Source organism: Pinus tabuliformis, chromosome 7 (assembly GCF_031772625.1).
Source record: "Pinus tabuliformis cultivar Carrire ecotype Pingquan chromosome 7, CPIR1, whole genome shotgun sequence".
Taxonomy (NCBI): Eukaryota; Viridiplantae; Streptophyta; class Pinopsida; order Pinales; family Pinaceae; genus Pinus; species Pinus tabuliformis.
In genome coordinates, this window is record NC_142293.1 from 1,248,480,374 (window position 1) to 1,249,057,089 (window position 576,716).

The window sequence follows — 576,716 nt, forward strand, 5'->3', positions numbered from 1 at the left end:
AATAATTAACACTAGATTACTCTTTGTAATTAATTTACGGAGAAAGTAGAAACATTTTTGGGAAAGTGCGACAAAAAGGGTGATTAGAGAAATTGAGTGCGGGGGAGTTTGTTAATTAGCAAAGACTATATCAAATCATGTTTTCTTCGTTCGCAGTGCGCATAAAACTAGGCTAATTTTGTGAATAGATATTTCGTTACTGATTACTCTGACACTATTATGACTGACATTGTTGTTGATCCCTGAGAAGCTCTCATTTTAAAAATTTGATCACGATGTTGTGCAATATGTTAAATAAAAATCTTTTTAATGCATCGAATCAATTGCTAAAGATCAATAAAGCATGAAGGATAAGATATTAAAGACTAAAAATGAATTCAAGCACACAAAGACAAAAGATCATCTCATCGAATTTTAAATAAAGTGCAAATAAGATGGAAAAGGAAAAGCTCGAACAATCGACAATGTTGGAAGCGTTTATAAATTAAACTAAGTACCAGTTTATGCCAAAAAAAAATAAGGATTACAATATGGATAACAACTTCACAAAAAGTTGATTCACTACCAAAAAAGAAAAATAAAAATAGATTTAGAAAATTTTCAAGACCATTACATATCCAAAAGCTACTAACTATGAGGGATAGTTAAGGAACATGATTCTATGTTGGTGAGATTGTTGATGGCAGATGTTGAAACTCATAGTGTACATGTCTCTTCACATGAGCCAATCTGCCTTCGAAGTGATTTGGTTTTTCCTGTAAATGCTCCTGACACCTGTGCAAATTTGCTAATTTGTCCTACATCAGCCACTGGTTGTGTTGAAGATTATTCATGAATGAGATAACAACATTGTGGTCATCATGTTTGTTTCTTAGGAGTCATTCCACAACCATTTTGAGATATGCAAGCTCATTACCAATGTTACGTTGATCAAATGCATAATCATTAAAATCAGATCTCTTGACATGGATACGATCTATAGCCTCCCCTTGACTAATGCTTTTGAGGTTACATCGACTTGACTCTACTCATTCACCAATTCCACACCTCACTCTGCTTCATTCACGTGGCATCTTGTTTTTTACCAGAAAATAGAAAATACTTGAATACAATAATGCTATGAACACTGTAAACTAGCGAAAGTTTTTACATTAAACAAAATAACATGTCAACTAATAAGAACGACAACCCACTTAGACTTGCATTGTAATGAACCAAGACCTAGTCACAAATGAAATTGTTTAAATGAATAGTAACAGACTTCAAAATAAAAGTTACAGAATAACAACTAAGAATAAGAAAAAAATACTAAAATTAGAGCATAGAAACATTTCAACTTAGTTCCTAATCGAATTCGAAAATAACATAATTAATTTCCATGCATGACATTTATCTATATCTCTCTATTTAATTCGTATGTTATACCCTATGTTAATGTAAATCACCATTGGTTTAGCCGTTGCTTTGCTTTCAATGTAAAATCTTATTTTTCCAATCTTTTCGCAAACCAAAAAATATTTTCTTAATTTCAAAATATTTTCATAACTTAATTTACAGTCTTGTTTATTTCCCTTTTCGGTTAATGTAAACGTTTATTCGTTAAATTGACATTGTATAACAGAGAAAATTTTAAGAACCACCCTAAATTTATATGTATAATAAATGGGTGGATACCCATGATACATAGGAAAAATGGGAGGCAATTTTATCACTAATATATATATATATATATATATATATATAGATATATTTTGGCGAATCTCTCACCAGATTATATTATCTTGTAAAGTCATGGCGAATCTTTCACTGAATTATAAAATCTTGTAAGATCTTGGAAAATATTTCAGTGAATAATAAAACATTGTGAAGTCTTGGCGAATGTTTTATTAAAGTATGAAACCATATATGATAATAATAAGGCATATTCATTAAACTTTAATATACTAACATACATGTTTGGAAAAAGGAAACATAATTTTCACTACCTACAAACAATGTTGCAAGTTTTAGTGGCCATGTTTGTCATGGTACGAGAGATTAATGCTTTCTCTACCACTTTTGTCAAGCTACCACTTTTGCCAAGCTATCAAATTTCTTTCTTATTCCATAGACTCCAGTTGCGAGATTAAAAAAAAAACAAAAACAAAAACACATCAAGTTTGTTTACCCCAACATGCCAACAAGTAGCAAGCCCCAACTATATAAGACAATGAAGTAATAGGTATCCCAAAGGCCTGAAGGGGATCTAATGGAAAGAAGTGACCATTGTCAGAAGCCTTCCAATCAATACATAAATATATAAATGTAGATTTATTATTATTTAAATTGGAAATATTCAATTAAATAATAAATTTAATTACGTCTCTCCCAATCTAAATTTCTTATTAGCATAATTCACTACCTTCATACCATTTTTAACAGCGTTGTAGCATGTGGATTAATTTCCTTTTTGGTGCACAATCTCCGCCGTTTAGGAAAATATGGTGCAGTGATCCAACCCCTACAGATCATTACGACAACTAAGAATAGCAGAGAAGATGAAAGGTTGTACAAACTAGCATATTTTTCAAACAACTAATCCAAGATCAGTACCTTAACTTTTTCATGAAGATATCATATTGAGAATGTTTGAAAAATGGTGGGAAATCTAGGCAACGAGGGTGATGCGGAAAGAGTTGAGATTTCATTGTTTTGAAGTTTTTTTGTTAAATTAGAAAAACCAATATTAATGAAGATATCGGTATTTTTTACTAAATTTTGTGAAGTGACTAAATGTAGCTTTAACCATTCACCTTAAGAATTTTTTTTACAATATAATTTCCTAAGTCTATTTAATATCTTCATTATTATAAAAACCAACCTATATCCATCTTAACTCCACATCTACTACTCTTAGAGGGATGAAATCTATTTATCTCTCCCAGCACTTGGTAGACCCAGAATTAAGATGGATCTAAGGTGATAGAATTTCCCCTTTACTACTATTAGTAATTTATAAAAATTAATAAAATTAATAATTGATTTTTATTGATTTTTTTATTTTAACCAAGTTAAAATGTTTAAGTGACATTAAATTACAAGATCCATTTTTACTCTTGATCTACCAAGCCCAGAGAGGGATCAAATATTTTTTCACTCTATGTTAGTTTGCATATGACGATATTTGATCCAGAGTAAAGATTGATCTATGCTAGTTTAATTCCCCCCTTTAAATAGGTTGCATTCCATGTGAATACCATGGATCAATACCATGTGCCATCTTTATTTTCATTAATACTAATATTAGGGTTAATAATGCTTTTTTGCATGGTATTTGGCCCATAGGCTTCCCCTAAATATAACACATTTTTGAGTGTCCTAAGGTGTCTTATGGAGTAAATATAAAAAATGTTTTATTTATTTACCATACCTTTCGTTTATTTATATTTTTATTAATTTACCATACCTTTTTTATAAATATGGTATTTGGCCCATAGGATTCAATTAAATAAAACCTCTTTTTTGAGCCTTCTTAAATAGAAAGAGGGTTATGGACTAAATATAGAAAGAGGTTTTATTTATTTACCATACCTCCACTTTATTTATATGTTTATTTATTTACACACTTGAGTGTTCATAAATATAAGGTGACATATGGAGTAAATATAAAAAAAAATGTTTTATTTATTTACCATACCTCTCGTTTATTTATATTTTTATTAATTTACCACACCTCTTTTATAAATATGGTATTTGGCCCATAGGATTCACTAAAATGAAACCTCGTTTTTGAGCCTTTTTACATAGAAAGAGGATTAGGTTTTATTTATTTACCAACCTCTAGTTTATTTGTATTTTTATTTATTTACCATACCTTTGGAGTAGGTATAAAAAGAGCTTTTATTTATTTACCATACCTCCACTGTATTTATATTTTTATTTATAACTATCATAAATACATTTTCTTGAAAATGAGGGCGAATGGAAGATTGTCAAGGGCTAAATTTAACTTTTTTACCCTCTCCCTTAAAATAAGGTGGGCTAACCTCCATACCTAATTTTAATATAAAATAAATTGAGGCAATTTGTAACAATGTACTATGATACAAAATATTCGCCCAATAAAAATATAAAACCCCTTAATTTAGCCCAAGAGCAAAAATTTGCCCCTAAAATTTTCGATGTTGTATAATGATTATTGTTTTTTAACAAATCGATCAATATTATAAAATAGTATTTTCAACGTTTATTTAGAAAATGTGTGCTTAAACATTGCTCCACAACTAGTTTCCATTCTAGCAGAGTAGAGGGATGCACATAAAGCAATATGCGTGGTAAAATCCGTGTTCATTCTTTTTTACACTTTTGTATACATTACCCTTCACATACCAACTTTGTGGAGCGTAGATTACTGAATATTAAAAAGTTAATTAAGGATAATAATGAAATTATTATGCCTCACATTAAAGCTTTGTACAATTCACGTTCTATTGTTAATAACAAAATTAGTAAACGATAACTAGAATACATGCAATAAGAACAAAGTCCATAATTCATGCAATTTGGACAAATAACAGTAGATGCTTTATTATATTCAATGTGATTTTGTCTAGGCATGGTTACATTGTTTAGATATGTGATTTTGACTGGAGGTATCTATTACTATTTCTCCTTACTCTAGGCTTTAATTCGCATAAGCTCTAAATATATAATGATTTTACCATTACTCTGCTACAAATGCTTATGATCTTAATAGTACCTACCATTAATATCTGAAAGTATATATGTTAATCATAGAATTAAATCTTAATTAGGTTTTTACAATGTCTTGATTATATATCGATTCACCAAATAAATGACAAAAATACTATTTTATGATATCTAATTACGTGTCGATTCACCAAATAAATGACGAAAAGATTATTTTATAATATCGATAAATACATTTTTCTTGATATGTTTACGACCAATAATCATTATACATGTGCAGACTGCGAAGATGTGGAGTAAGCTTTCATTGTGCAAAATAAATATGCAAATAGAAATGTACGAAGGAGATCCACACATCATTTCAATTTTCTATGAGGCATACTAGCTGTGGAAACCTGTGCATATACTTGAATTCACTGAATAAATGCCGAAAATATTATTTTATAATATCGATAGATACAATTTTATTGATATGTTTGCAGCCAACAATCATTACATAATGCATCAGAGTAAATGTTATTAAGAATTTGAGCGATAACGTGATTGTGTATCGATTTGTTGAATAGATATTAATAGCACTGCTAAGCATTAATTAATACTTGATACTAAGTGTGAATTCGTCTGCAGCGTAATCAGTATCTGTCACTCAAAGTTTCTGTATTTTTGCAAACCTTTCTGTCTCGAAACAATTTTTGCATATATGGTTGCGCTACACACTTGTCCTTTCTCATATGCTCTAGTACTATATGATTTTAACAATTTGTATGTTACTTGTTAACATTATTGAAAAATGCAACAAGAAATTATCAATTTGATTTTGCCTTGATTAAATTGAGAAAATTTGAATTTCCACATCAACAAACAACTTGGATGTAGTTAACTTATGTGACATGGCTTATGTCACTCAGTTTACTCAATAAATTTGAGTTGGAGGAGTTAGAGTTCAATTAGGCATGTGTGATTGCTAATTTGTAGTAATCAAGGTCAGTTATCCCAAGTTGTTTTCATTTAAACTAGTGGAAGTTCAATTGTGCAGTGAGACTTCAGTCAAACTTAGTGATCATCCAGTTAACTGATCAATCAGTACAAAATAGCTAGTGCATGCAGAGAATTCGAGTTCCCCAACTGTGGTGGAGATTTCAAGGCAGTGTAACATCAATTGTAGACTAGTCTTGAGTGTACAAGTGTTGAATGTAGTCAGATGATCAAACTTGGGAATTGCGCAATCCATTTTGGAGAAATTCCTAAATAATAGGGGCCTAATTTCTCAAGGAATTGCGCAAGGAAATATGAGCTCAAGTAGAGGCATAAATTGACTAACTCTGGGTCAGAGCTTCTCAGTGAGCAGAGAGATAGGTTATTCACTTGCAGGTTGTGCTCAATTGAGCAAAGCAATTGTAATACATCTCTATGCATCGTATTAATGCAAGCAGGCATTGGGGTTTGTAGTAGATTACTTTCCCCAGGAAAAATAATGTGTGCATGTGTGTCATTTCTTATTGTATGTTTGATATTTTTGTTCTAAATTGTGAGTTAACTTCCGCAGAGCAGTCGAGTAGGTTTGTGTTTTGTGATTTTAATTAAAACTTCATGAGCAGTTGCAAATCTATACCATAATTTCTACAATTATTAGAATGATTACGTAATATAATATGTTATAAACGCTAATGTTTACTGGTAATCTTTGCTTCCACACTAATTCTTTGATTAATAAATAGACATAGCCTTAATAACGCACTATATTTAGTGCATTTGATAATGTTAAAAACCTTATAATCATTTAAAAACAAGTATGGAAGGTGTGTGGGAAAACTATGTAGAGGGAGAATGCATGCAAAAGTACGGAACATTACGATAGAACAATTCAGAATACGAAGATACGTGTTATTTAGTATTAAGATATTAACAATATTATATAATAATAATGATGCAGGGAAACTATGCGGATAGATAATCACGTAGAAGTGGGAACATTGTCATACACTTGTATTTGTTATTAAAAAATTTCATCTAATATTGGACAATTCATTGTGCACAAAGTTTTGTGTAGACAAATTTCATTGTGTGGGGTTTTCGCTGCACTATGCACAACCTTTAATCAATTAATTAGCAGTAATTATTTAGTATTAAAATACTACTAATAATTTATATAATAATGATGTGGAAAAACTATGCAAAGAGAGAATGCATCCGGAAGTGCAGAAATTCACGACACACTCGTATTTGTTATTAACAAATGCTTGCGCGTAGAGCTTGCTTTGATGACTGAATTGTTAAATGTTTTTTATGTGTTTATAACATGCCTTGGCCGCTTTGATGTGGAGTTTGTACATGCGGAAGTACAAAATATTGCAACATAAAAATTTAGAATACGAAGATACAAATTATTGAGTACTAAAAGATTACCAATATTATATAATAATAATGATCTGAGAGAACTATGGGAACATAGAATGCATGCGGAAAATTGTTGCACACTTGCATTTTTTATTAACAAATTTCTACTAATGTTGGACAATTCATTATGCAAAGAGTTTTGTGCGGAGAGTTTTCATTATGCAGAGAGCTTTCACTGTGCGAAGAAGATTGTGCGGAGTTTTCTCCGCACTCCACACAACCTTTAATCAATTAATTAGTAGTGTCCAGAATACAAAGATATGGATGATTTAGCATTAAAATATTACCAATAATAATGATGGAGAAGATTTGTGCCAAGATAAATGCATGCAGAAGTGCAAAACATCACAACACACTTGTATTTGTTATTAACAAATTTCATCTTAATGTTGGAAAATTCATTATGTGGAGAGTTTTGTATGGAGAGCTTTCATTGTTCAGAGTTTTCTCCGCACTCAACAAAACCTTTAATCAATTAATTAGCAGTATTCATAATACAAAGATATGGATTATTTAGTATTAAAATATTTCTACTAATATATAATAAGATTGATGCGAAAGAACTGTGTAGAGAGAGAATGCATGCGAAAGTGCAGAAAATATCACTACTTGTATTTGTTATTAACAAATGCTTGTGTGAAGAACTTTCATTATGTAAAGAGCTTTCACTGTGGCTTGACCACTTTGATGACTGATTTGTTAAATGTTTTTTGCGTGTTTATAATAAGCTTTGGCCACTTTGATGCGAAGTTTGTACATGCGGAAGTACGAAATATTGAGGCAAAATAATTCAGAATACGAAGATACAGATTATCTAGTATTAAAATATCACCAATATCATAATAATAATGATGTAAGAAAATTGTGAGGACGGAGAATGCATACTAAACTCGCCGCACACTTATATTTGTTATTAACAAATTTCATTTAATGTTGGACAATTTATTGTGCAAAGAGTTTTTTCTGAAATGAAATGATATTTTAAGGTCTAAGAGACTAAAAATAGTCTATGAGGCCATTAGTTCCCTATTTTTCACTTTTTGCAATTCAATCCTTTTTCTATTCAAATTGATGATGAGCGGGCCCAACCTTCCAATAATCCCCTCGCTAAAAAGACAATGCCAAGAAACTGATTCTAACATGTTCTCATAACTTTCTTTGATGTTTTTGAATGCATCACATTCCAAAATGGAATTCTTTTCCGATTCCACAGCCCCAGGCGTGAAAAATGTACACACACGTTCTTCCCAAGCTTCTTTAGGCCTTTTCCACCGTCCTGTTTCACACCGAAGTTGATGTGAATTGGTGCTTAATTGAGCAATAAGAACCTTTTCCCTCCATGAAATGTTAGCTCCAATGAACTCTTTTTGTTGTAGATCACACGTAGGGTTGAATTCCTCAATGTAATATTCCTTCTTTCTACCCAACTCTTTTCCCCATACCTTTTTACGAAACTTCTCCATAACAAAATCCTTTAGCTCCTTGCTATTTGTGGAACGGGCATTAAGGTAGATATTCCATTTTTGCATCCATGTGTAGTTTTGTTTCATCCATGTTTTCTTCCTTTCACTCATGCCTTCATTGAAGATAACATTAGGCCATCTACCTACTCTCATTTGCTCAAATTTTTTTAGATATCTTAGGAGTCACACCATAACAATTGCTTGAATGGGAGTTGCTTCTGTTTCACTCAACATTATCTCATAAGCTACTGAACTTTTTATTTTGAACGTGCTCATGATCAAACGCTTTTGGATTTTCTAGAATTGTTTCCATTTTGAGACGAGAGTGCTACTAGCCCAAAAATCAGACCCATATAGCATCATTGGACAAACTAAGAGTCCAAAAAACACTTTAATCATTTTCCAATCCCATAACTTTGCCTCTCTACATATGTTTTGAAGAGCATATAATGCTTTCAACCCTCCTAAAATGCTCTTCTTTCTGCAATCCTCCCAATTGACTTTGTTGTTGAAATCAATCCCAAGGTACTTGTACTCATTTACTTCTTCAAGAATGTTATCTTCAAAGAAGAACGTATGTTGGCTCTGCTTCCTTTTATTAGAAAAATTCATTATTTTGGTCTTGCTAGTATTTACTTGCATCCCCACTGCTCTACAAAAGTTCTCAAGGGCATATAAGTGAATTTTAAATCTATGGGCCAATTTAGAAATTGATACAATATCATCAGCATATAAAAGAAGCTTGATCACAAATTCCCCCAACCGAACACCATCTCCACCTTGCAGATTTAGCCACTCTTCCAATTTATCAATATATAGACCAAAAAGAGTAGGGGATAAAGGGCAACCTTGCTTGACTCCAATGTCACTTCTAAAGCTTTCTGAAATACCTGTTGAGGTTCTAATTTTGACTTTCACTTCTTCATAAAGTCCATGGACAACAACTCTATAATGCACAACAATTTCAAGTTCTTCCATTCTACACCACAACTTGTCCCTAGGGACTGTGTCAAATGCTTTTTTGAAGTCAACAAAGCAGCAAAATACTTCTTCTTTGTCCTCCCAAACTTTTTCAACAATGTGTCTCAACGTGATGCCATGGTCCATTGTAGAATGTTTCAGCCTAAAACTCGCTTGTCCTCTTGCCCTCTTTTATTTTACTTCTGCCCACTTACTAATTCTATCTTCTACCATGTTGCCGAAAGGCTTTGCAAACAAAGGATTGATCATAATTGTTCTATAGTTGGATGGATTATTAACGTTTCCACTTTTAAAAAGGGGTATTGTTAGGCTAGTTGTCTAGTCTCTTGAGAATCCTTGCTAAATGATGTTGTTGAATATTTCCATGATGTGTGGTGCAAGAGCTTTCATTCCCCATTTTAGATACTCTGCTTGATGTTCAACCAAGTCATTTTCCTTTCCTATTTTCAGCTTCTTAATTCCCTTCTCCACCTCCTGTAATGTGAAGAGCTTTGAATTTGTGTTCATCCTAGGGGGGGACTTCACCTCAGATTCTTTTTCATAGAGTTGTCTTGCATATTCAAACCATTGATTGGATGTAATATTATTTTCAATTTGTTTCTTCCTTGGTTGCAGTTCCTGCCAGAAAAGCTTTGGATTATTCTTGCTTAAATATATTAACTCTTCTCTCCTCGTTTGCATGAAGTCATCTTTTTTCCTTTTTAGTATCTGCTTATATAACTTTACATTCATCTTCTCCTTTCCTGCCTTTTTCAAGGTTCTCCTTGCCATTTTTCATTCCTCATCAAACCAAGCATTTACATGAAAACAATTTGATTCTGATTTCATTTTTTTTTCCCTTTTGCACTTCTCAAGTGCACTTTGAATTATATTTGTTAACTCATGATTGTTGAAGTTTTTGAAACCAGTTTTCTCCCAAATTAATCTCTTTAACATTGCCTTGAAGATAGTACAATTTTCTTGTGTTAGAAGAATTTTGCCCCTTGATAGTGATTGTAGAGAGCATTGGGTATTCCTCCTATGTTGCCTTTCTTCTAACCATGATAACCTTATATAAATTGGGTTATGGTATGATTTTAAGTCCCAAATATGCTCTCCAATATTAACTTCATCTATCTTTTCTATTAAGCTTTGTGAAAACATCACATAGTCAACGACACTTGCCCCACTGTATGTGTTGCAAGTAAAGTTCCCAAACCTTTTCCATCTATCTAGACCATTGCAAATAATTAAGTTGAAATCCCCACACAGTGTAAGCAATTGCTCTCCAAAATGATTGCTAACTTTGTCATCTTCTAAACATGTCACTCATTGGGGATTCTCCTCTTCAGTGAGACAAACAGGATTGTTATCCTCTTTGCAACAAAGAATGCTAGCTTGATTATTTGTTGTTCTAGCATTGAAATCTCCCACTAAAAGAACTTTTCCCTGTTGAGGGTACACGACAATATCTTGTTTTAAAGCTGCATATAGATCCTTGCCGTCAAGCCCCTTATTTTTGTAAGTTCTTGAGACTTGAGGGGCAAAATAGCATGCTACAATTCTTATGTGATTCTCATTCTCTAATATTTTCAACCATAAATATTGTTTATTTGCATCTTCTTTAATTAATTGAATGTGACAACCTTCTTTTTCTTTCACTAAAACTAGTATCCCCCATACCCTTTGCCATTTTTTGCTACCTTGTTCCAAACTGCCAACTTCAAATAACCGTCAAACAAAGGAGTTTTGCAACCATCATGCTCATGGGTTTCCGTGGGAAAAATTATGTCTCTACCTTTCGCAATAGGCCCTAACCCAGGTCCCCTCCTCCAAGGGTAACCTCTACAATTCCAACAAACTAATCTTAGGTAGACCTGGGTAGGATTTGACTGCTATGCAGTTTGGCACATAAGACTCAAATTTGAGTCTTCATCCCTTTTCGTCCATGCTGCCCTTGTTGTTTTTGTCTCTATTATTGAATTCTCTGTTTTTTTTTACTACCAACTTGCTACCCTGATTTGCCTGGAGGCCCAAACGCTGCAATAACGACTTTCCCATTGTACAACCATGCCCTTTCCCCTTCATTTCTTGCTGTTATAATTTTCTCCACTTCATCTCTTCTCTCCTCTAGTTGTTTTTTGGTTAAATCTTCATCGAGGAAGAAGTGTGAGCCTTTCAAGAGTTTCTTTTTGCCCAAAAGCTGTCGTTTGTCTTGTACGCTTGCCATGGTGACTTTTATGGGTCGAGGCCTCTCTTCACATATCCTCCCAACCCTTCTTGCTTGGAAAATTTGCCCTTTCCAATGTAGTTTCTCTTTCAAAAAGTCTCTTGTCAAATTGAGAGTACTTTCATTCTTCCCATAATCTCTTATTCCCCTGATAATAAAGTTTGTTTTCCTATCCTGTCTTTCTTTGTGTTCTATTTCCTGTGCTCTACGAGCACTTGCATCTTCTTTTTCCTTTGTCTTTATGTAACCATTGGCATCTTCAACTCTAACTTTGATTTCTTTTGGACTATCTTTCCCACTGTTCATTTTTGCCTTCTCTTTTGAAATGTCTATTTGCTGAAATACCTGTGTATCTACCTGAGTTTGGTTAGAAATTATCACATCCCTGTTTGTTGTTATTAATCTTTTCATGCTTTACTACGTTATCTTCATGCTTTTCCATTCTTGTTTTCCTGTCTCTAGAGCCTCTTGTAACATTGTTACTTGTTCTTTTAAAATTCCATTACCTTCCATTAGACATCGGTTTGCAACTGTGATCTTTGAAATTTTGCGGTCCCTTTCCTGTTCTCTAGCTTCCAAAATCTCCAACCTTGTCCTCGCCTTCATCAGTTCTTAGACATATAGATCTGATGACCAAGTAAGAGGTGTAGATGTGGGACTGTAAATGATTGATTCTTCTTTATTTTCTTTCTCTTGATCGATTTTCTTCTCATTTGTCCCCATTTAAGGCGAGCAAGCCTACACCTTAAAATGCCCTCATATTGCTTTGCGTTTACGCAAATCCACTTTCCTGTTTTGTTTGTTGAAGCAATTTTGACTTGACCCAAATGATTTGTTTCCACAAAATCTGAAATTTCCTTGCTCTTTACGCCTTGGCTCTTCTGAGCATTTTCCATGTTCCAAGTGTTTACCTTGCACCGATTGATTCCAAATTGTTTAGAGTGCTGCTAGCATGTCATGAGGAGTTCTACTCTGTGCAAGTTTGAATAGCTGCCCCTCCAATCAGTCTGTCCTATCTGTCTGTCGCAGTGACAAACAAGTGGTTCTATCGCTTTCCTCGACCACCATATTGCTTTCTTCGACCACGAATGCTCTGATAAACCCACAAACATGCCGCAAATGTGTTTCTGTCCAGAAAGAAGCCTCGCCCAGTTCGACAGGAACACCGATACAAAGCAGTGTCAACTCTACCTTATGGATTTCTTATCATTATATTTATGGTCAAACTTCATTTCCTTAACACACGTTCACTTAATTTCAAGAATTTTTATTATGCAAAGAATTTTGTGAGATTTCATTGTATAGTGTTTTCTCTTAATCAATTAAGATATAAGTTGTTTAATATTAAAATATTACTAATAATATACGGGGTCAAACTTCATTTCCTTAACCCACCTTCACTTAATTTCAAGAATTTTTATTATGCAAAGAATTTTGTGAGATTTCATTGTGTAGTTCTTAATCAATTAAGATATAAATTATTTAATATTAAAATATTATTAATAATATATAATAATAATACCGAAAAACTGTGCTAAAAGATAATGTGTGCTGAAAGATAATGTACGCGAAAGGCGGAAAATCACCACACACTTGTATTTATTATGAACAAATATTTATACAGAGAATTTTCATTATGCAAAATATTTTGGTTAAAAAACTTAATTAATTAATTAATTAATGGTATACCCGGCAAAATATTTTGGTTAAAAAACATAATTAATTAATTAATAGTATATACCCGGCAAAATATTTTGGTTAAAAAACATAATTATTTTTTAATTATTTGATTAATTAATAGTATACCCCGGCAGTATGCTGCATTGCATATATTTCCATTAATTTTTAAATGCAACTTACACGGCAAAACAACTATTAATTCAATTTTTAGAACATCAAAGTAATTTAATTTTACATTTAATTTATTTATTTTATATAAAATTCTCATATAAAATGACTGTTCCATGCTGCCTTTGCACCCGGCCTGGGCTGCATAGCGAAGCCTTTGCCGTCATATAAGCCATTGTGTGTGCATCTTCAGCACCTCGACGCCGGCATAACACACCGTCACATATGGAGTCCTGGGTGGGTTAGGTGACACTGAGCACGTGACACTATGCAAGGTGTGAGCTCAATGGTAATGGAATCCTGGCTTGATAGGGACCGGGTAATATTTATGACACGACACCATGCAAGACTTGAGTGGAATGGCTCCCAAGATTTACAAAATGTGCGGGGGTACCTTGGCGAGCGATGCCGGTGCGATGGACTGTCACATAGGGAGAGTCCTGGCCTGATTGGTAACATTTAACATATGACGCCATGCAAGACGTAAGCCGGAAGTTCCCAACATTATAAAATGTGCAGGGAAAGGCTTGGCGAGCTACTGGATGGAAATTTGCTTGTTGATTCAGTGAGAAAGAAAGATGGGTTGGACATCAGGCTTCCTGGGTTTCGAACACGGTATCGTGCAAGCACCATTGGGGCCAGATATCTCTGGACCTGAACTTGTCGCTGCAGTCGCCAATGCCGGCGCAATCGGCCTTCTTCGAGCCCCAGATTGGGTACGTTTAATCCTTTTTCACATATTTCTAATTCAATTATAGCTTGTTTTACTGACAAGGCAAGTAACTGCAAGTACGGTTTTCCAGTCACACTGATGGATTAAGCTCAATTCCTCTACTGTCGAATCCATAAATTTGGGTTCTTGTAACTACAATACTTGAACTTCAAAGCAATTCTAGGAAGTTTCGAGTCAAAATAAATTTGAACTGAATTTGTATTTCCAAGCTCAAAGTAGCTTATCATCAGCTTCAACCATAATCTTGAAATCCACAAAATCTACATCGACAAAATTATCGCGTTGTATTTCCTGATATGAACTGCCATTGTTACAATGTAGATCTTTATATTGACTTAATATAAAACTATCGTGCTTTTCCTTCTGGAAAAAAAAAACGTTCTGGCCTAGAAGATAATGGAAATTTCGCCACGATTCTGATAAAATCCCAGAGAAATTTCGCCATGATTCTGATAAAATGCAAGAATTTTTTTGGAAATCCACGTTACCGCTGTGAATGTTGAAAATTTTGGGTGCCAAGAGTGTTTGATATTGGTAAATCTATTTTCACCCTTAAAAAAAATGATTTAAACACTTCCTAATCAATTAAGAAAAAAGAAAAACAAAATTCCAATCATAATGGGCCTGTCCAGCGAAATTGTTGCCTTTGTAGACCAGCCCAAAATATTATTAATTCAATTTCACTTAGACTATCTTTCCAGTGTAAATTGGCCCTAAGTTGAGGAAAATATTGGCTAATTTCTCTCCTGCTCTGCGTTCTCTTAATAAATCTTGTTAGAGTGTGGACTGCTTAGCTCTGCCTCAGAAAAGTAGAGTGGATCTGATTAACTAATCTCTGCCAGATTGAATTGAAGTTGTGATCGAAACCTTCTTTAAAATTAGTTGGCGCTTGCTTTAGGAAAACCTTTAGATCAACCCAATTCATTTTGATTTTATGGATTGACCCTGAACAAAGTTCGTTAACAGATCACAGTGCCACGGATGTAAAGAGTGTTTTGTTCCAAAACTTGGAATCCGGTAATCTCTTCGTGTTTTTTTTGGTTTAAATAAAAATCTGGAAATTGAAAGTGCTAACAGCAGCAGCAACAGGACAGCAATAATGATTGTATCGGCAACACTAGATTCAGTGATAAGAGAAGACAATTCCGGCAATTTACCAACAGTAAATCTGATACCAGATTTTAACAGCACTAACAGTAGGAGAAAGCAACAGTAACGACAAATAGCAACATTGGGTTCGTATGGAACCGGTCGAACCGACTAGATTGGGCAAGTGCTGATCTGGACCGACTTTCATTTGGCTGGTTACCAGTTTTTCAGCCTGGTCTTCGGTTCGGTCTCGGTCTGACCCTCGACCGGTTCCAGTTTCGCGAACATCGAGATTCTCAATCGTATGCATCTTTTTGGAAGCATTGCAATTGTGTCCCTTGGGCCAAGTCTTTTGCAAATGTAGCAGAGCCCCTTTGAATGTGGATCATAAAAAACATAAGGGTCTAAAACTTTGGCTTTTGATTGGCTAATATTCAACTGGAGCGGAGTTGGTTTTCTCATAAACTTTAGAGTCGAATGCTGCAGCTAAACTAGTTTTAAATTGTTTCTGAATAGGCCTTTGCCTGTTGAATAGTCCCGTTCAAGGTACTATGCTTCAAAGCCTTAGCATACCCCTTGATGTACCCTTTCAATCCATCGATATCCATAGCAATCACATGCCTATGAGAAATATTTCCACCAACCGGTTGCCTTGGAAAATTTCCTATAGCTAATATGCCACTATGCCTTGTTGTTTCATGTTCTTGGGGTCTAAGAAGTAGTTTCCTTGGGTATAAGCCTCAATATACTAATAGATTGTTGTTACAAAGTGGTTCTAGGCTAAGTCACCGGATTCGTCCTAAACCCCCTACGAATCCCGAATCCAGCGAATCCGACACGATTCGGTCTGGATTCGTGTCCAAATCATATGACACGTCGTGTCTGTTTCCGACACGTCGTGTCCGAGGTCGTGTCACGATTTTCAAAAGCGTGTCGCGATTTTGGGACACGTGTCCTGTTTCCAGGACTCGCTAAGCTCAGTGCGGGAAAGAAAAGGGCATGTTTGCTCATTAATATTTTCATTTGGCAACTGATTTGTGTTGTTGCAGCAAGGAGTAGAGCATTTTGGCAGCTTCATGATCAAGTCTAGGCCCTAGTATTGATATGCTATTCATGGTAATGTTAAATTCTTAAAGTAAAAGTGACATTCTCCTTAATCTTCATTTTCATCCTTTTACTTAAATTTTTAACATTACCATGAAATGACTCAGGATGTTTGAGAGTGGTTCCGGCCTCATTGGATTTCATATGGAGAAAGTAGAATTTTAGATTTCATTCAAAATCCAGCAGACTTATCAGTTTTTCAAGATTTTAGCATTGGGGGATTGCAGTGTTTCCATTGAATTTTGTCATGTATTAGGGTATGGAACTCGTATTTAATCAAGAGCACAAAACCAAGAGCTTCTGAATATGTCGCTCCCGCTCCCGTTTTCGCTCCCACTCCCCGCTTTCACTCCCGCTCCCAAGTAACACTGTTCCTAATGATATGGGTCTGGACACCACTGTTGAGTTGGCATTGGCCAACATGGATCTCAATGATCTAGTGCTAGAGCCTGTTAGATTTGATGACTTAGAGGGGTCAACCTCCATACCAGCAGATGCAGAGGCGACTATGGATACAGGGGAGGAGGAGGATGCAGAGGAGAGCAATGGGGACCATGATGATGGGGATAGTGATGCTGATTCTGATGCTGATTGATGCCTTGAGGCTTGTATACCTGTAGTTGTTTTATATTTTCTATTTCTATTTGCCATTGGCATTGCACCAACACTACCTATGTAACACATTTTGATTTGATGACTTAATGAGAAAACTACAATTGTCAGTGTGTTTATCTTACTATCTTGTAGTTGTAAGTTGTCTTTCAGTTATGAATTATGAATCATGATTTAAATTTTTAATAGATTTATCATTTATGTGACCAGTACCACTGACATTTATTTGAATTTTGTATGTACTATGCATGCTAATAGCTATAGATGAAGATCTATGTTTGAAATCAATAAATTTGTATCATTAATTAAAATTTGTGTAAGAAATATGATAATATCTAATTTTTAATATATATATATATTTTTAATAAAATAATATATAACGTGTCCTAACGTGTCCTGTTCCGGGGGGTTAGCGTGTCTGAATCCGACACCACGAATCTCGAATCCTACGTGTCCCGAATCCCCGTGTCAGGTGACTTAGGTTCCAGGTGGTTGTCCCATGTTGGTAGCTCGAGTGGTTGGGAGCACGGTATGTTTTCCCATTCACTTCGGTTCAATTTCAAGGGACATGTTTGGTCAGTGGTGACAAGGCTCAAAGAGTAGGTGCCGCCATTTACATGATGTTTGGACCTTTGCTAAGTCATAAGTTATTGGTATATCCAGCTTGTGGGCTTGTTGGATATACTCTTGGTGTTATAGTGGCAGTGGGAAGATTTGATGCCGGGCCTTGCCCAGATTACTCCAATGTATTACTTCACCATGGTTAAAAAAGAAAAGAAAAAAAGGAAAGTGGTCCTAGGTGGTTATTTCTGGTGCATCATCCCCTTGTAGCCCTCCTCCTATTGTTTTTCCAACATTTTCCACCAATCAAATGCTAAGCCTTTAAGGTGTAAAGTGGCAAAGTGAACGTTTGGTGATCCCTTGTAGCGTTTAATTGAAAGAGCACTCCCTCTAACTCCTCACTGTTGAGGAGAAATGATTTTTTGAATATTCATTATACATTCTTCCAATTGCACAAGTCAACTTGACCAGTGGACAAGTTGTTCCAACCATGGAAAAATCGGCCCAATCTAGACCCCAAATGCACTATAAATAGGCATGAAAAGGAGAATTTGTAGCCACTCGCTCAAGTGCAACTTTGATTTTGTTCTAGGGTGGGGAAGGAGCAGTTCTAAGGTTCATACCTTATGAACCAAGTGAAGTGAAGCCGAGTTGGAAGTCTAGTTGAGCTAAAGGAATATGTGTGATATATTTGTTGTACGTGGGCTATAAAAGGGTTTTTCACATAATTCTTTGGGGAAGGTTTTCGATTTTTTTGAGGTCACATGTAGCCCTTGTTGAAGACCGAATTCAGGAGGCCGAGTAGGTCGAGTTTCAGGGTTGGTTAAAGGGTTGAATTTTGGCGTGGAATGCTGAGTTTCAGGTCTGTCTTGAGGGTTGATGTTGATTTGGGGTAGCACCGGATGTGCTCCAGCCACGAAATTTGGTGGAGAGATTGGGGCACATGAGATCTCTAATACCCAGAAAGGGTTTGGGTAGATTCTAAACAGATTAGGAGATATTAAAATAATTAATATTTTTAATGGAGTCCCTAAGTCTAAACTTAGGGAAAATAAAATATTAATGTGTATTAATATGAATCTGTGTTAGAATGGTCCAAAAGACATGGATCAAGCCAGATCTAATCTTAGCCATTGCTTAGGGACTTAATCTCGACCTTTGAGATGTCAACAGAAGAAGTACAAGAGGAGGCTTGAGGGGCACTAGGAGAACACACTGAGGGAGACCAGTCAGTTCAATTTTTGGAGCGGGGTTTGCTGAGAAATTGAACCAGTGGTCTGAAGAGCAGTTAGGAGGCAGCAAGTATGGAACAGAGAGACGGGAGATCAACGCAAAAGAGGCAAACGCAGAACTAGAGGAATCCACGCAGAGGCAGCAGAGACTGCGCAAAGCCAGAAGGGCCTGCGTCATCCACGCAGAGGCTGCAGGAGTGATGCAGAAGCCCAGAGAGGCTGCACAAAGCCTTAGTAGGCTAACGCAGAGGGTTTCAGGCTGACGTAGAGGGTTTCAGGTTGTAGCAGAGGTCAGTAGGGCCTACGCTGGGTTTAGGAAAGTGCTAGAAGTTTGTCTATCTGTGGGTAAGCCAGTTTGGCACCCTGTTGTACAAGAAAATTGCTAAATAATAAAATCCTCCCTTGCTGCACCGATTTTCCCACATTGGGTTTTTCCGGGGACATTAGTCCAAAATAACTTTGTCAATGTGTGCATATTGTGTTACGATGTGATATCTGCAACAATATTTATTTTAATGTTTGTTGAAGTAATTTCGTGAATAACCTATGATGAAATAAGTAGGAAAAGTAAATCAATTGCTGCAGTGATAAAATTTTCACATGGTATCAGAGGAAGTAATCAGAGACAGAAAGGGAAAATTAGTTATGGGTCGAGACCATGATGCAGAGGCATCCACCTCAGGGGACTCATGCAGATTTTCAGAAGATTGCACAAGAGAGAGAGATTTCGATTTCTCTATGTTGGCTTCCAGGTTGGAAGAAGAAGTGGCGTGCATGACTAGTGCTACATCATCAGAAGTATGGTATATAGACAGTGGAGCCTCGTGGCATATGACGGGAATCAAGGAGTGTTTCTCAGAATATCGAGAAGAGAAGATGAACTTTTAGATCACCATGGGGAACAAGGCAAAGTGTACTCCAGTAGGAAAGGGTACCATAGTTTTTTAGACAGAATCGGGAGAGCGGTTCCGTGCCACAAATGTGCTGCATGTGCCAGGATTGGGGATGAACTTACTTTCCGTGTCACAACTACAAGGCAAGGGCTATGACGTCTACTTCATCAAGGAAAAGGTATACGTCAAACACCCGAGCTGGAAAAAGAAAGTGCAGATCGGGATCAAAAGTAATCGGTTGTACAGATTACAACTAGAATCTCCAATGGCACTAATAGGTAGTCATGGGGACAAAGACTTGAACGAACTATGGCACAGAAGGATGGGTCACTTGCACCATGGAGCTCTGAGAATTCTCAGGAGCACTGTAACAAGAGTTTCGGATCTAAGTACGGAACTAGATGATGTATGCAGGGGATGCGCTCTAGGAAAGTATGCCAAGGCGGCATTTCCTAGAAGCAACCATAGGGCCAAGGCCAAGAGTGTACTAGGATTGATACACTTAGATATCTGCGGACCTATGTCCATCAAAGCTCTTAGCGGTGCCGAGTATTTCCTTACCTTCATTGATGACCACTCGAGGAAAACTTGGATCTATTTTTTGAAAACCAAGGATGAGGTTTTCTGTCGATTCAAGGAGTTCAAGGCTCTAGTGGTGACAAGTAAGAAAATCAAATTCTTGCGCTCAGATAATGGTGGAGAATATGTCGATAAGGACTTCACTAATTATTGCGCTAAGGAGGGCATCAGAAGAGAGTGGACAGCTCCCTATAATCCGGAGCAGAATGGGGTGGCAGAAAGGAAAAATAGGACTATTGTAGAAGCAACTAGGGCCATGCTGTATGATCAGGATATGCCAAAATTCCTGTGGGCAAAAGCATGCAACACAACTGTCTACGTTCAGAACAAGACTCCTCATCGGGCATTGGGCAAGATTACTCCAGAGAAAGTCTTCACTGGGAAGACACCTGAAGTCAGTGATTTCAGGATATTTGGGAGTTTGGCATATTGTCGCATACCTGAAGAAAAGAGGAAGAAGCTGGATCAAACTGCAGAAAAGGGGTATCTGGCAGGATATAGCGAGAATGCTAAGGAATACAGGATCTATCTTCCAGGGAGTTGGAAGGTAGTAGTATGACAAGATGTAAAGTTCATGGAGGACAGAGCTTTCAAAAGATCTCGCGAAATGCCTTCCAAGGAGCAGTCGAAAGAGGATTTGTTGGTCATGCCTCCTCAACCAATGGAAGTGAATAATCCTTCCTCAGATCGGGAAGATTCTCAGGATGAGGAAGAGGAGCAAACAAAAGCACCTGTTGGCATAGGAAGAACTAGCAGGGAACTTCGTTAGATTCTGCGTGATGCAGAGAACTTCATCGGAGAGCCAAGGAATAGTAAAAGGGAGCGAAAATAGCCAGACAGGTATCGGGCGTTAGTAGCTCAGGATGGAGAGCCTGCCAGCTTCAAAGAGGCAGCTTAGCATTAGGTTTGGCTAGATGCGATGGTGGAGGAGTATAACTCCATTATGGTAAACGATGTCTGGGAGGTGGTGTCAAGGCCTCAAGACAGATCTGTGGTAGGTTCAAGATGGATCTACAAGATCAAATATGTTGCGGATGACAGTATTGAAAAATACAAGGCCAGGTTTGTGGCTAAGGGGTATGCTCAAAAGGAAGGGATTGACTATGAGGAAACCTTCGCCTCGGTAGCTAGGTATACATCTATTAGGACCGTGATATCTCTTGCAGCCCAGATGGGATGGGAGATCCATCAGATGGATGTCAAGACGACATTTCTGAACGGGGTAATAGAAGAAGAAGTATACATTGAACAACCAGAGGGCTTTGAAACTCATGAGAAGAAGTCTCATGTATGCAGACTGAAGAAAGCCTTGTATGGGCTGAAGCAGGCACCAAGAGCGTGGTATGGTCGAATAGATGGCTATTGGAAAAAGATGGGGTTTGTCAAGAGTGACGTAGATCTGAATCTCTACTATCTGGTCGTAGAGAGCGAGCCACTTATCTTAGTATTATATGTGGATGATCTATTCTTGACAGGATCATCTAGACTCATTGAAGACTGCAAGAAGAATTTAGCCACAGAGTTCGATATGAAGGATCTGGGACGAATGCACTATTTTCTAGGGTTGGAAGTTTGGCAGCAGGAAGGAGAAATCTTCCTTGGGCAAGGAAGATATGCTACAAAATTTTTGAAAAGGTTTGGGATGGGAGACTGTAGACCTATGGCTATGCTAATGATCACCAACTGGAAGAAGATTGATGCATCAGAAGACAAGGATGTCGATCCCACCCTATACCGATAGCTCATAGGGTCCCTGATGTATCTAGTCAATATCAGGCCAGATATTTGCTACACTGTCAACACCCTCAGTCAGTTCATGGTGGAACCAAAGAGGGCTCACTGGGCAGCAGCCAAGCATGTTCTCAGGTATTTACAGGGAACAGTGGATTATGGGCTCTTGTACAACAAAGGGAAGGATATCAGGTTGAGTGGATTTACTGATGCAGATTGGGCAGGAAGTTCAATGAATTGGAAAAGTACCTCTGGGTACTGTTTCAACATTGGATCAGGAATAACCACCTGGTGCAGCAGGAAACAAAAGTCTGTGGCTTTGAGCTCGTCTGAGGCTGAATATGTGGCAGCAAGCACAGCTTCGTGTGAGGCCATATGGATTAGAAAACTGTTGGTAAACCTATTTAGAAGAAATGTGGAGGCGACCAGGATCATGTGTGATAATCAGAGTTGCATCAAACTCTCTGAGAATCCAGTATTTCATGACAGGTCAAAGCATATTGATATCTAGTGTCACTTTGTCAGATATTGTGTCCAACGTGGAGTTGTACAGTTGAGCTACACTCCTACAAGGGAACAAGTGGCAGATATCCTCACCAAGGCCCTTGGAAAGTCAAAATTTGACTACTTCAGGGGAAAGATGGGGATGGTAAAGAACCCCTTTCAGAAGTAGTGTGTTAGCAACACGAATGAAGAGGGAGTTGTAGTGCAGATGCAGTGTTGGGAGAAAGGACCAACAACAATACAGATGCAAAAGAAGGTGCAATGCGGATGCAGTGCTGGGAGAAAGGACCAGTAGCAGCACGGATGCAGAGGGAGCTGTTGTACAGATGTAGCAGTGGCAGTGGCAGCACCATGGGCAGCAGTACAGGATGCAGCAGTGCAGAGGATGTTGGGCAAGAAGGCCTAGCATCAACACAAGTACCGATGCCGGATGATCAAAGTAATACTTAGTGAGGAGTATTGCTAGAGCATAGTCCTCGCTAAGAGGGAGTGTTGATTTAGGGTAGCATCGGATGTGCTCCAGCCACGAAATTTGGTGGAGAGGTTGGGGCACATGAAATCTCCAATACCCAGAAAGGGTTTGGGCAGATTCTAAACAGATCAGGAGATATTAAAATAATTAATATTTTTAATGGAGCCCCTAAGTCTAAACTTAGGGAAAATAAAATATTAATGTGTATTAATATGAATCTGTGTTAGAATGGTCCAAAAGACATGGATCAAGCCAGATCTAATCTTAGCTGTTGATTAGGGACTTAATCTTGGCTGTTGAAATGTCGACAGAAAAAGTATAAGAGGAGGCTTGAGGGGCACTTGGAGAACACACTGAGGGAGACCACCCAGTTCAATTTCTGGAGTGGGGTTTGTTCAGAAATTGAACCAGTGGTCTGGAGAGCAGTCGGGAGGCAGCAAGTACGGAACTGAGAGACAGGAGATCAACGCAGAAGAGGCAAACGCAGAACCAGAGGAAGCCATGCAGAGGCAGTAAAGACTACGTAGAGCTAGAAGGGCCTGCGTCATCCATGCAGAGGCTGTAGGAGTGACGCAGAAGCCCAGAGAGGCTGCGTAGAGCCTCAGTAGGCTGACGCAGAGAGGCTGCGCAGAGCCTCAGTAGGCTGACACAGAGGGTTTCAGGCTGACGCAGAGGGTTTCAGGCTGTAGCAGAGGTCAGTAGGGCCTACGCTGGGTTTAGGAAAGTGCTGGAAGTTTGTCTATTTGTGGGTAAGCCAGTTTGGCACACTATTGTACAAGAAAATTGCTGAATAATAAAATCCTCCCTTGCTGCACGAATTTTCCCACATTGGGTTTTTCTAGGGACATTAGTCCAAAATAACTGTGTCAATGTGTGCATATTTTTGTTTCTGTATTACGATGTGATATCTGCAACAGTGTTTATTTTAATGTTTGTTGAAGTAATTTCATGAATAACTTATGATGAAATAAGTAGGAAAAGTAAATCAGTTTTTGTAGTGATAGAATTTTCACAGTTGAGTCCTGGTGTTTTTGTGATCGAGTTTAAGCCTATCTTGGAGGATGAGTTATGGTGCATTGAAGGTCAAATTCAAGTCTAGTTTGAGGCCAAAGTTGTAGTCCTATTATAGACCAAGTTCTGGTCTGATTTTTAAGGTGGCCGAGCTTTGTTGAGAACTGTTGCAAGGATCTTTTGAGCTCTAGTCTATTGTTGCCTCTCTGTGAGAACAAGATGAGTTAAGAGTTGTTGAGCAAATATTTAAAGTATACTTTTTTACTTGAGAAAAGAAACCTGTACTTCCATTCATATTGAAAAAAAAATACATTTTGTATATGCACTCATGATGAGTATATTCATCAAGAATTTGCCCAGATCTTTGTGTGGCAAAAATTCAACAAAAAAGATATTGTTAGATCTAAGAATTTTGTGATCCATAATGTTGATATTAGTCTTTCGGATTAATCACATCGTTAGGATTAGGTCGATGTTTCGAACCAACTAATGTGGTTCATCCTTGGGACAAGGTGAGAAATCAATAGATCTGAGGGAATAAATAGCAAGGATGCATCACTGCCCATAGTTAGCCATTAGGTACTTTGTTAAATTGTTTAATAATTTAGTTAGAAATTAGCTGTTATGTAATAAATAAATATTTCATTTCGATATTATAAATTGCTAATATTAAATTTGGTTAGAAACTAGTTGTTATGTAATAAATGAATATTTCATTTCGATATTATAAATTGATAATTATATTAAATTTTATAATGATATTATCTAGAAAATATTATAATATTATCTAGAAATAATTAATTTTATAATATAGTTTGTTAGGGTTTGACTCATTAAATTGTTTAACATTAGAAACTAGCTGTTATGAAGTAATTAAATATTTAAATGAATTATTTAAATAAGTCAGACCCTAACAAATTATATTATTTATAGATAATATTGCTATTTAACATTTTAAATAGCAATATTATCTATAAATAATATAATTTGTTAGGGTCTGACTTATTTAAATAATTCATTTAAATATTTAATTACTTCATAACAGCTAGTTTCTAATGTTAAACAATTTAATGAGTCAAACCCTAACAAACTATATTATAAAAATTAATTATTTCTGGATAATATTATTAGAAAATTTAATATTAATTATTAGTTTATAATATCGAAGTGAAATATTTATTTATTACATAACAACTAGTTTCTAACCAAATTTAATATTATCAATTTATAATATCAAAACAAAATATTTATTTATTACATAACAACTAATTTCTAACTAAATTATTAAACAATTTAACAAATTACCTAACGACTAATTTTCAACGGCTAACTCTGGGCAATGATGCATCCTTGCTATTTATTCCCTCAGATCTATTGATTTCTCACCTTGTCCTGAGGATGAACCACATTAGTTGGTTCGAAACGTCAACCTAATCCTAATGATGTGATTAATCCGAAAGACTGATCTCAAAAAAAGATACTTTTACATGTATGCTTACATTCTACAAACAAAAAACAAATAAGAGAAATAAAAGATATAATATACAATGCGAAAAGATAAAGTGATGTAGACATCACTAGGCTTCCCCTTCTTTTTTTGGATCTGCTGTCATTCCCTAGGATTGGGATCCACAGGTACATGGCCAAAGCACCCATCATTGACTTTGGGGGGCTTTCTTTGTAGAAATTCCACGAAATACTGCAATTGCTAATATGAACAATCTGAAAACAATTTTCTTTTCTTATAGACACAAAATTTCTCTACTAGATGCATCAGAATAGGAATAGAAATAAAAGCACAATTCACACAATAGAAGAACACAAATTTTCTAGGGAACCCAATTGGCAAAACCCTCGCTTGGTTGAGAATATTATTAAAGAAGAATAAACTACAAATCTCTTACAAATAGCCCTACTTCAATAGAGAATACAAACTGATCTCTCAACCTTGAACTAGGCTTGAAACAACCCTGCAAGAATGCTGATATGCTTCCCTCAACCAACCCACACTAAGACCGAAATCCTTTCGCATTCCTTAGCAAATAGTTCCCTATTTCCTAGCACATTCGAGGCCCTAAAATGTAGGAATTTCTTCCTATTTTCGTGCGCACTTCCAAGGGAAAAACTCCTCCAATAAATTGCATAAGAAAAACCTTCTTGGCTCATTCCCCTCACAAGCTCACAAACTCGTGCTCAAGAATGATTACAAGGTGTGCCTTCGATCTCCTTATAAGCACTTCAAATAGGCTATTGTTAGTAAGTTCTATGTTTGGAAAGTCGAACTAGTGGTTTTCTAGTTAACAATAGTTAACACAACTTGTTAACTAGTTCCTCCTAAAATTTAGGAGGCTAACTCCACAAATTCTTCCAGTTTCCAAACCAACTTGCACTAGAAGACAATTAACTCGGTCTTCTACAAACTTGCACTAGTCAAACTGCTTCTTGAACTCGTCCACATCACTGGAACTCGTACATGACTAAGGAGAACAAAAATTCGATTCCTTGAATTAAGGCACAAATCAAGGAATCCATTCCTTCGCTACTTTTCAACACTCCCTCTTAGCGAGGAAGGGATTCTGTACAACTCCCAACTTATCTCTGTGATGAACAAAATTGCTTCTTGCCAATGCCTTGGTCAAGATGTCTGTTGTCTGCTCCCCTGTTGGAATGTACAATAGCTTCACTATCCCCTTCTGCACGCAATTTCTAAGATGGTGATACTGGATCTTGATATGCTTTGAGTGATCATGAAACACTAGGTTCTCAAAGAGCTTAATGCAACTCTGATTATCACAATGTATCATGGTAGGCTCCATCCTCTGTCTGAAAAGTCCCACAAGTAACTTCCTCATCCAAATAGCCTCGCAAGCTACCTGACTAGCAGCCATGTACTCAGTGTTTGCTGAACTCAGTGCAACTGATCTTTGTTTCCTACTGTACCAAGAAATAACTATTGACCCAATGCTAAAGATTCCACATGAAGTACTCTTCTTGTCTGTGGAGCTCCTTGCCCAATTTGCATCTGTGAAGCCTGTTACCGCTCAAACTAGCAGGGAACCTAAAGGGGATCCCTAAAGGGAAAATGCTAGACCAAGGACAACAAATGGAGACTTAGCCCACTGTCACCTCAGCTAAGGCTCCCTACTATTTACGGACTTTCACCGATGGGAAGAGACTCGGTATATTATGGAGTCACCAATGAAGGATAAATCAATGAGTGGATGTGGAGTGACCCAAATGATCCCTTTCCAGAAGAGGTTGAAGGATAGAGCTTGCTTGCTTTCTAAGTAAGGTACAATGTCTTCTAGGAGAAGGATGGGAGGATTTGAGGGTTAGGTTTAGGGGATATGACTAGTGAAAGAGCTTACCAATCCCTAAAATCCTTATTGAAATTGGCATCCCGGATGGTTTTTGAAGAATTGTCTTTTCAAAGGAACGGGACCACATGGGACCAGGTGGACCCAGCCTAGGTTAGGAGGTAAGAGTTTAGCAACCAACGATGTTCTTAACCTAGAAAAGGAGGGGGAAAGGATCAAAGAAAGAATTTTCATTTAAAGGTGTTGAATTGATCCTATGAAGCACTAGCCTTGGAGATACTAGGGCAAAGTTTGATCTCGGAGCTAGGGCTTGGCTTTTCTCACAACTCCACCGCTGGAATGACTTCAAAATTGAAGGAGGCCTTGAGGAGACACCAGCGCAGGAGAGGCTAGGAGATCAAACTTTTTGGAGGTCTATTTTGTTGGGAAAGTGATGCCCTAGGTGACCCAACTTGGCTAGACCTAGGAAAAAAGTGAAAGAGATTTAATTTTAGGTGACCACCTCTTGGTAGATCAGTGCCTTAGTCTTGGGATAATGGATTCTATGATAAATATGAATGAGGACCTTTGATTCTTAGTCAAGGAGGCCTCAAGACTACTTCGCTAGCCTTCTAGGTCAAAGAGAAGCAATCTTGCAGCTTTTATACTTCGATGTGCAAAAGGTGATGGCTTATCAAGATGAATTCGTTGATAGAATTACCCCTAGGAGATTTCATTCAAATTACATGGCCCATACATTGAGAGATGCTATATAGAGACAAAATTCCACAATTTAAGCAGTAAATGCATGCAACAATTAGCCCTAAAAATAGCGAAAATCCCAGTCCAATGTATATGACAAAGTAAAACAAGAATAGCATTAAAAGCATGTACTTACATGTAATAGAATATATCCAACCATCCACAATTTGACAATAGAGAAGCTCCAAGACAAGATAAACCAAATCCACACATCAAAATTCATCCATAAAGCTCCAATTCATCCTCCAAGAAAAAGTGCGAAACCCTAAAGCTCCAATTCATCCTCCAAGAAAAAGTGTGAAATTCTCAAGAGAGAGAAGAGATCCAATCCAAAGTGATGATGAGAAAATGAACTCATCTCACTTGTATTTATACACTAATGAGGAGTTCGAATTAGTCTCCTTGGCCTACATAAGCCCCAAAAATAAAATAATGTGCTAATAATCTAACTTTTGGTGACAAGCCCACCAAACTAGCTCACAAATGAAAGAATAAGCCTCTCAATAGGTCAGATGATGAATAATACATGTCGTAGGGCCCTCCAAGAGGCCTGATGAGGTCCATGGGTGCCATAATGAAGAGTAGGACCCTCAAAAGTGATGGACAAGGGGTTGGCCCCTTGTTCTCCAAACAATAAACCTGTGGTGCTCCCAATGGGTGTGGGGGCACAATAATAACCTCATGGGTCTCCAAATGAGTCGAAGATGCCTGCAGACCAAACCGTATAGGGAGACCAAACCCAAGATGGAGACCATCTGCAATCCTGCATAAGATCCAATGCGTCCCCTAGCCTTCCAGTACAACAAGTCATTAGAGAAATTAAGTAAATGAGCTTTCCCAACCATGGACCACAAGTGGGACTCCATAATGGCTTGCCCTTCCATAATGGGCTTCGGGATGTGCCAACGTCTCCTAACTCGAAACAGAGTTAACCAAGTATCCTATTAGGTAGTTTCTACTTCTAAAGGGGATAATATGTTCAAGGTACATCCTTCAAAAGGTGGTGGCATGTGACAGATAGGTGAATGAAGTAGGGGATGAGAAGGGGGAGCCCTGGGCCACATGCTGGGGTACAAGGGTAGCTAATAAAAGGCAAGCCCACACTTGGGTTTATAATGTGTGGGAGGGAGCAATCGTGGTACATGAGGTGCCCTGACCTTGATTTTTCCACCCTTCTTTATATGCCTTTTTTCTTTTTATGATTTTTTTTGGTTAACTGCTCGTGGCTCAAGGGGTAAGAGCATGATGCATAAGATATAGCAGTGGATACCCCCTTTAATGGTAGGACGGTTCATGCCCACTAGGTTTTGGGATAATCATGGGTTCCTATATGATGAGGGAGGTTCATAGAACCTATAGGAACTAGGGTGATGGCCATGATGATGGGGTAGAGCTCATGTATTGGCTTTTGCCCACGTGCGAAATGTGTTTGTCTCGACCACATTTTGCATTTTGTGGTACATTTCCCTGTTGAATGTGGCCAAATATGCTTTTATTCTTCGTTTTAGCTGCATCAACCTCTGGGGCATCATTCCAGGCCTGACCCAAGGTGGGGACAAGGGGAAGGGGTGAGCTAACCCTATCTGGACCCAGTGCAGGAATGTGGACCCAGGTGGGAGAAATGATGAATGGGGTAATAATGAGTGGAAATGGGGGTAATATAAGCAGATAAGGGATCCGTAACATGCAACCAAAATCGGGGTTTCCCATGAAATACCATCCCTAAAGCCAAATGGTCAGTAAAAGAGATCCCACGGGACTAGAATTCAAGGTTAATATTCAAAAGGGGTCTAGGGGGAAGGGGCACAGACCCAGCCCATTCTTTCCGCCAAATCCCCCCATTAATCCATGCTGAGAAGTGTTCATGATAGGGAAACTACAATACTCAATTACCAAATGATAAGGCGTACCTTTAGGTTCGGGAGGCCCACCTTCAAACATACGATCATGGCAGATAGGTGAGGGACCACATGGCTGGCTCAGGTGGCGGAGAAATGGCACAATGAGCTATTTGGTGGCTGCAAGGGGCTGCTGGCTACTAGCTGAGGACCATCTTGGAGAAATTTTTTCTCCTAGGGATATCACCCACAGAATGGTGGGTAACATCTAGCTCCAACTGGGACGTGATCTCTCGAAGAAGTGAGCGAAGCTACTCGAACGGGAGGCCATGATAACTCCAACAATCTCTTGGTTACAATAGACCTGTCACCTGCACATATGAAAAAAACACGAGGCAACATGCTTTCGCGGTGCCTCATGATCGCACATGCTATATGTTAGGCCATAAAATCAATAGAAAATAAAATATGAAAATATGCATCTATCTATCATGAGGAATATTATATGACGTTAATTCTAATGCAAAAATCATCATGCGATGCATCCTATCCTAACATGCATGTAGTAAGGCTAATACTAAGTGTAATCATAAAGCCAGTGCAACCAACATATCATCGAGTCAATATAAATACTCTTGCCTATATGATTACTTATGCAGCAAATCCCAAAGCGAATGTAAACCTAAACACATGGAGGATGTTATGGGCGAGAGGTGGGAAAATATGATGCCCACACATGGATGATTATGTGAGAAGAGGTAAGAAAAGGATGTAATCTAGTCCATGAGATCTTCTCTTGCAACCAAAATATAGAGATGTCAACAACCAAGCTCATAAACTTTTGATGGATGGCAACCTTTGGCATATCACTTCCACCATTGTCCTTATTATTTACGTCATGGCTTATGGCCTTCATTGGGTTATGATTAGTAGGAAAGGGAGGCCGACAAGATGGAGAAACACAAGTAGGTTTCACATGATGATTACACTGGAGAGGGGAGACTATGGAGTGATCAAAACCCTAAGGGTGTGTCCAAGGAGGAAAAGTATAATCAATGAAGGGCTTCTCCTTGACACTATACTCGGGAGGGGGGAAGGGCTCACAATTACTTGAGATCATATGACCAGGGGTGAGGGAATCACTTGATGAAGACTCAAGATGATGACCAATAGGAAAAAGGGAGAAAGAAATATTGTATTCAATGGGTTGTGCTTTCCCAAAATCATAATCTAAAGGCTCAAGTGATTTGGACATAGAATCATACTTAGGAGATGTGGGAGCCTTATCAATTTCCTTAGTGTCAAAGATAGGGTCTCTCTTAAAAGGAAAATTGATCACTTCCAACTGCCCCTCTTTATGCAAAGGAAAATGAAGATTCTCCTTCCCAAGGGTATCAATGGGTATGTCATCATAAATAGTGCCTGAGGGGAAGGGAAGACCAATCTCATCCTCATCCTCCTTGTCGGTGTCGTAAATGGGAGCACAATCAAATTGAGGACCAACAATTTCCCATTTCTCCTTTTCAATGTGGAAATAATCTTCATTGTCATCTTTCAAGGGGCCAATGGGATCATCTCTCTCAAGGTTTTCAAAAGAGGATTCATCGGGAGTAATATCCTTGAGAAAGGTAAGGTTGGTCTCAATTTCACTTTCCATAAATTCATCCTTCCCAGCACATGTGTCCTCAAAATCATCATTTTCATCATGTGGATCCAAGTAGGACTCGTCTTCTTGCTTATTACCTAGATTCTTAATGTCTTGATGATGCTCGATGAAGGCTTCCTCTCGGATGCTTAATATCAGGTGTACTTGAAAATGTCTAAGAAAGCTATCAACGAACTCTTCAATAGATGAGATGCTCCTAGGTTCATGATCGTGCAGCCATGAGTTATGACCACCGAGAGATCCCATGAACAATAACATAAGGACATCTTGGTGGACAACTTTCTCTCTTGAAGCATGTGCATTAAATCTTTCTACGTGGTCAATTGCGGAGAGTGGATTAGCATCAAACATGGGCACCCCACGTACCATCCTTCCTGTGACATGATTAGGATGCCCAAGGATGCTAGTGATCCAGATTTAAACAGGAACGCAACAAATTACAGAGATAACCATAAACACAGAGATGCAGCGGAAATAATACTTCATTTCATTAATGTAAAATACTAAAATATGCTTACAAACAGAAATGGAAATAAACCAGCTAAGGCGATGGTAGCTTATCTTTGAGAAGAGATGTGGCGACTACATGCCTCTGAACTACCTTACAATGAGGCTCAAGGGCCTTTTTATTATTGAACAATAAGAGCAAACCCTAAACAACCAAAACCCTAACCCGAGGAGATGTAACACCAAGAGTTTATGGGCCTTGTTGGGGTCAGTTGGATAGCCAACTTCCTGGGGTCGCGACTTGGTCATATTATCTCCGTTTGACGCGCATGATAACCTGTTGGAAAGATCTCTCGAGGACTACGACGGAAAAGACAATTTTAGTCAAAAAATCGTTGGCAGTAGATTTAAAAAAAACTTCGTTTAGGGCCTCAAAACGGCTCCGGAAGTTTAGGACCTGAAAAACTGCTAAAAATAGTAAACTGTGCTACAATTAAGGAAACTGAAAAACTGAAAGAAGCAATGGTGGGGGTCCAAGTGGAATTGGCAGGTGGCCACCAATATCCACTTGGATCATTCCTCCCCCCTTAGGAAGCAATGGTCCCCATTGCATTGAGTTCCTCCATGAGATGAGGAAACTTCTGCTGAACTTGGTCCCTTGTGAGCCACTTGCCCTGGTGAAGGAGTTGGCCTGCTTTGACAACTCGATACAGTTGGATATTCTGCTGGCGAGTGTGCTTGATCTGTGTGTTCATGATTCGATTAGTTGCTGCTTGTTCCATGCAATCTGGATTTAACTCTGTGGGTGTGAGCTGTTCTGCAATGTTGGATGTGTCTAGTAATGGTGGAAAGTATGGCCGAAGGCGGTCCACATTGAACTTTGGGTGTAGGCCAAGGAATGGGGGAATGCTGAGCTTAAATGCATTGTCTCCCACAACCTTGGTAATGGTGTAAGGACCATATCACAGTGGTCTGAGTTTCCGATAGGCTGCGGTAAGGCGTTCCTTTTGCAAATGCAACCAGACTTTGTCACCCACCTGAAACTTGTGTGGCACCCGATGTTGATCATGTCACTGTTTGTACTTGGCATTTGATTTCTCCAGAATGTCATGGACCTGTTGGCGAATATGTTGGATGTGCTCAATGAAGTTGTTTGCCTTATCTGTTTCAGACTGGAAATGAGCCGAATCTGCGTGAGTAGCTGCAAATGGCATGGCCACATCAATGGGACATAGTGGTTGGAATCCCAAGCCCACCTGAAAAGGGCTGTGGCCAGTCGAGCTGTGGGGAGCCCGGTTGTAGCTGTGCTGAACATAGGGGAGACTCTCGTCCCATGTGCATGGATGCTTTGAGTTGTACATGCGCAGAATGTGTACGATCATCCTGTTGACAACCTCTGTCTAGCCATTAGTTTGAGGATGGAAGGCTGTGGACTTAGTGAGTTTGGTGTCTAGCATCGACCAAAGACTGGACCAAAATGTACTAAGGAACCTGCTGCCCCGATTTGAGATGATAGACTGTGGGATCCCAAAGGGTACCCACACTCGCTCAAAGAAGAGTTTAGCAGTGGCTTTTGCTATGATAATCTTCTTGCAGGCCGCCATAATGGCCATCTTCGAGAACCTGTAGACGACCACAAAAACACTGTCGTTTCCATGCTTAGTGGAACGAATGCCTGACATGTAATCCATGGAGATGGATTCCCAGGGTCGACTAGGGGTAGGCAGCGGGGTATAGAGGCCTTGCTTCTTGATGGTCAGTTTGGCAATGGCGTAGGCAGTGCATGATCTGATGTACTTCCCGACATCCTGTCGAAGATTCGACCAATAGAAATACTTCTGTAGCACTGCCACCATTTTCTCGACCCCGAAATACCCCTCAGCCCGACTGTAGTGTGCTTCCCAAATCATCTTGGCACGCTCGCTTGAAGGAACACAAAGGTGACCCAGGTGGCATAACAGGGCATCCTGGAGGTGAAAATATGGAACATGTTGACCCTCCAAGAGTGTCTGGTACGTATGGCCGAATTCTGGGTCGCTTTTGTAGAGAAGTGGCCAATCAAAAGTCTCGTGCCCACAAGAGTTGAGCATGGTGGTTAACGCCATGATCGGTGGTCGACTGAGGCAATCTGCAACATTATTGGTGCTACCCTTCTTATACTTGATATTGAAATGGAATTGTTGCAAGTATGTGGACCACTTCTGATGGCGATCATTCTGCAATTTCCCTTGGGTCTGTATGAACTGCAGGGGTCAGTGGTCTGTGTGGATGACCGTTTCCTTCCCCAAAATGTAATGCTTCCATTGTCGGCAGGCTTGCATAATGGAATACATCTCTTTTTCATAAGTGGGATACTTCTAGACTATGTCTGAAAGTGTCTCACTGTGATATGCCACTGGATGCCCGTGTTGAGTAAGGACTGCCCCAATAGCATAGTGAGAGGCATCTGTCTCGACCTCAAATGGTTGTTGCAAGTCTGGCAATGCGAGCACTGGTGCCGAGCAGAGGCGATCTTTCAACTCTTTGAATGCCTTCTGTTGAGATTCAGACCAAAAGAATTTTGCTTTCGCTCCTCCCTTGGTGACTTGACTGAAGGGCCAAGTGATATGAGAAAATCCCAACACGAACCTGCGGTAGAAGTTGGCAAGACCTGGAAAGCTGCGAAGCTCTGTCAGAGTGGTTGGAGATGGCCAATCCCAAGTGACTTGGATCTTGGCTGGATCCACATGCACCTCCTGTTCATCAATAATGTATCCCAGATACTGAACCTGGGTCATGCCAAAAGTGCATTTCTCCAAGTTGGCACATAACTTGTGTTGTCGCAGTGTTTGGAGAACCTGTCGGATGTGGTGGAAGTGCTCTTCCCAACTCTGGCTGAAGATTAGGATGTCATCCAAGTATACCACTACAAATGAGTTGGTGAATGGCTGCAAGATGTCATCCATTAGCCTCATGAAGGTTGCAGGAGCATTCATCAATCCGAAAGGCATAACCAACCATTCAAAAAGGCCCTCCTTGGCTTTGAAGGCAATCTTCCACACATAGGAGGGTTCGATTGGTATCCTGACTTCAAATCGATCTTGCTGAAATATTTTGCCCCTTCTGTTGGTCTAGGAGGTCATTAATCCGTGGGATTGGGTACCTATTACGGACAGTGATCTTGTTCAGCGCCCGATAGTCAATACAGAGTCTCCACGTCCCATCCTTCTTCTGTACCAACACGATCGGGCTCCCACAGGGCAATGAACTCGGATGGATGTGACCTTTTTGTAGTAGCTCCTGAATCTGCCTCTTGATTTCATTGTTCTCCAGAACGGAGCACCGATAGATTGGTCCATTGGGCAGCAGTGCACTTGGGGTCAGATCGATGGAGTGCTTGACCTGACAGTGCAGAGGAACCCCTGCGGGGGAGGTGAAGATGTCCTCGTACTCCTCCATGACCTTGTCCATCTGTAGTTGTCATGCAGAGGGGTCCTGTGTGGAGGTCGTGGCCACTGTCTTCCTTTTTCCTTGAGGGCATATCATTAGGAAAACAAATTTTCTTGTTTTGGAAATGAGCTTACTGCATTGTTTTGCAGTAACCAAAGAGATGGCGGTAGGTGGTGCTACCTCCGGTATCCTGTACAACTTATTTCCCAAAGTAACAATAACAGCACGGGGCCTTGATTCATACACAACATGTCGCTTCCACAAGTATGGTTGTCCTAATAATACATCACAAACTTCAAGGGGAGCAATGTCACACAATACCTCATCCGTGAAGGGCTTGATGTTGTATGGAAGGCGACACTGTTGGCTCACGCGAAGATCCCGTCCTTGGTGAAGCCACCTGATGGTGTACGGTTGTGGATGTGCTGTGGTCGGTAAGCCCAGCCGCTTCACGACCTCTGCCGAAATGAGGTTCTTTTGGCTCCCGCTGTCGACAATGAACTGTAGCGGGGATCCCTTTACCCACATATGGGAGTGGAAGAGACGCTCCTCCTCCTCTGGATCTTCGGGTTCCTCCTTCTGGATCTTCGTGGTGGCAACGGTGGCGTTGGGCTCTGCATCGATTTCCCTTTGTCATTCACCTTGTCGGGTTCTGACTCAGAGTCGGAACATGCATCTAATTTTGAAACCTTTAGCTCGGCCACCAGTGACTGCTTGGCCTGACACTCACTTGTGTTGTGAGTGGAGCTCTTATGGAACTCACACCACTTTCCCGTGTCCTTTTTCGGCTTCGCGGCGCTGTTCTTTGCTTGCAGCTTTGGCGGGTTGTCTTGGGCCGCCCCGCCTTGGCTTTGTCCTTTGTTCTACGGTTTGGGGGCACCTTTCCCTTGCTTTAGATTCGCAGATCCAAAGTCTCGCTTCTTTTGTTTAAACTTTTGCTCGACCTTGACGACATATTGGTATGCCGTGCCAAGCGAGGAGATGTTCATGAATTCTATTTCTTCTTAGATGTACTTGTGCAGGCAGCCGCGGTATTTGAGTACCAAATGATGTTCCGAATCCTTGATACCCAACTTTGTGCGAAGGGTATGGAAAATATTGGTAAACTCCAGCACTTCTTGGTCCATTCCCTGCCGTAGCGTGGTCCACTTTATGTATTGATCCTCATAGCTTCCGACAGGGTAGTATTGCTCCTTGATGGCATCCCGGAATGAATTCCAAGTGGGTGCGGCTGAAAATAGTGAGCCTGTACTTTCATCCTTCTGCTCGCAGTAGGTTTCCCATCAGTCCTTGACGTGGGGGGCTGCTTTGAGAAGAGCGAAAATAATCTTTTCCCGACTGGAAAAATCATGAACAGAAAAATAACCCTCTAGCAGATTTAACCATTTATCGACGACATTTGCGTCTATTTGACCCTCGAATATGGGGATTTCAAAATTAACTTGTACCTTAAACGGTGTGGCGTTTCCAGAGTCGCTGTTGGAAGCCAATGCGTCGCCCTTGGGTAGCCGCTGAAGGATCTGGGCAAAGTTGTCCATCATCGCGTTTCTTTGTCACTCAAGCGCTTTTTCGAGCAAGATTTTGATAGGATCTCCTGCCCCCTCGTCTTTCTTTTCATTCGCCATGGGAGGTCGTCGGGATTTGCGAGGCTGGTCTTGCAAAGGTTCGACCAGTTCAAGCCCTAACTCCTTATATCCCGACCTCGTTGGGGACATGCAAAGAAGAACAGAGAAGAAAAGCAGACCCCTCTGATACCACTGATCCGGATTTAAACAGGAACACAACAAATTACAGAGATAACCATAAACACAGAGATGTAGTGGAAATAATATTTCATTTCATTAATGTAAAATACTAAAATATGCTTACAAACAGAAATGGAAATAAACCAACTAGGGCGATGGTAGCTTATCTCTGAGAAGAGATGTGGCGGCTACATGTCTCTGAACTGCCTTACAATGAGGCTCAAGGGCCTTTTTATTATTGAACAATAAGAGCAAACCCTAAACAACCAAAACCCTAACCCGAGGAGATGTAACACCAAGAGTTTATTGGCCCTGTTTGGGTCAGTTGGATAGCCAACTTCCGGGGTCCCGACTTGGTCATATTATCTCCATTTGACGCGCATGATAACCCATTGGAAAGATCTCTCCGAGGACTATGACGGAAAAGATGATTTTAGAAAAAAAATTGCTGGCGGTAGATTTCCAAAAAAACGTTGTTTAGGGCCTCAAAACGGCTCCGGAAGTTTAGGACCTGAAAAACTGCTAAAAATAGTAATCTATGCTACAATTAAGGAAATTTAAAAACTGAAAGAAGCAATGGTGGGGGTCCAAGTGGAACTGGCGGGTGGCCACCAATATTCACCTGGATTAGCTAGCAATGTCCAAAGCGGGAAATTTGTCAGATAAAGACAACCTATTTGAGATATACATGAAAGATATGTAGGAGTCGCCAAGGTGATTTTAAAGATGCCTAGAAAAATGTTTGCTTCACCCTACAATTATCGACCTTAAAGTTCAATGAAGAACTAGGGCTTTGTTCTGTTGAAGAATCTAGGGCAATTAGGTGTAGTGTGATTCTTCGGGACTAGATAACTATTTGTGAAGGCTTTTTACAATTTGTCTTTGTTAGCTTGTTATGCAACCAACTCACAAAATAGAAGAAAAGATAGAGCAATGACTTCAAAATCAGCCTCCTCGAGGGGGCAACCTCCTTTACATTACAAAAATGAACAATTCTTGGATGATACAAATGACAAAACCTCCTTTCTATATATAGGAGTCTAAGGGTTCACAATATAATTAAAGCCGACATAACAATAATAATATAAAGGCACAACAATAACAATAGTGGGCTTCTATGGGGCACAATAATAACAATATGGGGACAATAGGGGCGCAACAATAACAATAAGGGCTATAATGACAATAGTAATGGGGGAATCACTAGTATTATAGGGACCTAACATGCCCCTCTCCTTCAAAAAAGTGTTGTTCTCAACGCTTGAGTAGTTCTGGATGTTTATGTATAAAATTCTCATCCTCCCATGTGGAATCTTCAGTGGGTAAGTTCTTGCACTTGATGAGATACTTTGAAATTGATCGATTTCGTAACTGTCGAGTTCTTGTTTTTGTGACTACTTCAGGTTCCAATATAATTTTTCCTTCCTCGTCAAGTTCTGGCAATATTGTTTGAACTGGGAGCTTGTCACCTATAACCTTCTTTAAACATGAAACATGGAAAACTGGGTGCACTCGGGAAGCTGTAGGAAGCTCCAATTTGTATGCCATAGTACCAATCTTTTGCAACACCTTGTATGGACCATAATACTTTGGTGATAATTTATTATCCTTCTTAGCTTGCTTGAGGGACCTTGTTGATATGCCTGTTGTTTCATTCTATTCTGTGCCAAAGTGAGGTTATCCTTTAAGAGTTGGAGAACTTGTTGTTGATGCTTGATGTGATCTTCCACTGCTTGAACCTTAGAATTTTCTCTTAAATATGATGTGATGGATGGTGGATGATATCCATAAAGTGCCACAAATGGGGTCATTTTTGTTGCAGTATGGAAGGAAGTGTTATACCACCATTCAGCTAGAGGCAACCGTTTGACCCATTGTGTTTGTTTATCAGATACAAAAAAAAAGATATCCTTCCAAACATTTGTTTACTATCTCAGTTTGTTCATCAGATTGAGGATGATAAGATGAACTATGTGCTAATTGAGTACCAAGGCAAGAAAATAATTCTGTCCAAAAATTTCCAGTGAAAATGGGATCTCTGTCGCTTACAATAATCTTTGGGTTTCCATGTAGCTTTTGAATTGTTTCCATAAATGCAGTGGAAACTGTATTGGTTTTAAATGGATGAGATAATGCACAAAAGTGTGCATACTTGGTAAGTTTGTCAACTACCACCATGATGACTCTCTTTCCTTCGGACTTGGGTAAACCTGTGATAAAATCCATTGAAACCTCCTCCCAACGTTGGCTTGGAATGGATAAAGGTTGTAATAGACCCGGGGTCTTAATTGTTTCAACTTTATTTTGTTGGAAAACCAAACATTCTGCCACAAACTTTTGAATATCCGATTTAAGACCATCCCAAAAAAATTCCTTCTTAACCCTGTGGTAAGTTTTTAAAAATCCTGAGTGTCCTCCTAAGGGAGAGGTGTGCAATTCCATAAGAATCTTTTGTTTGAGTTGGGAATTCTTGCATAGGTATAAGCGATCTTTGTACCATAACGAATCATTTTTCCAGCTAAATGTATTAGATGTACTGGGATCTTGTTGTAGCTTTTGAATGAGTGCCCACACTTCTTCGTCATTCTTCCATTCATCCCTTGCTTCATTTATCCAATCTGGTTGGATAATAGAAATGGCGCAAAACAATGCTTCCACATCCTCATTTTTTCTTGAGAGTGCATCTGCCACAACATTTTGCTTCCCTTTTTTGTAGATGATTTCAAAGTCATAACCCAACATCTTTGTGACCCATTTTTGTTGCTCTTCTGAAGATAATCTTTGTTCTAAAATGTATTTAAGACTATCATGATCCGTTTTTACCTTGAAGTGTCTTCCCATTAAGTAGGGTCGCCATTTCTTAAGTGCATGTAGTATTACCAACATTTCCTTCTCATAAATAGCTTTGTGTAAATACTTTCTTTTGATTGGACGACTTTCGAAAGCAATGGGTCTTTCTTCTTGCATTAAAACAACACCAATTCCATTTCCTGAGGCATCACATTGCACAATAAAGGTTTTTGTGAAGTCCGGTGTAGCTAAGATCGGTGCTTGGCACATTGCCTCTTTAAGATGTTTAAAGGCCTTTGTTGCTTCTAGAGTCCATGAAAATGCATCTTTCTTCAATAATGTTGTTAGAGGTGTTGCTATTCTCCCATAATTGTTAACAAATTTGCGATAATACCCTATCAACCCGAGAAATCTTCGCAAATGCTTTATGGATGTGGGGATTTTCCATTCCTGAATGGATTTAATTTTGCTAGGGTCTACCTTAACACCTTCATTAGATACAAAATGACCCAGATATTCCACTTCTTGTACTCCATAGAAACATTTGGAGCTTTTTGCATATTATTGTTTCCCTCCAATAGTTTGAGCACCCTGTCAACATGTTGAACATGATCCTTCCAAGACTTGCTGTAGATTAGTATATCATCAAAAAATACTAACACAATTTTTTAAGAAAGGGTTTGAAAATGGAATTCATCAAACCTTGAAATGTAGAAGGTGCATTGGTAAGGCCAAAAGGCATGACCAAAAATTCATAATGACCCTCATGAATTCTAAAAGCTATTTTCGGAATGTCTTCGGTCTTCATTCTCATTTGATGATATCCTGAACCAAGATCCAACTTGGTGAAGTAAATTGATCCATGCAATTCTTTCAATAATCAATGAAAAGAATGGGAAATTTAGCTTTAATAGTGAGCTTGTTGAGCTCCCTATAATCCGGACACATGCGCCATGATCCATCCTTCTTGTGCACCAATACTATTGGAGCAGAGAAAGATCTTTGACTAGGTTTGAATTATACCAGCCTCTAGCATTTCTGCAACCATACATTCAATTTCACTCTTTTAGGCATAGGGATATCTGTAAGGCCTGATGTTTGGAGGAACACTTACTGGAATCAAATGAATGGCATGATCATGATCACGAATAGGTGGGAGGCCTTTGGTAGTCTCAAATACCTTGGAATGATTGTCCAAGACTTTTTGGAGATCTGGAGAAATAGATGATTTCGACGTGGGAACCTCTAGCGAACATAATTGTGCAATTACGCCTCATTGTTCTTTCTTTAAAATCTTTGTCATTCCGTTAGAGCTGATTATCTTTCCCGGTTTCCCTGCAATACCCCTTAATTCAACTTCATTTCCTTCCGAAACAAATTTCATGAAAAGTTCTTGAAAATTAAAAGCTATTGTACCCAAGGATTGTAGTCATTGGACTCCAAGTACAACATCAACACCACCCATTGGAATGGAAAGCATTGGGATATCTAGTACATATTCTCCCATGGATAGCTTGATATTATGGCACTTTCCAGAGCAATTTATGGTTCCTCCACTTGCAACCATCACTTGACACTCTGGTGCTGGATATAGGAAGAAATTCAATTCCTTGACTATCTTACAATGAATAAAATCAATACCATTACCTTTTTCTTCTTGATACTACCCGAATCAATCAATACTATTACCTTTTTCTTCTTGATATGTCCTTCTATTTTGATAGTTTGAGGAGTGGTAATTCCGGCCAATGCATTACAAGATATGGTCAGATTCATTTCTTCTTTTTCTAGGGTTTGTTTCTGGTGTATATCCTCTTCTTTTGACGTTTCTTGTTCCTTTTCTTCCTCCTCTTCACAATCTATCTAAAATAATTTCTTTTCAGCACACTTATGACCTTTAGTGTATTTGCTATCACAATTGTAACAAAGCCCTTTTGCTCTTTTTTCTTCCAATTGTTGTGGTATCAACCTTGTATGTTGTGAAGGCTAGGGGCAACAACATTTCCATCTTTATAGTTGTGAGTGGTAGGCTTCCTTGTTTTCATAATTTTGCTTTTCATTTTTCTTGTCAACCTGAATGCCTTCTCTAATGAATCAGGTTCCCAAAGGCGAACCTCATGTTGGATATTATCCTTTAAAGTCCTTATGAACAAATCAATTCTATGCTCCTATGGAATATCTTTTACCCTTATATTCAATTTTTGGAAGTCTTCAATGTGCTCCATCATTGAGCCCTTTTGTTTGAGATTTATCAATTGGCTAAAAAAGGTGTTGCTTTTTGTATCCTCATAATGTGCTATCATTTCTTCCGTAAAAATTGCCCAAGTGACAATTTGTTTATGAGAGCAAAGCCATCGATACCATACAAACTGATTTGGTTCCAAATATAAAGTTTCAATGCGTACTTTTTGTGTGTTTTGCACATTATGGAGATCGAAATATTGCTCCATCTGTAGTATCCATGTTACGGGATCCTTGCCATCAAACTTCCTCATATCGATCTTTGGAACATGGTGGGTCTTCAATCCAACGTTAGAGTCTATGAAATCATGATTAACATTTCTTTTGTTTTCATCATGAGTTTCATTTACTACCCTTTCGTCATTAGTAAGCATTTCTTGTAGCAACTTTGTCAAATCTGTCTTCAAATCTTCCATGTTTCCTTTAAGTTTTTCTTCTATACCATCCATCTTAGCTTCCATGTCATTCATCTTAGCTTCTACACCTTTCTTTAAACCATCCATCTTAGCTTCCACGCCTTTCTTTAAACCATCCATCTTAGCTTCTGTTACTTTTTGTGAGAGTGAATTTTGTTGCACTTGGTCTCGTAATTTTGATATATCATGTTGCATTTCTTCCTCTTCTTCATAAGTCATGCTAGAGATTTCAGGTTGCTTACTAGGTGTTTCCATTTTCTTTATTTGGGGCATCAATTAATGATAATAATGCTTCACTATGCCCTTTGAATTTCTTCAAACTAATTTTTCAACCAAACTTATGCAAAATTAAAAAAAAAAAAAAAAAAACTACACAGTTTTTTTCACTTTGTAGGAGCTCGATATTTAATCTGTTGTATCTCTGTAACTGCGGATCTCCAAGGTCTGAAATTGCGTCTTGTGGTAGCTCTCTGAGTCCTGTTTCCAACCCCGCAAGTTTGATCAAGATTGGATTCTCCAAGGAAGAGTTATGCCAAATCTCCCACGATGGCTTGATTATAGACTGGTTCAGTAGAGCGAATTTGTATGAAGTGCCGCGTGTCATTGTTTCGACCTTAGGACCTGAAACTGATACACAGAAAACTACAGGTCGTCCTCTTTCTGTAACATTTTACAAAAGTTCAATCTGATGCTCAGAGAGAAAGTTATGGCGATTTTCCCTAGGTCACCTGTTTGAGATATAATTCGGGAGCCTGCAAAAACCCTAACTTCCTTCGATCCTATCTCTGAAAATATAGCAAGAAAAAATCTGAAATTCGGACCTGAGGTTCATTGAGCTTTCAGCTCAAATGGTTTTTAATTTTAGCTTCTGAAACATCATAGAAAAAAAAGTTTTAGTGAAAATGCCATGATGACCTATTTGGAGCAGCGAAACCCTAGAATCCAAAGCTCTGATACTAATTGTTATGCAATCAGCTCAGAAAGTAGAAGAAAATATAGAGAAACAACTTCAAAATCAGCCTTTTCGAGGGGGCAACCTCCTTTACATTACAGAAATGAACAATTTTTGGATGATACAAATGACAAAACCTCCTTTCTATATATACGAGTCTAAGGGGTCACAATATAATCAAAGTCAACATAACAATAATAATATAAGGGCACAAAAATAACAATAGTGGGCTTCTATGGGGAACAATAATAACAATATGGGGACAATAGGGGCACAACAATAACAATAAGGGCTATAATGACAATAGTAATGGGAGAATCACTAGTATTATAGGGACCTAACATAGCTTAATCTTCTTCTTCCCTTATTAATGCATGTGTGTGTGTTTCATCCAACTGCTATCAAAACATAAAACAAGAACACAAGATGTTGGCTCTCTGCCAGGGCCAAAACCTCTCTTCTTTTGAGAGGAAAACCCTTCGGTAAGTTTTCTCTTATTGAAGCTTCTTTCTTGATCAATGCCAAACCCTAGACCCTTGACTAGAATATCCTCCAAGCAACAGTCAAGTCCTTTCTCCTTTCTGCACTTTGTTTCCCGGCACTTTGTCTTCCTTCTTTTGGCACTTCGTTCCCTGGCACTTTGTCCTCTTCTTCTTTCGACAACTGGTGATGGACCTTGTTTATGTGAGCTCTAGAAGAGACTTCAATCTTTGGTCCTAGGTGAGATTCTTCACCAATGAGGATACCTTCCTTCCCTTGATTCAAATTAGCTTCTTCTTGAGGTGTAGTTGCAGACTTGATAGGGCTGCACTGCAACCCTAATTTCTCGCACGTGTGGGAGGTTTCCCCTATACTTTGGTTCCTCTCTTCTTCGCTTGAGTAGGAGGCCTTATAGGCCTAGGTTGGTAGCCCAAACAATGAGATATATGGGACTGTTATCTTGCTGCTGTAGTGACCGCAACCTGTCCTCTATTTCTCTCACGTGTGACTGTTTTTCACCCTAAAACAGTCCCTTTAACTTCGGTTTAGGTCTCTCCTTCTTTGCTGCACTAGAGGCTCCTTCTTCTTTGACTTTTCTTCTCCTTTTTTAGTCTTCCTTGCTTGCTGATTTCAGAGGTCATTTTTTGACGTTGTAATGGAGTGGACAACCTCTATATATAGAGCACTGTCCCTCTGTTTAGGCCGACTTGAATTTATTCCATTGTTTTGCTTCATTTGGAGGACATCGCTGCATGGAGAGGACTTGGACTTTGCTTGGAGGTATTCCTTTGACCTTTATACTATTTTATACATAGTGTAACATGCCCTCTACGGGTATTACATAAATACTTTGACTTTTGACTTCCTAGAAGCACCTAAACATGTGCTTGACCTAATTTAATGAGCAAGAGACTCATTGACATATATTATAAAAATAATATTCATTTTCTTGAATAAATACAAATATCAAAAGTATATTTATGAAGACCGAACCTAGTTACACTTTCTTCAAAACTCCCTCTTAACTAGGGAGGTATTCATACAACATTACAAGGTGTTTGGCTATTATCAATCATGAGGAATTCACATAAGAGAAACAGGACTTGCAATCCATCTATTATAGCATCATATCCATCAACATTGTCGCAGTGTAAGGCCTTAACTAATAGCTCCATCTCTTCATGAGATCATGAGCTACAATGCTGACGAGACCAATGATTTATAGACACCTTCATCATTGTCTCTCAAGGTACATACCCACCCGGGTGTTCTTTGAGTATGACCTTTTAGGACTATTCTTATCTTGGGTTCCCAACCCTCAAAGAATATCGGTCCTCTTGCCTACTCTTGTCTTGGATGCCCTACACATCCTCAAAGAGTATCGGATGCCAGATGATTACCCAATCCTCCCATTCTTTCTTCCCAATTGAAGACAAGAATGTTGTGTCTATCTTGTGTTTATATTTCCATTCATGGTCTTCATCTAGACTTACGACTGTTAGTCCTGGTCTAGTGCATGACCCATGAGATGGAAAAACACAAATGTCACTCCTTTGTAATCAGGGTTGATCCAAAGCTCCATCTTGATTAGGGACTTGTCAGAGCTTCCTCTTAACTAGGCACTCTTTCATTCATCAACAACTTCTTCATGGGTCCTTCAACTGCTTGATCTCCTTTCTTGCTTGATGTCATGAAGTCTTTGTTCGAACTTCTTCTAGGTAGGTCACCATCCATTGATCACTTTTCTTCCTGGTTTGTCATATCATTGCTTCCTTCGTGGAAAGTGTTTTTCTTTCCATACATCAAGTTTTCTTGTCATCTGGCTACTCTTTTGTCATCTGTCCATGCTTCAGAATACTCTTCTCATGGATGCTTTGTTGTACTTGCTTGTTTACATGCTTCGACCTAGTAGCCCATCATGACTTCATCCTGATATTGCTTCAACATTGCTTTTTCTTTCTTTTGCTGGATGGCTTCTTCATCACGACATCTTCGTAGAGTAGAATCAATTATCTGCATCTTTTATATCTCCAAGGCCTTCATAGGTGTCAAGGGTCCGTCCTTTGTCAAAGTGGTCCTGCCTTCTTTTGGGAGATATCTTCAATAGTTCTTTGTCAGATAGTGATTCTTTGTGATCATGGTGTTCTTCACATGCTTGATCTCTTTCTTCATTTTCTTCTTCTTGGATAGATTGGTCAACCACCTTATGCTCCTTGTGAGAGCACTTCTTCATTGCTTGCTTCCTAGACTAGTCAACATTTCTTCTTGCTTCTTAGTCAACAATCTTATACTCCTTATGTGAGCATATCCTTTTGTTGACCTTCATTGCATTGTAGTACATGCCTTCGAGCATGTCCTTGGTGAAAGAGATTCTTTCATACTTGATCATGTTATAGAACTATTCCCATGACTCAATAATATACAAATGATAACATGACTAAACTTTGATGCATACATACCTCATCTTGATTCTCCTTTGATCATATTAGCTTCATTTGGTTGTCCTTGGTGTGGCCCTTCTTGCTTCATCTTAGCTTGCCTGCATATCATCCTTTTCTTCAATCCCATCAATGAGATTCCTCATGAGACATCTACTTTGGTTTATGAACCTTCTTTTGAAGATTCTATCATAGGATCTTAAAGATCCTTGCCTTGCAAATGTTTCTTTTCTTTTGATGATGTAGGTCTTCTAAGATTCTTTTTCATGATCAATTTTTCTTTCATAGTGGATGAGGTCCTATTCTAGGTATGCTCCTTCTTCATGAATATCTTGAGTTATGTTCATCATGCTCCTATATTCTAGAAGATATTTCTAACCACGCATTTTTGTTCTCATTTATAAATTCTCTTTCTACATGAGTATCTAGAACTCTATGTACTTCATGTTTCTAGATTCTAGAAGATGTTTCTAGCTATGCAATTTTATTTTATTTCTGCATGCTCCTATCCTACTCAAAACATTGACAGATGACTTGAAGTAAAGAGTTTGACCTAGTCATAGTAGAGATCCGAAGGATCTTCCTTCTTTTGCTTGTTTTCTTCTTCTTTCATCTCTTGAGTCATGTGAGCTTCTTCCCTCTTTCTTTTGTTGTTGTTGTCCTTCTTAAGCTTAGGACAATTCCTTTTGTAGTGTCCATATTCTTGGCATCCATAGCATTGGATTTTGGACATATCTTTGTTGTTTGTTCTTCGTGGAACAAATTTGCCAAATTTTCCCTTTCTCTTAGCCATGGTAGCGAATGCTTGCTCCTTTGATCCCACATCTTCCTTGGCTTTGAGTCTGGTTTCCTCTGTTTTGCATAGAGACCACATTTCACTTAGTGTGGTAGCTTCCTTCTTGGCATATATGCTAGATGTGAAGTTGCCCCAATCCTAAGGTAGAGCATTGAGTACTACAGTGGTTATTTCTTTGTCGGACATGACTTCCCCTAACTCTTGAAGTTGATCTCTCATCTCAGAGATCTTCGTGAAGTAGGGAGCTATTCCTTCCTTTGATGTCTTCATCTTGTACAATTCATTTCTTAAAGATATCACTTCTCCGGCTGTGGTTATCGAGAATAGCTCTACTAGTTTATCATAGATTTCTTTTGATGTTTCAAATTTGGAGACATAAGGAATGAGAGAGTCTTTGATTGATTCTATTAGAATCCTTTGTGCTCTTGTCTCATCCTTATTGTACTTAGCTAAGGCTTGAGTTTGTTCCTTAGCAGGGATAGTGATATTCCCTTTGATATGTTCTAGAAGTTCATTCTCCTTGAGAAGTAGATCAGTCCTCTTCTTCCATGCAAGAAAGTTATTGGTACCTACCAATTTGTTGCTTTCCTTGGAAAAATACATTGATGTATATTCAGAAGGGGACATGTACTTACTTGATAGATTTTTGAGATGTAATGGATTTCCTTCCTCCTTGAAGACTTGATGGCTTGGCTTGTGGTGTAGGTCCCTTCTTGATCTGCTCTTCTTTGTAGGTGCCTTTGTACAAAAGGTTTCTCCTTTTGCTTTGTAGTCTTTCTTGATGAAAGATAGATGGTAGGCCTTCTTTTCCTTGAAGTGATTGGGACTTCCTGGCTTGATGCTTCAACTCTGTAGATGACTTTCCTTGATGAGTGTTCTTGAGTTGCCCTTTCCTTGATGTGTCACCTTAGCTTTGAAACCATGTTGAAGAATCTAGGGCAATTAGGTGTAGTGTGATTCTTCGAGACTAGATAACAATTTGTGAAGGCTTTTTACAATTTGCCTTTGTTAGCTTAATCTTCTTCTTCCCTTATTAAGGCATGTGTGTGTGCTTCATCAAACTGCTATCAAAACATAAACCAAGAACACAAGATGTTGGCTCTCTGCTTGGGCCAAAACCTCTTTCCTCTTGAGAGGAAAACCTTTCGCTAAGTTTTCTCTTATTGAAGCTTCTTTCTTAATCAATGCCAAACCCTAGACCCTTGACTAGAATATCCTCCAATCAACAGTCGAGTCCTTTCTCCTTTCTGCACTTTGTTTCTCGACACTTCGTCTTCCTTCTTTTGGCACTTCGTTCCCCAGCACTTCGTTCCCCAACACTTCGTCCTCTTCTTCTTTCGGCAACTGGTGATGGACCTTGTTTATGTGAGCTCTAGAAGAGACTTCAATCTTTGGTCCTAGGTGAGATTCTTCACCAATGAGGATACCTTCCTTCCCTTGATTCAAATTAGCTTCTTCTTGAGGTGTAGTTGCAGACTTGATAGGGTTGCACTGCAACCCTAATTTCTCGCACGTGTGGGAGGTTTCCCCTATACTTTGGTTCCTCTCTTCTTCGCTTGAGAGACTCTCTTCTTCGCTTGAGTAGGAGGCCTTATAGGCCTAGGTTGGTAGCCCAAACAATGAGATATATAGGACTGTTATCTTGCTGTTGTAGTGACCGCAGACTGTCCTCTATTTCTCGCACGTGTGACTATTTTTCACCCTAAAAACAGTCCCTTCAACTTCGGTTTAGGTCTCTCCTTCTTCACTGCACTAGAGGCTCCTTCTTCTTCGACTTTTCTTCTCCTTTTTCAGTCTTCCTTGCTCACTGATTTCAGAGGTCATTTTTTGATGTTGTAATGGAGTGGACAACCTCTATATATAGAGGACTGTCCCTCATTTTAGGCCGACTTGAATTTATTCCATTGTTTTGCTTCATTTGGAGGACGTTGCTGCATGGAGAGGACTTGGACTTTGCTTGGAGGTATTCCTTTGACCTTTATACTATTTTATACATAGTGTAACATGCCCTCTAAGGGTCTTACATAAATACTTTGACTTTTGACTTCCTAGAAGCACTTAAACATGTGCTTGACCTAATTCAATGAGCAAGAAACTCATTGACATATATTATAAAAATAATATTCCTTTTCTTGAATAAATACAAATATCAAAAGTACATTTATGAAGACCGAATCTAATTACACTTTCTTCAACATGTTCTTCCATTGGAGTTGCCAATAATGTTATGTCAATATGCCATATGGGGAACAAAACACACGTTTCATGTCCCCGATAGCGACGGCAAAATGTTACTGCTCAAACTAGTAGGGGATCCCTAAAAGGCAAATGCTAAATCAAGGGTAACAAATGGAGACTTAGCCCACTGTCACCTCAGCTAAGGCTCCCTACTATTACGGACTTTCACCGATGGGAAGAGACCTGGTTTATTATGGAGTCACCAATGAAGGATAAATCAATGAGTGGATGTGGAGTGACCCAAATGATCCCTTTCCATAAGAGGTTCAAGGATAGAGCTTGCTTGCTTTTTAAGCAAGGTACAATGTCTTCTAGCAGAAGGATGGGAGGATTTGAGGGTTAGGTTTAGGGGATATGACTTGTGAAATAGCTTCCCAATCCCTAAAATCCTTATTGAAATTGGTATTCCGGATGGTTCTTGAAGAATTGTCTTTTCAAAAGAACGAGACCACATGGGACCAGGTGGGCCCAACCTAGATTAGGAAGTAAGAGTTTAGCAACCAATGATGCTCTTAACCTAGACAAGGAGGGGAAAAGGATCAAAGAAATAATTTTCACTTAAAGGTGTTGAATTGATCCTTTGAGGCACCGGCCTTGGGGATACTAGGGTAAAGTTTGATGTCAGAGCTAGAGCTTGGCTTTTCTCACAACACCGTCAGAATGGCTTCAAAATTGGAGGCCTTGAGGAGACACTAGCGCAGGAGAGGTTAGGAGATTGAACTTTTTGGAGGGCTATTTTGTCGGGAAAGTGATGCCCTAGGTGACCCAACTTGGCTAGACCTAAGAAAAGTTGAAAGAGATTTAATTTTAGGTGACCGCCTCTTGGTAGATCAGTGCCTTAGTCTTGAGAGAATGAAGTCTATGATAAATATGAATGAGGACCTTTGTTTCTTAGTCTAGGAAGCCTCAAGAATACTTCGCTAGCCTTCTAGGTCAAAGAGAAGCAATCCTGCAGCTTTTATACTTCAATGTGCAAAAGGTGATGGCTTATCAAGATGAATTCGTTGATAGAATTACCCATAGGAGATTTCATTCAAATTACATGGCCCATACATTGAGAGATGCTATATAGAGACAAAATTCCACAATTTTAGCAGTTAATGCATGCAACAATTAGCCCTAAAAATAGCGAAAATTCCAGTCCAATGTTTATGACAAAGTAAAACAAGAATAGCATTAAAAGCATGTACGTACATGTAATAGAATATATCTAGCCATCCACAATTTGACAATAGAGAAACTCCAAGATAAGATAAACCAAATCCACACATCAAAATTCATTCATAAAGATCCAATTCATCCTCCAAGAAAAAGTGTGAAATTCTCAAGATAGAGGAAATCCAATCCAAAGTGATGATGAGAAAATGAACTCATCTCACTTGTATTACTATTTATACACTAATGAGGAGTTCGAATTAGTCTTCTTGGTCTACATAAGCCCCAAAAATAAAATAATGTGTTAATAATCTAATTTTTGGTGACAAGCCCACCACACTAGCTCACAAATGAAAGAATAAGCCTCTCAAAAGGTCAGATGATGAGTAATACATGTCGTAGGGCCCTCCAAGAGCCCTAATGAGGTCCATGGGTGCCATAATAAAGAGTAGGATCCTCAAAAGTGATGGACAAGGGATTGGCACCTTGTTCTCCAAACAATAAACCTGTGGTGCTCTCAATGGCTGTGGGGGCACAATAATAACCTCATGGGTCTCCAAATGAGTCGAAGATGCTTGAAGATCGTCTACAAAGGCTCTGATGATGGTGTAGGGGATGCCACATCATCCTACAAGTCTTGGGTCAGCTGCCAAGTGCATGTTACATCTGTGGGGCCGACTGGGCAAAGGTGAACCAAGTGCATCTTCCTCGTCCAATAAGAGTATCTTGAGCATCTCTAACCATCCCCGGGGATCCATGGAATGTTGTCTACTATTGTGGAGGCCCATGGCTCTCGACACACACCCTACATATGCAAATATAGCCCTCTGGAGGATTAGGATCTTGTATAGGGAGACCAAACCCAAGATGGGGACCATCTGCAACCCCGCATAAGATCCAATGCGTCCCCTAGCCTTCCAGTACAACAAGTCATTAGAGAAATCGAGTAAATGAGCTTACCAACCATGGACCACAGGTGGGACTTCATAATGGCCTTTCGTTCCATAATGGGCTTTGGGATGTGCCAACGTCTCCTAACTCCAAACGAGGTTAACCAAGTATCCTATTAAGTGGTTTCTACTTCTAAGGGGGATAATATGTTCAAGGTACATCCTTCAAAAGGTTGTGGCATGTGACAGATAGGTGAATGAATTAGGGGATGAGAGGGGGGAGCCTTGGGCCACACGCTGGGTTACAAGGGTAGCTAATAGAAGGGAAGCCCACACTTGGGTTTATAGTGTGTAGAAGGGAGAAATCGTGGTACATGAAGTGCCTCGTCCTTGATTTTTCCACCCTTCTTTATATGCCTTCTGCCTTTTTATGATTTTCTTTGGTTAACTGCTCGGGACTCAAGGGGTAAGAGCATGATGCATAAGATATAGCAGTGAATACCCCCTTTAATGGTAGGGTTGTTCATTGCCCACCAGGGGTTGGGATAATCATGGGTTCCTATATGATGAGGGAGGTTGATAGAACATGTAGGAACCAGGGTGATGGCCATGATGATGGGGTAGAGCTCATGTATTGTTTTTTGCCCATGTACTAAATGTGTTTTTCCCGACCATCTTTTTTATTTTGTGGTACATTTTCCTGTTGAATGTGGCCAAATATGCTTTTATCCTTCTTTTTAGCTGCATCAACCTCCGAGGCATCATTCCATGCCAGACCCAAGGTGGGGGCAAGGGGAAGGGGTGAGCTAACCCTATGTGGACCCAATGGAGGAATGTGGACCTAGGTGGGAGAAATGATGAATGGGTTAATAATGAGTGGAAATGGGTGTAATATAAGCAGATAAGGGAGCGGTACCACGTGACCAAAATCGAGGTTTCCCATGAAATACCATCCCTAAAGCCAAATGGTTAGTAAAAGAGATCCCACGGGACTAGAATCCAAGGTTAATATCCAAAAAGGATCTAGGGGACAGGGGCACAGACCTAGCCCATTCTTTCCGCCGAATTTCCCCATTAATCCATGCCTAGAAGTGTTCATGATAAGCAAACTACAATACTCAATTACCAAATGACAAGGCATACCTTTAGGTTCGGGAGACCGACTTTAAAACATATGATCATGGCACAAGGGATCACATGGCTGGCTTAGGTGGCAGAGAAATGGCACAATGAGCTAACTGGTAGCTGCAAGGGGCTGGCGGCTGAGAACCATCTTGGAGAAAAAAATTCTCCTAGGGATATCACCTAAGTTGTAGGAAACGTTGGAGAAGGGTCCGTTTCCAGCCGGAAACGAAACGAAAACGAGGAAACTCGTACCATACGGCCTGGAAACTCGTTTCTGGCCGTACTGGCCTGTTTCTCGAGGAGGAAACGTGGCTAGTATGGTCGGAAACAAGTTTCCAGGCCGTACGATGGAGTTTCCTCTTCTAACTTGACTTTTTCTTGTATTTTTTTTAATTTTTTCGCTTCTAATTTTTTATTGGGCGACTAAAATATCTTATGGATGCTTCTAGATGCCTCTCAAGTTATAAAAAAGAGGATTTTTTTGAGTGGGGCAGCCTAATGTTCAAGCCTATGGCCCTAGTGTTGATATGCAGTAAAAGTGTCATTCTCCTTTATTTTTCATTTTCATCGTTTTACTTAAATTTTTGACATTACCATTAAATGATTCAGGATGTTTGAGAGTGGTTTCGCCCTCATTGGATTTTGTATGGAGAAAGTAGAATTTTAGATCAAAATCCAGCAGACTTATCTGTTTTTCAGGATTTCAGGATTGGGGGGATTGCAATGTTTCCATTGGATTTTGTCATGTACTAGGGTATGGAACTTGTATTTAATCAAGAGAACCAACCCCTCTATGTAGGGGAGACTCCAAATAATCAAGGGCACGTAGGGTACTAGGGTATGGAACTTGTATTTAATCAAGAGCACTAAGGTCGTTCGACTATGTAGGAGGAGACTCCCAATCAAGCACGAGACAAGAAAATAGAAATTTTTCATGGCTGATTTTGGTTATTGCTATTTTCATTATGTGATCATTCAGAGTAAATGTGATGTAAATTTAAGGACTTATAGTTTATGCATTGACAATTGACAATTTAATCATAATATAATAAATTAGAATGTATCATATATGCTTTATGATTGCACATTATTTCTTAAATGTCCTACTATATATATATATATTGCGTTTCCCCGTTTCCAAATTTTTTTTTGGGGGGGGGTCACGTTTCGTACCCGTGCCTGTTTCGGAAACTCGTATCCGTTTCCCCGTTTTGTGCAACTTAGGATATCGCCCACAAAATGGTGGGTAGCAAAGCTCTCAAGCCTCACTCCATCAACTTGTCTGTACCACAATCCATAGTCCGTTGTGCCTCTGAGATATCTCAACACATGCTTTGTAGCAACCCAATTCACTCTGGTTGGTTCAACCATGAACTGACTCAGTTGGTTGACTACAAAACAAATATCAAGTCATGTGTTAACCAAGTACCTCAGCGACCCAATGAGCTGCTTATATACTGTAGGATCCACTCTATCTCCTTTACTAGCATCCACCTTCCTCCAGTTTGTGACTAGAGGCGTGGCCATGGGCTTGCAATCTTGCATATGAAATCTCTGGAGAAATTATGCAGTGTACTTTCCCTGTCCCACGAAGATCTCACCACCACCCTTCCAAACCTCCAAGCTAAGGAAATAGTGCATAAGCCCCATATCCTTGATTCAAACTCCCTTGCAAGGTCCTCCTTGCAATCCTAGATCAAGTTCTCATCTCCAACCAGTATAAGGTCATCGACATAGAGAACTATAATGAGCTGAAGCCCTCTAGCCATGATGTAGTATAGGTTGGCATTCGCCTCACTCTCAGTGAAGCCCAATCCTCGAAGGTAGCTATCAATCCGAGTGTACCATGCTCTCGGAGTCTACTTGAGCCGATAAAGAGCTCTCTTTAGCCTACACACTTGTGTCTCTGCTGCACTGCTCAAACCCCTCTGTCTGCTCCATATGGATCTCCTCTTCAACAACTCCATTGAGGAAGGTTGTCTTCACGCCCATCTGGTGGATCTTCCACTCCATCTGCGCTGCAAGTGCCACAATAGTCCTGATGGATGAATATCGTGCTTCTGGGGAAAAAGTCTCCTCATAGTCTATGCCCTTAATCTGTGAGAAGCCTTTAGCCACAAACCTGGCCTTGAACTTCTCCACACTCCCATTTGCTCCATGCTTCAACTTGTACTCCCATCTAGATCCGACCACTGATTTCCCCTCAGGTCGTGAAACAATCTCCCAGACATCATTCTTCATGATAGAGGAATATTCCTCTACCACGGCATCTTGCCAAACTTGCTGAGAAGCTGCCTCCTCATAAGAAGAAGGCTTAGTGTCCAACTTTGTCATCAATGCCATATAACCTGTGTACCTTTGTGGTTGTTTACTCTGCCTAAACATGGTGCTAGGAGTCTCGACTTGCTCCTAAGCCTCCTGAATCAACCTCTCGGCCCACTTGGCCTTCTTCCTCACTATGGTGGGTGGCTCTCGCTGATATGTCTACTCTTGGCCTAGTTTCTCCTCATCCTGTTGCAAATCCTGTTGCGCTACCCTCTTGGCACTATACTGTGGTTGTGGCTGTGCCTGACTCTGAGGTGCTGGCTGTGACTCATGTTTGGGAGTGAGTAGCTCCTCCATAGGTACTGCAATCTGCTCACGCTCTAAGGAAACTCTCAGAGCTTGGTCCTCCTAGATTCTCACATCTCGCCTAAGAACTGTCTTCCTGACTCCTAGAAGATACATCCTGTGGGATCCAACTTCTTCCTGCTATCCTTGGACACATGATGTTATATCTTTGTGCCAAAGATCCAGATTTGTGAAACATCTAGCTTCTTGCCTGTGAAAGCTTCCTCTGGTGTGACTCGTCCAAGCAACCTGTGTGGATTCCTATTCTGCAAAAATACTGCAGTCTTTCATGTTTCTGCCGACAAGAACCTAGGCATATCCTAATCATGCAACATAGCCCTAGCTGCTCCAACAATACTCATGTTTTTCTTCTTAGCTACCCCATTCTTTTGAGGTTTATGAGGTGCTATCAACTCTCTCCTAATACCTTCCTTTGCATAAAACTCCTTGAAGGCATTGGAGATATATTCTCCACCATTGTCACTTCTCACGGCCTTGATTTTATTCCTGGCTTGCTTCTCTACCAAGGCCTTAAACTCCATGAACTTGTCTAAGACCTCATCTTTCTCTTTCATAAAATAAATCCAAGTTTTCTGTGAAAAATCATCAATGAAAGTAACATAATACTTGTGCTTCATTAGTGATGTAGAAGAAAAAGGGCCCGCACACATCTGAATTCACCAACTCCAAAATCCCTTTGGCTCTGCTATCTTGACCATGGAAAGAAGACTTGGCATACTTGCCAAGCATGCACCCTCTGCACACTCCACTCTTGTCAAGGCCACCTGGTGGTAATCTTGTGGCAATATGCCGAAGAATCTTCAGCGCCCCATGATGTAAGTGTCCCATGCGCTTGTGCCAAATTTCACCAACAACTGCACATCCGCCTCTATCTCTACCTGCAACTTGTAGAGATTCTTCACCCTCACACCTATCTTCTTCTTACATCTAGAAGCTAAGTGCTGGAGGTAAGCCTTACCTCTGCTGAAGATGACATCATTGTTGAAGAATGTAACTAGTGTCGGTCTTCATAATTTGTCAAAAGAAAAAAAAATAATTTTTATTGTAAAATAAATTGACTTATTAAAGCATGGGTTTCATGCTTGGGTCACTAGTCACTAGGTCAAATGCCTCCATTGAAGGCTTCCAAGGTTGAGTCATAAGTCCTTGTCCATATCATAAAATTGTAAGACCCTTCTTGGGCTTTGTAAAATTGTAAAAGATTTAAATTTTGTAAGACTAGCCTCCTCCACCAAGTCGACCTGCTCTCCTCATCAAGTCAGTGTCAAGCAGTTGGTAAGTTGGCTTCAAGTGGAGCTTCAAACAACTATTAATAGGCTAGCATTCGACCTTTTGGAGAGAGTATCAAGGAAGCTGAGATTTGAAGTTGTTAAAGAGAAAAAAAAGGTGTGAATTGCATATCTTGAAGGGCTTTTCATCATAAAGGAAGATCAAACATGGAAGTAAGGAGGACAGAGAATTTTTGAAGTAAAAACCACGAAGTTGCAGGGTCGAAAATGTTTGTGATAAATCGAAATTATAGGGCAAGGAACCACAAAGTTGCAGGACATGTAATCACAAAGCTACAGGACATACCCAAATCTTTGTTGAAGAACAAAGTTGTGACTAGAGAGGTTGACTTGGTGGAAAATAGGAGGTCATTTGTTTTGGCCTGGTTGTCTCAATTTGATCTAAATCTACTAGTGGAAGAGTTTGATTGGGTTTTCCCCTTTATAGGGGTTTTGCCTTGGCTGAGCACCTATGTTTGTGTTTTGTGTTGTGATCTTTATTGTTTGACATTTGTCTTGATGATAAGAACCTAATAAATCGCAAAGAAGAATTAATGAACATCACAAGAAAGTGTCAAAAGAAGAGAAATCAAATTAGAATTATCCTATCAAAGTTGCCCTTGATTTCTCAACTTGGTTTCAAAGCTTGGTTCATTTGCACAAGGGAAGGAAGGAGATCACAAGGGCTTGAAGTCGAGCAAACAAGTCTGGTCATCTAGGATCAAACTCCTAGAAGAAGAAAGAAAATCCAAATTATGGGCACCCTATTAATCCCTAATTACAGTAACTAGGCCACAAAATTACGCCTGGATAACGAAAAAGTATGAGGAAGATAGGAGCACTGTTTTGGAAGGTCGAGAGGCTAAGAAGATAGCTCAGTCAATGTCATGTCCCTTCTCAAATGTATTAGTCACGGGGTGAAGCTACACAATTTTGGCATCATTTTTGGCTTACGAGGACCCCACACACAGAACTTAAGAACTATAGGCAATTTGGACTTTATTTCTGGCAGCTAGTGGAATGTGGGGGCCACCCACATGAATAATTCGAACTTGGCCATTGCATGAGTTGGAGGGAATCGAATTAGTGGAAGGAGGGGCCCACATGAGGCTAAGGGGTCCCAAGGTGATAAAAGAGGAAGGAGCTCTCATTTTGCAGCATCTTGATCATTTTACAAACAAACTCATCTTTGTATGCTCTGTTGCTTAGCGAGTCTATCAGCTGTTTAGCCACGAATCTTTCGTAGGGGAGATTCAACCTCTACTTCGGGGGACTATCCGTGTCTGCGATAGGGAGGCTGTTACACAGAGATTACAGGGGTTCCAGCATTGACATACACTTCACCTAGCCACGCAGAGGAGGAGACTGCGTATTTTCTAGGCAGCCAGAAACACACAGGAGGGGATTGAGCCAGCCAGGAGGTCCATAGCTTGCTAGGAGTTCTGGGAGCTGGAAAGGCTGTTGGTTGAGGACAATTTCGCTGAGTTTTGCAGCCATCTAGTCAGGGGTTACAACAGTACGAATTTTTGGGCAGAGGGATTGCATAGAGGCCTTTGGTAGCAAACTCGTGGTGCTTGGGAGAACAGTCTTCCGGGCTAAGGATCATCCGAGGAGCAAGGAGTTAATTAGCACAGGTGAACCCAACATTCTAGGGGTGTTTTCAGAGGGATTTGCAGGTTGTTTCCTGCAAGTCGAATTTGGCAGCAACAGTTGGGGAGAGGCTCCAAGGAGGTCGAAAATCCAAAGTCAAAACCAGAGAAATTCCCTTCTGGGTTTTTTTGGGTTTTTTCCAAGGAGTCCAAGGCTAAAAGGATATAATTTTATGGGCAATTTTTGGGCACATTCCAACAGGTCGAAGTTCAGTAAGACAACAATTTTACTGGGACAGCACAATGCATAGTGGTGCAACAACTGGGCAGCCTTCAACTAAGCTATTCCATCACTTGGGTTTGGTCTAGATTGTCCTTGAGACAAGCCCAGGTGCACCATGTCATTTATATTGTACCTATGCTCTTAGATTTTATAATATATGCCTCAACAGTTCCAGATTTACAGTGCTTTATGGACGTATGATGCATGTTTTTAATTTTATGTTGTTGCACTGTTTATTTGTTTAAAATATCACTCATATTAGGAACATTACAGTCAAGGCCAAGATCTTTGGAAGAAAAAGCAAAGGTCTGCACATAAAATATAGGGTTTGAATTGACCTCAGAAAACCAAATTACTAGTTATCTTAGAGATCTGCAATTATGAAGTTCTATCTATAGTCAAGGAACCTGAATTCATTTTTGAACAATCTACCTTCAAGACCGAACCATTCAAAAGGCTACAAACTTAAGGACCGAACTCTATAAAGACGTGTGCATACATATTTATAGGGAGGACGAAACTTATAAGTGATAGAGAAACCAATAATAGAATCTCTGTTGTACAATAGAATCTCTGTTGTACAATACATTTCAAGCTTATCAAAGTCTACTAGAAGTTGGCACATGACCTATCAATTGAAGAAAGGAACAGTTTGTTGAACAAGCTCTATATCTCTAGGGAGCAATCTATCATTTTGAAAAGAAGTTGACTCAACACCTTATAACTTCTAGCATCTCTTGGACCAGCTTGCAGTCATTCATCAAAGTCGAGTAAGTATTATCTTTATTCTTTATGTTTTAATCATCTAACAATGTGTACACAGTTTGCAAGAAAGAGGCAAATGGAATATCAATCCTTCAAGACAGAGGTATGTAATCTTGAGGTATACATAACATAATCATTTGTTAAAAGTCTAGTATAATTTTTTAGGGTTTAGCTGGTTCTAGGGTTTGCAAGTTTCCTTTAGTGATGAAAATTGAACATATGGAAACCATTACCCTTATACTCTTGTTCCTAACTTATGATATCTGAGGCCTATAGATATTTGACAATTCTTAATGAAGGGAAATGTTGAATGATGCTTTTGACATAATGCCCTAGATCTAGGTAGGGTTCGTACTTTAAATCCCTTGGAATTCATTCAAGGTAATGGAAACCCTAGACAGTTATTATGCTATTATACTTGTATATTTTTGGTTGTGTCTTGAATATTACAGGGAACAAGGCAAACATGCCGATCTTAGGAATGGTAAATTGAGTTGGATCCTTTGGACACTCTAAAGAAAAGTTGATTCATATGGAAATAAACCATGAAGATGTTGTCATAATTCAGAGGGAGCCATCCAAGGTTTGCAAAAGAAGTAACTCAAGGTATGTCTAAAGATGTATAGTTTATCGTCTTTCATTATAAGGTACATTCTAATTGTAATTTGCTTTGAATTACTAACTGTCTTATGTCTAGGTCCTTGAATCATAAGGATTATTGTTAGGGTGTGTTGACCACTACGTGTCAACGACCCATAGTAGTACACCCCCGTTTTTCGCAATAGGGATAGCGCCTGATCGATATGTCTGTGTTGTTCAGCTATCATCATCAACCTGACTTCCATATGTTATATAAACCCATTCTGCATGTGTATAATGTAAATAATCTCAGTAGATTCGTGTCATCTATGTAACGACCTAGGTAGACCTACCTTTCTAGTGATGATCTCCATTCTAGGAGGTTTTTCATCTCACTGATTCATTTTCGGATGATCGGTAGAGTTTTTCCCTCCAGTCTTACCCGAAAGCTCTCAGCTGGGGATCGGTTTGCGGCAAGGGATGCATAAGGTACTGCCGGAAAATAGAAGATGGCTAGAATTAGAGGAGCATCGAATTGAGTGGAATGGATTTTGTCGCTAAGATCTTAGGTGAGTCCTACTGTTCTAGATCGAGTCTATGTAAAAGTGATTTGAGAATAATCCTAACTATTTGGTTAGGTTATTTTATTACAAATTGCTTGGTCTATTGGATTATACTTGTGTCGCAGAAATGGGTAGTCTGTGAGGGTCTATTACAAATGAATTTTCCCCCTTGCGATGTAAAAGATATGTAAATCGTGATGTAAAATGTCTAGTGCATGGTCCCTCATAATTAGAAAACCATGGCTAAACATTTGAGGGTTGGAAAAATAATTTATCCCCTCATAGGTTAATTAATTAAATTTTCTGGCCCAAAATTAATTAAAATCCTAAGCTAGAAATTTAATTAATTCTAAGTCCTAAGTAAATTTAAATTCTCCAAAGGCAAAATTTGTCGGTCTTAAAAAAGTAAATTTTAAGAGGTCCCGAGACTAAGGTAAATTAATTATTTTGATAAATTTTAAACCTTTGATCCTTGGAGGTTAAGTCAGTCAATTTTTTTGGGAGATTAACTCAAAATTTCTATTTTTGAGTTAATTAAAATAAATTTAAATGAAAAATTCGAATTTCCTCAAAAACTTAAATATTTCGATGGATGAGATTAAAAGAAATTTTGATCTTCATCAACGGTTGAGATTACTTTGACGAGGATCACTCGAACTAGCCGTTGGAGGATTTATCTTTAAAGAGGAGGTCATTTGTTAGTCGATCTATCTAATCTTTGAGTCGTGTGCCTAGCAAGAAGCTCGGGTGTAATCTCTTTTTTGGATAATAAAGAAAGACTTTGGGGTTAATTTCTGTTGGTGTTACTCTTCACGGGAATACTATAAGATGTTTTATTTTCATGCATAATTTTTTGTAAAGCTATTGATGATAGCTTCTGAAGAGTGATTTGATTACAGGTATCTTGCTCAGTTGCTGGAGTTTGAATAATAATTTAAATTTTGAACGTAATAGCATATATCTCTATTTGTCCAAGTTTTATTACTATTTTCTTGCTCTATTTTTTATGGTTGGATCGAGTTTTGCAGGGAAATCTTGAGTTAGATCATTAGGCGTTAGGGGAAGTTTTCAGTTGGACCAGCCAACTCCCAATTTGTGTTTTTTGAAGAGTCCAGCTAAATAAGCTTTGGGCTTATCATAAGATTTTCGTTTTGTGATGCACAGGGGTTTCGAGCTAGCAACTATTTCTAAAATTTAAAAATCTTTAATTTGTGTCAGCACAATGATAGATCTGGCTCTTAGAGCCTTCAGTTTGTAAATATTGTGTTTTTCTAACTTTTGGGGTTTTGGATGATTTTTTTTTTTATATTTTTTTATTTATCGTTATCCCACATTCAAAGCTTGAAAAGAGTTTCTCTAATTTGTATCTATATATAATAACCTTTAACCTTGTATTATTTCAATAACCAATTGCATTTTAATTCTTTCTTGTATACATAATTTCTTGGTTTTTTTTAATTTTTATTTTTGATAAGTATTTCTTTTATTTCTTTTGAACTTCGCAAATGATTGTGAATATATAAATTTTGTACGATCCTTACTCTCATATTTTCATGAGGCTACCTTTGTCTTCTTCGCAAGTTTAGAAAGCGTAGGTTTCAAACCTTTTTTTGTCTTCTTTGCAGATTCAATTGTGAAAGGAATCCAGCGAAGAAGGAGGGCTTAGCCCACTTTGCCCTCACCTAGCCTCACGGCTTGGACTTAGACGGTTAGAAATTGGAAAGCTTGCAACAGATTTTGAAGGTCGTCTAAAGTTTTGAGTGTCCATCCTTTCAAAATCAGATTTCTCTCAAAGGGTTTGGCCTCATTTAACTCTTGAAATTCTTTAGAAGGTTTTTCGCTACCCTTGGAGATTTTCTGCAAATATTTTGAGCCTCTAAATCTGAATTTTTGACAAAGGCATATTCTCACTTTTGGAAGGGTTTTATCTCTGAGATTTTGGCTGGAAAAATTCTCTTTGAAATTAATCACTTGTATCAAAAAATTTCAGCCTAACGGTTATCATTTGCAGGGATATTATTCCACTGTTGGAAGATTTCATCACTGGTTTTCGTGGCTAAGGCTTTTCACTTAAAGTTTGTTCTTGTTATACCGTCACTTGAAAGGAAGCCCTAGGCCTTGAAGGCTGATATACACGCTCAGATTTGAAGCAGATGGTTTAGAGGGTATTACAACAGAATTTGACAAATAAGCAACTTGGAATAAGTAAAATTTATCTCAAGTAATCTTTAATAATTTTTCTAGTTTTCTTTTATCTGGAAGAAGGTTTCTGTGTAACTAATGTTGGGAAAAATACTGAGAGGGGGGGTGAATCAGTATGTTCAAATCAATAACTTTTTATTTTCATATTCATATTTCCATACACGACTTTAGTGAAAGGAACACGCGTGTGTACGCCACTGTTCTTAAGACAACTAGCGTACATCCAGTAAACTTATGATTCAGTTAATTCATCATATGTTTGTCTTCAGCCAGTGCATCAGTACTTTATTAAACATTAGATAAATAGTAACCATGTGTTGTAATAACAAAATAAACCATCACACATAAGCAACACACATGAACACCAGGATTTAAGGTGGAAACCCAATGTGGAAGAAAACCACCTGCTGTTGTCGTCTCCGTCTTCTTTTTAATATAAAGAAAAAGATGTTTATAATCTTGTACTGGCACAAACTCATACTAGTACATAGGCACCCACCTGCAGAAGGCTACAACCTTCACTTGTTCTCCAGCTTCTACTGGAAGGGAGCTACTGCCCCCTGGTTCTTGTATTGGCGTAAACTTGTACCAGTACGTAGGCACCAACCTGCAGAAGGCTACAACCTTCACTCGTTCTCCAGCTACTACTAGAAGGGATCTCCAACCCCCTGATCTAATCACCAGCTACTACTGGCAAGAATCTTTGACTTCCTCACTGAAGGCTCCAACCTTCAGCATCTTCCATGGACCACATTTCATCAAATTTTCAGACTGGATCCACCTTCTTCAACACATTATAATTTGTTGGCCACGTTTCATCATATTTTCATACTGGACCCATTATCAACATTTAAGCTCAATATCAATAATCAAATTGCAACTCATCACAGGAACACAGTCATCAATCTATGACACATTTGAATCAATCAATCACTGAAACCCAATCATGAATCTCTGACCTAACTGAAAAAATTGTAACTCATCACAGGAACACAGTCATCAATCTCTGACACATCTGAATCAATCAATCACTGAAACCCAATCATCAATCTCTGACATAACTGAAACCTAATCATCAATTTCTGAATCAACCAATCATTGAAACTTCTGACACAATTGAATCAAACAATCACTGAAACCTCTGACACAACTGAATAACCCAATTATCAATTTCTAATACCACTGAATTAACCATTCGCTCAAAACCCAATCAACCGACACTTAATCAAAATTCAACCAATCAACTGGAACAGTTAGATCATTGTAACCAGTACATAGAACTGAACTGAGAACACTGCATCAACAACCAAAATCAACTGCAACATCAAAAATCATATGTCAGAATGTATACGCTGCTTCAATGAGGACAACTTGCATGTATATGCTACTTTCTGTAACTAAACCTGCGTATACCTCTAAATACACTAAATCATAAATCTTTTGAACCAAAAACTGTACCAACCAAAGACATTATGAAGATCTACTATCATATTATAGAGTTCTAAACAGATAGCAGCAAAGATCACCCTTCTTACTCAATCAATCAGTCAACTAGACTCAATCTCCTTATACAATTAGTTTAACTTCAGATTTAATGAAGACATCATTGACAAACAACAGTAAAACAGTAGCACTGATCAGATAGATCAGTCATTTCTGAACAACAAGCCTTTCCTTTGCATATGCTACTTGGAAGTGCCGAATCCACGTGTATACGCGCCTTCACCGAGGCGAACCTGCGTATAGATCTGCAAATAATGACTTATAACTTCGCAGCTTTTCAAGACTTCAGATATACCCAGATCATAGCAGTTAAATGATAAAACACGCATTAGCACTCAGATCTAGTCTATCCGTTATCAGATCATACAATGATAAGTCATTTCAGGTCTCATGATCCTGATCCATTATTAGTGCATAATTATTTCAGATCTATTAGATCTCATCCATCATCAAACACTCAGCTGCATGCTTAGTTTAGATCAAGCAAAGCATAAAAAACCCATAACATGCATATTTTCTTTTGATCTAACTCTTCATAAGACTTTCATCACTTGCACACCCACACACTTTGATCTTCACCTCCTTATATAATTTTAGCCTTTTTCAATATCTTGGGTCAAAACCATAGTTATGCCGATGGTATTCTTTGATGTGATCAATATTCTGTGTCGTGCTCATTACTATGGGCCAATACCATGGTAGGAATCCCTGGTATTTAGAATACCATGGTGCAAAAACCATACGCTACTTGTCTTCACTGAACTCGCGTGCATATGCGACTTGGATTAACAGAACCCACGTATAGTTCTTGAACTTCATTCTTCTGAACTGATTCCTCTGAGCTGCCCTGCATTTTGTCACATCTGTAAACACAATTGCCATGCATTCTGTCACATCTGTAAACACAACTGCCATGCATTCTGTCACATCTTGTTTATACCTTTATCAAGTAGTCCATTCATCAAATAGGTTGTCATCAAGGACAACTCATCAGGTAGGTTGCCATCAAGGACAACACCTAATTCATAATGCCAACAATTTCCCGTATCAAGCTTCTGATTCTGATTCATAAACCTTTGACCCATTATTTTGTTCCATCATTCTGTCACCTCTGATCTGATCTTTGCGAGGGTCTACTTTTTCTTGTGTAACTTTCTGCCTCATCTCACTGTGTCTCTCGACGGGATTTTTTGAAGAATTTTCATTACAAGTTTTGCAGGCAGACCACTTCAATGCATTTTCTGGGCACCAAATCAAAATTATATTTTTCTCTTTGAAGCTTTTCCTCCTTTAGGCCGAGAGCCTTAGTCTCCTCCCAGATCATAATTTGCTCAGAGCATAAATATCATTATCTAACCCTTGAAAAATTGCGGAGGTTTCGAATTGATCTTAAGAGGTTTTCCACTTGTTTCCATCTTAAAATTTGCAGATCTGCCAGTGTTTCTTTAGCAGGCTGAAAGAGGCTACTTGGGTGACCTATTTCCCTTTAGCCGTGAGTCTAGGGGCTTGCTTGTAGTAGCTGGTGTGAAGGGATTTATTAGGCCTGCAATCACCTAAATATTTTTGCGACAGATTCTGAAAGAGACCAGACAAATGTGCTTTGAAACTTTAATTAAAATTTAACTCCTTTTTGGGAGTATAGGTGTGGGATTTTGGCTTATTTACCTAAGCAGATTTTAGGACTGATATTTTTGCAAAGGCAGTTAGCGTTGACATATCAAGAATTTTGACTCTCCTTTTGGCATCTCTAATGATTGATCCTATGTGACTATGTTATAATTGCTGACTGATTATAAATTACTGGTGACTGATTCTATCTAATCAGTGGTCTGATTTGATCCTAGCAGCAGCATTCCTGAAATCTGGCATTAAGATTGGTCATTGTCATTAATCTAAGATAGCGGGCTGGTAGTAGTTTTGGGCTCTTCTATTAAGTGGGTTAACGTACACTAACATCAGGCTACAGTGAGCTTATCTTTTGTTGACAGTGGTAAATTGGAGAACTGATGCATTTTACAGTTGGTTATTTTTTGGCTTATGGACATCAGTTTGATAAGAAAAAGGCATTAGAAGGCATTGTCTTGGTTTCTCTCTTGTGATTCAATCAAGGATAACTTTCACTAACCATCTCTCATTCCTTTCTTTTCTAATTGCATATTGTTGTTGCGTTGCACAGTTGCATGATTAAAATCTAATTGCACCTCACAATTACACAAGTTCACTGTTAGCAATCTCATCTAGTTTACTTATAGTTCTGTTCCAAAAGAAAAGTTTTTTTGCTCTAAATTGCCATAATTTCTAAGTGAAGTACATTTAAGTAATCAGGGATCGTTGCTATTAAAGTGTTTTGATTATCCATGATCTTGTGATTCTTGCAATTGGAATGAATATTTTTTGGGTGTAGATCCATATCTATCATACTTGCAAATTGCTCTTAAACTGTTTACTGCTCATATTTCTGGTTGTCTAATATCCATCTTGCAACTATGCTTATCCAGTAACTTGAAGCTTTTCATATTTGTGCAAGTGGTGTAATTTACTTTGAGCATTATTCATCAGGCACTGGTCTATATTTGTTGATCTCGTTGTTGCCTCATTTGCTTCATCTTGTTAAGATATGTTTTGCTCATTTATTAGAACACTTGCTAATTCATTATAATTAAAGTTGTCTAGAGAGGTAATGATCTTCCCCTTTGATCTCCTAGGACTTGTTGCTTCAACAAGTTTTCCCCTTTCATCTATCTTTAGGGACTACCCCCCTTAGCTTATCTAGGAGAGAGCTAGAACAAAGTGAGTAGGGATAAGGGTGACAACCCCTACTCTGAGCGTTGAACCTTAGGTATACACTTTGGGTGATGACAAGGTGATTAATCCCTAGATTGAATCCACCCTTGTCATACTATTTCTTGCCATTTGTTCATTTTTGGTGAAACCCTAACCTTTAGGGTTCACTACAAAATCCTAACTTCTTGATGCTTAGGGTATGTTGACAATAATAAAGAAACCCTAGTCAATCCAATGCTATGGGTGTCAGGAATATGGACACTACAAAAGAGATTGTCCTAAGATCAAGAAGGATGATAACAAAAGAAGAAGAGAAGAAGCTCATATTACTGAAGAAGTGGAAGACGCTGAAAAGAAGAAGTCCAAGACAGAGGAAGTAAGAGATCTCTACTATGACTGAGATAGTCTTCCTCACCTAAGTTCTTTTTAAGTTCCCAAGTCTTCTGTTGTAAGATATGACTATCGTAATTCACTAAATAGGATGCATCAAGGCATCATAGAAGCTTTGAAAGAAAGAGCTCGGGACATCATCATAGAGAAGCATGTAAGATGGTTAGAATCTATGGAAGTCAAGGATATAGCTCTTGGGAATCTCATTGGAAACATAAGTGGAAAGGTCATCTAGTACAAGGTTCATCATACATCTGACAAAAGGAAACATTTGCTGATGGGGATACTTTAGATCCTCAAGATTCTTTGATGGAATCTTCATTGAAAAGTTCATCGATCAAGAAGCAAGTGTTTCATCAAGAATTCCGAACTTGTGGAATTTATGGGATGATGGTACGATGACGTAGACGTGAAGTAGATCAAGGGATTGAATCTCTTTCAATCAAGGAAGCCGCTGCAGGAAGTCTGGATGACCTAAAGAAAAATGAGGTATGTATGCTTACATTTAATATTGTAGAAGTCATGTCATATGGTTGCAGGTGACATGGATCAATGCTCTATCTTGAGAGCATGATCAAAAGAAGGATCTCCTCCCTCGAAGAAATGTAGGAATGCATGAGTCATACATTCAATAGATGAAATGAACATAATATGTCCTCATATGAAGTATGAAGTGGTTGACAACAATTGAGGAATTCCGATTGGAAGCTCTTGGGAATGAGATGTGTGACGAAAGGAAGGAAGAAATCATGGAATATGCAACCATGGTAAAGGCAATCAACATCTAAAAGACCAAGAAAACTTGACTAGACATCTCCATGGAAGATATGAAGACTCTGATGGAGTCTGAAAAAGAAAAATACCCTTGACAATATATATATCTTTGGGGGATTTGTCGATATGTATGTAGGATGCTAATGCAAACTAGAAGATGTCATGATGAAAGACCATCACAAAGGTAATGTTGATTTTAATGTTCATTCCTTTATTTTTGAATATCTGGATGGGTTTATGCAGGGCTGCCAAGGGAAGATCTATGGATGTCTTCCACCACCGATGCACATGTAGTAGGATGAAAGATCCTTACGTAAAATGGCATGAAGAAAGTAGCATGGCATAAAGAAAGGCCAAATATGGACTGATGGATCACTTTTCGATGATGACATGGCTGATTCATGGATGAAAGTGATGGATGGTCGGTGCCCTATGTAGAAGTCCCAAATGTGAAGACTCCTAAATAATGAAAAGAAGTTCATGACATCGTGAGGAGTTCTTCAAGCAATTAGTTTTTCCATTATCTCCACCGAGGAGCTGTTGTAGGTCCCTAATTAAGAGGGAGCATGGAAACAAGTTTCTTACTTGGAAGAAAGTTGGAAATTCCTAAGGCAAGAGGGAGCTTAGATACATTCCTCCCATAGTAATGAGTACATTCCTTTATTGGAATTGTTATGTCCTCCCTAATTAAGAGGGGGAGATAGATGTAAGGACTGATTGTTAAGATTCAACTAAATGGACAAATTTCTTGTAAAATTCTATCAAATTAAATGCAATTGCGTCCCCGATTCTCCCATCTGGTGTCGATCCACGTTGCTCCGAGTTTTCTGATTCCGTTCCCAAACCAACCGATTCCTCCCTGCCTATCTGGGATCAACCTCTGTGGTTCCCAGATCCAGAGGACTTCGAAATGGAAGTCCACTGGCCCCCGTGCCCAAAACTCGAAGAACAACTCAAAATTTCCCAATTTTCATTTTAAAAATCGAGCCCCTGGTTCATCCCTCAAATAGATTTATTTTCTATCACCATTCTCTGAATTTCCTCCTCTCTGCACTATATTCCAAAGGTGAAGGCAATCCTCTCTTTTCCGAAAAACTGATTTTTCCCCTCCCATTTCATGCTCCCCTTCCGTCTATGTATACTATTTCTTGGCGGTCACCCCTCCTTACATGGTGACACCTTCCATCCTTTATAACGTGTGATTCTATTCGTCCAAAGCTACAAGAATATTGACACGTGTAAGGTTTACCTTTAGGATTTTTATTAGTTTTATATAAATGCCCTAAGTTTATAATATGTAATTTATTTTGATGTAATTTCACATTTTGATAATTTATTAGTATAATTTATTAATATTATGAGATATATAAATATATAACCATATTTATAATTAACTTAAATTTAACATGTATTTCCTTATAACCATATTTACTTTATATTTTTAAATTTATATCCTTGAAATTATTTAGGGTATTTTCTCCTTAATTATGGCGCATTAAGCAATATGTTTGGTGATGGGTGAGGGTGTAACTTCTATCTGAAGCAGTGTCGTGATATTCAACATTTATAATTAATCTAAAATATATATAATAGTGCAGTACATGCAATACATGCATATGTAGCTATCATATGCATGCTAATATTCTTGTGCTCTCTATATTAAAGATAGGTCATTACATACACCCCTCCTTCAGAAAACTTCGTCCCAAAGTTGGAGTTTTTATCGTATATCAATACTTATTTTAGTGATTAGTATATTCTTGTTAGGGTTGCGTATCGAGGTTAAATTCTTATTTAATGTGAGGACACTATAAAATTGGTGTTTTGAATACTTCTAGGTTTATAACTTTAATGGTCATGCCTTGCCCCAACCAGGTTCCCAAGCTATTATAAAATCATCCTATCCTTCCTAATCTCTTCCGCTCCCATCCTATCCGTCCTCTACTGGAGTATGCCATGGTGTCAGTTATACTGACCTAACCATTCATAAACTCTAAGGATGGCAGCGTCGACTATATCGACCTAATTTCCCAGTAGGCATCCGACAGTCATCATCACACGTCTAGGGGAGCGTGACTCACATAGTCCTCCCATGACTCCAGGTTTTGGAGGATAAATGGTGGGCAACACCTCCACCTCTCCTAGTAGAATTAGGGTCAATACCCTATCATGGAATCTCATTGAGCCTCAATTGTTTTTGGAGTTTTGTCATCACATAGTCGGTTTGGTAATGATACTATCTGCAATATAAACACTTGCCCACAAATTATAACATATGCATCGATATATTCAAAATTAATTGTATTCAGATAACGATTTTCTCTGCATTTTAATAAACTTTCATCTATGATATTGATCTTTGAGTTCATATAACAAACTTGGCTATGTCTAACCAATATATTTGTAAGTTCATTTTCACATCTAGAAGTCAAGTGTATTCATTATTTTATTACCATATCATCATTCATGTTGATATGTAAAATAAAAATAAAATTGTAGATATCACATCCATAACACAAGTCATGATTTATATAGGTATCCATGTACCAACAATGTTAAGCATAATAATTTGAAATCATTCTTTCGTGTATTGATTGTGCATGAAACTTATGGCTTTGGATTGCTAACTGACACTTGATATTTGATCTTACCAGCACATATCGTTATGTCCCAAACATTCATTGATCTGTATGTTTTTGCTCTAGTAACAACTAGCTGGGTTATTATCTTACTTGGTAACAAAATGCATCATATGGATAGTCATTAGCAAAGACAGATCTCAATTCATTCCTTTTAACAATAATGTTGTTTGTTGTGCTCTCTTTATATATATATATATTGTTTGAAATACCTAGATCAAAGCATGGTATGCAACAACATTTGGGGACATATCTTGTACTCAACATTTCCTCTAACAATAATACACCATACATTGCTCTATGTTTAAATGGTAGTACTCTTTCAATACCTCGGCCCTATAGGTTGTATTTATGCTCATGGAACCTGTGCTTAGGTTGTATTCATCAATTATAAGGACTGCTAAATTAGGTCTAAATGTTGTCCCAACAATCATTCCTTGAAAAGTTAGTGCAAAATGTCATGTCAAAGTGATAAGCATTGCACATAAATTTCCTTTCTTTGTCCTGAAGCCCATGTCTTGTATCGAGTTCCAATGCTTTTGTTTACAACATAAAATATGTAGCTTTATGACCTTTCCTTGCTTCTTATTTTTTTTTACAATGTTACTTATGACTACTTGTACTAGTTTTAATATTTGTTCTACAAATTCACTAGTCCATAGGTATTATTGTGGTATTTGGACCCTGTCATGATCTCTAAAGAGTCCAATTCGCTAGATCCTTCGTACCTTTCCATTGTACCTATAGTGTCTATATTTTTTATTATTATTTTTTTTTCTTTTTACGTTCTTTCTATTATTACTAATATAACATTCAACATGTATTTCCATGGTTGTTTTAGATTTATGCCTCACTTTGCTATAGAAACATCTTTGCCTCCCCTGTTCGTATACTTCCGATTGCCCATCATTTTCATCAAGTCAATGCTCTCAGACTTTACCATAACAGAAGATAAGGCACATAACCTACTAATTGGAACCAATTGCATTGCATTTTATATTTCAAACAAATTATCCATTAAGTCCCAATCATTATCCTTTATTCAAGATATGGGAATCTTTTGAAGAATTTGAATTCAACTTTTCACCTGTGAATTCAATTATTCTCTCCATAATGTTAAATTCTACATATTCATGAATTAATTCGTCACTTAGTTTAATTGCAAGTGTTCTTTTAAAGAAACCTCTCTCTATGTCCTGAGATTCATGGTAAAAAGCTTCAACATATCGGTTTTGCAAAGTGTTTCTTCATCTGCCAAAGTGTTACCTTCAAACACTGAGGAATCATTAATGTCTTCTCTAACTGATTCTACAGAAGGGCTGAGAGATTCTCCAACATCAGAATGTACATTATGAAATTCTTTCCCCAAAATACTATTTTGTAAAATCTCAATTCTATGAGTGTTAATAGGAGACAATAACCTGCTCTCCCCAGAAATGTCAGGGGCACTATCTTCATCTCTCCAACTACCACGCACTAAATCAAAATCACTAGAATTATCCAACTTAGAGTACCACTCTTGCTTTAATTTATATGCTGCCCGTGTAGATAACTGTGTCTTGCACACCAGCTCGACCATTTTCATGCTCAATAGCATCTTTTATAATATGGTGATTGGTTCTTTTGGCTCTTGGTCAATTGCTCTCATCCACCATGGATCCATCGCAGGCAAATTAACCCCTTTCTTCAATTAAACAAGTAATTGACCATCATACCTCATGGAGGAACTGTTCACTCTACAGGCTTTGCAACTGTGACCTGTATCTTAAACTTTGGGCTTTTGTCTGGTCCTTCAATTGTTTTGTCATCCAGCTCTTTTATTGTCTTATCCAGTTCATATCGTTTGCTAAAGTGGACGAACCTCACAGGCATATTACTCTTTTTTTAGATATCGCAACTCTCTCCAACTTCCCAAAAGGTTCAAAAAGTTTTCTTAAGAAGTCCTCATTGGTATTCTCTGGAAGATTTCCTACAAATGCCACTTTTACCTTTGCCATTTCATCAGGATCAAGCTTTGGATCACTTTCAGCCCAGTCCACTAGGAGACGCCATTTACCTCCAAGCATAAAGTCTTGTTTGGTTCCTACTCGATGTGCACGAGCTGCAGCCTGTGATGGAATTCCCCAGTGGACCAGATCAAATTGGGAGGATGTTGAGATTGGGCTTGATTCTTAATTGGGAAGCCCTTCTTTCTTGATCAAGAGAGAGACATTTCAACTAAGGCGATTGACTTGAGATGAAATGACCACAAGATCGGTTGTTTGTTATGATAGTGATTTCTGGAGATGTTTTCTAGTGAAAACGATTTATGGAGATATTTTTAATGATACTGATATCTGGAGATATATTCTACTAATACAACCTAAACAAATTCAATGTATGGTATATCACTACCAAGATTGCAATACATATGAAATTTGCAATTGGAACTGTATTTATAAGAAATACAATCAGATATGAATGCCTGAAATTTTGATATAACTGGATTACCTACTGAATTAACTCTTGATTTCTATAGAAGTATGGCCGCATTGAAAAATGGTGGGTATCATCATACAACATCCATTCAAAATATAATGAACAGTTCAATCATATGCACACCAAGAAAAAGCATCTCCTACAACTGCATTCCTTCTCTGGTATACAGAATGCATGATGACAACTTGAGAATTATAATTTTTGAGCTGAGACTGATGTCATATATTTACAAGATCTAATTTATTGATTGGAAAAACTAAACCTGGAAAGTTTCTATTGTGTTTAGTACTCTACAAGTGTCAGAAAAATTGCAAATAAATTGTGACAGTTTAAAAAAAACATAATATGTTCCAGAGATCCTTGCCTTCCACATTTGGGGCTCTTATCTTATATTAAGTTCAAAATAGATATGTCAGACTTGAGGTGGTCTATTAAGGTCGATATCAAAAGAAGTTCATCAAAGCTTCAGACCAACCATTTAGCATGTTTGGAATTCACCAGATTATGACAAACTGACATTTCTTAGGCAGGCTTCAAATTCCTAGACTCAACAAACAACTGCATATGATAGGAGGAAAAAAAAAAATTTAGAGAAAGGCGAGACTGAGAAGACAATGAAAGGTATGGCTCATGTGAGATGCGCATGTGATGCAAAGTGAACAAAAGCAAACCCTCGATTCTGTTTCTTCTTGTCTTGAGGGGATTCTCCAGTTCTTGGAGGCATAGCTAGCACTACAGATACAACATCCTGAAAAGCTCGACGAACCATTGATTCCACCTCTTCGTGCTCCCAATCCTTGCGAGGATGGAGACACTCCAATCTTTTTCTTTTTTTTGCCTTGCAATGTTATGTTACTCTTTTCCAGCTGAGCTTTTACAACAACTTCTTTTGTAGCAAAGCGAACAAAACAATATCCCTTCAAAGCTCCATTCGGGTCTTTCATCATGCGTATCTCTACAACCTCACCACAGGATGAGAATATCTCACGAATCATGTCTTCAGTCACAGTTTGTGCAAGGTCACCAACAAAAACTTATGAACCTCTTACTCTAGGGGTTGACCTGGAGGGAAAAACCCCAATAAACATTATTTCAAGAGTCTATCTTTTGATTGGCCCCTTCCTCAGTTTTGACAGCCTCTGCCATTTGAGTGATTTCCAGAAAAAATATGACGTGGGTTCAATCTCCTACTGCAGAAACTGGAAGCAGAAACCATTGTAAAACCCTCGAGAGCTCAATGATTTGAAGTAAATACCCTTGTAAAACCCTGTACAAGACGTAGCCATTCAAGATATTGAAAACTTTAGCAGAGATGGTTTACGATGGGTTATTATTATATTGCTTGCGTTGTTTATAATATTTTGACTAATACATGTCATTACATACTAATATATGCCTACGATGGCTCTCGGGTTAGAGTGCGAATACTGTGAGCGTTAAACTTTTTGATGGTTGGGGTCTCCACTGCCACCCGTCTCTTGATGAACGTCCCGCTTTTGACCTTTTGAGCTCCAGGCAGTGAAGGCCCGAGAGTGTTCTGACGGATTGGTGGACATCTGCCTTATAGCTAGACGTCATATACGATTAAAAGGGTCGCAGGTTCAAACCTGCAAACCTATGTATCAACACCAGAGCGCTCCACCGTCACACCACCGCATATTCCTTTATCCTTCGGTGGTTGACATACGTCAAAGGTTTAGATAATTAATATCATCGTTTGACACCAAACACCACCTAAGAAATGAGTTTCAACGTGTCAGGTAAACTACCAATCTCACGCCATAATTTAACACGCAATCGTTTAGCTGGGCGGGTGTCGAATATCTTGCCTTATATTTATTTGTAAACAGTAGTAGGAAAGGCATTTGACCGTGATCCAGAGTGAACAGTTTTACTACCATATGGCGCAACATCACATATGCCATGACCGTGGCAGCTGAGGGCAATGGCACGAGATGTTCAAATGGTGAGGCGATGAGACTGACGAGTCAAGCCACCACAACACTCAGGAACTAGAGGATATGGTGACGAAATCTTCCTCTAAGGGACGGGAAATAGCAACGTCACAATGAGAGAAGCGTCATGAAGTTGGGGTCGCATTTCATCACCTATTATGCTTGTGGAAGCTGAACATAGAGAGCTGAGCAAACACATCAAGGGACAAATCATCAGCTTTCGAGCATTTGCAGAGTCCATTTTTTTTTTTAAGTTGCCAGATCGAGGAGTCGAGACAATTACTTAGATTGTAGCTGCAACACTCTTTAAGCGTAAAAAAATTGCATTGTTTCCAGCATTGCGGAAGAAGTTAATGGATAGTCATTAGATGGTTTTCAAGAAAGTACCTTTGCTAAGATGCTGTTCCTGGGTGCCACTTTGCAGCTTCGAGGGGTTCATCCAGTATTTCAGCCTCTCGGGGATTCGTGGATGAATATATTAGTTTACAATGGTGCTCTGTTTTTATTTCACTCTATACTATATTAATATATTCATTTCTTCAGTGCAATATTTGGCAAATTCCTTTAAGTTTTTGTTTTCTGAATCCTGCCTTCACATAGAAACAACAATTTTTCTGGTTACTTCCAGCATTTTATGAATGCCTTCCACATCATGAATCTATGCAGTTTCTATCTTTAAATCATCAGATTAAGCATACGATCAAGATTTTTAATTTATGTTCTTTTTGAATATCAGCAGAGAAATTTATCGATGCTTTAATGTTTGAGTTCACTGTCAGTCTATCAAATCATGTTTTGCCTCTTAAATTATGAGTTATTGGTTTCAAAATTTTGTGCCCTGCAGATGGTGGATACATAGGTTGAATGTGCAAGGAGTATCAAAACCACCAAGGCTGAATCAGAAGCAAATGCATGCACTCAGCATTTGCTTGCATGTTCTCACACTTTTAAATATTGTCAAATTGTCTGATCTTGGTGAAGTAGGAAGAGATCAGGGCTACAATAGACATCTTCAACAACTAGAATGCTCAATGGCACTTCGTGGCAGAGATAAATTGATGCATGGGAGTTATTTTTTTTTTTGTTTTGCAGTTTGGAAGCCGTATGTTGGCAAAATTCATTGACAGAGGCTGAACATTGACACTGCCAGGGCGTAGTGCAAATCAATTTCAATAGAGAAGCAGTGTATGTGGTTTGACCATGGGCCAAAAGGGGAATTCCTCTTATATTTATATACCAATTCCCTTTATGTTTTCTTGTACATATGTATCTTTCCATCATTGATATTCTGTTTATATCAAAATGACTTCAGGATTTCCTTTAATGGTCATATTCTGAACTGGGATGTTTAACTTTGTCCTTTTTTTTTAAAGTTTCTGCACTAACAAAGTAGAAGCAGCAAGCTTCTGCTATAATCAAGGGCAGTGTTATAAAGGGAAGTAATTATAAAGGGAAGCGTACTGTTAAATGATTTCTAATAAAATTTAATTGGAGTCTATAAATACTACCTATGCACTTAAGATTTCCTGGTCTGAAAGTTATGAAAGATACTTCAGAAAATACTATAAAATTACAAAAAATAATACTGATTACAGTATTTATAATTCTCATTTATTATGACTGTAACCTTATTTTAACAGGTTTGAGAGTTTAACATAGCTCTGATACCAAATGTAAGGACTGATTGTTAAGATTCAACTAAATGGACAAATTTCTTGTAAAATTCTATCAAATTAAATGCAATTGCGTACCTGATTCTCCCATCTGGTGTCGGTCCACGTTGCTCTGAGTTTTCTGATTCTGTTACCAAACCAACCGATTCCTCCCTGCCTACCTGGGATCAACCTCTGCGGTTCCTAGATCCAGAGGACTTCGAAATGGAAGTCCACTGGCCCCCGTGCCCAAAACTCCAAGAACAACTCAAAATTTCGCAATTTTCAGTTTAAAAATCGAGCCCCTGGATCATCCCTCAAACAGATTTATTTTCTATCACCATTCTCTTAATTTCCTTCTCCTTGCACTATATTCCAAAAGTGAAGGCAATCCTCTCTTTCCCCAAAAACTGATTTCCCCTCCCCATTTCATGCTCCCCTTCCGTCTATGTATACTATTTCTTGGCGGTCACCCCTCCCTACATGGTGACACCTTCCATCCTTTGTAACGTGTGACTCTATTCATCCAAAGCTACAGGAATATTGACATGTGTAAGGTTTACCTTTAGGATTTTTATTAGTTTTATATAAATGCCCTTAGTTTATAATATGTATTTTATTTTGATTTAATTTCACATTTTGATAATTTATTAGTATAATTTATTAATATTATGAGATATATAAATATATAACCATATTTATAATTAACTTAAATTTAATATTTATTTCCTTATAACCATATTTACTTTATATTTTTAAATTTATATCCTTGAAATTATTTAGGGTATTTTCTCCTTAATTATGGCGCATTAAGCAATATGTTTGGTGATGGGTGAGTGTGTAACTTCTATCTGAAGCAGTGTCGTGATATTCAACATTTATAATTAATTTAAAATATATATAATAGTGCAGTACATGCAATACATGCATATGTAGCTATCATATGCATGCATCGTATGCATGCTAATATTCTTGTGCTCTCTATATTAAAGATGGGTCATTACAATAGACACATCATTCTAGTCTTCACTTGGGAAGACAAAATGGAGGATTGGGTAAGCATCTGACATCCGATGCTCTTTGAGGATGTATTAGGGCATCCAAGATAAGAGTAGTCGTTGAGGACCAATATTCTTTGAGGATTGGGAATCCAAGATAAGAATAGTTCTAGTGGAACACACTTTGAGAACCCGGGTGGGGTATGTTCCAAGAGAGACAATGATGAGGGTGTCTATACATCATTAGTCTTGCCAGCATTGTGCTCGGATCTCGTGGAGAGATAGAGCTATTAGTCAAGGCCTTTCTATGTGACAATGCTGGTTGATATGATGCTATATAGATGGGTTACCAATCCGATTCTTCTTATGAGAAATTCTTCAGATTGAGAATGACCAAGTACCATTATGAATACCTCCCTAGTTAAGAAGGAGTCTTGAAAAGTAACTAGGTTTGGTCTTCATAATGACGTGTAATTGTGATTTTATGTAATTGATGAAAATAAGAAAAATAAATTTATTATTGTAATGCTTGTCTCATGGGTTTCATGAGAAAGGAATTTTATTTTTAGTGGTGGCTCCCATTGTGAGCCTTTAGGATTGAGTCATATAGTCATAAAAGTCTAATTGAGTCTATGTCATATATGAAGGACCCTTCTTGGGCATGTTATAATTTGTATGAGTCATCAGATAAGTGTAAAAATCCCTCCAAGACCAAATAAAGTCTCCTCATGCAAGTCGGCTTCAAGATGAATTAAATGATCTCCTCAAGTGACATGTCGGCTCACACCCAAGTCAAGTCGGCTTATATTGACAGGAAACAATTATAAATAGTTAGCTCGACTGTCATTTCAGAGGAAGATTTTTGGTGAAGATTTTAGAGAAGGTAATCTGAGAAGAGGCAAAAAAGAGTTCGATCTTAAGGGTCTATAGCAGCCTCACATCCCAGTGAAGGAAAGAGAACAAGTTTGAAGGGAAGATCAAAGATATTTCAGGACTATTTTTTGGTCAAGGTCTGTCACATGTGAGTGGAAAGGCAAGAGCAAAAATATTAGTACTGCAGAAGATAAGAATCCGAGTTAAGTTACATATGATGTCTATACTGCATGCTGAGTTCATATAGCCTCTCTCTAGTCAAAGTAAAGAAGTAAGGGACAAAACTCAGACCTTATCAGTCACACGTGCAAGAAGGAAGAGTCTACTATAGCAGGCCTAAAACTACAGTCAAGGAGACCAAAAAGTTCAGATCTGTGTTGGAGAAGTGAAGGCTAAATTGTAGAAAGTTGACTTGGTCTTGGAGAGGTCATTTTGGTCAAGGGTCTAGGTCATGGTCTTGGTATTTGTCAATTGGAATCTCTATAAGAAGAATTTGTGCGGGTTTTCCTCTCAAAGAGTGAGAGGTTTTGGCCTTGGCTGATAGTCTATATTTTGTGTCTCTTGTCTCTTTATGGTTTATGCATTGGTAGCGGTTTGATGAAGAAGAACACTAATAACCTAAGTAAAAGACGATCTTAATCTAAAGAAGTATCTAAGAGGGCTAATGTATGGATTGCTAAGTGTAAATTTTAGGTATGTTCTATGCTTAGAGCAATTTATTTCAATTATCACAGTTAGCTCAATATCTTTTCCTGATTAGCAATCACATAAGCATAATAGTAAATTGCATATAGAACATAAACATAAATCGCAGAAGACAAGCCAAAACAAGAGCACACAAGATGTGGCGTTAGCCAGGGACAAACCCCAATGTGGGGAAACCCTTGATCAATTCTTCTTATATGTTCTTCAATAGTTCAACAAAGAGAGAGAGATAGTACATATACAACAGAAGTCAACACTTTGACTTATATAAATAAGAGCATAGATCATCTCTAAGAAGATGATACATGAGGTAGCTGAACTCAATTGAAGACAAGCTGCTTCAACTGATTCTCCAAGGTGACTCCATCGCCTATCTGCACCTATCATTGTGCTTCTCCTCATCATCATGTTGTACAGTGCTGCGCCATGTTGCACCCATCATCACTATGCTGCATCTCATCATGCTTCACTGATCATGATTGTACCCATCATTGTACTGCTGTACTATGCTGAGCTATGCTATGCATTGCTGCTCCTATGTGCACTATGCTGCACTATACAACATGTACTTGTTGCAGCTCCCATTGTTGTACCAATACTGCACCATGTACCATTGCTCCATCATGAACCATTGCTGCACCATGTATCATTGTTGTCCCAAATACCATTGCTGCACCTTGCTGCACCATGTACTTGTTGTCCCATTGTTTATCATTGTTGTGCCTTGTGCGATTGTTGCACCATGCTGCCACACTGCTGTCCCATGTGCCATTGCTGCTCCTATGTGACATTGCTGCACCTATGTGGCATTGTTGCATGATGCATCATGTTGTCATTGTTGTTGTCCCACTGTTAGCATTCTGGTTAGGGCATGTTCCACTATCCTTAACCCAACACACAGTCAGCAAGACTAGCCCTCTAGTGTTGTGGCCAACCTTGGAGAGGCTCCTCCCATGCCACGTTATCCTCTTAAGGGTTTGTCCACCTCAACGTAGCCCTACAATACTTCCAACAGCTTGCTATGGCCTGCGGCCTAGCTTGCTGTAGCTTTCGGCCTCCTCAACGTGCCCAAACAGTCACTCAAATTCCAGCTTTTTTCTCCTCCTCTACTTGGCCTAGCAGCCTACCCTCTCGGCCCTAGATTCAGCCTTAAGACAGTCACCAAACTCGGCCTCCTGTAGCAGACCTCTTCCATGCTATTCCTTGACCCTTTTTGTTTGCGGTTAGGACTTGTATTTGGCCTCCTCCTTGACTACATCTAGGGCATATTATAACACCAGCTTGTGGAACTTGTTGGACTGCGGCTGGGGCTTGTAGAGACCTCCTCTAAACAGCGTATAGGTTTTCCTTAGACAACCTATAGAAGGCTTCTCCTAGGAGCGTAGTTAAACCCTTCTTTTAGCACTTGGTCACCTAAAGCTGACCTCCAACGTCCCTTCAAACCTTCACCGGCCTGTCTTCCTTATTGCGGCTAGGGCAGCTTGTTTAGCCTCCTTTCCTCCTGCGTCTAGGGCTTCATCCTCCTAGATTTCTCTTCCACTAAAACCCAAAACAAGTGGAGAGAAATCAAGAGTGAAGTGTGTGTGAAATGACTCTCAAGTCATCTCCTTTTATACTAAAACATTGAGCACATGTGGGGGTTATTTGGTTGTTGGCCGACCTTGACGAATTGTCCCATAACACAAATAAATTCATATCTCCATGAATACTTATCAGAATCAGATGATCTTTAGATCAATCCTATACCTCTCGATGAGAGGGATCCAAGAAATATATCAGCTTCCATAAATAAGATGACCCACATGGAGTTTGGCCCTAGTTGCCAATTTTAACACTCCCTCTCAACTAGGGAGAACTCCATCCACTGATCCATCTGCCAGACTGTACTATCTCTGCCATCAGTGCCCTGCACTGCTCTGCTGAACCATGAAGAAGAAGAATTGATCGAGAATGTCTCATACCATTCTCTACTGACCCAAAGTCAGTCCCATATGAAGAGAGTGTGTCATACCACTCTTACTAATCCCAGATCAGTTCCAAAAGAGAGTGAGTTATATCACTCTTACTGACCCGAAGTCAGTTTCATTGATCCCAGATCAATATCACAAGAGAGTCTCAAACCACTCATACTGATCCTAGATAAGTTCCAAGAGAGAGTGAGCTATATCACTCTTACTGACTCGAAGTAAGTTCCAATTGATCCTAGATCAATGGAGGTCATCCTAGCATAGGGAGTACGGTAGATACAATGATGCGTCCATCAATAGTACTACTATGGTCCCTAACCCTATTTCCCTACTCATTGGCCAAGTGAGAGGTACTTCCCATGAGTCCTAGACTGCATGGGTAGGATGCTTCGACAGGAGAGCCACTCATCTTGTCCATAAGTCACCACTGGGTATCACAGGGGAAGGCTGAACCATTCACCCTTTACACAGCGCACCACGAGAGGAGGGTGAGTCGCCCTATGGTCGTTTGTTGCTCCAAGAAGTACCCCAAGCCCCCCAGAGCTCCCAGAGCTCAATACATGCATCATACAGGACCCTCATAAGAGGGTATCTCAACGACTCCAAGTCATTTTGGAAAGTCACAAATTTGACCTTTCCTCTGGGCTTTGACAGAATGTCTGCGACCTACACATCAGTCCCAATGCGATGGAGCCTTCTCGCTCATCGATGTACCATATCCCAGATAAAGTGGTACCTGATGTTTATATGCTTGGAGCGATCATAACACACGGGATTCCTCAACAGCCAAATCCTCCTCTGGTTGTAACAAAAGATCACTGTGGTATCCATCATGTGTCAAATAGCTCACTGAAGAGCTTCCCCAACCAGGCAACTTCACACGAGGTCATACTCGTAGCTATGTATTCGGTCTTAGCGGTGCTCAAAGCAACCATCTTCTGCTTCCTGCTCATCCAGGATATCGAAGCATAACCCAAAGAGAATCAACACTTAGAAGTGCTCTTGCGATCCTCCACACTGCCTGCTCAGTCAGCATTCGAATAATCATGCAGCTTCATATTTCCGGCAGTGTATCTCAATCCATGAGAGATTGTTCCCCGAAGATATCTCAGAAGATTCTTGGCACCAATGTAGTGAGGCTCAACCATGTATGAGCTCAACATGCGAACTACAAAACATATATCCGGACGGGAGTTCACCAAGAACATAAATGCTAGAATGAGTTTATGAAATTCAGAGACATTTCCCAAATCAGGTGCGGTATCCCTACCACATAACTTATGAAAGTTAAGATCCATCGAGGTAGTCACGGGCTTGCAGTTCACCATTCCAACTCCGGAATCCAACTCCCTCTTACTTTTGTAAATGAGAGGGTCTGTACCTGTCAGAAAGAGGTCGTCCTCATAAGGTGCCAGTATGAGAGGTCTATCATCCACAACCTTCAAGCAATGGTTTGGATCGGCTTCGCTCCTAATGAATCTCAGCTTCATCAGACAGCTATCAATCCTCTCATATTAAGCCCGGGGTGTTTTGCATCAGGCCATAGAGGGCTTTCTTCCACCTGCATACATGAGATTCCCGATCATGAATCTCAAACCCCTCAGGTTGTTCCAAACCTGTGGACCTGCTACATGAGGGGAATGGTCCCCTTGTAAGATTTTCCTTCGGTACATCTTGGACATGTACCTTCATGCTCTTCTTGAATTCAGGCATTCTTGTCACCATTTGACTCACATCGGGTGAGGCCCCATAATAAGTAGACCTTCGTGCTATAGACGAGATGTGTCAACTGACATGGTCCCCAATGGACTTCCTGCAACTTGATACAAATTGCGAACCTTGAATAAAAGCATCTTTGAAAATTCCAAAACACGTACCTTTCCATTGATGAAAGTCACCTTGAAACTTTCAACTTCCATTGCCGAAATGGACACCAGGTTCTTCTTGCGATCAGGTACATAGAGAGCTTATTTTAAATGAGTCGAGTTACCCTCATTTAATTGAGGGGTGACATTCCCTACACCCTTTCTGGGATAGGTGGCATTGACTCCATGTATAATCTCACGATTGGTTCCATCTCTACCAAATTAGAGAGAGCACCCTTCTATCCAATGAAGTGCCTTGAAGCACTACAATCAATAAGCCAGATTCCCAAAGAGTCTGGAGGAGAGGGCCAATATAACAACATTTGATTCTTCATACCTGGGGTTCCTTGCTTTCTTTGAAGAGTCGGCCATTTCCTTGATGTCTTGCATTACCTGTCATTCCTCCGATCATTGAAGATGTCCCTAGAATGATTGTTATCATCAAGTGATGTGTCCCGACCATTCGGACACTCCTTCGCATAATGGCCGAACTTATTGCAAGCAAGGCATCTACCTTTCCTTCTACCCTTAGATCCAGACTTCCCATTGAAGTGATCTTTAGGTAGGCCATCAGAAGCTTCTGCTGTGCCATTCTGATAATATTCTCTGCTTCGATTTCACCCTTGGTGAATTTGAAGAGGGATGAGGAACCCATTGAGCCTTTTGTCCTTTCCCAACTGTCTTCGGTGATTGCTCTTTTCACTCTTGCTTGGGCTTTGTCTTCACCTCAACTCTGATACCATGTTAATTTTAGGTATGTTCTATGCCTAGTGCAATTTATTTCAATTATCATAGTTAGTTCAATATCTTTTCCTGATTAGCAATCACATTAGCATAATAGTAAATTGCAGATAGAACATAAACATAAATCGCAGAAGACAAGCCAAGACAAGAGGACAAAAGATGTGGCACTAGCCAGGGACAAACCCCAATGTGGGGAACCCTTGATCAATTCTTCTTATATGTTCTTTAATAGTTTAGAAGAGAGAGAGAGAGATAGTACATATACGACAGAAGTCAACACTTTGACTTATCTAAATAAGAGCATAGATCATCTCTAAGAAGATGATACATGAGGTAGCTGAACTCAGTTGAAGACATGCTGCTTCAATTGATTCTCCAAGGTGACTCTGTTGCCTATCTGCACCTATCATTGTGCTACTCCTCATCATCATGCTATACTGTGCTGCACCCATCATCACTATGTTGCGTCTCATCATGCTTCATTGATCATGACTGTACCCATCATTGTACTGTTGTACTATGCTGAGCTATGCTATGCATTGCTACTCCTATGTGCACGATGTTGCACTGTACAACATGTACTTGTTGCAGCTCCCATTGATGTACCAATATTACACCATGTACAATTGCTCCATCATGAACCATTGCTACACCATGTACTTGCTGCACCAAGTATCATTGCTGCCCCAAATACCATTGCTGCACCATGTACTTGCTGTCCCATTGTTTATCACTGCTGTGCCTTGTGCCATTGCTGCTCCATGCTGCCACACTGTTGTCCCATGTGGCATTGCTGCTCCTATGTGGCATTGCTACACCTATGTGGCATTGCTACATCATGTGGCATTGTTGCATCATGTTGCCATTGCTACTGTCCCACTGTTAGCATTCTGGTTAGAGCATGTGCCACTGTCCTTAACCGAACACACAGTCAGCAAGACTAGGCCTCTAGTGCTGCGGCCAACCTTAGAGAGGCTCCTCCCATGCCACGTTATCCTCTTAAGGGTCTGTCCACCTCAACACAACCCTACAATACTTCCAACAACTTGCTATGGCCTGCGGCCTAGCTTGCTATAGCTTTCAGCCTTCTCAATGTGCCCAAACAATCACTCAAATTCCAGTGTTTTTCTCCTCCTCTACTCGGACTAGCAGCCTGCCCTCTTGGCCCTAGATTCAACCTTAGGATAGTCACCAAACTTGGCCTCCTGTAGCAGACCTCTTCCACGCTGTTCCTTGACCCTTTCTGTTTGCGGTTAGGACTTGTATTTGGCCTCCTCCTTGACTACGTCTAGGGCATATTATAACACCAGCTTATGGCACTTGTTGGACTGCGGTTAGGGCTTGTAGAGACCTCCTATAAACAACATATAGGTTTTCCTTAGTGAGCCTATAGAAGGCTTCTCCTAGGAGCGTAGTTAAACCCTCCTTCTAGCACTTGGTCACTTGAAGCTGACCTCCAACGTCCCTTCAAACCTTCGTTGGCCTGTCTTCCTTAATGTGGCTAAGGCAGCTTGTTTAGCCTCCTTTCCTCTTGCGTCTAGGGCTTCATCCTCCTAGATTTCTCTTCCACTAAAACCCAAAACAAGTGGAGAGAAATCAAGAGTGAAGTGTGTGTGAAATGACTCTCAAGTCATCTCCTTTTATACTAAAACGTTGAGAACATGTGGGGGTTATTTGGTTGTTGGCCGACCTTGACAAATTGTCCCATAACACAAATAAATTCATATCTCCATGAATACTTATCGGAATCAAATGATCTTTAGATCAATCCTATACCTCTCGATGAGAGGGATCCAAGAAAATATCAGCTGCCATAAAATAAGATGACCCACATGGAGTTTGGCCCTAGTTGCCAATTTTAACACTAAGGCTATGGAGTGGAGGCTCTAGGTGATGTATGAAGAGTAAGCCTTGACAAAAACAAACAGTTGTAGTGAAAGTGGCATAAATAAATGATGTGGGGAAGGAACATGAAGGAAAATACCAAGGCTAATGCCTACCAAATCTTGAACAAATGTATTAAAAAAGGCATGGATCTAAGAGGGTTAATGTATGGATGTGTAAGGCAAATAAGGATTGTTTTGCATGCCACAAAGCCACAAATCAGTCTAAGCTTGTTGAAACTTGATGTAGAAAAATTATCCTTGGAGAGCTAGGGTTGCTACTCTAAGACATATCCATGAAGAAGATGTATTAATTTAAGCGGGAACTTGGTTTGTTAGACACAAGTTAATATCACAACAATGAATATATATATAGCCATAAAGATACAATCTATAGAAAATGCCATCGACACAGTAACATTTAGCTGGCATCAAATATAACAAGGATTGACTCCTAGTCATCTATAATGATCAAATTTTCATCAACAATTACTTGATTACGATCAGAGAGTATAACTAGGGAAAATTGGGCTGGGTTTGCAAAAGAGATATTGTGCTCACCAATGTCGCACTAATGGCGATTTAATTGCGATTAAATCGGAAATTCGCATTTTATTCAAATCGGAGATATTATCGGCCGATTAAATCGCAATTTTTTTTTCAGCGATTTTTATGAAAAAATTGCAATTTTTTGAAAAAATAAAAAATCGCGATTTTTTGGGAAAAAATTGCGATTTTTTGGGAAAAAATTGCTGAAATATATATATATATATATATATTTTTGAGGAGGAGGAGGTGACCCAAGCTACCCCTGTCACCAGTAGAGGATGTGGTCTACCTCCTGTAGCTCCTAGTTCTTCAGCTTCTAGAGCACAGCAGAGTCTACTACTAACTCCACCGACCTCTACATCTAGAGGGGCAAAGGAAATCAGTGGTATTAGACTTTAGTTATTTGGTTCATTTCATTGTATATGACATTATGACTCATGATATGAGATACATTATTATATTTTTTGTTGCTATTTTGAGGCTGAGTTGCGAGTCATGAGTCAGGACTTACTATTCAGGACATGATTCACTGTTATGTGTGATGTGGCACTAGAAATGATATTAAACATCTTATATATTAGTTATTTTATCATATTTATATGTCAATGTATTTATTTTATGTTGTGGATGCTTTAGATATTAAAAAAATTGAAAAAAAATGAATATTTTTGTATGTTCCGATTTTTTCCCGATTTTTTACGATTTTTTCCATTTTTTTCCCTGCGCCGAATTTATCCCGATAACAATTAGTGCAACATTCGTGCTCACTACCTTCAGCGTCTCCTTGTTGCACCACTTGATGCTGTTACAAATAATTTTTTTTTTTAATTTGAAATTCATCATCATATTTATAAGTTAGAATTGCTTCCTGTAGGATTTCGTTGACCCTCAAAGTTTTAGGGGGAGTGATAAGGATTGATATGCCAACTTCTCTGTTGCCTTGTTAAGATCTCTTAAAACATATTTGATTTGAATATGAAGAATCCAAGTGAGTGATCTCAAAATTCTTGGGTAAAGCTAGCGAAGTGCAGAGTCCAAAGGAAAGGTTGCTAAAGCAAGATGACGGATGGAGTTATTAGAGTTACCTATAATAATTGGAGGTCTAATTGATAAAGATCGAGCCAAGACGACGACTTGGAAAAGAGCATACATTTCAGCCTGGTTGTTAGAGGCTATGCCTAGGATCCATGAGTATTCTAGTTTTGTTTGACCTTTGGGGCCAAAGAGAACCCTCCCTACACCTGCAACCACTTATCTATAATGAATATAAGAGAACGGAATTCTCACATTAGAATATCGAAATGGTAGATACACGATTACAAGTGTTTCCAACAAAATAATCTACATGCTAAATAAGTGCATAAATAAAGCCTCACTTTAGATAGATACAACATCTACCATATTCAATAAGCTTGCGAAAACGATATACAATGTAGCACAAGGGATGAGCTCCTCAAGCCCCAAATTCCCCATAGGTTTGAGCTAATTTTTTTTATAATAGAATAATAAATGTTTTCCTGAATTCATTAGTTCTTCGAGCAATACAATTAAATATTATCCCTCAACAAACTCCTTTTTGTTACGTTATGTTGGCATCCACTGACCTTTTCTTGAAGAAACAATAAAATGATCATTCTCCCCAAAGAAAACAATATAATGATGCTCTCATCTTAACTAACTCCATGGAATAATTTCAGCCATAATAAACTAATGAATTTAGGTAAAAACACTTCCAAAAATAGCACAAGAATGTAAAAACTTTTCAATATGATCATTTCACTTCTAACTATCTCCATGATCCTTTTCTCGAACAATGAGAAATTAGCCTACAACGTAGACCTCCATTAGTAATATTGCAATCCAACTCCATAAAGAATGCTTTGTTTAACTTGAACAACTTGCCTTATGAAGAATTGATCTCTAACCTCCTTAAAATAATGGAGAAATTATTATAAGGAAACTCCACCCATGATACAAGTTGACGTCCCCATACCATATATATCATGTGTGCCCAGTGTATTAACTTGACTACAATGACTTCACCATGTGCACTTGGAATGGACTCGGTCCATGGTACATAAGTGGGATAAAGGAGCTAATCAATAAAATAAGGGGCCACATTCATATGCGTTGTCCCTCAGGTAAGCTGGAAAACTACACACTCTTTCCATGATGCAAGAATTAAGGACCATGGCTGTATGTCCACGGGTCCATAAAGAAGCTACATATTTTTTTAAAATTTGGACCATTTCTTGAATTGTGCATGTCATCCTTGCGCTGAGGCCATGCTAATCTTCTCTATATTGTTCCAATTTTATTAGCTGTCTCTAAAGAGACAAAGCAACTGTATATGTGTTGTCCTCCATTCTCTAGTGAGTGAGTTATACAAGTGGAAATCAAAGGGAGTGCAAACACATGACTTCATAAGTATGAACACAAAGCATGAGGCGACCCCATAAGATAACAATTTCCATGCCACAAGATATATGCTAAAATATGTGAATATTGTAGATGAGGAATTATGGTTCCATGAACATAAATAAGTCAACAAATAATGTTCCACCGAAATTCCAGCTCGGTAGTTATGACCATATGAAATTTCTCTAGACGACACACGTATGACACGATCCAAAAACATAAAAGGTGACCAATAATTCCATCTCTATTCTATGTAGCCTCCTCACAACCTCTCCTTTACAAATTAATGGGCCATGTGAAAATACCAACCATATGAATGGGTCAAATGGGGGAGGCCTCTTATCCTAGGAATGGATGCATTTGTGGATGAGTCGTATGACACCTTCAATTTAACTAACACAAACTTAGGATTGAGTGACATGGTGGACAATGAAGATAGCGGGGTGCGACCCACTTGCAAACCGTAGTTTGTGCTTTTGGAAAGATATATAATGGTTAATAATACAATAAGGAATAATCTAAACTTGTGAATTTTTGGAGATTGATGGGACATTGGTATGGATGGTCATAGATAGCATACCATTGATATTTGGACAGCCACATCCCGATTTGTTCACAGCTTCGTCGACCGAAAAATCTCCGACTCCTATCCTGTACTCAGATGACCAATACGATGCTCATTAATGCAATGACTGCCAACAAACAGTACTGGAACTCGGTGAGGAGACAACAGCAGATAAGCCAAGCCAATTTTGAATTTGAATTTGAGCGCGCTCATCGCTGGAACTTTCAGGGTCCTTTTATTCATTCAAATATAATAATTTGAATTTGAACAAGAACGATTCACCGCCATTCCATTCATCAGGTTTTTCGGAATGACACTTGTGGAAACTTAAGCATGAATTTGTGCAATTATAGCAATCAGGTCTAGTGCTATCACAACACACCCATGAAGATTACGTTGCCACACGAAGATGTGGAAACGATGGATGGATGCCATTGTTACAGAGCATTCCCGAGGTATCTTCCGTTATTTGACTTGTTATAAGAGTGAGACCCCTCGAAATGTAATACCATGACATCACCCCCCAAATTATATTTTATGCCATTAACTAAGGTATCGCTTTATTAAAGTGGATGGATGAAGTAATAAAGGGGATGCCCCCTTGATTTGTCTTGATGCCCCTTTAGAGTATATGGTTGCAATGTTGCATAGGTAATATATGTGCCTTCACCATGGTTTAGGTGTAAAAATGGGTGGCCCCTTTAAAGCAAACATGTTGTCAAACTTTTATGTGTTATTTACGGGGTGTAAAGGTTTTGCACCATATGCCAAAATTATTTATATGAATGCTGAGATGAACAATATACTTATAAAGAAGTATTTTATAACTGTTAATTTTTTTTAACTTTATCAATCAATGAATATGTAACCATGAAGAGAGAAGTAGATATTAAGAAAATCTACCAAAGGCAACAAGCACAATAATTATTTGATGAAGGAGAAGTGAGACTTCCCCAACCATATATCTCCATTAAGTGATGAAATGCAATGAAGAGAGGGCTTGATGAAGATGTGTCCCTAAAGTTAGTCCAATGCTTGAAAGTACTAACAATAAGTCTCCATCAATGTGTTGAAAATCACAATATGCAACCTTATACAATATATGTTGTAACAAGGCCTATAGGTGAATTATATGACCATATTATAAAAAATTTCTTTGAAAGTTTTTTGGAAAGGAATTTTCCAATGTTGCATAGGGATCCATCCCACAAAAAAAACATGTACTCACCTGTCAGAAGTTTCGGGGACTTGGGGAACCCTAGGAAATGTCCCCAAATTGCTTGGTCCTTCATCAAGGACTTGGGGACATGTTGGCCATCCTCAAGACATTCTAGATAGATTTCAGGGACATTCCAGATAGATTTTGGGGATGCTTTGGGTAGATTTCAGGAATGTTCTGGGAAGATCTTGGGGATATTCCAGGCATATATCTTCAATTTTGATAATGGACAATATGATCATTTTTCCCATCCTTGTTTTGGTATTGCATTGAATGTAAATATTTTGTACAAGTTGCAGCTCAAAACATGGGTTTTGATTTGGGTTTCTGGTGATTTAACTACTGTCTTTTCAACAACAACATTACAAGAAGCAAAGCCTCCATGCTAAAAACCAGAAAATGCAACAATTCAATGGGCTGATCCTTGTTGTTATTGATTTTGTTCTTCTCATTTATGGGATCATCTTAGCTTTTACATATTGTAGTACATGGGTTTCGAAGAGTCATTCAAGTCTACTTCTTCCACCATTCCAACTTCAAGCATTGTAAAACCAATTGGATAGTAGTGACTTGGATTGGATACTAAATGTTTGAATAATTTCTATTTGATCACCTTCTTAATCTGAAATATGAATCTAGAGTTTTGTAGTAAAATTTTCAACATAGCTGGAAAAATATGCAAAAACTATTGAGAAAGGAATGCCTTTTAAGTTTTCACATAATCATCATTGACAAGAAACACAAGGAAGAAAAACTACTATAAAGACAATTCTGTCTCATAGACCTTTCATGGACCTTATTGCAAATTGCAAATTGCAAATAGTTATACTTAAAGTTGCCAAAAGCTAAGCTGCATTTTTCTCATGTTTAGTGGCCAATAATGGAATGTTGCCTGGCCTTTTTTTTAAATTCCCTGAACTTTTCCAGAACTGGCAAGTGTAAGGGATTTGCATAATATTATATGTTATAAGCTTATTGTGCTTACAAGAAACAACAAATGTTTATGGTGAATTCTAAACTTTTAATATATTATTATTGCTGTCCCCAACCTGCTGTCACCTGAAAAATTTGGGGTGTGCTCTAACTATCCCAAATATGCATCCCAACGTCCCTGCTGTTCCCTTGTCCTGAAAAACAATGTAAAATAACAATTTTCCCTTATCTAAACCTTAGACTTTGTATTTCAATTCTTAATATTGAAAGCGAAAAAAAGGAGAAGTTTCTTTATATTGAATATGTTTAATAGGTTTCTTCAAACGTGGAGCATTTTAACATACATTTAGAGTGCTTTTTGTTCTCTTGTTATACTGGGTTTTGTAAGCATCAAATATCCTTCAACGTTGGTAATTTTGCTTTAATAACTTGCAATTTGCTTTCTACTATAAAATGCTGCACCTTATTCATTTTTACCTAAATAATTTCCTATAACTGTTTCCTCATTATGATTTTCATCACGTTGATTGTAATTGTGAATGCCTTTTTTTGATATCTTTAGGACTCCCCGGATTTAATAAGGAAGTTGATAAGACAAACAAGAATCTTGACAGAAAAGCCATTTGGTGTAGGCGTTGTTTTATCCTTTCCACACAAGGAGAATATAAAGGCTATATTAGAAGAGCGAGTTGCAGTAATACAGGTTAACTATGGTGATTATCCAAGGGAACTTGTGGATGAAGCCCACAAGTATGGAGTGAAAGTTATCCACCAGGCAAGTGTTCTCTCTCTACAAACACAGAATCACATAAGTTTTTTTTGTTTTTGTTTTTTTTTGTTTTTCAAATGCCATCATCATTTTAAAAACTAACTGCAATTTACACATGATTTTATTTAAAATATATTTTAAGTCATCATCTGACTAATAAGTAATCAGACAAACTGAAATGTACATATGATTTGATTTAAAATGCATTTTGATTCATCATATGATAACTATGTAATCAAATGATCACACAATTATATACGTTCCTTCTTTTTCAAAGTTCATCATCTTTTTATGGACTAACTGAAATGTGCATATGATTTGAATTAATATGTATTTTGAGCCATAGTCTAATTACTTAGTAACGTGATTAATAAGCAATCAAATAACCACACAATTATATACGTTTTGTTTTTTTGTTTTTATCCGACGTCATTTTATGACTAATTGCACATATGATTTGATTTAAAATGTATTTTGAACCATCATCTAACTACTTTGTAATGTGGTTCTTGAATGCACCAAAATTTATATTCAAGAGCATACATCATGAACAAAACAATAAAAACACACAACAAAAGCAGGGAAAGGGAGGCTAGGCAGCCCTGATTGTGTGTTCCATTTGAGCATTTATACATCGTTTGTATGGGTGGCTCGGTTACATCCCACACATAACCTTCTATTAACATACATTAGGTAGGGAAATTACATATTTAGATTTTGTTATATATTTACACTTTACATTTTAATATTTAACCCAATTTTCTCAAATTTTAACAAAGAGATTGTCATTAATGTTAATATGTAATTTTCATTTTATTATATATATTTAAATGTTAAATTATATAATTTATTAGGTCCACATTACAGCAAGAAAAGTCTTTTAACTGATGCATTAATGCACCCCCTAGCCATGGTTTTGAATAAAAGAGGGGGAAACTCAGATAGAGAAATTTGGTGGATCACGATGCTCAACAATGTGTTTCTTACAAGATTCTTAGAAATTTAAATTTTTTGTATGGTTGGCATTTTTTCAAGGGTTGCCTACCTTGTGTGAATTGTCCAAGACTAATTTAACAAATGACTAGTGCCCCCAATGTAGGGAGCTGTAGACAGTTAAACATATTCTTTGAGAGTCCCTATTTGCCTAGAGTGTTAGAAAATGATAAAACGACAGCTTCTTAAACTTATTTTATTTAACCTTGATACTTGCTTCTGAATTTTAATCTTCTTTGTGTTATTTTAGTTAGATATTTTCATCAAATAATATCAAGAAACAACAACAACAAAAGAGGACACAAATATAGATTCTCAGCCAGGGAAAAACCCCTCCAAGGGGAAAACACGAAAACTCATCTCTTCATAGAATCTGCTTCAAATGAGATACAAAGACCCAATCCCTAGACCAAGTCCTTTTCCCAAATACTAGGTCAACCTTCCTCAATTCATTTGATCTGCACCAAACTGTTACACACTGCAACTTCGATCTGCTAGCTATACCACTGCTACTCGACCTGCAACTTCGACCCTGCAATTTCGGCCTTGTAGCTCCTGAAGAAACCCTAACTCGATCTCTTTTTGTGACCTTCCAAGAGCAAGACAACTCTTCCTAAGGTCAGCGAGGTATAGACAGAGTTTCCTTCCTTCCAGCTACAAGATGTCGCACTTCGTCCTATTGCAACTCGGTCATGCAACTTCGGCCTCTTTTTGCAACCCAAAGACCCTAGATTTTCGCACATGAGGGAGAAATATAGCCCAAAAACCAAGAAAATTCGTCCTTCTTCCTTCTTCTTGACCTTCTTTCTCCGTTTCCAGCTTCCCAACTACAAAGTGAACTCTTTCTTGAGATATCAAACTTGTGAGTGAGTGCGTCTCCAAATGAAGTCGAACTGCTCTTTATATAGCCTTCTTAAGGGGTCGAATTCCCTCCTTTAGGCCAACTCAAAGATTCCAGGGCTGACTTGTACTCTTGGAGATTCCAGAACTTTCTAGACTCAAAATGATTCTTTTTACAGTTACAAATTGCTTGGAAGGGTCTTATAAACATGATGTTGACTCCATTGACTCAAGACAATAAATCTTAAGACTTAACAAACCCTAGAAGCACAAAGAACATGCTTTTACCTAAAAGACCATCAATAATAAACATGAAACCCATGCTTTAATAATAATAATTTTTTTTTCTTCTTTTCTTTGTTTGTTACATAGGATACATATTAAAATGAGTACAACAATTTTGAAGACTGAAATTCGTTACATTTTCAACATTCCCTCTTAACTAGGGAGGTATTCATAATTGTACAACTAGTACAACATCATATCTCAAACTTAAGAGTTCTCACAAGAAGAGTCGGCTTGATAAGCCATACTATAAGCATCATCATCATGACCAACACTGTCCTTGAGGCCTAACTGGACAAGCTCTACTTTAATCAAGAGTATTATGTTGGGAGGGTTTACGTGTGATACTACACTACCTCTACAAGGTACATACCCCATCCGAATGTCTACAAGATATGTCCTTTTAGGACTATTCTAATCTTGGATCTCCAATCCTAAGTCATCAAAGCATATCGGTCCTCTTCGACCAGTCTTCTCTTGGATACCTATCACATCCTCAAAGAGTGTCGGTCTTGTTGACCCTGCCACCTACACCTACCTACAAGTTAGTGAGAAAAGTCTTCAACCACATAAGGTGTGGTTGGTGGCAGGGAACTAAGAGAAGGGGTTGTCACACTAAATCCTTACTCTGTGTTTATGCTATCTCCTAGGTTAGCTATGGGGTTGGTCCGTAAATGGAAAACTAAGTTAAAAGAAATGTGAGGTTCTAGGAGAGATGTTGAACTGAAAGTGGATTACTTTTAAGAATTATGAGCAAAATATGATATGAGCAATAAAAAATCATTAACATGATAAAACCATAAAACCAGTGACTTAAGATAAATTGCTCAACAAGATTGAAAGATACATTTGCTCAAAAGAAAAGTAAAATGCTTCCAACAATGAAAGCAAAACAATCCTGAAATGGAAACAAAGATGTTAGCACGATAATCAATACAAGATATAAAATGCTTTCAAAATATAATCAATGCCTAAACCAAAGCATATAGAGATATCTTGCAAAAGGAAAAACAATTAGTGTTCTACTTGTAAAAAGAAAATGAAACAATGCTTGCCAACATAAAATATTCAACAATGACAAGTAGAATGTACAATTGCAAGTAAAACCATAAGATGTATTAGTATGAGATGCACTTATACTAGATTTGGATGTAGTTAGTCTTGGTTATTTTTAATCTAAAATGTCCAATTTAAGTGAGAAGTCCTCCTCTTGAGCTCTTACCAAAAGGTAAAATTTGGGGTGATTTTAAGAAAGAACGGAACAAGGGCATAGGGGTGTCATTAACGATACCCGTCCCCTGAGTCTTACGAGCTAGTGTGTGCCTTCGTTCCTACAAGGGGACAAGCCACCTGTTAGAGTCGGTCTAGTAGCCCTCCACCAGCGATCAAAGCTCTTTGCATTTGCATAAGTAGGTGTCTCATCAGTGTCAATTTTTGCATTCCATTAGGCATGCCATAACCCTGATGGAGGAGCTGGTGTCTTTGTCCCCCTCTTGGCATTGCTGGATCAAAGTCATTTCAGTCCTTAAATCTCTTTCAAGATTGTCTTGTCTTGTCTTCAGGTCAGATTCCTAGGTCTAGGGTTTTGGTCAAGTCTGTTTACAAGGTCATATCTCTGAAGGTCAATAAGTGCCCAGCAAGCCAGAGGGATGGTTTTGATGGTGTTTCTTCGCAAATTTCTATTTTGTACAGTTAATCTTCACCTTGGATTTAAAAACTCTGTTTTTAAAGCCAAGGTCATTTTTAAATAATTTTGTAAAAAAATGTAAAAATTCAAAAGTTTTCAAAGGACAGCATGTAACCCTGGCTCCCTTGCCAAGATCCCTCAGATGCTATCCCTGCAAAAAGAATCAAGAAAAAGCACTAAAAGAGTCAATTTCAGGACAAAGGAAGCCAAAAAGTCAGTTTTATAAAGTGTCAAAGATAAACTTTAGAAAGTGGGTTTGAGCATGAAATTTTTTCAAATGGAGTTTATAAAAGCTCAATTTCCTTCCTATTATTCTCATTGTGCATCCAAGGCATTGTTGAGAGAGAGTGAGCAAACATCAAGAGCTTTGGGCGAAAACTGGTCGAATTTCGGGCTCAAGACAGGCGCGCGACCCGTCAGGTGCGCGCGACCCGTCAGAAGCCATCCAGCAGTTCATTTTTTGAACGGGCGCGACCCGTCAAGCGCGCGCGACCCGTTGGGAGGGGCGCGCGACCCGTCAACCTGTTCGCTGCAACCTCCTTTCAAACTTGCTCAATCTTCCTCCAAATCATCAAATTTGTTCGAGGTAGGCTCTCTACACTTCAAGTTGGTTGTTGGTTATGAGTGAAGGCCATCATGCTTGTGTTTAAAACTCAAATCATGCAAGTGGAAGAGACAATATATGACTGCAATATTAATGGTTGAATGTGCTGGGGTTTGTGTTGTTTCAAGGTTTTGTTCCCTTTGTAAATTGTTTCCCTCCTTCCCTTTTTACTCACATTTGCATTTATATTTATTTTCCCATGCTATGTTGTAAACAAAATGCAAACCCTCCCCTCTCCCTAATCACTTAAAATACAAACCCTACCCCCTCCCAAAACATCAAAAACTCAAACCCTACTCTTGCTTCACCATATGCATGTTATAAACACAAGAATTGTTGGTGAATATGTAAAAGGTTTTGTAAATAAGTTTCCAAATATCCCTTTGTTACATACATGTATTCCCTTATGTTCACTGTTTATACATGTATTCCTATATGCAGTGATTTTGCAAATGATTCCCTATATCCTTGTTATGTACATGTATGCCTGTATATATGCAAATATTTGTTTGCAATGTATTCCCTAAATTCCCTGTTATTCATATATTCCCAATTCCTTGTGCAAGAGGTCCCTCCCCTAACATTTCCCTCATGTCATTGTCCCCTTGAAACAGCATAGAGTTCAGCACTTTTACAAGCAGAAACAACAGTACATTTTGTCCACTCTGCTCCTCAAACATGTCAGAAACCGAAACATATGAGCAGAGTGATGACCAAGCATCAGTGTCTGAGGTTGAGGTACAGAGGAGATTAGAGGGGGCACAATGGACCATAAATTATCTTGAACAGCGCAACAAGCAGTTGGAGGAGGAAAAAGTCCTTGATGAGCTATGGAGGATTCATAGTGACCGAACCTTGAAACGAAGGAGGCCCGGTGACCTATTGCCTAAGGAGAGAGAGTCTATGCTCATCCGGGTCAGTGCACACTTGGAGAAGCTGTTGGCGAAGGCCAACTAAGACAAGAGGCTGCTAAGAAGCATGAAAAATCATTTTGGGCAAGAATGCATGTGTGCAAGGCCAAAATGAAGATGTTTCAAAGGCGGTTGACCGAGGCTCTAAAATGGAGAAAGAGGCCATATCCCCTCCGTATCTTGGCTGAGGCTTCACTCAAAGATCATGGCATTCAATAGCCTAGCCACAGCTCAAATCCCAAATTTTTTTGAGAATTTTGGGTAATTTTGGCATTTTTTGGTAATTTACAGGTTTTGGCTCTTTAACGGGTCTCACCCCCCGCGCGACCCTTCATCAGGGCAACTCCTTTTCATAAAAACTCAGCATTTCCTGATTTGTCATGCAAAGTTACATATGCCCATGGATGGACTTGAGTTTTTATGGAGTTTTGGGCCTCCAGAAGGTCAAAATACATGCAAAATTTGACTTTCTGCCACTTTTTTGAACTGCAGAAAGCTGTCTTGGGAGAATTGGTTTTTGACAGGGCAAATGAACTCCAAATTCAAAAATTCCAGTTGGGTTGGAAAGTAGACTCACAGACCTTTCCAACAAGCCCACTTTTGCTCAATTTGGCCACCTGCAAGTACCCCAAACAGAGCTCCAAAGGGGCGCGACCTGTCAGGTAGGGGGCCGCGACCCGTCAGGCAGATTTGTCCAGAAATGCACTGTACAGCCCAGAAAACGCAGATTTGACTCAGTTTGACTTTTTGAGGTTAATGATGGTCCTCTTTGATGTAATTGTGACACTTTTTAGACACTTTTACCCTTTTGTAACTCTTCTAGAAGATTCATTTATGAAAAGGGTAAAAATTAAATGTATGAATTGGTTTCCAAGTTTATAGAGGCAAGTTGTTTTGACTGCCTAGATTGTAGTGCTTAGTTTAGAAGTGGTTGAAACAACTCCTAGGATAGTGAGCTCGACCCCTAGAGGCAAGGGAAGAGGTTGGCTTGCCTATATTATGTATTTTCTCAATCATTTTCAGAGGTTGGAAGGTTGGACTCTTGAGGGAGAAGCTATCATTGTAATATTTCACTGTATCTCTGCAATTTTTGGCTAAGGAAGACCAGGGTTTTGCAGTCCTTTTTGGGATTCTTGTGGACTCATGTGTTGATGGTGTGTCTCTCAATGTACTTGTAAGTGTGTTATGTGATTCATCTCCTTTCTTTCCTTCTGCATATTAAACAAATGAAGTGTTAAAGTAAGAATTCATGCCTGCCATGCTCTGCTTTTAAATTTGTTTAATTTCTATGTTTTCCACTGTTTAAGGAGAATTCAAAGTATTATTTGCTCTCCTTAGCTCCTCACCGGTCTTTTCCATCCACTCACCTCAATCAAAGGCATCAATACGGTCTCCTACTTCGCCCCAAAGAACCCCCTGCAGAAACTGTCAAATCCCCGCACCCAAAATTGCAATTCCTCAATTTGCCACCAAAAACCCAAAAAATCCCAAAACAACCTTTCTGATCAGTTTACTAGCCTAAAATCAGTGTTAACATATTGGTCATCTCATCCATTGAAGATTTTACCGAGATAGACCGGAGAGAGCCTTCTCCTGCCCCGTAGGGCTAGCTACGAGGCTAAATGGTTTGATGTTGCCTTGAGGTTTACCTTTCTCAGCCTGAGGTGAAATTTCAAGCGCTAACACCATCTTTATAACTGTAGGGTCACAACGCTTTTACCTTAATTCGTACAAGATAGAAGAATTTCCCAAGAAAACTTTTTTCTTTATACTTTCTATCAACCAAGCTTATGCTTGGAGGTTAATTTTAGTGAGGCTTGGAAGCCTTTCTATACTAAAATTCCTAGATGAGAGTGTAGATTGTGTTAATTCTTCAATTAAAATATACTTACATGCAAATGCTTTATAAATGGAAAATGAGATAGCTTGTAAAACTTTGGGAATTTAGCATGTGAATGAACTCCTATGTGCTTGCATGGAAAATAAGAAAATGAAGTAGATTGCTTTAAAGCTACGATTGTTCCAATAGAATTGCTTCAAAAGTTACGAATGTGTATAATCAAAAAGTGAAGCATGTACTTGAAGGAATAATCAAAACTTGCCACAATGTTGAATGTTTGCACATAAGATAAAATTTACTTAAAATTTACAAGTTGAAGATTTATGCATGTGAGAGATTTACAATGTGAATTGGAATGAGTTAATTCTTAAGTATGAAATTAAGTGTTTAGAAGTTAAGAAAGCTAGAAGCAAAAATCAGTCAAATCATAAGAATTCCCTCCTCAAATGAGGAAGGGGGATGCCATGGGGAAAATCCCAAGCCCCCTCAAAACAAAGATTTTATTTTATTAGTGTTTGAGATGGGTTAAAACTTAAAATGCTTCTAAAGGGCTGTGCACAATGTGAGAAAGATCTTTACAAAATGCAGAAATTTAACAAGGCTAGACTATCTCTCAAGAATATACAAGAACAAGTTACAAGGCTCAAAAGACCCTCTAAAATATAGTTGCAAGGCTCAATAAGGCGCACGGCCTAAATGAACTTGCAGCTTCCCTTGAGTTTTCACGACTTCCCTTAAAAAAATCTGTCCTTGAAATGGTTGAGGGGGTCCTGCATGCACACAAGTAAGTAGTTTATCAATGTCTCCCCTCAAAGATCTTTGTTGTCCAATGCTTCAAACCTATGGGGTGCAAAATGAAAACCAAGAGTTAGTCGAAAAAAAAAAAAAACAAAATAGAATACAAATTTAATGTACAAAAATATTAGCTCAAGTATTGGGAGTAAACCCCCATACTTGCCTAGTTTTGATGATGGCTCTTGTAACAAATATGACTTTGAAAAGCTAGAATCAAAGAAGTATTTAAATGATGATCAAGTAACTATAGAGTAAGGAAACTCCCTCTTGCTTCATTGGATGGAAAACTTTGGAGTGAAAAATGACTAAGTCTTGGATCGCTATGGCTCTAGGAGTTGGTTGATGTTGTGAAGATTTCCTCTACTTCCAAATGGATTCCTACACAAAACGAAAATCTATCCTACACACTTGGAAGAGATATTAGTTCATACATAGATTAGAGCAATATTGTAAACAAGTTAACCAAACATTCCTCCGAAAATGAATTGGAAAACTTATTCCTAAAATATTACGCTAAATCAATGGGTGTGCAAGATAACTTGCACACACCAATCCAAATAAGATGACATATACAATCTAATACTCATTCAATATGCAAAAAGAAATGAACATAATAACAATAGTATGAAAAGAAGTCACTTCATAACGCCAAGAGAACACAAGCCATGTGGACCCAAAGTCTTGATTATATTAAAAATATGCGAGTACAAATAGACAAAGTCTCTTCAAACCAATAGCTCATAACATGATACAATATGAGAGCCCATAGCCTCATTATATAGAGAGTTGGCAGAAAATCCCAATGAATAATGACAATGACAAATGGCATTGGAGCCAATTCCAAGATAGAGAGAGCCAAGCTCTAAGTAGAGATGAGAGAGTCACTCAAGCAAATCGAATTCCCTGTGTGTCACCATCAAATCTTCTAAGATAAATTGAATTCTCTATGTGGCACAAGTAGCAAACCCAAGTGTGAAGTGAGATAAGCAGTTGACTCAAGTCCCAACCCAATCCTCATCCATACGATGCAACCTTTGTAGATTATCCCAATTAGGGATAGCGTAGATCCTCAAGGAATACATTGTCCCCTCCTTGGAGCAATTTGAATTGCTTAATTGCAGCTGAGTGTAAATGAAGTGAAGTGCTAAGTGGGACAAAATCTCATGAAATCCTCCACCAAAATCCAGTCATATATTCTCATGTGCATTAACTTCTCAAAGGAATTCGATTTCTCCACATGTGAAGTGCTTCATTAACTCTGGGAAATTCGATTTTTTGTAGATAATGTTGTCATTATGATGCAATGTGCTTAGTTATCATCCACATGTCCTTTGACTCAATATTTTGACTTGGGATAATTTCCAAGTCATTTCCATTACATTCTGTTACATGGAATAATTTGATTTTCTTTATTTTATTTAATTCTAGCCTGATTAATTGCCACATTTTCCACTAAACATAGGAAAAATGGGTTTTGAGGGTCTATAACACATTATTAACCCCTTAAATTGTATCATAGTAGAAAGTTGAGGGTGAGAGGTGTAATTTTTATTACTCTTACCCCATACAACTTCTCTAGACTGCACTTATTACAATTTAATTTGCAATTTCCACTGTGCGAAAAATCTAAAAAATTAAAAAATGGCTACCTAGACCTAGCCAAATTGCACGAAATTTTTTGTGTGATGTAGTATGGTAGTATACATCGACTCTAGACACTAAAATGTGTTAGGGGCTCAACCTTTAAACCGTCACCCCAACTTTGGGGTAAAATGTGAGTGAAAAAACCTAGAAAATTATCCGCCTCTAATAAAGAAGGGATAATTAACCAGATAAAAAAAACACTCCAAGGTGTACTCGTTCGCTGATCGAGTCCCAACATCCTAGGCCTGTTACAGTCTCAAAAATCATTATTACTAGTGTCACTTATTACAATTCCCTGCAGAGTGTGGAATTTGGTTACAAGAAAGATGATGAGAAATAGAAGTAGAGTTTAAAAACTCTGTTGACTGATGATATCTGATGGTACAAGTGTCCTTTAGATCATCCTTGGGCATGGAATCTTCATATAATCATCAAGTTCCACTCCAGTGGTCAACATTCGACTCCATATGGGGATGCATGCTAGATGTGAAATGATAGTGTGCAAGAACCTGGAATCTGCATCCACCGACAAAATACATATATCAGCAGTATCCATTCAAAAATATCATCAAGTACAGAAATGAAAAAATGGAAATGTATTCTAAAAGCATAAATGACAATTTATTCATGAAATAAAATGACAAGGGATAAGGTTAGAAATATGATACAAAAAGATGCCCCATTGCATCAGATATTCTCCTTGTAGAACAATTTGAGTAGTTGGCCGTTCATAGATAACTCGAGTGGTTCTCCATCCATAGTGCTCAAATGGTAGGAATTTTGTCCAACTGCTTCTTTGATAATGTATGGTCCAAACCACAAACTATCAAACTTACCATGATTACGTGGCTTTTCATTCCTGAGCATCCCATTGCAAAACCATATCATTGTTAGAAAACATTCTATTCCTAGATGATTTGTCGATTTCTTTTTTTACCTTAGATGGATTTTTACAACAATGCTCAAAGGCTCTTCTTCTAGTTTCATCCAATTCTACAATTTGGTCAATCCTACATTGCACAACATCTTTATTAGATGTAAAACTTTGTAGCAATTGGTAAGATGGTAGCCTTAAATGCATAGGAAGTGTAACATCCAAGCCATAAACTTAAGTCAAAGGGACTCTTCCCAGTAGAACTCTTCTTTGTAATCTTATCAACCCACAAAGCATATTTAATTTTACCGTCTCATGCCCATTTGTTATCCCCTACTATCTTCTTGATTATGGTTATCAAATTCTTATTACTATACTTTGCTAAGCCATTACCCTGAGGATAGTAGTTTGATGAATGGGATAAAACAATGCCATACTTAAAGCAAAATGATGAGAATTCAGCAGAGCTAAAAGCCTTGGCATTGTCGGTAGTAATCTTGGCAAGGACACCAAAATGAGTGATAATCTTATCTTCAAGAAAATCTATCACTACTTTGTTAGTGGCATGTTTTGTAGGGATGACTTCTACCCATTTAGTAAAATAATCAGTAGCGGTGATAATCCATGAGTAGCCATTGCTCGAATTTTCATTAAATTTCCCTATAAAATCTAGCCCCCAATATTCAAAGGGAGCTTCCACGACCACAGGTTGAAGAGGCAAAGAAGCTAACTTTTACTTCCCAGTGAATAGTTGACAAGCTTGGCAACCTCTAACATACTTTTGCACATCAACAAAAATAGTAGGCCAAAAATAACCAGCGCTCAAGATTTTGTGGGTAGTAGTCTTAGTAGCATAATGTCCTCCACAAAATCTTGAGTAAAACTCAGATAGAAGACTTTTGGCTTCAACTTCTTCAACACACCTAAGTATTACTCCCTCCGGATTTCTCCAACCTAGACCATCCTTCATAACACAATACTTAGTTGCTCTAAGCCTTAATTCTCTTCTCTTATGGCCATCTAAACGGTTAGGACATGATAAATTTTGCAAATAATAAATAATGTCTTTATACCATTCAAGTTGACTCAATCTTTGAAGTTCTGATGAAGTTAATTCCAAATGATTATGACAAATCATTCCTATCACTTTCTCATTCCCCTCAGTCAAGATTTTGGCCAATCCTTGGCCCTTCACAAGCTTGGTAGGTCTACTATCCAAATCGTACTCTTGAATCTTTGAGACCCACCTATCTCGAATTCCTAAGAAACCATCCCGAGTTAAAACATCCTTCATAGCGGAGTGGGGGACAAATGAAATTATCCTAAAATACCCCACAAAAACTTTGAACTGCTTAAGAGACTTGACTAAGGCATAAGCCTGCTTCTCCATGTTGCTATACTTCAACTCAGACCCTTCAAGGGACCTACTCATAAAAGCATTAGGCTGCTCATGCCCTTCTTTATTCTTTTGAAGCAATAACCCAGCAATAGTATCTTCAGATGCAAAAGAGAAAATCAAGAACTCCTTTGATCAGGGCTCACTTGAACAGGTGCTTTGACAAAAACCTTTTCTACTTTCATTTACACAAACAAACTTAACATTTTTCTTTAAAAGGGTTTGGATGGGTTTAGCAATCTCAATATAATTTGGAATGATCCTTCTAAGAAAATTAATCTTTCCTAAGAAGGATTGAAGGGTTTTAATATTATGAGGCAAAGGAATCTTTTGCATGACCTCAACTCTTTCAGGGTCAATCTTGATCCCATCCTTTGAAATGATGTGACCAAGCAACTTTCCTTCAGTCACTCCAAAAATAGATTTAGCAGGATTTAAGGATATTCCATACTCTCTACACCTATCAAAAATTTGCCTTAGATGGGCTATATATGGAAATTTCATTTTTAGAAAAAACAGTTAAATCATCTTGATAGATCTCAATAAATTTCCAAATTAGTCCCTTAAAAGCATAGTCCATAGCCCTTTGAAAAGTTGCTCCTACATTTGTTAATCCAAAAGGCATTTTCAAATATTCAAAAGTACCCCATGATGTGGTGAATGTTGTTTTATGTCTATCCTCCTTCTTCACCAAGACTTGGTTATATCCTGAAAATCCATCTAATAAAGAGATCATTCCAGATCTTGATACCCTTTGAAATAATGTTTCCATATTAGGTAAAGGGTAATTGTCCTTCTTACAAGCTAAATTAAGATTTCGAAAATCTACACATAGCTTGATTGATCCATTCTTCTTCCTTATAATAACCAAGTTTGAACACCATGTGGAATGCCTAGTGTGAGCTATAATACTGGCTTCCTTACAATAACCAAGTTTGAACACTATGTGGAATGCCTAGTGTGAGCTATAATATTGGCTTGAAGCATCTTTTGCAATTACTTTTGCGCCAAGGGGGCTAACTTAGGATTGATTTGACCAAGTTTTTGCTTATAGGGTTTGGCATTTTCATCCTTAAGAGGGATAATATGTTCCATAACATTTTCCCTGTAACCTTTCAATTCATCATATGAAAAAGCCAAAACATCTCTATATTCATGAAGTAAATTTATCAAATTCTTCCTTTCTTCCTCATTGGTACCCTTCCTTATTTTAATAATCTTTGGATCATGAGGGGTACCAATATTTACTTCAATGAATTCCCCTGGGTCAATTTTCTTATCATCTTTTCTCTTTGAAGCATCATGCCTATCAAACATTTTCTCCAAGGCTACGTGTTCCCTAGGACTGGGATTTGTCACCACATTACACTCCTCATAATCACATCCTTCCTCATTGTAGCCAGCCTTAAATTCAGAAAATTCCTCCATGTTTTAAAAAAAACGAATCACTTGGCTTTCATCATTAGAGATTTTCCAATGCTCAATATTATCAAGAACTGATGGTCTAAAGATAATCTCCATCTTAATTTTATCATCCATCAAGTTCTCTCCAAGCTTTAATGTAGACACAGCAACAACCAACTCATCAACTTGTTTATTTCCTTCTCTAGGAATTGCTTGAAGATCTAATGCATCAAAATATTCCATATTACCCCAAACAACATTTCGATACTTCTTTAATCTATCATTCCTGCATGCAGATTGATTCTTAGTTTGAACAATGACTAGATCAGAATCCCCCTTTATACTAAGCAATTTAATCTTCAAATTTTTTTCCAACTCTAGACACAACAATAAAGCTTCATACTCTGCTACATTGTTAGTTGCATCAAATTCCAATATATAGGCAAACTTGAATATGTGACCAAGAGAGGAGGTAAGGACAATTCTAGCAGCCTTACCATACTTAGAATGGGCACCATCAAAATTCATGTGCCAAATTCCATCCTTCTTACAATCCACCTCCTTCTCCAAAGGAGCAAAAGAATTGGCCAAGATAGCATAGTTTCCAAAGTTATGAGATTTATAAACAATTTCATTATGAGGCTCCTTCGGATTCTCAACATGATACTTTCTCTCCAACTCCCTATCCAGTCTAACCATGATGCCCTCACTATTAGGGATGGTAGCATAACTTAAATCCATTTGCAAACTACCCCCTATATCAGCTTACCACTTTCTAGACAATAACATCCCCCAAGCATCAAACACATCAATCGCCACGATATTCATGGTGATCATAATATCAGGATGTACAACGAAGTGGACTTGAAGATCCTTTATCAAACCACAAACTTCAATGATCTTTGAATCCATTGCACAAATGGTGTGGTAGGGTCTATAAATCCTCAAGTTTAACTAATTCATGAATTTCTTAGTCATGACGCAAGATGATGCCCCAGAGTCAAACATACAATTGTGTAAAAGCATTCCATTGACCAACATAGTGATGAAAAAGGGTTGATGGTCTCTGTTATTTCTAAACATATCACTACTCTGGAAAGTGATAGGGGCATCCTCATATTTATCCTTAGAAAAATTTGACATTTCTTTTCCATTGGGAGCATCAATGGCTTTCCACAATTTATATCTTTTGGGAGGGAATCTTCATGATTTCAGTCATAGGTACCAAAATCTTCGCATTATTTATCCATCCTCCCAAGTCAATATTCAACTTAGATGCGGGTGGAATGAAAGTTTAATGGGCACTTTGACTTCTTTCCTTGCCTTTTGCCCTTTCTTTATCTTTGGCTATCTCTAAAATCTGATTTGATGAGGGTTTCTCCCCATAGAATTCAATGATCCTATCCAACTCTTCAAAATTATTCACACTATAGGAGGATGGAGACTTTCTACTTACCTTTTGACTATTCTCCACAACTCTCATCCAATTCTCCAAGGACAAATGATGCTCCTTTCCAACTACATTGATTTGCTCACTTGTTCCCACCATATCTCCTTCTAGCATCCTTCTTGCATAAGGACAAGTGAGTTCATCATGTATGTCATCACAAGGTCTACAATAAGGCATGGAATCATCAACTAAGTTTGTATACTTGAGCGGATTAGGTGGCCTATGGTCATTGGGAGGTCCTCTCTTTTTCCATCTATCATTTCCTCTGTTTGGGAATCTCCCACCTTGATTCCTATCCATGGCCACCAATCTATTTTGGATAGCATTCATTTGACTAGTGTGGTTTGCCTCCATACTCTTAATGAGTTGGGTCAATTCTTTAATAGGATCATGTGTAGTCTTTTCCTTGGCCTTGCCTTTGGAATCATTTGATTTCAATGGCCCTCTAGTGAAACCAGAAATTTCAGATTTTCCCAATTGCTTTCTAGCCTTTTCCATCTTCAAGGCTTCAGATTGAGTTACACGTAAATTTGCAGGCTCCTTCCTGCTCAACTCATAGGCAGTGTCAACACCAAAAGCATCTAAGCATAAAATAAATTCACCAGGAGGTTTAACAGTAGCATGCATGCTTTTTACTAATCTATTGAATCTGTTGTTAAACTCCTCCATGGTTTCATTCTCATTTTTTTTCATGTTGCTAATGACATTGATCAAATGCCTATTTTCCTTCTTCTCTCCAAACTTATCTAAAAATGTAGTTAGAATGACTTGTAAAGAGTTATATGAATTAGTAGGTTGCTCAGTGAGCCAATCAAGAGCATCCTCTTCTTGTGAGGACCAGATCCAGACTAATAAGTGTGAGGACCACATCCAGACTATATACATTTTTTTTTTATTTTTATTTTTTATTTTTTTTTATTATTTTTTTTTTAAACAGCAAATACAACCAGAAAAGAAACGCATTGAAATTCAAATTTATTTAGCACACACATTCCTGCCACTCCTTTCAGGAAACATATCATAACATTTTCATACTTTTAACTAAGATCAATAGTAATGAAATACATATGTACCGTTCACCAGAAGGCGAGACTCCACTTGCTCTGCTGTTGCTGGTATTCCCTTGTAGCTGGTCACCTCCACGAGTGAATGATGACGCACTTGATCCGAATGCGAAGACCCACCGGTTAACCTCCCAGCCTACTCCTTGGGTACTCTTCTTCCCCGCGGACCCCCGAGCTGCAATGGGGTTGTACAATGGAGGAAAGCACTAGCTGGTAGAGGAGAGCACACCTTGGCTCCAGAGTCCCCTCTCTAAAATCCTCTACCTCACCAAACTCACTATAGCTTCGTAATCACTGCTCTGACATCATCTCATCCATCCAACCATAGGGTTCCCAAAAATCCCCTCTCCCATGGCTTGCCCCTTCTTTTATAGGAGTCCTCATAGGTGACACTTGTCATGTCATGCATAATTAATTATTTTTTTATAATTCAATAGCTTGATTATTCACCCACCCATGTGTCATTCTCACATCAAGGGTCTCCCAAAATTATTTACTTATATTTTTATTTAAAACTAATATTTTTCTCACCTCAACAAGATTCCTATTTCTTCTCCTAGTTGTCTCTTTATTCCCCCCTTTTATTCCTTAATTTGTGTTCGTTACTTGAAGTCAATTAATGAGTCAAGATTTTATCCCCAATCTACTCTCTAATTTAACTCAGGTTATCTCCTAGATGGATATTCTTATGTTGGTTGTTGACACATGGAGCTTCTCTACATCTCTCTAAATTTAATTTATTATTCTCATTTTAATTCACCTTCCTCTTTTCTTAATTAGGTTTAAATTAGTTTAGGATTAATCTTTATCCTTACAATTATGTTTGTCTTTCCCCTTTTTCCTAATTAAACCACATAATCTTCCTAGTATTTTCCAAAATGGGAAGGGTAGAGTTTTTAAGGTACTCTATTTTATTTCTTCCTATGATCCTCCTTATTCCAAGTTTTATTTTTGATTTAATTACCTTGGTTTCTAATCATCATTTACCCTTGATGTAATTTTACCTAGTTTTCATTCCTTACTTATATTTATTTATTATTATTTATTTTTACTGATTCCAAGGGTGCCAAGCTTGGTTGTGCCCTTCAAGAACTTCCCTAGAAGTTCCAAGGGTGCCACACCTAATAGTTTAATTGTGATGCCAAGGGTGCCAAGTTTGGTTGTGCCCTTCAAGAACTTCCCTAGAAGTTCCAAGGGTGCCACACCTAATAGTTTAATTGTGATGCCAAGGGTGCCAAGTTGGTCGTGCCCTTCAAGAATTTCCCTTGAAGTTCCAAGGGTGCCACACCACTTGCCCTTCAAGCATCCAGTGACTACGAGGGGAAAGTATAGTGCAACGTCATAGACCACTATCATCTCTTATGTTGCCTGCTATAGTGAGACTAATGGTGCTGGGGATCAAGGAATCCGCCTTGATGCGCGCCCCCCAGAAATCTCCTCATGAGCTACCCAACTTTGGGACCTGCCCTCATGGCATCGTGATCTTCAAGGCGAAGGTGTTTCAACCCTTCCAGCCCAAGTCACGGCGGGAGTGCTAGTGGGTGAGATTAGGGACTCTGTCCCACCCCTCCCATGTAGTTCCATCCACCTGTACAACCCCATCACCCATATGTGGGTCATTCGGTCAAGCAACTAATTTGTGTATGCAAACATTAACATATCATCAGAATATAGTTAAACATATATGGCAGATTTCAAGATCGACTTAGACTTTAAAAGATAAAATAATATGAATTTTCATCAAACCAGGTGTCATCGACATGTCATATGCGAGTGCCTCTGATGGTTTCCTGCCATACTCAATAATCATCAGTAACAAGGTTTCTCAATGCTAGTCAATTATCATAATAGCATCATTAACAATTCCTGGTCATTCACATCGTTGTCCATTGTAAGTCTGAACTAAAGGAAGTAGGTAACATAGGGGACACATCCCTCATGGCTATCATCAATAATCATCAATGGAAACATACATATTCATTAAGCTATCAACATCGTAACATCGTAGAAATATACCTATCCATCAACTTTATCCTCATTATGCTTTTGGTAGAGCGCATACATATTCTTTACTACCCTCATCATAAATTCAAATAGAGACCAACTTAACTATTTAATATTGCAATCATCAGAATACTGATAGATAAGATACATAACCATTCATGCTATCATAATATCAATGGAAAGCATTCATAAACATCACAACCATGAATATCTCAATTGCTAATAATAGTGTCATGGGTCCAGATCCCCAATCTGAGGTCCTCGAAGAATAAAGTGTCTAAGATAATGTCGTATTAAGGTCAGGAAACTAGAGTGGGCACTACATACACCCCCTCTTAACAATGGACTTCGTCCCGAAGTCCTCGAAACATAAAGGAAAACGACGACACGTATCCTAGGAATCCTTCCTGGAACTCTTGCTAACCTTCTGGTAACAGGTATCTCTGATTTTTAAATTAAGCACATTTTTTTTTTTTTTGCATAATTTAACTTTAAGTAAAATGTCAATATGTGGATTTACTAGCACAAAAATACAAATAACAAAGCACCAATGAAGAGAATAACATGCCTTAGTTTTCACTAGATCAAAACATATTAGACTGTCATATATCCAGGAAACATGATATCAAGGTCCACACAAACTAATTGCTTTGGATTTACAAACTAACTGAATTATCATCGCATTACACCTCTTACTTACTATACAAGTCCATGCTGACACTGATCATTTCAAAAGAAGCACGTGTTACTCAAACATCTCAAGGAAAATAACTTAGAGCAATGTTTTTCAGACTATAAACGCTTAAGGCACATTGCTCTTGCCATTGGTAGCCATAACATATCCTTGATCAAAGAGACTGGTTGAGGATTTTGAAATTAATGAACCAAATTCCCATTCCAGGTTCCAATTCATCATCTTAAAAGGAGAGATCACTTACAAAAGCTTTGATATAAATTTTCATTCTGCAATACAAAATTTATTTCCTCAGGCACTCAACAATAAGCCGAATGTTTGTATCATATTTTAATAACCACTCCCAATGACTACTTTGTTGTCTGAAATAATATGTTTATTTTATTTTTCATTTATCATCTAACAACCCAAAAATTTGTACAAGGAACAAACCAAAAATAGATTGCTTCAGTTGATAACTCTAAAGCACTGGTGTAGAGAATTGAAGCAAGATAATATAGATTCAAACTGTATTAGTTAAAAGCATAGAAAGGATTTTTAACGATTAAGGGTGTTATTTAATACTAACATTGTTTTATCCCCAAAAACAAGATTCATTTCAAAGCTTTATCTAGAGAGGAAACGAATAGACTCATAAATACCACAACTCCCTAATGGAAGTAAGACTCATCAGTATTAAAAATCTGTGTTTTAAATCAAAGGATCACCATAGCAGATTGAAATAGGGAATAGAATAGACAGCTTGGGATTTATTTTCAGCGATAATAAGAGACATTAACAATCAAGGTTCATAAGCTATGTTATTAGAATCATTTAACATGTTAAGAAACTCTAGCATAACAGAGGAATACTTTAGCAGAAATGACATTTCAGCATATCTGGAATCTTTTAATCATATGATAGATGAAGGAGCTAACAGTAAAGGCCTTAAATTCAACCTCAATGACCAAAACATTCGAAAGAAAGCCGATTCCAATATGAAACAAGATTGTTGGCGAACATATAAACAGGCTGCATTTTCGATAGATTGAAAATTAGCAAAATCATGAAATCAGCATTTGGCATGCATCTACCCCATGCCAAATGGAATGTCTTAAATGAAAACCAAATAATTTTAGAAGTATTTCTACACAACTGGAAAATTTTACTGTATAACAATCTTTATTAGACTATATGGTCTATTTAGCAAAGCAGTAATTTTAACCACGCATCGTCTTTCATGCTAAAGTAAATGTCCTTAATGATTGGATGTAAGGGTGGTGGTGAGGTGGGAAGCCCCTACACTTGCAAATAGTACAATAATTGGGACACTGGTAATGTGAGACCGGGTAAAAGTACTTTGTCAAACAGCAGAGTACGATACAACATGCAAATTCCCAATATGGTTATGCTAAACCTGCTACTTCTATGGTGGACGCTTTAACGCCTTCTCAAGACCTGGGAATCACTCAAAGCTCGTAGATTCTCACTCTATGATTTTACATAACACAAAACCATGCACTATATGTATATATACATCTAATATTACGTTGTGCTATAATGTCACTAGCCACCCCTTCCATCATGTTATGCACTTTCCGAATTAATTCAAAGCACTATGACTTATCATAGGTTGCCAATCTACTTTTAGACTGACTTTGGATTAATGATGAGTATTGTTGGGCTCTTATGTGGAGTTAGTTTAAATCATCCATCCGACATGTTGCCAAATATCTCACAATTTCATATAACCAAACATTAGACCCATGTCTAAATGTAAATGTCTAGAACGCTATGACCTACGGTTCCTTGGAACATCTCAAATTCCACATGTCATGCGTAGGAGAGGCTAGTGATATGTTTTCACTCGACAAGTGTTTGATCCTTTTCGTCACTTCTTAGGGTTTTTAATCGGATGGTCCTGTTGCGAGCATCACAGTTAAGGTAACCAAACCTTTCCCTCCGCCGCAGCAGAATCTCCTTTACGATCATTTGCGATTTTCGTTCTCTGTGGGAGAACTCTGCAATTATAAACCAAAACCCAATAGGTATTATCACTTAATAATGCATGTCGGTGTATATAATGCTTTCCTGCAAATGCATTTATCCAACTTTCCATTATCTTGATATATCTACCTTTAACTATGTTAATTTTTTTTTTGTCATTATATTTTTGACATATGATCATCCTGTTAAGTTGTCATGAAACAGCAAATCCTATCGAAAAGGGAAAATGCCATTTCCTTGGATAATTCAACAACTGAAGGGTCAAGCTTGTGGATTGAAAGTATTTGATAAAGGGCCAAATAGCCAAATGACATACAAGCATTATGAAATAATCTTCACAGAACAGATATATGATACAAGATCATTCAGAATTTAAGAGGACCTTTCAGGAAAAGATATGCACAAAATGTAAAACAATAGAGAGAAATCCATGTCTAAAATGATCATTGACTGTATCGAATGACATTGGTAGAAGTATGGTGCTCCAGATAACCATAAACCAATACTATAGCTCTATTTCTGCATTAAGAACTAGCAAAGAATCCAAAAGGTCATAAAGGCAAAGTTTTCTTGTTACATTACAAAACATTGAACAAAGAAGTCAATCAAATCAAACAAAGAGAAGCTCAAACTCCCTGTGAGATTACAGGAAGAGAGCAGAGAGAGAATGACTAAGTTTGGCATCTAACATTCAAGGTGATGTAATTGAAAATCTGCTGCCTATGGTGGACCATTTTGAAAGAGCCAAAACACAGATTAAGATATAAACGGAAGGGGAGGAGAAAATTGATAAAAGTTACCGGAGTAATTATAAACAGCTCGTAGAAATCATGAAAGGATTTAATGTTAATGTGGTCAATACTGTTGGAAAACCATTTGATCCCATGCTACACGAAGCAATTATGCGTGAGGAAGAAGACTGTCACTGACTACCATTTTTATGTACAAATATGTCACTTTAAGTCATGACAAATACAATCACCTCCCTCGAAATTAATGACTGCCAGATCTACCAACTTCTTACCCTCATTGGGCCCTAAAGCACTGAACGTTTTTCTCCATTTGTCCAAAACAAATTTGCATAGATCTTGAGCATTGAGTCAAATCAAACACTTAACAAACAAAGCTAGACAGCGCTTTGTTGTAAAGAACAAGCAATATGTTCCTTAGGTCAAGCGTAAGTAGGACGGTTATATAACTGCCCATAAAATAAGGTTGTATCAGGGCCAAATATAAGTGACATACTGTCAAATAGAAGTGACAAACAATATGTTTCTTAAGCCTGCGAAGAACATAGATTACTACCATTTTCAAGTCCAAATATGCCACTTTAGGTCATGACAAAGAAAGTCGCCTCCCTTGTAAAGACTGCCAGAGCCATCAACTCATTAAGCCTTCGGTCCTCTTTTACATTTGTCCAAAACAAATCTAGGTGGAAATAAATCTCGACCATTGAATCAAATCAACCACTTAACAGACAAACCAAGGCGTGGCTTTCTTGTAATGAACAAACAATATGTTTCTTATGCCAACTAAGTGTAAACAGTACAGTTATACAACCGGCCTATAGAGTAAGGTTGCAGGACCTGTAACAGCATAGCAGGTTACAAATTCTACCATAACTGGATGAAATATTACCACCTCTGACACATCTAGGTGACCCGGAAAACGCAATTTTTATTTTTTTATCATCACACCTTATCGGAGGAACCAAGGAATGTATTGTTCCTGTAATAATATATTATTACAATGCATCAGTGCCAAATAGATTTCATTATCTGGTTATGTACCTGTTCACCAAATATATTCAGGACTCTGTTTATGAAATCATTCAGCCACTAGTTACATCACACAAGTAGCCGATGCCTGTAAAGTTTTTTTTTTTTTGAGTCTTGACACATATTACTAATTATATCTGAGCAGCAGGTCTGTCATTACTCATTCTGGAAGTATAAGAATAGAATGTCAGTCACATTTATCAAATACTAAACAGTGACCATGCTAGCTGCAAGAGAAGGCTGTCTATGGTCATCCGGGGCAGGGACCCATCTTGAAACTGGGGTTTTGGTATTAGCAGGCTGAACAAACTCCCAAAGCTCAGACCCTTTTTGATGGCCAGGGCCAGGGTCACAAATATTTTTATTTGTACTTGGTGTTCCCCTCCTTTACCTAGATCTCATCTTTTCAAAATATGGCAGGTCTGTATCCGTATCCTCGTAATTTAGATCTTTATATTTAAATATACTAGATCACATCTTTCTTCACTTCCACGACGTTTTTATAAAAATTTGAAATTTTGAATCAACATTGAAAGCAACGAATGCCACGAATGCACATTCAAGCTTTACTTTAGGATCAGCAAAAGTTACGGTTGTGCAAAGAGAGAGTTTGTTTAACAGTAGTTTTGAAGTTTGGAAGTTACTATTTAAAATGTATTAACTTCCCTTGTTTTCTATAGTCTTCTCATGGTACATATTTATGCTTAGAATCTTGAGTTTAGTTTTGTATGTTTTGAACAATGCCTTACCATATCTCCTTGCTCTTAGCAGTCTAAAAGAAGCACCAGGCATACCACGATATAGAAGATCAGGCAACTGCTTCTATACACAAATCTTCAGTTTTAAGTCAAAGCAACACTGCCCAATTTAGAAGCCCTATTAAACACCTTTTCAGAGGGTTCCATGTTCTTTGTAGAGACGTTGCAATCACAAGAAATGCAGACATAGGTGCAAACACGGGAAGTACCAACAAAGAAGATGCAAACACAGGGAGTGTTAACAGTGGAAGTCCAAACAAATGAAGCTCAAATACAGGAAAAGCAAACAGAAGAAGCGCAGAAAGAGGATGTGCAAATTGAGGAATCACAAAGAGGAGGTACAGAGACAAGAAATGAAGATCGAGAGTCAACAGAGTCACAGCTTCAGCCAAAGCAAAGTGTGGAATTGCATATCCCTGTGATAAAGAATATTCAAAGGGGTCAACCTTCAGAAATCTTAGGAGCCATTATAATAGTTGCAATCAGCAAGACTCCCTCATCAGCATACTCAGGAATTACTTCCTCTAGAGTTATCTATGTGTATTCTATTGACCACTAGAGGAAGAAGAAGCTCCTCTAAGTGACCAGTTCTTTGGCAGTTAAAAAAAAACCATTAGGAAAGGGAAAACAATGAAGACGAAGGTAGGGAAAATAGAAGAATCCCCAACAAAACAAGTAATGATTTGGGATGTTTCAAAACTAAATCAAGAAGAATTCGCTGATGAAATAGCAGACTCGATTGGTGCCTATGCACATGCAAATAGATGGTCTATTAAAGATTCAGATACCATCAAAAGCAAAAAGAGAAAATTGATTCTCTTGAAGCCAAACTACAACAACAGGAATTTCTCAGTGAAAAGGAATATCAACAGCAAACTAATCTTCTACAACCACGGCATCAGGATTAGCTTCAAGAGCTTGAAAAGTGCCTGAAACAGGAGTGTGCACAACTACACGAAGCATCAACAAAAATGATTTCTAGCATTACAGCTAAGAAGGACAATAAAATAAATCAACTGCTTTTACAGATCAAAGACCTCCAGGAATATCAATCAAGTTTAGTTTTTCTGAATATTGAGGCAATCAAATCAAACAAACAGCTGAAAGAATCTCAAGAATAGTTCTATCAAAAACTAAGTCAAATCCAAAAATATAACAAGACACTTAATGACTTCTCTCATGCTATCAAGGTAAAGTTATCTGAAGACAGCATAGCAAAGAATGCTTTCGGAAACTAAAACACTGGCAGATAAAATACAAATTAGCTCCAGCCAACATTTCAAGAATATCAGAGGAAGAAATGGCTAGTTGCATCAATTCACAAGACAGTTTACCAGTAATTAATGTAAATATATAAACAGAAAATTTAAAGGATTTTTTTTGTTTTTTGTTTTCCACGTCTGCCAATGCCACCTGGGCATCCAGAACCAGAAAACTGAGTTGTTCTTTATGCCACAACGGCGTGATATAAAAGTTATTTTATTTCAGTCGCGCTCAGGGCCATCTGTGTTACCACACTTGGCCTGCCACTGCTAGGTATATATATATATTTTTTATTTTACCTTTACGGTGTCATTTAAAGTGTCAACATAACTTATACGAGGGGACTTAGCTTATAAATCAAACAACCCTCAATTTTTTTTTTTTTGCAATCCATGGCTTCTGAAAACGCGGGACAAAATATATTTTAAATAAATTTAGATATTTACGATTATGTTTTAAAGGCTCAAGTTTGAATATATAGTTTATAATATATATCAGCGATATAATTTATTGCCATACGTCACCAGAGATTTATTCCACGGGCTAGACAAAGAAGAAAGTCGACGTATGTCTCGGTTTTCCTTTCACGGTTCGCTACAGTCATGACCCGTGTCATCTTGATGAAACGTTGAGGGCGGCCACGAAATGTGTTAAAACGAACAGGGCAGACTTCTTGTTCCTGAGATATCTTGTTAACTCACGTTCTAAACCTTATAAAAGTTTACAATTCAGCCATGTTGTCTCAGTCGAATTGCCAGAAAGTCGACTTGTTTTTCTAATATCTACGGGTATGCCAGAGAAAATTCAGGGCTTCTAAAATAGGGGTTTATGCCTTGGAGGGAACTGTTAAGTTTTTATCATACCCGTCTATCAGAAGATCGAGGGAAAGTCCATGGAGATTCTGTAGTTCGCAGATAAAAAGATGGGTAATGTGATCAATAAGCTTGACAGTTGTGTGCCTCCGGCACTGAAATCACGGTCTAGTGAATTTTATGGGGCGGCAAAAGGGCGCCCGAAGTTACCAGGTCCGTCGTCACTGAATTTCGACAACTTGGGCCAGTGGAAAAAGGTCAAAGAAGTGGGGAAAACTCTGTATGCCAAATTTGAACCCTCCGCCAAGAACTTGTATAATAAATACGAGCCTGTTGTAGAGAAATGGTAAAGAGGAATTTGTATGAGCTGCACAGCAGCCCAGTTTTACTTGAAGATACTGGTCTAGGCCTTGCAGAAGAGTGCTCAACACTAGGGGACTGTCAGACAGGGACAACTAAAGCCACTAATGTTTATGACCTACCTGCTAAGAGAATGATACACACAGTTGGCCCCAAAATATGCTTTAAAATACCATATTGTTACAGAAACCCAATTTTCTAATAATGAATACAATTTAATTGAAAAGCACATACTAACATCATTTTCCTAGGTCCGAGAGTTTGAACTTAGCTCTGATACCAAGTGTGAGGACCAGCTCCAGACTAATAAGTGTGAGGACCACATCCAGACTAATACATTTTTTTTTTTTTAACAGCAAATACAACCAGAAAAGAAACGCATTGAAATTCAAATTTACTTAGCACACACATTCCTGCCACTCCTTTCAGGAAACATATCATAACATTTTCATACTTTTAACTAAGATCAATAGTAATGAAATACATATGTACCGTTCACCAGAAGGTGAGACTCCACTTGCTCTGCTGTTGCTGGTATTCCCTTGTAGCTGGTCACCTCCGCGAGTGAATGATGACGCACTTGATCCGAATGCGAAGACCCACCGGTTAACCTCCCAGCCTACTCCTTGGGTACTCTTCTTCCCCTCGGACCCCCGAGCTGCAATGGGGTTGTACAATGGAGGAAAGCACTAGCTGGTAGAGGAGAGCACACCTTCGCTCCAGAGTCCCCTCTCTAAAATCCTCTACCTCACCAAACTCACTATAGCTTCGTAATCACTGCTCTGACATCATCTCATCCATCCAACCATAGGGTTCCCAAAAATCCCCTCTCCCATGGCTTGCCCCTTCTTTTATAGGAGTCCTCATAGGTGACACTTGTCATGTCATGCATAATTAATTATTTTTTTATAATTCAATAGCTTGATTATTCACCCACCCATGTGTCATTCTCACATCAAGGGTCTCCCAAAATTATTTACTTATATTTTTATTTAAAACTAATATTTTTCTCACCTCAACAAGATTCCTATTTCTTCTCCTAGTTGTCTCTTTATTCCCCCCCTTTTATTCCTTAATTTGTGTTCATTACTTGAAGTCAATTAATGAGTCAAGATTTTATCCCCAATCTACTCTCTAATTTAACTCAGGTTATCTCTTAGATGGATATTCTTATGTTGGTTGTTGACACATGGAGCTTCTCTACATCTCTCTAAATTTAATTTATTATTCTCATTTTAATTCACCTTCCTCTTTTCTTAATTAGGTTTAAATTAGTTTAGGATTAATCTTTATCCTTACAATTATGTTTGTCTTTCCCCTTTTTCCTAATTAAACCACATAATCTTCCTAGTATTTTCCAAAATGGGAAGGGTAGAGTTTTTAAAGTACTCTATTTTATTTCTTCCTATGATCCTCCATATTCCAAGTTTTATTTTTGATTTAATTACCTTGGTTTCTAATCATCATTTACCCTTGATGTAATTTTACCTAGTTTTCATTCCTTACTTATATTTATTTATTATTATTTATTTTTACTGATTCCAAGGGTGCCAAGCTTGGTTGTGCCCTTCAAGAACTTCCCTAGAAGTTCCAAGGGTGCCACACCTAATAGTTTAATTGTGATGCCAAGGGTGCCAAGTTTGGTTGTGCCCTTCAAGAACTTCCCTAGAAGTTCCAAGGGTGCCACACCTAATAGTTTAATTGTGATGCCAAGGGTGCCAAGTTGGTCGTGCCCTTCAAGAATTTCCCCTGAAGTTCCAAGGGTGCCACACCACTTGCCCTTCAAGCATCCAGTGACTACGAGGGGAAAGTATAGTGCAACGTCATAGACCACTATCATCTCTTATGTTGCCTGCTATAGTGAGACTAATGGTGCTGGGGATCAAGGAATCCGCCTTGATGCGCGCCCCCCAGTAATCTCCTCATGAGCGACCCAACTTTGGGACCTGCCCTCATGGCATCGTGATCTTCAAGGCGAAGGTGTTTCAACCCTTCCAGCCCAAGTCACGGCGGGAGTGCTAGTGGGTGAGATCAGGGACTCTGTCCCACCCCTCCCATGTAGTTCCATCCACCTGTACAACCCCATCACCCATATGTGGGTCATTCGGTCAAGCAACTAATCTGTGTGTGCAAACATTAACATATCATCAGAATATAGTTAAACATATATGGCAGATTTCAAGATCGACTTAGACTTTAAAAGATAAAATAATATGAATTTTCATCAAACCAGGTGTCATCGACATGTCATATGCGAGTGCCTCTGATGGTTTCCTGCCATACTCAATAATCATCAGTAACAAGGTTTCTCAATGCTAGTCAATTATCATAATAGCATCATTAACAATTCCTGGTCATTCACATCATTGTCCATTGTAAGTCTGAACTAAAGGAAGTAGGTAACATAGGGGACACATCCCTCATGGCTATCATCAATAATCATCAATGGAAACATACATATTCATTAAGCTATCAACATCGTAACATCGTAGAAATATACCTATCCATCAACTTTATCCTCATTATGCTTTTGGTAGAGCGCATACATATTCTTTACTACCCTCATCATAAATTCAAATAGAGACCAACTTAACTATTTAATATTGCAATCATCAGAATACTGATAGATAAGATACATAACCATTCATGTTATCATAATATCAATGGAAAGCATTCATAAACATCACAACCATGAATATCTCAATCGCTAATAATAGTGTCATGGGTCCAGATCCCCAATCTGAGGTCCTCGAAGAATAAAGTGTCTAAGATAATGTCGTATTAAGGTCAGGAAACTAGAGTGGGCACTACACTTCTAAAGATAAAACAAAAAGTTTCATCTTCACATCCCTCATAGTTAGCAGTGTTACACCATTTAAAGATACAAACATTAAAGTTTTTCACATGTGATGTAGCATTAATGACATTGTTACCTTGAAAGGAAGACAACTTTTCAATAGCCTTGTCAGGGATTTTGTGAGGACAGCCATTTATGTTAGTAAAATCACAAGGAGCAAAAAAATCATTCATGATGCTAAGCTCAACATTTTCTTGGAAAAGCAAATGAATATCAGAAATAGCCTCTTGCCCAAGATTAGCAAGAACTCTACTATGAGAAAGTTTATTCAACCTCTGTTTAAAAACCCTTTCAGGATTAGGAGAGGGGCTAACTAGACCACTTGAATTTCTCCTAGTAGAGACTCTTGCAAAATTTGGGTTGAGTGGAGTTGTCACTTGAGCCAGAATCTAAATCTAAATTTCAAATATGCTAAAACCGAAAGGTTAGTCGATTTTCCAGGTACGAGAAAGCTTGTCCCCGGCAACGGCGCCAAAAGATGTTGACCCTGTCACCTACACCTACCTACAAGTTAGTGAGAAAACCCTTCAACCCCACAAGGTGTGGTTAATGGTAGGGAACTAAGAGAAGGGGCTGTCACACTAAATCCCTACTCTCTCCGTTTAAGCTATCTCCTAGGTTAGCTATGGGGGTGGTCCCTAAATGGAAAACTAAGTTAAAAGAAACGTGAGGTTCTGTTGATGGTGCTGGACTCGCCAACATTCAGGGGATCTCCCTGATATGAAGTCCCAACTAGACCTCACACCGTTTGGTGTAGTGGCCCGGTTGCCATTATCTTAAAGATATGCCTTAGCTTTTGCTTGTTAGCACGTGAGAGTGGTATACTTAGTCTTCAAACAACGAGGTCTGTGTGCCTTGTGAGAGCTTAGTGTCTCTTGTGTCAAGGTTCTTTCACTGTAGAGGGGGAGGGTGAGAGTGAGTCTCAAGTTGAAAGGGAATAGTCCCAACTCAGTTAGAGACACACAACACAACAGGATCTGCGCAACTTCCGGCAGAGTAGTCCACACGGATGCGGCAGTCACAAACACAAAGTGAACAAATAGCATGTACAACACCCAGCGGAGTAGTCCACACGAGTGCGACAGTTGTTATAACAAGTTTACAAGAATGAATCTATCTAGTGTCCGACGGAGTAGTCCACACAGGCGAGACAACGATAACAACTGATACAACACATTTCCAACAACATATGCACTAAAACAACCGAAATAGTTCAACTATCTTAGTATAGGTTAAAGAAACATGCATTACAAGCGTCCAAAGAATAGTCTTAAAAATGAATACAATACATGTGTAAAAACATGCTGGCATGTCATCAGGCTTTTGAATTAAGCAAAAGTTCCAAGACACATCCGTACACCATACATCACTAACCTCGATAGCGGGGCATTGGAGCCATTGCTCACTCCTCAAAGAAAAGACTATAGACTCTCAAGGCTATGTGGGAGGAGCCAAGGTTAAAAATTCCTTTGCATGTACAAATGAGGGGTATATATAGCCAAGGGTGAACTTGACCTTTGTGACTCTTCGACTTCCCTCATCACTGTTTGACTTACATGACTCTTCAACTTCGTATATCGGTCTTTTGGACTTCCATGTTACATTACATTGATTACAACAGTATGGCCCACAATAGTGATGTGGTCGAGACGACTCATGACATGACTCGACATGACACTGTTGGTATGTTCATGCTAATGGTGGTGTCCATGTTGAGCTGCTACGCTGCTGAGTGATGAGTGTGCTCTTGGTGTATCATAGCTTCACCTCCATAAGACAAGGTGTGCAAAGTCTTCAATGGTCTTGGTGTTCGCTTGATTTTGCGTGTGCATGTATCCCCTTCGCTGGTACTTAGCATGCTTCATGTGTTCATCTGTTTGCGAACAAGTCTCCTAGCATGCACTTCTTGTTCATCCCGTTCGTCATCGCACCATGTCTCATCCATGTACCTGTCTTTGTAATCACTCATGACGAGATGACATAAAATCCAGAAATCCCCTAGTCTACCATGATGCATCATCTTTCATTTTCAAGTGCAGGTGACCGGGAGAGAGGACAAGGCTCTGAAACTGCGCAAAGCACATTTCAGGCTAAGATGCGAGGCTCTGGGGCATTGTCGGGAAAAACTATTCAGAGGCTTGGTTGAGCAGTCCGAGACAGCAGTGACATCTGTGGGATCTGGCTCAGTTGGGAGGCAGAATTGCGTATTTTTTTTGGGGAAGGCAGTGCAGGCAACAGGAGGCATTGGCAGTGAAAACTGCGTAGATTTCCAGAGGAGGCCAGGATCAGGCTATGGGAGTTTGCTGGTTAGAACTGTGCAGATCTGGGAGGCAGTCATGCAGGACATGTCTGTGCAGTTTCTGGGTTGAGCGGGGTGTCGGGCAGCAAGTGGACTGTCCATGAAAACTACGCAATTTTTAGGAGGAGTGGCAAGGAAGCCGGCAGGGGGACTTAACAGGCAATGGGTGCCTGTCCCTCTTGTTTGTGTAATTTCTTCAGGCAGTGCAAGCAGGCAGGTTGGCAGCTTCTGCGCAATTTTGGGGATGAGTGCAGCCCTGGGTCACTGCGTAAGTCAAATTCTTTAGTTGACCAGTGGGAGGTTGGATAGATAGGCTTGCGAGAAGCGCAGATTGAGATGGCTTCTTGGGCAACTTCTGCGTTGTTCTAGCTGACAGTCAGTCAAGTTAATTCTAGGATTGCGCAGTGCAGATTGCCTAGCAGGCAACCTCAAGCTCTGCGCAGTTCTGGGCAATAATGCTTGGTCACTGAGGGCTGAGACTGCACAGTGCAGCTCAGTGGAGGTCCGACTAATCGAGGGTGGTCCGGTCGACGGATCTTCGACAAAATGATTAAGTGTGTGGGCATGTGAACTCGTGTATACATGACCTTGCGAACACATACTCAACATGACTCGACAATAAGACACCTCAGACCAACAAGACAACATGCTCAGTGTGACTGACTAAAGGGTGCGAGCGACAAGTGCGACACTTGAGATAGATCATTGAATGACCGCGACGACACTTGCGCGGCATTGCATACAACTTCGTGTGTGAGTGCAATAGATGTTTACATAGCGAACACAACTTGTACACACAAACACATATTTTCAACATAGCCAGAACAAGACCGCAAGCATGACATTGCAACCAACATGCTAAAAGACGACCGATGAATGACCAAGCAAAGAGGGTGTAAAGACTCGAAACGATCTCATGGGATGAGCCCGAGTGTTTGCAATCATCAAGGAAAAACCAAGGAAGGCTCCAAAATTAGATGCAGGCCAAAATTTTGGAGGGTGTTGCAGCTGCTACAACACTTGGCGACACATTGGTTGAATACCATCTTCTCTGTTTCGGTTCATTGACAACACAGGGCCTTGGTCTATCAGAGAGTATTGAATTGTTGCGTGGGTTACTTCGGTTTCCCCACTTGTGACTTACCCCATGGACATACATGGTTCACATTTTGCTAACTTGGTCAAACACAACAAGAAGTTTCAGCTTGGTCACAGTGTTTCAAAATCGGGAAGGGTAGTTTGGCTCGCGAGTTTAAAATTTCCAGAGTATAAGTTTTCATCTCTGGTGTTGCTCCGCTACCAGTAGGCCTGGACACTACCCCGACGGAGTCACGTAGGAACACACACATTGCTCCACTACTAGTGAGTCTGGTCAGTACCCCGGTGGAGTTGCATGCTTCACCTCCCTGCGAGGAAGCCTTTCTCTTCTTTCGCCTTCATATTTTTTTTTGAAAAGAGGACTGTGCATAGGCACTTATTTTTGGGGAGGAAGAGGGATCCTGACTTATTGAGAGCAGAAGAGGTTGTTCCTTCAGAGAAGCATGTAAGATCTATGATTTAGGTTTGCTCGTTTAGATATTTCCCTTTCTTCGTTTCTACTAGTTGGATGAGCTTGAACACACAGAGTAGAAGACTGAGTATAGGCATGGGGTTTTCTAGTGTGGACACAGGTTCATGGTTGGACCAGAGCTCCCCTTACAAACAACTCGTATTTTCCGTCAAGACTTCATCGACCGAAGGTTATAACCAAGCACAGAGAAGATGGACACATGACTGGCCAAGTGTTGCAGTGTCACAAGACTCTTTGGATCTCAGCCACATACTCAATCAAAAGCTAGAACTCAGTAGAGGTCATCACTTATTGACAAAACCAAAAATAACATAATATTAAGCAAACAAAACAAAGCGAAGCAAAAATAGCAAAGCGAAGCGAAAAGACAACAAGCAGTGAACAAACTATGTACATGGCGTGGGGTGTGGCCCCGACTTACTGAAAATAATTCTTTAAGTCTTGGTCGTTGACAAGAAGTTTATCAATCCTCTCGTCAAGTTATTGTAGACGGTAGGTGTGTGGGCCAAGCTTTTCCTGGACAGCATATGGACCAATCCACAAGGACTGGAACTTTGTATGTTTGCCTTTGTCTTCATGGGGTTTGTCCCATTTCAAGACTAAGTCACCCACATTGAAGTTAGCGTTCCTTGCAGACTTCTTGTCGAACCATCTCTTGATACGGTTATGGAGTGTGAATTTTTCTTTTGCTTTCATCCGTTCTTCCTGCAATTTGTGAAGTGTATCCATCTTACGTTGAACTAGCAGACAAGGTTTGCCTCGGGATTCTTGGGACAATTGGAGAGCAGGCAAGTAAATGTTTGGCTGGAGGATGGCTTCTTTCCCATAAACCACGAAGTATGGCAAAGCATTCAGAGAGGGTTTGGGTGTTACACGATCAACCCATAAGGCATTTGTCAAAGTAGAGTGTCAGTTTCGTTGTTCAAAGTAAATGGTCTTCTTGATAATGCAGATAAGGTTTTTATTTGTAGATTCTACGAGACCATTTCCTTGCGGGTAGTAGTTAGCTGAGTGTTTAAGCACGATACCATATTGCAATGCAAAATCATAAAGCTTTAAAGACGAAAAGTAAGTTGCATTGTCAAAAACAAGTGATACTAGAACGCCAAATCATGAGATGATGTTCTATTGAAGGAAGTTGATGACTTCCTGGTCATTCACTTGCTTAAGCGGAATTGCTTCTGTCCACCGCGTGAAGTAACGAATGTGGGAATATTTCCCCAATGATGTCTAAGCCCCACTGTTGAAATGGTTCACTCACTGCAACAGGGTGCAGCGAGGTTGTTGACCTTCATGTTCTGTTGGCGCATTGCTGACAGACCGGGCACTTGCGGGCATAGGCATGTGCATCCTTCAATAATGTGGGCTAGTAGAAACTAGCTCGCATGACTTTGTGTGCAGTGGTGTTTCCCGTGAAGTGACCCCCAGCTGGTCCGTCATGCAGATCATGCAAGACCTTCTCTGAATCATGTGCCTCTAGGCACTTGAGCAAAATTTCATTGTTGTGCTTTCTGTAAAGCACTTCGTGCACCAATTGATAAGGTAATGCTTTGAGGCGAAGTGCCCTCTTCTGTTGCATGGAGAAGTGAGAGGGCATGGTGCCATGCTCAAGGTATTGGCACACATCTTCGTACCAAGAGTTTCTTTACGAAGTGGGTGGTGCTCGCTCTACATCGTACATGTCGATTTCTTGCTCCCAAATTAGTGAGCTCTTCTTCTTCCTCCCGTGCATGGACTTCTTCGGCTGTGAGTTTGCAGAGGCCATGACCCTTGATAGTGTGAACTGGCTTGATGTCAAGATCATACTTTTGCAAGCCTGCCATCCAGTTCGCACGTCTCTCACCCAGCTCTTGCTGTACAAGCAGTGATCCGACTACTGGGTGTGGAACAAAGACTATGCAATGGTTCTTCCGTAGGTAGGGTCTAAAGTGTTTCATCGCCTTGTATACTGTGTATGCTTGTTTATCGATGGCAGGGTAGTTGAGTTTGGGTCCCTACATGCTTGCACTCATGAAGGAGATGGGACGTTCGTCATTCAGCTCATCCTTTTGAGTGAGTACTCAGCAAATGAAGTGTCAGAGGTGAAAGTGTATAGCAAGAAATCCTTGTTAAAGTCTGGGTTGTAAAGTGCATTTGCTATAGCCTACCCAATACAGGTGAATGCATTCTTTTCCTTCTTACCCCAGTTGTACATTGCATCCTTCTTGATCATGTCTTGCATAGGTTTCACTTGCTGCGCATAGGTACACTGCATGGCTTTCTTGTTGGCTGGGTGAGGAATCTGTGTAATCGTCCTAACTTGGTCCGGATCAACCTTGATCCCACTTCTGGCATTGATGTGCCTGAGGAGGTTCCCCTTAAACACAGCAAATATGCTTTTCTTGGGATTCAAAGATATCCCGTATTTTCGACATCGCTCGAATATCTTCTTTAGATGGCGTATGTGGTCAGATCGTTTTCTGGAAAAGACAATCACGTCGTCAAGGTAAACCACTACGCTCTGTTCGATAAGTCCACGGAAAGCGATGTCCATGGCTTGCTAAAAGGTTGTGCCTGCATTCACAAGCCCAAATGAAATTCTTTAGTAGGCGAACGTACCCCGCTTGGTACGGAAGGTAGTTTTTAATCTATCAGGTTCTGCTACTAGAACTTGGTTGTATCCTGAAAAATCATCGAGCAAAGAAAACATTTCTGCTCCAGATACTGTCTGTAAAATATGTTCCATCGACGACACAGGGTAGTTGTCTTTGTCCGAGGTGCGGTTCAAATTTCGAAAATCAACACATAAGCGGATCTCCCCGGACTTCTTACGTACAGGAACTAAGTTAGAAACCCACGTAGAATGACGAACTCTGTAAATGATCCATGCATCCAACAACTTAGTCAATTCTTTTTGTATGAGGGGTTCAAGTGATGGATGTACTTTTCTCAGCTTCTGCTGAAATGGCTTGACCCCTTCTTTGATCGGAATCACATGTTGGATTATTCACGTGTCGTATGTTTTTAGATCATCGTATGTCCACGCGAACACATCTCGGTACTGTTTGAACAAGCAAACAAAGGCTTGCTGCTCCTGCAGTGTGCAACACGTACCAAGATTGACGAACTTCGGATCTTGTTCTGTTCCCAGGTTGATCTGTTCGTGCATCATGGTGGAACTGTGGGTTTTGCTATTCCTTGGCCCTTGAAAGTGGTTCTGCAAGTCATAGAGATTTTCGAGAGATACCACACCCTTGGGGATGAGGTTGCCTTTCTTGTCATCAGTTGCGACTTGCAGAGACTGCTCGTGCTCATCTTCGTCAATCGCCACGTCCTTGAAGACATCAACGTTGAAGACATTTGTTGATCATCGTCAAAAACGCGTAAATTAGGTATGTTATTAGGGATAGAAGGTTTATACAAAATTTCAACAGTAAACCTATCCCTAAGTGGTGTCATCCTAGCACCTGCGTTAGCTAAGGCATCAGTAGCTGCATTATGCATTCTTGGCACAACAATGATATTGAAAGCTTGGAAGTTAGAGATCAGTCGGCATACCTCTTGTTGATAACTTTTGAGATGAGGTGACAAATAGTGTATGGTGTTACGTACTGTCGTACCATGATTTCTGAATCACCTACCACTTTGAGCGCAACAACCTTGAGGCTAATGGCTTTGTGCAAGCCTAGTACGAGTGCTTCATATTCAATGGTGTTGTTCATGCACTCGAACTCCAAGTGGCTTGAGATCAAGTGTTTCCTGTGCTTTGGATCTATTAGAACACACCCGGCTCTTGTGTCTTTGATCTGTCAAAATACATGGTCCACAACTCGTCTGTACATGGACCACTTGATGCGCTAGTACTAGTACTGCTACTGCTACTACTACTAGTGTTACAATGTACTGTACATGTTTCATTACCATCAGTCGGGCAAGGAAGGAGACCCAACTGCGTGTCTAGTGGGGTTGGAGTTGGCTGTGCGAGATAACACCCCAGCTGTGTTTCCAAGAGGCAATTTCCAAACATGAGTTCCGTGAAAGCCAATGGTTCGTTCTCACCATTGATGGGAGTGACATTATGTTTCATGTATCTCTCGGATAACACCCGGATCTGATTGCTTTTGCCCTCGTATAGAAGCCATAAGTGTGACCAGTCTGTGGAAAAGTACCCATTCAACTTGCTGGACTAGTCTTTGCTAAGCAGTAAGCCATATGCTTCGGTATGTCCATAATGACAACGTTGATCCATTGGTGAACGCGGTCGTCATGAGATAACCGTATGATCACATCTCGTAGTTCACCAATGGCTGGTACACATGTTCGATTTAGTTGGGTGATTTGCACAGATGTCTTGCTCCATTACGCATTGATCCTCTTGGCAATGGAGAGTGGCATGATGTTAGCTGATGTGCCAAAGTCAACCAAACTGTTGTGAACATTGCAGTTAAATATTTCAAATGAGAGCAAGAATGGAGGGCAAATAGAGTTTGCTTCTTCCATCCGGAGTGTGTTGAGCACAGTTGTGAGTGAATCGGGAGATGTGCTTACTCCCTTGCTAGTAGAGGTTGTGTTGTCTGTGGATGTTTGCCCCAATGTGTGCAACAAAATATCCCGCTGACCCTTGAGCTTGGCTAACTTGAGCAAAGATATATATGCACGAGTTTTCTTCATATCTTCAACAATATTGTAGTCAAGAGCGGGTAAACTCACCGAGGTGTCCGAGGTTAGACTCGTGTTTGTACTGTCCGACGGAGTGTTCTGAAGTTTACTGCTCATGGACGTACTCTTGTTTGCAGCTGTCTTCCCGGGCTTGCTTTGTGCTTTGTGCTTTGGGACGGCTGGTAGATCAACCTTCCTCATCAGTTCAAGCTTTTCTTGCACCTCCCCAATAGTAAGGGGAGCCCCTTGACTTCTGAGATTGTATCAACCATTTTGATTTGGGGGTTGCTTCTCGGTGTTCGTTTTCTGTGTTGCGCGCAAGAATTTATACATGTTGATCACTTGCCCAACACCTCGTGCCTCATCAGATGCAACATCTTCTTCGTCATCTTCATCTTTCGGTTGACACTGCGCATTGTTTACCACGTTTGTCATATCGTTGTAAACTGAGTCCGCAACTCGTTTCCAATCTGGACAAGTCCTTTCCGTGTGATGGTCTTCATGGAATGAGCAAAAATCGGAGTTCGTGCACATTTCTGTCTGGAACACTGAGCTGGAGCTCTGCGCATTTTTAGCCGGGAAGTTGTTGCTGCCTGATGACATGCTCCTCTTCTGTTGTCTAGGAGGTCGACTGCTAGTAGATGTCTCGACCGTTCGTTGCTTTAGTTGAGACACCTTTGTTGTCAAGGTCTTGACAAGACGAGTAAGGGTTTCAATGTCACTTGCTTCCTTGTCTTTCCCCTTACTTGCAGCATCCTGGGGCCTCCTGCTCGCATCCTTGGAGTCTTTTGCTGGTTCATGATCTTTGATGATGCCAATCGTGCATAGGTCCTTTTCCACAACGATTGCCTCTTTACAATTTTCAAGTAAAGTTGGTTTCGCAGCTCGCTTGACAAACTGCACAATACTGGTTGGCAGTGCTTGTGTGAAAGGCGAGCCATTGGTCCAACCATTTCGACCAGTAAAAACTAGTACCAGAAATTCTCCTGAAGACAAAGCTTCAGAACAGGAGGAATATCAGGAAGAGGAAGAGTTGATAGATGTGCCTACTATTAGTGGAAGAACGAGCCAGGAACTCCGACAGATTCTATGGGATGCAGAGGACTTCATTGGTGCACCCAGGAATAATAAAAGGGAGCGAAGATAGCCAGACAGATACCAGGCCTTAGTAGCTCAGGTTGGGGAACCTTCTAGTTTTCAGGAGGCCGTTCAGCATCAAGTATGGGTAGATGCTATGGTGGAGGAATACAACTCTATAATGGTCAATGATGTCTGGGAAGTGGTACCTAGGCCTCAGGACAGGTCAGTGGTAGGTTCGAGATGGATCTACAAGGTCAAATATGCTGCAGACGACAGTGTGGAGAAATACAAAGCCAGGTTTGTGGCTAAGGGGTATGCTCAGAAGGAAGGGATAGACTACGAAGAAACCTTCGCCCCAGTAGCTAGGTATACTTCTATTAGAACCGTGATATCTCTTGCAACACAGATGGGGTGGGAGATTCATCAGATGGATGTCAAGACGACATTCTTGAATGGGGTAATAGAAGAGGAAGTATACATTGAACAACTAGAGGGTTTTGAGACACATGAGAAGAAATCTCATGTATGAAGATTAAAGAAAGCCTTGTATGGCTTAAACAGGCACCTAGAGCATGGTGCAGTCGAATTGATGGCTACTTGCAGAAGATGGGGTTCGTCAAGAGTGATGCAGATCCTAATCTCTACTATCTTGTCGTAGAGAATGAGCCTTTAATTCTAGTGTTATATTTCGATGATCTTTTCCTGACAGGATCATCTAGGCTCATCAAAGACTATAAGAAGAACCTAGCCATAGAATTCGACATGAAGGATTTGGGACAGATGCATTATTTCCTGGGGTTAGAAGTTTGGCAGTAGAAGGGTGAGATCTTCCTTGGACAAGGGAGATGCTACAGAAATCTTGAAGAGTTCAGGATGCAGGACTGTAGACCTATGGCTACTCCAATGATCACCAACTGGAAGAAGATTGATGCATCAGAAGATAAAGACGTTGATCCCACCTTGTACAAGCAACTTATAGGGTCCTTGATGTATCTGGTCAATACCAGGCCAAAAATTTGTTATGCTGTCAACACCCTTAGTCAGTTCATGGTGGAACCCAAGAGGGCGCATTGGGCAACAACCAAACATGTTCTCAGGTATATACAAAGAACAATCGAGCATGGACTATTGTACACCTGAGGCAATGACATAAGGTTGAGTGGGTTCACTGATGCAGATTGGGCTGGAAGTTCAGTAGATCGGAAAAGTACAACTGGGTATTATTTCAACATTGGATCAAGAATGACCTCCCAACGTAGTAGGAAACAAAATCCATGGCTTTGAGCTCAGCTGAAGCAGAATATATGGTAGCTAGCATAGCTTCGTACAAAGCCATATGGCTTAGGAAATTGCTTGTGAATCTGTTAAGGAGAAGGATGTAAGCGACCAGGGTCTTGTGTGATAATTTGAGTTGCATCAAGCTCTCTGAGAATCCAATATTTCATGATCGGTTGAAGCACATTGATATCAGGTACCACTTTGTCAGAGACTGTGTCCAACGAGGAGTAGTACAGTTGAGGTACACTCCCACAGGAGAATAAGTGGCAGATATCCTCACCAAGGCTCTAGGAAGAACAAAGTTCGTTTATTTCAGAGAGAAGATGGGGATGGTGAAGAATCCATTTCAATAGCAGAAATGGATAAGTGTTGGGAGTTGCAGTGCAGTAGTTAGCAGTCGCAGTGCTATGGGCAGTATGATGCAACATGAGCTGCAGTACAAATGTAGCAGTGGCAGTGGCAGTGTCATAGGTAGCAGTACAGGAAGCAACAGTGCAATGGATGTGGGGTAGCAGGCCAAGCATCAACACAGGTACCGATGTTGAAGATCAGTGTGATGCTTCTAGGTGAAAGCATTGCTAGAACACATTGCTCGCTTAGAGGGAGTTGTTTAGTCAATTTAGTGTCCTAAATTGCTTTGCATAAATTATCAACCGAGGTTCGTAAGCTGATGAAGTGTAGTGCACTGTATGTGCTTAGTTAACCCTTCTTACTTCGTTGTTTTGTATTTTATATTGTTTTGGGGGTTTTTGTTCTTTGATTCCTAATGATGTACAATTTGAACTATGAGAAACTGAATCTAAACTTCCTAAAGGTGAACCCAAGAGCTTAAAACTAGTCAAAATCTAAGTTAAAAGAAGGAAAAAACAGAGCATTTGTCCTATCTTGTCATCTAATCCTAATTCATGAATCTAATTCTTAAAACCAAAAGGTAAAGTTGTAAGTCATGTTGAAATAAATACAGGGAATGAAATTAACTGAAGTACTTCTAGTTACTCTAACCTTCAATTTTGAAAGATAACCTCCTTGAGATGGAATTCAAGCAACTTTTGTACTTCATGATCTAGAAAAAAAACTAAATAAAAACATGCAGAAGGTAACTGATTGGTTTCAACCCTTATGTAAAGTGAATGTTTAACCATTTAGTTTAGGATGGATATCAGCTTGAAATGGTGACCAAAAACATTCACTAATACAGTGCATTGACAACCTGAACTAGGAAATAAATAACAAAAACAGTGAGTAAACTAATCAACAATGCATCCTCATTACTTTCAATCTTACTCTATTTAGAAACAGAGTCGTTTCCTTTATGAAATGGATTGGAGAAACAAGACTACACAATTGAATTCTAACATTATGCTATTGATCAGAACTAAAAGAAATCAAACTACAAGAAATCAACCTAAGTTACAAACACTGCTAAAAGCAAATGATGAAATTAAAACTGAACAAACAAAACAAATGAAAAGAAAACCTCCTTCAGTGCAGGGGCCCTCTGCAACTGATTGGGTTGAGCTGCTAACTTAATTCAAAATGCTCCTTCAAATGATCATCAGTCAACACACGGCTTTGTATTATAAAATAGGAACAAAAGTCCAAAATTACAGAGCTGATAAGTCTAAACTTAATACATCAAAAACTTCGAACCCCTTCCGGTTCTGTACAACTGGTATTTAAAAGAAAATATTCATAACTGTCTTTTGAGGAAAATTAGCTACAGGTGGTCTACACGTATCACAACCAGACTACGTAAATGTTTGATCAGCTACAGGTGACTTGAATTCGAACAAGGTGGTTGCACAAAACCATTGACACAGGTGGCTGATCCGAGTTAATGCTTCAACAGAACTGTTGGATTTATTAATTAACCACGAAAGGGTAGACAAAGAGTCCTATTGCTTCCGGGTTTCATATGTTTGACTCCACCTTTGACTGTGGTCTTGAGCTGGCTTTTTTATTGATCTGGGCTAGGTGACTAGGATAGGATCCATGTCGAGACGATTCCAAAGATGCCCATGTGGCCAGTTTATTCGTTTGACACATGTAACCTGCTAAACCATGGAAGTAGCTACGAAACACATGGTTAGTTGCAGAATAAGCTGCGTTCCATAGCTAATTTGCAAAAAATTATTCAAATAGCAAAAACATAAAAGTATAACATGTCAATCATTTAATGTCCTCCTTGAGACAAAATCTATCATTTATCAGTGATGGGGATCTGTCTTTTTATGGAAAACAAGGGAAAGAAGTGAGAAAAGTTGTCAAGGAGAGGGTAATTCTGAGGTTCAACATACCCCCACTACAAAATCATTGCATGTCCCCATGCAATTTTGCCAAAAATGTGAACTCTTCTTTCCTATTGCATCTGCTTAGACACCTCTGCTAGTACATCTAACTTTCTTCTCTTGCTCCTCTTTGAAGTGACTGCCATCCTGGGTTTCTTCATGAGAAGTCTGTATTTTAGGTTGATGACTGTTCTGTTCAAGTTTCTATTCTTCCTCTTCAACTTCCTATTCTTCTTGTACCATAGCCCTAGGTGCAATATTGTATTATCATGAATGGCTTTATCCAATTTGCTTTGTTCCTTCAGGGTTTCATTTTCTTTCTTGATATGCCTGTTCAATATCTCTAACTCATAGATTTCCTGTTTGAGAGAGTCAGTTAGAGGTTCTTGTGGATTGACAGGTTGTTCTGGATTGGCTGAGGATTCTGGATCCATTGAGGCACTTTTCTTCTCCAGTGACTCTATGTAATCATAAATTTGTTGCTGCACTGGGTCTATGCCTGGAGATCCTCTGCTGGGGCTGCCTTTGAAATACTGTTTAGGAGAGTTTTGAGGACTGTGTGTAAATGGAACATTATCAGGAGATGGTACTGGGGTTTCTTCTTCTAGATTTATGAACTCTGTTCCCTTTGATGATACCTTCTTTACCATACCTCGGAGTCTAGAGCTCCTTCTAAGCTGTAGGGGGCTTATGTTCTCTTCCTTTGTACCATTTTTCTCCTTTTCTATCTTTTCCTTTCTCTTGATTTGTTCCCTAATCTCTGTCAATATTTTAGAGATTAATTGTTCATCATCTTGTTGTAATGAAGATTCAGGTTTGTTTCCAATAATTCCACCAGATTTCTTTTTTATCTTCCCTTTTTGCTTGATCTGCTCCCTGATCTCTGTCTCAGAGACTGGCTCTTGATCATTTTTCTGTGTGGAGGACTCAGGTTTACTTTGTATGGTCATACTGGTCTTTTTCCTCTTACTCCTTTTGATATTACTCTCTTCAGGTGATTTTGGTGCCTCTTGGAAATAGTTTCTTATCAAGAAGTTTTCCCAAGTATCTCCTGTTCTTTTCAAATGAAACTCAACCAGTATTTTTACCAACCCATGATGGTACATAGTTGTGTCTATGAATTCTATTTTTTCTGTACATTTGAAGCCATCCTCCTTAAACTGTTTAGAAGGAAGAAAGGGAGGTTGATGTTTCCATTTTCTAGAAAGTTCATCAAGAAACGTATATGATAAACATACATGCATCCGAATCTTACCTCACAGGTAATAAATTTTTGTAATATCAAAAGCGTGCTTTTCCATTTATTTTTAAGTGCTAAAATAGGAATTCCTTTCCTAAACATAGTGACATCCATACCTAGGTTCCTGAGGATTACCTTCCATGATTCACTGTGAAATTCTTTATTTTTGAACCATCTCTCACCAAGTCTTGGCAGTTCTGTAGCCTCTGCTATGTAAGATTCTGTTACTGCAAACTTAATGTCCCCAATTTCTACTTTTGTACCATCGAATGATCTAGCAAAAGATTTTGTGATCTCTTTGTGATAGCCATCAAATTTTTCAATGAAATTGAGCCATCCAGCCTTCTGCAACATCTCCTTGAGTTGTGGGTATCCTTCCATATATTTTTCCCCTACGGGCTCTGTCCTGACAATGAGTCCCATGGCCTCTGTTTCGTAGAATTTTCTAACCTTCAGAATTACTCTCCTGGTCTATGAAATGGACTGACTGCGGGTATGGTGAAAAAGAACGATGGGTTTGCGTGGAATAAGTAGACGGTGAGGGTTTGGAGAGACGTGAATACGTTGGTCACATCGTAGTTTTGACCGTTTAACAGATGGAGTTATTAGAGACCGTTTAAGTACAGAGTATGGAGAACATAGCAGAGGTGTGGTATGATGAAATTATTATAGACCGTTTGGTACCGAATGTGGAAGATGTGGTATCATGAAGTGGCAGTCAAATCAAATGATGACTTGTTAAGGAGACATACGATCATTCATATTATACATGACTTATGTTTGTAACTTGCTGTTTGAAATAAATTTTGCATTTTACCTTTAGAACTTAACCTTTTGCTTGATAATTCTTTTGGTGTTGATCCATAGGTACTTTGAGCATGGTTGATCTCCAAAACTTGATTCTTCAATTTCCCTGCATTCATGATTTATTTGTGAGCTGTACAATTGTGCCAGAGCTGATAAGTAAGTTGTAGCTGCAGAATCAGATTAGCTGTGGAATGGAATCAACTGCAGAATGTGAAAAGAAGGAAAAGTGAAATATGGCTATGGAATATGAGTGTAAAAATAAAATGGAAATGAGTTATGACAGTGAGATGGAATGAGATGTAAGATAAAATTAAAAATAGGGTGAAATGGGGTAAAACTGTAAAAAGATAAAGTGTAAATGAAATATGACAGTGAGATGAAGTGGAACTGAAAAAAATGAAAACAGAATGAGATGGAATGAGATGATGAATTTGCAGACTCTAAACTGCAAATGAATGTAGCTTTTTGTCACTACTTATTACAGAAAGGAAATGGAAAATATAGGATGTCAGAAATCTCTGATTTTCACCCTGTATTTTCTGTATAAGTATGCCAATCGATGATTGGTTTTCAACCTCATACAAATTTATTTATTTATTTTTTAATTTTTTATTTATCATTTTTTTTTGGAAAAATAAAGACTAAGTTAGTGGAGAAGAAGAATTCTTCTTCACTAGCTTCATTTCAGAGTTATTATGGAAAATCCTAATGAACTCCTCTCTTGAAATTGGTTTCTGATATATCTTCAACCGATGACCATTCACAAGAAGATGTATTTTGCTTCCATCTATCGTCCTTATCTTCACTGCTCCGTTATTAAAGACTTCTTCAATCTCATATGGCCCAAGCCAATGAGTTTGAAACTTCCCTTGAAAATCTTTGAATTTTGAATCAAACAATAGTGCCCAATCTCCTGCTTGAAACTTCTTCTCCTTAAAATATTTATCATGCCATTTAGCCCTTTGCTGTTGGAGTATACTGGTTCTTTGAACTGCATCTTGCCTAATTTCATCAAGTTCATTGAGTTGCTCCAATCTATGTTTCTGTGCCTCTGATAAATCCAATCCCAATTGGACTGCCATATTGAAGGTTTTGATTTGAAACTCTATAGGGAACAGGGCTTGTTTCCCATAAACAAGTTCATAGGGTGTATGTCCCGTTGTGTTCCTCCATGTAGTTCTATAGGCCCATAAGGCTTCAGGAAGCCTTTCTGCCCAGTCTCTTCTATGTAGATGCACAGTCTTAGTGAGAATTCCTTCAATCACCTTATTTGTAGATTCAACTTGACCATTTGCTTGTGGATGATAGGGAGTAGATTTCCTATGTTTGATCTTGTAATCTTCCACAAGACCCTTCACCATTTTAGATGTAAATTGAGATCCACGATCTGTCACAATTTCTCTTGGAACACCAAAACGAGTGAAGATGTCCTCAAAAAGAAAATTAACTACAGATTTTTCATTAGAAAAAGGTAATGCTTTGGCCTCTACCCATTTAGTGACATAATCAGTGCATACCAATATATACTTCTTTTTCTTAGATGGAGGATTAATTGGTCCAACAAAATCCAAGGCCCATTTTTCAAAAGGTTCAATGAGTACCTGAATTTGTAGTGGCATTTCATTTGAAGGAGCAAGTTTCCCTACCCTTTGGCAGCTGTCACACCTCCTGACATATTCTTTGGCATCTTTGAAGATGGATGACCAATAATATCCTAAAGAAAGGATTTTATAAGTTGTCCTCTTGTCAGCAAAGTGTCCACCACACAGCTCATCATGACATGCCTTAAGAATTTCAGGCATTTCATCTTCCCTAACACATCTTCTGATCATAAGATCTGGGCCTGTTTTATACAATTCATTAGTGATCCATGAGTATCTTGCACTTATCTGAATGATTTTTCTTTTCTCTCTAGGAAACAAATGTGAAGACAATTTCCCTGTGACTAAGTAATTAGCAATATTTGCAAACCAAGGAGTTTGAGTAGTCACTACAAAAAGATATTCATCAGGAAACTTATCTTCAACCGGAGTGTCATCTTTGATATTTTGAATTCTGGACAAGAAATCAACAACTGTGTTTTGTTTTCCAGGTCTATCTAGCACAGTAATATTGAATTCTTGCAAGAGTAAAAGCCATCTTGTAACTCTGCCATTAGTAATAGGTTTATTCATTAAGTATCTAATTGCAGAGTGATCTGTATGAACAAAGGTTTCATAGCCTGTTATATAATGTCTGAACTTGTTGATTGCATGAACAACAACTAAAAATTCCTTTTCAGTTACAGTATAATTCAACTCAGTGGGAGTCAAATTCTTACTTGTATAGTAGATGGCGTAGGGAATCAAATCTTTTTGTCCTAATACAGCTCCTAGAGCTGTATTTGAAGCATCCGTTGAAATGTGAAAAGGTAGTTCCCAATTTGGACCTCTCAAGATGGGTGCTTCAGAAATTTTTGTTTTTAAAGTCTCAAATGCTAACTCGCAATCAGGATTCCAATTGATTTCACAATCCTTGGTGAGTAATTTGAAGAGTGGGGATGCTATTTTAGTGAAGTTTTCTATAAATCGTCTATAGTATCCTGTAAATCCTAGAAAACTTCGAACATCCTTTTGGCAATTTGGAATTGATAATTTAGAGATGACTTCAACTTTAGATTTATCAACTTTAATCCCATCCCCTGAAATGTGATGCCCTAAAACAATACCTTCTGTAAACATCATAAAACATTTTTCATAGCTTAATGAAAGGTTTGCTTACTTACATCTTTTAAAAACTTTTTCCAAATTTTCCAAAGCTTCTTCAAATGTATTCTCATAGACTGTAAAGTCATCCATATATACCTCTACACAATCATGTATTAGATCAGAAAAAATTCCTAGTACTGCTCTTTGGAATGTTGCAGGTGCATTACATAACCCAAAAGGAAGTACTCGGTAGGCATAGGTTCCCCATGGACAAGTAAATGTGGTTTTATCTTAATCTTCAGGTGCCACCTGAATCTGATTATAACCACTAAAACCATCAAAAAATGAGAAATACTTCTTACCTGCTAATGTATCTAACACTTGATCTATAAAGGGCAAAGGAAAATGATCTTTAAGGGTAGCTTTATTCAATTCTCGGTAATCAATGCACACCCTCCATTTACCATTCTTTTTAGGCACAATCACTAAAGGGGAAACCCATTGGCTGTCTGAAATTGGGTAAATGAAGTTTACATTCAGCAGTTTTTGCAGCTCTTCTTTCACAATTTCCCTAAGATTTGGATTCATCCTTCTCTGAGGTTGTCTGATAGGTCTACAATTTTCCTCAATGTAGATGTGATGTATACAAGTCTTAGGACTAATTCCTTTCATGTCAGTATATTCCCATGCATATGCAGCAGAATGTTGTTGTAATGTCTTGATTAGCTTTTCCCGTTGTAATTTCTCCAAGTTATTGTTTATGTTCAATGTTCTCCCTGGAAAGATTTCAATTGTAGAGCTACCAAATTCTTCCATAGAATAAAGAGACATCTGCCTAGATGACAAATATTCAATATTGGATTTTTCTTGAAATTGATCATGTTCATATTCTGGAGATGATTCAAAATTTTCCATTGTATTTAAGATTTGACTATCTTCACTAATATCTGAAATAGTAAAGAGAGGCTGAATGTCATTTTCATCATCAATCCATTCTTTGTCATCTATTTCTGTGATTGTTCTTGCTGGAGGATATAGAGTGAATTTCTTTGTTGAATTTCCATCAGAAATATACATATCACCAGATCTACAGTTAATGAAAGCATCAGCTGTGGCCAGCCAAGGTCTTCCTAATATGAGTGGATGTCCTCCTAGATTGTTCTTGGGGGTTAAGATCATAAAATCAACAAGATATTCCCAAGAATCTAAGGATACTGAAATATCTTCTAACACTCCATCTAGTTTGATTACATATCTGTCCGCTAATTGCAGTAATGTAGGTGTGTAAAGAAGATTAGGAAGCTTGAGCTGTTCCATGGTTTGTTTGCTCATGATGTTTATTGCTGCCCCTAAATCAATCAATGTATTTGGAATTTCAACTCCATTGATATGTGTTTTCACAATTGGACTTCCTGGATCTACATATTTTTGTATGGCAATTTTTCCCATCATTATATCTGCTATTTTTCCTACTAGGTGAATTCTTTTTGTTTCCTTTGCTTTTCTTCCTGGTTTCTTTATGTTCGACTCCTTTATTGTTTTAGCTAGGATTGGAATCTCCTTAATGGCTTGTAACAAAGGATTTTGATATAGACATTTTTTAATTCATCTAGAAAATCATAATTAGGCAACATGATCTGCTTTTCTACTCCTCTATCAACTTGTAATATTTCAGGAAAAGGAGGTGCAGAAGTAGATACTGGTTGCTCAATGATAGGAGTTGAGTTCACTAGTTCTTTCTGTTTTTCATTTTCAGTATTTTGGTTTTAGAGAGATGTTCCCTCAAAACTTTTATTGGGCTGTAGAGAATCTTCCTCAGAATTGTCTTGTTCCTGAATAACTACAGAAGGCCTTTCATTTTCTAATATCCTACCAGATCTTAGTTGAACATCATTGAGATCTAGAGGAGTGATCATATAAGTTGGAAATTGTTGTCCTTCCACCATGTAAGTATTCTGAGGATTTTTATTGTTGGGGTTTGGTAATGGTTGGGCAGGTAGCTGATTTGGTCTCTGCTAAAATGGTAGTAAGAGTTGAGGATTTTGGTTTTGTTGTGGAAATGGTAATGAAAGTTGAGGGTTCTGATTTTGAAGTTGTGGCTGCTGATTTTGTTGTGGAATGTGTGGGGGAGGATAATTCTGATATGATGGAGGATATTGATAATATTGAGAAAATCTCCCATAAGGATTTTGTACTCCTTGAGCCCAAGGTTGAGATTGAGATTGAGGTTGAGGTTGAGGCCAAGGTTGTTGCCAAGAATTCCAATTTGGTGGGGGCTGAAGATACATTTGATTGTTAAATCCCTGATTTTGTGGCCCTTGCCAAGGTCTTCTAGAGACAAAGCAAAGAGGTTCTGTTGAATTTGGAACTGTTTCTTCTTGAAAAACAACCTTAAGACCTGGAATCGAAGGACAACCCTTGGTCTCATGGTTTTCTGAGCAAATCATACAAGTCTCTATAATTTTTGCATCCAAAGGGCATTCTCTTAGAGCATGTTTTTTTCTGCATTTTGGACAGAAAATAGCTAAAGCATTAGCCTCGGTTTTTTGCTTGTTTTGCAACTTAAGGGTGTCTATTTGCTCACTAAGGCTCCCTAGAATATCTGTTTTGAATTCATCAAGCATATTACCAATTTTTGCCCTACTCACTGATCCAGTTGCAGATTTATTTACTCTAACAAGAGAAGGATCTCTTGGAACTTTCCCAGTTTTGGATTTTTCTCTTGAGAGATGAACACATAATTCTCCTATGTCATTTAATGGGAGTTGATAGATATCTCCCTTCCCCATCATGTTAAGGATATCTATCCACTCATCTCTAATGGCTTTTAATAAAAGAGCTTTTAAGGTATCTTCATCTAAATTGTCCATCTTTGCTTTTCTCAAATTATAGTTGAATCTCTCAATTAAATCCTCTAAATTTTCATCCTCTCTTTGCATCATTTTGAACACTTCATCTTTTTGATTGGTAGGCATGCAATAACCCAAATACCTATCCAAAAACACTTTTTTCATGTCATTCCATGTTCTAATGGACTAAGTGACTAACCCCATGAACCACTTCAAAGCAGCTCCTTTCAGTGTTGAAGGGAACAACTTAAGTTTTTGAGAGTCTTCTAAATAATCATAGGTTCTATACAGTGAAACAGGAATCGGCGTGTAATCGGCAAAATTGCACGTTAAACTCGGCTCAGCGGCTAAACGATCCGACCGAAAACTTTACGAGTCAACTCGCGTTGACCGATTCTGGGTTGTCTTTTACTTTATTATTTGTGGCCGCCAGCAGCATATAATTGTTTCTTTTCGCTTTTCTATTTTAACGAGTTGATTAAGAAAATAGGTAAAAAGGGAATCTGACGTTCATGAATTTGACTGCTGAAATAGTGCTCTGCGTGATCTCAGATGTAAAGTTTTAAATAAATAAATTCCAAACCAGGACCACTTCGTATTAATAAACGATGATAACTTAAACTAATCGCAGCGATGATAACTTAAAATAATCGGAGCCATGGTACGGCGGAATGCATGAACGGAGCCATCCTCCACACCTTTTTACCAATAAACTCTGTTTTACCGACATTATCCCGAATTTATAAAATTGAATTGTCGCAATCCACGAGGCAGCTTGGCATATAGTCTCCGTTGTCATAATTCCAATATAACAATTCTTTTGCTTGAAAATCTGAACATAAATAATGGCTCTTCTACCCAACCATCCGCGACCACATCGCCTCGCCTTTCTCGAGTTCAGAGACAAATAATTCCATAGTTAGGATCCATCGGATTTGATCGACGATATTTACTAATCGCCGTCTCGCCTGAATAGATCAATGATGGCAGGATTTTTTTTTACGATATGAAATTTATTCGATTCCATTACAATAGAATAGAATATTATGAAACTTATGTTCGCATTAATTATGATTTAGGTTCGAATTAGTAAAGTTGGGGTATAAATTTTATTTGAAAGGAAAGTTTTATCCAAATTCTATAATAGTTTTTTCTGAGTTTCGTTTAATTTTAATATAGGTTTAAATTTTAAATTAAGAAATGGGTTTAAATTTTAAATTATATATATAATTCATTAATTTGCATATTCAAATAATTTATATATGTTAAAATATTTTAAAAAAATATATAAAATTATACATTTTCTTAAAGTTGAATGTAAAAATGTAAAGTTTATTTTTATATTTAATAATTTTATATTATTTTAAAATTAATATAAAATTATGTTATTTTATATATATATATATATATTTTTTAGACTTGATTGCAATATCAACAATGGAACGCCCATACTGAATTCATATTTTATGATACTTTCCATTAAAAAAAATAAAATATATACATTCATTTTTATCTTTTATTAAAACTAATATTACTATTTTTAATTACCAAGTATTTTTATTTTATTTTGGAAAGATATATGTCAAATTCCTTTAAAAACAGACTTAGTCACATATAACAATTATAAAATAAGACAACTAAAATACTTAAAACCTTATTTCAAAATAAATATTTCTCTTTATATAATAAGAATTTATTCATTAAGTATGATTAAGTATTTAATCATTAACTATGATTGAAGGCCGTGAATCAACTTGGAGAACTTTGAGAGTCAAGCAAGCGAAGGAGTGGAAGGAATCGCTTCTAGTTCTCACTCTTAAGAGTCTTAGACTCTTAGTTGCTGATTTTTTTCTGATTAGTATGCAGTTTTTAACTTTTTTGTAAACTTTTAGAAGCATATGCTTCTAAGGACTCAAGACTCAGTGCTTTGGATCATGTGTGGACTCATAACACATATGAGATACTTATTTATTCATGATATTTTGGACATCTATTGATATTATGCATTGTTTGGACATACCTTTACCCAATATTAACGAAAAATGGTTTTTTTAATTCAATATATGTGTATATTTTTATTTAATGAATTCAACGATTTTTTCCCGATTTTTTCCCGATCCGATTAAAACTCTTCGCTCTTTTGCCTCGCCGATTTATTGCCGATTCCGAGTCTGGTAACATTGGTTCTATACAAGACTTCAAACTCAAATAAAAATGTTTCAGGATCCTCACTTTTTAATCCATGGAAACTTGGGAGGGCAGAAGGTGAGATATTTTTCATTGTGGCATTTGTTTCTTCATCCACTATAGGGAATCCAAAAGAATTATCTATTTTCCTATTTCCTCTGCCTCCTCCATTATTTCCTTTGCCTCCTCCATTATTTCCTCTACCTCTTCCTCTACCCCCTCCTCCAAATAGTGTGAATTCTCCATCCTCTCCTTCTGCCATTATAGTTTCTTCAGAGTCAGTATAAGGTTCAACCTGCAAGGTTACTTTCTCTTCCTCTGGTTCTTCTATTAATGGGATATGGGAGAGAGGTTCTACTTCTTCTTCCTCACCAGGTATTCCTAATTCTTCAACTAAAATGTGCTCCCCTATGGAGGTGAAAAAGGCTACTCCTACTGTTGGAGACCCAAGATTTTTCTCCTCTAGGACTGCCTTGGTAGATGAAGTAGGAGATTCTTTTGATTGGATTTTTGACCTTAGAATTTCAGGAGTTCTATGGCTGGGAGTATGAGCTTGAGATGGAGGTGTATCTCTTCTTGTTCTTGGTGGAGTAGGTGGTGTTGTAGGAATTGAATTCCTGCCTCTAGTGATAAATCTACCCCTAGAGTCTCTTTCTCTATGCATATCATTTTTTTTGGATGTAAGAGATAAGGTTACCTAGTTACACTTCCCCGGCAACGACGTCAAATTGTTTAGTCAATTTAGTGTTCTAAATTGCTTACCGAGGTTCGTAAGCTAATGAGGTGTAGTGCACTGTATGTGCTTAGTTAACCCTTCTTACTTCGTTGTTTTGTATTTTATATTGTTTTGGGGGTTTTTGTTCTTTGATTCCTAATGTTGTACAATTTGAACTATGAGAAACTGAATCTAATCTTCCTAAAGGTGAACCCAAGAGCTTAAAACTAGTCAAAATCTAAGTTAAAAGAAGGAAAAAAACAGAGCCTCTGTCCTATCTTGTCATCTAATCCTAATTCATGAATCACATTCTTAAAACCAAAAGGTAAAGTTGTAAGTCATGTTGAAATAAATACAGGGAATGAAATTAACTGAAGTACTTCTAGTTACTCTAACTTTCAATTTTGAAAGATAACCTCCTTGAGATGGAATTCAAGCAACTTCTGTACTTCATGATCTAGAAAAATAAATAAATAAAAACATGCAGAAGGTAACTAATTGGTTTCAACCCTTATGTAAAGTGAATGTTTAACCATTTAGTTTAGGATGGTAATCAGCTTGAAATGGTGACCAGAAACATTCACTAATACAGTGCATTGACAACCTGAACTAGGAAATAAATAATAAAAACAGTGAGTAAACTAATCAACAATGCATCCTCATTACTTTCAATCTTACTCTGTTTAGAAACAAAGTCGTTTCCTTTATGAAATGGATTGGAGAAACAAGACTACACAATTGAATTCTAACATTATGCTACTGATCAGAACCATAGTTGCGGGGGAGCGCCCCCCCCCCCTTCGAACCCGCTCCCGAATCGCGCTTCGGGCAGGAGCGGCTCTGGAGCGCCTCGGGAGCGCGCTCCCGAAATCGCTCCCGGACGGGAGCGATTTTCGGGAGTGCGCTCCCTTAAAAAAATTTGCGCTCCCTGCCATTTTCGGGAGCGCATCGGGGAGCGGTCGCTCCGTCGCTCCCGGAGCGATTTTTTAAGCCCGGGAGCGACTGGGGAGCGATCGCTCTTGGGCATTAAAAAATCGCTCTAGGAGCGTTTCGCGCGGCGCCGGGAGCAGTTAGGCGGAAAAAAATTCCGTGGACGTAAAAAAAAAAATTGAATTTAAAAAAAAAAAAAAATTGTTTTAAAAGCCCAAAGGGCATAAAAAAATTTCATTATCAAACCATTGAGCAAGAGCTTGGCAAAGAGCAAGAGCAAAGGAGCAAGGAGCAAGTGCTGAGGAGCGAGGAGCGAGGAGCAAGCCTGCAGAGGTAAGTAACTTAGTAATTTAGTTAGTCTAGTTAGTTTAATTTAGTTAGGTAGTAATTTAGTTAATTTAATTTAGTTTATTGAGTTTAAAAATTATGAATTTGAATTAAATTAATAAATTAAATTAATTAATCCCAATAAATTAAATTAATTTGCAGATTCTTGAATCAAAACCCTACAAACATCAAACACCATGGACCTGGCTATATTTCTGGGCATTTTCCTCTTCCTGGTCTCTTTTATGGTTATTATGGTGCTGGAGAGTAGGAAACGGAGGGGCCAAACTAAAGAGGGGGATGAAGAAGCTAGAGAAAGTCGAATTGGTGAAAACCCCGGTGAGGAGGAGCTGGAGGAGGATGAACATGACCCTCAAAAAACTAAACAAGACCAAACTCCATTGTGGAAATATGTTAACAGGGCTGAAATAGGGAGAGGGGGTGGAACCACTAAATTTCATTGCCCCCATTGCAACACTGATTACACAGGTTCATACACCCGTGCTAGAATACACCTCTACGGGAAAAGGCCATGGGATGGAGACAAACAAATAGGAATGAAAACTTGTACAACGGTGTCAGCAGCGGATAGAGCCAAATACATAAGGGAAGAGGAGGAAGCCCAATACAGATCAAAAAAATCAAGGGGTTTCTTTGAACCAAGCTCACAATCACAAAGAACTCCTTCAGCATCCTCCCAAGGTAGTGGATATGGAGGCACAGGGTCATCATTTTTAAGGCGTAGAACCATATCAGATTTCCTTGATGAGGGGTGTAGGAATGATGTGGATTCAAAGGTTTACAGGTTTCTCTATGCATGTGGGATACCATTCAATGTTCTTCGCTCACCTTATTGGCACGAAATGGTTGTTGCCATAAATGATGCCCCTAAAGGATACAAGAGCCCTGGGTATGACAAGGCAAGAACCGTTGGCCTTGACCATGAAAAAGCAAAAATATCACATTCTTTGAATAGAATGACAAGTTCTTGGACTGACCATGGGGTGTCCATTGTATTTTATGGATGGACAAATGTAAAAGGCAAGCCATTGATAAGTGTTCTTGCTGTGTCTGTTAGTGGTCCCATCTTTCTAGCTGCACATGATTACTCAGACAAGTTCAAGACCGCCATCAACATTGCAGAAGCATTACTTGAAACAATTGAGCGTATTGGCCCATACAATGTCATCCAAGTCATCACTGATAATGCTCCTAATTGTAAGGCAGCGGGAGCAATTATTGAGGATAAATAGCCCAACATATTTTGGTCTGGATGTTTGGTTCACACATTGAACCTTCTGTTGCATGATATTGTCAAGAAAAAAAATGAACAATACCAATGGATTGGTGATTTGTACAAGAAAGGCAAACAAATGATAAAATTTATTACAAATCATAGCAATACCCATGGCCTTTTCCGCAGTCACTCGAAATTGGAGTTGTTGAAGATTGCGAAGACCAGATTTGGTAGCTATTACCTCACCTTCAGGCGCCTTTTGAAGGTAAGAGAGGCATTAGCTAGCATGGTATCAAGTCCACATTGGCAGGTATTAAAGGAAAGGGCTACAAATGTAGCTAACATGGGAGGTTTTGAAATGGTGGAGGAGGCCGCTCTTGATGGGCAGTTTTGGACAAGTGTGAGGCAGGTATTGGATTTCACCAAGCTAATTTATCACATGATTCGGTTTGCAGATACAGACAAACCAGTGATTGGCGAGGTGTATGAGCAAATGGATACCATGTTGGGGGAAATAAAAGATATTGTTCATAATAGAGATCCCAACTTGTACAAACTGATTCATGATTGTGTGTGTGAACGGTGGAATAGGCTTAATCTTCCACTACATTGCTTGGCATACATCCTTACGCCAAAATACTACTCTACATCTTGGTTGGGCCAACCTGCACCAGGGGGTGGGGTTAGGACCAAACCCCATTTAGATTTAGAGGTAACTAAAGGATATTTGGAAGCATTAGAAAAGTTGGTACCTGACGGGGAGGAATGTGCCGCTGTGCGCTTTGAAATAGGCAGATACTTCAGTGGCACTGGTTTGTATGGTAACTTCCATGCAATGGACGACAGAGATAGATTTGATACTCTCACATGGTGGGAAACATATGGCGGGCATGGAGTTTTGTCAAAATTGGCAAAAAAAGTTCTTTCACAGGTTGTAAATACTTCTTCTGCAGAGAGGTGTTGGAGCACCTACAGCTACATACATAATGTGAAAAGAAACAGACTCAATGAAAATCGAGCAGAAAGCTTGGTTTATGTGCACTACAACTTGAGGTTGTTGAGTCATTACTGTGATCGTGCTTATGAGGATCCCACATATAAAATTTGGGACAATCACCCAAAGGATGACAATTTGGAGGATGGCATTGTACATATTGAAGAACTGGAAGAGGAACTTGTAAGGGATGAAGATGAAGCAGCTGTAGCAGCCATGCCACCTCCACCTCCACCATCCAGTAGCAGTGCTCGAGGTCCGAGTCTTGTTCCTTTGCTGTCGCCACCTCCATCTACACCCTCACGTGGAGGTTCTAGTTCTGGTCGTCGGTCTGTGCGGGAGACTCCTAGAAGACCACCACGACCTGCTTATACTCCTGGAGACTCTCGTGGCAAGGGCCACATGTAGATTTACAATTTACTTGTCTTTTTTAGTTTCTATTAGACTTTAGTTTTCATAACTATTGAGTTTTGAGTCCTTGACTCTTGACTCTTGACTCTTTCATATCATAATGATATTTTTTGTAAACAATATATCACTGTGACAATGAAAATTTGAAGTTTGAAGTTGGGCCTTGGCAATTATAACTCATTGGTAATGATTGTGAATTATGAATATGATGCTTCGTGAAAGACTAAAGTTGTTTCATTTCATTTCATTATTCATGTTTCATTTTATAAATTTATAACATTTCATATCATGTTAACAGTTAGAAGTTAGGACTTAGAAATATCTTAGATATTACTTCTTGTAATGGTTAAACTTAGCTTACAAGTACAACTTTGGTGATCAATGATGATAAATGTTATTGAATTTTCAATTTTGAAAGCTTGAAGTTGAAACTTTAAGATTGAATTTGATGAATCATGATTCATGAGACTCAATATGTTGCAGTTGTAATATGTATTTTACTAACTTGTGGACATGGTTGATGACGATTATAATTTCTAGATGATTGATGTGATATGGTTCAATGATCAATCTATGTTTTTTTTATGTTTTTTATGTCTAATTCATCATTCTACATGTTTTTGTTGCCATATCTGTATCAAAAATTAAAAAATAAAATATATATATATATATATATATATATATATATATATATATATATATATATATATATATATATATATATGTTTAAAAAATCGCTCCCAAACCGGGAGCTTTTGAAAATGGTCGCTCCCGTTTTCACTCCCGCTCCCCGCTCCCGCTCCCGCTCCCCAGCAACATCAACCTAAGTTACAAACACTACTAAAAGCAAATGATGAAATTAAAACTGAACAAACAAAACAAATGAAAAGAAAACCTCCTTCAGCGTAGGGGCCCCCTGCAACTGACTGGGTTGAGCTGCTAACTTAATTCAAAATGCTCCTTCAAATGATCATCATCCAACACATGGCTTTGTATTATAAAATAGGAACAAAAGTCCAAAATTACAGAGCTGATAAGTCTAAACTTAATACATCAAAAACTTCGAACCCCCTTCCAGTTCTGTACAACTGGTATTTAAAAGAAAATATTCATAACTGTCTTTTGAGGAAAATTAGCTACAGGTGGTCTACACGTATCACAACTGGACTGCGTAAATGTTTGATCAGCGACAGGTGACTTGAATTCGAACAATGTGGTTGCACAAAACCATTGACACAGGTGGTTGCCGAGTTAATGCTTCAACAGAACTGATGGATTTATTAATTAACCATGAAAGGGTAGACAAAGAGTCCTATTGCTTTCGGGTTTCATATGTTTGACTCCACCTTTGACTGTGGTCTTGAGTTGGCTTTTTTATCGATCTGGGCTGGGTGACTAGGATAGGATCCATGTCGAGACGATTCTAGAGATGCCCATGTGGCGGTTTCTTCGTTTGACACCTGTAACCTGCTAAACCATGGAAGTAGCTATGGAACACATAGTTAGCTGCAGAATAGGCTGCGTTTCGTAGCTAATTTGCAAAAACTTATTCAAATAACAAAAACATAAAAATATAACATGTCAATCATTTAATGTCCTCCTTGAGACAAAATCTATCATTTATCAGTGATGGGGATCTGTCTTTTTATGGAAAACAAGGGAAAGAAGTGAGAAAAGTTGTCAAGGAGAGGGTAATTCTGAGGTTCCACAGGAGTGTTGATTTTTGATAGCATTGGATGTGCTTTAGCCTTGAAATCTGGAGGAGAGGCTAAGGCACATGAGATCTCCAAGACCCATAAATCGTTTTGAGAATTTCCACCCGGATGAGGAGCTATTAAAATAATTAATATTTTTAATGGGTTCCTAAGTCTAAACCTAGGAAAACAAAAATATTAATGGGTATTAATAAAGATAAGGGTGAGAAGCTTCTAAGAGACAAAGATAAAGTCTGTTTTAATCTTAGCCGTTGATTAGAGACTTAATCTCGGTTGTTGATACATTAACAGGAAAAGTATAAGAGAATACTTGAGGATCATTTGGAGACACACCAGCAGATACTCAGTATCTCAAGGAAAATTGATTCTCAAGAGAAGGAGATCGATTTCAGAGGTAGAGTTGCAGGGTGGAGGAAGAGGAGGGCATCAATGGCAAGCAGTGACTGAGGAAGAGGTGACGTAGGGACAGTGGGAGACAACGCAAAGAGAGACCCAACCCAGAGGAGAGACGTAGCCCTCATGCAGAGGGACGCAGAGCCACACTGAACCACGCAGAGTGACACAGAGGTGATGCAGGAGTGGGAGCAGGGTCTCCAAAGTGTCAGAAAGTCTCAAAGGGAAAGTCTCAGGTGTTTTCTTTCAGTCTCTCTGTAAAATCATATTTTGTAAAAGCAATTGCTGCTGAAGACTAATAAAGTCCTCATCTGCTGCACCGGTTTTCCCGCATTGGGCTTTTCCAGGGACAATTGTCCAAAAAAAGTTGTGTTGATGTGATTGGTTCTTGTGCATGTATTTTTCTCTGGGTAATTGTGTGATAACTGTAGTATAATTTATTTTAATATTTGATTAAGGGATTTCGTAAATAACTTATTGTGAATAATAAGTAGGTGAAATAAATCAGTGGCTGCAGTAGAATTTCAATTTAGAAATTTTCACAGTTCTTTCACTGCAGAGGGGGATGGTGAGAGTGAGTCTCAAGTCAAAAGGGAATAGTCCCAACTTAGTTAGAGACACACAACACAACAAGATTTGCGCAACTTCCGGCGGAGTAGTCCACACGCATGTGGCAGTCACAAACACAAAGTGAATAGATAGCACGCACAACACCCAACGGAGTAGTCCACACGAGCGCAGCAGTCGTTATAACAAGTTTACAAGAAGGAACCTCTCTGGTGTCCGACAGAGTAGTCCACACGGGCGAGACAACGATGACAACTGATACAACACATTTCCAACAACATATGCACTAAAACAACCGAAATAGTTCAACTATCTTAGTACAGGTTAAAGAAACATGCATTACAAGCATCCAAAGAATAGTCCTACAAACGAATATAGTACATCTGTGAAAACGTGTTGGCCTATTAACAGGCTTATGAATTAAGCAAAAGTTCCAAGACACATCCGTACACCATACATCACTAACCCCAATAGTGGGGCATTGGAGCCACTGCTCGCTCCTCAAAGAAAAGACTACAGACTCTCAAGGCTATGTGGGAAGAGCCAAGGTGAAAAAGTCCTTTGCATGTAAAAGTGAGGGGTATATATAACCAAGGGTGAACTTGACCCTTGTGACTCCTCGACTTCCCTCATGACTGTTTGATTTACATGAATCTTCAACTGACATGTCTCTTCAACTTCATATGTGGTTCTCTTGGACTTCCACATTACATTACGTTGATTACAACAGTATGGACCACAGTAGTGATGTGGCTGAGACGACTTATGACACGACTCGACATGACACTGCTGGTATGTTCATGCTGATAGTGGTGTCCATGTTGAGCTGTTTTGCTGCTGAGTGATGAGTGTGCTCTTGGTGTATCATAGCTTCACCTCCATATGACAAGGTGTGCGGAGTCTTCGATGGCCTTGGTGTTCGCTTGATGTTGTGTCTGCATGTATCCCCTTTATTGGTACTTGGCATGCTTCATGTGTTCATCCATTTGCGAACAAGTCTCCTAGCATGCACTTTTTGTTCATCTCGTTCGTCATCGCGCCATGTCTCATCCATGTACCTGTCTCTGCAATCACTCATGACGAGACGACATTAAATTCAGAAATCCCCTAGTCTATCATGATGCATCATCTTTCGTTTTCGGGTGCAAGTGACAGGGAGAGAGGACAAAGCTCTAAACCTGCGCAGAGCACATTTCGGACCGGGATACGAGGCTTTGGGACACTGTCGGGAAAAACTACGTAGAGGCTGGGTTGAGCAATCCGGGACAATAGTGACATCTGCGGGATCTGGCTCAGTTGCGAGGCAGAATTGCGCAGTTTTTTCTGGGGAAGGTTGCGCAGATTTCCAGAGGAGGCTGGGATCGGGCTGTGGGAGGTTGCTGGTCAGAACTGCGCAGATCTGGGAGGCAGTGATGTAGGACATGTCTGCGCAATTTCCGAGCTGAGCGGGGTACCGGGCAGCGAGTGGACTGTCCATGAAAACTGCGCAATTTTTAGGAGTAGCAAGCAGGCCGGTAGGGGGATTGATTGAAAACACTGTACAATTCCCAGAGAGTGCAATGACAGGCAGCAGGTGTCTGTCCCTCTTGTCTGCGCAATTTCTTCAGGCAGTGCAAGGAGGCAGGCTACAACTTTTGCACAGTTTTGGGGATGAGTGTAGCCCTGGGTCAATGCTTAAGTAAAATTCTCCGGTTGACCAGTGAGAGGCTTGATAGATAGGCTTGCGGGAAGCGCAAACTGAGATGGCTTCTTGGGCAACTTCTGTGCTATTCTGGGTGACAGTGAGGTTGATTCCAGGATTGCGCAGTGTAGACTGCCTGGAAGGCAGCCTCAAGCTCTGCGCAATTCTGGGCAACAGTGCTTGGTCACTGAGGGCTGAGACTGCGCAGTGCAGCTCAGTGGAGGTCTGGCTGATGGAGGGTGGTCTGGTCGACAGATCTTCGGCAAAATGGTTAAGTGTGTGAGCGAGTGAACTTGTGTATACATGACCTTGTGAATACACACTCGACATGACTCGACAGCAAGACACCTTAGACCAATAAGACAACATGCTCAGTGTGACTAACTAAAGGGTGGAGCGACAAGTGCGACACTTGAGATAGATCATTGAACAACCATGATGACACTTTCGCGACTATGCATACAACTTCGTGTGTGAATGCAACGGATGTTTACATAGCGAACACAACTTGTACACACAAAGACAAACTTTCAACATAGGTAGAACAAGTTCGCAAGCATGACATTGCAACCAACATGCTAAAAGATGACCGGTGAACGGTCAAGAAAAGAGGGTGTAAAGACTCTGCACGAGGTCATGGGATGAGCCCGAGTGTTTGCAATCATCAAGGAAAAACCAAGGAAGGCTCCAAAATTAGATGCAGGCCAAAATTTTGGAGGGTGTTGCAGCCACTACAGCAGGTTCTAGGGGAGATGTTAAAGTGAAATACTTTTAAGAATTATGAGCAAAATATGATATGAACAATAAAAAATCATTAACATGATACCATAAAACCAGATAAATTGCTCAACAGGAACGAAAGATACATTTGCTCAAAACAAAAGTAGAATGCTTCCAATAATGAAAGCAAAGCAATCTTGAAATGGAAACAAAGATGTTAGCATGATAAGCAATACATTGTATAAAATGCTTTCAAAATATAATCAATGCCTAAATCAAAGCATATAGAGATATCTTGCAAAAGGAAAAGTGATTAGTGTTCTACTTGCAATAGGAAAATGAAACAATTCTTGCCAACAAAAAATATTGAACACCGACAAGTAGAATGGACAATTCCAAGTAAAACCATAAAATGTATTAGCATGAGATGCACTTATATTAGATTTGGATGCAGTTAGTCTTGGTTATTTTTAATCTAAAATGCCTAATCTAAGTGAGAATTCCTCCTCTCGTGCTCTTACCAAAGGGTAAAAATTGGGGTGACTGCAAGAAAGAAGGGGGCAAGGGCACAAAGATGTCATTAACGATACCCGTCCCCTGGGTCTTACGATCCAATGTGTACCTTCATTCTTACAAGGTGACAAGTCACTTTCATAACTGTAGGGTCACAACGCTTTTACCTTACTTCGTATCAGATAGAAGAACTTTTCAAGAAAGCCTTTTTCTCTTTACTTTCTATCAACCAAGCTTATGCTTGGAGGTTAATTTTAGTGAGGCTTAGAAGCCTTCCTATAGTAAAATGCCTAGATGAGAGTGCAGATTGTGTTAATTCCTCATTGAAAATATACTTACATGCAAATGCTTCATAAATGGAAAATGAAATAGCTTGTAAAGCTTTGAGAATTTAGCATGTAAATGAATTCCTATTTGCTTGCATGGAAAATAAGCAAATGAAATAGATTGCTTTAAAGCTATGATTGTTCCAATAAAATTGCTTCAAAAGTTACCAATGTGTATAATCAAAAAGTGAAACATGTACTTGAAGGAATAATCAAAACTTGCCACAATGTTGAATGTTTGCACATAAGATAAAATTTACTAAAAAATTACAAGTTGAAGCTTATGCATGTGACAGATTTAAAATGTGGATTGGAATGAGTTAATTCTTCAACATGAAATTAAGTGTTTACAAGTTAAAAAAACTAGAAGCAAAAATCAGTCAAACCATAAGAACTCTATCCTCAAATGAGGAAGGCGGATGCCATGGGAAAAATCCCAAGCTCTTTCAAAACACAAATTTTATTTTATTAGTGCTTGAGATGGGTTAAAATGCTTCCAAAGGGTTGCCTACAATATGAGAGAGATTTTTACAAAGTGCAGAAATTTAACAAGGCTAGACTCTCTCTCAAGAATATACAACAACAAGCTACAAGGCTCAAAAGACCTTTCAAAAGATAGTTGCAAGGCTCAATAAGGCCCACGGCCTAAATGAACTTGCAGCTTCCCTTGAGTGCTCACGACTTCCCTTAAAAAATCAATCCTTGAAATGGGTGAGGGGGTCTTGCATGCACACAAGTAAGTAGTTTCTCAATGTCTCTCCTCAAAGCTCTTTGTTGTCCAATGCTTCAAGCTTATGGGCTGCAAAATGAAAACCAAGAGTTAGTTGAAAATAAATCAAAACAAACAAACTAGAATACAAATTTAATGTACAAAAATACTAGCTCAAGTATTGGGAGTAAACCCCCATACTTGCCTAGTTTTGATGATAACTCTTGAATAACAAATATGACTTTGAAAAGCTAGAATCAAAGAAGTATTTAAATGATGATAAAATAAATGCAGAGTAAGGAAACTCCCTCTTGCTTCGTTGGATGGAAGACTTTGGAGTGGAAGATGGCTATGCCTTGGATCGCTATGGCTCCAGGAGTTGGTTGATCTCGTGAAGATTTTCCATATTTTGAAATGGATCCCTGCACACAAAACGAAAATATTTTCTACACACTTGAAAGAGATATTAGTTCATACATGGAATAGAACAATATAATAAATAGGATAACTAAACATTCCTTCGAAAATGAATGAGAAAGCTTATTCCTAGAATATTATTTTAAATCAATGGGTGTGCAAGATAGCTTGCACACACCAATCCAAATAAGATGACAAATACAATCTAATAGTAATTCAATATGCAAAAGGAAATGAACATAATAACAATAGCATGAAAATAAGTCACGTTATAACGCCAAGAGAACACAAGCCATGTAGTCTCAAAGTCTTGATTATATTAAAAATATGTAAGTACAAACAGACAAAGTCTCCTCAAGCTCAATAGCTCATAACATGATATAATATGAGAGCCCATAGTCTCATTACATAGAGAGTTGGGAGCAAATCCCAATGAATAATGGCAATGACAAATGGCATTGGAGCCAATCCCAAGGTAGAGAGAACGAAGTTCTAAGTGGAGATCAGAGAGCCATTCAAGCAAATCGATTTCCTTGTGTGTCACCATCAAATTCTCCATGAGAAATCAAATTGTCTATGTGGCACAAGTAGCAAACCCAAGTGTGAAGTGAGACAAGCAGTTGACTCAAGTCCCAATCCAATCCTCATTCATATGATGCCACCTCTGTAGATGATCCCAAAGAGGGATAATGTAGATCCTCAAGGAATACGTGGTCCCCTCCTTGAGCAATTCAAATTCCTTAACTGCAGCTGAGTGTAGATGATGTGAAGTGCTATGTGGGACAAGCTTCCATGAAATCTTCCACCAAAATCCAGTCAAATATTCTCCTTTGCATTAACTCCTCCAAGGAATTCGATTTCTCCACATGTGAAGTGCTGCATTAACTTTGAGAAATTCGATTTCTTGGAGGTAATGTTGTATTTATAATGCAGTGTGCTCAATCATCATCCACATGTCATTTGACTCAATCTTTTGACTTGGGATAATTTCCAAGTCATTTCCATGTCATTTTGTCACATGGAATAATTTATTTCTCTCTATTTTATTTAATTCTAACCTATTTAATTGCTACATTTTCCACTAGACATAGGGAAAGTGGGTTTTGAGGGTTTAGAACACATTATTAACCCCTCAAAGTGTGTCATAGTAGAAATTTGAGGGTGAGGTGTAATTTTTATTACTCATACCCCATACAATTTCTCTAGATTACATTTATTACAATTTAATTACAATTTTATTTGCAATTTCCGTAATGCGGAAAATGACTACCTAGACCTAACCAAATTCCGCGAATTTTTTTGTGTGATCTAGTATGGTAATATACTTGGACTCTAGACACTAAAAATGTGTTATGGGCTCAACCTTCAAACCGTCACCCTGATTTTGGGGTAAAAAGTTAGTGAAAAAACCTAGAAAATTATCCGCCTCTGAAAAAAAGGGATGATTAACTAGATAAAAAAACACTCCAAGGTGTTCTCGTTTGATGATCGAGTCCCAACATCCTAGTTTTGTTACAGACTCAAAACTCATCATTACTAGTATCTCTTATTAGAATTCCCCGCAGGGTGTGGAATATGGGTACAAGAAAGATGATGAGAAATAGAAGAAGAGTTTAAAAACTCTGTTGATTGATGATATCTGATGGTACAAGTGTCCTTTAGATCATCCTTGGGCATAGAATCTTCATATAATCATCAGGTGCCACTCGAGTGGTCAACAGGTCCTAGTCAAGTGCATGACACATGAAGACGAGAATGCACATGTGATGTCCAACATCACTCCCTCTCAACCAGAGAGGAAACCCCTATTCTCCTTTAGTCTTGAGAATAGAACCTTGCTCCTATTCAAAGAGTCTCCTTTTCTCCCACTTGAATCCAGAGAAGATTTCTGACTTCCTTTTTATTTGAGAAGTCAATACCAAAGCCTCAAAGCTTGTCTTCATCAGAGTATTAACTACCAGTTTTACGTAGTTGCCTGGCTCCCTCTTTCCTTCACATCTCTTGCATCGAGCTTGCTTCTTTTCGAGGTATCACGGAGTCACCTTCTCTCTTCGATCTTGTGATAGGTTCCAGGCCAATCTTCTTGCTCATCACTTTCTTCTTTGATATGAAGGCATTACATTGAGCCTTCCCAAACTTCAAGTTGATCATAACTTCTTGAAAGTGATCTTCCTTTGACCTTCAGGTTATCTTCTCGCATTGCTACCCTTTTCATCCCAAGACGTCCATATCTCGACTTCACAGTTGCCAGGTACTAGATATCGAGCTTCCCTTAATATCCTTCATCCATACAGTTAAACTTTTCTCAACTGCCATCATATATTCCTGCAACATCCTTCCAGGTAGCAAACCAATATATTAACCAGATAACCATGGTGACCTTGTCATCAACATCCTCATCGACCATCTCTACTTGAAACTTCATGCATCAAAGTGCCCAAGGATCAAACTTGATTACCAAGTTGCAACTTGTCTTTTGGAGACTATATTGGATGTTAATCATTATCTTACATATTCTAAAGAAAGTCCTAATCTTTATACATTCTTATGTAAGTCAAATCATATTTTTCTTAAGCGTCATATATCCATGTTCCTAAGCATATTTTATGATCAACTTTCTTTCCACAAGATTCTACACATGTGAATCTTATCTAAAGTTCTTATGTGAATTGCAGTGCTAGAAAAAGGAGAATCTATGAAAATCATCCTCAGAACAACTGTTAGAATTCCTCGTGAAGATCGCAATCAAAACTACAACAATTTTTCATTATTGAACAATGAAGTAGAATGCCAGAAGTGTAATAATTTTGGACATATAACACAAGACTGTCGGATGAGCGCTCCTTTGAAGGAGACAAAGCCATAATTCAATGCTCCTTCAATGGTGTGGAAAAGGAAAGATGATATGCAGCCTTGCGTTTACTGTCGAATGCAAGAAACATGAATGGTAAGTCGGCAACAGTTGTTCAAAGCATATGATAGGACACAAGGACATGTTTATAGACTTGCAAAAGGATAAAGATGGAACAATATCATTTGGAAATGATATATCATCCAAAGTTTTGGGAAAAGGTACAGTTAAGCTTGGAGGTAAAGGTGCCATGGAAAAAATGCCTTGCTCATTGAGAATTTAAATCACAGTTTGTTGAGTGTGAGTCAGATGTGCGACTAGGAGCACACTGTTATTTCCAACTACAAAAAGTGTGAAATAAGAAAGAAAATGACAGGTAAAGTGATGGCTACAACATCTCGGGGACATAATAACTTATATTATCTAGATGAAATTGGAAAGGAAACATGTTGCGTAGGAAAGGAAGATGAAAGATGGATTTGGCATAGAAGAATGGGTCACATTCACTTTGACATCCTTGTTAAGGTCCGGAAGAAGGAAGGAGTCGAAGAAATGCCTGAAATCATAAAGCCAACAACTGCCATATGCAAACATTGTTGGCATGGAAAACAGACCAGGGTCGAATTTATGGCTAAGGAACATTCTACCTCAAAGCCATTGGAGCTAGTGCACACTGATTTATGTGGACCCATGAGAACTAAAGCGCTGAAAGGCGAGCTCTACTTTATATTGTTTGTCGATGATTACGCTCAAATGACAACGATTAGTTGCAAAGAAATGGTTGAGAATGAAACTAGTCTGAATATAAGTTGCTTAAGATCGGACAACGAAGGTGAGTTTACATCCAAGAATTCCAACACTATTGTGAAGTTCATGGCATAAAAAGCAATGTTCCACCGAGTTTCCGGGACGAGGAAACACGGGAGCGGGGATACGCACAAGGGGGACGTATATAAGAAACTCCAAAATTTAGGGAATTTTCGGGGAAACAGGGGGACGTCATAGTCATAAAAATCATAATTTTATAAATAATTAAAAATTTAATATATAAAAATAAAAAAATAAAATCCCAAAAATATGTCAATAACTAAATAGAAAATCTTAATAATTATGAAATGTACATCTAAAGACTAAATATGATCATCATTACATATTAGACTATTATCATTTATGAATTATCATTTGACATTTCTGCATTGTAAATCTAAAAGTAAATTACTAAATTGAATCCATCATTTGACATTATGCAATGTTCCTTCTAAATTCATCATTTGGCATGATGCAAGGTACATCTAAATTAAATTAATAAATTCATCATTTGACAATTGAAATTATGCAATGCACATCAAATTTTCAAAAACGATAAAAAGTAAATTCATCATATGACAATGACATTGACATTATGTTGAAGTCTAAAATAGCCATAGAATACTAAACTAAAAGTAAACATAGAAAGCACTGAGCAATGAAATACTAGTAAATTTCTCAAAAAATACTAAATAATATTAATAAATACTAAGTCTTAAGTTTTAATATACTTTTAAGTTTTTTAATTTTTTTATTGTTTTTATTTTATTTTTTAATTTTTAAATTCTAATATAATTTAATTAATTTATTTATTTAAAAAAAAGTTTTAACAAGTTTTAAGTTTTAATATAGTTTCATTTTTTTTTCATATATTTAAATTTGCATTTTTTTTTTTTAATTTTTAATGTTTTATAAAAATTATTAGACAAAAAAATGCCTGCGTCCCGCTTGGGTCCCCCCGACGTCCCCCCACCCTCCTGTAAAGGAGTCGCGTTTCACCGCAAGAAAAATTCCCCCCCCAGGAGTTTCCTTGAGTTTCCCCAAAAAGGGGACGTGGGGGAAATGTTTCCCCAGGAGTTTCCCCGTCCTTGGAGCGAGAGGGAGCGCCGGGGCCCGTCCCCCACCCAAAAGACAGTTATCAGTAGCTAGGATACCTCAACAAAACAGAGTCACAAAAAGGAAGAACGTGACTGTAGTTGAAATGGTCAGAACCAAGTTAAGTGACTCAAAGTTGAGCAATATCTTGCGGGTTCAAGTAGTTGAAGTTGTAGTTCATATTCTGAACAAAGGAATGCTTAGGAGTAATAGTGACAAAAACCCTTTGAATTATGGAAAGGAAGACCAAGCAATCTTAAGCACTTCAAGGTCTTCGGGAGTAAATGCCACATAAAGAGGGATGACTCAAAGATTGGCAAATAAGATTCCCGAGTGGATGAAGGCATATTTATTGGGTACTCCACCAAGATCAAGATGTACAAGTGTTATAATCCGAGACTCAACAAAATAGTGGAAAGCGTCAATGTGACATTTGATGAAGGGTGTAGGAAACAAAACAACCAAGATTCAACAGAACAAGAAATTGAAGAACCAGAAAAGAGGTGAAGGTGAAGGAAGAAGAGCCAGAGGAACCAACAGAAGAGCAAGAAGAAATTACTCAGCAAACCTCTTAGGAACCTTCAAAAGCACCTAAGAAATTGTGCTAGAAAAATCACCTGTCAAAAAAGATAATTGGAGACATAGATGCAGGAATTGGAACAAGAAGAAGGAAACAAGCACATGTGGCAGAAGAAAGAAAGTTTGCCTTGCTATCCACCTTTGAGCCTAGCAATTTTGATGAAGCTAACAATGACGAGCATTTGATCAAGGCCATGAATGAAGAACTTGATGAAATTGAAAAGAATGACACATGGGAACTAGTGCCAAGACTGAAGGACAAAAATGTCATAGGGACAAAATGGGTCTTCAAGAACAAGATGAATGAAGATGGACAGGTTACTAGGAATAAAGCCAGATTGGTTTGTAAAGGATATGCACAAGTGGAAGGAATTGATTTCGAAGAAACCTTCGTTCCTGTGGCCAGAATGGAAGCCATCCAAATGTTCTTAGCCTATGCTTGCTCAAGAAAGATCAAAGTATATCAGATGGACGTCAAATCAACCTTCCTGAATGGAGAATTGGAAGAAGAAGTTTATATAAAGCAACCTGAAGGATTTATGCTTACTGATAAGAAAGACTATGTTTGCATGATAAATAAAGCACTTTACGTTCTCCAGCAAGGCCCGAGAGTATGGTATGCCTACTTGGACAAATATTTGCAGAAGCAAGGTTTCAAAAGAGGAAATACCGATAACAACTTATATATTAAGATCGAATAAGATAGCTTGACACTGATAGAGGTATACGTGGACGATATCATCTTTGGCAGTGATGATGACAGGTTGAGTAAGAAGTTTGCTGACGACATGCAGAAGGAGTATGAGATGTCCTTACATGGAGAAAATAACTTTCTTCTTGGGACTTCATATTTCTCATGAAGAAGATGGAATATTCATCTCTCAGTCTAAGTACATCAGAGACATATTCATGAAATTTCAAATGGAGGATTGCAAATTAGTTAGCACTCCCATAATGACAGGCTGCAAACTAAGTAAGGACAATGAATCCAAGGAAGTTGACTAGAGATTATACCAATCAATGATTGGTAGCCTACTGTATGTGACAACTTCTAGACCAGATATGATGCAGGCGGTAGGACAAGTTGCACGATTTCAAGCAACACCAAAAGAATCTCATGTTCTTGCTATAAAAAGGATCTTCAAATATCTTAAAGGAACAACTGATTTTGGTTTAAGGTATCCTAAAGTAAATGAATTGGTTATCACAACTTATACTGATTTAGATTGGGTAGGTTGCATTGATGATCGTAAGAGCACCAGTGGAGTAACTTTCTACTTGGGTGGATGTCTTGTGTCTTGGTTGAGTAAAAAGTAGTCTTCAGTCTCCTTATCTACAACAAAAGCAGAATATATAGCAACAACAAAATGTTGTACTCAGGTCCTTTGGATGAAACAAACGTTGCAGGATTTGCAGGTGAAGGTTGATGAGCCCATTGTGATGTTCTGTGACAACACCAATGCCATAAGTATCTCCAAGAATTTTGCCATGCATTCAAAAACAAAACACATTCCTATCAAATACCATTTTGTCCATGAGCAGGTTGCAAAAAAAGAACATAAAGGTAGAGTACACTAGGACAAAGGAGCAAATAGCTGACATCTTCACCAAACCTCTACCTCATGAGACTTCTGAGTATCTTTTACAAAAGGTCATGATATTACTAGGTCCACATTGATCTTCATCTTTTTCAGTTTGGTGGACAGGGGGAGAAAGACATATAATTAGAAGAAGGAAACAGGGATTTTGTGAGGGGGAGTAGTAATCACAAGGGCAGTTTGTATGTTGCCATCAATGCCAAAGGGGAATATTGATGAACTATGGTTGTCATGGATGTCAACCCAAGCAGCAACCAGTGGAGCCCCACCTTTGTTGACCAAAATGACATGGAAAATCATGGTTTTTTGCGTCAAGACCAACCTTGTTGGATTCTCCTCGTCATATTGATTCCAATGGTGTGTGGCACGGCACGAGAGCCCTCACGGTTCGAGAGATATGTTTGTTTGAAGATGAAGCACCCACCTTGTGGTCAAAAGCCCCAAACAAAGGATGATTTGGCAGTCTATCATTGGCCAAATATCTTCTCAAAAACTAAATCAAGTAGTGTTGTGGCAAAACGGTGTTTGTGGAGAGTTTCAAAATTAATTTTGAATGTAAAGCACATGAGGGGGTTTTGACTTCAAATAAAAATTAAATGTTGATCCCTAAAGGCAGACAACCTCATCTTTTGGGCTCCAAATTTTAAAATTCAAATTTTTAAAATAAATCTTTCCCTCCTAAAACCTATATGGTTGACTTCCCTATTTGGTGTCCTCCAAAACTATATAAGGGAACCTTATCTCGCATCCAAGGCATGTATTCAACACATATCATTTGAGTGATTAGATTTGAATTTGTCTTTGTCCCTATGGAGAAAACATAAATCCAAAGAGAGGCTTGGATATCTCTGAGTAACAACAAAGTTTGTTGGGGTTTATGGCTATGGTTTCTATGCATAAGGGTCACGTTTCTCTTATACTTGTAGGTGGAAGGTGCAGTGCTCTGAAGTGGTGAACCAAGCTCCATATTTTAGAATAGTATGAACATAAACCCTGTGGTCATTAAGTTCTGAACTTAAAGTAGGATTCACTGGATATTACAATCGTTTTGGGTACTTGTGTTATCAAATCCGTGATTTCCTATGAAGGACTTATCTTGAAGTTCTCGTAGATTGAGTTGAAAGGTTTCCAAGGCCATTGGACTCTCCTTTTTAAAGCAAACCGAGGGCTGTTGTGGTATGTTTGCATTCACCTGAGGTACGTCTACCCTACTCACTGTATGTAGAACCAGAACCTTCAAGTAAACTTTCAACCTTCTTGAAGTTTGAGTCTAGGATATAAAATATTCAAATTCTGAGGCAGATTCAAGTGTTAAAACTTGTCTGCAAGTGTGACTATTGTGCGGCTTAAATACTTCTAGGCCTAGGGTTCCTTTTGGAGTGTAAAAATTCTAAGCATAAGGGTTTTGTTGTTCCATTCATCTCTGCAGTTTTGAGTGTCTTCCAAGATCAATGAAGAAGCAATTTTGAGTATGATTGGAAGCTAGAACAGTGGTATAATTGCATTAGACTTGTGGCCTTATTGCCTAACCTTTGCGGAAGATTTTTGGGCACTTGGATTTCTATTTTTGCGGTGTGGTTCAACCCTGGTTAGGGAAAACTCTTGTGCAAGATTTGAAGAAGTCCAAGCTATAAACAAGTCAGAGATAGCATAAACTTTTGAACTCTTGTTATGCGGCCTTATCAAAGTAGGCTTGAAACTTGTTGTAGTGATATGTCTCTTTGATCTGGGTTGTAACTTGTCAAGTATCTTGCAGAGAAGCATCTTTGGCAGCGTTGATACCCACAGTCACAAACACAATGATCCTTGTAGCCGTTGGTGTATGATATACTGCTCATTATTCTGAAATATCAATGGCACAATATTTGGGGCGCTGTCGGTTACACTACACCAACCTCTCCTCCAATAGATGAAGCAGGTAGAAACTTGCCGAGAATGATGCTAAAGCCAAGAATGCCATTATAAGTGGACTCTTTGAATCCATCTATGTTAATGTGTTGGGATGTAAAACAACTAAGAAACATTGGGGCAAGCTTCAAAACACATTTGAAGGATTTAAAGATAAAGGAAGCAAAACCTCAAATTTTCAGAGCACAGTTTGAGTAATTTAAGATGAGAGAAGACGAGAATATTGCAGCTTATTTTCATCGAATGGATGAAGTGACAAATGCCCTGGAAGGACTGGGAGAACCTATAGAGAGAAAGGTTATTGTGCCAAAGGTTCTAAGATCTCTTCCAACAAGATTTAATCCTAAGGTTTGCATTCTAGAAGATAGATCAGACTTAGGCAAACTCAACATGGATGAGCTACATGGGATTCTTACAATGTATGAGATGAGGATTGAATAGGAAATGCCATCTACAAGTGAATCAACATTCAAGGCCTCAAAGAAGACAAATAAAAACAAGCAGGACTCAAAACCAAAGCCCAATCAAAGCAACAACGAAGACTTAGATGAAGAAGTAACCAACTTTGTAAGGAAGCTCAAGAGAGGAACTGGTAAGTACAAAGGTAAGCTCCCCTTGAAATGATTTAATTGTGGAAGAATAGGTCAATTTGCTTCAAAATTCCCCTATGAAAAACAATTTGATAGTGATGAAGAAGATGAAGCTCCCAAGAAAAAGAAAAATAAAAAGGGGAATAGGAAACAAGGCAAAAAGAAAATGCCTAAGAAAATATTCTACTCTAAGGAAGACAATTTTGTATCTGACAGTGATAGTGATTCATAATAGGTATTGTTATGGCATTTGAAAATCAAGATGTCTCCGAGGATGAAGAAAACGTGGCAAGAGAATTTGAGTTGAAAGGCGAATTGATAAGTTCTCTTGATGATTTGAAGGTAGAAAGGAAAAATGTCAAGAAATTACAAAGAGAACTGAGTAAATTAAAGGAACATTTTGAGGACTCTAAAAAGATCATCATCGATCTGAAAACACAATTTGAAGAAGTGAAGAAGATTGAAGAAACACTCAGCAAAGAATTGGAAGAAAGATCCAAGATAAGAGAAAGACTAGAAGCAAAAATAGTCTCCTTGCAAAAGGAAGCTCAGAAGAAAAATGTTTAACAAAACTTTATGAACAACTCAAAAATACTGGAGGAGATCATAGGTAATCAAAGATCATGTGACGACAAAATTAGGTTAGGATATAAGACAAACTTTGTTAAGGGATCAAGCTCCATGACAGGGAAGGAGGATGAACAAAAAAGTTATGCCGAAGTCGTCAAAGAATCAATCAAGAAGCAACAATCATTCTCAACTCAGGATCAACCAACTAGAAGGATGCCCTAGCAGCAACAAACTAACAATTGGCAGGAAGGTTAATGGAGAAATGCACCTGGAAGATGTTGAGAAATCTAAGGCATTAGTATTAGTTGATTTCTCTTCCATTAGTGACTGCTTGTGAATGATTTTTACTTGTTTAGATTAGGATCTTCTTTACGTTAGATTCTTATTGTTCTTCTTTATCAAACAGTAACCAATGCATGAACATAAATAGACAAGAGACACAACATGTATGTTGAAATTTCCAAGTATTACCCGTTAGAAATTTTATCTGTATTCTTTGGTTTATTTCTCCTACTTGTTAATTACGAACAAGTTATTTAAACATAGAAATATCGAAATAAACACAATATAGTCTCAACCATCTATAGATCAATAGTTGAAAGAAATAGCAAACACACAAGTGACACCGTTATTTTTGGACAACTCGTACCCGGAAAAACCCAACTTGGGAAAACAAGTGCAACAATTCTGAGGGTTATTTTATTATGCAGTCTATCTAAGTACCACTGGGTTCCACATTGACTCACCTGATAGAGAAAATAATCCGGCAGTAATACCTCTCTATTCGGAAGCAAATCTTCATAAAGTCAACCCCACGAAACCCTCTCCAGCCCAACTGAAGCATTGCGTTAGCCCTCCTGGCCTCTGCGTCAGCCTCAAAACCCCATGCGTCAGCTCTCTGAGGCTCTGCGCAGCCTCTCTGGCTCTATGTGTCACTCCTGCAGCTTCTGCGTGGATGACGCATGCCCTCTTGCCCTCTGTGCTGTCTCTGTTAGCCTCTACGTGGCTCCCTCTGGCTTCTGCGTCTGTCTCTATGCCTCTGCGCTGGTCTTTTGACACTATCTCTGCCTCTTTGTCTTGTACTCACTTCCCCTCGCTGCAAACTGATCACTGATTCGACTTTTCTTAGCAAACCCTGCTTTAGACAATCGAATGACTAATCACTCTGGTGTGTTCTCCAACTTACCCTCAAGCCTCCTCTTATACTTTTCCTATTGGTCCTTCAACGACCGAGATTACATCTGTAATCAATAGCTAAGATTAGATTTGGGTTGATCTACGTCCTTTAGAAGCTTCTAACTCAGTTTTATATTAATACCCATTAACATTTTATTTTTCCTAAGTTTACACTTAGGAACTCCATTAAAAATATTAATTATTTTAATATCTCCTAAATCGGGTAGAATTTGCCCAAACCATTTATGGGTCTTGGAGATCTCATTTGCTTTAGCCTTTCCACCAATATCCATGGCTAGAGCACATCCGATGCTACCTCAAATCAGCAATGTAGGCTATAAACCAGGGCCAAAACCTCTCACTCTCTGAGAGGAAAACTCGCACAAATTCTTCTTATAGAGATTCCAATTGATGAATACCAAGACCAAGACCCTTGACCTGTTTCGCCACTCCAAGACCAAGACACAAGTCCTCTTTGATAGTCACTCTTCTTCTTGTCTCCTCTTCCACTTCGACCTTTATATCATCACCGAGATCTTATCACTGTCTTCATACTGAGATCTCCTTTACTATGAGATCTCCTTGCTATCATATAATCGAGGCCTTCCTTACTGAGATTGTCTTCTGCATTTTGTCATCGAATTCAGAGAAATCCGAACTCCTCTTAACTATGATCCTATTCGTACATCAAAAAGATCCGAATTGTATCCTCCTTGGATCACTAAACTATAGTCTTCTCTAGCATCAGATTGGAGTATCCTTGTTTGAGTTGTCGTAGTACCGAAACCTTCACTTAGAAAATCCGAACTTTTTTTTTTCTGTGATGAGCCCAAACCAAATCCTCGTTGTCCCTTCCTTATCCATCCGAGCTTCTTCCTCAACATCTGAACTGTGATCCGAACTTATCACTGTTTTATTCAGCCGAATTTCAGAGAGATGCGAAAACTAAACTGTGTAAATGCGAAGAGCCCACCTGCCTATTTATAGTGGTTGTCCTATAAATAAGCCGACCTATCTTTATGAAGGGTTGTGTCTTCTAATAGTGAGCCGACATGAGTGTTGTTACTCCATCTTGAAGCCGACAAAGAAGAGGTGGACTTGTGCTTGTCTTTGGAGGGTTATTTGACATTCTTTTGACTCATATACATTCTTCATACATGACATTGACTCTATATGATTTCTATGACGAATCCTAAAGCTCTCAATGAGAGGTTATCTAAAAATGAAACCTCTTGCTCATGAAACCCATGAAGCAAGGCATAATAATAATTTTATTTCTCTTCTTTACATCATTTACAAAAACCACAGTTACATGTCATTATGAAGACCGAACCTAGTTATACTTTTCCAATAGAAGACTCTCTTCTTCCAGGTATCAAACTATCTTCCTTGGTGCTTGTTACTCTTGCAACAATTTTGGGCACAAAGTTGTGAATTGCAATGCTAGATACAGGAGATTCTATGAAATCCATCCTTCGAACAACTATGTCATAGGACCTCGTGAAGATCACAATCAAAACTACAACAATTTTTCATTACTGAACTATGAAGTAAAATGCCGCAAGTGTAATAATTTTTGACATATAGCACAAGATTGTCAGATGAGCGCTCCTTTGAAAGAGACAAAGCTACAATTCAATGCTCCTTCTAAGGTGTGGAAAGGGAAAGATGACATATGTAGCCTTGCATTTACTGCCGAATACAAGAAACATGAATGATTAGTTGACAACAGTTGTTCAAAGCATATGATAAGAGACAAGGATAGGTTTATAGACTTGCGAAAGGACAAAGATGGAACAATATCATTTGGAAATGATGCATCATCCGATGTTTTGGGAAAAGGCACAGTTAAGCTTGGAGGTAAAGGTGCCAAGGTAGAAAATGCTTTGCTCATTGAGGATTTGAATCATAGTTTGTTGAGCGTGAGTCAGATGTGTGACCAGGGGCACACAGTTCATTTTGACTCCAAAAAGTGTGAAATAAGAAATAAAAAGATAGGTAAAGCGGTGGCTACAACATCTCGGGGACATAATAACTTATATTATCTAGATGAAATTGTTGGAAACACTGAGAGGGGGGTGAATCAATATTTCCCATTTTTTACGCAATTGGTTAGATTATCCTTTTAAATATTCAGAGCATCAAACAAACATGATGCATCACCACATCAGTACACAAGAGATTTTTCTCATCAAACTTTGTTATGTATGGTTTACATACAAATTTACCAGTTGAACTGGAAGGAAGTACAAGACTCCCCAAGGGTTTTACCAGTAAGGTTGGAAGCAAATACTCCCTGAATGAGTTTAGGCTCACACACCAGAGACAATGACCCAACTACAATCCGTCACTTCAGCTGCTGCTCCTGCTGCTACCACTGCCCACTCTTACTGCCATTGCTGCTGCTACTGTCACTGCTCCCACTGTCCACTGGTACCGTTGTTGCTACTATCCACCGTTTCCACTGTTGCTACCACTCCCACTCATTGCTGCCATTGTTGCTACTACTGTCACTCACTGTTATCGTTGCCATTACTGCTACTATCCACTGTTGCCACTGCTGCTATTGCTACCACATAATACTATTGCTCGTTGTCACACTTGTTGCCCCTGCTATTACACTCCACATCCATCAGTGTCCACTGTCACACCTGCTGCCATTGCTGTTGCTCAACAACTCAATACTATGCTGCACATTACTCAGTCATGTGGCCTTACAATATTCTGCTTAAGGAAAGCATGAATAACCCATGGTTATATAGATACTTCCACATATCTTAGATAGAAGACCACAGATATAGAGATTACAACCATGCATTGAGGATGCACTGCAAACATAAAGGTCACTGCCACATTGTTATATCAATATTCCTCAAGGTCATTGTCATACTGCCATACAAGGTCACTGCCACTATCATTCATCAAGATCAAGGTCATTGTTTGTTGAGCATGAGTTAGATGTGTGACCAGGGGCACACAGTTCATTTCGACTCCAAAAAGTGTGAAATAAGAAAGAAAAAGATAGGTAAAGTGGTGGCTACAACATCTCGGGGACATAATACCTTATATTATCTAGATGAAATTGTTGGAAATATTGAGAGGGGGGTGAATTTATATTTCCAGTTTTTTACACAATTGGTTAGATTATCCTTTTAAATATTCAGAGCATCAAATGAACATGAAGCATCACCACATCAGTGCACAAGAGATTTTGCTCATCAAACTTTGTTATGTATGGTTTACATACAAATTTACCAGTTGAACTGGAAGGAAGTACAAGAATCCCCAAGGGTTTTACCAGCAAGGCTGGAAGGAAGCAAATGCTCCTTGAATGAGTTTAGGCTTGCACACCACGAACAATGACCCAACTACAATCCGTCACTTCAGCTGCCACTCCTGCTGCTGCCACTACCCACTCTTACTGCCATTGTTGTTGCTACTGCCACTGCGCCAACTGTCCATTGGTACTGTTGTTGCTGCTATCCACTGTTGCCACTGCTCCAACTGTCCATTGGTACCGTTGTTGCTGCTATCCACTGTTGCCACTGCTCCCACTGTCCATTGGTACCGTTGTTGCTGCTATCCACTGTTGCCACTGCTGCTAACACTCCCACCCACTGCTGCCACTCACTGTTTCCGTTTCCACTACTGCTACTATCCATTGTTGCCATTGCTACTATTACTGCCACATAATACTATTGCTCGCTGTCACACTTGCTGCCCCTGTTGTTGCACTCCACATCCATCATTGTCCACTGTCACACCTGTTGTCATTGTTGTTTCTCTACAACTCAACACTATGTTGCACATTGACTCAGTCATTCGGCCTTACAATATTCTGATTAAGGAAAGCATGAATAACCCATGGTTATAGAGAGACTTCCATATATCTTAGATAGAAGACCACAGATATAGAGATTACAACCATGCATTGAGGATGCACTGCAAACATAAAGATCATTGCCACATTGTTATATCAATATTCCTCAAGGTCATTGTCATACTGCCATACAAGGTCACTGCCACTATCATTTATCAAGATCAAGGTCACTGTTATATGATAAGATCAATGTCATGCAACAAGGTCATTGCCACTGTCAAGTATATCACTGTCATGTAAATAGATCTCTAAGTCATTGTTACAGTTAAGGGTGTGCTATTACTGTCATCAACGTTTCACTACTATCATCAAGGTCACTTCAGGTCACTCTCAAATGGATCAAGGCCATGCCAATGTTCGTTGCCATGCCATATTTCCAATTCATTGTGAGATAAAGATTACAACCATGAATTGAGGATGCACTGCAAACATAAAGATCACTGCCACATTGTTATACCAATATTCCTCAAGGTCATTGTCATACTGCCATACAAGGTCACTGCCACTATCATTTATCAAGATCAAGGTCACTGTTATACGATAAGATCAATGTCATGCAACAAGGTCATTGCCACTGTCAAGTATATCACTGTCATGTAAATAGATCTCTAAGTCATTGTTATAGTTAAGGGTGTGTTATTACTGTCATCAACGTTTCACTACTATCATCAAGGTCACTTCAGGTCACTCTCAAATGGATCAAGGCCATGCCAATGTTCGTTGCCATGCCATATTTCCAATTCATTGTGAGATAGATTCAAGAACATTGTCTCATTGTTATAAAGCTACCGCTACAACTACTAGTGATAAACTGCCTTAAATGTCACAACCTCTCTTCACACTAGATATCAAGGGTTCCAGTCTTCAAATACTGATAAACAAGGTCAAATCTACTTTTACTACTATTGACAATATTGTGAGGACTTGTAGTAGACTTTTAACAAGGTCAAACCCTAACTGTAATATAACCTTCATGTAAGCTCCAAGTATATTTAGTGAATGTTATTACAACCTTCATCAATCTTACTACTGAACTCAAAGTGAAAACAATATAATACTATACAATCAACATCCTTCAATTTCTCTGTCAGAGTATTTCTGGAGATACTTTGCCATTGCACTTACTATTGTTTGCGAGGCTTCCTTCCAAGCTATCAGTGATGCCTTAGTTGCCATTTGCTTTCAAGTATTTCAACAAACTTATATGTACAGAGAATGCTGGCACAAAGCGGTGACAATTCTTTGATCAAGAGATATCAATCTACCAGAAGATCATACGATTCATCTATCCTAAAATCCTAGTCCTTGCAATGACCATGTTGACAGGACCATTAGGAACATTTGTTTCATAGCAACAAAACACACAACTGGTATATCCAATTATCAACGAGCAGGAATTGCAATCAGACAACACCACTAGGATATTGAAATGTTGCTACAAAAACGTTGTCTAAATCAGCGAGTCCCTTGAGAACATCAACTTTGGAGGTGAGAAATTAATTCCAAGCTACACTGCATAATTCCTATATATAGTTGCAATATTACTGCAATGTTGAGGCTAAGATGTTTGAAGCACGACCATTGATACTACGATGCTAATATGTCTCATATGATAACAAAACAGAGAATTTTGGCCATTGCCTGAAGGAAACTCTTAAATTTACTGTTGAGAATGAATATTGGAACAAGATGACACTGATTCACCTTTTAAATCACGGATAGCAAATATTGAAGTGCGGCTTCAGAAGATGATTGCACTATGCCGAGACTCAAAAGATCAACCTCGTTACTTCCAGGAATGAAAAAAAACATTAGAAAAAACTTGCCCATAATTTTGAATAAGTTGCTTCAAATGTAGTCTTCAGGGATCAAAGTTCACAGTAACAACCTGCATATGAAATCTGTGCTCAACTAGAGGTATTGGCCCGAAAATTAATTCAGAACTTCAAGGCGGTAGACCTGCAAAAGACATTCAAAACAAACGAATCACATGGAGACATAGCCCAACGATTCCCAAAATTATTCCTTCAAGAGAGAAACCCAAGACTTGTTCATAAACTCTGATCTCCTGCGGTATGACTTCGGGATTACTCCTGGCCGAGGATATCAGAACATTGAATGTGTATTAGATACACTTTGATGAGAAGAATAGGACCTTTATATAGATTTGTGAAGGGACTTTACAATAGGCTGACATAGAGATTTGGAGGGAAAACATTTGAAATTTAAATTTAATATTGGACCCAAATATTACCTTCAAAATATGGACCACATTAAATTTAATATTGGACCCAAATATTACCTTCAAAATTTGGACCATATTAAATTGTAGGATTGGACAAATCCTCTCCTGAGAAGCTAGATAGACTTGGTTGGGTTATGTTGATTTAACCAGAGGAGATAGATGAAATTCACCCTGAGAAGCCTGTTACCGCTCAAACTAGAAGGGGACCTAAGGGGGATCCCTAAAGGGGAAATGCTAGGCTAAGGGCACAAATGGAGACTTAGCCCACTTTCACCTCAGCTAAGGCTCCCTTCTATTTATGGACTTTCACCGATGGGAGGAGACGCGATATATTATGGAGTCACCGATGGGAGGAGACCCGGTATATTATGGAGTCACCGATAAAGGATAAGTCAATGAAGGATGTGGAGTGACCCAAATAATCCCTTTCCCAGAAGAGTTAGAAAGATAATGCTTGCTTGCTTTCTAAGCAAGGTACAATGTCTTCTAGGGAAAGGAAGGGAGGATTTAAGGGTTAGGTTTATGGGATATGACTTATGAAGGAGTTTCTCAATCCCTAAAATCCTTATTGAAATTGATATCCCGAATGGTTCTTGAAGAATTGTCTTTTCAAAGGAACATGACCACACTGGACCAAGTGGACCAATCTAGGGTAGGGGAGAAGGGTATGGCAACCAATGATTATCTCTAGCCTGGACGAGGTATGGAAATGGATCAAAGAAAGAATGTCCACTTAAAGGTTTGAATTGATCCAATAAGGTACTAGCCTTTGGGGATGCTAGGGAAAAGTTTGATCCCGAAGCTAGGGCTTGGATTTTCTCACAATTCCACAGTCGGAATGGCCTCAAATTTGGAGGAGGTCTTGAGGAAACACCAGTGCAGGAGCTCCTAAGAGATCGAACTTTTTTGATGGGTAGTTTGCTGGGAAAATGATGCCCTAGGTGACTCAACTTGGCTAGACCTGGGAAAAGGTGAAAAAGGTTGGTTTAAGGTGACCACCTTTTGGTAGATCTGTGCCTTAGTCTTGGGAGAATGGAGTCTATGATGAATATGAGTGAGGACCTTTGGTTCTTGATCAAGGAGGCCTCAAGACTACTTCACTAGCCTTCTTGGTCAAAGAGAAGCAATCTTGCAACTTTTATACTTCGATGTGCGAAAGGTGATGGTTTATCAAGATCAATTCGTTGATAGAATTATCCCTAGGAGATTTCATTCACATTACATGGCCCATACATTGAGAGATGCTATAATAGAGACAAAATTCCACAATTTAAGCAGTAAATGCATGCAACAATTAGCCGTAAGAAGAGTGAAAATCCAAGTCCAATGTATAGGACAAAGTAAAACAAGAATAAAATTAAAAGCATGTACTTACATGTAATAGAATATGTTAGCGCTTGGAATTCACCTAGGCTGAGATAGACAAACTCTCAAGGCTACATCAAACCATTTCACCTCGTAGCTAGCCCTACGAGGTATGAGAAGGCTCTCTCGGGTCAGATTCGATAGATCTTTCAATATGATTAGTCTGACCAATTAATAATAAAGATTTTAGGCTAGTAAATTGATAAGGGGGTTGATTTAATGATTTTTGGGGTTTTTGGTGGCAATTGGTGGAAGTGCAATTCAAGGTGCGGGGATTGAGCACAGTTTTCACAGGGGGATCTAAGGGGCAAGGTAGGAATGAGTGCTGATGCCTTAATCTGAGATGGATGATCAGAGATGATAGAGGAGAAGCTAAAGAGGGCAAACACACAATTCGAATCCTCTCTAGACAGTAGAAAACATTAAAATTGAACAAACTAAAAAGCTGAGCATGTCAAAACATGAGTTCAAACTTTACCACTTCATCTGTCCAATTTAGAAGCATAAGAGAGATGTGAAACACATAAACAAACTTACAAGAACATGTAGAGAACACACCATCAACAATCAGATCCACAAGAATCCTCAAAGATGTCTGTAAAACCCTGGCTTTCCTTGCCTTCAATTGCAGAAATAGATGCACAATATACAATAAAGCTTCCTTACACAAGAGTCCAACCATGAAAATGAGAAGGAGAGAGCATAATATAGACCATCTAACTCCTTTCCCCACCTCTAGGGGTCGAGCTCAGCTTCCTAGGAGCAGTTTGAACTAATTCTAAACTAAGAACTAGAAAATAGGCAGCCCAACAACTTGCCTCTATTACTTAGCTAACTCATCCATGCATTAATTTTTCACTTTTTACATCATGGAAGCTTCTAGAAGGGTAAATAAAGATAAAATCTACCAAAGTGCCATGAAAATATTACATTTATCCATCATCTACAAGTAATAATAGTCAACCATAGTCAAAACAGTGTTTTTTGACCAAAAATGTGAATTCTGGCAAATCTGGAAGTTCTGGTCGCGCCCCTTTGCAGCTGTTTTTGAGTGGGTTACACTGATCCAAATCAGGTGCAAGATGGCTCATTGGAAAGCTTGGTCTGTCTACTTTCCATCCCAAGTGGAATTTCTGGATTTGGAGTTGATTTGACCCCTCAAAAGTTGATTCTCCCAAGGTCACTTTCTGCAACTCAAAAAGTGGGCAGAAAGTCATTTTTTAGGTGTATTTTGAGCTTTTGGAGGCTCAAAACTCAAAATCAGGCTTCTCCCAAGTATTGGTAATTTTTCTTTTTGCATGCCCTTTCCAAAAATGCCAAGTTTGCAAAATTCCGAGCAGCCCTTCAAACTGGTCTCACCCGGGGTGAGACCAGTTCTTGGGAAAAACCTGTAATTGGCACAAAAAATTCACAAATGACAAAATTTTCTCCAAATTTCTTGAAATTTGGGCTGGGAGTCCCCAATCAAGTACCATGCTCAGTCAAAGAGGCTTTGGCCAAAATTTGGAGTGGATCGGGCGTTTTCCTTCGTTTTTGTGCTTTGGCCAACCGTCCTTGGAGCACCTTCGTTCTCGCCGGTATTTTTGACATTTCTCTCAAACCATGACACCTGTGTAAAAAGTGAAAGAGGTTTTTCTTCTTTGGCATGTTGTGGACAAAAACCTCTCTCAGTTTTGCAAAATTCATCTTTGATTGCTCAGAAACAGCTTTTGAGTGAAACTTGTCCCGATGTGTGAAACAAGGGATTTTGTCGAAATGGAGCGAAATGAAGGGGATAGAGGGCTTCTAAATTCTTGGGGAAATTTTTGGGAGTGGGGAGGGATGTTAGGAAGCAGGGGAAAGTGGAATCTCAGAGATTGAGTGAGAGGAAGGGGTCCAAAAGGGCAAAACACAGGCCAAACCTAGAAAATTGCCAGATTGTAGCTAGAAACTAGGGTTTGTGCAAAAATGAGGAATTTGGCGGATCTAAGGGATGGGAAGTGTTTGTTAAGGTACTTTAAGGATAGGGGAAGGTGTATGAACATCAGGAAACAAGTTTTTCCGATGATTTGACCATCCAAGAGAAATTGCCTTCAAAACCCTAGGAGAGGGAAATGACCTTGCCTGGGTGGCAACTGAAGCATGGACCAGGTGTAAAATGACTCATTAGACACTGACATGACAATGAAAACCCTCTGAATGATGATAGGCTCAGCTGAATGATGACATAGACTGACATTTGGGCAACTTTGAACAGAGTGAAAGCAAACCCTAGACCTAATGCTTAGTGACCAAATTTTGCTTGAAGACTCACTGAAATAACAAAATTTGACCTTGACACTCTGAGATCACTTTGTAAGAGCACATTTGATCACTGGAGGAAGGCTGGAAAGACTGACACTAACAGAATATATCCAACCATCCACAATTTGATAAGAGAGAAGCTCCAATATAAGATAGACCAAAACCCACACATCAAAATTCATCCATAAAGTGCCAATTCATCCACTAAGAAAAAGTGAGAAATTCTCAAGAGAGAGAAGAGATCCAATCCAAACTAATGATGAGCAAATGAACTCATCTCACTTGTATTTATACACTAGTTAGGAGTTCGAATTAGCTTCCTTGGTCTACATGAGCCCAAAAAATAAAATAATGCTCTAATAATTTAACTTTTGGTGACAAGCCCACCAAACTAGCTCATAAATGAAAGAATAAGCCTCTCAAGAGGTCAAATAATAATCTATGCATGTCGTAGGGCCCTCTAAGAGGCCTAATGAGGTCCATGGGTGCCACAATGAAGAGTATGACCCTCAAAAGTAGTGGACAAGGGGTTGGCCCCTTGTAATAACCTGTGGTGCTCCAAATGACATGTGGGGACACACAAGTGTCCTCATGGGTCTCCAAACAAATTGAAGATGCCTGTAGATTGTCTGCAAGGGCTAATATGATGGTGTAGGTGATGCCACATCATTGTGCAAGTCCTGGATCATCTGCCAAGTGTACAGTGGAAATCTGAGGCTAGCTAGGCATGATGGATCAGGTGTATCTTCCTTGTCCAATAAGTGAACCACGAGCAATCTTTGAATGGCTGTGGGGATCCATGGAGTGTTGTTTGTTGCTGTGGAGGCCCATGGCTCTCAACACACACCCTACATGTGCCAATGTAGCCCTTTGGAGGATTAGGACCCCGTATAGGGAGACCAAACCCAAGATGGAGACCATCTGCAATCCTGCATAAGATCCAATGCGTCCCCTAGCCTTCCAGTACAACAAGTCATTAGAGAAATCGAGTAAATGAGCTTACCAATCATGGACCACAGGTGGGGACTTCATAATGGCTTGCCCTTCCATAATGGGCTTCAGGATGTGCCAATGTCTCCTAAACTCCAAATGGGGTTAACCAAGAATCCTATTAGGTGGTTTCTACTTCTAAAGGGGATAATATATTCAAGGTACATCCTTCAAAAGGTGGTGGCATGTGACAGATAGGTGAATGAAGTAGGGGATGAGAAGGGGTAGCCCTGGGTCACATGTTGGGGTACAAGGGTAGCTAATAAGAGGGAAGCCCACACTTGGGTTTATAATGTATAGGAGGGAGAAATCATGTAAAGGAAGTGCCCCAACCTTGATTTTTACACCCTTCTTTATATGCCTTTTGCCTTTTTATGATTTTCTTTGATTAACTGCTTGAGGCTCAAGGGGTAAGATCATGATGCATAAGATATAGCAGTGAATACCCCCTGTTAAGGTAGGGTGGTTCATTGCCCACTACGGGTTGGGACAATCATGGGTTCCTTTATGATGAAGGAGATTCATAGAACCTGTAGGAACTAGGGTGATGGCCATGATGATGGGGTAGAGCTCATGTATTGGCTTTTGCCAACGTGCTAAATGTGATTGTCCTGACCATCTTTTGCATTTTGTGGTACATTTTCCTGTTGAATGTGGCCAAATATGCTTTTATCTTTCCTTTTAGTTGCATCAACCTTCGGTCATCATTCTAGGCCATGACCCAAGGTGTTTGCAAGGGGAAGGGGTGAGCTAACCCTATGTGGACCCAGTGGAGGAATGTGGACCTAGGTGGGAGAGATGATGAATGGGGTAATAATGAGTGGAAAGGGGGTAATATAAGCGGATAAGGGAGCGGGACCACGCAACCAAAATCAAGGTTTCCTATGAAATACCATCCCTAAAGCCAAATGGTTAGTAAAAGAGATCCCACAGGACTAGAATGCAAGGTTAATATCCAAAAGGGGTCTAGGGGACAAGGGCACAGACCTAACCTATTCTTTCCACCGAATCCCCCCATTAATCCATGCCCAGAAGTGTCCATGATAAGCAAACTACAATACCCAATTACCAAATGACAAGGCATACCTTTAGGTTCGGGAGGCCCACCTCAAACATACGATCATGGTAGATGGGCAAGGGACCACATGGCTGGCTCAGGTGGCAGAGAAATGTCACAATGAGCTAGCTGGTGGCTGCAAGGGGCTACTCGCTGCCGACTGCGGACCATCTTGGAGAAAAAATATTCTCCTAGGGATATCACCCACAAAATGGTGGGTAACAAAGCCACAAAGGAATTCTGCTGGGCCATGCTGATTTGGCTAGGGGTGAATGGTTCAAGGGAAAATCCTCTCCTGAGAAGCTAGATGAAGTTAGTTGGGTCTTGTCGATTTGACCAGAGGAGATTGATATATTTACTTGAGAATCCATGAAGGACTTTGGCTGGGTCATGTTAATTTGGCCGGGGCTAAATGCCAATTGGTCTATGATACTCACATTGCCTACTCCAAGATGGAATGATTTATAGACATGCGTGTGAGGAGTCACATTTCCTACTCTAGGATGGATTGATCTATAGACGTGAATGCATCAACATAGCAAGCTCATGAAATTTTCTTAAGGAAGGAGAAATTTCAACTAAGGAGAAATCTTTCTGCAGCTAAGGAGAATACCTCCCTCGCTAAGAGGGGGTGTTGATTTTTTGTAGCATCGGAAGGTATTCTCGTATGCCAAAGAGGTCTCTAAGTCCTAAGAAAATTAAAATAAAATTTGTATTTTTGGAGTGCAAGTCGGCCCAGTCAAGTGAAGGGTTGTGTCCCTTGGCTTTATTTAGCCTATTCGACGAGTATAAATACATGACGTGAAATTCCATTTTTATCACCAAGAAAGTGAGTTTTTCTTCATCTTTCTGAGGGCAACAAGGAGCTGCATCCAAGCATAAGGAGGCTGAATTAGAGGGCAGCAAGAGATATGGTCGCAGGCCATAGGGCCTAATGTATACTTCAAAGAGGACAGGCTGAAGCCTGTTGGGTCATGGTTTGTTTGGTGTTTTTTTAGTTGATATTGGAACAAATTTCTAGACATATTGGATTTGTAAATCTTGTTGAAGAATAATTTCTCTTAAAAGAAAAGTTGTTGGTTTTCTCCCAAGGTTGGGTTTCCCAGGGTAAAAATATTGTCTGTATTGTGCATGGCTGCCTTTCTATGATCTTTATTGTTTCCGCTGTATTTATTGTTGATATTTTATGAAGTGTAATTGCTCAATGATTTCAGTGACATAAGAATATTGTGTAAAGAATCATTAGGTAGTAATTATCTGGCAAAAATTAGAATTCTATTGTGTATCTTATAGAAAATTCAACAGAAGACTCTGAGCATGAGGAATTTCCAAGATTTGATTTTGACGATACAAGTATAGGGATAGGTAGTCTACATCATGGTGAGAACTTCAATGGGGAAAATCCCAATAAGAGACTAAAACGGTGGCACAATACCAGTGGAGATGTTCAGATAGGTGAAATGATTGAGGGATGATCATTGAGAAACAAGAGCAAGAAACCTAATACAGTCAACTTTGTTCTAATGGCCAATGTTCAGGAAGTATATGAGCCAAATGTGTTAGAAGATGCAAAACAAAGACTTGAATGGGAGAACATTATGGCAGCCAAACATGACAGTTTGATGAAAATTCAGACTTAGGATGTCACAACTCTTCCATCAGGGAAGAAACCCATTGGTTGCAATTGGGTGTACAAGGTCAAGTACAAGGTAGATGGCATATTTGACAACTACATGGCATAGTTGTTTGCAGAAGGTTCTGTTAGCAACAAGGCATTGACTACGAAGGGATCTTTGATCCTAAAACAAGGATGAGTGCCATCTAATTAACTCTAACTATTCCAAAATAGTTTGGTTGGAAGGTCTATCAGATGGATGTGAAAAGCTCCTTCCCAATGAAGATTTGGTGGAAGAGGTCTACATGTATCAGCCACAATGATCCAGGTTCTAGGGAAGAAGGATCTTGTTTGTAGGATTTAGAAGGCTATGGCTTGAAGCAATCACTGTGGCTATGGTACATAAAAATTGATAGGTACTTGGATGAAGAAGGGTTCTAGTGGAGTGCTTTAGATTCAATCTATACATCAAAAGCATTGATAATGATATTATTCTACTAGTCATTTATGTAGATGACATCATTATTATAGGTAGTGGGGCATGTTTTATTGAATAAATCAATTCTAATATGAGTAAATTTGTTGACATATTTAATCTATCCCTCCTATATTATTATCTATGCGTAGAAACTTCACAAATAAGTAGCAAAATTTTTGTATCATAAACAAAATATGCCAAGAGTTTTCTTGATAGGTTCAATTTGACATATTGCGAAATTTTGTCTACACCTATGGAGAAAAGGTTGAAGCTTTTAGCTTACACTGACTCTAAGGTAGTTATGAGTCAATTTATAGGTAGCTAGTGGGGAGCTTGACATATTTTATAGCCACAAGGCCAAACTCGAGTTATGTTGTGAGCTTCATTTCCAAATTTATGACATTGCCAAGAGTAAAGCATTGGATTGTAGCAAAGTGGATGTTGAGATAGGTCAAAGGGATACTAAACTTTGGCATTTTGTACAGCAAAAGCAAAGACCCTAGGCTATGTGGTTATGCAGATTCAGATTGGGTAGGCTCTGTGGATGATATAAAATCAACTTCCCTAGGCTATGTGGTTATGCAGATTTAGACTATGTAGGTTTTGTGAATGATATAAAATCAACTTATAGATGTATTCATCCTTTGCATGAATGCAATCACATGGACCAACAAGTAGCATGCAGTAGCCCTTTATTGGCAGAAGTAGAATATTGAGGACTAGTGAAAGGAGCGTGTGAGGTAGTTTGGTTCAATATTGCATGAAGCAGGGACGAAGCGGCAATGTTTTTTGGAAGCAAGGTGTCATTTTCCAAAAGTCTAGGAAGAGAAGCTTCTCAAAAGCGTCTATTATACATACATATTTTTTTGCATTTATATTAAAAAAAACATCCAAAATACCAAATTTGTTGTAGAAGATATGAAAACATGCATGTTTGTACATAAATCAAGATAGATATGGCATCCATTGTACATCTATGATTAATTATTTGAGCATTGACCATCTAGATGCATCAACCATCTAGAATCTAGATTCCTCTCCGCTTGTCTAGCCTTTGCCTCTACTTTGATTCTCTTGGGATATTAGTCAATATTGCCCAATTTTGATCAAACGGCCTAATCCAAGCCTTATAATATGACAAAGAAAGCTTAACATGCTTGATCAATGATTTTGACTTGAGTGAAGGGTACATTTTTGCTAAGGCCATGACAAAGGAGTTCAACAATCAACACCACCAACACCGGGGTACATATAGGGCTTGGTTCTCTTGATTAAATACTAATCACATACCTTCATACATGATATAATCTAATGAAATGCCACAATCACATTGATCCTGAAATCCTGAAAACTGTTAAGTTTGTAGAATTTTAAATGGGATATGAAATTCTATTTTCTCCATATGAAGTCTGATGAGGTTGGAACCACTCTCAAACATCCTGAGTCATTTCATGGTAATATTAAAAATTTACGTAAAAGGATGCAAATGAAAGATAAACATTACCATTAGTAAATATCTAGGAAGTGTCTAGGGAGCATCATCGGGGCACCTTGGGAGTGTTGTGGAAGCATATTTCCTCACATTAAATTACAAAAAATAAATTAAAAAAAAAGTAGAAATTCAGGCCCCCGCAGAACCATCTGCATGCCTCCGGATCCGCTCGTGATCCGTGTGAAAAATTCTAAATCTACACATCAGAAATCCTACTGCAATCATTGGTTTATCATCTCCTACTTGTTCTTTACATTCAACAAGTTATTTAATTATTTAAACAACGATGAAAACACTATTGCAGACTACACATACATACAGATCATGAACTGAAATAAAATGAGACAAATACACAAGGGACACCGTTATTTTTGGACAATCGTCCCCGGAAAAACCCAATTCGGGAAAACCGGTGCAACATATAGAGGGTTTGTATTATTAAGCAGATTTCTGAATACAACTAGGGTGCCAAATCTGGCTCACCCAATAGAGAATAAACCTGGCAGAAGTACCTCTATCCAGAGACAAATATTTTGGCAAATCCAACAATTGGATGATCAAACCCCACAAATGACAATGCTGTTCCCAGTGCTGGGCAGCGATGGCTGCTCCAAGCTCTGTGTTGGAACTGCGTCACCTCCTCTAGGAGCTGCGTCACCCTCCCAGTGAGCCTTCCTTGCTCAGAAATCGATATGCTGAATTGCTGCTCTCTCTGCCTCACAGAAACCCCAGCGCTGCCTCTAAATGACTGCGTCAGCCCCTCTGGCTTCTGCATCACCCTCTCTAGAGCTGCGTTGTCTCTCTTGGTGCTGCTCTGCCTCTCTGCTATGTATTCTCGGCCTTGGACTGAAGTCCCTCTGCCGAACTTCCCCTCTCACTGCAACTCAGATCACTAGCTCGATTTTCTCAGCAAACCTCGCCCTAGAAAAATCGAACTCTTTGATCTCATAGGTGTATCTCCAACTGACCCTCAAGCCTCCTCTTATACTTTTCCTGTTGATGAATCAACGGTCGAGATTAAGTCCCTAATCAACGGCTAAGATTAAAACAGACTTGATCCTCATCACTTAGAAGTTTCTCACCCATATTCTTATTAATACCCATTAATATTTTTATTTTCCTAAGTTTAGACTTAGGAACCCATTAAAAATATTAATTATTTTAATAACTCCTCATCCGGGTGGAATTTCTCCAAACGATTTCTAGGTTCTGGAGATCTCATGTGTTCTAGCCCCTCCACAAAATTTCGGAGCTAGAGCACATCCGGTGCTACCGAAAATCAACAATCAGCGCCTGAACCTCCATGGATCCGTGACTGATCCTTTCCGGATCTGCGGATTGGCCTCCCGGGGATCCATTTTTCCAAGAATCATTGGAAAATGGTAGAACCACGGATCTGATTTTCGGATCTGCGATTCTGCCAGGGGATTGGTGGCAGATCCGTACGGGATGCGGTTCCAACTCTAGATCCCTGGGGGGGGGGAGGATCCAGCAGAGCCAACACCCCTACTCTATGACAATCAAGGGATGCTCAAAGTAGCCAAGAATCTAGTCTTCCATGAGGATGTCGAGTATGTTGAGATATATTGCCACTTCATCAAAAAGCTTGTATAGGATCGATTTATTGAGCTATAGTACTGTTCTACATAGGACCAAATTATAGACCTTTTCACCAAGTGTTTAGGTCTTGAAAAATATGTAAAATTCTAAGATAAGTTTGGTGTAGTTAGTAGATTGACCATTTAGGGAGGGTGTTAAAGTAAATGTCAGATTATAATGGTCAATTAGATATTAGACATAGGCATTAATAAAGTCACTTGGACATTGGTTATTTTTTGGTTCTATGCATTAGTTCAATTAAGTATGTTCCTTGGTCTATCCCATTCATAAAGTGGATTGACTTGATTATCTTGTAACCCTTTATAAGAAAGCTTTCACTTTCTCATTGTTAATGCAATCATGGTTTCCTTTATGTGTTGTGTTATTGTTATAATGAGGACCTTTCAAATAATCTTCTTGGATTTTGAGAGAGAGTGTTTTCTTCCTCCAATGACAACACAACAATGGAAGTAGGGAGCAGATTGAGGTATTATGCAAAATCGAAGTTGATTTCTACTAAGGAGGGGAGGAAATGATGAGGACGTCATACCATTCAAATATATTGAAATTGATTTCAGCTTAATGTGTTGTTTTTGTAACCTTGTCACTTTTTGTTACATGTGTTATGTGTCTCATTCTATAGTACATGTCATCTACAACATCAAGATATAATGGCGAGCACTAAGCATTTCTGGGAGTTTGTGCACATTCTGAGGTGTTTACAATGACAACACAACAATGGAAGTAGGGAGCAGATTGAGGTATTATGCAAAATCGAAGTTGATTTCTACTAAGGAGGGGAGGAAATGATGAGGACGTCATACCATTGAAATATATTGAAATTGATTTCAGCTTAATGTGTTGTTTTTGTAACCTTGTCACTTTTTGTTACATGTGTTATGTGTCTCATTCTATAGTACATGTCATCTACAACATCAAGATATAATGGCGAGCACTAAGCATTTCTGGGAGTTTGTGCACATTCTGAGGTGTTTGAGGTTGCATTGTCACATCAAATAGCGCAATTTAGATGCTTTTAGATAAGTGCAAACTCCTAGGGGTGCTTAAGCTTTGGTGAATATAATTTCCATCTCATGTGGATTTCATTATTCTTTTTACCATTTGAAACTGTAAATCCCGCTTACAAACCATTCTCTAACTCATTCTATCTTTTCTTTTGTCAATTGTAGCTCCAACAAGATAGGAAGAGTAGTGTTGCTCTGAGTTAACCTAATTTGTTACATAGGGCATCATTGTGCTCTATAAAGACCTATATAACTCACATAACCTTCTAGCCCTAAGAATTCTCTTACTTTATGTGTTTTTCATTGTTGTTTTAGCAGAAGTTAATATACTTTCTCGCAATAAGTGTATCTGAAGTAGTTTTCATTGGCTTGCCTATATCATGGACTGTATATGATATTTGTTGAATGATCATCCAATAAACAAGTGAAGTGGCCTATTCACTTGTAATCGTAGAGGTAGATCAACAATTTATAATAAGACACTGACAACGTGTGTCAAATAAATATGCACGCATATGTTTTTGAAAACTGCACTGTAAGTTGTCAAATAAATATACTCTCTTTGGAAACTGTTTTCTATGTCTTTGAAGTTCTTGTTAGTGCTGTCATTTGTCTTCATATTTCTCAGTTCTTTTGACAGGTGGGTTCATTTGGAGACGCAGAGAAAGCAGTTGCAGCAGGCGTGGATGCAATCATTGTTCAAGGTTTTGAAGCAGGTGGTCATGTCATTGGCAAGGTATTGGCAACGTTTTCTTTATAATTATATTTTGAATTTGCAGTAAGTATTAGATGGAAATCCTTGAAAAACAGTTTATTTTTCCCTGTTTATAACCCTATTGTAAGTAGCATGTTAGAAAATTCAACTTCCATGGAACATCTTGGGCTGTTGGGGTCTTATGTTTTATCACAAAGAAGATCGGTGTCCTGCAGGCTTCATGTATCTACTTATGTATAAAATCTTTATCACATTCAACTGCTATTTGTTTCAGATTGGTCAATTCCCTTTTCTATCTCTTTCAGGAAAAATTGTAGCTTGTACTAACAAAGTTTTCTCAGCAGTATTTGTGTGCTTTTGTTACCACTCACTTACATTAGAGATGAAAGCCCTAAAGCTCAAGTAAGACTTTAAGGACACTAAAGAGAGCTACCAATGTCACCATGGTAGATCTAGTGTTTTTAAAACCGGAACCGGTGACCGAACCGGTCCACCTAATGAACCGGTTTACCGACCGGAACCGGTCTAACCGGGACTGGTTTGGTCTAAACGAACCGGTTTTTAAAAAATACATTAAATAATTAATTTTTAATGAAACAAAACTATTTTTAAGATGTAAAACCATGATTCCAAGCCAATAGAGACAAAATATGCAAAGTTTGCTCATTTATATACCATGCAAAGGTGAATATATCAAAATGGCACCGAGTGCAATACATATTGTTGACCCCTACTGGTCAACTACCCATGCAGTGCACCCCGTCCTTTCTTGACAGAAAGAAGCAGCACCTGATCAGCATGTCCGTGCCATCCTGCCATCATCAGAGTTTGATCTTTCTGATTGTAAACCCAGTCTGCATGTATTAACTGTAAATAATCTTAGCAGACATGAAGTCATGTATGTAATTTGCCTAGGTGGACCTAACTTTCTGATGATAATCTACGTCCCGGAAGGTTTTTTGTCTCACCGATCCACGGATCGGCAGAGTTTTCCTTCAAACCTGACCCCAAAGCCGGGATTGATTTTGTCATTAGAACTTTAGGAAAATCCTAGTGTGTTAAAATCTGCTAGATTATAGTTGTGTCGCAGAACTGGGTGTTTTGTGAGGGTCTGTATTAAATGGGCTTGTCCCTTAAGATGTAATTTTGTAAAAGTCATGATGTAATGAGTCCTGAGGGTCGAGAAATGTTTTAAATCCCCTCATGAGTCCTAAGTCCTAGGTCCTAGGTGATGTTTCCGAAAGGCTTAGTTCAGTGATCCATTTTAAAAATGAATTAAAAATTAAAAAATGAATAAAAATAATAAAAAAATAAAAAATAATAAAAAAATAAAAAAAAAATTTAAAAAATGAAGCAAAAAACCTAACTAATAAAATAATAATATTTTAAGTTAATAAATCGACGGATGAGATCAAGAGATGTCTTGATCCTCATCAACGGTCGAGATCATTTCTACATGGATCACTCGAACTAGCCGTTAGGATCATTTCCTTTATATAGGGTCTTAGGGGGTCATTTCAAATCATCTGATCTGTGAGTCTGTACTGAAAAGCTCTCTTGAAATCTGATTTTCTGATTAATAAAAAGACTTTGGGGTTCAAAACTGGCTGGTGTTACTTTCCGGAATTGCTGTGAGATGATTGTTTTTTCTGCATATTTCAGTTTTCAGCAGTTAATAATAGCTGGTTTTCAGAGTATTGTGAGTACAGGTATCTTGCTCACGTGCTAGGGTTTGAATGTTGAGGGTTTCTGGAATAATGGCAGGTATCTCCATTATTCCTTGAAATCCTGCAGCATTTCTTGCCCTCTTTACTGATGTTTGCTTGAAGTGTGCAGGAGATCTTTAGGTAAAAGGTACAGGTGGGCGTTTGGGGAAGTTCTAGGCTGAACCAGCCGACTCCCACAGGCTTTTCTGTGCAGAGCCCAACTGATTGTGCCCTGGGTTAATCTTTTAAATTTTATTGCGTGTTTTACATGGAGAGATTTTCTTTATGATTCACAGTGAAGTTCAAGTTTTTCTGATATTTCGAAAGTATTACTGTTGTTATAGCTAAATCTGGCATTTCAAGGGCCACAATCTGTAAATTATTGGGCTGTCTTAGGGTTTCAATTTTTATTTTTTTGTTCTAGGGTTCCATATTTTGGTTCAGTTTTCATTAGGGTTTTTCTTAAAAAAAAAATTTTTTTTTTTGCATATATCTGCAGGCTTTTGTTTTTCTTATTGCAGGTATAGGGTCTTCTCCAGAGGTTTCCAAATAAAGCAGAGAGTTTTGTGATTAGAAGGAAACGATTTGCACTCAGCCTCTTCACCTGCAAACGCATGAGGGTCATGTGCATACAAGGACGTATTTCCTTTTGTCGTTGCTGCTTGCAGTTCAGCACCCAAAGAGATCCGCTGTCACATTAATACATTGCAGAAATCGCATATTTTTTTTGGGTGTGAAACGTTTGCCATCCAGCGTGAATACCGTCTGCCACCATCTCCATTTTTGCGGCTTTTCAAAACTGCCATCCCGCGCCTAAGTCGATTCGAAAAGCAGTCGTGCAGTCAAAAGAAAGGCTCAGCATAAATGACCGGTTTTGTCGTGAGTGCTGGATGATCCCTACGAGACCTGCGTACTCACTTGAACCACATTTCGCTATTGAACTCGCGTGGTTGCAAGGCACCAGGAACTGAAACTCCTTCACAGCTAAACGCTCATTCTGCCGTCGAAGACCCTCAAGGTTACGTTTTTGCCTCCGCCGTCTTCGTATCTGCCTGCGCAAATTCGTTTCTATCTCTCGGCGTAAACAGGAGGGTAAGGTTACGATTTCATTATTTCGCTAACTTAGCCTTTACCCATATGTTAGATCCATTGTCGATTGGATGTCACGATAATATGTGTGCATTGTATATAGTTTAGTTTTTGGAGCTTTTTCGTTTTATATAGTTAGCGTATTGTATAGCTAGGGTAATATAGAGCGTATGGGTAGGTATCTTTCAGATTTATGTATTTAGATTTCAATTTCTTTTTTTTAAATAGTTTATTTTATTTTCTATAAAAAGAAAAAAAAAATGTGTTTATGTTTAGGATTAGTTTAATTTTGTAAAATTAGATTTTAATTTTTGTTTTTTTTTTTTTTTTTTTAAATAAAAAATAAAAAATAAAAAAATAAAAAATGTATTTTAGGTTTTATATTTTTAGTGATTAAAATTTAGTTTTAGAATTTTAGCCTTTTTAGATTTTTAATTTCCATAATATTGAGAAAACAAACAAACAAACAAAAAAAAAAAAAAAAAAAAAAATTTGAAAAAATATTAACATTTTGGAAAATTATTTTTGCCAGATTTCAGTTGCTTTCACGTTATATCTTTATTGCTGAGATCTAAAGTTTTCAAGCCGAGATGCGAAATTGATATCTGGTTGATGGTTTATGATTCTCGTGGTGATTTAAAGCGTTCATCTTTTTTCAAATTTTTAGCTGCTGGATATCGTTTTTGTCATTCTAAGAGCATTGTGTTTTTAGCTGATGATAGATGATTGCTGTTCATGGTTCATCCTTTCATATCATTTAACAAGTAATCATTCTAAGAATAATCTCACAAGGCACTGGTCTATTAAACTTAACAAAATCTTTTTTAGTGTTGTTTTCCTTTCGTGTCTCCCAACCCAACTGGTCGACAGTTGGTCACATCATCTCACAGGGTCTACCCCCCTTAGCCGCGGGAGACAGGCTTAAACGGAGGGATCGGGGATCAGAGTGACAGCCCCCGGTCTGAGCGTTGTCGTGCCAATCCGCGCGACAACACATATCATCGACAAAATAGCAAAATACATAAGAAATGAGGCTCTAAATGGCCTATAAAGTCCAAAAACAATGCTGCAAGCTATGAGGCCATTGGCCTACTACAAGTCTTCAGTTAAGTTATAAACCGGCCGGATGTAATGTCCTTCAGTCTGCATATTTATTCTCTCTACAAATCTATAGAAGTTAGGAGTAGGACATCTCTTGTTAAGGGAAAAATTTCAACTCTTATTGGTGAATAAATATTATTAGGATCCTTGAGTTGACTGTTGAACAGATCAAAGCTATCCTTTTGCAGTCATTGGTGAATCTTGATAAGCTCTGGATTTATGAGTTTTCGGACTTTGCAATAAGCAAAAGATTAGCAAGTGTTGAAGTGACATATGTGATATATGAATAAAAGACACCTTTGTTAGGTATCCCATTGTGAATATATGACATTGACCCCCTCCGCAATCTCATTGTCTTGTTGAACAACTTAAAGTATCAAAATGCACTAAGCCAATGATTGAATCTAGTGTTGTGTTTTAGCTCAGAGCATTATAATTGAAGGCATATCTTTAGTTATACTAAGAACAATTGGAGTCATCTTTGCAAGTCAAAAGGCAACAACATTAAGCAAAAGCATCTTGATAATATAACCAAAAAAGGGACTATTATTTCATATTTAATCACAGTGAGAATTTTAAAAACTACACAGTTCATGACTAAGGGTTTTCATCATTTACAGTAACACTAACAGTGACAAGTAGCAGTGTATCTTGAGAAAGTCTTTTGTAGAAGGTGACTTTGTATTTATTAGGAAAGTTCAAATGATGTAGGACAACAAGATATTGACTGTCCTATTTTGGTTTTAGCAACAATATTATTGATCATAAGAAGTGACAGTGGTACAATGATAATAACTTAACAGTGAACAGTGTCCATAAACCGGCCGGTTTAGGACGGAACCGGCCGGTTTGCTATAAACCGGCCGGTTCCGCCCTAAACCGGCCGGTTTTTACCGGTTAGGGCCTATTTTTGGGCACGTTGGGGTGTAAACCGGGTTAGAAGGGCCGGTTCGGACCAGCCAGCCCTCCAACCGGCCGGTTAAACCGGTAACCGGTTTTCTGGGCCGGTTTTAAAAACTATGGGTAGATCTCAACTCACTTTTGGCTGGTTCTTCTCTGGCACAAGGGGGAATCCCTAAGGCTACGATGCCTTTGCACAAGGTTTAGAATATTAGCACTGTCAAGACTAAGATGAAATCTGGTTTTGTTATGATAAATTTTGAAATTTATCCTTACAGAAAATTAGCCAAGCAATTGAATGTGTAATGAGGGTTTATTTGGCTAAAAATAAATCTGATTTGATTGTAATCTTTTAGGTGTAAACTGAATATTCATTTTACAGAAATCAAGCCTAATAAATGACAGAAGGAAAAATATTTTTAGGATTGTGGAAAAACTGGTTTTTTGAGTGATTCTAACAGTATATTCCAGATTTACCAAACACAGAAATAAGCAAGGCTTTAAGCTTCTGTTTTGTTTGGTTGAGAATAGAATTAGTGCCTAGGATAAAGTTAGGCATATGCAGCCTAATAGGGAAACAAAGATATAAATTTTTATGAAGAATATGAAGCAAACTACCCCAATCAAGAACTTGTTCACCCACATATAATGCTGCCCAATACAAGAGATTTTTTTGAGAAGGATTCAACTTAGGAAAAACTCCTAAATTCACAATGAAAGGGACATGTTTCAAGAAATATTATGTCTACAGCCAATATGAATTAAGAAATTATGCATGAAGTCACATCTCCACATTTAGATGAGAAAGGACAAGAGAAGAATCAATCACTATTATACTTCTTTCAATAGCAAAAGCATTATCAGTTTTTCCAGCCCTTCATATACAAACTTGATGCAATAAATCTGCCATAGATCATCAACAATAAAGCTCCAAAACAAGTGCCAAATAGCTCCAACAGTAACCAATTAAATATCTTTAGTGTTTTTCCAAAGTATCAACAACCGGTCCAAGAGGAGGAGCCTTGTTTATATGGGCTTTTGGTTCATCAAACTCCTCAATAAGATAATAATAATTCAATTCAAATCCCTAGATCTAACCTGGGAGTGCATTAAAAAAAATAATCTCTCAAATAACTTGAGAGGATATGATCAACAATTACATAAATAATGTTGGCAATACCACATGTCCATATCTCTAAAGCATGAGAACTCCATGAGGTGGTGAACCCTTCTAAACATAATATGAGAATGTTTCCAAAGCTCCAATGTCTTCATCAAAAAAAGTAAATTGACCATGTTAAGATGTCAAGGAAATAATATAATACTACTCCACTTGGTGCACCCTCCTGGACATCAAAGAAATAATAAAGAATAGCAAGAGGAGCACTCCACGGGATATTGATCCACACGTGGGAGCAAGATAGGAGTGCTTCTCAACGTGTGTGCAAGCAACCAACTCCATCATGGTTCATGTGATTTCCAATTTAATGACACGTCAACGAAGTAATAAAATAATGCATCTATCTATGTGCCAAATCAAGCCAAACTCAACTAACTCCCAAAAGAAAGAAATCACCTCAATAAACTAATGAATATCCACAATATGAGAGGGCACTGAAACATATGTGCTAGTCTGTGCAGTTCTCCAGCAAATAACCTTGACAACCATTTAAAATTACCAATAAAGATGTGATATCAAGACTGTTACCCACCAAAAGTGGGTGACCCCATAGGAGAATGTTTTCTCCCATCATCCCTTCCAGCCGAGGAATGGAGACTAAAATCCAGGAGTCTATGGCTGAAGTCAGGGAACTGAAATACTTCCTTTTTCCATAAGCAAAATAAAGCTAGAAGACAGTGCAATAACATCAAACGTATAACTCTGGAAGATGGTCAAAGAATAGTCAACTTTGAAGAAATCAAAGAGGCAGCAGGATCTCACTATGAAAGACTATATTTGGATGAAGAGGAAGAAATCCCAAATCAGCTCAATAAAATATCTCAGCTTTCATAATCAAAGAGGAAAATTCAGCATTGATAAAAGAAATTGAGGGACAGATAATGGAAGCTGTATGGAGTCTGGAGAAGGCAAAGCACCAGGGCCTGATGGATTTTCAATTCACTTCTTCCGAGTCTTCTGGATATAGTGAAATTGGATCTAAAAGGGATGGTGAATTACACTCTTGGGAAGAATAAAGTAGGGGGAAGCACCAAATCCAAATTTTTGGCAGTTATTCCAAAGGACCTTGATCCTTCTTCATTTTCTAGATTTTGACCTATATCTTTATGTAATTCAGCTTACAAAATCTAGTGAAAAATCATAGCCTCTAGAATTAAGAAATTTATCAACAAAATTATATTAGAGAATCAAAGAGTCTTTATTTAGAAAAGACAAATAATGGACAGCATTAATTTGGTTCAAGAGGAAATTCACTCAAACAAAGCAAACGAGAACAGTATGATCATAAAAATGGATATGGCTAATGGTTTTGACCATGTGAAGCATTCTTTCCTATATGTTGTTATGTGAAATTTGGATTTTGCAGTAAATTCATAAGTTAGATTAAGGAATGCATTGGATTGACTTGCATTTCCCCTTTTTTAAATGGACGACCTATTTCCTTTTTCAAAGCTCGAAGAGGATTAAGACAAGGATGCCCTCTCTCTCCTTTGTGATATATTATCATGGCAGAATCTGTGAGAAAGAAATTGGAAAAGGAAAGGCTTGAGGGGAAAATACAAGGCATTAGCACAACCCTTGGAGTTAGAGAAGTTAATCACCCCCAATTTGCAGATGACACTTTTCATTTGGGTGTAACTTACACCATAATAGTTCAGAGATTTTAAAATGTTCTAGACAGCTTCTTAAATGCCTTCGAACATAAACTCAATAATTTAAGATGTCAAGTTCATTGCTGAAATGTTTCCTTAGAGCAGCTACATATGATCTGTAGAATTTAGGTTTCCCCAGTGTTGAATCATGGTCTTTTCTTCAAATATCTACGAATGCCTATCTTGCTCGAAGATTCTTCAAAGTTCATCCCAAATTTGGCAAGCTATTCTGGACAAAATGGAAAAAAGAATACAAGAATGGGGGGTAAGATACAAACCTTGCTGGGAAAATCGCTCTCATCAAAGCATTCCTTTCTTCTCTTCATCTTTACCAATGTTCAGCTCTTTTATTTCCCAAAAGTTTTGTGGAATGCCTTGCTTGCAAAATCAGAAAATTCTTGTGGGAAGGAGGGAAAGTTGAGAGTAAAAAATTCTATCTAACTAAAAGCTGTTAAGAAACCAAGTGCATAGGGTTTAATCTTGATTTCTCTTCTTGATAATTACTTGTGAATGTTTAATTGTCTTATTATTTCTTATGATTTCTTCATGAAGCAATCATACAATTATTCAGTCTTTCAAGAAAACAAAGAGATAAGAGACACCAAAATTAGGCTGCAAGCCAAGGGCAAATCCCAACATTCCTTCTTTCATAGAATCAGATCAAAATGAGATATCCAAGACCAGAACTGCTATCAAAAACTCCAAGTCCAACCCTCCTCCAAGTCACCTCCCAAGATAAAGTCAACATCTGTAAAATTGGTCAACTTCCTGAAATTTTGGCCCTGCAATAGTAGAAAAAAATTCGGCCTATTCACATCACATGTGTGACATTCTTCTTACCTTTTCTCTTCTTTAATTTGGTATGCTTCTTTTGTTAGGTGCAGAAAGTACTTATTGTGGTAATCATTGATTGTCCTTCACATGGGTGAAACTGTCCTTTATATATAGCTATCCAGGAGGTTGAATAGGTGTCCGTTGGAGGCCTGGGCCGACTTTCTCATTTGGTGGACTTCGACTCAATGTAATGACCAAACACAGTAACTAGAATCTGAAATACAGAAAGCCTGAAGAATTTAAATTTGTACTTACCTTAACTGCGGCTGATTCTGCTGGTGCTGCTGATTCTGCTGGTGATGTCGTGGCTATTTTGATCCAGTCTCCGGGAGACCAATACCACCCAGCCAGATTGAGCAAACCTAGCTGCTCAATCCAGAAAACTTCACAACAGAAGCTCTCTGTCCCTCCGTGCCCAGAACCTCAGACGGCTTAAAGCTCTTCCAATGGATAATTATCTTCCTCCTGGTTTTCTCCTGGTTCTTTCTGCTCCTAGTTCTTTCTGATCCTCTCTTGTTTCCCCCCCTTCTCTCGGTTCAGGCCTCTGCTTTTATCTACGGGCCTGGCGGTGGCCGCCCTCCTACCTGCAGCCACCGCCTTCCACGCATTGATGGCTCTTAGATATTTTCCTACTGTCCTCTGCGCTCTGTTATAAATATTCAGTTGGTCTTTAAGCGCCCCCTTTTGTATAAGGGTCCTTTTGATTTTTTTGGTATTTTAGTATATAGTTTAGTTTATTAAAGTTTTAATTTTTATATGTTATAAAGCCTTAAATTATATATTTTATAAGTTAAATTTATATATGTTATAAAGTCTTAAATTTATATATGTTATAAAGTCTTAAATTTATATTTATAAGATTTAAACATATTTATTATTTAAAACTCATCATATTTGTTTTATTATAAAGTTTAAAACTTTATATAGTGGATCAGTTTATATGGGTCGTTACATACACTCCCCCTTCTGAAAACTTCGTCCCGAAGTTAGAGTTTTAGGTTTAAGGTTTTAATGGACATGACCTTTTCCTATCCAGGTCCCCAAGCTATTCAAAAATCATCCTATCCTTCCTAATCTCTTCGGCTCCCATCCTATCCGTCCTCTACCAGAGTATGCCATGGCGTCAGTTTTACTGACCTGACCATTCATAAACTCTAAGGTGACAGCGTCGGTTATACCGACCTGATTCCCAGTAGGCATCCGGCAGTCATCATCACACGTCTAGGGGAGCGTGACTCGCACAGTCCTCCCATGACTCCAGGGTTCGGAGGATAAACGGTGGGTAACACCTCCACCCCTCCCAGTAGAATTAGGGCTACTACCCTATCATAGGATCACTTTGAGCTTTAATGGTTCTGAGGTTCTGTCGTCACGTGGTCATCCCGGTAACTGTGTATTACCTGCAATTAGACGCTTATCCATGCATTCGTAAAATGTGCATCAGCATATTCAAAATAACTCACATATTATTCCCTTATGAATTCACCTATGATACTATAATACAACATATTTTGCCATATTCCATGTGTTGACCTCTACTGGTCAACTACCCATGCAGTGCACCCCGTTTTTTTTGACAGAAAGGAAGCAGCACCTGATCAGCATGTCCGTGCCATCCTGCCATCATCAGCAGCTTGATCATTTTTGTTGTAAACCCGGTCTGCATGTATAAGTTGTAAATAATCTAAGCAGATCAGAGTCATGTATGTAAAGTTGCCTAGGTGGACCTAACTTTCTAATGATGATCTGCATCCTGGGAGGTTTTTCGTCTCACCGATCTACGATCGGCAGAGTTTTCCTTCAAACCTGACCCCAAAGCCGGGATGGATTTCATCATCAGAACTTTAGGAAAATCCTACTGTGTTAAATCTGCTAGATTATAGTTGTGTCGCAGAACTGGGTGTTTTGTGAGGGTCTGTATTAAATGGGTTTGTCCCTTAAGATGTATTTTTGTAAAAGTCATGATGTATTGTGTCCTGAGGGTCGAGAAATGTTTTAAATCCCCTCATGAGTCCTAAGTCCTAGCTCCTAGGTGATGTTTCCGAAAGGCTTAGTTCAGTGATCCATTTCAAAATGAATTAAAAAATTAAAAAATGAATAAAAATAATAAAATAATAAAATTTAAAAAATGAAGCAAAAACCCTAACTAATAAAATAATAATATTTTAAGTTAATAAATCGACGGATGAGATCAAGAGATGTCTTGATCCTCATCAACGGTCGAGATCATTTCTACATGGATCACTAGAACTAGCCGTTAGGATCATTTCCTTTATATAGGGTCTTAGGGGGTCATTTCAAGGCATCTGATCTGTGAGTCTGTACTGAGAAAGCTCTCTTGTAATCTGATTTTCTGATTAATAAAAAGACTTTGGGGTTCAAAACTGGCTGGTGTTACTCTCTGGAATTGCTGTGAGATTTTCATTTTTCTGCATATTTCAGTTTTCAGCAGTTAATAATAGCTGGTTTTCAGAGTATTGTGAGTACAGGTATCTTGCTCACGTGCTAGGGTATGAAGGTTGTATGGTTTCTGGAATAATGGCAGGTATCTCCATTATTCCCTGAAATCTAGCAGCATTTCTTGCCCTTTTTACTGATGTTTGCTTGAGGTGTGCAGGAGATCTTTAGGTAAAGGGTACAGGTGGGCGTTTGGGGAAGTTCTAGGCTGAACCAGCCGACTCCCACTGGCTTTTCTGTGCAGAGCCCAGCTGATTGTTCCCTGGGTTAATCATTCAAAGTTTCTTTTTCTGTTTTACATTGAGAGATTCTCCTTCTGTTCACAGTGAAGTTCAAAATTTCTGATATATTGAAAATATTTCTGCTCTTATTGTTAAATCTGGCTGTGTAGGGGCCAAAATCTGTACATTAATTAGCTGTTCTAGGGTTTCAAATTTCAAAAGTTTTGCTTTCTTCAGTCTTCATTAGGGTTTTGTATTTTTTGTGTTTTCAGCTATAAGGTTTTTATCAAGAGCAATTTTTTGAGTCAGCTGTCGAGGAGCATTCCTGGAACCTGATCGTCAATATTACTTGCATTACATGAAATCAAAAACAGTGGAAAGCCCTCAGCTATCGAAGCCGTAGCATGCATCATTCTGAAACCGAAAGCATACGCTGTGGTTTTCCTGGGCAAATCGCTTCATCAGCTGAGGTTTATCGTTCCAATTACTGCGTGAACAGATCCTTTGAAAACGACTGTGCAAGAAAAAACGTCGATGTATTTGGCATGAAATAGTATTGAAGAATCCAGTTGTGAATTTGGAGGCATCGGTTCAATCAGAAGCACGTGCTGGGGTTGTCTGAGCCGCGATCCGTGCATATTTAAAACCTGTTCCCTTTCTCAAATCCGCATCCAAGGAGATCCACGTCATATACATTGCAGAAATCGCATTTTTTTGGTGTGAAAAGGGCATTCGCGTGGGCATCAAACCCTACTCACGCCGGCAGCTAATTTCGATTTGATCTGCGGCTCAGTTTATCTGCCATTTCCAAACGTCGATAGTCTCCAGGTCACGTATTTCCTCCGGTGGCTGAGTATCAGCGTTTTCCAGGTAAGTCGATGTTGGCTCTAGTCATTCTGTGCAGTCACGGGTTTCTCTGTGGCGTCGGTTCTCATTTCCGATTTTACGGCTAGGGTTCATCTCGCATTTTGTTCTGATGCGTTTCATGTATTTAACGTAGGTTAATTCATGCTAGGGTATTTACGTTTTTTTTGAAACTTAGTTTGTATTTTAATATTTGATTAACGTAGATTTTAGTTCAATGTTTTGTACAGTCACGTATTTTAACTTCAATTTATTTTTCTTTAGTTTAGTTTAGACTTTTGTATAGTATATAGATTTTAGATTTTTAGGATTTAACTTTAATTAGATTTAAATTTTTGTTTTATTTTTTGATTTTAGAATAAAAACAATAAAAAATGAAAAAATATTTTTAGTTTTATTTTTAATGGTTAGAATTTAGTTTTAGATTTTTTATTTTTTTTTTTAGATTTATTTTTAATTTCCATAACATTGAAAAATAAAAATTGAAAAAAGATTTAAAAAATTTTGAAAAAAAAAAAAAAAAAATTGTGGAAAATCATTTTGCCAGTTTCAGTTGCTTTCGCGATATATCTTTCATGCTGAGATCTGAAATTTTCAAGTCGAAACACGAAATCCAATGTCTGGTTAATAATTCATGATGCTCATGGTGGTTTAAGGCATTTATCTCTTCAAAGCTTTCAGTTGCCGGATATCGTTTTGGTCACATGATTTAGCTGATGATAGATGGTTGCTGTTCATGGTCCATGTTTCTTTATCATTTAAAAAGTAATCATTTAAACATTGACTCCACAAGGCACTGGTCTATTAAATCTCTAAATCCATCTAGTGCTTATCATATCGTGTATCGTGTCTCCCACCCAACTGTTTGGCAGTTGGTCTTCACTATCTCGCAGGGTCTACCCCCCTTAGCCGCGGGAGACGGGCTTAAACGGAGGGATCGGGGATCAGAGTGACAGCCCCCGGTCCGAGCGTTGTCGTGCCAATCTGCGCGACAACACCATGCATGTCTTTTGACGTTCATCTAGAATGTATTCACTTCCTGATCTCTATCCCATTGATCATATTTGACAAAATAAATAAATCCGATCTATAAATAAATGTCTTTACTTTAACAACTATAATTTAGTAAAATGAACCACATATATCATTTTGGTATCCATGTACCAGCAGAAATTTAAACATATATTATGCCATAAAGTTTCATGTTTATCCATAATCATTCAAAATGTTTCTGAGTCTCTGACTGTAGTGAAGTAAATATATACTAAACATAGTGTAAAGTTCTTCAAAATGGACATAAATTAGGGTATCTCTGACATATGTCCTCTGTATCTTCCCAAGTTGCTGATCCAGGACTATACTTGTCCCATTGGACCTTAACTTGGTCCACCAGACGGTTCCTCAGCTGTCGAACTCTACGTTCCAGTATACGTAACGGTTCGACCGTTATGACTCCCTCGTCCGATACCTGCAATTCTTTCCACTGGAGGTTATGAGATAGATCAGCTATATAATGTCTTAATACAGAAACATGAAATACATTATGAATTCTATGCAGGTGAGGTGGCAGGGCAAGACGATAGGCAACAGGTCCAACTCTTTCCACGACTTTAAACGGTCCTATAAATCGGGGTGACAACTTTGTCCCTTTTCCGAATCGAATAGTAATTTTATTTGGTTTGATGCGGATGAAGACCTGATCCCCTACTTCATACCTCCTATCAATTCGGTGAGTATCAGCATAACTCTTTTGTCTATCCTGTGCTTCCTTTAATCGCTGCCTAATTTGTCTGACCTGAGCTTCCATTTCATGGATTAATTTTGGTCCTATTATCACTCGATCTTCTAACCTGTCCCAACTTAACGGTGTTCTGCAAGGTCTGCCATATAAAGCTTCAAACGGAGGCATCCCAATCGAACTGTGGTAACTGTTGTTGTATGCGAATTCGACTAAGGGTAAATACTTTTCCCAGTGTGATTGCTGATCCATCACATACATTCGCAACATGTCTTCAAGTACTTGATTTACTCTTTCAGTTTGCCCATCAGTCTCAGGATGGTAAGCAGTGCTTAAATTTAGCTGAGTACCTAAGGCTGTTTGCATGCAAGTCCAGAATCTGGAAGTGAATCGCGAATCTCTGTCGGATATAATCTTCTTAGGTACTCCATGAAATCTGATAATTTCATTTATGAATACTCGAGCTACGTCAGCAACATCGTAAGTATCTCTTACCGGAATGAAATGGGCGCTTTTTGTTAATTTATCCACCACTACCAGAATGGCATTGTGTCTTTGAGAAGTAAGAGGTAGTCCAGTGATAAAATCCATAGAAATGGTCTCCCATTTAGACATAGGAATGTCGTGGGGTTGTAAGAGGCCCGCTGGGTGACAATGATCTGCCTTTACTTGCTGACATTCCAAACATTTTGCAACAAATTGAGTGATATCACGCTTCATGCCTGCCCAAAAGAAGAGTTTCTTGGTATCCGCATACATTTTCCCTACTACAGGATGAGCACAATATACTGCTTTGTGGGCTTCCCCAAGGATGGTATTACGAAGATCTTTATCATCAGGAATGTACATCCTTCCATGGAGTCGTAGGATCCCATCGTTTTCTAATTCATAACCCTCAAATTTAGATTCTTTTGCCTTAATTCCCTCAAGACTTGCCCTCACCTTTAAATACCAACTGTCTTTTATAAGACGATCCAGTACTCGTTGTCTTAAATCCACTTTAATGGGTATGAGAGAAAATATCCGGGGTCTTCTGCTTAAAGCATCGGCTACTACATTTTCTTTTCCCTTAATATATGATATTCCAAATTCATATTCACTTAGGAATTCACTCCATCGTCTTTGCCTGGCATTTAAGTCTCTTTGGGTGAACAAATATTGTAGACTTTGATGGTCGCTTTTAAGTGTAAAGTTTCGTCCCACCAGATAGTGTCTCCATATCTTTAAAGCTAGCATTACAACGGCCAATTCTAAATCGTGAGTAGCATAGAGTTCTTCATGAGGTTTTAGCTTTCTGGAAGCATAAGCTATCACTCCCTTATTCTGCATCAACACTGCACCCAGCCGTTGCTTGGATGCATCAATACATACCGTGAAGTCTTTGCCCATATCAGGGACTCTTAGGATTGGTGCACTGGTGAGTAGTCTTTTGAGTTCAGAGAATGCTTTATTACATTCCTCGGTCCACTCATACTTAACACCTTTACGCTGAAGGGTTGTGATTGGCTTTGCGATTTTGGAGAATCCCTCCACAAATCTCCGGTAATAACCTGCTAAACCCATAAAGCTTCATATCTCATGTGCATTTTTCGGTATTGGCCATTCCATGATCGCTTTTACCTTCTCAGGATCTACTGAAATCCCTTCACCTGATATGATGCGACCCAAATAATGAATCTTTTCCTGAAAAAAAGAACACTTGGATAGTTTTCCATATAACTGACGTTCCCTAAGGCAGGACAATACTATCCGCAAATGCTCTTCATGCTCTTCTTCATTCTTGGAATAGATGAGAATATCATCTAAAAAGACTTGTACAAATTTATCAAGATACTGACGAAAGACACTGTTAATAAGATTCATGAATACGGCTGGCGCATTTGTTAACCCAAATGGTACCACAGTAAATTCATAGTGCCCAAAACGTGTCCGGAATGCAGTCTTAGAGATATCATTTTCAGAAATCCTTAGCTGATGATACCCTGATCGAAGGTCAATTTTTGAAAAGACAGCAGCTCCTTTCATTTGATCGAAAAGATCATCGATTCGCGGCATAGGGTATTGATTCTTTACTGTAGCTCGATTCAAGTCTCGATAGTCTATGCATAATCTTAAGGATCCATCTTTCTTCTTCACAAAAATTACAGGAGCGCCCCAAGGTGAGGTACTGGGCCGAATAAGCCCTATATCGAGTAGTTCCTTCAACTGGATTTGCATCTCCTGAAGTTCTGGAGCTGTCATTCTATAAGGCGTTTTAGAGATCGGTTGGGTACCTGGCTTTAATTCAATAGTGAGATCCAATTCTCTTACCGGGGGTAATCCAGGTAGTTCCTTTGGAAATACATCCGAGAACTCGGCTAACACCGGATATTGTTCTAAGGATGGCCCTTTTTCCTGGCTTACTTCGTGAATTGCATAAGCCTGACAACCCTTTCTTAAACAACGCTTCACCTGCATTGCCGAAATGTAGCGTAAAGAAACTTCCCTCTTGATTCCTTGAATTTGGATTACTTCTCCCTCGTCGTTTATGCCCAAAATCCTTTTTCCATAACAGTCCACCCAAGCTTGGTGAGCTTCCAGCCAATCCATACCTATGATAAGATCATACGTTCCTAAGGCTGTGACATAGACTTTTAGTTTAGTCGAACAGACCCCTAGGTCAATTTTGCATTGATCCACACTCAAGCCCACGGTTTGGAGTTCTCCTGAGGCCATTTCCACTTGGTGGAAATCATTTTGTCTACGAGCTGCCAACCCACATTTGTTTAATGCATATGACGAAATGAAACTATCTGTGGCACCAGTATCAAATAAGATTTTGAGTTTTATACCATTGATAATACCTGAAGATTCCACTACAGTGGATTGATGGGCTGCTTGGTCGTGGTTGACTACTGCATGAATTCTATGATTACTTTGATTGGCTAAAATCGGCTCCTTCCCAGTCCTATGCAATATATTCGATGAAGCTTCTGGGCAGTTACGCTGGAAATGCGGCCCCCCACATCCCCAACAATTGAGCTGCGTTGATCCTCTTGAATCAAGGTGAGAATTTCTAGAGAACGAGCCGCGTCCTCCCATGTTGATCCTCTCGCACTCCTTCCTCTACCGGTAGTCCCTCGCGATGCCCAAGGTCTGGTGTTGGACGATTCCGCGGCTATAGTGTTTACTGCCGTGGGAACTCTTGTCCCCACACTTGGGGTAAACCTGTTACCGTAAGGTGGCCTTGAGCTACCTCCTCTGAAAAGGTTCCGGGGAGCCTTCCCTGGAAATCCTGATTGTAAAGGCCCTGCTGGCCCCATATCCTTTTTTATTCCAAGGTGCTCTTCTGCATAATGGCCACATTCGACTGCCTCGGCTACAGATGATGGTTTCCACATACTCACCAAGGCTCTGATGCGAGGATTTAACCCAAATATGAAGCGTTCAGCTTGACGTTCATCAGAGTCTAAGTAGTGAATGTATTTTACCAGCTCCATAAACCTTATTTCGTACTCTTCCACCGTTTTACTTCCCTGAATTAGTGTATGAAAGGCTCTGGCTTGCTGTTGTTGAAAGTATGGAGGTAAATACTTTGCGCAAAACCTTTCCTCAAATAGTTCCCAAGGAACATTATCCGATGTAAGGTGCAGCTACTTTTCCAGATTTCCCCACCAAATCAAGGCACTTTCCTTTAGTTGAAACACGGCAATTTTTGTTTTTGCTGAAGGCGAATATTCTCTTAACCTAAAGCACCGGTTCATCCCCTCCAACCATGCCTCAGCGCGTTCACCAGCTCGACCTCCCGAAAATTCTGGGAGTCTAATTTTCTGAAGCTCTCTAGAGATGTCTTCTCTCGATCTTCTGGGCTCCAAATTATTTGGTTCCGCTGCACTGGTGGCTACATGCTGAAATTCCTCTTTGTTTTTAGCCTTAGTTGATTCCTTTAATGTCTCTAATAAGACTTCCAAAGAGTTCATTATCACAGTCAACTCTGGCGTTGGAGCGTTTGATGTTGACGGTGGTCTTGGTGGTGACGAAGGTGATGGGGATGATGATGGCGACGGTGGCGGCATTAATGGTGATGATGTTGCCTGGTCACGTCGTCGTCGCTCATACGTCCTTACCATGGTAATGGTCCCTGAACACATAATAAAATTTATATATATAAAAAAATTTGAGGTGGATAACTGAATTTTAACACACAATTTTCTTTGCAACATCACATTTATAAACGGGTATAGTTTTGCTATTTTTACCCGCTAGGCGGATCTTACTGCTGCCGAGGTCAAGGAGGGTGGTCTCGCGACCTCCTTGTCCTAATGCAGGGTATTCTATCCTAATATGACTAATGCAGAAGTGTATGTTTATTAGCTCCTAAGGTAAGACATCTAAAGTTTATTTACCTAATAACATTCACAAAATGAAAATGTTAGATGTCTCGTTTATAATGTTCATTGGTAACATACTTGTCATACCTCAATCTGACTATTACATTTAAGGGTGGTCATATATATCTATCTCCCGAATATATTACTTGGATATGGATTTAATCCAAAGAGCTACTGAGTCTTATTTTAAGAGAGTCTGGTGCAAAGAATGAGGAGTAGGTACTTATCAGTTTTAGCAAAAGTAATTCACCTCAAGCAAAAAAAAGGATAATAAATGATGTCCCCAGAATCATTAATTTGGTTCCCAGGTATTTAATGAGATACCATGCCAGCAACTGCAGAGCAAAGGTTTGAAGAAAGAGGCTTGAAGATCACATTCTGTTGTCAATTGGATCTCTCTCTCTGGTTTTTATTGAATTTAGGGCATATGATCTCCTACCTCAATTAATAGACTGCTATCTATACTGATGCAAGAAAAAAAACGTAACTCCACGATATGAAAGCTCGCTCTATACTCCTGTAGCATGCTTCTGCGATATAGTTCACTATGGTGGCTTGGTTCTACTCTTTTGATATGGATTGCTTTTATTGCATTACAATGACTCACATATTTGAGGCTCGATGATCTCTGTGCTCCATATTATAAACTATGGCTTGTTTCATGATCTGTGGCTGACATTTGATAATCACCATGGCTCCTACTTATATTCCCTGTAATTCGCGCTTTGTGGCTCACATTTCTTTATGTCTATGGTTCACATATATTATTCCTGTGGTTCTTGCATTTATATGTGGTCCGCTCTGTTCTCCGTAGCTTGTATTTTGTTATGACCTACATTATATTCACTGTGGCTTGTTAATGGATCACTTTTTAAAGCGACTCTTATCTAGATGTGTTGTCATCGCTCTTATGATTAGTAGAAATTACAACGACACACTGGCAGCGTAATAAACGTAACAACACATCATGTACTCTGTGACATCGAAATCGGTTCTCTGTGGCACGTCATACTTTGTAGGGTCACTTTTTGGATTTACAATGACATCGCTTTGTGGCGTTAATATCGCATCACAATAACACATTACAGTGACTTCTTTGCTGTAGCTCGCATTTATTGAGGCTCGATCTAGCCAATTGCCGTAAACGTCAGACGAATAAACCAACACATCGAACACTTCGCTTCTTGAACACGTGGCCCGTTACCAGGTCTTACTGTACACGTCAGATAAAAATGAAGCTCGACACACCGTGTTCGATTATACCACGTATGTTTATCGGTCGCGTCAGCTAAAATAAATAAACATAAAGGAAAGTAGTTTCATGAATAGAGGAATGTGGTTTTTGAAAGACAAAGGTTCCAAGTTCAATCCCCACCACCACAACTCCAATAGAGGGAAAGCGGTAACAACTTTCTAAATTTGTGCGTAGACAAGGGCAGTGCGGCCATGTCTGAGGAAGCGACCCCGATTTTTGAACGGGTAAAAGACTCCAGATGAAGAAAACTAAGAAGTCACCCGGCTTAAATTCTTTGGCACTTAAATAAAATGTGCAGAAACTCTAGGCTGCCTTCTGAAGCTTTCTTAAGCCTCTGAAATCGGGCAGTGTATACTAAAACAAAAAAAAACCATCTGTAATAACCATTCACACACAGGGGATCCAACGAAGAAATATACACCATATCAGATCCAGGATTATAGCAAAGCGTTAACTCAATAACCCCAAAGAATGTTTTTTTTGACATCGCTAGAATTCCCGTGAGAAAACAACTAATCTACGTGCTGCCTTTGCTAATGTATATCGCTCATCCAATTGAGCAACGTCACGAACTTAAGAGTACAAATAACACTTGCTCGGATGCTACGAAGCATCTGTGATATCATGGAATGCACAAAGAGTGAAATTGCCCTATGGGACTTATGGAAGGATATGTCTAACCCACAGTATTGGCTTGGATTGTTTAACACGGCATCGAACAGAGGCTCGATTTGCAGCCATTTCAAATCCATACCGCAAACATAAAAGAAGGAACTATTAAAAGAAAGTAACAAAGGGACGTTTGCAGATCGAGAGCAATAGAGTATAGAACTTTGGCGGTTATAACAAACGCGCCATGGTAAATTCGGTGATTAGTGTATATCAGAATAGGGCTGACGGTTACGATAACCGCGGGCGTATACCGTGGGAAGGTTACACGGATTTGCAGGGTTCAAGTTCACTCCATATTCCAGTTCGATACTTGCGCTGAGACGGTTGCAGCTGAGTTTATCACGATATCGCATCCCATCAAAGTATCACCATGACGGTTCATAATGGACACAAAAGATTTTTGCAGAAAAGGGCAGTGAATGAAATACAGAGACGACAGCCTGTAGAGGGTTTTTTTTTAAAAAAAAAAAAAAAAAAAAATCAATTTCATTCTTCATATACCAGAACAACAAATTGTGGCCTGTAAGGTCGAAAAGGGTTTGAACAACACCCTCTGATACCATATGTAATGACCAAACACAGTAACTAGAATCTGAAATATAGAAAGCCTGAAGAATTTAAATTTGTACTTACCTTAACTGCGGCTGATTCTGCTGGTGCTGCTGATTCTGCTGGTGATGTCGTGGCTATTTTGATCCAGTCTCCGGGAGACCAATACCACCCAGCCAGATTGAGCAAACCTAGCTGCTCAATCCAGAAAACTTCACAACAGAAGCTCTCTGTCCCTCCGTGCCCAGAACCTCAGACGGCTTAAAGCTCTTCCAATGGATAATTATCTTCCTCCTGGTTTTCTCCTGGTGAATTTCTGCTCCTGGTTCTTTCTGCTCCTCTCTTGTTTCCCCCCCTTCTCTCGGTTCAGGCCTCTGCTTTTATCTACGGGCCTGGCGGTGGCCGCCCTCCTACCTGCAGCCACCGCCTTCCACGCATTGATGGCTCTTAGATATTTTCCTACTGTCCTCTGCGCTCTGTTATAAATATTCAGTTGGTCTTTAAGCGCCCCCTTTTGTATAAGGGTCCTTTTGATTTTTTTGGTATTTTAGTATATAGTTTAGTTTATTAAAGTTTTAATTTTTATATGTTATAAAGCCTTAAATTATATATTTTATAAGTTAAATTTATATATGTTATAAAGTCTTAAATTTATATTTATAAGATTTAAACATATTTATTATTTAAAACTCATCATATTTGTTTTATTATAAAGTTTAAAACTTTATATAGTGGATCAGTTTATATGGGTCGTTACACTCAAACAAAAATTCAGATTCCTTTTTCTTACAAATGTTCAAATGGGACATGACTCAAATACATTTTCTTTTGATTCATAATAAATTTCTTTTTGACTCTTTGAGCATGAAGAACATGCTTTGACCAAAAATAAAATATAATAATAATGAATATAATAAATATGTCAATGATAAAATTACATTACATTATGAAGACTGACACTAGTTACAACTTCAACACTCCCTCTTAACTAGGGAGGTATTCATAATGACTCAACAGGATAATCTCAAGTTGAAATATTCATATAAGAAAGGATTCGGATTGATAAGCATCAATGATGATAGCATCATCATAACCAACATTGTCAAACTACCAAGGCCTTGACAAGTATGCTCTATCTCTCCACTAGATCAGAGCACAATGTTGGGAGGCATTAATTTGGACACCACCACCTCTTAAGGCACATACCCCACTCGGGTGTACCGAAGTTATGACCTCACAAGACCATTTCCTAATCCTAAGGAAAAGTACGTTCTTTGGACTATTCTTTACCAAGTCCATGTATCCAACTTAGGATGTTAATGTTGAAATTTCTAAGTCTAACCCGTTAGAAATTTTCCTGCACTATCTGGTTTATTTCACCTACTTGTTTAATTACTGAACAAGTTATTTAACCATATAAATACTGAAATAAACACAAATGCAGTCTCAACCATCTACAGATCATCAATTGAAAGAAATAGACAAACACACAAGGGACACCGTTATTTTTGGACAATTGTCCCCGGAAAAACCCAACTTGGGAAAATCGGTGTAGCAGTTCTGAGGGTTTTATTATTAAGCAGCTTTTCTTGAGTACAATTGGGTGCCAAACTGGCTCACCCGACAGAGAAATCTATCTGGCAGTAATACCTCTCTTCGGAAGCAGATATTCTGAAAGTCTGCTCCACAAAACTCTCTCCAGCACCTCTCTGAGGCTCAACGTCAGCCCTCCTGGCCTCTGCGTCAGCCTGAAACCCTTTGCGTCAGCCCTCTAAGGCTCTGCGCAACCTCTCTGACCCTCTGCGTCACTTCTGCAGCCTCTGCGTCACTCACGCAGGCCCTCTGGCTCTCTGCGTAGTTACTGTTGGCCTCTGCATGGCTCCTTTTGACTCTGCGTCTGCCTCTCTGCCTCTGCGCTGGTCTTCCAACACTATCTCTGCCTCTTTGCTATGCACTCACTGCCCCTCGCTGCAACTCTGATCATTGGTTCGATTTCTCTTAGCAAACCCCACTCTAGAAAATCGAACTGACTGATCACTCTGGTGTATTCTCCCACTGACCCTCAAACCTCCTCTTATACTTTTCCTGTTGGTCCTTCAACAACAAAGATTACATTTCTAATCAACGAATAAGATTAGATTTGGCTTGATCCATGTCTTTTAGAACCTTCTAAACCAGTTTTATATTAATACCTATTAATATTTTATTTTTCCTAAGTTTAGACTTAGGAACTCCATTAAAAATATTAATTATTTTAATATCTCCTAAACCGGGTAGAATCTTCCAAACCATTTCTGGGTCTTGGAGATCTCATGTGTTTTAGCCTCTCCACCAATTTTCATGGCGAGAGAATATCTGATGCTACCCCAAATCAACGGTTAATCCTAATCAACCACAATACATGACTCAAGAATGTATGTCCCTGATGCTTATCCAATCCACCATTCTCCCTATCAGTGTTCATGCATTAGGCTTATGACTGTTAGTCCTGGCCATAGTATGTGACACATGGAGAACATAGTGTCCACCCTCACTCCCTCTCAATTACGGAGGAGATAACTACAAGCCCAAGCTTGTGTCGAAAGTACTCATACTTCCCTTACCTCAACTACTTGTCCATCCGTGGAGATCTAGTTTTGTAGCTTCTCGGCTCCTATCTGCATTATACTCTTGAATCATAAAGCACTTCGACCTTCCTGTTTCTTTGAAAATCTTCATGCAACTTTGATCAATATCATAATCGAATCCAACATGTCATCAAGTAGTTCATCAAACACCTTATGGAGCCAAACTTCTTCACAGTTGATTGTACAAGCCTTCACATCTTCTTCCTTCGCATTGCAACAAAATTCTTCTTCATGCTCTTCCATCTTTATCAACATTAGTACTGTTAACCTAATCGATGTATAGCTGTTGGTAACTTGGTACAATGATGTATCAACAATATCATAATTCTTCAACTTCTTGCTAAAGGGTATTGCCATAGATATGTCATCTATCCTTTTGATCACAAGCTTCTTTGCCAAACTTCAAGTAGTATTGTATCCATCCAAGATCTTACAACTCCCTCTTTCCAGCTGAGGTAAGTGAACTTCTTCCCTTTTATTAAGTCTTGCTTTCATGCTGCCATCTAATTAACTCTAATGCATACTTCAAACTACTTTCTCATTCTTCATTTACGTCTATTAAGATTTAGAAAAATCTTCGTGCGTTGCTACTTTCTTCCAATTGTCCATCTGCTAGTCAAGCTTAGATAGTTCTTGTTTTGACCCGCAAACTTTATTAGAAGCTTATGAAAGAACAAATATCATTAAGCAAAGTGCATAGACAAAATATCAACAATAGTAATCAAAGAAAGGAGATGAAGAGTACTTATCTTTTTGAGGAAGATCAACTCCCTTTTAAACTTGGACCTTTTTCACCAACCTTGTACTCACATCAGCATGATGTCATTTATGTTATCTTTAAGAGCTAGACCCTCTTCTTACAACATAAATGATTAGTTAGGGTTTTGTTCCTAGGGTTTTCTAATTCAAACCTTTGCTAGGGTTTACAAACACTAGATGCTTCACTATTTAAAGTCTTCAAGACCTGCCATTTGAGAATTGAAAATTCTACAAGCATACTAATGAGTTAGTTGCAAAACACTAGAGATGTTATTGACAAGCCATCTGTACATGAGATTTCATTCATAAAATCGTAGTCTTCATATGCAAGGAAAGAATCTGAATGCTAACGTAACGATCTCTAATATATCTATACAAACTCCATTATTATAAGTCAATATCTTTCAAAGGAGCATAAGATCGTTAGATTACTTTTCATGTTCATTTCTAAATATGATTTCACCATGACCAAGAAGACTTAGCATCATATGCAATATACTTGGCATAGGTCATTAGTTGCAAATGAATAAAAAATATACGTGTTGAAATGGGTAGCTTGGGAGGTATTCCACAAGCCCAAATCTAGGGTTTGTGAGAATTTTGGTCACAAAAGGACTTTGTGGGCAAAAGACCCAAGTGAAGGGGTTTTAGACCCAAATGGGGTTTAAAATTCTAAAACGAAAATTAAAAAGAAAATTAAAATCCTAAGTCTAAGTGGATAATTCCTCTAAGATCTAGAGGGTTCCTAAGAAGGCTTAAAGAAGTCTATTTAAGTGAGGCCTTAGGACAAGGCTAACTGTTAATTTTAGGCAACAATGGTATGTTCTATGCTTTAGAGCAATTTTACTTCAATTTCTTTATTGGCCCAATAGCAATATCCAGTATAGAAATCACATCAACATGATAGTAAAATGCAGATAGAACATAAACATAAACAGTGGAAGACAAGCCAAGACAAGAGGACACAAGATGTGGCACTAGCCAAGGACAAACCCCAATGTGGGGAAACCCTTGATCAATTCTTCTTATATTCTTCAATAGTTCAACAGAGAGAGAGATAATACAATTTACAAAGATGATAATTTATGACAGCAGCAAAAGAGCCCTGAAAGTCAACGCTGGTCAACAGGGAAGAATTCTTCCTCAATTCAGCTTGGTCAAACCCAGTCAACTTCGGCCTCCAAACAACAAGATTAAACAACCCTCAAAATAGTCAAATTCAGCCCAGTCAAAGTCTGGTCAAATAGCCCACCTGCAGTCAGCCCTAGCTGCAGTCAACGCTAGTCAACAATCAATGTTTAGCCTTGATGTTTGTGCCTAGAAATGCGGCCTACCCAAACAAAGATAGCCCTCACAAAAATGCAGTCAAAGGAGGTCAACGCATGCTAGTCAATGCTTGGTCAAACTGTCCAGAAATTCGGTCTCCTGAAATTTCGGCCTCCTGAAATTTCAGCCTCCTGAAATTTCGCTCTCCTGAAATTTCGGATGTGTGGAGAGAGAGAGGCCCATAAATCCGTACCCAATCAATGAGGAGAGAGAGAGAGAAGTGTGAAGATGAGTGTGTCCAAATGAGGCTAAGGCATCATGTATTTATAGCAAACATTGAGGATGAATAGACGTGATTGTTGGGCTTCTGAGCCTACATAAGTTTGTTGGCCGACCTTGACAATTTGTCCATAATCAAAATAAATTCATAACTTCATTTGTACATGTCGGAATCAAATGATCTTTAGATCAATCCTACACCTCTTAGAGAGAGGAATCTAAGAAAAATATCAGTTGTCATAAATAAGATGACCCATGTGGAGTTTGGCCCTAGTTGCCAATTTTAACACTCCCTCTCAACTAGGGAGAACTCCATTTGCTAATCCATCTTCCAATCTGTACTATCTCTGCCATCAATGCATTGCTCTGCACTTCTTTGCTGAACTATGAAGAAGAAGAAGTGATCGAGAATGTATCATACCATTCTCTACTGACCCGAAGTTAGTCCCAAATAAAAGAGAGTGTCTCATACCACTCTTACTGACCCAAAGTCAGTTCTAATTGATCCCAGATCAATATCGGTCATCCTAGCATAGGGAGTACGGTAGTACACGATGCATCCATCAGTAGTACTATGGTCCCTATCCTCATTTCCCTACTCATTAGCCAGATGTGAGGTACTTCCCATGAGTCCCAGACTGCATGGGTAGGATGTCTCAACAGGAGAAGGATGAACCACTCATCCTGCCTACATGTCGCCACGGGGTATCACAGGGGAAGGCTGAACCACTCACCCTGTATACAGCAAACCATTAGGGGAAGGCTGAACCACTCACCCTGTGGTTTCTCATTGCTTCAAGAAGTACCCCAAGCCCCCTGGAGCTCCTAGAGCTCAATGTCCATATCATACAGGACCCTCATAAGAGGGTCTCTCCATGACTCCAAGTCGTTCTTGGAAGGCCAAGAACTTGACCTTCCCCAGGGGCTTTATCAGAATATCGACGACCTACTCATCAGTCCCAATGTGATGGAGCCTTATTGCTCCTCGTTGTACCATATCCTAGATAAAGTGGTACCTGATATCTATATGCTTGGAGCGATCATGAAACACGAGATTCTCTGATAATCGGATCCCACTCTGGTTGTCGTAGAGGATCACGGTGGTATCCAGCACATGTCCAAACAGCTCACTGAAGAGCTTCCTCAACCAGACAGCTTCACAAGAGGCCATACTAGCAGCTATGTATTCGGCCTCGGCGGTGCTCAAGGCAATCGATTTCTGCTTCTTGCTCATCCAAAGAAAAACAACCTCTAGAAGTGCTCTTGCGATCCATCACACTGCCAGCCCAATCAGCATCAAAATAACCATGAACTCACATCTCCGGCGGTATATCTCAGTCCATGAGTGATTGTGCCCCGAAGATATCTCAGAAGATTCTTGGCACCAACCCAATGTATATGATGAGGCTCAACCATATATTGGCTCAATGTGTTAACTGCAAAACATATGTCTAGACGGGAGTTCACCAAGAACATCAGTGCTCTTATGAGTTGACGATACTCAGAAGCATTTCCCAATTCAGGTCCGACAACATTACCACATAACTTCTTAAAGTTATGTTCCATCAGGGTAGTCACAGGCTTGGAGTCTACCATCCCAAATCTTTCCAATATCTTCACAACATATTTTCCTTGAGATAGGAAAATTTCCCCTGGCTTTTGCCAAACCTCCAATCCTAGGAAGTAGTGCATCGGTCCTAGTTCCTTCATCTCAAATTCAGAATCCAACTCCCTCTTACATTTGTGAATGAGAGGGTCTGCACCTGTTAGAAAGAGGTCATCCACATAAAGTACCAGAATGAGAGGTTTATCATTTTCAAACTTAAAGTAAAGGTTCAGATTGGCTTCACTTCTAGTGAATCTCAACTTCATCAGATAACTATCAATCCTCTCATACCAAGCCTGGGGTGCTTGCTTCAAACCATAGAGAGCTTTCTTCAACTTGCATACATAAGATTCCCGATCATGAACCTCAAACTCCTCAGGTTGTTCCACATAGACTTCCTCTTTGATTGAACCATGCAAGAAAGTGGTCTTAACATCCATCTGATGTAGGTTCCATCCTTGCAAGGCAGCAAGGGCTATGATCGAGAAGATGGTGGTGTATCGAGAAACAAGTGCAAATATCTCATCATAATCTACTCCTTCCTTTGGAGAGAAACCTCTAGCAACAAAGCGAGCCTTGAACCTTTCTGCACTTCCATCAGCTCCATGCTTGATTTTGAAGAGCCACTTAGAGGTGACAACTGATTTGTCCTGGGGCCTAGGGACCACATCCCAGACATCATTCTTCATAATTGACTCGTATTCTTCATTCATAGCATCCTTCCATACTTGTTTGCTTCACGATTTCTTCAAATGATGAGGGCTCATTTTGAATGATAGTGCTCATGATGGTCAAGTATCCTTGATACTTGTTCGGCTTCTTGCTTTCACGGAAAGTCCCCCTTGGTGCAATATGTCTCTCGGCATCTTCGAGAGTCTCCCTAAGCCATGAGGGTCTCCTCTTGGAGGAGGAGGGCTCTTGAGGAGGAGGATCAATAGGATCCATAGGTTCATCAATATCCGACATTGTTTCATCTTCTTTTGCACCCTGTTTTCCGGTGTCAGCTTCTTTGTCCTTCCTTGGGATAGGAAGGTTGTTGATCTTGCTGAGGGCTATATCTTTGTCGAAGGTGACATCATGACTTATCTCAACTTCCCTTTGACTAGCCACATAAATTCTATATCCCTTAGAATTTTTACTATAGCCCACAAAGACTCCTTTCTTCCCAGATGCACCCAATTTGCTTCTTTTCTCTTTTGGTACATGAAAATATACGGGGCTTCCGAAAATTCTAAAATGAGAGACATCGGGTTTCTTACCAGTGAACATTTCTTTGGGAGTCTTGGAGTCCAATGCTTGATGAGGGCATCAGTTTTGAACATACATGACGATATTTGTAGCTTCAGCCCATAGGAACTTCGGAAGCCCTTGATCATGAAGTGTTGTAGTGTTTTCTTCTCAATAATGTGCAAAAAGATCCCACTTAAGATTGTGGATGACAAACAATCTCAACAATAGAAATGACTGCTAAACATTGTAGATTTGCAGCTATTGATAGAAACAAAACCTGCCAAAATTCTGATCTATGCTACAATCATAGTTAAACAGTGAAAGAAAGAGTAATAACCCCAAACATCCAATGGAAACTAGATATGTAAAGAATAATTTAATAATAACACATGTGAAGAGAACATATAAATGTTACCAATCCCCCTCTATGGGATGGGTTCTTGGCTATCCTCAAATGTCTTCAGCTTCTGTAGAGTCTCTCTCCTCTATAATGCATAAACCCAACAAAAATATGGTGTGCGACAATGAAAATAATCAGAGTTACAACAGTGAGTGCAACAATAAAAATAATCAAAAGTGAATAATGAATGGAAAACCCTTCTATTTATAACAAAATATTAAGTTATCCTCGAATAATGAACAATAATAAAATATTATTGATCCCATTCTTGGAATAACCACTTGGAATATTTTATTATATTTGTTTAGGAGGGAAAAAGTATTTAAACTTTTATTTAGAAATAATAAATAAATAAATGATTTATTTATCATCTCAAGGAATTAGTTAAGGAATAATAAACAAATAATGATTTATTTAATTATTCCTAAGGGATTTAGTCAAATTTGACAAACAATAATAATTAATTAGCGATTAATTAATTATTTTTAGAGAAAAGTAAGATAAATAATGATTTATCTGTTTATTTTTCATGATTGGGTCAAATTTAACAAGGAATAATAATAAAGCAATGGTTTAATTAATTATTCCTAGAAGAAAATCAAATAAATAGTGATCTATTTAATTATTCTTCATGGGTTTGACTATAAATTACTTAAAAAAGGTGGTTTATTAAGTAATTTTTCACAGTGAAAGCAATTTTACTATGGGAAAATTGGCTTTACATGGTGTACTTCAATCCATCTCGTAAATTAGGCTAGATGATCAATTTTTTGGTGATAACAGATTGCCCCACAACGTACGAGTGGTAGGAGCAAAATGTATGACCAAAGTACGTTGTAAAGACACAATCACTAGACAACACAAGGGAGTCAGAGAGAGAGAGAGAGAGACCAATGAAGCTAAATTGAAAGAGGATAGGGACAGAGGGGGCAAGACTAATGCAAGTCTCCTTTTATGTTGTGGTACCGGACCTTAATGAGGCGGGGGAGGCATACCCATACCCGTTGAGATAATTTAGTACAAAAATAATGGTTCGCCCAGAAATATAAAACTGAGCAATGAAGTACATGTTGAATGGTACATGACATGCTGGCATAATAGAGCCATAAAATAATACAATGTGTCCCATATACATAATGCACCTGGAAAAAACATGAGCCAAGACTGAATACAATAATATCTGAGTACATGAGATACAAAGCCCCTTCCCTAAAAAAATGGGTGGGAGGGAGGGTAGAACAATCAGAGAAGCCCTGTTGAACAAGGAAGGGATCTGCAAAACTGAATGGATCATCTGGAGGAGACGTGCATGCTATGAACACTGCAATCGGTAGGAACCAAACCCATCAACTCTGTGGAACTGCATCTGAGGCTGTAGCATAGTAGGTATGCATCTGGGCATGTGGGGGGCTACCTGAAGGGCCACCCCCTCATGAGGTCTGAAACATCTCACACACACCTGGGAATCACTGGTACAATCTGCTGCATCACTGGACCATCAAGTGTATGGATCACGAACATGAAACGACCAAGTCAAAGGGCAATAATGAGACCCTCTGCTCGATCCAAGGTGCTGAACAAGAATGGAAGCTGGAACCAAGATACATTGCCCTCTAGGCCGTTCTTCTGGAATAAATGAGCTGATGTCGACAGAATAGGGTCTGCAATAGATGAGGCAATGAGGATCCTCAACTAAAGCACGAGGGAAAATAGTAATGTGATTGATGGACTAACACCAGGGATAATGGGGAAAAAGTGGGACTGAGGGACAAACAGATGACTATCCTTGTCAAAGCATAGAGTGCATGGTTGACCTGGCAGCAACTGACTCAACTCCGGAGGAGATGGGGACAGTATGACTGGAGGCCAAAATGGGCAACATCGGATGAACAGTATGCAAATATGGATGGAATACTGTGACATGATATGATGGGACATGAAATAGACTCCAAGAATGCAAGGGTGACTCATTGCGGATCTTCTGAACAAGGGTGACTCAATGATGCTGCCACACAGACTAGGCTCGTTGGGGACCATGAAAACATGAGTAAATGATGGTTACTCATGACGAAGGTCGATGTATGGTACGACAAGTATTAAGAGGAGGCGGACCTCAAAGTACAGGTGTCTCTTTATGACAAAATTCGATTTTGAGCGGCGACGAAGTGACCTTTCATGAAAAAACAGTTTCCTGGTGAAGTGTCAAATCATCAAAAACTAAGGGAGACCCATTATAGAGCTCGGTGAGAGCCTTCCAACGGTACTGACAGTTCGTCAAACTGATTTGCGATCTAGTCGCAATGGGCGATAGAATAATTGGGGATTTTTCCAATGTTCCACCAAGGTTCCGGGACGAGGGGACGAGGGAGCGAGGGGGCGCGGGAGCGACCTATGCAAAAGCTCCCTACCATTTTTTAGGAAACGTGGGGGAGCGTCAGGGTCTTAAAAATTTATAAATATAAAATATAATTTATTAATTGAGTCCACTATGATAATTTGGTTTGAATTGAAAAGCTGCAAAGCATGATCATTGATATGAATATCATTTGACATTATCCAAATTTATAATATCATATAAAATAATAAATTTAAAATTCTAATTCAGCTTGGTCAAATTCTAATTCAGCTTGGTCAAACAGAGGGAGAGCTTCAGCTTGATAAGGTAGCCACTGAATTCTGTGAAAAGGTAAATGAACAGATCAGGAACACTGCATTGGCAGTAGAAGGGGCAACTACAATGGGTTGTCCAGCTGTATTGGATCCAACAGCTAGAAAGTTTGTTATATTATATATAATATAGACAGTACACCATATGCTGAAAGAAGAGTTTTAGTTCCAGGAGAGATGAGAAGATCACATGAAAGAGTTTCTGACAGTTTACTATCAAATGACATTGACTGCAGGATGACCATTTGCGAACCAACTTGGGTGACCAACGATGGCATGGATAATTTGTCTACCTAATCAGAGCAATGCCATGCAGTTCAAACTTCAAACTAGAAGTTTTTTAGGGGTGAAAAATTAAAATAATTTTCAGACCTGAGAATTCAAGCTGAGCAACTGTGCTTTGTGTAAATTTTGTAACTGTATAAATTCATATATAACGACAGTTCCTGAGATTTCTTGTTGCCCATAGTATTTTGTCATGCTTGCAGTAAACGCATGTTAGTCTATAGTCCACCCAATTATTTCCCACATGACATAGGTGCTGCTTCCATAGTTTGTATGTCAAATGTCATGCAAATTAAAAACACAAACTGAATGTCTCATATTCTTTGCCTGTCACTCCAGTTATCTCCCCACTGTAATCCAGCCATCACTTGAGAAAAAAAGGAGAAGTTTTAAAAGGGAAAATTCATGTACGTGCTATATGGTCCAACAAATTTCCATGATACTGACCCTCTAAAATAACGCTCTTTGAAACCTAAAGACAGCACAAGACATTATCCCCATACAGAACATGAGTAGCTTTGTACCACTTTAGGTCTATTAAATCATAAACTATAAGCAAGGCCATTTTTTTGGGAGCGTGGGGAAACGTCCCCTCAGGGAAGGGAAACGTTTCCCTGGCACGTCCCCCTGAGTTTCCTCCATTTTGGGACCATGGGGAAACGTCCCCTACTTGTCCCCAAGTCCCCGGAGCGCGGGGGAGCGAGGAAACTAGACCCCTAAGGGGGGGGGCGAGTCCCCGTGGAACACTAGATTTTTCAATAAAAAAACGCTTTCCCTCCAATTTGTATTCATTTTCCAAGTGAGCTGTGGTGAATTTGGAGAGAAGGAAAAGGCCCTAAATCTTGTGGAGATCGTAGCGGACAAACCAACCATCAGAATCAGGATCTGTGACTTTCAGGCAAGTGGCCTTACTTATCTAAAGATGGCCTTAATGCTTCTTGGAACGATGGTTCCTGGTGAAGAATTAAGGGGACAGGAAAACGAGAACGAACTACTAGAGGAGGTCTGGAATCATCCTCACCCACTAAGTCAAACATGGGGACTAGGTGGTATAGAGTAGAATATTTGAAGATATGGTATCAAATGTCTACGATATGCGATGTGCATATGGCTCGCTAGAGAGGTCGGTAGGACAAACTATCCAAGGAATGGGAGGATAATTGGCCATACCTAGATCTAGTGGGATTTAGGCTAAGACTTATGTGAGAGGATGGCCAGGGGAAAAAACATTGTGCCTCCAAGCATGGGATACTGATCTAGTATGCAAAGCTGGGAATGATGCTCCCTAGCAGGAGGAGTTTGTGGAGTGCCATTGTGTTCCGAGTGCTTGAAAAAGGGATTCAAGCATCTCGGCCCAACTTGGCATGAGGTCCTCTGAAGGAGATGTAGGGGCCTATGTGCCCCCCAGTATGCTATGGGTATACTGGATGTATTTAAAGCTATGGGCTCCAAACACTTATATGATACATAATACGATTATGCATTTTATATGACGATGATGGTTCACCATTTGTTTTGTTTATAGTTGTCTTCTGTGGTATACATGTGATAAATGCCAATTGAGAATGTTGTTTGCAATGGTATCTACATAGTGATTTTGGGCTCTAGGAACATGACTGAAAGTAATGATTTCAAATTCACGTGCCAATAGCTTCACTCGTAGATATTTTCTAAAAAGGACTTGGTTATGCACATGATACACACCATTCAATTGCATGACAAGTAGCAAGGAATCTAAACGAACATGAAGATGAAGGATGTGATGAGCGAGGGCATTGAATAACAAACCTATCACTACATCATATTCGGCTTGATTATTGGTGGCAGATCCAATGCACATGCCGTTTGAAAGGACTAATGTATGCAAGGGAGTAAAAATGGCCCAAGCTACTGAGGCTAGATTTCGAGAGAAGCGACTTGCATCATCAGCATGACCAATATACGGTGTGGATGATGGATCCGTCTGAAAGTTGCAAAAGACAACTGATGAGATGATGCAATATACCTAACTTCATGGCAGAAATAAAGACACGCAAATCAAAGGGATGTGTTATGTGAGAAATTTCTGGAGGTAGAGCGCATGGGGAGAATTAGGAAGGGAATGACCTTAATAATCCTCTGAAGAAATGCCCCCTTACTTAAGTGTAGGGGTAATCAGGGGTAGACTCAGCTTCCATGGTGTACTCTTCAGGCGGACGGGAGGAAGATTGACTACATGATGCGGCGGGATTACCTGGTGCATCTACCTGAGAAATAAGGTTCACATATGCATCGTCTTGAATGGTAGATGACGAGCTGGTAGATGGAGGATCTATTGATGTTGAGACCTAGGATTCTTTCAAAGAAGGTTCGATAGAAATGCGCGCAGAAACCTCAAAAAGGTTTGCCTGCGAGGAACTCAAGGATGATGAGAAGTAAAGAATGGGGCCTGTGGTGTTCGTCATCTCGACATCGGGGGGAGGGATCACAATAGTATGGCCAGAGTTTCCCTGTTCTGGTTGACTGGTGTGTGAACATTCTATCACTGCAGCAACTGATTTATTTTTCCTACTTATTCCACAATAAGTTATTTATGAAATTACTTCAATAAACATTAAAATAAATACTGCTACAAATATCACACTGTAATACAGAAACAAACATATGCACAAGCATTAACACATTGACACAGATATTTTGGACAACAATCCCCGGAAAAACCCAATGTGGGAAAACCGGTGCAGCAAGGGAGGATTTTATAATACAACAATTCTTCTGTAAAACAGGATGCCAAACTGGCTTACCCACACAGAGAAATAATTCTCCATCACTTCTCCTAATCCCAGCATAAGCCCGACTGACCTTTGCGTGGCTCTCAAACCCTTTGTGTCAGCCCCTGCTTGACTACGTCAGTGCTGGGCCTCTCTGCGTCACTCACACAGGCCCAGCAAGTGACTGCACAGTGTTTTGTTGCCTCTGCGTCTGCCTGAAAAGCCCTGCATCTGCCTCTCCTGCCTCAGCGCTGATCTCCAGTGGCTGATCCCGCCCCTCTACTCTGTACTTGCTGCCTCTTGACTGCTCACCAGACCTCTGGTTCAATTTCTCAGCTAACCCTGCTCCATAAATTGAACCGATTGGTCTCTCTCAGTGTGTTCTCCATCAAGCCTCCTCTTATACTTTTTTCGTTGACAAATCAACGGTTGAGATTAAGTCCCTAATCAACGGCTAAGATTAGATCTGGCTTGACCATGACTTTTGGACCATTCTAACACAGTTTTATATTAATACACACATTAATATTTTATTTTTCCTAAGTTTAGACTTAGGGATTCCATTAAAAATATTAATTATTTTAATATCTCCCAAACTATTTAGAATCTTCCCAAACCCTTTCTGGGTATTGGAGATCTCATGTGCCTTAGCCTCTCCACTAATTTTCACGGCTAGAGCACATCCGATGCCACCCCAAATCAACACTCCCTCTTAGCGAGGACTGTGCTCTAGTAATACTCCTCATTGAGTATCACCCTGATCATCCGGCATCGGTCCCTGTGCTGATGCTAAGCCTCCCTGCCCAACATCCTCTGCACTGTTGCATCCTGTACTATTTCCCATGGCTCTGCTACTGCCACTACTGCATCTATACGACAACTCCCCGTGCATCCGCGTTGCTGCTGGTCCTTTCTCCTAACACTGCATCCGCACTACAACTCCCTCTGTATCCTTGCAGTTATCACTCTAATTTCTGCTACTGAAATGGGTTCTTTACCATCCCCATCTTTTCCCTGAAGTAGTCAAATTTTGTCCTTGCAAGGGCCTTGGTGAGGATGTTTGCCACCTGTTCTCCTGTAGGAGTGTAGCTCAATTGTACAGCTCCTCGCTGGACACAGTCACCGACAAAGTGACACCGGATATCAATATGCTTCGACCTATCATGAAACACTGGATTCTCAGAGAGCTTGATGCAACTCTGATTATCACACATGATCTTGGTCGCCTCCATATTCCTTCTGAATAGGTTCACAAGCAGTTTTCTAAGCCATATGGCCTCACACGAAGCTGTGCTTGCCGCCATATATTCTGCCTTAGATGAGCTCAGAGCCACAAACTTCTGTTTCCTACTGCACCAGGAGGTCATTCCTGATCCAATGTTGAAACAGTACCTAGAGGTACTTTTCCGATCCACTGAACTTCCTGCCCAATCTGCATCAATAAATCCACTCAATCTAATATCCTTACTCCTGGTGTACAAGAGTCCATAATCGACTGTTCCCTGTAAATACCTGAGAACATGTTTGGCTGCTGCCCAGTGCGCCCTCTTCGGTTCCACCATGAACTGACTGAGGGTGTTGACAGAGTAGCAAATGTCTGGCCTGGTATTGACCAAATACATCAGGGACCCTATGAGCTGCCTGTATAGGGTGGGATCGACATCCTTGTCTTCTAATGCATCAATCTTCTTCCAGTTGGTGATCATTGGCATAGCCATAGGTCTACAGTCCTCCATCCCGAATCTTTTCAAGATTTCTGTAGCATACCTCCCTTGCCCAAGGAAGATTTCTCCCTTCTGCTGCAAAACTTCCAACCCTAGGAAGTAGTGCATTTATCCCAAATCCTTCATATTGAATTCTGTGGCTAGATTCTTCTTGCAATCCCCAATGAATCTGGATGATCCTGTCAGAAAGAGATCATCCACATAAATACTAAGATTAGCGACTTGTTCTCTACAACCAGATAGTAGAGATTCAGATCCGCGTCACTCTTGACAAACCCCATTTTTTGCAAGTAGCCATCTATTCAACCATACCATGCTGTTGGTGCCTGTTTCAGTCCATACAAGGCTTTCTTCAATCTGCATACATGAGACTTCTTCTCATGAGTTTCAAATCCCTCTGGTTGTTCAATTTATACCTCCTCTTCTATCACCCCGTTCAGAAATTCTGTTTTGACATCCATTTGATGGATCTCCCATCCCATCTGGGTTGCAAGAGATATCACGGTCCTAATAGATGTATACTTGGCTACTGGGGCGAAGGTCTCCTCATAGTCAATCCCTTCCTTTTGAGCATACCCCTTAGCCACAAACCTGGCCTTGTATTTTTCAACACTACTGTCTGCAGCGTATTTGATCTTGTAGATCCATCTTGAACCTACCACTGATCTGTCTTGAGGTTTGGGCACCACCTCCCAGACATCATTTACCATTATGGAGTTGTATTCCTCTACCATCACATTGAGCCAAACCTGATGTTGAGCTGCCTCCTTGAAACTGGCAGGCTCTCCATCTTGAGCTACTAATGCCTGATATCTATCTGGTTGTTTTCGCTCCCTCTTATTGTTTCTTGGCGCACCGATGAAGTCCTCTGCATCTCGCAGAATCTGACGAAGTTCCCTGCTAGTTCTTCCTCTGCCAGCAGGTGCTTCTGTTCGCTCCTCCTCATCCTGAGAATCTTCCTGTCTTGAGGAAGAATTCTTTACTTCTGTTGGTTGAAGAGGCTTAACCAACGACTCCTCTTTCGACTGCTCCTCGGAAGGCATCTCGCGAGATCTTCTAAAAGCCCTGTCCTCCATGAACTTTACATCTCGTCGTACTACTACCTTCCTGCTCCCTGGAAGATAGATTCTGTATGCCTTAGCGTTCTCGCTATATCCTACCAGATATCCCTTTTTCGCAGTCTGATCCAGCTTCTTCCTCTTTTCTTCGAGTATGCGGCAATATGCTAGAATCCCAAATATCTTGAAATGACTAACTTCAGGTGTCTTCCCTGTGAAGACTTTCTCTGGAGTAATCTTGCCTACTGCCCGATGAGTAGTCCTTTTCTGAACATAGACTACTGTGTTGCATGCTTCTGCCCACAGGAATTTTGGCATATCCTGATCATACATCATGGCCCTAGCTGCTTCTACAATAGTCCTGTTCTTTCTTTCTACTACCCCATTCTGCTCTGTATTATATGGAGCTGTGCACTCTCTTTTGATGCCTGCCTTAGTGCAAAATCAGTGAAGTCCTTATCGACATATTCTCCACCATTATCTGAGCGCAAAACTTTTATTTTATTCCCGTCAGTTTCTCCACTAGAGCCTTGAACTCCTTGAATCGACAGAAAACCTCATCCTTGGTTTTCAGAAAATAAATCCAAGTTTTCCTTGAGTGGTCATCAATGAAGGTAAGGAAATACTTTGCACCACTGAGAGCTTTGACAGACATAGGTCTGTAGATATCAGAATGTATCAATCCTAGTACACTCTTGGCCCTGTGTTTGCTCCTAGGAAATGCTGTCTTGGCATACTTTCCTAGAACACATCCCCTGCATACATCATCTCGTTCCGTACTCAGATCCGGAACTCCTGTTACAATGCTCCTGAGAATTCTCAGAGCTCCATGGTGCAAGTGACCCATTCTTTTGTTCAATGGTTCGTTCAAGTCCTTGTCTCCATGACTGCCTATTAGTGCCATTGGTGATTCTAGTTGCAATCTATACAACCGATTACTTTTGATCCCGATCTGCACTTTCATTTTCCAGCTCGAGTGTTTGACGTATACCTTCTCCTTGATGAAGTAGACGTCATAGCCCTAGCCTTGTAGTTGTGACACAGAAAGTAAGTTCATTCCCAATCCTGGGACATGCAGTACATTTGTAGCGTGGAACCGTTCTCCCGATTTTGTTTGAAAAACTATGGTACCCTTCCCTGCTGGGGTACACTTTGCCTTGTTCCCCATGGTGATCTGAAAGTTCATCTTCTCTTCTCGATATTTTGAGAAACACTCCCTGATTCTCGTCATATGCCACGAAGCTCCATTGTCTATATACCATACCTCTGATGATGCAGCACTAGTCATACATGCCACTTCTTCTTCCAGCCTGGAAGCCAACATAGAGAAATCGAAATCTCTTTCTCTTGTGCAATCTTCTGAAAATCTGTGTGAGTCCCCTGACATGGATGCCTCTGCATCGTGGTCTCGACCCATAACTAATTTTCCCTTTCTGTCTCTGATTACTTCCTCTGATACCATGTGAAAATTCTATCACTGCAGCAACTGATTTATTTTTCCTACTTATTCCACAATAAGTTATTTATGAAATTACTTCAATAAACATTAAAATAAATACTGCTGCAGATATCACACCGTAATGCAAAAAAAAACATATGCAGAATCATTAACACATTGACACAAATATTTTGGACAATAGTCCCCGGAAAAACCCAATGTGGGAAAATCGGTGCAGCAAGGGAGGATTTTATTATACAACAATTCTTCTGTACAACAGGGTGCCAAACTGGCTTACCCACAAAGAGAAATAATTCTCCAACACTTCTCCCAATCCCAGCGTCAGCCCAACTGACCTTTGCGTGGCTCTCAAACCCTTTGCGTCAGCCCTTGCTTGACTGCGTTAGCCCTGGGCCTCTCTGTGTCACTCACGCAGGCCCAGCAAGTGATTGCACAGTCTTCTGCTGCCTCTGTGTCTGCTTCTCTTGCCTCAGCGTTGATCTCCAATGGTTGATCCCACCTCTTTGATCCGTACTTGCTGCCTCCTAACTGCTCACTAGACCACTGGTTCAATTTCTCAGCTAACCCTGCTCCAGAAATTGAACTGACTGATCTCCCTCAGTGTATTCTCCAAGTGACCCTCAAGCCTCCTCTTATACTTTTCTTGTTGACAAATCAACGGCTGAGATTAAGTCCCTAATCAACGGCTAAGATTAGATCTAGCTTGATCCATGACTTTTGGATCATTCTAACACAGTTTTATATTAATACACATTAATATTTTATTTTCCCTAAGTTTAGACTTAGGGACTCCATTAAAAATATTAATTATTGTAATATCTCCCAAATTGTTTAGAATCTATCCAAACCCTTTCTAGGTATTGGAGATCTCATGTGCCTTAGCCTCTCCACCAATTTTTGCGGCTAGAGCACATCCGATGCTACCCCAAATAAACATGGTGGAACCAAAATCCACTGATAAAGTAGTAGAGGCTCCATTACGAGTGGTCTCGTATTCACGAATCACCCCAAGGCAATCGCAAAATTCATTGAGACAAGGGCAACAATGGGAATAGTGACCATGAAGATCACATAGGGCACAAGGGTGGTTTGTGCAAAGCGTTTTGAGTTTCTTAGGTGGGACCGGTAAGTTAACATGGACTTCCAGAATATTCAACTCAGAGAACGCCTCATGAACCAAAGGTTTAAGTTGAGGAAGTTCAGGACAATTGTTAGTGGCATGCTCAACAACTTGACACAAAGCGCACGGGGGTGACGACTTTAGGTCCTTAGGGGCTGGAGGAGCTTGGGGAGCCTTGTCCTTCGAATCTTTCCTTTTGGCTTTGCCCCCTTGGCTAGATGCTTTCGCAACAGGAGTTGGTTCCTGTTGAGGTTGTAATGGCACTGAAGCAGCGGCAAGGGTCATGGGGACCGGTTGAACCGGGGTCAAAGCATGATATGGTCTTGGCTGACCAGGCGGAATGTTTGCAGGGGGATCGATGTACCATACTGGGATCCCTAGAGTCATGTTAGGAAGGACCAACGAAGCCATGACAGGTACAGAAAAATTTCCCGAAGGGGGAATAAGAAAGGTATCTGGTCGACAAGATAATGTCCCGGCAGAATAGCTCCTGGATGGTTAAGACCTGGAGGAACAGTTCCTGGAGGGAACATAGGAGAGGCACCCACAAATGGAGGAGGTCCTGGGGGAGTGGGTCCAGAGGGTTTAGTTGGAAGAGCAACAGCAGGATGCTGAGGAGCTGGCTGTTGATCAGGTGTACCAGACTACTTAAGGGCAACCCGTGACGCTTGTAACATGCAAACACTCATGGAAGTAGGTTCAGAAATGGGAGGGGGAGGACCAGGGAAGGCACCCAACAATGAGGAATCCTTATAGACTCCGGGCGAGACACTAGTGCAAGGAGTTGAAGATTGGTTGTTGGACATCGATGAGATGATGGACTCGGGGGAGGTCACGGATGCCAGCTTGTAGTAAGTCAACTGATCAATGGTAACAATCTTCCCTTCATGGGGGAAGCACATCTTGCAGAACACCGCAAATGCGACAGCTGACATGGCATATGTGTAACTACGACCTAAGAGGATGTTGTAATCCAAAGGGGCATCAATGACTTCAATATCGACATGGATAGTCTTGCCCGCAAGGGTCACTGGATAGTTGCGATACATGCCAAGGGGCTGGGAGGAGTGTCCATCCCAAGCACGCAAGGTGATGGTGGAGGGGGACAACTCGGGTGACTTGAGTTGTTTCCAAACAGCAGTGGACATCACACAGGTGGATGCGCCTTCGTCAATAATGCATCTGGAGATGATGGCATTACGGACTCTAACTGGTATTTGGAAAGCAACAGATGAAGGTAATGGGGGGTGCTCTGATGTATCAACCGGGAAGACAATCAAACGATCGTCAGAAGGATCCACTGCACCCAAGGCTAGTTAGTAGAGCCTTCTTTTGGGAAGGGCACGACTGGAGGACTTCCAGTGTCGACATGGCGACAGGTGATTGCGCCAAGTCGTCTACTATACTGTATGTATGGGCAGCTCTGTTAGAAGCTGCATTACGGCGTAATGGTCCCTTTGGGATCTTGGGAATGGCCTCAACTTTGGGTTGAGGGATCTGTAAAGGACCATTTGGTGTCGTAAGAGGCTCAACAGACACTTTGGTTTTGGACTCGACAGCTGACGAAGTGGAGGGCTTGTCATATTGATGCGACCGAGTTTGTAGGTTGATATGGGAGGGGTTAACCTCATCAGAGTTCATCATCAGGATCTGGTAGTCACCAGGACCAGAAGGTTGGGGGAGGTGGGCTGCTTGACCTGGTTGGGGTTGAGCAGCAACAAATCCTTGTTGAGGGAAAGGATTTGTGAGCACGGCCGGTTGAGGTGGCGTAGGATTCTGAGGCGATTGTTGACCTCAAGAAACTGCTTGAGCTTCCCACAGCTGGCGCATCTGGGGTAAAAGAGGACACTCATGTGTATAGTGCCCATGTACACCACAACATTCACAAGGCTTGTTCGTGCGAATAACCTTGTTCTGCTTAGGCTGGCCGCCCTGTTGTTGGTCGTTGGTGTTAGGTTGGTTCCCTTGGGGTTCATTAGGCTGGTTACCTTGGTTACCCTTGCTAACCTTCCCCTTATTCTTTTTCTTCGAATTTTGGGGATTGGTAGCACTCTGCTACGCAAACACTTGTCCCTGAGGGGGAAGTGGTTGCTGGGGCTGAGGATGCATGGGAGGTTGCGGCGTTAATGCTTGAGGGGCTAGAGCGCTAGGCTGTGCATAAGAAGGAGCAACAGTTTGGTAGATGGGTTGGGGCCCTGGAAACATGTTGCTAGCAGGAGGGGCATAAATGTTGGAGGAACTGGTGCCCCCCTGTGGGTAGCCATAACTCTGTTGAGTATATGGCGAAGAGTGTGAAAGGGATCCAACGATACTGTCAGCAACGTGAGATGCTCTCAGTGCATTGGCACTTCCAGGATGAGGGAGGTCTGGAATAATGGTATAGACATAACCAGATTGAGCATAAATCAGATCATATCTCAAAGCGGTCTGGAGAGCTTCTTCCTCGGTCTGAGGAAAATGGGACGCGACATCTTTCCCGATGGGGGATAAAAGGCTCTTGAGAAACTAATCTAGATAAACACGCTTTTTGAAAGGTGGGGCACGCATGTGCTCCTCCTTCGACGCCACTCTTGAACATGGTCAGAGAGGCGAGTGGCGAAGGACTGACGGAATGTGGTCAATAACTTTGTACCAGTGTCGTACCGGAGAGGTAACTGGAAATATGATAAGAACGCTTTAGCAAGCGTTGCGAAAACGGAATGAGAGGCGGAGGGCTGGTCTACATACCATTTTGCAGCGTCTCCAGTGAGCGTGCATTGGAAGAGCCGAAGATGAATGGAGTCATCGGTTATGGAGTTGGATGAACACCACATGTGGAAGGATCGAACATGGTTGGTAGGATCCTCTCCAGCAATACCCTCAAACTTTGGGATGTCTGAGGGAAGCTTAGTCGGCATAGAGGGCCAACCAGCATCATGGTGTATGGGGTCGTTTATCAACTGGTTAAGATCCGGTAGACTTAACCCAACCATAAAGGGGAGCATGGGGGCTGCCGGAACGGTTCCTGAGACTGTTCCGCCTGATGTGACCACCGGTATAGAACCGAAGCCAACACCAGGCCAGGTTTCTGCACTAGCTGTGGGTCCAGACATGGTGACGATATGCGGTGAAGGAGACTCGGAATCAGAAGGACCAGGAGAAGAATCAGGATGGGGACTCGGAGGGCTATGAACTCGAACCCGATAGGGAGGAGTAATACGCCCAAGCGGAAATTGGGGGTGAAGGCCTAATAGTCTTCGCGACTCACGCCTTGGTGGCGCAATGATGGAAGGACACACAGAACACGGAAATGGTGAAGGGAGATCAACAATATATCTTCTGTCTCTGATGCGGTGAGATAAATTTATTATGTTAAGTCTTGGCTTGGCGGTGTAAACCAAGCGCCCTTTGCTTAAGGTGTGCTTGTGTGTGCAAGTGTATTAATTGATTAAGCCCAAATCGTGTTTGTAAAAGAAGAAAAAAGCTTGCTGCAAATAAACTGAAATAAATAATAGAAAATAAACAACAAAACAATTAACTAAACCCCACCCAAACTGGGTTTGCAAACATTGTACTGCTTGGTGGCTAAACCGATGGAAAATACACTGAAACAGTCAAGAGATCTGAATGTCGGTGTGACTGGGATCAAGTGACTCTAAGCTGTTGGAAAGTGGTGCAGCAACAACAAAAAACCAAAGGGGAAGATCACTGCAAAAAGATAGGGAGATGGGTGAAACACCTAGGGCAACCGATGGGACCCTAAGGGAATGACCAAACAAGTTTAAATGTGAAACTATGGATGGTAGCAACCTATCTTATCAGATCTGAAACAAAAGGTTACAGATCTGGAAAATGTGGCTGAAGGCGCCGCAGAAACATAGACTTTTCACTCAACTAAACTCCTTTTAGAAAGGTGGAAGTGTACTAGAAGCCCTAGGTGAGGCTAAATTCGACTTTGACAAGTAAAAAAGAATGGATCAAGGCCTAAGCGGGATGGGACAAAGGTCAGACACCCAGCAGACAACTCTCGATAAAACCTAGAAATAAATCTGAGAAAAACCCTAAAACCTAGAAATCGCAGGTTCTGACTTGTTTTTTGATGAAATTGCACTTTTTGGGCTGAAAGTTGCGTTCTGAAGCCTAGATCGCACCTTTTGGGCTGAAAAATGCGATTTCTATTCCGAGACTCCTGGTCTGCAAATTTCGGAAAAGTGTTGCCTTTGCCACAGCTGGTTCCTGTGACCTGCATAAACAACCAGAAAGCTTACGGAAGTCAGAAATTTATCAGATCTAGGGTTAAAGCACTAGGAAACATTAATAGAATTGAATAAAAGAAGAAACCCTAAGTTGAAAACCAAAGGTCACCCAGGTTTCTGGATCTAAAGTATAAAACCCAGCGAAGTCGCCAATTTGTTGTAGTGTTTTCTTCTCAACGATGTACGAAAAAAACCCACTTAAAATTGTGGATGACAAACAATCTCAACAATAGAAATGATTGCCAAACATTGTAGATCTACAACTATTGATAGAAACAAAACCTGTCAAAATTCTAATCTATGCTACGATCATAGTTAAATAGTGAAAGAAAGAGTAATAACCCCAAACATGCAATGGAAACTAGATATGTAAAGAATAATTTAATAATAACACCTGTGAAGAGAACAAATAAATGTTACTAGTCCCCCTCTATGGGATGGGTTCTTGGCTATCCTCAAACGTCTTCAACTTATGTAGAGTCTCTCTCCTCTATAATGCATAAACCCAGCAAAAATATGGTGTGCGACAATGAAAATAATTAGAGTTACAAAAGTGAGTGCAACAATGAAAATAATAAAAAATGAATAATGAATGGAAAACCCTTATATTTATAACAAAATATTGATTTATCCTCGAATAATGAGCAATAATAAAATATTATTGATCCCATTCTTGGAATAACCACTTGGAATATTTTATTATATTTGTTTAGGAGGGAAAAAGTATTTAAACTTTTATTTAGAAATAATAAATAAATAAATGATTTATTTATTATCTCAAGGAATTAGTTAAGGAATAACAAAAAATAATGATTTATTTGATTATTCCTAAGGGATTTAGTCAAATTTGACAAAGAATAATAATTAGTTAGTGATTAATTAATTATTCTTAGAGAAAAATAAGATAAATAATGATTTATCTGTTTATTTTTCATGATTGGGTAAAATTTAACAAGGAATAATAATAAAACAATGGTTTAATTAATTATTCCTAGAAGAAAATCAAATAAATAGTGATTTATTTAATTATTCTTCACAGGTTTGACTATAAATTACTCATAAAATGTGGTTTATTAAGTAATTTATCACAGTGAAAGCAATTTTACTATGGTAAAATTGGCTTTACATGGTGTACTTCGATCCATCTAGTAAATTAAGCTAGACAATCAATTTTTTGGTGATAACATGAAGCATGGCACGAACAACTTCTAAAATAGTGTGATTCTTCCTTTCAGCCACACCATTTTGCTTGGAAGTGTATGGCGTTGTAGTCTCCCTCTTAATGCCAGCGTCTCTGCAGTAATCTTGGAATTCATTGGATTCGTACTCGGTCCCATTATCAGTCCTCAATATCTTGATTTTCTTCTCGGATTGGTTTTCGATCAAGGCTTTGAAGTGTTGGAACCAGGTGAACACTTCATCCTTCTTTTTCAAGAAGTAGATCCAGGTCTTGCGAGAATAATCATCTGTAAAGGTGAGATAATATAAGTATCCTCCCAAAGAGTTTACGAGCATCATACCAGATATGTCAGAGTGGATCAATTGCAATATATCTGTGGTCTTGCTATTACTTGAGGGGAATGGTCCCCTTGTAAGTTTTCCTTTGGCACATCCCGAACATACACCTTCATGCTCTACTTTGAACTCGGGCATACTTGTCACCATCTGTCTCACATCGGGTAGGGCCTTATAATGAAGATGGGCAAACCTCCAGTGCCATAGTTCAGATTGTAGAGATGTGTCGCAAGACATGGCTCCCAATGGACTTCCTCCAACTTGATACAAAGTGTCAACCCTGAACCCAAGAGTAAAAGCATCTTTAAAATTTCTTTTCCAAACACGTACCTTTCCATCGATGAATGCCACCTTGAATCCTTTGTCTTCCATTGCCGAAATGGACACCAGGTTCTTCTTGAGATCAGGTACATATAGTACTTCTTGTAAATGAATAGTGTTACCTTGATTCAATTGAAGGGTAACATTCCCTACTCCCTTCACGGGATAGGTGGCATCGTCTCCAAGGATGATCTCCAAGTTTGTCTCCTTTTCTATCAGATTAGAGAGAGCTTCCTTGTATCCGGTGAAGTGCCTTGAGGCACCACTATCAATTAGCCAATTCCCCAAAGTGTCCGGTGGAGAGGTAGTGGAGAGGGCCGATATAAGATAGTACTCCTTTTTCTTATTGTTAACAACATTTGATTCTTCATACTTGGAGTTCCTTGCTTTCTTGGAGGGTCGACCATTTCCTTGATGTCCTGCATTCCTTTTTCCCTTGCCATTGGACCTGCCATTCCTTTGATCGTTGTTGTTGAAGTTGCCCTTGGAATGATTGTGATCATCATCATGTGATGTGTCCCTTCTATTTGGACACTCCCTTGCATAGTGGCCAAACTTATTGCAAACAAAGCACCTGCCCTTCCTTCCTCCCTTAGATCCAGGCTTTCCATGGAAATGACCTTTAGACCCTGCATTATTTCTCCTTTTGGCATGAGCGGAGAATGCAGTGGGGTTGCTTCTATTAGAAGGCATTTCTTGCTCCACCATTCTTGTTTCTTCTTGAATGCATCTTGACATCAATTCTTCAAACCTTGGAATTCAATCATTGTTGAGTGTAGTGGTTCTAAATACATACCACTTAGGTGCGAGTCCTCCAAGGGTGGTGAGAGTAAGTTCCCTGGCAGGAATGACCTCTCCAATCGAAAGTAGATCATTCTTGATCTTAGTGATACTTAAAAAGTAGGATTGAATATCCTCATCCTTGCCCTTCTTAATATCCTTCAACTTATTTTTGAGAAATAAAATTTGATTAGCATTACTAACCTTGAACATGTTGATCAACCTGTCGTAGATCTCCTTGGAGGTCTTCAATTCGGAGATGTAGGCCACCAAACGCTTGTCAATGGAATCTCTGATAATCTTCTTTGCTTTGACTTCAACCCTATTGTACTTGGTCTTCGCAGCAGCCGGTGCATTTTAAGGAGGCTCAAGGATTTTACCCTTCACATAATCCAACACTTCTTGTTCTTCCAAGGTCAAATCAAGAGACATCTTCCATCCATGATAGTCAAATTTTTCATGAAGCTTGTCTTCAGCCAGGAAGTGGGATGAGGAACCCATTGAGCCTTTTGTCCTTGTCCAACTGTCTTTGGTGATTTCTCTTTCACTCTTGCTTGGGCTTTGTCTTCACCTCAGCTCTGATACCATGTTAATTTTAGGAAACAATGGTATGTTCTATGCTTTAGAGAAATTTTACTTCAATTTCTTTATTAGCCCAATATCAATATCTAGTTTAGCAATCACATTAACATGATAGTAAAATGCAGATAGAACATAAACATAAACAGTAGAAGACAAGCCAAGACAAGAGGACACAAGATGTGGCATCAGCCAGGGACAAAACCCAATATGGGGAAACCCTTGATCAATTCTTCTTATTTTCTTCAATAGTTCAATAGAGAGAGAGATATTACAATTTACAAATCTGATAATTTATGACAACAACAAAAGAGCCTTGAAAGTCAACATTGGTCAATAGGGCAGAATTCTTCCTCAATTCAGCTTGGTCAAACCCGGTCAATGTTAGCCTACAAACAACAAGATAAAACAACCCTCAAAATAGTCAAATTCAGCCTAGTCAAACAGCCCACCTGCGGTCAGTCCTAGCTGCAGTCAACATTTAGCCTTGATTTTTGTGCCCAGAAATGTGGCCTGCCCAAACAGAGATAGCCCTCACAAAAACACAATCAAAGGAGGTCAATGCTTGGTCAAACTGTCTAGAAATTCAGTCTCCTGAAATTTTGGACGTGTGGAGAGAGAGAGGCCCAAAAATCCATACCCAATCAATGAGGAGAGAGAGAGAGAAGTGTGAATATGAGTGTGTCCAAATGAGGCTAAGGCATCATGTATTTATAACAAACATTGAGGATGAATAGACGTGACTATTGGGCTTTTGAGTCTACATAAGTTTCTTGGCCGACCTTGACAATTTGTTCATAATCAAACTAAATTCATAACTTTATTTGTACTTGTCGGAATCAGATGATCTTTAGATCAATCCTACATCTTTCAGAGAGAGGAATCCAAGAAAAATATCATCTGCCATAAATAAGATGACCCATGTGGAGTTTGGCCCTATTTGCCAATTTTAACACTAACACATCAAGTGAAGAGGAGCTCACTTGATCATTGAAGGAGGTCGAAGATGTAGTACTATAGGGCCCTAGTTTGAGGACCGAGAGGGCTACAAGACAGGTTGAGAGAAGATCTAAGGCAAGCGAGGGAGATCCATGAAGAAGCAACAAATGAGGAGGGTTTTCTCAGCTCTTAGAAGATGTCCTTCAATCCTAAAGTATCTAAGTTTGCTGGAGGGTTTCGTTGAGAAAAAGAAGGTAGGCCGCAGGGTTTTAAGGGCCAGTTTATAATACTAGTAAGAGGATGCAACATAGATCACATGTTGATCAAAGAAGGAAGGGCTGAGAGGCCTAACACCTAGGATAATTTGCATAAGGAAGATCCCCAGACCTAATGGGCATAAAAGAAGGCCTAAAAGGCTTGTGATGCAAGTGGCTAGGAGTATAAAAGCCTTCAAATCTTAGAGTGACTGATAGAGAGGCCTCTAAGGGCTAGTTTGGCAAGAAATAGTCTAGAGAAGGGATGTCGCAAAAGACCAAGGTTGCTGGTAGGATGCCTACTGAAGTTGTGACTGTAGAAAAGTTGCTAAGAAGAGGGCTAGAGCCTAGAATTGGGTCACTAAGTTAGGTCTGTTTTGAAGCATTCTGGGCAGAGGTTTACAAGCCCTAGTTTAAGGCAGATCTGATCCTAAAGTATTTAGGATAAAATTTAATAAGCCCTAGATGAGGGTAGATTCAAGAATGGTGGAGTAGTTGTTCAATATATGGACACCAGAAGTTGTATACCCTAGATTAGGGTTACTCCAGTGATGCCGCAACAAAAGTAATCCCTGTCAGTAGTCCGAGTTGTGAAGCCTTGGTTTAGATTTGGAAGGCAGGGTCAAGACCTTAAAGGAGAAGCAAGTTTATTGGTATATCTCTGAGATTAGGGAAGTTAGTGCATGCACAAGTATTGTGTATGAGTTGATATGTGGTGAGGCTTGTTGACCACTCTGTGTCAATGACCCCATAGCAGTACACCCCTTTTCTCACAAAAGGGATCTATCATGTTCAAGTGTTCGCACCTTTCAGATGTCATCATCAGTCGATAGTTTTGTAAAGATGTCAACCTATTTTGTGTATGTATAATGTAAATAATCCTAGTATGACCACGTCTGTATGTAACAACCTAGGTAAACCTATTGTTTTGGTGACAATTTCCATTCTAGGAGGTTTTTTGTCTCACTGATTCATCTGTCTCTAGACACAAATAATCGACAAAGTTTTTCCCTCCACCCTCACCCCAAAGCTAAGGTGGATTTTGTTGTCAAGATCTTAGGCGAGTCCTAGTGTTTTAGATCGAGTCTTTGTAAAAGTGACTTGGGAATAATTTTAGCTAATTGGCTAAATTATTTTATTACAAGTCACTTGGTCTACTAGATTATATTTTTTGTGTCACAGAAATGGGTAAATGTTGAGGGTCTATAACGAACGGGTTTTCCCCCTTCATGTATTAAAATGTAAAATCTTCATGTAAAAAATATTTAGTGCATGGTCCCTCATAATTAGACACCATGGCTAAATATTAGAGGGTTGGAAAAATTATTAATCCCCTCATAAGTCAATTAATTAAATTTTCTGGCAAAATTAAATTAAAATCCTAAGCCAGAAATTTAATTAATTTTGTGTCCTAGGTAAAATTAAATTCTCCAAAGGTAAAATTCGTGGGTTTTAAAGAAATTAATTTTTGGAGGTCCCCGGCCAAGGGAATATTGAAAATTTCAAGAGATTTTGGACCCTTGGGCCTTGGTAGTTAAGTCAAAGTCAATTTTTTTGGAAAATTAACTCAAAATAATTATTTTTGAGTTAATTAAAAGGGAATTAAATGAAAAATTCGAAATTCCTCAAAAAATAAAATAATTTCGATGGAGGAGATTAAAAGATAATTAAATCTTTTTCAACGGTCGAGATTACTTTGACGGGGATCAAGCGAACTAGTCGTTGGAGAATTTATCTATAAATTAGAGGTCGGTGTCAGTGTATTCTATCCGATCTTTGAATCATGTACTAAGTTCTCGAAGCTCTCTTGTAATATTTTTGGAATATAATGCAAAAGTCTTTGGGGTTTCGATTGATGGTGGTGTTCCTCTTCTCGAATTTATGGTAATATTGTTTTAAATTTTTCTACTGAATATTATTTGAAAATTGTCAATCAATAGCTCTTGTGGAATAATCTATGCACATGTATCTTGTTCAGTTTATTGGATCTAGGGTAACAATTTTAATTTGATTGAATTAGCAGGTATCTCTAGTTCTTGAAAATTATAGTTATTTTATTTCTCTAGTTGATCTGATAGTTAGATCTAGTGTTTGCAGAAGATCAGCGGAATTTTAATTGAGCATTTGGGGATAGTCCTCGGTTGGACTAGTCGACTCTCAAAGCATAGTTTCTGAAGAGCCTACTTGATCGAAGCCTCAGGATTTATCTAACGATCTATTTTTTTGCAAGGTGTTTCTGGGCTAATACCTTGTTGAAAATTTTAAATATCTTTTATAACTTGTGCAAAGTTGATAGATCTTGCTAGGAAGAGCCTTATATCTACAGATCTGGAAGCGGAGTTGGACTCATACTCTTCAAATCTGATAGATTTATAACTCATTTGTATAGATCTGTAATTATATTGTATACATCTAAGATTTTTTTATTTTGGGTCTTGGGGTTTTATTTTTTTGTTGTTGTATGTATTGGGATTTGGGTATTTTTGTTTTCCATTTTGCAGGTGCAGATCTGAAGGAAAAATTTAATTTGGAGCTAGATCTATACCCTGGAGGGAAAGATATGGCCTCAATACCATTTTGCATGGACAAATTATTCAAAGAGATTTTCAGTCCAAGGATTTCAAATTTAGATCTGAGGATTTCATAAGTAAATTTCTGAGAAAAATTCAAAGCAAAAATACATGAATTTGAAATACAATTTTCTGGGATTTTTTATTTTTTTATTTTTTAGGGCCCTTGGGCTACCATTTTTTTCTTTTGTCTGCTACCTCAAGGCTTTTCATTTGCTGCGTTTTTTTTCTTCCCTAAATCGTTGCTTCATTCCTCTGCTTTTTTCATTTTCTGCTCCCTCAAGTTGCTGCTCTTCCTTATTGCGTTTTTCTCTCCTCCATCTCATTTTCTCTACCTGTGTTTTTCCTTTCTCTCCCACTGTGTTTTCCTTCTTCTCCTTTATTCCTCTGTGTTTTCCTTCTTCTCCTTTATTCCTTTGCGTTTTCCCTCATCTCCCATATTCCTCCTCATCTCCCTTGTCTTGCTCCCTCCTTTTCGTGTCCTCTGCGCGTACCCTTCATTCTCCTAACTTCGTTTTCTTCTTTCCTTATTTCCACGGCTTGTTCTCGCTACCATCCCTCTTTGCGCTGCCACCTGCGTCCTCTTCCTTGTCCTGCAACCTCTCCTTATCTGCGCGGCCATCTCCCTCTTCTTCTACCTAAGCCTGTTGCCTTTCCTTTATTGCTTGTGCCCTTGCCTGTCGCTTCCTCTTTCGACAACTCCATCAAGCTTTCCCTCATCTGCCTTCCTCGACTTCGCTTTTCCTTTACTGTATTGAGCCTTCCCTCATAGATCATTCGTTATTTTTTTATGTGGCGTTTGGCCCATAAAAAAATCTAATTTGAATTTTTTTCATTTCAATACAATTTTTTTTTCTTCTTTTTTAAATTTGCCCTTTCCCCTTAAAAAAAAAAATTCCACATCAAAATCTTTATTGATTTATGTGCCCCTTTAAAAAAATTTAAACTTCCTTTATTAACTTTATCACATCAAAGTATGACATAAAATTTCAAGATCTAGGTTATTTTAAATTTTGTGATAAAAGTTTTGGGGGGATTTAAATCTTTGAAATATTTTGTGGGGTAATTTTTTTTTCTAAAGTCAAGGCATTTTTTTTTTTTTTAATATATCTAAAGTTTGACTATAGGAAAAAATAAATATTTTCTGGATTGGAGTAACTTAAGAAAATCATTTTAATTCTGGAATTGCTTGAAGTGTTCATTTGATTAGCATTTAAATTTCATGGTTTTTCATAGTAATTAATTTTTGAAATTTAAGTGCATAAGTCTTTTGCATGCTAAGTTTCATGATCATTGGCATTGGATTTTAAATCGCTCTAAGTGTGGGTTTGTTTACTTGAAATATTGGATATTTTTTGCATATTTAGTTTGGAATTTTTCAAGTAATTGTGATCTACATTTTTTATTGAATACTCTATCGTGGCCTTGTTTAAAATGCATATCTTTCGTTTCCTAAATTGAATATTTTGCGCATCTACATAATTGACACTCTCTTGAGGGTGATCTTGAAGAATTGTGAAGAAGTTTTTTGTTCTCTTTGAGCTATAATTGCATTGGAAAGAATCTAGATAAACTGAAATGATAAGTTTGTGATTTAATTTCATATTGGGCATTAAACTGTGACATTTTAAGCATGTCGCTGAGCTGAATGTTTTAAGTGATTTATCTTTCAATCACTGTCTTGTGAAGTGAATATTTATTTTTGCAACTAAGGCTTTGGCATTTAAATAAATCTTGACATAAGCGCTTTCAATCCTCGATCTAGCTTCATCTCGCTCCATCTTCTAATCATCTCGTGCATTTCATATTAAGTTAGACTTGCATAATTAATCTTTACTTCCAAGCATAAGCTTGGTTGATAGAAAGATAGGTACCCATCCATCTTTGCTTGAGAAGCCTGGTTTTAATAGTACTTAAAACTATGACATTGCAGTCGTCAGAGCTACAACTCTCTACAGCGCCGGAGGCACCGAGTACGTTAGATTTTCAGGAGAGGTATCGTTAATCACACCTTAGTGTGCTTCACCTTATCTTCTCTCAGCCACTTACTATGAAATCAAGCTTGATATAGAAAGGATCGAAGGGTTAAAACTTAGAATAGGTATTTAACTAAAAATAACCAAGATTTCTGCATCTCACATTAGTTTTAGGATCTGCATTCATATAAGATAGTTATTCATCCAAGCAGCAGTTACTCATCAATTACTTGGTCCTAAATTTTCTAGCAAGATAGTTGACTCCATCATCTTCTAATCATCTCATGCATTTGCATATTAAGTTAGTCTTGCATAATTAAAATTTACTTCCAAGCATAAGATTGGTCGATACAAAGATAGGTACCATCAATCTTTGCTTGAGAAGCCTGGTTTTAATAGTACTTAAAATGGTGACCTTGCAGTTTTCAGAGCCACAACTCTCTGCAGCACCGGAGGCATCGAGTACGTTAGATTTTTAGGAGAGGTATCGTTAATCACACCATAGTGTGCTTCACCTTATATTCTCTCAGCCACTTACTACGAAATCAAGCTCGATTTAGAAAGGATCGAAGGGTTAAAACTTAGAATAGGAATTTAACCAAGATTCTTGCATCTCACATTAGTTTTATGATCTTCATTTTATATAAGATAGTTATTCATCCAAGTAGCAATTACTCATCAATTACTTGGTCCTAAATTTTCTAGCAAGATAGGTTACTCCATAAGGCACTGGTATCAATCGTCTAAATTTAATCGAATCCTATAAGTCTTGCTGAATCTAAAACAAGTACTTGGTTGCTTAACTGTGTCTCCCGAACTGGTTGGTTCCCAACTAGTTCCCCTTCATTCCATTTCTGTAGGGCCTACCCCCCTTGGTCTGCTATTGGGAGACAACATAAATGGAGAGATTGAGGATCAGGGTGACAACCCCCGATGTGAGATGTTGTCGCGATGCCTAGACATTATGTGCGATAACATTTTTTGGCATCGTTGTCGGGGACCAATTTATTGGACCTTGGCTTTGTGACATTCGTCTTAATCATCTTCATCTTCTCATTTTTCATCTTTCATCATTTCTTATCCCATCAACGCCACATTTTCTGGCGCCATTATATCACTCCATCTTTTCATCACCTTATCTTTTTCCTCTCACTAATCCTTTAATTTTCTCTATCTGCACATTTAGCACTTGGACATTTTGGTTGGTTTCCTGTTTGGGTGGCAACTCCACTTTTTCATTCATTATTTCTCAGACAAGAGACACTCCCCGATATCCATCTGCTTCTCTACGACTAACATTTCGGTTTTTTCCTTTTGGATCTTGGAGCTAGATTCATGTTCAAGTGGCGACTCCACTTCTTTCATTTCTTACAAGAATTTCTGCTAGAAGCTCGCTTCTTGTGGATTTCTTGATTTTTCTTGAGCAAGGATCTCTCTCTCTAGTATCCATTTGGCCCCTCCTTTTCCCTTTAAGCAAGTCATCATGGAAGACTTGTTTGCTCCTTGTGATTTTACTAACTTTCAGGGAGCTCCACACGATTTCCCGCCTTCAGTTGGTGAGGCCATCGATGAGGTGCCCCCTTTTCGAGGTAACAAAGCCATTACTACCGAGACTCACATCCAGAATGTCAATCTTTGCATAAGCAAGTGTTACCCATATACCGACTATGAAGATGTGAAGATGCAACTTTTCATTCTCACCTTAGGTGATGATGCTTTGGATTGGTTCATTGAGTTTCCTGATAACACTTTTCACTATTTTCAATCAATCATTGATGCCTTTGAAAACAAATATGGAGATAAGAGAAAGGTCAAAGTGAAAGTTGAAGTAAAGGATACTAAAGAACTTGAAAATAATTTCATCAAGGAGATAACTCAAATGGTTAAGGATATGCAACCGAATCAAGCTCAACTCATTAAGAACATGGAACTTAACCAAGCAAGATTAACAAGAGATCACGCAAGGGAAATGGGTTCTATGCAGAACAGGTTATTGGCTATAGAAAAAGTCACGATGAGGAAATGACAATCATGGAATTTGATCACTATAATCAGATAGCCACTATGCATAATCATTTGATCACCATGGAAGCAAATCATGAGAAAGAAATGAACTATATGCGAAATTGCTTCATGGCCATGAAAGCGAATAATGATAAAATGATAAAGGACATGGAAGTTGGTTAGATATCTCTTCAAAATAGATTATTGGCCATGGAGGAAAAGCAAGTACAATTAATAAAATCTATGGAATCAAATCATGCCAAGGAAATCAGTACCATAGAGGATAAGTATTCAAATGAAACGACTGCCTTTCAAAATAAGTTGGACAAAATGGAAAGATCACATATACAGAAGTTCCAACCCAAGTCGGATAATAAAGGACTTTCAACAAATCATAAGCCTCGATGTTCGCTAAAGCAAGCTCCATCCTATTATGAGGAGGTCATTTTTTCCATTGAAAAGTGGTTCATTGAAGGCGATCCGGATAAAAGGGAAACTGAAAGTAATCAGGTGCCCTTGACAAAACAGATGCAGTATATCTTAGACACTTCATATGAAAATTTTCAAGATCAAACAGAATGTTCCACATCTTCAGCAGCATAGCCCACCACAAAGAAAAGTATGAAGTGGAAGAGAAAAAGAAAGAAGCCGGATAAATCCGATGTCCTTATACATCATAACATGGGGATAAGTCAAAGTCCTAAAATGGTTAAGATTGCACATGGCACATCTGACAAACAACCTATGGATCTGCCAAAGAGTAGGCAAATGCTCAAGAAGCACTATATTGAACACATCTGATGCCACAGGGCATCCTTTGTATTGTATCTCTAACCCTACACCCTGTTATTTCAGCATTTCATTTTCTAGTTAGATTAGATTTACATTTCATGTTAGCAGAATAGTTAATGGTAGAAGAGCTTCTATTTTCATGTGCTTAATTTTATATAATGATTTTTGGAAGGACGCTACTTATGTAATCTTATGTCTTGCTTGGATGCAGATTCTAGATTCTCACATTCCTCCGATGAAGCAACTTGTCCCCAAGTAGAGCCAGATGTTGACCACTCTATGTCAACGACCCCATAGTAGTACACCCCTTTTTTCGTAAAAGGGATCTATCGTGTTCAAGTGTTCGCACCTTTCAGATTTCATCATCAGTCGACAGTTTTATAAAGATGTCAACCCATTCTGCATATGTTTAATGTAAGTAATCCTAGTATGACCATGTTTTTATGTAACAACCTAGGTAAACCTATTGTTTTGGTGACGATTTCCATTTTAGGAGGTTTTTTGTCTCACTGATTCATTTGTGTCTCTAGACACAAATGATTGGCAAAGTTTTTCTCTCCACCTTCACCCCAAAGCTAGGGTAGATTTTGTCGTCAAGATCTTAGGCGAGTCCTAATGTTTTAGATCGAGTCTTTGTAAAAGTGACTTGGGAATAATTTTATCTAATTGGCTAAATTATTTTATTACAAGTCACTTGGTCTACTAGATTATATTTTGTGTCGCAGAAATGGGTAAATGTTGAGGGTCTATAACGAACGGGTTTTCCCCCTTCATGTATTAAAATGTAAAGTCTTCATGTAACAAATATTTAGTGCATGGTCCCTCATAGTTAGACACCATGGCTAAATATTAGAGGGTTGGAAAAATTTGTATGCACAGAGATTAGTTGTTCTTTGACCTCACTCTGATACCATGTTGCTTTCTAGCATACACAAACTAGATACATTTTCTTCAACGGATAACTACCAATGATTAGTTAGCATTAAGTACATATACATTATCCAATATCATTAAGCAGTTATACAGAAGAAAATTCAACCATTAAGACATTAAAAGAGCAGTACAAATAACAGTGCAACAATGAGACAATAGACACAGAAATTAGGCATGAGGTCAGGGGGAAACTGTTAATTTTAGGTACGTTTTATGCTTAGAGCAATTTATTTCAATTTTCACAGTTAGCTCAATGTCTTTTCCAGATTAGCAATCACATCAGCATTAAAGTAAACTGCAGATAGAACATAAACATAAATCGCAGAAGACAAGCCAAGACAAGAGGACACAGGATGTGGCGCTAGCTAGGGACAAACCCCAATGTGGGGAAACCCTTGATCAATTCTTCTTTTATGTTCTTCAATAGTTCAGCAGAGAGAGAGAGAGAGAAAGTACATTTACAACAGAAGTCAACACTTTGACTTTCTAGATAAGAGAATAGATCATCTCTACATGAGATCAGTTGAAGACATGCTACTTCAACTGATTCTCCAAGGTGACTCCTTCACCTGTCATTGTGCTGCATCTCGTCCATATGCTGCACCTCATCATATTGCAACATCATACCATGTTCCTGAGTTGCACCATGCTACTTTACTGTTGAGTTGTACGCTATACACAACTCGCTGCTCTTAATCATAATGTTACACACATCGTGCTGCTACTCTCGTTGTCACTGCTTATTAGATAGGTCACCTTAAACTGTCCTCATGAACAACCTCATCACTACACTGGTTGGGGCACAAACTCCGTCTGCTACAGCACCCTATTCACACCCATCAGATTCAACACAGCCTCTTGATCAGGCATAATAGACTGCGGTATTGTCTCCCTTCCTAGCTGTTGTCAAACGCTGGAATATAAGGCTAGAACCAGCCCCTATACTCACCCAACAGCCCACTAAAAGGGCTCAGTCCATCCGCAATGTCTTCTGTGCAATCCGCTGCTCAAGACAGAGATAAACCTTGCCACAAATGCCCTTACAAACAGCCCAGAAGTAGACTCCTGTAATGTGGCCTTAATGCTGGTTCATTTGCACTTCAAAACAGTCATGAGAATGACCCTAATGTCCTTCCCTTCTTCGCTGAAGTTGCCCTAACCTGTGGCCCTAAAACAGAGACCCTTCTCCTTGCCTTAAGGCTCCTTCTCTTGTTGTGGATTAGGGCCTTCTTGACTGCGGCTAGATATCTCTTCAAGGCGGCTAGGACTTGCGTTTGAGTCTCCTCTTCACCTGCGGCTAGATCTTCCTTCAAGACTATGGCTAGGTCTCCTTCATGATTGCGGCTATGGCTTCATAATCTGCAGCTACGACTTCATTATGACAGCGGCTAGGTTTCCTCTCTAGGGCTGCGGTTAGATGTCTCCCTTGACTGCGTATTAGGCCCTCCTCCTTGTTGTGGATTAGGCCCCTCTCAACTGCAGTTAGGGCCTCCTTTAGTCAACGGATTAGGGCTTCTTTAGACTGCGTATTGGAGCTCCTCAAGACAGCAGATAGATCTCCCTTCAATTTGCGGCTAGAGCTCTCCCTTTGACTACGGCTAGGTCATCTTCTTCTTTACTTAGGCCAGCGTATACTCTTAGTGTCTCTCCTTCACCAAAACCCAAAGACGTGGAGAGGAGGAGATCACATGAAGAGTATGTGTGTGTGACAAATGACTTCAAGTCCTCTTCTATTTATACTAAAACGTGGAGGTTGAATAGACATGACTGTTGGGCTTCTGAGCCTACATAAGTTGCTGGCCGACTTGACAATTTGTCCATAATCAAAATAAATTCATATCTTCATAAATACTTATCGGAATCGGATGATATTTAGATCAATCCTACACCTCTCGATGAGAGGGATCCAAGAAAAATATCAGCTGCCATAAATAAGATGACCCACATGGAGTTTGGCCCTAGTTGCCAATTTTAACACTCCCTCTCAACTAGGGAGAACTCCATCTGCTGATCCATATGTCCGATTGTACTATCTCTACCATCAGTGCCCTGCACTGCTCTGCTTTGCTCAACTTTGCTTAGCTCTGCTCTTGCTTAGCTCTGCTCAGCTTAGCTCTGCTCTGCTCAGCTCTGCTCTACTATGCTCAGCTCTACTCTGCTCTGCTTAGCTTAGCTCTGCTCTGCTCAGCTCTACTATGCTCAACTTTGCTCTGCTCAGCTCTGCTCTGCTCAGCTCTGTTGAACCATGAAGAAGAATTGATCGAGAATGCCTCATATCATTTTCTATTGACCCGAAGTCAGTGTTATCTGAAGAGAGTGTCACATCACTCTTACTGACCCGAAGTCAGTTTTAGAATGTGTACCACTTTCACTAGTCTCAGACCAGTCATCTACTGACCCGAAGTCAGTCTCAGAGTGTGTACCACTCTCACTGGTCCCAGACCAATATCATTGATCCCAGATCAATGGAGGTCATGCTAGCATAGGGAGTACGGTAGATACAACGATGCGTCCATCGATAGAACTACTATGGTCCCTATCCTCATTTCCTTGCTCATTGATCAGATGAGAGGTACTTCCCATGAGTCCCAGACTGCATGGGTAGGATGCCTTGACAGGAGAACTAATCATCCTGTCCATAGGAGAACAAATCATCCTGTCCAGTGAATGCCACAGAGAACTAATCATCCTGGTCTATAGGAGAACGAATCATCCTGTTCCACGATCGCCACGGAGAATGAATCATCCTGTTCCACAGTCGCCACGGAGAACGAATCATCCTAGCCCACAGGAGAACTAATCATCCTGTACATAGCGCACCACCAAGGGAGGGTGAGTCACCCTATGGTCGTATGTTGCTCCAGTAAGTACCCCAAGCCCCCAGAGCTCAATGTATGCAACATGCAGGACCCTTTTACAAGGGTCTCTCAACGACTCCAAGTTGTTCGGGAAAATCACAGATTTGATCTTTCCCCAGGGCTTTGACAAAGTGTATGCAACTTGTACATCAATCTCAATGTGATGGAGCCTCCCCGCTCATCGACTAACCATATCCCAGATAAGGTAGTATCTGATGTCTATCTGCTGGAGAAATCATCGAATACGGGATTCCTCAATAATCGAATCCCACCTCTGGTTGTCACAGAGAATCGCAATGGTATTCATCATGTGTACAAACAGCTCACTTAAGAGCTTCTGCAACCATGCAGCTTCACACGAGATCATACTCTTAGCTGTGTATTCGGTCTCGGTGGTGCTTATAGCAATTGATTTCTGCTTCTTGCTCATCCATGATATCGAAGCAGAATCCAAAGAGAACCAGCACTGAGAAGTGCTCTAGTGATCCTCCACACTGCCTGCCCAGTCAGCATTCGAATAATCATGCAGTTTCATATTTCCGACAGTGTATCTCAATCCATGAGAGATTGTGCCCCGAAGATATCTCAAAAGATTCTTGGCACCAATCCAGTGAGGCTCAACCAAATATGAGCTCACCATGCTAACTGCAAAACATATGTCCGGATGGAAGTTCACCAAGAACATCAACGCGAATGAGTTTATGAAACTCAGAGGCATTTCCCAAATCTGGTCCGACATCACTACCATATAACTTCTGAAAGTTAAGATCCTCGAGGTAGTCACAGGCTTGCAGTTTATCATTCCACATCCAGAATCCAACTCCCTCTTACTTCTGCAAATGAGAGGGTCTGCACCTATCAGAAATAGGTCGTCCTCATAAGGTGTCGGTATGAGAGGTCTATCATCCACAACCTTCGGGTAATGGTTTGGATCGGTTTCACTCCTAGTGAATCTCAGCTTCATTAGACAGCTATCAATCCTCTCATACTACGCCCGGGGTGTTTTGCTTCAAGCCATAGAGGGCTTTCTTCCACCTGTATACATGAGATTCCTGATTATGAATCTCAAACTCCTCGGGTTGTTCCAAACCTGTGGACCTGTTGCATGAGGGGAATGGTCCCCTTATAAGATTTTCCTTCGGTACATCTCAAACATGTACCTTCATGCTCTTTTTGAATTCAGGCATCCCTGTCACCATCTGACTCACAGACCTCTGAGGCTATGTGTCAATGGACATGGTCCCCAGTGGACTTCCTGCAACTTGATACAACCCTGAACTCAAAAACATCTTTGAAAATTCTATTTTCAAACACGTACCTTTCCATCGATGAATACCACCTTGTAACCTTCGACTTTCATTGCTGAAATGGACACCAGGTTCTTCTTGCGATCAAGTACATAAAAGAGATTCTGTAAATGAATCGAGTTACCCTCATTCAATTGAGGGGTAACATTTCCTACACCCTTTCCGAGATAGGTGGCATTGACTCTAAGTATAATTCCACGATTGTTTCCATCTCTACCAAATTAGAGAGTGCACCCTTCTATCCGATGAAGTGCCTTGAAGCACTACAATCAATAAGCCAAATTCCCAAAGAATCTGAAGGAGAGGGCCAATACAAGATAATGCTTATTTATCTTATCAGAAACAACATTTGATTCTTCATACCTGGGTTCCTTGCTTTCTATGAAGAGTCGGCCATTTCCTTGATGACCTGCATTACCTGTCATTCCTTTGATCATTGAAGATGTCCCTGGAATGATTGTTATCTTCATCAAGAGATGTGTCTCTGCCATTCGGACATTCCTTCGCATAATGGTCGAACTTATTGTAACCAAGGCTTCTGCCTTTCCTTCTACCCTTAGATCCGAACTTCCCAATGAAGTGATCTTTAAGTAGGCCATCAGAAACTTCGGCTGCGCCATTCTGATAATATTCTCTGCTTCGACTTCACCCTCGGTGAATTTGAAGAGGGATGAGGAACCCATTGATCCTTCTATCCTTTCCCAACTGTCTTCGGTGATTGTTTTTTCACTCTTGTTTGGGCTTTGTCTTCGCCTCAGCTCCGATACCATGTTAATTTTAGGTATGTTCTATGCTTAGAGAAATTTATTTCAATTTTCACAGTTAGCTTAATATCTTTTCCAGATTAGCAATCACATCAACATTAAAGTAAACTGCAGATAGAACATAAACATAAATCGCAGAATACAAGCCAAGACAAGAGGACACAGGATGTGGTGCTAGCCAGGGACAAACCCCAATGTGGGGAAACCCTTGATCAATTCTTCTTTTATGTTCTTCAATAGTTCAGCAGAGAGAGAGAGAAAGTACATTTACAACAGAAGTCAACACTTTGACTTTCTAGGTAAGAGAATAGATCATCTCTACATGAGATCAGTTGAAGACAAGCTACTTCAACTGATTCTCCAAGGTGACTCCTTCACCTGTCATTGTGTTGCATCTCGTCCATATGCTGCACCTCGTCATATTGCAACATCATACCATGTTCCTGAGCTACACCATGCTGCTTTACTGCTGAGTTGTACGTTGTACACAACTTGCTCCTCTTAATCATTGTGTTGCTACTCTAGCTGTCACTGGTTATTAGATAGGTCACCTTAAACTGTCCTCATGAACAGCCTCATCACTACACTAGTTGGGGCACAAACTCCGTCTGCTACAGCGCCCTATTCACACCCATCAGATTCAACACAACCTCTTGATCAGACATAATAGACTGCAGTATTGTCTCCCTTCCTAGCTGTTGTCAAATGCTGGAATATAAGGCTAGAACCAGCCCCTATACTCACCCAACAGCCCACTAAAAGGGCTCAGTCCATCCGCAATGTCTTCTGTGCAATCCGCTGCCCAAGACAGAGATAAACCTTGCCACAAATGCCCTTACAAACAACCCAGAAGTAGACTCCTGTAATGTGGCCTTAATGCTGGTTCATTTGCACTTCAAAACAGTCATGAGAATGACCCTAACGTCCTTCCCTTCTTCGCTGAAGTTGCCCTAACCTGCGGCCCTAAAACAGAGACCCTTCTCCTTGTCTTAAGGCTCCTTCTCTTGCTGTGGATTAGGGCCTTCTTGACTGTGGCTAGATATCTCTTCAAGGCGGCTAGGACTTGTGTTTGAGTCTCCTCTTCACCTGCGGCTAGATCTTCCTTCAAGACTACGGCTAGGTCTCCTTCATGATTGCGGCTATGGCTTCATAATCTGCAGCTACGGCTTCATTATGACAGCAGCTAGGTTTCCTCTCTAGGGCTGCGGTTAGATGTCTCCCATGACTGCGTATTAGGCCCCTCTCAACTGTAGTTAGGGCCTCCTTTAGTCAATGGATTAGGGCTTCTTTAGACTGCGTAATGGAGCTCCTCAAGGCAGCAGATAGATCTCCCTTCAATTTGCGGCTAGAACTCTCCCTTTGACTATGGCTAGGTCATCTTCTTCTTTACTTAGGCTAGCATATACTCTTAGTGTCTCTCCTTCACCAAAACCCAAAGACGTGGAGAGGAGGAGATCACATGAAGAGTATGTGTGTGTGACAAATGACTTCAAGTCCTCTTCTATTTATACTAAAACGTGGAGGTTGAATAGACATGACTGTTGGGCTTCTAAGCCTACATAAGTTGCTGGCCGACTTGACAATTTGTCCATAATCAAAATAAATTCATATCTTCATAAATACTTATCGGAATTGGATGATATTTAGATCAATCCTACACCTCTCGATGAGAGGGATCCAAAAAAAATATCAGCTGCCATAAATAAGATGACCCACATGGAGTTTGGCCCTAGTTGCCAACTTTAACAGAAACCCATAAATTTTTTCCTTATGAGAGAGAGAGTTCAATGTCCATCAATACATCCAAATAAACAAAATATCAAAGATAACAGATAACCAGAGAATGACCTCACAGATATCAAGCCTCTTTTCTTCCTCTCTTTTTCATCCTCCTTTCCTTCCACAGAAATCGCTGGAGCAGACAGAAAATGTGTGATACGAATTGCCCAATTGAGGAGAAATACTTCACATGTAAATATTCTTCACAAGGGGTCGAATAGGTGCCTCTAGGGGGCCCAGCCGAGTTGAACAAAATAGAGGCTGACTTGAGCAATTTTGGAGGCAAAACTTAAGTATAAATTTTAATTTTCATCCTTTATTTTTTCTACATCATTTTGCTAGTGAGAATTCCGACCAAAGCTGCCAAATATTCAACAACTTGGATTGACTGTAATATATAAGTAGATTCCTCAATGTATGATCACACATTCATTGGAAATAAGTATAATCTTTATGGTAGATTTATGTTTCCAAGTGTGAAGTACATACAACTACAATAATCAATGGAAGATATTTGTAACAAAACTGCAAAGTTCACACAACATTTATCATTTTTTGCTTCAAAAATCAAGTTCATGAAAGGTGCATTGCATCATATTTTATAACATTTCAATCCTTAGCAATCAATATTTGAGTTATCCGTGTATATCAAAGCCAAAATCAAGTTTTCTAGTTCAATAATTAAAATATTTGATAGGTAACTACCTGTGCGTAAATAAAATCAAAATCAGTTTAATTCTGTTAAGAGGTAGTAATAGAAAATTTAATAGATTTGGCCTAAATGGGTTCTGCTTGGAGAGAAAATGCCGACAAGTGAAACTAGGTTGTGGGTTAACATGTGCGAATGTCAAAAGATTTTTTTTTGAAACCCTAATTAGTATGACATGCCTTGTGTCCTGCAGAATTGTGACAAAGGCTCTTTTGGACAATTGATGATGCATTATGTCATGTCAAGACATCAACACTGTGATGCATGTTGCTCGAACCCGAAAATTTGTTGAATATCCTCCACTGGGCTCCCCAGTATGTCCTAAAGTGAGGTGGATTAGACCAGATATTTTCAGTGTACATGGGCTATGAATTATGTATCACAGTAACACTTTGAATATACCTTGAATTTGCCAACAGGACCAGATATCGTATGGATTGAGGGGTATGATTCTGTGATTTATTCTCTGGTAACTTAGATCCCTCTGTCAAAAGATAATTGAATTCGGATAAGCGTTAAAATCTTCCTTGTGGAATGGAAAATTACCTAGGCCGAGATTGGTTCTTGCAAAGACAAGGAAAAAAAATTGTTGAATCGTGGTTTGTCCCTGACAACTGCACGGATCGAATCTCTGCCTGTAGTGGCCTTGTCACCAAAATATTCGACTCTTTTTGTTTTTTTGTTTTCAAGTAAAAATACTGCAAGTTACCCACAAGTTTAGATTTAAGTGAGTGAACCCTAGATGTGAAGAAGGGGGTCGACTGGAACTGACTTGGAGGAATTGACGTTTTGGCCGATGTGGAAGGAGCTAATATCTCAAGTGTCTCGGTCGGCGCTGCGTATGGTAATGGTTTTGGTGCCACGAGGGAGACGGATGAGGACACGTGGTGCCAGTGGGTTGGAGTACATAGCCAGGATGGCCTTCAATTCGAACGGAGAATACCGGGTGGTCAGCTTTAAGCTAAGAAAGAAAGAAAGAAAATTATTTTAACGTCCACGAGGCTAAAGATAGCCTATGGGACATATTACTTCTTCATCTGCTTGATGTATTCGGCCCTTCTTCTATGAAGCCTCACAATAAATGCTCCCAGCTTCTCGACAAACCCCTCGCTAAATAGATTATCCCAAGAGCTAGTTGCCAGCATATTTGCATAACTTTCCCCCGTTGTCTTTGAAGGCCTCACATTCTAAAATGAAATGCTTTTTTGTTTCCAGTTTTCTGGAAGAACAAAAAAATGCATACTCTTTCCTCCCACATTTCTTTTGGCCTTTTCCAACGCTCTGTTTCACAACGGAGTTGATGAGAATTAGTCCTTAACTGAGCAATAAGAATTTTGGCTCTCCAAGAGATATTGACCTCTATATATGCTTTTGGTTGATGGCTATGAGTGGGATTAAACACTTCAATATAGTACTTTTTCTTTCTTCCTAGGTCCTTATCCAAAGTATGCTTGTGGAACTTATCTGTAACAAAAGCTTTTATGTCTTTGTTGTTTATGGGACACGTGTTCAAGCAAATACCCCATTTACTAAACCATTTGTTATTTTGCTGCATCCAAGTCTTTCTGTTGCATAATCTGTCGTTAAAGACAACCGTAGGCCATCTATCCTCTTCCATTTGCTCATTTTTTTTAAATGCCTTATGACTCGCACCATAGTAATTGCTTCAATAGGAGCAGCCCCTGTTTCACTTAAAAAGATAGCATAAGGAACTGCACTTTTAATCTTGATTTTGTTTATAATCAAACGCTTTTGAATTTTCTCAATTTGTTTCCACTGCATGTCGGATGTACTACTGGCCCATAGTTCACAACCATAGAGGATCACCGGAATCACTAGAAGCCCAAAAAGATTTTGTGTGGTTTTCCAGTCCCATAACTCTGCCTATCTACACCTATTTTGAAAATCATAAAATGCTTTCCAACCCCCCAAAGTTTATTTCTTTTTACAACCATCCCAGCTTAGATTTTGTTGAAGTCAATTCCGAGGTATTTGTAATCCGCAACTTCTTCCAGAATGTTGCCTTCAAAGTAGAACTTATGCTATTTATGTTTTTCTTTTTTAGAGAAAACCACTACTTTCGTTTTGCTGATATTGACTTGCATCCCCACACTTCCACAAAAATGCTCAAGGGATAGTAAGTTCTCTTGCAAACCAAGAGCCGATTTAGCAATCAGAATAAGGTCATCTGTATACAAAAGAAGCCTTGTAACAAACTTGCCCAAATGGATACCATCACCCCCTTACGAATTTAACCACTCCTTAAGCTTGTCGATATATAAACCAAAAAGGGTAGGAGACAGTGGATAACCTTGCTTGACCCCGATATCGCTTCTAAAACTTTCAGAAATTCCTGTTGAAGTTCTAATTTTGACTTTCACCTCTTCATACAGCCTATGCATAGCTGCTCTCAAATGTTTAGGAACTCCAAGTTCCTCCATTTTGTGCCAAAGCTTATCCCTAGGAACCGTGTCAAACGCTTTTCTGAAATCAACAAAGCAACAAAATACTTCTTCCTTTTTCTCCCAAAATTTTTCAATGATGTGCCTTAAAGTTATACAATGATCAACTGAGGAATGTTTAGGTCTAAAACTGCTTGCCCTTTAGCACGCTTATCTCTTTCTTCTGCCCACTCGCTAATTTTATTTTCTAGCATGCTTCCAAATAGCTTTGTGAACAAAGGCTTTATCATTATGGTCCTATAATTGGAGGGATTGACGTCACCATTCTTGAAAAGAGGTATTGCCAGACTAGTTGTCCAATCTGTGGGGAGCCCCTATTGTATGATGTTGTTCAAAATTTTTGTAATGTGAGGTGCAAGAATCTTTGAGCCCCACTTTAGATATTCTTCTTGGAGTTCAACTAAGTCTTTTGCTTTTCTAACACCCAACTTCTTGATACCCATCTCTACCTCTTGCACTGTGAAGAGTTCAGTATCAGTGTTGACCAAGGGGGAGGGTCAACCTTGGGATCCTGCTCATAGAGTTGTCTTTCATAGTCAAACCATTTAGAAGTTGTAATACTATTTCTAGTTTGTATCTTTCTCGGTTGGAGCTCCTCCCAAAATAATTTGGGATTATTTTTCCCAAGGAAGATTAGTTCTTCCCTCCTTGAAACTATGAAATCGACCTTTTTCTTGCTTAATAGCTGCTTGTAAGCTTTGAGCTTTATGTTATCCTTGTTTGACTCTTTCCACATTCTCCTTGCCTTTTTGCATTCCTCGTCAAACCACGCATTAACCGGAAAGCAATTTGTTTCAAACTTCTTAATTTTTGCTCTTTTGCACTCTACAAGTGCACATTGAATGAAATGTGTTAATTCATGGTTATGAAGGTCATGCATTGTGATTTTCTCCTTCTTGAAGAGCCTCTCTAGCGTCATTTTGAAGGTATTACAATTTTCTGGAGTCAAAAGAATTCTGCCCTTTGGGGGATTTTGTTGGACATGCTGAATCTTTGACTTTAATTGTTTCTTTCCAGTCCAAGAGAAACTTAAATAAATTGGCTTGTGATCTGATTTTAAGTCACAAAGTTGATCTCCAATCAAAACTTCCTCCATTTCCTCACACAAACCATGCGAGCAAATTACATAATCTACTACACTTGCTCCATTGTAAGTATTGCAAGTGAAATTACTAGACTTTGCCCATCTAGTCAAGCCATTACAAATGACTAAATCAAAGGCCCCACATAAAGTAAGAAATTGTTCACCAAAGAGATTGCCACCCTTGTCCTCTGAAATTCTTTCCCACTGATGATTACTCTCTTTTGTAAGCCAAACAGGGTTGCAGTGTTCTTTACAACAAAGAATGCTAGCTTGCTCACTTCTAGTCCTAGCATTGAAATCACCCACTATAAGGACTTCACGTAGCAGAGAATATGTTGCAATATCTACTTTTAAGGCGGCAAAGGGATCTTTGTTGTCAAGCCCTCTACCTTTGTAGATTTTTGAAACTTGTGGCACAAAATAACATGCTGCAATTCTGATATGGTTTCCATTTTCTGATATTTTAAACCAAATGAATTGTTTATTTGAGTCTTCTTTTTCTAACCGAATGAGACGATCTTCTTTCTCCCTCACTAAAACCATGATACCCCCGTGCCCTTTGCCATTCCCTGTTGCCTTGTTCCACACTGCCATCTTCTAGTATCCTTCAAACAGAGGTGTCTTGCACTCTTCATGCTCATGTGTTTCTATGAGGCAAATTATGTCTCTATCTTCTGCAATAGGTCCTAAATTCCAGGTCCTCGTCTCCATGGGTAACCTCTGCAGTTCCAACAAACTAATCTTAAGGAAACCTGGGTATGGCTTGATTGCTATTTATTTTGACATGTAAGACTCACATTTGAGTCTTTGTCCCTGCTTTCCCATATTGACCTTGCTTCCTAATTTCCTGTTGAAGAGTTTATTGCCTCTTCTTTATTACCATCTTGCTGCTTTGTTTTGGAAGGAGGTCCAAATTGCGCTATCACAGCTTTACCTTTATAAATCCATGCTCTCTTGCCTTCATCTCTTGTTGCCCTAACCTTTAACATTTCCTCCCTCCTTTCCTCCGTTGTCTTATAGTTAAATCTTCTTCTAGAAAAAAGCGAGAACCCCTCAAGAGATGCTTCTTGCTTAGAATGATATATTTATCACGCAAGCTAGGCATGATGACTTTTATGGGCCTGGCTCTCTCACCATTAAACTTACCCACCCTCCATGCTTGGCATATTTGTCCTTGCCATAGCAACTTGTCTTTCAAGAAGTCTCTTGCAAGGTCAAGAGTACATTCATTTTTCCCATAGTCTTTCACCCCTTTAATAATTATGTTTGCTTCTCTATTTTGTCTTTCCTTGCCTTCTTTATCTTGCATGTTGTCAACCCGAATGTTTGTTTCTCCTTCCTTATTAGCAGAATTGCTAATAACTTGAGCCCAAGTTTTGGAAACTTTGGTGGAATCTCCTTTCCTTTCTTCTCTTGCTTTCTCTTCATGGTTGTCTATTTGGGCAATCATTTTCCCTTTATCCTGGGATGATTTCGCATTCACCACCTCTGTACTTTCCACTACATATTTCTTTATGTTTTGCACATCCGCCTTCATGCATTGCCATTCTGTCTTCCCTATCAAGAGAGCTTCCTGTAGCAATACCACTTGTTCTTTCAAAACTTTATTGCTTTCTGCTAAAGCCTTGTTCTCAACTGTTATTATATGAATTTTATGATCTCTTTCCTGCTCTTTAGCTTCTAAAACCTCCAACCTTTCTTTTTTATTTAACAATTATTTCACATAAAGATCAGATGATTAGGTGAGAGGTGTGGATGTGGGACTATAAAAGGCAGAATCATCAATGACTTTTCCTCTGGACTTCTTGTTGCCACATGCTTTTGGAGGGGACTTGTTTGAGTTCTTATTGCGAAGCGCTCGAGTACTTTTCCTTTAAGACCAATTTTTTCCTTGTCTGCTCCCATTTTAGACGGACTAGGCTTCGTTTTAAAATGCCCCGATATTGTTTGGCATTGACCCAAACCCACTTCCCAGCTTTGGCGGATGAGGCAATTTTCACTTGTCCTAAATCATTTGTCTCCACAGATTCTGAAATTTCTTGTCCCTTTGTCATGTTTGAATGCATTTGCTGTCCCAAGATTCTCAGAGCTCAGACCCTTTCTGTCGCTTTCCCATTCTACATTCGAGGTAAAAATTACAACTCGATCTGAAAATTCAGCACTCGACTTTCGACCTCTTATTGCGGCAATTTCGTATCGTAACGCTCGATAAACGATAAGGGCAGGATAATATCTAGGTAATGTTTGTGTTCAACGGGATTCAACGGGGTTCAAATGTTCACTGCAACTAAGGGGATTCAACGGGACTCGAACGGGCCCTGCAATCAACGTGCTTCTGGCAACTGTGACTTCCCTTACCTGCGACGACTGAATCGTTGTTGCGCGCAGTTTGATGCTTACAAGGAGCTAGTCTATTGGGCCGGTCACGGGGTTTCAAAGAAGGAGGGTTCGATGGCCCCTTTTGGTTTTGTTTTTTGGTTTTAGGATTTTATTTATTTATTTTTCTATAAAATGAAGTCTGTAACTTTGTTTTCAATATTTTGAGGGTTCGATAGCCCCTTTTGGTTTTGTTTTTTTGTTTTAGGTTTTTATTTATTTATTTTTCTATAAAACTAAGTCTTTAACTTTATTTTTAATTTTTTTATTATTACTCTCTATTTTTTTTAATAAAACCTAATTTAAATGAAAATGTAAACAAAATCAATCTAATTCAAGAAAAAACAATAATTCAAATCTAATTTAATTCCATCTTATTCTTTTTAAAATTTAAACGTTTAGCCTAGAATTAAACCTTAAAAAAATTGATGTTTTGGAGAAAATTCACGCTTATGGGATTCACAAGATATCAATCAAGATCATTGGCCGAAATCACTATTTCTCTCCCTTGCACTCTACTTAAAACAATGGTGCGTGAATTCCTTCCACTGAAAGTATAGAAGAAAAATTAAGCACCTAAAAAACACATCAAGACGACTACTTTTCAACGAGATTAAATCTATAACGGTTATTCAACCAAATCATAAATAAGCACTTGTATATTAGAACAAATAACAAGAAATTTTATAAATGATTCCTCTCAAGTATTTGTATAATGCAACACAAATAAAATTTCACTGGAAAAATGTACACCGTTTGAATAAATAAATTGTCCTATTATATCTTGATAAATAAAAGAAAAATAGACAAGGGGAAAACCGTTTAATTTCTAGCAAAATTTTTATTCCTTTTCAAATATGATGTTGAGTGAGGTAGAGTGCCTTCCTTTTATAGAGTAAAGAGGCCTCTAATCCATTAGTTATAATTCTATGGATTTTTGAAAACCATGGGAGAATAGAAGTGGTAACTAAAGTTTGTCCATTTTGATGTGGTCAAAAATAAAATAATAATAAAATATGTTCCACCTTTCTAGAAGATCAATTTAAATAATAAAATAGTGAAAGTGTTTTTGAATCTTCTAAAATTCTAATAAATAGAGCTAGTTGTGTTCATTTGACCAACTAGTTCTTTTACATCAACTTTTCTTTCCAAATATCTTTTTAGCACATGGGTGAGGAAAAATTTTCATGTATGTGCTCGCACAACTTTATATGGTAGAAATAATGCTCCAAATAATGTCGATCTAGACCATTGAAGATGATGGAGCACTATGTAGTTGCTCATGTTGGTTGATAAAATGGACAATACCTAGTTCCACACCTTCAACAACACGTCCAACTTCAACTAGCGATAAGATATCAACATAGATAAGATAAATTCCATGATCGTCATTTCCTTATCACTTTTAAAAGTGATAAAGAATCCATCTAATGCTAGCATCTATACAACAGATGAGACCTTAGCATCATTTTCAGATAAGGAGGTTAAACAATGAAACAATACCAACCACTAATCAAAGCAGAATGAAATATTATCTAGCACATTTGAGATCAAGGGCATGGGGAAATGATACACCACTGTGAGTGACTGATGAACACGAATGTAATTGATGATTGAAGAATAGCAGGTACGGGCTGAAAGGAAAATCTCATCCAAGCAGCAACAAGTTACACCAAGTGTGTCTCTATGGGTGTTGCCTGAAGGGAAACACTCTTAAAAGCAGCAACGACTCTCATTTAATCCAAGCTCACATGGGTTCTTCGAAATGGATAATGAACAAATATATGGACAAATAGTATTTTAGATCAACCATCAATGGAATCTTATGAAGAACTCCTCCCCGTCTAGAATTGGATCCAAAACAAGGCATTTCAAACTAGTCGATGCATTAGAATGGTCAATCAGTGGCACTTGGAAGGGTTGGAAACGATTTCATCTCCCAGAGAATTTAAAGGAGATGGGAAGCCTATTTTACAAGCACTTGGCTGGTCGAGCTCCTATAAACAAACATATCCTAGACGATTGTGGATGGGGGAGAAAGGGATATTCTGTAAAAGAAGGTTACTCATCTTTGTTGCAAGATTCTTCTCTGCCACCCACCCCCACCAAAGGTAAAATATGGAAACAAATTTTGGAGGGTGATTGTAACCCAAAATTTAATGTGTTTTGCTAGATAATAGTGCATGGAAAACCACTTACAAGTGAAAATCTACAAAAGAAAGGCATTGAGGGCCCCTTATGATGCCTGTTATGTTGCAACCAAAATGAAACAATACATCATATTTTCTTGGATTGCATCTACTCCCACCAAGCATGGGAACATAGTTTGAAGGATATTTCTTATCGTGCTACACTTCCTCAATCATGGAGTGATATGTTTCTAAATTGGCATAAGAAATACACAGGATCATTTTGAAAAAGACAACATGGTTCCTCTGATAATCGAAACCAGGCATTGTTTCTCTTTTTTTTTTTCCAAAATTTGGGTGGCCTATTGAGGATTTTTATTTACAAGATACAAACTTTAATCTATCACTATATAAATATCATCTCTTGTACTTTCCTAAATTGTCCACTTCTAGTTCAATCTTTTATATCCATGTGAAATTTTTGCCACACTCAAATTTTCTGGGAGCTCTTTAACCTATGCTTTGAGAGTTAATTACCTCATTTTCTATAGCTGAATTATTTGATGTTTTCTATTATTGCAAGAGTTTAATTTCTGCATTCTCGTTGACTAAGAAAGTATCACATGGGTTCAGCTCATAGTTATTTTGTACATATTTGCTACATTAATATGAAAATCATTTCCAAAAAGAAAAAACTAAATGCTACTCATCCTACATTAAAAGTCTGACATTTTGATCATTGTTATTTCTAAGAATTCTAGCACAAGTGAAACAAAACAAGAAAATTGGTGGACATGGTTTTATGTGATATTCAACACTTGTATTGATCTCATGATACAAATTATAGTACATGAATTTGACCAGTCTAGATCTAAATCTCATTGACAACTCATCAATCGATCATGATGACACTTCATTATTCATTAAAGATAAGGATTGACAACTCATGAAAACGTGGTTTCAGACTTTGTTACTGTCTAGAGACTCACAATCTAAGGATTTCTATTTACAAGATACAAATTTTAATCTCTACATATATGAACATAATCCCTCATACTTTCCTAAATTGTCCACTTTTGGTTCAATCTTTTATATGCATGTGAAATTTTGGCCACACTCTATTTTTCTTCTATAACTCTTTAACCTATACTTTGAGAGTTAATTACCTAATTTTATTTAATCCTTGAGAACTATTTTGATACACTTAAATTTCCACATATTTGACTTGTGAAACCCAAGTTATACAAGTCTTATGGTGTACATCTAAGCTGTTCAATGGAAATATGCATTTACACCAGTTGTTTGCTATTTTGGGTGATGTAAATACAAACTTCTAGATTTGTTTCAATTTGGTTATATTTATTTATTTTTCTATTCAGTTTCCTTTAATTATACTTTCAACTTGGTCTATATAGGAGAGTTTGATGGCTTTGTTACCAAGAATAGCTGATTTGGTTCGAGGCCATGATATTCCTGTTATTGCTGCTGGAGGAATTGTTGATGCCCGTGGATATGTTGCAGCTCTAGCTTTGGGAGCACAAGGTGTTTGCCTTGGAACTAGGTGAATTTAGAGCAACTTTAATTCATTGAAAATATTATAATTTTTTTTTTTTATTATAAGTTAGAATCCAGAAAGTCATTGTTATAATGGACTACTAAATGTTTTTGCAGATTTGTGGCCACAAAGGAAAGCAATGCTCATCCATTCTACAAACATAAATTGGTTGAGGAATCTAACACTGAATACACTGACATATTTGGTCGTGCAAGATGGCCTGTCGCACACCGTGTCCTTGTAACAAACTTTTTCAATGGTTGGAAGTGTCTTCCTGCTAATGTGAATGAGGCTCAACAACCAACTATCGGTCACACAAATATATATGAAAAGGTCAAAATCATATTATCCTTTTCTATTTGAAGATTAAGTTTTGATTATTTAACACACTAATTCCATATCATTTGATGTACTTTCCCACAATTCATACCATGTCCCTTAAACATTTTTACATCACAACTATCGTTTTTTCAATTTGAGTTAGAAGTGGAATATAACTTTGAGTTGCCTAAGTGATGGTGCTTTTTCCTAATTAACATACACATAATCCTTGGGGCTTATTGGTAATTTTCTGCATGCAAATGATCCTAGAAGAAGCTTTTAGTTTATGATTTCATTTAAAATTTTAAAGAACATTGATTATGAATAAATTAGTTTGACAAATTACTAATTCTAATAAAAATTGGAAACAAAGCTCTGATTCTTAGTATTAGAGGCTATTGAAGGAACTTGAGGCAATTTGGTCCAAAATTTTAAGATCAAAGTACTTGCTTGATGAATTTGTAGAGTGAATCACAAGTAGTCTAAGTTGCACGAAACGGGGAAACAGGTACGAGTTTCCGAAATGGGCACGGGTACGAAACGTGACCCCCCCAAATTTTGGAAACGGGGAAACGCAATATATATATATATATATATATATATATATATATGGACATTTAAGAAATAATGTGCAATCATAAAGCATATATGATACATTCTAATTTATTACATTATGATTAAATTGTCAATTGTCAATGCATAAACTATAAGTCTCTAAATTTACATCACATTTACTCATGAATGATCACATAATGAAAATAGCAATATCCAAAATCAGCGATGAGAAATTTCTAATTTCTTGTCTCGTGCTTGATTGGGAGTCTCCTACATAGTCGAACGACCTTAGTTCTCTTGATTAAATACAAGTTCCATACCCTAGTACCCTATGTGCCCTTGATTATTGGGAGTCTCCCCTACATAGAGGGGTTGGTTCTCTTGATTAAATACAAGTTCCATACCCTAGTACATGACAAAATCCAATGGAAACATTGCAATCCCCCCAATCCTGAAATCCTGAAAAACAGATAAGTCTGTTGGATTTTGAGTGAGATCTAAAATTCTACTCTCTCCATATGAAATCCAATAAGGGCAAAACCACTCTCAAACATCCTGAATCATTTCATGGTAATGTTAAAAATTTAAGTAGAAGGATGAAAATTTAAGAATTTAACATTACCATGAACTGCATATCAACACTAGGGCCATAGGCTTGAACATTAGGCTGCCCCACTCAAAAAAAATCCTCTTTTTTATAACTTGAGAGGCATCTGGAAGCATCCATAAGATATTTTAGTCGCCCAATAAAAAATTAGAAGCGAAAAAATAAAAAATAAAAAATACAAGAAAAAGTCAAGATAGAAGAGGAAACTCCGCCATACGGCCTGGAAACTCGTTTCCGGCCATACTAGCCACGTTTCCTCCTCGAGAAATGGGCCAGGACAGCTGGAAACGAGTTTCCAGGCTGTACGGTACGAGTTTCCTCGTTTCTATTTCATTTCCAGCCAGAAACGGAACCTTCTCCAACGTTTCCTGCAACTTAGCAAGCAGTGAAGCACAAGCCTTAAAAGACCCTTCAAGACTTGCGGGCCTTGAGAAGTCATATGCCGAAACAGATCACTCGCATAGAACCTGTGCATAAGACCCTTGTGCTGACTTGCATAAGAATCGCGTTGACCCATTGACTTGCATATGACTCGTGTCAAACTCGTATGGACCCATATAAGACTTGTCCTTGGCAACAAATTTCAATTTCTTTTTCCTTTTTTTTGTGAGATCAGGTGGGGGGGAAGGGAAATGGAGGGAAGGAAATACTTTACAAGCACCTCCCTCCTTCTCATTTCTCATTCACTTGTCATTTGGCTCATTTTTAATTCTAATTTACTGAGTGTTGAGTCTTGACTGAAGAAGTTGAGTGACTCTATGACTCCATTGCACAGTGAAGGAGCTCTTGTAGTGTTGAAGAATGTAACTAGTGTCGGTCTTCATAATTGTACTTGAGTCATGATGTAATATATGTTGAGAAATCTAGGGGCAGCTATATAGGATGATTTCTCTTATAATGATAATTACTTGTGATATATTTTTACTTCACTTAGATAGCTTCTTCGTTGTCTTGTTTGTTATTAGTATTTTTTCTTCATCAAACAATTACCAAACCATAAAGACCAGTAAAACAATGGACACAAGATATAGACGATCATCTAGGGCCAAAACCTCTCCAACCCTGAGCGGAAAACCCACAAGAATTCTTCTTCTTATAGAATCTTCAATTGAAAAATTCCAAGACCTAGACCCTTGACAAAGAACCTCTCCAAGACCAAGTCACAATTCTTCCCTTGAAAATCTTTTCTTCCTTCTAAGTCAACGCTGGTCAAACTGACTGATACATCGTTGTTTTCGGTATCTCTTCAATTTCGGCCTCTTATTACAAACCTACAATTTTCGGCCTGCCTGCAATTACAAAGATCCCACACATGTGAGCTGATTGGGGCAGATTTGTGAGGCTTCTCTCCTTCGCTTGTCTTGGACACTTCTTGTGAATTCGACTAGCAAATATACTTCTTTCTTGGGCTATATCTCGACTTCTTCAAGATCTGCAATACCTTATTGCAGAAACCCTAGCTGCAGTCACACATGTGAGATGAATGACCCAAAAACAATGCTAGAATACTTCAATCTTCTTCTCCTTCACTTTGCTGCTCAAGAGGCTTCCTTTATCGCTTCCTTCACACTTCTTTTCTTGATATTGCTTGATTGATTGCACTCTGGAATAAGGCTGAATGCTTCTATATATAGGCTTCCTTACCCATGCTTGCAGGCCGACTTGACCCAGCACCTAGGCCAACTTGTCCTTCTAGATAGGTCGATTGCTCCTTTTGAAGGTAGACTTGTTGTAGCACTTGTGACGAGGTCTTGGAGGGTCTTTTGACTCTAACATTGACTCGAATAAATTTCTTTACAATATGTAACATGCCCCAAATGGGTCTTTCATACATGACAATGACTTTAATGACTTGTAGACTCAATGACAAGCCCTAAGAGCTCACAATGGGAGCTTGACCTAAAAATAAATTTCCTTGAGCATGAAACCCATGCCTCAAGATCAACAATAATAAATTTATTTTTCTCATTACATCAAATACATAAAATCATGATTACATATGTCATTATGAAGATCAAACCTTGTTACATATTTCAACACTCCATCTTAACTAGGGAGGATATGCCCATTCCACTAAAGGAGTGTACCCAAGTTCCCTCTTATCCAGGGACTTGTCCAAGCTTCCTCTTAACCAGGGACTTGTTTTCAACAACAACTTTCTTCTTTAGTGGAGATCATGGGACCTTTGGTTGCTTGTTGAGCTCCTCCTTTTGATGTCATGAATTTCAATTTCATTATTATGGAGCCCTAATCTCGTAGGGCATTGACCATCCATCACTTTCCTCAAGATAGTCATGCCATCCTTCCCCTTGTCATGAAAGTGATCTTCTAGTCCACATTTGACTTTCCTTCATACAACTACCTCTTCCACATCATGTTTCCTTCAGGATCTTCCATCCAACCACATGAGTGCCAGTTGTAGATGACATCTACAATTCTCTTGAGGTAGACCTATATCAACCCATCCAGATGTTGTTCAAAAATAAAAAATGAACATCAAATCAAAGTTACCTTTTGAGATGGCCTTTCATCATGACATATTGCTTGCCTGCAACATCCTGCACATTCATAGACACATCTCCAAAAGTTCAAATGTCAAGGGTCTCCTTTCTTTATAGTCCTTATCACAATCTTCTCCTCCATGGAGATGTCATGATCAATTCTTATAGTTGTCGGATGTTGACTTCTTGTAGTTGCATCTTTCATGATCTCTTATTTCTTTCTTCACATATTGCTCCCCAGGAACTTCTATCCATAGTCCCTTCATCTTTGTCAACCACTTCATATTCCATATGAGGACATATTATGTTGATTTCATCTAGTCAATATGTAAGCCATGCCTTCATGCATCTTGAAAGAAATCCTTTTCCTTTGATCATACTCATGAGGTAGAGTATTCACCCATGCTATTTGCAACTACATGATGACATGACTTTGTCAAACATATGCATACATACCTCTTTTCTTCTTTTGGTCATCTAGACTTCCTTCGGCAACTTCCTTTTCCATGATTGAAAGTACTTCAATCATCTTGACCTGTTGCATTCCTCTGTCATCATACCATCATTCAAACAATGAATCCCATCCAAGGTGGAATTCTTAGCGAGACACTTGCTTCTTCCAAGAGATGAACCTTCTAGTGAAGATTCCAACGGAGGATCTTGATTATCCTCATCCTGCAAATGCTCCTTTCTAATGATGTATGATGAGCTCTACACTAGATGACTTTCTTCTACCCATAAGTACTACTTATGCTTCCAATGAGGTTACCAAGAGCTACTTTCTTCTAATGATGATTGTCATAGACTTCTACTTCAACTATCTTTCAAGCTTCATATGATGATGTCATGCGCTCTTGCTTCAATCGTATGCTCTTATGATGCCACCTCCTAAAATGATGCATCCTATCATGCTTTTAGAGTTTCCTATGATATCTATACTTTTCAGAAATTGAAAAGAACTTGGTGGAGAAGATTATCTCAATCATAGTAGAGATCTTTCACTTCCTCCTTTGATTTCTTCTTTTCAACTTCTTCGACTTCTTCAGTGATATGGGCTTCTTCCCTTCCTCTTTTGTTGTTGTCCTTCTTGAGCTTTGGGCAATCTCTCTTGTAGTGCCCATATTCATGACAACCATAGCAATGGATTTTTGACATATTCTTCTTCTTTTTCTGAGGACCAAACTTTCCTTTTCTCTTAGCCATGGCAACAAATGCTTGTGCGTGTTCATTTGATCCTACATCACTTTTTTCCTTCAACCTGGTTTCTTCAATTTTGCACAATGACCAAAGTTCATTGAATGAGGTAGCTTCCTTCTTTCCATAGATGCTTTATGTAAAGTTGTCCCATTCCTCTGGAAGTGCATTGAGAACTATGGTGGTCATTTCCTTTTAAGACATTATTTCTCCCAACTCTTGTAGTTGGTCTTTAATTTTTGACACCCTCATAAAGTATGAGGCTATTCTTTCTTCTTTTGATATCTTCATCTTGTAGAGTTCTTGTCTTAATGAGATCACTTCTCCTACAATACTTATGGAGAACAATTCTACAAGTTTGTCATATATTTCTTTTGATGTCTCCAACTTTGATACATAGGGTATGAGGGGATCTTTAATGGATTCTATGAGAATCCTTTGAGCCCTTACTTCCCATTGTTGGAAAAAGTAACTATGTTCGGTCTTCAATAATGTACTTCAATCATTATGTAATGTACTTGTCAAAAGAATAAAGAAAATAATTTATATTATTATTATTGTGACTTATTAAAACATGGGTTTCATGCTTGGGTCACCATGTTTTAGGTCAATGTCCCCATTGAGAACTTATAGGATTTATTCTAGGTCTATAGAATTATTGTACATTCGAAGAGAACCTTCTTGGGCTTTTAGATCATGTAAAAAGGTTTTGTATCAAACAAGATATGAATTATGTGTCCTCCACATCATGTCGGCCTAAGGAAGATCAAATCGGCCTAGAGACCCTAATTTGACCCACTATAAAGCTATATAAAGAAGGAAGTCGAAGTCATTTGGAAGCATCACTCTCACAAGAAGTTCGATATCTTCTGGGATGTGCCAGGAAGTGTGGGGGATACAAAGTCTATTGCCAGAAGGAGGAAAGAAGTGCGAGTTTGGGGGAAACTCTAGAGAAGAGGAAAATCGAAGTTTTGGTGCCTCTCTCTCTCTGTTTCGTGGTCTGGTTTAGGAGATCGAAGTCTCCTAAGTTTTTGCTGCATGTTGCCATGATCATAGTCGAAGTAGCTGGAAAGGGAGGTCGAAGATCTTAGAGGCTAACATGGTATGGAGAGTCTGGTCTTGGTATAGGGTGAAGAGTCTCAAAGAATACTATTGAAAGGAATAATTACTTTGACTGGGTTTTCCCCTCGAGGGGGGTTTTTCCCTGGCATGTTCCTATATCTTGTGTCTCTTGTTTTGTGATCTTCATGTATGTATAATTTCTTGATGAAAGATAAGATAATAAAGAAGTGAAAGAAGCCAACACACTCAAGTAATTATCAAGTTTGGAGAATCAAACCCTAATATAATATCTTTGATTTTCCAACATGGAATCAGAGCTAAGGTCAAGAGAAGTCGAAGATCACTTTGTTGGCATGGTTTCTCCCTCTATGATGAACTACATAAGATTGGGTTTCAGATCTGCTGGAAGATGGATCAAGAAGATCATCTACTATCTATTCAACAAAGTCAAGAACCATGGATTCTTGGCTGCCCTTACAGGATCTCTTACTGATGATAATGCATGGATCATTGATAGTGGAGCATCGAGACATATGACAGGTGAAAGTAGGCAACTTCACACACTATCAAAGGAATCATCCTCCCATGCAGTGGAATTGGGTGGCAACAAAAGCTATGTTGTTAAAGGCTTAGGATCTACATCATTAACGCTGAACAATGGATCGAAGCTGCATCTCAACAACATTCTCTATGTTCCAAGTTTGAAAAAAAAATTACTTTCTATTTCTTGTTTAGAAGATAAAGGGGAAAGAATTGCTTTTGTTGATGGAAAAGTATTGGTCTGGGGAAAGAACTTTAGTATTGACAAAGCTAGGGTTATTGGAGTTTGAGAAGGAAGCCTTTATTGGGTTATCACTCCATCTCCTCAAGCTCTTGTTCATATGGAAATAAGTCCCATTGAACTATGGCATTGAAGATATGGCCATCTTCGTTATAGGGTCATCCCTACTCTTAGTCAATTGGTCAATGGTATTCCTGATATGAAGCTAGATCATGAAGGTGTATGCAAGGGATGCTCTTTGGGAAAGCATACTAGAAAGCCATTTCATCATCGTGAATCTAGATCTAAAGAAATTTTAGATCTCATCAATTCTGATGTATGCGGGCCCATGTCTGACAAGACACTTGGAGTTCATCTCTACTATGTAACATTCATCAATGACCATTCAAGAAAGACATGGCTCTATCTATTCAAAAACAAAAGATGAAGTATTTGATAAGTTCAAGTAGTTTAGGGCTTAGGTGGAAACCCTAACCGAAAAGAAGATAAAGACTCCAAGGTCTGACAATGGTGGGGAATACACCTCTAAAGAGTTAATTGCATATTGTAAGGATGCAGGTATTAAGAGGGAGCTCATTGTTCCCTACTATCCCAAGCAAAATTGATTGGCTAAAAGAAAGAATAGGTCAATTGAAGAAGGTATTAAAACTATGCTCCTTGATCAAGATCTATCGAAGTTCTTATGGGGTGAAGTAGTGATGACTGCTGTGTATGTTCAAAATAAAAGTCCTCATAAGAGTCTTGATAATACTACACCCGAAGAAGTATTCACATGAAAGAAGCCGAGTGTGGATCATTTCCGCATATTTGGAAGTCTAGCATATGTTCATATTCCAAAGGACAAGCGGAAGAAGTTGGACTCAACAAGTATCAAGGGAATATTCGTTGGTTAGAGTCTCTCCTCAAAAGCTTATAGAATCTACATAAAGGAGGGAGGATACATGGAAGTAAGCAGGGATGTCATATTTGATGAGAATAAAGCTTACAAGAAATCAAAGGATATCCCTATTGATTCTGATGACGAAGAAGTTCTCGTATTTGAAGAAGATGAAGTTCATGAGAACTCTACTCCAAATGATGAAGAAGAAGGACCAAGTGAGCCTATTCAATCGGTGGTTGTCCCAACCACAAGGAAAAGGCCATATTGGTTAAGATCTACATTAGAAGATGTTGAAGGACATGAAGCTACGAAAGGGTCCTCCAGGGAAAGAAAGAAACTGAAAAGGTATTCTAGTTATGATGCATATATGACAAAGTTGATTGACACTGAGCCATCTAAATTTCAGGAAGCTGAGCATGAAGAGGTTTGAAAGCTATGCAGGAAGAATATCAATCCATCATGAAGAATGGGGTTTGGAAAATTGTTCCTAGACTTAGTGACAAATCAGTTGTCACATCGAAGTGGATTTATAAGATCAAACATGCTATTGATGGAAATATAGACAAGTACAAGGCAAGATTCGTTGCAAGAGGTTTCTCTTAAAAGGAAGGCATTGACTATGAAGAAACATTTGCACCTACTGCTAGGTACACTACCATCAGATCTTTGGTTTCACTAGCTGCTACAATGCGGTGGAATATCCATCAAATGGATGTTAAGACTGCATTTCTGAATGGTACCATTGATGAGGAAGTGTACATCGAACAACCTGAAGGATTTGAAGTGAATAGTGTTGAAGAAAAGTGTAACTAGGTTCAGTATTTGTAAATGAAATTTTGATCTTTGTACTTATCAAGAAAAAGAAATATTATTTTTGTAAATTATTTGAATGAGTTTCTTGCTCATTCCATAGGTCTAGGAAAGGTCAAATAATCAAAGTCATGTTCTTGAGCATGAATATGGGTCAACCTAGTCAAGTAGCCCTCCAAGACCAAGCACCATCCTCCAAGACGAAGACTGCCAGCAAAACAATGACAAAAATAGTTAAGACAGCCTCAAAATGAATATTGAAGAACAGTCATGTCAGCTCAAGTTGAAGTGACATATCTATTCATGAATTCAAGTCAGCTTGCCTATAGGACAGACCACTATATATAACCAATAGGATCTGCGCAAAAGTAAGTGAAGACATCTCGGATTCTTCTGAGGTATAGCTACAGGATCTCGGACAATTACAGTGAGTAAGACCTTGCAATCTCAGTTCTTCGGATGGGTAATCTAATAAAGAATTTCGTAGCAGGCAGACTTACTCTCGGCATATAAGATAGACACAACACATCTACGATGATAGGAGGACGCAATCTTGATCTCAGCGTAATAATCTCGGTACAATGAAAAGAACTCAGGCACGGTGATCTATATTGACATTCTTCATTAAAGCAGTTCCTCTGTCTCGGCATGCATGTGACATACCAACAGTCTCAGCGTAATTATATAATGAAGATCCCGGTGCAAGGAACACACTCACTGTCTCGGTATATTTATGATCTCTGTCTCAGTACAACTGTGATCCCACAGTATCGCATTCGCAACATACTCTGTCTCGACATATTGGTAACGAACCAGTGATATCACTTGAACGAAATCATGATCTCAGTCTCAGTATTGATCATGAAAATATCTCTGTGTAGCTGTCATATATATATATATATATATCAATATCGAGATCTCCGTGTTATAGTTATGATTCCAGTAAAAGCACAAATATGATCTTACTAAAAGGATAGTGAAGATCTTAGTGAAGATGTGACAATGAAGCAGCAATAATGATCTTGTTGTTATAATGTATATCTTAGTGAAGGTGCAGTAACAAATCATGATAACTTCAATGAAGCGATAGTAATGAAGATGAGCTCAGCAGTAACGAAGAAAAGGACTGATTTCTTGGTCTTGGAGTGGCCTAGCAGGTCAAGGGTCATGGTCTTGGTATTCATCAATCAGAATCTCTATAAGAAGAATTTCGTACGGGTTTTCCTCTCTAAGAGGGAGAGGTTTTGGCCTTGGTAGAAAGCCAAACATCTTGTGTTCTTGTCTCTTTGTTTTGATAGCAGTTTGATGAAGCAAACACACACACTAATAATAAGAAGAAGATCGAGCTAAGATAAATTGCAAAAGCACTTCACAAATTGTTATAAAGTCTAGAAGAATCACTTTAATTCCACTTGCCCTAGATTCTTCAACATGGTATTAGAGCTAAGGTGCTAAAGTCAAATGAAGGGAAGCAAAAGAGACATACAAGGATCTGTCTTCAAGGATATCAAAGCAAGCTGAAAGGATTAAAGGAGCAAGTATACAACAAGCAGGTCAACAACAGTCATGGAGTATCAACTTCAGTAATTACAGTCATGCACTCAACCCATGCTCAGTTTGATGAAGTATGTCAGTGAGCCTCACTTCTTGATCATTGAACTTTGTCCATGCCATAAAAGATAGTCTCAGGTATATATGTATATATATATATATATATATATATATATATATATATATTGCAGAAGTAATCCAAGGAGTACCTCTTACAATCCATGATTACTTCACTGTCTCAGTATAGTTATTACATCAAGGCAGTTTCGGTGATGAGACAGTCTATCTATATAGTGTCACCCACAGTTTAGTTATGTTATTCATTGACAAGTTTGGGTTCTCAGTACATTGCCTCTCTACACAATGCACATAGACATTACTGTGCAGTGCCATACCAATATATTTGTCAGAGTCTCAAATTCTGTCTATGATTATGATCTTAATAGCATGGTGCTTGGATCAGAACATAGTATCACTAACATGTCAACAATATGTTGAAGTCAAAAGTACCTTATAGATAAATTGGGAAGATCGTGAAGCAGTCTCGGTGATGTCAAGACCATTGATGTCATGGTGCTAGAAGGCCTCCAAGGAAGTCGTGCTGAAAGGATACTAATGATGGGCAGCTCAAGCAAAAGAAGCATCAAGGTGAAGATCTCCTCTTCACACACCAAGTATCTTTCAATTTCATAATCAGATTTGGTTAATGATTTCATGATTGCAAGGCTATTTATAAATCGGTTAGATAATCGAAAGTCCTTGCATAGAATAAGGAGGATTGTCATAATCCTCATAGAAAAGAGAAATCATTGATATCTATGAAAAGGTCTATGAAGGTCAAGCATTGTTTGAATCCATCAAGAGATTCATAGGATTCATATGATATCACTCAAAAGTCCTCTCATACCTAAATAGAATAAGAGGATACATAAAGAGAGATATATGAAATGCTAGATATACTCTCAGAAATTAAAGTAAAGGAGGTCACTTAGACCTACACAATAGTAAAAAGTATAAAAGAATGAAGGAACAACTTCATGAGGATCTAGGAAAGATGATGAGAAGGTAGTCATCATTGATGAGCAAGGTAACAAATATCAATAAATAAAGAAGGTTACCTCACCCAGCAATTTGTGGTCTCTATGCTAGATAGAGAAAGACAAGTTGCAGTCTATAGTATTAAAGGATAAAAGAATTCAACCATGTGCAGAAAGGAAAAGCAAGGTTGGTCCTCAAGCAAAGGCAAAAATAAGTATAGTAAAGATTCAGTGCTATAGAAAGATTTTGGAAGCTCATATCACTGAAAGATGGAGGAAGCTAAAGAAAAGGGCCAAGGAAAGAGGGAATATCAAATCTCTCCTATGAGTAAGATAGTATCCCTCACAAAAGGGTCCTATCATAAGCTCCTAAATCTTGTATTATAAGATATGACTATGATAATAAGATGCATCATGGCATCATGGAAGCATTAGAAACAAGAGATTGGGACACCACCATGGGAGTCATGAAGGACAAAATCCATGGCAAACAAACATGTAGAATATATAGCTCTTGGGAACCTCAATGGACATTGAAGAAAAGAAAGAAGTCATCTAAAGCTCATCATACATCAAGTCAAAAAAAAAAGGAAACATCTGCCAGTTGGGGATATACAAGATCCTCAAAAATTCTCTAATGGAATCCTCATCATAGGGTTCACTAATCTAGAGAGGAAACAAGTGTTTCAACAAGAACTCCAACTTATGGAATCCATGAGATAATGGTGTGATGACATGAAGCAGATCAAGGGATTGAAGATCTCTTCAATCAAGGAAGTTGCTAGAAGAAGCCTAGATGACCTAAAGGTAAAATGAGGTATGTATGCATGTATTTAATTTTATAATGTCATGTCGTATGGTTGCAGCTAATATAGATCATCACTTCTATCTTAAGAAGCATGATCAAGAGAAAAGGATCTCCTCCTCTGAAAAGATGCATAAAGACATAAGTCACACCAGATGAAATCAACATAATATGTCCTCATATGAAGTATGAGGTGGTTGACTACAATTCATAAACTCTGATTGAAAGATCCTGAGAATGGAATGTGAGGAAGGAAGAGATCAATATGCAACCCTGATGAAGGCGATCAACATCCAAAAGACCAAGAAGACTTGACTAGGAAATCTCCCAGAGAGATATGAAGACTCTGATAATGAAGACCCTTGACAATGGATATCTTTGGGAGGTGTGTCAACATGTATGTAGGATGTTGATACCTACAGGAAGATGTCATGATGAAGAGCCATCTCGTAAGGTATGATTTGATTTAATATGATGTTTTGATTTCTTGAGTAATATCTAGATGAGCTCATGTAGGGATACTAGAACAATACTTGTAAGAACAAGTACAACCAACACTCATGCGATGGATGGAAACTCTTGAAAGAAGCATGGAGAGAAAAGAAGTAGCCATATGAAGAATGTTCCAGATTTATGCCAAGAAGGCCCCTTTCCATGAAGAAAGGAATGACATGACGGAATAAGAAGGAAAGTGATCAACGGTTGTTGCCCTACAAGGAAGAAGCTCAACTAAATTTCATGACATCAAGGAGAGAAGTTAATCAAGCAGCTGAAGAACCCACAAAGAAGAAGTTGTTGATGTATAAAAGAGTCCCTAGCTAAGAGGGAGCTCTGACAAGTCCCTGATCAAGAGGGAGTTTGAATTAGATCACCCCTGATTACAAAGGAGTGACAATTGTGTTTTTCCATTTCATGTGTCATGCACTAGACCAGGACTAACAACCGTAAGTCTAGATGAAGGCCATGAATGGAAATGTAGACACATGATAGACACATCATTCTTGTCTTCACCTGGGAAGAAAGAATGGAGGGTTGGGTAATCATCTGGCATCTGATACTCTTTGAGGATGTGTAGGGCATCCAAGATAAGAGTAGGCAAGAGGACCGATATTCTTTGAGGGCTGGGAACCCAAGATAAGAATACTCCTAGAAGGTCATACTCAGTGAACACCCGAGTGGGTATGTACCTTGAGAGACAATGATGAAGGTGTCTATAAATCATTGGTCTCGCTAGCATTGTATCTCATGGTCTCGTAGAGAGATGGAGTTGTTAGTCAAGGCCTTGCACTATGACAGTGCTGATTGATATGATGCTATACGGATGGAATTACGAATTCAATTCTTCTTATGAGAAATTCTTCAGATTGAGAATGACCAAGTACCATTGTAAATACCTCCCTAGTTAAGAGGGAGTGTTGAAGAAAAGTGTAACTAGGTTCGGTATTTGTAAATGAAATTTTGATCTTTGTACTTATCAAGAAAAAGAAATATTATTTTTGTAAATTATTTGAATGAGTTTCTTGCTCATTCCATAGGTCTAGAAAAGGTCAAAGAATGAAAGTCATGTTCTTGAGCATGAATATGGGTCAACCTAGTCAAGTAGCCCTCAAATACCAAGCACCATCCTCCAAGGCGAAGACTGCCAACAAAATAATGACGAAAACAGTTAAGACGACCTCGAAATGAATATTGAAGAACAATCATGTTGGCTCAAGTTGAAGTGACATATGTATTCATGAATTCAAGTCAGCTTGCCTACAAGAAAAACCACTATATATAACCAATAGGATCTGCACAAAAGTAAGTGAAGACATCTCAGATTCTTCTGAGGTATAGCTACAGGATCTCAGCAATTATAGTGAGTAAGACCTTGCAATCTCAGTTCTTTGGATGGGTAATCTAATAAAGAATTTCATAGTAGGCAGACTTACTCTCGACATATAAGATATACACAACACATCTACGTGTTGATGGTGTTGGACCCGCCAACATTCAGGGGATCTTCCCGGTATGAAGTCCCAACTAGACCTCACACCGTTTGGTGTAGGAGTCCCATCTGATATGATGGCCCGGTTGCCATTATCTTAAAGGTTTGCCTTAGCTCTTGCTTGTCAGCACATGAGAGTGGTCTGCTTTGTCTTCAAACAGTGAGGTTTGCGTGCCTGGTGAGCGCTAGTGTTACTTGTGTCAAGGTTCTTTCACCGCAAAGGGAGAGGGTGGAAGTGAATCTCTAGTTGAAAGGGAAGAGTCCCAACTTTGTCAGAGACACACAACACAACAAGACATGCACAACTTCCGGAGAGTAGTCCACACGGATGTGGCAGTGACAAACACACAAGAAGGGATAGCACGTACCACACCCAACAGAGTAGTCCGCGTGAGTGCGACGGTGGTTATAACAAGTTTATGGGAAAGGTTTTGTCTGATGTCCAGTGAGGCAGCCCACACGAGCAAGTCAATGTTCACAACTTATACAACACATTTTCATAAACATATGTATTAGAACAACCGAAAGAGTTCAACTGTTTTAACATAGGTTAAAGCAATATGCATTACAAGTGTTCCAAGATTAGTCTTACAAACAATTACAATACATGTGTGAAAACATGTTGGCCTATTAACAGGCTTTTGAATTAAGCGAAAGTTCCAAGAAACATCGGTACACCATACATCACTAACCCCGAAGGTGGGGCATTGGAGCCACTGCTCGCTCCTCAAAGAAAAGACTACAGACTCTCAAGGCTATGTGGGAGGAGCCAAGGTGAAAAGTCTTTTGCATGTACAAATGAGGGGTATTTATAGCCAAGGGTAAAACTGGCCCTTGTGACTGTTCGACTTCCCTCATGACTATTTGACTTTCATGACTTTTCAACTTTACATGACTCTTCAGATTACATGTGGGTCTCTTGGACTTCCACGTTACATTACATTGATTTACAATAGTATGGCCCACAGTAGTGATGTGGCTGACATGACTCATGACACAACTCGACACGACAGTGCTGGTATGTTCATGCTGGTGGTGGTGTCCATGTCGAGCTGCAATGCTGTTGAGTGATGGATGTGCTCTTGGTGTATCATAGCTTCATCTCCATATGGAAAGGTGTGCGAAGTCTTTGATGGTCTTGGTGTTCACCAACCCAATATCCTTTGTGCTACATTCCTTTATCTGCCCTTTCCATAACCCTTGGCCTTCTTTTGATTTCAACTTTCACTCCAAAATTATTTTTCTTTCTTCTTTCTTGGCTCAACCTTCTCACCACTTCATCAACTCTCAGGTTTCTTACACCTAACTCATCATCTTCTCCCACAGACACTTTGCTACACCTTTTGCATCTTTCCCTCATGTGCCAACGTTCTTCTTGTACCTCCATACCCATCTCACATTCTACGTGTTCACCTCATTAGCCACCCTCTATGCTACTCTATATTTGCATACATTGAGATGTTATTCCAAGCTTGAACCCTAAATTTGTGTCTTCATATCCAGGGTCCCAACAGATTAGCAGATTAAGAAAAGTTCGGTCTTTTAGTCTTTCTTACAAACTTCACGTATTTTCTTGCTTGTTTGCTTTGTTATTTACCAGGGATTGAAGACAGGGGTAAAACCAGTCAAACATGAATCTATGATCACTCACAATTAATTGCAAGTCAAACTATGCTCTTCCCTCAAACGATCTGATTCAACTCTTGATCCAGGTGGATATTGGTGGCCGCCCACCAATTCCACTTGGACCCCCACCATTGCTTCTTTCAGTTTTTCAGTTTCCTTAATTGTAGCACAGTTTACTATTTTTAGCAGTTTTTCAGGTCCTAAACTTCCGAAGCCGTTTTGAGGTCCTAAATGACGTTTTTTTGGAAATCTATTGCCAGCGATTTTTTGTCTAAAATCGTCTTTTCCGTCGTAGTCCTCAGAGAGATCTTTCCAACGGGCTATCATGCGCGTCAAACAGAGATAATATGACCAATTCAGGACCCTGGGAAGTTGGCTGTCCAACTCACAGCAACGGGGCCCATAAACTCTTGATGTTACATCTCCTCGGGTTAGGGTTTTGGTTGTTTAGGGTTTGCTCTTATTGTTCAATAATAAAAAGGCCCTTGAGCCTCATTGTATTTCAGTTCAGAGGCATGTAACTGCCACATCTCTTCTCAGAGATAAGCTACCATCACCCTAGCTGGTGTATTTCCATTTTTGTTTGTAAGCATATTTCAGTATTTTACATTAATGAAATGAAGTATTATTTCCGTTGCATATCTGTGTTTATGGCTATCTCTGTAATTTGTTGCATTCCTGTTTAAATCCAGATTAGTGGTATCGGAGCGGTCTGCTTTTTTTCTCTGTTTTCTTTGCATGTCCCCAACGAGGTCGAGATATAAGGATTAGGGCTTAAATTGGTCGAACCTTTGCAAGACTAGCCTCGCAAATCCCGACGGCCTCCCATGGCGGATGAAAAGAAAGACGAGGGGGTAGAAGATCCTATCAAAATCTTGCTCAAAGAAGCCCTCGAGCGACAAAGGAACGTGATGATGGACATCTTTGCCCAAATCCTTCAGCGGCTACCCGGGGCGACGCATCGGCTTCCAACAACTACTCTGGAAACGCCACACCGTTTAAGGTACAAGTTAATTTTGAAATCCCCATATTCAAGGGTCAGATAGACGCAGATGCCGTCAATAAATGGTTAAATCTGCTAGAGGGTTATTTTTCTGTTCATGATTTTTCCAGTTGGGAAAAGATTATTTTCGCTCTTCTCAAAGCAGCCCCCCATGTCAAGGACTGGTGGGAAACCTACTGTGAGCAGAAGGATGAAAGTATAGGCTCACTATTTTCAGCCGCACCCACTTGGAATTCATTCTGAGATGCCATCAAGGAGCAGTACTACCCTGTCGAAAGCTATGAGGATCAATACATAAAGTGGACCACGCTGCGGCAGGGAAGGGACCAAGACGTGCCGAAGTTTACCAATATTTTCCATACCCTTCACACAAAGTTGGGTATCAAGGATTTGGAGCAGCATTTGGTACTCAAATACCGCGGCTGCCTGCACAAGTACATCTAGGAAGAAATAGAATTCCTGAACATCTCCTCACTTGGCATGGCATACCGATATGCCGTCAAGGTTGAGCAAAAGTTTAAACAGAAGAAGCGAGACTTTGGATCTGCGAATCCGAAGCAAGGGAAAGGTGCCCCCAAACCGCAGAACAAAGGACAAAGCCAAGGCGGGGCGGCCCAAGACAACCCGCCAAAGCTGCAAGCAAAGAACAACGCCGCAAAGCCGAAAAAGGACACGAGAAAGTGGTGTGAGTTCCATAAGAGCTCCACTCACAACACAAGTGAGTGTCGGGCCAAGCAGTCACTAGTGGCCGAGCTAAAGGTTTCAGAATTAGATGCATGTTCCGACTCTGAGTCAAAACCCGACAAGGAGAATGACAAAGGGAAGCAGATTATCGATGCGGAGCCCAACGCTACCATTGCCACCACGAAAATCCAGAAGGAGGATCCTGAAGATCCAGAGGAGGAGGAGCGTCTCTTCCACTCCCAGATGTGGGTAAAGGGCTCCCCACTACAGTTCATTGTCGACAGCGGGAACCAAAAGAACCTCATTTCGGCAGAGGTCGTGAAGCAGCTGGGCTTACCGACCACAGCACATCCACAACCATACACCATCAGGTGGCTTCACCAAGGACAAGATCTTCGTGTGAGCCAGTAGTGTCGCCTTCCATACAACATCAAGCCCTTCACAGATGAGGTATTGTGTGACATTGCTCCCCTTGAAGTTTGTGATGTATTATTAGGACAACCATACTTGTGGAAGCGACATGCTGTGTATGAATCAAGGCCCCGTGCTATTATTGTTACTTTGGGAAATAAATTGTATAGGATACCGGAGGTAGCACCGCCTACCGCCATCTCTTTGGTTACTGCAAAACAATGCAGTAAGCTCATTTCCAAAACTGGGAAATTTGTTTTCCTGATGATACGCCCTCAAGGAAAGAAGAAGACGGTGGCCACGACCTCCAGACAGGGCCCCTCCGTACGACAACTACAGATGGACAAGGTCGTGGAGGAGTACGAGGACATATTCACCTCCCCCGCAAGGGTTCCTCTACACTGTCAGGTCAAGCACTCCATCGATCTGACCCCAGCTACATCGCTACCCAATGGACCAATCTATCGGCGCTCCGTTTTGGAGAACAATGAAATCAAGAGGCAGATTCAGGAGCTGCTGCAGAAAGGTCACATCCATCCGAGTTCATCACCCTGTGGGAGCCCGATCGTGTTGGTATAGAAGAAGGATGGGACTTGGAGACTCTGTATTGACTATTAGGCGCTGAACAAGATCATTGTCCGTAATAGGTGCTCGATCCCACGGATTGATGACCTCCTGGACCAACTGAAGGGGGCAAAATATTTCAGCAAGATCGATTTGAAGTCAGGATATCACCAGGTACCAATCAAACCCTCCGATGTGTGGAAGACTGCCTTCAAAGCCAAGGAGGGCCTTTTCGAATGGTTGGTTATGCCTTTCAGATTGATGAATGCTCCTGCAACCTTCATGAGGCTAATGGATGATATCTTGCAGCCATTCACCAACTCATTTGTAGTGGTATACTTGGATGACATCCTGATCTTCAGCCATAGTTGGGAAGAGCACCTCCATCACATCCGACAGGTTCTCCAAACACTGCAGCAACACAAGTTATGTGCCAATTTGGAGAAATGCACTTTTGGCATGACCCAGGTTCAGTATCTGGGATACATTATTGATGAACAGGGGGTGCATGTGGATCCAACCAAGATCTAAGTCATTCAGGATTGGCCATCTCCAACCACTCTGACAGAGCTCCGCAGCTTTCTAGGTCTTGCCAACTTCTACCGCAGGTTTGTGTTGGGATTTTCTCATATCACTTGGCCCTTGAGTCAAGTCACCAAGGGAGGAGCGAAAGAAAAATTCTTTTGGTCTGAATCTCAACAGAAGGCATTCACAGAGTTGAAAGATCGCCTCTGCTCGGCACCAGTGCTCGCATTACCAGACTTGCAACAACCATTTGAGGTCGAGACAGATGCCTCTGACTATGCTATTGGGGCAGTCCTTACTCAACACGGGCATCCAGTGGCATATCATAGTGAGACACTTTCAGACACAGTCCGGAAGTATCCCACTTATGACAAAGAGATGTATTCCATTGTGCAGGCCTACCGACAATGGAAGCATTACATTTTGGGGAAGGAAACGGTCATCCACACAGACCACCGACCCCTATAGTTCATACAGACCCAAGGGAAATTGCAAAATGATCACCATCAAAAGTGGTCCACATACCTGCAACAGTTCCATTTGAATATCAAGTATAAGAAGGGAAACACCAATAATGTTGCAGATTGCCTCAGTCGACCACTGATCATGGCGTTAACCACTGTGCTCAACTCTTGTGGGCACGAGACTTCTGATTGGCCACTTCTCTACAAAAGCGACCCAAAATTCGGCCACACATACCAGACACTCTTGGAGGGTCAGCATGTTCCAAATTTTCACCTCCAGGATGCCCTGTTATGCCACCTGGGTCACCTTTGTGTTCCTTCAAGCGAGCGTGCCAAGATGATTTGGGAAGCACACTACAGTCGGGTTGCTAGGCATTTCGGGGTCGAGAAAATGGTGGCAGTACTGCAAAAGTATTTCTATTAGCCGAATCTTCGACAGGATGTCGAGAAATACATTAAATCATGCAATGCCTGCGCCATTGCCAAACCGACCATCAAGAAGCAAGGCCTCTATACTCCGCTACCTACGCCTAGTCGACCTTGGGAATCCATCTCCATGGATTACATGTCAGGCCTTCCTTCCACTAAGCATGGAAACGACTGTGTTTTTGTGTTCATCGACAGGTTCTCGAAGATGGCCATTATGGCGACCTATAAGAAGAATATCACAGTCGAAGCCACTGCTAAACTCTTCTTTGAATGAGTGTGGGTACACTTTGGGATCCCACAGCCTATCATCTCAGATCGGGACAGCAGGTTCCTCAGTGCATTTTGGTCCAGTCTCTGGTTGATGCTAGACACCAAACTCACTAATTCCACAGCCTTCCATCCTCAAACTGATGGCCAGACAGAGGTTGTCAACAAGGTGATTGTACACATTCTGCGCATGTACAACTCAAAGCATCCATGCACATGGGACGAGAGCCTACCCTATGTTGAGCATAGCTACAACCGGGCTCTCCACAACTCGACTGGCCGCAGCCCTTTTCAGGTGGGCTTGGGATTCCAGCCACTATGTCCCATTGATGTGACCATGCCATTTGCAGCTACTCACGCAGATTTGGCTCATGTCCAGTCCAAAACAGATAAGGAAAACATCTTCATTAAGCACATCCAACATATTCGCCAGCAAGTCCATGACATTCTGGAGAACTCAAATGCCAAGTGCAAGCAGCGACATGATCAACATCGGGTGCTACACAAGTTTCAGGTGGGCGACAAAGTCTGGTTGCATTTGCAAAAGGAACGCCTTACCGGAGCCTATCAGAAACTCTGACCACTCCGATATGGTCCTTACACCATTACCAAGGTTGTGGGATACAATGCATTTGAGCTCAGCATTCCTCCATTCCTTGGCCTGCACCCAGTGTTCAATGTGGACCGCCTTCGGCCATACTTTCCACCATTATTAGACACATCCGACATTGCAGAACAGCTCACACCCACAGAGTTAAATCCAAATTGCATGGAACAAGCTGCAACTGATCGGATCATGGACACACAGATCAAGCACACTCGCCAGCAGAATATCCAACTGTATCGAGTTGTCAAAGCAGGCCAACTCCTTCACCAGGGCAAGTGGCTCACCAAGGACCAAGTTCAGCAGAAGTTTCCTCATCTCATGGAGGAACTCAACGCAATGGGGACCATTGCTTCCTAAGGGGGGAGGAATGATCCAGGTGGATATTGGTGGCCACCCGCCAATTCCACTTGGACCCCCACCATTGCTTCTTTCAGTTTTTTAGTTTCCTTAATTGTAGCACAGTTTACTATTTTTAGCAGTTTTTCAAGTCCTAAACTTCCGGAGCCGTTTTGAGGCCCTAAACGACATTTTTTTGGAAATCTACCGCCAACGATTTTTTGTTTAAAATCGTTTTTTCTGTCGTAGTCCTCAAAGAGATCTTTCCAACGGGCTATCATGCGCGTCAAACAGAGATAATATGACCAAGTCACGACCCCGGGAAGTTGGTTGTCCAACTCACCCCAACGGGGCCCATAAACTCTTGGTGTTACATCTCCTCGGGTTAGGGTTTTGGTTGTTTAGGGTTTGCTCTTATTGTTCAATAATAAAAAGGCCCTTGAGCCTCATTGTAGTTCAGTTCAGAGGCATGTAGCCACCACATCTCTTCTCAGAGATAAGCTACCATCACCCTAGCTGGTGTATTTCCATTTCTGTTTGTAAGCATATTTCAGTATTTTACATTAATGAAATGAAGTATTATTTCCGCTGCATCTCTGTGTTTATGGTTATCTCTGTAATTTTTTGCGTTCCTGTTTAAATCGGATCAACTCTGGGCAAGTCAAACTCGTGTTAACCGAGTTTGACTCGTGGTCAACACGAGTTTAACTCGCAACTCACCGTTTAATTGTGATTTAGGTGACCGAAGCTATTTTCAGCCCTCAACTCGGTGAGCACGGGTTTTAATTTTTAGGGTTGCCACATTGTTCACCGTGTGGTTTAGTTAGGTTAAAAATTAAACTTTGGTCTGTAACTCACTTCTCACTGCTCAGTTACGGCAACTCATACGCCTAGAAGGTAAAGAGGCATGGTTTCAATTTACTCCGCGTAATAGAATCGTAGTGTGCAGTGTGCTCCAACGTGTGCTCTGTCAGAGATTTTAGCATCAAACCATTATCATATCATTTCAGCAGCAATCAAGAGATTTCAATTACTGTTTTTTCATTGATTAGTATGCAGTATTTTATAAACTTTTAGAAGCAGATGCTTCTGGTTCTATGTAGTCACTGGTTAGGAGTCAGGGCTCAGTGCTTTGGATCATGTTTGGTCTCATAACATATATGAGATACTTATTCATTCATGATATTTTGGACTTCTATTGATATTATGCATTGTTTGGACATGGCTTTATTGAATATCAACGAAAAATGTTTTTTTTTTAATTCATTCTATGTAATATATCTTTATTTATTGAATTCACCAATTTTTTCCCGATCCGATTAAAACTCTTTGCTCTTTTGCCTCACCGATTTATTGTCGATTCTGAGTCTGGTAACATTGGGTAAAAATCTGAAAGAGTGACTTTACAAAGATAAGTGCCCTATGTGCTCTATATCTGAATCAATCAAGCATATCTTCAGGAGTTGTCATATTGATTGGGATTTTCGGAATCAAGTTCAGCAGAAAGTTGCGTATTACAATGGGGAGCTACTAGTTTGGGGAACTCTAGTTTATTTATTCTCTCGCTTTATGATGGACTTTGGCACTATCTTCGGATAGCAGCATGATATTCATCATGGAAAATGTATTGTAAGTGTATTTTCGATGGATCTATTTGTTCTGTTTCTTGATTTCAAAAGCTTTGGGCAGAGGAGATAGGCACCCAAGTCACAGCCAAGGGTTGGTTGCTTATTAAAGATGCTAAAAGTCATTCTGCATCTGCATACCAGATCTTATAGCAGCTTTCTCTGCAATTAGGAGACTATTTTGATGTTTGTCAATATCTGTATATTCTTGATTGTTAATCTCTGTATCTCTGTTCATATTTTTTTTATTAATATAATCAGTATTTTTTTCAAAAAAATGTAATTGTCTCAATCAAAACCAATGGGTTTAGTTAAGGAATAGGTTGCAAGACAACCAGTGAATGTAGTTAATAAATTTTCTCATCCAGCTGCTCCTTGCATAGCATTTCATTAACTCATATGCAGGGTCATTAACTCAAAATGAAAGAGTTCTAACTTTGAACAAGCCAAGATCTTTAACTCTATCGTAATGTGCAACAAGAGCATGGGGACCGTGAATGGTGCACGCCGCATTGTATTTTATCTCCAAATTGTCATATAAAATTATGCAATTCAGGACTTAGTACAACAATTATGCTATTAGAACATGTTATTTTGAATGCTAAGTTCAGTTGAGAATTTAATATAGAGATCTCTTGGTATTAAACATCACTTGCAAATTGCATTTGTGTGACAGGAGCAAGAAGTTAAACGATTTTCTGGCACAGCTCCAAATGCAACTACTGTGGGTGAGCTTGAAAACATGGTGATGTATGCTGGAGAAGGGGTAGGGCTCATAAAGGAGATTCTTCCAGCTGCTGAAGTTGTTAGAAGTTTAGTTGAGGGTGCACAACATATAATAGAATGCAAGTTCAACTGAATATTCAACTTACTATAGCTACTAAATTGTTAACTGTTAGAAGGAAATAAAAGAAGTAAGGACCCTTTCACATGAGAATTGAAATAAAATAGACACTGGTTGTGCAATTTTTTCTAAAATTAAGACGTTATTCTCCGATGTTCCATCTGAAATGACAGGTGAGGCAATATAGTTTTGAGGATCATAAATATTTATAATGTCTCTATGCCTGCCTAGAATCATACGTAACAGTAGGAAACAGCAATAGCATCTATGCCTTTGCTAGTAACTAGACAGAACGTGGTTGTCATTGTGCTGCTTCTGTTTCCTGCCTACTATGTCTTGTTTTCTGGCAGATGGCAGATTCAGTTTATAGACGTTGAATGGCAAATCTACATGTTACAACTCCCTACTTCATAGTATGAAACTCATTACGTAGTACAATGATCAAAGTAGCTATTTATCAGTTATAAATTCTACCTTCTTTTCTTCTTGTGTGGATGTAGTTTTGATTCTGAGCTTTCAGCAGACGGAGATGTGTTATGTTGTTTTATATTTCAAACCCACTGCTGTTGAAGACAGTTGATATTTTATGTATTAGGATGGTGAAAAGTAATATTTTACTCGTGCTTCTTATGGTAAACTCTCCATTAGATTGGTATTGATAACGTGAAATGTTTTATGCATTTGATAATTTCACGTTTCACTCTTGAATTTGTAGTCATTTTTAATTGGAATAATGTAAATTTAGTTTCTTGGTGGATATTGTACATATGTTGTGATTGCCATTCTCATAACTGTTGGCCATTTTATCAAATCCGATACTATGTCTAATCTTTAGATCAAATTGTTTTAATGGTACTTATAATTTGTTTAATATATGTTGTTAAGAGGGACCTTATTCTACATTGGAACGGACATCAATTGGTGCATGGTTTTTCCTGCCCAAGATATATAATAGGGTTCAACGATTTATAATTTCATATTAATAATATTACGGATGTTTTTGAATTCATTGTATAACCACCTAAATCAATATTGTTTTTAGTTTGGCTTTGATTTTTTCTCTACATTATCTACCCCATATTTTATTTTTTTATCCTTTTCAATTTCTTTTTTACCTTCGGTATGTGTAAATCACATAACTTGTAATGCAACTGAACACTTTAACATAGTAAAAACATGTGAATAAGAGAGTGAATTATGTATTTTTTTTTGAAGTAATGGCTGAAATTATTATGTATTTTTTAAAGTAATGGTTAAAATTATATTATTCACAAAAGGATGTAAAAAAATTCAAAGATAACATGTAATAAAATTTAAAGATAAAATGTAATAGTACTTTAAATTAAAGCTTAAAAAAAAAAAAAAAAAAAAAACTCAAAAGTTTGTAAGTACAAGTCCTAGTACATTCTTTTTGTGGAATTAAACAATGCAAATATATTTCAGAAGTTGAACTAAGAAGCGTTATATTGAGAGAGCGCCACCACTTTGATTTAATTGGTACATTTACACTCTGAGTTGTTTACGGTTTTGTTATTCAATGAGTTTTCTACACTTGGAAATGAAACAAAGTTTGGGATTGACATTGGTGCTTCCATGTGGTGGTATATGGTGGAAAAATGATTGTGGATAGTGGAGAGGGTGGCAATTACTTCATCTAAATATTGATGGAAGATGGTGTATTAGCACACAACTCCTAATCTTGAAGAGGTAACATGTTCTTGGTGACCTCTATAGAGATGGTTTGTTTCTTTGTTGGTATCTAAAAAGTTTTCTTCCATCATTCAAATAGTGATGGAGGATGGTGTTATTAGCGCATGAATCCTCTTAACCTTGAAGAGGCAACATGTGCTTGATGATATCTATATAGATGGGTTGTCTCTTTGTTGGCATCTAAGAACTTTGCTTTCATCTGACCTTTCCAATCTACCAAGTGCATGGTTAATTCAATGATGATGGAGTGAATGATTGTCATTTTCCTTAGTAAATCCTCCATTAATCTTTAAACCTTCCTAACATCGCATGTCAGAGTAACACACCGTGCACATTTGTCCATTGGTCCTGACATCGAACCAAAGGAAGAATGGGTTTTCGAAGAAGAAAAAAGGAAATGAAGACCAAAGTGAGGGAGGAGAATTTGAAGATCATTCTTCTACTCAGAGGGGAGAGGATTAGTATCCACCATGTGATAGAAGTGTAGGATCCAAGTGAAATCAAAGCAAGATTTACTCATGTATTAACCCAAATATGTTTAAACAATTATCAAATCTCTACAAGGCTCTTCTTCATTCAATGCTCATCTTGTGTGAAGTCAAATTTATTTCTAAAATCCTAAGTTGCCTTAAGAATGCCACATTGCTTAGGCCAACTAGGATTGTTGGTTATGTCATTATGAGAAGTTCTTTATCTCTTTGCACAAAAGTTTGGTACTAATAATTGCATTGGGTTAAGTACCTATGAGTGAAGAAGTGTTGGTTGTGAATCAATGGTGGCATCATAAAGGAGGCGAGTGGGGGGAAGGGATCTAGTAGAGTTGTCTTGCCCCCTCTTGAAGAGATCTAGATTACAAACTTCAAGGGTTGTTTCTTTGTTCACTTGAGTGTTTTCTTCCTTATTTTGGATGTGCCTAGCTTGGTAAATGATCATCTCATCAAGTTGTTTACTAAAAAGGAGATTCATTTGAATATTTTGAGCTAGAATTTAGGAGCATGGGATGTGAATAGCTAGAATAATGATCACCAAGTGTCGAATGATTACAACTTGTGAACTAGTGTGGATGTCTATGAGTCTCATTCTATGGTACATTGCAGGGGATTTTGCCTCATTATCAGTGGAGTGCCCAGTGCCTCAAGAGAGTCTTAGTTTATTTGTCATTTTGGATCATAGATGATCCCTCTCCCCTAACCCTCTACATCCCCATACCTGTGACCCTTAAGTGAAATATATATCTTGGCTCACAAAAATAAATGATTTTTGTTAAGAAAAGGGGGGATCATTTAAGGATAAATTTTCTTTGTTCTATGATTATATAATAAGGTGGTGTTTGTGCACGTTGGAAGCACCCTTGATAAATTATATAATGTAAAGGAAAGTAAGAGAAAATGGAGCAAGGACAAGGAGCACTTGCAAAAATGACATTGAGAAAGTGATGACATGTCTAAAGGGTGTCTAGTTGGGATTAAAACATGCATCCCATATGTTTTTAGTTGGGATTGTGATTGAATTATGGGGTTCATAGATAATAGTAGAAGAAGTCCTAGAGGTCGTCTTCTCCAAAATTTTAAGAGATAACTTTGTGGTACTTAGGATTTATTGCAATAATAATGAAATGAACATGATTAGCTTTGAAATATCAAAACTTGGTGGTGTATTGCATGTATGTGTTTTATTATGATTAAGGAATAGATGTATCAAAGATATATTTCTTTTTTCTATGTGATATTCTTAATTTTTCATTTTAGCATGTAAACAAAATAGATAATAAAATTTGGAAAATTGTTAACATTTTATATTGAACCTACATTTTAGATTTCTTAATATGAATAGAAAATTGTTCCCAAGAGGGTTAGGACCCTCGATATCCCAATATCAAAAGTGTTTTGCTTCTTTGTTCTAATGGAAACCTCACGGGGAAATGGTAGCAATGCTTCACCACATTTATAGATGGTATCCCTAGTATACTCATTGGTATATATTAACTTGCTTCATCTAGGGGGGTTGAATAAGACATCTGCCAACATTGAACTAGTTTAATGCTCAACAACATTGGTGACAATTGGTTGAACTAACCGCTTGGGCTAGCAGGTGTCCTACTTATGTATCCTACAAGAACATTTAATTTTATACTAAATAGAATAATAACCTATGATCATATATCTTCTATATTTGTTATGGCTAAATCAAAGAGTTCATTTCCATGTTTGTTAACGTCCTTGATTGACAACATCACATCCTACAATGTAATCATTCCTTGAAATCTATGATGAGTATGTTATTTGAAGTATTGTAGTTTTTCATACCCCACACTACAATTGTTATTGAAAGCTATAATACATTATATCTTACATTCCAATCATTGTTGATTATCAGTGAGACGTTTATCATATTAAGTTTGTAGTTAACCTTAGGCACATGGTTAAGATAGTTTCATTGGGTGGTGGATGCTTCCATGGACATACCACATTCTTCAACACTAATAACAATAGTCATTAAGCTTTTGAAATTAGAACCTTATTCACACCACTCTTTGAAAGCCATGGCTAGTATCACTACTCGTGGTTGTGGTTATGTCAAATCATAATTAGATGTCATTTTTCTTTGTTAGGATTATGTTCATTTCAAGCAATTTGACAAATTATTATATTTAACTCTTGAATTAAACAAGTCAATGTAAAGAGAAAATAAATGAACTTTTGTGCCAATTTCAATCACTAACCATTTTACTTTGTGTCATATGCATCATAATCGCCCTAAAATCAATTTGATTCTACATTTTATAATATATTCATAATATGATGGTTGCATCTCTTTCCAATTATGGGATTTTCTGTCATGTTCTCTCTATAGAGTTTGAAGCAAGGATTTGATTGATGTGGATAATAGATGAGACATAAACACTAAAGAATGTGAAAACTTCATTGCATGGAATGACATCACTAATTTTAAATTTCAAACCATGTTAAGAAGATTATGCATTAAGATAATTTAATCTAAACCTAGGTAACCTAGAAATTGAAATCCTCATTCAAAACAACAAGCTTTGAATATGTTAATATTTAAACACATATTGCTTGAAATTATGAACAACAAATACATAATGCAAAATATTGAATAGTGCATTTATCATAATTTACTAAAGAAGAAAAATTACACCGTTATAACTCAAAACTCAAACTTATCGACCAATACAATTGTGCACCTTGTGTCTCCTTTATAGAATACAAAGAAGAGAGAAGATACAATATATTTGATCACATGGATGAGTTGTCCAACATGACTTAGTCAAAACCTAAACCTAATCTACATAGCTAGTGTCCTCTCCTAACTAGAGGATAGTTGTGGCATGAATGCATGTACACTCCTTAGATTCATATCCTTCGCTCCTCATGTGAATGCCTCGATAATCCCTAGAGATTTGCACCCAACTCTATCAATATATAATGTATGTAGAAAGAAACTTTGAAATATAAAACCTAATTAAAGTGTCAAATTTAAACACTAGTATAATTTAAGAAGTGTTCTAGTCTCAACCAATGTTTTTCACAGGTTTATCTTAACCATAGGTTAAACTATTATTGTAGAGAGATTGATGTAGTAAAAAGAACTTTTGGTTGAGAGTTAAAACCTTTGTTAAGAGTCAAGATGAAGTTTTTTACAATAATTGGCATCACAAACTCTCATATGAGAGTTTGTTCAAACTTTACATTGGGAATTTGAACTCTTGATCAAGAGTTTTGGATAGTTAAAATAAACTCTTATCTAAGAGTTTATTTAATATTTCTAGGGAGTTAATTTTAACTCATGGGAAAATATTTGACAATAAAGCTCTTATCGAAGAGTTAAAACTAACTCTCGATCAAGAAATTATCTTTGCCAAGAGTGTTTAGTCAACAAAAACAGGTTGGTGCAATTTTCATAAACTTACAACTTCAAAATTGGTAGACCTCTACAATTTTCGAAGATCCTCTATCACAATTGCTTCCAATAGATTCATCTTTAAATCTAGTTTATATCGATATAATAATTTTAGATTTTCATTAAATATAGTTTTTTTGGTTAGATTTTGAGGACTCATTGGAGAGTTCCTATGATGGTACATATGATGATCAATGAGTGGCCACGTAAGGTATAGATGTGTTCCATATAGGCATAAATTCCTTCCATCAGGACATAGGCATATAGAGTCTAAACCATATAGAGGGTACATGGTTTTTTCTTGGTCATACAGGGGCCATTTGATGTTTTTTGTTTGTGGCCATATATGGAGGTAAGGGTAGTGCATTTAGTCGTACTAGTGGTGCAAAATGGATTTCGTGTAGTTTATTGAATGAATATGGGTAATATTTTGTACTTGATATTGTGTACAAGAGTAGAATACAATGAAGAGAATTATCTCCTCTGTAACACGTTTACCTCAATTGTGTTGATAGTGATGGATTTATTTGCATTGTGGTTTAACTTTAAGCTTGTTAGTTCAAACATTGTCTATTTAAATAAACCCATAGAGATGTGGTTGCCACTAAAAATGGGTAATGTGGTTGATTTGGATAAGAATACTAGTAGCTTAAACATGATTGTGATGACCAATTCAAATCCAATTTCAGAGCCTTTTTGCCTTGAGGGCATGTCCCCTTTTAAGGATGGATGGACTAGAGTTAGTCATTCCATCTTGGTCTTTTACCATGGTGATTGTGGATGATGATATGGCAATGTAGGATAGTCAACAAAATGCTAAGGTGAATATAGTGTTGCCTATAATGTAGCCTCAAGTTGAGAAAAAAAGGTTACTCTCCCAACCTTTAGTGAACAAATATGTTTTATTTTGAGGGGTGCATGCATTTGGAGGCACAGGGGGTTATCATGTTCTTTTTTCTTTGAATCCCATATGAAGAGGCTTTCAATGATTGTTGTATGTTAGACTAGGAGGTTGACGGAAATACTTTGAGCTTTCACTAAGGATCAGAGTTAAGTATGTTTTCCTTTTCTTCAATTCACATGAGGGGAATTTTCAGGTCTAAAATGGGCCTCCTAAGGAAAATAGTAAAATAATAACTAAAATAATAAAATTAAAGTTATAATTTTTTAAGGAAAAAATTTATATATATATACTCAAATGTCAACTATAGGAACTCTTTGGGTTTGGAATCAAGAAACACATTCTTTTTCAATTTTTCTTGGTGCAGCTCTACACAAAATAATGTAGAGTGGTACTCATTGACCATTGAATTTAATTCCACATCCAAAATGTGCCTACACTTGAAATTTGAGTAGACCTATAGGAGATAAGTTGAGAATATGATTAAAAAAATAGTTTTCTTCTTTTCCTAAAAATATTTACCCCTGGGAATGACATCATCATCTTGAATCCTAATGGTTATTTTAAAATTGATATTGTTAATACATTTTTCTTTTGAGGTCCATTTTTTACCTCAAAGTTACCCTAGTGGATGGTGCAACTCCCCATGTATTATAGTTTTAAACTTGAACATTATTGGTTCCCTATGTTAATTTGGCAGCTTAGTGACAAATTCCAACCATGGGACTAAATTCCTCTTTTCAAGAGGACCAATTTTGACTATTGAAACGCTCAATTTGGATAGGGGAAAGTGTACTTACGAAGAAAATCCCACATATGCACATTTGCATAGGTTGGCCCTAACAGGGAATTAGTCAACCTTGGAAGCCTATAAATACAAGTGACCTAAAACTCATTTGGACATCACAAAGCATCATCTTCTTCTCTTATTCTTTGATTGGTTTGCATAGGTCTGAGGCTGGGTTGAGGAAAGTGCTTCATACAGGTTTGAAAATACAGGGTCCGAAGCTCGCACGTGTTCCAGGATTTTGGGTCATAATCGCAAGCTCGTCAAAAGTCGGTTGTAATCATAGGTTTGCAAGCTCAAGAGTGTGGTTGGAAGCTCTCAGACGCATGCATCCTTCTACCTTCATGTGGTTGGACTCTAGGGCTAAAGTTTGACATCTGACTGTAGTTTACCACGGTTAACTGCAAACAGGAAAAGTTGTCTCTGATCTGGATTGATGTTGGAAACATATTTATGAATGTTGTCGGGTTAATTTTGCTGGATTGGATTCATTGTACTCTATACTGAACATGTTATGACAATCTAATAGAAGAATAAATTTCAAAGGGTTTTCCCCCTTGTGGGGTTTTTCCCCGGTCTTTAACCAAATCTGGTGTGTCTTGTTGATGTGTTGATTGTATCCTTTGTCATTGCATTTATTGTTCTATCTTCAAGTACTGCTCATGATTGGAAATATTAATTCTTATTGAAAACATTGCTAATTGACTAATTAAATAGGGATAAAGTAATTGAAACAACATATAGCAGTGCAAAATTTAACATGAGACCAGAGATAAGGTGAAGGACAAGCCCAAAAGGAGACAAGCATTGAAGAAATCGTCTTTGGAAAGTTGAAGGAGCCTATCTAGTCAAGTCAAGATATCTTCCTCTTCTTCCACAAACATGAGAAGTTGGGTGACTCATCTAATTTTGTTGCATGGGAGATAAGGTTGGGGTGCATAGTTTATAACAATGATGTTTTGGAATACATTCAAGGAAAAGTACCTGAGCCCCCGGAGAATGCTTCCACTGCTACCAACAAGAAGTACAAGAAAGGTGAGTTAAAAGCAAAGCAAATTATAGTTGATGGTTTACAATATAACTTACTTGCGTATGTTGGAAATTTGAGGAAGTATAAAGACATGTATGATAAGATAGCTAGCATGTATGAAGTCAAGAATTTAAATGAAATCATCTCTTTGAAAGATCAACTCAAAGACATGAATATGAACAAAGAAGAGTCTGTGTAATCCTACATTATGAGGATATCTCATCTTAGAGATCAATTGCAAATAGTTGGGGAAACTGTGCCTGACAAGGAATTGGTGATTGTAACTCTTAGAGGTCTCCCTCCCATCTGGTAAACCTTCTTTACTACTATAATCAACAACAATACCTTCCCATCATTTGATGAGATTGTTGGAAATATCACTCAAGAAGAATCAAGGATGATCTCAAGAGGAAGGATTCAAAAGCATGAAGAGGGAGAGTCATTGCATTCGTCATTCAAAACAAGAAGAAGAAAGGAAAAGGAGGTCCATCATATTCAAGGAATCCTCCTCCTTGAAGTTCAAAGAGGAATGATAGAACATCATCTCACATTGAATGTTACAATTGTCATAAGAAAGGCCATTATGCTCGATATTTCCCCGAGAAGAACAATGGTCCTTGCTACAACACTAGAAGCAAAAACAATAGGTTTGATGATCAAAGAAGAATAGATGACCAAAGGAATGATAACAATGGAAGAGATGAAAGAAGAAGAGATACTCCAAGTGATCATGAAGAAGATCATCATCCTCAAAAGAAGTCAAGATACTCCAAGTATGAAAGTAATGTTGGCAATCAATCTGAATATATTCTTATTTCTGCTCTCACTAGTTCTTCTCCTTCAGGTTTGTGGGATAGTCAGTTGGTTGATAGTGGGGCCACTCGTCATTTCTATGGGTATAAGGAAGTTCTCTGTAATTTGGTAGAGAGTGATCCAAAATGGATCTAACTTAGACTTCTAAGTCTAAAATGTTCCTCACAGAGGAAAATAAAATTCCATGGAATGCTCTTGGAAATAGTTCCATTGCATAGATCTCGTCATTATGAATCTACGGCAATGTGAATGGGCTAAAATGGACTTCGGATGATGAAGTTATTGTAAAAAGAAGTTTGTCATTGTCCTTTGAAAAGGAGGAAAATTCTTACAAAAATGGGCTTAAGGCCTTATATGGGAAAAATCGCATCACAAGGTTCAAAGGGTGGACTTAGGCCAAAGGCGGAAGGACTCCCCCAATAGCGATCTCCGACATATCGCATCGGAGGTAGGCCTTAGCGTGATATCAGGATCCAGGCAGAGCCGATTGTGATAAAGCAGGATTAGATCGGCGGATCGGGTCGGCATAGTCCATGGTATATGGAAAGAACCCCGAGCCATTACATATGTGATATGCCGATGCGATATCGACCATTGGATCGAGGAGTCAGATCAACGGTCAGGATCTGATTATGATAGCGATATGCAATGTGCGATATCAACCGTCGGATCGGAAAAAGAATGGACGGTCCTGATTTGATCAGCGATCGATGATTGGTGATCCCTGATACAAAGGGCCAATGCACATTGCGACTTGCGATTGCGATATGCTGATAAAGGGCGGACCCGATGGGAATTATAAGCGTGAATGCATAAAATTTGAAATCCGGTTTATTCGGATTTTCTTTGTATTTCCCGTATATTGAGGTTTTGACCTCCCGCCTAAGCGATTGCGATATGTCGATAGAAGGCGGACCCGATGGGAATTATGGACGTGATTTCATAATATTTGAAATCCGGAAATGCGGGATTTCTTTGTATTTCCTGTGTATTGGGTTTTTTGGCCAATACGCCATGCGATTGCGATTTGCGATGGAATGGCGGACCCGATAGGTTTATAGATGCGGTTGCATTCTATTTGAAGTCTGGATTTTGCACCGATAGTGTATTTCTGGTATATTTCTGTGTATTGGAATTTTGTTCTGTTTTCGGGTTTTCACCTGAAGAAAGGCCCCGATTCCTTTGTAACTGTCCCTGATCATTGTGCCATGCTGCAAGTGGGCATTTTGTAACAATGATGCATTTGTAACGCGCAGAGCCACAGAGCCAGAAGCCAGAGGGTCAGTTGAAGAGACAGAGGAATGATTATACACAGAGAAATGGACAAGAAGTCATAGAGCCAGAAGGATGCCTCACAAAAGCCAGAGAGCACAATTGACAGGGGCGGAGTTTTTGGAGTCGCTTGGAGGTCGAGCGAAAACCAGAGAGCTCAGAGAAGCCAGAACAAAGAGTCAAAGCCAAAGCCGAAGAGTAAGAGCGAGAGCCAGAGCCGAGAGAACAACAAAGAGATCAAATGATCTAGTTGTTGCTAGTGTCCAAAGTGTGTTGAAGATAGAAGAAGGTATTCCAGAGACAGTGAAAGAATTCTGAGGGAGTTGGTGCAAGCTAGAGCTCAAGATAGCTCAGAGTGCTGATTGAAGGAGTCTAGTCCAAAGAAGCCTAGATCTGTCTGCAGAGTATGGACAACCAACGGGATAAGATGGTATTCTAAACCCATAGGTTCAATTGTAAACCAATGGAGTTGAGCGTGGAGCTTGTAAAAGAATTTATGCCATAATCCCAGAGAGCCTAGTTGAGTTGACTAGAGCTCACGGAGATGTAGCCCAAGAGGTTTGGGTGAACTCCATATTATATTGTTGTCTTATGTGTTTGCTGGTTTGCTTCTTTATTTACTATTATGTGTGTTTAAATATCAATATAAGAAAATGTACTTAAGCACTCGAACAGTCTAAAAATAAACACAAGCATACACCTATTTCAAGCACTTTTAATTCCGCAATTGGTTAATCATAAGCTAGATCTTGGAAATTAATAAGCTTTGGAGTGGAAGAGGTTCTTGTAAGCTAACAAGAAGCCTTTAGTGCCCCATTTTCAGATCAGGTGGTATCAGAGCCTAAGGTTGGTTAACCCCACCTTCAAAGAAGGTGATATCAAAGCTAAGTTATAACAGAGCAGGTTGCATCATGCAGCAAGTGGTATCAGATCATAATGTTGATTGACCGAGCAAAAGATTTCTTGTCTGAAAGGTGTTTGGGCAGTCAAGGATTGATTGTCTGATTGATTGTATGCTTGTTTGTAGACTGACTATTGTGTGAGTTTGCAGAGGTGAAGGGAAAGCTACTGATAGCTAAGTCCAGGAGAGGACAAGAAGGAAGAAGGGTTGAAGGCATTCTTCTTATCCCAAAGGACCTCAAGGCAATCCTTGAAGCACAAGAGATTTGTTGCAAAAGGTTGCTTGAATAAAGCTCTTTGTTAATCTTGTTTGAAGTTCTTTTGTTCATTGGCATAATGACAACTTCTACAAGTGAGTCCTCAAAATCTTCTTTCTTCACAAGATTCTTTGATGAAGACATGAAGCAAAACTTGTCCACCATGATGGATATGGTGAGAGAAATTTATGGGGATGGAAGGAAGAGCATCATACTTAGAGAGCAGTTGAATTCCATGAAGGAAGAGAAGCAGTTGCTTTCTAACAAATTGCGGGAAATGGAGAGGCAACTTCACATTGCAAATATAAATATGGAAAGGATGCATGAGTTGGAGACACAGCTCTTTGTTGCCAAAGAAGCCTTAGTCAAGTATTAGCTTGAAGAAGAGATAAACAATTCCTGTTTGTCTTCAATTTCCTCTAAGAATTTTTATATTGGTTCTTTTGAAAAACATACCAGAGGCATAGGTTCCAAGCTAATGTCCAAGATGGGCTATGAAGGAAAAGGCCTAGGTAAACATGCACGGGGTATTGTTGAGCCAATAATGGTTGAGAAAAGGCCTAAGTATTTGGGTCTTGGCTATGGACAGTCTTATGGAGAAAGTTCCAAAGCTGCCATAAAGGTCGTTGAAACAATTCCAAGAAGAAGTTTCATTTCAAGTCTTCTACCTCAAGAGTGTGAAGATTATATTCTTGGGGAATGCAATGGTGTGAAGCATACCTTGCAGAAAGAAGGTTTGCATCAGAATACACTTGAACCGAGAGTTATGGAAACTCTGAAAGCCTTGAAGAGATTGATGGTGTTCCAAGGGGAGCCACTTCTTCATTCAATTCACCTCCTCATGAAGGCAATAAAGGTGAAAGAGAAAGGTATAAATCTGGTTCTAATCATATTTCTTTTGATTATGTAAAGCATGATAAATTTCCATATAAGCATTGGAAAATAATTGCATGTTCCTTTTGTGGTTTGGATAACCATAATGTTTCTAGATGTTGGAAGAGAATGGCCACATATAGGAAACTTTTGAAGGAAAGGAAGCAAGAAGCCAAAGGTCAATTGGACAAGGCAAATCATGCTATCAAGAGGATGCACATGTGTTGCACTTACTGCCATAAGCAAGGACACATTGCTGAAAAGTGTTGGACTCTGAATCCAACAATGCTTCCACAAAACTTGAAGAAGGTGGAAAGAGAAAATGGTAGGAATGGAAAGAAAGATTCCATGATTGATGTGTTTCAGGATGATTCACATGTTGATGCTGATGTGCAGACAAAGGTAGCACCTTTGAAATGGATTGGTAAGAAATGGTTAGAGTTCTTATCCAATTAAGATTGCATGTCTATTGATGCATCTATTTGCATTTCTTTGTTAATGGAATGCAAGTTGCAGGGTTTTACCAAGAAGGTGAATGGAAAAAGTTGAGTAGGAGACTCACTTTTTTGCTGCAACATTATGTTCATTTCAGCTTCGAAAGTATAGTGTGCTTAAGTGAAAGTTGAAGGATGAAATGCATGCATGAGAATGATGTGCATGAACATAGGGATGTTGATGATTTCCTTGTATTTGAACATGTATGTGTAATTAACTTGAAGGGTTGATTGCTTTGTTTTAAACATGCATGTAATATTGACTTGAGAAAAGTTGATTTGGTCTCCAAGATGGAGATAATGATGAAGTGTTTCATCTTTTGAAAAGAATCCTTGAGATCTTTTCTACATGCTTGACTTGAAGGGTCATTTGTTTTAAAGGCATGTTTTGTGGGCTTGTTATCTAGTCCATCATTTGTATGCAGATGTAAAGACATGGAGGTGTTCACAAGATGTGAAATATGTTTCTTTTGTTGAAGCAGGAGTTTAGGCCATCTAGTTGTTATCTGTAATTCTGTTGTTGTTAACAATTGTTGTTGACAGCATGTCAAATAGGTACAAATGTAAATTTTTGTGAAGTAGATGTAACTTCACATTTGTTTGAGCCACCTTGGATCAATGATCCAGGAAGAGAAGTTCAAACTACCTTCTGTAACCTTCTCAGCAGGAGTTCTGCATGAAGTCAAGGAGGAAAATAGTTCTTCCCAAGAGGACCAGCACATCCAGGAAGGAGAGTGGTCAAAGGCTTTGGTTCAGAGGCACTATGCAAGGCAAGTGTATGGAGGTTGAAAGAAGAGGGTGTTGTTACTCTCATTTACTGTTCAGATCAGTATATCAGTCTTTTGGAGACCAAAAGTTCTTTTTAGTGGGAAGGTGTGATCCAAAATGGATCTAAATTAGACTTCTAAGTCTAAAATGTTCCTCACAGAGGAAAATAAAAGTCCAGGGAATGCTCTTGGAAATAGTCCCATTGCATAGATCTCGTTATTCTGAATCTACTGCAATTTGAATGGGCTAAAATGGACTTCGGATGATGAAGCTATTGTAAAAAGAAGTTTGCCATTGTCCTTTAAAAAGGAGGCAAATTCTTACAAAAATGGGCTTAAGGCCTTATATATAAGGAAGGTTCAAAGGGCGGACTTAGGCCAAAGGCGGAAGGACTCCCCAATAGCGATCTCCGACATATCACATCGGAGGTAGGCCTTAGCACGACATCGGGATCCATGCGGAGCCGATTGTGATAAAGCAGATCGAATCGACAGATCGGGTCGGCACAGTCCATGGTATATGGAAAGAACCCCCGGGCCGTTACATATGCGATATGCCATGATGCGATATCAATCGTCGGATCAAGGAGTCAGATCAACGGTCAAGATCTGATTGGAGTGATCGATGATCGGTGATCCCTGATACAAAGGGCCAATGCGATAGCGATATGCAATGTGCAATATCAGCCGTCAGATCGGAAAAGGAATGGACGGTCCCGGTGATCCCTGATACAAAGGGCCAATGCGATAGCGATATGCGATGTGCAATATCAGCCGTCAGATCGGAAAAGGAATGGACGGTCCCGGTGATCCCTGATACAAAGGGCCAATGCGATAGCGATATGCGATGTGCGATATCAGTCTTCGAATCGGAAAAGGAATGGACAGTCCTGGTTTGATCGGTGATCCCGATACAAAGGGCCAATGCACATTACAACTTGCGATTGTGATATGCCGATAAAGGGCGGAACCAATGGGAATTATAAGCGCAAATACATAAAATTTGAAATCTGGTTTATTCGGATTTTCTTTGTGTTTCCCGTATATTGAGGTTTTGACCTCCCGCCTAAGTAATGATGGGAATTATGGATGCGATTTCATAATATTTGAAATCCGGAAATGCGGGATTTCTTTGTATTTCCTGTGTATTTGGTTTTTTGGCCAATATGCCATGCGATTGCGATTTACGATGGATGGCAAACTCGATAGGTTTATAGATGCGGTTGCATTCTATTTGAAGTCTGGATTTTGCGTCCGATAGTGTATTTCTGGTATATTTCTGTGTATTAGAATTTTGTTCTGTTTTCGGGTTTTCGCCTGAAGAAAGGCCCCGATTCCTTTGTAACTGTCCCCGATCATTGTGCCACGCTGCAAGTGGGAGTTTTGTAACAATGATGCGTTTGTAATGCGCAGAGCCACAGAGCCAGAAGCCAGAGGGCCAGTCAAAGAGATAGAGGAATGATTACACACAGAGAAATGAATAGGAAGTCATAGAGCCAGAAGGATGCCTCACAAAAGCTAGAGAGCACAATTGACAGGGACGGAGTTTTTGGAGTCGCTTGGAGGTCGAGCGAAAACCAAAGAGCTCATAGAAGCTAGAGCGAAGAGCCAGAGCCAGAGCCGAGAGAGCAGCAAAGAGATCAAATGATCTAGCTATTGTTGGTGTCAAAAATGTGTTGAAGATAGAAGAAGGTATTCCAGAGACAGTGAAAGAATTCTGACGAAGTTGGTGCAAGCTAGAGCTCAAGATAGCTCAGAGCGTTGATTGAAGGAGTCTAGTCCAAAGAAGCCTAGATCTGTCTATTGCTGGTGTCAAAAATGTGTTGAAGATAGAAGAAGGTATTCCAGAGACAGTGAAAGAATTCTGACGGAGTTGGTGCAAGCTAGAGCTCAAGATAGCTCAGAGCGCTGATTGAAGGAGTCTAGTCCAGAGAAGCCTAGATCTGTCTATAGAGTATGGACAACCATCGGGATAAGATGGTATTCTAAACCCATAGGTTCAGTTGTAAACCAATGGAGTTGAGTGTGGATCTTGTAAAAGAATTTATGCCATAATCCCAGAGAGCCTAGTTGCATTGACTAGAGCTCACGGAGATGTAGCCCAAGAGGATTGGGTGAACTCCATATTATATTGTTGTCTTATGTATTTACTAGTTTGTTGCTTTATTTACTGTTATGTGTGTTTAAATATCAGCATAAGCAAATGTACATAAGCACTTGAACAGTCTAAAAACAAACACAAGCATATACCTATTTCAAGCACTTTTAATTACGCAATTGGTTAATCATAAGCTAGATCTTGGAAATTAATAAGCTTTGGAGTAGGAGAGGTTCTTGTAAGTTGACAAGAATCCTTTAGTGCCCCATTTTCAAATCAAAGAGGGAGTCAAATTTGAAAATTATTCTTGGAGGCAACTCCGCTCATCCTGTCAAAGGCTTTGGGTCTGTTAAATTTCATTTGGATTCCAGGGAATCTGTTTTGCTCCATGATGTGATGTATGTGCCAAGACTGAAGAAGAATTTGGTATCAACATCTACTTTGGAACACAAAGGGATGAGGGTTGCCTTCATCAAGGGAAAGGTTATTACTTGGTCTGTTGGATCCCCTATGAGAGATGCATTCACATTGGGATCGAGATTTGAAGGACTCTGCTTAGAAAAAGGACTTGGATAAATTTGGTGGGTAGTAGTAATTCTACACATTTACAGTTTGTGAAAAACATAAATAATGATGGAAAGTAACTTCTCACAAGTATATTTATTTGCATCTTATTCCTATCCATTTTTTATAGATGTTTAGTGATTTTCAAGGATTTTATTTTTGGATGTTTTTCGTACAAAGTTTAAGAATAAGAAATCACTACACAAATATCTAAAATCTTGCATGAATATTGCAACTATATCTATAAATTATGGCATAAAATATAGGAAATAATTATCCACATGGCATTACACTATGCAAAGGCTACAATAAGACTTGAAGTTATGGTCCAATCAAATGTTTGAAAAAATATTTTTTAATATATTGAAAAATAAATATTTATTTTTCAAAGTTAAATATTATATCAAAATCTTGCTTTAGACTAATAAAAATAATAGATATGTTGTGTTAGTATTATAAATTGGTTAACCTTGATATTATATTAATAAAATATATATTAAAATTTAAAATAATATTAATAAAAATGTATTTTTATGTTGTGTTAGTATTATAAGTTTGGTGATTGTAATATTAAAATTGCTAATATATTAATAAAAATATATTAAACTTTAAAATAATATATTTTTATATAATAAATTGATTACAAATTTTTATAAAGTTTTTAATTATAAATATATTTTGTTTTGAAATTAATATATTAAGATGGTAGAATAAAGTAAAAAGTGGTATGGAGTGAATTTTAAACACATTTTGAGGTGTATTTAAAAATATTTTATCTCAAAAGTAAAAAGTACAACAAATTATTATCAAGATTACTTATTTTAAAAGAGTATTAATAAAAAAATATTTAAATGATTTTAGGTTGATGTAAGTATTAATTTGAAAAAGTTAAAAGTATATAAAAGGAAAAAGTTTTTTAAAGTTTTTATTATATTTTTTTTTTTATTTAAAATTTGGGTTGGTTATCTATAGTTTAACATTCAAATTCTTTTTTTTTGTTAATTTTTATTATTATTTAAATTTATTTACTTGTAAAGTGATTGGTTGAGGTCTTATTATGGATTGTTTAATAACTTTCGTTTCTATTAGTTATTAATTTTTTGTTTTTTGTTTTATTTCCTTTTTATTCAATTTTTTTTCTTCATTTTTCAATTATTCCCATTTTCATGAATTTTAGTTTTTGTCCATATTTTCAATATAACTTATTATTATATTAAAAAAATATTTTAATAAATTTAATTAAAAAAATTTATATATATTAATAAAAAACAAAACGCACACATATATACAAACACATATATTAAAGTGTATATATGTTAATATAAACAATATTACCTAATCATATTTCTTAATGTTTGGTGATGGTATTCAACAATACAATGGTTTATTAGTTGTTTTATTTTTGTGATGAAATATTTGTCTTTATTATTTTTTAGTTTAATTAAGTTATATTTTAGTGAAGCTACATGTACTAGCTACTATGTAACCCTTGTTAACTCTCTAAATTTGTTTCACTATAATGCATCAAATTTAAAATATGAAACTTAAAATGTTATATTGGCAAGTTGTATAGAATTTTAAAAGATGTATTATTATTAATTTGTATTCAAACATATTTTTATTAGTATGATTTTAGATTTTGCATGACTGAAATTTGATGTCTTGGCCTATACTTAAAAAAACAAAGACAATCTATTTAAAATTGTATAATGTGCTTCATTTGAATCTAACCATTACTTGTATATAGATAATACAAAATTGTTCAATAAAAGTAATTAGTTACAACATGCTTGAACGAGCCTTAATTAATAAGGCACTTGACTCCAAAAGAATAATCTACCTCGTATCATTTTCTTGATGTCCCTTATGCATTCTCTTTCATCTTCCACCCCTCCCTCCTCCCATATGCTCCTTCCTCTTTGTGTCACCCCGCTCCTTACCATTCCACACCCCCCTCTTAGAAAATTGTTACATCAAAACCAAATATGGGATGCCTTGTAACCACTAAATGATGCTTTACATGCAAATATTCTTGATCTAAAAATAAAAATGAAGTTGAAATTAACAAATTACTTTTAAATAGAAGATAAAAAGACATATATAATCATGGGCATGAGGAGCTAGAGGTAAGGACAAGATTTCGTCCCCCTCTTCCTAAAGTTAGGGATGTTCAAGCCAAGCTAAGGGGAGAGCACACTAGGACGGGTTGAGAATTGAATTTAAAGGCCAAGGGGTTTCCCTTACCATCTCCTTCTCCAAACCCCACCATGTTCCTCTAGAATAACCTTGAGATTTCAGATCTTACTCTTGAGAGTATCTGGTTCAAAGTTTATTTTACACAACTCATCCAATTCAAGCTCATTAGTGATCGACTTAGGGTGATTTATGTTGATTGTAGACTATTCTCCCTTCCCAATATGATATTTTTAGATGAGGATCTCACTCAATCCCAAGTTGTAGAGTTAAAACACTCCAGGGAGTTGGTAGCAATTGAATGGTAGGTAGAGAAATGGGTAGTTATTCGTAACCTTAGGGTCATCATTCAAGACTTCCATCCCCATGGTTATCCTTGACTTGGGGGTTCTAATGAAGTCTTGTTAGGGGAGGCAACATGGTTTGGGTATCTCAATATGTTCTTGAAATGGAAACAAATCTATTTTGTCATGTATGGGCAAGATCTTTGAAGCTTTTAGTACATCCAATATCCTCTTTATCAGTAAGATTCACAAAGCCTTGTATGGCCACTCCTAGACATAGTAGGTTATCATTGGTTTTCGACTTGTTGATAGGAAACCAAATCCTTAGGTGGTGTCAAGTGTTTAGCAGAAGTTCTTTGCTTGACCAAGGCATGTATTTGGGACAAGATTTATCTAGTGGCTTAAAATGATTTTGCTATGTTCATGTGGATTTCACTCAGTGGATTTGCCTCATTTCCTATAGAGATTTACATGATAGTTTGTTACTTCCCCCTTATTCCATTGCAGTTTGATATCCATAGTGACTCAAATGAAGACCCTTATTCATACCTATATAGTAGTATTATGCAATTTTAGATGGTGGGATGTCATCTTATTGGGTGACTTCAATGCCCATACTAGAGCTCTTCAGGTCCCTCTCCATGAGTGCTTAGAGTAATTGTTTTGCATTTAGGAAATAGATTCATATTTAGTAGGACTCTAGTGTTTATTTAATGATTTTTTGGGACCTATTATAGGTTATGGCAGACACCTTTTGTAGCTCAATGAATCCCATAAGCAGTTGATCCTAAATGGCATTCCCTACTTCTAGGAGTCTTGGTTCTTCAATTTGCAACCTCACAATGGAGGGGCAAGTATGATAGACTATATATTTTCCAGTTAGGTTTTATTCCCCTTCATCCATAATTTCTTAGTGACTCCCATCACCTTAGGAAACCACTCTCTTCTATCTTTCTTCCTTTAGGCTAACCCCACGCCCTCTTGTCCCACCTCGAACAACATTTTTCTTTCATGAGGTTAATCCTAACATCTTTACTTACCATCTCTGCCATATGTGTTGGGTTGTGTTATATTCTTTCCACCTACCTATGGTTTTGGGCATGATAGTTTATTGTCCATGGTATTTTGTAGATCCGGTCAAGGGAACTATGGTTATGTTCTAATCCAGGGTTAATGGATTGGCGTTTATGGATGCTTTGGCATGTATATATATGTATTGTAACACTGAAAGGAACATAGTGAAAAATCAATCTCGTAGTCCCGGTTTTGGGATCCAGGGTAAAATCTCTGTGTATATATGTTTTATGTTTTAATCTCTCGCCATAGTTTATTTTCTATTTTTAGAATTCGTATGCAGGGAACTTTTGTACGGGGTTAAAACCTACATTTGGTAACAGAGTTGTTTTGGCTTCAAGGGGACGCATTTGCTGCTGAGGGGTTTTTTGTTCGGCCCTGTGGTAGACCCTGTTCAGTGGGAGATCTGAAGGATTGATTTTTGGGACCTATTATAGGTTATGGAAGACACCTTTTGTAGCTCAATGAATCCCATAAGCCATTTATCCTAAATGGCCTTCCCTACTTCTTGTTATCTTACTTCTTCAATTTCCAACATCACAATGGAGGGGAAAGTATGATAGACTATATATTTTCTAGTTAGGTTTTACTCCCCTTCATCTGCCATTTCTCAGTGACTCTCATCACCTTAAGCAACCACTCTCTTCTATCTGTCTTCCCTTAGGCTAACCCCACGCCCTCTTTGCGCACCTCAAACAACATTTTTCTTTGATGAGGTCAATCCTAACATATTTACTCCCCATCTCTGCCATATGTTCCCATTTGAGTCCCAATTCTCATGCTTCGATTTTATCAATGCCAAATACACCTACCTCTCATCCATTATTTGATAATTTTCTCTTTAGTCCTACCTCCATCACACTAAACCCAACTCACCTTCCCTAAAAACTAGATCATGTCCTATGAAAAAATGGTATGACATGATCCAAGTGCTTCCCTTATCTCTTCCCCTAAAATATTCTAGCACACCTTCTTCCCTCATCCCTTTCCCCCTCCCCTGATCCAAAATCCATGTTTACTCATACCTCCTCCCTTTATGATGTCCCTTGGTATCCCATAATCCATGTTACCCCTCTTGCCACATATTTTCATGCTAAGATATCTAGGAGGCCATTTGGATGATGAACACTAATAAATTAGTAGATGAGGAAGGGTTCCAAGCAAAACTATTCAAGAAAGGTCTTCACTCTATGGATAGCCACCTAGTTGACTAGTTCAACCATGTGGTTTGCACAGGTTTTCCTTGGTCTTGGTCACATCACATTATTCATTTGATCCAAAAATCAGACTAGAGTACAACTCCAAAAAATTACATGTGCTCAAAACCTCATGTTATGGTCATCCATTTGAATCTCTCTAAGGAGATTGAGAGGAGGCAACTTAGCACTAGAGGATAGGCTAGATTTCAACTTGAGCACTAGACCATTGATCACATCGTTACACTATGGGCCATCATTGAGAAGGTGCAACATTGTTCTTCGAAATTTTATTGTTACTTTATGAAATTTCGAAAGTTTTTTATTCAATCCCTTAAGAGGCTTGGTTCCAAATACTTAAAAACATTGGTATCTCAAATACCTTACTAATGACCATCACGCGCCTATACGATTCAATCCTTGGTCATCTATGCATAACACATCGGATAACATGTTTTCTCAAGTATACAATTGGGGTCAAATAGGGTTGTCCCCTATCCCCCACAATGTTTGGGATATACAATGACAATTTGGAGTCCTTACATGAACACATCTAGGATGAAGATAGTGGCCTTATCCAGTGGGTTCCAATGTCTATCTTGATTTTTTAGCTCATGTAATCCTTCTAGCCTCATCTCCCAAAAGGCTACAAAAACAACTAGATGCCTTGGCCCTCTTTTATGACCTTCATTCGTTGATAGTCAACCATGGTTTTCGAATAAGATCCTCTTTAACCACCATTTCTTTTTTCGTAGGAGAGGATATTCAGATCACCAACATTGTTATGAATATAATTTATGTAAAAGTAATAAATATAGATAACAAATAATAATCATAATAATATGTAATTAAATAATAATTAGTTAAACAAAGAGGCATGTCTCTACAGACATGACCATTCATGAAAGGGCACTTACTTGGCTATATATATATATATATATATATATATATATATATATATATATATATATAGGACCCTCACTCTCAATTGTATCATCATTTTACTCATACATTTAAATATATATTCTTGTATCTCAATGGAGATATTTATATTCCAAGTCTTTTGGAGTATTTAACTTGAAAAACGAACTTTGTTCGTTCCATTTGGTATCAGAGTTGTTCTATCCTCTAGCAACTTAACCGCTGCACAGAGCCACGTTCTCCGATCCAGGTCTTTGATCGTCAACATCGTTGTCCTTGAAGTGTTTCGGTACAATAATTTAGGGTTTCTCCATATTTCCATTTAGGCCTTTGGCCATTTGACTAAAAAATAAAAAAATAAATCATTACAATAATATATATCTATATATATATATATATAAAGAAAAAAATTGAAACAAAAGTAAAGTTATAATTTTAAAAAAATATGGCTTACCTACCATCTGCAGTCATGTACACAACCCAAAGGTCATCGGCCACCGCCACACGTAGCCGCATAACTCCTCACCACCGCACAATTGCCAACCGACAGATTTGTGACCTCTACGTTGGACCACCTTAAGCTTGCATGTCGCCCTTTGCACACAACTGTTGTTGGTGATCGTTTTTCTCCTCCACCATACTTTTTTGCCCTAGAACAGTCGTGCCCTACTCTACAATAGTTGATGTAGCTGTGTCCCCGAGCCACCACAACAAATTGACAACCGAGCAACCACTGTCGAGCATGCATACGCACGTTGCGTTGGAGCCAGCTGCAGCACGAAGCTACAGTCGTCACCGCCATAGGGGCCTCCTGCCACCATTGAACCGGTGGTCATCATCACTGCACTACCACTGCTAATCTCAAACATAACGCATATTGATTTTGAGATAAATTTCACACTTTTAATCTGAGGTATTATACAGGCTTGGAATTGTGATTTGTTGCAGGATCAGACCTGTGTTTATAAAGAAATCAAAATAGATATATGTTGACAAATTCCTAGTCCTCCAGCGACAAATTTGAAGGGTAGTATGTGCAGTGTTTCAGCCTCTAACTTGGTGGCACGTTGATTGTTAATTTAAGACAGATCCATTAACAATTTCAACTCTGAGGAACAACAATAAGGACTATGAGTGTTGGTCAAGATCTGAAACATTGTGTCCTTGACAACATCTAACAAGTACACAAGGATTCATTTTTTGTTGCATCAACACTCTAGGCGTCACGTCCCTTCCAACCAGCCTCGACCGAATCGTCAATAGAAGATATCAAATTGATTCGTTGTCAGACACGACTCTTCGTGCTCGTGGATTTCGTTTAATCCAAATTATTAAATTTGTGAATAGTTGTTAACTTCCTAAGTCATGTCATTACCAGGTATTTTCATAAAGTATTATTATTATAAAATTTCAATTAAGAGAGAGAATTATAAAACCATATATATATATATATATATATATATATATATATATATATATATATATATATATATATATATATATATATATACCAGGCATTTTCATAAAGTATTATTATTATAAAATTACAATTAAAAGAGAGAATTATAAAACCATATATATATATAAACAAAAAAAAAGTGGAAAAGTACTTGAGGGCCTTTTAATTTTTTAAAGGAAAAAGAAAAAAAGAAAAAGAGGGTGATATTATAGAAAAAAAAAAGTATTATTACAAGGATTGAGAGGGTTATGTTTAAACCCTAAGGCTCATCTCGAGAAAGAAAAAAAAATGCAGACCAATAATGAAGGAAAATTTCCATAAACTTACGTAATTATGCTTTAGTGCTATTTAGAATTGAAGGGTATATTGCACGAAAAGATGTCACTATTTCTATCTCACCTGCCAAAGATAAAAATTATATAATGCATAAAATTGCAAACTAGTTAGTGATTCCAAAGTCAAATATAATCGAAAAATTAGACTATTGTGGCAACAAAAAACATGACAACCAATTTACAGTTAAAAATTGAGGACTGTACATTTATATCACAATTCTTATTCCAAACCCTATGGAGCAATCAAGGTGACATTATTTTGGGTTCACCCTGGATGGAAACTCTAGTATCCTTCATTTTAAATATGAAACAGAAGTTTTTAACATTTTCCTACAGGAAGAAGAAAATAAAACTCCATGATGTTACATTGAAGCCAAATTCAGTAACACCCGAAGACATACAAGATATTTAAAAAGTAAATTTTCAAGAAGGTAAAAAAGTATTACAAAATATGAAAAAAGAAATTGACAAAATCACTTCTGATCGAAATGAAAAAGTTTCTCGGCTTAAGGACCATAGTGAAAAATTATTAACACAAATTAAGAAGCTTAAGAAGGACAAAAATTCGTTGGAAAATAAGGTACAAAAACTTATTGAGAAGGAAGCATTGAATACTTCAAATAAAGAAATTCAAGTTGAAGAAAATGGAATGAATATTGATCTAGTGAATATCACAACTCAAGAAGAAGACACGTCAATTAAAGAAAAAACACACTCAGATGTTGAGACGAAGGAAACTCCAAGTGAAGATTTGTAACCAACTCGACGACAACGGAAACTGAAGTAAATCAAAATCTTTCCACACACATGATAAGGGAAACCAAAATAATTCTTTATCTACATAAGAATCACAAGAACAAACATTTCAATCAATCTACGAATCTGTATCACTCAGAACATAAACAACAAACTTATATTCTGAAGAATACTGAAGTGCACAACCCAGTCCAATGATAACAGTTCATCACAAGTTTCCAGTAATCAAAATATTTCACAAAATATTAATTTAGGATGGTCATATCCTTCCTCTGTGCGAAAAAATTATATATCACTCCAAGGATCATATCAACTTGTATTGACAAAGATGATTGTCCTGAGACGAGAATATATTCGTAACAAAAAAAGAGATTAATCCCTTTTATCAACAAGTTTTAAGGACAAAGCTTTTTGAAGGGGAAGGCAATGTTATGAATATAATTTATATAAAAGTAATAAATATAGATAACAAATAATAATCATAATAATATGTAATTAAATAATAATTATTTAAACTAAGAGGTATGTCTCTACAGGCATGATTGTTCGTGAAAGGGTACTTACCTGGCTATATATACAGGACCCTCACTCTCAATTGTATCATCATTATTACTCATACATTTTAATATATATTCTTGTATCTCAATGGAGATCTTTATATTCCAAGTCTTTTGGAGTATTTAACTTGAAGAACGAACTTTGTTCGTTCCAAACATGTATAATCATTTGGGGGTACTATTCATAGGACCTCCCTTTAGTTTATGGCATGCACTTCAACCTCGAGTTAGTAGGGGTCATAGATCCTTACCCCTTCTTGAGAGACAATGTTTCTAGGACCATTTTCAGTATATATCATCCAAGATGTTTCTCACTTATGGGCACTCTTGCCTAATCCATAATTTATATGGTTTTAAAGTTTGGGGTCCTAGTTTACCAGGGTTTGATTAGTCTTCAATAAAGAGAGTTTAGATCATCCTCATCCGAAACATCATCAAATGCAAGCAAACAGTCCCTCAACCCATTGTCATTTCTAAGTTTAGTGTCTGTCCCTTTCATATTGAGACAATGTTTGGTCTCATCTCACTTCTGCATCACATTCGACATTTTGCTAATATAGTGAAGGGATAATACCAATATTTGTACCTGGCTCACTGCTCATTAAATTTCATTGCATCAGCTAGTTCTTTGGTTTGTTCTCAATGCTAGTATGTTGGCTTCTCGAATCTCCTAGCATTTGTTGGTAATATGATGGCTAGATCCCTCTATTTAGATATTCCCTTAATGCACCTGACCACCTACTTCCTACTAAAAAGAGATTAACACAATCATCAAAGAGGATGTATGTATGTAGTTTATATGGGTCACTTGGATAAACCATCAGGGTGGGTTGTCTGAAGATAGCCTTCTATGTTGAGCACTTCATGGTTATGAGGGATGGACTCATTGTTTAACCCATTACACACTTCAGCATTGGATGCATGCTCTTTGGATGCCCCTAGGCCACTTTAGAGTTGACTCTCATAAACTATGGATTGAGACTGACAATTAAAGTGATCTATTATACATGATTTGTTGATTGTGCCACCTTCAAGAGGTTGAGACTAAGGATCACTTCATATTATGTTTCCAAGGATGCATTTTCTTTTGAGAGTGCTACAGATACTTGGCAATTTTTTTAGGTATCTTAACCAATCATGCTTGGCCTTATACACGCAAGGGGCACTTTGTCTCCACTCTTCTATACTTTAGCTACACGCACATCCTATAACAACTTCTACAAATAATATCACTTCCTTTTTATGGTGCTCCGGACTAGGGGCACCAAGCAACAAATGGATAGAGTTGACCCCAAATTAGTGAGGATACAAGACACTATTTCTACTCCTTTGAGACCCCAGCGACACAACTAGACCAGACCTCATTTTTATAGATAGACCAATCACCAAACCATATCTTTCATGTCATGGCAACAAGTCTCTCCTAGATGGCAACACCACTCATTCTTCTGGATAGACATCAATTTTGAGTTTTCTCCATTCAGCCTCAGATCATAAGAGAGATGATTCTTGTGGACCAGAATATCCACGTAGTACTAGCGCCATAGACTCTAGCTCTTCTCACTTTATACATCTATCTCCTAGATCGCCCTCCATCTTTGGAGTTGGCTTTCTTGGGTTTAGATTATACTTTTATTCTATTTCACTTCCTACTTATTGCTTTTATATTTGATCCACTTTAGTGCTCCTAGTTTGTATAAACAACATTGTACCTAACAATGCCATTACTACTTCAATAGTCATTTGATGGAAATTAATACATTTATCTTATCTTCCATTGCCCCACCAAATTTACCAATAGAGCTCAAGGTTAGTTTAAGGACACAACACATAGTCTTTTTTACCATTACACACTTATGGGGAAACAATGCAAGATAAAATCTAAAAGATGCATACATTCAAATGCAATTCTATTCAAAAAGAGAAACCATTCAATCTCAAAATCCTACTCCATAAAAAGAATTCATGCATTAATGCTACAACTAATTCCTAGAGGAAAATTATAATGGAAGTAATAAACAATAACATCTATTCTATTTACTAAGTTGCATACCTAACATTTCCCCGCAATGCAGATGCATTATTCTTTCTTTCTCAAGAAAGTAATGGCATTCACAACAAAATATTGAAACTACAAATGCAATCATTCCAATATTGCATTCCAAAAATTCACTGAAAGCATGTTAACTCTTTCCCAATTTCTCATTGCATCTAGATTGAAAACCATTGCCATTCATAACATAATGAATAACAAACAATTATCAAGTAACAAGAATGAATACTTATCATCTACGGAATTCACCACCAATTAGTTGTAAACATGCACTTTAACACCCAACTATAGGAACCCTATTGTAGAGACCACCCCAAGTTGAGGATCAGAGACCGCAACAAAAAGTTATTCTCAGCGAACTCTAAAGTCTCTCGCACAACCCATACCATAAATAAATAACAAACAAACATCAAACAATGACAATGGATACTTACCCTTTATGAAAGTCATCACCAATTTGCTACAAACATGCACTTTTCCAACCAACTATACCACGTGGACTAATTCCTCCTAGTTGGTTGTGTACTTTCTCACATGGCCTAACCATAATTTATTTATTTTTGTAAGCTATATGAAAATATTTATATTACGAGAGAACCCTTTTACATTGATATCATTTTTGTCCCAAAAAACACTATGGGATCTCATGGACAGATAGATTGACCATAACTTGTTCCCATGATCCTATATTTTGCCTCAAAACATGACAAGAAACACTTAGTAAAATACTAATTAATTCGTCCATTAAGAGTTCCATGCATTGGAGTTGTTGGGTAGTCAAAAGAAAACAATGTGCACATATATCCTAGTAAGCCATATTGATATCCATGAAGACATACTAGAAGTAGACATAACATAGACCAAAAAGAAGCCAGGCACCATGCAAGACTGGTAGTCTAAGATAAGGACTAGAGAAAGAGCATTAGAGTTGCCTTGAGGTGAACCATCTGTTGGTGTGTTGATAACAATTGGAGTGTGAGGTCGCGAACTAGATCCAGAGTGTGAATTAGATACCATGAAGCATTCAACCCAAGTTAGTCTAGAGACTATGTCATCCAAGTTGTATTTGATGTCCGGGAGGATCCTTTTGATCTCCTCTTGCCTTGCAAATAATTGATGATGGTCGACTTGCTTGTCATGGATGACCGTGCGAAGCAAGGTCTCTAATTGTCGATGTGGAGCCACTGAGTGGAGAAAGTGAAGTCTCCTTTTGCGGAATTTTCCCTGGTCAAGACTTTATTTGAAGGTGTTGCCACTAATTCCAGAGTTGAGTAACGCGCTCAGTTGCCAAATTCTTCAGATTCCAAGTGAAGGATCTCATTCCTCACTTCAAGAGGGACAAAATCAAAGTGGTAAGCCATGGAATTCCAACCAAAAAGACGTTTACATCGAGAGGTAGAAGCTCCCGCTGCGCCACCTCGACGACTAGGTTGGCGAAGTTGAGGTGCCATAAGGATAGCTTTTTGAAACAAACTTGACTGGGTTGGGCAAAGCACGATGAAACCGGTAGTGTGGACAAACATAAGGAAGGTGAGCAGAAGCCAACCCCGAGTACTACAATGCTGGAAGGATATCAGCTCAGGAGTGTAGTAACTGGTGGGGTAATGAAAGTGATACTCTAAAAATACATCATCAACCATGAAGTGGGCAGACAAATGTACACACTCTAGGTAACCAACATTTCTTTGACACTTTCTTGACAAGAGGTGACAGGTAAGAACTCTGCAAAATAACCTTTGGAATGTCATTACCAGATAGCTATCAAAACCAAATTGAAAATGTGCCTGAGTACCAGACACCACATACAAGGACCGAGCAGCTAAATTATATACCTGTCGAGCCGGGGAATTGTGAGGATGCAAAAGGCAACATAGCAACCAGTTCAAATGAAGGACAAGTTGTTGTGTTGTGGATAAAGAGGACAAAGAGCATGGGCACCCGCAGTAACCAACCAGAGTGCTAAACCCAAACCAAACAGGAGAGCAAATGGAGTGACAAGAGAAGGGTAATCAGGACGTGTAAATAATTGACGAACTTGCCTCAAATTCGTAGAGGGCCAGTGTCTATTAACTGTAGTCAAAAGGGAAGATAAGGTGGTATGCGGGTGTGGAGACGGTCCTAAAAATCCACCACCTTGAGTTGATATCCCTGCACTTATAAAGAACCCCCATAGCCTAAGGATCTAACAGACCGAAATGAATGTCTAAAGGAACAATTGTGAATGAGGGACAACTATGTGTTACGACACACATTAACACCTGCATTAAACACCCCAAACATGTGCGCCCTTCCCTGGAATGCCTCCATTATCAAATTCTTTTGCCGAAAACTATGATCCAGAGGAATATCGGACAAGAACTCCTCTCCCTCCACTTGCCTATTTTTAAAGTGATTTGACAAAAATTTCAGAGGTCGATCATATATGCAGCGGGGAGGCCATGCGTAAACCAATTCCAAACAGGTGGTGACATTGTCGCTTCTCCCCATGCTTACCTTCCTCTCAGCCACTATAATCTCACTCATGTCAATCATGTGAACTAGTTCCCTTCCTAACCATAAATGCACCCCCATCGAGGAACCCATAAATTAATAACAAACAAATATCGAACAACAAGAATGAATACTTAGTAGTTATGAAATTTACCACTAATTGGTTGCAAAACATGCATTTCTCTACCCAACCGTAAGCACTCTAATACAAAGGCCACCACAAGTAAGGGATATGAGACCACAAGGATGAATTATTCCAATATTTTTGTGAACTTTTTCACACAAGGCAATCCATAGTGCTCAAACAAGGTGAATATCACTATAATTCTTCCATGCCTAACAATCCATCTTCAACTAGCCTTCCTCTTCCCTCTTAATCATGCACAACACCAAGAAAGGAGTTATCTTCATTGCAATGCAATCCCCTTTTTCTCAAATGCCCTAGTGCATGCAAGGGAATCCCTTATGCTATTTATTCGTAATTGTGGGTATTTTCTCCAAAAATCACAAGTTCTTGTCATGGTCTTCTCACATGGACAACAATTTAGCACATAATGAACGACAACCATAAGGTACCCATAGAATGAACGAAGACCATGGAGGAACCCTTGCATAATTGAAAAATGCATCTTAAATACTTCCATGGAAACTGTTAGCGCTTGAAATTTCACCTCAGGCTGAGAAAGGTAAACCTCAAGGCAACATCAAACCATTTAGCCTCGTAGCTAGCCCTACGGGGCAGGAGAAGGCTCTCTCCGGTCAATCTCGGCAGATCTTCAATGGGATGAGATGACCAACAAGGTAACACTGATATTAGGCTAGTAAACTGATTAAAAAGGTTGATTTGGGGTTTTTTGGGTTTTTGGTGGCAAATTGAGGAATTGCAATTTTGGGTGCGGGGATTTGACACAGTTTCTGCAGGGGGTTCTTTGGGGCGAGGTAGGAGACCGTATTGATGCCTTTGATTGAGGTGAGTGGATGGAAAAGACCGGTGAGGAGCTAAGGAGAGCAAATAATACTTTGAATTCTCCTTAAACAGTAGAAAACATAGAAATTAAACAAATTTAAAAGCAGAGCATGGCAAGCATGAATTCTTACTTTAACACTTCATTTGTTTAATGTGCAGAAGTAAAAGAAAGGAAATGAATCACATAACAAGCTTACAAGAACATTGAGAAACAGACCATCAACACATGAGTCCACAAGAATCCCAAAAAGGACTGCAAAACCCTGGTCTTCCTTAGCCAAAATTTGCAGAGATACAGTGAATAATACAATGATAGCTTCTCCCTCAAGAGTCCAACCATGAAAATGAGCAAGAAAGTACATAATATAGATGATCTAACCTCTTTCCCTGCCTCCATGGGTCGAGCTCACTATCCTAGGAGCTGTTTCAACCACTTCTAAACTAAGCACTACAAACTAGGCAGTCAAAACAACTTGCCTCTATAAACTTGGAAACCAATTCATTCATTTAATATTTACCCTTTTCATGAATGAATCTTCTAGAAGTGTTACATAAGAGTAAAAGTGTCTTACAAGTACAATAATTACATAAAAGAGAATCATATTTCACCCCAAAAAGTCAAACTGAGTCAAATCTGCGTTTTCTGGGCTGTACAGTGCATTTTTTAAAAAACTGCCTGACGGGTCGCGCGCCCCTGCCTGACGGGTCGCGCGCCCCTGCCTGACGGGTCGCGCGCCTTTGGAGCCATCTTTGGGGCACTTGCAGGTGGCCAAATTGAGCAAAAGTAGGTTTGTTGGAAAGGTCTGTGAGTCTACTTTCCAACCCAACTGAAATTTTTCAATTTGGAGTTCATTTGCCTTGTCAAAAATCAAATCTCCCAAGATTGTTTTCTGCAATTCAAAAAAGTGGCAGAAAGTCAATTTTTGCTAGTTTTTTTACTTTCTGGAGGCCCAAAACTTCACCAAATCTCAAGTCCATCCATGAGCATATGTAACTTTGCATGACAAATCTGGAAATGCTGAGTTTTGGCAAAATGGAGTTGCCATGATGAAGGGTCGCGCGGGGGGTGAGACCCGTTAATGGGACAAAACCTGTAAATTGCACAAAAAATTCACAAATGACAAAATTTTCTCCAAATTTCTTGAAATTTGGGCTGGGAGTCCCCAATAAAGTACCATGCTCAGTAAAAGAGGCTTTGGCCAAAATTTGGAGTGGCTCGGGCCTTTTCCGTCGTTTTAGTGCCTTGGCCAACCTCCATGGATCCGGCGATTGTAATTTTGACATTTCTCTAAAACCATGACACCTGTGCAAAAAGTGAAGGACATTTTTCTTCTTTGGCATGTTATGGACAAAAACCTCTCTCAGTTTTCAAAAATTCATCTTTTATTGCTCTGGAACATCATTTGAGTGTGACTTGTCCCGATGTGTGAAACAAGGAATTTTTCCAAAATGAAGCGAAATGAAGGGGATAAGGGGCTTCTAAATTCTTGGGGAAATTTTTGGGAGTGGGGAGGGATGTTAGGAAGCAGGGGAAAGTGGAATCTCAGAGATTGAGTGAGGGGAAGGGGTCCAAAAGGGCAAAACACAGGCCAAACCTAGAAAATTGCCAGGTTGTAGCTAGAAACTAGGGTTTGTGCAAAAATGAGGAATTTGGCGGATCTAAGGGATGGGAAGCATTTGATAGGGTCTTTTAAGGATATGGGAAGGTGTATGAACATCAGGATATAAGTTTTGCCGATGATTTGACCGTCCAAGAGAAATTGGCTTCAAAACCCTAGGAGAGGGAAATGACCTTGCCTAGGCACAACTGAAGCATGAACAAGGTGTACAATGACTCATTAGACACTGAGATGATAATGACAACTCTATAAATGATGATAGACTCAGCTGAATAATGACATGGACCGACATTTTGACAACTTTAGAAGGAGTTAAAGCAAACCCTAGACCTAATGCCTAGTGACCAAATTTTGCTTGAAAACTCTTTGAAATGACAAAATTTGACCTTGACACTCTAAGATCACTTTGTAAGAGCATATTTGATCACTGGAGGAAGGCTGGAAAGACTGACACTAACAGAAACTAAGGCCATGTGCCTTCTTAATGAAAACATGTATCATTCCTTTAGATAAATATATTTCCAAGATGAAAGCCCTTTGTTAATCATAAGGTAAACTTGAAGAACTTCAAATACAATTAAAGAAATAAAATATATTAATCCTCTTTAGTTCCCTTTCTTCCTCCTAGGTGGACCCATAGCCCCTATACTTGCTAGAAATGTTTTAATGGTTTTAATATTATGATCATAATATTCTTGCATACAAACCAAAATACATCACAGGGGTGGTTTCCAAGTTGGTGACATGTTCAAAAATAAATTCATGTCTAGACTTCTAACCAGGTCATTGTTAACCATATACATTACCTATCATTCATATTTTTGTGGTCAAAATCAAGATATTATATTAGATTTAATGTAAATCACACACACACCCACATACACATATATAATTATATCAACATAATACTACTTAGAATGCATATGTAAATGGTGATTATAAAACTTACCAATTATTTGAAAAACTTAGGGGTGGCAAGAGGGGGAGGGATTCTTCCAAATCCTAAAGGAATAGTGGACAAATTCTCGTGGGGTCTCGGCAAGAAATTCAAGAATCAAGCAAAATTGTATGGGCTCTATTTTGGATTAACAATAGCCCAACACCGGGGCATCGAAGACATTATCATACTGGGAGACTCTTTCCTAATTTTTGTCATTTGAGAACCAATACTCCTCCAAAAGATAACATGTTAAGTTTGTTGTTCCTTTGTGTTAGACCTATATTACTAGTGTAACCCCTTATTGTTATCAGTGCAACCCCCTTATTATATTGTTGTGCCCATGTAGTCCCCATATTGTTATTATTGTGCCCCATAGAAGCTCTTTATTGTTATTGTTGTGCCCTTACATCATTATTGTTATGTTGGCTCTGATTATATTATGACTTCTTGGACTTCTATATATAGAAAGGAGGTCTTGTCATTTGTATCATCCAAGAATTGTTCATTTGCGTAATGTAAAGGAGGTTGCCCCCTCGAAGAGGCTGGTTTCTAAGGAGTTGATCTTTCTTTTCTATCTTTTTGTGAGCTAATTTCATAACATTTGGTATCAGAGCTTTGGATTCTAAAGTTTCACTACTCCAAATAGGTCATCGTGGAATTTTCGATATAACTTTTTCTCTACGAAGTTTCAAAAGCTAAAAAAACCCATTTTAGCCGAAATATTTATGAACCTCGAGTCTGAATTTCAGATCTTGTCTCGTTATATTTTCGGAGATATGATCTGAAGAAGTTAGGGTTTTTGCAAGCTCCATAATTCCATCTCAAACAGGTCATTGTGGCATTTTCGCTATAATTATTTTTCTACGAAGGTTCAAACTCTGAAATTAAAACCCATTTTAGCCAAAATCGTGATGAAGCTTGGGCCCGAATTGCAGATTTTGTTTCATTATATTTTCAGAGATACAATCCAAGACATTTAGGGTTTTTGCAAGCTCCCGAATTACATCCCAAACAAGTGACCTTTGGAAAATCGTCATAACTTTCTCTCTAAGCATCAGATTGAAATTTCGTAAGAAGTTATAGGCAGAGGATGGACTGTAGTGTTCTTTGTATTGTTTTCAGGTCCAAAGGTAGAAATAGTGACACGTGGCGGGTCATACAAGTTTGCTCTACTGAACTAGTCTATAATCAGGGCATCGTAGGAGATTTGGCATAATGCTTTCTTGAAGAATCCAATATTGATCAGACTGGTGGGGTTATAAAGAAGACTCAAAGAGCTACCACAGGACGCAATTTCAGAACTTGGAGATCCGAAATTATAGAGTTACAGTCATTTCAAGATCAATCTCCTAAAATCAAGAAAAAAAGATATGAGGAAGTTTGATGGCAAGGATCTGGTAAATTGGATACTACATATCGAGCAATGTTTTGATCTATATGATGTACCACTGTTACAAAAGGTACATATTGCATCTTTATATTTAGAACCAAATCAGTTTGTATGGTATAAAGGGCTTTGTTCTCGTAAACCACTTGTCACCTGGTGAATTTTCACGAAGGCAATGATAGCACATTATGAGGATACAAAGAGCAACACTTTCTTTAGTCAATTGATAAATCTCAAACAAAAGGGTTCAATGGCAAAGCACATTGGGGACTTCAAAAAATTGAATATAAGGGTAAATGATATTCCAGAGAAGCAAAGGATTGATGTCTTCATATGGACTTTAAAGGATAACATTCAACATGAGGTTTGTCTTTGGGACCCTGATTCATTGGAGAAAACATTCAAGTTAGCAAGAAAAACTGAAAGCGAAATTATGGAAACAAGGAATCCTACCACTTACAACTATAAATATGGAAGTGTTTTTTCTTCTAAACTTCCACAACCTACAAGGTTTACACCACAACAATTGGAAGAAAAAAGAGAAAAAGGGCTTTGTTACAGTTGTGATAGCAAATACACAAAAGGTCATAACTGTGTTGAGAAGAAGTTATTTTACATAGATTGGAAAGAGGAGGAAGAAAAGGATCAAGAAACGCCAAAAGAAGAGGATATACACCAGGAACCAACCCCAGAGAAAGAATAAATGAATCCGACCATATCTTGTAAAGCATTTGCAAGAATTACCACTCCTCAAACTCTCAAGATAGAAGGACATATCAAGAAGAAAAAAGTTCATGAAGTGAAAGATCACATCGAGCTTCAAGGAATGAATCTGACCATATCTTGTAATGCATTGGAAGGAATTACCACTCCTCAAACTCTCAAGATAGAAGGACATATCAAGAAGAAAAAGGTTCAAACACTGAAATATCACATCCAGCATCAACAACAAGTTCTCCAACTTTTAAAGGATAACCCCACTTTGGTGCAGAATCGAATGAAACAACAGGCAGATCAACATCGCAATGAAAGAAGTTTTGATGTAGGTGATTGGGTATTTTTACGGCTACAACCATACAAACAAATGCCTGTCAAGAAATCTAAGAAGGATAATAAATTATCACCAAATTACTATGGTCCTTACAAGGTGATGCAAAATATTGGTACTATGGCATACAAATTGGAGCTTCCTGCATCTTCACGAGTGCCCTCAGTTTTCCATGTTTCATGCTTAAAGAAGGTTATAGGTGACAAGCTCCCAGTTCAAACAGTATTGTCGGAACTCGACGAGGAAGGAAAAATCATATTGGAACCCGACGCTTTCACAGAAACAAGAACCCGACAGCGATGAAATCGATCAATTTCAGAGTATCTCATCAAATGGAAGAACTTACCCACTGAAGATTCCACATGGGAGGAAGAAAATTTTATACATAAGCATCCTTAACTACTCAAGCATTGAGGACAACACCTTTTGAAGGAAAGGGGCATGTTAGGTCCCTATATTACTAGTGTAACCCCTTATTGTTATTAGTGCAACCCCCTTATTATATTGTTGTGCCCATGTAGTCCCCATATTGTTATTATTGTGCCCCATAGAAGCCCGTTATTTTTATTGTTGTGCTCTTACATTATTATTGTTATGTCAGCTCTGATTATATTATGACCCCTTGGACTCCTATATATAGAAAGGAGGTCTTGTCATTTGTATCATCTAAGAATTGTTCATTTGTGTAATGTAAAGGAGGTTGCCCCCTCAAAGAGGTTGATTTCTAAGGCATTGATCTTTCTTTTCTATCTTTTTGTGAGCTGGTTTCATAACACTTCGAATCAAAGGTGTCCTCCAATCTTTCACTATTGCCCCCTCTTTTCATATTCTCGTAATAGTAACTTTGAAACTGACCTCCTCGCCAATAAGGTTCGTCTTTTGGGGAAGGAAAAACTGATATAAATGGCATTGTTGGTTATGTTATTATCCCCTAATGATGCTCATGGTTTACCTATGTATTCCCAAAAATAATTTTTGTTCTCATTCCCATTTAGTGCCCATGATTGGCTCCCTATTAATCCATAATCTTTCCCCACCCAACTATCCATGTCCCCTCCATATTTTGCTTCCCCTCCCATTTTCCCTAGCTCCTCGTGATATAGCTTTATTTTGGCTCATCCGAGAATGATTATAAGAAACTCCTTACACCAACTTAATGTTGCATCTCTTGGGCATCGTCCTCATGCAAACGTGCCACATTTATTGGTACCTGTGCAGTTCAGACTCAACCTTAGGTAAGATTTTAAGAGTCTCCATAGCTACATCTCTCCCAGCATGCCTCATTTATTTGTACTGGTGATGATTAGACTTGTGCTTAATATCGAGCTCATGGCATACAAGGAAGGCGTCTTCTCAGTTAGTTTTGTGATGATTACTCAGTCTCGGGGCCCTGGAATCCATAATGTGGAGTTGTAGGATCGCATGTGGTTATTTGATTGTAGTATGAATAAATTGAGTGAATGCACATCATTATTCACTCCTTGCGAGCATGGTGGGTTATGGTCCTGTTACCCCCTGACAATTTGGCAAAGAAAGTTTTGATAGCAAGAGTGGCATCCAGATGATCGACCAATTGAAAGCTCAGTGATGAGCTTGGGGCAACTCCTCGAGACTTTTTTTGCTGTGAGCTTTGTTCAGGGGTAAATCACCATTGTAGTTGGGAAGCGAAGCGTCATGCTCTTCTGGTTCTAAGGTAACTATTCAAATCCTCTCATTCTTTGGCTTCGTGCAAACCCGAAGCATTTTTGCTTGTTGCATGGCTTCAGTTCACAGTTTGGATGAAGGCAGAGATTTGCAACTAGGAATAGCCTTCCTTTCCTTTCTGGGTTGTATATTTCTATTTGGGCTTGCAACTTCTAATCTGGCTATTGGACCATCCGACTAAGACCTTCTAAGCATTGGAAAGTATATTAATCGTCTCGTCTCTATTTTTTATATAGTTGGACCTTCATTTCTCACTCGACACTGGTTTCAGAGTGACTCTCTCATGGATACAAGTTCAACTACATCAGATCCTTTAGCCTCATCTATAAGTGATCATTGCATAAAAGAGCATGAAGTTGTTAATTCTAAAATCTACAACCTGCATGTCATGCTTTACCAGTAAAGGGCCTCTGAGTGCAACACCCTGGACATAATTGAGGCTCAACAACAATGAATTTCACGCTTGGAGGATAAGGTTGACACTCTTAGAAGCATTATTATGGACCTCAAGCTTCAGGGTGCCTAGCCAATCAGCCCAACAAGTGAACCACCTCGAGACATTGACCTCAATTGCCCAGCAGACAATTCTGACAAAGTAATTATGTAAAGACTAGTTTCAAATATTTATGGCTTTTGCTTCAATTTTGTCGCATATATACTACTAGGCTAATAAGGGTACTGATAGATTATGGGGTTTTCGTTGTAATCTGGGCAAGGGTAGATAGGTGTAGTTTGACATCTCAAATGTCCATAGACAAATTAGAAAGGTAATTCTCTCGGGTATTTGTCATGACCAGGCATGGATTTAATACAAAGAGTATTCATTCATGTTTATATATATATATATATATGAAAAACTTGATAGACAATGAATTAATTTAATGGTGGTAAGACACTTTAAATATGGTTGTGGTGTTGGTGGTTATTAATGTCCAATAAGATCAACTTTAGTCCATCAAACTTTAAAGAAAGGTAAGGAATCACTTTCTTTCATCATAATTTTACTTTTTCTTGAAAATCTTTAAGACACACATTTCCAAATCATCATCATGGTTTTGACTCTTAAAAGGTTAGGAAAATTAGACCTGTAACAAAAAAATATCAGTTTAAAAGTATACAAGACATTTTAAGAGGAAATGCTTTTCATCTTCAATCTTTTTTGAGCCACAAAAATGACAAATTCTATCAATCCATGATGTTTTAAGAATTGCTCAATACCCCACTTCATTATAAAACTCCTTGGAACAAAAAAAACAAAAAAAAAAAACATTCATTTTTATCTTTTAAATTAGAGTTAATCACCTCTTTATACTTTTATTTTATTATTTATAGTAGCCATAATTTCTCTTAAGATTCAGAAATAATATATTTCATATTATATTTATTTTACAAAATACTCTATTTCAATTATATATATATATATATATATATAACCAAAAAACAAAAACAAAAGACCAAAAAAAACTTTAAATAAAAAATCACATTTTTCTAATATAAATTTATCAAAATATAAATGGTTTATTATAAACTAATAATATTTTATGTAACACATTATTAAAAAAAAAAAGAGTATAGATATTTTCGTATTGTGAATAATATATGTATAAAGTTGTAACAACTTTTTCAAATATAATATTATCATATTATAATTATTATAGTTACTTTGAGATTTGATTTCTTTCATAAATTATTGTTTAAGTGAACGCAATGTGTATTTAAAATGAATAATATATCTTTACGAGTCTATACCTCGCTATTACAATTTCATTGTTTCAAGGAAAGAAGTTTCCAAAATTTAATACAGGATTACCGATCTACTACCACTGAAAGCATTTGGTGGGGTGGTGGGTGGTAGTATAATCCAAACCAAATGACCCCAAACTTAACGTTGTCACCTATTTAAAGACTAGTTTCTTTTGATTGATTCTTTTCAACCAAATTTACCGTTTATTGTAGGATATGAATATGCATTAAGATGGATGTTCTAGATGGGATTCGCAGCTGTACACCCAACCGTGGTACAGACCTCAGTAACTTCTATTGTGCGACAGGCTATCAACAAATTCTGTCCACACCAGCTAAAAGCATTTAGGCTATGAAATTCATTGTGTTAAAAACTTGTCCTTTGGACTTTCAACTTTATTCTATAGACTAGACTGACACACTATTTAATTTATCTTCGCTCAATTTTACATTCCGGACAACAATTTTTTGCAGGTGGTAAGAATTTGTGTTCAACAAAGTTCTGCCTGGACATTATTCAAATTAAATATGTTAAAACCAGTGGACTGTCACCATAGCAAATCACTTGGAAGGGAAATATTTCAGCGCAGCAAACAAAATTCCCTCCGACAAAATTCTACAAGAATTTTATAATTCTTTGTTAGCTGTAAGTTAACATTGTTCAATAAAGTGCATTTGTTCCTTGTGATAGAGAATCTCAGAGCAAATATTGAATTGCTCTGTGATACGAATAATAGAAGTCACTGAATAGGGCTTGGATTTGTATCGATTTCTGAACTCGGGTAGAGCATATTGATATCAGAAACTGCTTACATCCCGAAACCTAAATTGAGATCATGTTGGTACTACACAATGCTAGTTCAATCCACAATTAGCAGTAGTTAAGGCTCGTGAAGATTCTGAAAATCGAATGTCTGAAAGTTAATAAACCCATAGTCAGCCGTTTTAAATACAAGCCAAAGGAAATAGTCACTAAGCTAGAAAACCAGCTTGCCAACACTAAACCAGATAAACCTCCACAATAAATTTTTTTAGAAGTTATCTATCACTCCTTTAAGAAACCTACCAGAAGCCTTGGTAATCTTTAAGAGGACCCTACACCGTCAATTCTACTTCCTCCCATAACCTACCAGAAGCCTTGGTAATCATTAAGAGGACCCCACACCGTCAATTCCACTTCCTCCCATAACCCATCAGAAGCCTTGGTAATCATTAAGAGCACCCCACACCACCAATTCCACTTCTTCCCATGATATGGCTTTACTCAACTCCGTCCATATACTGAAAATTGCTCCCAGCACATCATCTTCATGCAAGAGGCAATAACACCTGCATAAACCAGTGGCATGCGATCTCGAGTCAGGAATTACTACCATTCGAATCAACGTTCTTTCAAGCCAATGCAAGAGTAGACAATTGCATGTCAGAGCCAGATAAATTAATCCGTCTTCAAAGCCCAAACAAGTAATTAAAAGTTTATTTCAGTAATTTGCAATGGAGAAATATAGCATTCAGCTGACTAAAAGTCAAACATACATTGCATGGTATGAAAGTCGTTCCAACTTTTTAGATTCGGCTTGTAAATCAGCCTCCACTAGGTCGGGTTGCTCTTTGCATTCTAGTCTTCTGTGAAGAGGAAGTTTGTAACTAGCCAAAAAGTGTTTGAGAAGCACTGAATCGCCCCTAAACACATCTATATATACTGCAATAAGCTCATATATAGGATCACCTACACAATGGAAATGAAATTAGTGTCAAGCTCTCAAAACAATAGAGGAAATCACAAACATCTAAAAATCAAAGATGTAAGTCACACTAAAACTAATGACACTATCTACTAACAATCACCAAGTACATTTCCCCTTCATAGGTGACCTTGGATGTGATGGCTTACACCACCTGATTTCTCAGCATTTAAAATCAAAAGCCTCAGTACATGATACAGCAACGTGACACAATTAGAGATGGATAATTGTCACAAACAATGTATACTGATTTGAAATTAGAACCTTGAGAGGCGGGATATCAGGAAATGTAAGTGTGGAACAAAACCCTAACACAACAACCAACTACAGCATCAACTCATTAAAAAGACTACATATAAAGAGAAAACAAAATGTTATCCGTTCATAGCAAAAGACTGCACAATGCGAAATGAACTTTATAGCTGGAATACTAATTCAACAAGCTTGTTATTAAAACATTGCAGTTTGGCCAAAGTGTCAATGCATGTTCTTAGATTTATTATTGTTTTACCATTTCTCCAACAAGTCTGAATTATTTCAAGAATATGTGAATGAAACATGCCATGCTCACTTGATGGTGCTCAATCGCTTTTGTATCCATCCAAAATTGCTCAGAGACATAAACAAGGAATCCTGCATTTGTTGCTTTAGATTTTCTTTGTACAACCTGTGAACTAGTTTGTGTTAGAAAAAGTGTACCTAGGACAGGTGCTCCTAAGGTTTGGTGTCTAGCCTAGGAATAAGTGTCCTAACATGACCACTTTGATTTAACTTTATGAGAAATAAAAAATGACTCTATGAGGCATAAAATCATAAAATGATTTTTCGAGTTAATTAATGAAAAAGGGACTTAGGAAATAAAGTGACTTCTGGGTCAATGAGAGATTAAATCCCCACCCTTGATCTCAAATAGCTAAAATATAATCTCAGCAATTGGATCTTAAGGTTAGGTCTCTCTTCATTATGAAAGAACAAAAAGTAAAAATAAGGAAGAAATAGGCACCATTTTTGCATGCATTCTTCATGAGTTTTTGGGGAAGAGAAGAGGAGGCTGAGAGAGCAAGTACAACAGAGTAAGGAGAGTACAGCAGGTGCAGCAGCAAGGAAGAATGCACAAATTCCAAGGACAGGAAGCACAAATTTCAAGGTATCTTCCTAGCAGTTTGCCTAAACACTAGCACAATTTTCAAGATAGTCTGAGCCAAAAATCGACAAGCAGTCTGGGCCGAAATTCGAGGGACAAATGGGCATTAATTGATGTCAGAAATAGCACCGATTTTGAGGGTGTCAGGCACGACTTTCAATGGATCTGACAGGCATTTAATGCAGGGTGTCAAATGGCTAAGATAAAGATATAATCTCAGCAATTGGATCTTAAGGTTAGGTCTCTCTTCATTATGAAAGAACAAAAAGTAAAAATAAGGGAGAAATAGGCACCATTTTTGCATGCATTCTTCATGAGTTTTTGGGGAAGAGAAGAGGAGGCTGAGAGAGCAAGTACAACAGAGTACGGAGATTACAGCAGGTGCAGCAGCAAGGAAGAATGCACAAATTCCAAGGAAAGGAGGCACAAATTTCGAGGTATCTTCCTAGCAGTTTGCCTAAACACCAGCACAATTTTCAAGGTAGTCTGAGCCAAAAAACGACAAGCAGTCTGGGCTGAAATTCAAGGGACAGATGGGCATTAATTGATGTCAGAAATAGCACATATTTTGAGGGTGTCAGGCACAAGTTTCAATGGATCTGACAGGAATTTAATGCAGGGTGTCAGAGCTGCTACAGCAGTGCAGAAATCGAGGAAGTTGGCACGAAATTCTGAGCAGTGTCAGGCATGGATTTCAAGGGACTGACAGCAGACATTGGCCCGAATTTCTGGGCAGGTTTGGCACAAAAAACAAGGACTGTTTAGCACAGAAATTGACGGACTGCTGACACAAGTTTCAAGGAACTGTCAACCAATGTTGCACGAAGCGGGAGCGAAGCGGAAGCGCGAAGCGGAAGCGCGGAGCGCGGAAGCGTCATTTTCCAAAAATCTAGGGAGCGAAGCGTCCGCGGAAGCGTCTGCTATATATATATATTTTTATATATTTTTTTGCATTTATACTCAAAACAAACATCCCAAATACCAAATTAATTGTAGAAGACATGAAAACATGCATATTTTTGCATAAATCAAGATAGATATGGCATCCATGATTCCATTGTAGTTACTAGTATGTACAACAATCATCTATATTCTAGCTATTACAAACATACATCAAATTTTTAAGCATATTATAAAACATAAAACTATAAAAAGTATTAACCCGCGTATATGAAGACCTAGACCTTGCTGTAGCAAAACCGTGAATTGTAGGAGGCTTGAGGAGGAACCTTAAGGCTTAAGCCCCACCAGCAGTACATTGAATACCTAGTAGATCAGCATAGGTGGAAGCATAGTTGGACATAAGATCACAGTGATTTGAAGCAAGGTAAGGGCAACAAACTACATTAGCAAGAATTGCAGACTTTACAAGGAAGTCTCTCAGATCTACTCTCACAGTGTATTGATAATTTGATACTGCACCTCTGGAATAATTGGACGTTCGTTATATGGCTATGCTCTTGCTCCTGGTATGATTTACCAATAGTGTCATATGATCATTGGCATATGCTTCAGTATGATTCTTTGCATTATGACATTTGTTCATGACATCAATTCAATATGGACATGTCACTTGCTTCAGTCATATATATGTTATCGTTTCTCATATAGATCAATATTGGTATGGCTTCCCAATATTGGCAATGATGGGTATAAACCTATAAGCAGAGACTTCTTCATTCTTATATGCACTTAGCATTATGTATGGATATCACTGCTCAAATAGCTTGAGTATGGTATTGCTATGTTCTAATTACAGCAGTATATGAATATATAGAAGTGCATCCATCAGTTGAGTAGATGACTGCGCTTCCGGTTGCGCCACGCAATCCGCCCTTTTTCAATGTATATTCATTGAGTTGACATTGTATTCAGAGCAGTAAGACCGTATATTCAGGCTACAATGCTCAAGTTATATGGTATTAGGAATCCTATATGAGAATGATGTCATATTGGTGGGTTGCGTCCAGGTTGCGTCCAGGTTGCGTGCAGGTTGCGTGCAGGTTGCGTCCAGGTTGCGTCCAGGTTGCGTCCAGGTTGCGCGATTCCGGGGGGCCGCAACCTCAAATGGCAGGAATCGTTTTTTTAACCCGGAATCGCGCCACCTCAAAAACGGAATCGCGCTTCCAGTGTGGATTCCGGGACGCTTCGCTCCGATCCGCGATTCTGGGTTTGGATCCGGCGGAGGGGGGCGATTCCTGCAACACTGCTGTCAACACATTTCCCAAGGAATTTTGAACATGAATTCAAGTAGAAAAGTTGACTGTGTGTTGCATTTAATTGCTGTAATAATTTCTCTGAAAGAAATAAGAATCTGTCTCACTGGTTTTCCCTCCGGGGTATTTCCAGAGTCATTTGACCAAAACTCCTTGTGTCAAATTTGTAGGTTGCTTGTATTTTTCTCAGCAAAAGTCAAAAGATAGATTACGTTCATGTGTTTCATTTTATGAAAATATTCATGTGTATGACAGCAGCTAACAAACAAGTGGGTTGGGCAATTAAACATGATGAGAACTCAATAAACTTGAAATTGGGTTGGGTCTAGACAATTTTTCTACATGTTATCAAAGTGAAGTTGGCTTAATTGCTGAGAAAAGTGACCAAACAGCAAGCATAACAGTAAGTATAAACAGGGTATTGTGGTTGAGAGGGAGCAGTGTTTACCTTTGGACAGACGTGAGATTTTGTGTTGGGTTGTTGAGATCAAAAGGCAACAGGGTTGAGGGTTGAGGACAAGCTTAATGGCGCTGATAATTTTAGCCCATGGAAGGAGAGGATGGTATTGCTACTTGAGGAATTTGAGTTGTGGAAGATTGTTGAGAAGGCAGTAGTACCTCCCACTGATCCAATATTGTTGGCTGAATTCAACAAGAGGAATGTCAAGGCAAAGAGACTCCTCCTAGATGCTCTTAAAGATTACCTCATTCCCCATGTTTCGGGGAAGAAGTATGTCTTTGAGAAGTGGGCAGCCTTAACCAAGTTTTACCAAAGCACTAATGAGAATAGGAAAATGGTATTGCAGGAAAAACTGAGACAAACCAAGATGACCAAGACCGACACACTTTCCTCATACCTCAATAAGATCACTCAGAGTAAGAGATGAGTTGGCAACCGTGGAAGAGGCCATTCCTGAGGAGCAGCTAGTTAGATCAGCCTTGAGTGGATTTTCCAAGGAGTGGGATCCTTTCATTGATAGGATAGTAGCCCATGAGAATTTTCCAAATTGGGGGAGAATGTGGGACGAATTCCATCAGGAGGAGATCAGGCGAGGTGCCAAGAGTGGAGACCACAATGGTGGGGAAGATGTGAATGTTGTTCTTGCGGTAAAGGGCAAGAAGATGTCCAAGAAGGGTGACATGAGTGGTACCAAGTAGAAGGGTAAGCAAAAGGAGAAGGAGAAGGACATGAACAAAGTGAAATGCTTTGCTTGTCAAAAGATGGGACACTATGTTGTCATATGTCCTAACAAGAAGAAGGGTGTTGCAGCTTCAACTGAAGTGGATGAGTTTTCCACCAAGTTCAACAAGGAGTTTTTTTGGTAGTTAGCCTTGCCACTAGCATTACATCCTCCAACATATGGTACATTGACAGTGGAGCTTCATGCCGTATGACAAGTGTTAGGAAGCACTTTATAGGTCTTACTAAGAGGGATGTAGATCTGGAGGTGGTGCTTGGTGATGACTCACCAATCATGGCAGTTGCTATTGGGACCATATCCTTTTAGAGGGACTCACAACTTCCCATGAAAGTGACAAAGGTCTTATATTTTTGGGGCTGAAAAAGAACTCCATATCAATGTCCATTATTGAGGAAAAGGGATATGAGGTGGTATTCCATGGGGGTTTCTCATGTATCCTAGGGGATCTACTATCACTTCGGCCAATGTGATTGGAGTCCATCATGGGAAGCTATAATTCATGTTTCAACCTACTTAGAGCATTCAGCATTGGATTCTACCACCAACAACAGTGATTTATGCGAGTTGTGGTAGAGGAGGATGGTCCACTTGCACCATGGGGCTCTGAGAATATTGAGACAGATTATTACAGGGTTACCAAATTTCAATATTCAATACCAAAATGTGTACAAGGGGTGTGCTTTGGGAAAGTATACCAAGACTTGTTTTCTAAGCAGTGATAGCAGGGTAGCAAGGATCCTTGATTTGGTTCATTCTGATGTATGTGGTCCTATGTCTTCGGTATCGTTGAGCAAATATGAGTACTATGTCACTTCCATTGATGACTTCTCTAGTAAGACCTAGATTTTCTTCAGAAGGACGAAGGATGAGGTCTTCAAGAGGTTCCAAGAGTTTGGGAGAGGAACCAAACAAGTAAGAAGATCAAGGTGTTGAGGTCTGACAATGGGGGCGAGTATACCTCCAATGAGATGGACTTTCGTGGCGCAAGCATTGAGAGGGAGTTGATTGTTCCTTACAACCCATAGAAGAATGGGATTGCAAAGAGGAACAACAAGGGCATAGTAGGGGCTATTAGAGCCATGCTTTATGATCAAAGGTTACCGTTCTTTCTTTGGGATAAGGTGTGTAACACTGCAATGTATATACAAAACAAGAGTCCACATAGAGTTTTGGAGAGCAAGACTCCTAAGGAGGATTTTTTTGGGAAGAAACCTGAGATTGGGCACTTCAAGATTTTTGAGTGCTAATTTATTCCCATGTCCCCAAGGAGGAGGACAAAGATAGAATTCATGATTGAGAAGGGTATTTGAATTTCTATGGGGTATAGCGAGACCTCAAAAGCTTACTGCATACATATTCATGCCAAGGGGAAGGTTGTTATGAGGCGAGATGTGAGATTTGAGGAGAGAGCCTTGAGGAGGTCGCCAGAGTTGGATCAGGTAGAGCAAAAGACTCCTCAGCTACAAGATCACCATAGGGTACAAGATCAAAGGGGTCTGGAGGATCACAGGCTTCAAGAGTGACAAGTCCACAGGTGACAGGGTCGCAGGACACAGGTTCCCAGGGTATATGTTCACCATTGACCAAATGGGCATCATCGTCAGGGATATAGACTTCAGAGGAGGATATTCCCACCCTAGTACAGGAGGCTACTTCAAGGAAGAGGAAGCAAAGATGGCTTCATGATAACTTAAAGGAAGCCCAGGAATCAGTGCGAAAACTCAAGTAGTCAGTTAGGGAGAGCAGACCATGAGCAATTTGGTGGCCATTTGGCTATGGTGAGTAACATTGTTGAGACTGAGCCTTCTAGCTATGACGAGGCAGCAAACCAACAGTCTTAAGGGGTGCCATGCTGGAAGAATATGCTTCCATCATGAAGAATGATGTTTGGGAGATAGTGTCGAGACCTGAGGGGAAGTCAGTGGTGACTTCCAGGTGGCTCTACAAGATAAAGTATGTTGCAGGTGGTAGCATTGAGAAGTACAAAGATCAGTTTGTGGCTCGAGGGTTTTCATAGGTAGAGAGAGCAGATTATGAGGAGACCTTCACTCCAGTTGCTCAATATACTTCTATTAGATCAGTGATCTCTATAACAATAGAGACGGGTTGGAAGATCTTCTAGATGGATGTGAAGAATACATTTTTGAATGGGATTATTCAAGAAGAGGTTTACATTGATCATCCATAGGGCTTTGAGGTGCATGGGAGGGAGTCCCATGTTTGCAGGTTGAACTGTTGAAGAATGCATTATATGGCCTGAAGCGAGCTTTGAGAGCTTAGTATTCTTGGATAAACACTTGTAGCGGATGGGTTTCAGGAAGAGTGACGCAGATCCAAACCTCTATTACATTGTGATTGGTGAGGATCCTCTCATTCTAGTACTGTATATGGATGATTTATGTATTACAGGTACAGAGAGACTCGTAGAGTACTACAAGTGAAACCTTGCTTCAGAGTTTGAGATGACAGACATTGGACTCATGCATTATTTCTTGGGATTAGAGGTGTGGCAAGAGAAGGGGCATATATTTCTGGGATAGGGCAAGTATGCAGTAGACATTCGATGAGATTTTATATGTAGCTTTGTAGGCCCATGCCCATGCCTATGATTACCAACTGGAATAAGCTTTATGCTTATGAGCCCGAGTTTGTTGATCCCACAACTTATCCTCAATTGATAGGCTCATTGATGTACCTGGTTAACACTAGACCAGACAATTGTTTTGCAGTCAACACTCTTGGTCAGTTTATGGTGGAACCTAGGAGAGTGCATTGGGTGGCTACAAAACATGTGTTTTGGTATCTGCAAGGGAAAGTGGATTATGGTTTGGACTATGTTCAGGGGGATGGAGGCAGATTAACTGACTATATAGACTCAGATTGGATAGGATATGTTGGTGACGAGAAAAGTTCTTCTCGGGGTTATTTCAAGTTGGGTTCGATTGTTGTATCCTTTGTTTTAAAAAACAGCCAAGTCGACTCCGACTCGACCGAATCAGACCAAGCCAGTGCCTAGCCGAGTTGGCTTGGTGGCCGAAACGGAATGGCTGGCCGGGTTGTTGCCGAACCAGTCATTGACTCAGTCGACTCGGTAACAACTCGATCGACTCGGTAATGACTCAGTCGGCTTGGTAACAACTCGATCGGCTCGGCTCTTTGACAAAAATCTTGAAGCACATTTGTCAAAAGTTGTTCCGCTTCCTACATATCAATGGTTGGGTTGTTGTTTATTGCATATTTATAGCCCTAAAGTAATCTATCACTGTGAGAAAGTTTTGAAAATTACAAGGCCGAAGTATGGTTATCCTAGTGGCATGAATTAGAAAACTGAAACAATGCATTGAGCCATACAATGTTTTTAAAAAGGCAAACGTTCTGGCAATGGACTAATAAATACATATTTACCTCTGATTGTTCTGGAGCTTGACCATAATTAAATCAAGGATTTTGAGACTTCATTAGGGGCAGAGAATTGGTATTATTGTTGTTGTAGTCTAGTGATTGTCCTTAGGCTGAGGCAGAAAAGAATCCCAGCATTGGTGGCTAAGTATCAACTTTGTATTGGACAGTGCACTAGGTGCCATTTTGATATAATGGATATATTCATGAGCCTACTTTGATCATATGTTGTCTTCTCTCTATATTCTAAAGCTTTGTGTTTGGAACCATGAATATGTTTTTTTTTTAATATTTAATGTATTTTTTTACAACGACCGAGTCATTGAAATCAAACTGGCCGAGTCGATACCGAGTCGGAGTCGAAGTCGGAGCCGACCCTCGGCTGTTTCCGAACTGGAGTTGGGAGTTTTAAAACACTATTTGTATCATGGTCCAGCCAAAAACAATGATCAGTAGCACTGAGTTATGTCGAGGCAGAGTATATGGCAGCGACTCAAGCTAGTTGTGAGGCCATTTGGCTTTGCAAGATGTTGGTGGGCTTATTTGGTCAGGAGTTGAAGCCCATAGTGATTTACTGTGATAATCAAAGTTCCATAAAACTCATGGAGAATCCAGTTTTTCATGACATATCAAAACACAAAGGGATCAGATACCACTTCATCTGCAATTGTGTTCAAAAAGGGGCAGTGCAACTTGAGTACATATCTATTAATGAGCAAGTGGCTGACATTCTCACGAAGTCCTTGCCAAGAGGAAAGCATGTCTATTTTAGAGACAAGATGGGAGTCGTGAGAAACATTTTCCTCGGTAAGAGGGAGTTTTAGAAAAAGTGTACCTAGGACAAGTGTTCCTGAGGCATGGTGTCTAGCCTAGGAAAAGGTGTCCTAAAATGACCCCCTTGATTTAACTTTATGAAACATAAAGTTAAAGTGACTTTATGTCTTAAAGTGACTTTTTGAAATAAATAATGAAAAGGGGACTTAGGGGATAAAGTGACTTATGAGTCAGTAAGAGATTAAATCCCCACCCTTGATCTCAATGTCTAAGATCTAATCTTAGCCATTGGATCTTAGGGTTAGGTCTCTTTTCCTTATGAGAAAACAAAAAGGAAAAGCAAAGGAGGAATAGGCACCATTTTTGCATGCATTCTTCATGAGTTTTGGAGAAGAGAAAAGAAGGCTGAGAGAGAAAGTACAGCAGAGGATGAAGTACAGCAGGTACAGCAGCAAGGAAAACAGCATGAATTCCAAGGACAAGAGGCATGAATTTTGAGGTATCTTCCCAGCAGTTTGCCTGAACACCAACATGGTTTTCGAGGCAGTCTGGGCCGAAAATCGAGCGATTGACAGAAATTAATTGCTGTCATAAATAGCATGAAATTCGAGAGTGTCAGGCATGGTTTTCAAGGGATCTGACAGGCATTTAATGCAGGATGTCAGAGCTGCTACAGCAGCACAGAAATCAAGGAGGTGGGCACAAAATTCTGAACAGTGTCAGGCACAGATTTCAAGGGACTGACAGAGCAGAGATTGTCATGAATTTCTGGGCAGGTTTGGCTTAGAAAACAAGGACTGTCAAGCACAGAAATTAAGGGGTTCCTGGCACAAGTTTCAAGGAACCGTCAGCACATTTCCCAAGGAATTCTGAGCATGAATTCAAAGAAATAAATTGACTGTGTTGCATTTAATTTCTGAAATAATGTCTCTAAAAAAAATAAAAATCTCACAATTGTTTTCGCTTCAGGGTTTTTCCAGGGTCATTTGACCAAAATTTCTTGTGTCAAAATTGTGGATTGCTTGTATTTTTCACAGGAAAGTCAAGAGGTAGATTAGGCTCATGTTTCATTTTATGAAAATATTCATGTTTATGACAGCAACTAATAAACATGTGGGTTGGGCATTAAACATGATGAGATTGAGAACTCAATCAATTTGAAACTGGGTTGCGTTTAGACACAAATTTTATACAGTTTGGGCATACTGCTAATCATTAATTTTAATTTATCAAGAAAATATTACTATTCATGCCAAAGGGAACTATAACACTCTCATTGTACCACGTAGGCTGTATCCATACATATTAACTCTAATATTTCCTAGCTGGTGTGCTAGTTCATCCTCCTTCTGTGTGTATATTTTGTGGAGTCTTGTTTATATAGTACCGTAACAAGTGGCATCAGAGCCACATTCTCTGAACTTGTGTGAATCTTATGTTCCCATCCCTTCCATTTCATTTCTGTCTCCACTTCACCCTGTGTGTCCATTCTTTTTAACTAAAAAGCAATCACTCTCTCCAACCTCTCTCAGTGATCATTTCTATTCTTCATCATTGCAGTCCACCTTGGCCTCTACGTTGCTCCTCTATCTTTCTGAATCAACATCGCATTATTTTTCATCCCTTTAATATATCCAAAGAAAGTAAAAGGAAAGAAATCTTTTTAAAGGGTTCTTCACTTCTGTTGATCAATAAGCTCACCTCTTCAATGTTTTTCACTGTAAGTAAGACCATTATCCAACATCAGCACCATAATATTTATAAAAGAAAAAAAGAGTCGGAACTGACATTTTCATTGATGTGACATTACAGAAAATGTGCACTGTTGTAGAGATTTGCCTCTAAACAATAGCCCCTCTTTCTTTTCCCTTGTACAGCTGCCAAAAATCACAATGTATGTAAAATTGTTGTTTTCTATGCGAAGGCACAATTTTTACATCTCATCTCTAATCATCATCTACCCATTGCTGAGTGTCTTGGAAAAAAAATATAGATAGTTCTCTGTTAGACATAATGAGAGATTGTGCACTGCTGTCTGTAAATTTATGCATAACATGAAGAACAGAAGTTTGTGCAACTGTGAATGCAGACCTGCAAGTTCATGTGCTGGATATTTATACCAGCTGGAACATGCAGTGAATAGGTGTAGACAGGGCAGACATGAGTGGGACCAGTTGCTGATATGGCATATGCAATATGCTAGTATTGACTGAGTCCACTTGAGTGCACATATCAAAAGAGTGGGAAGGAAGTAAGCTAATCTTGTGAGAAAGGGACCTTTATTGATCTCTTTTTCGTGATAAATCTGGTATGAATCCAGCACAAATTTCAGACATGATTAAAGTTTCACCGTGATCCAAGTTCTATGAATGATGGGATGATGTTCATAAAGAGTTTTCTCAATCTGAATCAACCCAGATCCTCAAAAAAATGATCAACATCCAGATCCATGAAAATTCTGACTTCTTATGTTGTCAGATCCTGACTGTTAAGGGGAAGTCTGCTACATGATTACAGAGAAGCAGTTATTTTGAGCAATCCTAAACAAACCATTCAAAAATCTCTTGAAGATTGTGCAGACACATCAATCTTCACGTCCAATAGAAACCCTGGTGATCAATTTACTGTTACATATATGCTTGGAAATTGTGCAGATAAATCAATCTTCACATCCAATAGGAAGCTAGTGACCAATTTAATGATATGCACTAGGGTAAGCTAGGTTGCCCTGTTTGAATAGGCCAATGTTACTTGGGAGCGGGGAGCGGGAGCGACCATTTCAAGATCCTCATAAGCCCGATCACAGTAATGACTCAACAACCTCAAGTTGTAGTACACATAAACCAAGCTTTCTGCTCGGTTTTCATTGAGTCTGTTTCTTTTCACATTGTGTAGGAAGCTATAGGTGCTCCAACACCTCTCTGCAGAAGAAGTATTCACAACCTGTGATAGAACTTTTTTTGCCAATTTTGGCAAAAGTCCATGGCCGCCATATGTTTCCCACCACGTGAGAGCATCAAATCTATCTCTGTCTTCCATTGCATGGAAGGTACCAAACAAACCAGTGCCACTGAAGTATTTGCCTATTTCAAGGCGCACAGCTGCACATTCCTCCCTGTTAGGTATCAACTTTTCTAATGCTTGCAAATATCCACTAATTACCTCTGCATCTAAATCGGGTTTGGTCCTAATCCCACCCCCTGGTGCAGGTTGGCCCAACCAAGATGTAGAGTAGTATTTTGGCATAAGGATATACGCCAAGCAATGTAGTGGAAGATTAAGTCTATTCCACCGTTCACACACACAATCATGAATCAGTTTGTACAAGTTGGGATCTCTATTATGAACAATATCTTTTATTTGCCCCAACATGGTATCCATTTTCTCATACACCTCGCCAATCATTGGTTTGTCTGTATCTGCAAACCGAATCATGTGATAAATGGGCTTGGTGAAATCCAATACTTGCCTCATACTTGTCCAAAACTGACCATCAAGAGCGGCCTCCTCCACTAGTTCAAAACCTTGCCTGTTCGCTGCATTTTAGCCCTTTGCTTTAATACCTGCCAATGTGGACTTGATACCATGCTAGCCAATGACTCTCTTACCTTCAAAAGGCGCCTAAAGGTGAGGTAATAGCTACCAAATCTGGTCTTTGCAATCTTCAACAACTCCAATCTCGAGTGATTGCGGAAAAAGCCATGGGTATTGCTATGATTTGTAATAAATTTTATCATTTGTTTGCCTTTCTTGTACAAATCACCAATCCATTAGTATTGTGCATTTTTGTTCTTGACAACATCATGCATCAGAAGGTTCAATGTGTGAACCAAACATCTAGACCAAAATATGTTGGGGTATTTATCCTCAATAATTGCTCCCACTGCCTTACAATTAGGAGCATTATCAGTGATGACTTGGATGACATTGTATGGCCCAATACAGTCAATTGTTTCAAGTAATGCTTCTGCAATGTCGATGTCGGTCCTGAACTTGTCTAAGTAATCATGTGCAGTTAGAAAGATGGCACCACTAACAGACACATCAAGAACACTTATCAATGGCTTGCCTTTTACATTTGTCCATCCATCAGATACAATGGACACCCCATGGTCAGTCCAAGAACTTGTCATTCTATTCAAAGAATGTGATATTTTTGCTTTTTCATGATCAAGTCCAACGGTTCTTGCCTTGTCATACCCAGGGCTCTTGTATCCTTTAGGGGCATCATTTATGGCAGAAACCATTTCGTGCCAATAAGGTGAGCGAAGAACATTGAATGGTATCCCACATGCATAGAGAAACCTGTAAACCTTTGAATCCACATCATTCCTACACCCCTCATCAAGGAAATCTGATATGGTTCTACGCCTTAAACCTGATGACCCTATGCCTCCATATCCACTGCCTTGGGAGGATGTTGAAGGAGTTCTTTGTGCTTATGATTGTGAGCTTGGTTCATAGAAACCCCTTGATTTTTTTGATTTGTATTGGGCTTCCTCCTCTTCCCTTATGTATTTGGCTCTATCTGCTGCTGACACCGCTGGACAAGTTTTGATTCCTATTTGTTTGTCTCCATCCCATGGCCTTTTCCCGCAGAGGTGTTTTCTGGCACGGGTGTATGAACCTGTGTAATCATTGTTGCAATGGGGGCAATGAAATTTAGTGGTTCCACCCCCTTTCCCTGCTTCAGGCCTGTTAACATATTTCCACAATGGGGTTTGGTCTTGTTTAGTTTTTTGAGAGTCATGTTCACCCTCCTCCAGCTCCTCCTCACCGGGGTTTTCATCAAATCCACTTTCTCCAGCTTCTTCATCCCCCTCTTCATTTTGGCCCCTCCGTTTCCTACTCTCCAGCACCATAATAACCATAAAAGGGACCAAGAAGAGGAAAATCCCAAGAAATATAGCCAGGTCCATGATGTTTGATATTTGTAGGCTTTTGAATCTACAAATTAATTTAATTTATTTAGATTAATTAATTTAATAATTTTAATCTATTAATTTAATTTAGATTCATGATTTTTTTACTAAATATAGTTAATAAACTAAATTACTACCTAACTAAATTACTAAGTTACTTACCTCTTTGCAGGCTTGCTCCTCGCTTCTCCTCGCTCCTTTGCTCTTGCTCTCATTCAAGTGATAATGAAATGTTTGTTTGCCCCATTGAGTTTTTAAAACAATTTTTTTTTTAATTGGATTTTTTTTCGCGTCCGCGGCTTTTTTCCGCCCGGATCGCTCCCGGCATCGGTCAATTCGCTCCCGGAGCGAATATTTAACGCTCGGGAGCGATCGCTCCCGATCGCTCCCGAGCGTTAAATATTCCCTCCGGGAGCGACGCTCCCGATGTCGCTCCCGAAATTGGCAGGGAGCGCAAATTTTTTTATCGGGAGCGCGCTCCCGCCCGGAGCGCGGATTGGGAGCGGGAGCCGGGGGGGAGCACTCCCCTGCAACACTAGAATAGACAGTCAGCCAGTCCATTGTGATAGAAATAGTCAGTGTTTTGTAATGTCCCTCTCCGAATGATCACTCCGAGAGAACAACTCAATAGCCTATATGATTCCCATAGGCTATAGTTCATAAAAAATGGGATCAATTAATTTAATTATTTAAATGTCATTTGGGTGAAAAAGAAACATGTGAAGATGACATTGATTTAGTCAAAAAAGTAGAAGGTAGAAAAATTTAAAAAAAAAAAAAATATATATATATATATATATATATATATAAGAGAGATTGGAGCTCACTCATTCTGCGTGCATAATTATTTCCTCATATCAATTTGGACACTTCTTGTGGCTTTGGAACACTTGAGCAAATTGGTTTCGTTGGTGAAACAAATCCACACTAGCTGATCAGACGGAAAAATCACTCAGATCTTTCATAGGTATTTATTACTGAAGATTCATCTCATTACCAGGTCATGAGTACAACTAGAGATCATTGGATTTTTTGGAGGATCTATTTTTCCTCTGCAGTTCATATGGGAAAAAGGGGAAAATTCACACATTGCTATGTTGAGAAATCTAGGACAGACAGTTAAGGTATTTATTTAAATTGATTTCTCTTTCATCCTTGACATTTTCTTGTGATTTATATTAGGATACTATCATCATTATTTAGTTCTATTCATCATCAAGACAAATGCCAATAGGAAGGTCACAATGCAAACACAAGAACACCAGATGTAGGCTGCTACCCAGGGCCAAAACCTCTCCTAGAGAGGAAAACCCACAAATATCTCTTCTTATAGAATCTGTTCAATGAAGACTTCCAAGACCATGACCCAAGACCAAAACCCCAAGTGATGAGCCAGCCAAATCCCAAAGAATATCTCTGCACAACAAGACTGAGGAAACCCTAGTTCCTCCTTCAAAACTCACACGTGTGAACAGGCAGATACAAAATTTTCTTCCTTTCCTCCTTCGTTGGCTTCCACTAAAATTCACTCCTCCTTCCCTTCTTCGCTGGATCAGAGATATATTACTTGATGGATGTGTATGCAAATGAGGAGAGCAAATTCCTTTATATAGGCTTTGCTTGAGGATGAATTGGGCCACCTTGGGCCAACTTGAAGAGGGTTGGTCAACTCATCACTTGGAGGCTTCTAGACAATACAATTTACATTTATTATTTTTCTTTCTTGTTACATGAGCCCTCCAAGGGCTAGTACATCATGACCTTGACCTTTTGACTTGTCAACAAGACCCCTAGAGCACTCAATGGGTGCTTTGACCTAGGACCACAACATGATGGGCAAGAAACCCATTTCAATAATAATAATTTTCTTTTACAAATATTTTTTCTTTTCTTTTCTTTTGACAAGTACATCAATATGACTCAAGTATAATTTATGAAGACAGACACTAGTTACATTTCAACACTCCCTCTTAACTAGGGAGGTATTCAAAAATGACTACGCGTACAAGGACAGTACTAGCCATCTTAAGCATCAACATTATGATCAATATACAACCAGCATTGTCAACATAGCAGGGCCTTTTCTAACAAGCTATATCTCTCCATAGATCAGAGCACAATGCTGGGAGGTTTTACGTGGGACACCACACTACCTCTTAAGGCACATACCTCATTCAGATTTTCACAAGGTATGTCCTTATAGGACCATTCCTATCTTGGATTTACACATCCTCAAGGAATTTCCTCTTCGACTACTCTTACCTATTGGATACCCTGTCAGATCCTCAGAGACTGTCGGTCACCCAACTACTTCCTATCTTGGATTCCAAATCCTCCAAGAGTATCTATCTCGGATGCTTACCCAATCCTCCAAACGCCATTCTTTTTTCACGAACTTCACTAAGACTTATAGTTGTTAGTCCTAGTCTAGTGCATGACACATGAAGTAGAGAACCATATTCGTCACTCCCTCTCAACCAAGGAGGAGCTCCCTCTCAACTAGGGAGAAGTGTCCATCATCAACTACTATGATAGTAGCTCTCAGGGCTCTATCATCATCATCACACGTGCGAGCTTTCTTTGATCCTCACATAGCCCTTTATGTACAGCATCATCATCATGACAGGGTCCACCATCACTCTCCACATCATCAGTCTGCATTTACTGCATCTTCACGAACCAATCATCATAGAGCTCGAACATGGCTCCCTCTGAACATTCGGAAAGTGATCTAGGACATGATTATTGAACCACCTGCAACCTGCTCTCATATCTGTCATCGTGGTGTACAACAGCTCCTTCGGATCAAGTATAAAGGTAGCAACTCAATGCATCATATTATGATTGTCACACCTTCACATAGCGGGATTGTGCAAATCCAATCAAAGTATCATGTCATCATTAGCATCATGGTCTTTCATCATCATCAGAGCCTTTAGCGGAACGACAACGTCATGTCCCAGCTAGACATCTAGTCCTGCACATCATCTCATTATGTTGTAATTGAACCAGCAGGCTTCTAAGAGACCTGCTCCAAAACATATAGAATAGATAACAATGGTGATATCATCATGGTCATTCTTCCAAGCTGAAGAAGTCACTCCATGACATCACAAAGGAGGATCCAAACATGATCCTCTTGCAACATGATATCAATACCAGCTAGATGATTGCCAAAACATGCATCGGAATTTGTACAATGAAATATTCAAATGCTACAGACCATTGTTTTAAGAAACGGCCGTTTCGAAACCGAAACGACCGGGTTGATCCGAGCCGTTGCCTATTTCCATGACCCGGCCTTTGGAACGGTTCGACTGGCCGAGTCAGCCATGACTCGGCCGAGTCATTGAATGACTCGGCCGAGTCATGGCTGACTCGGCCAACTCGGCCGTTTCCGTTATGACTCGGCCGAGTCACAAAAAACCGCCCAGCATCACGTCAAACTGCGATTTTATAAAATTTTAATGGATTTTTAAATTGTTTTTTGGTTGGTTTGGACTCCAAGCAGTTATATGAATTTGCTAAATGATTTTTGGGGTCCATTCCCCCCCCCCCCAAACCCTATTTAACACACCCAAGTGCTCTCATTCACTCACAGCAATCTTATGCATTTGAGTGAGAGTCTTCTTTGAGAGTTAGTGAGCAGTTCTTGAGCTTGTTTTGGAGCAGCAGTGAGGAGTCTTGGAGGAGCATTGTAGCTGGAGTGAGGAGCTTCTTGGGCAGCCATTTGGAGCAGCATTGAGGAGCTGATTCTTGGAGCAAGCTTGAGGAGGCAGTTTGTGCCTGGAGGTATTTTTTTTCACCTCTATAAATCTGTTTTTGCTTAGTAAATTTTAGGTGCATATCTAGAAATCTTAGAGAGTGTTTTTTGTCAAATAAATGAACATTGAATCAAGGTTTTTTTTTTCATTTTCAGATTGTTTGCTTTCATTTCCTAGTCAAAAGATGGCACCTAGAGCAAGAGATCCTGCTTGGGCATATGTTGAAATGGTTGATAGTCAAATGCAATGCAAATTTTGCCATAGGAAAATTAAGAAAGGTCCTAGGGGCATTAATAGGCTGAAACAACACTTGGCAGGGATTAGAGGCCAAATTACCCCATGTACCTCACCAGAAATTGGGGAGATTAGGAAGAATTTGTTGGCCAGCTTTGAGAAATTTAAAGAAGATAAGGCTAGGCAAAGAGACATACAGGCTGAAATTGGGAGGAAGAGGGAGATACAAAAAATGATGGCTGCCAACCCCCATTATGATTTTGAGGGTTCTTCCTCTATCCCTCAAACTGATACATCCAACCCTTTCCAATATGTTCCTCCCTCTTTTGGTTCTATTCAAGATAAGGGAAAGGGTAGAATGAAAAAGGGTGATGTGACTATCAAAAGTTATTTCACTCCCTCCTCTCCATCAGATGCACATGGTCCTGAAGTTAGTAAAACTCAAATGCAGCCCACTTTAGATGACCATTGGAAGAAAGAATTGAGGGAGACTGCTTGTGAGTACATAGCTAGATGGTGGTATGATGCTGATATCCCCTTTAATGCTGCTCGTTCACCATATTATGAGCCTATGTTTGATGCCATACATGTTGCTGGAAAAGGCTTCAAAGGCCCTACTATGCATGAGCTAAGGGGGTTTCGTTTGCAGAAAGAAATTCAATCCATTAATGAGTATTTGCAAGAGTTCAGAGACTCATGGGCAAGAACAGGGTGTACCATCATGTCAGATGGATGGACTGATCAAAGAAACCGTACCATCATAAACTTTCTTGTCTTCTGCCCACAGGGAACCGTGTTTTTAAAATCAGTTGATGCATCTGATAAGGTAAAAGATGGCCACTTGTTGTTTCAGCTATTGGATCAGGTTGTTGAGGAGGTGGGGGTGGCTAATGTTGTTCAAATCATCACAAATAATGCCTCTAACTATGTTCTTGCTGGTAAACTGTTAGAGGAAAAACACAAGACCATCTTTTGGACCCCATGCGCTGCACATTGCATAGACCTCATGCTTGAGGATATTGGAAAATTAGATTGGGTCAAAAACACTATAGATCATGCCAAAAGCATAACAAAATTTATCTACAACCATACATTGGTTTTGAGCCTCATGAGGAAACACACTGGGGGCAAGGATATTATTAGGCCTGCGATCACTAGATTTGCTACACACTTTTTGACATTGTAATCTATGCTTTCCCAACATAGAAACATGCAAAAGATGTTTTCCAGTGATGAATGGAATCAAAGCAATTGGTCTAACAAACCAGAAGGCAAAGAATTGAAAAGGAAAGTCCATGAAGAAACTTTTTGGAGAAAGGCAGCAGAGATTGTGAAGCTTGCTGAGCCACTAGTTAAGGTGTTGCGGTTGGTGGATGGGGAAAGGTTGGTTGTGGACTTCATTTATGAGGCTATGGATCAAGCAAAGGAGCAAATAAAGACGGTATACAAGGATAGAGTGGCAAAATATGGGCCCATTTGGGCAATCATTGATGAAAGATGGAACAATCAACTCCATCGCCCTATACATGCAGCTGGGTATTTTTTGAACCCACGGTATCATTATAAAGCTAAGGAGTCAGGAGCTTTGAGGGGGAGGTCAGAGATGGATTGATTGATTGCATTGATCGCATGATCCCATTGGAGTCTGATCAGCTGGAGATACACCGACATGCCAATATCTTCAGCAATGCAGCAGGTACCTTTGGGAAGAACCTAGCAAAGATTGCAAGAGAAGCAGATGAGCCAAGTAAACAAAAATTTCAATTTTCAAATTCTTAATAGTTTTACTTTTTTTTTAAAGTTTGTTAAATCGTTTATAATTTGAAAGTTAGATATAATTTGTAATTTTGTTGAGCTAACTCATTACACTCCTATGTTTTTTGCAGCACAATGGTGGGAGGCCTTTGGTGGCCATTGTCCTGAATTGCAAAGGTTTGCAATTCGTATTTTGAGTCAAACTTGCAGTGCATCTGGGTGTGAGCGCAATTGGTCTGTCTTTGAGAGGATTCACACAAAGAAGAGAAAGCGTTTAGATCAAAAACGGTTAAATGATCTAGTTTATGTCCAATACAACCTTCGGCTCAGAAGAAACCATTTGCTGAACAAAAGACCTGATTCAGATCCCATTGTGTTGGAAGACATTGATCCAACATCAGATTGGGTAGTGGAGAGTCGTCCAGCGGAGTTTGATCCTGATGAGGATCTCGATGAAGATTTAGATATGGAGACATCAGTTGAACTTGAACATGTTGTTCAACTTCAGCCTGTTCAGTTGAATGCAGATCCCAATCCACCAGCCTCAGTCTCACAGCCAGCAAGGACTCCAGTTGTAGGTGCTTCCTCTGCTCAGCCACGACAGAAGCGCAACCGCATATCTACTCTATCTCAGCTTGCATCTGCTACAGTTGCACAACCTGCTAGTGGTACCACTTCTACAGTTGCAGTTGGAGATGATGATGAGGAGGAGGAGCCATGGGGCCCCCTGTCTAACTCTGATGATGATGATCCAGAGATTGATCGACATGATCTTGGCTCCTCTCACAGTAGCTACTAGCCAGTAGTACTGTAGTACTAGTACTGGAGTCTGGTCACTGTCACAGTTTACTTTTGTTGCAGAGGCCATTTCTAGCCTCCTTGGTTATGTGTTTTTTGTTTTGAGTCTTTGATCATGTATGACAGTTGACTATGTATTGCCATTGGGTACCATTTTGATATAATGGATTGGTTCATGAGCCTACTTTGATCATATGTTGTCTTCCATATATATTATAATGCTGTGTGTTTGGAAACATGAATGAAAATCTTTAAAATTATGTTTTTTTTATAAAAAAAAAATAAATATTTAATGTATTTTTTACAACGACCGAGTCATTGAAATCGAGCCAACCGAGTCATTACCGTTTCCGAGTCGGAGTCGGAGTCGGTCCTCAGCCGAGTCGGAGTCGGAGTCAGAGTTTTAAAACTATGCTACAGACCATGATGCAATGCATTCTATCAATGCAACTATATGCCCTACTTTAACTGTACAAAAAGTCAATAAGATGGAGAGTTATCAGAAGAATAGATCTTTGGGATCCCTTTCCTATGTCTTCTTCTTCTCAGGTTCCTTAACCTCTTCAGCTGTATGGGTTCCATCTTTTCTCTTTGAACCTTTCCTTTTATTAGATTCTCTCATTAGCTTCGGCAATTCCTTCTGTAGTGACCAAGCTCATTACATTCGAAGTACTTAACATTCGCCACATCTTGCTTTTTCTTTGGATAACGAGACCTTCCAAATTTCCCTTTGCTCAATGTGTTCATTCTTGCTGCATAGGCTTGAGATTTTCCATGAGGATCAGTTTCCTCCTTGGCCTTCAATCGGGATTCTTCCATCACACATTGAGACCACAACTCATCGAAACTGGAGGTCTCCTTTCTTGAGTAAATGTTGGTCACAAATGAACTCCATTCCTGGGGAAGAGCATTTAGAATGACTGTCATCATTTCTGCATCAGAAATCGTTTCACCAAGGGCTTGTAACTGATCTCTCAACTGAGATATCTTCACTAGGTGAGTTGCAATGTCTTCTTCAAATGGAATTTTGATTTTGTACAACCTACCATAAATGTTAAGCTCTGCCACAAACGGTATAAGATGATCCTTGATTGACTCAATCAAGATCCTTTGGGCTCTTACCTCACACTTGTTCTATTCAGCCACATTCTTCTTGACTGGTTTTGTAGTCTTTCCCTGAACAATGCCCATGACAACATTCTCTATGAGTATGAGGTCTATCCTCTTCTTCCACCCTTGGTAGTTGGACGTTCCCTTAAGCTTGATGCTTTCTTTGCAGAACACGGTGGATGCTTGAGTTACAACTGGAATATTTCTTTCCCGAGATAAGACTGCCTCTTGACTGCTCCTTTCTTCAATATCAACAAACTGCTTTTCTTCTTAATCCACTTTGAAATGTACAGGTCACTCAGGGCTGGATAATATAGGTGTAAGAATACTTCTTATACCCAAGAATTTTCTTCAAGGTGTTGACTAATAATGACTGATAACAAACAAAAAATTGTCTTGTGCTGATTTATTGTCACAATGATCTTCCCACTGCCTGTAGCTGGCTTTCCTTCCCAACGTGACCAAATCAATATGCAGCTTATTCACTGATGTCTATACCCTAGGATTAGGGTTCCCAAAAATAGAGATCCTTGACACCTTTATAGATCAACACTTTCAACAATAATACCACTGTCAATTTGAAAACAAATGTACCTTTACAATCGTAGGTCACCCTCACTGACTTGCCCAGGTTTAACTTATGTATATATATGTCACTCTTGTCACTGTAGAATGTACAAATGTTTAATCTTTCGTGGATCTCATACAGAGAATGAACGATGGTGACTGATGCTAGTTGACTATACCTTTTTAAAGGACTAGATTGCCTTCATATAATTCGATCTAGGTCACCTCTTGACTTTTGAATGCACAGGACTGACAAATAGGAGAGAGGGCTTATAACCAAGCCTACAGGAGAACTCGGTTCCTCCCTCAAGATGATAGTAGTTTTTACCTAATATGCAAAATGGCCCTTCAAACAAAGATCGTGCTCAAAACTTCGGCTCTTTGACAAAGGATTGTAGGTATGACTTATGCTCAGAAATAGTCTTTCAATTCTTGGATCTCTTTAAGAGTATGGCGAGGATCTTGTATCTTACAATTTCGATTTCAAAATGATACTTATGCACAGGAGAAGAGACAATTTTGATACTCTGTCTAGGGTTTGTACTTACGCACAGATAATACCACAGAACTTTGGCCTATAGACAGAGTATTTGGCTCCTTTGTAGGGCTCTTGAAGACGCTAATAAATAGGCCTTTCATGCTTTGCAAAAGCTAGAACAATCCTTCCATAGACCTTTAATAAAAAAGCTGATCAACAATGATTATAGAGTACATAACAGAGATATGAGGATGCTTAGAAATTTGGAGGTTTTGCAGACCTTGAAATGCCACCTTTTGACCTTTGTTTCTTATGCCAATGAGTGTGGCTTCCTTAGGGCTGTTTGCAAAGACTTTTGTCCTTCACAAAAATGCTCCTTATGATCTCGGTCTGCTATAGTAGATCTGTGGCCTCGATATAGTGATTAAGGGCTAATGGAGGAGCCAAAAGACTTTGATCTGCTTGCCAGAGAGTGCGGTTTTGAGAGAGTTGCTCCCTTACTAATTCAGTCTCTTGAAACAGAGTTAAAATGCTCTTCAAATACCCTCACTACCCTTGATAAGACCTGCGGCCTAATCTCTGCAATTAGGGCTTGATATATCATACACAGAAATTTGCTCTTGATGTCTCCACAAAATCGGCCTAGGGTAATTGACTTCCTTCTGCCTTTTGTTCACAGCCCTAGCTCTGATACCATGTTGAGAAATCTAGGGCAGACAGTTAGGGTATTTATTTAATTTGATTTCTCTTTCATCCTTGACATTTTCTTGTGATTTATATTAGGATATTATCATCATTATTTAGTTATGTTCATCATCAAGACAAATGCCAATAAGAAGATCACAATGCAAACACAAGAACACCAAATGTAGGCTGCTAGCCAGGGCCAAAACCTCTCCTAGAGAGAAGAACCTACAAATATCTCTTCTTATAGAATTTGTTCAATGAAAACTTCCAAGACCATGACCCAAGACCAAAACCCTAAGTGATGAGCCAACCAAATCCCAAAGAATATCTCTGCACAAGACTGAGGAAACCCTAGTTCCTCCTTCAAAACTCACACGTCTGAACAGGCAGATACAAAATTTACTTCCTTTCCTCCTTCGCTGGCTTACACAGAAATTCACTCCTTCCCTTCTTTGCTGGATCAGATCTCCTCTAATTCTCTCGTTGGATCAGAGATATATTACTTGATGGATGTGTATGCAAATGAGGAGAGTGAATTCCTTTATATAGGCTTTGCTTGAGGATGAATTGGGCCACCTTTGGCTGACTTGAAGAGGGTTGGTCGACTCATCACTTGGAGGCTTCTAGACAATAAAATTTACATTTATTATTTTTCTTTCTTGTTACATGAGACCTCCAAGGGCTAGTACATCATGACCTTGACCTTTTGACTTGTCAACAAGACTGTTGATTTTTGTAGCATCGGATGTGCCCTAGCGTCGAGATTTTGCAAAGAGGCTAAGACACATGCATTCTCCAATACTGAGAAATCGTTTGGGAAAATTCCACCTAGAGATGATTTAATTAAAATAATTAACTTTTTTAAATGGTTCCCTAAGTCTAAACTTAGGAAATCTAATTAATTAAAGGGTATTAATTAAATCAGGTGTGAATCTTCTAGAAGAAGATGAGGATCAACTCCCAGTTAATCTTAGTCATTGATTATGTTTTAATCTTGGTCATTGGTGCTCCAACAAGAAATTATAAGGAGTTTGATGGGCACTTAGAAAACAAACTTGTGCAATTCGATTTTGCTGGGAAGTCGATTTCCTGACTAGCAGCTGTGAGTTGCCGGAAGTGACTTAGTAAAGTCGAAGTAGTGAGAGAGGCACACGGATAGTAGACCAGAGGAGAGTTTTCTAGATCCGAGGAGTGCAAGGTAGAGAAGATAGAGAGAGGTTCAGAGAGGCAACACAGTGCCACGCAGAGGCAGTATAGATCTTCAGATGAAGTCTAAGATTCAACTGGGAAATTTGAATTCCAAAGCCAGAAATCGAGGTGTGAGATTGAAGGGCCAAAGGATCAAAGTTTCAGCTAACAGGAGATCAGAGGAGGAGGTGACACAGAGCCCAAAGGCTGTGACACAGATCTGCGTAGGTTGGTGCAGAGGCTGCGTGGGGCCAGCCATCCAGAGCCTGGATCAGAGTCAGATTGCCAGTGACAGTGTGAGATTTTTCTCACTATCTCCTTATCAGTATTTCTCTGTATCAGATTGTCAGTTTGGGCATCTAACGATTTGTATTCAGATTACTACTGCGTAAGAAATAAAAGCCTCAGTAGTTGTTGCATCAGTTTTCCCACATTGGGTATTTCCGGGGACATTTGTCCAAAAACAACAGTTTCTATGTGTGTGTTTATTTCTCTCTAGTGCAGTATTTAGTTTCTGTAGTATTTTATTTTGTGTAGGCTGCAGTGTATGTATTTCAATATTTGTCGTAGAAAACTGCAAGTAATTTGTTCAAGTAATTTAACAAACAGTAGAAATATAATCAGTTTCTTGCAATAGGAATCGGGTCACCGATTTTTCACATGGTATCAGAGCACAGATCATAAGAAGAAGAGCTCAGAGCAGAAAGGAAGGAGGTTTGAAGCTCTGTCTTGGCTGCAATTCGAAACCCAAGAGGCAGCATAGTCCTTGGGCCAAGGAGGTCGAGTTTTGAGGAAAGATCGACTTTTATGAGTGAGTCAACAAAGAAATTTGATTTTCCAAATCAAAGCTTTCCAGAGGCAGAAAGGAGCAGCGTATTTTTTTCCTTGCAGAGCAGATCTTCAACTAGGACAGTTATTTTGCAGCAGTTGCTGGCAGAATAGTGTCAGAAGGAGAGAAGAGCACACACTGAGGGAATTCCTTCCTCAGGGGACTTCTAGCCAAGAAGTTTGAATTTTCCTAGCAGAGCAACAGTAGTTGTGTGCAAGATTTCTCACTCCAGAAGGGAGTGTGAATAGTTGGGCAGCAGCTGCGCAGAGGAGAAGAGGAAGCAGTTCGACTTTTTCAAGAGAGATGGCATCAGTTGGGTTGAGAGATCAAGATCGGTTGGACGAAGCCTCCAACTATGTGATCTGGAAGGCTAGGATCTCCTGCCTTCTAGATGAGCATGATCTCAAGACATATGTTGATAGTGTGGTAGTTGTACCTACCGATGCAAATCCGCTCAAGAAGTACAAGGTTGAGATGGTGAAGACTAAGAGGATCATTCTCGACGAGGTTCGAGATCATGTAGTATCCCATATAGTTGGCAAGGATACTGCCCAGCAGATGTGGGAAAATTTAGCTATGCTTTACGAAGGATCTTCCGAGCAGTGAAAGATGTACTTAGTGGAGAAGTTGAGATGCACAAGGATGCAGAAAGGGGAGTGTGTAGACCCCTTCCTTATGAGGCTTCAGGATGTCTGGGACTAGCTGGCTTCAATAGGGTCAGTGCCCTAGCCCCCTCAGAGTTTGTACGATTAGCACTGAATAGTGTTACTAAAGATTGGCAAGTTTTCGTCCAGAGTATCCTAGGCAGAGAAAAACTACCTGATTGGGAACGTCTGTGGGTTTATCTGCAACAGGAGGAAATGAGGCGTAATCTAGTAAAGGCCACCATCAGTGGCAATAGCAGCAGTGGGACGAAGCAGGTGAAGGAAGAGGATGATGTGGTGCTTGCATCAAAGGGGCAACAAGAGCAACGTAGAAGAAAGAAGGATATTTCAAAGATCAAGTGCTTCAGGTGTGGCGAGATGGGCCACTACAGCACTCAGTGTCTTCTCAGAAAGAAGGACAAGGAGGAGAAGCAGAATCAGCAATTTGCATCCGCAGAGATCAACACGCTGTCCTCCAAACTAGAGGAAGATTTTTCCATGATTGTCAAGATGCCTCCAAGGGTGAGGTGGGGTGATTTGGAGTTGCAGCCTCATAGAGCTACAAGATGGACAAGATCCTTGAGGAGTCCACCTCTTGGATCAAGACCTTGCTCTAGGAGCCCATAGTCTGCAATAGCAGGATGGACTAGTGTTAGTTGGTGCAGTCAGGTGCCAGAGTGACAGATGCAGTACCTAGTAGCGATCAGATTCTGAGCAGCGCAGAGTAGAGTTGGTAGCAATGCAGTTGGCATAGAGCAAAGTCAGCAACAGCGCAGAGGCTTCAGTGACGGCGCAAAGACTAGCAACAATCAGAACTCGGACGGCGGATGCATCATACTGAACATAGTTGGTTCAGTATTTTGGATGCTTTTCTATTGCAAATGTTGTAGTTGCGGCAACAGCAGATGGAGAGAGGGTTGCAGTGTAGATGCAGCGTTGGCCGCAGTTCAGCAGGGCCAGCATCAACACAGATGCAGCAACCATAGTTGCGCAATAGTTGGTGGGCAGTAGAGCCAGACATCAGCAGCGCAACCGGAGATGATGCAGAGACAGAGTGATGCTTCAATCGGATGCAGCACTAAGAGCACATTCCTTGCTAAGAGGGAGTGTTGCTTTATGTAGCATCGGATGTGCTCTTGCCTCGAGATTTTGCAAAGAGGCTGAGACATGTGCATTCTCCAATACCGAGAAATCGATTGGGAAAATTCCACCTAGAGATGGTTTAATTAAAATAATTAACTTTTTTTAAATGGTTCCCTAAATCTAAACTTAGAAAATTTGGTTAATTAAAGGGTATTAATTAAATCAAGTGTGAATCTTCTAGAAGAAGACGAGGATCAACTCCCACTTAATCTTAGCCCTTGTGTTGTTTTAATCTTGACCGTTGGAGCTCCAATGAGAGATTATAAGGAGTTCAATGGGCACTTGGAGAACACATCGAATGAGAGATAAGAGATCAAATTTCTCAAGAGTAGCAGCATTGAGTTGTCGGAGTGAGATCGAGTGATCTTGCAGAGAGGGGCAAGGATAGTAGTCCAAAGGAGAGTTTTCCAAATCTGGAGAGTGCAAGGCAGAGAAGCCATAGAGCAGTGCAAAGAGGCAGCGCAGTGCCACACAGAGGTAGCGCAGAGCTTCAGAGGGAGTTTGAAATTCAGCTGGGAGAGTCAATATCTAGTGCCAAAAGTCGGGGTGTGATACCGAAGGGCCAGAGGGTCGAATTTCCAGGCAACAGGAGATCAAACGAGGAGGTGACACAGAGCCCAGCAAGTGTGACACAAAGTTGCATAGGATTGATGTAGAAGTTGCGCAGAGGCAGCGTGAGGCCAACCAACCTGTCCTTGATCAGTGTCGGACCTCTTGAATCAGTGTGAGATTTTTCTCACTAACTCTTTGCCAGTTTTTCTCTGTATCGGATAGCCAGTTTGGGCATCCAACGATTTGTACTCAGAAACTACTACATAATAATAAAACCCTCAACTGTTGCAGGGTTTTCTCGAGTTGGGTTTTTCTAGGGACATTGTCCAAAAACAACTGTGTAGATGTGTGTGTATTTATTTCTCTCCTATGTTGTATTTAGTTTCCGCAATATTTATTTTGTGTAGGCTACAATGTATGTATTTTGATATTTGTTGTAGAAAACTGCAAGTAATTTGTTCAAGTAATTAACAAGTAGGAGAAATAGAATCAATTTTGTTGTAGTAGGAATCGGGTAAGCAATTTTTCACATGGAGAACTCTCGACTAGGGATACCCTTCAAATTCAATCGGGCCTAGTTAGATGATGCGGATTTCAACAGTCTTGTGAAATCCATCTAGGGATCTATTGATAGAGAACCAGGTACATCCATTATGGAGTTGATCTCTAAGAAACTTTAGACTCTGATTTGGCCATGCTTAAGGTACTTGAAATGAAGAAGAGGAGTTTTTTACAATTCCAGGAGACTACATGGCGCCTGAAGAGTAGGGCCATTTGGGTGAAGGAAGGTGATAGAAACACCTGTTTCGTTCACCACTATGCAAATCACAGGAGAAATCAAAATACCATATGGGAGATCCAATCAGGGGGTGGGGACTCTGTATATACCACCCCGGAGATACAACAAGAAGCGACCATGTACTGGGTGTTTCTTCGCCTTATTCTCATCAAGGTGGGTTTAGATGCTCGCATTACGGACTGGATTATGGCCTGTGTCTCCTCGGCCAGCTTCATTGTTCTTATCAATAGCTTTCCTTCGAGATTCTTCAGGACCAGCAGAGGTCTCAGAAAAGGGTGCTCACTCTCCCCTTTGCTCTTCATTTTGGTTATGGACAGCCTCAACCTTAAGATAACGAAGGTTGGAGTCACGGGGTATCAAAATGGCTAACAATGTGAATGTTTCTCATATGTTCTTTGTTGACGATGCCCTCGCTTTTGGTATGGCCTCATGCACGCAATGGGAGGCACTACATGCATGCATGCATTAAGAGGTTTGGAGAGGCTTCAGGCCTGAATGCTAATGCGGATAAGTAATTTCTTCTATTCTCCAATGAGGAAACACCTGAGATTGTACATATTGCACAAGTTTTTGGCATCAGGACAGGGAAAGTAGCAGATGGTTTGACCTATTGCGTTTTCACCTGAAATCGAACCACTACATGGTCAGAGACTGGACTTGGCTTTTGGATAAGTTTCGATATAGATTGGACAAATGGACACACTGATGGCTTTATCTGGGTGGTAGATACACTCTGATCCAATTGGTCCTCCAACAAATCTCGGTATATTGGTCCCATTTATTTGACCTCCCCATTATTGTTTTAAAGAAGATTCGTTCCATTATCACACATTTCCTCTGGTCGGGCAACAGAATGCATAATAAATATCATCTCGTCGAGTGGGAGCAGATAGCCAGACCGAAGGCTATAGGAGGTTGGGGTTTACTTGACACAAAGATTTTTGGATGGGCACTTTTAATAAAGTCTCTATGGAGGGCAATATTTGGATGCGGAATATGGAAAGATATAATCAAACACAAATATTTGAAGAAGCGGGACTTTAGAATGGTTCAAAAGTGGTGACATTAGTATTAAAAAGGGCTCCTACATATGGCAGAGCTTTAGGAAAATTAAAGGATGATTCTTCAATCTCTTGAGATGGTCCTTTGGTACCGGGACCAAGATTTTTATTGGCATCGATTACATTGCAGGGACTGGGCCATCCACTACTTTTACAGACGAATTTATTTTGTTTATTCATTCTAGGGGTTATATTTTTCTCTCACAGATTATCAAACACTGGAATGGCAGATATCCGGTCTGGAGGGAGGCCAATGACATGGGTTTGATCGGACCACGGGGGGATTGCTGGAATGAATACCTGATGGGACTTCGACAGGCGGGATTATACAAAGACAAGAGGGGAGATGCCATTACCTGGTTCGGTAGAATTCTACATGGCTCGGTTGTGTTGGCTGAGATTTACAGGTACATTATTAGTTTCTGTCATAATTTTCCTAACATCGGTTGCTATTGGTCTGTATGGAAAGAAACTATTCCTATTAAGATTATTCTCTTCATATGGCTGGCTTGGAAGAATAAGATCCTGACGTGGAACAACTTATCCAAAAGGGTCCAGTAGGGCCCAGGCAGATGTCCTTTTTGTAATAGCTCGGGTGAATCTGTCCTACACATTCTTTTACAATGTCCAGTTTCTCTTCAGGTCTGGAAACATGTCTTTCTGTTTTTTAACATCCCCTACAGGGATTTCATATCCTTGGAACAATGTATCCGCCAGTGGATCTCATGTGGTGGGCACAAGAAAAACATTCCTTTTTTTGTTATGTGGGAACTGTGGAAAGCTAGAAATAATTGGATCTTCAATGACAGACCCGTCAATATCAACCACATTTGTGCCAAAATTCTGGCATGGATGGACTTGCAGAATGGCTCTTTGCAGGCTATACAGGTTACCAAATCACGAAGTTCACATCCCGCTATACTTTTCCCAGCCGGTATGTTTGATGGGGCCGCACAGTCGGGCAAATGTGGTTGCGGTGCTTGGATTAGATTATCACCAAACTCTTTCTACAAACTACACTGGCAGGGAGGATTTGGTACAAATACCAGGGCCAAAGTGTTGGCTCCCTGGGACTGTTATGGTTTGCCAGAACAAAACATATACAACACATTCACGTTTACAGCGACTCCAAGACACTCGTCGATGGAATGCTGGGGCGTACTAATTTTGGACCAATACAACTCAAAGGCTGGATGGAATGTATTGCGCAGTTGAGACTTGAATTCCTCACTATCACTTTTCAGCATATTTACAGGGAGGATAATCGGGACGCAGACTGCCTCTCCAAACTTGGTCTCCGGGACCCTGCAGGTTTCATCCACTTTTGTTTTACTGAAGATGGCATGGTGAGGGAAGAATGCCATACCCCCATCTGCTAATGCTTGTGTGATTTTTTTATTTTGGTCGTGCATGGTTGCATATGGGTTTCTTATTGATGTTATATTGTATATTCTGGACACTGTCTATGGTGGAGGTACATGACAATACATTTTGATATGGTGTATAGTATATACGTATATAGTAGTTTCTGTCAATAGATCCATTTTTGGTCAGGAGAATTACAGACAATATTATTGATATATGTACTGATTTTTTACTCTTATAAAAAATCAGCATTTTTTTCTTCTGAAAAAAAAAAAACTCTTAATTATTGCTGCACTGGCCAAACACATGACAAGTGCTTTTCTTCAAGAATACTGCTCAAGGATTAAAACAAAATCAGTTACTGAAAACTGTACCTTATAGGGTTGCACGTTTTACCTATAAATAAGTCACTAAAGTCAAGAATGTAGCTTGGATGCATAACATTTTGTTTGTTCCTTTTGGCATTGCCGAGCTCCCCTAATAGCTTGTTTTCATCCATTAATATCATAGGGGGACTACAGTTCTGAGCTTGGTCAGGCAATTGCTCATCAGACAGGTAAGGCTCCATCTGAATGTTGTCATCCATGATATCCATATGAAGCCATGTAGCAGACTTGGCAACATGTACCACTCCATTTGTTACCTGAAGTCATTCATATCAGTAAATTAATAACGTGAGATATAACAATAAACAGACTCCATAAAATGCAAAACAGTTGACTGACTATAGCCTCAACCTTCTAGAAACTTACCCTAGAAATGTTAAGTAGCAAGATAGGATCACGTGGTAGGTACTCTTCAGCTGTGTCTCTAAGGTGTTTGGGAATAGCATCACCCCTGTACATCTCATAAAAACAAAGTCCAGCTATGTCAACGGTCAATTTAGAAAATTTAGACATATGAAACTGACAGTAGCTACCTTGTTATACTTCCATACAAAACCAAATGCAAGTCAGAACTCTCCAAGCAGTCATATATTGGATTTCTTTTAGATAATGTAAAATAAAGCATTTCATAACAACTTACACTTGGACATAAAGATCTTGAAAGTTTATAACTTCTTTTAAGAGATTTTCAATCGTTCATCCATTATGTGTTAAGATCCATAAAAGAGAAGGATATAACAGAAACCCCAGAAAAACTTCAAGCCTGCAATACATGGAGAGAATAGTGGCACTATCGCAGTGAACTCCTTAGAGAGAAAAGATGCCTTAGCACAATTTCACTAGAGAGAGAAATCTGCAGTAACAGCCAAAATAAACTTGGAACAACAGTGCTAGAGCTGATCACAGGTGTGCTTGAGAGAGAATCGCCAAGCACAATAGAGAAATTAACCCATGCCCTTAGGCATAAAACACAGTATAATACAGATGATGCCTGTTACCCACCAAAAAGCGGCTAACCAATAGGAGAAAACTTTTCTCCCCCTTGGGCAGCAAGCTAGCCAGCAGCCCTATATGATCAGCACAAGACATGATGCCAGGGTCCTCAACTTCTCGCTCCAGTCAGATTTCTCATTCCCATCCAGCATTCCTTCTTGAAGGAAGGTGGGTCATCCTGTTGAATTTTGTAGCTATGGTCGGTCTTCATAATTTATATTTTGGCCCTTGAAATGTATAATGCAATTGTAAGACATGTTCTTCATGTAATTATCATTGATTAGCCCTTGAAATGTATAATGCAATTGTAAGACATGTTCTTCATGTAATTATCATTGATTAGCCCTTGAAAGAATTATTATAAGAGATGTTCTTCATGTCGGATTTAAAAGAGAAAATTTCGAAATTTGAATTTTGAATTTTTGGCTCCAAACTAGTCAAGTCGGCCCTAGTGTAGAGACACCCACGTTCGGATAGGCAGATCACTATATAAAGAGCATTTGACCTCCTCCTCAAAGCACCATTCGACTTCTCACAAGATAAGTAATATTTTGGGCATTCAAGCCAAGGAGAAGTAGGGCAAAGTGGGACAAGAACTAAGTTGCAGGAAACGTGGCCCTAGGGGTCGTTTCCCCAGGGGAAACGAAACGAAACGCATTTCCCCATACCGTACGGCCTGGAAACGCGTTTCCAGGCCGTACGGCCACGTTTCCCGAAACGGAAACGTGGCCGTACGGCCGGAAACGCGTTTCCAGGCCGTACGGGCCACGTTTCCCCAAAAAAACAGTTGTTTTTTAATTTTATTTTTTTTTAATTTGTTTTTAAATTTTTTTAGGGTTTCCAGGATGTTCTAGAAACCTATTCTAAAGTTATAAAAGAGCAGTTTGTCTCATTCTCTCATCACACTATTCAGCAAGTCGTTTCTCTTGGAGACTGGCAGTTGTTTCAGCTAGGGTGTTTTGAGCAGTGAGCAAAGTAGATTTCAGCAGCAGGAGAAAGAGATTTCAGTAGCAAGAGAAAGAGATTTCAGCAGGAGATTTCAGTAGCAGCAGATTTGGCTCAGCTACAACCATATTTCTCTTCTCTTTTCTGGCATTTCGGGGTAGTCTCAGGCTCTCAGCCACAGATAATTAATTTGGGTAAGCCACATTCATTTTTTTAGTTTTTTCTTACTATTTCTTCAATTTTTCTAGGGTTTAGGCAGCCAAAAATATGAAAAATGTTTTTTATTGATAGATTTGTTTTTTAAATTTATTTTTGCAGCAGATTTGGCTCAGCTACAGCCATATTTCTCCTCTTTTCTGGCATTTTAGGGTAGATTCAGCCACAGAAAATTAATTTGGGTAAGCCACATTCATTTCTTAGTTTTTTCCTTACTATTTCTTTAATTTTTCTAGGGTTTATACCAATGTAACAAGAATCGCCGATTCCTGCGATTAATCGCGATTTTGGGTCGGATCGGCGGCAGGAAGACTCGATTCGAAACTTTACACGTGTACTCGCGTTGACCGAGTTTCACTCGTGGTCAACGCGAGTTTGAATCGCGATTCATCCGATTTTCCCGACTCTGCGATTTGTTGGCGAGTCCCGCCAATTTCAAATAGGGTTTTCGCTCCTCGGTTCCGGTTTTGCGGTTATAAAATCCGTCGATTGTTGGTTGATAGCGCGTTGGTGATACATTGGTTGATAGCGCGTTTGGAATCTTGGATAGCGCAGACTCCAGAGGCAGAGCCGTAGAGTGAGCACGCTGTGACGCTGCACAATAAGCACAGCATTCGACCAGGCCACGGGCACCACAGAGCAGCGTAGACCGCAGCACGGGCACCACAGAGCAGGCTGCAGCATTCAAACTTGGAAGCCGCATAGCCTGCGTCACGCGTGAGCCTTCAGCGGCCAGGCTTGACGGTCACGTAACAAAACTCAAGAGGTAGCTCGGGTTCCCGGTTTTCTGAGTGATATTCGACGTAAATTTTATTATTTAAAGGCAGAGGCAAGATATGTGAACAGTGAAAGATTAATGTTCACGCTGCACGATATCACAGTTCACAACTTCACTCGAGTTATGGCTTCCCTCCATGCACTGACAACACTACATAGCAATTTTCCTTTCAAATTAATTCCATTTGTTATTGACCAGTTTTACGACTAGATGCGTAATCTTTTCTAAATTCCAATTTGCTAATACGTGCATCAGGACATAGTTTTTAAACTAAGTCTAAAGCCAGGTATGTGGATTCAGCTTCAGTTTTGGAGTCTTGGTCCGTGCCTGCCAAATTGCCAATATCGAAAACTAGGCATTTTGTTGTCATGTTGTCTCTTGTGTTTCATGATTCATCCGCTACATCCTTTCCCTTTGTTCTCCTTCGAGGCATGATTTTAGTTTGAAATATAGAACATGTGATTGCTGACTTTGGAATCAATGTTGTTCTGTTTTGCATGCTTGAAACTGTCATTTAATGGCAATCTGCATAGCACTTAGTATGATATCACTTAGATCATCAAAACTTTGTCAATGTAATGTCAACGAGATATGACTACTGTAGCAGCACCGAGACACTGTGATAGATCTCAGAAGTTAAAAGTTGTTGTTCACTCATTTTAAAATTTATATATAAATTTGCAGATAATAGATATATCTGTTTATTTGTAACAGCACTCAAAGTGCTTCTAAGTTCTTATAGATTTGCTTATTAAGTTATTTCCAGTTTCCACAATCTTGATTCTTGACACAGACAGACTTTGTTTAGTTTGTTGCTGTTGATGTCTTGACTCTTGACTCTTGAGTCTTGAGTCTTGACAGCATTGATGTCTTGAATCTTGATGTCTTGATCTGCTTAAGCCTTCTGTCCAGCAGAAAGGAAAAAGAGGGGTTCTGTGACCTGTCTTCATTTAATTTTTTAGATTTCTAGCATATTTTAAATTTTTGGATAATTTTTAAATTTGTTTTTTTGTTGTCTTTCACAGGAGCCACAAATAAAATAGAAGCCAGACTCCAGACTCCAGAGTCCAAATCTTAACAGAAGCCACAAATTAAACACAAGTTCAAAGCAACAACAATGCCGAGAGAGAAGGACTTTGCTTGGGCTTATTGTGACAGGATTCCCGGAGACCCCAGGCTCCTTTGTAAATTTTGCAAAACAAAATGCAGTGGAGGCATTTATAGATTCAAGTTCCACCTTGCACAAATAACTGGCCATGATATAGGTATTTGTGACAAGGTTGACGACAATGTCAAACACCAAGCAGCCTTGGCCCTTGAAATGTTAGAGCAGCATAATGCAAAGAGAGCAAAGCAAACTGCTGAAATAGGAAATGTTGGAGCTGATAATTTTTCTGCCACTAGCCCCATGTCACCTCAATCTCCTGAATCCTCAATGCCGTTCCCAAGTTTTCCACACATGGCTCCAAGGCCAAGTCAAACTCAAAGCCATGCCAGCCCTTCAACTCCTTCCTTGAACACAGGAGGTGGAAACATAAACGCCTTTTTTGCTCCCCGCACAAAACCCGGTTCCCAACCTACCTTGGATGGCACTGGTTGGAAAAAAAATATCCATAGGCAGGCAAGGAAGGCCATTGCTAACTTTTGGTACTATTCTGACATACCTTTCCACTGTGCCAGAAGTCCTTATTGGCAAGCTATGATTGATGCAATTGCTGTTGTAGGTCCAGGGTTCAAAGCCCCTACATCAGAGAGCCTTAGGACAGATATGTTGTTAGAGAGTGTTGAAGATGTCATGCTTGTGCTAGCTGAGTTTCGTTCATCATGGGTAGAAACAGGGTGCACCATCATGAGTGATGGATGGACAGATCAGAGGAATAGAACTTTAATAAATTTCCTTGTATCTTCTCCCGCAGGCACAATGTTTCTCAAGTCATTGGATGCTTCAGATAAGGTTAAGACTGCCCAACTTATCTGTGAAATGATGGAGGAAGTCGTTCAAGAAGTGGGAGAAGAAAATGTTGTACAAATTGTCACCGATAATGCAGCGAATTATATGGCTGCTGGTAGACTTTTCGAGATGAGGCACCCCACTATTTTTTGGACCTCTTGTGCTGCCCATTGCATAGATTTAATGCTTGAGGACATTGGTAAGCTTCATTGGATACATGAGGTTGTGGAGAAGGCAAAATCCATAACCAAATACCTATACAACCACACTATTGTCCTAAATGCTATGAGAATATACACTGAAGGTAAAGAAATTGTTCGACCTGCAGTGACTAGATTTGCAACAAATTTCATATCTTTGCAATCTGTGGCTGAGCAAAAGATAAATCTGAAGAGGATGTTCTTGGGACCTGAGTGGATGGGATCTAAACATTCCAAGACCCCTGAAGGCATCGAAATTGCTGCACTTGTGTTTAATGATGGCTTCTGGAAAGATGCCGAAGAAATTATTGCTGTGACGGAGTCCCTTGTTAGAGTTCTCAGGTACTTTTAGTCTTTTAACTTTTTCATTTTTTAAATTTCATTTCAAGCTTCTTTTTATTTACAATGTTTCATATTTCTTTAAATTTGAATGCTTGAACTTTCAGGATGGTTGATGGTGACAAACCCGCTATGGGTTACATTTATGAGGCGATGGATCTTGCAAAGGAGGCCATCAAAAGAAGATATGGGGATGATGAGACAAAGTATATGCCTCTTTGGGACATTATAGATGCACGTTGGGATAGGCAATTGCATTCCCCCTTACATGCTGCTGGGTACTTCTTAAACCCACAATATTTTTATGATAAGAGCAAATTTAATGAGGATGGGGAGGTTGGCAGAGGACTTATGACATGCTTGGAAAGGTGCTTCCCTGATCCAGAACAACAAAGTCGTGTCTTTTCCCAACTACAAGATTATAGGACACCATCTAAATTGTTTGCCTATACCAGTGCTATAAGACAAAGGTCAAAGATGTTGCCAGGTACCAGCTTGAAGGCTTCATCAATTCATTAAATTTGTTTAAACTTTATTTTGTATGTTAAATGTTTTATTAAATTTTATTTTCTTTTTAAGTTTTTACTATTTACTAATTTGGTACTTCTAGTCTTCTACTCACAAACCCTTACCACTTGCTAGGTCTTTGGTGGCAAAACTTTGGTATTGATACAACAGATTTGAAGAGATTTGCCATTCGAATCTTAAACCAAGCATGCAGTGCTTCAGGTTGTGAACGCAACTGGAGCATGTTTGAGAAAATACATTCTAAGAAGCGCAACCGATTGACACAAAAGCGCTTGAATGACCTTGTATTTGTCCATTACAATCTACGACTTCGCAACAAACAAATACAAGGTGAGATTCGAGAGCTTGAATTTGAAGGTTTCATAATCTAGTTCGTACTTTAAAAGTTTAAAGTTCAAACTTCAAAGTGAAATTTTAATTCACATTTCAATTTTCAATGTCTCATGATAATGACAGGTATTGATCATTCACCAATTGACCTTGAAGAGTTAGATTTGCAAGCTACAAATGCGGCAGAATGGGTTCAATTAGATGAGCCTCCTCTTTTTAGCCTTCATGACTTGGAGAACTTTGAGAGTCAAGCAAGCGAAGGAGCGGGAGGAATTGCTTCTAGTTCTCACTCTTAAGAGTCTTAGACTCTTAGTTGCTGATTTTTTTCTGATTAGTATGCAGTTTTTTACTTTTTTGTAAACTTTTAGAAGCATATGCTTCTAAGGACTCAAGACTCAGTGCTTTAGATCATGTGTGGACTCATAACATATATGAGATACTTATTTATTCATGATATTTTGGACATCTATTGATATTATGCATTGTTTGGACATACCTTTACCCAATATTAATGAAAAATGGTTTTTTTAATTCAATATATGTGTATATTTTTATTTAATGAATTTGCCGATTTTTTCCCGATTTTTTCCCGATCCGATTAAAACTTTCGCTCTTTTGGCTCGCCGATTTATTGCCGATTCCGTGTCTGGTAACATTGGTTTATACAGCCAAAAATATGAAAAACGTTTTTATTATTTACAGATTTGTTTTTTTAATTTATTTTTGCAGCAATGGCTTCCAGCCAAAGTGCAGCTACAACTTCAAGCCCTAGGGCCAACCCAAGGGCTGAATATTATCCTCTTTGGAGGCATGTGACGAAGCTTCAAAGATGTGGAGGTGGTGGCTCATGGGAATGGCGATGCAATCTTTGCAATAATACGTACAAGGGCTCCTACCCAAGAGTGAAGGCGCATCTATTGCATGGAGGAGGACAGGGGATTTCAGGTTGCACAAAAACATCAGATCCGTTGGTAAGGAGGGCATATCAAAGAGAGCAAGATGAGGCGGATGGTACTAAGAGAAGGCATGATGACCTTACTCAAGCTCCATCTAACATTGAGCCAAGGATTGTAGCTGAAGCAAGAAAGAGGAGAGCTGGTCACACTCAAGAACATGAACAACCAACACCCAAAAATACCAGAGGCCCAAGGGCATCCCATTCAGTTCAGGATAGCAGAATTGCTAGATTGGTGAATGTGCAAGCAAGAGAAGAAGCTGATTCCAGAGTGGCTAGGTGCATTTATGCATGTGGTATCCCATTCAATGTTGTTCGCTCTCCTTACTGGCAAGATATGATAAGGGCAGTTAACAAAGCTCCTCAAGGGTACAAGGGGCCCAACTATGAGAAAGTCAGAACCCAGCTTCTCAAAAATGAGAAGGAACTTGTGGAGGACATTTTAGCTCCAATTCGTTCTTCCTGGAGTAGCTCTGGGGTTACCATAGTCTCAGATGGTTGGACAAATATGAGGCGCAAACCATTGAAAAATATCATTGCCACTTCCCCCAAAGGAGCAATGTTTATCAAGGCAGAAGACTGCTCAGGAGAGGTGAAAGATGCACAGTTCATTGCTGATGTTATTATAAAAGCTATTGAACAAATAGGGCCTAACAGGGTGGTGCAAGTTATCACGGATAATGCACCAGTTTCAAAGCTGCAGGTTTAATTATTGAGGGGAGCTATGACCACATCTTTTGGACACCATGCATTGTCCATAATCTGAATCTGATCTTAGAGGAGATTGACAACAAAGTTTCCTGGATAAAGGAAGTCACAGGTGAAGCAAGGGAGATTATCAAATTCATCACCAACCACCACCAGTCTCAGGGCATATTTCGAGAGTACTCCAAATTGGAGTTGTTAAAAGTTGTTGAAACAAGATATGCCTCAAACTTCGTGATGTTGCGCCGCCTTGTTGAGGTTAAGCATGCATTAGTTTCTATGGTGGTGAGTCAACTTTGGATTGAGTGGAGACAAGCAGATTCAGAGCGGGGATCTATGGTGCGTAGATTGTGCCTTGATGAGGATTGGTGGAGCAAGGTAGATTTCTTGCTAAAGTTCACAACCCCTGCATTTGAGCTTCTCCAGAGTGCTGACACTGACCAACCTTTCTTGGGAGAGGTATATGATGGGATGGATTCCATGGTTGAGAAAACTATGGAAATCATTTCGCAGGAGTCTCCACAACTTTTGTTTGTTGATGATCATTTTGCTGGTTTGATCAAGAAAATCATTGTTGATAGGTGGAACAATTTCAATACACCATTGCACACTTTAGCACATGCTTTGAACCCCAAATTTTATGATGAGGAGCTTATTGCTAAAAGCAATGGGAAGAGGAAGGCACCCCATAAGGATAGAGAGGTGGCTACTGAGGTGAAAAAAGCACTTATGAGAATGTTTCCTTCTCATCTACATAGGGAGGTAAAGGAGGAATTTGCCAGTTTTGCTGCAGGAATAGATGATTATGCAGATATATCAGCTTTGGAGGAGAGAAGCACCATGAATCCAGTTAGGTGGTGGATTTGTCATGGAGCAAATGGTATACATTTGCAAAGCCTTGCCATTCGTATTCTTTCACAAGTGGCAAGCTCTTCATCAGCAGAAAGGAATTGGAGCACTTATGGTTTTATTCATTCTATGAAGCGCAATAGGTTGGGCTCACAGAAAGCAGAGGATCTTGTTTATGTGCACTCCAACCTTCGCCTTGCATCTCGTAGGGGTCCAGAATACAACAGTGGTCCTTCTAAAGAATGGGATGTGGATGCAGAAAATCCTGATTTGGATCTCTCTCTTGCTGCCCTGAATATTGAGGACGATTCTGGAAGTGGAATTGGTGCATCATCTTCTTCAGCACCACCATGCACTGTTGAGCATTCTGCTGCTTCTATTTTTGATGAGGATTGTTATGATGAGGATTAGTCTTTTGTGACTTGTCTCTATAGTTCTTGCAGCCTTATAGTCTTTATTGTACTTGCAGCCTCATATACTAATATAAATAAAGGCTGATTTTGGATTTTCCAGTTCCTATATTTTTATTTTCATTATGTGATTATTCATGACTCATGAGTAAATGTGATGTAAATTTAATCTTAATGTTTAAATGTAATAAATTATAACCATATAATGTAAATGTATCATTAATGCTTTATGATTGCACATATATATATTAATAATTTTTAAATATTTTTAATATATATATATATATATATATTCGCGTTTCCCCGTTTCCAAAATTTGAGGAGGTCGTGTTTCGTATCGCTTCCCGTTTCGGAAACTCGTTTCCGTTTCCCCGTTTCGTGCAACTTAGGACAAGAAGGACGAATTCATCTCTAGCATCTATCTCTCTTTCCTGAGCTCGCATATGCGAATTTCTAGGCAGTTTCTGGGCAACGTATTTTGAGCATGTTGAAATTCTCAACAAGCTGAAACTCTAGGAAGGCCGAGTTTCTGGGCATACCCTGGGAGGCCAAAATTTGGCCTAGGCAAATCAGAGAGGGCAGAAGTTTGACTTGACTTGGCTAGAGGGCTACTTGACCAGGTTTGATCATAGCTTGTTGGTTAGTTTGACCTCATAGATGACTAGCTGCATTAGATGTATCTCATCTCTTGTTGCACTGAAGAATTTCTCTAAAGAAAAGGCTGTTGGGTTTTCCCCCAAGTGGGTTTTCGCAAGGTAAACATTGTGTTCTCTTTGTGCATTGTGATCTATAATGTCCTTATGGTTTTATGCGGTGTTGATAATATCGGTATTGGCAAAATATCGGCGAGGGTCCAGAAAACATCTTATTGGCAATATCGGCAAAAATATCAGCAAAATATCGGCAAATATCGGCAAGCATAAAAAATGCTTAATATATTCATTTTTTTCAGATTTTTAAACATATAAAGCAATAACAACATGAACTAAACACATTGGCACATAAATATGAAGAAAGCACTGATATATATGATGTCAAATAGAAATGATACATTAAACTTCAAAGGCGATACCAAATCCTGCTGATCCCTGATAATTGTCCAATCAAGGGCTCAAACAAAATAACATCACATATCCTATTGATCCCTGATAATTGTTCAATCAAGGACTCAAACAAAATAACATCACATATATAAAAATATCTCATCATCATGAGTTATAAACTTATATGTAGCAAAACAAATAAAACTAGCAGCTATCTATCTGAGACCAATGCCCTCTCCCTAGCAGCTATCTTTCTATCTTGTGCAGCAATTGCTTCAAGAGCTTTTTGTATAACCTCCGCACTAGAAACCATACAAGGCATTACATCTGCATCATGTGCAAGGAGTCTAGCTAAATGGTATTTCAATCGCGTAACCCCTCCTGAAATCTTGGTCCCACACAATTTGCATGATATATATGCCCGATTTGACCCACCAACAGGCTCCACATACTCCCAAAAAGGGTCCAAGGCTTTTGGCATATTTGACATTTGTAATGAACTAATTCAAACCCAGGGCACAAAAAAAAAACAAAAAATTGGCATTAAACAAAATGTTGGTAAGCAAAGAGGCAAGCAAGCATAACCCTAAATCTATAACAAAATCATTAACATAGGGGTTTTTAAGAACATACTTGTTAATGGAAGAAATGAAGTTTGTCTTCCTGTTCTTCAATTATTGATCCACAAAAAAATCTTAGTTGGTGGTGATAATCGTTGTTTGATCCTCAATCCCTGCTTGACAACCACCACAAAACTCTTCCCCTTCCTTCTCCAACACTCATAAACAGAAATGGAGAAAAAAAAAGACAAATTTCTCTTTTTCTAGTCACGGCCTAGCCTGCCTAGCGATATTTTCTATCGTCGCGCAATATTTTCGATTAGCGGTGATATCTCGCCAATATTATCATCACTGGTTTTATGGTTGAATTTCTTAAGTGTAATTGCTTAACGATAAACTGGAATTGTTGAAATAAGATCTACATCATTTGAAGTAATTATTAGTATTTCAGAAAAATTGTGCTTGTATTTATTGCACTTGAAAAATCAACATGGTATCAGAGCTTTCGTGACAGAAAGGACATTGAGATCATTCTTGAAAAGGAAAAGCATTAAAGAAGACCTCATCTACAATCTGTTGATTTTGGGTAGCATCAAATGTGCTCTAGCCTTGAAAATTGGTGGAGAGACTAAGGCACATGAGATCTCCAAGACCCAGAAATCGTTTGGAGAAATTCCATCCGGATGAAGAGATATTAAAATAATTACTATTTTTAATGGGTTCCAAAGTCTAAACTTAGGAAAATAAAAATATTAATGTGTATTAATATAAAATGGGTGAGAAAGTTCTAAGTGACGAGAATCAAGCCAGTTCTAATCTTAGTCGTTGATTAGGGACTTAATCTCGGTCATTGAATCGTCAACAAGAAAAGTATAAGAGGAGGCTTGAGGGTCAATTGGAGACACACCAAGAGAAATCAAGAATTCGATTTTTTGGGGCGAGGTTTGCTGAGGAAATCGAGTTAGTGATCAATTGTAATGAGGGGCAATTCAGCAAGGGATTTCCATCCAAGGCTGAAGAATACATAGCAGAGAGGCAGTGAAGTGCCGAGAGAGACAGCACAAGCCTAGAAGGGTTGATGCAGAGGCCGTAGGAGCTGACGCAGAGGATGCAGAGGGCCACAGAGGTTGACATAGAAGCCATAGAGGCTGACACAGAATCCATAGAGGGCTTCAGAGGCAGTGCTGGGAGATTCTTTGGGGCAGACTAGGAGCAAATCAACAGACTCTGAGTCAGGAGAGGGTGACGCAGCTCCTGAAGGAGGGACGCAGTTCTAGAGCAGTACTTGGAGCATCTTTCGTTGTCCAGCACAAGGAACAGCCGGAGTCGTTGTGAGGTTTGATCATCCGATTGTTGATTTGCCGAAATATCTGTCTCTGAATAGAGGTACTACTGCTGAGGATATTCTCTGTTGGTTGAGCCATTTCTGGCACCCTAGTTGTATTCACGAATCTGCTTAATAATACAAACCCTCTATATGTTGCACCGGTTTTCCCAAATTGGGTTTTTCCAGGGACGATTGTCCAAAAATAATGGTGTCCCTTGTGTTGTTGTTTATGTTTACTTCGGTGCATGATCTGTGTATCTGTGAAGGTTGCAATAGTGCTTACTTCGATGTTTATGCAATTAAATAACTTGTTAATGTAAAGAACAAGTAGGAGATTGTAAACCAGTAATTGCAGTAGGGGTTTCTAATGTGTTAGATTCAGGAATTTTCGCACTATCTAGTTGCTTATCTATGACTATGGGTTCCTATATGAAGGTGGGAAACAAATTGGAAGAAGCTACAAACTTTAGGGCTTGGAAAACAACAATTGATCTTCCCCTTGCGAAGAATGATCTTTAAGATATTGTGAAAGGTAAGGTTATTAAGCCTACTAATGATGTTTTGGATGATGAAGGGAAAACGAAATATGAGAAAGATAATATCACCACTAGAAGCATCATTGTGAACTCTATCAGAGATAACTTGATTCCTTATGTTGCAAATCTCGAATCTTCAAAGAAAATGTATGATGCCCTAGTTAGATTATACACTATGAACAACATTGGTCAAGCAATGAGCTTCGTGATGTTCGAATGACAAGAAATTATACTATAGCCTCATATTTCATGAGGATTTCTCAACTAAGAGATCAACTTCAAGCAATTGATGAAATCATTTCTAAAAAGGAACTACAACACTAAATGGTCTACCTAATTCATGGGACTCTTTTGCATCAAGTATGTGTGCCAAAAAAGAAGCTCCAAAGTTTGAAGAACTATGGACTTCTTATACTCAAGAAGAATCTAGACTCATGTCAAAAGGAAAGATTCGGAGATCTGAAGAAGGTGACTCTCAAGCATATGCAACACGTTTCAAGAAGGTTGGAGGAAGAAAGAAGTTTGGTTACCAAAGAAGAAATGAAGTAAGAAGACCTAAAGAAGAAAACCCGAAGGAAGAAGATTTGCTCCTCAAGGAAAGAGAGATATGTCAAGAGTCCAATGTTATCATTGTCACAAATTTGGTCACTATAGACACAATTGTCCTGAAAAGTCGAATGATAGAAAGAGAAAGGGAAAGCAACATGCCACCACAGCATACTTTGAAGAACTTCCAAGGGACCCAAGAATGAAGATTCAGGTATCAAAGATTTCTTTTATTTTTCTACTATTACAAGTTCTATTGCTGATAGCGATGATTTGTGGCTAGTAGATAGTGTTGCCTAAAGGCACATGGCGGGAGATCACAACAACCTCACTAATTTAATGGAAAGGAGACTATCTCAAAAGGTAGAACTTGGAGACAACAACAATTATGCAGTAAAAGGCATTGGGAAGACTTCCATTGAGTTGGAATCAAGTGAAAGCATTCGTCTTAGAAACATATTATATGTACCGGGTTTGAAAAAGAATTTGATTTCCATTTCGTGCTTGGAAGATAAGGGAGACAAAGTAGCATTTGTTGATGGCGAAGTTCTTGTATGGCGTAAGGATTCTAGTATAGATGTTGCTAGAATAATTGGAGTTCGTGAAGGAAGGTTATATATTGAAGCAACAAAACAGGGAGTTGTTGTGCTTTTTAAAATGTAAATACATAATTGTATTGTAGGTAATATTTTTTATTAATAAGATGAAATGTACAAGGATGCTTCAATTTTACAATGAGGGTCTACTTATATACCTAGGTAGGTGCCCCTTCATGAATGGTCATGTCCTTTAGAGACATGCCTCTTCATTAACTAATCATTAATTAACTATAATTATGATTATTATTTATTCATTTATATTTATTTTAATTTTATATAAATTATATTCATAACATTGTCCTCAAAGCTTAATCACTAACAATTCTTCACTTGCCCACATCATTTCAGCATGTGTAATACGCTCGTAGTATTATCTTCGAATCGGGATTTATCCATCTCTCTTTCTTTTTTTTAATTTATTCTTTTTTTTTAACATTATATATATATATATATAAGGTAGCTTTATAAAAATTTAATATAAAGCGACTTTATATTTTTAATAAAGTAACTTTAATAATTTTCATAAAGCACTTTTATAGTTTATTAAAATTATTTATATGTATTACCAATATTGTCATTCTTATGGTCGTGTCCCTTTTTAAATTCATCGTCGTGGTTAAATTTGTGAACTTGACAATCTAGAACAGATGTTCACAATATCCCTCATCCTTGCTAACTTGGTTAAGCATAGTATTTCCTTGTGGAATAATTGTTTTCTCACGCAACGGCTCCATAAGTGAATTTGGAGGTTTTAATACATAAATTATCTTTATCAACACTTCTTCCCTCTTTGGAAATTGATGAAAATCCATATGAAAAGCATGGTCTTGCATTTGGCCCACGTTTATTTGTATGTTATCTATAGGCAGAATTGGTGGGACATTTGCTAAGGTACTCCGCCCAACCGAACCAAGATTCCCCCTTTGGCTCATTACCCTGGAAACGCTTCCATTAGGGGCAAGCGCAATAGGGAAGTCATCAAGTCTCTGTGTTAAATGCATTTGCATTGACATCTTCTCTAAAGGAGGCATGTCTTCTAATCGTAGACCTTGACCACCAAATCCACGCAATCCAATCTAGGGTTGTGCTCCCCAAATCTGCTGAGATGAACCCATTGGTTGTCCTGAAGAATACACCGTGGATCCAGGTCCACATGAAGTATAATCAAGTGGCGTATGCACCCTTCTTCCAGATGATCCCATGCCAGTTCCACGATTTGAACGACCACCTTATGCTTGTCGTTCTTGAACTGCATCTCTATGTACTTCCTCAAATTTTTTGGAGCCTTCTACCTTCCTTCTTTGTTGCTATCCATTTTTCCTGAGATCAATTACAACCTTCAACAGGAATCTTAGTCTGGAAGATAGTGTTTGATCATTTAACAGTTTCGCTATTCTATCAAAATATGCATCGATGTGCACCCTAGTCTTTGATCGATCAATCATGTGACCAATAGTACTCATCAGTTTGCAAAGTGCTTCGACATCTTCTTCATCAAGATATTGATACTCCCCAAGTAATTTTAAGATACACTCATGCATGATCCTTTCAGAAAGCATGCTCATTTTGCACAATTCACACATGAACCATATGATCCCTAGCATTTGCCTTCGTGCTTTAATCCTTTTTTCTTCTCTTTCCTCTTGGGATAATTTTGCTTCACCTTCTTCTTCCATCCTATCAGCTTCTACTTGTTTCTTTTCCCCCCTTTCAAATTCTTCCTGACACTTGTTTAAAAAGACTCGCCCAAAAATAATTTTCTCATTATTTTCATTAAATTCAGGTAAATCAGTGGTAAGATCAACACAAAACCTTGCATACATCTCACAAAATGTGGGCTCCATTAAGGCTTTATCAAATATTTCAGATATGACACCCATAAGAGTTAATGCAGTATTGATATTGACTTATTTTTCCTATTCAAAATGTTTATCAAAATTTTGTGGTGTTAATTTAATTAATATTGCTTTAATTTGTCTTTGTTTCAATTGTTCATCATCAGAAACTTTACCAACTTCATACTTGTTCTCCGCTTTGTGCATTGCAGGAAACTTATTACACAGAGATGAAAACAAGCCCTTCTGGGAGGAGGAAGCACGAGCTCATTGCCACCTATCAACATCAAAAGTATTCCTTGGAAAGGCACCCGAAGGAACATGCATTTGTGTCAAGGAACCACCAAGATTAGGAGAGGCAATAAATGCATTCGTTGGTGCTCCACACACATTCCTCAAGAGTCTCGGATTCATACCTTGCCCAGGTCGAAATCCACCAGTAGGTCCCTCAAAACTTACTTCCACCGCAATGTCCTTACCTGGTGGCAAATTTCCACCTGATTTGTCATCTATATTGGTATGATTGCCAATCTCTTTTGCAATTGCTCTCTTCTTGCCTGCTTCACCCATCATAATATTAGAAGCTTGATTTGATGATACCCTCTCATCAAAATTTGGCTCATGGGTAGCGCAATCAGCGCTTCTAGACATTTTGTCATCTTGATGACGAGCTTCTTCATCTTCAGATGTCATATATCCACTTTGATTATTAGCCTTATTTAAGTCACCCTAAGGAAATCCTAATTCAACACGTTCAACATCATTTTCTCGGTTAGAGCATTCTTTATTGTTAGTCTCTTTCAAGTCAATGTCCTCTTCCATTGTAGGTGTTGAATCTGGTGTTTTGAAAGCCTTTAATGATTCTGCAAATGATTTTTTTATTTGTTGTATTTGTTGTAATGCTTCTCCAATTTCATTTAACAGTTTAGATTTATGATATTCACTTAATTCCATGATTTCAAGACCTAAACTTAATGGCAGATTGTGCAGCGGATAACATCCAAAGGATCAGATGGCTCTGATACCACTGAAGCGACAAAATAACGAGTTGTTGTGCTTTTTAAAATATAAGTTCACAATTGTATTGTAGGTAATATTTTTTATTAATAAGATGAAATGTACAAGGACGCTTCAATGTTACAATGAGGGTCCGCTTATATTCCTAGGCAGGTGCCCCTTCATGAATGGTCATGTCCTTTAGAGACATGCCTGTTCATTAGCTAATCATTAATTAACTATAACTATAATTATTATTTATTCATTTATTTTATTTTATTTTTATATAAATTATATTCGTAACATATAGACTTTTGAAACAACCTGCTCAAGCATTAGTACATAATGACATCAATCCATGTGAGCTTTGGCATAGAAGATATGCACACCTTCACTATAGAGTTTTGCTTGCCTTAAAACAAATGGTTTCAGGTGTTCCAAATTTGTAAGTAGAACATGAAGAAGTTTGTAAAGGATGTGCGCTTGGGAAGAATGTCAAGAAGCCCTTTCCAAGCAATGAAAGTAGGTCCAAGGAAATTTTGGATCTAGTTCATTCTGATGTGTGTGGTCCAATGCCAATGAAATCTCTTGGAGGCTCTTTGTACTATGTAACATTTATTGATGACTTCTCTCACAAGACATGGATTTACTTCATGAAGACAAAGGATGAAGTCTTTGACAAGTTTTAGGAATTTAAGGCTAAAGTGGAAAACTTGAAGGGAAAGAAAATCAAGATCCTTAGATCTAATAATGGAGGTGAATATACTTCCAAGGAGCTCGTTGCCTTTTGTAAAGAAGCTACGATTAAGAGGCCTTGATAGTCCCTTACAATCCACAACAAAATGGAGTTGCTGAAAGAAAGAACTAAACTATTGAAGAAATTGTTAAAGTGATGATGCATGATCAAGACCTACCCATGTTCCTATGGAGTGAAGCATCAATGATAGTTGTTTATATCCAAAATGGAAGACCTCATCAAATTTTGGAAATTAAGACTCTTGAAGAAGCGTTCACCAGACAGAAACCTCAGGTTGGACATTTGAGAATATTTGGTTGTCTAGTTTATATCCATATACCCAAAGATAAGTGAAAGAAGCTAAATCCTTCAGGAAAGAAAGGAATAATCGTTGGATACAGTGAATCATCAAAGGCTTATAGAATATATGTTCGAGGGCAAAAACAAGTGAAGTTAGCAAGGACGTGACCTTTGATGAGAATGTTGCCTATTGAAAATCTAAAGAAGTTCCAATGGATTTTGATGAGGACGAAGAACATGAAGCTCCCAAGGAAGAAGGTTTTGGTCCATCCAATTCTTCAAAACATCCTGTAGATCATAAAGAAGAGCCAGAAGGGCCTAGTGAACCAATGGATCTGATTGTTGTCCCTGAGGTATGAAAAAGGCCAGTTTGGCTTAGATCCACCTTGCAGGAAGCAGAAGGACATGCAGCACCACGTGGCTCCTTCAAGGAAAGCAAGAGACCAAAGAGGTATTCTAGTTATTGGGCATTAATCACTAATATTATTGATTTAGAACCTTCCACCTGTGAAGAAGCAACTAGCCAGCAAGTTTGGAAGGATGCAATGCTAGAAGAATACCAGTCAACCATGAAGAATGATGTATGGGAGAATGTAACAAGGCCCGACCACCTCCAAATGGGCATACAAGATCAAGCATGCAGTGGATGGTAGTATTCACAAATACAATGCAAGCTTTGTGGCTAGAAGGTTCTCCCAAAAAGAGGGAGAAGACTATGATGAGACTTTGCTATGGTTGCCAAGTACACAACCATGAGATCTATTATTTCTATTGCTTATTCTATGTGTTGGAATTTACATCAAATGGATGTAAAGATTTCTTTCCTCAATGTTGTGATTGAGGAAGAAGTGTACATAGAGCAACCTCAAGGTTTTGAGGTTCATGGAAGAGAATCTCACGTTTACAAATTGAAGAAAGCCTTGTATGGACTTAAGCAAGCACCTAGAGCCTGGTACTCTCAAATTGACAGCTACCTGACAAGACTTGGCTTCTCCAAAAGTGATGTTGATCCAAACCTGTACATCAAGGTTGAGAAGAATGAACCTGTGATTCTATTATTGTATGTTGATGATTTATTTCTGACAGGTGTGGAGCATCTCATTGTCCAAAGTAAGAGGGAGCTAGCTTTCGAATTTGATATGAAGGATCTTGGTCTAATGCGCTACTACATGGGGCTAGAAGTATGGAAAAAGCTTGGTTAAATCTTCCTTGGTCAAGGAAAAACTGTTATCAAGATCCTGCAAAAATTTGGGATGATGGACTGTAAATCCATGGCAACTCCCATGGTGACAAATCTGAGAAAGTTTAGAGACTCCGAGTCAAATTTGGTAGATCCATCCATGTACTGAAAGTTGATTGGCTTGCTGATGTATTTGGTTAATACCAGGCTAGACATTTGCTTTGCAGTGAATACACTAATCCAATTCTAGGTGGAAGCAAGACATGATCATTGGGTTGCAGCAGAGCATGTAATAAGTTATGTGTGATACTGTTGATTATGGTTTGAGATATGTCTCAAACGGTGTTATACAGCTGCAGGGAGTGTTGAAGACAGAAAAAGTACATCCGAAGGTTGCTTCAGTTTGGGCTCTACTATGATTTCGTGGATGAGCAAGAAGCAAACATTTGACGCACTCAACACTGCCAAGGTAGAATATATTGCAGCCAGTTTAGCGAGTTGTGAAGCAATGTGGCTTTGGATGTTACTCGTGGGACTATTTGATCATGTGCTTGAATCGACCATGATATAATTGTTAATTTTAGTGCTAGATTGTTCTTTGTTGTAAATAATTGCATTTTTAGACTTTTTCAACAATTTCACATTACAGCCACCCCATAACATCATAAGTAATTATATAGAGAGAACATTAACATCAACAATGCAACGGAATAGTAAGGAACATCAGAAGAAAAGCATACAGAAAAGAGACACCAGGATTTAGGTTAGAGACCAGGGCAAAACCCCACAAGGGTAGAAAACCCAAAATCAATTCTTCTTCTTCTTATGTATTCATCAAATGTTCAACTAAGATACAAAGTGCAATAATTATGAGACACAAGTCTTTCAATATCAAACACATTAGGCCTCCTAGGGCCAACGTTGGATCATATAGGATCCTCATAAGATGGCAGTAATCAAGCCTATCATGGAGGTATTAACAAGCCCACCACAAAAGCTCAGATACGTCTGCCTCCACATCGCTGACACAAGAGCGTATATCTCAAGTAGCGTACATGTTACTATATCATGGTCATATCCCTGTCAAGTATTATTGTCATCACAATTATAAGTATCACTGCCATACTACCATACATCACTGTCACAAGGACATTGCCACATATATATATCATTGTCATAAGGATGTTGGCATACATCACTATAAAGGACACTGCCATGTACATCATTGTCATAAATAAGTTGTTATATATCACTATCATAAATGCAAATACCACTGCCATATATGACTGTCATAAGTACAAATACCACTGTCCATTTAATTGCAACAAGTCTTCCCTAGTTCATAGTACTAGGGCACACCAAGCAGCCTCTAACAAGCGTCCAAATTCATTGTATATAGGTTGCTTAACACTGTTGTTCAAACACATACAAGGGCAAACACCATCACCTATCAATTCATCAACTTAAGAATGCAATTATATACCTTTAGGGAAATCAACTTTTGCTCATAAAAGCTCGGCCCTGTGCACACTTGAATCTCTGAAAATTTGGCCCTCTGATTAGGTCTTTCAGTGACACCTACATCAGCCCTAGATTAGGGCCTAAACTCCTCCAAATGATGGCATTATCCTTCCTTCTTAAGCCCTATATCTCTGTGCTATCATATTAGGATAATGTGGCCTCCTATTATGGTTGTTCCAAACCTCACGTCACCACAAACAAGGGCTCGGCCCTCCTAAAATAGACAAGGAAACTTCGGCTTGCTTGTACAAATAATTATACCTCAAAACCATGCACAAATTCAATCCAAAATTTCCTTCAACCATAGTCAAAGATCTGCCCAAACTTGACCTTGATCATAGAATGAAAACTCGGCCTACAAAATAGAGAATTTCTTCATCAAACTTGCACATAACTTATCACCTTAAGCTCGGCCTGCAATCTCCCAAACTTGTGCCCAGATTTCTCCTTTGCTAGCTCGGCTAGCATCCTTCCTAACTCGACCTTTCAAATCATAGACAAGGGATACCAAAAACCCTCCTTGCTCCACTTCAGCTAGAGCTAATAAGGCATGCGGCTAGATCAGATCATCTCTCACCAAAGATGTGCTGCACTTGATGTGTTTTGAATGAGCCACAATGTCTCTTATTTAAACAACTCGTTGGAGGAGCCAAGGATGCTTATGTGCCAATGTGATGCTTCACTTAGGGAGGTCGACTTGAGGAAAAGGCCTTCTTAATTTGCTCTTGATATTACTTAAATATATTTACCAAGTTCCTTGATGATTGCTTGCCCAAATAAGTTTGTCACATTAAATAATGGTGACGAGAGTGCCAAATAATAATTTTCCTTTTTTCCAAATTAAATTATCTTTTGGGGCAAGATGGATTTTCCTTGGGGTGATTGGGCTTCTCTTTGGGGTAATTGGATTTCTTTAAGGGAAATTCATCCCAAAGCTGCCCCAAATTTCAACACTCCCTCTCAGCTAAGGAGGAATTTTCAGTTGTATCATGTGTCTCATCTCGAATGTACATGTCTCGACATAATAGAAGCTCATCTCATCTCATAGAAAAAAATAATCCGCAATGCAATGACCCATCGAATTACAAGGAACATAGGAATATTAGAATGCATACAAGGCATGCATATGATAGCTACATATGCATGCATCGGACGTACTGCACTAGTATACGTACTACCTAATTATGAAAAGTCCAAGTATAAGGTAATAAATTAATTATTAAAGTACTAAGTAAATACCTAACTCACCAAAATATAATGAATATATTGTGAGGTACTTGTTATATATACCACCATTATAATATAACTAGTATATTGTTCAAAGAAAAGTAAAAGCAATGGCTTATGCAAATAAAAGAGAATTATAATATAAACTCAAAATAGCAAGGGCATTAATGCAATATATAATATACAAAGGAATTATAATACATTAATTATTATACAAACTAAAAATGTGACATTATAATATATGTATATTACACAAACTAATTATAAGACATTATAATTAATATATATATATATATATATCATAAAGATTGAAAGAAGAATCTATAATATATACATTAAGTAATCAAAAGTGAGCATGCCATAAAATCATAAAAGAATTTTATAACAAAGTGAAAACATTATTATAAATGGCAACAAGGGCGGTGACCACTTGGTATTTTGGAACAATATTTTATTAGAAGGCGGTGAAGAGAGGTCTAATTGGGAAAGGACTTTGGCAGGTATAAATATATGAAAGGGGTTCTCAAAAGGGGAGAGGATTTTCGGAGTCTCACAGTGAAGGGAAGACAATGGAGGTTAGACTGAGAAGTAATAGACAAAGGGACTGAGTGAGTCTGTAGAGAGAAATTTGATATTTGAGTAATTGTTCTTGGGGTTTTGGGCACAGGGGACAGAAGACCTCAAATACGAAGTCTTCTGGATTTGGGGAACAGATATATTGATCTCCAGATAGGCTGGGAGGAAAAAGTCGGTTTGGTAATAGGAGCCTGAGCAACAACAGACCAGAAATACCTTCAAATGAAAGTTCCAGGTAAGTACTTGCAAATGAATTGTTAAATTTTAGTTTCTCTATTTAAATTCTAAAATTAAGGCATTAAAATGTTAATTGTCGAATTTTGAGTTTCTCTGGTTAAATTTAAAATTAGGGCCTCACACACAACCAATGGTAGGGGAGATCGATTTACCATAACCAAGTCCATGGAAGTCAAATTTGACCTTGGTAAAGATCATGCACACACTACTGGTCTCCAGGTTAAGCTCCATGACCTCATCTCAACTGAACAATGATGACTCGATCCATAGAAGAAGAAGAATGATCCACACTAACAATAGGGGAGATCAATCTACCATAACCAAGTCCATGGTAGTCATAAATGACCTTGGTAGAGATCATCCAAACCCTATGTCCACTAACTGACCCTCTCCCAACTTGATCCTCATTGATCAAGTGGTAGAACACCTGCATCCAATACTTAGGGGAGATCAATTTACCACAACCAAGTCCATGGTAGGCGCGTCTACCCTTGGTAAAGATCACACACACCTAAGTCTCCTCTCCCATGTGGCCAAGATGGGAGGCAATCCCAACAAGCTTAACTGAGTCCATGACCCCTTTATAAGGGTGACTTGTGGGTAGGATGCAAACTGGGGTATGTACTTAGCCAAGTCCATGGCTTTAAGCAGTATCCTCACACCCAGGAGCTCTCTTGCTCTCCCTCCCTCACCAAGTACATGGCTAGTCAAAAGACTGGGGATCTGAGCATAGCTCGGTGTTCTCGATCAACAGTGTTTCCTCTCATGGAAGGAGAGCCTCGCTACACATCCCCCTTCACTAAGTCCATGGCTAGACATAAAGACGGGGGACGACATATGCTCAATGTTCTCGATACATTCTCCTGCACTCCAAGCTGCTCTCTGAAGAATATAAACTTTGCTCTCAGCAAAGATGTTTGCAATCTTCCCATCTGGTGAAGCCTCACTGCTTCAGTTCTGCAATAAGTCATTGTTGGGGCCTCATTGCTCCCTCTGTGTTGGAGCCTCAATGCTCCATCAGTGGCACCATGTCTGACATTCCCATGATTAGCTTTTGAAGTCAATCTGCTCGCAATATGATTGGCCACTGCTGGACTAAGTGCAATGGAAGTCTGCTACCTGCTCATCCAGGAAATCAAAGCAACACCCATATTGAAGCAACACCTCAAGGTGTTCTTCCTATTTACAGCATTCCTGGTTCACTTGGCATCGACATATCTCTCTAGTCACAGCACTGTCTCAATCCATTACTGATTGTATCATGAAGGTATCTCAATACCAGCTTTGCAGCATCCTAATATACATGTCTAGGCTTTATCTAGCTCTAAATACATGTTGCAAAGCAAAGATCCATCTGGTTGCCTGCTCATCGTGGGATCCACCAAATCTGAATCTGAAGAGGAGTCTCTCAATTACTTTAGTGTAATCCATCATGCCAAGTCTCTAACAACATACTTCCCTTGACAAGGAAGTCCTCATCATCTCACTATTACACTTCTAATCTCAAGAAGTGGATCACCTTGGGCTCAAAGGTCACTTCTTTATGATGAGATCATCTGATCTTGTTAGAAATAAGTTATTAGCAAATAAAACCAAATATCAAAGACATACTTTCAACCTTGAAGAGAGGTTAGGGTCTGCATCAGGTGTCCATGAAAGAGGACTTGCTTCAATTCGCAATCATGAGTCTCCTACTCATGCACCTCAAAGCCCTGAGGTAGCCCCAAGTATGCTTCTTCCTTAAGTATCATGGAGGAAGCCAACTTCACATACATCTGATAATAGTGCATTTGGCAACAGGAGCTAGGATCTTATCATAGTCCTCTTTCTCAAAGAGCATATTCCTTGTCACTGTTGAACTTTCTATTGCGGAAGCATCTGACGTTGTTGCATTTTCTCCATTTAGTATGGTCCTCTCATGAAGCACATGTTGCTCTCAAAGATTCCTTATCTCAGAGCATCTCATTTTACTGTTACATGACAGTCTACTCCCTCTAAATAGGAAGCCTCTTTTAGTCATAGTCATCAACCTGGGAGACTGCAATCCTTCCTTCAAGGTCTGGGCTCTTGTCCATTGCCACTCTAATCATGGGGTGGCTCTACATCCTCCTCAATCTCAATAATGAAGAGTAGGTCCTTAAATCCATTAATGTACCTGTTGACCCCAAAACAAGAGCGGGAGCAATAATAGAAAAGTAAATAAACATAATGAAAGTGTACCTGATGATGAAGTAAGACTTAGCACAATCCAATCTTCCTGTCAAGAGGATCCTCTACACTTGAGCTTCTTTCTGTTGTCATCATTTGGCTCCTTCATTCTCCTGCACCAGCTCCCTCTTGGAGCTAAATCTTCCTGCATTACTCTTCATCTTGATGGCACTCAAGATGAATCTGCTTTCTTCAATCACAACCTTATTCAAGAAGTTAGGGAAAGAAGCATTTAAGTAGCCAATTACTCATGCAGGAAGAATAAACAGTGGTCTAAGAACTTAAATCAAAACAAGAACATTGTCATAAAGAAATAACATAAGTCTTGAAAGTACTTATCTTTGATGAGGATTGGAGGAAGTTATCAACTTCCTCTTGATCCTGCCTCCTTCTTAGCCATGAGGCACCATGGTCCATCAACCATAGATCAATATCATCCGCAAAAGAAGAAATGCTTCCTCTTGGGCAGTCAACAAGATGACCATTGGCACTGCATCATACCATCTCCTATTGGGAGACTAGCCAACTTCACATAATCTGATAATAGTCCATTTGGAAACAGGAGCTAGGATCATATCATAGTCCTCTTTCTCTGAGAGCATATTTCGTGTCACTATTAAACTTTCTATTGTGGAAGCATCTGACATTGTTGCATTTTTGTCATTTAGTATGGTCCTTTCATGGAGGACATGTTGCTCTCAAATATTCCTTGTCTCTGAGCATCTCATTTTACTGTTACATGACAATCTACTCCCTCTAAATAGGAAGCCTCTTTTACTCATAGTCATCAACCTGGGACACTGTAATCCTTGCTCTGAGGTCTAGTCTCTTGTCTATTGCCACTCTAATCATGGAGTGGCTCTACATCCTCCTCAATCTCGATATTGACTAGGTCCTTACCTCCATCTGATGTACTTGTTGACCCCAAAACAAGAGCAGGAGCAATAATAGCAAAGGAAATAAACATAATGAAAGTGTACCTAATGATGAAGCAGGACTCAACACAATCCAATCTTCCTGTCAAGAGAATCGGCACAATCCAATCTTCCTGTCAGGAGAATCCTCTACATTTGAGCTTCTTTACATTGTCATCATCTGGCTCCTTCATTCTCCTGCACCAACTCCCTCTTGGAGCTAAATCTTCCTGCATTACTCTTCATCTCGATGGCACTCAAGATGAATCTGCTTTCATCAATCACAACCTTATTCAAAAAGTCAGGGAAAGAAGCATTTGATTAGCCAATTACTCATGCAGGAAGAATAACCAGTAGTCTAAGAAGTTAAATCAAAACAAGAACGGTGTCATAAAGAAATAACATAAGTTTTGAAGGTACTTATCTTTGATGAGGATTGTAGGAAGCTATCAACTCTCTCTTGATCCTACCTCCTCTTAAGCCATGACACACCATGGTCTATCAACCATATATCAATATCATTTGCAAAAGAAGAAATGCCTCCTATTGAACACCACTTGTATCCTTAATCTCTTTCTTGGGCAGCCAACAACATGACCATTGGCTCTGCATCATACCATCTCCTATTGGGAGACTAGTGTTGAAAAATGTGTAACTAGGTTCGGTCTTCACAAAGTATGAAATGTTTTCTTGTAAATTATAAAATGAAAAGAAATTATTATTATTATTATTATTATTAGAGCATGGGTTTCATGATCAAGTTCTTTTATTTTATAGGTCAAGCACCCATTGAGTGCTTCTAGGTTTTGTCCTAGGTCGAAGAGTCATTGTTATATATTGAATACCTTATGGGCATATTGTATCTTGTAAAAAAAAAAATATTTTTGTCTTCTAAGTGTCAAAATTCCCTCCAAAATCAAATCGGCCTAAAAGTAGTCAAGTCGTCCTACATGAAGAGCCACGTCTACACTTGAAGAGACCTGTATATAGAGAGGAACTCGTCCTCCATTGTCATCACTCACTCAACTCTCATTCTATGCGAAGAAGAAGACAAGAAGAGGCTGAAGAAGGACGAAGTCGAAGTCGAAGGAAGTCGAAGTGCTTGGGTTAGCTTTCTCTCTCATATGCAAGTCAAAGCTAGGGTTTTTTTGCACAAGGGTCATCTTTGGTTCGATCTTGAAAGAAGGAGAAGAAAGAAGTCAAGCAAAGGTCACTAAGGGTATATCTCTAGCCCTAAGTCTCAAGGAAAGGCAAGTGAAGGGAAGAAGAGGCCATACGAAGAAGATCGAAGTCTTCAAGAGGAGTAGCAGCAATTGTCGAGAGAGAATATCGGATTTGCAATAGGAGGTCGAGTTGATCTCGATCTTGGAGGGTATTTGTCTGAGTCACTAGGTCATGGTATTCTTCAATTGAAGGATCTATAAGAAGAGAAGAGATTTAAGGGTTTTCTCCTCAAGAGGAGGGGTTTTGGCCCTGGCTTGCAGCCTATATTGTGTGTCATTGTTCTTATTGTTTTGGTAGTCGTTTGATGTATCTCACATTATAATAATAAGGATCAAAGCTAATAAGGAAAAAGGTAACACAAACAGTTATCAACTTAAAGAGAATTAACACATTCATTGCCCTATTGAATTCTCAACATGGTATCAGAGCTAAGGTTATCTAAGGGCATTATGAAGATCTCCTCTACAACGAAGAAGTTCATCAAGAATATTCGAGCCATCTCAAGAAAGGTATCAAGGAAGCATGGAGTCTCTTAGTTTCCTCAACAAAGGTATCAATCAAAGAAAAGGATGAAGGTCTCTTCTCGGCTCTCTCTGGCACATTCCAAGATGAAGACATTTGGGTAATTGATAGTGGTGCATCAAGGCACATGACTGGCCATTCCAAACGATTGAAGACCTTATCAAAAGGAAAATCCACTTATTCAGTGGAACTTGGAGATAACAAGAGCTATCTCGTGAAAGGTATTGGATCAACCTCTATAAAGCTGGAAGATGGAAGCAACATTCACCTCAACAACATTCTATTTGTTCTAGGTTTGCACAAGAACTTACTTTCCATTTCAAGTTTAGAAGATAAGGGTGATAGAGTAGCCTTCATTGATGGAAAGGTCATTGTATGGAGTAAAGACTCAAGTATAGATCAAGCTAAAGTCATTGGCATTCAAGAAGGAAGACTCTATAGGCTGATATCTCTTGTAGCCCGAGACTTAGTTCACATTGAAATTAGCCCGTGTGAACACTTGCATAGAAGATTTGGTCATCTACATTTCAAAACCCTTCCAACTCTAAGTTCCATAGTAGATGGAATTCCTGATGTGAAGGAAGATCATGAAGGAGTATGTAAAGGATGTGCATTGGGTAAGAATACCAAGAGACCATTTGGAAGCAGTGCTTCACGGTCAAAAGAAATCTTGGATCTCATTCACTCTGATGTATGTGACCCTATAACTTCTAAATCACTTGGAGGACATCTATATTATGTCACATTTATAGATGATCATTCAAGAAAAACCTGGGTTTACTTGATGAAAACCAAGGATGAAGTATTTACAAAATTTCAAGAATTCAAAGCTGAAGTAGAGAATCTTACAAAAAGAAGAATCAAGATACTAAGATCAGATAATGGAGGAGAATATACATCCAAAGAGATTATAGCATTCTATAAGGAATCTGGGATTAAGAGGGAGTTGATAGTCCCATATAATCCTGAGAAAAATGGAGTTGCAGAACAGAAGAATAGATCCATTGAAGAAAATGTAAAAGCAATGTTACACGATCAGGATCTACCTAAGTTTTTGTGGGGAGAAGACACAAAGACAGTTGTCTACATTCAGAATCGAAGTCCCCACAGATCTCTAGACAACAAAACTCCGGAAGAAGTATTCACTAGAAGGAAGCCATTGATAGCTCATCTTCAGATCTTTGGGTGTCTTGTATATATCCATATATCAAAAGACAAAAGAAAGAAGTTGGATCCTACAGGCATGAAGGGAACATTTATTGGGTACAGCAACTCATCGAAAGCTTATATAATCTACATGAAAGATGGACATCACATAGAAGTTATTCGTGATGTCATATTTTTAGAAAGCATAGCATTCAAGAAATCAAAGGAACTTTCCATAGACTTTGATTATGAAGAACTTCCGGTATTTGAGGCGGAAGTTGACAAGGGGGAAGAAGAATCACACCATGAAGAAGAAGGTCCTAGTGAGCCTGTTCAATCTGTGGTCATCCCTGAAACAAGAAAAAGACCTAATTGGTTAAAATCTACTCTACTTGATGCAAAAGGTCATGAGGCGGCGAAAGGATCAATTAGAGAAAGTAATAAAGCCAAGAGATATTCTGAGTATGTTGCATACATGACAAAACTGATAAAAGCAAAACCATCCACTTTTGAAGAGGTTGTAAATAATCAGGAATGGAAAGATGCCATGAATGAAGAGTATCAATCTATAATGAAGAATGGAGTCTGGGAGATCATACCTAGGCCTGAAGACAAATCTGTGGTTACTTCCAAGTGGATCTATAAGATCAAACATGCGGCAGATGGAAGTATAGATAAGTATAAAGCAAGATTTGTGGCTAGGGGCTTCTCTCAACTTGAAGGCATAGATTATGAAGAAACATTTGCTCCAACGGCAAGATATAGAACAATTCAATCATTAGTCTCTCTGGCGGCATCGATGGGATGGAACATCCACAAAATGGATGTCAAGGTTGTGTTTCTGAATGGTACAATGGATGAAGAAGTCTATATAGAGCAACCCTTGGGATTCAAATTTAAAGATAGGAAGGCATATGTTTGTATATTGAAGAAAGAATTATATGGCCTCAAGCAAGCACCAAGGGCATGGTATGCTAGAATGGATGCATACCTGCAAAGAATAGGCTTCACAAAAAGTTATGTTGATTCAAACTTGTATATTAAGGTTGTAGATGGAGAACCTATAATCATTCTTCTATATGTAGATGATCTTCTCTTAACAGGTGTAGAAGGTCGAATTGAAGAACGCAAAAAGCTACTAGCAGCAGAATTTGACATGAAGGATCTTGGGTTGATGCATTACTATTTGGGACTAGAAGTCTGGCAAGGACTTGATGAAGTTTATTTGGGTCAAGGAAAGTACGTGATCAAGATGTTGAAGAGGTTTGACATGATGGATTGCAAACCTATGACCACTTTGATGATCACAAACTTAAAAAGACTAAGGAGTTCGGAATCAAGCCCTATGGATCCTTCCAAGTATAGGCAACTGATTGGCTCATTTATGTACTTGGTGAACACTCGACCAGACATATGCTTTGCAGTAAATGTTCTCAGTCAATTCCAAGTGGAGCCAAAGCATGATCATTGGGTAGCAGCAAAACATATTCTGAGATATCTGCGAGGAACCATCCACTATTGTCTAAAGTATGATAGAAGGAATGATGTCCAACTGATTGGATATACAGAATTCGACTGGGGAGGTAGTGAGCAAGATGGAAGAAGCACTACAGGAGGATATTTCATCTTGGGATCCTCCATGGTCTCATGGATGAGAAAAAATCAAGACACGGTTGCTTTGAGTAATGCTGAGGTTGAATATGTTGCACCCTGTGAAGTAAGCAGAGAAGCAGTATGGTTGAGGAAGCTGCTATCCAACCTGTTTGAAGGACCAATGAACCCTATAGTGATACTTTGTGATAACACCAATTGTATACGTTTGTCTGAAGATCCAGTGTTTCAGGGAAAGACAAAGCATATAAACAACAAGTATCACTATATTCGAGAGCTAGTGCAAAATGGTGTGTTGTAGCTACAGTGTATCTCCATTGATGAGCAAATAGCTGACATATTGACAAAGTCACTTCCAAACAAGAAGTTTGAGTACTTGAGAGACAAGCTTGGTTTAGTTTATGTATCCTCCCTAATTGAGAGGGAGAGATAGACACTACATTCTTGTCTTCACTTGGAAAGAAAGAATAGAGGATTGGGTAACCATCTGGCATTCGATACTCTTTGAGAATGTGGTAGAGCATTCAAGATAAGGGTAGTCGTGGACCGATATTCTTTGAAGACTAGCTATCCAAGATAAAGAATAGTCCAAAGAAGGCCATACCCGGTGAACACCCGGGTGGAGTATGTACCTTGAGAGACAATGATTATGGTGTCTATAAATCATTGGTCTCGCCAGCATTGTGCTCTGATTTTGTGGATAGAGTTGTTAGTCAAGGCCTTGCTATGTGACAATGCTGGTTAAATATGATGCTAGACAAATGGGTTACCAATCCGACTCTTTTTATGAGATCTCTTCAGATTGAGAATGACCATGTACCACTTATGAATACCTCCCTAGTTAAGAGGGAGTGTTGAAAAATGTGTAACTAGGTTTGGTCTTCATAAAGTATGAAATGTATTCTTGTAAATAATAAAACGAAAAGAAATTATTATTATTATTATTGGAGCATGGGTTTCATGCTCAAGATCTTTTACTTTATAGGTCAAGCACCCATTGAGTGCTTCTAGGGTTTGTCCTAAGTCTAACGGTCATTGTCATATATTGAAGACCTTATGGGCACATTGTATCTTGCAAAGAAAAAATTATTTGTCTTTAAAGTGTCAAAATGACCTCCAAGATCAAGTCGGACTATATGAAGAGCCATGTCTACCCTTGAAGATGCCTATATATAGAGAGGAACTCGTCCTCCATTGTCATCACTCATTTAACTCTCATTCTATGCGAAGAAGAGAACAAGAATAGGTTGAAGAAGAAGGACAAAGTCGCAATTGAAGGAAGTCGAAGTGCTTGGGCTAGCTTTCTCTCTTAGTGTAAGTCGAAGCTAGGGTTTTTTTGCACAAGGGTCATCTCTAGTTCAATCTTGGAAGAAGGAGAAGAAAGAAGTCAAGTGAAGGTCAATTAAGGTATATCTCTAGCCCTAAGTCTCAAGGAAAGGCAAGCGAAGGAAAGAAGAGGCCATAAGAAGAAGATCGAAGTCTTCAAGAGGAGCAACAACAGTTGCTAGAAGACAGAATTTCGGATTTGCAATAGGAGTTCGAGTTGATCTTGATCTTGGAGGGTATTTGTCTGAGTCACTTGGTCATGGTATTCGTCAATTGAAGGATCTATAAGAAGAGAAGAGATTTAAGGGTTTTCCCCTCAAGAGGAGGGGTTTTGGCCCTGGCTTGCAGCCTATATTTTGTGTCATTGTTCTTATTGTTTTGGTAGTTGTTTGATGTATCTCACATTATAATAATAAGGATCAAAGCTAATAAGGAAAAAGGTAACACAAATAGTTATCAAGTTAAGGAGAATTAACACATTCATTGCCCTATTGAATTCTCAACATGGTATCAGAGCTAAGGTTATCTAAGGGCATCATGAAGATCTCCTCTACAGTGAGGAGGTTCATCAAGAAGATTGTGAGCCATTGCAAGAAAGGTATCAAGGAAGCATGGAGTCTCTTAGTTTCCTCAACAAAGGTATCAATCAAAGAAAAGGATGAAGGTCTCTTCTCGGCTCTCTTTGGCACATGACTAGCCATTCCAAACGATTGAAGACCTTATCAAAAGGAAAATCCACTTATTCAGTGGAACTTGGAGATAACAAGAGCTATCCTGTGAAAGGTATTGGATCAACCTCTATAAAGCTGGAAAATGGAAGCAACAATCACCTCAACAACATTCTATTTGTTCCAAGTTTGCATGAGAACTTACTTTCCATTTCAAGTTTAGAAGATAAGGGTGATAGAGTAGCCTTCATTGATGGAAAGGTCGTTGTATGGAGTAAAGACTCTACAGACTGATATCTCCTGTGGCCCAAGCCCTAGTTCACATTGAAATTAGCCCATGTGAACTCTGGCATAGAAGAATTGGTCATCTACATTTCAAAATCTTTCCAACTCTAAGTTCCATAGTAGATGGAATTCCTAATCTAAAGGAAGATCATGAAGGAGTATGTAAAGGATGTGCATTGGGTAAGACTACAAAGAGAACATTTGGAAGCAGTGTTTCATGGTTAAAAGAAATCTTGGATCTCATTCACTCTGATATATGTGGCCCTATGACTCCTAAATCACTTGGAGGTCATCTATATTATGTCACACTTATAGATGATCATTCAAGAAGAACTTGGGTTTACTTAATGAAAACCAAGGATGAAGTATTTACAAAATTTCAAGAATTCAAAGCTGAAATAGAGAATCTTACAGAAAGAAGAATCAAGATATTAAGATCAGGTAACAGAGGAGAATATACATCCAAAGAAATTATAGCATTCCAAAATGGAGTTACAAAATGGAAGAAGAGATCCATTGAAGAAAGTGTAAAAGCAATGTTAGACAATCAGGATCTACCTAAGTTTTTGTGGGGAGAAACCACGAAGACAAATGTCTACATTTAGAATCGAAGTCCCCACAGATCTCTAGAAAACAAAACTCCGAAAGAAGTACTCACTAGAAATAAGCCATTTGTAGATCATCTCTGGATCTTTGGGTGTCCTGTATATATCCATATACCAAAGGACAAAAGAAAGAAGTTGGATCCTTCAGGCATGAAGGGAACATTTGTTGGGTACAACAACTCATCGAAAGCTTATAGGATCTACATGAAAGATGGACATCACATAGAAGTCAGTCGTGATGTCATATTTGATGAAAGCATAGCATTCAAGAAATCAAAGGAACTTTCCATAGACTCTGATGATGAAGAACTTCTAATATTTGAGGAGGAAGTTGACAAGGGGGGAGAAGAATCACACCATGAAGAAGAAGGTCCTAGTGAGCTTGTTCAACCTGTGGTCATCCCTGAAACAAGAAAAAGACCTAATTGGTTGAAATCTACTCTACTTGATGCAAAAGGTCATGAAGCAGCGAAAGGATCATTTAGAGAAAGCAAGAAACCCAAGAGATATTATGGGTATGTTGCATACATGACAAAACTAATAGAAGCAGAACCATCCACTTTTGAAGAGGTTGTAAATAATCGGGAATGGAAAGATGCCATGAATGCAGAGCGTCAATTTATAATGAAGAATGGAGTCTGGGAGATCGTACCTAGGCCCGAAGACAAATCTGTGGTTACTTCCAAGTGGATCTATAAGATCAAACATGCGGCAAATGGAAGTATAATTAAGTATAAAGCAAGATTTGTGGCTAGGGGCTTCTCTCAACTTGAAGGCATCGACTATGAAGAAACATTTACTCCATCGGCAAGATATACAACGATTCGAGCCAACCCTGGATCATACAGTATCCTCATAAGATGGAAGATGTCAAGCCTATCATGGAGGTATTAACAAGCCCTCCACAAAACCTCAGATAGGTCTGCCTCCACATACCTGACACAAGAGCATATATCTCAAGTAGCATACATGTTACTATATCATGGTCATATCCCTGTCAAGTATTATTGTCACCACAATTATAAGTATCACTACCATACTACCATACATCACTGTCACAAGGACACTGCCACATATCTATATATATATATATATATATATATATATATATATATATATATATATATATCATAATGATGTTGCCATACATCACTATAAAGGACACTTCCATGTATATCACTGTCATAAAGAAGTTGTTATACATCACTGTCATAAACGCAAATACCACTGCCATACATGACTATCATAAGGACAAATACCATTGCCTATTTAATTGCAACAAGTCTACCCTAGTTCACAGTACTAGGGCACAACAAGCAGCCTCTAACAAGCCTCCAAATTCATTGTACATAGGTTGCTTAACACTGTTGTTCAAACACATACAAAAGCAAACCCCATCACCTATCAATTCATCAACTTAAGAATGCAATTACATACCATTAGGGACGTCAACTTTTGCTCATGAAACCTCAACCCTGTGCACACTTAAATCTCTGAAAATTCAACCCGCTGATTAGGTCTTTCAGTGACACCTATATCAGCCCTAGATTAGGGCCTAAACTCCTCCAAATGACTGTGTTATCCTTCCTTCTTAAGCCCTATATCTTTGAGCTATCGTATTAGGATAATGTGGCCTCATATTATGATTTTTCCAAACCTCACGTCAGCACAAACAAGGGCTCGGCCCCCCTACAATAGACAAGGGAAACTTCGGCTTGCTTGTACAAAGAATTATAGCTCAAAACCATGCACAGATTCAGTCTAGAATTGCCTTCAACCATAGCCAGGGATCTGCCCAAACTCGACCTTGATCATACACTGAAAACTTGGCCTACAAAACAAAGAATTTCTTCATCAAACTTGCACAGAACCTCAAACTCGGCCTGCAATCTCCCAAACTTGTGCCCAGTTTTCTCCTTGCTAGCTCGGCTAGCATCCTTTCTAACTCAACCTTTCAAATCATAGACAAGGGATACCAAAAACCCTCCTTGCTCCACTTCGGCTACGGCTCATAAGGCCTACGGCTAGATCAAATCATCTCTCACCAAAGATGTGTTGCACTTGATGTGTTTTGAATGAGCCATAATGTCTCTTATTTAAACAACTCATTGGAGGAGCCAAGGGATGCTTGTGTGCCAATGTGACCCTTCATTTAGGGCGGCCGCCTTGAGGAAAAGGCCTTCTTAATTTGCTCTTGATAACTTAAATATATTTACCAAGTTTCTTGATGATTGCTTGCCCAAATAAGTTTGTCACATTAAATAATGGTGAGAGGAGTGCCAACTAATAATTTTCCTTTTTCCAATTTAAATTATCTTTTGGGGCAAGATGCATTTTCCTTGGGGTAATTAGATTTCTTTTGGGGAAATTCATCCTGAGGCTGCCCCAAATTTCAACAATATTGTGAAAATCAAAGTTTTGTGAAGATGACAAAGAATCAAGTTTACGATGACAGGTCGAAGCACATCGAGATCAAGTACCGCTTCATTCGTGACATGGTGCAGAAGGAAGCAATGAAGCGTCAGTATGTTTCTAGTGATGAGCAAATTGTTGATATTCTCACAAAGCCTCTTTCCAAAGCAAAGTCTGTATACTTTAGGAACAAGCTTGGATTTGTTGAGAATACCTATCTCATTGAGAGGGAGTGTTGATGAGATAGCATCATGGACTTACATTCTCCCTATGTCAAGTATATTGACCCGAATTAGGGAGAATGGTCCGGCAGAGGACTGACATTCTTCCTGTGTCTAGTATGTTGACCCGAATGAGGAAGAATGGTCCTGGAGCATCAAGTTTGTTTAGCATCAAGCCCCAAATTACTCATGGAGAGTGTGCTCTTTGGAGATTCACCATGTGTCAAAGATATTGACCCGAATGATGGTGGACCAAGACTATGGTTGACCAAGACTAGTCTATATGCCATGTGTCAGGTACCGACCCGAATTATGGGGACTAGTTGATGCTAAATGATGTGCCATATGGCTGAAGTACTAACCTGAATTATGGTGAGGAGATACCATAGGTCTGAAGTACTGACCTGTATTATGGTGAGGATGTACCATGTGTCTGAAGTATCAACTGTTGATTTGTGTAGCTTGGGAGGTACTCCAAGCCCCAGGGTTCAGGGTTTGGAGGGAAAAGCACCACAAGGGCAGCTTGTGGGCTTGGAACCCAAGTGTGAGGTTTTGGCACCCATCAAGATTTGGGACAAAATGATGATGGGTTTACGACATGTGATGGATGAGGATGATAGTGCTAGGAAAGATGATTCCAACGCAACGAAAATTGTCCAAATCCAAGTTTTCGTTAGAGAGATATGAATTTTTGAAGTTGACTAGGTAATTATTGGTTGTCAAGTAGGCCAACTTGAGAGCCAATAGATGTGTCACTTCAAATGTGAGGTTGAGCCTTCATATGTGTATAAGTATGAAGTGATATGGAGTCATTTCACTCATCCAACAAGGGCAATGCATACCTAAGAAGAACTTGGATAGCTCTGAGATTGAGGACGCAGCAAGGAGAGGCTACAGCGAGGAGAGAAGAGGATTGTTCTGGGGTCCGAAGTCTTCTGAAAGAGGCCGAGTTTGTTGTGTGGGGAGCGGATTGTCTCAAGGGTGAAGCAGGGCCATAAAAGGCCTGTTTTGGAGGGTCGCAATCCTGTTTGTGAAGACTACAACCCAAAAAGGAGCGGCGAGACTGTTTCAGGGTTTTTGGAGGGTTGATAGTCCTCCCAAGAGGCTGTTGCAGCCCTAGTTTGGGTGTTGAAGGGTGTCACAGTCCTCTTAGGGAGAGTCCCATATCTTGGGCTGTAAACTACCCTAGGAGAGCAGCATAAGGGGCAGCAAGCACTTGGAGGATAACCGCAGCAAAAGAAGCAAATTTTGGGCTAGTTCGTTGGGTGGTTAAGGGACTGTGGTTAGTGCCCTAACCAGTCCCAAAATTGCAGCATTGCAGCAAGTTGAAACAGCAGTGTTTTGGTATGTGTTGGGTCACAGTTTGTTGACCAGATTTGGATCATTCTAGCAGCTTGTGGGAGCCAAGTGTTGGAGTTGTCTTGGATGTGAAGAAACTCCAACTAGGAGCAGATTTTGCAGCGACAAGATTGGGTGTCATAGAGCTGGTTGGAGGGCAGCGAGTTGGCTACCCAAAGTAGCCCTAGAGCAGCAAACGAGAAGGACGTTGTTGGTGCATGATTGGGTGAAGTATCGCAGCCTAAAGAGCAGCACTTTGATGGACTAAAGTGACTGCTAGATTGGCAGATTGGAGCTCGGGATTAGGCCTACCCAGAAAGCAGTTGATGAGCCGGTGTTCATTGCAGCAGATGTGACTTGCAGCAATGATAGGAGGCAGCCCTCTTGGAGTCTCGAAGTGTAGATGCCTTGATGGACTAAGACACTACTAGTGAGCACTACGGAAGCGAAGGACCGACAAGACGAGATACGACATAAAAGCTGCAACGAAGATTGTCATTGTATTTTGTAAACCATAGACTGTTGTATTACTCAGTTGTTTAATATAACAAATATTGGGATTGTATATATTGTATAATTTTGTTTAAAACTATTTATATTGTGCATATGTGATTTGCTGCTTTATATTTTCGTTGTGCAAACTAGTTTATGGTTGAGATTCTTGGTTTGGTAGCATCAGTGATTTTAAGACTCTAACCTAGACCCAAAGTCGTCGAAATTCAACACCGACCTGAATTATGTTGAGGAAATACCATAGGTCTCAAGTATTGACCTGAATAATGGTAACTTGTTGATGTTGTTGACTTACTATGTGTCAAGTTTTTTGACCTGATTATGGTAATTGTTTGATGCTGCTGATTTAGCATGTGTCACATTTGTTGACCCAATTATGGTAATGATGATTTGTTATAAGTTATAACCTTTTCTTAGAGAAATTTGTTCACAAAAGAATATTTGTCTGGTCATTATGAATACCTCCCTAGCTAAGAGGGAGTGTTGAATTTTGTTGAGGTCAAGGAGGGCTTCCTGTCCGAGAAAGTTTAAACGGTCTCTAGAATGTAACTTGTTTAATCAAGCTCTTACAACCTTTTCAGGATCGGAAGCGGGGTTATCCAAGCTACCAAGATTCCTTCTAGAGTATATTTTTGTGAATGGGTGAATATGTGGAGTCGCCGCCCAAACAAGAAACCAACCTAAATGTCCAAGTGCTAATGGTGTGAATGAACAAGATGAGAAGATTAGTGAGAGAACAAAAAATAAGGTGATGAGAAGATAAAATGATATAAGAAAGATGCCAAAGAGTGTTGTGTTGATGGGACAATGAGTGAAAAATGAAGGATCACAAGATGATATGATGAAAGACGATATCGTTGAAGCGCCGAGAACAAGTTAAACTTGTCCCCAACAACGGTGCCAAAAAATGTTGTCACCCGGATTGTACAAGGACTGCGACAACCGCTCAGGGCTGTTGGTTTCTATAGCATCAGATGTGCTCTAGCCTCGAGATTTTGCAGAGAGGCTAAAACACATGCATTCTCCAAGACCAAGAAATCATTTGAGAAAATTCCAACTAGAGATGGCTTAATTAAAATGATTAATCATTTTTAATGTATTCCTAAGTCTAAACTTAGGAAATGTGATTAATTAAAGGGTATTAATTAAATCTAGTGTGAATCTTCTAGATAAAGACGAGGATAAACTCCTAGTTAATCTTAGACCTTGATTATGTTTTAATCTTGGTCGTTGGTGCTCCAACGAGAGATTATAGGAAGGAGCTTGATGGGCACTTGGAAAACACACTTGAGATAGTGAGATCTAGATATCGAATTCTAAAGAGTAGCAACGCTGAGTTGCCGGAGAGATATCGATTGATCTTCTTGCAGTGAGGGGAAGGGATAATAGCCAGGGGGGATTTTCCAGTCCCAGTGAGTGCAAGGCATCGAGAGGTCCGGAGAGGCAATGCAGTGCTTCATAGGGAGTCCGCAATTTCGCTGGGGAGCAGTCGAGATCCAAAGCCAGAAGCCGGGGTGTGAGTTCGGAAGGCCAATGAGCCGAGTTTCCAGTGGGCAGAAGATCAAAACGAGAGGGTGACGCAATCCCTTGAGCTGTGACGCAATGACTACATGAGCCCACGCTGGGACTACACAGAGATAGCGTAGGGTAGTGAATGCAAAGCCCGGATCAGTGTCGGATCTTCACTACCTCTTTGTCAGTTTATTCTCTATATCGGATAGCCAGTTTGGGCATCCAATGATTTGAACTCAAATTACCACTGCATAATAATCAAACCCTCAGTTGTTGCACCGGTTTTCTCGAGTTGGGTTTTTTTGGGGACATTTGTGCAAAAAAAATGGTGTATTTGTGTGTGTTTATTTCTCTCATGTGCAGTATTCTGTTTCTGCGGTATTTTATGTTATGAAGGTTGCAATAGATTTTATTTTGATGTTTACTGTGTAACACTATAAATAATTTGATTTAGAAATTAACAAGTAGGAGAAATTTAATCAGTTGTTGTAGTAGGGATTCGGGTCACTGAATTTTCACATGGTATCAGAGCACAGTTCGTAAGCTGGAGAGCTCAAAGCAGAAAGGGAGAAGGAGGTTTGAATTTTTGTGTAGGCAGCAATTCGAAACCCCAGGGGCAGCGTATTTCCTTGGCCAGGAGGGTCAGTTTTTCGTGGAAATTTTACTTCTCTGAGTGAGTCGACAGAGAATAAAATTTTCCAGATCAAAGAGTACCAGAGGCAGAGGGAGTAGCAGCAGTTTCCTTGCAGAGCAGATCTTCAGCTGGGACACAGATTTTGCAGCAGTTTGCTAGTGCAAATAGCGTCAAGAGGGAGGAAGAGCACACACTGAGGGAATTCTTTTCTTAGGGGATTTCTAGCCAAGAAGTTCGAATTTTCCTAGTAGAGCAACAGTAGTTGTGTGTAGAGTTTTTCAATCCAGAAGGGAGTGCGAATAGCTGGGTAATAGATGCACAGAGGAGAAGAGGAGGAGTTCGACATTTTTTACAGAGATGGCATCAGCAAGGTTGAGAGATCAAGGTCGGTTTGACGGAGCCTCCAACTATGTGATCTGGAAGGCTAAAATTTCCTGCCTTCTAGATGAACATGATCTCAAGACTTACATCGATAATGTGGTAGTTGTTCCTGCAGATGCAGATCTGCTTAAGAAGTACAAGAAGGAGATGGCGAAAGCTAAGAGGTTGATTCTCGATGGGGTTCAAGATCACGTGGTATCTCAAATAGCTAGCAAAGATACTGCACGGCAGATGTGGGAAGCACTAGCTACGTTGTATGAAGGATCTTCCAAGCAATGGAAGATGAATCTTGAAGAGAAGCTGAGATGCATGAGGTTGCAGCAATGGGAGTGTATAGAACCCTTCCTTACTATGCTTCAAGATGTCCAGGACCAGCTGTCTTCAATAGTGTCAACGCCCCAGCCTACAGAGTTGGTGTGATTAGCTCTAAACAGTGTTTCCGAAGAATGGAAAGTTTCGTCCAGAGTATCTTGGGCAGAGAAAAACTACCAGAATGGGATCGTATGTGGATTGATCTGCAGCAGAAGGAGATGAGGCGAGATCTAGTGAAGAGCACCATCTGTGGTGCTAGTAGCAACAGTAGGACGAAGCAAGCAAAGGAAGAGGAAGATATGGCCCTCACATCATAGGGGCAGCAGGAGCAACACATGAGGAAGAACTTCCAAGATCAAGTGCTTCAGATGTGGTGAGCTTGGCCACTTCAACTCTCAATGTCCTCTCAGAAAGAAGGACAAGGAGAGGAAGCAGGATTAGCGAGCTGCATCCACTGAGATCGACAGGTTATCCTCCAGATTGGAGGAAGAGTTTGCCATGATCACCGAGATACCTCCAGGAGAGAGGTAGGGTGATTTGGAGTTGTAGCCCCAGAGAGCTACAGGATGGGCATGATTCTTGAGGAGGTCCACCTCATGAATTAATACCTTGCTACGGGAGCCCATAGTATGCAATAGCAAGATGGACCAGTGGCAGTTGGTGCAGTCAGGTGCCAGAGTGACAAATACAATAGCTAGTAGCGGTCATATACTAGGCAGCACAGTGCAGTTGGCACAGAACAAAGTCAACAGCAACGCAAAGGCTTCAATGGCAGCACAGATTCTAACAGCAGTTAGGACTCAGGTGACAGATGCATCATACTGACCATAGTTGGTTCAGTATTTTGGATGCTTTTTCATTGCAGTTGCAGCAGCAGCAATTGGAGAAGATTGCAGTGCAGATGCAGTGCTGGCAACAGTTCAGCAGAATCAGCAGCAGCACGGATGCAGCAACCAAAATTGCGCAGTAGTTGATGGGAAACATAGCCAGACATCAGCAACGCAACAGGAGATGGTGGAGAGATAGAGTGATGCTTCAGTGGATTGCAGCAATAGAGCACATTCCTCGCTAAGAGAGAGTGTTGATTTATGTATCATCGGATGTGCTCTAGCCTCGAGATTTTGCAGAGAGGCTAAGACATGCATTCTCCAAGACCCAGAAATCGTTTGGGAAAATTCCATTTAGAGATGGTTTAATTAAAATAATTAATCATTTTTAATGTATTCCTAAGTCTAAACTTAGGAAATGTGATTAATTAAAGGGTATTAATTAAATCTGGTGTGAATCTTCTAGATAAAGACGAGGATCAACTCCCAGTTAATCTTAGCCCTTGATTATGTTTTAATCCTGGTCGTTGGTGCTCCAACCAGATATTATAAGAAGGAGCTTGATGGGCACTTGGAGAACACACTGAGATAGTGAGATCTAGAGATCGAATTCTAAAGAGTAGCAGTGCTAAGTTGCCAGAGAGAGAATGAGTGATCTTCTTGCAGTGAGGGGCAGGGATAATAGCCAGGGGAGATTTTCCAGTCCCTGTGAGTGCAAGGCAGAGAAGGCATCGAGAGGTCCAAAGAGGCAACGCAGTGCTTCAGAGGGAGTTTGCAATTTTGCTGGGGAGCAGTTGAGATCCAAAGCCAGAAGTCAGGGTGTGAGTCCAGAATGCCAATGAGTCGAGTTTCTAGTGGGCAGAAGATCAAAAGGAGAAAGTGACGCAATCCCATGAGCTGTGACGCAGTGACTACAAGAGCACACGCAGAGACTACGCATAGATATCGTAGGACAGCTCATCCAGAGCCTGAATCAGTGTTGGATCTTCAATGACAGTATGAGATATTTTCTCACTCCCTCTTTGCCACATTATTCTTTGTATCGGATAGCCAGTTTGGGCATCCAATGATTTGTACTCAGATTACTACTGCATAATAATCAAACCCTTAGTTGTTGCACCGATTTCCTCGAGTTGGGCTTTTCTGGGGACGTTTGTCCAAAAACAACGGTGTACTTGTGTGTGTGTTTATTTATCTCTTGTGCAGTATTTTGTTTCTGTGGTATTTTATGTTGGGAAGGTTTTAGTAGATTTTATTTCGATTTACTGTGTAACACTGTAAATAACTTGATTCAGAAATTAACAAGTAGGAGAAATTTAATCAGATGTTGCAGTAGGGATTCGGGTCAGCGAATTTTCACAAGGGCGGGGGTTGTTGCTGTGATCCTCGCCCACTCCGTTCTAGTTGTCTCCCAACAACAGGGTATGGGGGGTAGTCCCTATGGAAATGAGGTGAAGGAAAACAAGTTGGGAACCAACTTGCTTGGGAGACACGGATGAGTGGCCTAGCTACTTGGTAAAATTTTAGCAAGATTAATGATTAGATTAGATTTTCAAGTATGAGACCAGTGCCTTATGGAGTCACAATTCTTGCTTAATGTAAATTAATGCCAAGTAACCGGATGGACACCCGCTACTTGAATGATTGAATAACCTATATGATGTGCAAATCCTAGAATCTATGTGTGATGCAATGATCTTGGTTATTTTTAATTATATGTCTAATCTAAGTAGAACCTCTTCCTTAACTATTTTGAGAAACAGTCTTCAGAGTAGGTTGTGAAATGGAAGCCAATGGGAAGCAAGTAGTGGCCTAATTAACGATACCTCCCCTTGTGGTCCACCCACCTAGTGCCTCTGGCGCTACAGCGACTGTGGCTTTGACAACTCCAAGGTCACCTTGTTAACCACTAAGAAGATTTGAATCTCTCAAGCTAATTGGAAATGGTTGCCCTAGATCTCTGTCAGCCTAGCTTATGCTAGGAGGTAAATTTTAATGCAATCTAGAACTAGTATGATTGTGCAAGAGGTTATGAGTGAGACTTTTAGGTGAGATTACTTAAATGTTCCTTCAAGTAGTTAATTATATTTTACCCAAGTTATGATGTTAAGTACTTCACAATGTTTAGAAAAGGTAATCTCAACCAAAAGGCAAGTGTTAGATTTTAACAGTGCCAACAAGAGATAAGATATCCACAAGATGCAATTGCTTAATGAATATAGATCCACAATTGATAAACAACAGTTAACCAATGATTTAGTATGATAAGCCAATGACCATTATCCACAAAAGACAATAAGTGTTCTTAGCCAATGTTCTTCAACACAATATGATTTACAAATTTTCAGGTTAAGAACACTTAGATGCAATCTAGATCACCACCAATTATATGCGCAAACGAAACAAGCTAATTTGCAGGAAACGTTGCCCAGGGGTCCATTTCTGGGCAGAAACGAAATGAAAACAAGGAAACGTGTACCGTACGGCCTGGAAACTCATTTTCGGCCGTATTGACCCGTTTCACGTTGGGGAAACGTGGCCGGTACAGCCGGAAACGAGTTTCCAGGCCATACGGCGGAGATTCCAGTTAACACTTCACGTTTTCTTTCATTTTTATTTTATTTTTTCGCTTCTATTTTTTTACTCGGCGACTAAAATATCTTCTGGATGCTTATAGATGCCTCTCTCAAGTTATAAAAAAGAGGATTTTTTTGAGTGGGCAGCCTAATGTTCAAGCCTATGGCCCTAGTGTTGATATGCAGTTCATGGTAATGCTAAATTCTTAAAGTAAAAGTGGCATTCTCCTTTATCTTTCATTTTCATCCTTTTACTTAAATTTTTAACATTACCATGAAATGACTCGGGATGTTTGATAGTGGTTTCACCCTCATTGGATTTCATATGGAGAAAGTAGAATTTTAGATCTCACTCAAAATCCAACGAACTTATCTGTTTTTCAGGATTTCAGGATTGGGGGGATTGCAATGTTTCCATTGGATTTTGTCATGTACTAGGCTCTGCAACTTGCATTTAATCAAGAGAACCAAGCCCTCTATGCCGGGGAGACTCCCAATAATCAAGAGTACCTAGGGTACTAGGGTATGGAACTTGTATTTAATCAAGAGCACTAAGTTTGTTCAACTATGTAGGAGGAGACTCCCAATCAAGCACGAGACAAGAAATTAGAAATTTCTCGTGGCTGATTTTGGATATTTCTATTTTCATTATGTGATCATTCATGAGTAAATGTGATGTAAATTTAGAGACTTATCATTTATGCATTGACAATGGACAATTTAATCATAATGTAGTAAATTAGAATGTATCATGTATGCTCTATGATTGCACATATTTCTTAAATATCCTAATATATATATATATATATATATTGTGCTTCCCTGTTTCCAAAATTTGAGGGGGGGGGGGGCACGTTTTGTACCCATTCCCGTTTCGGAAACTCGTACTCGTTGCCCCCATATCGTGCAACTTAGGAAACAAGCTATTTCAATACCGCTTGGATTAGAGAGACTTGGGAACAATTTATGTATTTGTACCAATTTATGTATTTGAACCAAAGATTTGGATGTGCTTAGAAAGTGAGCTTAGTAGATGTGAATTTTCAAACTTTGTAGCATATGAACTCACAATGAAAACACAATATTAGTCACTTCCACAATGTAAATACTAGGAACAAGTAACAACAAAATATAGAGCTACAAAAACACTTGTGCACTTTATGTTCCAATGATCTTTTTATGAGCAATGAGTGACTATTATGACAGCATTAAAAGATTTATGACAGCAGTAAGTAAATAAACTTAGATGCTAAATTTAAAGTGCAAATACTTGCCCAATATCATAAAGAGAGACCCAACTACCAAGTAGACTTAGCCAACTTAAGAATTTGGATGGATTAGCCTTTCAAAAATGCAATTTACCACTGTTATATCATATTTGTTATGCAGAAATGACAGTGATTAAAGCTCTTAAATTCATGCCAAATTATGCATTTTTTTCCTTAATATGTCAAGCAACTTATGAATGATTTTTAGGGCCAATTTAGGATGTTTTTATCACTGTTATGAGTTAATTTATTTGCTGAGATAAAACAGTGAGGAAACAAGGGTTACGAGATCAAACCCTTAGGCCCTAGGCCTTGAAGTCTACTAGCCCAACTTGTGCAAAATTTTGTCCAATGACTTGATACCTGAAAATACAAATTTTGGACCAATTTTCTCTGCAAAACACACCAACAATCAGTTTAGAAAAAATTCAGAGATGAGCATATGGCAGATTAGGGCCAAAAGAGAGGCCAAAATGAAGGGAAAAGGCCTCAATAGGCCTGCGGCTAGGGCAAAAGGCCTAATAGGCCTTACGGCAAGCCCAAAAGAGGTTGTTGTTGGGCTTAGGAGGGGCCGAAAGGCCCACTAGGGGTTGCGGCCTAGGGTTTTGAGGCCCTAAGGCTTGCGCACCCTAGGGAAGGCCTCAAAAGAGGTAGCCACAAGCCCTCTTAGGGTTTCAGCTTAAGCGAGAGGAGCACCGAGGGCAAGCGAAGGGCCTCAGGAGGCTTAGCAGAGGAGGATGGAGGTCACAGAGGGAGATGGAGGGCTAGCGGAGGAGGACGGAGGGCTGAGGAAGGCCGAGGAGAGGAAGGAAAGGCCTCTAGGGCCTGCAACAAAGGTTGGAGGGCAGGCTGAGAGCCCTAGGGCTTACAACCAACCTTAAGAAAGCCGAAAATCTTGACGCAAGAGCCCAGTGAGGTGACGTTGGGGGTTTGAGGTAGAAATCGAGGCTAGGAGCCCTGAAAACCTTGAAACCCTTGCTCAGAAAATTTTTATGCTTCAGCTCTTCAATTTTTTGAAAATTCTTCCATGGGTAGCCCTGCAAATTTTCTAAGAGACTAGATCTTACCCTCAAGGGCCTAGATCTAGCTCTTCTTCCACTTGATCCTTTGATCCAACCTGCAAAAATGAAAAATACAACACCCAAACCCCAAATATATACAAAATTCCTAAAACCCCAAACTCCAATTAGCAAAAATAATTTTACAAAATAAATTTACAAATTATACAAGGGTTTTAAAATAAATTTTGAGAAATAATTTTTTATGGTATTTTTCTTTGATAAATGGCTAAAAATGCTTCAGAAACCCCATGCACACTATAGCCTTAGCGAAGATTTAATCCACCATACAAATACTTAGGATCCAAGCAAAATGATCCTTGCCCACAGTCTGTGAACTTGGAGACCAAGGACTGAAGTACCTGCAAACACTATGTATTATATTGAAATAATCATATATAAGCACAACATGGGAAGCCCATCGTCAGTACATACCACAAATCAATGAACAAGTACACCTCAACTTGTACCCCAAAGTCTTTATTATGGCATAAAAAATAGTTCCCAGCAAGACAATAGTTTGCACAAATGCTTTAGCAGCAATTTACTAGCTAGAAATCAGATGGCTAGAGACTCAAGCTACTCTCTAATTTATATCTAAATCGTCCAAGTGGAAATATAACGGCTAGTTTCTTTGATCATTGTCAAAATAATCTTTATCGTCAAATCATACTTGATCATCTTTTAATCTTAGCTGTTGAAATAATTAATTTTGAGGAAAATTCGAATTTTTCTTTTAATTCATTTTTTATTAGCTCAAAATTAATTATTTTGAGCTAATTTCCTCAAAAATTTGACTTTGACTTAACCACCAAGGTCCAAGGGTCCAAATTTTCTTGAAATATATAATATTCCCTGTTGATCAGTGGTTGTCATTGATGTTAACCCAAACAGCACCAGGCGCTACCCTGATCTTGCATGGGCGTTTTGACTTCACAACTTACTCTATTCTGAGTCAAGGATCTTGTAGATGGATTCTACTCGTCGAGATGTTTCCGTTGATATATGGCACGCAAAGTAATTCTTCATGGTTTGAGAGATATTCATGTTTGAAGTTAGTAACCCCTATTAATGGGCTAAAACCCTATAGGGTTGTGGCATGACACTCATAATTGGTTGTGGTCATTGAATAGTCAATAATTAATTTTGCTCCTAAAATCCCTCCAACGTTCACTTGTTGAGGACCCTCTCAACTAAAGACATTCATATAAAAAATGACCCTCATATCCTCCTCTAACATGGATTTTGTGGCTTCAAATACATCATTGTGGCATTTTCGCTATAAATTTTTTTCTGTGAAGCTTCAGAAGCTGAAATGAAAACCGATTTGAGCCGAAATCTTGATGAACCTCGTGACCGAATTTCAAATCTTAGTTCGCTATATTTTCGGAGATATGATCTGAGGAAGTTAAGGTTTTCGCAGGCTCCCGAATTCCATGTCAAACAAGTGACATTGGGAAAATTGTCATAACTTTCTCTCTGAGCATTGGATTTAAATTTCATAAATAATCACAGAAAGGGGATGGATTGTAGTTTGTTGAGTAGTGTTTTCAAGGCCAAAGGTCACAACAGTGACACGTTGCACTTCGTACAAGTTCGCTCTACTGAACAAGTCTATAATCAGGTCATTGTGGGAGATTGGGCATAACTCTTTCTTGAAGAATCCAATCTTGATTAGACCTATGGGGTTGGAAAGGGGACTCAGAGGGCTACCATAGGATGAAATTTCAAACCCTGGAGATCTGAAATTACATAGATACAACAAATTCAATATCAAGCTCCTAGAAGGCAAGAAAAAGCATGCATTCAAGGATCACTGCAGTAAGGACCACACATCAACAGTCAAGGGTAAGTCTCCTACAACGAGGTATGTATGATTAGTATTTACATTTGAATTTTGAGTATCATCTCTGACATATGTTTTTGCAGGACAACATAAGTATATACAATGTCTTGGTTATATCTCTATTGAAGAAATTTCAACCCCCACTCCGGTTATCAGTTTTCCTTATCACTCCATGCATTTAGTTTTAAATCCAAGCATGATAAAAATTCTAAAATCTGGAAATGACAATATTTTCTGAAAACACAAATTTAGAGATTTCACAACTACTGAAATTGTAGGAATAAAACACAATAAAATTATGACAACCACACACAGAAAAATAACACAGTGATTTTTTGTCAATGTGACCCTGGGAAAACCAGTTTGAGAGCTCTTCTTTATTTCTAAAAATGCTTTTAAAGATAAACTAAAACACAGTAAAAATTCCAGCAACAACAAATTACAACTTATCTTGATTTCCTTGCTTGAACTCCACCTCGAAAATCGTGCCAATTAGCGAATAGCCAAAACATAAATTTTTCCAGCGATAAATGATGTATGGCCTGCCTCGAAAAACATGCCCAGAACTTGTTGTACAGACTGTATGGATTTCAGCAGTACGGCTGTCTCGAAAATCATGTCCAATCCTGCCTCGAAATTCATGCCCTTGCTATTGTCCCTCTTCCTCGATTTCTATGCCTTTCTCCTGCTGTACAGTTTTTCCTTGGGATGCGTGCCAATAAATGTTGCTGCCCAGATTTGCTGAAATGTCTTCTTGTTGCTCTCCTTCACTTCCTCACTGCTCATAAATTTTCTCCTTGCTCTCTCTTCTCTTTCTCTCAAATGCTCATGAAAGAATGAATTGATCTTTTTCTCTTCTCTTCTCCTTTTACTCTCTAAATGACCTTTTGGGTTACCCTAAGATCTAATGGTTGAGATTCATTTAGATCTAGCGATGAGAATAAATGTGCATTTAATTCTCACTTTCTATTTTTTAACTCACCCACTTTAAATAAAGACCCACTTAGCATTTTATTTCCATAATCACTTTTTCACTTTCTAATTCTTCATTGACTTTAATAAAGTCACCTTTAAATTAGAATGTAACTTTACCACTCATAAAGTCAATTTTAAATTAAATTGAATTTACCACTTATAAAGTCTGAAGAGTACAAATAAATTTGGACACTTTTCCCTAGGCCAAACATCAAAGCCTTAGGGAACCACTTGTCCTCTGATATCCAAATATTAATGCTCCCTCTTACAGAGAAAAGTGTTCCTCACCACTCCCATCTTGTCTCTGAAGTAGACATGCTTGCCCTGTGGTAAGGCTTTGGTGAAATGTCCGCTACCTACTCATTTGTGGAAATGTACTCAAGCTTGACAGCGCCCTTCTGGACATAGTCTCTAATGAAGTGATACTTGATCTCAATATGCCTTGACCTGTCACGAAAAACTGGATTCTCTGTGAGTTTTATGCAACTCTGATTATCACAGTAAATTACTAAAGGTCTCAATGCCTGACCAAATAGACCAAACAACATCTTGCGAAGCCATATGGCCTCACAACAAGCCAAAATAGCAGCGATATACTCTGCCTCAGCTGAGCTCAATGCAACTGACTGTTGTTTCTCGCTAATCCACGACACAACTGCCGAACCCAACCCAAAACAGCACCCAGAAGTACTCTTCCTATCTGAAGCACAACCTACCCAATCTGAATCCGTGTACCCTGCCAATCTCATTCCATCAACCTGTCTATAATCCAGACCAAAATCCATAGTTCCCTGCAAGTAACGAAGAATGTGTTTTGCAGCCACCCAGTGCACTCTTCTGGGCTCACACATGAACTGACTCATAGTGTTAACTGCAAAACATATATCTAGTCGAGTGTTGACCAAATACATCAATTTACCAATCAGCTGTCTGTATATAGTGGGATCCACCAACTCGGAATCAGAAGCGTGAAGCTTCTTCTAGTTAGTGATCATAGGTGTAGACATGGGTTTGCAGTCCATGTGAAATCTGCTAAAAATATCCACAATGTACTTCCCTTGTCCTAGCAAGAAATGCCCCTCCTCCTGCCACACTTCCAATCCCAGAAAATAATGCATCAAGCCGATATCCTTCATCTCAAACTCTGAAGCAAGATCTCTCTTACGGCCCTCAATGAGTCTCTTTGCACCAGTGATGATTAAGTCATCAACATACAACATCAGAATGAGAGGCTCCTCACCCACCACAATGAAGTATAGGTTCGGATCAGCCTCACTCTTTGTGAAACCCAACTGCTGCAAGTATGTATCAATCCTAGAGTACCAAGCTCTGGGAGCTTGCGTCAAGCCATAGAGTGTGTTTTTCAATCTGCATACATGGGACTCCTGCCCATGCACCTCAAAGCCCTGTAGCTGCTCAAAATAAACCTCCTCCTAAATGAAGCCATTGAGAAATGCGGTCTTCACATCCATATGGTGGATCTTCCAACCCATCTCTGCTGCAATCGATATAATGGAGCGAATAGATGTATATCGAGCTACGGGAGCGAAGGTCTCCTCATAGTCAACTCCCTCTACCTGTGAGAACCCTCTCACCACAAATCGAGCCTTGAACTTCTCGATGCTGCCATCTGCAGCATGCTTTATCTTGTAGAGCCATCTGGAAGTAACAACTGATTTACCTTCAGGCCTCGGCACTACCTCCCAAACATCGTTCTTCATAATAGAAGAATACTCTTCCATCATGGCCTCTCTCCAGACCTGTTGGCTGGCTACCTCCTCATAACTAGAAGGCTCAAAATCAACAATGCTTGTTACCAATGCCATGTAACTACAAAACCATTCAGGTGGTTTACTCTCTCTAACCTATCTCTTTGGCCCAGCAACTAATGTGGCCTCGTGCAAGGTATCTAGAAGCCACTTGGGCTTCCTCTTCCCTAAGCATACTTCTCCCACCGGAGTGAAAGAATCCTCATCATCAGCAAAAGCTTGAACTCCTAAAGGCTTGACAACTGACCTCATGCCTGAATCTGTGCCTATAGATGTTGAAGTACCGTGCGAACTGTCCATTAGTGGACTACCCTGTGAACTGCTCTGTGGACTGCCCTGCATGCTGCTCGAAAAACCACCCACCTGACTCTGAGAACCACTGCTCACTAATGGACCTGACACTATAATCGATGTACCTCCTGATCCCTGACCACTGGATCCTTGTGACTGACTCAGCTGCTCCTGAGGGTCTGGTGACTCTAGATACTCTAACTCCCGTGACCTCCTGAAAGCTCTCTCCTCCTCGAACTTCACATCCCGCCTGACAACCACTTTCCTCTATGCAGGAATATAAATCCGATAAGCTTTCGAGGTCTCGCTATAACCCACAAAGATGCCCTTGTCTGTAGTGGGCTCTAGCTTGGTCCTGTTCTCCTTGGGGACATAGGAATATGTAAGGCACCCAAAGATACGAAAGTGCCCAACATCAGGCTTTTTCCCAGAAAAAGCCTCCTCTGGAGTCACATTGTAATATCCCTTATCAGGAATATACCCCAAACACAAGCAAACTCCAACCAGAGTTGGACTGGGAGGGCATTTACCAAATATGTCACCTCTAAAGAGAGGACGGGATCCGGAGGCTACCTGGCCCTTTCCAAACTTTGTCTAAGAGTATAATAGAAACACACAAGTGGTATAATAGCAGAAAATGCTCAAAGAGGTACAAATAACAATGATACGATATATATCAAATAAACCATAAGCAGATACACAAGAAATGCAGAGAGAATGCTAAGCCATTTTATTATACTAAGTAATAAAATGAGTACAGGAGGTGATCAGGAAGATGGCACCTCTACTTGCACTAGGCAAGTGAAGAAATACACTCAGAATAGCAAAGGAATGGCCCCTCTCTGATCTGCGTCCAAGCTGCTGGGAAACTGCTATGCTGCTGCTGCTGCTAGAAATCAAATGAGGATTTGGGGTTGCTCCCCTCCTCGGAAAAGGCTAAAACTCTGGAATCGGACTCTACTCAAGAAACCCAAAAAAACCCAGAAAGCGTTTCTGGAATGGCCGACCCCCGAAAATCACCCCCTTGGGGTTCTGCGCAGTCTCTCAGTGCTCTGTGCTGCCACTAAATGGAACCCTCTAGAAATATGCTTGAAACCCCTGCCAAACTCTCCAGATGCAAGGCCTGATTCCCTGCTCTACCTCTCAGCACAAATCAAACCCTCAACCAGAACTACGTCCCTCTCTCAATGTTGCGTAGTCCTCCAGAACTGCGTCCCTCCCTCAGTGTTGCGCAGTCCTCCAAAAATGCTGATAAAACTGTTGTTGAAATGTTGATGTATCTACTGATGAAATGCCAATGGAAATAACTTGCCCGAGCAGGCACTCTAAGTCCCCCGGGGTTAAGGGTGAGATCTCCGAACGGAGACACTCAATGCACTAAACAGTGTTGCAGCCTAGCTAAACAGCCAGCGTGCTCTAAGTCGAAATGACTATCACAAATGCTCATAACAGAATGATCAAAATGAGGGGGCTCCTCTCTCATTTATAGCCTTGGCCTCTCTCAATCCCAAGGCTCACCTCCTCCTGCGTGATTCCCCTCTTGCCACGTGTGTCTTCCTTCCTGCGCAGTCCCTCCATGTGTTTGTGTGGGCTCCATTTTTGCGTCCCTCTTTGGCTCCCTTGGCTCCCCTTTAAGTCACAACATTGTGCTACTAGGAAATGACTTTTTATTCTAAAAGTGAGTTATGTCCCCCCTTCCTCACTTTTTATTTACAAAAAACTATAGAAGGCAAAATTTGGACAAAATCAAATATTCCAATTAGCCGTGGCTAATTAGGAATATTATACACATTCCCCAAGGCACGATGTGGACTCCTGTTCTGCAAGTACACAGCAGTGTTGCAGGCCTCTACCCACAAAAATAAAGGTAACCCCTAATCATGAAGCATGGCTTTGGTAGCCCCTACAATGGATCTATTCTTCCTCTCCGCAACCCCATTCTGTTGGGGGTAGTAAGGAACTGTGAACTCCCTCCTAATGCCTGCCTCAGCACAAAAATCAACAAACTCACCAAGGGTATACTCCCCTCCATTGTCCAACCTGAGGACCTTGATCTTCCTACCTGTCTGGGTCTCCACAAGAGCTTTGAACTCTTGAAACCGCTTGAAGACCTCACTCTTGGTCTTCAAGAAATAAATCCAAGTCTTCCTGGAGTGGTCATCAATGAATAAAACATAGTACTCATAGCCACTCAAGGATACATGAGACATCCGACCACTCACATCGGTATGAATCAAGTCAAGGATCCCGGTCGCTCTGTTGTCACTACTGGGAAAAGGGGATCTGGCAAACTTCCCCATAGCACATCCTCTGCATACATCAAGGTGATCAGAACTGAAATCTGGCACACCAGTGGTGATCTCCCGTAATGTACTCAAGGCCCCATGATACATGTGCCCCATCCTGCGGTGCCAAATCTCACACAACTTTGAACTGCTAGATCTACTGCCAGTCCTGTCTCGCTTGCTGCTACTCAATACCATCGGGGGCTGGAATGAGAACTTGTACACCTTGGCATGGTGCACACTAATCACTCTAGCTGAAGATGCTGGAGTTCCCCTAGGATATATAGGCACCTGCCCTTTCTTGAACAACACATCATACCCTCTGTTCTCAAGTGCTAAGACGGATATCAGATTCTTTTTCATTCCAGGCACACGTAGAACATCTGACACTTTCAAGGGAGGTTTGGGTCCAGTATCAAATGTCAATGTCCCCACACCGACTGCTCTAACAATGTTGTCATCACCAAGTACTACCTCCATATCAGCATCACCCTCTGAAAGCTCTGAGAAGTACTCTCTGACTCCTGTCATGTGGCGGGAAGCGCCACTATCAACATACCAAATGCTAGAAGATGCTTTGCTAGTAGCGGAGAATGCACACTCCCTCTAAACCTGTATGGCAAGTGATCCTGCACTAGTGGTCTCACAAGCTATGAACCCATACTCCCGATCAAAGCTCTCTGAGAAGCTCTCTATCTCTGCAGAAGCTGCCATGGGTTTATCTCTCCCTTTCTTGTTCTTCTTCTCCGGACACACAACAGCATAGTGTCCCAACTTTTGACAATTCCAACATTTGACTTTGGAATAGTCTTTCTCCTTGTTCTGCTGCTTGCCTTTACCTTTTCCTTTGCCTCCACTGTTGGAAGCTTGCTTCTTTGCTCTGCCCTTCTTGCCTCTTGCTAACAATGTCGCATTGTCATCCTCCTCCACCTGTTTGGCTGCCCCAAGATGGTTCTTTTTTATCTCATTCTGAATCCAATCATCCCACAACCTCTCCCAATCGGGAAGGTTTTCCTATGCAACAATGCCATCCACAAAATTCTCCCAAGTCTTGGGAAGACCATTCAAAGCAATCCTCACCAACTCAGTGGGTGCAATGATCTCACCTACGACTGCCAACTCATCTCTCACTGAAGTGATTTTTGTGAGGTATGTTGTAGCACTGTCAATCTTAGCCATTTTAATGGCCTTCAGTTTCTCCTTTAGGACCATTTTTTTGTGTTCATTTGAGCTCTGGTAAACACTGGTCAAGGTTGTCCACATCTCATGTGCATAAGTATTTTCTCTCACATGAGTAATGGCATGATCTTTGATTCCTTCCATAATCAATCTTTTTGCCCTAGCATTCTTTTTGTTAAACTCTGCCAACTTTACAGGCTCAGCAGGTACTACTACTGGGTTCTGTGTGGTATTTACCAGAATGCCCCAGACTTCTGCGTCCTCAAAGATGCTCTAGATTCTCTCCTTCCATGCATTGTAGTTGTTCTGCCCATCCAACCCGTCTTCAACTCTCAAACCCAAAGACATGTTTCACTATCCTACCAAACTGAAATTTTCAAATCTGTGGTAAAGGTTTCTGTTTTGTGTGTAAAATCAGCTTGCTACCAAGCTCCGATACCATGAAGAAATTTCAACCCCACCCCGGTTATCAGTTTTCCTTATCACTCCATGCATTTAGTTTTAAATCCAAGCATGATAAAAATTCTAAAATCTGGAAATGACAATATTTTCTGAAAACACAAATTTAGAGATTTCACAACTACTGAAATTGCAGAAATAAAACACAGTAAAATTATGACAGCCACACAGAAAAATAACACATTGATTTTTTGTCAATGTGACCCTGGAAAAATGTTGGCATTATGATACATGTGTTGTACTTGATGGCAACCCTCTCATAAAAGAACATCTCACTTATGTATAACTGGATGAATCTTCAGACGAGATATCAGATGTAACTGATGATAGCTCAAAGGAATCAGATGATGAATCTTCAGACGAGATATCAGATGTGACTGATGGAGGATAGCTCAAAGGAATCAGATGATGAATCTTCAGAAGAGATATCAGATGTGACTGATGGAGGACAGCTCAAAGGAATCAGATGCTAATTCTAAGTATGACAAGTTAGCTTTGCCATCAAGTCCAAAGGGGGAGATTGTTGGCATTATGAGATAAGTGTTGTCTTTGATGGCAAACCACACTGATGACAAATCATAGTACAGAAGGTCAGCAGCAAGGAATTGATGATCAGACTATAAGAAGAAGAGAAAGTTCATACACGCAGGTTCGTTAAGCCCAAGTCGCGTGTACACGCAGGTTGGCTTCAGCAAAAGCGCGTGTATGTGGAAAAGTACCTTTGGTCCATGGCGGTTATTCCTTGGAAGTTGTGCCTATGGCTTTGGACCTTGGCGTCTCGGCGGACGTGTTGATCCCTAGTTTTGAAGTTGATGGTATTGGATTTCTATGGTTTTGGCTCTTGGTATTGAACAAGGCCTAAGGCTATATAAAGAGAAGGAAATCATTAGGCAAGTGTATCTGAAATGTCTTGAATATCTGATGAAGCATTAGATCCAGTATGCAGGGTTATGGGTTGATGATGCATTGCTTGATCTGTGCTAAGGAGAGATCTCACCGGTTGATGGAGAACTAGATCTAAGGAGAGATCGGGATCAAATGGTTTGAAATGAACTATCTTTATGATGCTTATTCTAGATCTACATACTGACGCATGTATTGTTCTATAAATGTTATGAGTATGACTGATGTCTGGTACAGCTGCAAGTTATGAGAAATTATTTTTAGATCTGTACGCGGGTTGTCTTTGACAAAAGCGCGTATACACGCGGGTTTGATTCATCGAAGTAGCGTATACATTGTAAAGCTTGATATTTGAAGTTGCAGATGGATCTGATGGTTATTACAGAGTTCTGTGTCTGCTCTGTGTTCTGGTGACTGTTGTTAACAGGGTTTCAGTGATTCAGAGTTTGATGATTGTTTTGAGCTTCAATGATAGTTATGGGTCCAGTATGAAAATTGGATGAAAAGTGGCCTTGCAGATTATGTGTTGTGCTTCAGTGTATCCAGTCTGAAAATTAATGAAACGTGGTACCTGGAGGTGAGAAGATTGTAGGCAAGCACCTACGTACTAGTATCTAAGCTAGTACAAAAGCTAAAGGAGATCTTTGGAGCATTGTAGCAGGTAGTAGCCTGCGTACTAGTAAATGGATCGGCTAGTACAAGAGCAAAGGGGGTTGTAGCTCCCGTACTGGTATAAGACTGCACCAGTACAAATATTGTAAAAGGATTTTCTTATTAAGAAGAAGATTGAGATGACTTGCAGCAGGTGGTTTTCACCCACATTGGGTTTCCACCTTATATCTTTGTGTTCATGTGTGTGGCTTTTGTGTGATGATCTGTTCTGTTATACTGCACCTGTTTACTGTTAATATGCTTAATAATGATCTGATGCATTTACTGAAGATTAAGCTAACTGAATTATAAGATCTCTGGATATACGCGAGTTTCATTAGACACAGTAGCGTGTACACGCGGGTTCACTTAATTGAAATAGCGTATATGTTTTTGAGCATTGAAAAAGATTGATTGATCTGATAATACTGATTCACCCCCCCCCTCTCAGTATTATTTCCAACAATTGGTATCAGAGCAGGTCCTTTAGTAGAAGCTTGATCGCTTGAAGGAGATCCGTGGAACAATGGGAAAGAAGCTTAAGAAGAAAACTCATAAGAAGAAGAAGACATCTCAGAAGATCTATGACAGTGGGAGAGTCGATTGGGGATTAGGTATAAGAAGTTCTTCAGATTCAGAATCAGATTCAGAATCATTATCAGGTATGAATGTGTTATCCTCTGATGTTCCTGCTATATTTCCTTGTGAAAGTGATGGAAGTGATAGTGAAACTACTGAACATGCTTTTATGGGTGAGCAAGAAAAGTGTCAAATAGAGGCAATGTTTAGAAGGTTTGCAGACAAAGTTAAAGATCAACAAGATCTATTGAACAAAAGGGAAGAAGAAGTTACCAAACTAAAGGCCCAACTAGAAGAAGGAAACAAGGTAAGAAAGCTTCTCAAGGACAAGGAAGACCAATGTCAAAAATTGCAGCATGAAGTGACATCATTAAGAAAAGAAGTCAACGAAAGAAGCACAACCATCAAGAAACTCAAAGATAGATCCAGCTACTATGAAAATCTTGAAGCTACAATCCTCTCACTAAAAGGAGATCTTGAAGAATCAAAGAAGCAGAATACAGATCTACACCAAGCAATTGAAAAACAAGACAACGAAGTCATCAACTTAAAATCACAGTTGGAATGTGCCTTCAGAGTTCGTCAAATTCAGCAGGATCTGTATGAAAAGCAAGAAAAGGAGATACTCAATCTAAGGCAACAAATGGAAGAAGGAAGAAAAGATGGAGAAGACATGAAGAAGCAATGTCTAGAAAAGGAGGAACAACTTCAAGTTGAGGTAAATATCTTGAAAGGTAAATTAGAAGAAAAGGATAAACTTTTGAAATTTCAAGATAGTACTAAAGCCTTGGATGATATTCTTAGTAGTCAAAGGTCTCCTGCTATCAAGACTGGTCTTGGTTTTCATGAATCTGTTGAAGGTGAATCTAGTTCACAAGGTGAGGCAAGGAACTCTAAAGAGAAATCCAAAATGATCAACAAGGAGATGAAAGGTCAACCCCATCAACAATCAAGGAAAGAGACTCCTCAAAGAAAATCGTTTACTCCTCCTATGAATAATGTTGAATGTTATGTATGTCATAATCTTGGACATGTTGCAGCTAGATGTAGAAGAAGAAGAGTTCAAGACTATTATGCGGACAGGTCATCTCAATCAAGGTACTTTAATGGATATTGCTTTGCTTGCAATATGTATGGTCACAAAGCTGCTGATTGCTACAGGAGGAATATGAAACATGTAAGATGTTATGCATGTAACACGATTGGACATATAGCAAAGGAATGCAGGAACAAAGGATGGACATCACACCAAAAGAAGAAAACCTCATCACACTTGAAGATATGGAGGAAGAAGGAAGTACAGTCAGCACAATGTACTGAGACACAGCACAGCACAGACATATCAGACTCAGGGGGAGCTGAAAGTGTAAAACTTCAGTGTCCTGAATCTCATACGCAAGTTCCTTAAAGGGAAGTCGCGTATATACACGAGTTCGACACTGCAAAGTCGCGTATATGTCAGTCTGAGGAAAAGCAGTGGGGACAGGATCAGAAAAAGGATCTGATATGATTCAGTCTATTATTTGCTCTATTGGTTAATAGCTACAGTCTGCTAAGGATGTGTGGAAATGTTTTGTTACTTGTATGATGTCTAGAAGTGTTTTGATCCTAACTTGAGGATGATGATGTGTTGATGCTTACTGCTGATATATGCATGATCAGATCTAACAGATGGCACTGGTTGAGGGGGAGCATATGCCTTTAGTAATTCGTTGTTGGCATTATGGTTAATAATCCTTGGTGATGATTCTTATATGGCTAAATTATATACCTTGCTATGATGTGGTTGTGAGTTGTCTATGATAAACTCTCATATGATTCTTGAAATTACATAGAAGATGTTCAGATCAGATTTATGGTTGATTCTCTGATGATGCATATATGGTGCTTACATGGTGATCTTCATAAGGACAAGGAGAAGTACAAAGCTTGAATACACATCTTCCTCACTTGATGATGAGTCACTTATATACTGCTGTTGTCATATGCATAAAGATCATACAGTTATGATGCAGGCACTCTTGTGGATAAGGATTGTTGCTGTTGATGATATCAAGAAGATTTGTCAAATGAGCTTGAGCTCAAGATACATAGTGCTGACACATGGATAACTACTCAAAGTTGCTTTATTGGAGACATGGTGAAGAGTTCTTATCTATATGATGATAGATTGATACTTACATATGATGATTGATGCAGATGTTCCCAAGAAATGATATTTGGATCTTGTAGATCTTGACGTTGATGTAATGACTATGGTGGTTTCACATGTAATGTGAATGATTTCATGATGATGTTTAAAAGGAGGAGTTGACATCTATGTTCAGACATACCTTGCTGCAGGACATTTACAGGTTGTTGATATGGAAATTTGTGTACGCGTGCTGTTTAAAGGATATTAGCGTGCATACGCCGTTTTTCAAGGGGATAGTCGCGTATATGGTATACGCGTGTTTCATAAGGGATATCTGCGTATATACGCTTGTTTATGTGTATACAGACGCGTATATGGAGATTTGAAGGAAATCAGCAGGGACAGATGTTGGTTGCAGAAAGTCTGATATAGGTCTGACAGAGATCATCTGGCACAGGTTCAGGGGGAGCAGATAATCTTCCAATGATGCATTGTTGGCATTATCTTAAAGCTTTTGGTTCTAGTTCACATTTGGTGTTGATTTCAGGAGGAACAAAGGCGAAAGGAGAACAGAAGGATCTCTTGGTTGCTGATCTGAATGGTGATTATCAGATGCTGCTGAGTCTTGGTCTAGTTATTTCATCTCTATGTCATACATCTCCTTTGTGGTATCTCTTTCATGGTGTCAAGGTCATGTAACGGCCTATTTTGGTTTCCCCACTATGCCTGGGATGATTGATGCAACATGATTGGTTGTCATATGTAAACTTTTGATGTATCCCCACTTGGTTGGGTGGATGAGTCAATTTTGTATATCCTCACTTAGTTGAGAGATGGATGTATGTATGAGTCTTTGGTGATAGGAAGGTCTTTTATGATGTATAGAGTCATGTTCTTCTTGAAGAACATCTTTTGCAGATCTTGCCTACAGTCAGGAAGAGCATGAACAGCACACTTCAGCAGTACAGAGACTTGGCATGAACTCAGGGGGAGCATTGACAGATTGGTACACCTTGGCATATACAAAGGGGGAGACTATTCAGAGATTTCAGCAGGTACTCAGGGGGAGTATGGATAGTGGAATGATTCAGCAAAGGAAGAGAATATCTTGGTCCACCCTTTGCCCTTGATGTCAAAGGGGGAGAGTGATTTGGTATTGTTGCCATCAAGTCCAAAGGGGGAGATTGTTGGCATTATGATACATGTGTTGTACTTGATGGCAACCCTCTCATAAAAGAACATCTCACTTATGTATAACTGGATGAATCTTCAGACGAGATATCAGATGTAACTGATGATAGCTCAAAGGAATCAGATGATGAATCTTCAGACGAGATATCAGATGTGACTGATGGAGGATAGCTCAAAGGAATCAGATGATGAATCTTCAGAAGAGATATCAGATGTGACTGATGGAGGACAGCTCAAAGGAATCAGATGCTAATTCTAAGTATGACAAGTTAGCTTTGCCATCAAGTCCAAAGGGGGAGATTGTTGGCATTATGAGATAAGTGTTGTCCTTGATGGCAAACCACACTGATGACAAATCATAGTACAGAAGGTCAGCAGCAAGGAATTGATGATCAGACTATAAGAAGAAGAGAAAGTTCATACACGCAGGTTCGTTAAGCCCAAGTCGCGTGTACACGCAGGTTGGCTTCAACAAAAGCGCGTGTATGTGGAAAAGTACCTTTGGTCCATGGCGGTTATTCCTTGGAAGTTGTGCCTATGGCTTTGGACCTTGGCGTCTCGGCGGACGTGTTGATCCCTAGTTTTGAAGTTGATGGTATTGGATTTCTATGGTTTTGGCTCTTGGTATTGAACAAGGCCTAAGGCTATATAAAGGGAAGGAAATCATTAGGCAAGTGTATCTGAAATGTCTTGAATATCTGATGAAGCATTAGATCCAGTATGCAGGGTTATGGGTTGATGATGCATTGCTTGATCTGTGCTAAGGAGAGATCTCACCGGTTGATGGAGAACTAGATCTAAGGAGAGATCGGGATCAAATGGTTTGAAATGAACTATCTTTATGATGCTTATTCTAGATCTACATACTGACGCATGTATTGTTCTATAAATGTTATGAGTATGACTGATGTCTGGTACAGCTGCAAGTTATGAGAAATTATTTTTAGATCTGTACGCGGGTTGTCTTTGACAAAAGCGCGTATACACGCGGGTTTGATTCATCGAAGTAGCGTATACATTGTAAAGCTTGATATTTGAAGTTGCAGATGGATCTGATGGTTATTACAGAGTTCTGTGTCTGCTCTGTGTTCTGGTGACTGTTGTTAACAGGGTTTCAGTGATTCAGAGTTTGATGATTGTTTTGAGCTTCAATGATAGTTATGGGTCCAGTATGAAAATTGGATGAAAAGTGGCCTTGCAGATTATGTGTTGTGCTTCAGTGTATCCAGTCTGAAAATTAATGAAACGTGGTACCTGGAGGTGAGAAGATTGTAGGCAAGCACCTACGTACTAGTATCTAAGCTAGTACAAAAGCTAAAGGAGATCTTTGGAGCATTGTAGCAGGTAGTAGCCTGCGTACTAGTAAATGGATCGGCTAGTACAAGAGCAAAGGGGGTTGTAGCTCCCGTACTGGTATAAGACTGCACCAGTACAAATATTGTAAAAGGATTTTCTTATTAAGAAGAAGATTGAGATGACTTGCAGCAGGTGGTTTTCACCCACATTGGGTTTCCACCTTATATCTTTGTGTTCATGTGTGTGGCTTTTGTGTGATGATCTGTTCTGTTATACTGCACCTGTTTACTGTTAATATGCTTAATAATGATCTGATGCATTTACTGAAGATTAAGCTAACTGAATTATAAGATCTCTGGATATACGCGAGTTTCATTAGACACAGTAGCGTGTACACGCGGGTTCACTTAATTGAAATAGCGTATATGTTTTTGAGCATTGAAAAAGATTGATTGATCTGATAATACTGATTCACCCCCCCCTCTCAGTATTATTTCCAACAAAAAATCCCCTATAACTCTTGGAGAAAACCAATTTGAGAGCTCTTCTTTATTTCTGAAAATGCTTTTACAGAAAAACTGAAATACATAGTAAAAATTCTAGCAACCACAAATTACAACTTATCTCGATTTCCGTGCTTAAACTCCACTTCGAAAACATGCCAATCCACAAACAACCAAAACAGAAATTTTTCCAGCAATAAAACAGCATTAAATGTTGTACGACATGCCTCGAAAAAAAATGCCCAAAACTTGTTGTACGGACTGTACAGATTTTAGCAGTACGGCTGCCTCGAAAATTGTGCCCAAACTGCCTCGAAATCTGTGCCCTTGCTCCTATCCCTCTTCCTCAATTTCTGTGCCTTTCTCCTGCTGTACAGTTTTGCCTTGCGATGCATGCCAATAAATGCTGCTACCCAGATTTGTTGAAATGTCTTCTTGTTGCTCTCATTCACTTCCTCACTGCTCAGAAATTTTCTCCTTGATCTCTCTTCTATTTCTCTCAAAATGCTCATGAAAGAATGAATTGATCTTTTTCTCTTCTCTTCTCCTTTTACTCTCTAAATGACCTTTTGGGTTACCCTCAGATCTAATGGTTGAGATTCATTTAGATCTAGGGATGAGAATAAATGTGCATTTAATTCTCACTTTCTATTTTTTAACTCACCCACTTTAAATAAAGACTCGCTTAGCCTTTTATTTCCATAGTTTCACTTTCTAATTCTTCATTGACTTTAATAAAGTCACCTTTAAATTAGAATGCAACTTTACCACTTATAAAATCACTTTTAAATTAAATTGACTTTACCACTTATAAAGTCACTTTAGGAGAAGAGTACAAATAAATTTGGACACTTTTCCCTAGGCCAAACATCAAAGCCTTAGGGAACCACTTGTCCTCTGGTACCCAAATTTTAACATCTATGTCTTTATATGTCACAGTTAGTTTTTCGGATGTCCTATTCTTGATACTACACATTTGATGCTACATATTCTTGATGCTACACCAAGTCTGCTAAATCTATATGATATTGTAAGTTCATTTAATTGTCTTGTCATAGTTGATAGAATGGTCTCTATTGTTGTACTTAGAACTTGGTCCATCACAAGTCTAAGGTCTGTCATCAGTTTTTATTGTATATATCTTTAGGTCAGTTTTGGATATAGTCTTGCATAGAGTCCAGGCCTATATCAAGAGTGGGAGTCTTTGTCTACTACTGCAACAAGTCAACAACAAAAGTGACAAACACACTTCAGGTACGCATTGTAATTTTAATTTGCATTTATTCATTATTATGCACTTACATGTGTTTTGCAGGCAGAGGTAAGTTGAAGGGTATTTTGTTTTGTTTTGGGATTGGTTTCGCCGGGCAAATTTTGCATGCAGGTAGAAGAAGATTCAAGTACAACTTCAAGTAAGAATTCAAGAGCAGAAGTATCAAATCAAAGGAAGCATTGCAGCGGGACATCCTTTGAAGACATGACAGCCATCCGTATATTGTGAACTGTCAAGGCCAAAATTCATCATTGTAAAGTTGTAAAAGAGTCATTTGTAAAAGTGTCATCATTGGAAGAGTCATTATTGTAAAAGAGTCAATCTGCCTAGAGTCGAAAAGGCATTATTGGGAGGTATAGGAGTCTTTGTTGGGATGATGTCATGGTTGGGTTGCAGGTCATAGTGTGATTGGGTGTTCGGTCAAAATCATTGTAAATCATATTGTATCATGGATCGTTGTCCCTAGTACGGGAATCCACACTCTTGTCTCATTTCAATCATTATAGGGTGGCAGGGACCTGCCACCCTACAGGTTGGAGCCTGTGAACACTTTAGGGTGGTAGGTTGGTCTAGAATGTTGAGGCATCCATTCAGTTGACTACTGAAGAAACCAGGGCATTGGGGCATCCTTCCAGTGGGAGCTGGAGAAGAATGTTTTTCTAGAATTCTAGGAAGTTGTTGCTTTCATTTCAGTTGGGGCTGAAGATTAAAGAATTTATTAGAAAAGCGTTCGGTGGTTTTTGACCCAGAGGGGGTTTTCCACCTAAAATTCTTGTGTCTACTGTGTTCTTTTATTTACTGTTATTACTGCATAAACATTAATAATAATTGAAGATTAACTAATGCTCTGAAAAGATTTAAAAGTGCTAATTGCTAAGGAATACTGATTCACCCCCCTCTCAATATTTCCAACATTCCCTTGGTGGAGGACATCTAAAAATTGATTCCTTTTAGACCGACGAACTTTTCCACTTGGAGAATTATTTTTACTAAGACAATTTAATTTTAACTCTAATTAATTAATTTTCTGGCTTAGGATTTGATTCTTTTTGCCAAAAAAAATAATTAACTTACACATGAGGGGATTTAATTATTTTTCACCCTCTAATACATAAGATTTTACATTTACAACCCTCAAAGGGGGAGTACACATTTGGCTTAGACCTTCAAAACACATACTCCATCTGCGACACAATATGAGCTAGTAGACCAAGTGATTTTTAATAAAATAATTTAGCCAAATATCTTAAATTATTCCCAAATCACTTTTACATCAGACTCGACTAAAACACTAGGACTTACGTAGGACTTTGACAAAGAATTCCACCCTAGCTTTGAGGTGAGGTTGGAGGGAAAAGTTTTGCCAACAATCTGTGTTTAGAAACACACGAGTCAGTGAGATGAACCCTCCTAGGATGAAACTCTCGCCAAAATAATAGGCTTACCCAGGTTGTTACATACTTTCATGGTCTTACTAACATCATTTACATTACATAATTTGCAGAGTGGATTTACAAATGACGTGGAGACTGCTGGTAGATGATCTGATCCTTGGAAAAATTTGGTCCCTCAGCTTCCTTGGAACTTTGACAAATTTGGTGCAACAAATGCCATGCCCTAGCCAGAGGGCATTGCAATTATAATGGGACGCTTCACTTGATGATGATGCAATTATAATGGGACAAACACTTCACCCATCATCAAGGACAAAGATTACACAGTATTCCAAAACATTGGACATCCCAAGAAGATTACACAGTATTCCAAAAGCTTTTTTCACCAAGGAGAGAAATCTCAGCCGGTTGAGACACTTGAGGTTAGTTTCCAAATGCACTTATTTGTTATTAGTGGTTGATTCTTCAATCTCTTGTACCAAGAGCCTATTGGTATGCTAACAATTTATGGTTTATCAGTTCTCTACATATAATTATCCATGCTTTAAATGACAGAAAACAAAGGAAGTTTAGCATCTGACCTGTCATTATCATGAGATTTTGAAGGCTGACCCTAGAAATCTCGATCTTGGAGAGCATAGCAAAGCTGTGCCAGAATATTCGACAAATAGGATACTGATAAAGTGCTATCATCATCAGTTTAAGACCTAGCAAAGCCATTGAGAACTATTCAGCAGACCAATATGTTGGGAAAACAATTTTGTTTTTGGGTAAAGACATGGATCACCAAGTTGTTGGTCCAAAGAGATAGTGGTTGCAAAAGATATGGAGTTTAAATAATTCCCATCCCTCAGAAATTTAGGGAGAACTTGCAAACATCCCAAAAACCATTTCCTAGTTCCCCCATCCCCATGTCCCAAAAGATTGTGCAACAGAGTAAATTTGGAACCTCGTTATGCAATGCATCAATATACATGCAGTACCCCTTTACCATACCAAGTGCTTTGTCTCTGTGTCTGGCTTACCCCTATATCCAAGTGCTTGGGTATCTATACCAAGTATTTTATACATGTATCCAGCTTATCCCTATACCCACTTATCATGCAACCTTGGCGGAAATTCTTTTCTTGGAGGTTTTCATTTGTTTTATTCTGCAGGATGACGTCAATTTTATATTCCAATGACTCCTATTTATGTATGGAGATTAAATTTTAGCATTTTAATGTCACGAGCAGTTGTTATCTTCCCATTAAGTTAACTAGCCTTTATGCATCAACAATATTATTGGAGTCCCACATTCTGTAACTACGAACATCTTTTCTCACTTAACTTAGTTACTATAATCTATAACTCTTCATTTCAATGTGTTTTTCCTAGAGTGTTTTCTTTGCATCTTTTATTTTCTCTACTATTTAAGATATAAATAAATACAGGAATATTAGAACATGCAGGGTTTACATTGCACTTATCTTTGATGTGTCAGACCTTCATGTTAAACAATAAATTTGCTAATTTTTTCATGTTACTGACTGTTTTTTCGACTTTATGTTGTTTTAAATAAAAAAATGGGCCCAGGCCAATGGCTCAAAGTGCTGAAAAATATCACTGACCATATTACACTTCATAGCATGAAATAAACATTTCCTTTTCTATGACTCTTGAATATAGCCAGTCCCATTTTCTGAGATAAACAATTAGAAGCTGTTTAAGTATCTTACAATATCTTCATGCATTCCTCACAAAAATGTAATCCATAGACAATGTATGCAGAAATGACTTTACCATTTCTTTAGATGCTCCTTGATATCCTTGTGGTTTTTCTGCATAAGCCTCATGAACAGTTGCCATTCTTCTGGGATGCAATAATTTCCATAGGATGGCTCCTGTAGAACAAATTTATTAAGCTCCAATGAAGATATTAGAATGTTCTCCCGTTGATTGCCAAGCACTTGCACAACATCAAGCTTGGTAGAGTTATTCAGTTTCAATCTTTTACTGGAACTTGGCATAGGTGGCAATTGCAAAGAATGAAGATTGCGCACTTGCTCTCCCAAGAAAGAAGCCAAAACAAAATAGTCATCTTTGGATAGCTTTTCACGTCTGCATATAAACTAAAAATGAGCATTATTATTGTTAACGTTAAAATCCATGCCATGACAACAAATGAAACAACCTAATCATATGTACCCCCCACAACAAATGTCAGGAACAGAACAAAACAAGGGAAAACAAAAACAAAGCCAAAGTTGCCCCTTAGCATAATCAAAATAAGAATGCTTGTCATATGCAGAGTGTCACTACAAACATGCACATGAAATAGAGATAGAAAAAAGAGGAGTGTTTCTTACATGTGAGCAAAATTTTCTCCCTTACATCGCTTTGTGATAAGATATGGCCATACCGATGTGCTTGTATTGAAACAATTTTCCTCATGACATGATTTTTTTTGTCCTGATGTAATGGTCTCTACATTGGCTTTGTTCCATGTGCTAAAAGAAGAATGGGATGACCAGCTATTTTCGGTAAACAGATCAAATTTTGCAAGTATAGGAGGCACTCCTTTTCCATCCCATGGAACAGACTCATATGAACCATTAATGAAACAAAGGATACCAGTTGCTAAAACTTGGGGAACATGGTTAATTAACGATAATCCCGAATTCTTTAATAGATTATAAAATTCCAGCTGCAAGGACAACACACAATCAGCATACAAGATGAACAGCTAGAAATAAAGTTATTTTCAGCCATGCAAGCAGAAAAAAATTTGAAGTTTTGAACAAAGTACCTCAGATCCTAAACTGTGAACTGCAGATTCCATGCCTCCTTCAACATAGAGTTTGATAACATAATCCCCAATCAGGTATACCTGTTTTATAAACAGAATTGAGACACAGCCATAGACTTAATAGCTTATTGCAAGTAACCATCAATCTACTTCTGAAATTAATTCTCAGATTATAATGCCCCATGGTCCCATGCTTATGTTTTCCCTAAGAGATCAAAACCAATACTAAGAGCTTCGCAGATCATACAAAATATCTTGTTCCTGAATTTTCAGACCTCATTTTTTGAACAATATGGCAGATCAACGTAGCAAGAACTACTGAGACACTGTAAGTATACTTACCGGATTACTGCCATTCCCAACAGGAAGCTTATCACTCCCTGAGGGAAAAGGTAAATTATTTGCAGCACAAATACTTGTGACACGATCCAACCATTTATCTGCATTCAGTGCTATGCTTGCACCCTGAACACAACAATGGCAATAACATAAATAAGAGAGGGGAGGAGAACCTGTGAATGGTGAAAAAAATCTGCATAGGTGGATCAAATACAATGCAAGTCAAAAGCAAGCTCTTGGTCAATGTGGGAAGCTATATATTTAATCATAGTCAAAAGAATTCACCTTAAAAAACTTCTGCCAGTACAGCACCCACAAGTTATTTATTGTAGCTTATTAAAAAACTCGAGATATACAAGATCCTTAAAAAGAAATCAATCCAGACATACGATTTCCAAGAGATCTCCATAGGTTACCTTCCAGATCTGTTTTCTTAATGCTGGTCTTCCTGCCCAAAGCCGATACAACCATTCCCTCACCTCTCTTTGACCCAAGGGATTGTCTTCACACCAATTTGCACTATAGTGATTACGGTTCTCCTCCAAATACAGAGATAAAAAATCTACAGAGTAGATCACATTACAGTCCTTGTCAGAGGCCATGTTACCATGGTTGATACTCCTGGCATCCCCATTGTCGACAGAAAATCCTGAAAGTACAGAGGGAATATGAGTGTTCATTGGCATGCCTTTTTTTAAGCAATCCAAGCAATGTGAAACCAAACGAGATGGATATCACCAGATTTGCTACATCAGAAACTGTGTACCATGTTGTTCCTGCAAAGCAAGCAGCCCTGCACGAGCAACTCCTCTGTGGCGATACCCAGGAGCCATATCCAGACACACAAACTCAAAGTTGGTCATATTTACAAAATTTTGAGTAACAGCAACAGATGTATCAAGATTGAGGACGCAGTGCCACCAACCACTTGGAACAAATATTGTCTCTCCTGGAAGCTGGGTGCATTCCAATGGCCTGTCCTGTTCTGCAAGTAGAGGATAAATATCCAGCCACCACTGAGGACACAAAAATAGATATGATTAGAGTGCAGCAATTATGTTAGCACATTTAAAGTTGCTTGTTCAAACCTGAAACATCAGCACATGCTCTAATGGAGGAAACCATAACCCAATGAAGGAGACCATAACCTACAGGCCTGATCACAGCCAATTACAAGACCTTTTTAAGCATATACTGAAAAACATAAGAGAAAACATGCAAAAGAACCTGTAGTGATGAAGGGCTTTCAATATTCACATCCCCATCTTCTTCATTCACATGCACCATTACACCTGGAGGAACCCTACAAGGAGGATACAATGCCCACCTGCAAATGAAGTATACAAATTAAATTTTAATTTTAACTAATTACTTTAGCATTCAGAAATCCCTCCACAAAAGTAAACAAATATTAAAGAACAATAAAAAGATGGGGAAATAATTAAAAGAATACAAGAAAAAGCTTACAAGAAAAGAAAGAAAGAAATTTTATTAATGTCCAGTGCTGACCAAAGTTGGGTCAATGGGAAGAAGGATGAGCTGAAGCTTGTGGGTGAGGAAATGTACAGGCCTGCAATTTAACATTATGATTAATGCCATTAATGCGGTTAACCCTTTGCATGCTTTAGATCTTATCCGCATTTCATGTTTATCCTGTCATCTCGACCTTTTCATTCGAAAGGGGCCATTTTGGGATGGATCAAAGATCAGACAGCATGGTAGAGGAGTATGTTACACCACACGATTGGCGTGTATGGTATGTATATGTGTTGGCACTCGTCACTTATGTAGGGAGGAGTGGACTGTGTATAATTGCAGCCCAACCCAATGATGTAAACAAGTTGTACTCTTTGTTGTTCAATAATGTCATATAATATGTTTTACAAATTAGCATTAATAATAAAATGTAGTATTTTAAATGATGTAATATTCATATAAATTATACCCTTAATAACAATGTACTATCCATTGTATATTAACAATGGATTATTAAGAGTATATTGATACAGACATACATATGTATTGTATTATTTTCCCTTCTACTGAAATTTTAGAACCTGTACCATTTTGGAAATCTGTAGCAATTTCACCGTTCAAGGTGACAAAGATATGAAGTGAAGGAAAAATAGAAAATGAGAAAAGGTTTCATTTTTGTACATTAGACAAGCTGCAATCTACAATGTTTCAAAGAAAAATGAAATAATCTACACATATTTCGTGATGCAGTAGGGTATATTTATTATTTATACCTCTTTCGCCCTTGGAGAAGAGTGTTCCAAGCACTTGTAAGTGCTGGATCTACATGCCATGGTGCACCAGAGTGTGCAGGACCAAGAACTAACCATCTAAATGGGGGCCGTTTGGAATTATCCAAAACATCAAACAGGTCTTCTTGAAACAAATGTGGCACGTTATAATCTTTCAATAAATCTGGTGCAACTTCACCGAACTGCACAAGAGAAATGGTGTATTAGCAATACCACACATATTTTATAGAAAATAGGCATTTCATTATGGTAACATATATTCAAAAGCTTGGTGAGTGCATTTACCATGGGATCAAATATATAAAGAGGGTCCTCATCATGTTGCACTCTCATGTATGACACATAATTCTTTAATTTCATGGTAACTCTTTTTGCATTACTCTGAGAAATACGAAAAGCAATATCTCCATATCTTTCTAAAAGATTTTCGACAGTCCAATTATGCTTTGCACTCCAATCATTAGCCAAAGCTGTAAATAATACCTGTAGCACACATTAGCATGTACTATGATCATTGGTAGAAATCAAATTACAAAGAAAATATTTGGAAAAGAGTACAAAATATTAAAAACTACAAACTGGGACACAAATATAATAGAATATTTGCCAAAAAAACCTATAAATATGATGATCATTAGACAATCACACTTCCTCCTCAGATCTGTGCAGGAATTTCATCTAAAATAGAAAGCTTAATCCATGGATATCAAGCATAAAAATCAACATATATACTAAAAATGTCAGGAATATTAGCAGAGATGAGAGCAAAGTGAAGGTCACCGATCTTTCCCTTTCTGCTAAGTTCTGCACTTAATTTAGGTCATACCATGCTAATAACCTACGTCACGTGACACAAGGACACGAGACACGAAGGACACGTAAATACGAGTATTTGACACGAGACAAAGGGACCCCAGAAACAGGACATGAGAGACACGTTTTATATATATATGTATGTATGTATATATTAAAAAAATACTGAAATATAGTGCCTGATCCATATAGATATGAATCGTGATGATATCTATTTAGTATTTAGTATACACTATTTACTATTTAGTAATTTACTAGTTAGTTTATTAATTTACTACATAAGTGATGTTCACAGTTCAATGTTCATTGTTCATGTTATAACCTCTAATATTAACCTCAAATAGGTTCGATCATATTCAAACTTCACATAAGGTAGTTAATAAATTATAAATTTATATGTGTTCAAACTTCATTGTTGACCAAAGCATTAATCAAGCTTTCTCTCCCTTTAGACCTCGAAGGTGTAGTGAGTAGTGAGCACATGATGGGGAGCTGAGATTTTTATTTCAACACACGATTTATATGTGGTCACTGGTGTATAATAAAGTTGTTCCATACGCTATAACACGACTTACAGGAAATTTAAGTGCTCCAAACTCTCAACAAAGCACAGGAATGCTCGTCCCCTGCATCTCCAGGTCCATGTCGATGTGAAATTGTGAACTATGCTCTCAATGTGAAGTTGTGAGCATTGCGCTCAAATCTGATGGAATTCCTCATACTGCACAACAAATTTGATTTCAGCAGCAAGCAAACTGGACTTTGACAACGAGCAATGACAAAAAAAACCAAAAAATAAACCATGTTGCAGGTTTTTGCACTCGAATCTGATGGAATTCCTCATACTGCACAACAAATTTGATTTCAGCAGCAAGCAAACTGGACTTTGACAACGAACAATGACAAAAAAACCCAAAAATAAACCATGTTACGGGTTTTAAATGTTGCTTTTCATGGGACACATGTCCTAAGAGCCAAAAATGCCAGGGCATGTTTTCGACACGTCTGAAACACATGTCTCGATTGGAGGACACAAATAAAAATGTTTTTGACACGTTGCATGTTTCGTGTCCAACATGTGAAATAAGGGATACGAGAACCAAAGGGACGTGTCCTGTGACTTAGCTAATAACTTGTGTGTTGGAGCAAGCCCTAGTCAAAAGTCGTAGATCATTTTTTCATACTCATTTGGCCATGTTCATTGCAATGTTTACAAATGAACCTGCTTCTACATTTATAACAATCTTTCCTGGTGCATTATATGGAATGACACATGGTAGGTGAGCTACTTACTGTTTGATGGACCTTTTACATATGCCACTTCTTTTCTTAGTGAGTTTTGTTGTTTGGAACAATAATCGTTTGCAAGGAATTGCTAACTGGAAAGCACTTTGACCGTTTTCCCTTGGTCTTGTGGCCCAATTGATTGTTAACTTCCCTATCATGTTGCCTTTACCAGTCTCACATATGCAGTCTTTTGAATTGCACTTAGCAATTCATTGCAAGCTTTTGCTAGGACCCAATATGACAATAGCTACCCAATTCTACTTTTTCAAATTTAGCAAGCCAAGCTACGTTGTCACCTCTATGTTAACCCTTTATACTTCACCAATCGCTTTCCATCGACACTTCAGACTATGAGCTTTCCCAATGGCTACTTCCAAGCTCATTCTTTAATGACAATCTCACATTTCAAAAACGTGTTCCAACCAAATGTCACCTTCCACATATTACACACAATAGCATCTTCCAGTTTTTTTCAATGGTGGATTCAAATAGAACTCATGAACCCATGGTTATGCCATAAACATAAGGGTTCTCCCAGTGACAACCTTAATGTTCAGTTTGTTTTGTGACCATACCCCTCCACTAGAACATATTCAATTGAGAATGCAATCACGATTCCTCTATGTCCTTTGTCCAATGGTTTCTTCCATGCTTTTTTTCCAATGGTGGTCCCATTGACAACTAAATGCTCATGATTGCTTTGTCTCAAAGTCACATCAGTCGAGAGTTCACCCTTTATGGAGTCAAAATCCCGATGTTCCAATGACTCCTCCCACCTTTACATTCCAATGTCTAGGATCATCTAAGCTTTATTTGTTTCCTATATATCTTCAACTATCATATAATATGACCAATTACCCTTCCTCCAAAAGAGGGTTCTTTGGCTTACCATCATCATACCTTTTCATTGTACGTTTGGCCATCTCTAGCTAAAAAGTGGCCTATAGTCTATCTTCATCCAGACATTCAAGTTCCTCCAATCAGCCTCTAATGAACTGCTCGATCTGTGGTCTTTCCACAATACTATCCACAATGAAGGCCACTAGTACTCAATTAGCATTGTACCTTCCTTCATGAAAGCTAGTCAGAATGGGGTTTGTCTAAATCAATTCCGCCATGTCATCTGATATGCCCAAAGAGCAACATATAATTGATCAACCTTGTTACCCACCAACATAGTTAACCCTATAGGAGAATTTTTTCTCCCATTCATCTACATCCAATCGGCCAATAAGTAGCCCCTGACAACCACCACTAGTTGACGATGTGCCATTATTCATCTCCGCCACCTACATCTGCCATATGTTTCTCACCCATCCGGCAAGAGCACATGAACGAAGGTGGCTTCCGATCAAAAGGTACTTTATTCATTTTGCAATCGAGTACTTATGCTTGTTTGTACTTTGGGCTTTTCATATGGATTACAAGGTGACCCGGAAGAAGGAGGGGTTTTGACAGTCATCATGTTCCCTCGCCTTAAATGGGAGGTTAATCTCCGACCCTAGTCCAATGGGACCTCCCCTAATGGCCCAATGGGCATATGAGGGGCACAACTTGGAAAATCTTGATTGAGATAGCATAGTTCCATCTATGCCTATCCAATATTTACCACTTTCCATCAAGCATTACAAGCCCTTATCTCACATCCACTCTTCGGATTCAACTGACCATTGGTTCTCTAGGATTTGGCACCCATACATCCACACATACTTGGATAGGACTAGAAAATTTTGCCCTGTGTAATGTCGCTTCCTAAATTATTTTGGAATAGGATTTATTTCTACATTTTCGGGGCCAATTTTGGTGAAGACAAGGCCCATTTAATTTTTGATACAAGACTTGGGAGTTAGAGGCAAGTTAATTTTATTTTATTTTGTTTTGTTAATGATATGTGGGGACCACCCACATAAGAAATACACACTCCCTAAGCCAATGATTCAAAAGGCATGAGGGAAGAAAAGGCGGGAAGAAAGGCTCGACGAAAGTTATCAAAGGAAGGCAACACACTTCATTTAGCATTCTTGGCTTATTGAATTTGATTTTGTTGCTTGAGTTGTTTAGCAAGAGTTTTCCAAGCATAGAACTCACCCTTTATTCGGGGGACTTCAAGTGTCACCATAGAGAGGTTCATCCATTATCATCCGGAGGAGATTTGTAGAGAGATTTCCAGCATTTGTATTCAATTTGCCCCATCAGTGCGTATTTCTAGAGGAAGCAGTAGTGTATCTAGTGTGGCCATCGCAACATTCTACTGGAGGGCTATTGCTTGTCAGGAGAAATAAGGGATGTATTGGTGGAGTTGATTGCTACCTTTCAGGAGTGTTCGAGGAGGATTTTGCTTTAGCAGATTTGGTGGACGTAGGGCCTTTTGGGGGTCAATTTTGGAAGGTCAAAACCAAGCCAAACCATTTCTGGGTTTTTGACAAGGACCCCAAATATAAATTTGCAGAATTTTCTGAGCAACGTAGGTGGAGTTTTCAGCCGTATCTTTGCGCAGACTGTGCAAAATTGCTAGGGACTGCGCAGTGCCTTTCTGGGGTCGATTTTGAAAGGTCAAAACCAAGCCAAACCATTTCTGGGTTTTTTTGGGTTTTTGACAAGGACCTCATAAATAAATTTACAGAATTTTCTGAGCACCGAAAGTGGGATCTTCAACCATATCTTTGCAGTGGACAATGCATATTTGCTAGGGCAGTGCAGAGCAACAGTTGGATAGTTTCTGGGTTATCATTGATTCACTTACCAAAAAAAAGGCAAGCCCAGGTGTATTCCTTCCATATATTTGTACTCTTGCACCAGTTATAATAAAATGGCTCGGCTGCTTCCATATTTTTTACTGTTCTAGGTGTTTACTAAATTGTTTTAAAATTTTCTCTGGTGTAAATTTGCTATTTGTTGCTTGCATATCACTGTTTTTCCTATTTTGGAACATTACAGTGGTATCAGAGCAATAATCTTGGCTCACTCTGTGGGAAACCCTTCGTCCTATGACAAGACCAGAATAAAAAAATAAGAAATCATGGGATCCAAAGAAAGAATAGAATCAAACAACATTGCAGTAACCTTGAATGAGGCTATGTTGCCAGGAAACGTGGGTGCGGGGACGGGGACGGCATTTTTGGAAACAGGGTGCGTGGGTTCGTCGGGTAATATAATAATATTAAATTTTAATAATTATATTTTATAAATTATAAATTTATAATTAATAATATATATGAAATTTGAATTTGTATATTTTTTCAACTTTAAACAAGAAAACTTTAATGATAATCATTTAAACATGCACATTGAACATTCAACATTGACATTGAAATGGTACCCGTGCAACACAGGAAATAATGGTTATCTTTGTGAAATTTTAGAGTTCTCCTTAGCTGGTATCCCAAGTGACATTGCTTCCTCGATTCTGGCCTAAATCCTTGACGATTATGACAATCTGACCGCACCTGGTAAGACGAGTAGCAAATTCCTCAATTGGAGGCAGCTTTGATTCCAAAAATGCAAAAGACCTTGAGATTTTGACTCTGATCCATGATTCCATGACACAAACTCAAGGGAAAAATAATAAAAATATCATAATCTCATAGACTCTAGAAGCATGCATGCTTTTCTATAGTAGAAAGATTCATATAATAGAAGGATGACAGGAAATCCCCTTCATGGTATATAGTTTTATGGTTGGTACAGGTGCAGTTTCATGGCTGAGTCAAAGGCTGCATGCAATGTCTTTTCCCTCCATTGAATGAGGGTATAGAGCGACAATTAGTGTAGCTTGTGAGGAGATAATTGTTGATCTGCAAATATCACAAACTGATTCTACAACACTCCACTATGACAATCATGGTGTACTTAATTGCAAAGAACCCTATGTTTCATGATTGTAACAAACACGTGGAAGTGCATTGCCACTTCATTTGACTGATGACAGAGAACAAGCAAATTGAGCTGCAATATTGTGCAACCCAAGACAATTCTTTAGGGCACCTTCAACTTCATCGCCTTTTATTGAAAATGTATTGTAGTAGTAAATTTTTGCATTGAAATGCCGATGTTAAAACTAATACGTGGTTTTCACCTAGAAATGTGGAATATAATAATCATATTGAAATTTCTTACTTAGCTTTTTATGGAAATTTCTTGCTCACCTTTTTATAGAAATTGTACTGTGGATTCCACTTTGTCAACCTTGTTATGTTTGTTGAAGAAAAAGAACTGGAGCAAGGTTTCCAAGTTATGCAAAGATTTTTTAGAGAAAGAGAACTGGAGCAGGTTTCAAATTTATTGATATGTGGTATACATAAAAGAAGGAAATTTGTTGGGCTTATTCAGATACGATGATAAACCATCCACAGACAGGCTATTTTAAACACATACCCTGTTTATTTTTTATAGCTGTCTTGTTTAGACCTGCTTTCAATATTCTTAGTACACAAAAGTTAGAATTTGGAATTGTTCAAACTTTTACAAGTATTTTCTTAATCTGGTCAATGTCTTGGTCTTTCTTGTGTCTTGTTATATTGCAGCATGTGCTTGAGCATGGCAGACCACATGAGCGATGTGCTGTAATCAAGAAACTAGCAGGACAAATAGTGAAAATGAGTCAACAAAAGTTTGCCTCAAATGACAACAAATCCAAAAATGGAAGGAATTCAATTTCAGTCTGAGTTGTCCTATACAACAAATATCATGCCTTCCCCACCAACAAAATGATCCTAAATTGATTGTCACAAGAAGTATTAATTTGGACTAAATCCAACAAACCTAGAGGACACACATATTATCATGAAACATGACATAGTGAAGCCATATTGAAGAACCCATTAATTTTTTAATGAAGAACCCAAAGAACCCGAAGAACCCAAGAACCCAACCTGAAGAACCTGAAGAACCCGAAGAACCCGAAGAACCCAAGAACCCAAGCACCCGAAGAACCCAAGAACCTAAGCACCCGAAGAACCCAAGAACCCATCAAAGGCTAAGAACCCAAATTTTTTTTTTTGAAGAACCCGGTTCTTCATAGAAGAACCCAGTTCGTTTGGGTGCGTCTGAGAAGAACCCGTCCCCGAATCCGGGACTTGGGTGCGGGAACCCGGGACGGGTTCGAGAACCCTACCCCCGGGTGCGGATACCTGTGCAACACAGGAATGAGGTGATTAGGATGCAACAAATGATGATTGATGTGGGGGAGAAGTTGATTCATTTTGCAATTGGGAATCATGACCATTCTTAATTATACAGCAAATCCCATATGCCCAAAATTATGGGCAATGCATCAAGATGGCAAGACATGATTGCAATTGATGTGGAGTTATTAGAAGCAAATTGGAGGGCATACCAATCGTTGGGTCATGACATTCAGGCGTCCCTCTCTTTTTGGGAGTTTTGTGAACTAAGAGGCATGCACAAACCAATGGGGATTCAGTGGAATTATGTTGGGATGATGGAGAGGATTAAGGAAGAAGACGAGAGAGTAGTTCAAGGGGCCATGGTTGGCAAGGAGACAGTTGAGCATACACTCGTTGATGAGATGCCATCCGTTGTTGAGGTATCCATTGATGAGGTATCCGGGTTGTGACCGAGTTCTCAGGTGATAGTAGCGCACCACAAGTTGATGAGGTGTCAAGAGACATCCCCACTATTGATGAGGAGCCAATAGGTACAGAGGCATCCAGATCTATGACAGAGTTGTTGGACAACAGTCACCTACAGCTGACTAGTGAGCATGTCTTGCATGTTGGGTTGTCTATGGAGGAGCAGTCGGAGGCTCGTGTTGAGTCCATGATGGATGAGGATGTGCAGCAATCCATTGGGCTAGCCATTGATGAGGGGCAGCATAGAGACCACACACTGGGATTTCAACATAGTTCGCTTCAGAGGCACACTGATTGGATCTACAATATTATTAGCCCAGCCTTATGCATTGGGTTGAGGGAGGCAGAGTTGTCTAGACATGCCAGAGGGGATGACCAGGTTAGCAGCACTTTGGGGTCACCTTTGCCCATTGCAAAGAGGGAGACGGAGCTACCTAGTTCGGTCTCATGTGTGGGTAGTGGGATGAGACGATCAGAGTTGCACAAGGTGCAACATCCGAATGTCGGGATTGCTCTATGTGTGGGAGTTCGTGCATTTGATCCCTCTCTTGGGGTTGGATGGCGAGAAATTCTGAGTTGGTACACGGTGGAGTGGACTAGACTCATGGAGATGGTTGTAATCCGGAGTGAGGCTCAGTGGGAGCTCTCAGACATCGAGGGTACTAGAGGCCCAGGTTGGCATTGGGATCCAGGCAGGGCTTCCTATCCGATACCAGACATGCAGGATGGCTATGGCATTGATGAGGTAGTCAACCCAATGCCTGAGCACATACACTCCTTAGGGAAGTTCCAGTCGACACTAGTGGCCAGGTGGTTTGTGATCAGACTCCATTGGTTGTTTTGGCATGTTGGTTGCGCATGGGGGCATAGGATGATTAGCATTCTCTGGCAAGAGCTGGTTGGAGGGGGTGGCAGGGATAGGTCATTAGACCAGATATTTTATGGAGACGATGTTCCCCCATTGAGGTTTAGGACTCAAGGGTCACAAAGGATCGGCACAGCAGCGATATCACCTCTAGCAGGAGTGGAGTTAGGGTGCTCAAGTCTACCAAGATGGACGAGGGGACATGACACGTGTCATGGTGGGGTCACTAGCAGAGTGGCGGACACTTTAGCACATGCGGGATACCATATGTTACAGGGTGGTATGACAGTAGGTAGTGGTACACAAGACTGCACAAAGTTAAGTCGTAACGTCCAGTGTTATATAGAGGGATGTGGCTTAATGCATATAGACACAATTCTAGGCCATAGCACCAAGTGCTGTGCAGGGCTATGCAGCGAGGAGCAGTGGCCTGCAACAGAGCATGGAGATGCATGGTGCTATACCACAACATGCCAGTTTACGTTGTGGGGTAGGAGTAGTGACTCGCATTGCATTGAGGACGCGCGGGGAGTGACAGGTGCAATGACACAGGCAGGACACTGGATGGTACAAGATGGTATAGTTGTAGTCAGGGGTATCCAGTGGTGTACAAGGACAGGTTGCGGCGAACATTGGCATGTCGAGGAGTGCGGTGGTACTTGGTGGTATGCAGTGACACATGATGTGGCACAGTGGGCTCTTTGAGCGTTGCCTCCAAGGAAACTTATGGATAGGGACAATAGGTCCACCATTGGACGCAACTCACCTAGGATCGATGAGGACATTGTTGAGCATCTGGGGACACCATGTTTAGTCGAGGGGATTATCAGCAGATCCGAGGCGGAGAGAGGGTCGTCCATAGGATTACTCTTGAGCATTCCGGCAAACTCTTGATCATACTCTTTGGGACATACCCACCCATCATCCTCCAGTGTTGCTTACAGTCATAGAGGGTTTGGTTGTTGCCCTTTGACACTCTCCATTCAGGCAGCAGGGCATGGGAGGCTCACCCTAGGCAGTTGGATGAGACACCACGTGTCATGGGCCGAGAGGAGACTCTCCAATTGAGACACTTGGTAGGTGCATGAGTTGATGGTTACAGGCTTAGGGATGGCATGGTTGATTGTCAAGGTAGCATATGTTCCACCCCTAGGCTCACACTTGGGGAGGTGACCGAGAGGGAGTTACATGGTGCTTTTTCAACTGGACAGCTCGAGGCATTAGGTGAGCATGAGGTGCGGAGGACGGTAGTCCTTGTTGGTAGGATGATGCCTAGGCTTCCGGCAGTACTTGGGCACATCATCAGGAGCTGGGATAGCAGATCTCGCTATGTGATTTGGCAGGCACAGAGCAACTAGATATTCGCGGCACAGGTTCTTGATGCTCGGTGCCTACCTATTGGATGTGAAAATTTCAAAATAGAAATCCAACTGCAGTGACTAATATTATTTCTTCTACCTATTAATTTAGAAATAAGTTATTCACAGTGTTTCTACGGCAAATATCGAAATAAATTCTACTGCAACCTTCACAATTAAAATACTGCGGAAAGTAAATGCAAAGAAAAATACTAGCACAGAATAATCACAATGACACAATTAGTTTGGACAATCGTCCCCGAAAAAACCCAGTGTGGGAAAACCAGTGCATCAAATGAGGGTTTCTTTATTAAACTTTAGCAAAAATCTCATGTACAAGATGCAACTAGCAAAATAGAAAAGATATCTCTATGACAATTTTACAGACAACTTTCTCACACTCCTTGGTGAGATTCTGATCTGGGGGAGGACCTGCTACCCCCTCCATCACTCACTGCGTCAGCTTCTGCGTAGGGACTACACAATCCCAGCGTCACAGCTTTTGCGTCGTCCCTTCACGTCAGAGCTTCTGCGTTGTCTCTTCTCTGCTCTGCTTCTTCTGCTCCTGCCTCTTGACTGTGGTTGATACCCTCTCTCCTCCTCACCTGCAACTCTCCCTCTGAATCGATTTCCTCTTGCTGAACTTCGACCAGTGAGAAAATCAATTTTACTCAGGTAACTGAGTATCTGCCTGGTTTGTCTTCCAAATGCCCATCGAAATCCTTATAATCCTCCAGTTGAGTATTCAATGGCCCAAAACAGATCTAAACAATGGCTCAAATCATATTGACTTGATCCTCGTCTTCTTCTAGAAGTTTCACCCACAATTAGATTAATACCCTTTAATTATTTTAATTTCCTAAGTTTAGACTTAGGCACTCATTAAAAATAATTAATTATTTTAATAAAACTGTCTCCAAGTGGAATTTCCCAAAACGATTTATGGGTATTGTGGAATACATGTGTCTAAGCCTCCCTGCAAAATTTGAGACTTAGAGCACATCCGATGCTACCAGAAATCAACACTCCCTCTTAGTGAGGAATGTGCTCTAGCAATGCAACCTGCTGAAGCATCACCCTATTCTGTAACATCTCCCTCTACGTTGCTGATGTCTGACATCACTACCCACCAACTATTGCACAAATGTTGCATTGGTACTGTTGTTGACCCTACCACTACCAACACTGCAACTCCCTCTCATTCTTGTCATTGTAACTGAGAAATCACTTGTTTTTGTGAAAATTCTATCACTAAAGCCACTGATTTACTTTTCCTACTTATTTCATCATAAGTTATTCATGAAATTACTTCAACAAACATTAAAATAAATATTGTTGCAGATATCACATGGTAATACAAAAACAAAATATGCACACATTGACACGGTTATTTTGGACTAATGTCCCTGGAAAAACCCAATGTGGGAAAACCGATGCAACAAGGGAGGATTTTATTATTCAGCAAATTTCTTGTACAACAGGGTGCCAAACTGGCTTACCCACAGATAGACAAACTTCCAACACTTTCCTAAACCCAGCGTAGGCCCTATTGACCTCTGCTACAGCCTAAAACCCTCTACGTCAGCCTGAAACCCTCTGCGTCAGCCTACTGAGGCTCTGCGCAGCCTCTTTGGGCTTCTGCGTCACTCCTGCAGCCTCTACGTGGATGACACAGGCCCTTCTGGCTCTGCGTAGTCTCTGCTGCCTCTACGTGGCTTCCTCTGGCTCTGTGTCTACCTCTTCTGCGTTGATCTCCCGTCTCTCCGTTCCATACTTGCTACCTACCTCCTGACTGCTCTCCAAACTACTGGTTCAATTTCTTAGCAAACCCCGCTCCAGAAATTGAACTGTCTGGTCTCCCTGACGTGGCTAGAGCACATCCGATGCTACCCCAAATCAACACTCCCTCTTAGCGAGGACTGTGCTCTAGCAATAGTCCTCACTGAGTATTACTCTGATCATCCAGCATCGGTACCTGTGCCGATGCTAGGCCTCCCTGCCCAACATCTTCTGCATTGTTGCATCCTGCACTGCTGCATCCTGTACTGCTGCCCATGGTTCTGCCACTGCTGCATCTATACGATCCAGACTCCTTTGTTGCTACTTCCCGTCTTGCTCAGCCGTCTGATCTCTTCTTGGCAAAGAGTTGCCCACAATTCTTCCCAATCTAGAAGATTCGCCCTACCCAGTATGCTCTAGACAAATGTCTCCCACTCTTCAGAGACTGCGTTTAGTGTGGTCCTCACCAACATCTCCTCATCTGGCGTGGCCCCTATGGAAGCTAGTTGGTCCCGAATCTCCTTCAATCTCCAGAGAAAGTGATCTATCTACTCCCCGTTCTGCATCTAGTATGACCACAGCTAATTCTCAAGTAACATCTTCCTCTGCACGGAAGTATGTTGGTACAACTTCTTCAAGGCGTCCCACATTTCTTTTGTTGTCGCCTTCTCGGCAATATGTTGGACCACATGATCCCTGACCCCATCAAGGATGATGCATTTCGCCTTGGCCATTGCCTCCTCGTACTTCTCATTATCAACAGAGTCAACTGGGATCGCCATTGTTCTTAAGGCGAAGGCCTTGACGCGATGTCTATCTAGAATGGACAAGATCTTGGCCTTCCAGACCACAAAGTTGGACGCCCCGGCTAACCTGTCCCGATCCCTCAGCCCATTCATGGCCATCTCTCTGCTCTTCTTGTCGATTCCTCTGAGTCTCTCTACTTTCCTCCGGAAGTTCTCCCTTCGACTCTTGCTGAGTCCCTCTACTTCTCGCCTGGAAGTTCTTTGCTAGATTCCCTCTAAGTCACGATTTCCCTCCTGGAAATCCTCCTGCCAATCGTCAAGTCGCACCTCTCCGATCTTTTGTGCACCTGCAACACTGATCCAGATTCCTTAGCTAGAAATTCGTCTTAGTAGTGACTCCCTCTACCGTGGTTTTGCCCTGTTAGGTATTGTTCTGCCCACAGTACCCCACCAGCTTCACTCCAGTAAACTGCCCACAGTACCCCACCAACTTCACTCTCGCAAACTGCCCACAGCTTCCTATGCCCCAGCCACTGAAGGACTGAGCCTCTAGGCTCTGCGCAATCCTGGCACTGGCAAAAATGCTCCCTCAACCAACTACGTCAACCCTCCTGGTCTCTGCGTGGCTCTGTGTGAGCCTTTTTCTGCCCTCCTCAGCCTCTACGCTGGCCTCTCTCTGGCCCAGACTGATGACATAGTCCCTCTGCGTCAACCCATCTTCTATTGCTTTCTGCAAGGATCAACTTCTGTCACTCGGGACATCTAATTCTACTGCAAATGCTCTGCTTCAACTGATGCCTTCAGCTCAACTGTGATCTGCAACCACGCTCTGATACCATGTTGAAATTTCTAAGTCTATCCATTGGAAATTTAATCTATATTCTTCTGGTTTATTTCTTCTACTTGTTAAATACGAACAAGTTATTTAAAACATATAAATAACGAAATAAACACAATACAGTCTCAACCATCTACAGATCAACCGCTGAAAAAAAACAAACACACAAGTGACACTGTTATTTTTGGACAACACGTCCTTGGAAAAACCCAATGCGAGAAAACTGATGCAACAATTCTGAGGGTTTATTTATTATGCAGTATATCCTTGAGTACAACTGGGTGCCAAACTGGCTCACCCGATAAAGAAAAACAACCAACAGTAATACCTCTCTATTCGGAAGCAGGTATTCAGAAAACCTGCCCCACAAAACCCTCTCCAGCAACACTGAAGCACTGCGTCAGCCCTTCTGGCCTCTGCATCAACCTCAAAACCCTCTGCGTCAGCCCTCTAAGGCACTACGCAGCCTCTACGACCCTCTGCATCACTCCTGCTGCTCCCTGCGCTGTCTCTACTAAGCTCTGCGTGGCCTACTCTAGCTTTTGCGTCTGCCTCTCTGCCTCTGCATTGGTCTCTCGGCACTATCTCTGCCTCTCTATCCAGTACTCACTGCCCCTCGCTGCTGATCATTGATTCGACTTTACTTAGCAAACCCCGCTCTAGTAAATCGAATGACTGATCACTCTGGTGTATTCTCTAACTAACCTTCAAGCCTCCTCTTATACTTTTCCTATTGGTCCTTCAACGGCCGAGATTACATCTCTAATCAACAGCTAAGATTAAATTTGGCTTGATCCATGTCATTTAGAACATTTTAACCCAGTTTTATATTAATAACCATTAACATTTTATTTCTCCTAAATTTAGACTTAGGAACTCCATTAAAAATATTAATTATTTTAATATCTCCCAAACAGGGGTGCCCAAACCATTTCTGCGTCTTGGAGATCTCATGTGCTTTAGCCTCTCCACCAATTTTCATGGCTAGAGCACATCCGATGCTACCCCAAATCAACACTTTTGCCAACAACAAAAAGTTAAGACATATAATCCTTATGATAATAAAGTATGCTAATGTTGAATATTCTAATTTTTATGTTTAGGGATCCATCCATTGAATAACGAATACTTCCATTATGTTCGAATATCTAACCTACACCTATGGATGCTTTATTTGTTTTTCACACAAATTCCCAAATATAGCAAGCAAAGACATAGTACTATGTTTTTTAATTCTAATTTTATTTATTTCACCCCTCTAATCTAATTTCTACATCGATATGAATTTTGATCATAGAGGTTATTTTTTGTTCCTAATTGCTACCTCAAGCATAAATGATTGATAAAAATGATTGCTAGGCTTTTTGCATCGATAACTCTTAGATCATCTAGATGTGCATGAACAATCAATCTTTCAAAAATATAAAGCTCTCAAAACAAATGGCCACTCAATTGTATCCCACACAAATTAAAAATCTTGCATGAGCGGACTTAATCTAATGGCAATGCATAGCAATATAAGATGCAAAACTCACATTTCCAGTACCTATATCCATTGAAATTTCACCAAACTCCCTAACTATCACATTAATGAAGACTTTCTATGGGCCATTTGATCACATAAGCATATATTGAAACTTGCCTAATTTTGTTTCTTTACAACCTGCTAATCTACATTCTTCTTCTTTCCAAACGTGTAATTTGCCTGTGAACTACCCAAAATCACACAACTAAAACTCAACAACAACTTGGCAAACCTAAAATTAAGAGTCAACTTAAGCCTTAAAATTTGGTGCAAAAGGGGCATAAAATTTCAACTTGACTTGCCAAGTTGAAAGTTGAGTCAACTTTGTAGAGGACTAGTCATACTCAACAAGTCTTCTTACTTTGGTCCTACTTATCTATAATTCATCTAAAATATGTCGAGTAAAATTTTACCTTCGCTCTACCTGCTTGTCCACCTATAATTAACCTCCCCATTTGCAAATGCATTTTCAACCTCACTTGTGGTGTTTATGATTACACGTGTTAAGATCCCTCTAAGCCTGATAAAGGCTTATTGTCACAGTCCATACGGAATGAAACCAAAGACATCCTTGACTCCACTCTACTACATGCAAAACCATTAAGAAAACAAGGAAAAACCTATAGACATGTGACACTTGATTGATAACATTCACAATTACAAGTTTTGCTCGACAAAGTACCCTGAAGTGCCTATCCTAAAACAGTTTCTATTATCAGAAGCTTCAAGATGTTTTAAACCTTCATCTCTTTTTCAAGAACATGGGAGTTGGTTGTGCAGTATTCACAAACCCAACTTGTTGAACTATTTACTCAAGCATAATTTCATTACTTAAATTAAAAACCCTGATGCTTCAAATTGCTACAGCCTATTATAGTTAGATATTCTAAACTCAAAATTAGTAGTTTCCTTATGCAATCTCTGTGTAAGCTGTTATTGCATGTTATACTCTCTGGTCCCAATGACTTTCATTTAAACCAAAACCACTAATCACAGAAATGTTATCCACCGTAACCCATCAATGACTACAATTCATGAATATGTCACTAGGTTTGACCCCAAGCAACCACAACTCATATGACTAAATGCCCATTCAATATTCAACATATCAAGCACTTGACTATCCAGTTCACTAATTTGGTAAACCTAGGTGCTCAGCATGCTAATAACAAACAAATCTAAACTTTAAACCAGCACTTAGTGAAGACATAACATGATTTATTCTTCAAGGCACATTATAACTTGAAAACCAAGAACAAACAATTTATAAAAGTTTAGAAAATAGGTCAAGCTTCAGAAGTTTTTCGTTAAACTTTCCAAAATAGAAAAAACCCTTCAAATGCTTTATCTTTTGAATTGTGTTCTTTAATATCTGGCAAAACTGTTTAACAAGCAACAAGATTGACAAGCAATCATATGAGAATCGAAATATCACCGGTCTTTTCCCATCATATTGTGAAAGGAACTCCTCACTAGACATGTCACCTCTTCTTTCTACATCCCCATTATCAAATGAAAAATTTTGCAATGCAACGCGACAACGGTACCATCGCCTATACAGAAATAAAGAGTTGAATCCTGCATATAACATGAACAATAAGGAAGATTCCATGACTTCAATGAATCAAATTACAAGTTGAAACTGACCAGATGACAAAAAGGAATGTAAGCATAACTGTACTTTTATCAATCATAATGACAGCATCACAATATGATTATACTAAACTAACACAACACAGCAAACCTCAAAATTTTCACACCGTTCACCTTCAAAATGAAGAGAGCTTTGAGAAATTTCTGCAACGTTCTTTGTAAGACAGAGACTGAAAAACAATAGTATATCAGCAATTTGTCAAGATGTTACCAACAAACCTATACATGAAGTGATACATGGTACCATCCACAAGTAGGTGATTGCTAACTATATTGAAGAATAAAAACTATATCTAGTCACTCATGAGTTTCAAATACTTACTGTTCTATTGTAGTTTGCTTCCATGACCCTTTGTATTCAAGAGGTCCCTGAAAATTCTCCAAACAAAGCTTCATCCAAAGTTGTTCTTCATTGCAAAATACGTACAGCACACTGTATTATATAAAGACACGATTAATCAATTGAGAGTCAATGCCCCTGTGACAAGTCAATCTCATATTTGCCCAAGCTATGCTGCAAATGAAATCTACATTGACAGGACCTATTTTAAATAACTGAAAGTTTAATGACAGCAACTTAAATAAATAAAAAATCAATCACAACTTGGCTAGTAGGAAGATATTAACGATGGCACATTCTATGAAAGGACCAATCTACGTTTGCTAAATATGGTCATCTGCTTTTATGGAATTTTCTATCTTTTGTGCCCAACCTTATATTTTCTTCCTACACTGAACAAATCCCTCAGGAGCCCTTGGTTCTTGACAAGTGACATCATAGCATCAATATACCGGTGTTATAATCTGCAGTTGGATTTGAATTTGTTGCGACTTTCAAGGTATGCCACTGGAAGAGTTTGCAGATCAGAGGAATATGTGGCAACTTCCATGATTATTCCCCTCTTCATTTTCCAAACTCCTTGTAAAACTTTTGGCAGCCGATAAACGAATCTGCACTTCAAAGAACTAATCCTACAGCTGAAACTGAAACTTTCGGAAGACAGCTCTCAAAACTTCAGATATGATGCACAAAAGAAAAACCTTCTCAGAGAAAAAAGGTAAAAAAACTACCACTCCTTTGACAGGAAAGTGTTCTCCACCAACCCAAGCTTCTCCCTCTCCCTCAGCATCTCAAACTTTCCCTTTGCTAAGGGCTTCATCATAAAGTCAGCCACCTACCATTCTGAAAAACATAATCAAGAAGCTTTGCCTCCGTCTGAACTCTATCTTTCAAGAAACGGTACTGAATGTTAATGTGCTTGGAACGATTATGAAATACTGGATTCTGAAAGACTTTAATGCAACTTTGATTGTCATGCTAAACCAAAGTGGACTCTAACATCAAACCTGTCAATCCTTCTATCAACTTGCAAAGTCATATGAACTCATAAAAAGCTGGATAAGCCGTCATGTACTCTACTTTTGCTGAACTAATTGCAAGTGCCCCCGACTTCCTGTCAAACCAGGAAATCATATCCATGCCCAAGCTTAAACAAAACCTGTAATGTTTTTCCTTGCACTTGTATCTCCTTCCCAGTCAAAATCAACAAAAGCATGCAACGATAACTTACCATCTCCTACACACCCCATGCCAAAATGAACTATGCCCTTCAGGTATCTAGGAACGTCCCTTGTAGCTTTCCAATGAGACAATCAAGATTCAACAATGAACTCATTCAATCTATTAACTGCAAAACATATGTTAAGCTTTTGTGAATTTTACACACACGAGTGTAAACAGGAATGTGCGTATGAATGAGAAAGAGTGGATTGATTTATTCATGAGATGCTGCAATGTTCCATTCCATTATTCCATACTAGGAGAAGAGAGTACGTTACATTAACTCCCCAAAATCTAGCTAATAACCACTATGTTAATTACTACCTTATATGCCCCATTATTACAACATTTTATTAGTGAGCATTTATTATTCATCTAAGTTCTAAATATGGCAATTATCTCCAACACTCTCCTATAATGGTCATTTAACATGCTTGTTCAAACAAAAATAAAGAAGACAAAAGCATTGGACAAGCAAGATGTTTGCAATCCACAAGATAATATCTTCAAATAATGCTTGGTCATGAACTGTAATCAGAAAGGTTGATGGAGTACAATTTACATCACCATCCCTTGTCTGACCATTGACTCACCAACCAGATGGGAACCAATGTTGGCAGAATAGGCGGCCTTTCCACCATTGACATAGAGCTTGGCTTGTGCACTAATCCTACATGAACTTGGAGGAGGAGGAAGTCAAGGGGGAAGTATATATGAGGTTTCCATCATTTCTCTCTTATTCTCTTGGATGATTAGGGCTTTTAACTAGAGTAGCTAATGTCTTTACTTCTGGAATTAATTTCTGTAGAGGGCAGTTTTGCACAAATAAGAAGGGACTAGATGTCAGGTTCTTAACCCTCCCTAGCCCTTCATGTAATTTTGAAGCTTGAAGGAGTGTTCTGCTGTAATTTCACATTGGACAATTGCACATGTTAAAGGCTTAATTGAATCCTAGATTCCTATGTGATCGTGATTGAAAAAATGATGTGTTGCTTGGTTGTCCTATCTTTGAAGGTTGTCTTACTTGGCCCTTTTCCTCTTACAATCTCATGTTATGGTTGTTCCTTCACTATTAGGGTTGCAAATTATTTCTCATCTTTAAACACATTGGTTGTGTTGGTGCACCAATTGCTGGGGCTCGGCTCTCACTCACTCTTATATAACCTGAAAATCCATTGGACTAGTCATTGCACATCAACATATGGCTTGACTATTCCCCATAAGCATTTCAAACCCCCTTTGATCCTTGACTCCATCATGCTGATATTGGCGCTAGTCATGGTCTACCATCTAATTTGCTTTAAAGGCTTATCATACACCTAAGGATTCCCCCTTGAGCCAAATAAGATTCAACCTAAAAAGAGTGAAGGAACTACTTCGGTGACAATGGACAGCCCTTCTTCATTACCCATAGGGTTGCACTTGTGTTTTAACTTTTAAGTCTTTACCACTTAAAGTGTAGGCTTGAAAGGCGCCAAGATCCATAGGAGTGGCCAAGGGTTTGCAATTAAGCATTTACAATCTCTTCAAAATCTTCACTATGTACTTCCCTTGCCTGAGGAAGGCTTTCCCTGTTGGGAATCACGATTGTCATTAGACCAAAACCCGCAAGTGTTAGTCAACGATCGCATCGCCAGAGATAAGGATCCACAAGAGGCGGTTAGTCCATGTCACGAAACACATGGGGAGTGTTGGTTTATCCAATGTCCAACAATCTCCCCCCCAACGCAAGTTGGGTGTGTATCGAACTTGTGACCTACGCTCTGATACCACTTGTTCGGAATCACGATTGTCGTTAGACCAAAACCCATAGGTGTTAGTCAACGATCGCATCGCCAGAGATAAGGATCCACAAAAGGCGGTTAGTCTATGTCGCGAAACACACGGGGAGCATTGGTTTATCCAATGTCCAACATCGCCCACTCCCTACCAAACCTCTACACCCAACAAGTAATGCATTAGGCCAATTGTGAAAATTCTAAAACTGAATCCTATTGCAGCAATTGATTAAGTTTCTTTTATTGTTAAATAAACTGAACAAATTATTCACTGCATCCTACGATAAATATCGAAACGAATACACTGCAGCCTTCACAAATACAATACTGCGAAAGAAAAATAATGTTGGAAGAATAGATGCACACACATAAATAGCACTATTATTTTTGGACCAATGTCCCCAAAAAAACCAAACTTGGGAAAACCGGTGCAGCGGCTGAGAGTTTTATTATTATGCAATAGTAAATCTAAGTACAAGATTATGGATGCTCAAATCTAGCAATCCATAGAGAGAAATGACTAACAAAAGTCTAGTGAGAAAAATCTCACTTCCACCGGTGATCTAACACTGAATTGGCTCAAGATGAGCTGCTCTCTGTTGCCTCTGTGCAGTCCCTGCATCAACCTACGCAGTGTTGCGTCACACAACTCAGACCAGCATCTCTCTCGCTAACTGATCAGTTGTTGTCTGGAAGATCGATTCTTCTGGCCTCCGAGCTCCCACTCTGGCTTCTGGCACTGAATCACTGCTTCTCCCCAGCAAAATACGGCTTCCCCTCTGAAGCACTGTGTTGCCTCTCTGTGGAACCCAGAGAGGAACATCTTTCTCCAACCTTACTGTCCTTGCCCCTCTCTCACTGCTTCGATCTCACTGAATCACCTTCGGCAACTGAATGTTACTACTCTAGAGATCGATTTCCCAACAAAATCGAATTTCTGGTGTCTCTAGTGTGTTCTCCAACCCCCATCGAATTTCTACTTATAATCTCTCGTTGAGACATCAACGGGCAAGATTAAAACATAATTGATGGCTAAGATTAACTAGAACTCGATCCATGTCTTCTTCTAGAAGATTCTCACCATGACTTAATTAGTACCCTTTAATTAATTAGTTTTCCTAAGTTTAGACTTAGGCACCATTAAAAAAAGATTAATTCTTTCAATTAAGTCGTCTCAAGGTGGAATTTCCATAAACGATTTCTGGGTTGTGGAGAATACATGTATTCTAGCCTCTCCACCAAATTTTGTGGCTAGAACACATCCGATGCTACAAAAACTAACATCAATGACCCTAACAGTGTTGCGGGGGAGCACTCCCCCCCCCCCCGCTCCCGCTCCCGCTCCCAATCCGCGCTTTGGGCGGGAGCAGCTCGGGAGCGGGTCGGGAGCGATTTCGGGAGCGCGCTCCCGATAAAAAAACTTCCGCTCCCTGCCAATTTAGGGAGCGACATCAGGAGCGTCGCTCCCGGAGCGAATTTTTAACGCTTGGGAGCAATCGGGGAGCAAACGCTCCCGATCGCTCCCGAGCGTTAAAAATTCGCTCCGGGAGCAATCCAGGTGGAAAAAAAGCCGCGGATGCGAAATTTTTTGCCAATTTAATTAAAAAAATAAAAATAAATAAATAAATAATTGTTTTAAAAGCCCAATGGAGCCATAGTTTTAAAACTCCGACTCGGCCGAGGATCGACTCTGACTCCGACTCCGAAACGGTAATGACTCGGCCGGCTCGATTTCAATGACTCAATCGTTGTAAAAAATACATTAAATATTTAATTTTTTTTAACAAAACATAATTTTAAAGATTTTAAACATAATTTTAGAGATTTTCATTCATGTTTCCAAACACACAGCATTATAATATAGATGGAAGACAACATATGATCAAAGTAGGCTCATGAACCAATCCATTATATCAAAATGGTACCCAATGGCAATACATAGTCAACTGTCATACATGATCAAAGACTCAAAACAAAAAACACATAACCAAGGAGGCTAGAAATGGCCTCTACAACAAAAGTAAACTGTGACCAGACTCCAATACTAGTACTACAGCTACTGGCTAGTAGCTACTGCCAGAGGAGCCAAGATCATGTCGATCAATCTCTGGATCATCATCAGAGTCAGACAAGGGGTCCATGGCTCCTCCTCATCATCATCATCTCCAATTGCAGCTGTAGAAGTGGTACCACTAGCAGGCTGTGCAATTGCAGCAGATGCAAGTTGAGATAGAGTAGATATGCGACTGCGCTTCTGTCGTGGCTGAGCAGAGGAAGCACCTACAACTGGAGTCCTTGCTGGCTGTGAGACTGAGGCTGGTGGATTGGGATCTGCATTCAACTGAACAGCATGTTCAAGTTCAATTGATGTCTCGATATCTAAATCTAAATCAAGATCCTCATCAAGATCAAACTCTGTTGGACGACTCTCCACTACCCAATCTGATGTTGGATCAATGTCTTCCAACACAATGGGATCTAAATCAGGTCTTTTGTTCAACAAATGGTTTCATCTGAGCCGGAGGTTGTATTGGACATAAACTAGATCATTTAACCGTTTTTGATCCAAACGGTTTCTCTTCTTTGTGTTACTTGGGAGCAGGAGCGAAAATGGGAGCGGGAGCGACATTTTCAGAAGCTCCTGGTTTGGGAGCGAATCCCAGAGGAGTTCGACAACCAATGTCACTAACATCAAGGTACATAGAGGGATTGGAATTTGGTGCTCTTGATTAAATACGAGTTCCATACCCTAATAAATGACAAAATTCAATGGAAACATTGCAATCCTCCAATCCTGAAATCCTGAAAAACTGATAAGTCTGCTGGATTTTGAATGAAATCTAAAATTCTACTTTCTCCATATGAAATCCAATGAGGCCGAAACCACTCTCAAACATCCTGAGTCATTTCATGGTAATGTTAAAAATTTAAGTAAAAGGATGAAAATGAAGATTAAGGAGAATGTCACTTTTACTTTAAGAATTTAACATTACCATGAAATTTGAATAGCATATCAATAGTAGAGAGCATTTGAGTGTGTTAAATAGGGTTTGGGAGGGGGAAATGGACCCCAAATGACATTTAGCAAATTCATATAACACCTTGGAGTCCAAACCAATCAGAAATCACCTTAAAAATCCATTAAAAAAATATTAAATCGCTGTTTAACGTGTTCTGGGCCGGCTTTTTGTGACTCGGCCGAGTCATAACGGAAACAACCGAGTTGGCCGAGTCAGCCATGACTCGGCCGAGTCATGGCTGACTCGGCCAAACGTACCGTTTCAAAGGCTGAGTCATGGTTAAGGGTATCGGCTCGAATCAACTCGGCCGTTTCGGTATCGAAACGGCCGTTTTTTAAAACAATGAATGGAGCAAACAAACATTTCATTATCACTTGAATGAGAGCCAGAGCAAGGAAAGCAAGAGCAAAGGAGCGAGGAGAAGCGAGGAGCAAGTGCCGAGGAGCGAGGAGCAAGTGTCGAGGAGCGAGGAGCAAGCCTGCAGAGAGGTAAGTAACTTAGCAATTTAGTTAGTTTAATTTAGTTAGGTAGTAATTTAGGTAGTTTAATTTAGTTTATTAACCATATTTAGTAAAAAAATTATGAATCTAAATTAAATTAATAGATTAAAATTATTAAATTAATTAATCTAAATAAATTAAATTAATTTGCAGATTCAAAAGCCTACAAATATCAAACATCATGGACCTGGCTATATTTCTTGGGATTTTCCTCTTCTTGGTCCCTTTTATGGTTATTATGGTGCTGGAGAGTAGGAAACGGAGGGGCCAAAATGAAGAGGGGGATGAAGAAGCTGGAGAAAGTAGATTTGATGAAAACCCCGGTGAGGAGGAACTGGAGGAGGGTGAACATGACTCTCAAAAAACTAAACAAGACCAAACCCCATTGTGGAAATATGTTAACAGGCCTGAAGCAGGGAAAGGGGGTGGAACCACTAAATTTCATTGCCCCCATTGCAACAATGATTACACAGGTTCATACACCCGTGCCAGAAAACACCTATGCGGGAAAAGGCCATGGGATGGAGACAAACAAATAGGAATCAAAACTTGTCCAGCGGTGTCAGCAGTGGATAGAGCCAAATACGTAAGGGAAGAGGAGGAAGCCCAATACAAATCAAAAAAATCAAGGGGTTTCTTTGAACCAAGCTCACAATCACAAGCACAAAGAACTCCTTCAGCATCCTCCCAAGGCAGTGGATATGGAGGCACAGGGTCATCAGGTTTAAGGCGTAGAACCATATCAAATTTCCTTGATGAGGGGTGTAGGAATGATGTGGATTCTAAGGTTTACAAGCTTCTCTATGCATGTGGGATACCATTCAATGTTCTTCGCTCACCTTATTGGCACGAAATGGTTTCTACCATAAATGATGCCCCTAAAGGATACAAGAGCCCTGGGTATGACAAGGCAAGAACTGTTGGACTTGATCATGAAAAAGCAAAAATATCACATTCTTTGAATAGAATGACAAGTTCTTGGACTGACCATGGGGTGTCCATTATATCTGATGGATGGACAAATGTAAAAGGCAAGCCATTGATAAGTGTTCTTGCTGTGTCTGTTAGTGGTGCCATCTTTCTAACTGCACATGATTACTCAGACAAGTTCAGGACCAGCATCAACATTGCAGAAGCATTACTTGAAACAATTGACCGTATTGGGCCATACAATGTCATCCAAGTCATCACTGATAATGCTCCTAATTGTAAGGCAGCAGGAGCAATTATTGAGGATAAATACCCCAACATATTTTGGTCTGGATGTTTGGTTCACACATTGAACTTTCTGATGCATGATGTTGTCAAGAACAAAAATGCACAATACTAATGGATTGGTGATTTGTACAAGAAAGGCAAACAAATGATAAAATTTATTACAAATCATAGCAATACACATGGCCTTTTCCACAGTCACTCGAGATTGGAGTTGTTGAAGATTGCGAAGACCAGATTTGGTAGCTATTACCTCACCTTCAGGCGCCTTTTGAAGGTAAGAGAGTCATTGGCTAGCATGGTATCAAGTCCACATTTGCAGGTATTAAAGGAAAGGGCTACAAATGCAGCTGACAGGCAAGGTTTTGAACTGGTGGAGGAGGCCGCTCTTGATGGTCAGTTTTGGACAAGTGTGAGGCAAGTGTTGGATTTCACCAAGCCCATTTATCACACGATTCGGTTTGCAGATACAGACAAACCAGTGATAGGCAAGGTGTATGAGCAGATGGATACCATATTGGGGCAAATAAAAGATATTGTTCATAACAGAGATCCCGACTTGTACAAAATGGTTCACGATTTTGTGTGTGTACGGTGGAATAAACTTAATCTTCCACTACATTGCTTGGCGTATATCCTTACGCCAAAATACTACTCCACATCTTGGTTGGGCCAACTTGCACCAGGGGGTGGGATTAGGACCAAACCCCATTTAGATGCAGAGGTAACTAGTGGATATTTGTAAGCATTGGAAAAGTTGATACCTGACAGGGAGGAATGTGCAGTTGTGCGCCTTGAAATAGGCAGATACTTCAATGGCACTGGTTTGTTTGGTACCTTCCATGCAGTGGAAAACAGAGACAGATTTGATGCTCTCACATGGTGGGAAACATATGGCGGCCATGGACTTTTGCCAAATTTGGCAAAAAAAGTTCTATCACAGGTTGTGAATACTTCTTCTACAGAGAGGTGTTGGAGCACCTACAGCTTCATACACAATGTGAAAAGAAACAGACTCAATGAAAACCGAGCAGAAAGCTTGGTTTATGTGCACTACAACTTGAGGTTGTTGAGTCATTACTATGATCGGGCTTATGAGGATCCCACATATAGAATTTGGGACAATCACCCAGAGGATGACAATTTGGAGGATGGTATAGTGCATCTTGAAGAACTAGAAGAGGAACTTATAAGGGATGAAGATGAAGCAACTGCAACTGCAGCAGCCATGCCACCTCCACCTCCACCATCCAGTAGCAGTGCTCGAGGTCCGAGTCTTGTTCCTTTGTTGTCGCCACCTCCATCTACACCCTCACGTGGAGGTTCTAGTTCTGATCGTTGGTCTGTGCGGGATACTCCTAGAAGACCACCACGACCTACTTATACTCCTAGAGACTCTCGTGGCAAGAGCCACATGTAGATTTACAGTTTACTTGTCTTTTCTAGTTTCTATTAGACTTTAGTTTTCATAACTATTGAGTTTTGAGTCCTTGACTCTTGACTCTTTCATATCATAATGATATTTTTTGTAAACAATATATGACTGTGACAATGAAAATTTGAAGTTTGAAGTTGCCAATTATAACTCATTGGTAATGATTGTGAATTATGAATATGATGCTTCGTGAAAGACTAAAGTTGTTTCATTGCATTTCATTATTCATGTTTCATTTTATAACATTTCATTTCATGTTAACAGTTAGAAGTTAGGACTTAGAAATATCTAAGATATTACTTCTTGTAATGGTTAACCGTTAAACTTAGCTTACAAGTACAACTTTGGTGATCAATGATGATAAATGTTATATATTGAATTTTCAATTTTGAAAGCTTGAAGTTGAAACTTTAAGATTGAATTTGATTAATCATGATTCACGAGACTCATTATGTTGCAGTTGTAATATGTATTTTACTAACTTATGGACATGGTTGATGAAGATTATAATTTCTAGAATCTGGATGATTGATGTGATATGGTTCAATGATCAATCTATGTTTTTTTATGTTTTTTATATCTATAATTCATCATTCTACATGTTTTTGTTGACATATATGTATCAAAAATTAAAAAATATATATATTTTTAAAAAATCGCTCCCGGATTCGCTCCCAAACCGGGAGCTTCTGAAAATGGTCGCTCCCGCTCCCCGCTCCCAAGTAACACTGGACCCTAAAGTCTAATTGATCGCCCAAGTTCCCCTTAGACCACACTGTTAGCTTTTCAAAACTACTTGTAAAAATCAAACAACCTACATATAGAACCAAGACAAGTAGATCAGATTTATTATACAAGTAATAAATATTAGAATCTAAAAAAGTCTTGAAGAAGCCCATATTCAACAAGTACTCATCAATCCTAGAGTACCATGCACATGATGTCTGCTTCAACCCATAATGATGCTTGCTTCAGCCCATAAAGGGCCTTCTTCAAACTACATACATGAGAACCTCACCCGTGCACCTAAAAACACTCCACTGATTTAAGTAAACTTCATCTTCAATCGCACCATTCAAAAAAGCAATATGTTCAGATCCATCTAGATTTAAGGCAAACCAAAACATGATGCAATAGACATAATGATTTTGATAGAAGTGTACCTACATCATTGTCTATACACAATTGTTTAGAAAACACCTCCATGTCAACCAATGTCATTTAAAAACTTTAACAACATGGTACATCATTATATCTCATGATAGATAAAAGTATCATGCGATCGTATTCATAACACCCTGAAAACCAAACACGACTATATTAAAGTCACTATTATTATATACAGATTGATTTAGCAATGAGTTGGCATGTCTAATCATATTATATTTCATGAGGAGAAATCTAACTTGAACTACGAGATGACCCTACGGGCTTTGAATGAACGAAATTCACATTAAAATTTCCCACTGCCACTTCCTCGCTATTGACCCTTCTCTGCCATGTATAGACAACCAAGACATTAAATTCATAAAATCTATACTTTAAATTTTGAAGTCAATCAAAGTTATACTGACATGGAAGAAAAACTTAACATAATAATTTTGATAGAAGTGTACCTTCCCACGAGAAAAATTGTCTTATCATAGTCAACACTCTTCAATGTTCCAAGAAGCAACCCTTAACTCCTACCCCCACACCATTTGTTCACCCCCTCACTTCTTGCAACCCAAATTTGGCCTTGTTACTGCTCAAACTAGCAAGGGACCTAAAGGGCAAATGCTAGGCCAAGGGCAACAAATGGAGACTTAACCCACTGTCACCTCAGCTAAGGCTCCCTTCTATTTACGAAATTTCACCGATGGGAGGAGACCCAGTATATTATGGAGTCACCGATGAAGGATAAGTCAATGGATATGAGTGACCCAAATAAACCCTTTCCCATAAGAGTTTGAAGGATGGAGCTTGCTTGCTTTCTAAGCAAGGTACTATGTATTCTAGGGAAAGGAAGAGAGGATTTGAGGGTTAGGTTTATGGGATAAGACTTGTGAAGGAGTTCCCCAATCCCTAAAATCCTTGTTAGAATTGGTATCCCGGATGGTTCTTGAAGAATGATCTTTCAAAGGAGCGGGACCACACGGGGCCAAGTGGACCCAGTCTAGGGTATGAGGAAAGTATGTAGCAACCAATGATATTCTTACCCTAGACAAGGTGGGGAAAGGATCAAAGAAATAATTTCACTTGAAGATGTTGTTTTGACCCTATGAGGTACTAGCCTTGGGGATGGCAGGGCAAGTTTTGATCCTGAAGCTAGGGCTTGGCTTTTCTCCCAACTCCACCATTGGAATGGCTTCAAAATTGGAGAGCTTGAGGAAAGGCCATCACATGAGACCCTAAGAGATCGAATTTTTTGGAGGGCTAGCTTGTCGGGAAATTGATGCCCTAGGTACCCCAACTTGGCTAGACTTGGAAGGAGGTGAAAGAATATGATTTTTAGTGACCACCCTTGGTAGATCAGTGCCTTAATCTTTGGGAGAATGGAGTCTATGATGAATATGAGTAGGATTTCTTGGTTCCCAGTCAAGGAGGCCTCAAGATCACTTCACTAGCCTTCTAGGTCAAGGAGAAGCAACCTTGTAGCTTTTATACTTCGATGTGCAAAGAAAATGGCTTATCAAGGTCAAATTCTTTGATAGAATTACCCCTAAGAGATTTTGCTCATATTACATGGCCCATACATTGAGAGATGTTATAATAGAGACAAATTCCACAATTTTAAATAGTAAATGCATGCAGCAATTAGCCCTAGAACAGTGAAAATCTCAGTCCAACATATATGACAAAAGTAAACAAGAATAACATCAAAAAGCATGTACTTACATGTAACATCATATATCCAACCATTCACAATTGACAGGAGAGAAGCTCCAAAAGAAGATAGACCAATATCCACACATCAAAATTCATCCATAAAGCTCCAATTCATCCATTAAGAAAAAGTGTGAAATTGTCAAGAGAGAGGAGATTGAAATAATGTTCTAATAATTCAACTTTTGGTGACAAGCCCACCAAACTAACTCATAAATGAAAAAAGTAAGCCTCTCAAGAGGTCAAATAATAACCTATGCATGTTGTAGGCCCCTCTAAGAGGCCTAATGAAGTCCATGGGTGCCACAATGAAGAATAAGACCCTCAAAACAGTGGACAAGGGGTTGGCCCCTTGTAATAACCTGTGGTGCTCCAAATGACATGTGGGGGCACACAAGTGTCCTCATGGGTCTCCAAACAAATCGAAGATCACTGTAGATCGCCTGCAATGGTTAGGATGATGGTGTAGGTGATGCCACATCATCGTGCAAGTCCTGGATCATCTGCCAAGTGTATGGTGTAGATCTGAGGCCAGATGGGCATGATGGATCGGGTGCATCCTCCTTGTCCAATAAGTGAACCACGAGTAATCTCTGAACGACTATGGGGATCCATGGAATGCAATCTGTTGTTGTGGATCCATGGTTTGTCTTCTACACATGTTTGATGTTCTATTTGCATTTACTGTCAATGTGATTAAGTTAATGTGATTGCTACTGAAAATTATTGGAAATTGTCATTGAAGTCAATGGTTGCCTCCCGTTCCTTGATATTCTTATTTCAAAGAACAGTGATGGCTCCCTCTCCCATCAAGTGTTTCGAAAGAAAACACATACGGAGCGGTATCTTCTTGCCAATTCCCACCATTTCCCGGCTCAGAAGTTGGGTGTTCTCAACACCCTTGCTACTCATGCCCTGAGGATCTCTAATGAAAAGAGCTTTGAGAAAGAGAAATCCCACCTCCTTAATGTCTTTGTTGAGAATGGTTATAGTAAATACCTGGGTCAGAAAGCTTTCCTCAAAGCTGCCAAAAATTCATTAAATAAAAGAGAACCGAAAGAGTGGGTCCCAGGTGTCCATCTTCCGTATGTGCAGGGGACTACTGATAAGATTGCAAGGATTCTTAGGAAGCATAATGTCCCCTCGACCTTTAGACCCCTCAACACCATTCGTAAGTCCCTCAGATCTGTGAAGGATCCTATCGACCCTAAGGATATGAAAGGGGTTTATATTATTCCTTGTTCCTGTGGGACCCCCTATATTGGTGAGACTGGTCGCTCCATTAATCAAAGGATTAGTGAGCACGCAGCTGACCTCAAGCACAGGAGAACCAAGTCTTCCGCTTTAGCTGAGCATGCGGAGAGTACCAAACATCATGTTTGTATAGAGGAGGCGAGTGTTATTGCTAAAGTTTCACAGTTCCATCACCGCAAATTTAGGGAAGCCCTTGAGATTGAAAAAAGACCGAACAATCTCAATAGAGAGGACGGATGGAAGATTAGTAGTTGCTGGATCCCAACCCTCTCTTCCTAGTCAGTTTCTTCCCTTCCTCCCCTCCCTCCTTTTTGTGCTGGTTCTTGGTCTAATCTTCCCCTTGTTTTCCCGTATCCTTCTCTCTTTGGCCTTTAGTCTTTGATGAGTTGTTTTGAATTATTGTATTAGTTATGGATAATCTTTAGCTGTTGGTTCCCTGCCCTCACCTCTTAGTCGCTCTTCAGGGTTATTTTATTTACTTAGGTTATAGGTTCTCGACTTTATTAATAAAATTAATTGAATATTATTATGATAATTCTATTAATAGTTACAATACAATTATTCATTTCAAAACTCTATTAATAATTCTATATATTGATATCAATCTAGGATAACATGCTTAAAAAATAAATAAAAATAAAATATATATATAGATATAGATATATATAATGTTCTTTCTAACCCCTAAAATTTCTATAATTTAAATTGAATTTATTTTATAATTTATTTATTTTAATATATATATTTCGAATTATGAGTTCATAAAATAACCCTTTAACTTTTTAATAAAAATATAACTAATTATTTATATATTTAATCATTTTTAAACTAACTATCAATTTAAAATAATTTTTTTATTTTAATATATATTTCAAATTATAAGTTCAAAAAATAACACTTCAAAATTTTTTAATAAAAATATAACTAATTATTTATATATTTAATAATTTTTAAACTAACTATTAATTATTTTATAATTTATCTATTTTAAGTCCCTTTAACCTTTATTTTAATAAATATATGACTATCAATTTAATATTCATTAGAATTGACTTAATTATTAAAATTAAGGTCGTGCCCTTAATCTTGTTCAACTAACTGTTTCCCGGTCAAATTTAGCTGTTAGGAAATATAGCCGTTGGATGTTCTGCTCTTACTATTTAATATGCAAGGCTGGATCTGATTCTTCAACTTGCCCTGACAATGAACCACACTTGCTGCTTCGAAACGCGTCGACAAATGAAATTTCATGTGATTTATGCCGAAAAGTTTCTCATTAAAAAGGAACATTGAAATAAATTGTGTTAAAGCATATAGAACATACCATTGTTATCTAAAATTAACAGTTTTTCATTGCAGGTCTACTCTCTTCCTTGCGGCCTACATTCGGTACAATTTATAAAAGGAACCGAAGGCCTAAATTCTGTCGTTAGGCCATCAAGCACAAGGCTACTCTCTTCAAGAGAAAGGTCTGTAATCTGGTCTGATTCCTGTACATGCAATAGTGATGTATCATTCCAGGTATAAAACCAGAAGGTGAAGGATTTTGAGTGAAGATTATACCTCGGCCTTCTTTTCACAGTGAGCATAATCTATCACAGAATCTTGGCCTTCAATAACATTAGACCAGCGGAGTCAGTTCTTTCGGCCCTCCTAGGGCATCGTCTTTGGAATTCGTTGAAGGCTCCTTGCAGGTCTTGGCCCTCTCTCATGGGCATCAAATTCTAAGTCTAAGGCTGATTTCTGTGACTGTTCAGTAAAGGTCTTCTTGCTACAGAATGGTCATCTCTTGAAACAAACCTTGTTCATTGTTTCCAATCTCCTGAACAGTGTCACATAGCAGGTCTCCATCTCTGCAGCTCTTGTTCTGACAAGGAGTAAACTCGTTGAAGAATTTCTTTATACGGTTTGGTGCTCAGACAGCGTGAAGCTTTATAGTTCCTGTGGTGTAAGCGTATCACTGTCTTGCCTTCGCTACAATGATATTCTCGCTTGCTCTAATCTGGAATTCGCTGGAAATATAAGTGCAAAATCACTCAGGATTGTTGACAGTACATATATATATGTTCCTGCGAAGGGAGAAATAAGCCGACCTGTGCAAGTTCAATGTTTCGGTCTCATTCTTCAGATTGGCTTAAAATCTTTGTTCTAATTTTTTTGATGTCTGGACAAGGAAGTTTGCACATTTATCTATGGTGTAACTACACTGAATTCTACTACAATCATTTCAAGCTAGAGTTGATCCTTGTGGAATTATCTAGATTTGAATCTGACATGTACTTGTGGCTACAGTACGATCAGTGTTTCCAGTTTGGGAAGTCCTTCCTTGAAAGTGAGTCCAATCTGAAGAAATAATATAACACATGAATGCGATCAAATATTAAGTACTCATGTTCAAATCATTGAAGCTTCAAATAATCATTAATGACATGCCTGTGTAGTCCATAGGCAGCGTTGAATGTCTGCATTGCATTAAGTCTGATGTAGTTCTTCACAGACTGACATAATCAAGACTATAGCTATAGCATGACATTACAAGCTGGAAACATCTGTGAGTGGGAAAGTATCCAATCATCAGCATTAATTCAGTCTTCCAGCAAAGAAGAAAGTGACACATCACTTGCCAGACCGAGTCTCATCATTATCTTGTAGCAGCAGTAGGGTTATATGTATACATGACAAGCATTAATTCTGAGTGAAAAGACAAAAGTCAGAACAATAATAAGGATATCAGCAGTCGGGCCTTCATCATTTCACTATATCATTATTACAGGTTATTTTCATCAAAGAATATGCAGAAGGTATGTTTGAATGAGGATGTTGCTTGTCGAGTACAAAGGACAGGAGTTGTTGATCCTCTTTCAGTTTCAAGAAGAATGAGTAACTTATCTTGAAGCCCTGCTGTAACATCATTGAAAGAAGTCGTCCTGTAGATATTTGTGGACATCTGAAGATTGTTTTGTGTTCAGACTTTCTTTGTGACAAAAGATCTTTTCTCTTGCACAACCTAAAGAATCTTGTTTGGATCCTCCATTGGCTTCTAAAATAATTCAAAATTTTGCACTGTGTAATGAATACTATGGCTACAGCAAGTGTTCACATCAACCAATGGCAAGTATCAAAACCTTGAGGGCAGAAGACAGTTTGCCCTATTTCAAAAATCTGGTACACCGACTGTTAAATTTGTGGCTGAGAAGAACCTTGACACATCTTGCTTTCATATGCATTGCTTGGGTTCTCTCTAGTTTATCTAGAGTGTGGTAGAAGATATTTGGATCAGTGCTAATAAGGACTATGAATCACTATTGCTTAAGGCACCTTGGCTCAATCAGATTTGTAGAAGTCAGTCCAAAAGGAACAGAGCAGACCTCTCCAAGGCAAAATTCAGAGCAAGTCTCTTGGTGTCTTCATACAGCTAGAAGTACTTCTGATATCAAGGTATGATTCTACTAAGTTGAATTCATTGTTGTTAAAAATCACTGTTGAACTAAGTCACAGGACACGTCCCCTAGGGCCCCGTGTCCCGTATTTTTCGTATTGGACACGAAAACGGCCCTAATACGTGTCCAATACGATTTTCATCGTGTCATCAAAATTTGAATACGTATTCAAAGTTTTCTTGTCGTGTCCCACATTCCGAATACGCGTATTTCGTAGGTGGAATACGTTGCCCTAACGTATTTCGACTATTTGAATACGTACTGCGAAAAAATCATTGTTTAAAGCCGACGCGTTGGTTTATTCTGGCTTATTTTCGTCCAACATTCGTCTGGAGCCATCGTCTGGAGCTGCAGTGGTTTATTCTGGCTTATTTTCGTCCAACATTCGTCTGGAGCCGTCGTCTGGAGCTGCAGCAGGGCGTTTGTCTGGAGCTGCGAGCAAAGTCTGGATCTATTTGAAGTCTGGAGCTGTGAGCAAAGTGTGCCAGTGTGCAGCGTTCAGGCATTGCTGGGCCAAAGACCCTCCGCTCTGATTTCAGGCCTGAGGTACATTAAACTGTCTACATTCTTTTGCCTGTGGATTCGCTTAGATTACAGCAGTGAATCACCCATTCTCTATATACAACTTACAAGCAATCCTTACGTGTATATTTATAAATATATAGATAGACATCAGACATATATTACGTGTAAGTTGTAAATTTTGATTCTATTTATTTTTTTAAAGTGAACTATGAACTTTGAGAAGTAATTGTATTTTAATTTGATTAGATAAGCTGCAACCTGCAATTTAATATGGATAAAAAACTATATTTCGGTATATATATATATATAATTTTTTTTTTATTAAATATATATAAAACGTGTCCCCCGTGTCCTGTTTCCAGGTCGCTGCGTTTCGTATTGAATACCTCGTATTTACGTGTCCTCCGTGTCTCGTGTCCTCGTGTCATGTGACTTAGCTGTTGAATGGTCAGAGCATGTGAAAGAGACTGTCAGGACAAGTTTGCTGATCTAGTTGCAGCATGATAAAGTATCACCTTAAAGATGAGTAGCAGATTGATGAAGGCTAAATGACCAACTGAAGTAAGACTTCAGAGGGAGCTATAGAATCTCTGTCAGAATAGCTTGATGACTCTTCTTGCCTGATAAAGGCAAGACAAGTCCACTGATTATGATTATGATGACTCTGACGATGCCTTTGATTACTTGCGAAGCTGCTTGGAAGCTGCATAATCATGATTGATGATCTTGGCACATGGACCTAAGGGTCTATATTAGGAAAAGGACAGGCTACAGGTGGCTCGATGATTATGTTTTGGCAAGGTCATTGTCTCTATATTTAGAGGGAATTATGGACAAGCCATGTTGATTGGACTATAAAGATGTCGTTACTGATGATGTCTAATTTATGACCCTCTCATTTATTAATGTAAGAGGGAGTTGAATTTAAAGTCAAGATAGAAGACCCAACCTTGTTTTCTTCACTTAAAGGTCTGATGAGATGGAGAAGCTACTGGTCTGCATATGTATACCTTATGGGATCCCTGTTGTTCTTAATTCAACACCCTATCAGTCATATGCCTCGCTATGAATCGATCTATGGATGAACCTCATATATTGGATAGCTGCTTATTGAAATATCTCTGTGATTTTATTATCTATAATCTAAGTTACACTGTTGGAATCTAAGACTCCATGAATATTCTGATGCTAGCCCAGTTGGCAGTGTGATGGATGGAAAGAGCGCATTTAGTGCGATATATCTTGATTCAGTTACTCTGGAAGCATTGTTGAGGCTGAAAGTACTTAGCAGCAAGTATGACTTATGAAAATAGAAAACTCATCCGTGAGCCATTTTGATATAGTACATTGGAGAGCTACCAAGCTTTATCATTATTGATTAGATGAACAAGATTACTGTCATCCTTACATAGCCTCTTCGTTACATCTTCCTTCAGAAAGAGGTTGGAAGTCATGGATAGACCCTAATAAGAGGGTCTTGGTTGAACATTGAGCTTTGGGAGCTCCTCGGGGCCTAGGGTATGTCTTGATGCTATGAGCAAGCATAGGGTGAGTTGTTCACCTTCCCCTATAGGTATGCTAGTTACAGGCCCACAGGGTGAGTGGTTCACCTTCCCCTGTGATACCTCATGATGATATATGACACATAGGGTGAGTGGTTCACCTTCCCCCATGGTGGTTATGTGTGTAGGGTTAGTGGTTCACCTTCCCCTATGATTGATGAGATATGCATAGGATGAGTGGTTCACCTTCTCCTATGGCATATGAGTAGGATGAGTGGTTCACCTTCTCCTGCGGATACCCCAGTGAGAGATGCATACAGGCATCTGCTTGTTGTCACATGTGGACATGTCGGTGGGACGTGGTTCATCCTTTCCCCACATGTAGGATGCCCATTCGCTACAATCGATGGTTGACATGTCATTGGGGTGTGGTTCATCCTTTCCCCACGTGTAGGATCCTTCCTACAATTGTTGGTTGGCATGCATGTAGGACGTGGTTCATCCTTTCCCTACTCTTGTTTGCATGCGCATAGGATGTGGTTTATCCTTTCCTTATGATGGTTGTGACATGTGACTGTAGGATGTGGTTCATCCTTTCCCTACGTATGGTTGTGAGCAGGATGTGATTCATTCTTTCCCTGTAATTGCCCCAACGTCATGCTACCCATATAGTCTGGGACACATGGGAAGTACCTCTCATCTGGCAAATGAGTTGGGAAAAGTGGATAGGGACCATAGCACAACCGATGGATGCATTGTATACTGTCGTACTCCCTATGTCTAGATGCATGATGTTCAACCAACTTGATCACATGGGATCAAGTCCGATTGGGGTTAGACCCCTAGTTATGTGCACTGACTTTTGTCAGTGGAGATTGGCAAGGTCTTGTGACTCACTCTTGATCAATTCTTCTTCATATCTATATCAGTGTTCAGCAGAGTTGAAACGAGATGCAGAGATGGTTCATGATGACAAGATGGCACGATGATGGATGGATTGGCAGGTGAAATTCTCCCTAGTTGAGAGGGAGTGTTAAAATTGGCAACTAGGGCCAAATTCCTCTTTGGACATCTCATTTGATGGAGATGATTATTGCATTAAATTCCTCTTTCGAGAGGACCAAAATCGACCTAAAGATCATCAAATTTGGTCAAGGAAAAATGTGTTTTTGAATTAAAGCCCTCACCAGTGCAAATTGACAAGGTCGGTTTGAGGTAAAATAGTCAAGTGGAACCCCTCTTCTTCTCCTATAAAATGAATCGTCCCCCAACCTTATTTCCCGCATCCAAAAAGATAATTTCATCCAAAAGCTTGGAGGACGAGTTGTTTGGGTTTATTCTTTGGTTAATTTATCTCCCACGGGTCCGAGTTAGGAGCAGACAACTAGCCGCAGGGTTAAGGGCAGTTTTGGGTGATGGTTTGGCATGAAATTGAGTGAGGATCTCTCCAACAGCAGGCCACATTCTTTGTGTGGAGCCATAGGTGGGCCGCAGGCCTATTTGACTTGTAATTGGAGGGTCGAGAGGCAATTCTGAGCTACAAAATACGTCGCAGACCTATTTCCCTTGCTCAAGCAAACAGATGACATGATGAAGGGCTAATTACTAGCCTAAGATGGCAGCGAAGAGAAGCAGAGATGTTTGGAGGCAAACCGCAGTGATTGAGGAGGTTTGGAAGTGGAGAAAAGAGGACTGCATCAAGCTGATGGCAAAACCCTAACCCGTGATAGAATATCAGAGAAAAAGACACCAGTTCTTGGAACATGCAAAGATTGCTAGAATTGCAGATTGATTGGGCCATCTTATTGTCTAAGGGCTAATTATTCGATCGTCAATTGGCAAGTCATTTCTATTGTACTCTCTCTCTCTCTCTGCTGAACATTTGATATTTGATAATAAGAAGAACTGATAAAGGGTTTTCCCCATCTTGGGGTTTTTCCCTGGCTTGAGCCAATTCCTATGCTCTCTTGGCCTTGGCTTGTCTTCTGCATTTACGTTTAATGTTCTTTCATCAGTTCTGTCATGGCTAATGTGATTGCTAATGGATTAATGAAATTGATAATGGGTTAATGATCTAATGAAGTAACTAACCTAAGTAAAGAACATGTCAACTCAAAATTAACACATGGTCCCTAATGAGGCAAAGCAACTAGAACTATATCAACAAATCAATGCTTTCACTAGAGCCACAAGTAACTTTGGTAAAAAACTAGCAAATATTGCAAGAGATGTTGACCAACCAAGTAAGCAATTCCAAAGTCTTTTTAACTCCAGTTATTTAAACTCTAAAGTTTAAATACTCAATTTTTTAGTCAAAGTCCCAATTTAATTTATTGAACTAACTTTGTTTTCTGTAGCACATTAGACAGAGTCATTTTCTAACCAATGTTCTCAACTGCAAAAGCTTGCAGTTCGAGTCCCTAGACAAACTTGCAATGTTTCTAAAATCAAAATTGGTCTTTCTTTGAGCAGAGCCACAAGGATCTTCAGCGAAAACCTAGCAAAGATTGCAAGTGATGTGGACCAACCATGTAAGCAATTCCAAAGGTTTTTTAAGTTCAGTTGTTTAAAGCTTAAACTTTAAATACTTGATTTTTTAGTCAAACTCATGATCAAATTTTTTGAACTAACTTTGTTTTTCCAACACATTGGTCAAAGTCATTGGTTGTCAATTTTCTCAATTGCAAAGGTTTGCAATTCGTGTCCCAAGCCAAACTTGCAATGCTTCTAGGTGTAAGCGCATTTGGTATGTCTTTGAGCAGATTCACATGAAGAATAGAAATTGTTTGGAACAAAACAGTTAAACAATCCCGTCTTCGTGCAATACAACCTCTTACCAAGACATAACTAGTTGTTGAATAAAAAGCACGATACAAATCCCATTGTATTGGATGATATTAATCCAACTTCAAAATGGGTAGAGAAGTCTCACCCAACAAAGTTTGATCCTAATTTTGATATTAACGACTTTAAATTGGGGGGTGATTGGTTTGGATTCAGACGTGATCACCAGTAATGCAACTCAACCAACTCATGCTTCTACAACTATTACTACTACTAGTACTATAGTTGCAAATTTCCTTGAGGAGTCTCAAAAGTCTAAAGACTCTAAGCTAAAGGATGATTTTGTAGCTCTTACCGATGATCCCATTTCTAGCAATGGTGATGAAACTGATGATTGACCGTGTCAACGAATAATTTTTACTATATACTATGCAGTAGGCTAGTAGCTTGTAGCATGGTTTTTGGACTCTAGAGACCATTTAAAGCCTCATTGATTATGTATTTTGTTGCTGATATGTATTTCACTTAGTGCCATTTTGATATATTCACCCTTACATAGTATTACATGAGCAAACTTTACATGTTTTATCTTTAATAGTTTGGAATATTTAAATATTTTTTTCATTAAAACTTAATTATTTTATGTACACCAAGCCATCGTAATCAAATTTGCCCCCATAAAAGCAAAGTTCTCATAGGAAAACCTTCACACATTAACTTCCTAACCAACCCTTCCAAGAGCAGCCTCCTCCTCCATTTATAGACTAAGGGAAGGAGAGAATTGCAAAAAAAGGAAACCCTAATTCAATGCATTTGCTTCCTATAAAAGAGTTCAACCCTAACCCTAACATGACATCATGCACGAAGGATGCTACCTACAATAGTGCACCAACTCAAGAATAGTGCCTCATCCTTATAGTAGTGTGACTTGCATGCACAATTGGCAAGGATATGCAATCACCCAACATGCACAACTCCCAAGGATAAGAATGCACTTAACATTAATGCACCCTCCTTAACATGAATAAAACAATCACATCACCTGCATCAATGCCCAACCTCAATGGTCTTTGTTACCCAGTTGAGATAACAAATCTTGCTTGTAGAGGGTACCCCTATGACAAATTATGTAGTATGAATAAACCTAGCCATACTATCAATTAGTTCAAATTCACCATGAGAAATCAAATTAGAAATTGGTTTAGAAATTAGTTTAGTAAGTTCAAAAATCTCCAATATCTTGACTAAATCACAAGAAGATGATGTTAAGAGAGTATGTCCCAAAATTTTCTCATCAAATAGTCAATGAGCTTTAGCTTCTTCGAAATAATCTACCATGATGCATGAATGAATTTTGGAAACCAACTTCTTAAGCTATGCATCCAAAGGTTTTAGATGTCCAATGATCCAATCAATGGTTCCCTTCCACTCCATTTTTCAAGAGGAGTTACATCCCACACCACTTTGTTAGAAACCCTGTTCAAATTTCAAAATGCAGTTTGAATGGCAACAACCTTTTCCCAAAACCTAGTCAATATTGTTTTTGCCTGAAGTAAACATCTAGGCATGCCAATTAAAGTCTTAATTTTAAGCCCATCAACACCATTCCACTGAGGAGTGTGTGGAATTGTTTGTTGCCATGAGATAACATTTTGAGACGGGTATCTTTCAAATCCATGGTCCACATATTCTCCTCCATTGTCAAATCTCAAACACTTTATTGGTCAACCACGTTGCTTTTTAGCCAATGCCTTAAACTCCTTGAATTTTTCAAAAACCATGCCCTTTGTCTTCAAGAAATATACCCAAGTAAACCTAGAAAAATCATCAACAAAAGTAAGAACAAACCTTGCGGTAGTGTGGAAAGGATGGTTCATTGTTCAAAAGTCCTTGCGCACAATCCCCAACTGTGATTTTGGCCCGTATGACCTACCTTACTCAAACTTTTCTTTGTAAAGTTTGCCAAGGAACATAACTTTCACATATGCCTTCATGCGAAGTCCCTCTGGGTAGGCCATGGCCCATATTCAACCAAACCATCAATCAAATACTTCTAAAATTTTGATGCCCTAATATTTGGTGCCAAATCCTACTTCTAACCCTTAAAGTTATAAAACTTGTACTAGCTCTCCTTGGGCTCATGAATACCCTCAATGACAATAGGAAAATGATTGTTTATATCTTTCAGAACAAACCTACCAGCCTAAAATTCAACCTTCTAGACAGTTCAGATCAGTTGTGGTACAGACAACAGATTTGCACTAATGTGTGGTACAGGGTAAACATTAGTGATCATTTCCCGCAATCAACATTACCACTACTAGCAAGAATAAATGCATAGTCATCTGCAAGAAATATATTCTCTTCTTTAGCCTCGCTCAAGGAGGAAGAACGAGAAGCATCCTTAACCATGTGATATAAACAACCAAAGTCCATTATCTATTCCTTTTGAGAATTATGAGCATGCAATGCTTGAGAAGAACAAACAAAAAGGTAAGAGTACTATTTTCTCAAGGGCATCATTGTTCGTCACCTTCAAACCTTTTAATCTTCTCCTTGAGATCACAAGTATTCTTCCAGCAAGACCTCGGTTTACGAAGACATTAACAGGTTTCCTTATTCTTGACTTTCCTGGACTGCTTCTTATTCTTGACTTTCCTGGACTGCTTCTGACTGTCACCTCCAAATTTTCTTTGGTCAACTTGATCTTCACAATGCCTATCATTGTATCCTCCATGGCTTCCTTCCCAATTTCCACTTTAACCTCTTTCTCTGTATCATCTGTATACCTTTTCTCTGTATTATTTGTATACGCTTTCCTTAAATGAAATGACCATGGCAATTATTGCTGAGCTTCTCTTCTTCAAGCAATTTCTCATGTGCCCTAATCAGCAATTTTTGCAAACCTCAATAGAGCTTTTCTCTTCAAGAAAATCTCCATGCCCTATGCCTGCATGCCATAATTGTGCCCATTAAGCACGATCAGATCATGTTTTCAGCCCATATTACTTCTACAACACACTAATCCAAAACCCTGCAAGTCAATCTTCCCTGGATATTCAAATTTTGTGGTGCTCAAATACCATCCACAGTCTTACTGTAGTGTAACAGCATCCACAATGCCTTGCATCAATAGAACCAAGCTAGGATTTTGAAAACCTACGCTCTGATACCATGTTAGACATCACAGTTGCAATGCAGAAGAAAAAACAGAGTCCACGCTAGTACAGTGGTGTTTAAAAACACTGTTATAGCATTATGGTGCAGTATGTATCATCATACATCTAACATAACGAAGATCTTCACATATCTTGTATAGCTATCACATCTTTGCTCAACACTTGAGCTCATATATTTATAGTTGTAGGTTACCAGGGTACATCACAAATCTGAAATCTTCCATGAAACTAGGTTGATTGGGTCAAATTTGATCACCCAAGACAATCAGTCGGTTGGATAGACCACTTTTCCTGTGCTCAGTCAACCCCAATTGACTTTGTCAGGACCACTAGTCCACACCCAGTGGACCCTCACTTCGACTCAACCAGGACCAGTCAATCAGCCAGTGGAACACTCTGCCGCTGCACCAGTCAGTCCGTAATCAACTTCCTTAAGTTGGGTTTACAAACATTGCAACAAGTCGCAAATTTTCATCTTCTTTGAATTTAATGAAACTAGAATAAGTTCTTTTTTCACTTATTCTGAGATGTTCTTGAATGTCTTTTAACTTATTTCTAATTTCTCATTTTTGGCAATCTGATTTTGGCCATAATACATGAAACCCACAATTCTGTCCGTTTTACTCAGAATTTAACAGCAATTGCTTTGCAATAGTTGGCTTACCCAATATTTGTTTGCCTTTAATTTATGATTGTAATGCAAGCAATCTACCACTGAATTCACTACTACCTTCAGCTGAAGTATACTCCAGTGAACGTGAAAGAAGAAACAAGGAATAGAAGAAAAGAGAAATATAATGCAGATGGCACATGACGAAGAGCAAAAAGCTTTCTGGAGAAACATACAAACCTTTTCGAGATAAGAACGACTTCTTTTACAAAAACCCTGTTCCCAAGGGATGAAAACGAGGCATTTCCAAAATAAACTAGACCTATTTAGATCTGAATCTCTAGGATTAACATCCAAGTGCTTCTGAACTGGCATAGTAAATAATAATTGTAAATCTAAATTCGCATTCACCCAAAAAAGTCTCGCAGCATCGTATCCCTAATTTGCAAGACATGGACACAGTAAGCCTAACCTCTACAATGATTTTGCCCCGTTCCTTGTAAAAGCACCGTTTATTCTGTTAAGTCAAAAGATTTCGAAAACTCTTTTATCTTCAGATGTTAGGACCTCATTTAAGAGAAAAATTTCAATATATTGTAATTAATCTGCTAAATTTGTGTATTCTTCATTAACCTGCATTTCAAATAGGTTGCCCTAAATGTCTTTCTTTAGTTCAATTAAATTGTTTTGTGATTTCTGCATTTAGACTCATTGACACAGATTTCATAAAAAAGAACAGCTTCCAGATTCAGAATATGTCCCGATGTTTCTTTGAACAACTTGCAAATTTTACGTCAATTTGTTAAAGGAGAACGCTTAGTTAAAAAATGAAACCTGAAGTACGGCAGACAGCAGCAAAGCACAGTGTTAACACCTATACAGATGTCAATTAAGCTTTGCTTAACAAAAATAGCTCAATAAAGCTCAATGTAAACGCGTATTGTGGAACCTCGCCATGCCTTATTTGGGAATGCAAAGCAGACATTGATTTTACAAGTTTGGCCATAAATATAATCATAATCATCTTCTCTCACCAATTCTTGGAAGAAGTCAGAAACTGTTTTACGTTCTGCATGTTAGATATTATAACACATTGATATGAAGGCAGTGCTGAGTTCAATTTCCAAACAGATTCCGCAGAAGCCAATCGGCTGGGATATCGCTAAATAAACTGACTCTACAAAATTTGGTTCAGATAATGCCCTTAGCTGGTGATCTCATGTACTGAATTTCAGTTTTCGTATGGTTAAAAAAGAAATTCATAGATTCCAAATTTGCTTAAAAAGGAAATACCTGCTTACACAGGTCAAGTTAGCTATGTCACGAGGTGACAGTGCTTCTAATATCATGCAGATGATTTCGTCTGGGAGGAATTGCAGAGCTCCCAAAGCGTCTGGCCTTCGGTCCCGTGGCTGCTGCGTATACTCGTCCATCCCTCTCTGCTTATCGGTCGCGGAAAGTCATGAGTATTTGTGAGAACATAAATAAATTGATCGGCAAACACGCTTCAAATTCACGCACTCATCGTGGAAATGAATTGCCTGAACCTTCGGCCGACACGTTTTTAACACAGAAAGGTCCGAAAGAGTTGTATAAGACCCCGGCACTTCTACCACGTGCTAAATTACGGGAGAATGAATGATTGATTTTTAATGAAATTCATGAGACTTTGTGAGGTAAGGGACTATTAACCTAATTCATATTTAGATTATTATTCATGAAATAAAATGATATTTTAATGTTTATAAGAATATTTTTTATGAAATAAAATGATATTTTAATGTTTATGAGACTAAAAATAGTTTATGGAATTATTAGTTTTTTATTTTTGGTTTTTTACAATTTAATTTTTTTATTCAAATTAATGTTGAGTTAGCCCAATTTTTCAACAATCTCTTTCTTGAAAAGACAATGCAAACATATTCCCATAACTTCCTCTGATGTCTTTGAATGCATCACATTCCAAAATGAAATGTTTTTCGGATTCCACTGCCCTTTGAATGCATCACATTCCAAAATGAAATGTTTTTCGGATTCCACTGCCTCAGACATGCAAAATGTACACACTCATTCTTCCCAAGCTTTTTTAGGCCTTTTCCACATCCCTTTTTCACACCGAAGTTGATGCGAGTTGGTTCTTAATTGAGCAATAAGAACCTTTGCCCTCCACGGAATGCTAGCTCCAATGAACTCTTTTTGTTGTAGAAACAAAAAAAGATTTTATTTTAGAATGTGAGGCATTCAAAGACAACAGGGACAGCAGGGAAAATTATGCAGATATGCTTGGCAGCTAGCTCTTGGGATAATCTATTTAGCGAGGGATTTGTCAAGAAGTTGTGAGCATTTATTTTGAAGCTTCACAGAAAAAGGGTCGAATATATCAAGTAGATGAAGACGCAATCTGTCCCATAGGCTATCTTTAGCCTCATGGACTTTAAAATAATTTATTTCTATCCCATAGGCTATCTTTAGCCTCATGGACTTTAAAATAATTTATTTCTGTCCCATAGGTTATCTTTAGCCTTATGAACTTTAAAATAATTTCTTTATTTCTTCTTCTTTCACTTGTATGGTTGAATTCCTCAACATAATACTTCTTTTTTCTACCAAACTCTTTTCCCCATACCCGTTTACGAAACTTCTCTAGAACAAAATTCTTTAGCTCCGTGTTGATTATGTTGTTATGGATTTTGAGTAAGAAATTTGCTATTTTGTCAAGTTTTATCTCGTGAAAAAGTTTATTAAAATTGTTTACCTTTAAGCTATTATCAAATTGATAATGAATAGTTTCATATGTTACACATTTTTTGATAAAATGTCATTTTATTTCTACCACTTTTCTGTGATAAAAAAATCAAATTCATTCTTCTCAATTTTTTTTAAAAACTCTATCTACCAATTTCACATCTTAAATAATAATAACAATTTTGAAAAATTTGAAGAAAAAAAATAATAATAAAAATATAATACCATATTAAAATCAGAGATGTGTCATATTAAATGGCATATTCAAATGACAATATTAACATTGTCAATAAAGATATTATGATATATAACCTAAAAAGCTATAAGCATAACCAAAATGGTTTAACGCTATCAAAAGTAATAGGAATATACCATATCAATGTAATAGGAAAGACCATAGGAATATACCATATCAAGGTAATATGAATTTACCGTATCAGAAATGTGTCATATCAATGGCATGTTTGATGACAATGTTAACATTGTGAAGAAAGATATTGTGATATATTATCTAAAAAGTTAAAAGCACACCAAGACGGTATCAAAGGAAGATAACTTAGATGGGTGAAGATTTTGTCGTAGATAACGTATTAATTTTATATTTTTTTATTTTAATTTTTTTAGTTTGGGATTATTTATAATTTATTTATGGTAATATTTATTTATTTATTTATTTTTAATATAATTGGGTGTTGTATTATATTTCAGAAAAAAGATAAGGAGGCTGAACTCCTGCGTTACAAAGCTTTATGCCAGGAAAACAAAGAGCGGAAGTGTTACGAGATGGACAAAATTCCTCTTTGTTCCTGCTTTTTTTGACTTTTGAAAAAACTGGACAGGAGTAGATTCTAATAAACTGGAATAACAGAAAGCAATATTTACAAGGCATGCTCAGTCTATGTGGATGTGGTTGATTTGTCGAGCTGTAGATTCTTCAGCTTGTTATCAACGTCAGCTTGCTTGATGCTTGATGTACTGGTATGAGCTGCATTTCTATTTTCCATCATATACTTCAGAATTTCAATGGATTCCTGTGCGTGACTACACCTGTTGGAGAGCTCATTGAACTGCTCTTGCAACAAAGAAATTTTGTGGAGGAACAAGTTGAGGTCAACTTCATACTTTTCACTGGTGAGCCGGTTGTGATTGTCTATCTTGGCATCCAGAATCTTCTGGTGGGCACGAATTTGCTCCAGCTCGGCCTGAAGGTCGGCGCAGTGGAGACAATCTTCACTTCTTGCCATTGCTGAAGACAGAAGATGATGTTTGGAGCGCTGAATATACCGAGAAGCTTAAAAATACTGAAGATGCTTCACATGGAAGCACGCAAAAGGAACAGGGAAAACCACGAAGCAGGGGAGGGAAAACAGAGACGAGGGGGGCAACTCAATATTAGAGCATGAAAGAAGAAAGGGCAAACGCTGGGAAGAAAACTCAGGCCATGGAAGCGGGGCGACAGGAAGAGAAGAAATCAGGATGCAGGAATGAATGGGAGAAGGGGCGTATAAGAAGGGGAGAGAATGCAGAGGGCCAGTCAAGGGAATGGAGGGAGAAGCAGAGAAGAAGCAACGGAGATCACAGGGGAGGGAAGGTCAAGACAGGAAGGGATGGGCGACAAGAAGGAAGACGGCTGATTGAATCATTGCAAGCGGATTGATGGGATATTCAAGGTGCTGCCGGATCTCAAGGCAGATTTTGGCAGAGATGAGGATCTGATGAATCTTTGACCAGGCACAGATGTCAGAGTTCTCAGAATTACTACAAATCAGATTGAGATAACAATAGATTTTAGTCATGGTAAATAATGTTGAGTTTCCATTGTGTTGCAAAGAAGACTACCCAAAGGTCTGGCACAAGCTCTGTTGGCATGGTAGTCGGCTTCCTTGTTGAGAGTGCGGAGGACGTGGAGAAATCGCAACTCTGTCATTGATTGGCCGATAATTTGACAACGGCTAATGGTCTATTGGAGAAGAACATTGGGAGATTTTCTGTTATGAGCCATTAAGCTGATGACTACAGCTGAATCACCAAATATCAATGTTGTACCTATGCCAATTTTATTGAGCTGGACGAGTCCCTGATATAAAGCCAAAGCTTCAGCCCTATTATTGGAGATGGGCCCAAGTCCCCATTCATAAGTAACAATGTGTTCCCCATTGGCGTTGAATATAACTCCTCCTGCTCCTGCAATTCCAGGATTTGATTTAGAAGCACCATCAAAGAAGAGATAATAGATGTTGCAATTTTTTAGCCATGTTGAGAACTCTTCTTCTTTTAATCTTATTTTCCAGTTATGGCTTGCATTGTTGTGCCTGTTTTTGGTGATGTTGCCATTCTGGTTACTGTTGTTTTTATCCAGCAAATAACCAATGAAGTTCCACTCTTCGACACTGAGACCAGTGATATCAATATTTCTTTGATTTTTGGCAGAGATAGTTTCTAGAGTGAGGCTCCTTACCTTGTTGCAGAGTTTTCTTATGGTCGTTTCCTTGTCTTTGAATACCCTGCGATTTCTAGCCAGCCAAATGTTCCACAACATAGAATAGGGAAGGGTATCCCAGACCCTTTTAACTATGTTATTCTTCTTATGCTGCCATGGATAATTCTTTTTCCAATGATGCAAAACTTCTCCTATGGAATTCTGAGAGTTCCAAGGAATATGGTCGGTGAAGGATATTTCTCTCCAACAGGTGGTAGCAAAGGGGCAGGCAATGAAGAGATGTTGAATGGTTTCTTTAGCAACTTAACAATTAGGGCAGCGGGAAGGGCCACTAATGCCTCACTTTTGCAAATTTTCTACGGTAAGGATTTTCCCCTCAAGAAGAATCCAAAGGAAGAATTTAATTTTAGGAAGGGCCTCAAATTTCCAGACAGTTTTCTAGTGAGTCCAGATGGGCGTGGGATGATTACTATTGCAGATGTGCTGGTGGGCGGCTTGAATAGTATAATTAGATCCAAATGGATCCCAACGGAAGCCATCTAAATCATTCTTTTTTATAGGAGTTATGCTGTAAAGATGAGTTTGGAGAACAAAGAAGCTTGCCTTGAGATCATTGGGAATCGCTGGAAAATTCCACCCTGTCCATAATTGGGATTGGGGATCCCACTGGGAAATCTGATCCAGGTGTTGAATGCCTATGCTGTCAAAAAAGGAGAGGATTGGATCAATTCCAACATGGCTATTTACAGGATGTTGTCCCATAATTTTATCAGATCCAATTTTAATATTAGCACCTCCCTTGGGGACTCTAGATGTGTTCTGAGCCATAAAGGGAATTGCTTTCTTGCACAATCTCCGAATTTTGGAGCAATCTCCGTTGGGAATGTCATGGTCGAGAAGATGCTGCCTTGGGAAGTTTAAATATTTAGCTTCCAACACCCTTTTCCACCAAGCAGAAAGGCCAGTGATAAGTCTCAAAGCAATCTTGCCTTCAAATGCAAGATTGAGGAATTTGGGGGATCTGATTCCAAGACCTCCTCGATCTTGGGACTAAATGACCTGCTTCCAATTAACCAGATTGAACTTCTTTTTTTCGTTTTTCCCTCCTTGCCAAAGAAATTGGTGGAGGATGATTTCCATTTTATGATGAAAAGAGGTCGGAGCTTGAAGAAGGGTGAATTGGTATAAGGGCAGAGAGGAAATACCTGATTTTAAGAGAATTAGGCGACCTACTGGACTGAGCCAGATGGAACCCCATTGCTGCACTTTCCTTTTCATTTTGTCAATTACAGTATCACATACTTCTGCTTTTAACAGATCTACACTCACTAGCATGCCCAGATAAGTGAAATGCGTCCAATCATAATTGCAAGAGACTCCAAATGTATTGGCGATATTGTGAAGGACTTGAGCTGTAGTATTCCATCTATAAATGCAGCTTTTCAACTGATTGACCATTCCTCCAGAGTATCGCATATATTTGTCTAAAAGAGCTTTGAAGCGCCGAGCTATTATGTTGGAAGCTCCTCCAATTAGCAAAGTGTCATCAACAAATTGAGAGTGATTTATATTCTTTACCCCATTCCCAAATTTAACACCTGTGATGAGGCCAACCCTCCGATTGAAGTCCAAAGCTTTGCTAAAGGATTCAGCCATCAAAATGAAAAGATAAGGGGAGAGAGGGCACCCTTGTCTTAGACCTCAAGTTGATTGGAAGCATTTCCAGGTCTACCATTGACAAGAGGAGATCTAGGGGCCAGAATTGCAAGCTTTGATGAGGTTCAAAAAGGCCGCCTCAAACCCCATCTTCTTTAGAACAGCCATGAGGAAAGAGTGCCTTACTCTGTCGAAGGCATTAGCCAAATCAAGTTTAAGAATAAACCATTTCTATTTTCTAGACTAACTCGAATGAATAGCTTCTTGGACAAGGAGGATAGAATCAGAAATTTGTCTATTGGCCAAGAAACCCCCTTGGTTTTCAGAAATGAGGGAAGGGAGGAGGGGTTTGAGGCGGGAAGCAAGGATTTTTGTCAGGATTTTGTAAGAGGAATTGCATAGGGAGATGGGTCGAAATCGAGCAAAGGAAGAGGGTTGATTTTCTTTGGGAATGAGAGCAAGGTAGGTGGCATTGATGAAACCTCCAATTTTACCCTTGCATTGGACCCATTTGATCATTTTGATTAAATCTTTTTTAATTATTCCCCAATAAGCTCGATAGAAGCAGATGGGGAAACCATCTGGGCCTGGAGCTTTGTCAAGTTGGAGGGTCCAAATAGTTCTTCTTATTTCTTCCTCATCGATTTCCTTGTTCAAATTGTCATTCATTTCCTTGTTGATCTCGCTGGGGAGATATTGCAACAGATCTGAATAATCTTCCTCTTCTTTTGTTTCGGTTAGGAGAGCTCTGTAGTGATCTGTGGCTACCTTTCGAATAGCACCTTGTGTGTTTTGACGATTGCCATCTGCATCCAAAATAGAGTTTACATTATTCCTTATTTTTCGGACAGTGGTCTGCTTATGAAAGAAAGCTGAATTCTTATCCCCCCCTTGCAGCCAGAGCTGCCTCGATTTTATCCTCCATTTAAGTTCCTCCTTTCTGTTTGCACAACACAGTTGTGAGTAAAGATCACTCTCCTAGCCTTTGTTCTCCTGAGAAAGGCCATGGTCTTCTATTATTCTATGGATACAGTCCAGTTTTCTCTTTATCTCCTTTTTGATCTTCTCGGGTTCCTTATAGCAATTTTTTGCCCATTCCTTTAAAGCCTGCTTGGTCTTTCTTAGCTTAGTTTCCCAAATGTAACCAAGGGACCCTTCAACATGCTGGCACCAAGTGTTTTGAACGATCTCTTTGACAGCTGGAATGCAGTTCCATAGAGAACCATACTTAAAGGGGATGGGTCCAAGAGAACAGTGGGTTTCCAAAGTAAGAGTTATAGGGTAATGATCAGAGGCAGAGAAAGGAAGGATGGTGGCATATCCCGCAGAGAAGGAGGAGAGAAATGTAACATTGATTAATATTTTGTCTAGCCTTTCCATAATTTTGCCTTTACCCAGCCTACGATTGCTCCAAGTATACCTTCGATTTTTTGGTGCAACATCGATGAGATCATGACCTTGCATAATGTTTTCTAAATGAACTCTGTAAGGATCAAGGGAGAAACTACCTCCTCTTTTCTCATTGGAGTGAATAATAAGGTTGAAGTCTCCCCCAAAAATGATATTATTACTTTCTTTTGCATCTATGCTGGCTTTGAGATCATCCCAACAACGCTCCTTGTCTCTGTAATGATTAGGAGCATAGATATTGTAGATGACTATAATTTGTTTATCTACTCTGTTTTCTAAAACTGTTTTTATCCAATGTTGATTAATAGTGTCCGATATATGATTCCATGTCTTGTGGTTCCAGAGAGTTGTGATTCCTCCGGAGGCTCCCCTTAATTCACTAATGCTACCATTGTACTGCCTTTGTTGGTCAATAATTCCAATCATTTCTTGATGACCCTGTTTTGTTTCCTGTAACAAAAGAATTTATGGTTTCTCACCATGAATAAGATCTTTTAGGGTAACTACTTTAGAGTGGTGCCCTAGTCCCCTACTATTCCAAGAAAGAAACTTCATCATTGAGTATGTGGGGTATGGAAAGGTGCTCGCCCCCCTTGGTCCTTGTGGATTGTTTCTTTATCATATTGCCCTAGAATATAGGATTTTATAGGGTTCTGGGTGCCCATGGCTATGTCTTTCTGAGCATTCCCATCTCTATGTTGCTTAGCAGATTTCCTACCCGGCCCAGGTTTTTTATGAGAGTCACAGGTTGCTCCATGTTCTTTGGAGGAACTCCTGTTTTGGCTTATAGGAGGAGGCTCAAGTGAAGGTTGAGAGGAGATAAGCAGAGGAAGAGAGGAACAAGGGAATTAGTTTGAACCAAAAGAGGGGGGGTAATATCTGGGGGAGAGATTTCCGGGGGGAGGACAGAAAATGGATTGGATGAAGAGGGGGGAGGAAGATGAGAGGGGGGGGGGAGGGCAGATAAGGAGGGGGAGGAAGAGGAGGGGCGAGCCGCATTGGAAGCTGGAGGGCCTTCTTCAGAAGGAGCTTTGGCCATGGGGGCCATCTTCTTTTTCTTAATTGTTTCCCATTGTTCATCTTGTGAGCCATTCTCAACATCAACAAGTTTAGTACAACGATTGGCAAAATGGCCATATTCATGACATACCTTACATTTGAATGGGATATGCTCGTAATCCAGCTGCTGAATATGAGTCCAGTCGTCCACTTTAAGTTTGATGGCTTCGGGAAGGCCTTTGCCTAGATCAACTTCAACACATATACGTGCACAAGCTTGCATATTATCTTTTGGTTCGCTGTGATCAATGAATCTGCCAACTGCGTTCCCTATTGCTCGAACCGATTCGTCTCCCCAGCAATGAAGGGGGAGATGAGGAAGCCGAACCTAGACTGGAACAGCACTAGGGACGTCCAGTTCTGGGTCAAAATCTGGAGTCCATTTATTGAGATACAGGCCTCTGGAATCCATGAAATAAGGGCCATTTCTGAAGATTAGGTCCTTGTCTTCTCTAGATTCAAAATGAAAGGTAAAGTACCCTTTCTCGCAAAATCTAATGGATATTTTGCCTTGGATTTTATCAGACTAGTTTCTTTCGACCCATCTTTGCATAGTCTTTAGGGATGGCCAGAGGCCCGTGAATTGACCAATGAGTCCTTTTTCTACTAAAGAAAGGGCTGCCATGCGGGGAAGGGCTGGAGGAAGATTAACTTCTTGAAGCACATCAAGTTTTTTTACGAACTTGGAAACAAATGGACGAGGGCGCTGTGGAGGCAAAGATTTTACCAGGTCTGAGAAAGCTTGTTGGGCATCAGCCACCTCCGGTGTAGCGTCCGGAGGGGCCACGACAGAGAGCCGAAGGCCAAGGCAAACGCATGGCTGGTTAACCTAGCGGAGGCAAAGCAGGGTGCGCGCATCAGATTTTTTTTCTCACTTGGGCTTCACAATTATTTATGGTAATATTAATATATATTAATGATTAGGTTTATATTTATGGTTATGGGTTTGGTTATTTTTTAAAATTGTTTTTGTTTAGTTAAAAAATTGTTTTTCGAATTTAAGGAAATAAGTTAATGATCTTTTTTATTACCAACGAGTAATTCTAAGTGTCGTGATTTTCTTTGAATAACATTGACGAGTTAACCTACATGCATAGATAACAACCACCAATAATTATCCCACAATTAATTTGACAACTTAGTTATAATAAATTAATAAAATTTTAATGTAAAATAAATAGCTCGCATTGAAAATAACATCACATAAATAATAAAGTCAAAAAAAATGTAAATATAATCTCAACAAAAGGATATTTCATTATGTAAAACATGGATATTTGAACAAGTTCATCACTGACACATAGAGTGTGTCTATAAGGGAGGATAGGATAGGTGGACAAGCAACCACGCATATTTATTTCACAACAAATTAGCTATTTTGTTAGTAGAAGACGCACTACCTTTCTGGACACTCATTAATATAAAGAACTTGATAGGTTAAACTCACGACTTCAGAACCAAAGTGAAATATCACATATAAAGAAAGGAGTTCTTAGAGTTATAAAAAAATTATGCCAAACATGATGTATCTCACCATGTTTTTTTTTAATACTCATGGTTTACCATTTACACAAGCACCTGCGTAATCCATTCCATAAGGGGGAGGAGTGAGGTCAAGCAGCATAATTGTTTTATGACAATAAATATATATTTATGAGTTATTGGAGTGAGGTCAAGCAGCATTATTGTTATATGGTAATCACTGTGTCTCAAATATTTTGTACATTAATTGTTTTGCTGGTACGTTATAATTAAGTTAAGGGATAATGTTATTATAATGGAATTTCATATTTTTAGTCCATTTATTTTATTAACAATATACAAATATAGCATAGTTAAATTATTTAATAATTTTTTTATTTTTTAGGTATATTTTATAGTTAATTTTGTCTAAAATTTGGCAGGTTTTTTTTAGATTTTTAAGTTTGAGTTGTGTAATTTATAGAGTCTAAGTATCTCACCAGGTTTTCGTAGTACTAAATCTATTTATACATTCAAAACACATTTTAAATATAAGAAATCACAATCTAGCAAAAAAATGTATTGTCAAGATTACGATAAAAACAAAAACGTCAAATAATTAGACAACACCCAAGCATAGTACTCATTTGAGTATTATTTTATGGAGATGTTTTCCTACATACTTTAGGGTTTGTATGTGAAATCCAACCCTATATGTGGAGGTGTGGTGACCCCAACTCTTTTTTTTTTTATTGTTATTTGGTTTCATTAATGTTAGGACAATTCAATTTTGTATCAAAGCACTTAAAAATTTTGATAAATAATAAGTAAAATAAGGGCATAGCTTTTAGATCTTTTTTTTTTTTTTTTGGAGTATACTATCCAACAAGTACTTGTATATTTGGACACCTCTCAAAAAATTATGCAGTTTAAAAAAATGCTCAAATTGATCCCTAGATTTTATTGGGTTGATTTGTGCATAAATTGTAAATATGTGGTTATAATGATTAAAGTCAAGCCATGTCAAGTTAAATAAATGAGCTCATTTGTAGATAATATAAATATGCAAGTACGGTCCATTGGGTCTTGGATAGACGGTGATCGGGTGCTTTGTTAAGGCTCCTTGATGTAAAGTCACCTGTTCAATTCCCCACCCCGATCGGGGTGATATATTGGACATGATGAAGACATAGTCCCACCAAGGTTACAAAAAAAAATGCAAGTATGGATTCCTAATGTGGAGCTTAAGGTCAGGGATCAACTTGTGAATGGTTGAGCATGTATGATGTAAATATACTTATATGGATGATGTGGTTGCCAATTAGGTCTAGCCCAATTGATAGAGAAGAGAAGTTGTTGTCCTCCCCACCTAGGTTCAAATGCCACTTATGAAAGTTTTGATATTCGTGAGTTGATTGTTGATTGGGTAATCTAAATTGGATCCATGAAGATTATCAAGGTGCCATGACTGTATCAAATCAGGACAGACTTCAAAATTTATGCAAAGAGCGATCAGGAAAGACCTCTGGACAGTGGTAGTTTGCAGCCAGCAAGGAACGACGAGGACTTCGGTCAAAGCGTGCTGATCGAGGCCCATGTTTCTATTAGAGCCAAGTTATTATATGAGTGGATTCTATTTGTGACAATTTTGTCTGAGTGGATTCTATTGGTGAGACTTTGTATGTGTGGATCACGAGTTTGTTGAGGTCGTGAATAGCATTTGTAGCCAGTGTTGCCATGGTTGGCGTTTTGAAGGGTGTTGAAGACGTTCGACGTAGAACTCAAGTTGAGGAAGCCGCAAAAATTCCATAGAAGAAAGCCGCAATACTTGCTGATAGCGTTTTGGCTATCTAAATCGGTACTCTTTTATTTCTCTATTCTCTGCATTATGGATTCGTCTTGCACTTCAGTAGACATGGGTCGTTTTGGTTCAAAGCATTTTGAAGACTTAGAGACAGAAGAAACTTTACAATCTGGTTTAGATACTCTCTGTCAATCTGAAGATAAGGATTTAAATTCTGCTTGTTTGGATGTCAAAGAATTTAATCCTCCTGTACATTGGAAACTCCCCCCTGTTTCCCCTTCTGATGTCTATAAAGGCCTTTCTCCTTTTCATTTTAGAGCCCTCAGCCAAATAAAAATCAAAGAAAAATATGTCAAAACTGAGCTGAATTTAAACAATATGATGACCATTTCTTTACTTGAGCCCCGCCATATCCAGGCCGCTCTTAAAGCCGGTTATCAGTATGTCCATCTCGGGTTGGTGAGAGTGGGCATAAATGCACTTCACAGAGAAGGACAACGAACTTTTGTTTTTTCTGCCCTCTTTGATAATCGATGGTCATCCTTTACAAAAGCTTTGATTAGAGGAATTGAGACCAATTTATCCAACGGTCCTGTACAGTATGATGTTAGTCCTAATTTTTCAGTTGCTTTAGATGATCCACATATTATGCAGTGTCTTACCCTTGGTGTGCAGACTCAAGGATATGAAGAATTCAAATCTAAAGCCAAAAATCTGTCCATTTACTATATTACCTGTGTTAGATTTTATAACACTACAATACCAGCTGTGCTTAATTCTCCTGAAAAAGAGTCTGGTATTGTTACTTTGATTCAATATGATTCAGCCTGCAACCCTGTTGCTCCTGTATATGTTTCCAGAAAAGAAATTCTCCTAATGATTGGGTAACCAATTGGAAAAAGCCAGTTCGCAGAACTATTGCTGCTGCCCAGTCTATTATTTTAGAAATGAATGGTAAAGTGATTACTCATTTCCCGAGAGTTAATCCAGCTGAGCATGGTGGACCATCTGTAACAACTATTCCCACTACTACTGCAGTCCTAACCAATCAACTACATCCTGTACAGACACCCCAGAAAATCGTAATTGATCCAGCTGTATATGAGTCACTCCGAAAGCTATTTACTCAACCCAGTCCAAATCCAGTTTTTAGCTCGGTATGTGACCACCCTCACTGTTTGACCGCGCGGGAGGCAAAACTCGCAGTTGGGAAGCCCGGATCAGGAAACAAAGGGCATTTATGATGTGCGATTGCTGGGAAAAACCCCTCGAAAAGGAAAATCCCCGAAGCGCCTGGTCACATGGAAGCTGGGAAATCGTGGGGAAGGCGCTAAGGCGAAAGGCGGGACCCGCGCTCCAAAACCGACGGTATATATCGGAGGCATCCTTGGGCGGTAAGCGGATTTGGAGAAAAACAAGCGATTCCATTCAGCGTCCGACACGTGTCTGGTGAATGAGAGAGAAAACCACCGCTCGTCGCGCGCTAACAGTCGAGCAAGTCAACCGCGCGAAATGAGCAAATGTCATAGGATCTGGGGGCCCGAGATCTGACAGTGGAGATTGCGTCTGATGGAGGAAACAGATTCGACAGGGGATTAAGCCGCGGCATAGAGAAGTTTGACGTACGATTTGACCGCTGAGTCGGCAGATGAGTCATTCCACAATGTAACCGAAAATACCGAACCATCAAGGAAGAGTTGGCGCAGTTCGTGAGAGGACAAGTGGCCGCTCCCTGTGAGATGTTGGCGATGACACAGAGGCAGGGAACTCCAAACGAACAGCAGCAGGCGAATCGAAGGGGCGAAAGAGGAAACGAACAGTCGAGGATAGATTGGCTTTAAGCCATGAACACACACAGAACAGACAACGGAAGACCGAGAGAGAATAAGGAAGAACCAGAGAGGAAGAACAATGAAGTAAGAAGCAGAAAAACAGAACGCTGAGCTGACCCGCAGTGTAAGGCAGCATCGACCAGACAAGTAATCCCTGTGAGGATCTGTTGAGAATTGAGCACCACATTGGGCTCCTCGCATTAAAGACCAAAGAGGTCAAGATTTGGCAAGGAGAAGAGTCTGTGCACTCTAGTGGCTTAGGGGATCCAAGAACCACCCTACCAAACCTTATCTATTTCAGGAGACTCAAATTGAGCTCCTCATTGTAAATCTCTGCTTCAAAGACACAATTAAAATAAGGCCACCACCGAGAGCTGGACCGGAGATGTAGCCCTGGAGAATAGGGTGAACTCCTTATTAATTGTTGTGTTCTTATAATTGATTACTGTGTTTTTCCTTACTGTTTTCCATTTTCCAGTGTCTGTGTATTTTGCAATCTGATCGATCCGTTGCCTAAAATAACATAGACACACAACAGCACATGAGTCTGTAATACCTTCATTCATTAATTATTTAACTGATGTCACTCACGAGTGAATTTCAGATCAAGTGGTATCAAAGCTCTAGGCTGTAAGGTTAGACAAGCTTGGGTTGTTTTAGCTGTTGAATGCTAACTAGATCAAAGCTCAAATTAGGAGAAGGAGAGTTGGTCGAAACCAATCCTGAAATTGGGAGAGTCTATCCTCGGAAGACAATGTCAGAGGAAGGTTCTATGGGACCAGACCTTCAATTCATAGATAGTTTCCTAGCCATAAAGTCCATGGTAGAGGAAATGTATATAGACTTTAGAAAGCATAAGGATGAAGATGCATCAGGCTCTAAATAAGACAAAGGAGAAGATGAGTGACATTTCCATGACCACTCAAAAGGCAAGGGGAAAGAAGAAGGCTTGCTCACACCTCCTAATAGCCCTATACATAACAAGAAGGCATCTTTGATTAAACTAGATGTTAAATTTGATCTACCTATACATGATGGAGAGTTGAATGCAGAAGCTAGACAATTGGATTAGACAAATTGATGTTTACTGCATAGTGCAGAGTATTGAATCAGACAAGAGCAAGATTTAGCTGGCAAGCCTACGCCTTGGAGGCACTGCCTTGGTTTGTTGGGAAGGCAGGACCCAAGCTGATCTAAAGAGACATGGTAAGACTATCTCTGTCTGGAGTGAATTTGTTTTTGCAATCAAAAAGTAGTTCTATCCATTGGCCTACATGCAGTAATCCATGATGAGTTGGAAAACTCTTCGACAATTGAAAGGGCAAAGTGTGCAAGGGTACACTTAAGAATTTAGAAAGAGAGCATTGATTCTAGGAATCTCATTAGACTCACCTGAGACTCTGTTGAAGTACATTGGTGGTCTACACAGCTACATGAGGCACACTATCCTCATGTTTAATCCCACTAGTATAGATGAGGTATCTGTACAAGCTACTCATCTAGAAGCTAGAGGAAAGAATGGAAGTCCAAAAGTTGGGGGATCATCCCAACCCACTGCAAGCAAGAATAAGGAGAAAAGAAAGCAGAAACGGAAAGCAAGGAAGGCTAAAACTACACATAAGAGCAAAGCTTCATGCACTCACTATAAAAAGGATGGGCATGATGACGAGCACTGTTGGATTCTACATCTAGAGCTGAGACCTAAGAAGTTCGAGGGCAAGAAGAAGAAGATTGTTGCAGCTGTTCAGAAAGATTTGGGGTCAGACTCAGGAGATGAAATAACTATTGCAACCACAAGTATAAAAGGTAAGAATTCTGAAGCATCTACTAGTAATTCTGCACAATCTACTATTGATGAAGAAAATGAGAGAAAAAGACATGAGCTTTTTCATATTCGAGTTACTTCCAAACATCAAAAGATTGATACTTTTTTTGATAGTGGCTCACAAGTAAATTTAATTTCTGAAGCAATTGTAAAGAAGTTGGGATTAGTAACTACACCTCACAAGAAACCATACCCATTAGGATGTTTAAATGATATTGCACAACTACAAGTGACTAGGCAGTGCAAACTCAAGTTATCTCTTGGGTCAGCGTTTGTAGATGAGGTTGAGTTAGACATAATTCCTTTGGATATATGTGGAATTGTTTTAGGAAGTCCTTACTTGTATGACATAAAAGCTATCTTCTATAGAGCTGAGAACAAGTATCTACTTGTTAAAGATGGAATTGAATACTTTGTAAGAGCTCATAAACTCAAGAATAATTATACTCTCATAAACTAAGGGCAGATGAAAAGAATGATAAATTCATGCAAACAATTCTTACTAATGGTTGTAAAGGAAAAGAAACCTGATAAGACCAATGTATTTGAAGGTTGTAATGCTGAACAACAAGCTGATTTAGAAAAGGTTGTTTCAGAGTATGATATCTTGTTTCAAGAACCTAAAGGTCTGCCACCCAAAAAGGAAATAGTGCATGATATTATTTTGCAGCAAGATGCTCCATTGACTAACATTGGAATGTACAGGTTGTCTGCTTTAGAGAATGCTAAAATCAAGAAGCAGGTGTAGGAGTTGCTCGAGAAAGGGTTCATAAGACCTAGCACATCACCATGTGGGTCACCAATCGTTTTGGTGAGAAAGAAAGATGGCTCGTGGAGAATGTGCATTGATTACTAAGCACTAAATAAGATAACAATCAAAAATCGTTATCCCCTTCCTCGCATAGATGATCTTTTGGATCAATTGAAAGAAGCTGTTTATTTTTCCAAGTTAGACTTGCATAGTGGATACCATCAGGTCAGAGTTGTAGAACAAGATGCATGGAAGACTGCTTTCAAGACAAAGCAGGGATTGTATGAGTGGTTGGTTATGCCTTTTGGCTTAACTAATGCTCCTGCTACTTTCATGAGATTAATGAATGATGTACTCAGACCTTTTCTTGATGATTTTGTTATTGTGTATCTGGATGACATTCTGATATTTAGCAAAACATGGGAAGAACACTTAAAGCATGTTAAGCAGACACTAGATGTTTTAAAAAGAGAAAATTTTTATGTTAAACTCTCAAAATGTGAATTTGGCAAAACATCTCTGAATTATTTGGGCCATATAGTAGGGGGTGGTGAATTGAAAATAGATCCCTCTAAAGTGGCGGTCATTGTGAACTGGCCTAAACCCAAATCTGCTAAAGAAGTTAGAAGCTTCTTAGGAGTAGCACAATATTGGAGAAAGTTCATTTCTAACTTTTCCTTAATTGCAACTCCCTTACATGCTTTAACAGGATTGAACAAGGTGTTTCAGTGGGGAGGTAGACAGCAAAAAGCCTTCGACACCTTGAAATAAAAGATTAGTAGAACACCTGTACTAGCACTACCTAATCTTCAAAGACCATTTGAGATCCAAACGGATGCTAGTGACTATTCCATGGGAGTAGTGTTGACCCAGCACGTTAAACCCATATGTTATCATTCTGAGACATTTAATTCTGCAGTAGTTAACTATCCAACATATGATAAAGAATTGTATGCATTAGTACATAGTGTGAAAAAGTGGAAACAAGACTTAATGGGCAAAGAGACAATAATACATACTAATCATCAACCACTTCAATATCTACACTCTCAAACTAAGTTGCAGCAATCAAGGCACTATAAATGGAAGGGTTTGCTACAACAGTTTCATCTAGTCATCAGATATAAAAAGGGCATACATAATAAAATTGCAGACATGTTATCTAGACCCATTATAAATGCATCTACTATGTTTAAGCATAATTTTGTGTTACATGAGAGTTACATTGAACAATATGCTCAAGATATAGACTTTAAAGATGTATATTCAACTTTAAGTCAAGGCAAAAGAGTAGAAGAATTGGACTATCATGTAAAGGACCGACTCTTATACCATTGTGGGAAGTTATGCATTCCACAAACTGAGAGAGTAAAGATAATTCGAGAAGCACACACTTCTCTAATATCAAGTCACTTTGGGTTAAGTAAAACAATTGCACAGTTGAAAATATTTTGTTGTTGGCCAAAAATGAACGAGACAGTTTCTAGATATGTAAGAGGGTGTACTATGTGTGCTAAAAGCAAGCCCAGCAACAAAAAACTAGGCTTGTACACTCCATTACCAGTTCCTTCTCACCCTTTGGAAAGTGTTTCCATGGATTTTGTTGGAGGACTGTCTAAATCAAGGAAAGGTCATGATTATCTGTATGTTGTTGTGGATAGGTTCAACAAAATGTGTATTTTGATACCTTGTAATAAACAGATAACAACTGAACAAACTGCAAAACTATTTTTTGAACATGTATGGGTTCATTTTGGATTACCCACTTCTATTGTATCTGATCGAGACACCCGATTTGTGGGGAAGTTTTGGTCAAGTCTGTGGGAACTGATGGACACCAAACTGAAGAAAAGCACAGCTTTTCATCCACAAACTGATGGCCAGACAGAAGTAGTTAACAGGACAGTGATCTAGTTACTCAGAGGATATTGCAACAAACATCCTAAGCTTTGGGATGAACATTTGTGTTATGTGCGGCATGCTTACAACAGAGCAAAACATTCTTCTACACAGAGATATCCTTTTGAGACCGGTTTTGGTTTTACCCCAAGGTCTCCTTTGGATTTTGTCCTTGGTAAAGACACCACAGTTGAGGGACACAGTGGTGTGGATAGGGAAACTAGGTTCATTGAACAAGTCCAAGAGATCCACCAGGTAGTACAGGAACAGCTGGAAAAGAGCCAAGCCAAATACAAGGCTAGGCATGACAAGCGTTGGATGGAGCATAGTTTCCAAGTTGGTGACCAAGTCTGGCTGTACATCAGCAAGGACATGATGCAAGGTGATGGTAAAAAGCTAAAGCCTATCAGGTATGGACCTTTCAGGATACTTGAGAAGATTGGTGAGAATGCTTTTCGCCTTGAGATTATTTAAACCCTCACTATTGAAGATCCCGAAGAGCAGAGTCAATTGCCTTCTATTAATGACCTACTACCTGAATATCTTCATGAATTGCAGGAAGACATAGTTCTGGATAGGAAGGTGAAGATGACGCGCAGAGGAGATGTTGAGTACCTCAAAGTTGGGCTCAAGGGTTCAAAGCCAAGCAGTGAAAAGTGGATAGAGATTGGACAAGTGAGACAATTGTACCCTCACTTAGTCAATGATTGAAAACCAACTTTTGGTGGTCCAAAAGCTTTTTCAATGGGAAGGTCGTGATCCGAATTGGATCCATGAAGATTGTCAAGGTGCCATGACTGTATCAAATTAGGATAGACTTCAAAATTTATGCAAAGAGCGATTAGGCAAGACCTCTAGACAGTGGCAGTTTGTAGCCAGTAAGGAAAGACGAGGACCTCGGTCAAAGCGCGCTGACCGAGGCCCATGGAGACTGCGCGGGAGGCAAAACTAGCAGTTGGGAAGCCTGGATCAGGAAACAGAGGGCATTTCTGATGCACAATTAGCGCTTAGCACTAATCACGCATCGCTAGGTAAAACCCCTCGAAAAGGAAAAGCCCCGAAGCACTCGGTTGCATGGAAGTCGGGAAACTGTGGGGAAGGCGCTAAGGCGAAAGGCGGGACCCGCGCTCCAAAACCGGCAGTATATATCGGAGGCATTCTTGGGCAGTAAGCGGATTTGGAGAAAAATGAGCGATTCCATTCAACGCCCGACGCGTGTCTGGCGGATGAGAGAGAAAACCACTGCTCATCGCGCGCTAACGGTTGAGCAAGTCAACCACGCGAAATGAGTGAATGTCATAGGATCTGGGGGCCCCAGATCTGATGGTGGAGATTGCGTCCGATGGAGGAACCGGATTTGACAGGGGATTAAGCCGCAGCATAGAGAAGTTTGACGTCCGATTTGACCGCTGAGTTGGTAGATGAGTCATTCCACAACGTAACCAAAAATACCGAACCGTCAAGGAAGAGCTGGCGTAGTTCGTGAGAGGACAAGTGGCCACTCCCTGTGAGACGTTGGCGATGACGCAGAGGCAGGGAAATCCAAACGAACAATAGTAGGCAAACCAAAGGGGCGGAAGAGGAAACAAATAGTCGAGGACAGATTGGCTTTAAGCCATGAACAGATACTTTTCACTGGTGAGCCGATTGTGATTGTCTATCTTGGTTTCCAGAATCTTCTGGTGGGCACGAATTTGCTCCAGCTTGGCCTGGAGGTTGGCGTAGTGGAGACAATCTTCACTTTTTGCCATCGCTGAAGACAGAAGATGATGTTTGGAGCGCTGAATATACCGAGAAGCTTAAAAATACTGAAGATGCTTCACATGGAAGCACGCAACAGGAACAAGGAAAACCATGAAGCAGGGGAGGGAAAACAGAAACGAGGGGGGCAACTCAATATTAGAGCATGAAAGAAGAAAGGGCAAACGCTGGGAGGAAAACTCAGACCATGGAAGCGGGGCGACAGGATGAGAAGAAATCTGGATGCAGGAATGAATGGGAGAAGGGGCATATAAGAAGGGGAGAGAATGCAAAGGGCCAGTGAAGGGAATGGAGGGAGGAGCAGAGAAGAAGCAACGGAGATCACGGGGGAGGGAAGGTCGAGACAGGAAGGGATGGGCGACAAGAAGGAAGACGGTTGATCGAATCATTGCAAGTGAATTGATGGGATATTCAAGGTGCTGCCAGATCTCAAGGCATATTTTGGCAGAGATGAGGATCTGATGAATCTTTGACTAGGCGCAGATGTCAAAGTTCTCAGAGTTACTGCAAATCAGATTGAGATAACAATAGATTTTAGTCATGGTAAATAATGTTGAGTTTCCACTGTGTTGCAAAGAAGACTACCCAAAGCTCTGGCACAAGCTCTGTTGGCATGGTAGTCTGCTTCCTTGTTGAGAGTGCGGAGGACGTGGAGAAATCGCAACTCTGTCATTGATTGGCCGATAATTTGACAACGGCTAATGGTATGTTGGAGAAGAACATTAGGAGATTTTCTGTTATGAGCCATTAAACTGATGACTACAGCTGAATCACCAAATATCAATGTTGTACCTATGCCAATTTTATTGAGTTGGACGAGTCCCTGATATAAAGCCAAAGCTTCAACCCTATTATTGGAGATGGGCCCAAGTCCCCATTCATAAGTAACAATGCGTTCCCCATTGGCGTTGAATATAATTCCTCTTGCTCCTGCAATTCCAGGATTTGATTTAGAAGCACCATCAAAAAAGAGATAATAGATGTTGCAATTTTTGAGCCATGTTGAGAACTCTTCTTCTTTTAATCTTATTTTCCAGTTGTGGCTTGCATTGTTGTGTCTGTTGTTGGTGATGTTGCCATTCTGGTTACTGTTGTTTTTATCTAGCAAATAACCAATGAAGTTCCGCTCTTCGACACTGAGGCCAGTGATATCAACATTTCTTTGATTTTTGAAAGAGATAGTTTCTAGAGTGAGGCTCCTTACCTTGTTGTAGAGTTTTCTTATGGTCGTTTCCTTGTCTTTGAATACCCTATGATTTCTAGCCAGCCAAATGTTCCACAACATAGAATAGGGAAGGGTATCCCAGACCCTTTTAATTATGTTATTCTTCTTATGCTGCCATGGATAATTCTTTTTCCAATGATGCAGAACTTCTCCTATGGAATTCTAAGAATCCCAAGGAATATGGTCGGTGAAGGATATTTCTCTCCAACAGGTGATAGCAAAGGGACAGGCAACAAAAAGATGCTCAATGGTTTCTTCAGCAACTTGACAATTAGGGCAGCGGGAAGGGCCACTAATGCCTCGCTTTTGCAAATTTTCTGCGGTAAGGATTTTCCCCTTAAGAAGAGTCCAAAGGAAGAATTTAATTTTAGGAAGGGCCTCAGATTTCCAGACAGTTTTCTAGTGAGTCCAGATGGGCGTGGGATGATTACTGTTGCAGATGTGTTGGTGGGCAGCTTGAATAGTATAATTAGATCCAGATGGATCCCAGCGGAAGCCATCTAAATCATTCTTTTTTATAGGAGCTATGTTGTGAAGATGAGTTTGGAGAACAGAGAAGCTTGCCTTGAGATCATTGGGAATGGCTGGAAAAGTCCACCCTGTCCATAATTGGGATTGGGGATCCCACTGGGAAATCTGATCCAGGTGTTGAATGCCTATGTTGTCAAAAAAGGAGAGGATTGGATCAACTCCAACATGGCTGTTTATAGGATGTTGTCCCATAATTTTATCAGATCCAATTTTAATATTAGCACCTCCCTTGGGGACTTTAGATGTGTTCTGAGCCATAAAGGGAATTGCTTTCTTGCACAATCTCCAAATTTTGGAGCAATCTCTGTTGGGAATGTCATGGTCGAGAAGATGCTGCCTTGGGAAGTTTAAATATTTAGCTTCCAACACCCTTTTCCACCAAGCAGAAAGGTCGGTGATAAGTCTCCAAGCAATCTTGCCTCCAAATGCAAGATTGAGGAATTTGGGGGATCTGATTCCAAGACCTCCTCGATCTTGGGACTGAATGACCTGCTTCCAATTAACCAGATTGAACTTTTTTTGTCGTTTTTCCCTCCTTGCCAAAGAAATTGGCGGAGGATGATTTCCATTTTATGATGAAAAGAGGCCAGAGCTTGAAGGAGGGTGAATTGGTATAAGGGAGAGAAGAAATACCTAATTTTAAGAGAATTAGGCGACCTACTGGACTGAGCCATATGGAACCCCATTGCTGCACTTTCCTTTTCATTTTGTCAATTACAGTATCCCATACTTCTGCTTTTAACAAACCTACACTCACTGGCATGCCCAGATAAGTGAAATGTGTCCAATCATAATTGCAAGAGACTCCAAAGGTATTGGCGATATTGTGAAGGACTTGAGCTGTAGTATTCCATCTATAAATGCAGCTTTTCAACTGATTGACCATTCCTCCATAGTATCACATATATTTGTCTAAAAGAGCTTTGAAGCGTCGAGCTATTATGTTGGAAGCTCCTCCAATTAGCAAAGTGTCATTAGCAAATTGAGAGTGATTTATATTCTTTACCCCATTCCCAAATTTAACACTTGTGATGAGGCCAACCCTGCGATTGAAGTCCAAAGCTTTGCTAAAGGATTCAGCCATCAAAATGAAAAGATAAGGGGAGAGAGGGCGCCCTTGTCTTAGACCTCAAGTTGATTGGAAAGCATTTCCAGGTCTGCCATTGACAAGAGGAGATCCAGGGGCCAGAATTGCAAGCTTTGATGAGGTTCAAAAAGGCAGCCTCAAACCCCATTTTCTTTAGAACAACCATGAGGAAAGAGTGCCTTACTATGTCGAAGGCATTAGCCAAATCAAGTTTAAGAATAAACCCTTTCTCTTTTCTAGACTAACTCGAATGAATAGCTTCTTGGACAAGGAGGATAGAATCAGAAATTTGTCTATTGGCCAAGAAACCCCCTTGGTTTTCAGAAATGAGGAAAGGGAGGAGGGGTTTGAGGCGGGAAGTAGGGATTTTTGTCAGGATTTTGTAAGAGGAATTTCATAGGGAGATGGGTCAAAATCGAGCAAAGGAAGAGGGTCGATTTTCTTTGGGAATGAGAGCAAGGTGGGTGGCATTGGTGAAACCTCCAATTTTACCCTTGTGTTGGACCCATTTGATCATTTTGATTAAATCTTTTTTAATTATTCCCCAATAAGCTCGATAGAAGCAGATGGGGAAACCATTTGGGCCTGGAGCTTTGTCAGGTTGGAGGGTCCAAATAGTTCTTCTTATTTCTTCCTCATCGATTTCCTTGTTCAAATTGTCATTCATTTCCTTGTTGATACCGCTGGGGAGATATTGCAACAGATCTTAATAATCTTCCTCTTCTTTTGTTTCGATTAGGAGAGCTCTGAAGTGATCTGTGGCTACCTTTCGAATAGCACCTTGAGTGTTTTGACGGTTGCCATCTGCATCCAAAATAGAGTTTACATTATTCCTTATTTTTCAGACAGTGGTCTGCTTATGAAAGAAAGTTGAATTCTTATCCCCCCCTTGCAGCCAGAGCTGCCTCTATTTTATCCTCCTTTCTGTTTGCACGACACAATTGTGAGTAAAGATCACTCTCCTAGTCTTTGTTCTCTTGAGAAAGGCCATGGTCTTCTATTATTCTATGGATACAGTCCAGTTTGCTCTTTATCTCCTTTTTTATCTTCTCGAGTTCCTTATAGCAATTTTTTTGCCATTCCATTAAAGCCTGCTTGGTCTTTCTTAGCTTAGTTTCCCAAATGTAACCAAGGGACCCTTCAACATGCTGGCACCAAGTGTTTTGAACGATCTCTTTGACAGCTGGAATGTAATTCCACATAGAACAATACTTAAAGGGGATGGGTCCAAGAGAACAGTGGGTTTCTAGAGTAAGAGTTATAGGGTAATGATCAGAGGCAGAGAAAGGAAGGATGGTGGCATATCCCGCAGAGAAGGAGGAGAGAAATGTAACATTGATTAAGATTTTGTCTAGCCTTTCCATAATTTTGCCTTTACCCAGCCTACGATTGCTCCAAGTATACCTTCGATTTTTTGGTGCAACATCGATGAGATCGTGATCTTGCATAATGTTTTCTAAATGAACTCTGTAAGGATCAAGGGAGAAACTACCTCCTCTTTTCTCATTGGAGTGAATAATAAGGTTGAAGTCTCCCCCAAAAATGATATTATTACTTTCTTTTGCATCTATGCTGGCTTTGAGATCATCCCAACGACACTCCTTGTATCTGTAATGATTAGGAGCATAGATATTGTAGATGACTATAATTTGTTTATCTGCTCTGTTTTCTAAAACTGTTTTTATCCAATGCTGATTAACAGTGTCCGATATATGATTCCATATGTTGTGGTTCCAGAGAGTTGTGATTCCTCCGAAGGCTCCCCTTAATTCATTAATGCTTCCATTGTACTGCCTTTGCTGGTCAATAATTCCAATCATTTCTTGATGACCCGGTTTTGTTTCCTGTAACAAAAGAATTTATGTTTTCTCACCATGAATAAGATCTTTTAGGGCAACTACTTTAGAGGTGTGCCCTAGTCCCCTACTATTCCAAGAAAGAAACTTCATCATTGAGTATGTGGGGTATGGAGAGGTGCTTGCCCCCCTTGGTCCTTGTGGATTGTTTCTTTATCATATTTCCCTAGAATATAGGATTTTATAGGGTTCTGGGTGCCCATGGCTATTTCTTTCTGAGCATTCTCATCTCTATGTTACTTAGCAGATTTCCTACCCGGCCGAGGTTTTTATGAGAGTCACAGGTTGCTCCATGTTCTTTGGAGGAACTCCTATTTTGCCTTATAGGAGGAGGCTCAAGGGAAGGCTGAGAGGAGATAAGCAGAGGAAGAAAGGATTCAAGGGAATCGATTTGAACCAAAAGAGGGGGGGGGGGGGGGGGGGGTAATATCTGGGGGAGAGATTTTCGGGGGGGGGGGGGGGGGGGGGGAGGACAGAAAATGGATTGGATGAAGAGGGGGGAGGAAGATGAGAGGGGGGGGGGAGGGCAGATAAGGAGGGGGAGGAAGAGGAGGGGCGAGCCGCATTGGAAGCTGGAGGGCCTGCTTCAGAAGGAGCTTTGGCCATGGGGGTCGTCTTCTTTTTCTTAATTGTTTCCCATTGTTCATCTTGTGAGCCATTCTCAACATCAACAAGTTTAGTACAACGATTGGCAAAATGGCCATATTCATGAGATACCTTACATTTGAATGGGATACGCTCGTAATCCAGCTGTTGAATATGACTCCAGTCGTCCACTTTAAGTTTGATGGCTTCGGGAAGGCCTTTGCCTAGATCAACTTCAACACATATACGTGCACAGGCTTGCATATTATCTTTTGGTTCACTGCGATCAATGAATCTGCCAACTGTGTTCGCTATTGCTCGAACCGATTCGACTCCTCAGCAATGAAGGGGGAGATGAGGAAGCCGAACCTAGACTGGAACAACACTAGGGACGTCCAGTTCTGGGTTAAAATCTCGAGTCCATTTATTGAGATACAGGCCTCTGGAATCCATGAAATAAGGGCCATTTGTGAATATTAGGTCCTTGTCTTCTCTAGATTCAAAATGAAAGGTACAGTACCATTTCCCGCAAAATCTAATGGATATTTTGCCTTGGATTTTATCATACCAGTTTCTTTCGACCCATCTTTGCACAGTGTTTGGGGATGCCCAGAGGCCCGTGAATTGACCAATGAGTCCTTTTTCTGCTAAAGAAAGGGCTGCCATGCAGGGAAGGGCTGGAGGAAGATTAACTTCTTGAAGCACATCAAGTTTTTTTACCAACTTGGAAACAGATGGATCAGGGCACTGTGGAGGCAAAGATTTTACCAGGTCTGATAAAGCTTGTTGGGCATCAGCCACCTCCAGTGTAGCGTCCGGAGGGGCCAGGACAGAGAGCCGAAGGCCAAGGCAAACACATGGTTGTTTAACCTAGTGGAGGCAAAACAGGGCACGCACATCGGATTTTTTTCTCACTTGGGCTTCACAATTATTTATGGTAATATTAATGTATATTAATGATTAGGTTTATATTTATGATTATGGGTTAGGTTATTTTTTAAAATTGTTTTTGTTTAGTTAAAAAATTGTTTTTCGAATTTAAGGAAATAAGTTAATGATATTTTTTATTACCAACAAGTAATTTTAAGTGTCGTGATTTTCTTTGAATAACATTGACAAGTTAACCTACATGCATAGATAACAACCACTAATAATTATCCCACAATTAATTTGACAACTTAATTATAATAAATTAATAAAATTTTAATGTAAAATAAATAGCTCGCATTGAAAATAGCATCACATAAATAATAAAGTAAAAAAAAATGTAAATATAATCTCAACAAAAGGATATTTCATTATGTAAAACATGGATATTTGAACAAGTTCATCAAACACATAGAGCGTGTCTATAAGGGAGGATAGGATAGGTGGACAAGCAACCACGCATATTTATTTCACAACAAATTAGCTATTTTGTTAGTAGAAGACGCACTACCTTTCTGGACACTCATTAATATAAAGAACTTGATAGGTTAAACTCACGACTTCAGAACAAAGTGAAATATCACATATAAAGAAAGGAGTTCTTTATAAAAAAATTATGCCAAACATGATGTATCTCACCATGTTTTTTTTTTAATACTCATGGTTTACCATTTACACAAGCACCTGCGTAATCCATTCCATAAGGGGGAGGAGTGAGGTCAAGCAGCATAATTGTTTTATGACAATAAATATATATTTATGAGTTATTGGAGTGAGGTCAAGCAGCATTATTGTTATATGGTAATCACTGTGTCTCAAATATTTTGTACATTAATTGTTTTGCTGGTACGTTATAATTAAGTTAAGGGATAATGTTATTATAATGGAATTTCATATTTTTAGTCCATTTATTTTATTAACAATATAAAAATATAGCATAGTTAAATTATTTAATAATTTTTTTATTTTTTAGGTATATTTTATAGTTAATTTTGTCTAAAATTTGGCAGGTTTTTTTTAGATTTTTAAGTTTGAGTTGTGTAATTTATAGAGTCTAAGTATCTCACCAGGTTTTCGTAGTACTAAATCTATTTATACATTCAAAACACATTTTAAATATAAGAAATCACAATCTAGCAAAAAAATGTATTGTCAAGATTACGATAAAAACAAAAACGTCAAATAATTAGACAACACCCAAGCATAGTACTCATTTGAGTATTATTTTATGGAGATGTTTTCCTACATACTTTAGGGTTTGTATGTGAAATCCAACCCTATATGTGGAGGTGTGGTGACCCCAACTCTTTTTTTTTTTTATTGTTATTTGGTTTCATTAATGTTAGGACAATTCAATTTTGTATCAAAGCACTTAAAAATTTTGATAAATAATAAGTAAAATAAGGGCATAGCTTTTAGATCTTTTTTTTTTTTTTTGGAGTATACTATCCAACAAGTACTTGTATATTTGGACACCTCTCAAAAAATTATGCAGTTTAAAAAAATGCTCAAATTGATCCCTAGATTTTATTGGGTTGATTTGTGCATAAATTGTAAATATGTGGTTATAATGATTAAAGTCAAGCCATGTCAAGTTAAATAAATGAGCTCATTTGTAGATAATATAAATATGCAAGTACGGTCCATTGGGTCTTGGATAGACGGTGATCGGGTGCTTTGTTAAGGCTCCTTGATGTAAAGTCACCTGTTCAATTCCCCACCCCGATCGGGGTGATATATTGGACATGATGAAGACATAGTCCCACCAAGGTTACAAAAAAAAATGCAAGTATGGATTCCTAATGTGGAGCTTAAGGTCATGGATCAACTTGTGAATGGTTGAGCATGTATGATGTAAATATAATTATATGGATGATGTGGTTGCCAATTAGGTCTAGCCCAATTGATAGAGAAGAGAAGTTGTTGTCCTCCCCACCTAGGTTCAAATGCCACTTATGAAAGTTTTGATATTCATGAGTTGATTGTTGATTGGGTAATCTAAATTGGATCCATGAAGATTATCAAGGTGCCATGACTGTATCAAATCAGGACAGACTTCAAAATTTATGCAAAGAGCGATCAGGAAAGACCTCTGGACAGTGGTAGTTTGCAGCCAGCAAGGAATGACGAGGACTTCGGTCAAAGCGTGCTGATCGAGGCCCATGTTTCTATTAGAGCCAAGTTATTATATGAGTGGATTCTATTTGTGACAATTTTGTCTGAGTGGATTCTATTGGTGAGACTTTGTATGTGTGGATCACGAGTTTGTTGAGGTCGTGAATAGCATTTGTAGCCAGTGTTGCCATGGTTGGCGTTTGAAGGGTGTTGAAGACGTTCGACGTAGAACTCGAGTTGAGGAAGCCGCAAATTCTCCATAGAAGGAAGCCGCAAAAATTCCATAGAAGAAAGCCGCAATACTTGTTGATAGCGTTTTGGCTATCTAAATCGGTACTCTTTTATTTCTCTATTCTCTGCATTATGGATTCGTCTTGCACTTCAGTAGACATGGGTCGTTTTGGTTCAAAGCATTTTGAAGACTTAGAGACAGAAGAAACTTTACAATCTGGTTTAGATACTCTCTGTCAATCTGAAGATAAGGATTTAAATTCTGCTTGTTTGGATGTCAAAGAATTTAATCCTCCTGTACATTGGAAACTCCCCCCTGTTTCCCCTTCTGATGTCTATAAAGGCCTTTCTCCTTTTCATTTTAGAGCCCTCAGCCAAATAAAAATCAAAGAAAAATATGTCAAAACTGAGCTGAATTTAAACAATATGATGACCATTTCTTTACTTGAGCCCCGCCATATCCAGGCCGCTCTTAAAGCCGGTTATCAGTATGTCCATCTCGGGTTGGTGAGAGTGGGCATAAATGCACTTCACAGAGAAGGACAACGAACTTTTGTTTTTTCTGCCCTCTTTGATAATCGATGGTCATCCTTTACAAAAGCTTTGATTAGAGGAATCGAGACCAATTTATCCAACGGTCCTGTACAGTATGATGTTAGTCCTAATTTTTCAGTTGCTTTAGATGATCCACATATTATGCAGTGTCTTACCCTTGGTGTGCAGACTCAAGGATATGAAGAATTCAAATCTAAAGCCAAAAATCTATCCATTTACTATATTACCTGTGTTAGATTTTATAACACTACAATACCAGCTGTGCTTAATTCTCCTGAAAAAGAGTCTGGTATTGTTACTTTGATTCAATATGATTCAGCCTGCAACCCTGTTGCTCCTGTATATGTTTCCAGAAAAGAAATTCTCCTAATGATTGGGTAACCAATTGGAAAAAGCCAGTTCGCAGAACTATTGCTGCTGCCCAGTCTATTATTTTAGAAATGAATGGTAAAGTGATTACTCATTTCCCGAGAGTTAATCCAGCTGAGCATGGTGGACCATCTGTAACAACTATTCCCACTACTACTGCAGTCCTAACCAATCAATTACATCCTGTACAGACACCCCAGAAAATCGTAATTGATCCAGCTGTATATGAGTCACTCCGAAAGCTATTTACTCAACCCAGTCCAAATCCAGTTTTTAGCTCGGTATGTGACCACCCTCACTGTTTGACCGCGCGGGAGGCAAAACTCGCAGTTGGGAAGCCCGGATCAGGAAACAAAGGGCATTTATGATGTGTGATTGCTGGGAAAAACCCCTCGAAAAGGAAAATCCCCGAAGCGCCTGGTCACATGGAAGCTGGGAAACCGTGGGGAAGGTGCTAAGGCGAAAGGTGGGACCCGCGCTCCAAAACTGACGGTATATATCGGAGGCATCCTTGGGCGGTAAGCGGATTTGGAGAAAAACAAGCGATTCCATTCAGCGTCCGACACGTGTCCGGTGAATGAGAGAGAAAACCACCACTCGTCGCGCGCTAACAGTCGAGCAAGTCAACCACGCGAAATGAGCAAATGTCATAGGATCTGGGGGCCCGAGATCTGACAGTAGAGATTGCGTCTGATGGAGGAGCTAGATTCGACAGGGGATTAAGCCGCGGCATAGAGAAGTTTGACGTATGATTTGACTGCTGAGTCGGCAGATGAGTCATTCCACAACGTAACCGAAAATACCGAACCATCAAGGAAGAGTTGGCGCAGTTCGTGAGAGGACAAGTGGCCGCTCCCTGTGAGATGTTGGCGATGACACAGAGGCAGGGAACTCTAAACGAACAGTAGCAGGCGAATCGAAGGGGCGAAAGAGGAAACGAACAGTCGAGGATAGATTGGCTTTAAGCCATGAACACACACAGAACAGACAAAGGAAGACTGAGAGAGAATAAGGAAGAACCAGAGAGGAAGAACAATGAAGTAAGAAGCAGAAAAACATAACGCTGAGCTGACCCGCAGTGTAAGGCAGCATCGACCAGACAAGTAATCCCTGTGAGGATCTGTTGAGAATTGAGCACCACATTGGGCTCCTCCCATTAAAGACCAAAGAGGTCAAGATTTGGCAAGGAGAAGAGTCTGTGCACTCTAGTGGCTTAGGGGATCCAAGAACCACCCTACCAAACCTTATCTGTTTCAGGAGACTCAAATTGAGCTCCTCATTGTAAATCTCTGCTTCAAAGACACAATTAAAAGAAGGCCACCACCGAGAGCTGGACCGGAGATGTAGCCCTGGAGAATAGGGTGAACTCCTTATTAATTGTCGCGTTCTTGTAATTGATTACTGTGTTTTTCCTTACTGTTTTCCATTTTCCAGTGTCTGTGTATTTTGCAATCTGATCGATCCGTTGCCTAAAATAACATAGACACACAACAGCACATGAGTATGTAATACCTTCATTCATTAATTATTTAACTGAGGTCACTCACGAGTGAATTTCAGATCAAGTGGTATCAAAGCTCTAGGCTGTAAGGTTAGACAAGCTTGGGTTGTTTTAGTTGTTGAATGCTAACTAGATCAAAGCTCAAATTAGGAGAAGGAGAGTTGGTCGAAACCAATCCTGAAATTGGGAGAGTCTATCCTTGGAAGACAATGTCAGAGGAAGGTTCTATGGGACCAGACCTTCAATTCATAGATAGTTTCCTAGCCATAAAGTCCATGGTAGAGGAAATGTATATAGACTTTAGAAAGCATAAGGATGAAGATGCATCAGGCTCTAAATAAGACAAAGGAGAAGATGAGTGACATTTCCATGACCACTCAAAAGGCAAGGGGAAAGAAGAAGGCTTGCTCACACCTCCTAATAGCCCTATACATAACAAGAAGGCATCTTTGATTAAACTAGATGTTAAATTTGATCTACCTATACATGATGGAGAGTTGAATGCAGAAGCTAGACAATTGGATTAGACAAATTGATGTTTACTGCATAGTGCAGAGTATTGAATCAGACAAGAGCAAGATTTAGCTGGCAAGCCTACGCCTTGGAGGCACTGCCTTGGTTTGTTGGGAAGGCAGGACCCAAGCTGATCTAAAGAGACATGGTAAGACTATCTCTGTCTGGAGTGAATTTGTTTTTGCAATCAAAAAGTAGTTCTATCCATTGGCCTACATGCAGTAAGCCATGATGAGTTGGCAAACTCTTCGACAATTGAAAGGGCAAAGTGTGCAAGGGTACACTTAAGAATTTAGAAAGAGAGCATTGATTCTAGGAATCTCATTAGACTCACCTGAGACTCTGTTGAAGTACATTGGTGGTCTACACAGCTACATGAGGCACACTATCCTCATGTTTAATCCCACTAGTATAGATGAGGTATCTGTACAAGCTACTCATATAGAAGCTAGAGGAAAGAATGGAAGTCCAGAAGTTGGGGGATCATCCCAACCCACTGCAAGCAAGAATAAGGAGAAAAGAAAGCAGAAATGGAAAGCAAGGAAGGCTAAAACTACACATAAGAGCAAAGCTTCATGCACTCACTATAAAAAGGATGGGCATGATGACGAGCACTGTTGGATTCTACATCTAGAGCTGAGACCTAAGAAGTTCGAGGGCAAGAAGAAGAAGATTGCTGCAGCTGTTCAGAAAGATTTGGGGTCAGACTCAGGAGATGAAATAACTATTGCAACCACAAGTATAAAAGGTAAGAATTCTGAAGCATCTACTAGTAATTCTGCACAATCTACTATTGATGAAGAAAATGAGAGAAAAAGACATGAGCTTTTTCATATTCGAGTTACTTCCAAACATCAAAAGATTGATACTTTTTTTGATAGTGGCTCACAAGTAAATTTAATTTCTGAAGCAATTGTAAAGAAGTTGGGATTAGTAACTACACCTCACAAGAAACCATACCCATTAGGATGTTTAAATGATAATGCACAACTACAAGTGACTAGGCAGTGCAAACTCAAGTTATCTCTTGGGTCAGCGTTTGTAGATGAGGTTGAGTTAGACATAATTCTTTTGGATATATGTGGAATTGTTTTAGGAAGTCCTTACTTGTATGACATAAAAGCTATCTTCTATAGAGCTGAGAACAAGTATCTACTTGTTAAAGATGGAATTGAATACTTTGTAAGAGCTCATAAACTCAAGAATAATTATACTCTCATAAACTAAGGGCAGATGAAAAGAATGATAAATTCATGCAAACAATTCTTACTAATGGTTGTAAAGGAAAAGAAACCTGATAAGACCAATGTATTTGAAGGTTGTAATGCTGAACAACAAGCTGATTTAGAAAAGGTTGTTTCAGAGTATGATATCTTGTTTCAAGAACCTAAAGGTCTGCCACCCAAAAAGGAAATAGTGCATGATATTATTTTGCAGCAAGATGCTCCATTGCCTAACATTGGAATGTACAGGTTGTCTGCTTTAAAGAATGCTAAAATCAAGAAGCAGGTGTAGGAGTTGCTCGAGAAAGGGTTCATCAGACCTAGCACATCACCATGTGGGTCACCAATCGTTTTGGTGAGAAAGAAAGATGGCTCGTGGAGAATGTGCATTGATTACTAAGCACTAAATAAGATAACAATCAAAAATCGTTATCCCCTTCCTCGCATAGATGATCTTTTGGATCAATTGAAAGAAGCTGTTTATTTTTCCAAGTTAGACTTGCATAGTGGATACCATCAGGTCAGAGTTGTAGAACAAGATGCATGGAAGACTGCTTTCAAGACAAAGCAGGGATTGTATGAGTGGTTGGTTATGCCTTTTGGCTTAACTAATGCTCCTGCTACTTTCATGAGATTAATGAATGATGTACTCAGACCTTTTCTTGATGATTTTGTTATTGTGTATTTGGATGACATTCTGATATTTAGCAAAACATGGGAAGAACACTTAAAGCATGTTAAGCAGACACTAGATGTTTTAAAAAGAGAAAATTTTTATGTTAAACTCTCAAAATGTGAATTTGGCAAAACATCTCTGAATTATTTGGGCCATATAGTAGGGGGTGGTGAATTGAAAATAGATCCCTCTAAAGTGGCGGTCATTGTGAACTGGCCTAAACCCAAATCTGCTAAAGAAGTTAGAAGCTTCTTAGGAGTAGCACAATATTGGAGAAAGTTCATTTCTAACTTTTCCTTAATTACAACTCCCTTACATGCTTTAACAGGATTGAACAAGGTGTTTCAGTGGGGAGGTAGACAGCAAAAAGCCTTCGACACCTTGAAAGAAAAGATTAGTACAACACCTGTACTAGCACTACCTAATCTTCAAAGACCATTTGAGATCCAAACGGATGCTAGTGACTATTCCATGGGAGTAGTGTTGACCCAGCACGTTAAACCCATATGTTATCATTCTGAGACATTTAATTCTGCAGTAGTTAACTATCCAACATATGATAAAGAATTGTATGCATTAGTACATAGTGTGAAAAAGTGGAAACAAGATTTAATGGGCAAAGAGATAGTAATACATACTAATCATCAACCACTTCAATATCTACACTCTCAAACTAAGTTGCAGCAATCAAGACACTATAAATGGAAGGGTTTGCTACAACAGTTTCATCTAGTCATCAGATATAAAAAGGGCATACATAATAAAATTGCAGACATGTTATCTAGACCCATTATAAATACATCTACTATATTTAAGCATAATTTTGTGTTACATGAGAGTTACATTGAACAATATGCTCAAGATATAGACTTTAAAGATGTATATTCAACTTTAAGTCAAGGCAAAAGAGTAGAAGAATTGGACTATCATGTAAAGGACCGACTCTTATACCATTGTGGGAAGTTATGTATTCCACAAACTGAGAGAGTAAAGATAATTCGAGAAGCACACACTTCTCTAATATCAAGTCACTTTGGGTTAAGTAAAACAATTGCACAGTTGAAAATATTTTGTTGTTGGCCAAAAATGAACGAGACAGTTTCTAGATATGTAAGAGGGTGTACTATGTGTGCTAAAAGCAAGCCCAGCAACAAAAAACTAGGCTTGTACACTCCATTACCAGTTCCTTCTCACCCTTTGGAAAGTGTTTCCATGGATTTTGTTGGAGGACTGTCTAAATCAAGGAAAGGTCATGATTATCTGTATGTTGTTGTGGATAGGTTCAACAAAATGTGTATTTTGATACCTTGTAATAAACAGATAACAACTGAACAAAATGCAAAACTATTTTTTGAACATGTATGGGTTCATTTTGGATTACCCACTTCTATTGTATCTGATCGAGACACCCGATTTGTGGGGAAGTTTTGGTCAAGTTTGTGGGAACTGATGGACACCAAACTGAAGAAAAGCACAGCTTTTCATCCACAAACTGATGGCTAGACAGAAGTAGTTAACAGGACAGTGATCTAGTTACTCAGAGGATATTGCAACAAACATCCTAAGCTTTGGGATGAACATTTGTGTTATGTGCGGCATGCTTACAACAGAGCAAAACATTCTTCTACACAGAGATATCCTTTTGAGACCGGTTTTGGTTTTACCCCAAGGTCTCCTTTGGATTTTGTCCTTGGTAAAGACACCACAGTTGAGGGACACAGTGGTGTGGATAGGGAAACTAGGTTCATTGAACAAGTCCAAGAGATCCACCAGGTAGTACAGGAACAAATGGAAAAGAGCCAAGCCAAATACAAGGCTAGGCATGACAAGCGTTGGATGGAGCATAGTTTCCAAGTTGGTGACCAAGTCTGGCTGCACATCAGTAAGGACATGATGCAAGGTGATGGTAAAAAGCTAAAGCCTATCAGGTATGGACCTTTCAGGATACTTGAGAAGATTGGTGAGAATGCTTTTCGCCTTGAGATTATTTAAACCCTCACTATTGAAGATCCCGAAGAGCAGAGTCAATTGCCTTCTATTAATGACCTACTACCTGAATATCTTAATGAATTGCAGGAAGACATAGTTCTGGATAGGAAGGTGAAGATGACGCGTAGAGGAGATGTTGAGTACCTCAAAGTTGGGCTCAAGGGTTCAAAGCCAAGCAGTGAAAAGTGGATAGAGATTGGACAAGTGAGACAATTGTACCCTCACTTAGTCAATGATTGAAAACCAACTTTTGGTGGTCCAAAAGCTTTTTCAATGGGAAGGTCGTGATCCGAATTGGATCCATGAAGATTGTCAAGGTGCCATGACTGTATCAAATTAGGATAGACTTCAAAATTTATGCAAAGAGCGATTAGGCAAGACCTCTAGACAGTGGCAGTTTGTAGCCAGTAAGGAAAGATGAGGACCTCGGTCAAAGCGCGCTGACCGAGGCCCATGGAGACCGCGCGGGAGGCAAAACTAGCAGTTGGGAAGCCTGGATCAGGAAACAGAGGGCATTTCTGATGCACAATTAGCGCTTAGCACTAATCACGCATCGCTAGGTAAAACCCCTCAAAAAGGAAAAGCCCCGAAGCACTCGGTTGCATGGAAGTCGGGAAACTATGGGGAAGGCGCTAAGGCGAAAGGCGGGACCCGCGCTCCAAAACCGGCAGTATATATCGGAGGCATCCTTGGGCAGTAAGCGGATTTGGAGAAAAATGAGCGATTCCATTCAATGCCCGACGCGTGTCTGGCGGATGAGAGAGAAAACCGCTGCTCATCTCGCGCTAACGGTTGAGCAAGTCAACCACGCGAAATGAGTGAATGTCATAGGATCTGGGGGCCCCAGATCTGATGGTGGAGATTGCGTCTGATGGAGGAACCGGATTTGACAGGGGATTAAGCCGCAACATAGAGAAGTTTGACGTCCGATTTGACCGCTGAGTCGGCAGATGAGTCATTCCACAACGTAACCAAAAATACCGAACCGTCAAGGAAGAGCTGGCGTAGTTCGTGAGAGGACAAGTGGCCACTCCCTGTGAGACGTTGGCGATGACGCAGAGGCAGGGAACTCCAAACGAACAATAGTAGGCAAACCAAAGGGGCGGAAGAGGAAACAAATAGTCGAGGACAGATTGGCTTTAAGCCATGAACAGACATAGAACAGACAACAGAAGACCGAGAGAGAAGAAGGAAGAACCAGAGAGGAAGAACAGTGAAGCAAGAAGTAGAAAAATAGAAAGCCGAGCTGACCCGTAGTGTAAGGCAGCATCGAGCAGACAAGTAATCCCTATGAGTATCTATCAGAAATTGAGCACCACATTGGGCTCCTCCCATTAAAGACTAGAGAGGTCAAGATTTGGCAAGGAGAAGAGTCTGTGCACTCTAGTGGCTTGGGGGATCCAAGAACCACCCTACCAAACCTTATCTATTTCAGAAGACTCAAATTGAGCTCCTCATTGTAAATCTCTGCTTCAAAGACACAATAAAAAGAAGGCCACCACTGAGAGTTGGACCGGAGATGTAGCCCTAGAGAATAGGGTGAACTCCTTATTAATTGTTGTGTTCTTGCAATTGCTTACTGTTTTTTTCCTTATTGTTTTCCATTTTCCAGTGTCTGTGTATTTTTCAATCTGATCGATCTGTTGCCTAAAATAACATAGACACACACCAGCACATGAGTATGTAATACCTTCATTCATTAATTATTTAACTGAGGTCACTCACGAGTGAATTTCAGATCATTGGGGCTGTTCATTGATTAATTATTGATTGAGGTTGAACCCATATGTTATCATTCTGAGACATTTAATTCTGCAGTAGTTAACTATCCTACATATGGTAAAGAATTGTATGCACTAGTACAGAGTGTGAAAAAGTGGAAACATTACTTAATGGGCAAAGAGACAGTAATACATACTAATCATCAACCACTTCAATATCTACACTCTCAAACTAAGTTGCAACAATCAAGACACTATAGATGGATGGGTTTTCTACAACAGTTTTATCTAGTCATCAGATATAAAAAGGGCATACATAATAAAGTTGTAGACATGTTATCTAGACCCATTGTAAATGCATCTACTATACTTAAGCCTAATTTTGTGTTACATGAGAGTTACATTGAACAATATGCTCAAGATATAGACTTTAAAGATGTATATGCAACTTTAAGTCAAGGAAAAAGAGTAGAAGAATTGGACTATCATGTAAAGGACCGACTCTTATACCATTGTGGGAAGTTATGCATTCCACAAACTGAGAGAGTAAAGATAATTCGAGAAGCACACACTTCTCTAATATCAGGTCACTTTGGGGTAAGTAAAACAGTTGCACAGCTGCAAATATTTTGTTATTGGCCAAAAATGAACGAGACAGTTTCTAGATATGTAAGAGGGTGTACTATGTGTGCTAAAAGCAAGCTCAGCAACAGAAAACTAGGCTTGTACACTCCATTACCGATTCCTTCTCACCCTTGGGAAATTGTTTCCATGGATTTTGATGGAGGACTGCCTAAATCTAGGAAAGGGCATGATTATCTGTATGTTGTTGTGGATAGGTTCAGCAAAATGTGTATTTTGATACCTTGTAATATACATATAACAACTGAACAAACTACAAAACTATTTTTTGAACATGTATGGTTTCATTTTGGATTACCCACTTCCATTGTATCTAATCGAGACACCCGATTTGTGGGGAAGTTTTGGTCAAGTCTGTGGGAACTGATGGACACCAAACTAAAGAAAAGCACAACTTTTCATCCACAAATTGATGGCCAGACAGAAGTAGTTAACAGGACAGTGATCCAATTACTCAGAGGATATTGCAACAAACATCCTAAGCTTTGGGATGAACATTTGTGTTATGTGCAGCATGCTTACAACAGAGCAAAACATTCTTCTACACAGAGATCTCCTTTTGAGACCTGTTTTGGTTTCACCCCAAGGTATCCTTTGGATTTTGTCTTTGGTAAAGACACCACAGTTGAGGAACACAGTGATGTGGACAGGGCAACTAGGTTCATTGAACAAGTCCAAGAGATCCACCAGGCAGTACAGGAACAACTGGAAAAGAGCCAAGCCAAATACAAGGCAAGGCATGACAAGCATTAGATGGAGCATAGTTTCCAAGTTGGTGACCAAGTTTGGCTGTACATCAGCAAGGAAAAGATGCAAGGTGAAGGTAAAAAGCTAAAGCCTGTCAGGTATGGACCTTTCAGGATACTTGAGAAGATTGGTGAGAATGCTTTTCGCCTTGATCTACCAGCTTACATGCACATCTACTTAGTCATAAATGCAGATTGCTTGAGTTAATGTGAACCCTCACTAATTGAAGATCCTGAAGAGTAGAGTCAATTGCCTTCTATTGATGACTTGCTACCTGAATATCTTAATGAATTGCAGGAAGACACAGTTCTGGATAGGAAGGTGAGGATGACGCGTAAAGGAGATGTTGAGAACCTCAGAGTTGGGCTCAAGGGTTCAAAGCCGAGCAGTGCAAAGTTGATAGAGATTGGACAAGTGAGACAATTGTACCCTCACTTAGTCAATGATTGAAAACCAACTTTTGGTGGTCCAAAAGCTTTTTCAATGGGAAGGTCATGATCCGAATTGGACCCATGAAGATTATCAAGGTGCCATGACTATATCAAATTAGGATAGAATTCAAAATTTATGCAAAGAGTGATAAGGAAAGACCTCTAGACAGTGGCAGTTTGCAGCCAGTACGGAATGACGAGGACCTCGGTCAAAGCGCACTGACCGAGGCCCATGGAGACCGTGCGAGAGGAAAAACTAGCAGTTGGGAAGCCCAGATCGGGAAACAGAGGGCATTTCTGATGCACGATTAGCACTTAGTGCTAATCGCGCATCGCTGGGCAAAACCCATCAAAAAGGAAAAGCCCCAAAGCGCTCGGTCGCATGGAAGCCGGGAAACCGTGGGGAAGGCATTAAGGCGAAACGTGGGACCCGCGCTCCAAAACTGGCAGTATATATCGGAGGCATCCTTGGGCAGTAACCGGATTTGGAGAAAAATGAGCGATTCCATTCAACGCCCAATGCGTGTCCGGCGGATGAGAGAGAAAACCGCTGCTCATCGCGCGTTAATGGTCGAGTAAGTCAACCGCGCGAAATGAGCGAATGTCGTAGGATCTGGGGGGCCCAGATCTGAAGGTGGAGATTACATCTGTTGGAGGAACCAGATTTGATAGGGGATTAAGCCGTGGCATAGAGAAGTTTGACATCCGATTTGACCAATGAGTCAGCAGATGAGTCATTCTACAACATAACCGAAAATACCGAACCGTCAAGGAAGAGTTGGCGCAGTTCGTGAGAGGACAAGTGGTCACTCCCTGTGAGACATTGGCGATGACGCAGAGGCAGGGAACTCCAAACAAACAGCAGCAGGCAAACCGAAGGGATGGAAGAGGAAACGAATAGTCGAGGACAGATTGGCTTTAAGCCATGAACAGAAATAGAACAAACAATGGAAGCCCGAGAGAGAAGAAGGAAGAACCAGAGAGGAAGAATAGTGAAGTAAAAATAAAAATCCGAGCTGACCCGCAGTGTAAGGCAGCATCGAGCAGACAAGTAATCCCTGTGAGGATCTATCGAGAATTGAGCACCACATTGGGCTCCTCCCATTAAAGACTAGAGAGGTCAAGATTTGGCAAGGAGAAGAGTTTGTGCACTCTAGTGGCTTGGGGGATCCAAGAACCACCCTACCAAACCTTATCTATTTTAGGAGACTCAAATTGAGCTCCTCATTGTAAATCTCTGCGAAAGAAGGCCGCCACTGAGAGCTGGACCGGAGATGTAGCCCTAAAGAATAGGGTGAACTCCTTATTAATTGTTGTGTTTTTGCAATTGCTTACTATGTTTTTCCTTACTGTTTTCATTTTCCAGTGTTTGTGTATTTTGCAATCTAATCGATCTGTTGCCTAAAATAACATAGACTCAGCACATGAGTCTGTAATACCTTCATTCATTAATTATTTAACCGAGGTCACTCACGAGTGAATTTCAGATCATTGGGGCTCTTCATTGATTAATTATTGATTGAGGTTGAAAAGGTACCAACAATCTCATTCTTGCCTATGGACTAGATAATGGGAGCTTAGGACTATGGTAACGTGGAAAAAAATGGACCATGTGGTAGGATTTCCATAATGAACTCAAGTTGTCTAAATATTATAATATAATGGTCCAAGTTCATTGTGGAGAGTGCAAGAGGGGTTGTGATTCTTCCATAGGGGAGAATGAAAGGGAGCCTATGTGAAAGTAAGACCTTTATTGCCAAGTGTTTATATATCTCATCTCTTTTCCACCATGAGCCTTAAATGAAGTCATCTGCATCCATTCACTTATAAAACCAATTATTAAATGCGTGTAAGGATTTGGTGGGAAAATCTTCTTGCATAATTATGGAAGCATGATTTAAGCATAATTATCGTGGGGATGAGTAAGATTACATCAACCTTATGTCAAAATGAATGGTAATCATCATTTCCTTGATCTCTTTCATGTTTCCTTTCATTATATCATTCTCACATTCAAGCTCTAGACTTTTTACCATGTTATCCATTGCTAAAAAACGATGTTAATTTTGAGATTAACCAAAAATTAGTATTGTATAGAGGAAATTGCAAACCTCGAATGAGATATACATGGTTGTAGTTGAATGCAAGGGTTGGGAAAATTAGTAATCCTTCACCCCCTCGTATATTGATCCATAAACTGCCATGGATATTCCACTAGACAGTTCGTCACAACAAATGCACTAAAATATATTTGAAAATTTGAAATCTACACTATGAGGCTTAAGTTTCCTTTATATTTTTGGATTCGTTGATTGTTGTGTTATGCTTGTGCATGCAATAGATAAAATATGAAAAATAGACAATAGAAAAATAACTCATAAACCACAATGAACTCAAGATATGATCTGGGAAACTCTTACGGGAGAAAACCCAACTGGAAGGTGAAGTTGCTTTGCTCTCTCTTTCTATGAATGGAAATGGATGCAAGTACAAAGGAGTGAGACCTATGGCATGTGGGCTACTATAATACACAAACCCCATTTATTTTCTCTCTCTCTTTTCTCACTCACTACTTTTCCCATCTATGGAACAAAGTGCACTTGAATAGAATGGAACCCCTTTTCCTCCTAGTGGCTCATTTGAAACACAACCTAATATCCTATTAGTGGTTAAGTTTGACTCTGTTAGCACAAATTATTTTGAAAAATCAGTTAAGAGTTTTATTACAAGTAAAATGGGTTTAAGTATAGAATTAGGTAAAATTTTAGTGTGAAAGGTGACATAAGGATTAAGAAACATGTTAAGAAAATTGTTGTTGTCATGCCAAATTATTTTACCTAGGTCTTGCACCAAATGGATGCCAAAAAAAATGGTGCTACGAAATGTTTTCGTAGCACCTATAAAATTATGAAAAAAATAAAGTTTTAAGCTATCATTTGGGTCATTTTAAAAACTTTAAAGGTATTTGATGTAACTTAATATGTGATATGACTTGATGTGATGGTTTGAGGCGGTTTCAAAACGTTAAAGGAGGTTTGGAGAAGAAAAGTGTTGAAACCAGAATTGTTCACAAACCCACTATTTCCATCAAACCCAGGTTGTTTGCTAGCAGCAAACAATAAAGTTTTTAGCAGTTTGACAACCTGTGGCAAAGTTCTCAGTTTTTATCAGTTAAGCAATGGGAAAGTTAGGTCATGTAAGACGATTTGAACCAGATGGAGTATGGTTTGAGGTCTGTGATGAAGTTGCACCTTTATTCAGAAACGCAGGATGGGAGTCGATTTTCTAGCAGTTTGATGGTTACAATCTGAGTTGGTGTTATGATTTTATTCACTCTTTTGATGGAAACAAAGCTCAAATAAGAGGAATGGAGTTTGTAGTTATTGAAGATTCAATAGCAGAAGCCACGGGGTTGCCTACCAAGGGTGAGAAGTGGTTTAAGAAAAAAATGATGCAGAACGTGGATCTCAACTTCTTCTTAAAAGGAGAGTATCAAAACGCTAATTGGAGTGTGGGAATCCCTTAGAAGATGTTGAAGCTCGAGTGGTCTATTGCCTTAAAGATTGTGCAATTATTCTTCACATGTGAAGGCAAGTATTCCAAAATCTACCTTTACCATATGAGATTTTTATGTCATTTAGTTGGGTTTGGGAAGATGAGTCTACCTTATTTCTTGCATCAAAGTTTATTTAAAATGGCCATTGAAGCCAAAACCAGGGCAAAGCTACTACCTCATGATGTATGCCACCATGGTTTAATTAAGATGTTGTACGTACATGAATTAAATCAACAAATAGAGCATTTCAGAAGGAGAATTTTGATAAACCCTACACCCAGAAGACAAAGAAAGGATAGGGTTGCAACCAGTGCTGAAACCCTAGTTCTAGAAACATAGACAGGGGATCCTAGTCATCAAATCTCAGAAAACACAGAAAACCCTACGACTGAAGGAAAAACTAGGGTTTATAAGAGAAAAACCAAAGAATGAAAACAAAAAATGTGAGAGGAGGAAGAGTCAGGGCATGTAGCGACAAAGAATAAAAAGGGAAAGCATCCAAAAAGGGAGGCAAAGGATACAAACTAAGAAACAAAGTCTAGGGTTTATTATTCAATAAAGCCTCACACCAGAGCTACCAATAAGTTGAGATTATGCTTTAAAGCCCAAAGTAACCTTAAACTAAAAGAACAAATAGTCATTGATGAAGAAGATACAAGAAAATCCAAAGATAAGAAGAAAACCACAAAAAGGAAGAAAACAAAATCTGCAGAAGCAAAGGAACAGGGAACTCGAACAGCTAGTAAAAACAATCAAGGAAGAGATAAAAGGGTTAACAGATCAAGATCAAACCAAGACAAGTTGAGCATGCTTTGTCAAGTTGTTGAAGCTATAGAACAATAATTAAAGTTGAGTGTTTGATGAAATGCCTTGATCCAAGAATAGGGGGAATGATTTTTGTTGTAAAAAGAAACCCAAATTTTGACTAATATATCTCATAAAACTTCGTTGGAGATTTTTGAGAGTCTGGTCATCATAATTTAAGGTCTAACGACGAGATATAGAAGATTTTGTGGGTCAAATACATGCACATGATGGTTTTGGTCATAGGTTTGATGAAAAGGAGATGACATGGGACAAGGGAGACAAGTGTATTTTAGTTGCATGACTTAAGAGTAATTTTTGGCAGGCTCAATGTATCTCATGGACAGTTACAGGAAGGATCTACGCATCTCCTAGATGGTGAATGACTCTACAAAACAATAAAGAATTCCATGTCTTAAAATATAGTGTGTGTGACTCATCAAACTATTCTAAAAAATAAATAGAGGTTTCGTAGCAGTCTACAAAGATATTTTGTTTTAGTTTGAAAGCCAAGATCATAGCTCGAATAGCTAGAATATCTAGAATAGCTAGGATAGTAGCTTTTATGACATTTTGTAAATTCTCTTATGAAGTTTTGTAATATTTAACAGTTAAACTTCCAGAATTGGTGGATCTTGAAAACTTTATGTAATTTCCTATATAATACATCAGAAAGAAAGAACAAAGCTGGTATTTTTCAAGTACCAAGAGAACTAGGATATTATGTTCACGATACAGAGATTCCTATGATGGTATGCTCAGTCAGTTCTTCTACTGTGATAGTTTCATTTCTATTTGATATCATTTATCTTCTATATTATTAAGTTTAAATGAGATTATGTGACAAAATTCATTAGTTTAATGCTTTGGTTCATATGGTTATGGCATCCACGCTCTTTCTCCTAAAACTTGCAGGATTCATGTTTTATGTCGTGCTATAGTGGATTTTTTTCTCCTTCTACTACCATTCAGAAAATGTTTGATATGTCTACAGTTTTCCATCTATCTTTCCTCTATCCCTTTAGATTCATACAATCAAGATCTTAGTATCTATATCTGAAAACTAATTTGTTTACCCCATTGTCCAATGGATTAATTTCTCCATCCCAACTAAATCTTATTTTTAGCACGAACCTACGAAAGATCTATCCATTGTTTGAAGACACAACTAGTTGCCAAGATTAGTGATTAGGTTGTCAGAGATAGCCCTCTCTAGATTGAAGGGGCTAGCCTTCAATCTACAAGACTAGTTTGAAAAGGTTACCTTAGGACTTCATCTTATACAACCAAGAGGACATTTCTGAGTTATAACATACTCCTTCAAATCTTAACTAGAGTTACAATATTAACTCGTCCAAAGCCTTATTCTTCATGATCACATTGCTAGCCCATTTTCCATGAATAATTAGGGCTTATGTGGCATCCTCTTAAACCATGGTGGTCAAAACAAGAAGGTCAACTTTCAAGTGGCATAACTTTTGCATGCAAACTCCTTTTGAGGTATTTATTGTGTTTTTAGAAATGTATCTCAGTTTATAATAATGCTAGGGCTTGCACACTTAAGCGATAGATTTTTACCCCCAAGAAAATGCCATTTAATGCCTCAAACTTATTTTGGAAGGTTTCAAACCCCAATTTTCCCAACTGGGACCCATTGGTAAAAATGGTCTTCTGGGTTAATTCCTCCAATTTTTCTATTATGGAAGCATCAAGATGGATGCAAAATAATTTAATGATCCAATCTAGTTCATACCTCCCCATTTTGGGAGGTCGTTACTCCCCAAAAGCTTTTACTAAATGAGGTGAGGAAATTTTTCATCTACCTTCTCCCTAGAGTACCATATAGCCTTGCTTGGAATCTATCCTTTCAACCTAATATGCCAAAGGTCATGTTGCCCCTGTCTTGTAGTTTTGGACCTCTTCTATGAAATTGTATTCTGTGTCAACTCAACCTGAGCATCTAGTGCTAAATTTTCTACAAAATGTAGGACTTGATCCTCTTCCTGATCTAACATGGAAGGCTCATAGAGTTTCAGATTGTCTACATTCACCATTGAGAAAATGTACATGTATGGGGGTAGATTGACTCTATATGTATTATCTCCCACCTTTTCCAATATATCAAAGGGACATTACCACAGAGCTTTAATTTTATTACCAAGACATGTAATCACTCCCTATTCAACTATAACCATACTTTGTCTTGAATGACTTCTATGTTCTATGTCGATCATGCATAACCTTGAACTTTGGTGTGACCTCTGTAGTGTCTCTTCTACTTGAAAATGGATATGTTTAACCTTATCAGTAAATATCTTTGTCTTTAATGCATCCCTTGTGAGATCATCCCTCACTCCTCCTCATTGCCCATATGTAATATCCAAAGTTGAAGGTGGAAAATATCCAAAAGAAGTTTCAAATGGGGACTTTCCAATATAATTGTGGATTGTTATATTATAAGAGTGTTGTATATATATCATGTTTTCATCTAAAGTATTTGGATGTTTCTAATTTTAACCCCTCAAAAACAACGCCAAAGTCCCATGACTACTTTGGTTTTTCCACCTGTTTATGGATGGAATGTTGTATACCTCTTCAACTTTGTTTTCGTCTTCTCCCACAATGTAATCCAAAATTCACTAAAAAATCTCATATCCTTGTATGAAACAATGCTCCTTGGTATCCCCACCTGCCCAAAGAATAATTTCGCTACTTATTTCCCATTTATGGTATTTCAACATGGCATGAGAACACACATCTTGTTGAACTTGTCAACTACCATGAACATGTAGTCATGTCCCTTCCTGGTTGTTGGTAAACCTCCCATAAATTCCATGGAAATATTTTCCCAAGGACAATTGGGTACATCCAGAGGATGACATAAACTGCGTTTCTTGTTATTAGGCTTTTTGGTACAACATAACATGCATCCTCACATGAACCTAACTACCTCTTCTTGCATCTTGGGCCAGTACACATACCTATGCAAATTAGTCATTATCTTCCCTACACCAAAAAATTCTACAACATTAGAGGTGTGAGCATATCCAATTAGCTACAGTTAGTCACCCTTAGGAACACATAACTTATCTAATTTGTAAAGCAACCCATCATGGAGATGATAGTTAATTGTGAAGTCATCATCATGCACATGAATTTGGCTTTGCAATTGCTAAAACACCTCCTTGAAGTCCTCATCCTCTGTATTATGCCTCTTTTTATGCATCATGGGTGAAATGCTCCAAGCGCATAAGAGTTCCCAAAGTTTTGATCTTTGATGTGGGTGACCTTGAAAACATCTTGGCCAACTTGTTTGTGCTACCCTTCGTGTACTTGACCACTAAATGAAACCGCTATAAAAACCTTATACATTTGTAATCCCTAGTTTGTTGTAGCTTATTTTTGGCCTATGGGTATCATAGTGGCTAGAGATATGTGTGGATTACTACCTCCTTTCCCATGAAATAGTGTTTCCACTCCTTCTAACTTGCACCAAGGCATAAAGCTCCTTATAATAGATAGGATAGTTGAGAATTTCCCTATTAAATAATTTAGAATGGTGGCATACAACCCTTCCTCGCTGCATCAAGACCACTCCCATAGCATACCCACTTGCACCTATCTCCATTTCAAACGGATGCTACAAGTTCGGTAATGCCATAAAAAGTACATGACTAACTTTCTCCTTTAACTCCTCAAAGGCCTTATGTTGACCCCTTCCCTATTGGACACTCTTACCACTCGTTGTTATGGCGTGGAGTGGTGATGTTATTGCTGAAAATGAGGCTATGAATTTCCTTATTTTACTAACCCAACAAAATTCTTAACCTCATAAACATTGTTAGGCATCAACCACTTCAAGATGGCCTCCATCTTGGTAGGATCTATCTTCAACTCTCTTCCACCAATCACATATCATAAATACACCAAATATTATTGTGCGAACTCACGCTTCTTAGGATTTTCCAATAGTTAGTGCTTCTTCAATATATCTAGCACCTACATCAAATGTGAGATGTGCTCCTACCATGTAGGCACTATATACAAATATATCATCTAAGTAAAAAATAACAAATGAATCTATAAAAGGGCACAATATATCACTCATTAATATCGTGGACATAGATGATGCAGTACATGGGCTAAACAACATGACTAAACACTCACACAAACCTTGCCTGGTTTTGAAGGAAATATTCTAGGTATATTCTTCTCTAACTCAAACCTGGATATATCCCGAATTTAAGTCCAAATTAGTGAAGTATTTGGCTTGCTGCAACTAATCTAACAAATCATCTACCCTAGATAAGAGCACCTATTCTTGAGCATAATTTTGTTTAATGCATTGTAATCAATACACATCCACCAAGTCCCATACTTCTTTGGCACAATGATGATGGGTGACCCACATGGATAGGTACTTGGTCGAATAACACCTTGTTCTAGTAGTTGTTGCAATTGCTTCTTCACCTCATTTGCCTCTATAACGTACTACCTATACAGCTCAATTTTTGAAAATGAAGAGTCCAGTAATAGTTGGATCCCATACTCCACTTCCCTCTTGGGTGGTAGCCCTTTAGGATCCTAGAATACACACTTGTATGAAAGTAACAACTCTTCTAGTAGTTGTTTTTTTTCATTTGTGCACCCCTGTAGGGAAGATATAGCTCTCATAAAATCTTCTACAAATTGATTCTCTTAAAAATAACAAAACACACTTCTTACTAGAAGTAATCATATTTTTGGCTTGGTTGGCACTTACAAGTGAGATATTTGACTTTCCCTTGTGTGTGTTGATGATGAAGGATTTTTCATCCTTGATAGGGAAGTATTGGTTGGATCTCTACATGAAGATCGCATCCTACATGTACATATAGAGACTCCTAAATACAACTCCACATAGATCAAGTGAACTACATCCAACTCCACTTCATCAATAAAATCAACACCAATAGCAAATTTGATTATGAATTGTTTATTTAAATTTATCTTTGCCTCCTTGTTGACCCATCCCAATGGATATGGGCTAGGATGGTCATGAATCTCCAGTCCTAGTTTCTTGACCATATTTGCTACTATGAGATTCTTTTGTGATCATCAGTCGAATAGAGCATAAATTTTCATATTCTTGTCATGTATCTTTATATGGAAGAGTCTGGGCATTTTCTTCTATTCCTATTGTTGAGGGCTACTAAGATTCACCCCCTTATGCATTGATGTATAGACAATATTTTCATCCACATTCAAGCTAATTTCCACTTAATTACTCAAATTTATGGCCATGATATTTTTATTCTTATCAAATTTCTTTTGGTTCTTGGGGTTAAGCTCTGGATGAAACTTCCTACACTTCTCCTCTATATGACCATCAATGTTACAATGTTTATAGTGATTGTTGTGATCTTTACATTGGTGTGTTATGGCTATTGTATTTTTGTGTTTTCTATATTTTTCACTTCTTCTCCTCTCCTTGGAAGCTTCCTAATGCTCCTTCTAATTTGATCCACTTGATTACCCTTTCTTCTTTTCTATGTTCTCCAAGTACTGTGCTTATCCAGAAGCCTCATCCACCATTCTAGGTTTGAAAAACGTCCTTGGCTTTCATAGATGGCTTTGTATACTGCCCATATACTTGAGGAGTATGCTCAGGTTCTTCAGGGAGATACCCAACATTATTGACATTTTCATAAATTATGTGGTGTATTCTTGTACACTTTGCCCATTCCTCTTCTTGAAGTAATTCCATTGGATCCACTGGTTCTTTACATACCTGAGAGGGTAAAATTGTGACTTTATGTGAGTTTTGAAATCCTCCCACTGAATCATTGGAGGATTTCCCTTTGGTCTTAGGGGTTTCATTTGGCTTTCTCACTAGGTTAGGGCATTGTCCTCTAAGCTCATATGTGCAAACAAAACTCTATGTTCTTCCTCTATGTGGTGAACGCTAAATTAAACCTCTAAATGTTGCAGCCAATGATTTAAGTTCAGAGTGTAAATCTTACCTTGATATAGCTTCATGTCAACCTTCACTTCCATCTTGAACATGGACTATGAATTGTTCATGGCACTCGAACTAGGTTGTTCCTTTTCAGGTTCTTTCTTAGACTCCCTCTCAGGTACTTCCCAATACCCTAGTTTCCCCTCTGATCTTACCTCTGAGTTGAAGCCTTCATCTTCTTTGATTTCCAACTTGTTTGTCAGAGCTTCCATAGGGAGATTCATGTTATAGTTTACATTTGGGGCATGTTCTTCTAGCCTCAATACCCTCTCCTCTACCTGATATTGAGGGTTTTTAATAGATTCGTCAACCATGGCTGGTGTTTTACAACTTTATACTTAAATTATTCTAGATCCCCTGCAACCTCCCATGAAATTCCCAAAGAAACCTGCTTTGATACTAATATGATCTGTAAATTTCTATAGATATTCCACGGGACAACTCGTTACAATATATCTGCTAAAATATATTTGAAAATATAAAATCTACATTATGAGGGTTAATTTTTCCTTAGATTTATAGATTCATCGATTATTGTATTATGCTTATGCATGAAATAGGTAAAATACGAAAAATAGAGAATAGTGAAGTAAAACTCACAAACCATAATGAACACAAGATATCTTATGGGAAACCCTTACAGGAGAAAACCCAACTAGAAGGTGAGGCTACTCGGTCGGGTAAGGATGTCATTGATGTCAAGCCCTAATATTGTTGAAGCAAGCCCTAGGTGTATGGATGAAGAATATATATATGGTGATGAAACCCTAGGTACATGGAGGAGCACATGTAAATCCTTATAAAAAATTATTAGAAGTGATGTCTTCGTGCAAAATGCTCTAATAGACATGTATGCCTAATGTGGGAATATAAAGAGAGCAGTCCTTGTGTTTGAAAAATTGTCTCATCAGAACATGGTAGAAGGGAACAATAAAGTAAATGTCATAGGGCTACAAGGACATGCCTTGTGGATCGTGGTGTCACTTATGTTAGCAAAAAGATTAGCACCGCATGCGAGTTGGAAAGAGAATTGTTGTCAGGAGAAGTCATTGACAAAATGAAATGTTGTCCAAATATAAAGAGAATGTGCAAGCGGTTGTAACACCTTTCTCCCACATCTACCCAAGTAACCAACCAACAGGGTTAAACATGTGATGATAGGCTACTATGATGGGATTCAACTTCCTATGTGACCTTAAGGAAGTGGAATCGACAAAAACACGACATACAAACCTTCCTCATCAGTTATAGGACTCCCATGAACCATCCCGACCTTTTCGACAACCAGCCCCTAGGTCCCACTAATTTTTTAGACTAATTAACCCTTGGACTCTCCCATGATATGGGCATGCCTATGTCCAGAGGGCTCTGGACGCTACCACAACATGGCATGCCAGCGTCTAGGGACTATTTTTCTAAGTGTTGTGCCAGCGTCCTCGGGATTTGAGCCATCTTTTCAAGCCCAGAGGCCAGGTTGCCCCAAATTAAATGACACCTTTAGAACATAAAGATAACAAGGTAATGATGATACAAATGCAATTACATAAACAAGGGCTTGACTGGACCCCTACTAGCCATGATAGGCATTTCGTCAAACATATCACAAATATGTAATCTACAGGTATAAATAACAAATTTAAGCATAATGGTCTCATACTTATCTGATAATCACTAAGAAGCATTGTTCCCTTATATCATTAGTTGCATTATCATTTATTAGGTCATAAATACATTGTTCATTCATTTACAAATCAAAAGATAAGGAGAACCATGCATCATCAGTATGATAATACATGCTTATAACTAGCATAATAACAACAAAAATATCAAGGATGCATCAACCATAAAATCCACATATAAATCGGTACATTTATACATAAGATATCAAGGAAAGAACCTCTTATTAATGAATGCAAAATCCAACCCGGGATGGGACTACCACGTTCCACCCGACCATAGAATGGCTAAGCCAAATATCTCTTCAGCCATTCACCCCCATGCCATATTCCAATCATGAATGTGGGACTCAAACCAAAAGAACTGACCAAGGCATCCTGGTGCTAAACCACCTCACCCTCATCGATAGAAACTAGGCTTTACCGTAATCCATCCCAGATCACTAAGTCAACACAAGAAACATGTAATAACCGACTTTACCATGATCTCAACCAGATCACTAAGTCAACACAATAAACATGTAATAACTGACTTTACCATGATCTCCACCAGCTCACTAGGCCAAACAAGCATGGATGCCACTAGATTTCTCCACCTACATTGTGAGGAATTTTCCTGTCTCCTAGTCTCTCAGGCTTTATCACAATCCACAGTCTGATCCAGGGATCACTAGGCCCTAAACCGAGACACCATCCTCTAGTGTTTACCATATATCCCGCCATTCATTGACAAGGATTCCTAGGTCTAATAAAGGGAAAACACCTCTTGGCTTTACCATATATCCCACCATTCACCTAAAAGGATTCCTAGGCCCACTGAGGCACACAATACCTAACTTTACCGCAACCCATAGTCTGGTCCATGGGTCACTAGGCCAATGGATTTACCACAATCCATAGTCCGGTTCAGGGATCACTAGGCCATGTGTTCTTCCTTTTGGAGATCCACCTCACTCAACTTCGAATCCATCCAACAATCCAACTCAACAAAAACATGAGAACCCCATCACACCATGGTTATCCAAAAATGGAAAGGCTAGGTTGAAAACACTATCACACCTGGAAAAACCCATGCCATAAAAACAAAGAACCACATGCAATACCATGCATGCAAAATCTAGCAGGGAAAACACATATGCAAATCGATACCTGCAAAGAATCCCGTTGAAGCTGCTTGATCCTGCTCTTCCTTGCTTGATCCTTCCTTCCTTTTGCATTCTTTGCCTTTCTTGATCCAATGCCAAAGTGCTCCAACAAAACACTAAGTGTCCAAGAGTGTGTGAGAGAGAGAGAATAGAAGAGAACTCCACCAAAACCTGTCAAAGGCTTGACAACTGATCCTGAGAAGCCTTTTTATCAATGAGGCCTCTATTTTCTTCATTTTCCATTATTTTCCTTCAATTTCCTCCTCACATGCAACATGTGACCTTTCACCTTCCTTTTCTCCTAATTTCCTTTATTTTCATAAATAAAATGTCAATGAATGCCTCATGTCTTTCCAAAGCCTTTGCCATTGCCTTTGCCAACTTCCTTAGCCATAATAAACCGAATGAACACCCACTAGGATGTTTTTCCCACCATTAAGCTTGGAATGCGTGTCCCATGACTGTGGTCTTATATATTTTTACATGGATTTTTAACCAAGGTTGTTACAACGGCTATGCATAAGTGAATATCCATTAAGTGAGGATGAAATTAGTTTCTTCAAGTTTAATGACAGTAAATATTATCTCATCAAGTTTGTTGCCTATGATGCTAAGGTAAATCTAGACTGAAATTGGTCTATACATCATGTCAAACCAAGCAAAGTAAGGTAGAGTGACGTAGAGAATGAAATCACCGTATGGAAAGAGAGAGTGCAACCTTTATTATGAGAAGTAAAGAAGATATGAAATCCCAGAATTGGCATTGTAAAACAAACTCATTGATTTCTCAGACTTTTTTTTTTTTGATATGAACTATTCATCTCATATCGTATTAAGAGTAAAGATTGAAAATGCCTCTTTATCAAAAGAAGTATAAGAAAAGTAAAGTAATCACGAAAAAAAAAGTGAGTTCCAAAGCTAGAGACAAATATCATGTTAACCAAAGCGAGTTCCAGTGATTTAAGTTGCAATAATTTTACCCACAATATAGCACCATAGTTGAATGGCTGCTCTTCTTGGTCATATTGGATATCTAGAGCAGGGCCAACACTTCATTAAGCAAATGCTAAAGTGGATTTGCAAGTTACATGACGACTTTAATATATGGATAGGTCAACTCAACTTCATTACTAGGAAGAAATACTTATTTTTATCATAGGTTGGTTATATTATAAAAACATGATTGTTCAAAAGGTCATGTCATCTCCCTTGAAGACATGACCAAACACTATAAGTACACCAATTCATGGGCAAGATGAGGATGAAAAAGAAGTGTTGATCTGAGGGAAATAAAGGTGCATAAAGTAACAACCTTGGTGAAAATTCCATGTAATAAAAGTTAAAAAAGGCAAAATAATAAGCACAGTTGATGGGACACTTATTCCAAGATGAATGTTGGGCAAAAGCATAGTTATGGGGATCACTTGTGATTGATTAATGGCTAAGGAAATTGGCAAAGGATTTGGAAAGGAAAAATGGCATTTTTGGCACATTTATTTATGAAAATAATTGAAATTAGGAGAAAAGGGAGGTGAAAGGTCACATGTTGCATGCGAGGAGGAAATTGAAGGAAAATAATGGAAAATGAAGAAAATAGAGGCCTCATTAATAAAAAGGCTTATGAGGATCAATACACAGACTTTTTTTAGTTCAGTTTTCGAGCTCTCTCTATATTCTCTCTCTCTCATACTCTTGGACACTTAAAGTTTCTTGGACCACTTTTGGAGAGTGTTGCATACTTGGAGTTTTGGAGAAAGAAGGAAAAGGAAGAGCAAGAAAGTGCAAGAGGACATCAGGATCAACAACTACAACGGGTTTTGCTTGCAAGTACTGAGTTGCGTGTATGTTTTCCTCACTAGTTTTGGCATGCATGTAGTTTATTGGTCATGATCTGTCATTGTCGTGGAGGATTTATTGGATTGACAGTGGATTTTCCTAGCCTTGCCATTTCCTGGATAGCCATGGTGTTGTGGGTTTATTTCTTAGTTTTTCTGGTTTGTTCTCATGTTTCCTTTAGCTTGGGTTGAGTTACTAGTTCCTGGAAGCCCTGGTTGGACAAATGCTTTGGAAGCCTTGTAATAGATTGGTTTGAGTTATTAGTCCTGGAAGCCTTGGTTGGAAAAATTCTCTGGAAGCCCTTGGTGGGTTGAGTTACTAGTCTTGGAAGTGCTGGTTGGATAAACACTCTAGAAGCCTAGCAACAGTTGTGGATTGAGTTACTAGTCCTAGAAGCCTTGGTTGGAACAAACACTTTGAAGCCCTGGAAGGTTTGGGTAGAGACCAATCTAATGATGGTTTTGTGATGTCCGACTGTGAGGTGGAATCACTGTTTGATGGGTTGAGGTGGTTTGGCCTCTAGAAGCCCTCGATGGTTTTGATTGATATGTTATATGATATACCACATTCGTGCTTCGAATATGGCACGAGGGTGACTAGCTGAAGAGAGATTTGGATCAACCATGTCTACGGTCAGGTGGTTCGTGGAATTCCCATGACTGGTTGGCCTTTGCATCATTAATACAAGGTTATTTCTCCTTGTTATTTCATGAGTATTATATTGGTTTATGTGTGGATTATATGGTTGTTGTTTCCTTGGTATTTCTGTTGTTATTATGTTGGTTATGCACATGTATTATGACAGTGGCTATGTATGTATCTCATCATGTTTTTACTTGTAAATGAATGAACAATGTATCTATGGCCTAATGGATGAAATGAAAGCTAATGTGTTGAGGCATCAATGCTTCTTAGCGATTCTCAGATGAGTATGAGACCCCTATGATCAAATATGTTGTTTAAACCTATGGATTAATGTCATGGCTAGTAGGGGTCAAGTCAAGTCTTTGTTAAAGTAATTGCATTTGTATCATTGTTCTGTTGTTATCTTTTAGTTCTAGGTAGTGACCTAGGCTCTGGGCCTGAAATAGTGGCTCAAATTCCAGAGACGCAGGCACAACACTGGGCAGAAAAGTCCCCATACGCATGAATACCCATGATGTGGGAGCATATGGAGCCTCCTGGATGCATTCTTTCCCATATCAAGGAAGCGTCTACGGGTTAAATGGTCTAAAAACTCACTTGGTCTCAAGGGCTGGTTACCTAAGTGGTTGGGATGGCTTCTGGGAGTTTTGTTGTTGATGTCTAAGGTCTGTATGGCGTGTTTTCATTGGTTCCACTTCCTTAACTGAAACATAGGGAGTCAAATCATAGCATCGTAACTTTTCGTCACATGTTTACCCCAGTTGGTCGATTACTTGGGTAGATGTGGGAGGAGTCTATTATAGAGTGGTATCAAAGCATGGTTCACCCCTCGAACTGGATGGGCTGTGTGTTGGTCATATATTCATGTCAATTTCATATGTGTTTATTGTGTTGTAAGACCGTGTGCTTGTTGCATTTGTATGGTATGGGTTATGGTTGCAGTGAGGTTACCTTGGGAAGTTGGTGGTGTTGTGGTGGAGTGTGTCGTCATGAGTGTATGGTTGATTATGCATTGCTTATGCACGTGTTGACGGTGTTGAACCTGCCAACATTTAGGGGATCTCCTCGTATGAAGTCCCAACTAGACCTCACACCATTTAGTGTAGGAGTTCCATCCGGTATGATGGCTCAGTTGCTATTATCTTAAAGATATGCCTTAGCTCTTGCTTGTCATCACATGAGAGTGGTATACTTAGTCTTCAAACAACGAGGTTTTTATGCCTGGTGAGTGCTTACTGTAACTTGTGTCTAAGTTCTTTCATTGTAGAGGGAGAGGGTGAGAGTGAGTCTCAAGTCGAAAGGGAATAGTCCCAACTCAGTTAGAGACACACAACACAGTAGGATCTGCGCAGCTTCTAGCGGAGTAGTCCACATGGATGCGGAAATCACAAACACAAAGTGAACAGATAGCACGTACAACACTCAGCGGAGTATTCCACATGAGTGTGATGGTCGTTATAACAAGTTTACAACAATGAATCTGTCTAGTGTTCGATGGAGTAGTCCACATAGGCGAGACAATGATAACAACTGATGCAACACATTTCCAACAACATATGCACTAAAACAATCAAAATAGTTCAACTATATTAGTACAGGGTGTTGAGCCTCAGACCTGCACTCCTTTTCACATCCTCTCAGCCTCCTTTTCCATTCATTTCCTTCCTTTATCACTCATTTCCTTCATCAATTTGCTTAAAACATTGTATTATAGGACTTTTACATGGTTTATTAATTATGCTAATGACTGTGTTGTTGGATTAGAATTTTGGTTCAAAACCTGCAGTTTCCGCAGCTGATCCCAGTTTCCGCAGCTGTTTTCTTAAACGGCATGATCCAGGTGTCCTCCGGTCAGAAGGGCCACATGGGCAAGTACGTGGCACTATGGACATGGTGTGTGTCCCTCCAGCTCAGCCATAACAGTCGTAAACACCCATGGTCAACGAGGGGGCAACTTCGGTCAAACGAAGGTGATTGACGGTGGCACGGCTCTGTGTGTTCGGTTTAGAGCACGTGAAGCACAGCTGGCCTCTTCCTCAACCACGCGGATGATGGGGAACACGAATCCAACCAGAGATTTAATACCCACCTCGACCGTTGCCTAAATCCGTGGACTATGCTAGATTACGTGTTCTTCACACAGCTGTTAGAATAGCGTAGTTTGTGATTAAGTTAGTTTGGTTTTTCTGCTATAAATAAAGCGTATTTGAACGCTTATTAGCTAGCTGCTGTTATGTAATATTGAACCCCACTGTAACTTTTACTTTTGCTACGTAATATATGAGAAGACTGTTCTCCATTTGAGCGTTTAAGTGATCTATTGAGCTGGCTGGAGTAGGCAGAGGGCCCCTGTTTACTTAAGGCCTGTACAGTGCTTTTCATTTTATGCATTTCTTCTTATCAGCTTTTGTATAATAGTTGTACAGAATGCTTTTGCTTACTACGTTTTGATCATGTACAATAGCTGTATATAACTTTGAATTCTGTCCATTTATATTTCTGCATTTTTCCATGACTGATCAGTGTGTTTTTGCAGTTTGCTTAGGTGCCTGGGACAATTTCTTTTCTTTCTTTTTCACAGCTAGTGATACTTGTGATCATCTTGTCTAATGGTGCTGACCTTCTTTGTTTGCAGCCTTTATTTCTTTAAGTTGCATAATTGTTTACTAATCAAGTTGTTTACTTGTTGATGGTCTCTTCTTTATAATTCAATATCTTTATCGAAGACCAAAATATCACTAACACAGCTTGGTTATTTTGTTTAAGACTCACGTTGCTAATTCACTCATAACTCTTTCTTATATGATCAATCCATCTAAAGGTAGAAAGGTTAAGGGAAAATTAAGTAGTGTGATTTGTCACTTAGATTGTACATTGCTTGAGATTTCATTGAAGAACTAAAGTAGTTGCTATTGTTTTAAGTTAATGTAGATGTCATTTTCAATTTCATTTTCTTGCAGCAACATAGACACTGGGCCAAGATCATTAGTCTTTCATTTGATGCTTTCATTTTTCCTTTAAGAGTAATTTCATTTCAGTTGATGTTCAAATCTTTCTCGTAGATTAATTTTTGCGCTTTAAGAAATCATCTAGAACTCATCACAATCACACACACCTCACTCACTTTATTTTCATTTCCATCACATCACTGTAGGAGAAATAGACTTGAAAACAAACTTAAAAAGTTAAAAACGACAAAAACTTAAGAAATAGTTGCCTAAGTACATACAGTACACATCACTTCATCAGCTTACGAGCCCCGAGTTGACATTTAAAAGTTGCAATTTAGACTTCACTAAATTGACCAAACATTTTGGCGCCGTTGCCGGGGAAGTGAAAATTAGGTAGCCAATTCTTAAAAAAAAAAAACAAGAAAATTTCAAGAAAGGGAAATTGATAACCTCTCAAAGTATGCTCTCCTCTTGCACCTAGAGTGATCTGGAGGATCAGAAAAGGGAAAGTTATTGGTTTAATAGTTTCTTAAGTATGCTCTCTTCTTGCACCTAGAGTGACCTGGAAGATCAGAAAGAGAATTATTAGCCTAACTTGAAGAAAAAATAAAAATGACATGCATAGAGCTAGAGATTCTAGGGGAAGGTTTTTAGCTAGAGCCAAGAGTTCAATTTTTACAAGTCCATCTACTTCAAGGAATAGACAAGAGACACCTCCCTCATCTCCAACTGACACTCCTAGCCCTAGGATTCCTGGAATTCAAGAGGCAAGAATTGACTCTCCCACACCTTCTATTGAATTTGAATCAGAAAGAGATCCTTTCCTTTCTTCTACAGAAAGACCAATTGTAATTGAAGAAGTAGAATCATCTGAAGAAGAGGGAGAAATTCCTTCTCATTCACCCTTTGTAGAAGAACCAGAAGACTCTGAAGTCTCTAGGGAAACCACTATGACAGAGGAAGGAGGTGGTAGAGGTAGAGGTAGAGGAGGAGGAGGAGGAAACAATGGAGGAGGTAGAGGTAACATTGGAGGAAATAGGGATGGGGATAACTCATTTGGGTTCCCTATCGTTGATGAGGACTCCCGAGCCACTATGAAAAACATATCACCATCTATCCTCCCAAACTTTCATGGGTTAAGGAATGAGGACCTTGAAACATTTCTATTTGAGTCTGAAGTCGTATGTCGAACTTATGATTATCTGGATGACTCTCAAAAACTCAAATTGTTCCCTTCAACATTGAAAGGACAAGCTTTGAAATGGTTCATGGGATTACTCACTCAATCCATTAGGTCTTGGAATGATATGAAACAAACATTTTTGGATAGGTATCTGGACTATTGTATGCCCACCAATCACAAGGATGAGGTATTCAAGATGGTACAAAAAGAAGATGAAAATTTGGAGGATTTGCTTGAAAGATTTCAATACAATTTGAAAAGAGCAAAAATGAACAACTTAGATGAGGAGACCTTGAAAGCCCTTTTGTTAAAATCCATTAGAGATGAATGGATAGACATTTTGAACATGATGGGGAAGGGAGATATATCTCAACTTTCACTCAATGAAATAGCGGAGCTATGTGTCCATCTCTCAAGGGGGAAATCTAAAACTCAAAAGGGGCCTAGAGATCCTTCTCTCCTCAGAGCAAACAAATCTGCAACTGGATCAGTAAGTAGCGCTGAAATTGGCAGTATGCTTGATGAATTTAAAACTGACATCTTAGGGAGTCTTAGTGAACAATTAGACACCCTTAAGATTCACAATAAACAGAAAGCAGAAGCTGAGGCTTTGGCCATATTTTGCCCGAAATGTAGGAAGAAACATGCTCTAAGGGAATGTCCCTTGGATGCAAAAGTTGTAGAAACATGTGTAATTTGCTCAGAGAACCATGAGACCAAGGATTGTCCTTCAATTCCTGGGCTCAAAGCTGTCTTTCAAGAAGATCCAAATACACTCGAATCTCTCTGTTTTGTTGCAAGGAGACCTTGGCAAGGGCAACAAAATCAAGGGTTTAACAACTCTATGAATTTTCAACCCCAACCAAATTGGAATCCTTGGCAACAACCTTGGTCCCAACCTCAAAATCCTTTTCAATCATGGATACAAGGTATGCAAAATCCTTATGGGAGATTTGCTCAATTCTATCAATATCCTCCATCTTTTCAAAACCAGCAAGTTCCACAACTTCCAAATCAAAGTCCACAACTATCATTGCCATTTCCTCAACAACAACAACCTTCTCAACAGAATCAAAGTTCTCAACTCTTGCTTAAGTCAAATCAACTTCCTTCTCAGCCATTGCCAAACCCCAATAATAAAAACCCTCAAAATGCTTACATGATGGAAGGTCAACCATTCCCTACCTATATGATTGTTCCTCTCAATGAAGTACAACTCAGATCAGGTAGAATCCTAGATCAACCTTCTATAAATGTTCAACAGCCAAGCATTTCTGAGGAAGAGTCTCTTAAAGCCAATAAGGGTTCTGAAGCATCTCTTCAAAACCCAAACACTCAAAAATAAAAAGAAAAAGAGTCAACCCCCACAACTCCCATAGTTGAGCAACCTACATCTCTATCCACACCTCCTTTTCCTGAAAGATTACAAATTGATAAAGGAGTGGAAAAACAAATTTGGTTGCCTGACTATAATTTTTTAGATGAATTGAAAAATGTCTGTATCAAGATTCCCTTGTTACAAGCCATTAAGGAAATTCCTATTCTAGCAAAAACAATAAAGGAGTTGAGCCTTAAAAGACCAGGAAGGAAACCAAGAGATACCAGAAGGATCCACCTGGTAGGAAAAATTGCAGACATCATGATGGGAAGGATTACTATGCAGAAATATGTAGACCCTGGTAGTCCAATTGTCAAAACACATATCAATGGGGTAGAAATACCAAATACTTTGATTGATTTAGGGGCTGCTATCAACATCATGAGTAGACAGACTATGGAACAACTAAAACTTCCTAATCTTCTTTTTACACCCACCTTGTTGCAACTTGCAGATCGATCCATTATCAAACCAGATGGTGTATTAGAAGACATTCCAGTCTCCTTAAATTCTTTGGAATATCCAGTGGATTTTATGATTTTAACTCCCAAGAGTAATCTAGGAGGACATCCTCTTATTTTAGGAAGACCTTGGCTAGCCACAGCTGATGCTTTCATAAGTTGTAGGTCTGGGGACATGTACATTTCTGATGGTAATTCAACAAAGAAGTTCAATTTGTATCCTCCAGCAAAAGCAATCACAGAAATAGGAGATAATGAGTGGGTTGATGATGAAGATACTATACAACCTGTCTTTACCATTTCTAAGATTAGTGAAGATAGTCAAATTCTGAATACATTAGAAAATTTCGAACCATCTTCAGAATATGACTCCACACAATTTCAGTTGGATTCTGACATAGAGTATCTTTCATCTAGACAAATGTCTCTTTTCTCTATGGAAGAGTTTGGTAGTTCTGCCATTGAGATCTTTCCAGGAAAAACACTAAACATCAATAGAAACTTGGAAAAATCACAACAGGAAGAGCTAACCAAAGTCTTGCAAAGACATTCTACTGCATTTGCATGGGAGTATACCGATATGAAAGGTATTGATCCTAAGACTAGCATTCATCACATCTACATTGAGGAAAACAGTAGACCAATCAGACAACCTCAAAGAAGGATGAATCCAAATCTTAGGGAGATAGTGAAAGAAGAGCTCCAAAAGTTACTTAATGTAAACTTCATTTACCCTATTTCAGATAGCCGGTGGGTTTCCCCTTTGGTTATAGTACCTAAAAAGAATGGTAAATGGAGGGTTTGCATTGATTACAGAGAATTGAACAAAGCAACCTTGAAGGACCACTTTCCTTTGCCCTTTATTGATCAAGTATTAGATACTTTAGCAGGCAAAAAGTATTTCTCATTTTTGGATGGTTTTAGTGGTTACAATAAAATTCAGGTAGCACCTGAAGATCAGGATAAAACCACATTTACCTGTCCATGGGGGACTTTTGCTTACCGAGTACTTCCCTTTGGATTATGTAATGCACCCGCAACATTTCAAAGGGCAGTATTAGGAATCTTTTCCGATCTAATTCATGATTGTGTAGAGGTCTATATGGATGATTTTACAGTTTATGGTAACTCATTTGAAGAAGCATTAGAAAATTTGGAAAAAGTCCTCATTAGATGTAAAGAAACAAATCTTTCATTAAGTCATGAAAAATGTTTTATGATGTTTACTGAAGGGATTGTTTTAGGACATCATATTTCAGGAGATGGAATCAAAGTTGATAGATCAAAAGTCGAAGTCATCTCCAAGTTACCTATTCCAAATTGTCAAAGGGATGTTAGAAGTTTTCTTGGGTTTACTGGGTATTATAGAAGATTTATTGAAAACTTCACCAAGATAGCATCTCCACTCTTCAAATTACTTACCAAAGACTGTGAATTCAAGTGGGATCCCGATTGTCAATCTGCATTTGAAACTTTAAAAACTAGAATATCTGAAGCACCCATTTTGAGGGGGCCAAATTGGAAACTCCCTTTCCACATTTCTACAGATGCTTCAGATACAGCTCTAGGAGTTGTGTTGGGTCAAAAGGATTTAGTTCCTTATGCTATTTATTACACCAGTAAAAATTTGACTCCCACTGAGTTAAATTATACTGTGACTGAAAAAGAATTCTTAGCCGTTGTTCATGCAATCAACAAGTTTAGACATTATATAACCGGCTATGAAACCTTTGTCCATACTGATCATTCTGCAATTAGATATCTTATGAACAAACCTATTACTAATGGCAGAGTTACAAGATGGCTTTTACTTTTACAAGAATTCAATATTACTGTGTTAGATAGACCAGGGAAACAAAACACAGTAGCTGATTTCTTGTCTAGAATCCAAAACACTAACGAAGATTCTCCTGTAGAGGATAAGTTTCCAGATGAATACTTGTTTGCAGTAACTACTAAAACCCCTTGGTATGCAGATATTGCTAATTATTTAGTTACAGGGAAGCTTCCTCCACACTTATTTCCTAATGAGAAAAGGAAAATCATTCAGGAGAGTTCACATTATTCATGGATTTCTAATGAATTGTTCAAAACAGGGCCAGATTGTATGATCAGAAGATGTGTTCGGGAAGATGAAATGCCTGACATCCTTAAGGCATGTCATGATGAACCGTGCGGCGGACACTTTGCTGACAAGAGGACGGCCTATAAAATCCTTTCTTTAGGATATTATTGGCCTTCTCTCTTCAAAGATGCAAAGCAATATGTTAGAAGGTGTGACAGCTGCCAAAGAGTTGGGAGACCAACTCCTTCAAATGAAATGCCACTACAGCCACAGGTATGCATCGAACCCTTTGAGAAATGGGCTCTAGATTTCATTGGACCTATTAATCCACCATCTAAGCAAAAGAAGTATATATTGGTTTGCACTGATTATGTTACTAAGTGGGTAGAAGCCAAGGCATTGCCTTCTGCCACTGAAAATTCAGTTGTTCAGTTTCTTTTTGAGGATATTTTTACTCGTTTTGGTGTCCCAAGAGAAATTGTGACAGATCAGGGAAGTCAATTTACATCTAAATTGATGGAAAAGCTGATGGAGGAATACAAAATCAAGCACAGAACATCTACTCCATACCATCCGCAAGCAAATGGTCAAGTGGAATCTACAAATAAAGTTCTTGAAAGCATCATCACCAAGACTGTTCATCTCCACAGAAGAGATTGGGCAGAAAGGCTTCCTGAAGCCTTATGGGCCTATAGAACTACATGGAGGAACACAACAGGACATTCTCCCTATGAACTTGTTTATGGGAAAGAAGTCCTGCTCCCCATTGAGTTCCAAGTCAAGACCTTCAAGATGGCAGTTCAATTGGGGATGAACCTATCAGAAGCCCAAAAGCACAGAATGGACCAGCTAAATGAGCTAGATGAAATAAGACAAGATGCAATTTTAAGGACTGATCTAGTTCAGCACCAAAGAACTAAGTGGCATGATCGACACATCAAAGAAAGAAAGTTTCAGAAGGGAGATTGGGCACTATTGTTTGATTCCAAGTTTAAGGACTTCAAGGGAAAATTTCAAACTCATTAGCTTGGACCATATGAGATTGATGAAGTCTTTAACAATGGAGCAGTTCGAGTAAAGACCATTGATGAGCTTCAGATTCCTCTCATTGTGAATGGCCACCGATTGAAAATCTACCACAAGCCACTCTCAAAGGAGGAGTTTGTTAAAATGTTCCAAGAAGATTCTGCAATGAGGCTGGTGGAGAAGAATTCTTCTCCTCCATCAGCCTAGTCTTTGTTTCTTTCAGTTGAAAAAAGAAAGAAAAAAAAAAAAAGAGGTCTCTTGTATAAGCCTGAAAACCAATCTTGGATTGGCGGTCTTATGCAGAAAATATAAGGTGAAAATCAGGGGCACCTGACACTTTATATTTTCCAAATAAAAAAAAAATCTCTCTCTCTCTTTCCATCTCATTTACCATTTCATTCCACTTCATCTCCATTCCATTTCCATTCCACTTCATTTTCATTTCATTTCATTCATCTCACTCCATTTCATCAATAAAAGTCCCTCTCAGGACTATTTCATTTAGCAAGTCTTCTCTAACTACTTTTTGTATAGACAGAAGGGTGTTGTTTCAGTTTCTGCAGCTGAGAACTGTTTCCGCAGCTCGCACCAGTTTCCGCAGCTCGCACCAGATTCCGCAGCCAGCACACTCTGTCTCCACAGCAGCAGTACTCTGTTTTCAAAAAAATCACAGTCAGAGGGCAACAAGGATGGAAGGCACCTGAAGGATCAAAAGGCAATCATGGATCAACAACCTTAATCAACAGATGGTAAACCCATAAAGGTATGATCAAAATTTTTCTCCAAACAACCATTTGAATGTCATGTTGTGCATAATTATTAATCGTGGACAGAGTCACTAAATGCAATGATTAAGCAAAGATCATCCCATTTCTCCGCCGTAATCATCCTTCATCCACCTCAGATCCTCATAACGGTCTCATAATCACCCTTAGTTTAAACTCAAATCGAGACTGCGCTTTCATTAATTAGCCGTACAGAGAAGAAGAGACCTATCGTACTACGTCTCTTCTCCACTACGATCTTCGCAGCCAAAAACTGAAACGTGTATGAAAGTCGTCCGACTCCAAGGGATCTGGCCGTTATCTCATTCCCTTATCACTCCATTTTCGCACGCATTCGAACTCATTCCCGTGCTTGTCTTCCACTCTTTACCTTCACACCATTTCCGCTCTCGTTTTTGCTGTAAAATCCACGGCTTCGTTTCAAACCCCGCAGCTCTCCACGTCTCTGTTTTAAACCCCGCAGCTCTGTTTCAAGCTCCACAGTTTCGTTTTCAAACTGTATTACCTCGCATTACAATGCGGCTATTTCACTTCCAGCCGTAGTCTATCTGTCTCTCCCGTGAAGCATCCTCCTTGAGTATCCATATACAGTCAAAACTTCAGCCGAAGTTGAGATGGGGAAATTGCTTCGAGCTGAGCCTGAAGGTTCAAAGTATCTAGAAGGATACCCATAGACAAAAGAAGCGTTAAAAAATGCAAAATGGCTGAAGTTCATTTAGAAATTCAAAGGATATGATAAGGAGGTAACAAAAACGTTTGCTCGTTCATTCAATGGAAGTACTGTGGAAATAGGAGATCTGAAATTCACAGTCACAGAAAACTCTATAGCAACAACAACTAATTTACCTGTGGTGGGAGACCGATGGTTCAAGAACAGAGGGGTTGAAGATCAAGAATGGAAAAATATGCTCAAGAATCCAGGTATGGACACTTCAGTTTTCACCAAAGGAATACCTGTACATGTTATAAAAGAAGAATGGACTGCATTGTTGTTATTAGTTCAAAAGTTTATAACATGTGAAGGCCGCTTTGGCACTATGTATATGTACCATGCTAGAATTATGATGAACTTCATGGAGGGCCATGCCATCAATTTGCCCTATTTTCTATTAAGAAGCCTAACAAAGATGAGTTTTAGTGTCCAAAAGAATATAGGCAATATTGAACCTCACTTGTATCATCATGGGTTCATTAAAATTCTTATAGAAGACCAATTGAAAAACAACAATGATACATGGGAAAAGTTTTTAGTCAGGAATCATTTTCAAGAGGCAACTGAAGCTTCCGCTAGCAGCTCTCCTAGAGTCCCAAAAAGAAGTAGAAGAATGAAAAAGGATGTTGTAGCCCAAAATCCTCCCATTATAGAAACTCAGGAGACTACTCAAGAGAAAGAAGTGGAGAGAGAGAAAACTAAGAAACAGAAAAAGGATAAAGGGAAAGCAGTTGTCCAAGAATCATATTTATCCCCTGAACCTTCAATAGAAGAGGACTATCAAACCTTGGCTGATAGACTAGTAGAACTCCAAGCTACTGCCCTCTCAAAGAAGAAACAAAAAGAAAAACAAAGTAGTCAGCAAAAGAGTACTAGTGTACAAGTGAGAAGGAGCAGTAGACTTATAGAAAAGAAGAGTGTGACTAAAGAAAAGCAGTCACATTTCATTGATTTGGGCACACCTGAAAAGACTCCAATCCAACTAGATATTGAGCCAAGTCCTCCACGAGAAGAAAGTCCCTTCCAGCAAGAAAGAGAAAGCAGTCTTCAAGAATTTGAATTTAGGCCAAGACAAACACCTGACATTGACCCTGACCAGCAGGAAGCATATAATTATTTGGAGACCTTGGAGCAATCTGTTGCCGGTCCAAGCACAACATTGCCTCTTGAGAAACAAGTCCACTCTCTAAAACAAGAGGTATTTGAGCTAGAAATTTTGAACCGGCATATTAGACAGGAGAATGAAGCATTGAAAGAACAAAGCAAGGTGGACAAGATTGTCCATGACAACACCATGCTTCACCTTGGGCTCTGGCAGAAGAAGAACAAGAAATTGAAGAGAAAATGCAAGAAACTGAGCAGGGCCTTGATCAATTTGAAATTCAAGTGTTTAGTCAGAAAACCAAGGACAATTTTGGCAACAAGGAGAAAGAGGAGAAGGCTGGATGTTTTGGCAGAAGCATCTGAGCACATGGACTGAAAAACACTAACAAAGTTTTGGTTGCATGAGGACATGCAACATCCTCACAGTGGGGGTATGTTGAGCCTCAGACCTGCACTCCTTTTCACATCCTCTCAGCCTCCTTTTCCATTCATTTCCTTCCTTTATCACTCATTTCCTTCATCAATTTGCTTAAAACATTGTATTATAGGACTTTTACATGGTTTATTAATTATGCTAATGACTGTGTTGTTGGATTAGAATTTTGGTTCAAAACCTGCAGTTTCCGCAGCTGATCCCAGTTTCCGCAGCTGTTTTCTTAAACGACATGATCTAGGTGTCCTCCGATTAGAAGGGCCACATGGGCAAGTACGTGGCACTATGGACATGGTGTGTGTCCCTCCAGCTCAGCCATAACAGTCGTAAACACCCATGGTCAACGAGGGGGCAACTTCGGTCAAACGAAGGTGATTGACGGTGGCACGGCTCTGTGTGTTCGGTTTAGAGCACGTGAAGCACAGCTGGCCTCTTCCTCAACCACGTGGATGATGGGGAACACGAATCCAACCAGAGATTTAATACCCACCTCGACCGTTGCCTAAATCCGTGGACTGTGCTAGATTACGTGTTCTTCACACAGCTGTTAGAATAGCGTAGTTTGTGATTAAGTTAGTTTGGTTTTTCTGCTATAAATAAAGCGTATTTGAACGCTTATTAGCTAGCTGCTGTTATGTAATATTGAACCCCACTGTAACTTTTACTTTTGCTACGTAATATATGAGAAGACTGTTCTCCATTTGAGCGTTTAAGTGATCTATTGAGCTGGCGGAGTAGGCAGAGGGCCCCTGTTTACTTAAGGCCTATACGGTGCTTTTCATTTTATGCATTTCTTCTTATCAGCTTTTGTATAATAGTTGTACAGAATGCTTTTGCTTACTACGTTTTGATCATGTACAATAGCTGTATATAACTTTGAATTCTGTCCATTTATATTTCTGCATTTTTCCATGACTGATCAGTGTGTTTTTGCAGTTTGCTTAGGTGCCCGGGACAGTTTCTTTTCTTTCTTTTTCACAGCTAGTGATACTTGTGATCATCTTGTCTAATGGTGCTGACCTTCTTTGTTTGCAGCCTTTATTTCTTTAAGTTGCATAATTGTTTACTAATCAAGTTGTTTACTCGTTGATGGTCTCTTCTTTATAATTCAATATCTTTATCGAAGACCAAAATATCACTAACACAGCTTGGTTATTTTGTTTAAGACTCACGTTGCTAATTCACTCATAACTCTTTCTTATATGATCAATCCATCTAAAAGCAGAAAGGTTAAGGGAAAATTAAGTAGTGTGATTTGTCACTTAGATTGTACATTGCTTGAGATTTCATTGAAGAACTAAAGTAGTTGCTATTGTTTTAAGTTAATGTAGATGTCATTTTCAATTTCATTTTCTTGCAGCAACATAGACACTGGGCCAAGATCATTAGTCTTTCACTTGATGCTTTCATTTTTCCTTTAAGAGTAATTTCATTTCAGTTGATGTTCAAAGCTTTCTCGTAGATTACTTTTTGCGCTTTAAGAAATCATCTAGAACTCATCACAATCACACACACCTCACTCACTTTATTTTCATTTCCATCACATCACTGTAGGAGAAATAGACTTGAAAACAAACTTAAAAAGTTAAAAACGACAAAAACTTAAGAAATAGTTGCCTAAGTACATACAGTACACATCACTTCATCAGCTTACGAGCCCCGGGTTGACATTTAAAAGTTACAATTTAGACTTCACTAAATTGACCAAACACAGGGTAAAACAACATGTATTACAAGTGTCCAAAGAATAGTATTACAAACGAATACAATACATGTGTGAAAACATGTTGGCCTATTAACAGTGTTCTAAATTAAGCAAAAATTCCAAGACACATCTGTACACCATACATCACTAACCTCGATAGCGGGGCGTTGGAGCCACTGCTCACTCCTCAAAGAAAAGACTACAAACTCTCAAGGCTATGTGGGAGGAGCCAAGGTGAAAAGTCTTTTGCATGTACAAATGAGGGGTATATATAGCCAAGGGTGAAACTGACCCTTGTGACTCTTCGACTTCCCTCATGACTGTTCGACTTACATGACTCTTTAACTTCATCCATGGGTCTCTTGGACTTCCACATTACATTACATTGATTACACAAGTATGACCCAAAGTAGTGATGTGGTCAAGGCAACTCATGACACAACTCGACATGACACTGTTGGTATGCACATGCTGGCTGTGTTGTTCATGTCGAGTTGTTGTGATGTTCAATGATGAGTGTGCTCATGGTGTACCATAGCTTTACCTCCACATGGCAAAGTGCACTGAGTCTTCAATGGTCTTGGTGTTTGCTTGATGGTTCATGCATGTGCATGTGTTCCCTTCACCTGCTACTTGGATGCTTCATGTGTTCATCCAACCGTGAGAAAGTCTTCTAGCATGCGCTCCTTATTCATCCCGTTCGTCATCGTGCCATGTCTCATCCATGTACCTATTTCTGCAATCACTCATGATGAGACGACATCAAATCCAGAAATCCTCTTGTCTACCATGATGCATTGGCTTTCATTTCTGGGTGCAGGTGACCAGGAGAGAGGACAAAGCTATGAAACAACGCAGAGCACATGCCAAGCCAGGATGCGAGGCTCTAGGACACTATCGGGAAAAACTACCCTGAGGTCACTAAGAGGCTGGGTTGATAAGGTTGGGTCAACAACTGAAATTTGTGGGATCTGGCTCAGCTGGGAGGCAGAATTACATAGTTTTTCCAATGAAGGCAATGCGGGTAGCAGGAGGTACTAGCAATGAAAAATGCACAGATTTCCAGAGGAGGTCGGGATCGCGCTGCAGGAACCTGCTAGTCAGAACTGCACAGATCTGAGAGACAGTGAAGCAGGTTGATGTCTATGTAGTTTCTGGGCTGAGCAGGGTGTTGAGCAGTAGGTGGATTGCTTGACAAAACTGCGCAATTTTCAGGAGGAGTGGAAAGCGGGGTGACAAGGGGACTCCCTGACAAAACTGCACAATTTCCTAGGACAATGCAGTGACAAGCAACGGGTGCATGTTCCTCATGTTTGTGCAATTTCTTCAGGTAGTGCCAGTAGGAAGGCTGACAACTCCTGCGTAGTTTTGGAGATAAGTGCAGCCCTAGGTCACTACTTGATTCAAATTCTTCGGTTGACCAACGGGAGGCTCAATGGATGGGCTTGCGGGAGCGCACACTGAGATGGCTTCTTGGTCAACTTTTGTGTTTTTCTAGGTGACAATTAACCGAGTTCGTTCCAGAATTGCGCAATGAACACTGCCTAGAGGGCAGCCTCAAGCTTTGCACAGTTTTAGGCAACAGTGCTTGGTCCTGAGGGTTGAGACTGCGCAATGCAGCTCAGTGGAGGTTTGATTGATGGAGGATGGTCCGGTCGACGGATCTTCGAAAAAATGGGTTAAGTGTGTGAGTGAGTGAACTCATGTATACATGACCTTGAGAGGAAAAGTGCACAATTTCAGGAGGATGGATGAGGCTAAGTTGCTCGAGAAAATGGCTAAGTGTTAGATCAGTGATCATATGTAAAAATTGATATGACTCGGCTATGGTCACACACGACACTTAGTGATACAATTTAGACCATCCAGAATGTATAAAACATACTCTTCTTCATGCAACAACCTTTGTAACAAGAGCGTGAAGTGAGTGTGAAACATGTCTATGTGATGATGACGACTCATGTGCGCATGCTTTCACTTGAAGAAAAACAATATTCCCTTTGCATGAAAAACAACAATCCATATGCCCAAATATGACATTTGTTGCATAAAGATGAGAACACGGACAACTCTTAAGATCAAGGAGGGGAGCTTGAAATCACCAACCTACCAATAAATGACCAAGGATGATCAATCATAGGATCCAAGGCAGGCTCCGAAATTTGCATGCGAGCCAAAATTTTGGAGGGTGGTTGTAAATGCTACAACATTGTTGAGACACTGGTAGAACTCTAGCACTTTGTATGGACATTGTTTCATGAAAAGCGAGTCTAACCCTTTCGGAAGTATTGTTAGATTCTTTGATCGTGATAGCTTCTGCACTAGCTTGTGTGAAAGATGTAGTCCCTACCATTCTCTTAATTGATAAGCACACATTCCAAGCCAAGTCAACTTAGTTGTTTTGATTGGGTATGAGGGGTATATTGATGCACAAGTAATATAATTGTCAGAGTTTAAGTTTCATCTCTGGTGTTGCTCCGCTGTCAGCAGGCCTGGACAATACCTCGACGGAGTCATGCAGGAACACAAGCATCACTCTGTTTCTAGCAAGGCTGGTTAGTACCTTGATGGAGTTACTTGTATCACCTCTCTACATAGGAAGCCTTTCTCTTCTTTCGCCTTATTCATTTTTCATTTTTCAAAGAACTGTGCATAGGCACTTATTTATTTGAGAGGCGGAAGAGGGATACCGACCTATTGAGAGCAGAAGAGGTTGTTTCTTCAAAGAAGTATGTTATATATACCTCTGACATACTTGTTAAGTTTTTCCCTCTCACCTTACCCTATGCGACCAAGCTGACAAGGGTTAACCCAAAAGAACCGAATAGAGTAGGCTGTACTAGTTAATAGTGCAAGCGTTGTGTTTTCACCAAGACTCACTTTGAACATAACGTATTTTCCATCAAGGCATCATCGTCTGAAGACAACAAGCTCTTCATAAAGGGAGAGGACAACAAATAACCAAGTGTTGATAGTTGTACAAGTCCTCTTAGATTTGCTCGACTTGTCTTGAGAGCCAAACACGGTTTCATCAGAGGCTAACCTATGGGTATGTTGGTACCATTCCATTACCATCTTTTTCTTCTAAAAACACCATCATTTGTCTACCTTTTTCCTCCATAGACCCCTTATATTCCTTGAAATTGATTAATTAATAGCATTATAGTTGTTAGTTTGCATTAAAGTTAATTTATGAATTTTTATGTTAGAAATTAGGAGTTTTCAATAAAAAGATTACAGGAAGTCATAACATCCTGTAAATGGTTTATCATCTGACACGTGGCATGACAGGCAATCCAAAGCAATGGATAGGAATGAAAACTGGAATGTACAAGCATGGTGAAAAATCGATTCTACAGCAAATCAAAAGCTCCTGGTTATGCGGTCCACGATGGTCAAACCCCAGCGTTTTGGTTACAAAAGCAGTAAAAGCCATGGTTTCCAAACCGGTTTCGTTTTGTTTTCTTTTTGGAAATCGGTTTAGATTAGAAATTACCAAAAATTATTCCTTTGTAAAAGCAGAAACAACTGCTTAATGAATGTACATTCGATTCAGATAGGGACAGACAGATAAAGACAACGTATTATTTTGTTAACAATTACAGTTACGATTATTATCTTTGTGCATCGTTTGAGAACAGAACTTTTGTATGTGATTGAAATCTACAACCCTTGAATATAGCCACGGTTTTACTCCAGCAGTGTTTATGCATTAATCCCCTCGTTGCTTGAGTTTACTTCAGTGTACCATTGAAACGTGGATGGGCCCTGCGTGGATTGGTATACTGTTAAATTCATTTCCTTAGCTGTTTTTGAATTTGAATAGAACGCATAGTGTTTAATGTTATTTCCATGCTTATGATTTTGTTGATTTGATTAGAAATTCTCACAAATGGTATTTATGGTGATAGCTTGAAGATTTCATCGTTAGATCATTGAACCATATCTTGTAAGAGATTTGATCCATCGTTATATTTTGAAGCATCTCCATAGACTCTGTTTTTTTTATGCATTTAAATTTTAGTGTGCTTTTGATTTTTCATGAATGCTCAAGTGTTAACTAGACAGAGCTTTTGTGCATAGCATCCTTGTAAGGGGATTAAAATCTCAGTCTAATAATACGCTGTATCTTTAGGACAGTTAGATAAGTTAGGTGATCTGAGTGTTAAGGTGAGAGGAAACATATCTTCACCTTCTGTAAAGAAGTATTGCAACCTATCACAATAAACACTTAGTTAGGAATCCTTTATGTCTATAGACTGTAGATGCATGCCTCGAAGTTTATTGACCCTGGTTGATAATAAATCTAGTCTAATCTAGTACCCTAGATTGGCCACTACATTTTGGCGCCGTTGCCGGGGAGGCGTAGTTAGAGGGTTTCGAAAAAAAATCAAAATATATAAAAAAAATTTAAATAAACAAAAACAAGCAAAAACATAGACTTAATTTTAATTCATCATGTTTACTTATGCCTAGATCTAGAGATAATAAAGGTAGATTCATAAAAACCCCCCATCCAAAAACTAACCTACCATCAGGAGCAGACCCTTTAAGAAAAGTTGAACACACAACATCAGCTGAGGAAGTCACCATACAAACATTAGAGGATAAACAGAAATCAGGGCAAAGACTCACACTCATCGAGAGGCAAATTCTATTAGCACACAAATCACAGAAGAAACATTTCCCTGAATTTTCTATAAAAGGAGAAAGTAACACAGTAACTCAACAATCTTTCCTTGAACTTCTCTTTGAAACAAGTGACACTGAACAAGAAATTAAATCAACAGAGGAACCTATCAAAATCGCTGAAGAAGGACATGGATCAGAAAGAGGACCACCAAATCAAGGTCAAGAGGAAGAGTCAACCTCTAAATTTCCTATCCAAGAACCAGAAGAGGATGACGAAATAAAAATGAAAAACATACCCCCATCTGTGCTACCAAACTTTTATGGCATGGCTTCAGAAGACCCAGATTCATTCTTGTTTGAGTTTGACATTGTATGTCGAACATATGGTTACACAGATGATGCCCATAGGCTTAGACTCTTCCCAACAACATTAAAAGCATCAGCATTAAGATGGTTCATGGGGCTTGGTGAACATGTGATAACTGATTGGGATGGCATGAGAAGAATATTCCTAAAGAAATACCAACCTTATTGTAGATCGAAAGATTCCAAAGATGATATCTTTAGGATGAACCAACAAGAGGATGAAAATTTAGAGGAGTACTTAGAGTGGTTTGTTTACAATTTACAAAAATCAAAACACAGAACCATGCCTCTTGATCTGATTCGAACAATATTTTTGAAAGGCATTCGAGAGGAATACTTAGATGATCTTAATTTGATGGGCAAAGGTGATATTTCCACTTTACCTTTTGAAGAAATTGCTGAGTTATGTGAAAAGTATTCTAGGAGCAAAGCCAAAATTGGAAAAAGAACCATATCATCCAAAGCCACAAAATCTGCTTCAGCAAGTGTCACAAGCACTGAAATAGGGAACCTGTTAGAGGAATTCAAAACAGATCTATTAAGTACCTTAGGAACTCAAATTGACACTCTAAAAGCTAAGAAGAGACAAGAAGAGGAAGATCAAATGATGGCTATCTGTTGCCCAAAATGTCGGAAGAAACATGCCTTAAAAGACTGCCCATTAGAAAACATTCAAGTCAGTGCCTTTTGTACTGAAAATCATGATATATTTCATTGTTCTAAAGTCAAGGTTTTGCAGAATTGTAATGTGGCAGCTAACACGGATATGGAAAATGTGTATTACATGGGCGCAAAGAGACCATGGCAGCCAAAACCAGCACCTCAAGGTATGTTCCCAAACCAGAATTTGCAATTTCTTGTACATGATCATATGTATGCTCAGAATTCGTGGAATGTACCCATGCCATGGCAACACCAAAATTACCCACAACAACAATGGAGACCATCTCAGCAATACTCTCAACAATATCACGCATATCCTCAACCATACCAACCATATTCGCAGCCATATCAAAAATATCATCAGCCATATTCGCCATATCCTCAACCATATCAGCAATATCCTCAGTAGCAAGTTGTTTACCCACATCAACCTCAACCCACTCAACAAGCATTTCCTGCTCCACCAATAAATCCACCACAATTACAACTTCCATCTAACTCACAACCTCCCAGACCTACTCAAATCCCTGCTCAACCTGTACCAAATCCAAATAACAGAGAAGAGAGACCAGCCTACAATGTAGATGAGGGAACCTCATATCCCACATTACCCTTGCAAAATATCAATTTGAGGTCTGGTAAGGTACTCCACAAAGAATCTCCAACAGCTGATAAACAAGAAGAAAACGAAGAAAATGAAAATGAAACTTCAATTCAAAGGGAACAAAATGATGACATCAAAAATAAACAAGTGCAACCATTGCATCCACCACCTTTTCCAGACCGATTGGTCCAAACAAAAATTCCCATGTCTATACCAGAGTTTGATGTTTTAGATGAGCTAAAGAATGTCTATATAAAAATTCCACTACTACAAGCCATAAAAGACATTCCCATATATACTAAAGCCATCAAAGAACTGTGCCTTAAAAAGCCTGCTAGGAAAAGAGTTGATCCACAAACCATTCATGTTATTGGACATTTAGCTGGCCTTATGAAAAACACCATCTCAATGGAAAATTATGTTGATCCTGGTATTCCCAGAGTCACTACAATCATTAACAACATACATATTCCAAACACCTTAATTGATCTTGGGGCCGCAATAAATGTGATGACTCTTGAAACCTTGAAAACACTCCAGCTCACAAATTTGCAGCACACAACAATTGTTCTAGAACTCGCTGATAGGTCTAAAGTGATTCCTGAAGGGATTTTGGAGGACATAATTGTTTCAATGGACTCTTGGGAGTATCCAGTGGACTTTTTAGTTCTCCAGCCAAAATCCAATTTAGAAGGACACCCTATCATCCTTGGTAGACCATGGTTAGCAACTGCTGATGCATTCATAGGATGTCGATTGGGTAATATGATTATTTCATGAGGAACTGAAAGAAAACAACTCACTCTTTACCCATCAGCACAATCACCAGCAGTAGCACACAATTTATGGCTTGACGATAAATACAATGACAAAGAAGAAGTTCAATCTGTTTTTAGCATCAACCAAATCTATGATTTTCAAGAACATAATAATGATGATTTGGTAGAGTTGTTCCTTTCTCAACCTGATGTTTCCGAAGATTTGAGAAATGACCAATATCATGCTGCAGATGAACTTTTGGCACAAAATTTTCAGGAAACATGCACCATTCAATCTTTGCAAACAACATTTCAGAACATTTTTCCCATTCAATCTATCACAAACGCATAGAGCAAGACCATAGAGATTAGTCCAGGAAAAACTTTGAATATTGGCACTCACCTAGACTCATCTCAGGAGGAAAAATTGATTCAATTATTGAGAAAATACCAGAAAGAATTTGCTTGGGACTACACCGATATGCACGGGATTCACCCTGAAACATGCACTCACCATATTTATACCGATAGTAATATTAAACCAGTGAGGCAACCGCAGAGACGAATGAACCCAATGCATCAAGATATTGTTAGAGAGGAATTACAAAAACTGTTGAAAGTAAATTTTATCTATCCTATCTCTGACAGTCAGTGGGTATCCCCATTGGTAGTAGTGCCCAAGAAAAATGGTAAGTGGCGGATTTGTGTTGATTACCGACAATTGAACAAAGCAACGCTCAAAGATTATTTCCCACTACCATTTATTGACCAAGTGCTAGACACATTAGCTGGGAAATCATCATTCTCTTTTCTTGATGGTTTCAGTGGCTACAACCAGATCAGGATAGCCCTAGAGGACCAGGACAAAACCACTTGTACTTGTCCCTGGGGCACTTATGCTTATAATGTTTTTCCATTTTGACTTTACAATGCTCCAGCTACATTTCAGAGAGCTGTATTAGCTATTTTTGTTGATTTAGTTCATGATTGTGTTGAAGTTTACATGGATGATTTTTCAGTGTATGGTGATTCATTTGAGCATGCATTAGAGAATCTTGAAATTTTTTTGAAGAGATGTATTGAAGCTAATCTGTCCCTGAGCAATGAAAAGTGCTTTATGATGTTAAATGAGGGGATAGTATTAGGCCACTATATTTCTTTTCAAGGCATTAAAGTTGATCCATCAAAAATCCAGATCATTGTCAATTTGCCAATTCCGAAGACTCAAAAAGAGGTAAGAAGTTTCCTTGGGTATGCAAGCTATTACAGAAGGTTTATTGAACATTTTAGTAAAATAGCTTCATCTCTGTTTAAACTTCTAGCAAAAGATACACCTTTCAACTGGAATGATAATTGTCAACAAGAATTTGAAACACTCAAAGAAAAGTTATCAACCACACCAGTCTTAAAAGGACCTAATTGGAACCTACCATTTCACATCTTTACAGATGCATCTGATACTGCAGTAGGTGCCTCATTAGGCCAAACAGAGGAGTCTTGTCATTATGCCATCTATTTCATTAGCAAAAATCTAACACCTGCAGAATTAAACTACACAGTGACAGAAAAAGAAATGCTTGCTATCATACATGCTATGAATAAATTCCGACATTATATAACTGGTTATGAGGTTTTTGTACATACTGACCATTCTGCCATTAAACATTTAATGAATAAACCAGTAACTAGTGGCAGAGTTACCAGATGGTTGTTATTGTTACAGGAATTTAACATCACAGTGTTAGATAGACCAGGTAAGGAGAATCAGGTGGCAGATTTTCTTTCTAGACTACAAAATCATGGTGAGGTTGTTCTGGTTGAAGATTATTTTCCAGATGAAAATTTATTTGCAATTTCAATAGTGAATCCTTGGTATGCTGACTTGGCCAATTATTTGTCCACAGGAAGAACACCTCCATACTTTACTCCAAAGGAAAAGAAGAGGCTAGTCAAACAAAGTGCTCGATACTCATGGATTAATGGCGATTTATTTTACACTGGTTATGATATGATTATTAGATGATGTGTAAGAAATGATGAGATAATTGATATTTTAAAATCTTGCCATGATGAACCGTGTGGTGGGCATTTTGCAGCTAAACGAACAACATTCAAGATTCTTAGTCTTGGATACTACTGGCCACCTATTTTTAAGGATTCCAAGAAGTACGTGAAGAGTTGTGATAGCTGTCAAAGAATGGGTAGGCCAATAGCTACGGATGAGATGCCACTTCGGCCTCAAGTACACCTAGAGCCATTTGAAAAATGGGCTCTAGATTTCATAGGACCCATTAATCCAACTTCCAATGGTAAGAAGTACATCTTAGTATGCATTGATTACGTAACAAAATGGGCTGAAGCCAAAGCACTAGTCTGGGCAACTGAACAAACAGTGGTAAACTTCCTTTTTGAAGAGATTTTTGTAAGGTATGGAGTACCAAGGGAGATAGTGACTGATCAAGGTACTCAGTTTACTTCAAAGCTAGTTAAAGACATCACAGAAAAATATCAAATCAAGCACAGAAGAAGTACACCTTACTATCCACAGGCCAATGGCCAGGTGGAATCCACAAATAAAACTTTGGAAGGAATTATCACTAAGACCGTGGCAATGAACAGAAAGAATTAGGAAGAGAAGCTCAAAGATGCACTCTGGGCTTATAGAATCACGTGGAAGAATACTACAGGATTTACACCATATCAGTTGGTGTACGACAAAGAGGTAATGCTTCCTATTGGGTTTCAAATACATACTTTTAAGATGGTTGAAGATTTGGGAATTGATCTTAATGAAGCACAACAAGAAAGAATTCAGTAGTTGAACCAACTGGATGAAATGAGGCAGCAAGCAGAGGAGACAACACTCCTCATGCAAAAACAAAGGAAGCAGTGGCATGATGCACATATCAAGAAGAAACAGTTCAAAGAAGGAGACTGGGCTTTACTCTTTGATTCTAAATTCAGAGATCATAAAGCCAAATTTACCACACATTGGATGGGCCCATATGAAATCGTTCAAGTTTATGACAATGGATCAGTCAAGCTCATTACCATTGATGGAGAAGGCCACCCCTTTATTGTCAATGGCCATCGCTTGAAACTTTACCATAGGCCCATCAGCAAGCAAAATTTTCTTCAAACTGTATCTCAACAAAGGGAGGTTGAGATATTGCAGCCTTCAGTTGTAGTATCTCTGCCAAAAAAAGAAAAAAGAAAAACCAAAACAAAATAAAAATAATAATGGTTTAGATGTGAAAACTAGACTCTGGCACACTCTAACCCAGAATTCTTACTTGAAAACTAATTCTTTGGCTGGTAAGAATTCCTTTTCTTCTTGTTTCCTGTTTGATTCATCGATTGAATAATGACTCCAGGACAAGTCACAGCTTTAGTGGGGGAGAAGCATCAACATTTTTGTTCTTATCTCATCTCCTCATTGTAAATTCTTAAAGAGTTTGTTTGAACACTTCAGATTTCAATAAAGAAGTTGTTTTTGTCTTTGTTCTAATCAAAGGGACTTGTTTAAAGCACTATGCTGTGGGACCTGTTCTGTTCAGAAGACCATGTTACCAGCACCAACATTAGAGGGACCTGTTCAAAAAACATAAAAGGGACCTGTTAGAGACTGCTATCTCAAGTTACTTCAGCAAAGCTTCAACAAAGTTTCAACAGAGATTCAAAGGTTGCTTGTCAACGAGGCTCCATCAAACACCAAAGATCAAGGAACCTGCACACATATAGTTCTTTTCCAGATTTCAAAGAAGCTGCACACATATTCTCCAGATCTCAGAGGGACCTATTGCATCCAAATTCATCTCAGAGGGACCTGTTATGGACATCAAAGATTAGTCATATCTAAACAAGAAAGACCTGTCCTATCTATGCATGCCAACTCAACTCTTGATCAACCAATAAAAGTGTAATGTATTATTGTAATTTTTATTTTTAACATTTAAATTCTTAGATTACTTTAGTGTTAAATGTGATGACTATGACTGCTTATGATATCAATTTCAAAAACACCCACATATCCATCACCCTCGTCATATTCCTAATTCCTATCATTTCCCAACACTCTAGCCTATCCCCATACTTCTCCTATGATTTTTAAATCCTCTATTATACCACCCTTCTAGCCTTGTTATTAACCCCTTATCGGCCATCAAAATTTACTATTGGTTCAACATCTCCTTTTTCGGCCAAGTACCAATGAGCAAGGGACATGTGGTGAACTATTGGAAAGCCAAATGTTACACGGTTTCATTCATTGTTTTTGGATTGGCTGCGTTATAACATGATTGTTCGACCAAGTCGACTCATGCAAACAACTATCCTTTATTATACTCCAGTACTCCATACATGCTTACGGCGTTCTCATGATGATATTCATACAACCCAGTACAGTTACTCCTCTGTCATAAAAATATGAATATGCTCTGTTATTATTATAGTGAATTGGGTCAAGTCGGATGTTAAAATTCCATTTCATTTTCAGTTGTAAAAAAGGGCGTTCCATACTAGCAATTCAAGTGCTGTGATTTCAAAAGCAAAGGCCGAGAATAGCAAGTGCTACGAAAGGAAAGCACAGTAATTGGGCTTACAAGTTTCCACCTCCGCCATAATTCAAGGACAGTCACCCGGTCACTGCTTAAGCCATTGAAGGAGCTGACCTCGAAGAACAGAGGGCGCCACCAGGTCAGTTGTGTGGAACGAAAAGTAGAGGTAACAAACCAAAATACCCTTGTTAAATTAGTAAGCATAAATGAAGAGGGTTAGAGCAGGAGTTTCTCTATCAAAATGACTAATAGAGTAGATCCAAACACATTCGATAGTTCTCAGTACCACGATGACTGCATTGCAATTTTAAGAGAAAAACAATGGCTACCCTTCTTGGAGAAGTTTAATGGGAGCAATGAGGAAGTAACTAAACAGTTTGCCTTTACATTTAATGGGGAGAAAGCATTGATAGGCAATTTCTCATTTAAGGTCTCAGAAGACACCATAGCACAATCCTTAGGGATTAGCCTGGAAGGAGAAAAATACTTCAAAACAAAACAATTCAAAGAAAAATCATGGACCCAATTCATATCTAGGTCGAGGGTTTCATATGTTAACTGGAAGAAGGGTATCCCTAGGAGCTGGTTGATGCATCCATGGGACGAAATGGTGTGTATCATCCAAAAATTTGTTACGTGTGAGGATCGTTACAACATAGTCTTTTTATACCACATCAAACTCCTGTTACATTTAAAAGGGCAGTGCACCATTAGTTTACCATATTTCCTCTTGCAGAGCTTGACCAAGATGTCAAAAACTATCCAAAAGAAAAAGGGTAATGAAGATAAAAGCTTATGTCATTTTGGGTTAATTAAAATTCTCATTGAATTTGAATTACAGAGAAGGGGAAAAACGTGGAAGGAATTTCTGGCTGCCAATCAAATCAAAGATGAAGAGGATGAGCAAGAACAACAAGAGCACTCAGGATGTATGCTTGACATTGATTGTGAACAAATCAAGCAATGTCCCTCCACCCATTAGTAGTGTGAGGACGAGAAAGATGAGACAACAGGATGCCCAGAAAATGGAGCAAGATAAAATTTTCACTACATATACAAGAAGATCTAGGAGAGCACAAAAGACCCAGCCACAAGAAGATGAACCAGAATCAAATGCACATGCACCGATGGACATCGAGAGCAGTGCTCACTCACAGCCTGGACCAGAAGTTGAAATGGAGGTTAAGAGCAACAATAGGCAAGGAAAATAGTCACCACCTGCAATTAAGAAACAAAGGAGGCTGGAAAAGCAAATTGAAAAGTTAAAAGAAGAACTGATGGAGGCCAACATGCTGGAGAAAGTCATCAAGAAAGAGAATGAAATGCTGAGAGCACAGAGTAAGGAGACTCAACAGAAAAATGAGAAGTTGAAGGAGCAAATCAAAGAACTCGAGGCTGAACAAACTGACATTTGCAAGTGGGCAACCAAATGGTACACCCAAAAGAAAGCCCTCAAGGAGCAATACAAGAGTTTGAAACATGAGCTCCACATTCAGAAAGATGCCCAAGCTAAGAAGAACATAGATGTATTGTTAAAAGCAGCAGAGGTACAAGCAGGAACAGAGTTTAGAGGCAGCACATCAGGATTAGCATGAGGACATGCTAATTCATTAAGCTTGGGGGAGATGTTGGTACCATTCCATTACCATCTTTTTCTTCTAAAAATACCATTATTTGTCTACCTTTTTCCTGCATAGACCCCTTATATTCCTTGAAATTGATTAATTAATAACATTATAGTTGTTAGTTTGCATTAAAGTTAATTTATATATTTTTATGTTAGAAATTAGGAATTTTCAATAAAAAGATTACAGGAAGTCATAACATCCTGTAAATGGTTTATCATCTGACACGTGGCATGACAGGCAAGCCAAAGCAATGGATAGGAACGAAAACTGGAATGTACAAGCATGGTGAAAAATCGATTCTACAGCAAATCAAAAGCTCCTGGTTATGTGGTCCATGCTGGTCAAACCCCAACGTTTTGGTTACAAAGGCAGTAAAAGCCATGGTTTCCAAATCGGTTTTGTTTTGTTTTCTTTTTGGAAATCGGTTTAGATTAGAAATGACCAAAAATCATTCCTTTGTAAAAGCAGAAACAACTGCTTAACGAATGTACATTCTATTCAGATAGGGACAGGCAGATAAAGACTGCGTATTATTTTGTTAACAGTTATAGTTATGATTATTATCTCTGTGCATCGTTTGAGAACAAAACTTTTGCATGTCATTGCAATCTACAACACTTGAATATAGTCACGGTTTTACTCCAACAGTGTTTATGCGTTAATCCCCTCGTTGCTTGAGTTTACTTCAGTGTACCATTGAAACGTGGATGGGCCCTGTGTGGATTGGTATACTATTAATTTCATTTCCTTAGCAGTTTTTGAATTTGAATAGAACACATAGTGTTTAGTGTTATTTCCATGCTTATGATTTTGTCGGTTTGATTAGAAATTCTCACAAATGGTATTTATGGTGATAGCTTGAAGATTTCATCGTTAGATCATTGAACCATATCTTGTAAGAGATTTGATCCGTCGTTATATTTTGAAGCATCTCCATAGACTCTGTTTTTTTTATGCATTTAAATTTTAGTGTGCTTTTGATTTTTCATGAATGCTCAAGTGTTAACTAGACAGAGCTTTTGTGCATAACATCCTTGTAAGGGGATTAAAATCTCAGTCTAGTAATACGTTGTATCTTTAGGACAGTTAGATAAGTTAGGTGATCTGAGTGTTAAGGTGAGAGGAAACATATCTTAACCTTCTGTAAAGAAGTATTGAAACCTATCACAATAAATACTTAGTTAGGAATCCTTTATGTCTATAGACTGTAGACGCATGCCTCGAAGTTTACTGACCTTGGTTGATAATAAATCTAGTCTAATCTAGTACCCTATATTGGCCACTATAGGGTACAAGAAAGAAAAGAAGGCAAAAAGCAAAAATCAGAAGTAAAGTGAAAACAAAACAAGTAAGAAAAGCAAGAAAGCAAGCAAACCAAATGAACTCAACAAGCAAACAAACATGCAAACCAGAAAGAAAATTAAAGAAAGAAAGAAAAACTACTCCTACTCCTACGCTAAATAGTCAGGGTTGCGTGAAATGAAATTTCAAGTGAAGCCACCGTAGGTGTACCCGACTTGCAACCACAAAGATACAAGGAATTAAAATAGATTAAAAATAATGTGCAACAAAAAACGCAAAAACTTGACAATCTTGCACACGAGGGAGAAGGTCTTGTCTATTGGCAGAAAGATGTGTCAAAACCACCCAACACACATGCTTACCTCTTCGATGACTACCGTTTTTAAACAAACCTCGGAATCCTCTTACGAGTATATCTTCCTCTGCACCAAGCTTCTTAGCGAGCATGAGGAAGGAATGAAGCTTGCTACTTACGACATGGCTCGCCAAGTAAGATTGTTCCAGCCGTTCAATGATTGGATCATAAAATTTGTGATGGATTTTTTGAAAGACTTGCGATCTTTGAAAAGATGGATTTCTGATTTTAGAGAGGGGATCATGATGGGAATCTGGTATGGATAGATAGATGTGATCATTCTCGTCCTTCTTATCAAGACAATGAGGACTTACCATAGCCATCAGCGCAAGATAAATTGCCTCACCTGCTTGATAGAAGTTTGAGGAGAAAGATGTTACACGGTGAAGATCATAGTGTGCGAAGCGACTGTCATTGGATGTACTATTGGGAAAATGATAAACTGCATGATAGTCGCCCAAGATAGAATAAATATTAGACTAGTTAGTCGAGATGGTAGATTCCCAGTTTGACATGAACAAATAATTTTTTTGAACAATCGTGTGAATGCTCTGAATGATAGAACCAAGTTTGTTGTGCATTAGATATGACAGAACACACACCTGCAACTGGTGAAAAATTATTCAGACATCATGGTCATCACAGGAATGTAGAAAGGATGTTAGCACTGTGCATGTGTGAAGCTAGTTGGGGTGTGGTGAAATGAGAGGAACTTGATTCGCGTGATATCTTGTGTGCTCATCATCGCACAGGGAGATTGATGGTGTGATGAGTGGGAAGATTTGAAGTGCAAGATTTGCAAAAAGACTAAGGAGCTGATCATGAAAGAGAACATCCGATAAGTATGATTCCGAACAAAGACAGTCTTTGAGATAATCAACTTGACAGTTCCATGATTGCATGAGAGACAGACACTCCCAACCTGAGTTGGATGTAAGAGACATGCATGAAGATGGACACGCTGTAACAGACTCGTGGATTCGGTCATGAGTGAAATTTTGAAATCTTGAAATATCACACTCGGAGTAGTAAACATTTTTTACATGGGGATCAAGGTTGAGTGCAATAATGCAGATAAATGGATTGTGCGTGAGAAACCAGATTTGATTCAGTTCGAGGGGCTTACCAGAGTCACGAGGTACTGACATAACCATCAACGAACATTGAAGTGCCTCGACGCCCTAGCACGTCCCGAAACTTTCCATAATTGGAAAATTGCATTCTGGGATGTGAACCAGATCATGCATGGCTTGAGGATGGATGTTGTTGCTGGTTTCAAAATTAATCTTAGGATGGTAGCCATCTCTATCACGGACTTCATCAAACTTTTTAGCTTGAGCAAGCTGACTTGAAAAGTTGTCTTTATGGAACATACAAGATGATGACAAGTGGGAAGAGTCTTGTGCGTTGAGACTCTTTTCATCATGGACAACCTCACTGCCTTGTGTCAATCAGGGACATAACCCATCGGATGAAGAAACAACAGAACGTGGAGTATCTCTGATGCACTGTGAATGGTAGGACACATAGGCAAGTGGGGTGAAGAGGAAGTTTCGATATGTATGTCTACTTTGACCTGTGCACATTCCATATCTAAGTTAGAATGTACATGAGAAAAAAATAGATCACATGATGTGTTTGGGCGTTCATCATCACATACGGAAGCATGGGAGTGATGACAACCCAAGACTAGAGGTTTATCGAAAGAATTAATTGTGCATGACGTTTCACCAAGATTAGAAGATTGAGAATCAATCAAGAATGGAAGCTCATTATCTTGATGTGAACCATTTTGAAACATAGAAGAGGAATTTATTGTGTTTTCACCTTTCTTCTCCTCATCCTGTGTAATGAGATTGCCTTGCACATGACTGCAATTTGAGCCAGCAACTTGAGAATTAAGAGAATGCGCACATATAGCTTGTGAAGAGGATTGATCAAGCAAGTCATGGTACAAGCAGTAATGGCTTGTAGATGATGGAGGATGGCAGAGATGCAAATCAGACTTGAGACTTGGGTTATGGACGATGATGTCCTCTTGTAGAATGGAGGAATGAGTCTTTTCCATAGGCTTTATGAGCATGTAATTTCCTCCATTGGAGCAGGAGATGGCTTAGAAGATTGGTTGGGAACATGCTGCACATATTTCTCAGCTTTGCGACAACTATGAGGGGGCACCCGCTGCGCATATTTCTTAGCTTTGCGACCACTGCGAGGGGGCATCCGCTTTGAGACCGGAAAGGGAGGAGGACAATGAAAAAACAGGATGTTGGGATCCTCCTCTGCAAACTGAGGGGCCTCATGATCCGCAAGATTTGAGGGAGAAGGAAAATCAGGACGTTCACCTTGTTGGGAAACATGAACCAAGTGTTTTAACTCTTGGCTCATGAAGTTAAGGTCGACAAACTGTTCAAGAATTTCATGACAGAGGTTAAGGAAGCAGGTAGAAAAGTCTTCAATTGATTCACAAGGCTTCATTCTTAAATGAGAGATTATTTCATAGACATCTTAGTGGTTAAATTTATTGAAGGCTTGATGGAGCTCCTTGAGGAGAGTAAGAAGGGAATGGATGGAAGTAGGAGGCAGGGTATGACACCACTGATTAGCATGACCTTTAAGGGCGAGGAATAAAAGTACACAAACAAGCTCTTCACTATTGATTTCATGAGATTCGCAGAAATGAAGAAAATCATAAATTTGCTCGGTTACGAACGTTCTGTCCTCACCGTCAAACTTTAACAAGGACAAGTAATCGAGAAGCTCATCGAGGAGTGATAGTTGTTTAAGGGAGAAATGGGAGAAACACCCAGGGAGCATGATTTGTGTAAGATCCATTTTGATAAGAATTCAAACTAGATGGAAAGGGCTCAGCTTTTGATCTGACCCTCCTTCTAGTGCCAGAAATGTTGATGGTGCTAGACCCGCCAACATTTAGGGGATCTCCCTGGTATGAAGTGCCAACTAGACCTCACACTATTTGGTGTAGGAGTCCCATCCGATATGATGGCCCGGTTTCTGTTATCTTAAAGATATGCCTTAGCTATTGATTGTCAACACATGAAAGTGGTATACTTAGTCTTCAAACAACGAGGTTTGTGTGCTTGGAGAGTGCTTAGTGTAACTTGTGTCTAAGTTCTTTCACTGCAGAGGCAGAGGGTGAGAGTGAGTCTCAAGTCGAAAGAGAATAGTCCCAACTTGGTTAGAGACACACAACACAACAGGATATGTGCAACTTCCGGCGGAGTAGTCCATATGGATGTGGTAGTCACAAACACAAAGTGACTAGATAACACGTAAAACACTTAGTGGAGTAGTGCACACGATTGCGACAGTCGTTATAACAAGTTTACAAGATGAATCTACCTAGTGTCCAACAGAGTAGTCCACATGGGGGAGACAACGATAACAACTGATACAACACATTTCCAATAGAATTTGCACTAAAACAACTCAAATAGCTCAACTATCTTAGTATAGGTTAAAGAAACATGCATTATAAGCGTCCAAATAATAGTCATACAAATGAATACAATACATGTGTGAAAACATGCTGGCCTGTTAACTGGGTTCTAAATTAAGCGAAAGTTCCAAGACACATACGTACACCATACATCACTAACCTCGATAGTGGAGCGTTGGAGCCACTGCTCTCTCCTCAAAGAAAAGACTCCAAACTCTCAAGGCTATGTGGGAGGAGCCAAGGTGAAAAGTCATTTGCATATACAAATGAGGGGTATATATAGCCAAGGGTCAAGCTGACCCTTGTGACTCTTCGACTTCCCTCATGAATGTTTGACTTACATGAATCTTTAACTTCATCCGTGGGTATCTTGGACTTCCATGTTACATTACATTGATTACATAAGTATGACACAAAGTAGTGATGTGGCCGAGGTGACTTATGACACAACTCGACATGAAACTACTGATATGCACATGATGGTTGTGTTGTTCGCGTTGAGCTGTTGTGCTGCTGAGTGATGAGTGTGCTCATGGTGTACCATTGCTTTAACTCTGCATGGAAAAGTGTGCGAAGTCTTCAATGGTCTTGGTGTTCACTTAATTGTTCATGCATGTGCATGTGTCTCCTTCAATTGCTACTTGGTATGCTTCGTGTGTTCGTCCAATCGCGAGCAAGTCTTCTAGCTTGCACTCCTTGTTCATCCCATTCATCATCGCACCATCTCTCATCCATGTAATTGTTTATGCAATCAGTCATGATGAGATGACAACAAATCTAGAAATCCCCTAGTCTACCATGATGCATTGTCTTTCGTTTCCAGGTGCAGGTGACTAAGAGAGAGGACAAGGCTCTGAAACAACGGAAAGCACATGCGAGGTCGGGGTGTGAGGCTCCGGGACACTGTCAGGAAAAACTGCGTAGAGGTCACTGAGAGGCTGGGTTGAGCAGCCTGGGACAACAAGTGACATCTGTGGGATCTGGCTCAACTCAGAGGCACAATTGCGCAGTTTTTATGGTGAAGGCAACGTGGGTAGCAGGAGGTACAGGTAGTGAAAATTATGTATATTTCCAGAGGAGGTTAGGGTTTGGCTATGGGAGCCTGCTGGTCAGAACTGTGCAAATCTGATAGTCAGTCAAGTAGGTTGATGTCTACATAGTTTCTAGGCTGAGCAGCGTGCCAGGTAGCAGGTGGACTGCTTGACAAAACTGTGCAATTTTTAGGAGGAGTGGAAAGCAAGTCGACAGGGGGACTGCCTGACATAACTGCACAATTTCTTCAAGTAGGTTGACAGCTTCTGCGAAGTTTTGGAGATGAGTGAAGGTCTGGGTCACTACTTGAGTCAAATTCTTTGGTTGACCAGCGGGAGGCTTGATGGATGGGCTTGCGGGAAGCGCAGACTGAGATGGCTTATTGGGCAACTTCTATGTTGCTTTGGGTGATAGTCAGCTGGGTTGATTCTAGAATTGTGCAGTGTAGACTGCTTGGAGGGAAACCTCAATCTCTGTGCAGTTCTAGGCAACAGTGCTTGGTCAGTAAGGGCTGAGATTATGCAGTGCAGCTGATCCCAAACATATATTTAATTGAAATATGATTTATTTATTGTTAAAATAATGTTAATTCATGATTCTTAAAAACACCATTAAGCGCATAAGCATGAAGAACTGATAGAGAATTTGTAGCAAAATAAAACAGAAAACATGAAAATAAAAGTGACACGAGATTGTTAGCGAAGTTTGGTTATCTTGAAGCCTACATCTCCGAGCCCTGGTCTTCAACGGGGAGGCCTTTATATTAGAAACTTCAAAACCATAAATACATCAAAATATTATTGCTTTGGATACAATACTGCACCATCCAGATGCAATCTGCTCTGTCTTAGGATCCTGTAGCAACTCTTGGTTCTGAAAAAAGGCTTCCAGATCTCCCAGAAAGTGTCTTCAAAGTTATCAGCTTTGCTACTTGCACCTACTCAAATACTCCTCTTCTGCATAAAAAATAAATTTTAATTCCCTTGGCGCATTGGTATAGTTTTATAATTAAAAATTAAGAGGTCAGGGTATCAAATCTCGACCCTCCCTCCTCCTTCGTCGTTGGATGGATTTGCAACGGTGTTTATATATATATATATATATATATATATATATATGAAACACTAATAAGGGGCGGGGTCCCGCAGACCTGCCTCAACCCTTATCACATTTAAATACATTACATCCATCATTTTAAACCTTTAGTTATGGTTGGGAGAAAATGGCAGAACAGATGGGATAAGGCGGATAGGTATACATGTAATGTGGTGGAGGTATGAGATGCTGAATAATGTTGTACTCGTGGTAGATAAATATGGAGGAGTTTAGTTATGGCGAGTCCGCCAATCTTGGCAGACTCCACCATTTTTGTTGTTAAACATTCAACTATACCCCTTTAAAAATGTGCAGCAGAATTAATATATCAAGTAACATAGTAGGAGAGTTGGTTAAGGTGTGATGTTTGTATTTTGCAGGTCACGGATTCAAATCCCATTAGCTTTGTCGAGATCCTTTAACAAATTTTTAGCGAATCTAACGAGGCAACGTGTCACCCTCTGATAGGGCCACGTGTCGCCTTGGGATTTGTTCCCATCCACTCAATCGCAACCTGCCACTGTTAACTGCCACTTCATTGCACAGTCAGCATCTAGTCAGTTTCCATGTTAGCATTGACTTTGACTGCCCTTTGACTTTGAATTTTTGGAGTTTGCCCTGAAAATTTTGACTTTGAATAACTTTCACATATGGACTCGGTTTTCGCCTGTTCAAGTTGTGTTTGAATCGTTTTTTTGAGCTCTACACAATGGCTTTGGTTTCACTCTAATCCAACAACTTTTAATCTTGGCCTTTTCTAGATCCTTGATCAATTTCGGATCATTTCCTTCCCGCTGAGACCTTTTGGACCACCAAAAGGCTTAAGTTCCATAAAGCAAATGTGGGCTCCATTTTCCCACTTGGCCGGTATCTGTCCATCCTGTTATGAACCTATACACTTTACTCATCCATGCAATTGTCAGAAAAACACATAAACTACAAAATATATCACGTCCTTTTTCACCCACATCTACATTCATATTTGTTGCTAATATCTAGGCACCACTAAATAGTGATAAACCCATTAACAACATTGAAAGTGTTGACATCACTGAAACCATACCCTTCTTTCCTTTCATAACTGAAACCAAACTCAACTTATCATGCTGCAAATCTTGTTGATGTACAATTTTGGGTTCCTTAAGCATATCTCTCTGTTTGTGATTAACTTTAATGATCTCTTGCTTAGGTTCTTTAGATTGTACAACAATATTTTTTCTAACATAATCTGCTTGTTTTAACTGTTCAACTATAAAAAGATATCTTTATGCTTTTGTGTGATGAGAATGTACAAAATATTCAATTCCTTTTTTGAACAAGTGATATTGATTATGTTCCCTATAAAATATCGCTTTCCTGCCATATAAATATGGGCTACCCAAGACCATCCCACATGTATCTAGTTTTACCACATCACACATCACCTTATCCTTAAATTGAGAAGTTATTGGAAATGGTAACATGCATTGCTTAGTCACTCGTAATTTATGATTTCTTCTCATCCAAATTAAAGTATACGGTTTACGATGCTTTATGGTTTTTAATCCCAATTGCTTAACCACTTTTTTTTTCTAAAATTAGGTTAGCTTGAGATCCATTATCTAACAATCTGTCGATCTTTGTATGTTTCATAACAACCCTTATATGAAATAACTTGCGTCTAGAACTATTAGAATCATTACCCTTATCAAATTTACCGGTCATAATCAATGATGCGATTTGTGTCTCGTCCCCTAAATTTGACCATAGGTCTATCGGTTTCGATGTTGCCGCAACCTTTTGCTTCCTTTTTTTGATCCACTTCAGTTTCATTTCAGGTTGCAATTGCCAACAGTGATCCTCGACATGGCCCTCTTTCTTGCAATGCTTACAAGAGAGATTTTCAACCTCCTTCTTGCTGAATTTTTCTTTCTTTCCTTTCCCTTTTCCCTTGATCTCCATTCTGGCTGTCGATTCTGATGATACCCCAACTCCTAACTTACTTGCTTCAATATAAGTTTCTTGTACTTCCACTTCATCTAGGTTAGTAGGACTGAACATAAACACAGTATTGAGAACATACTCAGGTAATCCTCCTATGTATTTCATTAGAGTTTCTTGACCATACAAAGGAATATGTAACGTCAACGCATTCTTACAAAACTTATCTGTATATTCCTGCATTGAATGACCTTTCCTAACTTTTAGTCCCTGCCTTTCTATTAAATATTTTTCCTTATACCCCAATGGATAGAATTGCTTTCTAAGTGAAATAATAAAATCAAACCATGATGGAAAAATCTTACTAATATGTTGACTACCTTTCTGTAACTTACTCTGCCACCAAATCAATGTTGTGCTTGCTAAACGAAGTGATGCTAGTCTGATTTTGACTTCATCTTCAATGATCCGTTGCACACTACAATAAACCTCCATTTTCCTGACCCAGTTGTCAAGATTCTCAGCATCAACTTCTCCATTGTACATGGGTAACTCAAACTTAACATCGAGCTTCAACAACGGTTTCGAAGTTTCATATGGATTCAAGAGAGAAGTGATAGGGTCTTTTTGATCGCTTTCATCTTCTTTTCCAAATTGTGATGGTTGTCCTTCTTCGTTTTTAGGTTTTCTGTCTTTACCTTTTGCTTTCTTAAACTCTCGATACATTTCTTCAACCATGGCTCGCAAGGTCATGAAAGCATCCACGAAGCCTGCATTAGATCCAAATGGATGATCACCGCTTCCTTCTTCAACCATCTCTTCTCCTCGAGTTGTCCTTCTTCTCGAGCCAACTTCTGGATCTCCTTCAACAAGTTCTCCTTCACCAAGCTTTGATTTTCTCCTGGTGATCATGCACACTTCAAATCACAATTATCAACAACTTTCTCTGATACCAAATGATCCCAAAAAAATCTTTAATTGAAATGTGATTTATTTACTATTAAAATAGTGTTAATTCATGATTCTTAAAAACACCATTAAGCACATAAGCATGAAGAACTGATAGAGAATTTGTAGCAAAATAGAACAACAAACATGAAAATAAAAGTGACACAAGAGATTGTTAACAGAGTTCGGCTATCTTCAAGCCTACATCTCCGGGCCCTAGTCTTCAATAGGGAGGCCTTTATATTAGAAACTTCAAAACCATAAATACATCAAAATATTATTGCTTCAGATACAATCCTGCACCATCCAGCTACAATCTTCTTTGTCTCAGGATCCTGTAGCAACTCTCAGTTCTGAAAAAAGCTTCCCGAATCTCCCAGAAAGTGTCTTCAAAGTTCTTAGCTTCGCTGCCTGCAACTGCTCAAATACGCCTCTTATGCATAAAATATCAATTTTGATTCCCTTGGCCCGTTGGTATAGTTTTATAATTAAAAAATAGGAGTTCGGGGGATCAAATCCCGACCCCTCCTCGTCCTTCGTTGGATGGATTTGCAACAGTGTTTAAATATATATATTTTTTGAAACATTAATAAGGGGTGGGGTCCCGCGAACCTGCCCCAACCCTTATCACATTTAAAGACATTACATCGACTATTTTAAACGTTTAGTTATGGTGGGGAGAAAATGGCGGAATGGATGGGATAAGGAGGATAGGTACATGTAATGTGGCGCAGGTATGAGATGGCAAATTAATGTTGTACTCGCAGTAGATAAATATGGAGGAGTTTAGCTATGGCGGGGTCGCTAATCTTGGCAGACCCCGCCATATTTTTTGTTAAACATTCCACTATACCCCTTTAAATATGTGAGGCAGAATTAATATATCAAGTCACATAGTAGGAGAGTTGGTTAAGGTGTGATGTTTGTATTTCACAGGTCATGGGTTAAAATACTATTAGCTCTGCTGACATCCCTTAACAAATTTTTAGCGAATCTGACGAGGCCACACGTCGCCCTCTGATTGGGCCACGTGTCGCCTTGGGATTGTACCCCATGCACTAATCGCAACGTGCCACTTGTCAAATGCCACCTCATTGCATAGTCAACATCCAATTAGCTGCCCCGTCTGTAGGAATTTATAGGGTAAGTTCCACAGAAAGAATACCAAAAGGACACCGCTCACAACCAGATCTCAAATCAATACACCAGTATTTTTGACGTGGTTAAAACCCTCAGAGTGCAAGGAGGGAAACAGTCCACGGCCTGTCCCAACGTGGGTACTACAGGCAATTTATTAATCAAAGAAGGAAAATTTACATAAGCTTCTCTCATGCACGGATTACCCGAACAATGACCCTCCATGCGCTTTAAATAGAACTCATGGACCAATCGGGTGTCAAGCCACGGATCAAGTGTCGGTAATACCGAGGTGAGAGTGAACCGTCGGATCACTACATATCGTGACCGTCGGATTGTAAGTTACAAAATGTACAACGGTAAAGAAACACACTTTACCTAACTCTAACCTAACTCTATACTAGACCAAGTTGAACTTAACTATATCCTATGTGTCGGAATATCCTAACATCCCCCCTTAAGAACAACTTGGGATAGGATTGAAGGATTTACAAATATGACACAATAGGAGAAGGAAGGAGGCACTAGAGCCTATCCCCCCTTAGTGACAACTTCCTGAACTCCAAGCATATATCGAAGTTTGGTGAACTTCGCCTCTGTGAGAGCCTTTGTGAAGATGTCTGCAACCTGATCATCTGTTGGACAATATTGCACTTCAAGAACATGGTCATGAATGAGCTTTCTGATGAAGTGCATGTGTAGTTCAATGTGTTTGCTGCGCTGATGCTGGACTGGATCTTTGCATAGCTGAATGGCACTTTGATTATCACACCAAAGTGTGGTTGAATGCTGCTGCTCAAAGCCAAACTCTGATAGGATCTGACGAAGCCACAAGGCTTCCTTACTAGCTTCCACGGCACCACGATACTCTGCTTCTGCTGACGAAAGAGAAATGGCAGCCTGTTTCTTACAAGCCCATGTAATAGGTCCTGAACCAAGAGTGAAGACATAACCGGCAGTAGACTTCCGATCATCAGGGTCACCAGCCCAATCAGAATCAGTGAAACCAACTAACAGAGGAGCTGCTTTGGCACTGTAATGAATCCCAAACTGTACTGTACCTCGAACATAACGAAGTATTCTTTTAGCTGCTTTCCAATGACTTTCACGGGGGTTTTGCATAAAACGCGCAACAAGGCCAACAGCAAAGGAAAGATCAGGACGAGTATGGGTTAAATACAGGAGTTTTCCGACAAGTTGACGGTATAAGGTAGCATCAACTTCAGGAGAGGTACAAGAGACTGAAAGTTTGACTCCAGACTGAAAGGGAGAAGGGGCTGGCTTACAGTCTTCCATGTGAAAATGACGAAGAATATCACAAGCATACTTGGATTGGGAAAGGAAAATACCCTCTTGGGATTGCAAGACTTGAAGACCGAGAAAATAGTGTAAATGTCCTAAGTCTGTCATTTCAAATTTCTTTTTAAGGCTGGACTTCACATGGTTTATAAGGTTGGGATCACTACCAGTAAGAATAAGATCATCAACATAAAGAACAAGGATGATAAGAGAGTTGCCCTCTTTCTTGGTGTAGACAGTATTGTCAGAATGACACCTAGAAAAGCCAGATTCTAAAAGAAAGCTATCCATTTTGGCATACCAAGCCCGAGGAGCTTGCTTGAGGCCATAAAGGGATTTCTTAAGTCGACAAACAAGGCTGGAGTCTGTTTGTATGAAGCCAATGGGTTGTTCCATATAGATTTCTTCCTGCAAGTCCCCATGCAAGAAGGCAGATTTAACATCCATCTGATGGACTTCCCATTTTAAAGAGGCAGCAAGGGAAAGAACAAGGCGGATGGAGTTCATTTTGGCAACAGGAGAAAAGGTTTCAGTGTAGTCAATGCCTTCAACCTGTGAAAAGCCCTTAGCAACGAGACGAGCTTTATGTTTATCAACTTTCCCATCTGGTCCATACTTGGTTCTGTAAACCCATTTACATCTAACAAGTTTGCGTCCCTTTGGTAGAGGAACAAGATCCCATGTATCATTTGTCATCAATGAATGATATTCTTCATTCATAGCTGCTTCCCAATGTGGATGGCCTGAAGCTTCTGCAAAAGTGTCAGGATCATGATTTACTGGAGCTTGAGCCAGTAAAGAAGAGGCTCTTTCAAACTGAGAACGTGTACGTCGCTGATCTGTAGGATCACCGGCAAGATCACCTGCTGCATCCCGAGTGGCACGGACCCATCTTGGAAGTTGAGGATCCTGAGAAGGTGGGGGAGGATTATCATCCTCGCTTTCATCATCTGAAGAAGAAATGTTTTCAAAGATAGAAGAGATAGGAAGAGGTGGCACATCCGCCGGACTAGGCTCGCAGGCCGATTTATTTTCATCAAATTTTACATCTCTTCTAATGATAACATTTTTGGACTTAAATGGAATAAGTCTATAACCTTTTACATCTTCAGAATATCCAACAAAAGTACATTTCTCACTTTTAGGTTCTAAAGCTTTATGCTTTTCATCTGGAATATGGGCCCATGCTTCACTTCCAAACACACGAAAGTGACTTACATCTGGTTTAATGGAACTCCAAGCTTCTTCTGGAGTGATATTCTCTAGAACCTTAGTAGGAGTGCGATTGATTATATAATTTGCACAATTAATTGCTTCGGCCCAAAAACTAAGACTGAGTCCTTTAGATTGCAGCATACAATTAGCCATTTCCTTTAAGGTGCGGTTTTTCCTTTCAGCTACACCATTTTGTTGTGGAGTGTATGGAACAGTATGTTGCATTTGAATTCCATTTTCGGTGCAAAAGTTGATGAATGTGTTTTTAACATATTCTCCACCATTATCAGTTCTTAGCTTAAGAATTTGATGTCCAGATTGTTTTTCAACAAATGCTTTGAAGGCCAAAAAAGTGGTAAATACTTCGCTCTTGAGTTTTAAGAAGTATACCCAAGTGCGTCTGGAGAAATCATCAATGAAAGTTAAGAAGTACTTGCAGCCAGAGAATGAAGCAACAGGAAGAGGACCACATAAATCACTGTGCACAAGTTGTAAAGGGGCTGAGGCGTGCCAAGAGGCACGTTTGTCAAAACTGTCCCGATGATGTTTTCCGAGTACACATCCGGAACAAACACCATCTCTGCAAGATACCATAGGAAGACCTGTCACCATATTTTCTTTACATAGATGCTGAAGGGAGCGATAGTTTAAGTGACCAAATCGCTCATGCCAAAGTTTGCTCACTTCATCATTATGAGCAACAAATACTGAGGGAAGATTGGATGACCCAAAGTTGTGAAACTTATACAACCTTTTGGAATCATCAGCAAGACCAGTAGCTAGAATCTGTTTAGGATCTTTTAGATCCTTGATTACAACATCATGAGGTGAAAATTCAACAATTTTACCTTCACCTGAATGAGTTATCTGATAGACAGATAGAAGGTTGCAGGATAAGGTTGGAACACATAATACATCATTAAACTGACCATTGTCTAGATGAACAGTTCCAGTCCCTACAACATTAAGAGATCTATCATCACCAATATATATATTTTTGGTGTTACAATCATTTAAAGAAGAAAACATGGCTTGGTTTTTGGCCATGTGACAAGAGGCTCCAGAGTCAATGAGCCACTCATGAGAATGAGAAGAAGAAGAAGATACATTTAATGCATAACCAGACTGAGATGATTGACAATGAGATGCAGAAAGTGCCATTCCGGAAGTTGAAGTTGAAGTAGGCTCCACATGGATGTTATGTTTCTTCATTGCGGCTTCCAAGGCTTCCATCTTCTTAAAGCATTTAGATTCTAAGTGGCCATCTCGATTACAAAAGTTACAATGTCTATCAGTCTTCTTCCATTTGTTTTTATTGGTCTTATCATTTTGCTGAAATGATCTTTCATTTTGAGGCTGAAATGGTTTAGGACCATTCTTTTGAGGATATGACTTCTTAGGATTCTTTGAATTTGGTTGCTGCTGGGCGGCTAACGCTTTCGTGGAAGAGTTTCCAAGATTAAGAAGACCAAGGTGTAAGAGTTTTTCTTGTTCTCTTATTAAGGAATCACAAAAGGAGTCAAAGGAAGGGGGCTTGTAGTCTTGTCCTTGACAAATGAAAGCTTCTCTTGTAGAATGGAAAGTGGAAACAAATACAGAGTAGGCTGGTCCCAACTTAGTAAGGATGGAATAAATAAGGTTACCATCATCTTTCTTAACTTTAACACCTTCCAGGAGATATCTAAGGTTCTTGAATTTGGACAAGAAATCTTCAATGCAAGAAAAATTATTAGGATCCAAAGTAAGCAGCTCATTTTCAAGTTGATGGGCTCTAATTTCATTTTTAATCCCAAAAACTTTAGCAAGTTTTTCTAATGCTTCATGAGGAGTCTCAAGTTCCGCAATGTGGAATCTAAGATCAGGAGAAATAGACATCCCTATCAAACCACGTGCTTGATCTTGTCTATTTTCCCATTTTGCCGCCTTGTCTTCATCTTTTGGTTTCTTCTCTTGGTCTGTGGCTATTCTGAAGAGACCTTTACTTCTAAGTAAATCTTCGATGTAGGCTACCCATTGGAAGTAGTTAGTGCTGTCAAGAATGACTTGGCATGGGCTTTCCATTTTAAAAAAAAAACTGAAGCTGAAGATGCTGAAAGTAGGTGTTCCAATGGATAGATCTCGAAAAAATAGGCGGTTTAAAAAAAAAACGGCTCTGAAAAAGGCTTCCGGATGAAGAAGTTATGGCTTTTTGAAAAATAATTGTTGAAGTAGCCGGCAAAGTGCGCGAATGTGCGGGAATGAAAAAATCCGTCCCCACAAAATGGAGACTTGAACCCAAGACCTCTACTCTCTTAAAATAGCTTTGAACCAATTGATCTATACAAAAAATTTGAGAGAGAGAGAGAGAGAGAGAGAGAGAGAGGGGGGGGGGGCCTCGGTTTGCGTGCTTGCCTTGAGAAAGCTCTTTTTCCCTACAAAACACAAAACACAAAACCCAACACGAATATGCAAAGAAAAACGAACCTTGCGGCTCGAAGTTAGCTTTAGCCAAAAAACTAGAAATTTTAAAAAAATCTCAAAGTTAGCTTTAGCCGAAAAACTAAATATTTTTCTCAATGTTTCTGATTTTCCGAGATCACACTAAGGTGTAGGGAAAAGAGCATACGCATGAGAAAAATCCTTCCTTTCTGTTTCTGATTTGCCCAGATCGCACAGAGTCGCAGGGCAAAGAGCATACGCAGAAATGAAAGGTATAGATCCGGTTAAAAAAAAGGCTAAATAAACTGAGACCGAAATAAGCAGAGAGAAAATAACAGTAAACTGCAAAAAAAACACTGTATACCTCCCGATCTGAAAAATGACGCAGCTAGGGCTACCGGAAACCTTTTCGCGTGAAACGAAAGGGGTTCCTCACTGGAACAGATGCTCCGAACGCAACAGAGCAGTCCTCTCGGCCCGAAAGCAGTCAGAAACAGCAGATCTAGGAAACGACAGCCGCATGCAGTTCTACCGGCTTTAGATTTGGATCACCAACGGACGCGGCCCTCAAATAGCTCTGATACCATGTAGGAATTTATAGGGTAAGTTCCACAGAAAGAATACCAAAAGGACACCGCTCACAACCAGATCTCAAATCAATACACCAGTATTTTTGACGTGGTTAAAACCCTCAGAGTGCAAGGAGGGAAACAGTCCACGGCCTGTCCCAACGTGGGTACTACAGGCAATTTATTAATCAAGGAAGGAAAATTTACATAAGCTTCTCTCATGCACGGATTACCCGAACAATGACCCTCCATGCGCTTTAAATAGAACTCATGGACCAATCGGGTGTCAAGCCACGGATCAAGTGTCGGTAATACCGAGGTGAGAGTGAACCGTCGGATCACTACATATCGTGACCGTCGGATTGTAAGTTACAAAATGTACAACGGTAAAGAAACACACTTTACCTAACTCTAACCTAACTCTATACTAGACCAAGTTGAACTTAACTATATCCTATGTGTCGGAATATCCTAACACCGTCAGCATTGACTTTGACTTCCTGTTGACCGTTGATTGCTGGATGACTTTGACTTTGACTTTTTGGAGTTTGCCCTAAATTTTTTGACTTTGAATAACTTTGACATACGGACTTGGTTTTTTCCTGTTCAAGTTGTGTTGGAATAGTTTTTTCGAGGTCTACGTGATGGAGATGGTTTCGATCGAATCCAATAACTTTGAATCTTGGCCTTTTCTAGATCCTTGATCAATTTCAGATCATTTCCTCCCCGCTAAGACCTTTTGTTCCACCAAAAGGCTTAAGTTCCATAAAGCAAATGTGGGTTCTATTTTCCCACTTGGTCGGTATCTGTCCATCCTGTTTTGAACTTGTACACTTTACTCATCCATGCAATCGTCAACAAAACACACAAACTGTAGAATATATCAAGTCCTTTTTCACCCACATCTACATTCATATTTGCTGCTAATATCCAGGCACCACTAAACAGTAATAAACCCATTAACAACATTGAAAGTATTGACATAGATGAAACCATACCCTGCTTTCCTTTCATAACTGAAACAAAACTCAACTTATCATGTTGAAACTCTTGTTAATGTACAATTTTGGATTCCTTAAGCATGTCTCTCTGTTTGTGATTAACTTTAATGATCTCTTGCTTAGGTTCTTTAGATTGTACAACAACATCTTTTCTAGCATAAGTTGCTTGTTTTAACTGTTCAACTATAAAAAGAGATTTATCTGCTTTTGTGTGATGAGAATGTACAACATATTCAATTCCTTTTTTGAACAAGTGATATTGATTATGTTCCTTGTAAAATATCATTTTCCTGTCATATAAATATGGGCTACCCAAGACCATCCCAAATGTATCTAATTTACCACATCATAGATCACCTTATCCTTAAATTGAGAAGTTATTGTAAACGATAACATGCATTGCTCAATCACTTGTAATTTATGATTTCTTCTCATCCAAATTAAAGTATACGGTTTACAATGCTTTATGGTTTTCAATCCCAATTTCTTAACCACTTTTTTCTAAAATTAGGTTAGCTTGACATCCATTATCTAACAATGTGTCGATCTTTGTATGTTTCATAACAACCCTTATATGAAATAACTTGCGCCTGGAACTGTTAGAATCATTACCTTCACTGTTTCCGTAACCTTTTTCTTGCCTTTTCTAATCCACTTTAGTTTCATTTCGGGATGAAATTGCCAACAATGATCCTTGTCATGCCCCTCTTTCTTGCAATGCTTACAAGAGATATTTTCAACCTCATTCTTTTTGAAGTTTGCTTTCTTTTCTTTCCCTGTTCCCTTGCTCTCCATTCTGGTTGTTGATTCTGATGATACCCCAACTCTTAACTTACTTGCTTCAATGTAAGTCGCTTGTACTACCAGTTCATCCAGGCTAGTAGGATTGAACATATATCAAATATTGCAAACATACTCAGGTAATCCTCCTATGTATTTCATTAGAGTTTCTTGAGTATACAAAGAAATATCTAACATCAATGCATTCTTATGAAACTTATCTATATATTCCTGCACTGAATGACCTTTCCTAACTTTTAGTCCTTGCCATTCTATTAAAGATTTTTCCTTATACCCCAGTGGATAGAATTTATTTCTAAGTGCAGTAATAAAATCAAACCATGATGGAAAATCTTACCGATATGCTGAGTACCTTTATAGAACTTACTCTGCCACCAGATCAACGTTGTGCCTGCTAAACAAAGTGATGTTAGTCTAATTTTGACTTCATCTTCAATGATTAGTTGCACACTAAAGTAAACCTCCATTTGCCTAACCTAGTTTTCAAGCTTCTCAGTGTTAAATTTTCCATTGTACATGGGTAACTCGAACTTAACATCGAGCTTCAACAGCGGTTTCAAAGTTTCAGATGGATACAAGAGAGAAGTGATAGGGTATTTTTGATCACTTTCATCTTCTTTTCCGGATTTTGATGGTTGTCCTTCTTTGTCTTTAGGTTTTGCACCTTCACCTTTTTCTTTCTTAAACTCTCGATACATTTATTTGACCATGGCTTGCAAGGTCATGAAAGCATCCACGAAGCCTGCATCAGATCCAACGGATGATCACCACTTCCTTCTTCATCCATCTCTTCTCCCCGAGTTGTCCTTCTTCTCGAGCCAACTTATGGATCTCCTTCAACAAGTTCTCCTTCACCAAGATTTGATTTGCTTCTAGTGATGATACACACTTAAAATCACAATTATCAACGACTTGCTCTGATACCATATGATCCCAAAAAGATCTTTAATTGAAATGTGAGTTATTTACTGTTAAAATAGTGTTAATTCATGATTCTTAAAAACACCATTAAGCACATAAGCATGAAGAATGGATAGAGAATTTGTAGCAAAATATAATATAAAACATGAAATTAAAAGCAACACAAGAGATTGTTAATGGAGTTTGGCTATATTTAACCCTAAATCTTGGAGCCTTGGTCTTCAATGAGGATGCCTTTATATTAGAAACTTCAAAAACCATAAATACATCAAAAAATTATTACTTCAGATACAATCCTGCACCATCCAACTGCAATATTCTCTGTCTTAGGATCTTGTAGCAACTCTCGGTTATGAAAAAGGCTTTCCGGATCTCCCAGAAAGTGTCTTCAAAGTTCTCATCTTTGCTGCGTGCACCTACTGAAATACACCTCTTATGCCTAAAAAATCAATTATGATTCCCTTGGTGCATTGGTATGGTTTTATAATTAAAAATTAGGAGGTCGGGGGAATAAATCCCTCCTCCTCCATCATTGGATGGATTTGCAACGTTGTTTAATTTTTTTTTTTTTTGAAACATTAATAAGGGGTGAGGTCCCTCGAACTCGCCCCAACCCTTATCACATTTAAATACATTACATCCACAGTTTTAAACCTTTAGTTATGGAGGGAAGAAAATGGCGGAATGGATGGGATAAGGCGGATAGGTACATGTAATGTGGTGGAGGTATGAGATGGGAGATTAATGTTGTACTCGCAGTATATAAATATGGAGGAGTTTAGCTATGGTGGGGCTGCCAATCTTGGCGGACTTCGCCATTTTTGTTTGTTAGAAATTCAACTATACCCCTTTAAATATGTGTGACATAATTAATATATTAAGTCACATGGTAGGAGAGTTGGTTAAGGTGATGCTTGTATTTCACATGTCACCGGTTCAAATCTTGTTAGCTCTGCTGAGATCCATTAACAAATTTTTAGTGAATCCGATGAGGCCACGCATCACTTTTTGAGGCCACGTGTCGCCTTGGGATTGGTCCCCATGCACCAATCGCAACGTGCTAGTTGTCAACTACCACCTCATTACAGAGTCAACATCCAGTCAACTGCCACGTCAACATTAACTTTGACTTCCTGTTGACTACCATTTGACTCTGACTTTGACTTTTTGGAGTTTGCCCTGAAAATTTTGACTTTGAATAACTTTCACATACAGACTCAGTTTTTGCCTGTTCAAGTTGCATTGGAATAATTTTTTCGAGCTCTACGCGATGGCAGTGGTTTCACTTGAATCCAACAACTTTGAATTTTGGCCTTTTCTAGATCCTTGATCAATTTCAAATCATTTCCTCCCCATTGAGACCTTTTGGACCACCAAAATGCTTAAGTTCGATAAAACAAATGTGGGTTCCATTTTCCCACTTGGCCAGTATCTTTCCATCCTGTTCTGGGCCTATACACTTTACTCATCCATGCAATCATCATCAACACACAAATTGCAGAATATATCGTCCTTTTTCACCCACATCTACATTCATATTTGTTGCTAATATCGAGGCACCACTAAACAATAATAAACCCATTAACGACATTGAAAGTATTGACATAGCAGAAACCATACCCTGCTTTCCTTTCACAACTGAAACAAAACTCAAGTTATCATGCTGTAACTCTTGTTGATGTACAATTTTGGATTCCTTAAGCATGTCTCTCTGTTTGTGATTAACTTTAATGATCTCTTGCTTAGGTTCTTTAGATTGTACAACAACATGTTTTCTAGCATAAGTTGCTTGTTTTAACTATTCAACTATAAAAAGAGATTTATTTGCTTTTGTGTGATGAAAATGTACAACATATTGAATTCATTGTTTGAACAAATGATATTGATTCTGTTCCCTATAAAATATCGCTTTCCTGTCATATAAATATGGGCTACCCAAGACCATCCCACATGTATCTAGTTTTACCACATCACACATCGCCTTATCCTTAAATTGAGAAGTTATTGCAAATAGTAACATGCATTGCTCAGTCACTCACAATTTATGATTTCTTTTCATCCAAATTAAAGTATACGGTTTACGATGCTTTATGGTTTTCAATCCTAATTTCTTAACCACTTTTTTCTAAAATTAGGTTATCTTGAGATTCACTATCTAACAATGTGTCGATCTTTGTACGTTTCATAACAACCCTTATATGAAATAACTTGTGTCTGGAACTGTTAGAATCATTACCTTCATCAAATTACCATTTATAATCAGTGATGCGATTTTCATCTTGTTGCCTGAATTTGACCCTAGGTCTATCGGTTTCGCTATTGCCGTAACCTTTTTCTTCCCTTTTTTGATCCACTTCAGTTTCATTTTGGGATGCAATTTCCAACAGTGATCCTCGTCATGGCCCTCTTTCTTGTAATGCCTACAAGAGAGATTTTCAACCTCCTTGCTGAAGTTTGCTTTCTTCGCTTTCTCTTTTCCCTTGCTCTCCATTCTAGCTGTCGATTCTAATGATACCCCAAATCCTAACTTACCTGCTTCAATGTAAGTTGCTTGTACTGCCACTTCATCCAGGTTAATAGGATTGAAAATAAATACAGTATTGTGGACATACTCAGGTAATACTCCTATGTATTTCATTAGAGTTTCTTGACTATACAAAGGAATATCTAACATCAACGCCTTCTTACAGAACTTATCTGTATATTCCTGCACTGAATGACCTTTCCTAACTTTTAGTCCTTGACTTTCTATTAAATATTTTTGCTTATACCCCAATGGATAGAATTTCTTTCTAAGTGCAATAATAAAATCAAACCATGATGGAAAAATCTTACCGATATGTTGAGTACCTTTCTGTAACTTACTCTGCCACCAGATCAATGTTGTGCCTGCTAAATGAAGTGATGCTAGTCTGATTTTTACTTCATCTTCAGTGATCCGTTGCACACTACAGTAAACCTCCATTTGCTTGACCCAGTTGTCAAGATTCTCAGTGTCAACTTATCTATTGTACATGGGTAACTCGAACTTAACATTGAGCTTCAACAACAGTTTTGAAGTTTTAGATGGATTCAAGAGAGAAGCGATAGGTTATTTTTCACCCCTTTCATCTTCTTTTCCAGATTGTGATGGTTGTCCTTCTTCATCTTTAGGTTTTTCATCTTCACCTTTTTCTTTCTTAAACTCTCGATACATTTCTTTGACCATCGCTCACAAGGTCATGAAGGCATCCATGAAGTCTGCATCAGATCCAAACGGATGATCACCACTTCCTTCTTCAACCATCTCTTCTACTCGAGTTGTCCTTCTTCTCGAGCCAACTTATGGATCTCCTTCAACAATTTCTCCTTCACCAAGATTTGATTTTCTCCTAGTGATCATGCACACTTCAAATCATAATTATCAACAACTTGCCCTGATACCCAATGATCCCAAAAAGATCTTTAATTGAAATGTGATTTATTTACTATTAAAATAGTGTTAATTCATGATTCTTAGAAACACCATTAAGCACATAAGCATGAAGAACTGATAGAGAATTTGTAGCAAAATAGAACAATAAACATGAAAATAAAAGCGACATAAGAGATTATTAACGGAGTTCGGCTATCTTCAAGCCTACATCTCTAAGCCCTGGTTTTCAACGGGGAGGCGTTTGATATTAGAAACTTCAAAAACCATAAATACATCAAAATATTATTGCTTCAGATACAATACCGCACCATCCAGCTGCAATCTAATTTGTCTCAGGATCCTGTAACAACTCTCATTTATGAAAAAGGCTTCCCGGATTTCCTAGAAAGTGTCTTCAAAGTTCTTAGCTTTGTTGCATGCACCTGCTCAAATACTCCTCTTTTGCATAAAAAATCAATTTTGATTCCCTTGGCGTGTTGGTATAGTATTATAATTAAAAATTAGGAGGTCGGGGGATCAAATCCCAATCCCTCCTCCTCCTCCGTCATTAGATGGATTTGCAATGGTGTTTAAATATATATATATTTTTTGAAACATTAATAAGGGGCGGGGTCCCCTGGACCCGCCCCAACCCTTATCACATTTAAATACATTACATCAATTGTTTTAAACCTTTAGTTATGGCAGGGAGAAAATGGCGGAATGGATGGGATAAGGCGAATAGGTATACATGTAATGTGGCATAGGTATGAGATGGCGGATTAATGTTGTACTCGTGGTAGATAAATATGGAGGAGTTTAGTTATGGCAGGGCTGCCCATCTTGGTGGACTCCGCCATTTTTTTGTTAAACATTCAAATATACCCCTTTAAATCTGCACGACAGAATTAGTATATTAAGTCACATAGTAGCACAATTGGTCAAGGCGTGATGTTTGTATTTCATAGGTCACGGGTTCAAATCCTGTTAGCTCTGCCGAGATCCCTTAACAAATTTTTAGCGAATCCGACGAGGCCACGTGTCGCCCTCTGATAGGGCCACGTGTTGCCTTGGGATTGGTCCCCATGCACCCAATCACAACATGCCACTTGTCAACTGCCACGTCATTGCACGGTCGGCATCCAGTTAGCTGCCACATCAACATTGACTTTGACTGCCCGTTGATTGTTTACTGTTCGTTGACTTTGACTTTGACTTTTTGGAATTTGCCATGAAAACTTTGACTTTGAATAAATTTCACATACAGACTCGTTTTTCGCTCGTTCAAGTTGCGTTGTAATCGTTTTTTTGAGCTCTATGCGATGGCATTGCTTTTGCTCTAATCCAACAACTTTGAATTTTGGCCTTTTCTAGATCCTTGATCAATTTCGGATTAACAACTCAGTGGAGGTTTGATCGACAAATCTTCGGAAAAATGGTTAAGTGTGTGAGTGAGTGAACTCGTGCATACATGATCTTACGAACACATACTCAACATGAATCAACGACAAGACACCTCAAACTACAAGACAACATATGCTTAGTGTGATTGACTAAAGGGTGAGAGCAACAAGTTCAACACTTTGGATAGACCTTCGGATGACCGTGACTACACTTGTGTGATAGTGCTTACAACATTGTGTGTGAGGGTGACAAGTGTTTACATAGTGAACAAAACTCATACAGAGAAAGAAAAACCTTCAACATCATCAGAACAAGGTTGCAAGCATGACATAGAAATCAACATGCTGAAGACGACAGTTGGTCAAACAAGCAAAAAGGAATCTATACATGCAGATGAAACACATGAAATAACTTTTGTGTTTTCACACATGCATGTTATTGAACACATGATGATATGAAAATGACAAGGATTCTAGTAAACTCAACTAAGACATGTACTTCGAAAGGTGTTCTTTACTTAACATACTTACCCTCGAGATGATCATGCATCCAAAAAAATTATGTGGTCCTAATATTTTTCCATCACTTGGTTCCTTGGTCCTTCTCCTCAACTACTTGGGAGTGATCTTAGCATGTCACATTTTCCTGTAGTCACTGAGAGATATATTAGTGCGGCTTCAGCGGATAGTGACTGCTGCCGGAATGAGGCCCTGGGAGGTCCATCTGCATAGTTTTTGGTTGCAAGACAAACAGGGCAACTTGGAAAATACTGCACAATTTTGAGGCACATGACACTGCTGAGGGATGGGGGTCCTCAGAGGGAACCTCTGCTCAATTGCTGAGTGTAGTGCAGCCTGGGCAGCTGAGAGGCAATACTGTGCAGTTTCTCGATGCAAGGCACTGCTATGGGATGGGTTCCGGGAGGACACATTTGCACAGTTTCAGGTTGCAAGGTAGACTGAGTAGCTGAGGGATAACACTGCGCAATTTCTGATGACAATGGGTTAAGTCCGGGGGAAGGACACTGGAGGAAACCACTGCACAGTTTTGTATGCCAAGGGATGTTGGGGTCTCTGTGCACTGTAGAGGTTCAATAGGCAAGGGAGGAAGATTGATGGTTGCAGAGGCAAAGTTCATAGCTTCGGGTGGATGGATGAGGCTAAGTTGCTTTGGAAATTGGCTAAGTGTGAGATTAGTGAAACATATGTAAACATTGATAGGACTAGACTATGATCACACACAAACACTTAGTGATACAACGTATACCATCCAAAATGTATAAAACAAACTGTGCTTGATGCAACAACGTTCGTGACAAGAGCGCATGAAGTGAGTGTGAAACATGTCTATGTGATGATGACGACTCATGTGCACATGCTTTCCCTTGAAGCAAAACAACATTCCCTTTTCATGACAAACAACAATCCCTATGCCCAAAGATGACACATGCTGCATAAATATGAGAAAATGGACAACTCTTAAGATCAAGGAGGGGAGATTGAAATCTCAACTTACCAACAAATGACCAAGAATGATCGACCGCAGGATCCAAGGCAGGCTCCAAAATTTGCATGCGAGCCAAAATTTTGGAGGGTGGTTGTAGCCGCTACAACAACATGTTAGTATTTACAGGTGGTCAAGTGTACAATGATGTGGTGGTTGTTGTCATGAATGAGTTCATGGTATGTGTAGTTGATATGGTCATGAATTGATGACTGGACTCTAGCTATAATGATGGTTATATGGTCATATGCTTATTTGTTATATTTTTATATGCTGTCATGATTATGTTATACATGTATTATGTTGATTTTTTTATCTTGCAAATGAGGTATCCTCGAATTATTCTATGGTACATTGGTTTATTATGATTTGGTTTAGTTGATATGATATACCTTGCAGGAAGAATATCAAGGATGACTAGCAAGATGGTAGACTACAATTCTCGAGACTCTCCCTATGGATCGGATGAGTAGTGTTGTGTTGGGAACTCTTCTGATTTGGTTGACACATTGAGAAGCTTAAAGTCATAAATAAGTAGTTTATGAGATATTTTTCGGCGTAAATCACAAGATCTATCATTTGTCGACGCGTTTCGAACCAACTAGTTGGTTTGAAACGTGTCGACAAATGATAGATCTTGTGATTTACGTCAAAAAATCTCTCATAAACCTGATATGGATCACAAAAGCCTCAACTCAACAAATAAGTAGTTGTAAGGCAGACAATGATAGAATCAGTCAGGCACAGGAGAAACAAGTAGAGGTAAATGCAATGATACTTTAGAGTTTATCAGAAATGGAGCGACAAGGACCACTTCGGATCATCCATGAGAAGGTGGAAAAAACTAATGGGGCATATGGTAGCAAGTCTTGTGGTGAGTATAGGTTGGATGGAGATGACACGATCATAGATGCTAGGTATTTGGATACTCCAAAGAGGAAAGGTGATGGATGCAGGTACTACTCTAGTTTTGGTTTTGATAGGCATTATGATCGACATCATTATCATCCTTACAAGAGGAGTGACAAAGGATATTTTACGGACTAGTTTAAGAAAGAAAAGGCACCTATATTTGATGGAGAGATGAAGAAATCACAAGATGCAAAGGCATGGTTGCTTGGTATGAGGAAGTTCTTCAGGTTGCATGATTATTCAGAGAACATGAAAGCCATAATAACTACATTTGGTCTCAAAGGTAAAGTAGATATTTGGTGGGAAGATGTGAAGAATGTTAGAGGTATTCATGAGGAGGACTTGACTTGGAATGAGTTCAAGAGACTATTCAAGAAGAAGTATTTATTGAAGAGATACTTTGATGACAAGGCAAAATAATTCTATGAGCTAAAGATGGGATCGATGATAGATGAGGAGTACACTAGCATGTCCTTGGAGCTACTGAGGTATGTTCCTTACCTCAAGGAGAAGAAGGCCAAAATTCAGAGATTCATTAGTGGATTATTGATTGCATTCAAAGACAAGATTGAGTTTGATGAGCCTAGATCATTGGAGGAGGGCATCTGAAAGCTAAAGCATATCTATGAATAATCGAAGCACAGATATGAGACTAATCTATATTGGAAGGGGAATGATAAGAATAAATGAAAATGGTACAAAAAGCGAGAAAGACATCAAGGTATATGTAATAAAGAGAATGCAACATCGTTTAAGAAGTTCAATGCATCTGATAGAGGATAGGGACTTCGATATGAAGAGCAGAACTAGGATGCAGGCTGGAAGCCTATAAAGTGTTGCACTTGTGGCAAAGATAATTGTAGGGGAGATTTTCCACATCATCAGGGTGGTAGACCACAAATCTACAGTGCTCAGGAGGCACATAAAGTGGGAGTTCTTGGACAGAGTATTCCTAAGATCTATGCAGTGTTGGATAATAGACAAGCAGACCGTCAGGAATCTAGCATTGAGATGGAAGGTAAGATTTGTGATCAAGTTGTTTCTATTTTGATTAACCCTAGATCTAATTATAGTTATGTTAATCCTGACCCAAGGGATATGTGTGGTTTGAATAAAGAAGTGTGTGCAGAGTCTTGGTTAGTGTAGTTGGCTATGTACCAAGAAGAGAGTTTATCATTGTGTAAGATCTTGTACATTTGATTTTAATGTTATGCCTACCTTAGCACATTTGAATGTATTATCGTTAGGATCATACAATATGTTGTTGGGCATGGATTTGTTGTACCTTCATAGATCCAAGGTGGATTGTTATGACAAAGCCATTGAGTG

At 39.1% G+C, this 576,716-nt stretch overlaps 2 protein-coding genes and 1 non-coding gene across 4 annotated transcripts; 1 reads left to right on the plus strand and 2 right to left on the minus strand.

Annotated features, from left to right (window-relative positions):
• The first annotated feature begins 13,913 nt into the window (after positions 1-13,913).
• Positions 13,914-282,838, plus strand: LOC149251898 (uncharacterized). Its single transcript, XM_089459621.1, has 6 exons — positions 13,914-14,303; positions 92,149-92,361; positions 185,076-185,171; positions 258,750-258,895; positions 259,006-259,222; positions 282,198-282,838. Exons 1-6 carry the CDS (start codon positions 14,166-14,168, stop codon positions 282,378-282,380), a joined length of 993 nt encoding a protein of 330 aa, XP_089315747.1. The 5' UTR covers positions 13,914-14,165; the 3' UTR covers positions 282,381-282,838.
• LOC149251899 (U6 spliceosomal RNA) lies at positions 88,686-88,788 on the minus strand. Its single transcript, XR_016267592.1, has one exon. It is a non-coding gene; the product is annotated as a U6 spliceosomal RNA (small nuclear RNA).
• Positions 282,839-322,092: 39,254 nt separating the features above from the next.
• Positions 322,093-468,073, minus strand: LOC149251900 (putative glycosyltransferase). 2 transcript variants are annotated; one of them, XM_089459622.1, is made up of 17 exons: positions 467,758-468,073; positions 441,119-441,229; positions 440,911-440,966; positions 440,579-440,721; positions 424,627-424,824; positions 424,324-424,523; positions 423,302-423,401; positions 422,841-423,090; positions 422,491-422,723; positions 422,078-422,200; positions 421,736-421,816; positions 421,296-421,633; positions 420,730-421,047; positions 354,607-354,691; positions 354,251-354,497; positions 323,015-323,207; positions 322,093-322,807 (listed from the first exon to the last, which is right to left on the minus strand). In XM_089459622.1, the coding sequence occupies exons 1-17, from the start codon at positions 467,895-467,897 to the stop codon at positions 322,672-322,674; spliced, it is 2,952 nt and encodes a 983-aa protein (XP_089315748.1). In that variant the 5' UTR covers positions 467,898-468,073; the 3' UTR covers positions 322,093-322,671. The 2 variants fall into 2 exon arrangements, with proteins under 2 accessions (XP_089315748.1, XP_089315749.1); XM_089459623.1 differs by lacking the exons at positions 440,911-440,966; positions 441,119-441,229; positions 467,758-468,073 and having other exon boundaries at positions 424,627-424,811; positions 440,579-440,714.
• Positions 468,074-576,716: the final 108,643 nt, after the last annotated feature.

Excerpts from the sequence above, each read along its gene's own strand:
- LOC149251898 (XM_089459621.1), top strand. The coding sequence starts at position 14,166 with ATGGGTTGGACATCAGGCTTCCTGGGTTTCGAACACGGTATCGTGCAA. Across the intron at positions 258,896-259,005 it reads GGTGTTTGCCTTGGAACTAG|ATTTGTGGCCACAAAGGAAA; the intron begins GTGAATTTAGAG and ends ATGTTTTTGCAG. Across the intron at positions 259,223-282,197 it reads ACACAAATATATATGAAAAG|GAGCAAGAAGTTAAACGATT; the intron begins GTCAAAATCATA and ends TTTGTGTGACAG.
- LOC149251900 (XM_089459622.1), bottom strand. The coding sequence starts at position 467,897 with ATGGACGAGTATACGCAGCAGCCACGGGACCGAAGGCCAGACGCTTTG. Across the intron at positions 421,048-421,295 it reads GGAGAAAATTTTGCTCACAT|ACGTGAAAAGCTATCCAAAG; the intron begins GTAAGAAACACT and ends GTTTATATGCAG. Across the intron at positions 322,808-323,014 it reads CGACTTTCATACCATGCAAT|GTGTTATTGCCTCTTGCATG; the intron begins GTATGTTTGACT and ends TGGTTTATGCAG.